Consider the following 576,716-nt stretch of genomic DNA (forward strand, 5'->3'; position numbering starts at 1 on the left):
TCAAACACATGTCGTTTGTGTCAGGGTGCGCGGTACGTTTTACAGTGAACATCTTAAGCAGTAGCCCGAAACTATTGAGAGTGGAAATTTGATACGCTCGTTTTACTTGACGATATGTCGAAGAGTTTCGTGGAGCGCACTAAGTGTCCGCTCTGCCAGGATGCTGGTAGGTGGACGACGAGTCGGCTCGAATGGACCTTATGTGCACTCGTTGAGTATGTAATTACGTAGCACGACTGTTAATATCACGGGAAATAATATCAGGTTCTAAACGGCGAGTAATAGTCTACACAGAGTGACAGGTCTCGTTTTAGTGAGTGTGGTCGCAAACAGAGATAAACCTGTTTACCCATCACAGCAGCAGACAGAGTCGGACGTTTGGCTAACATAGCGCTCCATCGACAACGTAAGTGTAATAAACAATATTCCCAATCACGTCACAGGAAGCCACTGCAGGAATTTAGAAAAACTATACTACTTCGACACCTTCTAAAGAAATGCTACACTATTTTTGCCTGAAATTTGATATACTATTGAAGGGGTGTCGAAGTGTAGCGTGTAGTGTAGCAAAAACGGGCTAAGTGGTTACTGATTAATATCCTGAACCCATAACAGAAAGAAATTCAGTTCGGATCTCAGCCTTTCCAGCTTGATTTCCTTAAATCATTTAAGGCGAAAATACCAGATCAGTGGTCTGACAAGTGAGAACCGATTGAATCATCCATGAGCATATAGGCTAATACCTAATCTCCAATAACCTCCATATCGGCGAGAACTTTGGCTTTAAACGTCTCACTTATAGTATGTTCCACAAAAATATCGAGTTTACTACTATACAGTATTACAGGTCATGTTTGACGTAGAGTAGGCTGTCAAGGTTGTGTCGACTTCCTAAAGGCGCACAAATTACGGGGTGAACAACCTAGCACAAATCGTTTTCATACTACATTTTTCTCCTAAAATGTACACCGCTTTTTTCTTCTGTTTCGCTTGTAGTGTAGTTACTTAATAAATTCCTAACGGTCACAAAAGATAATAATGTGGACTTTCTCGACATTTTCCCCTGTGGCAAGAGTTTTGGGACTTCTTTAACATGCATCAAGAGAAGTATAACTAAATATGAGCTTAAGTTCCCACTTCTCAAGTGTTAAAAATGAATGTGTAGACTCATTAGAAACCATCATAAACTAAGATTAAAATTTCCGTTCGCAATAAACTACCCAGAAAAATGTATGTTTTGATGGCATGATATTCCACTGTATTCATTAGTACAGAACACAAAGAGCGGTTACTTCAGAAGCCATACGGGTAAAACTATTCCACATATCTTGTTCATATTTAACCTACATTATTGTGCAGCACGTATCAATATAAAAAAGTAAAACTAAACTGTTATTAATTCCATCTTTGTCTGAGGTCGAGAACTTTTCATCTAATCCTCATAATGGGCGTCAGCGATATATGGTAGGAATAAAATATTTAAGCCACAGGAGGAAACACTGCAGATCGTAGAACCACCATTAGGATTGATCCTCAGTCAAATTAAAATAGATTTTTGTACTGATCTTGAATTTCGGGTGTAGAGATTGGTACTACGAGTATGAACATAGACCCCTAGTTATGATGCGTAATATGTGAGATTCAGCTGCTTAAACACAAATACAGTACTAATAACATTGAATAAAAATATAAATACCATATCGTAGATGTTTTTACGTTGACATCGGAGTAACGTTTCAGCTGACATAGAAATACCGCTCATCTATTCGATCACTACTAGGGATAATCTTCATGCAGTCACAAGCGTGCGACGTTGAACTGGGTATAGTAATAACTTCTTCTTTCACATTTTATACCAAACATGCCAGGAGTCTTCTAGCTGTATGAAGATCAAGCGGTGCTTGCAAATTGGCATGGGAGCACTGCTCCGACAATTCCATACACCACTAGAGAATGTAAGCGCTGGAATCAAGTACTGCTCTCTCAGTTTACAGAGTTCAAAGAAATCCAGTCGACAGCTGTAGATGCCGAGGGTTAGAGAAAAACTCCGACTACTATGTTGCTGCTGCTGTTGTCTTCAGTCCGAAGATGGTTTGATGCAGCTCTCCACGCCAGTCTAACCTGTGCAATCCTTTTGATCTCTGCTTAGCTACTGCGACCTACATCCTGCTTACTGTATTTAAACCTTGAGCTGCCCCTATAATTTTTAACTCCCCCCCCCCCCCCGAATTCCTTCCATTGCCACTGCCAAACTGTCTATGCCATAATGTCTCAGGACGTGTCCTATCAATCGACCCCTGCTTTTAGTCAAGTTATGCCGTAAGTTTCTTTACAATAAAATGAATACCCCTAGCTGCATACAAGCGTTGATATAAGTCAACGGGGACAATTGAAAAATGTGTGCCCCGACCGGAACTCGAACCCGGGATCTCCTGCTTACATGGCAGACGCTCTATCCATCCTTTTTTTTTTAATTGTTCAATGTAGTTCGTTGCGTTTGGTCTGGGCGGCCGTCACAAGACATCCGCTCAAGTTGATCGTTGATTCTTTGACTCAGTTTTTTTTTAAGTTTTTTTATTACAGAGAGCACGCAGCCCTCTGACAGAACACGCTGAGCTACCGTGCCGGCGACGTTCTATCCTTCTGAGCCACCGAGGACACAGAGGATAGTGCGACTGCAGGGACTTATCTCTAGCATGCCTCCCGTGAGACCCACATTCGCAACTTATTGTGCCGCACTATATTCACTGTGCTCCTGCCCATTATACTCATTACTCGCGGTTTTACTGTTGATTCCCGCAAGAGTTCGGGCACTGTTTGTGCATCTGCACAGAAGAAGATGGTCAAATGGCCGGTGAGCCTTAAGTTTCTTTTTCCCCCAACTTGATTCAGATCTCCACTTCAGTTGTGCAATCTACCCTATCTAATTTTCAACAATATTATGTAGCATCACACTTCAAAAACCTCTATTCTCTTCTTGTCTTAACTGCTTATTGTCCATGTTTCACTTCCGTACAAAGCTATACTCCATATGAATACCTTCAAAAAAGGCTTCTTAATACTTAAACACTTAAATTTGTATTTCATGTTCACAAATTTCTCTTTTTCAAAAATGATTTCCTTGCTACTGCTTGTCTGCATTTTTTATTCTCTCTACTTCAATTTTGTTGAGCAAGTAGAAAAACTCATCGACTACTTTTAGTGTCTTATTTCCTAATTTAATTCCATCAGCTTCACCTGATTTAAACCGACTACATTCTATTACTCTTTTTCAACTTTTGTTGATGTTAATCTTATAACTTTTTTCCAAGGCAGTGTCCATTCCGTTCAGCTGCTCTAGCACGCCCTTTACCGTCTTTGACTGAATCACAACGCCATCGACAAGCTGCAAAGTTTTTGAAAATGAAATGAATTGAATGCCCTGAAATGATATGAATGTAGCGATGGGGATTAAATCATTAAAAATGCAATTTCACGAGATGATATCAGCGGAAACCTGAAACGTAATGATTATATGGGGCCTACTGAAAATTTGCAGCATTCGTGAGATGAACTCATTTCCTGAATATTGCGAGAAATCGCCTGAATAATTACGCGTTCCTCAAACAATACTTCGGAAATCATTTGTGGAGACATCAGTAGCAATGAAAGTTTGAGTCAGGCCTGGAAGTGTCCTCAGACAGCCTCATGGCTGAAGCGATTGCTCGTGATAAGCAGGAAATCGGAGTCTGAGGACGTCTCTTACAAATTTCCAGTTGGTATAACATATTTGTCACCTATTACACGACTTATGACCACAGCAGTTGAGTCCCATAGTGCTCAGAGCCATTTGAACCATTTGAACCTATTACACAATTGTGCTCCCTGTATAAAATCATTTCCGGTATGCATACAGGACCATTTGTCATCCTGCCATGTTGAGCACATGTTCACTGAGTGACAGCCTTCATGGTTGAGTTGGTAATGGGCGTTACTGAACATATTGCAGAGCGCCTTGGGTAAGATGAGAAATTATACACGAGCACTGTCTTGCAGGAGGAGCACATCTACTGACGTAGTTGTAACGGCAACACAATGGAACGTCTGATGGGTCGAATACATCTTATACTGTCCAGTGTTCCTCCAATAAAACACGGTATTTTTGGATCATAGCTCCTCTCTTCGTGGTACCTGGCGCTGGTGCAGTTTGCGCTTTCCACGTCGATGTTGTACTCACATGCTACCATCACTAGTGTCAGAGCAGAGCCTGCATTCATTAGTATATATATCTTTCGCCATTCACTTGCTGAGTTTGATTTTTTACCTCATCTTCAGAGGAAGGGTGCGCGGTGATGAGATGTAAGGTTCGATGTAAGTAACAACCGCGCGTGCTCGCAGCGTCAGAAACCGTTTCAGTACACACACGGCGATATCACAGTAATGATCGCGCAACTGTAGTGGGTTGGAAGGCAACCACAATGGTCATTGGGAGAAGAAAGAAAGCAGTGTGGCTGTAATACGATAAAGCAGTGATAATGCAGAAATGGCCGAAATAGCTTATTATCTTCCAAGCTGTTATAACTGACAAAAGATCTGTTAATTCGTGTAAAAGGGCTTTCGTCAATCAGCAGAATATTTGCAGGCTAATGGCCACATTCGAGCAAGCACGCCACCACTAGAAAACAAACAAAAAATAGTTCAGCAGTGATACAAAATGGTTCAAATGGCTCTGAGCACTATGGGACTTAACATCTAAGGTCATCAGTCTCCTAGAACTTAGAACTACTTAAACCTCACTAACCTAAGGACAGCACACACATCCATGCCCGGGGCAGGATTCGAACCTGCGACCGTAGCAGTCACGCGGTTCCGGACTGAAGTGCCTAGACCCGCTTGGCCACCGCGGCCGGCAGCAGTGATACATCCCTATATCATTTCTCTCCAGATCCAGCTTACACACTAAATCCTCACAATACGTTTCACACACTCGAAGCCAAGCGGATGTCTTCTTAAAGTTATCGTGGTACTGCTTGCAATATGTGTCTGATATTTCAGGGTATTTCTTAAACTCTTTAACAACAAATTCCACATCCAAACCGGCTGCATTCGTGGGAGACTGCCAGCAGCTGTTGCTAGAGTTGCGAAAAGTGCGCACGGCCCAATTCTCCCACAACGACTGCTGCATCGCGGCGATCGGCGAAATCGGTGCTGATCAGCAATGGTTGGCGAACACAGTCCTCTCACCACGTTTTCGCGGCAGGTTCTCAGCTTCGCTGCTGTAATGTGCGTGGCGCCATTATTTCACATGTACTCCCAAAACGTGCGAGGAAATGACGCCGTGAACTCTCGTATATCACTCGAGTGCATCGAGCCTAAGACACAGCCGGGCGACCAGTACCTACTGCTCGTCACTCTCCTTCCATCTGCGTACAAAATGGATCATAATTTGTACTTCGGTGGAGGAGGGATCAGTAATACCCCCTGGTTTGATACGGCAGCTCGCGGTTGAACCTATACGAAACTGCTGTTCGAAATGCGTCCGTTCCTCGAAGGCCTGCATGTACTCTGATGCACGGCTGGTGCGATGTAGCTGCTGGCAACTTTACAATACGGTCTCGGCTAAAGTTATTCAGGAAATTACAATTAAATTAATACAATGAAATGAATACCCTTAGCTGCATATAGGCGTTGATATACGTCAACGGGGACAGCTGAAAATGTGTGTCCCGACCGGAACTCGAACCCGGGATCTCCTGCTTACATGGCAGACGCTCTATCCATCTGAGCCACCGAGGACGTAGAGGATAGTGCGGCTGCAGGGACTTATCTCTGGCACGCCTCCAGTGAGACCCACATTCCCAACTTATTGTCCCACACTATATTCGTCGTGCCCCTGCCCATTACACTCATTACTCGCAGCTTCACCGATTCTCGTAAGACTTCGGGCAATGTTTGTGCATCCGCACAGAAGATGGTCAAACGGCTGGCGAGCCTTAACTATATATATAGCTAAGGCTTCAGACATCTCCGAAAGAACAGATATCATCTTCATATATATAACTAAGGCTCACTGGCCATTTGACCATCTTCTGTGCGGATGCACAAACATTGCCCGAACTCTAACAGGAATCGGTACAGCTGCGAGTAATGAGTGTAATGGGTAGGAAAACTACGAATATAGTGCAGCACAATAAGTTGGGAATGTTGGTCTCACGTGAGGTTTGTCCTCGGTGGCTCAGATGGATATCTGCCATGTAAGCAGGAGATCCCAGGTTCAAGTCCCGCTCAGGGCACTCATTTTCAACTGTCCCAGTTGAACTATAACAAAGCCTGTATGCAGCTAAGAGTATTCATTTCATTGAATTAATTTAATTGTAATTTCATTCTAACGAGCTGCACGGTCACCGATGGTATCTGTTAGATCCATCTTCATATATAAAGCTATTCAGTTACACAAACTAAACTCGCCGACGGCATCCGGGTATTTGCTTCTACTTACCAATCTAGAACATTGCTCGGACTAATAGACCACTCTTTTACCACAAGAGGAACAGTTGTTATGGGATAACTGTTCCCATGTTCAGTTTACTGGTTACCATCTTATTCACATCCAGCACAACGCCCTGAATTACTCTTTTAAATGCCCGATGCTAGAGTAATCCCATCGGAGAAAGATCTGGAGATCTTTCTAGCGACGGGGTTACCTCAACATCAGGCAGATAGTTCACAGAAGCACGTGTAACGTGTGGATGTGCATTGTCATGTTGAAAAATGGCTCCACGATACTGTTGCATGTGACTTAACACGTGAGGCTGCAGGATGTTCATGGCGTACAGTCGTGCCCTCAGAGGTCGCTCAACCACTACCAGCCGTGACCTGAAGCCGTGCTCGATGCCTCCCGACACAATGACACCAGGAATAACACCGATGGGCTTCTCGAAGACAACTGAAGAAAGGGACCTCTCCCCAGGTCGCGAATATATTCGCCGACGATCGTCAGCTGAGGTAGTGCACAACTTGATTCACCGCTGAACACAATGCGACGCATTCCATGCTTCCCGGTTTCGGTACCACCCCAAAAGGAGCCGTTTGTATTGTGGTGTTAAAGGTAGCCTACGAAAAGTTGGTAATACCCTAGTCTGGCTGCAACTGATCTCCGACCAGTGGTGAGGGATGACACAGAATGTTAAAGGGGGTTCAGTACATGTTCTCGAATGACAGGCGCAGATGTGAAAGGGCTACCCTGTGGCTGGAGCACAATACGGCTATCCTCCCTTGTGGCGCTCAGACGTGATCGACTGGAGCCCTGGCGACGAGAATGGCTCCTCTCACGTTCTCATGAGGCCCAACAGCAGGCCACTGTCACATCGAAATGCACCACAAATATGGATATGCCCGGATACGATTAGCCAGTCAAATGGAAACGTACAATGAAGCAACTTTCAGTCTTTCAGGTGCTGATAACGCTGTCTCACAAGAGTATGCAGTATCCCCGTGTCCTTCAGAATGATCACTCAACAACTGGCACTCGTCACGACATAGTGTCGAGTGGTAACGATATCACTTTGCACCTGTCAGTAACCCACGTGACTGCACCGTTAATTTGCGATCGAGTCCGGGACACATCTCTTCAACCCGCGCGGCCAGGACGCCATGGAGTCTAGTCTAGTCTGTCTGTTGGTTCAGTTATGTCTGTGTTGTCGAAGCAGTCTCATTCAGCCTCCGTTATTATTGTGGATATCGAACCGGCCTATTTCAAGGACTGGCAGTGCATTTTACTGTGAACTTGCTGTTACCCAATCTAATTAAAAAAAAGGTTATTAAACATTACGTGTGTATCTCATTGATTTGCCCTCTGTCTTAGAATCCACTGACACCTTGATGCCGGTCGGTGTGGCCGAGCGGTTCTAGGCGCTTCAGTCTGGAACCGCGTGACCACTATGGACTCAGGTTCGAACCCTGCCTCGGGCATGGATGTGTGTGATGTCCTTAGGATAGCTAGGTTTGAGTAGTTCTAAGTTCTAGGGGACTGGTGACCTCAGATGTTAAGTCCCATATTGCTCAGAGCCATTTGAATTTGACTCCTTGGTATCCACCACCGGGACGACCAAACACCTTACATTGATGAACCAAAACATTATGATTAATAACTTGTTTGTACGTCTTTGCAAAGAAATACATCACCAATTTTGCGTATCAGGATTTCGATACTTTGTTAGCTGGTTTGTGAAAGTGTATGGCATCAGATTTCTACGCAGAGATCATATAATTCGCGTAAATAACGAACCGCTGATTTGCGTACGCGGTGATGGCACCCGATAGCGACCCAGATGGGTTTCACAGGATTTACAACTACGAATCTGGTTTCCGAGACATCAACGTTCTGATATGTGGGGTTGATCTGTTATTCTGTGCAACGGATTAATCTGAGATGTACCCTTTACCCTTTGGCTCCTGCAAGATGCAATTTCCACCCCCACACTACTACAGAAGTCAGACAGACGCTCCTAAAGTTCTAAAGAGAAATGCCTGAAAAACTTTCAGCAATAAATATCTTCTGGAGTCGTCCGCTGTGAGGAAATGACACAAAAATTTCTTAGGTAACTAGTGGGATACTTGGGTAGTGGAGTAGTGCTAGTTAGCGTAAGAAAAACATGAAACTAACGAAAGTTATTATTTATTTTACAAAATTCTGAGAAATCACAATGGCACTTTTAGTTATGAATTGAACAAGTTATATCCTGGTTCTTTCCGGAATGTGAAGTTACCTCTCAAGGATAGGATTCACTAATGAAATTTCTATACAAAGTTTAAGATGTTTGCTGACTTGGCAAAATGGCTAAGAGGCGCGCCTACTCAACTTGAATAATTATCCTTTAGAATGTTGCTAGGTACGTTCGAGGCTGTCGCGTGTGAAATGCAGTGATGTGTACTGTTGTGGAGGAAATATGGGGCTCGCAATAGCTGTAGCGCACAATACCGTAAGCTGTGATGACTGCTGTCTGCGCCGCTTGCTGCTGACAAAAAGGATAACTCTCGTTCTATCTGGATTGACCTTCGCCAATCAAACTCTCCCTATGCCTTGATGAAGTCAAGGATTCCTATTCGCCCCTAGTCTAACTATTGGCGTGGTACACCGGTCAGATAACCAGTCCACCGCGATGCCACTGAAAATTCGCTCGCAGGCGTTTAACTATAACTGTCCGTTCACACCGCACAATAAGTGTGTCGGCCAACACAGTGAACAACGCTTAATCGCAAGGACTCAATATAGAGTAGCACTTCGATTCGCTCTCGACAGAGGTGCTCTCCCAGTGACGTACTGAGGAGAGACTTGTTCCTCGCTCCAAGAGCGACAACGGAACGGCGCCCCTCCACACCAGACGTGAAGGGGTATATCTTTCGGTCTCTTCCATTATTCCTTCAGCTCAAGGCGTCAGAAATATTGTCTGCCAATCAGCATTGCTCTTCTAAAACGGGAGAATGACGTTTTGTTTAAGGCGACCAATCCGGAAACCAGTAGCATTGGCATTTGGCGTTTGATGTCTCCCTGTGAAACTCTCTGACACTGCGTGCTATGTGTAAAGAATGCGTACGCTGGCCGCTCCCACACAATGTAGGGGACTTTGCTTTTAAGATGAACACGGGGTTGTTCCCCCCTTTCTCTTGGGCCCACGCTGTCCGCTACGTGGACGGTCACCAGCCGACATAGGCTGGGTCATCCTCTGAAGGGACCGGCGTCTGTTGTGCGGTTTCTCTCCCGATCCAAAAGCTTCTGTGACCGTCGGTCTGGAATGTATGTGTGTACGCCAGCCTCAAGTATTTCAACCACGGTGCGTTTACTTGTTAATTGCATATCGTTTACATGAATTCCTACAACATTGACTTTATCTTATCGAGTGTGGGTTCGAATGAAGCGTCTTGATGTGCGGAATATGATTGTGAGGGCGGAATATGTAAGCAGTTGAGGTCAGGAAACCACGACATCTTACAATGTGAGTTCACTATAATGCTCCTCAAACCACTATAGCACGGTTCTGTCTCTAAGTCACAGACAATTATACTGTCGGGGAAGACATTAAGCATGAAAGGAATCAGGTGGTACGCAGCTGTCAGCGCGTCTTCGATTACTACCACAGATCCTATGCAAGTGCAGGTGAATGCCTCCCATAGCATAATATTGCTCCCACCAGCCTACGCCCGTAGCGTGCTGCGCGTTTCGAGATGCCGTTCACCTCGATGAAGGCGTTTGTGGAAACGACCATCGACCTAGTGTAGCAGAAATGTGTTAAACACGATGAGCCGACACGTTTTCATTGATCGACGTTCGAATCCCGATGGTCCCGTGCCCACTGAAATCGTAACTGTCGAAGTCGTTGGGTCAACATGTGAACACATGGGGGTTGTGTGCTGCGGAACCCCATGTTCAACAATGTATGATGAACGGTGTGTTCGGAAACGCTTGTGCGTTCACCAACATTGTGCTCTTTCGGCAGAAACGCCACAGATCTATCCTACTTTGCAGAGCAGGCAATTCCCTCGCTTGTTTACATCATCAGAAATTCTAGTCAGCGGTGTCTTGTGAAGTATCACCAACTGCTTAATTACCATTTGCCAGCAGACGGTGCCTCTGGTGTAAATGAATATTGTTCAGAAGCAGATACTACAAAGTTGCTCAATCAAAACAAGATTTATGCTCAAGAACAAATACTAAATAATTAGTAACAGAGGAATATTAGAGCCAATGTGCAACAAGATTTCACGAGAAAAAAGTTTGAAAGAGAGGAGAACAAGTGATGTTATTGAGTGAATGACATTAAAGTTTCCACTCATTGAGATATAACGCAAAGATGCATCCGTAATTAAAGAACACCGCAAAATATACAGGATTATTCATAATTTCCCCTGAAGATTCAGAACACGCCCTTGCAGAAACTACAAGACATATAGAAAACAGACGCATACCAGTTGATACCTCTCCAAGTTTTTAGCTCACTCTCGATATCGGCACCATTTATGACGCGGCAAACGTCAATACGTCATTGAAGTCGCTGACACAAATTGCTCGGGAAAGCCTGACAGCCGCGCGGGATTAGCCGAGTGGTCTCAGGCCGAGTGGTCCCGGCGGAGGTTCGAGTCCTCCCTCGGGCATGGGTGCGTGTGTCTGTCCTTAGGATAATTTAGGTTAAGTAGTGTGTAAGCTTAGGGACTGATGACCTTAGCAGTTTAGTCCCATAAGATTCCACACATATTTGAACATTTTGAAAGCCTGACAGCATCCAGCTTTGGTAATCTGTTCCCTGGCTCGCCTTCCTGCAGGCGATGCGACAATCCGGATCGGATGATTTGCCTGCATGTTCTGACGCGGCTACTCCCTAGTGCAAGTATGCCACGGGGCGTGTTAAGATTCGAAACTGTTAGAGATGCTCTACCCACTGATATGTGTCATTTCTCTGTATGTCTTGTAATTTTTGAGCAGTCGTCTTCTGAAATCCCGGAGGTACTTATGAATAGCCCTGTGCTTGCAATTCATTTACCAGAGATCGCGAAGCACTGAGACACTGGTCAACCTGGGCTTAGTTTATGTCGGATTGTTATGCAGCGAGGAAGATTTTTTCTGATCTTAATAAATGCACTGCCAGAGTAAAACTCATAGGACAGTGTTAGGGGGGCTGGTCTACAAAATGTAAACAATTCAACGACTTCATGGGTGCAACATATCTTAGTCAACGCGAGAGCGTCACAGAATTGCTCCACAAACTACTATGGGAGGCGCCGCTAGAGAGATACTGTATACTCATTCTTAAAATTCTGAGAGTTGTGCTCCAGTGCGAGTCAAGAAACAGTTTATTTACTCCAGCATACATATAGCGTAATGAGCACGACGATCAATTTAGAGCTCAATTCATTGAGGCACCGACAATCCTTTTCGAGTGCTATCCGCCAATGGGATACAATGAGGGACATCGAGTACCCCTCTCCACACATCATACAACAGCTTGTGATGTCAAATGTAAATATAAATATAGATGACACATAAGACACGCAGGCATTTAACCCTAGACTACTACGCCCTATTAAAGTTTACTGTTGCAGTTGGTACCAGTTCGGGGTTCCTACCAATCTGGTATTGTCAGTATAGGATGTGAAACAGGATGTTTTGTATTTATTTTGTATGCGATATACCATTCACCTTATAATTGTAATTTTCTAGTGCATAAACTATAAATTATGACTTCCTTTGATAAATTATGGAGTAGTAAAGTTGATGACTGTTTAGTAACAATGTAACATTTTCCCCTTTAGCGTTCCAGGCTTAAGATTCTTTGACAAACGGTGTCAAATGTGTACAGAAAATAGTGTAATCAGGGCATTGCCATTCTAAGTGGACGCTGGAGTGTTTCACTAGAGCTAATTCACAATAGTAATAAGCATCGTTTTTGACAGAAAACAGTCGCGAACTCACTCTGTCTAAATTGCAATCGTAATTTAATGACGCAGTTACCAGACGTGTATGAAACTAAACCGTAAAGAATTCGTTGGCTTCCTCTCGATGTGTGGGAAGAAACTCGTTATATTGCGTGTATCAAAGGCCACAACATGAGAAGAAGCGCTTCAGATGGTTTCTTGAAACAACTTGCTGGATTATGAAGGAGTGTTAACACATGCAAAATTCACCGTCGGTCTTTGTGAGCCGAGGCTGAAAATGCAATAAAAGAATTTCGGCACAGTACGGCTACTACTCCACTTAGGCAGAATGTACAGTCTGTATAAGTATGTGTCTTACAAGACGAGTTACAATGCTCGCTATTTACAACTAATACCAAGAGACGCATTGTGAGATTATACGCTCTACAAGGGCCAGTCAAATGGAAACGAGGCATATGTAAAAAAGTAAGTAAACTGTTTAATATTTCGAAAGTAATCGCCATGTCTGTTAAGACATTTATCCCACTGTGACGCGAGCCGGTCAATGCCTCCGCTTGTTGGTGGCTACCAAATCATGATCGTGCCTCTTCGTCCGATGCAAATCGACAGCCACGAACATCGTTCTTCAGGATACCAAAATAATGGTAACCGCATGGGGAGAGATCGGGGCTGTATGGGGGATGTTTAAGGGGTTCCCAGCGGAACATCTGCAGTGTAGTCGAAACAACCTTGGCAACACGTGGGCCCACACTAAGCGAGAATTTTTGTTTCTGTACAAACAATAATGACACAATGGTTGTTTCCCTATGATCAGTTTTCCTTGGTACACGGAATTCCATCGACTGTGAATTCATTGATGCTTATTCCAACCTTAAATATAATAACAAGAAACGAAACCGTCGTCATCACATAGTGAAACATGTTTTTGTTTCTATATGAGGCTGAGCCAGAAAGGTTTATTTATCAAGGTATTGGTATGGAAACACGAGAGCATGCTGGGAAGTAATGCCTCCGAAGTTTTTAAGTGAAACCTATTAAAGTTTTTTAAATGAAACAAACTTTATTAACAGTTTACATCTACATTCTTGATGTCTACATATTTCCACCCCGCTGCCGCTAGAACGATTCGAATTGTACCGTGTCACATGGCTGAGTGTAACTTGACTATTTCGGAGATTGAGAAACAGTATATTGTAATCGAGTTTCGAATTCGACGAATTGATCCACACGTGGAGAGCCCTTTCCTTTAGCATGGCAATGCCAAACCACACACGAACTCTGCGACATCTGCAACAATCGGAAGCCTTGGATTCACTGTCATCCACGATCCTCCAGACAGTTCCGACTTGGCCCCATCCTATTTACATCTGTTTCCAAAACTTAAAGAGCATCTACGAGGACTTAACTCTAATAGTGATGAAGCGGTGTAAGCAGAAATGAGGTTGTGGCTCAAACAACAAAGTCAAACATTCTACAATGATGGAATCAACAAAGTGGCCTCTCGTTGGGAGAAATGTGTTCCTGCTAGAGTGACTATGTTGAGAAATAAATGTGTCGACATGAAGAGTAAAGATATAGAAAGTTAATAACGTTCGTTTTTTTAAATATTTAAGAGCTTTCCCAGAAAAAACTCAGAGGCATTACTTTTCATCACGCCCTCGTACTTTACGTTGCAGACACATAGCACTATTTTGCGAAGTAAACTTAAAATCTCTGAAAATCTATTCAGAATTTTCAATAACTTTTCGGTACATGACTAAAAGATTCCATTCCTATGGAAACCTACAAAGGGTGTGTAATTCGTATTTGACAATTAACTCTCCGCACAACTGTGCATTAGCCTTTCCGATGCTTCATTACTCCCACGTAAAACTATGAAGCAAAACGTGTGGTGATCGGTTGTTTCGATTCTTGATTTAATAAGCCATGAGTACTTTACGGATGTTTGGCATTACAATTTTCGTTTGTTCCTCAGTTTCGGAGAATATCTGCCTAAACGTTGATTTTATTGCCAACGGGAGAAAATGTGGCACTCCACAGATCCCATAAAGGAGGGGTTTCAGTTCTACCTCGTTTATGAAGACTAGATAATTATGACGAAAGACGACTCCCTGTATCTGCAACATAGTGTTTTTAGTAGTGTCATTTACGTAGTCATCTGTAAATCACTTTCTGAATTCCCTTTTCATAAGTGTGCAGATAGTGTGATAAATAGTAGTTATTGAATTCACCCACAACAAGACTGATTCCAAGATCACAGAAAGTGGATCCCCTGCTACAGAAAACCAGCTGCCGTACAAGGTAGTTGCCTCGTACGCTAGCAACAGTTATGTTCACAGGGCATTGTATCTACAACACAGACAATGTGAGAAACACAAGCCGGCCGGTGTGGCCAAGCGGTTCTAGGCGCTGCAGTTTGGAACCGCGTGACCACTACGGTCGCAGGTTCGAATCTTGCCTCGGGCATGGATGTGTGTGATGTCCTTAGGTTAGTTAGGTTTAAGTAGTTCTAAGTTCTAGGGGACTGATGACCTCAGATGTTAAGGCCCATAGTGCTCAGAGCCATTTGAACCATTTGAGAAACACAAAATGAAAAAATTAAAAAACATTTAAAAATTCTATGTACAATGAAGTGCTTAACTTGAGGTGATGATTGATGCGAGTGTCTGTAAATGATGTCCTACTTATTAATCTTACCTAACATACTGAAAGATATCTGTGTAATCCATACAAGCTCACTCCATACTGGTGTATCTAACAGCTATTTAGCTGAGTCTCGGACTATGAATACCACACAGACACAAGGAAATTACTGTCCGACGATCACTCGTTACTACAGGCTGCCTGGTTCAAAAATGGTTCAAATGGCTCTGAGCACTATGGGACTTAACATCTATGGTCATCAGTCCCCTAGAACTACTTAAACCTAACTAACCTCAGGACATCACACAACACCCAGTCATCACAAGGCAGAGAAAATCCCTGACCCCGCCGGGAATCGAACCCGGGAACCCGGGCGCGGGAAGCGAGAACGCTACCGCCAGGCTGCCCGTAACGGCGGCAACTGATGATAGGTGCTGGCTGCAAATGTCGACTGGAACTGTTGCCGACGAACTGGTCTGGTGTGACTTCGTATCACCCTTTATCCGCGAGAGGCGGAATAATCTTGCATCTGAGATCTCGCTGGCGAAAACGAGAAGTAATTCATGGTGTCAGCGCACTCTGTGGCTGCTGACGTGACTATAGGCGGAAGGTCTTGTCTGGGAAGCGTATCACCCAAGGTCTCTACAGTGGCGGTGGCAAGGTCTATCATATGCAGCAGCTACGACTCAAGTGTCTTCACGAGACTGTGTCGGCGGCCCTTTGTTCGCCAGTTTCCGTCCTTCGCCCTTCGTGAGGGCTGATATGAAACTTCCTGGTAGATTAAAACAGTCTGCCAAACCGAGACTCTAACTCGTGACCCTTACCTTCCGCTGGCAAGTGCTCTACAGACTCTGCTACCCAAGAGCGACTGACGACACATTTTCACAGTTTTACTTCCGCCAGTATCTCATCGCCTACCTTCCAGACTTCACACAAGCTCTCCCGCGAGAGTTGGAAGACTAGCACTTCTGGAAGAAAGGATACTGCGGAGACATGGCTTAGTTACAGCCTGGGGGATGTTTCCAGAATGATATTTTCACTCTGCAGCGGAGTGTGCGCTGATATGAAGTGCTAGTCTCGCAAGGTTCGCAGGACAGCTTCTGTGAAGTTTGGAAGGTAGGAGACGAGATACTGACGGAAGTAAAGCTGTGGAGAGGGGTCGTCAGTCGCGCAATCGTCAAAGGTCCCGAGTTCGTACCTCGTTCAGCCACAAAGTTTCAATCTACTGGGAAGTTTCATATTTGTGCTGTCGTCAGTCGCGCAATCGTCAAAGGTCCCGAGTTCGTACCTCGTTCAGCCACAAAGTTTCAATCTACCGGGAAGTTTCATATTTGTGCTAAGCTTGGTAGTCCTTGTCTTACTGAATACAGGTAACGTGAAAACTCTGACCAGCAAGAGAGCCAGAGTACGGGCGAGAAATGAATGTTTACGAAACACGCAAAGCTCTCTCTCCGCTCACGTATGACGAACATAAATGAAACTTGAATTAAAATAGATGCGAATACTGAAATATTGCACTTCTGGTCATTAAAATTGCTACACCTAGAAGAAATGCAGATGATAAAAGGGTATTCATTGGACAAATATATTATACTAGAAATGACATGTGATTACATTTTCACGCAATTTGGGTGCATAGATCCTGAGAAATCAGTACCCAGAACAACCACCTCTCGCCGTAATAACGGCCTTGATACGCCTGGGCATTCAGTCAAACAGAGCTTGGATGACGTGTACGGGTACAGCTGCCCATGCAGCTTCAACACCCATCAAAAGTAGTGACTGGCGTATTGTGACGAGCCAGTTGCTCGGCCACCATTGACCAGACGTTTTCAATTGATGAGAGATCTGGAGAATGTGCTGGCCAGGATAGCAGTCGAACATTTTCTGTATCCTGAAAGGACCGTACAGGACATGCAACATGCGGTAGTGCATTATCCTGCTGAAATGTAGCGTTTCGCAGGCATCGAATGTAGGGTAGAGCCATGGGTCGTAACACATCTGAAATGTAACGTCCACTGTTCAAAGTGCCGTCAATGCGAACAAGAGGTGACCGAGACGTGTAACCAATGGCACCCCATACCATCACGCCGGGTGATACGCCAGTACGGCGATGACGAACACACACTTCCAATGTGCGTTCACCGCGATGTCGCCAAACACGGATGCGACCATCATGATACTATAAACAGGACCTGGATTCATCCGGAAAAAATGACGTTTTGCCATTCGTGCACCCAGGTTCGTCGTTGAGTACACCATCGAAGGCGCTCCTGTCTGTGATGCAGCGTCAAGGGTAACCGCAACCATGGTCTCCGAGCTGATAGTCCATGCTGCTGCAAACGTCGTCGAACTGTTTGTGCAGATGGTTGTTGTCTTGCAAACGTCCCCATTTGTTGACTCAGGGATCGAGACGTGGCTGCACGATCCGTTACAGGCATGCGGATAAGATGCCTGTCATCTCGACTACTAGTGATACGAGGCCGTTGGGATCCAGCACGGAGTTCCGTATTACCCTCCTGAACCCACCGATTCCATATTCTGCTAACAGTCATTGGATCTCGACCAACGCGAGCCGCAATGTCGAGATACAATAAACCGCAATCGCGATAGGCTACAATCCGACCTTTATCAAAGTTGGAAACGTGATGGTACGCATTTCTCCTCGTTACACGAGGCATCACAACAACGTTTCACCAGGCAACGCCGGTCAGCTGCTGTTTGTGTTTGAGAAATCGTTTGGAAACTTTCCTCATGTCAGCACGTTGTAGGTGTCGCCACCGGCGCCAACCTTGTGTGAATGCTCTGAGAAGATAATAATTTGCATATCACAGCAAATTTCGGATAAATTTCGCGTCTGTAGCACGTCATCTTCGTGGTGTAGTAATTTTAATGGCCAGTAGTGTGCGTACGAACGTAATTTTACAGTGTTACTGTGTCAGTCTCGCGCAGCAGGGGCTATAAAAGTGTTGGTCTAAATCATCTGTTCTGTAATAATACTGAAAAACGTATGATGTCTGTAACGCCCACGGTTCCACGGTAGGTAAATAAGGCGGCAGGCTGTGATGGGAGAGAAGCTGGACACAGTCTGGGCTGCGGCTGAGTCGTCTCGCGCCAGCGCCGACCTGGAATGTGCCGGACATTGACGCCGTCTCCTTGGCACCTCCTCTCGCACGTCACTGGGGTCGTCCACCGCGGATCCCCATCACATCGTCTACTTACCTCTGGCTGCTTTCGAGAGGAACGCACGATGGACTGCACCAGCATGGTCCGGTGTGCGTGCTAATCCAATTCACTGAATTTTCTCCTCCCCCTTGCTCTGCAACCAAACACACAACATTTAGTGACTACCTATACGACACAGTTTTGACCTCATGTCTGTTGCTAGGGAACTGTCTTGCTGACGACTTTGTAATAATTCGACAACGTGAAAGTTCTCTGCTTTTTTGTTTGTGGTGTAGATGTTCTTTTTTAAACAAGTAGCCGCCTTATGCAATTGATCTTTGTTGTTTTTAATATGTAGACAAATTTCATCTGGTCTAATTAGGCATTTTCAGTGGATTCCCCACAAGTAACGAAAACGAAGTTTTTAATTGTGAATAAATGTTTACACATTTACGTCGTTATTATATTCGTAACTGTCATAAGCAGATAAAAAGTAAGGTCTGTTAACTATAGTACTTTCTTATGTACATGAAGAACAAGTTGGCGATTAACGGTTCCCAAGTCTGGTTCGATGGTTGACATTACAGATGAAGAAACATGTATGCCAAGGGAAATGTGATGGTTGACATCACTCGTCTGTGGTTAAATATTTATTTAGTTACATGCAATGAACAATTCAGTTTCCTGGTTAACGATACTTAATATAAAATTTTACAACTTTTGTATATTCTTTAAAAACTTCGATATGTAGATTTCGTGAAACTATAGTTATGATCGCATACGCTGAACTTGATAAAAAGAGATTTTTTAGAGGCAGCTATCTCATGTGAGAATCTGCTCGTATAGAGTAACCTGAACTTCACACTAGATGAGATTAAAGCTAGTAAAAGATGAAGTTATCTCATATGAGGGAGAAATGAGGAGCATGCGAATTTGTTGTTGTAATTAAACAATTAAACGACTACATGTCTGCTAGATGCAGGAGTGATGATATCTGTGTATCTTTTAGATAGTAAACCCATTCTTCGTAATTATTCGCATTGAGAGACAGATTACTAACATATGCAGCCCACCATCCTACAGTTCTTGAGATCATCAGTACTCAGTTAACGTTTTAGAATTGACAACAAGAGATTTACATAAAAATTGTATCCAATGAACTTCAAGTTTAGTGATTTGATATTTTTACGGTATCGTGGCTATTAATACATATAAAGTTCAGTATTGATTAGTTTAAAAAGTAACCGTGTCTCAGATGATACATTTTCTTCTTTGAAGAAGGGCTCCTCATTCCCAGCTACAAGCGCCCACGCATTTTTCTGCTAAAGTACGACACATGGAACTGGCTTGAGATGGACGGAATAGATAGGGGGCGGAGGTCGGCATTACCTCATGCTTTACTACCTTCATGACTTAGCAGTTGCTGTTCACATTTCCCGAAGTGTAGGAGCTGAGACCGTATGCTGCATCCAAAGATGACCCACACCACGACACTTGGCGTTCTAAGAGCGCAGGGTTACCACACAGACTGAAGCGGATGGAAGCGATGCGGTTCTAAAAACTACGTCTTGCAACTCCGCACGTCACAGTCGAGGTTAACGTACCTTCATTTCTGTACAATAAGAAGTCATTAAGTTCTCACCTCGAAAAATTAAACTTTCGTAATTAATTGTTTGTTTGTTTGCTGGATCCTGTCTCCAGCCCTTGTACTCGCTGATATCTCCAAGCCGCAAATCCGTAGGATGTCCATAGAGGAGCCAGAAGCAATAAAAACGAATGACGCAATGACCACACGACACTACACTTTATCAGTGGGCTCCGCCATTTTGTTTTTGGATCCTCTCTGTACGGTGTTACGGCGCAGAGTTTCGATGTGTACGAAGACTGGAGACATTTGCCTACAAACAGACAAAAAATGAATCACGTCACTTTATTTTTGTGGATGATAATTATAACTTAAAGACTGCTGCTCTTACCGTGGAGGCTAATGTATTCGAACAAGAATCACAACAATGCCGGCAACAGTGGACGGCACTGAATCATCGACGCAGGTACGTGCGCACTGCGGAAGGAGCTTTCCGGGCTGTCCGTTATGGCCATGCGTCCAGAACGGCGGTCAACACACGTCGTGACAACGTTACATGGTCATGTATTTACGCGTCGATGCATATGACCATGTTATCTTCACTTGTTCCACTCGTGATTCACCATCGTAAAAGCCAGCCGTGTGCAAGATATTTTGTGATATTATTAAACTCACATATCAGAGCCCTATCATTCCGCTCAATTCGAACTCACTCATATACAGATATTGTGTAATGGCACCTACGAGGCATACTGGGACTATGCTTTCACGATTTCATTTTGTTTGACTACTCGTCATCGAATAAGATTCGCATAACACTGAACTTCCAGTTATACGTGAGAAAGCACTGTTTGGACGTAAGTGCACACCATCTTTCTCCTGTCTTAAACATGTATTCCTGGTATACTGATTTCCACATATTCCGACTTTCTTTCATTCAGACCGTTCTCTCAGGGTACGGTCGTTTTAACAGTCGTTAGTTTAGTTTGTTGAAATCGGATCCTGAAGGAAGTGGGCAGTTTACTTTAAAAAGATAGATTCGATTATAATACGATAGTGATGAAGGAGCATAGTTGAGCCTATAGGTTTCTGCTGAAATTTACCCGGTTTAGATTACAATAAACAAGCAAATACAGTATACATTTTCTGGTTGAAAGTAACAGCAGTGAGGTACACACCTGCGGGCTAAGGTCGTCGCTACTGATAGCTCAGTTACTTTCGTGGTTGCTGTTCCAACCTACGTGATGTTTCTTTGTACAACGAAGGTAGCTGAAGTTTTAATTAAGTTAAAATCTCGAAAATAATGGTCAAACGTTCGTTAAGTTTAATTTAATGTACACTACAGGTCATTAAAATTGCTACACCAAGAAGAAATGCACATGATAAACGGTTATTCATTGGACAAATATATTATACTACAACTAACATGTGATTACATTTTCATGCAATTTGGGTGCATAGATCCTGAGAAATCAGTACCCAGAACAACCACCTCTCGCCGTAATAACGGCCTTGATGCGCCTGGGCATTGAGTCAAACAGAGCTTGGATGGCGTGTACAGGTACAGCTGCCCATGCAGCTTCAACACCATACCACAGTTCATCAAAAGTAGTGAGTGGCGTATTGTGACGAGCCAGTTGCTCGGCCACCATTGACCATACGTTTTCAGTTGGTGAGAGATCTGGAGAATGTGATGGCCAGGGCAGCAGTCGAACATTTTCTGTATCCACAAAGGCCCGTACAGGACCTTCAAAATGCGGTAGTGCATTATCCTGCTGAAATGTAGGGTTTCGTAGGGATCGAATGAAGGGCAGAGTCACGGGTCGTAACACATCTGAAATCTAACGTCCACTGTTCAAAGTGCCGTCAATGCGAACAAGAGGTGACCGAGACGTGTAACCAATGGCACCCCATACCATCACGCCGGGTGTTACGCCAGTATGGCGATGACGAATACCTCAATGTGTGTTCACCGCGATGTCGCCAAACACGGATGCGACCATCATGATGCTGTAACCAGAACCGGGATTCATCCGGAGAAAAATACGTTTTGCCATTCGTGCACCCATGTTCGTCGTTGAGTACACCATTGCAGGCGCTCCTGTCTGTGATGCAGCGTCAAGGGTAACCACAGCCATGGTCTCCGAGCTGGTAGTCCATGCTGCTGCAAACGTCGTCGAACTGTTCGTGCAGATGGTTGTTGTCTTGCAAACGTTCCCATCTGTTGACTCAGGCATCGAGACGTGGCTGCACGATCCGTTACAGGCATGCGGATAAGATGCCTGTCATCTCGACTGCTAGTGATACGAGGCCGTTGGGATCCAGCACGGCGTTCCGTATTACCCTCCTGAACCCACCGATTCCATATTCTGCTAACAGTCATTGGATCTCGACCAACGCGAGCAACAATGCGGCGATACGATAAACGGCAATCGCGATAGGCTATAATCCGACCTTTATCAAAGTCGGGAACGTGATGGTACGCATTTCTCCTCCTTACACGAGGCATCACAACAGCGTTTCACCAGGCAACGCTGGTCAACTGCTGTTTGTGTATGAGAAATCGGCTGGAAATTTTCCTCATGTCAGCACGTTGTAGGTGTTGCCACCGGCGGCAACCTTGTGCGAATGCTCTGAAAAGCTAATCATTTGCATATCACAGCATCTTCTTCCTGTTGGTTAAATTTCGCGTCTGTAGCACGTCATCTTCGTGGTGTAGTAATTTTAATGGCCAGTAGTGTATAAGGATCAGTCAAATGAAAAAGACAGAGAGGGAAAAAAGCAAGCAAACTATTTATTATTCAAAAGTAATCGCTATAACAGTTAATACATTTATTCCACTATGAGGAAAAACGGTCAGTGCATTCATGGAGTCGGCCGCTGTGGCCTAGCGGTTATAGGCGCTTTAGTCCGGAACCGCGCTGCTGCTACGGTCGCAGATTCGAATCCTGCCTCTGGCATGGCTGTGTGTGATGTCCTAGGCTAGTTAGGTTTAAGTAGTACTAAGTCTAGGGGACTGATGACCTCAGATGTTAAGTCCCATAGTGCTTAGAGCCATTTGAACCATTTTGCATTCATGGAAAAATGTTTGCGGTCGCCCACGGAACCACGATTTGCCCATGCGTGCACCTCTTCGTCCAAAGCAAACCGACGCCCACGAATGTTATTCTGGGGCTCCAAAAATATGTAAATCGCATGGGGGGAGAGCGGTATTGTACGGAGGATGTGTAAGGGCTTCCCAGTGAAACTTCTGCAGCGTAGTCGGAACAACCTCCTCTTGAGCACTTCGGAAAAACTGAAGCGCACCGTCAAGTCCAAACACCCAGGAATGTCGACGGACGGTATCATTCTGCTTCAGGACAATGGCCCCTCTCACGTAGCCAAGGTTGTTTCTTCTACGCTGTAGAACCTCAAATGAGGAGCCCCTACACATCCTCCACATAGTTATGGTCTCTCCCCATGAAATTTCCATATATTTGGAGCCGTGAAGAAAGACATTCGTGGCCGCCGATTTGCTTCGGATTAAGAGGTGCGCGCCTGCGTAGTCATGGTTCCGTATACAAACGCAAATATTTTTCCACGATGGCATTGGCTGTTTTCTTTCATAGTGGGATAAATGTATTAACAGTTATTGTGATTCTTCTTGAAATGGTGAACGTTTTACTTCCTTTTTCCATCTGTCACATTCTCATTTGACTGCCCCTTATATCTAGGGAGAAATTTATGATGAGGAGTGAATTGTGATTTGATATGAAACTGTATAATGGGTGAAAAATGAGTGGCACACTAGGACACGAATGGCGATTTTCGCCATTCGTAGGTAAAGTGGTTCAATGAAATTTATAATTCCATACTTTCTGTAAACCACCCTTCATATAAACATAGAAGTTTACTTTATAAAGACAGAAACAGCCATCTAATACATAAACTTCTCACTTTTGAGCCGAACTACTACATGAATTGGATATCATAACCTTGCTGGAACACTTTAATTTTTGTAGTCGTTATTAACATTACTTTTATTAAAATAATTTGTCTGTGGGAAGTATATAATTTGAAATTAACTTGGTGATTCAGACGCGTTAGAGGAAATTCGAAAAGCTTTCCCAGTAACGCGATAGGACTTCCACAGACATAAACAGAAAATGATACAGCATTTTTCTTTATTAAGGGATAAATGTATGTCTTGAATAATTATTTTTTCATCGATAACCGATGCTTCAGTTGAAGGTACGAAGTTTAAATATTAACATCCCGTGAACTTCGAGGTCATTATAGTAAGAGAATAATCTCGTATTAGACCAAAGTGGGAATTAAATGGGTTGTGGCATTACCTAAGATACCGTCCCGAAATTTACAGAAAATATCTTAGAGGTAGCTCTGAAAGGAACCCAAGGTTGGATAGACCTGGATTTGAGTGCCACTCCTTTCAAATAAGTATCCACAGCTTTAAACACTGCGCCATTTCGGGTCCTCGCTTCATTGTAGTCGACAAATTGTGTAGTTCAATTCACAGTTGTGTGCGTTCATCTTTACATTAAGCTAAAATGTTTTTCCGTGAGCCTACAGTATGTTTAACAGGTAATACATATTGTTTTCAATTTATATCAGTCACCCAATTACTTTAAATATAAGAACAGGTACCAGGTCGGGAAACGCTTCATCGCCACATGCCGATAAAACAGGTGAACTATTAGGGGCAAGAAATTTTCATTGTTAAAGACGATTTCATGTCATCCAGCGCATTTATAAGAAAATTATACCGCTGTACTTGCAATACTTTCCGAATTTTTATTCTTCTCCTATCCTCTTTTAATTACTTCCTGAAGAGTTAACAGGCCACACCTTTCATGAGGTACTTCGGTGACAAATTGCAAACGTTTCTGACCTTGTACCAGAACACGTATTTCCACTTGCCCATCGACATGTGCGTCACGCTCCTATAACTGCCCCTTTCTCCAGTCTCGTAGCTTCTACGGCTTGAAGTATAAAAAGGTGAATGTGTAGTCACGAACTTGCCTGAATTTTACTTGCAGCTAGTAATTTTCCTGTTATTTCGTTATTAAACTTTCCATCGTTATCAGTACCACGTAAATCAGAGTTCATGCCAGTGGTGTCATTGTCTGAAAACCATTTTATGTTAGCAGTATCCCGTAATAAATCAAATACTCCTTTTCTTTATGTGGTGGCAAGTATTATAAAAAACCCTTTATTTTATATGTTGTTGATGAACGCGTAGTAGCATTTTGCGCAATTTAAGTGATATTTATGACTGTTAATATTAAATTCTGCAATACAGATTCCAAAGATAAATAACTGGATAGTAATCGATTAAGAACTCTGTCTGTACAGATGCTACGTTTTCCGATTCTGCTTTCACTTTACGGGGTGTTTCAGAAAGATTTATGTTGTTTCACAGGACGGTATCTTCTACATGAAAGGACGGTTACAAGAACCACGTACCTAGATTTTTTTGGAGATCTAAGTTTTTCAACAATCGAGAGTACGTGCTAGGAATTCCATGTTTCAACAGCATAGGGCACTACCGCATTGACACCTACATGCAAAAGCATTTCTTAACAATGACTGCCTCAACGATGGATAGGCAGTAAGGGGCTAAGGTTGCTCGACATTTCGCAAGTTTTGTGTTCATTTTTTGGGGTGGGGGTGACCGTTTGAAAGACTCCGTCTATGTGGCTCCCCTTTTACAACAGCTTTGAATGAATTGTAATGCTGCATAGCGATAGCATGAATGCAGTAACTACAGATATACTCGCAAGATAACGAGACGAGTTTGACTATCATCCGGATGTCAGTCATGCGTTCGGTGAGAGGTACACTGATCATTTGTGAAATGCGACTGGAGATTTTGCTCCTAAACGTGATTGTAAATAGTATCCAAAATTGCATGTGCATGCATATAATAGATATGACCTTGTAAAACCAAATGGTTACTATAAAAATTATAGCCCGATGCGTAAGTTAAAATTCACCTCTAGTTTCTCCTGCACCTTCATACTAATAGAACAAAATTTTGTGAAATCGGATGAATCTTTTTGAAGCAACCTATATATCTCGTTTAGCGCTCATGAGAAATACATAAATGAACTTAGTGCGTATGCGGAAGAACAATAATTCTTCCTCGTTTCGTGGCTACATGACCGTTGCGTTGGAAGCTGGTGGCTTGGAGAAACATCGTATTATTAATATAAGTCCATATAATCTAGCTCTTGATAAAGACGCAAGGGTGAACGTTTGGAGTTGATTGAATAGTCCAGAAGGGGCATGATAATAAGAATATCAAGTGATATTCCTGCTTGTTAGCTGCCACGTAACAATTACTAATATTATTTCAGTTAAATATTTGCGAGATTATGCCAGTTCTGTTGAATGAACAACAAACAACTATTTATTTTGGTTGTACTTATAAAAAGGGAAGTTCAAAAATGGTTCAAATGGCTCTGAGCACTATGGGACTCAACTGCTGAGGTCATTAGTCCCCTAGAACTCAGAACTAGTTAAACCTAACTAACCTATGGACATCACAAACAACCATGCCCGAGGCAGGATTCGAACCTGCGACCGTAGCGGTCTTGCGGTTCCAGACTGCAGCGCCTTTAACCGCACGGCCACTTCGGCCGGCTAAAAAGGGAAGTCTTGGAAAAATTAATATCTATAATACTGATATTGTACCAACATTTTTCCCGATAATTGTAATTGTTTTATCTCAGAAAGATGCGACATAGACTGTTCCCTTGTTCTTGTTCTGGTATCAGCACGATGTGGATATAACTGTAGCCGGTGTACCTTTTTACCAATAATAATTGCACCATTACATTCCAAACTAGTTTTCATTTTCAAAATCTACAGATCTCTCAGTTATCTTGTTTTAATTATGTAATGCACTTTATTTCTGGTAGTTTAAATTAAGTGACAAGCGATTTCCTTGCTGACACAACGATAGAACGCCATAAGCATTCTATGGTTAGAGATTTGGTTATTAAAAAATCGAACCTGCATCTTAATGTGAAATTCGACTAACGTCTTACAAAATAAATTCTTTTCTATGAACATTAACTACATACACAGTCACTCGTCACTAAGAGCACCGTTAACCAACAAGAAAAGCATGCCTCGAAGCTCATTTTTATCCATTCTATTTAAGTCAGTTAACACAGGTTCATTTGAGGTAAAAGTAATCAGCATTTACAACAATTTCAGTTACAAATTAGAAGAGCTGCACTTCCGCTTCTTTGAAGTGGATCATTTTGTTTGAAATTTTATGATACTAATAATATGGAAAATTGATCAATTTATACCAAAGGAATCACTTCATCCACCACCACTTCTTTTCCACGTGATATTGCTGTCGGATTCAGTTTGGACTTCGACAGACATAAAGTTTGTGGCTCTTGGTACAAAAACAACGTTCCTGGGGAGTTTAACCTCTCTTTGCAATATACGTTCCAAGTGTTAATACATGTTTCCTTGCTTTTTACTAGTCAATCAACCAACTCCCGGTTCGTAGTACTGAGTGTTTTATTTTTCATACTCGATCCATTTTGATAATTGATTTTAGAGATAGCGAGTTTTCAGCTGAAGAGCTCGCAGTGTGGCGCAATTTAAAAAAAAAAAAAAAATGCGCACTCCATACATAGGCCTACCGTACCCTGTCCACTCAGCGGCCACTTCTGGTGCATAGCGGGCTTTTGACACATCTAGTGTAACTCTACAAGTCTGCACCCGATACTGTAGGTAGAGCGATCTACAGCTGATCTTGTTACAGAACCGTCAAAGCATCAGGATTAGATACCTCCAATCCTCTACAGAGCAGACGATGTCTCAAATCCTCAGAATGTTGCTGCATTTCGACTGCTGCGGTGAAAACCCATTCGAGCTAACCCACGGCTACCTATAGGCGGCAGAAACCATTACTCCCAGACAGTGTCATTCCAGAGACCAGGCGATCTGTTATAGTAGCTGGACTAACTAGACGGATACCCAGTGCGATTAGTCAATAAAAAAACATTCTTCATATGGTGTAACACGTTTAGAACCATCAAAGGTAAATTCGCATTTTCAACACTTGATATTAACATTTAATTCTCAGCCTGAAACTTTTTTAATCTCTCTCGAACCATACTTCTTGGGTCTCAAAAAATATAGTCATACCTGCTCCATCAAAAAACTTTGATTCGCCTGACAACACTTGTTCTATATTGGGCTCTAAATTAAAATTCAAGTGAAGTGACTCTGTAAAGTCGATGATTATTTTCTCTTAAACGGACAGATTTTTAGAAAACGTTTTCCGTAATCGTCTTGATAATGCATCGAACATCTCAAGAAATGTGCGCCGGAAACCAACAGAGATATCACGTTTCATTAATTTACTTATGTGACGCTGAAATGACGGTTAGTAACGAAGGATTTGACATTTTCGTTTTTATTAACAGACGAGACAGCAGTTGTGGATATACTAACCAGCTACCAACAGAAAATTATAAAAAAAGTGAAACGGGAGAGAAACATTCGTTTTGACCTCGTCAAGAGTTAGCTGTTTAGGACTTTCCGTGCAGTGAACACCTGACAGAAATAAAGTGAAATTACTTATTACTTTTGATTGCCTGTTTCCTGAGCCAATGATTAAACTGTCCGTAGAAGTGCGTCGTCACAACAAGAACAGCATTCAGAAAGAACTAAGTGACAGGAACGTTCAACAAGATATCATTCTTAAAACAAATCTCAAAACCAATTGTGTTAGCTATCGAGACCTCTGGGCAACGTTGTTGCCCGCTAAGGCCGAGGTAACGGTTTCTAGTCCGCTTCGGACATGGCTGAGCATTTAACTCGCGCCGTTATTGTGTGTGTCCTATGCAATAATGAAATTAAAACAGAAACATACGTGTGTTCTCTTCCGGAAGATGAAGAGTACAACTAAATCCAAGCAATTACAACAGAACATCGACTCGTACTATAAAATGTTTTTGGTGCGAGGAAGACACCTAGCCAGCGGAGTCGTTGCTCGAATCAGTTTCATTATACATGAGAAAAATGAGCCGTACGTAGTTTTGGTAACAGTTTCATATCTTCATCGAGAGAAAACGTCTCTTACCTTAAAGCTTTGTTACAGAATAAAGCTTGTGGAAAATAGATTATTCCACTGTCAAAAATACACCTCAAACTTTCTCCTAAATCTGTACTTACCGTTGGTACCGCCATAGAGTCGAAGGCTGAGATGTTCAAGGCAGCGCTTTCTTAAGCATCTCTCTCCAGAGGCTATGATTTACATTTCCTGCGCGTATACCGGTTACTTCCGGCTTAGCGAGGCCTTATTTTCCGAGCTCTTCTTCCTGGTTTTCCCTTGAGACGAACCTGATACTTTCACCATTACGTTTATCGAATGTCCCACAATAATTATAAACCATTCTATCGCGGCAGTCAGTATGCACTTCGTTTTTCATCCTCTCGCATTCATTACGTAACTATCTTACTCAGTGCAATCTTTGGAGTTCTTCTCGAACGTATGTCCCTAAATATCTCTGCTATCTTCTTCCAGTCTATTTTATTTATTGCCTATCACCTCCATGAATTGATATTGTTTATTTGACAGTATACAAAAGAAAAATTAAGTTTGTTGATTGATTCGCATGAAAATTGGGATGGGAAAGATGTACAGTCTCCCAGTCGACAGTCAGTTTCAGGTTAATGCCAATGAAATTTCTTTGGAAAAATTACGACCGACATCCTGCCCAACGCTTGTCCAATCCAAACTTGTACACCGTCTGTCACGGCTTCGTTGTCGATGGAACGTTAAGCCACACACGTTTTATTATTATTTCGTGAGAGCAATAATCATAATTATTGCTTGAAAAACGTTCCTCATCTGTTCGGGCTTTTTCCTTTAGTTTATTCAGTGACTGTCTGAAACTACATCTACATCTCCAAACACACACTCACACCGCCTGATAAAAAAATTAAGTATCCAGAAGATATGGTCGGCTGTCAATGTATCTGCGTATGCATACACACCACTGGCGGTTGTGTAAATGATTAGAGTTGAATTCTCTGTTGATTGGTTTATTTGGGAGGCCCCATCAGATTAAGAAGGACGGGGAATGAAGTCAGCCGTCCCTTTCAAAGGAATAATCCCGGCATTTGCCTGAAGCGATTTAGGGAAATAACGGGAAATCTTAATGAATATGCTCGGATGCGGGTTTGAACCGTCGTCCTTCAGAATGCGAGTCCATTGTGCTAACCAATTCGTGAATTCTCTGTGACAGGTAGGACAGCCACCATAGTGCATTAGTGTTACCCATGTTTAGTGCTGTTAACAGGCCTGATAAGCAGTGTACGGGGCGCGAACAGCGTCAGACGTTAAGTGATTACTGGGAAGGGCAGGAAGATGCTGGGTTCTTTTGTGGAAGAACGTTATCAGCACCTCACAGAGATTGTAAACGGCCTCATTTTAGGTCTCCATTTGACCCATTGATCGAATCGCGCAATATCCAGACTTCTGGGACATTCAGATCTGATAGTGGCTCCTATGTTGACTATATGGGAACTTGGGGCTCGTCGTCAAGGTTCCTGTCGACCACTTGTGACCCCCACATGTGAGGATAGTCGTATTGTGCACCAAACACATCGTAACCAATTCACATCTGCGCATGCCATCCGATAACATGTAATGGACTCCCAGCTACATTCTGTTTACCCTGCACCATCGGTCACAGATTAGCAGCACCCAGACTAGGGAATTACCATCCCATACGTAGAATACTATCAACACCACAACACAAATGACATTAAAAAAATGGTTCAAATGGCTCTGAGCACTATGGGACTTAACTGCTGAGTTAATCAGTGCCCTAGAACTTAGAACTACTTAAACCTAACCAACCTAAGGACATCACACACATCCATGCCCGAGGCAGGATTAGAACCTGCGACCGTAGCGGTCGCGTGGTTCCGGACTGTAGCGCTTAGAGCCGCTCGGCCACTCCGGCCGGCCAAACGGCTTCGTTTGGTTTCGTGCTGTGGCCGGGAAACATGAACTACTAATTAATCACGTCGTATTCTGATCAGCGATGGAACGCGCTTCTGCACGACCATTGATGACCATCATCTGCAACCATGGCGGCAATCTGGGGAGAGGTTCCATCTTCCATTGTTTTGGAGAGACACATAGGTGTTATTCCTGGCGTCATGATGTGGAGAGTCATCGGGTATGACGTACTATCACGGCTCGTAGTGATTGGGTGAACTTTGACGGCTCATCGGCACGTCACGGTCATCCTGCGTCTTTTCCCTATGAACTGTCTGCATGATATAATTGCATAGACTTCCGCGGCCAGAGATAGCCAACACAAAAGTTTTCTGGGTTTGGTGCCGCGTCATATTGTATAAAACTAATGCTAGAGAAAACCAACGTTTCGGCCAGAAGAAGGCCGCTGCAACCGTGGCCGAAACGTCGGTTTTTTCAAATGGTTCAAATGGCCCCGAGCACTATGGGACTCAACATCTTAGGTCATAAGTCCCCTAGAACTTAGAACTACTTAAACCTAACTAACCGAAGGACATCACACACACCCATGCCCGAGGCAGGATTCGAACCTGCGACCGTAGCAGTCCCGCGGTTCCGGACTGCAGCGCCAGAACCGCTAGACCACCACGGCCGGCCGTCGGTTTTTTCCAGCAGTTGTTTTATACAGTATGACGCGGTACCATACCCAGAAAACGTTTATGTCGACTGTCTGCGTGATGTTCAGGCACTCCTCCACCCTGCATGATCGCCAGATCCGTCCCTAATTGAACATGTGTGGGACTAACTCGCACGTAAACCCCGTCCGAATGTCAATACGCAGGCTATAGAGGACTAGTTACAACAGTTGTAGCTCAGTTTGCCTCAAGACAGGATATAATTAATTTACGTCACACTTCCAAACCGAATTAGAGCATGCATCCAGGCAACGCCATACTGTTAAGTGAGCTCATCCTGGTAAGTTATTTGTTTTCTTCTTCTTTTATTGTTATTTCAATTCCACACAAGGGGGCACGACCCGACAGCGGATAAAAGCCTCTCTTCAGCCAAACGTTACATGTATTTTAAAGATGGTTAAAATACAAAAAAAGATGACAATAACAGGTTATTTTCGGAAAGAAACACATTGGTGGATGATATTTAAGATTTTGAAATAAACACAATGACAATAAATGAAAGTTTTTCCTAGTAAAACGTAAGATGGAAAATATTGATGGTTTTTACAACCTATTTGACAATTTCATACACACATCAAAAAAGTTTTGCATCACCCAGGTTCACAGAACTCCTGAAGATAAGCGTTGACTGCGGATATTGTATCACAGACACAGTCCCTTTGACTGTTCAGAGATGTCACTAAACCCTCCCAAAGATGTAAACAACCACGCATGAGCAGCGCCTATTAGACGGACACGGTTTGACAGACGATCAGCTCCAGTCATTCCACCAGGAAGGAGGTACACGGCTCGTGTTGTCTGTAGTTCAATCACGCCTAGACGGTCAATACCGCTGTTCGATCGCGTCCGCATTGTTACTTTGTGCCTGGAAGGGCTCTCAATAAGGGAAGTGTCCAGACGTCTCGGAGTGAACCAAAGCCATGTTGTTCGGACATGGAGGAGATACAGAGAGACAGGAACTGTCGATGACACGCCTCGTTCACGCCGCCCAAGGGCTACTACTACAGCGGATGACCGCTACCTACGGATTATGGCACAAAGGAACCATGACAGCAACGCCGCCATGTTGAATAATGCTTTTCGTGCAGCCACAGGACGTCGTGTTACGACTTAAACCGTGTGCAGTAGGCTGAATGATGCGCAACTTCACTCCCGTCGTCCATGGCGAGGGTCATCTTTGCAACCACGACACCATTCAGCGCGGTACAGATGGGCCCAACACCATGCCGAATGGACCACTCAGGACTGGCATTATGTTCTCTTCACTGATGAGTGTCGCATATGCCTTCAACCAGACAAACGCCGAAGACGTCTTTGGAGGCAACCCGGTCAGGCTGAACGTCTTAGATACACTGTCCAGCCGGTGCAGCAAGGTGGAGGTTCCCTGCTGTTTTGGGGTGGCACTATGTGGGGCCGACGTACGCCGCTGGTGCTCATGGAAGGTAACGCCGTAACGGCTGTATGATACATGAATGCCATCATCCGACTGATAGTGCAACCATGTTGTTGTGGTCTTCAGTCCTGAGACTGGTTTGATGCAGCTCTCCATCCTACTCTATCCTGTGCAAGCTTCTTCATCTCCCAGTAACAACTGTAACCTAAATCCTTCTGAATCTGCTTAGTGTATTCATCTCTTGGTCTCCCTCTACGACTTTTACCCTCCACGCTGCCCTCCAACACTAAATTGGTGATCCCTTGATGCCTCAGAACATGTCCTACCAACCGATCCCTTCTACTAGTCAAGTTGTGCCACAAATTTCTCTTCTCCGCAATCCTATTCAATACCTCCTCATTAATTATGTGATCTATCCATCTAATCTTCAGCATTCTTCAGTAGCACCTCATTTCAAAAGCTTCTATTCTCTTCTTGTCCAAACTATTTATCGTCCAGGTTTCACTTCCATACATGGCTACACTCCATACAAATACTTTCAGAAACGACTTCCTGACACTTAAATCTATACTCGATGTTAACAAATTTCTCTTCTTCAGAAACGATTTCCTTCCCATTGCCAGTCTACATTTTATATCCTTTCTACTTCGACCATCATCAGTTATTTTGCCCCAAATAGCAAAACTCCTTTACTACTTTAACTGTCTCATTTCCTAATCTAATTCCCTCAGCATCACCCGACTTAATTCGACTACATTCCATTATCCTCGTTTTACTTTTGTTGATGTTCATCTTATATCCTCCTTTCAAGACACTATCCATTCCGTTCAACTGCTCTTCCAAGTCCTTTGCTGTCTCTGACAGAATTACAATGTCATCGGCAAACCTCAAAGTTTTTATTTATTCTCCATGGATTTTAATACCTACTCCGAATTTTTCTTTTGTTTCCTTCACTGCTTGCTCAATATACAGATTGAATAACATCGGGGAGAGGCTACAACCCTGTCTCACTCCTTCCAAATCACTGCTTCCCTTTCATGTTCCTCGACTCTTATAACCGCCATCTGGTTTCTGTACACGTTGTAAATAGCCTTTCGCTCCCTGTATTTTACCCCTACCACCTTCAGAATTTGAAAGAGAGTATTCCAGTCAACATTGTCAAAAGTTTTCTCTAAGTCTACAAATGCTAGAAACGTAGGTTTGCCTTTCCTTAGTCTAGCTTCTAAGATAAGTCGTAGGGTCAATATTGCCTCACGTGTTCCTGTATTTCTACGGAATCCAAACTGATCTTCCCCGAGGTCGGCTTCTACTAGTTTTTCCATTCGTCTGTAAAGAATTCGTGTTAGTATTTTGCAGCCGTGACTTATTAAACTGATAGTTCGGTAATTTTCACATCTGTCAACACCTGCTTTCTTTGGGATTGGAATAATTATATTCTTCTTGAAGTCTGAGGGTATTTCGCCTCTCTCATATATCTTGCTCACCAGATGGTAGAGTTTTGTCAGGACTGGTTCTCCCATGGCTGTCAGTAGTTCTAATGGAATGTTGTCTACTCCCGGGGCCTTGTTTCGACTCAGGTCTCTCAGTGTTCTGTCAAACTCTTCACGCAGTATCATATCTCCCATTTCATCTTCATCTACATCCTCTTCCATTTCCATAATATTGTCGTCAAGTACATCGCCCTTGTATAGACCCTCTATATACTCCTTCCACCTTTCTGTTTTCCCTTCTTTGCTTAGAACTGGGTTTCCATCTGAGCTCTTGATATTCATACAAGTGGTTCTCTTTTCTCCAAAGATCTCTTTAATTTTCCTGTAGGCAGTATCTATCTTACCCCTGGTGAGACAAGCCTCTACATCCTTATATTTGTCCTCCAGCCATCCCTGTTTAGCCATTTTGCACTCCCTGTCGATCTCATTTTTGAGACGTTTGTATTCCTTTTTGCCTGCTTCATTTACTGCATTTTTATATTTTCTCCTTTGATCAGTTAAGTTCAATATATCTTCTGTTACCCAAGGATTTCTACTAGCCCTCGTCTTTTTACCTAGTTTGTCCTCTGCTGCCTTCACTACTTCATCCCTCAAAGATACCCATTCTTCTTCTACTGTATTTCTTTCCCCCATTCCTGTCAATTGTTCCCTTATGCTCTCCTTGAAACTCTGTACAACCTCTGGTGCTTTCAGTTTATCCAGGTCCCATCTCCTTAAATTCCCACCTTTTTGCAGTTTCTTCAGTTTTAATCTACAGCTCATAACCAATAGATTGTGGTCAGAGTCCACATCTGCCCCTGGAAACGTCTTACAATTAAAAACCTGGTTCCTAAATCTCTGTGTTACCATTATATAATCTATCTTAAACCTGTCAGTATCTCCAGGCTTCTTCCATGTATACAACCTTCTTTTATGATTCTTGAACCAAGTGTTAGCTATCATTAAGTTGTGCTCTGCGCAAAATTCTACCAGACGGCTTCCTCTTTCATTTCTTCCCCCCAATCCATATTCACCTACTACGTTTCCTTCTCTTCCTTTTCCTACTACCGAATTCCAGTCACCCATGACTATTAAATTTTCGTCTCCCTTCACTATCTGAATAATTTCTTTTATTTCGTCATACATTTCTTCAATTTCTTCGTCATCTGCAGAGCTAGTTGGCATATAAACTTGTACTACTGTGGTAGGCGTGGGCTTCGTGTCTATCTTGGCCACAATAATGGGTTCACTATGCTGTTTGTAGTAGCTTACCCGCACTCCTATTTTTTTATTCATTATTAAACGTACTCCTGCATTCCCCCGTTTTGATTTTGTATTTATAACTCTGTATTCGCCTGACCGAAAGTCTTGTTCCTCCTGCCACCGAACTTCACTAATTCCCACTATATCTAACTTTAACCTATCCATTTCCCTTTTAAATTTTCTAACCTACATGCCCGATTAAGGGATCTGACATTCCACGCTCCGATCCGTAGAACGCCAGTTTTCTTTCTCCAGATAACGACGTCCTCCTGAGTAGTCCCCGCCCGGAGATCCGAATGGGGGACTATTTTACCTCCGGAATATTTTACCCAAGAGGACGCCATCATCATTTAACCATACAGTAAAGCTGCATGCCCTCTGGAAAAATTACGGCTGTAGTTTCCCCTTGCTTTCAGCCATTCGCAGTACCAGCACAGCAAGGCCGTTTTGGTTAGTGTTACAAGGCCAGATCAGTCAATCATCCAGACTGTTGCCCCTGCAACTCCTGAAAAGGCTGCTGCCCCTCTTCAGGAACCACACGTTGTGTGCAACCATATGGGCAGCATATTGGCGACGCATTCGTCTTCGTGAACGACAATTTGCGCCCCCCACCGTGCATATCTTGTGCATAACTTCCTGCCGGCCGTGGTGGTCTCGCGGTTCTAGGCGCTCAGTCCGGAACCGCGCGACTGCTACGGTCGCAGGTTCGAATCCTGCCTCGGGCATGGATGTGTGTGGTGTCGTTAGGTTAGTTAGGTTTAAGTAGTTCTAAGTTCTAGGGGACTGATGACCATAGATGTTAAGTCCCATAGTGCTCAGAGCCATCTGAATAACTTCCTTCAGGATAACGACATCGCTCGACTAGAGTGACCAGCATCTTCTCCAGACATGAACCCTGTCGATCATGCCTGGGATAGATTGAAAAGGGCTGTTTATTGACGACGTGATCCACCAACCAATCTTAGGGATCTACGCCGAATCGCTGTTGAAAAGTGGGATAATTTGGACCAACAGTGCCTTGATGAACTATTGGATAGTATGCCGCGACGAATACAGGCATGTATCAATGCAAGAGGGCGTGCTACTAGGCATTAGAGGTACTGACGTGTACAGCAATCTGGACCACCGCCTCTGAAGGTCTCGCTGTATGGTGGTATAACATGCAATGTGTGATTTTCATGAGCAGTGTAAAGGGCGGAAATGATGTTTATGTTGATCTCTATTCCAATTTTCTGTACAGGATCCGGAACTCTCGGAACCGAGGTGATGCAAAACTTTTTTTGGTGTTTGTATCATAGCTAAGACACATCACTGATGGATGTGTACGATATCATTGTGTAGTGATGATGCTGGTGATACATGAAAGCCGACCGCTGTGGCCGAGCGGCTGTAGGCGCTTCAGTCCGGAACCCCACTGCAGCTATGGTCGCAGGTTCGAACCCTGCCTCGGGCATGGATGTGTGTGATGTCCATAGGTTAGTTAGATTTAAGTAGTTCTAAGTCTAGGGGACTGATGTCCTAAAATGTTAAGTCCCATAGTGCTTAGAGCCATTTGAACTATTTGATACATGAAAATGATAATGGTCATAATGATAGTAGAATGATGGCATGACTCTGGGGAGCTGCAGTACGGCATGTACCGACAAAAAGTCAGCAAGATGAAGGAAGGGTGAAGGAAAAAAAGAAAAGACGATGGAGCTTTGTGATTAGGTTTGGAAAGGAGGGTATGTCTCGGCACGGATTTCATTGTTAGGGAGTGGGAGTTGGTTGAAATACCGGCGGGAAATGATGGATAAGGCATGAAGGTGCATGGAAGGCGGAATATGGATGTAGTGGCATAACTGGTTACATGTATTGGTGATTAGTGGGTGGGAAACTCAGTGCTTCTACTGGATCTTGCTATTAATGTATCGGATCCGAAGATGCTCAAGGTATGGGAAGTGGGTGAGTTCGTACATGTTGCGAGTTGGGGAGGGTAGGTGGATGCTTAAAGTAAGGCGCAGTGGATGTGTTTGATAGATTTCAAGGGACTTGCGGAATGTAGGGGAGGCAAAGACCTAGGCAATGGAATGGAATGGATGATGGATTTATAGGTGAGGATAATGGAAGAAGGATGTAGACCCCAGCTGCGACCTGTTAGTAGTTTTAGTTGTTTTAGTTTTTTTGGGGCCTAATGTTGGATGGTAAGGAGATGTGCACTTACTGTCGAGGGTTAGTTCTAAATGCTAGACTGTCTTAGTCTGAGAGATGGGTTTGTTGTACATGGAGAGATGTAAATCTGAACAATGGAAACGCAGAGCGTTGCGACCAAAGATGATGGGCTTGACTTTTCTGTGACTTTACTTGAAGCTTCCAGGTACAACACCATTCGACCAGGTGAGAGAGACATGGACTTGAAGAAAGTGGTGAGTGGCAAAGTATGCTGTGTCGTCAGCACATTGCAAGAGATAGATTGGGGGTTGAGGTTTGGGAGCGTCTGCAGTGTAGGGGATGTAAAGGAAAGGGCCTCGAGGAACTGCTGCAGGTAGATGAAATATGCGGGGTAAGTGTGGTGGATTGTGACGTATATAGGAGGGTGATGAAGGGAGGATGCTGTGAGGCGGACATTGTTAACTGGGAGGGCATAGGTTTGTGGCTTGAGGAGCAGTCCGGAATGCCATACCTTGTCAAAGGCTTTTTGGATATCAAGGGAGACAAATATGGCGCACTTCCGTTTATTTAGTTGACAGAAGATTATGTGAGTAAGGTAATAAATTAGGTCGTCGATGCAATATTGGAGACGAAAGCTACAGTGGGTGTTGGGAATAGGTAGATGGGTTGCAACGTGCTAGTGGATTTATTGGGTAACAATCGTTTCAACAATTTTGCTGAAAAACGATGTGAGGCTGATAAGTAGTGAGGATGGGGTCTGTGAGTGTAGTTTATCAGGTTTCAGGAAGGGGAGGACTCTGGACGATTTCCACCACTCTGGGTAATAACCTGTGTGGAGGATGGTATTGTAAAGTGTGGCAAGGGCTTCGTGACAGGATCTGGGACATTCCTTGAGGCGGCGATAGGTAATTATATCGTTACAGGGGGCACTGTTTCGCTTTTTAGCGAATGTTTGAGCGTCATCAGCTGTTATTTGCGTGTTTAGTCCTGTTCGTCGAGTGCTGTGTAAGTACTAGAATTTTCGTGTGGGATATGGGATTGTTGTGCTGGTATATTCATACATGTAGGGTTCCATAGAATAATCCAAGTTAAGATCATGTGTGATGGTGAATGTGTCTTCCATGTAGAACGCAAAGTCGTTGGCTTTGGTGAGGTTGTCAGGAAATGGGCTGACAGGCTCACGTTGGATGTCATCAGGATTCTGAAGGTTTGAACGACGGCTTTTTATTAAGTACCGATCTGGGTATGATACTCATTCCAGTCCCATCCTGAATTTTTGGGGGTAAATGATTAGGGGTAGAACAAGTTGGGTTTGGTACATAGTATGAGAGTTGCAGAACAACAGGTAGGTGATCACTCCCAGCTGGATCTAGGACTTCTACTGTCGTCTGCTTCCGGAGTTTAGGGGAGACAATAATGATATCAGGAGAAGTATCTGTGTCTGGGTAGCTGTGAACAGGGATGTGTGTATTATGGCCATTGGATATGGTGATTAACTTCACTTCGGTTTTCCGGCAAGTGTGCGGGAGTGAAGATTAAGGTCGGCTGTGATTATGTATGTGATAGGGCATCACTGCTGTAAACGTTGAAGGTCGGCATGGGGGATGTATTTGTTTTTGTGAAAGGTTTGCAAGGGTTGTTGTAGATGCGTTACCTCCAAACGAGAAGATAATTCGAAGTAGGGTTGACTGGGAATGTGGATCGTTGGTTTTTATTATGATTGATTATCCTCCGAGAAAGTGTTGCAGGACTTGTAACGCTGGTAGGTATCGTTGAATGTGACTGAGGAGTGTCTTGGTAGGGCAAGGAATTTGGGTCACATCTGCTTGGTAAAAAAGAAGAAGAAGACTTTGTGGTTCGAATCCTGCCTCGGGCATGTATGTGTGTGATGTCCTTAGGTTAGTTAGGTTTAAGTAGTTCTAAGTCTAGGGGACTGATGACCTCAGATGTTAAGTCCCATAGTGCTTAGAGCCATTTGAACCATTTTGAACCATCACCTTTGGGCGGATGACAGGTAACCTCACCGGCTCCCCAAGCTTGACAACATGTACCTGTAACGTTACTACATCTCCCCCTCAGCCTCCACACACACACTAAAATACTAAACCGAAGGGTTGACTGATACAACTGGCGGTCAGAAATGATCCTAACGCTGACTTGTACCAGTTTCTGACGTCATCGTCGCTGTCGTCATCGCCATCACCACCACAGCAGATTCGCTCATCTTGCAGTCGATACTTCAGACAATCCTGATCGATGACTAAAAAACATTTTGTTTACCTTTTAACTGGCCTTTTTCATTACATAATTCATTGGCCATGATGGATCGTTGGGACGTTCATTTTAATCTGAAGGTAACTTTTGTACAACCATGCGAACCCCCTGATCTGTCTGAGTTTGGGGGTAATTATTGTGAGTCGTATTTGACAACTGTCAGGCGTGCATTTTGCAATCTTTCTGGGAATTTGTAGACATGCACGAAGGCTCTGCTAAACATATATTTCACTTATCGACGTTGGCGTCGTTCGAATCAGGTTGTAATCAATGTAGATGGCCTATGGCATGCTGCAAGGACTACAGTAACTTCTTACGTATTGTGTACTTTGCAATGTGAACCTGGTGTTTACATCCTTTTATATTGCATTTTCCTTTATTGTTTAGGCAGCAGTACAATACGCAAGATCTCAGTAGAAACATGCACTGCTGATATAAACGATTCTGTTGCCACTATGATGGATCAGGTCGTTAGATTACAGACAGAACTTGAGCAGAGAACTGGGGAAGCAGAAAATTACAAGGGACAATCAGAGGTACTACGTGATGAGAAGCAACAGGTATTATGGCAACTTGAGGAAGTTAAGACTATGCTGAGTGTTTGTCGATCCTGCAGCGGAAAATTTGGTAATATCTTCTGGCAGGGCAACAGAGGACATAACTGTGTTTCTCAATGACAATTAAACTACAGCCACGCTGTACAGTTAGTTTAATGAAACGCCCTTTCTTACAGACAATTTGTGGTTGAGTGCAGACGCTTACGTATAATGAGACCATGTGCGATGTGGAAACATTTGAAAAGTTACATGAAGGGTTACATTAGCAGTATTTTAAGCAGAATTCTACTTGGTTCTTTATGGAGAAGTTGAGTATGTTAGCTGAGAATGATAATATGTCTATCGAATCATTCTCAGATAGCATCTGGAAGATCAGTGTCCAAACGTATGACCTAACAAGCAATGAGGCAGCCAATACGGTGCTGCATGGAAAAGCCAAGAATAGCGCACTTGACGTATTTTTGCACGGCATTCCCACTGAAATGTTGCATAGGAAAAGTATGAAGATTCTTCCTGATTTGGCTGCAGCTATTACACTGAAGCCCCAAGGAAACTGATACAGGCATGCGTGTTCAAATACAGGGATATGTAAAGACAGAATACGGCGCTGTGGTCGGGAAAGCCTATATAAGACAACGGGTGTCTGCCGCAGTTGTTAGATCGGTTACGGCTGCTACAGTGGCAGGTTATCAAGATTTAAGTGAGTTTGAATGTGGTGTTATAGTCGGCGCACGAGCGATGGGACACAGCATCTCCGAGGTAGCGATGAAGCAGGGATTTTCATGTAATTCCACGAATGTACCGTGAATATCAGGAATCCGGTAAAACATCGTATCTCCGACATCGCTGTGGCCGGAAAAAGGTCCTACAAGAACAGGAACAATGACGACCGAACAGAATCTTTCAACGTGACCGAAGTGCAACCCTTCCGAAAATTGCCACAGATTTCAATGCTGGACCATCAACAAGTGTCAGCGTGCGAACCATGCAACGAAACTTTATCGCTATGGGCTTTCGGAGCCAAAGGCCCACTCGTGTGCCCTTGATGACTGCACGATACAGTGCTTTACGCCTTGCCCGATCCTGTCAACACCGACATTGGACTGCTGATAACTGGAAACATGTTTTGCCTCGTCCGACGAGTCTCGTTTCAAATTGTATCGACCGGATGGACGTGTACGGGCATGGAGAAAACTTCATGAATCCATGAACCCTGCATGTCAGCAGGGGACTGTTCAAGCTGGTGGAGGCAATGTAATGGTGTGGGACGTGTACAGTTGGAGGGATATGGGACCCCTGATACGTCTAGATACGACTCTGACAGGTGACACGTACGTAAGCATCCTGTCTGATCACCTGCATCCATTCATGTCTATTGTGGATTCCGATGGACTTGGGCAATTCCAGAACGACAATGCGACACATCAAACGTCCAGAATTGCTACTGAGTGGCTCCAGGAACATTCTTCTGAGTTTAAACACTTCCGCTGGCCACCAAACTCTCCAGACGTGAACATTATTGAGCATATCTGGGATGCCTTGCAAAGTGCTGTTCAGAAGAGATCTCCACCCCCTCATGCTCTTATGGATTTATGGACAGCCCTGCAGCATTCATGGTGTTAGTTCTCTCCAGCACTACGTCAGACATTAGTCGAGTCCATGCCACATCGTGTTGCGGCACTTCTGCGTGCTCGCGGGGATCCTGCACGATATTAGGCAGTATACCAGTTTCTTTGGCTCTTTAGTGTAGGATACGACAGCCACACAATTGGATGAGATAGATATAGCAACTAGGGGCTGTAGTGAGCGTCATGTGTTTGCTTCTGTAGCAGAATGTTACAGGTGTCCGCTTGAGGGCCATCCTCAACAACACTGTCGTCCACCTGAGTGCTATCAGTGTGGAACGGCAGATCACAAAGCACATGAGTGCACGAGTAAGAGGCAAATCTGTACTGACAATTTGACAAAGACATTCACTAAACGTCAACAGGAAAGTGTTACCAAAGCATTCCCAATAAAGGTTAGTATTGTAAAATCAGATGCAGAGATACACTCCTGGAAATGGAAAAAAGAACACATTGACACCGGTGTGTCAGACCCACCATACTTGCTCCGGACACTGCGAGAGGGCTGTACAAGCAATGATCACACGCACGGCACAGCGGACACACCAGGAACCGCGGTGTTGGCCGTCGAATGGCGCTAGCTGCGCAGCATTTGTGCACCGCCGCCGTCAGTGGCAGCCAGTTTGCCGTGGCATACGGAGCTCCATCGCAGTCTTTAACACTGGTAGCATGCCGCGACAGCGTGGACGTGAACAGTATGTGCAGTTGACGGACTTTGAGCGAGGGCGTATAGTGGGCATGCGGGAGGCCGGGTGGACGTACCGCCGAATTGCTCAACACGTGGGGCGTGAGGTCTCCACAGTACATCGATGTTGTCGCCAGTGGTCGGCGGAAGGTGCACGTGCCCGTCGACCTGGGACCGGACCGCAGCGACGCACGGATGCACGCCAAGACCGTAGGATCCTACGCAGTGCCGTAGGGGACCGCACCGCCACTTCCCAGCAAATTAGGGACACTGTTGCTCCTGGGGTATCGGCGAGGACCATTCGCAACCGTCTCCATGAAGCTGGGCTACGGTCCCGCACACCGTTAGGCCGTCTTCCGCTCACGCCCCAACATCGTGCAGCCCGCCTCCAGTGGTGTCGCGACAGGCGTGAATGGAGGGACGAATGGAGACGTGTCGTCTTGAGCAATGAGAGTCGCTTCTGTCTTGGTGCCAATGATGGTCGTATGCGTGTTTGGCGCCGTGCAGGTGAGCGCCACAATCAGGACTGCATACGACCGAGGCACACAGGGCCAACACCCGGCATCATGGTGTGGGGAGCGATCTCCTGCACTGGCCGTACACCACTGGTGATCGTCGAGGGGACACTGAGTAGTGCACGGTACATCCAAACCGTCATCGAACCCATCGTTCTACCATTCCTAGACCGGCAAGGGAACTTGCTGTTCCAACAGGACAATGCACGTCCGCATGTATCCCGTGCCACCCAACGTGCTCTAGAAGGTGTAAGTCAACTACCCTGGCCAGCAAGATCTCCGGATCTGTCCCCCAATGAGCATGTTTGGGACTGGATGAAGCGTCGTCTCACGCGGTCTGCACGTCCAGCACGAACGCTGGTCCAACGGAGGCGCCAGGTGGAAATGGCATGGCAAGCCGTTCCACAGGACTACATCCAGCATCTCTACGATCGTCTCCATGGGAGAATAGCAGCCTGCATTGCTGCGAAAGGTGGATATACACTGTACTAGTGCCGACATTGTGCATGCTCTGTTGCCTGTGTCTATGTGCCTGTGGTTCTGTCAGTGTGATCATGTGATGTATCTGACCCCAGGAATGTGTCAATAAAGTTTCCCCTTCCTGGGACAATGAATTCACGGTGTTCTTATTTCCATTTCCAGGAGTGTATAATGCTGCTTGTGGAGTTCCGTTGGCGGCAAGGAACATAGATTTTTGGTAGACACAGTCCCGTACATATTGGTCATCATACTAGATCTCTTGTGTAGGAAGAGACTAGATTCTCCACATTACAGGTTATGTGGAGTTGATGATAATGGTATAAGTTCATTCGGTCAACACTGTTCAAGTTTAACATTGGAGCTAAGACTTTCTCCAAGCATATGCAGGTGTTGCCACGGGTAGGTGAAGGACATTCTGCAATTCTCTAGCTTGTTTTCCTTGCTAAACGTCGTGTTGGTAAGGCGTTACAGTTACAGTTACAATCTTTCTGGGCCTCCGTAACTATTACCAAAAATTTTGTAAAAAGCTTTTTGGACACCATTAAATCATTTGCTGGAGAAATGTATTAAATTTGAAAGGTAAACAGAATGTGAGTGGGCCTTTCAGGTGTAGAAACAAACATTAACTGAAGACCCACTGCTTATGTATCCTGATTTTGTGTTAGACTAGCAATACTGCCCTCGGTTGTATTCTCAGCCAGAATTGCGATAGTGAAGAGCATAATGTGGCATGCAGATCTAGGCGGCTAAATAGAGCGGAATACAATTATTCTAACACGGAGAAGAAAATGTTGACAGTGATCTATGAGATTACTTACTCTCAATGTCTCCTGTAACAACTAAAACTCAAAGTTGTAACAGACCACACTTTTTTAAAAAAAGCTATTGGGTGCCATGGATCCATCTGGCAGTTTAACAGGGCGGACTCTTACATAGAGGGATTTCGAATGCAAAGTCGTTGATAAACCTGGTAAGATGCACATTAACACAAATAATTTGAGCCACAAGGTCACAATGCTGCAAGTGCTTGGGAAAAGTGTGACTGGCAGAAAGCAGAGGCAGCTGACGCAGACTATCAGGCATGTAGGTAGCAGCCACAGCAAGTCAACAAAATGCAGACCACATGCGGTGGTTCCGTTGTCGCTTAAGAACCAAGTATTGTTACAGGCACATGAGTATGTGTTGTCGGGTCATGGGGGCCGAAAAGTGAAAGATAGAAGCCAAAAACGTTTGGTGGCCTACAACAAAGCGAGATACAGATCAGTATGTTTGAAAATGCATACTATATACACAGTGGGCCAATCTCAGCCGAAAGAGAATTCCTCTCCAAAGGTTTCCAGGAGCGCCAAAATCTTTGAAATGATCTTGCTTGATATAATAAGTGTATATTAACTGTATACTAAGTGTATATTAACGACAATTGACCGTTTTTCGTGGTTTATATCTATGACAGCAATTCCTGACAACCAGGCTGCTAGAGTTCCTCAGCACTGGTTAATAATTGGATTATTAAATTTCGGGTACCAGAATGTTTACTGACTGATCAGGGTACAAACTTCTTACCTGGTTTGATGAAACACCAGTGCTGTGTACTTCGTATTCACAATTTACGGAAAAGTCCCTTTCATTCACAGGCAAAGGGGCAGATCTAACGCATTCATCAAACAATCCCGAAGATGATGAGTCATTATCTCAACAGCCACGATACAGACGGGGATCCATATCTTCAGTATGTGATCGCGGTATACAATTCCAAAGTACCCACTAGTACTCGTTTTCTACGGCACGAAGTTGTCTATGGAGGGAAGCTCCATCTCTCTTCAACGTTTTACGATCTAAGTTGGGGTCCGACATCAAGTCAACAAAGAAGTTTGCAAAAAGGGTATGTAAGATTTGGCAAAGAGTCAGACAGGCAAACACGAAAGCTCTGGAAAGACAAGAATGTATGAGACAGCGTGTAAAGCCAGCTTTCTTATTTTAGAGTTGACCAGTCGGCGATGATTACCAATTCTTACACACAAAATGGGAAACTTAAAAGTTCCTGACGAAATATAACGGCCCATGTCAAGTGATAGGAATGACCTCACTAGGGAATGTTAAGATCCAGGTACCAACCAAACCTTCCACTGTAAAAATCAATAGAGTAAAGCTGTTTGATGGCGCTCAAATTCTAGTACCAGTGAAGCAGGGCAAAAAACCACTGAGGGTTAATAAAATATGCTACTCAATACTCATGCTATGCACAAGGCACCATACGCACTTAGGTCAGAAATTACTCTGTATTGGTATGTATAGACAAACCGACATTTAACGTTGTTACCAAAAATTCCAAATACATCTTTATCGATTCACTTCAGATATTTACAGGATACACTAATATATAGGCTACGTATTTTTTAATGTATGCAGTGGTGAAATTATTTGTTGCATCACATTAGTAATTTTGTCTTTGGTTGCTGTTTGCTTCAGGTAATATCAGTCTACTGCTGTTAAATAGTCGGTTGCATATTCTTGTGTTTATTGTTTCACTTCCTATCACATTGTTTTCAACTCCTTGTTGCCATTGTTGTATCTACAATAAAGCAGTGTTCATACTGTCGTTTTGTGTTGACACACTGGAATGAAGAGATGGTCTTGTGAGTTGAATTAACTTCAAAGATGAAGGCTGCTGTACTTGCTTAGTGTCAGTTGGTCTCAGCACAAGAGATATATCCTTTAAGAGAAGTGTTAATCAGTCTCCAGTTTCGAGGTTATGAAAAAATGCAGGGAGAAAGGGAATGTTAATCGTGAGAAAGGAAGAGGTAGAGAAAGGGCCTATATTGTCAAACAAGATATGACATTGAAAAGACGATCTTCCATGGATCGTCGGTTGTCATCAACTAAACTACAGCGAGACTGGAAAGAAATTTGTGACGTCTCGGTAACCAGTAGAACTGTTAGAAACAGACTTGCTGGAAGCTGGACTCGCTGCATATCGACCGAGAAAGAAGCCTTTGACAAAAACAGTGCTACAGCAGTGGCTAAAATGGACCAAAAGCACATTTGACAGGGACATCAGAGATGAGGAACAGAGTAATCTTTTCAGATAAGTCTAAATTTAATCTGCATAGCTCCGATGGCAAAGTGTTCAGGCGTGGAAAAGTAGGTGAAGGATGTTTGCTTTTGTGTATAACATGGACAGTCAAACAACCAGCAGGACAGATAGTCTTAGGATGCACCTTTGCCCACAAAATAGGTCGTCTGGACTTCATAAATGACACAGTCCATACAAATGTGTACATCAGCATTCTTGAAAGGAAGCTTGTGACCACAATAAGAGACCAGTTTGGAGATACTTCCAGTTGTATTTGTCCAGAATGATTCAGCTCCTTGCCACAGAACTTTGACGGTACGTCCTGTGATCAGTGAAGCAAATTATTTTCCAACTTAATTCTTACGCATTTCTACATTTCAGGTAAAAATGTTTCGTAGACAAAATAGAATTCCAAAATTAGAATAGCCTGGAAGTAGCCCCGATGTCAATGCTATTGAGAATTATTGGAAGGTTATGGGAAATGCTCTCACAAAAAATAGGCCACGGAATAAACAGGAAGTGTTCGAGACTCTTGTGCGTGGATTTCATGAAATGAGTGAGGAATACGCTGAAAAGTTGATTCTCTCAATGCCTACACGATACATAGTGATAATAAAGACACGTTGAGGACCGACCAATTTTTAAATGTCAACAGTAGATTCAGATGAGGTAACTGTGTATGGTACAAATGCTAAAGACTATCAGTGCTTTGTCGTAAAACTGATGTTGTGTGTTTCTTCCGGGATTAACAGTCATACTTCAGAATAAAAAACAGTTCAGCTCACATGCCCTTCCACCCAGTTTCATAAGAGAGTGTCAAAATGTAAATAACAACTCAATTTTTAGAAATAAATATATAGACTAAAATAAAATTGATACAATTTATGCTGTATATTTGCTTCCTATAGAAACAGAGTTAAATCAAACCAATTTACCTAAGAGATTCATCCTTCTAACAAAGATCTTTGCCATTCGCGGGCAAGTGCTCTACCATCTGAGCTACCCAAGCACAACTCACGACCCATCTTCACACCTTCAATTCTGCCAATACCTCGTCTCCTACCTTCCAAACTTCACAGAAGCTCTTCTGCGAATCTTGCAGAACTAGCACTCCTGAAAGAAAGGATATTGCGGAGACATGGCTTAGCCACAGCCTGGGGTTGTTTCCAGAGTGAGATTTTCACTCTTCAGCGGAGTACCCGCTGATATGAAACTTCCTGGCAGATTAAAACTGTGTGCCGGACTGAGACTCGAACTCGGGACCTTTTGCCTTTCGCGGGCAAGTGCTCTACCATCTGAGCTACCCAAACACGACTCACACCCCCTCCTCACAGCTTCACTTCTGCCAGTACCTCTCTCCTACCATACAAACTTTACAGAACCTCTCCTGCGAACCATGCGGAACTAGCACTCCTGAAAGAAAAGATATTGCGAAGACATGGCTCAGCCACAGCCTGGCGGATGTTTCCAGAATGAGGGCAAATCCATGTGCAAAAAGAACTCATCCTAAGCACATGTAACGATTTAAACCAAACTTGATACATTTATTAGTTACGATCTCGAAAGAAATACTGTGTGGGGTTAAACCACCAGCCTTCTATTGGAGTGAGCATGATAATGTGGAGAGAGAAGTGGGGAGGAGGAGATGGACCGACAGCGAGGGTGAAGGAGGAAATGAACTCAGATAGCTGGGAATAGGAAATAGGCAGAGAGATGGGGAAGGAGAAGTGGACAGTGAGAGGGGAGAGGAGAAGATGGACAGAGAAAGGATAGAGGAGGAGATGGACAGAGGCTGTGGAAGGAAGAGATAGGTGGAGAGAGGGGAAGGAGGAGATGGACAGACGGGCAGGAGGAGATGGACGGGGAGTGGGGGGATGAAGGAGGTTGGCAAAGAGGGGGAAACAGGAAATGGACAGAAAGAGGGGCAGGAGCAGATGGATAGAGAGTGGCGGACGAAGAATGTGGACAAGAGAGGGGGGGAGGAGGAAATGAACAGAAAGGGAGCAGGAGATGGACAGAGAGAGGGGCAGGAGGAGATGAACAGAGAGTCGGGATGGAGGAGGTGGACAGAGAGAGGGGGTGGAGAAGATGGACAGAGAGCGAATGATGGGCGAGATGAACAGAGAGTGGGGGAAGGAGGAGATCAACTAACAAGAAATTGGAATCAATACATACCCAGACAATTCTGGGTACCCAGCTAGTATTGAAATAAAGTTCTCTTCTGATTTGTACTTGGTCAAGTATTGATTTCTATTGCACCAAAGCCGGCCGGTGTGGCCGTGCGGTTAAAGGCGCTTCAGTCTGGAACCGCGTGACCGCTACGGTCGCAGGTTCGAATCCTGCCTCGGGCATGGATGTGTGTGATGTCCTTAGGTTAGTTAGGTTTAATTAGTTCTAAGTTCTAGGCGACAAATGACCTCAGAAGTAAAGTCGCATAGTGCTCAGAGCCATTTTTGAACTATCGCACCAAGCAAGATGTTACAGTTATTCTTGACTGTAACGATTGACTTTGAAGGCTGGTTAGAGATCCTAAGTGTCGCATTAATGTATGTGTTAGGAGAACATACAGAGGTGTTGGCTTTTAATTTCCGCTGGTAGTGATATGTCGATTGAATCTTATTTTACTTACCGGACTGTACAGATCTCAGACATTTTGTTTGGAAAGTGGGCTTATTAAAGCGTCAGTCTGGATAGAGAACTGAAAGCATTTTTTTCGCAAATGACAGTTCATTACGTCTTGTACAGGTGAGTTATTCTTAGAGAGTGATTTTTTTCAATTGTAATATTTTCACCCTCGCCAGTTTCTGAGAAGTCAGGCAAAGTTGTTAAGTCGGGGCTGGATTACTATCGTGAGACAGAAAATATTATGGGGATTAGTATTTAGGCCCAAGCGCCTGAAGCAAATGAGAGGTCCGCCATACTGGCGACTCTGACAGGTTGTGACTGGTTATATTTGTATACTTAGCGAGAGGTGAGGTGTGGTCTGGTCAACGACAGATGGCGACACGAATCAGCGGCGGTCGCTGCCTTCACCACATCCAGGTGGGTGTCGGCAGCAGGTGATGGGGCTTCGAGGGCAGCTGATGGCCGAGGGCAGTCAGAGCTGGGCTGCGGGATCCAAGGAAGCAGTGCGGGAGAGTCGGAGTCGGCTCCGCGGCGCTGTCTATAGACGGGTTACAGCAGAAGTGTTCTCTTGCTAGCTGCGATCAGGTCGCTCGATTCTGTACAGTCTTGTAGGCAGACCATGGGTGCAGGTGTGTCTTACCCCCTAACAGGCCCAGTCGCTTGAGACCTTCGCGGCCGGCGATAGTCAAGAGCTACGTCACAGTCTCAAGCGGCTGACGTCGGCGGCGTGCGAGCCACCGTGGCAGTCGTGATGCGCATTTCGACTCTCCGAGTATCCTCCAACGGTACGTCACACATCAGCAGCTTGCAGAACAAGCAGCCACATGGCTCGGCGTGCAGCATAGTTTAAGATAAATGAAAAGATCTAAATTTACCATTAACTTGGGCATAATGGAGAGAGATGACATTGGTAAAAGGAACCTCATAGAAACCCATGGTGTAGCTATGTAGTGTGTTCAGCTAAGTTATGAGACTGCAAGGAATGAAGTAGACATGGATGTATGTGACAATCTTCCAACAGAATCCCACGTCGAGGGACAGAGTAGGAATAGTGAAGAGTCTGAGGTAGAGGGGCTATATGATTGGTTTCAGGAAATGACAAAGGTCCTTACAGTACACAGAGATGATATGGAAGCTGATAACCAGTCGCTTAAGAAAAGCCTTGAATCTACATTTGACACTATTGTTAAAGAGTTAAGTATTAGTTTGGACTCCAGTATTGCAGAGTTGAAGACTGATAACAAAGAGATGAGAGCTAAGTTAGATTCTAATACCTCAAAATTAGATAACTTAGAAACTAGTTATAGTTTCAAAATCTGATATGGAAACCCAGATTCAGGGAAACAGGGGGAAAGTCAAGGGGGTTTTAGCCCTGTGCAACTCCAAATCAGCTGCAAGTATCCAAATAATATCAGGACTAGTTTCAATGGCTCAAGGATGAATTGTTAGAAGCCATTTACGAGGTGCATTCAAGTTCTAAGGCCTCCGATTTTTTTTCTAATTAACTACTCACCTGAAATCGATGAAACTGGCGTTACTTCTCGACGTAATCGCCCTGCAGACGTACACATTTTTCACAACGCTGACGCCATGATTCCATGGCAGCTGCGAAGGCTTCTTTAGGAGTCTGTTTTGACCACTGGATAATCGCTGAGGCAATAGCAGCACGGCTGGTGAATGTGCGGCCACGGAGAGTGTCTTTCATTGTTGGAAAAAGCCAAAAGTCACTAGGAGCCAGGTCAGGTGAGTAGGGAGCATGAGGAATCACTTCAAAGTTGTTATCACGAAGAAACTGTTGCGTAACGTTAGCTCGATGTGCGGGTGCATTGTCTTGGTGAAACAGCACACGCGCAGCCCTTTCCGGACCTTTTTGTTGCAGTGCAGGAAGGAATTTGTTCTTCAAAACATTTTCGTAGGATGCACCTGTTACCGTAGTGCCCTTTGGAACGCAATGGGTAAGGATTACGCCCTCGTTGTCCCAGAACATGGACACCATCATTTTTTCAACACTGGCGGTTACCCGAAATTTTTTGGTGGCGGTGAATCTGTGTGCTTCCATTGAGCTGACTGGCGCTTTGTTTCTGGATTGAAAAATGGCATCCACGTCTCATCCATTGCCACAACCGACGAAAAGAAAGTCCCATTCATGCTGTCGTTGTGCGTCAACATTGCTTGGCAACATGCCACATGGGCAGCCATGTGGTCGTCTGTCAGCATTCGTGGCACCCACCTGGATGACACTTTTCGCATTTTCAGGTCATCATGCAGGATTGTGTGCACAGAACCCACAGAAATGCCAACTCTGGAGGCGATCTGTTCAACAGTCATTCGGCGATCCCCCAAAACAATTCTCTCCACTTTCTCGATCATGCCGTCAGACCGGCTTGTGCGAGCCCGAGGTTGTTTCGGTTTGTTGTCACACGATGTTCTGCCTTCATTAAACTGTCGCACCCATGAACGCACTTTCGACACATCCATAACTCCATCACCACATATCTCCTTCAACTGTTGATGAATTTCAATTTGTTTCACACCACGCAAATTCAGAAAACGAATGATTGCACGCTGTTCAAGTAAGGAAAACGTCGCCATTTTAAGTATTTAAAACAGTTCTCATTCTCGCCGCTGGCGGTAAAATTCCATCTGCGGTACGGTGCTGCCATCTCTGGGACGTATTGACAATGAACGCGGCCTCATTTTAAAACAATGCGCATGTTTCTATCTCTTTCCAGTCTGGAGAAAAAAATCGGAGGCCTTCGAACTTGAATGCACCTCGTATAATCTGAGTAGTAAAAATAAGGAAAGGACTGATAAGTGGGTCAAGTGCTAAGGTGGAAACATTAACACCAACCAGAAAGAAATATTAGCCCTTAAGGATTGTTGTGAAATTGTGAGTAAGCAATAATCTGGGTTGATGGGGATACTGACATATGATCTGTAGAAATTAAATGCAGTCGCGTCGCAAAGAGCGGAGATGGCTGAAGATCATTTGCTGACAGAAACTAAAGGAATTAAAACTAGTGCAGAGACACAAATTCGAGAGATTAGAGAAGAAGGACTGGAATAGAGTTCCAAATGCCAGAACAAATTTAAGAAGTTGTCTCAGTCCACTGAAGCCTTCAAGAGAGATTTCAGGTGTCCGAATGAGCTTACTAAAGTGTAAGATTATCGTAAACCTAACAAGAAACAGTTTGGATGTGAGGTCGTAAGCTCAGTCCCTAGTAAGGCTCATTTTAAAGTGTTGTGTTAACAATTATGACAGGAAAAGTATTAACTGCTGATTCACCATGGGCATTCGGAGGAGAAAGTTGGTGACTGGAATTTCGTGAGAAGATTCCGTCGCAACGAAAAACGCCTTTCTTTTAATGATTTCCTGCCCAAATCCTGTATCATTTCTGTGACACCCTCTCCCATATTTCGCGATAACACAAAACGTGCTGCCTTTCTTTGAACTTTTTCGATGTACTCGGTCAGTCCTATCTGGTTGTTCAAATGTGTGAGAAATCTTATGGGACTTAACTGCTAAGGTTATCAGTCCCTAAGCTTACACACTACTTAACCGAAATTATCCGAAGGACAAACACACACATCCATGCCCGAGGGAGGACTCGAACCTCCGCCGGGACCAGCCGAGCAGTCCATGACTGCAGCGCCCGAGACCGCTCGGCTAATCCCACGCGGCTCCTATCTGGTAAGGATCCCACACCGCGCAGCAGTATTCTAAAAGAGGACGGACAAGCGTAGTGTAGGCTGTGGTGTCACCGCCAAGACACCACACTTGCTAGGTGGTAGCCTTTAAATCGGCCGCGGTCCGCTAGTATACGTCGGACCCGCGTGTCGCCACTGTCAGTGATTACAGACCGAGCGCCACCACACGGCAGGTCTAGAGAGACTTCCTAGCACCCGCCCCAGTTGTACAGCCGACTTTGCTAGCGACGGTTAACTGACAAATTACGCTCTCATTTGCCGAGACGATAGTTAGCATAACCTTCAGCTACGTCATTTGCTACGACCTAGCAAGGCGCCGTATTCAATTGATATTTATTATGTGAAGCATGTACCGTCAAGAGCGATGTACACCAATTATGGATTAAAGTTAAGTATTCCAGCAACAACGTACCTTATTGGCTATATTAATTACATTTAACTGTTCCAGACCTCACGCCAGTCTGCGTGTAATTAAACGCGTGCATTTCGGCCTCCTCTAGCAACACGGTGTTGGCTCTTCTGCCAACACAGCATAGGCAGTCTCCTTAGTATGTCTGTTACATTTTCAAAGTGTCCTGCCAATAAAACGCAGCCTTTGGTTAGCCTTTCCCACAACATTTTCTATGTGTTCTTTCCCATTTAACTTGTTCGTAATTGTAATACCTAGGTATTTAGTTGAATTTACGGCTTTTAGATTAGACTGATTTATCGTGTAACCGAAGTTTAACGAGTTCCTTTTAGCACTCATGTGGATGACCTCACACTTTTCGTTATTTACGGTCAACTGCCACTTTTCGCACCATTCAGAAATTTTTTCTAAATCGTTTTGCAGTTTGTTTTGATCTTCTGATGACTTTATTTGTCGATAAACGACAGCGTTATCTGCAAACAACGGAAGACGGCTGCTCAGATTGTCTCCCAAATCGTTGATATAGATAAGGAACAGCAAAGGGCCTATAACACTACCTTGGGGAACGCCTGAAATCACTTCTGTTTTACTCGATAACTTTCCGTCAATTACTACGAACTGTGACCTCTCTGACAGGAAATCACGAATCCAGTCACATAACTGACACGATATTCCATAAGCACGCAATTTCACTACAGCCCGCTTGTGTGGTACAGTGTCAAAAGCCTTCCGGAAATCCAGCAATACGAAATCGATTTGAAATCCCATGTCAATACCACTCAGCACTTCATGTGAATAAAGAGTTAGTTGTGTTTCACAGGAAAGATGTTTTCTAAACCTATGTTGACTGTATGTCAATAGACCGTTTCAAATGGTTCAAATGGCTCTGAGCACTATGGGACTCAACATCTTAGGTCATAAGTCCCCTAGAACTTAGAACTACTTAAACCTAACTAACCTAAGGACATCACAAACACCCATGCCCGAGGCAGGATTCGAACCTGCGACCGTAGCAGCCTCGCAGTTCCGGACTGCAGCGCCAGAACCGCACGGCCACCGCGGCCGGCAATAGACCGTTTCCTTCGAGGTAATTCATAATGTTCGAGCACAATATGTGTTCTATGGGATATTTATATTAAACTTCACAAAAAGACATCGTTGACGCTCAAGAAATGTTCAAAACACACCATTAACTTGCACCATGAACACCGAATGAAAAATAGCGCGCCACAGTGATCACAGAGCTTTGCGCCATAAAGTTCGAAGGTGAACTACTTGGGAGTTAACAAGCAGTGAAGGATGCTCAGTTAGGTATCCACTCTTAGAGAATGCTTATAGAAACATATTGATATAACGGGGTGATGAGAACTGATGGAATGTGATGGCGTGCAACCGAACGCGAAACAGTCTGTCGTGGAGTTTATCGTAAAACTGGCTCTTCTTTAAGGCGTAAATACACATAGTGCGATAAGGTATTTTATATGAACGGAGAAAACGAACATCCAGATGCTTAATTTGTCCAGTGGTATTAACTGCAACGTCACACACTTTTTAGGAGGGATAGTTTGCTCTAAAGGAGTACGATTTTTGCAATTTTCATGCAAGTGCTGTGAGACGAAGCGGCCATTTGGAGGCACTTTAACAACTTTTCTTATGTCTTGGCCACACTTTTATTATTTCGAAAAACACCTTCCGCCTTTCGATATTCCCTCATTTTCAAAAGCAGTGTTATGTCAATGATATGAAATTGTTCGTTAGATGCATTTTATCACATCAACATTCTCTATCACGAGACAAGTGCAAACTAGTCTTGTCTCGTGACTGAGAACATTGGCGTGATACAATGTATCCAACGTACAATTTAATATGATTGACGTAACACTGCCTTTTAAAACGACGGAATGTCAAAACGCGTACTGAGTTTTTGGAAATAATAAAAGTGTGGTAAAGACATAATAAAAGTTATTAAAATATGATTATAATATGCAGACCAGGAATCAAGCAAAAGTAAGTTTTTTTTTGACCAGTTATTGGCCGAAAGCAGTGCTCACACCATAGTTGTCACTCTCTTACGCCCATTTTCCCACTGTTGCTTCCAGTGATATTTCCTACTGCCACTGCGAAAAAAAATCGTAGGGGGGCAGAGCACCTCCACCTTCTCGTAGCACAATAAAAAACTTCCCATAAAATTTACCATCCAAATAAACAGTCGGCATAATTGTATACGAATGCGTTAAGGCATTGATCTTAGTTGATCTTGATACAACTCGTACGTTTTCCTCTTCAAATCCCGATTGGCCGGAGTTGAAAACAAATTCCTAGCTGAACGATGAGATAAGTCTACAAATTTTCTGGCTGATTCCGCAGTTTACTGTGCGTCTTTAAGTTGATGCTTTGTTTGAAATTTCGTTATCTTACGTCTTCCAACTCTGTAGCACTGTTAGAAGTTTACAATTGTCCACTGCGTCCCCTGAAATCACTGTGATCTATGTCGCGGGCAATTTGATTTGCATAACATAGGTCACTATCATGTACACTATGTTATCAAAAGTATCAGGACACCCCCAAAAACATACGTTTTTTATATTAGGTGCACTGTGCTGCCACCTACTGCCAGGTACTCCATATCAACGACGTCAATAGTCATTAGACATCATGAGAGAGCAGAATGGGGCGCTGCGCGAAACTCACGGGCTTCGAACGTGGTCAGGTGATTGGGTGTCACTTGTGTCATACGTCTGTACGCGAGATTTCCTAAACATCCCTAGGTCCACTGTTTCCGATATGACAGTGAAGTAGAAACGTGAAGGGACACGTACAGTACAAAAGCGTACATACCGACCTCGTCTGTTGACTGACAGAGACCGCCGACAGTTGAAGAGGGTTGTATTGTGTAATAAACAGACGTATATCCAGACCATCATAGAAATTCCAAACTGCAACAGGATCCACTGCAAATACTATGACAGTGAGAAGGGAGGTGATAAAACTTAGATTTGATGGTCGAACGGCTGCTCATAGGCCACACATCACGCCGGTAAATGCCAAACAGCACCTCGCTTCGTGTAAGGAGCGTAAACATTGGGCTATTGAACAGTGGAAAAACGTTGTATGGGTGACGAATCACGGTACACAGTGTGGCGATCCGATGGCAGTGTGTGGGTATGGCGAACGCCCAGTAAACGTCATCTGGCAGCGTGTGTAGAGCCAACAGTAGGATTCGGAGGCGGTGTTATGGTGTGGTCGTGTTTTCATGGAGGGGGTTTGCACCCCTTGTTCTTTTGCGTGGCACTATCACAGCACAGACGTACATTGATGTTTTAAGCACCTTCTTGCTTCCCACTGTTGAAGAGAAATTCGGGGATGGCGATCCTATAGAAGACCTTTGGGATGTTTTGGAATGCGGACTTCGTGCCAGGCCTCACCGACCGACATCGATACCTCTCCTGAGTGCAACACTCGGTGAAGAATGGGCTGCCATTCACCAAGAAACCTTCCAGCACCTGATTGAATGAATGTCTGCGTGAGTGGAAGCTGTCATCAAGGCTAAGGGTGGCTAACACCATATTGAATTCCAGCATTACCGATGGAGGGCGCCACGAACTTGTAAGTCATTTTCAGCCAGGTGTCCGGATACTTTTGATCACATAGTGTACATTCTGTGAATGGTATCGAGCATCCTTGAAACGCGCAAACGTCAGTTTTTGTAACAATTGCGCCTTGTCCTCCCTCGAATATCCGTAGTTTTTCTTGTGTACTGCACGGCCATATTGCTGCGGCCTTTTTCGGAATCTTTTCACAATTGTTTTTTACTATGCTGCGGATGATCTTCCTTATACGTAATTATGTTTAGTACCCGCTCCTTGGATAATGATCGTCCTTTACTTAGTTTCATTGGACACGGGATTTGTGGCTCTCTGGCTGACAAAGACGATGAACTACGTAGTTCGATACCTGTTTCAAATTAATTTTCACTTGTTAAGCACATATCGTCATCATTCTACTCCTCATGTACATTTTCCGCACAGTCGCCCATATACGACACCACACATTCCATTGACACATCTTGCATAAATGCTAGTATTTTATCTGCCACTTCTTTCTCAATCTGGGAAATTCCTTTTGTTCCTTTCTGACGAAATGTCAACTTCGGCAAGTGTTGTTGTAGATATAACGCAATATTTGCTTTGTTTATCGTTGCCATTGTTCTGCTTTGTATCAACACCACTAGCAGTGTATCACTGTTGTGAGTTACTCGTCGACTAAGCAGTCAACTACACTCCGTAGCCTCAAGCTACAGGCATCACTGAATACCTCCCGTCCCACCCCTGTTGCCATTAGAAGAAAATATTGTGGTTGCATGGTAGACAATACGAGGGGCGTCGAATCAGTCTGCTTTCGGCTGCGGTGGGGCGAGGACGTCCGCTGCGCCCCGCCGTGCTCGACCGTGAGCGCTTGCTTGTGTTTACCTTCTCGCGGCGCGAGTTGTATTTGTTCCACGTTCAGTGCGATTATGGCACACACATGGCGCCACGATACGATCAAAATTACTTTCCAACCAGATCACGCGCGTCCTCGAGCCTATGAAATAGAACAGTTCATACGCGACGATCTACGTTTAGATCCGGCGACTGTCATCGGAATACATTTTTCTATAACGGCGAGCGTGGTTTATGTTAAAATGACCAGTGCAGGGGTCTGCGCGACAGTGGTTTCTAAATACTCGAACTCTCTCCGATTCAAACATTCTGACGGGCATATCGGTACAGTGACGGTGGATCATGCAGGCATGGGCCTAAGGACTGTAAGAGTTTTTGAGCTCCCCTTCGAGGTCCCACAGGAAGTTGTCAAGGACGCCTTCCGACGATATGGCAATGTTACCAGCCACGTTGCAGAAAAGTGGCAAACTTTCTCGACGTATAAGGTCTACAATGGTGTGCGTCAAATTAAACTTGAGCTCAAGAAACATGTGCCGTCCTATTTGAACATCGGTGGCTGTCGTGCAATCATCATGTACGACGGTCAACCGCGTACCTGTTCCGGATGTGGGCAGGAAGGCCATGTTCGATCGAGCTGCTTACAACGTAGAATTACGCAGATACCAGTGGGAGACTCCGTTTCCCCGACGGGGACGACAATCCTGCCCCTCACGTACGCTCAGACGACGATGCGCACCATAGTTGAGGACGAAACGGGCGATCAGACACATCCATCGGCGCCAGAAGTACCAAGGGAGGAAGAGGAAGGACCCTCGGTGCCAACCCATATGTCGCCCCCTCCACAGCAACAACAGCAGCAACAGTCCCACGGACTCCAGACGCAACATCACATTCAGAACGCGATGGACGTGGACGCGAACATTGTCCCGACCGCGGCTTTCCTAGCGGAAGGTGATACGACGCTGGATTGCCTCCCACATTCGGATACGGATGTCCACGTTCGAAAGCAACGTTCGCCCCGACGACGCAAGCGACGTCGGTGGACCCCTTCTGACGATTGCCTCCTACACACGGCCGGTCAAGAAGGTGACATCTCATCAGACAGCATGGATGCTGCGCCTGCTGAGGATCTAAGTGGTGTAGACGGTTCACTTGCCCATACTACGAGTGTCCAGTTACTTCTTGCACCACAAACGCGGCAGGTCGCGTCGATGGATGGCGATCCGTCTACCTCTACCAAAGACGACGTACGTGAGAGAGATTTAGGTGCCGATCAGCCACACAGCATCGTGTTGCACCCACTGTGGTCGGACGATGTTGAGGAACTTCCTGAAGAGGGCACGGGTGACAGGGGAGGGGGCGGCATTGGGGATGCCACTACTAGCGTGAAAGACTCAAAGTTTGGTGGGTCCGGCATCTCTTGCGGTTAGCTTTTATTGCCATGGCGTCTACCCTAGGTGAAGAGGCTAGGCAGCACACCTTTCGCCTTGCCACAATCAATATCAACGCGATAAGGGCACCACACAAACTGACAATGCTACAACGCATGCTTGATGCGGCGGACATCGACGTGGCCCTCTTACAGGAAGTATGTGTCGCTAGTTTCCCTGACTTCTACGGATATACCGCCCACATCTCCCACGCCTCTTCTACCGATTGTGGTGTGGCTGTTCTGCTACGGGACGGTTTGGCGGCTACGGACGTACTGTACTTACCGAGTGCAAGAGCCATGGCAGTAACTGTCAACGGTGTACGACTCATCAATGTATATGCCCCTTCAGGATCAGGGAGACGGAGAGATCGGGCCCGCTTTTTTTCGGAAGATATTACGCGTCTATTTATGGTTCACATAGACGATATGGTGATCGGAGGAGATTTTAACTGTACATTATCTCCATCTGATCAGCAGCCACATCACGTCCCGTGTGCGGAATTGGAAATGCTAGTGCGTGACCTCCACCTGATTGACACGTGGCGCCACATCCATGGCCCAGCTCCTGGTTACACCCATTATACAAGCCATTCCTCAAGTCGGTTGGACAGGATTTACGTCACAAGCACCCTTTCGACGGCGACGAGAGGAGCAGAGCTCTGGCCCACTGCTTTCACCGACCACACAGCCTATATTTGCACCATTGCCCTCAAACCTGCACGTGTGTGGCGTAGTATGCCCCCCTGGAAACTGAACGTCGCCCATCTGGACGAGCCGGCATGTAAAGGTGCTGTCGAAGAGTCGTGGAACGCGTCCTTACGGCGTCGTGGTCGTTACCGATCGACCCTCAGTTGGTGGATTGAATGTGCGAAGCCTGCTCTTAGACGCACCTTCATGGCTTACGGCCGGGAAGCAGCGGCATGGAGGAGGAGCACGGAAAACTTTTATTACACCGTCCTACGGGAATGTCTTGCTATGGAGCCCTCACCTGACAGGCAGATCACAGTCAATAGCGCGAAAGCGCGGCTCGTCTCCTTAGCACGCCATCATTTACAAGGCGCTGTTATACGGTCGCGTGCTCCAGACATGATACAATCAGAAAGGCCATCTATGCACCACGTGCTCATAGAACGCAGGAGGCGCCGTAGGGCACTGGTAACCGACATCATAACCGACGACGGTCGACATGTGGTAGAACAAGCAGATATAGCAGAAGCCTTCTATGGGCATTACGCTCAACTTTATTCAGCAGTGCTCCCTGATATGGCTACGGTAGACACCGTTTCAGCACATGTCCACGGTACAGTTCCACCAGACATGGTACCGACTTTACTGGGAGAAGTGACAGAAGAGGAAGTGCTCGACGCCATTGGTAAAGGTGCTCCCCATAAATCACCAGGACTCGATGGATTACCATTAGAGTTCTATCGAGCCTTTAAACAACTGTTGCTACCGTGTTTGGTTGAAATTTGCCAGGAATTGATGTCCCCGGGTATAACATTGCCTGCACCATTCTTGGAAGGTCTGATTGTCCCCATCCATAAGCCGAAGGGACGGAATCATGTCCGCGACTATCGTCCCTTAACGTTATTGAACAGCGACTTCAAGATCTTTTCGAGGCTGCTATCAGAACGTATTCGCGGCACACTATTGCACGTCTTGTCCGGCGATCAGACGTCCTTGGGGGGACCCAACAACATCAGAACTGCGTTATGTCGTTACAGAGATCTCATCTCCCTTGCACGGGTGAGACGTTGGCCGGCAGCCCTCGCGTCTATCGACTTTAGCCAGGCTTTTGACCGTGTGGGCCACACTTTCCTCACGGCCGTTCTACGACGCATGGAATACCCCGACCCCTTTATCACAGTGTTGACACGCCTACTACATGGTGCAACTTCTCGAGTTCTTGTCAATGGAAGACTGACGGCACCCATGCCGATCCGCCGATCAGTACGACAGGGATGTCCATTATCAACATTGTTATTTGCATTGGCCTTAGAACCCTTGTTGTGTGGTCTCCGAGACAGGCTCACTGGGATACAGTTCGGCGGCTCCATCTATCGCTGCACCGCATATGCGGATGATTTGATGATCGTCATACGAGGAGCTGACGATATGGCCGCGGCTTTGGACTGGATTGCAACCTACGGTACAGCTTCTGGTAGCCAAATCAACGTTGACAAGTCCGTCGCCCTGAGTATCGGGATTGGGCTACCGCAGGAACACATTGCCCCCTTACGCTTCAGTGATACTGTACGCTGCCTGGGCTTAGATTTCATGAACGACATGCGACGCGCGACGACGCTCAATTATCGACGCCTTCTTAACCAAATTAGGGCCGGAATTGCAAATCAGCGCTTGCGATCCCTCAACATCGTTCAGCGGGCGTATTATGCCAATGTATACCTTGCGTCCCGCATACCGCATGTCGCCCAAACGCTACCCATTCCGAAGCCCTTGGCTCGTAGCATTATGGCAGCGCTGGGATACTTCGTCACCGCTGGTATGTTACTGAAGATCAGATACGTATCTCTTACCCTCCCCAAGGAAAAAGGTGGTCTCGGCCTAGTTAACGTCCATGATAGGGCGATTGCCCTCTATGTTAGCTCACATTTATGTCTGCTGCGCCGTTGTCCTACGAGCCTCACGAGTCTGCTTCTGACGGCGCTACGTCCTGCTTCACTAAGAGCGCCGGTGGCACTACAGGACATCCCAGCGCCCCTCTTTTATATAGGACGTTTCTATTTAGAACAAAGTTATTGCAGTGTCGCGCTCACGACACCACAAATGGCCACAACTCGACGCCTATATCATGACATGCTGCAACGCCGCCCCCTAAATGTGGTCGAACTAAAATATCCTGACGTACGGTGGCGCGTGGTGTGGAAGACTGTACACGATGCCATGCTCGATTCCGATGTTGTTTCTCAATGGTACGTCGTCGTTAATGGGAAGCTCGTGACGCAAGAACGTCTCTACAATATCCACATGACAGAATCTCCCAATTGTGTGGGTTGTAATACAGTAGATTCCGACGAGCACCGCCTCAGCTGTGGAGAGGCGGAACCGGTTTGGCACCTAGTGCGGCAGATGCTGGCTTATCTCTTGCGAGTTAGGCCGGAGCATATATCTGCACGCACGTTATTGTTTCCGGATGAGACATTTTACCCCAAGACTCGAACCAACTCTGTCACCTGGATACGTGGACATGCGGTCCATTACCTCTGTCGTGACGGACACAAGGATTTCCTTGACTTCTGGCTCTATTTGCAAGAAAGACATCATGCTATTTCCGGGCATACCAGATATCGACAGTGCTTCGCAAACTACCTATGGAGTGCCTTTCACAGCCCGCCGTGTAGCTGGAATGTTCCAGGCAGTGGCAGATGAGGTCAGAACGAACTGCAAACGACCATATATTGAACAATCTTAGCAGTGGGCGCAGTCGCTGGGAAGCCTCACTACGACGTGGTAGCTTTCTTTTCATGCTACTTATGTTTCATATCTTCGATGGCGTCTTCATTCTGTTTTAGTTTTCCAGGCTTGGTTAACTGTGACTGTTCGCACATTGCAAAAAAGAAAAAAAAAAACACGTGGGCAGGAGACCTGCGTTCAAATCCAAATAAATACACAAGAACAAAATAAGAACAAAATGAACAACAAATAAAATTTAATAAAGTATTATACCCTTTCCTTTCTTCTTTTATTTTATTTTTATACAAAGTTCAGAGGCATATTTAATTTTTATTCGTTGGCGGAACCTGAAGTGGCGGCGAACGGCCGCCCTAGTTAGCTTTAGGATGAAAGTGGCGGTGGCACTAGCTTTGTTTTTGTTTTTAGGCTAGATAGGTTTTTGGGGGTAGTATGGGTGATAGGGACAACGCCTGAAGTGGAATAGGTAATTTTCTTACTTTATTTTTAAAAAAAATGCTGCAAACATCATTGACCTTTTGTGAACTGCCGGCCGCGGTGGTCTCGCGGCTCTAGCCGCGCAGTCCGCAACCGCGCGACTGCTACGGTCGCAGGTTCGAATCCTGCCGCGTGCATGGATGTGTGTGATGTCCTTAGGTTAGTTAGGTTTAACTAGTTCTAAGTTCTAGAGGACTGATGACCTAAGATGTTAAGTCCCATAGTGCTCAGAGCCATTTGAACCATTTTTTTTTTTTAACTCGTACTCTAAGGGTTCCGCGTAAGTATGATAAACATTTAAATTGTAATGAATACACTGATGAAGATTTGAGTTTGTAGTTCACAGATGGACATGGGAGTATGCTTACCAGTAGAGATAGTCATGTACTGGTTTTAAGTAATTTTGTAACAAGAGTGTGAACGTCAATGAGTATTTAAAAGAAGCTTTGAGCAATGGACGCGTATTTATTAACTTATTATGTGAACTACTATCGGGTGGGAGAATGAAGTTTATTAGTAACAGATGTCTTGTAATGACAAGCATTCTGCGCTATGTATGTGAGATGTGCTGTTTATACTTGTAAGAAGTGAATGGTTTAACGGAGAAGCAGGAAGACTTAACGTGTATCTATTATCCTTACCCTGGAGGAGACGAAGATATATTGTTGCGGAAGACAACTAAAAATTATTACGGTTGCAGCGTGCCTCAAGTTAACTAGTTGTCGAACTGGAGAAAGACCTATGTTTCACATTAAAGCTGTAGGCTGACTTATCAGGATTTTATTTATTTATATTAATTACCTTAGTCTCTACAGCCTTATTACGTATTTATTTAATGGCTATCTAAAGCTTAAGAATAGGTTTTGAACTACATGGCGAGCAGAGTGACAATTTGTCAGGAATTGTTAGGTATCAGCTTTTAGACTAAGCTAATTGAAGACGATCGCTGGAGCTGAGACCTTAACGCCTGAGCGCGGGATAATCTCTGGATTATGATGAATACTATCAAGGCATTGGTACTACGATGAGTTCAACTACTTAATAATCTTATTGGACTGTTGTAGGAGGTGCCGGCCGAAGTGGCCGCGCGGTTCTGGCGCTGCAGTCTGGAACCGCGAGACCGCTACGGTCGCAGGTTCGAATCCTGTCTCGGGCATGGATGTGTGTGATGTCCTTAGGTTAGTTAGGTTTAAGTAGTTCTAAGTTCTAGAGGACTGATGACCACAGATGTTAAGTTCCATAGGGCTCAGAGCCATTTGAACCATTTTTTTGTTGTAGGAGGGAAAGATTATTTAGTCCCCTGCACCAATGCTAAACTATAGGACAGAGTTAGGTGCGTTGTTTTATGTTGATGGCTGATGAGTACTGAATTAAACTTACAACTGAAATGCTATTGCCGCCCAAGTGAAGTATTAAATAAGTGTTGAAATTAGCCATTATAGCGCGTCGGACGGTGTCTTCGCGTGAGACTACACCAAACATGAGTTGATTCAAGTTTCGTTGGAAAGTTTACGATGGTAACTACCTTGGGAATTAGTTCACATTATTTTTTTATTCTATGATAATATTAAAAGAAATTGTGAAGAATTAAGACTGACTTACAGCGTGTAATGAATTAATTCAAGTCAACGAAATGGTATTACGTAAATTTATTATAAGATTTCTTGTTGTAAGGAATATTTAACTGAACACTAATGGTGGTAGTTGATGTTAGAATGGAACACAACAGCGTACCAGGCAAGTACGACTAATTATCCCATACGTCTAATGAGACTTAGATACAATAAAAGACAATTTATTATTCTATATACTGCAATAAGCATAGTATTTACATTATGTGTGAGATCTGGTGATCGAAGCTAGTGAAGTCTTTTATAATTTTGGTGTAGATTAGAACTGGAATCAGTAAAAGAGATAATATCCGTTGACTGTATATTACGACGACGTGTTGGAAAGTAATGTAAAAATGGTTCAAATGGCTCTGAGCACTATGGGACTTAACATCTGAGGTCATCAGTCCCCTAGAACTTAGAACTACTTAAACCTAGCTAACCTAAGGACAGCACACAACACCCAGTCATCACGAGGCAGAGAAAATCCCTGACCCCGCCGGGAATCGAACCCGGGAACCCGGGCGCGGGAAGCGAGAACGCTACCGCACGACCACGAGCTGCGGACTATTTCGATTTTGAGGTTGGTACATGACCGTATAAATTTTTTTCAACGCCTACATGAGGGAATATGTTTCAGGTTGCAAACCGGCTATAGTCGAAAATGGCTGTCGATAATCGAGTTCCGTTTCAAAAGCAGCTAACTGCATGTTGTTTTCGGGTGTAAAGCCCGCTAAACGCCCAATAGGCGTGGTTGTCGCCCTGCCATGTCCGGATGCAAAGCACATGAACAGACATCAGACTTACCAATCTGGACATTCAAAGCTATCTTTCAGTCTGTTACTATCAGAGTAGATATTTTTCTTATTGAGCATTGGGTTGGCTGCGCTGTAACAAATTCCTGCGCAACAATAACATTCTCACTGCCAATGCATTGTCTTTTGGATGGAAGCGGACGAGTATTTCGTGATTTTCTCAGTATCACTTATCATGCAGTTAGCGGGCTTTGCGTCTAGGCTACTCAGCTTATTATATACCGTATGATATAAAACGTCTAACATTATCTGCATCATTGTCCTCTTGTTCAAAATTATAGCCAAGATCATCGGATACATCGTCAATTTCAGATGAATTAAGGAGCTCTATAACTTCTTCTCCTGTAAGTGGTCTTCGTCTGTCTTAGACTCGGAGCAATGTGAAATCACCCTAAGACGACTAAAAAGATAAAGAAATAATGTCCTAAATTTCTATGCTATTACAACCTTTCACTCACAATGTCCTCATCTGGAGACATATATAAAGTTATAAGTATGTCACTTACCTTTCGTTCTGAAAGACACTTTTAGTTTTCACCTTCAAGAATACGCTTTTCTACGCACAAATAATTTTTTTACATAAACTCACAAGATATTAACCGGCTGATGGGAGGTACAAAAATTATTGGGAAGAGACCATGTGACTGTCCACATTCAGTTTTGTTTTGTGCTACCACAGATTGACAGGAGATGTCGACACTGTTCTCAAAAAAAGTCTCTGCTAGTGACTATATGAGGACAAAAATCACGAATGGTGAAATTTAACGAATTTTAATATACTAAGCATTTATTTAGTATGTCCTTATATGCGGACGCCATCACCGAAAGGGTTAAATGACTGTGAAGGATATAGTAGAAAGTACCTAGACGATAGTCACCTGAAGAGGTCAGTATTGTTGGCCCATATGGATGGTGGTAACACCGCCTCAACTGTCGCTGATGTGTCATTTATTCTAGGCGCATAGATGAGTGACGGACCGCTTATATCACCCATCTTAAATTACCTTACCCGAAGATCGTGCGTTGTAGGCACGTAATGACGGAAAGTTACATAGACAACTGAAAGGGCAACCACTGACCGGACAAGGGGGATTTCCCATGTGTTAACAGAAATTTCTATACGTTACAGATAGCAGAATGAAAGATACGGCGTGTAGCTGCTGATAAAAAGACCGGTGAACCGATTAATTGGCCGCTAACAGTGTGGAGACGACAACCGGACGAGAATGAGGCAGCCGCCAAAGGGACCATAACCTCGCCACCCGCTGAATGTGATTTTTTTAAATCTTGAAGTTCTTTTCTGATTTGTACTTGGTTAAGTAATGAACTGTATCGCGCCACGCAGGATATTGAAGTCATTCTCGGATTTAATAACTGACTTAGAAGGTTAGTTAGAGATTCTATGAGGCGCATTAGTTTATGTTCAAAATGGTTCAAATGGCTCTGAGCACTATGGGACTTAACTTCTGAGGTCATCAGTCCCCTAGAACTTAGAACTACTTACACCTAACTAGCCCAAGGACATCACACACACCCATGTACGAGGCAGGATTCGAACCCGCGACCGTAGCGGTCGCGCGGTTCCAGACTGTAGCGCCTAGAACCGCTCGGCCACCCCGGCCGGCTACTGTATGTATTACAAGCAATTAGAATGCTGTTGACTTTTAATTTATGCTGGAAGTGATTTGTAGTTTGTCTCTTGATGTTTTACTCTACTGAACTGTAATGATGTCCGACGATTACATGGAAAGTTGGCTTAATTAGAGGTAGTTTGTATAGAGAATTTAAAGCATTTTTTTGCAAATTACAGTTCATTTACTCTCTGTAAGTGAGTTATTCTTAAAGAGCGGTGATTTTTTTAGGAATAGTAATACTCACGTGCGCCGACGCCAATTTCTGACCAATCTGCAGAGCTGTATTACTATTGTCAGATTGCAAATATTATGAGAATTATTAGTCACGTCGCATATTCGTGTGGCATCTCCCTAGATCGATGACTTGTACTCGGTGCGCCTAGGTTCCTGCTGGCCAGCTGGTCGACAAATAACATCCTCCCAAGAATAGTAAGCGTCTGAAGGAAATAAGAGGTCTGCCGAAAACAGTAGCCATAAATACTGCATCAGTTATGTAGTTCCAGATTTTAATACAGAAAGGAACTTGGAATTTGTTTCCACCATGCAATACGTGTTGACCTCCGATATTCGATGTACACTCCTGGAAATTGAAATAAGAACACCGTGAATTCATTGTCCCAGGAAGGGGAAACTTTATTGACACATTCCTGGGGTCAGATACGTCACATGATCACACTTACAGAACCACAGGCACATAGACACAGGCAACAGAGCATGCACAATGTCGGCACTAGTACAGTGTATATCCACCTTTCGCAGCAATGCAGGCTACTATTCTCCCATGGAGACGATCGTAGAGATGCTGGATGTAGTCCTGTGGAACGGCTTGCCATGCCATTTCCACCTGGCGCCTCAGTTGGACCAGCGTTCGTGCTGGACGTGCAGACCGCGTGAGACGACGCTTCATCCAGTCCCAAACATGCTCAATGGGGGACAGATCCGGAGATCTTGCTGGCCAGGGTAGTTGACTTAAACCTTCTAGAGCACGTTGGGTGGCACGGGATACATGCGGACGTGCATTGTCCTGTTGGAACAGCAAGTTCCCTTGCCGGTCTAGGAATGGTAGAACGATGGGTTCGATGACGGTTTGGATGTACCGTGCACTATTCAGTGTCCCCTCGACGATCACCAGTGGTGTACGGCCAGTGTAGGGGATCGCTCCCCACACCATGATGCCGGGTGTTGGCCCTGTGTGCCTCGGTCGTATGCAGTCCTGATTGTGGCGCTCACCTGCACGGCGCCAAACACGCATACGACCATCATTGGCACCAAGGCAGAGGCGACTCTCATCGCTGAAGACGACACGTCTCCATTCGTCCCTCCATTCACGCCTGTCGCGACACCACTGGAGGCGGGCTGCACGATGTTGGGGCGTGAGCGGAAGACGGCCTAACGGTGTGCGGGACCGTAGCCCAGCTTCATGGAGACGGTTGCGAATGGTCCTCGCCGATACCCCAGGAGCAACAGTGTCCCTAATTTGCTGGGAAGTGGCGGTGCGGTCCCCTACGGCACTGCGTAGGATCCTACGGTCTTGGCGTGCATCCGTGCGTCGCTGCGGTCCGGTCCCAGGTCGTCGGGCACGTGCACCTTCCGCCGACCACTGGCGACAACATCGATGTACTGTGGAGACCTCACGCCCCACGTGTTGAGCAATTCGGCGGTACGTCCACCCGGCCTCCCGCATGCCCACTATACGCCCTCGTTCAAAGTCCGTCAACTGCACATACGGTTCACGTCCACGCTGTCGCGGCATGCTACCAGTGTTAAAGACTGCGATGGAGCTCCGTATGCCACGGCAAACTGGCTGACACTGACGGCGGCGGTGCACAAATGCTGCGCAGCTAGCGCCATTCGACGGCCAACACCGCGGTTCCTGGTGTGTCCGCTGTGCCGTGCGTGTGATCATTGCTTGTACAGCCCTCTCGCAGTGTCCGGAGCAAGTATGGTGGGTCTGACACACCGGTGTCAATGTGTTCTTTTTTCCATTTCCAGGAGTGTATATTACTTACTTTATTGGCTCTATCCCATGTAAATAAGGTTGCTTCAATAAACGTTACTAAAGGAAGCACATCGTGATAGTTATTTTACTAGTGACGCAACTGAAGTTGTGTATCACGGCCCCTAATTCGAACATGTAGATTAAACAAGTCTCTTTCCAGGTCTTGTAAAATAAAATTCCTTCATGTAAAATCCTAGAGTGCTTTGCAGGAAGGTAGTACTACAATCATTTGGTTTGCTATCTAGAATACATTTCTTACATATTTGTTCCTTTCTTCCGACTAGAATAGGCGTGGATTTTCACATCCAGCACGTTTTTACTGCCGCAGCGCTGTGTTCAGCTGTCTTGTGTCATCACTTGAATAGATGTTGAGAAACTGCATCCAGTGCGTTGTTTGTGATTGTTTACTGGGGCTTCTTGGTTGTGGAACAAAAATCATAACATTACTTTGCAAAACATTCGTGAAAAACAGGTTTACTTATCTCTTGGAGAACGTCACTTGAAGAACGAGCTCCGTGCAATCGTGCAACACCAGATGGAAATCCCGTTCATTTTCAGTATCGATCGCTGTAGATATATTTGCTAAAACAACACTAATCGTTGGAAGGACAGAGTTTAATTAGTTTTTTATGGTACGCACTACATATATGTAATCTGTTTCACAACAGGGTCGCGTAGGTCCCTCGCGACTGCAATAAAGTGTATGACAGTGGAAGGTTTCGTGAGCACACTGTGGAAAGCTGCGCCTGGAACCACAACTGAACCGATATGCAGCGTTTATCAAGAAACATCGGCAACGTCAGTATGTTGTGTGGGTCGGTATGCCGTACATTTTTCAAGATGATTGCCCTGTCCGAAAACGCATAGATTTGAAGCTACAGTTTTTGTAAAATGGCATTCTCTTGGCTTGTGTTTGGTTGCCCAGTTTGGTATGCAACCCGTTAGCCACCACTGTAAAATGGAAATATGGTCCGCGCACGCAGAACGTTTAATACATTGAGATGGACTGAGACTGATTCATGATTTGAAAGCTGTAGGGCGTTAAAGCTAGTGACGATGGGTTGGTGTTCCACATTGTGATAAGAACACCCCCGCTTTCCCCCTCCCCTCCCCCCGCCCCTCAATAGCACATCGAAAATAGTTTCAAAATTTTGACTCTCGACTTGGTTCCAGAGTGTAGGTCGGCGGTCTGGATAGTGACCGACATGGTGAAATAAGTGCGGTTGGGAGTTCAGTATTTCAACTTTTGCATGGATTCTTGCGTTAATGTCCTCATATGGTGTTACAGCACTATAATACAGCATAATCTTCATAGCACGCCAAAAAAAAAGTGTCGAAAAGTCTAAAATCTGGTAATCGTGCTGGCGCTAACAGTGCAGCTGATTTGGATATATGGCGTCCAGCTGGTTCCTCAGGTTCCGTATATTTGAATTGAAACGATCTGGAGCTCCGTCGTTTTGCAGTCGTTTTATCCAGCGAACCTCAGGCTCGCGATGCCAACTGATGTGCTTCTTGGCCGAGCAGTAGTGGTTCCAAATCACGAAAACTGACCGTAACGACATATTGTCAAATAGCTTAGGATGAACATCTCTGAGAAAAATGAGATAGATCGGCCCTGTTAGTCTTCTTTGCGTTAGATATGGCCCAATGATATAATCACAAATTTCCCCAGCCCAGACGTTAATTCTCAACTTTCCTCTAGCTAAATAAGTACTCTCCTGGAAATTGAAATAAGAACACCGTGAATTCATTGTCCCAGGAAGGGGAAACTTTATTGACACATTCCTGGAGTCAGATACATCACATGATCACACTGACAGAACCACAGGCACATAGACACAGGCAACAGAGCATGCACAATGTCGGCACTAGTACAGTGTATATCCACCTTTCGCAGCAATGCAGGCTGCTATTCTCCCATGGAGACGATCGTAGAGATGCTGGATGTAGTCCTGTGGAACGGCTTGCCATGCCATTTCCACCTGGCGCCTCCGTTGGACCAGCGTTCGTGCTGGACGTGCAGACCGCGTGAGACGACGCTTCATCCAGTCCCAAACATGCTCAATGGGGGACAGATCCGGAGATCTTGCTGGCCAGGGTAGTTGACTTACACCTTCTAGAGCACGTTGGGTGGCACGGGATACATGCGGACGTGCATTGTCCTGTTGGAACAGCAAGTTCCCTTGCCGGTCTAGGAATGGTAGAACGATGGGTTCGATGACGGTTTGGATGTACCGTGCACTATTCAGTGTCCCCTCGACGATCACCAGTGGTGTACGGCCAGTGTAGGAGATCGCTCCCCACACCATGATGCCGGGTGTTGGCCCTGTGTGCCTCGGTCGTATGCAGTCCTGATTGTGGCGCTCACCTGCACGGCGCCAAACACGCATACGACCATCATTGGCACCAAGGCAGAAGCGACTCTCATCGCTGAAGACGACACGTCTCCATTCGTCCCTCTATTCACGCCTGTCGCGACACCACTGGAGGCGGGCTGCACGATGTTGGGGCGTGAGCGGAAGACGGCCTAACGGTGTGCGGGACGGTAGCCCAGCTTCATGGAGACGGTTGCGAATGGTCCTCGCCGATACCCCAGGAGCAACAGTGTCCCTAATTTGCTGGGAAGTGGCGGTGCGGTCCCCTACGGCACTGCGTAGGATCCTACGGTCTTGGCGTGCATCCGTGCGTCGCTGCGGTCCGGTCCCAGGTCGACGGGCACGTGCACCTTCCGCCGACCACTGGCGACAACATCGATGTACTGTGGAGACCTCACGCCCCACGTGTTGAGCAATTCGGCGGTACGTCCACCCGGCCTCCCGCATGCCCACTATACGCCCTCGCTCAAAGTCCGTCAACTGCACATACGGTTCACGTCCACGCTGTCGCGGCATGCTACCAGTGTTAAAGACTGCGATGGAGCTCCGTATGCCACGGCAAACTGGCTGACACTGACGGCGGCGGTGCACAAATGCTGCGCAGCTAGCGCCATTCGACGGCCAACACCGCGGGTCCTGGTGTGTCCGCTGTGCCGTGCGTGTGATCATTGCTTGTACAGCCCTCTCGCAGTGTCCGGAGCAAGTATGGTGGGTCTGACACACCGGTGTCAATGTGTTCTTTTTTCCATTTCCAGGAGTGTATTTTGTACAGCTTCACAATGTCCTCTCGAGTGAAATCGCATTGATTCGTAAATATCACTATAGCTGGGAGTGTGCCTGAAATATGTAGCATTGTAAATACCCACACTCTTTATGGCTAAGACTCTTGCTATTGGATCTCCATTGATGCAAGACATTTCCAACCAAAGCCACACTTTCTCACGTTGTGCAATAATGTCGGTTTATCGGAACGTATTTTTCGTTTACTCAAAACATTTGTTAATAATAACGCTAGTTCGCTTCGTATTTCGTTATGAGTATTTCGAAGCAAAGCTACAGTGTTCATCGTTGACACTTGTGTGTAAGGTGTCATACTAAACGTGTAAAGCGAGCTTACTGCCCATGACCTCGCTTTGTTCTCATTTTTTGAATGCATAAAAATTTGTTGTGTTTTATGTATTCTGTAGTTTTAAAATTTTCGAAAGTTTACATAGGCCACGTAAGTTGGGCTTGTTTGAGGGAAGGGACCAAACAGCGAGGTCATCGGTCTCATCGGATTAAGGAAGGACAAGGAAGGAAGGCGGCCGTGCTCTTTCAAAGGAACCATTCCAGCATTTGCCTGGAGCGATTTAGGGAAATCACGGAAAACCTAAATCAGGATGGCCGGACGCGGGGTGGAACCGTCGTCCTCCCGAATGCGAGTCCAGTGTGCTAACCACTGTGCCACTTCGCTCGGTCGGCCACGTAAGTCATACGAAGTCGACAGTTGTGCTCAGCATTTAAAGTAATAGTTCTTTTCGAATAATTAGTTATTCCTAATTCTATTGTGATTAGAGGTGCATTTAGAGATATCTCAATAGTGTACGAATGTCGCATGTAACGCATTTTATATTCAGTCTAGCTATAATTGAGTATTTTACTGATTATTGCAATGGTATATTATTTCAGAATATCCTTTCTCATGATTACAGATTTTGTGTCATTAGCTCGCTACTTCCTTATAATCTTTTAACACTTTTTGTCCAGTGATAAAACTAAAGTGTGATTAATTTTTAACCAGCTGACTCGCAATCCTAATGTCCTGTACAACAGGACTTAACGTAGTTATCATAGTATATTTCACTAAAACATCTTTTCTTCTCTGGTGTACATTATAACAATTTCTGTCGTAAATTTTCGTTTCTATATGCTGCTGTCACGGATTTACTGTTTAACCTGGCAACGTTTAGACGTGAGTATCCGTGTTTAGTGTAACCTTTGTATGTAAATACATTCATGATCTTAATTAAAATGCAACCCCAACATGAATCCTGCTTCCCAGCTTGAAATGAGTTGACTGAAGTTCGTGCACAACTGAAAGTTGCCATGTCTTCGATCGAACAACCGCCAAGCTGTTGCAAGTGGATATACTAGGTGAACTATCACGAATAATGTGCACACGATATCTACTGCCACTGGTACTATTTAGTCTCCAGAGCAGACTGGTTTGCAACGTATCCTTACACATGGCTGTCAGAGGTATGTTTTTGGAAGCTCTAGATACTTTGTACAGAGCAAGTAGTGTAACCGGAGATCCCAGGGTACAACGCCTTTCCCGTTTGCAAACAAATATGAAGTGTTATTAGAAACTGATAGCGGATCTGTGTCATAGAAATAGTTAGCGAACCTGATTCACTGCGATAAACCTCTACTGTTGAAAAATCATATACATCCTGTGTCAGGTCAAAGCTTATAAAGAAGACTATCAATAGGTAGTAGAAAAAACGCACGGCCAATAATGACATTCCTTAGAGATCTGGTGGAAAGTGAGGAGAAGGACAACAATATACACCATATACACATACCTAGGACACTGAGGGCTGCGGCAGGACGAAGCCTCTCCGTCGTTTCTAGGTCCCCAGTTCAATACACAAAACTGGCAAATGGTAAAGTTGTTGTATTCTGACGGGTTGAACGGCCACCAGACTGCGTTGGTGCTCTTCGTGTTTAGTGTTTATACCAGGCTTGGTAGGGCATGTAAGGGGCGTGACTGTCAGTTCTTGGCCGGCCGCGGTGTCCGAACGGTTCTAGGCGCTTCAGTCCGGAACCGCGCGACTGCTTCTGTCGCAGGTTCGAATCCTGCCTCGGGCATGGATGTGTGTGATGTCCTTAGGTTAGTTAGGTTTAAGCAGTTCTAAGTTCTAGAGGACTGATGACCTCAGATGTTTAGTCCCATAGTGCTCAGAGCCATTTGAACCATTTTGCCAGTTCTTGGGTGATCTCTGCTAACGACACGGAGATGCCGTGTACTCGTATGACACATCCTTATCACCACCTGACAGAGTTTGAAAATGTGAGACCTGAGTTTCTCCTGGCGTATACAACTTTCAAATAACTTCCGGGAATTCAGCCAGGTAACACTTTCAGCGACCGCCGATATTTCGGCGGGAGAACACCCCGCCAGTTTGCCTTGAAAATGGCGGGGTGTTCTCCCGCCGAAATATCGGCGGTCGCTGAAAGTGTTACCTGGCTGAATTCCCGGAAGTTATTTGAAAGAGTTTGAAAAGGTCCACATTGTGCGTCTCCAGTTGGCTAGCTGGTGCAGTCTCACAAAATCAACATTTGTGGGGCACTGGGATGTGACAGTGGCCAGCCGTTGGACAGTTTGGGAACAGGGAAGGCATGCTCGCCAAGGTTCCGGTCGGCCACGTCTGACCGCCACAAGGGGAGGATCGCCGTATCGTACACACCGTAAGCTCTTCACATCAGCGTCTAACGTCATCCAGCACTGTTGGTCGGAGACTAGTAGCAGCCGAACTAGAGAATTACTGGCCCATGACTAGGCTGCCGGTGACATCAAAATACAAAATGGACGCACTTGAAGTGGTGTCGTCACTGGGAAGCACAGAGTCCTGGTGAACGGCGTCGCATTGTGTTCAGCAACGAATCATAGTTCTCCACTACCCCACACGAGCTTCGTCGGCTAATATGGTGGCCACCCAGTGGAGAGATCCTTTTCTTCGTATGCTTTGGAGCGGCACAACGGTATTACTCCTGGTGTCATGGTGTGGGGAGCCACGGGGTATGATTTCAGATCACAGTTAGCAGTGATTGAGAGAATTCTGACGACACAACACTACGTTAGGGACATCTTGCATCCTCATGTATTTTCTCTTATGCGACAGTATCGTTGTGCCATTTTTCAACAGGATAATGCTCGTCCACACATGGTACATGTCTCTGTGAACTGTCTGTGTGATGTTGTGGTACCCTCATGACCAGAAAAATCTCCGGATTAGTTTTCTATAGAACAATGGTGGGACCAGATCGGACGTCAACTCGATCGCAGTGCCAGTATCCACAACAGCAAAGACCAGTTACGACGGGTGTGGGCTAGCTAGGCGATAAGACAACGGCCTTATGGCACCCTTCAGAATCGAATGAGTGCACGCAACCAGACCAGCTGGTATACATCGTCATACTGATAGTGGGCTCATACCACCAAGATCTTTGTAAATTTGGTGCAATTTTGTAGGCACTAAAATAACATCACATACCCTTTCAAACCGTGGAATTTCAGTTCGCTTCCTCCTTCCCTTCTGGGTGCTTCACTTTTTTTGATGGGCTGTGTACACTCCTACGAGATATGTAACCAGGACTAAGATTGGATCGAAAATTTACTGAGAAGCAGGATGTAGCAAGTAAACGTGGATGATTGATCATCTACAGACAAAGAAGTGATATGTATTTGGCTCCAGAGGAGAGTAATTGGACCTATGCTGTTCATTATATTTCATGGACAGCATTTGGTGCAATTTCAAAATTTTGCCAGATAGTGTTTTTTCTATGAGGAGATACTAGCCGGTAAAATGTACAGTAATGCACTGTTGGATCGCGACATAAATTCACGAAATATAGAATGGTAGTATCATTCAACCTAAGGACTACTGAGTCAGTAACGTATTATAAATAATTCAGATGAACACTGTGTCGAGATTTGAAACTGAACAATCATATCGGCTCAGTTGTAGGTACAGCAAATGTCATGTTACGATTCATTGGTAGGAGGCTCGGAAACTATACCTGTCGAATACTAAACATTTGTGCCTGAATACTGCTCAAAATGTGGACCCATATCAGGTTAGGTTAACAGAAAACAAGCAGTTTGTTCCACAAGAATTAGAAAATCTTAACTTGCAGCCACCGTAGGAAGGTGTCTTACACTTAGTGATAACCCGTTTGGAAAACGTTAAGAATCGTTTTTCAAGGTATAAATTAAGAGAATTTTTAAAACTTTTGTTCTATCCCGTAGAGATTGTGCAGATAAAATTAGGGAAATAACATATCACACAAATGCGTACAAACCGTCATTCTTCCCACGCTCCAACCATGAAAGTGATGGAAAGAAACCCATTGCGGCCTGCAGCTCGATGGCTGGGATGATGCATCTCTTCATGTTAGTATATCCAGTGCGAATCTCTTTATCTCTGGATAACTATCGCAACTTGCATCCACTCGAACTTGATGGTTAAAGCCATAGCTTCTCTCTAAAACTTTTACCTCTCACATTTCTCTCTATTACCAAAATGGCTATTTCTTGAAAACTTATAATGTATCCTGTCAGCCAATGCCTTCTTGTCACCAGGTTAAGCGATAAATATTTACCCCTCCCTCTCCAACTCTATTAACTTCTTCTCCATTCATCCATATATTATCGTATTTCCAAAGCATCTATTCCCTTTTTGTAAGGGGATAATAAAAACTACATTCTGCCACACACATCTCAATGATTCTCAGAGTACAGATGTACTCTATATGATAAAACGTATCCAGACACCAGTTGGTGTCCATTTATGTGAGGTGTCTCCATCCTTTGATTTTATTATAACCTTAACTCTGTTACAGACTGATTCGGTGTGGTATCTGAGAGACTGTCGAGGAATTGCAACCCATTATTCCTCTAGAGCCGAAACAAAAAGAAAGTAATTACGTTGGACACTGGGGTCTGGAGAAAAGTTGGCGTTTAATAAACCAAACGTGTTCCATTAGGTTCATGTCAGGACTCTTGGCAGGCAAGTCCGGTTCAGAATTTTATTGCCCACAAACCATTGCCACACAGATGCTGCTGCTTTATGAAAGTGTGTGTGGTTCACGTATCGATACCACCCACAGGTGTCGCAAAGTTGGCAACAGAATTGCAAGTTTCCATTAGATGCTGATAGCAGTCCTGCGGGATCTGGTGGAGCCAATGGTGGGCACCTGCTGAGCCACGCCTCCAGCGACTCTGGGTTATGACAGCCATCTGTCGCCATAATATAGGTCTGACGGTGTCAGCCACTGAGTCCACTCACACTTTGGCGCCTCTTCACGACGAGACGCAGATGCCGCCTAGTCGCAACTCCATCTCCATCGTTCGTGCTTAGTACAGAAACCCTTATCCTTGTTGACACTGATAGTTGGACTTATTTCTTGTTGCAATATTTGTAATGAGTCTCCTTTCGCTTGGAGAGGAACAAATTCAGTAAGTCTTCTGCTTACTGTGATAACTTGTTCGGTAATCATTTCTGCTCCTGTCCACCTTTCCTATACTGACTGTTGCCGCACCATTCTATACAATGTTGTGCACGACAGGGTGCATTGCCGCACTGACACAACCGTCATCTCTGACCTGTTCCTCTAATGTACACAAAACAAAATGATGTGAAATGTGTGGTGTCACCGCCAGACACCACACTTGCTAGGTGGTAGCTTAAATCGGCCGCGGTCCATTAGTACATGTCGGACCCGCGTGTCGCCACTGTCAGGATCGCAGACCGAGCGCCACCACAAGGCAGGTCTCGAGGGACGTACTAGCACTCGCCCCAGTTGTACGGACGACATTGCTAGCGACTACACGTACGAAGCCTTTCTCTCAATTGCCGAGAGACAGTTAGAATAGCCTTCAGCTAAGTCCATGGCTACGACCTAGCAAGGCGCATTAACCATATCTGGAGAGAGTCTCACTTGTATTATCAAGAGAAATGTACCACAATGAATTAAAGTTAAGTATACGAGAAGCTCCGTTCTTTTCTTTATAGCTTTCATCACGTATCCTGTTTCAGACTTAACGCCAGTCGGCGTGTGTGTACGCGTGACTTTCGGTTACCCGTCACTGTGGACTGGCTGCCTTGTCAGTCCACTACAAAATGTGTTGTATAACTCTGTATTTAGCTATTCCTTAAATACAAGTTCAGGACCACATCATAACGGTGTAGAAAAACTCCATTCCGTAACACCACATGCTCACTGCTTCACTGTTGCCACTACATATGATGGCAGGTAACGTTCTCCAGCCATTCGCCAAACACAACTCTTCCATCGGATTGCCACAGAGTAAAGCGTGATTCATCACTCCCAAGTACTGGTTTAAAGTCATCCGCTCTCTCTCTCTCTCTTTATAACAGCTCAAGCAGCGTTTAGTACTGACTTCAGAAACGTGTGGTTTACGAGGAGCTGCTCGACCATTACTCTGGAACTCGCGAGTGATTCATTTCGCTTATTTCACACGCTATTTTACAACCACCATCCGACTGTTCCTGTCCAGCAGTACATTATGCCTGCTTGGTCCTGATTTAGCTGCGTTTGTTCCTTCGCGTTTTCATTTCATAATCACATCAACAAAAGTCGACTTTGACTGTTTTGGAAGGGTTGAAATGTCCCTGATGGATTTGCTATTGCCGGCCGGAGTGGCCGTGCGGTTCTAGGCGCTACAGTCTGGAACCGAGCGACTGCTACGGTCGCAGGTTCGAATCCTGCCTCGGGCATGGATGTGTGTGATGTCCTTAGGTTAGTTAGGTTTAATTAGTTCTAAGTTCTAGGCGACTGATGACCTCAGAAGTTAAGTCGCACAGTGCTCAGAGCCAATTGAACCATTTTTGATTTGCTATTCTGCTGACATCCAATGATTAGTCCACGTTAGAAGTCACTGAGATCTCCTTAAAGACTCATTCTGGTGTTATTGCTTCTCTACTGACAATAAAATACTTCACACTTCTTTTTATAAAGAAGCGTCCGCCTCTCGTATCTAGGGGTCAATTCCACGTTACATTGTGCTGTCCGGATACTTTTGATCAGATAGTGTAAACGCAGACGTTGATGTAACAGTAGATGTATAAGTGAAGCACGTAGAAGAGGAGGAGGGAAAAAATGAAACTTCACAGGTTAAGAGTGTATGTGATGTTGCTTCAGTGATTCGCAGAGCTTCTAAGTATGAGCCCAATTGTTGGTATGACTTTTCATCCTTCTGCCCGGATGAGTAAACTTATTCGGTTGGAAAGGGACGCTGTGTCATCTCCTGAGCCAAGCTTGCCCGCAACAGTTATAATTGGTATCTGATATCACGCACACTGTCACCAGGAGGCAGATGACGTCCGAGCTGGTCCCACACAATTTCCATCGGCGACAGAAATGGGTATTTTGGTGGCCACGAGGCTACTTCAACATCACGCAGTTCATACACACACGCGCCTTGTGTGGAAGAGCTCCTGTTGAAAAAATGATTACGCGATACTGTTGCATGGAAGGTAACAAATGAGATCGCAGGATGCCGCGACGTAGAGTTCCCTCAGTCTCTACCAGCTGTGACTGGAAATGATGCCCAATGGCTCAAGGCATAATGACGCCAGGAGTAATACCGTATTGCCTCTCCAACACATTGGAAGTATGGACCTCTCACCAGATCACCACCTTACTCGCCGACGATGGTCATCATAGGCAGTGCAGAGCCGCGATTCATCGTTGAGTACAATGCGACTTCATCCATGCATCCCGACCACGACACCATTTCAAACGCAGCCATTTTTTTGTTGTGATGTCAACGGCAGCCTACGCATGGGGCGGTAATTCCCCGTTCCGGCTGTGGCTAGCCTCTGACCAATGATGCAGGATGAAGAGAATATAGCAGGAGTCCAATAACTGTTGTGGAATGGCAGGTGCTGATGTGAAGGGGTTACGATGTACTTGGTGCACGATATGGTGAGCCTCCAACGTACTGGCCAAATGTGGTTGACCTGAACCGTCATAACGAGTGTGCCTGCATTCACGTTCCTTTGCAGTCTAACATCGGGGCGCTGTCACATATGACTGCATCACAAATCTTGATATTGCACGATTCGACCACGCTGCCAAATGGAGAACCATAATGAGGCCCCTTTCAGACTCTGTCAGATGCTGATAAAGTTGTTTCACATGATAAGGCGGCATCTCCAGATCCTTCACAGTGATCACTCAACATCTGACTTCGTTGACGCCCCTTGAATACCCCACCAGGTTTGTTAACAACACTAAAAGTGAATAACACTAATGCACTCTGGTGGCCGTTCTGCCCGCCACAGCGTATTGCATCTCTAATCATTTACGTACCGGCCTTTGGTGTGAACGTGTTCAAAATGGTTCAAATGGCTCTAAGCACTATGGGACTTAACATCTGACGTTCACAGTCCCCTAGATTTAGAACCATCTAAACCTAACTAACCTAAGGACTTCACACACATCCATGCCCGATGCAGGATTCGAACCTCCGACAGTAGCAGCAGCGCGGTTCCAGACTGAAGCGCCTAGAACCGCTCGACCACAGCGGCCGGCCCTCTGAACGTGTACGAAGTTACATTGGATTCCGAATTGTCTTACAGGTGCTTCACTTTTTTGTCAGGCAATTCAGAGGTAGGAGTACGATACTCCAGGTTAAATTTGAGTATTCTGTCATATTTATTATAGCATTATCCGTTGAAGACGAAAAACAGGTCGCAAAACTCATGCTTTTGCTTAAATATGTCGTGAGTCTTACTGTCCTCTACGATATTCAGTCAATCAGTTCATGGGGAGCCTCAGTCGTAGGGTATCCATTTTGCCAGTACCAAAACCGTTTGTATATTACTATTTACTTGGATATCAAATACTGTATCACATATCAATGAAAGAAAGCGTCTTCTCTGCGTTGTTAATGTCTTTGTACCAACTTAGAACACAAGTCAAATTTACTGCGTATTCGTGCCTGTCTTGTTTCTACTTTCTGACACCAAGACATTCTGCTGCGAAATTTCACTGAAAATTTGGAAGATTGTGGTAAGGTCTTATGGGACCAAACTGCTGCGGTCATGGGTCCCTAAGCTTAGACACTACTTAATCTATCTTAAGCTAACTTACGCTAAGGACAACACACACACCCATGACTGAGGGAGGACTCGAACCTCCGACGGGGAGAGCCACGCGGACCGTGACAAGACGTCATAGACCGCTCGGCTACCCCGCGCGGCAAATTTCGCTGATTCGCGTGAAATATTACGCGAGTACTTTCATAATGATTCATAACCAGGAGAACGCACTTCACTCTGCAGGACGTCTAACGTCCTTTGTCGTTAAATGTCGGTTTTCATTTCAGTTCATACTCCCACCGTGCGAGGCGGCCCATTGTTAAATTACTACACTCACTTTCCAAGGGACAGCAATACAGATACTTGGGCTGTTGTAATGATTTAGGTTTTTTGACCATTTCCGTAAATCGCTTCGGGCGAATTCCGCAATGATTTCTTGAACAGTTCAAGAAGACGTTTTCTTTCGTCATACATGTCCAGCTATGCTCTGAGCTCCTGCTTCACCTCATATGGCCTAGGTGTCCAGGAGGGCTACACCGTAACCTTCGTTCTTCCTACCAGTACAAACCAGTCGAAGGGAAACATATTCTTATTTCTGCAACGTGTTCTCCAATCCCTATTACATCCTTCTCGACACTGTAGATGGTACTTAGTATGTAAGATCTTACGTATTAACATAGGTTTGGAAACCGTCCATCCATATACTCGCGCTAATACTGACATTTCATACTTAGTTACACTGTGATGTAAGGTATTCACATTGATTTCCTATATAATACGATAACTGGAAATTACATAACATCCTCTGTTCAAAGGTTGAGAATCTATCGTCGATGGTGTTGTAATTCGGCCGTACAATCAATCACTCCGCTTATCAGATCAGAGGTGCTACGTTTTACTGCAAGGACTACAGGTGGAGGTCTTGGAAAGTGAGCATTTTCATGTTTTCACGGTGCAATGACTGAACCAATTTCGGTAGTGCAGCAGCATAAATTCTAATTATTCTCCTAATGTTTCGCCCTTGCACGCTTCGACCATTTTAAGAGTGAGCCAATTCATGTATCACACTGTTGGTACAGTTCCAGAACGTGGTACTTTGTCGGCAGTCGACGGTTCTCGATAGTGATTAAAATTCTTCTGGGTATTATGCCGCGTCATTGCTAAAAACTAACAACAATAATAAACTAAAACCGACATTTCGGCCGAATTGGAACGGCCTTCCTCAGGGCACGACTGGTTTTGCATGGGGATAGGTGCTTCTATTTATTACAGACTCTCGATGTCTGACGTCACTGTTGTAAAACTTTTAATTTGCCCTCTGATATGATTGGCTAGTCATGACGTAAGGGAAGATGGAAGCAAAGAGGCTATTCGTGGATGTCCATGTCGTCAACGATTGGTAGCTGTCCGCCAATCAGCGTTCGGCGTCTGGTCGGCAAGTTTTCCGCCTGGTGTGCGCGGAAGTGGACTGACAGTTGCTCTACAGCTGTTTTGTGCAGATACGTCCCTGTCCCGTGTAGCTTCTCGATAGGTTCTTACATGACTTTTTTGATTGTAATTTGTGCTCTGGGAGTGTAGTCCTTCGTCAGAAACTGAGGAATAGTTGGGTCTGGTATCGGGTTAGATGAAACGTCTCTTAATATTTCACGAGGCCTGCTTTGATTGGCGGTAGATTTTAACTGCCGCCACAGATCTGGCCGTCGGCTTCCGCGCCGCTAGTGGAGTTGACTTCCTAACGCGTCTACGTTTTCATTTGTTGCAGTCTGGTTTATAGGATAAAAACACGTGCCGTGTCCTGAAATCGTTCTCGTAGAATTCAGTGAGGATGTACATCTGTTGGCTGGGGTATTACCACGGTAGATGTAAAGTCATCCGAAGGGCACTGTTCTGGATCCTCCGCAGCTTTTTGACATGCATGTTGGCAGCATACCCTCATACAACCGCCGCGTACTCCAGGGGCGGTCGGATGATATTCTTGTAGATGACGAAACGAACATGTTAGGAAGATTAGGATTTAACGTCACGTCAACATCGAACTCATAAGAGCCGTAGCACAAGCTCTGATTTTTCCTACGATGGGGAGGGAAACCGGCAGTGCCCTTTCAGAAGAACCATCCCGGAACTTGACTGAAACATTTACGGAAATCACGCAAACCTAAATCTGGATGATTGGATGTAGATTTGAACTGCCGTCCTCCCGAATGGGAGTCCAATGTGCTATCCACCGCGGCACCGCACTCGCTAAGTAGATGGTTGACAGATCGCTGGTATTAATGTCGACAACAGACCACCAAAATACTCGTACAAGCAGTTCAAAACTCGTGCTGCGGTACGGAAACAGAGAACGACAACTACGCTGCCAGTGGCCTGGCAGTGAACTTAGTGTACGAGAAAATACGGCACGAAGATCCCTATATTTAATTCGAAATACGCGATTTAGACGACAATATGTCTCATTTATTCTTTATGGGTAGACCTCGTAGTCTAGTGGTAATGCGTGTGCCTGGAAACGTTTTTTCTTTTACCTGTCAAAGCAATATTTTCGAGAAATGGTAGAAGTACAGGTGATACACACAATCAGAAGTGGTCTGGGCAGGCGAGCCATAAAACAACGAAATGGTATCCTCCGGAGAAACAACATAACGCATGGAACAAAACTTATCATTTATCATTCCGTTGTTGAAAGTATCAGGAAGTATCACGACGTATGGCATGGAGTGTGGGAACTAATTCAAACGCCAAATGATCGCCTGTTGGCTGTAGAAATAGATTTTTGAAGACGTAGCTGTGGATTTTCCCGGCTTCATCATGTTTTAAATGACATAACCAGAGAGATTACGAACGTCGAAAGCACAGTTCTAGACAAAATAGAAAGGAAGTGCCTATTCCAGTATGGTCACTTACAACATATACTAGACTCAAAATGGCCAAAACGAATGTAGAAATGGACTCTAAATTAAAGAAGAAAGCGCGGCAGATCTTCGAAATGCTGGAAAGATGACGTCACAGGAGCAATGGCGGCAAGAAACCTTAATGAAGGAAACTGAAACTATCGCAACCTATAATTATTGGTATGAGAGAGGTGGCGGCACCCACAGAAAACACGTTGATACGCAGGGCGTCCCAGGAGGAATGCGCAAAATCCATGGATATGACAGGAACGATTATTCGAAGCAAAAGTGTCTTGTAAACATGGGTTCTAAAATGCATACCTTAAGACCTATGAGCACTACATCAACACTACTGTGTAACAAATCTCTTTTACTACAAACTCTTTGATAACTATATTTTGAGAGATGGTAATATGGACCAAAATAAGAAACTAAAGTTCAGTCTCGCTACTGTGAAACATTTCTTCCACTGGATAAGTGTTCATAGCTCTTAAGGTTCTTGCTGAAACACTCTGTACATACACTGGAGAGCCAAAGAAACTGGTACACCTGCCTAAGATCGTGTAGGGCCTCGCGAGCACGCAGAAGTGCCGCAGCACGACGTGGCATGGACTCGACTAATACCTGAAGTAGTGCTGGAGGGAATTGATGCCATGAATCCTGCAAGGCTATTCAAAAATCTATAAGAGTACGAGGGGGTGGAGACCTCTTCTGAATCGCACGTTGCAAGGCATCCCACATATGCTCAATAATGTTCATGTCTGGGAAGTTTTGTGGCCAGCGGAAGTGTTTAAACTCAGAAGAGCGTTCCTAGAGCCACTCTGTAGCAATTCTGGACGTGTGGGGTGTCGCGTTGTCCTGCCGGAATTACCCAAGTCCGTCGGAATGCGCAATGGACATGAATGGATGCAGATGATCAGACAGGATGCTTACGTACGTGTCACCTGTCAGAGTCGTATCTAGACGTATCATTGATCCCATATCACCCCACCAGCTTGAACAGTCCCCTGCTGACGTGCAGTGTCCATGGATTCATGCGGTTGTCTCTTTACCCGTACCCATCCATCCGCTCGATACAATTTGAAACGAAACTCATCTGACTGGGCAACATGTTTCCAGTCATCAACAGTCCAATGTCGGTGTTGATGGGCCTCAGCGCGGCGTAAAGCTTTGTGTCGCGCAGTCATCGAGGGTACATGAGTGGGCCTTCGGCTCCGAAAGGCCGTATCGATGATATTTCACTGAATGGTTCGCGCGCGGACACTTGTTGATGGCCCAGCATTGAAATCTGCTGCAATTTGCGGGAGGGTTGCACTTCTGTCACGTTGAACGATTGTCTTCAGTTGTCGCTGGTTCCGCTATAGCCGGATCTTTTTCCAGCCGCAGCGATGTCGGAGATTTGATATCTTACCGGATTCCCGATATTCACGGTACACTCGTGAAATGATCGTACGGGAAAATCCCCACTTAGTCGCTACCTCGGAGACGCTGTGTCCCATCGCTCGTCCGCCGACTATTACGCCACGTTCAAACTCACACCTCGATAGCCTGCCATTGTAGCAGCAGTAACCGACCTAACAATTGCGCCAGACACTTATTTTCTTATACAGGCCTTGCCGACCGCAGCGCCATATGCTGTCTGTTCAGATATCTCTGTGTTTGAATATGCATGCCTATACCAGTTTCTTTGGCGCTTCAGTGTATGTTTAATAGTACCGCATCTTAACACACAGGGAGAATGCATCTCTTCTGTACTGTCATGCAGTGATTTCCATCACAAAATATGGTTTGTAATCTGAAATGCTTCTGCTACATAGTAGGGAGAAGAAAACAACATTTATCCATTGTACTACAGATCTGCACGTTATGCTACTCACTAGTGTGTGAGTATACTTCCATTGCACATAACATTGCTGAAATTGTTCCAGAATTGATAGGTAATGCAACTGCATTGAATAGGCCAACTGCTGCAATGGACTTTTTAACACTGCTAATTGTACCATTTAAGTACATATCACTCCATATCATGATAAAGACCAAATCCATCTCTGGGGCATATTTGGTAAACAGTTAATGCTTTACATATGTATTACAATGTGCTGAGCATTATAGTGGGAGAAGATTTGTACTGCACTGAATATTCACCATGATTCATCATCATTATCTTGTGCATTTGTCCCACGTGGCTACGTGGTTGACATGGTTATTAACTGACATGGCACAGTTAACTGAAGGGGTGGCCAGATGCCCTTCCTGTCGCCGCCCCATTAGCACCTGCAAAGGAATATGCGTACCTTCAACTGCCTGCGTTTAGTATTATCCTTTTGAAACTGAGCGAAAGTTTTCCAAATGTTTGCGAATCTTATAAATGAGGTGGGACTTGGGTACCAGCCCATTATTCACCTGGTGGGATGTGGAAAACCTCCTAAAAACCACATTCAGGCTGGACGGCTCACCGATACTCGTCGATCAACTGCCGGGAGGGTAGAATCAGCGGCCGGCGCCTTTCTCCATCGTAGGAGCGGCGCTTTAAGCCGCACTGCTATGCAAGTGGTTACTGCACTGAATACTCCCACAACAATGTCTATGAATGTCATTCCAATTGAAAGACCTCCCTTGTGTGACTTTCAAACAGAGGGTAAGGCGTTGCTGACATCTTACACGAGAATACAACCTTCGTCAGTATACTAGAAACAGACCCTTTTGAACCGGAAACACTGTTATATATTGTGCGGAATATTTACTGTTGAGAAATAGAAACACAGGAAAAACACTCAAGACATTACCGTTATAGGTCAGTTCAGAGATAACATGTAACGATATTCAATAGAGTCTATTTCATTTCCCATAGTACAGTGTAATGTCAAATAGAGCATTCTTCCTTGCAGACGCTAATATCGCAACACTAGTTACGCTAATGTATTCACATGTTATTAATAGACATTAGAAACTTAAGCAGAAATCAAGACATAAAAATAATTCTCCCACTCCAATGAAATTTTCAGAGTAAATACAACTTCATCATTGAAGGTAATAGTTAATTCTGTATAACCAGAGTTTCCTAAATACAGTAGCATTCAGTACTGTGGAAGTAAGTTCACACTGTACCATACAATACAGTGTATAAATGTGAAATTTTATGTAGAATATTTTTGATACATAATAATAAATGGCACAATAACTAGTTTTCTCTCACTAATATTACAAAGTATACTCAGTGACAAGAAGCAACATCATTCAAAGCAGAACGTCATATACATTTCGTGACAAGATAAATAAACTCGAAAGCTGCTAACATGGTATTCTCTATTAAGTATGAGAAAAAACAAAAACTGTACGTGAACAAAAATTACGTAGAGTACGAGTAATATACATGCAGCTTAATCAAGTTGAGCAGTACACACATGTATTCGTAAACAGGGACGAATATACACAAGTCCACAGAACACTATACGACGAGACTAGCTACTATTTTATGTGAAACAAAAAACTAAATATGGAATCATTTACACCACCATTTTATTTAAAGAGCACAATACATACACGAAGGAACACAATGATACGAAACCAGCTTCTGTTTTGAACGAAACCAAAACAAATATGAAAGACTTTAAATAGCCAAATAAGAAAACGAAATTATCACTGTTCTATCTGTCCGAGTGGTCTGGCAGTGAACTAACGTTGTTGCACTGGATATGCATATGGATCGAGTGTACCATGACGTACTATGCAGTTATTATTTGTGAAGAGATCGTAGGCGTCACCATATCAAGCGGCTTTTGTAACTGACTGTGAAAAAAAATCAACACCAGTATTAGTGAAGGAGCTTAAAATTATGTTTTAACACAGAAATATTCTGTTTCCATACATATGTTCATGTATAAAACTTAGTCTTCACTATAAACCCTAGAAGTCTATAGCAGGAAGCCGGCTGGTGTGGCCGAGCGGTTCTAGGCGCTACAGTCTGGAACCGCGCGACCGCTGCGGTCACAGGTTCGAATCCTGCCTCGGGCATGGATGTGTGTGATGTCCTTAGGTTAGTTAGGTTTAAGTAGTTCAAAGTTCTAGGGGACTGATGACCTCAGAAGTTAAGTCCCATTGTGCTCACAGCCATTTGAACCATTTATAAAGGAAATCGCATATGAGGCGTTAGTGCGACCATATCTAAAGCACTTACCCAGCGTTTGGAGTCCTTATTTAATAGACATGACAACACACATCGCACAGATCCAGTGACGCACAACTGGTATCAAAATAGAACGGTGCAGCCCATACTGAAGTGCAAATAAAATGCTCTGGGAACTTAAATACGAATCCTTGGAAGAAAGACGATGTAAATTTTAAAATTATCTTGGCGAATTGAGTGCTCGAAAAAATATCAGGCTTGCAGCCGGTCGTCGTCAACTACACTCCACGATATTTCGACTAGGCATCTGCCAATCACCCTCAGATAAGCCATGGAAGACTTCGGAAGATGTTTTTTCTTCATTGTGGTTATTTCTATTCCCCACAACGGGGCGGGCTGGTAGCAGATAAAACTGCTCTTCAGCCAAAGGCTACAGAACTGTATTTAAAGATGGTTAAAATATACGATGGCGAGTCAAATGAAAACCTTAAATTTGTAATAACAAATCGAAATTTCGCACCGTTATCCTGTAAGTTGGTAAGCGTGCAACAAACAGCGTGCAGAATGGCCTGTAGGTGGCAGCAGAACCTATAGCAGGAGTCATCGAACACACAGTAAATCGAGTGTGTGATGCAAGCTATTCCAAAAATTCGAACCCTTGGCATTTGGGGCCTACACAGTTTTCATTCATAAGTCCTCATTAATAACAAACGGTTGTATTTTGCCTACCTTCACTAGGAAGTTTCTTTATAATTCTGCATTCAGCAAACTACAATTACTCGATGAATTTAGTACACTTGATAATCACACACGCACACATGATTTCGCCAAACGATATGACAGTGGTCTCTTAGGTCGGTGGAACGCTAGTCAAATCCCCAACCCACCACGTAGATGGAGATCTCTGACGGTCACTCGAAGTTATTTTATGAGAATAGCGCAAAGCTCTCTTGGAATACCCCAAGGCAGATGCCTCCCCATCATTTTTCGTCTGAGTTAGCGCTCCATTTTTAACAACTTCAGCATCAACGGGGCGATAAACTACAATCTTCCTGTAAAGAGCAATTTCTTTGCTTTGTCCATAATCAGGATTGACGTTCGTAAAAGCGTGATAAAATGGAGATTATTAGTAGAATACAATTGCTCCCTCTAGCACATGAAAGGAGCACAACTTGTGTATGCCCTGCTGCGGTACATTGATAGCTGCAGACACTTTCTCTCGTCCGGCCTTAGTACGTGATCTAGTTATTTCCCGCAAGCGCTCAGAAGCACGCACATTCGTATCACAGTCGGCAGCACAACGGACGCTCAGATGGGGCGAGCGTTTCGGTGAGATGGTCCCAGCAGGAAGCAGTAGGTAGGTTAAGGAACCAGTCGCTGACCAGAGGCCACACGCACGTCTTACTTTCGTTGTGATGAGGAAGGACGGTAGGTCTAGAGAGAGTCGTGACCTTGGGACCACAATCTCTCCGCCTTCGTAATATTTTAACGCACTGGCCAAGTCGCGGCATACAGAAGGTTTCAGGCAGTTATACGTGAACAACCACACACACACACACACACACACACACACACATACACACACAGTGTGTGTACGAGGTGTTTAAAATTTCACTGGTCAGTCAGACAGATATTACAATCGAACCAACAACAAATCTATTTCGTTTAACGAACAGATGTCGGGAAACGCATACTGAGTGAGCACTAAGAATGCGTAGATACGCCCGTCGTGAAAGAGATAAGCAAAACGTACCTTCTTCAAATATCGCTACACCAAATTTTATTCGACGTACATACTGTTGTGACGCCCTGACGCTCGTATTGAACCAGTAAACTTTATATAGAGCTGCTGTGCCTGCTCGACGGTTACAGTGCATAACATGGAACGATATACATGTAGACAACTGCGTGAAATGCGCACCTTTATTCCTCTTTCTCTGAAGCTATATCAAAACTGAAGTGTGCTCTACCCCTGTGCACTCAGAGGAGGAGTTAGTTGCAAGAACTCTTGCAGCGGTCGCACACATACAGAATACACCACACATTTTCCATCGAACGCGGGATGCGCTGTTACGTCGATAGCGAGAATGCACAGAAGATGATGGTGTTCATTTTCAACATCTATTGTAACCCTGATCAGGACAATAAAGGACTGAAACTCATTTACCATTGCTCATTTCTCAGTTACTTATTTCTTATTTCTCAGTTACGAGTGGATACTCTGTAGCCACTCAATATACATTTTCAGCACTTGATTACTTAACAAAATATACTCGTATGCACGTATTTGTTGTTGTCTGCGTCATCATATCTGTCAGTTTGCGCAATGAATTTTCTTACGTTCTGTTTGTACACACACACACACACACACACACACACACACACACACACACACACATTCACCTTCAGATGTTTATAAAGTAACGCGTTCAACAATAAATACGTTATAAAATAGTAATAACCACTTCCGGCTACCAAAAAGTTTCACCAGTCATTTGGCAAGCGCTGCTGAAAATGTAGTACAATACTGATGTTGTTTCTAGTTCAAACACAGATTATTTTATATTATTTTGTCATTTACGTTTTACAAAAAAGTCAAATTGATCTCCGTTTGTAACACATTCCTATGTAACGTGGATCTATCGGTTTAGCAAGAGTATTTCAAATTCTAAAGATGATTTCGAGCTTTCAACGCATTCGTAATAGATGGCATACAGATCGATCATTAGTAAGCAAAACCTTTGACGGGGGGGCGCTTGGGCCACGTTCATGCAAATGACACAGTTTTCGAAATTATGATCAGAAGTATTAGAATAATTGCGAGGAAGCAAGTAGTTACTACCTTTCGCGCATGCAGCTAACATTTGATTGTAATTTATATGCATAAAGAACTGCGAGACAAGAAACTATATAATCTAACAGGCAGTGAAGTAACAAATGTGGTTTACGCACATGGTTACACGATTTCTTAATATCGACGAACTGGCCTGCATCAATCTTTTTAACTATAGTTGTGATTTTGATTTCATAACAGAGATACTACTATCTTTGCGTATGAAAGCGTAAACCTTTCCTCATATGCCCGAAGCCGAACATGTGTACAGTATTCAAATGTTCAAATGTATGTGAATTCCTAAGGGATCAAAATGCAGAGGTCATCGGTCCATAGACATACTCACTACTCAAACTAACTTATGCTAAGAACAACACACACACCCATGCCCAAGGGAGGACTCGAGCCTCCGGCGGGAGGGGCCGCGCAATCCGTGACATGGCGCCTCAAACCACGCGGCCACTCCGCGAGGCTCTGTACAGTATTACCGAGCGATAGTTCCCAGTTGCGCATTTGCAGATGGCTTCGTAACAACTCATATACGAGCGGAACTCAGAACAGTAAAAGTAGACGTAAACTGGATGCTATTGTAAGGCCAGCACACAGCAATATTCACGGAATATATTGCCTATCAACACCGTTGTTGTAGGTGCAGGATTCACATTTTAATTATTTACGGGAAAGGAGAATATTTCCAGGCCTGACAGTGAAACCTTTGGTATATAACTCAATAACTAACAATCTAGCGTGGCCCCCATACAGGTCAATGCTCGTCCTGTAACTATTTTCCAGTAATTATATTCCATCCATGAATCGTGATTCCGAAAGGTCTGTGTAATATCCGTATACGGCTGCTACAATCTTTCATCGGTCTCAAAACCTCTTTCTGACAGAGGTGTCTTTTCATGTGGGAGTAGATAAAAGCTAGTCAGTGAAAAACTTGGTGGGCACTTCATATTATCAGCATTTTCAGTGGACCAGCATGTTTCTTTGTCCTGATGAAAGACTATTCTTTTCTTTTGAATTCGAGGCATTCTCGTGTTTATTCACTAGACTTGTGTTGTAATCGCCAGGGATTGTTTTCTCTCTTGCAAAACAATCAGTAAGAAGAATATCTGTAGATTATCGGAAAACACCTTCAACCTTATTGTATTGTGAATAAGATTTCGCCTTCTTTTTGTACAGAGTCATCGATTTCTTCCCACCTACCTGACAGCTGTTTCATTTCTGATGCGAAATGGCCTGCCCACGTATCACTCTCAGAACAAAGCAGAGCGCAAACTCTGCTCTAAATTAGTCGAAACTTCGCTAAGAAAGTACACATCCCATTTTAATGTCTCGAGTGTTCCAAAATGCGTCCACATATGTTGCACACAGGTGTGCCACAATCTTTTATCCAATACACCTAATATGTAACATACACTCCTGGAAATGGAAAAAAGAACACATTGACACCGGTATGTCAGACCCACCATACTTGCTCCGGACACTGCGAGAAGGCTGTACAAGCAATGATCACACGCACGGCACAGCGGACACACCAGGAACCGCGGTGTTGGCCGTCGAATGGCGCTAGCTGCGCAGCATTTGTGCACCGCCGCCGTCAGTGTCAGCCAGTTTGCCGTGGCATACGGAGCTCCATCGCAGTCTTTAACACTGGTAGCATGCCGTGACAGCGTGGACGTGAACCGTATGTGCAGTTGACGGACTTTGAGCGAGGGCGTATAGTGGGCATGCGGGAGGCCGGGTGGACGTACCGCCGAATTGCTCAACACGTGGGGCGTGAGGTCTCCACAGTACATCGATGTTGTCGCCAGTGGTCGGCGGAAGGTGCACGTGCCCGTCGACCTGGGACCGGACCGCAGCGACGCACGGATGCACGCCAAGACCGTAGGATCCTACGCAGTGCCGTAGGGGACCGCACCGCCACTTCCCAGCAAATTAGGGACACTGTTGCTCCTGGGGTATCGGCGAGGACCATTCGCAACCGTCTCCATGAAGCTGGGCTACGGTCCCGCACACCGTTAGGCCGTCTCCCGCTCACGCCCCAACATCGTGCAGCCCGCCTCCAGTGGTGTCGCGACAGGCGTGAATGGAGGGACGAATGGAGACGTGTCGTCTTCAGCGATGAGAGTCGCTTCTGCCTTGGTGCCAATGATGGTCGTATGCGTGTTTGGCGCCGTGCAGGTGAGCGCCACAATCAGGACTGCATACGACCGAGGCACACAGGGCCAACACCCGGCATCATGGTGTGGGGAGCGATCTCCTACACTGGCCGTACACCACTGGTGATCGTCGAGGGGACACTGAATAGTGCACGGTACATCCAAACCGTCATCGAACCCATCGTTCTACCATTCCTAGACCGGCAAGGGAACTTGCTGTTCCAACAGGACAATGCACGTCCGCATGTATCCCGTGCCACCCAACGTGCTCTAGAAGGTGTAAGTCAACTACCCTGGCCAGCAAGATCTCCGGATCTGTCCCCCATTGAGCATGTTTGGGACTGGATGAAGCGTCGTCTCACGCGGTCTGCACGTCCAGCACGAACGCTGGTCCAACTGAGGCGCCAGGTGGAAATGGCATGGCAAGCCGTTCCACAGGACTACATCCAGCATCTCTACGATCGTCTCCATGGGAGAATATCAGCCTGCATTGCTGCGAAAGGTGGATATACACTGTACTAGTGCCGACATTGTGCATGCTCTGTTGCCTGTGTCTATGTGCCTGTGGTTCTGTCAGTGTGATCATGTGATGTATCTGACCCCAGGAATGTGTCAATAAAGTTTCCCCTTCCTGGGACAATGAATTCACGGTGTTCTTATTTCAATTTCCAGGAGTGTATTTCGTGTGCCTTTAACCGGCAATCGACCAAAATCAGTTGTTCAATTTTTTTCGTGTTTTTTCTGTGGTTATAGTTTATGGTGGTCCTTCATGTTGATCATCAAGAGAACTACGGCCAAAGTTAAACTCGAAATCCATTTCTTAAGTGTTCAGTATGAAGGAACGCACGTCTTATGAATTTTCACAAATCTTGGATGAAAATGTGTTCTCGATAAACGGTCCATAATAATGAAATGTATGATGACACAGTATATTCGTCGTCTGTCGTCCAGACATTGTGGCGCGTCATACCCCGTCAATACAAAATGTTTCGAGATTGGATTAATAAAAAATATCTAAAAGTTAAGTTGCTGGTTTCAGTGCTTTATATGTCCTACATGGTCTCCCTTCGCTTACGTACAACGCGTAGAACGCCCATACAAGCATGTGAAATTGGTGAAATTGACAAAAAAGTGCTTCTTTGGAATGTTGTTCCACTCACGCTTCACATTGGCTTCAGTTTCAGTAATGTAGCCAAAGTGTTGACCCTTCATGTGATTTTCTGCACTTTGTCGTTCTGTGGTACGTTAGTATTGATGACACCAAGTAACCAGGTCGGCTGTCTGCCCCCTTAGCTGAGTGGTCAGCGCGACAGAATGTCAATCCTAAGGGTCCGGGTTATATTCCAGGCTGGATCGGAGATTTTCTCCGCTCAGGGACTGGGTGTTGCGTTGTCTTACTCATCATAATTTCATCCCCAGCCGACGTGGCGTCAAATCGAAAGACTTGCACCCGGCGAACGGTCTACCGGACGGGAGGCCCTAGTCACACCTGGTCCGTTATGATCTTTTCCAGAAAAGAATTGTCCGTGTTTTGCACTACAATCAAGTCGACGCAGACGTCCACGCGTTGTTGTTCTGTTTGGGAATCAATGTGTGCAGGACCAACGTTGCACTTTCCTCTTCCTTAAAAACTTCCTGAGATTGTCTTGAACACTTAATCTGGAGATGTTGCTCCATCGCCACTTGTGACAACAACGTTGACACATTACGGCCGCACTTCCACTGCTTAACACGTCTGCTCACAACTGACTGGTCGAATGCACGTCTGTTGATTACAGTTGTTAATTCAAGCTGCCACCGTAGTTACTGTGCTGACGTCCCTTGGACGCCAGGAATCAAACCAAATTCGTATCTTTTAGGACGGATAATGTCCATTCGATTACTGACGTAACTAACAATCATTGTAACAGTAATAAAATCATTTACAGTTGTAGCATTCTATCACGACTAGCATAGATGCGTGGTTTAAGAGTGCAATAATGATCTGGAGAACAATAGTTCTGTATAAGCTATGCACAAAATAGAGGCAATCTAACTAAAATATAAAAAGACAACATGGTGTATAGGCATAGGAAAAGCTGTGGGTAATGTCCCCAGCGCAACCGTTAGGAGTATTGGCCTTGAATGTATATCGAGTCTACATCTCAGGGCTAGTTATCTACTTTCTGTTACTATACCACTTCTGTGTGGTCCTGGAGGTGTGACACAGGCTCGGAAATCTGGAGCCTTTGCCCCGCTTACAGTACCACTGCAAGTACTGAGGAACATTACGCTATATGGTAAGGTTACAACTGAATTTTTCACTGGAGATATCCTGTATTTATTGTTACTGTAACTATAAGATTTACCTATACCTACTGAACTGATATATTTTAACTTAGCTAGATATGGGAGCAGAACTTCTTTTTTCTATCGTTTAGATGGCGTTGTAAGTGTGAGTATTGGCGAGGATGTGGACACTTAACGATGGGGAGTATGCGCTCCACATGCAGGATGTCATCGTTAAATACTTCGCTTTCGCAGTCGTAGGAAAAGCATATGCTAGGCTGAGATTCATAGGAAGACTCTTAAGAAAATGTAATTCATCCACGAAAGAGGTGCCACACAAAACACTTGTAAGAGCTATTTTTGAGAATTGCTTATTAGTCTGGGACCCTCACTGTGTTGGATTAATAGAAGTGATAGAGAATATCCAACGAAGGGCGGCGCGTTTCGCGACGGGATCGCTTAGTAAGCGCGAGAGTGCTCACCAAGCTCCAGCGTAGTCTCTGCAAGAGAGGCGTTGTGGGTAACGGAGAGGTTTTCTGTTGGAATTCCGAGAGCATACGTTCCAAAAAGAGTTGAGCAAAATATTGCTTCCTCCCAAATATGTCCCGCGAAATGACCACGACGGGAAAATTTCAGAAATTAAACCTCGCGTGGCAACTATCGACAGTCATTCTTTCCACGCGTCATTCACGAATGGGACAGAGAAGGGGGAAATGACAGCGGTACCAGAATTACCCTCCACCACACACCGTAAGGTGTTTTGCTGAGTATATCTGTAGATGTAGAGAGGTTGCAGATTAAGGCCCTTCACATACACGGACGAAATAATGTGGACATCCTAGTATAAAACATATAATATCCGAAACTTCTTTTATGATCTATCAGACATGCAGCGAAGATACATTGCCCCTGCCCGCTTCGTTGGTGCATCCGTGACAGCATTCGAAGACATACTAGAGACATCTATAACTATTGTAAACAGTATCATAACAACAAACGGAGTTCATAAAAAACCTGAACACAACAGTGGAACGAAAATTATTCTTACTGACAGTGTCAGGAAGGCACTGCAGAGGGTAGCTACTTCTAAACAGAAGACCAGTATCATTAATGTGATTGCTGAGTTTAATATGCAACGTGAGAACAGAATGTCAACGAAACTGGTGGGACAGGAACTCCATAATCAATTCGTTCTAGGAGGAGATATTGCGGTAAACCTGTCATAACTATTTGAGTGGAGAAAAGATGCTTCAGGTGTTCAAGATACACAATCTGTGTCGTCAGCCAAGAGAAACATGTCATTTATTCCCCGAGCCTAATTTAACACTGCTCCATGCAGAAGGAATATTTTACTTATTCAAGCATATGGGGAAGTGAAAAAACCACAATGTGTTTTTCTAGCATGGGAGAAGTTCTGTGACACTTTAGTCTGTCATACTGAGCGTTTCATTGGGTTCAAAAATGATCATACTGCAAGAAAAAGTGTTGTACAATGTCTACAAAACTGTTATGGAAACATTTGAAGTTTTCTATTGGAGGAAACCTTTCGCTGAATTACTCTGAGATCTTAACCAACGATTTTTTTCCTTCATTATTATCTCATTTCTCCTTGTCCCAAATGAACAAAATGTTTGTTGTTAACGATACAGTGGTATCTATGCTTTAATGTAATTAGAAACACATAGTAAAAGTTTGATGAAAATTCATGCTTTTGAATTACAATACAGATATCAGATAGTACATGAATCAACGATATATTTGAATTTCTATTTTATCATGGAGTTGATATCATATCGTATCCCGGCAAACAACGGTAATTTTTAGCTGATAACATTGAAAAATGCGAATGAAGTGCCTACACGAAAAACGTCACATCTGTATCTTGCAATTTGTCCACTTCAGGACAGTTGCGTGAGTTTTGTTCTAGGCTAGTTCATGATTCGCCATGCCAAGAACAGTGTCACTTCAGTGTTGCTACTGCCAGACTTGCATGGGCCATTCAAGTGTAACGGCAAATTTTGAGTTGTGACACTTTTCATTTATAAGATAAATATAATGTAATTTTTAATATCATTGGTTATTACAATGTTGGTGTTTGGACAGTGTCTGTATCTGACATTACAATGTCCTTCAGACGTGCGTGTGTGTCTGAAAGAACAGACACTGTTTTGACGGTTACAACTGTTGTAAACATGACGAAATTTCGTGGGCTACAGACTTAAAACAACAACAACAAAAAATCTTTGCTACAAAGAAAGTTCATACTGAATTCCTTTTCTCGATGAAAAGTGCTCCTGCATTATATAAGCCGATTTACGATTTTATGTATTCGTAAATTGTGTTTCTATTATTGTACCAAAACGATTATTCATATTAAATTGAATTAATTTCCGTAAACTACAACTTCGAATTTTTTGTTTTTCTAATGCAACGATTTCAACTTGTTTTTATTTTTTTTTATTTTAAAGGAAGTACTAATATATAATATATTTTATTTTAAAGGAAGCACTAAGTGTATTGAACTGCGGACCTAGAAACGACGGAGAGGCTTCTTCCCTGCCGTAGCCCTCAGTGGTACACAACCTCACAACAGGCTACAGCAATCCACTCACCCCACCGCCGCCCCACGCCGAACCCAAGGTTATTGTGCGGTTCGGCCCCCAGAAGACTCCCCCCCCCCCCCCCCCCCCCAAGAACCTCTCATACCAGACGAGTGTAACCGCAATGTTTGCTTGGTAGAGTAATTACGGTGTACGCGTACTTGGAGACAATCTTTGCGCAACAATCGCCGACATAGTGTAACTGAGGCGGAATAAGGGGAACCATGTCGATTTTTCTCAAGTATTGCATTTCTGAGTTGTGTCACTGTTCTTTCTGACGTGCGATATTATCAAATCAACGATAAGGATAATGGTGTTATAGATCGGCAGCTCAATGAAAAAGTTAGTGGAAGAAAATGAGGACAGGGTTCAATGCTAAAGAAGATAGCGTGTGGGTCATCAGTGAAATGGGTTTTCTTATAAAAAGATAATAGGTGATACCAATGATTCAGAAGTGAGGGGGCGTAATATTTGAATTACGGAGACCACGCCAAAAGGAGACTATCTAGTTAATCTGAAGATGTGAGTACCTCTAACATTTTTGGAGTTGTACAATATGGGCGAGAACAGTGTAGTCAGCTCATTGAGATGGAGGGGAAGAAGCTGTGACTTTAGCATTTCTATTGTGTAGAGGAAATGCAGAAGTGGAGACGGGACACAAAAATAAAAGAAAAATTCAATCTTTTTTCTTATCCATTATAAAATGATAACTGGAAGCATGTGACTGTAAATTCCATCATTTGCTTCCAAAATCAAATTATTTACTGCTACCAGCTAAAAATTTATTTATTCCGCTTGTCTTAGCAACTAAAAGTTTTGGAAAATAGATTCTAATTTCAATTACGTTTCTATTACTATGCTAAGGCATCTAAAATTTGATTACTACTGAGTTTTAGCTGCTACAATGTTCTCGTTACACCACCGTAATGAAAACATTTGAAAAGTAATCACTAATTAAGTTTCTTGTCCTAAATATATTGAAAATCTGAAAGATGGTTCAAATGGTTCAAACGGCTCTGAGCACTATGGGACTCAATTGCTGAGGTCATAAGTCCCCTAGAACTTAGAACTACTTAAACCTAACTAACCTAAGGACAACACACACATCCATGCCCGAGGCAGGATTCGAACCTGCGACCGTAGCGGTCGTGCGGTCCCAGACTGTAGCGCCAGAACCGCTCGGCCACCAGCGGCCGGCAAAATCTGAAAGAAACTTACTGAAATTTGACTGCTTTGTCACCCACAAACTCACTCATGCTGATAACCACTCAGGCATTGCTCGCCTGTGTATTCCAAAAACAGAAACATAAACAAATTAGACACAAGTTAAAACGTAACCGCAGAATCAGAAAAATTAACAAATGAGAGACAGAGACATTATACACTCCTGGAAATTGAAATAAGAACACCGTGAATTCATTGTCCCAGGAAGGGGAAACTTTATTGACACATTCCTGGGGTCAGATACATCACATGATCACACTGACAGAACCACAGGCACATAGACACAGGCAACAGAGCATGCACAATGTCGGCACTAGTACAGTGTATATCCACCTTTCGCAGCAATGCAGGCTGCTATTCTCCCATGGAGACGATCGTAGAGATGCTGGATGTAGCCCTGTGGAACGGCTTGCCATGCCATTTCCACCTGGCGCCTCAGTTGGACCAGCGTTCGTGCCGGACGTGCAGACCGCGTGAGACGACGCTTCATCCAGTCCCAAACATGCTCAATGGGGGACAGATCCGGAGATCTTGTTGGCCAGGGTAGTTGACTTACACCTTCTAGAGCACGTTGGGTGGCACGGGATACATGCGGACGTGCATTGTCCTGTTGGAACAGCAAGTTCCCTTGCCGGTCTAGGAATGGTAGAACGATGGGTTCGATGACGGTTTGGATGTACCGTGCACTATTCAGTGTCCCCTCGACGATCACCAGTGGTGTACGGCCAGTGTAGGAGATCGCTCCCCACACCATGATGCCAGGTGATGGCCCTGTGTGCCTCGGTCGTATGCAGTCCTGATTGTGGCGCTCACCTGCACGGCGCCAAACACGCATACGACCATCATTGGCACCAAGGCAGAAGCGACTCTCATCGCTGAAGACGACACGTCTCCATTCGTCCCTCCATTCACGCCTGTCGCGACACCACTGGAGGCGGGCTGCGCGATGTTGGGGCGTCAGCGGAAGACGGCCTAACGGTGTGCGGGACCGTAGCCCAGCTTCATGGAGACGGTTGCGAATGGTCCTCGCCGATACCTCAGGAGCAACAGTGTCCCTAATTTGCTGGGAAGTGGCGGTGCGGTCCCCTACGGCACTGCGTAGGATCCTACGGTCTTGGCGTGCATCGGTGCGTTGCTGCGGTCCTGTCCCAGGTCGACGGGCATGTGCACCTTCCGCCGACCACTGGCGACAACATCGATGTACTGTGGAGACCTCACGCCCCACGTGTTGAGCAATTCGGCGGTACGTCCACCCGGCCTCCCGCATGCCCACTATACGCCCTCGCTCAAAGTCCGTCAACTGCACATACGGTTCACGTCCACGCTGTCGCGGCATGCTACCAGTGTTAAAGACTGCGATGGAGCTCCGTATGCCACGGCAAACTGGCTGACACTGACGGCGGCGGTGCACAAATGCTGCGCAGCTAGCGCCATTCGACGGCCAACACCGCGGTTCCTGGTGTGTCCGCTGTGCCGTGCGTGTGATCATTGCTTGTACAGCCCTCTCGCAGTGTCCGGAGCAAGTATGGTGGGTCTGACACATCGGTGTCAATGTGTTCTTTTTTCCATTTCCAGGAGTGTATATATCGTCAGCGGACAAGATGCGTTACTTTAACAGTACAATAAACATTTCTGAAAATATGAAAAATGTTATTTGGTAACTTACTAATTACTTGACCTTACTAATTACTTTCTATATACTACAGTTTGAACAGACTATCGAAACACCTGAAGAAATTTCTTTCTTTATTTTATTCTCTTATTTTAAATAGATTTACACAATGACCTACACAAACAAATACAAAATGAAGGAAACATGTGACAAGATTCACTTTGACTTACGTCATATAGAAACTTAAGACCTGTACACTTTGTTATCAGATATATGAACTATTTTGCATTATATCAGTCGAAGTTAACCATTAAACTATTATGTACTAAAATGACAGAACTGAGCACGTAAAAAGTAAAAATCTAAATGATCAGAGTTTCGTTCCACTTGAGACAAGAATTCAAGATCAACGTTAAGTATTTTGAATAGCTGCTTTTTTGTATGACAATGTATCTCAATGTCTTCCAAAACATCAATTTCAATAGGTGTATCTAATTCGTGGAGTTCTTTCAACTGTTTTCTTCATGTGTTTGTCATGTCATGTGTTTTGTGTGTGTGTATGTGTGTGTGTGTGTGCGTGTGCGCGCGCGCGCGCATTTATTTCTGGTTATATGTTTGTCGTGTATCCACAAATTAAATAAAAATGATAAAATCGGTTAGTTGGAAGCGTCATATGCGTATATAGACATTGTTAAATATATGAAGATATGGCAGCAAACGCCAAATATGGAAGTCATTCAGTGGGTCACTTTAGCTGCTTCGACAGAAACCTTAAATTCAACGAAACTGCAGAAATGACATATATAAGTAAGTGAATACGCTATGATAAATAGCGGTCGTTCTATTGTGAAAAATGTTCTCAACACTCAAAGGGTAGCATCTGTACTCATTGACTGTCTGTAACAGTATCTGAGACTGGTTTGTTTCTGGTTCGTCAATGCCAGGTGGTTATCATGAAAGTACAGTTACTCATAGAGGCCCAGCGCGGGCTGTAATTATCGTATAACAGCGAAATTATGCGTTAATGTGGGACAGATTTTCACTGGAAAAAGTGAATACCAGATTTGGCCACCATGTGGAAGTCTTGCTCTGTGATTGCAAGAAAGAGGTATAGAAATGTTTCCATACGTAATGGCTTAAAACGAGACGTGAGCAGAAAAGGCCAAACAACTGAGAAAGGCTTAATGTTGATTTTCATTTTTAACTGCCACTTACACAATGTGTTCAATATGACCACCAGAGACGTCGACAGACAGCGCCAGATTTGCCCCTGGCTACCAAGATTGAAACTATTTTTTCCAGGGTAAATCGGTTCCGATTTAACCCATTAGCACATTTACCAAGTTTCACTGCACTTTAATTACAGCCAACCGGTGTATCTGGTGTGTTCATTATACACATGTCTAGGTCTTCTTGTGTACAAATGAACTCTGTATGAGTAATCAGGTATGTGTGAGTTTCTGTGTGAAAGACCACTCAAATTTTTATTTACAGAAATATGTTTTGTGGAATGAAAAGTGTATGTATGTATATCAGCATGTCTATTCATACTGTACTTCAAAACCATGTATCCACTACTGGAAACAATAAGTTATTTTTCGATTAGAATTAGTTTTGTAAACATATTCAAATGTGCCACTTTGTAATATAACAACTTCGTCTTACCAGGACCAGAATTAACCTAAATTTGGAAAACAGTGATGTAGTCTGCCAATTCCCCGATGACGCAAAACGCATAGTGCATTGAAATAAGATCACGATTTGTGACTGAAGGCGATTGTTCTTATTTTAAGGAAAAAATATTTTCACATTTTCAATATCTGTAGGACAGTTAACGACTGTAAGAATAAATTTACACATTTTTTATCCTGTATTACAATGAATTTACTGGAATGATGCTGCTGAGACTCAAGATGTATCGCGTTTGAGATCCCATATACCAATAAACAAAAATACACGTATTCGACAACTGGAATTATCTTCCTAACCCTCAGTTGGTAACATCCATCTCTTAGGCGGGTATAAAAGCTCTCAATGTATTGTTGACAGACGTGCATTGTTACTTGGATCTGATATTTCAGATATGCTTCATTCGTGAGTTGAACGTGCTACTGTGTGGACGTAATTGTCTCATTTCCACGATAGTATTGTTTTACACGCACACAAACGTCAGTCACATCGTCTCACAGGCGGATATTACTTAGAGGTAAGATTTTTACTCCGTCTGACATACGGATATTACTCTAACCGAGTAAGTTTTGTTTGTTATACTCTTTACTTTTCAAATAACTCACTGCTTGTAGATGGCTACTGGAGGAGGAATACCGTGTGTGTCAAAAAGAAGCAAAAGAATGGTGCATACGGCTTTAGAGCAGTTTGAAGAAAGCGATGATGATTATCATTCAGACGATTCTTATGTTCCTGAGGAAGATCACGTATCAGACTCATACCATGACAGTGATTCTGAAATAGATGTGAATGATATTCTCTGCAAGACCGAGAATGATCAAGATGGTGTTGACTCTCTTCAGAGTAGGGAAAATGATGACACCGAAACTGACGCTATTTATCACGGCAAGATCAACTATTTCTTTGCATGTATATCAAGATATCTGAGAAAACACGTGTCAAGTTTAGGAACTATTTCATTTGAAACAGAAATATTAAATTTTGTGAATTTAGCGAAAGAATAATATCCTTCATAAACAATTTTATGTAAAAACTAGTAATTAATTTTATAATTTTTTCGTATTGTATTGCAAAATGTGATTGAAAGACAGTAAAAATATTACACTACTGGCCATTAAAATTGCTACACCTCGAAGATGACGTGCTACAGACGCGAAATTTAACCGACAGCAAGGAGATGCTGTGATATGCTTTTCAGAGCATTCACAAAAGGTTGATGCCGGTGGCGACACCTACAACGTGCTGACATGAGCAAAGTTTCCAACCGATTTCTCATACAGAAACAGCAGTTGACCCGCGTTGCCTGGTGAAACGTTGTTGTGACGCCTCGTGTAAGGTGGAGAAGTACGTAGCATCACGTTTCCCACTTTGACAAAGGTCGGATTGTAGCCTAATGCGATTGCGGTTTATCGTATCGCGACATTGCTGCTCGCGTTGGTCGAGATCCAATGAATGTTAGCAGAATATGGAATCGGTGGGTTCAGGAGGGTAATACGGAACGCCGTGCTGGATCCCAACGTCCTCGTATCAGCAGCAGTCGAGATGACAGGCATCTTATCCGCATGGCTGTAACGGATCGTGCAGCCACGTCTCGATCCCTGAGACGACAGATGGGGACGTTTGCAAGACAACAACCATCTGAACGAACAGTTCGACGACGTTTGCAGCAGCAAGGACTATCAGCTCGGAGACCACGGCTGCGCTTACCCTTGAAAAAAAATGGCTCTGAGCACTATGGGACTCAACTGCTGAGGCCATTAGTCCCCTAGAACTTAGAACTAGTTAAACCTAACTAACCTAAGGACATCACAAACATCCATGCCCGAGGCAGGATTCGAACCTGCGACCGTAGCGGTCTTGCGGTTCCAGACTGCAGCGCCTTTAACACTTACCCTTGACGCTCCATCACAGACAGGAGCGCCTGCGAAGGTGTAATCAACGACGAACCTGGGTGCACGAATGGCAAAACGTCGTTTTTTCGGATGAATCCAGGTTCTGTTTACAGCGTCTTGATGGTCGCATCCGTGTTTGGCGACATCACGGTGAACGCACATTGGAAGCATGTATTCGTCATCGCCATACTGGCGCATCGTCCGAAGTGGTGGTATGGGGGGCCATTGGTTACACTTCTCGGTCACCTCTTGTTCGCATTGACGGCACTTTGAACAGTGGACGTTACATTTCAGATGCATTACAACCCATGGCTCTACCCTTCATTCGATTCCTGCGAAACCATACATTTCAGCAGGATAGTGGACGACCGCATGTTGCAGGTCCTGTGCGGCCCTTTCTGGATACAGAAAATGTTCGACTGCTGCCCTGGCCAGCACATTCTCCAGATCTCTCACCAATTGAAAAGTGTGGTCAATGGTGGCCGAGCAACTGGCTCGTCACAATACGCCAGTCACTAGTCTTGATGTACTGTGGTATCGTGTTGAAGCTGCATGGGCAGCTGTACCTGTACACGCCATCCAAGCTCTGTTTGACTCAATGCCCAGGCGTATCAAGGCCGTTATTACGGCCAGAGGTTGTTTTTATGGGTACTGATTTCTCAGGATCTATGCACCCAAATTGTGTGGAAATGTAAACACATGTCAGTTCTAGTATAGTATATTTGTCCAATGAATTCTCGTTTATCATCTGCATTTTTTCCTGGTGTAGCAATTTTAATGGCCAGTAGTGTAGTATTAACTTTCATCAAGGTTTTAAATTGTTATTTATGTCCGGTATTCACTACAGTGGAAAATGTTTGAAATATTTGGTCATATTAGTCTCCCAGATTGATGTTACCTTAAACGCCATTTTTTAACATGTTACCAAGAGTTAAACACGTCGTATGTAAGTTAAAGAAACAGAAATAAGGACTTGCAGCAGCAAGTACTTTGATTTACAAAATGAAAGCAAATCTCGCTTGTTCCGGGGTAAAATAGTGCAAATCGATAACGACAGTAGATTTGGCAACGCTGTAGTGTTCTAGCGGTAATGTCTGTGATTGGTAAGAGTCGTATTGTTGTTGACGTCGAGGGGGCGCGAGAGACGGAGTGAGGGAGGGAGAGAGAGAGAGAGAGCAAGCGCTTGACGTGCGTGACCGAGGAGTGGGAGAATGAGGGTGGGGGTACTGGAGGGGGGGGGGGGGGGGGGTAGCAGGTGAGCGCAGGACGAGTTTGGTGGCTGCAGGAGGCTCGCGCGCGCCGCAGTGAAATCTGTTAGTCTGTGCTCTGGCCAACTATGCCACGACAGTGCTAGTGCCCTCGCTCCGCTGTCCGCTGCTAGCTGCGCAACCACCGGCGGAACCGAGAGGTAACTTCGCAGCCTGCACCCTCTTTTCTGCCGCCTCCGCTCCTTCTCCTCACTGCACACTCTTTTTATTAACAACTAGCAACTTTTTCTTTCGCTATTTCCCTATTCTAATTGCATTTAAAAGGCTGCGTTTCTGTTATCTGACATGTTTGTGACAATACAAAACACAGCATCGGAGAGTGAAAGCTACATCGTTTCTGTCAGCCATTACGTCTCTAAAATTTCGTTAATACAAATTATTGGTTATGGCTTTTCTCTATCGCCTACTGTTATCTGCAATCGGTCTTATAATTTTCCTGCATAGCTATATACTGGTTTAAAAAGATTGTATTAAGACTTTGCAGCGGAAAAGTCTTGCTAAAGTCGACATAACTTTGATACTCTTTATGTTTACACATCAATATTAATTGTAACGTTACAAGACTAGAGTGTTTGAGGAAGAGGGTGTAGTATTTTCCTGGATATGTCCCTACGCTCTTAGAAGGCGACAGCAGTGTGGAAAATATGTTTGTGGTCGCATCAGGTTGCAAAACGATGTCAAGTAACACTGTTGTCTCCAAACTCTGGTGTTTTTTTCCTCTTATTTCATTAAATAGACAGACTACTCCATGGCTCCTATAAACTCTAATAAAAAACTGATTTTCCTTGTACACAACGTGTCTATTTGTCTTTTTTTTCCTTATAAACAGTCGCTCGAGTCTCACTTTATTAATTCCCAAAGAGATCTTCAAGATAAATATAGCACTACTAGAATATTTACGTTTAAGTTTTGAAACCAAAACGTCAGATTTATTTCTTACGTCATATTAAGACGAGTAACGTTTAATTCTAGTTGTGTTTCCAACAGTTATACCCGAAGTAAAACGTAGATGTGGTATGAAATAGCTATACTTGACTATTCAGCACAGAGCTCTACTGGCAGACGCGGTGGTAGCTGCGAGGTCAGCGCGTCAGATTGCTAACCGAAAGTGCGTGGGTTCTATTCCGCTCCGGGCTAGAGATTTTAATCTTCTCGGGACTGGGTGTTGAGTTCTCTTTATATCTGTATTACTGTAACTGACAAGAAGATCCTCTCCAACACACTGTCGTATCCCCTTTCCATTACTGAGACGGCTTAAAGGTCACGAACCGCATGTCAATAAATGGAAATAATAATGGAAAGTAGTATGGGCTAGTCGGCCCCGATAGCTGAGTGGTCAGCGCGGCGCTCTGTCGTGTTAAGAGGCCCGGGTTCGATTCCCGGCTGGGTCGGAGATCTTCCCGGTCAGGGACTGGGTGTTGTGTTGTCCTCATTATCATTTCATCTTCATCAGTGTAAGGCAACGGGAAACAAGCACTGGAATCACTTCCCTAGACGCTCATGCGATGGACCTCTCTGACGAGGCTTCCCCCATGACAAGACCTGCCGTAAGGAAGAACGCAAAGTTAAGTATGTGTTACGCATGTACAGGTACAAATTGTTATGCGATGTATAATATAATTTACTTCGAAAAATTAACAATTTTTCGACCTTCAGCTTATTTGGAAGACTGCTTGCGCTCATTATCGATTTTAACCATAGGTCATTTTACTTTCTAAAGGCGCAATAACGTAAAAAACAATATGAATAAGAACAGAATAAGATCTGTGACTTGTAAGATTCTTGCTCCTGCTTCCTCGGCATTGCTCTGTGTATTGTCTGTCGACTGGCTGAACCTGGGCGCTGTTCTTAATAAGCAGCCTTCACTGAGAGGTAAACTAAACTGTCCAGGTACTCTGTTGCGGTACTACATCCATATTCCACTTTCCATTTAACTTCACGCGTTATCCATCCTCTCCCGCCTGAATTTCAACGAACTTCCTCTCCCCAACGCTGAAACCCGATCCTAGAAACACTCCTCTTTCCACACCTAGTCACAGTGCTCCACCTCACATCTTTCTCTCCATTTTCCTCCTCCCTCTCTCTCTCTCTCTCTCTCTCTCACTCTTCCTCCACCTCGCTGACTTTTAGTCGCTACCCACGGTTCCACAGGGCCTCATATTCAAAGCACCATTAAAATTATCATTAGACATTATATATTTTTTTTAAATTTATGTAACCTTTGGCTGGAGAGCGGTTTTATCCGCTGCCCGCCCCTCCCTTCGTGGGAACTGAAATGACAATGAAGGGAAAAAGGCGAAACTACGGCTTTGTCTCCATCCTACGAGCAGCGTGCTAAAGGTAAATGAGTTTTAATAGTGTAATTAATGCGAATAAACGTATTACTTACTAACTGAAAGTACCAGATCAGTTTTGTCAAGGAAGCGCACGAAGATGGGTTCCATCAAATCATCTCGAATAACTGGCTTCTTACATTTATGACGGGAGAGAAGTGATTGCTACTTATTTGTGAGACGTTTGATAGTGCTGCGGAAATGAAAATTATTCACCGAATGCGACACTCATTCCTATTATTTAACGCCGAATATAAATTTCACGAGTTTGAGGTCAGTGCTAATTACAGGTAGGAGGGTCGTGAAATATGACTTGTGAGAGGTACAGCGCTCTAGGTGTGAGCAGAGGAAACTGGAGCAATCTCACTGAGAGTGGGCTATCTGTGTCGGCGGCGGTGCTCGTGAGGTATTACTGGACCAAAGGCTCTCACGACTACGGCATAACCTGAATGCACGCCGTTTACCTTGCGCTGACTTTTGCTTTCTAATACCTGCCAGGACGCCTTTTTGCAGCAAGCCTAGCGTATCGAAGTAGGTGTACAGTACAGCATGCTGAACGCGGTTCTTACCAACCAGCAATTGTGATCAACTCTACGGAAAGCCTCGTCACTTAACCCTGAAGTCGTTTAAATCATAGAGGAGTTAAGTTTATAAGTCTTAAGGAAATAAATGCATTTCAGTAATATACAAACCTTGTTAAAATATTTGAGTCCAATATTTACTGCAGGATTACCACTAAACGAGTCATATCAGCTACTCTTCCTGACTGCTATGCGTTGCTTGTGCCACGATATTACTGTTGTACTCAATTTCCGTCAAATTCTTGCGGAGGTACACTGTTTACTGGAACTCTTACGTAGTTTCTTTCCTAACCTGCGTCAGACATCAAGTTGAAAATATATACCTGTTAAATGGGATGCCACAATCACGGTACCTGTACGACATAGATGCCGCAGAGTTCATAAACTTTGATGTTTATCACGGAACCCGTGATCAGTAGAAACAGTTTCATATCTGGCTTTAAAGCAGAATCTAACATTTAAATTTTACGATCTCTCTGCAAATTTGTTTCCTCACTTTTCTCCGCCAGAAAAAAATTACATTAAAGCACAAGGCTTGATCAAGTTACTCAATTTCTCTTGCGTGGTCAGTTTTTAAGTACAACAGTAGTGGTAGTGAGTAAAAAGAATGAACCATGGTATTGAAAAAAAACCGCAAACAAAGTGTGTTTAATGGTTTGGCTCTTGGGCTTTAAAGGCGATGCATATAATTTATAAATAAATTAAGCAATTAAAAATAAATATTCAGTTCCACTACGTTTAACATACAATGCTTCGATGTCATAAACACCTGTACCAAGCAACCCGTCATCATAAAAATTCTCTCCCTCATTTGTCAGGGTTAAAATCCACTGCACGACATTCACTTTCTTCGTGAAGACTCCGACAAGAGAAAACATCGGATTTTCATTAATACAGCCTGAATTATTTGGATTGGAGTGAGTATTCTATTAAATCAGTGCAGAAATTAATACTGCGTAGCATTAAACGTATGAAACTGACATATTGTCTTGTCTGCGGAGGATGACCTTCGTAATCAAGCCAGCTTTTGCGGACTCGGCGGAGTTAACACGCGAATTTAATTATGCAGCATTTCCGCAATACTGGAAATCAAATATATTGCAGTTGAAAGTCATGGCTTGTCGAAGTCTGGTTTCTAGCTCTCGGCGTACACGACTAGCACACGTAGAGGATATGTCGCAATTACCGATGTCGACGTGACGTTAAAACCTAATCTTACCTTTCTCGCAATTATCAGAAAAATAGTAGGGTGATATCGAAACTTCTTTAAATGCTCTATGTAGAGCATAAGTACAGACAGTATGCTGCAAAAGGGACACTAGGTGTTTGAGATGGTGTCAATGTGGATTGTTTCTGTAAAAATGTTTCTACAATATTTTACGTATTCTTCGAGACCTATGGGTGCACAGTTGTTTCCTGTTATGCATGAAATAAATCTTACAGAGATTATATGTAGACAGCTTATTGCAGAAACTATCGATCCAAAAATAACTGAAGTTGTTTGGAAAGCTACAAACATAAATTGTCTGTTTTAAATGTCTTTTTACGTTCTGTTCACCACAGTTTAACACGTACGTTTTTCGCGGTTTAGGAATTGTTCCTGTATGTAAGGGTAATCGTAATTCGGGCGACGTAAACTATAATTCTGTAGACTTCGCTTGTCAAGCGTCACTAACTTTAAAGAAACGTGATAGATAATGGAGGATCTTTTAACTTTTGTAAGAAAAGACGTTCATAGCTAGGCCGGCCTACTGTTCGACAAATGGCAGATTTAGCTGGCATATCACCTCACAGCTGAGATGTCTCCGTTATGGAAACTGGAAAGGAAGTTCTAATATTAATAAGTAACATTCTCTTCGCAAACAGTCTATATACATTGTCATTTCAAGACAGTGTTGTTAACTCTGTCATTCTCCAGCTAGCGACAGGTTGCAATTTAAGTACAATTCTGATTCTCGTGTGCTTACTCATATTTTCCGAATTTTCCATAAGGTAACGGTAGGCGCAAAATTCATTCACCTGCAGCTCTATATTTACAGAAACCTTCACACGTGCTTATACAAATTGTTTAATTCGATGTTATGCTTGATACTACCTCATCAGTATCAACTGTCAGTGCTGAAACCCGTATAAACGAAGAAAAGCATCAGCCCGAGGATTGGTTTGGACACCACAATATCTTCTTAGGGATTGCCGTATTAGTGGCTGTATGTCATTGCATTCTAACTACCGAAGCGCTAATTATAGGACGACCTGAAGTTGAACCTGTTAACGCTGAAGATAGCCAGTGTGGCATCAGTCATGGTGTCGCCCGCGCGAGTGAACTCCGGCCTGCGCCTAAATAATACACTGAAGAGCCAAAGAAACTAGTACCTGCCTAATATAGTGTAGGACCCCCGGGAGCACGCAAAAGTGCCGCAGCACGACGTGGAAAGGACTCGACTAATGTCTGAAGTAGTGCTGAAGGGAACTGACACCATAAATCGTACAGGGCTGTCCATAAATCCATAAGAGCACGAGGGGGTGAGATCCCCTCCGAACAGCACGCTGAAGGCATCCCAGATTGGCTTAATAAAGTTCGTGTCTGGGGTGTTTGGTGGCCAGGGAAAGTGTTTCAACTCAAAAAAGTGTTGCCGAAGTCACACTGTAACAATTCTGGACGTGTGGGGTGTTCCATTGTCCAGGTGGAATTGCCCAAGTCCGTCGGAATGGACAATGGACATGAATGGATGCAGGTGATCAGACAGGATGCTTATGTACGTGTCACCTGTCAGAGGCGGATCTAGACGTATCAGGGGTTCCATATCACTCCAACTGCACACACCACACCATTATAGAGCTTCCACCAGCCGACATGCAGGGTAACTGGATTCATGAGGTTGTCTCCATACCCGTACACGTCCATTCGCTCGATACAATTTGAAACGAGACTCTTCCGACCAGGCAACAGGTTTCCAGACATCAGCAGTCCAATGTCGACGTTGACGGGTCCAGGTGAGGCGTAAAGCTTTGTGTCGTGCAGTCATCAAGGGTACACGAGTGGGTCTTTGCTCCGAAAGCCCATATCGATGATGTTTCGTTGAATCATTCGCACTCTGCAACTTGTTGCTGGCCCAGCATTCAAATCTGCAGCAATTTGCGGAAGGCTTGCACTACTGTCACGTTGAACGATTCTCTTCAGTCGTCGTTGGTCCCGTTCTTGCAGGATCCTTTTCCGGCCGCAGCGATGTCGTAGATATGTTGTTTTACCAGGTTCCTGATATTCACGCTACATTCTTGAGATGGTCGAACAGGAAAATCGGTACTTCATCGCTACCTCGGAGATGCTGTGTCCCATCGCTCTTGCGCCGACTAGAACACCACGTTCAAACTCACTTAAATCTCGACAGCCTGCCATTCTAGCGACAGTAACCGATCTAACAACTGCGCCACGCACTCGTTGTCTTATATAGGCGTTGCGTACCGCAGCCCCCTATTCTGCCTGTTTACATATCTCTGTATTTGAATACGCATTCCCATACCAGTTTCTTTGGCGGTTCAGTGTATTTCTCGTAGTGAGTCCACACTTTCATTGGTCCGCCATATGACGGATCTCGTAGCGAGAGAATGCAGTCATTGGTGTGTCATAGAAGGGGGTAACCGCATAAAAGGGTACGGTAGATTACAGTACTGCAGACTTTTTCTACATCTACATCCATACTCCGTAAGCCACCTGACGGTGTGTGGCGGAGGGTACTTTGAGTACCTCTATCGGTTCTCCCTTCTATTCCAGTCTCGTATTGTTCGTGGAAAGAGAATTGTCGGTATGCCTCTGTGTGGGCTCTAATCTCTCTGATTTTTTCCTCATGGTCTCTTCGCGAGATATACGTAGGAGGAAGCAATCTACTGCTTGACTCCTCGGTGAAGTTATGTTCTCGAAATTTCAACAAAAGCCCGTACCGAGCTACTGAGCGTCTCTCTTGCAGAGTCTTCCACTGGAGTTTATCTATTATCTCCGTAACGCTTTCGCGATTACTAAATGATCCTGTAACGAAGCGCGCTGCTCTCCGTTAGATCTTCTCTATCTCTTCTATCAACCCTATCTGGTACGGATCCCACACCGGTGAGCAGTATTCAAGCAGTGGGCGAACAAGTGTACTGTAACCTACTTTCTTTGTTTTCGGATTGCATTTCCTTAGGATTCTTCTAATGAATCTCAGTCTGGCATCTGCTTTACCGACTATCAACTTATATGATCATTCCATTTTAAATCACTCCTAATGCCTACTCCCAGATAATTTATGGAATTAACTGCTTCCAGTTGCTGACCTGCTATATTGTAGCTAAATTATAAAGGATCTTTCTTTCCACGTATTCGTAGCACAATACACTTGTCTACATTGAGATTCAATTGCCATTCCCTGCACCATGCGTCAATTCGTTGCAGATCCTCCTGCATTTCAGTACAATTTTCAGTTGTTACAACCTCTCGATATACTACAGCATCATCCGCAAAAAGCGTCAGTGAGCTTCCGATGTTATCCACAAGGTCAGTTATGTATATTGTGAATAGCAACGGTCCTACGACACTCCCCTGCGGCACACCTGAAATCACTGTTACTTCGGAAGACTTCTCTCCACTGAGAATGACATGCTGCGTTCTGTTATCTAGGAACTCTTCAATCCAATCACACAATTGGTCTGATAGTCCATATGCTCTTACTTTGTTCATTAAATGACTGTGGGGAACTGTATCAAACGCCTTGCGGAAGTCAAGAAACACAGCATCTACATGGGAACCCGTGTCTGAGTCTCGTGGACGAATATCACGAGCTGGGTTTCACACGATCGTCTGTTTCGAAACCCATTTTCATATTCACAAAATAAAGCTGAGAGGGAAAATATTTCGTGAACTTTAAGACAGACAACCCTACATACATTATCCGCATCGTGGAAATGCTGTAAGTTGGGCTGCCTATGTTATTATTATTGTTGTTATTGTTGTGGTCTTCAGTCCTGAGACTGGTTTGATGCAGCTCTCCATGCTACTCTATCCTGTGCAAGCTTCTTCATCTCCCAGTACCCACTGCAGCCTACATCCTTCTGAATCTGCTTAGTTTATTCATCTCTTGGTCTCCCTCTACGATTTTTACCCTCCACGCTGCCCTCCAGTACCAAATTGGTGATCCCTTGATGCCTCAGAACATGTCCTACCAACCGATCCCTTCTTCTTGTCAAGTTGTGCCACAAACTCCTCTTCTCCCCAATTCTATTCAATACCTCCTCATTAGTTATGTGATATACCCATCTAATCTTCAGCATTCTTCTGTAGCACCACATTTCGAAAGCTTCTATTCTCTTCTTGTCTAAACTATTTATCGTCCATGTTTCACTTCCATACATGGCTACACTCCATACAAATACTTTCAGAAACGACTTCCTGACACTTAAATCAATACTCGATGTTAACAAATTTCTCTTCTGCAGAAACGCTTTCCTTGCCATTGCCAGTCTACATTTTATATCCTCTCTACTACGACGACCATCATCAGTTATTTTGCTCCCCAAATAGCAAAACTCCCTTACAACTGTAAGGGTCTCATTTCCTAATCTAATTTCCTCAGCATCACCCGATTTAATTCGACTACATTCCATTATCCTCTTTTTGCTTTTGTTGATGTTCATCTTATACCCTCTATTCAAGACACTGTCCATTCCGTTCAACTGCTCTTCCAAGTCCTTTGCTGTCTCTGACAGAATTACAATGTCATCGGCAAACCTCAAAGTTTTTATTTTTTCCCCATGGATTTTAGTACCTACTCCGAACTTTTCTGCCTATATTAGGGTGTAAGAAATATTTAGCGGTTCAGCTTAATTTTGTCTACCTTGTTTTACCAAAAGCGAGTGTCAGGTGTACAAAATGTCTCGAGCAGTTTTCCTTTGCCTTTAGAGGTCCCCTCTGCTATTAAGCAGCAGTGTGCGCTGAGGCTCGCTAGCGGAATGAAGTGGCAAGCGCTGCAGACTGTTGGCCGAGGGCGGCAGGCTTAGCCCAGCCACGCCCGCCACGAAAGGCCAGCCGCCTCAGCGCTGGCTGGTCACGTCGGTCTGCGCTCTTACTCGCGCTATGACCGCACGCCTGCTGCGCCGCTTGCCGCTTGCCGCTTGCCTTCACCGCTGCCACCTGCTTTCGCTGGGGCCCTTCTGAAAGCTGCTGCCACGTTCCTTCCTGGCTACTAACAATGTCACTCTGAGTAGGTTCCGACCACAGTTGCAAAATAGCCGTGGGTTGACGTAGACCAGCATAACATATGGAGGTGTAGGAGGATATAAGATGAACATCAACAAAAGCAAAACGAGGATCATGGAATGTAGTCGAATTAAGTCGGGTGATGCTGAGGGAATTAGATTAGGAAATGAGACACTTAAAGTAGTAATGGAGTTTTGCTATTTGGGGAGCAAAATAACTGACGATGGTCGAAGTAGAGAAGATATAAAATGTAGATTGGCAATGGCAAGGAAAGCGTTTCTGAAGAAGAGAAATTTAACATCGAGTATAGATTTAGGTGTCAGGAAGTCGTTTCTGAAAGTATTTGTATGGAGTGTAGCCATGTATGGGAGTGAAGCTACAGAAGAATGCTGGGGATTAGATGGGTAGATCACATAGCTAATGAGGAGGTATTGAATAGAATTGGGGAGAAGAGGAGTTTGTGGCACAACTTGACAAGAAGAAGGGACCGGTTGGTAGGACATGTTCTGAGGCATCAAGGGATCACAAATTTAGCATTGGAGGGCAGCGTGGAGGGTAAAAATCGTAGAGGGAGACCAAGAGATGAATATACTGAGCAGATTCAGAAGGATGTAGGTTGCAGTAAGTACTGGGAGATGAAGAAGCTTGCACAGGATAGTGTAGCATGGAGAGCTGCAGCAAACCAGTCTCAGGACTGAAGACCACAACAACAACAGACTACGGTAATTTCCTGATAACTTTGGTCAGTTTAAGTCGTACCCGCGTTACCTGTACGTTATGGGTGTTGCATATCTCTCGGGCGTTACCTTACAACGATGCCTCTCTTTACGTATGCGATCAGTGTCTCACTAGATTCCCCTAAAAACAGGAAGTGGTGAAGCGTCTAGAAACTGAATGAGGGTGTATAAAGGGCCGGGTAACCAACAGAACATTCCTGTTCTGCATAATTATCCTTCTGACTATTATGTAAAAGGAAACAGTATTTATACCAAAACTGTAATTGTCAATGTTTAATTCAGCTTTTATTTGAAAATTGTTGATTTGTAATGTGAAACTGAAGTATGTTGTAGCAAAAATTAGGAAAACAATACAAATTTATCATACAGGGCAGTTTCTTCAATAAAAAGGTCAAATAAAAGAATGGTACACAAAACAACAATATATCAAAAATCGCTTCAGTACTTTGCTGAACTAATATAAAACATGTTTCTGTTATCCATAAACAACTCTCGCATTTATCAATAATAACTGAAGACTTGACTTTGATCGTGGTGGAGAACGTTCCATTGTTTACAAAATAACAACAATAATTATATATAATTATGTCTATAATGTTTGTGCACATAGACCGTAATTGCATCAAAAATAATTGCTTTGGCTACATTACTTATAAAATGCAGTTTATGTTCTGTAAGGATATAAAATACACAAAGGACTAACACTGAATGATGTGCGGTTCTATTTATGAAAAAAAAAGAAATAAGAAAAAGAGAGAGAGGAGCCGTCGGCTACCACTTTCTCTCATACACACTCATTTATGTTTCTTTCCCAACAAATTCTACCCATACTACCAGGATCCTACAATTCGCTACGTCATTTATGTAGTGTACCAAAACTACCGAACCGTAGTTTTGGTAGAGCGCAACTGTAGTTCCGATCCATTGTTACGTGTCAAATCAGCAATGTGTCGCAGCCGATCTATTCGTGATTTTGCACCGGATTCGTAGATTGATGGGTCGGTTCCGAACGTGATTTCCTCTTTTTTACGCTGAATATATTCATAAATATACCATTACTTGCTCTGATGTTCTTTTCTGGGCAGAAAGTATGTGTGTGTGTAATGCCGTTTCTCACACTAACCTGGCAGATAGCTGATTATGAATCTCTACCCCTTTTCGATACAGTAATTTTAGGGTATCACATCGGGCAAAATGCAGTTGACCAGCTTTCCAGTTTTTCCTAGTTGTGTTTCTCTGCTGTTGCTTCAGAATCACTGGCTTCGTTTACTATGTTGTAAAAATATGTTATACTTAAAAACAAGTACAAACAGATATGGCGTTCGATTTCACTGTAATTTCGTAGAGTGGACACTTTTTTCCTTCTTTTCTCCCCGAACTGAGTGAACTGGCGTATTTTTCTTGCAGTGTGTCATCTGCAACTAATAATATTCTTTATCTGCAACTAGTAATATGTTTTGGTCAACGAAGCATCCAGTAAGTATAATTTTTCTTCAGTGACGTAAGCATATTCGCATATTGATACATGACTTTGTTTGTAGGTACGTAGTCAAGGCTGCTTGTTTAAGTACTTACTTTTATTTTGAGTAAAATAAGAATAAACAACAAAACGAGCAACCTTGTCTATGTATTTACAAATGATGTCATTAATTAACTTCGTACAGGCTCCAGGGCACGATGAATCCAAAACTTTTATATTCACATTTGCTGTCAGTAACGACAGGAAGACACTGAAGCAGTGAATGGATCAGTTGTCAGTGGTTAGGTAGCTTAACAGGTAAACGCTGGCCAGGTTTAAATCACGGTTTTAATGCAACACGAAACATCTTTACACATTGTTGTCCAAATAATGAAAAAATCTCTATGAAAAATATTGAGAACTATGTATGATAACTGCGATACGTCGTAACAAGGACACACACAACTCGTTAATTACTTACGTAAGTGCTCTTTTTTCACTATTAGTCATGGTGCGCAGACCTTAATCCCATAATGCTTCGTGGAGGGATATCCCCATCGGAATCTCTGCTCTAAAACCGACCACTGAGGCACACTAATTTCTAGGGTTTCTAACTTAGAGAGCTAGCGAATTGCTGATGCTGCTCTGTGTGTTAATTAAGCTATCTGAACAAAAGTAGCAGTGTGAAATCAGGTGCTGTTATCCTAGAAGACTGTCCTCCCTATGGAACATTTGTACCCCAGGAAGTACATGGTCAATACAAATGTCCATATTTGCCTTAGCCATAATTACTTATTGGCCAACTGCGTCGCACATCATCACAAACCACGGTCCATGTGCAACAGTAAACGAAAGGCTCTTCCACAACGTGCTTTCGACGGCTACTATTGGACACAAGGTCAAAGATAAGCCATACTTCAGAATTTCAGTCATCGTTGATAGATGTTGCATGACGACAACACAATTTTCGTTTTATTAATACCCTCTTGATGATGATCAGAAGATTGCTTTCCAGCCACCTGGCAGCGGACGTTTAATACTCACCGATATCGTAGGACTGCGATTATAGATACAGTATACTGATTAGAATATCGGCTATACGGTTCTTGGTGATATTTTAATTCAATATTCATCGACTCCATTCATGGAAAAGTAACTACGTAGATTTTACCTGCGTATTAACTGACGATATTCTTCTCGGATCTGCAGCCAGATCATACAATTCTCTGGACACATTTCTGTGGATCAAGTATGCTAATCTCGCCGGAGAGATTAGCATATAGCATTCTCATCTACAAATGGTGGCCAGGTGGACCACGGAAATATTGTGCTCAGATGACCGCATGAATGGCTGCAGACCCAAGAAAATTGTTATCATGGAAAAGTAATTTTTGTCGATAACTACTCTTTTCTGATGAAGTCTTCCCCGAATTGTGAATGCTGTCATCTCCTCGCCCGTTGATTGTTTCACTTCACTCACCTAATACACGGGCAGGCTTATCCTTACTCTAATCAACCGCCTACAGGCCATCCGGTCTCCTTGAAATAAAAAAATCTACTCTCTATTATACCCAACTTACCTCATGTCTGTTTCACAGTTCAAAACATAGCATATTGTAAATTAAGTCCGTTACGATATTCGCAGCGCACAAATGAATAACTTTGTCTCCTCATGAACATGCTGTGTTGCGGAACATCAGAGTTTCCATTGCTTGATTGCTGTCTCTGCATTACATAACATATTCATAATGCATGTTTCACAGAAAAGCAAGGCCAGCCTGTTTCTTAGTTCCATAAAGTTTGGTCCGAAAATGATATAATCTACAGAAATATTTACTTTCTAATCTATAAGCAAACTAGGTTACATTGGTAAAAACACTCTCTGTGTTGTCTATCACATTTATTCCAACGGCTACGGATACAAGCTTCTATTATATTAAGTATAACAACTCGTGACGTTTTAGTGTACGTACTAAGGAACAGAGCCTGAAGATCCATGAAGAGTCGCCGTGTTACGAACAGTCGCCATTTTATGCTCCAGTGGTCTATTTTTTAGTAACACTGTAAAGAAAAACTAGCAAATTATTCTTGCTAGAAAAGGCAAGAAAATTTAGGTTTGCGTGTTATGGTTTCATATAGACCACACTTTGAGAACCATTTACATTAGATTTTGTGGTGGTTTCCATTTTTACGTGTTATTATCAACAAATTTAACTATCATTCCACTCAGTTTTGAACTGGAATTGCTCACATACAAAGGTCTCTCGGATTTACCTTCAAGTGTGCATGATTTCAGTGTAGGAAGATGCTGAATTTCCCAAGGATTCATTTTATCAGGGAAACGTAATTACAATGCTTTTAATCTCTGTATCAATTTAGAACGAAAAGTCATTATTTCAGACCTCTTTATCGTAGAAATCGATTTAGACTTTCCACTATTTTACTACATATCACAAAATTCTTTCCTAGCGTTTTAGAACAGCTTCTTAGTTTGTCGTAATAACTGTCATTTAAAATGTCATTACCCAACCATATAAGCGGGAAATAATTAAGTACAATGCTTCCTCTGATAATGATTAAAGGACAGAGGCAGACATTGTCATGTGTTTGCGATTTTTGTAATGTGTAAGTCTGATAGAAATCTCCCTCTGAAAACCACAGGGAGGCAGAGGAGCACCAATTAAGAATGATTGCATTTTGAAACGCGTTAATTAATATTCAAATATTTAACTTTAAGAAAACGTACATAGATTAAATTCTTAATCGTTTGATTGACTTAGATACAGATACTTTATGAACCACTGAAAAAATTGTATTGCCATATGTTTCTATAACTTGCGTACCATAGAACTATTGTTTTCGTTGGTCACGAATTTCTCGTTACTAACTCAACACTTGTTTGTAATTTTTTTGTCCTATAATACAGACTAATAGTCTGAAAGCCAAGTCGAACGAAAATAAATGTTCAATGGAACATTGGCTGCAGAAAAATTTTAATTACAGTTCTAGGCCACTGCTAGATGTTTGAATGTATTGTCTCATGATACAGCTTGTTTGTTATCACGATATCTTAACATACGGAAAAAAGATTGATAATTCAGTTATTTTGGACGATATTGTACTACGTTTTATTCAGTACATGCAGTTATCTAAGACATGAGAAGATATACTTCGTCTCAAATGTGACGCACTATTTTAAATCTCCGATTTTATGCTGTTGTTAAATTTTTTCCAGCTTGAATAACTTCATCTTTCTTTTTACTCGACATGCAACTCATACGTGATAAACTAGGGCTGTAATAGCTGTAAGAAAGTGGTATAAGGACTAGTAGAAGTGCAGTTCCAACTGCGAGTAACAATGTGCGACACGACTGAGTCTCTCAAACTGACCCATATTAAACTATATGGAATTTAGTGACTGGGGCAGTCCAGCCTAAGGCACTTCGACAATGCGCAATAAAAAGTAACATTTATTCAAAACCCCTATAATTCTCTCACCTTCCGAAGCATAACTTTGAAATAAGGCTCAAAGGAGCCTACAGCCTTTCTCGGTAATATTGCAAGACTGTGGCGCCCTGTGACGTCACCCTAGGGCTCCACGGCGTTTCAAACAGCAATGTGTCGACACATGTGAAACGAAGGCTACAATCCATACGTTCATGTGAGGTATAAGGTCGGTTAATTGTGTCATGTTGGCGCCAAACTTCAACACAACTTTGGTTAACGGTGTCACTCGATGGGAAGGTCGTCACACTCACACTTACCCCCAATTAACTCATACTTTTGACGCCTCTGTGATGTATATAAAAACCAGCGACAACCATCGCTGCCCGCATCTCGTGGTCGTGCGGTAGCGTTCTCGCTTCCCACGCCCGGGTTCCCGGGTTCGATTCCCGGCGGGGTCAGGGATTTTCTCTGCCTCGTGATGGCTGGGTGTTGTGTGCTGTCCTTAGGTTAGTTAGGTTTAAGTAGTTCTAAGTTCTAGGGGACTGATGACCATAGATGTTAAGTCCCATAGTGCTCAGAGCCATTTGAACCAACCATCGCTGAAATCACGCGTTTTTCTTATGGATGGCCGAGGAAAATTTTTCAGATACACTGCCGCTCAGAGTCAATACGAAAAGCCCTTAGGAAGTGGCATAAAGGGCGTCAATTAAACCACCGCTTCCCTTGGTGTGTTAATTCCCACATATTTCGCGTCGAAAACGACAGTGCGCCGTGCGATGAGCAATAGGACGACGTTCTTAACAACTTTCGACACTTCTGGCAACCGCCAAACGGTTGAATACTACTCTAAGGACATCTTGGGGCAGCAACCACATTGGACGTGATCTGACCACTTTGGAGCCGGCCGGAGTGGCCGAGCGGTTAAAGGCGCTACAGTCTGGAACCGCACGACCGCTACGATCGCAGGTTCGAATCCTGCCTCGGGCATGGATGTGCGTGATGTCCTTAGGTTAGTTAGGTTTAAGAAGTTCTAAGTTCTAGGGGACTTATGACCACAGCAGTTGAGTCCCATAGTGCTCAGAGCCATTTGAACCATTTTGACCACTTTGGAGAGTAGTGCGACCGCAATTTTTGCTCTTGTATAGAGAGTGAAACAACTAGGTACCGTTTAAAACAATTCTACGAAATTTGTAGGTGATCTGAGCAGCAAACAGTGTTTGATTTTCAGCCTTCCTATTTCGCGTCTCCTTTTTTTAGTGGTAAGTGCCTATGGGACCAAACTGCTGAGGTCATCGGTCCCTGGGCTTACACACTACATAATATAACTTACACTAAGGACAACACACACACCCACGCTCGAGGGAGGACTCGAACCTCCGATGGGGCGAGCCGCGCGAACCGTGGCAAGGCGTCGGAGACTGCGCTACTACCGCGCGCGGCTTCGCTTCTTCATATTGCGTGATCACTGAGGGGTGTAACGTTGATACATGCGTGAATAAATCGGCAAAGGGTCCCTCTAAGGCCTCCCATTCCAGCAACACCCTCTGTGCCAACCACGTACATTTGTTGCGCACGTTAAAAATGTACTTGCCACAGACTTTGAGGTCCATTAGCTGAGTGGTGCCTCACAGCGGCTCTAGCGCCTGAGAGCAGGCAACTCCTTCGATATCCCTTAGGTGGAGTTTTGCTGCGAAGCCCTTACAAATTCCCCATACAGTCCCGATTTCCTCCCATGCGTCTCTTCAGAGTAAACAGCAATGCCTTAGTTTGGATTTTACCATCCAATAAATTCCATGTACTTTAACATAGGTAAGTTTGAAAAACTGAGTCGTGATGTATTTTGTTACACGAAGTTACACTGGTACTACGAGTGGCTCTATACATAAATGATTTGGCGGACAGACTGGGCAGCAACCTGCGGTTGTTTCCTCCTGGTACTGTGGTATACAGTAAGGCGCAGAAGTTGAATGACTGTAGGAAGAAACAAGACGATTTAGACAAAATTTCTACTTGTTATGATGGATGGCAGCTAGCTCTAAATGTGGAAAAAATGAAAGTTAATGCGGATGAGTAGGAATAACAAACCTGTAACGCTGGGATACTGCATTACTAGTACCCTGCTTGACACAGTCAAGTCGTTTAAATATCTTGGCCTCACGTTCCAAAGTGATATGAAATGGAAAGGGCATGTGATAACTGTGGTAGCAAAGGTGAATGGTCGACTTCGGTTTACTGGAAGAATTTTAGAAGCGGTTCATCTGTAAAGGAAACAGCATATAGGACACTGGTGTGACCTGTTCTTGAGTAGTGCTCGAGTGTTTGAGATCCGTACCAGGTCGGATTCACTTAAGACATTGCAGCAATTCAGAAGCAAGCTGCTAGAGTTGTTACCAGTAGGTTCGAACAACATCTAAGTGTTACGAAGATGCCTCGGAAATTCAAATGGGAATCCCTGGAGGGAAGGCGGCGTTCTTTTCGAGAAAGACTATTGATAAATTTATGGAACCGGCATTTGAAGCTGACTGTCGAACGATTCTACTGCCGCCAACATGCATTGCGCGTAACGACCACGAAGATAAGATAGGAGAAATTAGGGCTCATACGGAGTCATATAGACAGTTGTTTTTCCCTCGCTCTATACGCGAGTAGAACAGGAACGGAAATGGCCAGTAGTGGTACAGGGTACCCTCCGACACGCACCGTACGGTAGCTTGCGGAGTAGCTAGCTAGATGTAGATCTAAGTTAGGTGTTGTGGTCCAATCTCTTACCACAGCGGCAGTTTGTTCGGTTGCACTTTCCACATTGACCATAGGCCATGTAGGATCTAAATGACGTGAAGAAGAAAATCAGTTGAACTTCGAGGTTCATCCGCCTGTTTCTTTGTAATAGAGGTACACTGTAGAACATAATCCATGACATCTTCGGGATTATGCAATGTTGGAAGGTATGTCTTTCAATCTTACGACTGCAATACGAAATGGCAGCAGTTATATCAATAGCAGTATAATAACAGGAATCTTAATTAAAGGTAATACTAGTCTGTAACACCCCCTCCCCCCTCTCTTCGCCCACCAGTTTATGTAAAACTGACCCACATCTTCATACATAATACGCAAGCCGCCGTATGGTGCGTAAGGACGGATCCCTGTACCACTAGTATAGAGCGAGAAAGAAACGACAGTCTATATGCCTCAGGAAGAGCCCTAATTTCTCTTCGTCGCCCTTACACGAAATGTACCTGGGCAGCTGTAGAATCGTTCTGCAGTCATCTAAAAATGTCGGCTTTCTAAATTTTATTCAACAGTATTCCTTCAAAAGAACGTCGTCTTCCCTCTCAGACCACGAAGCATCCTTTAATACCCGCCTGTTGATCGAACCTACTGGTAACAAATCTAGCTGCCCGCCTCTGAATTGCTTCCCTGTCTTCCTTTAATCCGAGCTGGTGGAAACACTCAACAGTACTCAAGATTGAGTCGCACTAGTATTCTATGCGAGGCATCCTTTACAGAGGAACCATGCTTTCCTTAAATTCTCCCAATAAACCGAAGTCAACAATTCGCCTTCCCTACTATTGTGCTTATGTGCTCGTTCCATATCATATCGCTTTACAACTTACACGTAAATGTTCTCTAGGAGTACTCTATTGTATTCGAACATTTTACAGCATCGCCAACAAAAAGCCGCCGATTGCTGCCCACCCTGCCCGTCAGATCTTTTATGTATACAGAGAATCCTATCACACTTCCCTGGGGCACTCCTGGCGATATGCTTGACTCTGATGAACACTCGTCTACGGGGACAACGTACTGGGTTCTGATATGTAAGAAGTCTTGGAATTTCTCACATATATGGACACCTATTCCATATGATCGTACCTTCGTTAACATCATGCAGTGGGGCACCGTGTCTACCGCTAAGGGGCCATTGCCGTAGACAGCTCTCTGTAAAACCGAATTGGGGTTCCATCCAGAAGTGGCGACTTATTTGTTTTCATCTCTTTCAGTCGCTTCTCTACGCCAGCGATGCCTAATTACTGTGCTGCCACCCGGGGTAGCCGCGTGGTTTGAGGCGTCTTGTCACGGTCCGCGCGGCTCCCCCGTCGGCTGTTCGAGTCCTCCATCGAGCATGGGTGTGTGTGTGTGTGTGTGTGTGTGTGTGTGTGTGTGTGTGTGTGTGTCGTCCTTAGCGTAAGTTAGTTTAAGTTAGATCAAGTAGCGTGTAAGCTTAGGGACCGATGACCTCAGCAGTTTGGTCCCATTAAGACCTTACCACAAATTTCCAAATTATTACTGCGCTCTCCATACGGGAGTCTGTTCTCTGGTCAAAAGACGGTATGTTTTTACGATTCTACGGCGGAGAATGATTTCTTAAACGCGAGATTTAAAACTTCGGCTTTCTATTGCCACATCAGACTGGTCAACGAGTGATTGGCTGAAAAGCCTTCGACCCGCGTACCTTTTTATATAGGGCTAGATTTTTCTTCAAAACGAGCGTTATTTGAAATAATATAATGTTGAAATACACTTTACCTGTGACAAAAATATTCTTCTTTATTTACATGACTATATATATTCGTTAAAATTACATTAGGTAACAACAGCAGGTTTAATTTGTAATAGCAATTAAACAAATAGATATATAAAATTTTAATACTGCTGCATTTGTGGAACTCGATTAGTACACTAAAATGCGCTCTCTCAATAGTCTTATTCGTCAATTCGTGTTTAATACTCTACCTGCAGGGCACTACCCAAGGCGTCCTATGATCTAATCCTCAGTCTTTCCTGCAATTTAATGTATTTACCATAGATGTGATTGACTATAGATGTGTACAGGATGTTCCACAATTTCTACTACAGAAATAAAGGCTAACCAAGTGAGGTAACGCACTGCTTAACAAGTGGGTTCGTATTTGTGAGGAGCAGGTTTCAAATCTCTGTCTTGTAATGCACGTATAGGTTTTCCATGATTTCCCTAAATTGCTTAAGGAGAAAGGAGAAATGCTTCTTCCGAATAGGGCGCGTTTGGTTTCCATGCCCATTATTATTCTTCACGAGCATGAGATGCGTCTCTAATGACGTAAGAGCGACGAGATAAAACCTGTCTTCCTTTCCTTTTATATCTAGTGGTTGTACAGGGGACTTATTAACTGAAGCTGTGGTCCAGCTGTTAAGATGCAGAGAGGCATAATATTGCATGGGCGTTCTGATCTCCAAATCTTTCAACCGCATGGAAGTGATCAGGTGGAGGAGCTCCTGGAACGAAAGGATATTCGGCGAGTGGACTGACCTGTCCGTTCTCCCAACTTAAATCCCATGGAGCATGTGTGGGATATGTTGGGGGGACGTACTGCAGCACGTCCACATTCACCCACGAGAATCGAGCTACTGTCAACCATGCTGGTGGAGGTATCGAATGCCCAACCACGGGAACTCCGTATCAGCCTTATAGTCAGTGCGGGAACGCATTGCAGAGCATGCACAGACTTTTCCGATCATAACACGTCCTGTTAAGAACCGTGTCCTGCCTTTTTTTAATGTCCAGCGGATATAATAAATTGCGATGAGTTCAGTATAATTATTGTCTTTGAATAACAGGCGTTTTTTGTTGGTCTAATTGCGTATTTTTTCAGTTACCTTTTGTATTATACTATGGCAGGTCTTTTTGTGTACGGTACAGGTTTCATCGAGCTACCTTACTTGGCAATGCCACATCATGCAAAGGCTACTTTCGTCCTTAAGTTTTGCACACTAGTGTATTTTGATGAGGACTGGACCCACAGCCTTTGTTAGTGGATATCTTAATCCACACTACACACAGAAATGAATTTCTCAAGCAGCCAACGTTGTGATTGGATGCAAAAGCACTAAAATGAGACAAGAGCGTAAATAACTACATGAGCGATCGATTTCTGTCTGCTTTGTGGATGAAGTTTCTGTTTTTCTGGAAGTGGTATGCTACTGTTGTGCCCTGTAAATGGCTCTTGCTAACATGGTGTGCTGATGCGTGGTTGTACTCATACCACCACACGAAGTCGCATTTGCGTTCAGACTGGTGGAAATTAGTGTCCAGCGTATCGCCAACTAACGTTGTAGAGTGGCCTTTGACATATCACTGTGCTTGAAAATGAAAAAAATGTCGAAATTGCTGTTACAATAAATATTTTCAGCAGCCATAAGCGGAATGACTACTTTCAATCATTAATGTATGTCCATAAAATTTCAACTGTCTTATCCTTACAGTGGGACAAAATTATTCGGTCAGAAAATGCTGTTCATTTGATCATCCAGATACGGTCTTGGGCTATGGCTCCGAATAGTTTTAAGCAATATGTTTGTATAGAATTTTCTTCTCTTCCTGTTCCTTGAAATACTAGTTACAAGTTTCATACAAACTTTACAGGATTATACATAAGAACCCTCAGGGTTTCAGGAGACAACTGTGACAAAAGACAGGCAGAAAAATGACGCATATCTCCCCAAGTTTCGATTCGTAGTATTTGCCGTGTAAGTGGCAGACTTACAGAACATGTGGGCAGATGATCAGTATCACCGCATCGAATTATTTCACGCCCGCTGGTAGGCAACCCACTGAACAGAATTCCAAAGCAGGCTGCTGTCACGCATTTCCGTGCAATTCGTGCCCGTGACGTCAATGACGTATTGACCTTTGCCGCGTCACAAACGGTGCCTGCAAAGTGGCTAAAAAACATGGAGAAACGTTATAACCACTGATATGTGCCTATTTTCTGTATTTTCTGTAGCTTTTGTGAAGAGGTACTTATGAATGACCTCGTTTAATGGACAAGGGCCACTATGTTAAAATTAGAGGGATCAAATTGCAGTTATTTCTACGGCACAGCACCTGTGAATGGAATGGTAGAAAACAAACGATATTTGCGACTTTTTCTCTCCGCTATAAGCTGTACGGCGAATAGCAGTAAATAACGTGACTTGCAGAAACCTTCTCTGCAGAGCATTTAGCATCGAAAGCTCCTTTAGGTTCCTGAAGGAATACGGTTGAAGTGCGCAGGGTCTGCTGAAGCTTCCAGCTGTTCGCAACTTCTGTCTGCCATATGTCGCGCTAGCAAGTGGCTGGCAAGCAACAGATGGTCGACCGCTGAAAAGCCTCGCTTCGTTGCGCAGAAAACTTTTTCTGCCAATAATGAAATGAATACATCTACATATAACATAGCAGGGTCCTCCGCATATTAAAATTCGGTGTTCTAAACACAACAATTTTAGCAGGGATACTCGGAAAGTAAATCATCCTCGCTCAGAAAACCCGGGCTACTGTTTCGTCTATACGTTCAGTAAGGATTTGAAGCTTTCCCAATGAAGTTCGTACAGGATTCCCAGTCACGTGGTGGATATAAGAAAAGGTCTGACCAATAGATAACTGCTTATGAAAAGCACAATTGGCACACTCGCTGCAACAAGCGAGTAGATGTAGATTTCCCTGATGAAATACGCTTGATAAGTTGATGATGTACTTAGAAGTCGACTGGTACAACCAAACCGTATGACTGTGTTGCGTCTGGTCATCGTATTCACTTTCCCTGTATTAACCATTTTTGTACTGTGTGGTCAGCTGCTTCACAATGTGGCGTCTTCTGGTACGTACCATTCCCCGAACTGAGTTCTCCTCACGACTTTCAACTTTTACAGAGTTCCGTAGTTGTGCCATACGTCTGTCGTTTCCTGTGTTAATATTCAATATACCTTAAGTTCGTTCGCAGACCTTTAAAAGATCGATATATCGTGTTTCCATGTCCTCACGATCTCTCGTTTTTGTATCTACTGACTGACTTGTCATTACTCGTACATCGAACACGAGGTCATTATAAGTGTAGAAAAAGTTTGGAAGAGAGAATCGTGGGAAAGAAAATCACAGAAAACTTTTCATTTCCAGCTTTCCGATATGCCACGTAGTCGATTGAGGGAAAACCAAAGTAAAGCTATAGAGGATGATACGAAAGGAATAATTTAACGTCCAGTAGACATCTACGTCATTAGATACGGAAAGAAACTTGGTGAGAAAAAGAGTGCGGATTGAATGGACTGTGCATACTCATTTATCTTAGGTGATATAAGCAATCCAGAGATACCAAAGCAGAGTGTCAATAATTCATCTCGAACGTAATGTCGCTAATCAAATGGATATATACGTGTGGCGTAAAAGCCATAATTCAATTATTAGTCAGTTTACACGGCATTGTAGGAGGAACAGTAAATATGTGGACCGTTTCAATTAAAATATTTCATATGAACACGCTTGCATCTTATCAGAAATGTTGAGTAATAGCCGTTGTTTCTTCCACAGATGAAATGTTAAAGATATGACTAATAGAACAAGTGTAACTTAATAATGTGTCTGTTGATTCAAAGAGATTCGACTATTTTCAACAGTTAAAATTGAGAATCCCTGACCAGACCATCGATGTCATTGCACCTTTTCACTCTTTTCGTAACGACGCGTGTCTTCTAAAGTCATCATGTTGTTGTTTGATAATGTCATTAGTGTTCATAATAACAGCGATTTTTCCTTATGTTTAGTTTTAGTTTGTATTTGTGTAGTATTTTTTTGTAGTCTGTTATGTTCCAGCTTACTGATGTATTGTTCTGGTTCCTCCTTCCTACTGACGTGTAATTTACATTTTCTTCTTTTGTGACTGTAGTCCGAACAATAAATAATAACTATAAAAGATCAATAATAAATAAATAGTCAGTAACAAAACTATAAACGTATGGAGACCCAAAACCAGGTGAAGAAACGTAATTTAATACCTGTAAGAAGGCCTGACGAGCAAAGCCTAATACGTGCAGAACATGGTGATGTTTGCTTTTATTATGTGTGTTTCACTTCTCATCCATCTCCAGTCACAGTATCAATTGACAATTACCTGTGTACCTTGTCGGCAAGATAACGTGAATATTACGGCTCATTTGCCGTTAAAGGATTGTGTAGTACTGATAAATTTTATTACTATCAACAATTATCAGAAATTATGAAATGAACTACGTTATTTGCCCAAAATCAGTGTTTAATGAGATCTTCATGCGTTGCTGTCCGGTCTTTTACCAGTCGTGACACACGCTTTTATAACTTGAGATAGACGATCAGGTCCTTGTAGTATTCCCTTTTTGCGACATCTGATGAACGTCCCAGAGCTTTCACAGTCTCTAACATGAAGAACTCAGCACCTCAGGCCCTGATTATCTGGCTGCGATATAATGCCCTGGCAATGAACAATATGACCATCATGTGTGGGGCGATCTGCACACACGCAGTGAAAACCACGTCGTCATCGCTACGTGCCATTATGTGGGACATCTGACTGTATCATTTAATATTCGTTTTGTGTAACCTGTTTGTTATATCTTCCCTTACTGTAAAAAGCTAAATCTAGAAATCACACATAACTTGCATTAAGAAACATTGTAAACAGTCATAAAGGTCAAAGGGTGACCGGCAAGTTACACTGATCGTCATTAAAATAGTTTGCCGACTCTAACAAACCTGAGACTAAGTCATTCACCTAGGTTCTGGATATTTAATGCACTCGGTATGTGGTAGTCGTGTTATAAAGATTTTCGACTGGACTGAGCTTAAAGAAGACAGACGTATGTGCTGAGAATATAGGCCTTACTATCTACTCTTTGCTGTCTGGTTAACAGCGCCTTTATTGATACTTTCTGTTGCTTCTTGTGTTCGTGTTCGTGTGTGTGTGTGTTCGTGTGTGTGTGTGTGTGTGTGTGTGTGTGTGTGTGTGTGTGTGTGTGTGGCTTTCCTCCATGTACGAGTGATGAAGTATTTGCTGACACGTCATAGATGCCTTCGACAGTTTATGTTGAAGAGTACGCACCTGATGAATTTTTTGATCGTCTGCTATGTAGCACTTCCTCCTGTGATCGAATGTCCTCCACTGTATTACAACGTCATCTTAAATTAAATGGAGGAACATCGTACAGGCCATCCAGGTCCAAATAATTTGAGCTATATTCTGTGCGTTTTCATGTTTAGCTCTTTGTTTCTTTTATTTCATATGCACAGATGAGGAATCCGCAAGAGATTCGGCTAAACAGACGTGAGAAACCGCTTAAAACCTCACCAGTGGAAGCCGAACTGCAGGAGAAACGGTAATCATCTTGGTTCGAGGATTCGACCAAGTTGTGGCTCACCTCTCCGTCTCAGAAGTTAATACTGCGCTTTAAGCCATACGAACAAGTCTTTCATTTTCGATTATATGAAACATTTAGACGTTCGTTTATTCTGCTGGTCCATTTAAACTCTGCATGTTCTCCGTAAGAAGCTTATTTAGCCCTATTTCCTTTTGCACGCTACCCACTCTTCCCATTTCCAGATTTTGCATTTAGTTTCGTACAGTTTTTACGAATTCTTAAAATTCAGCATAAAGATACTACTGTAAATCAGTTTTGGTATACGTTGGATGTTATCCCTGATAGTTTCCGGCAACACTCAAGTGGTACGTTTGCATTTATTACTGTGTCTTAGCAAGAACTTTTAATTTAGTACGATTCGCCTCATCTTTCGCTGCTCCCAAAGGAATAAGGTCACGACTATCAAATTAGTGTTCCGAAAAATGGGTTGCAACCATACACTTACGAAGAATGAGGCAGATCTCCATGTTTCCTTATCTCTGGGATCTTCGGGTCATAGTCGGTAAAAAGCAGAAGTGTATGACCAGCTATGTAAGTACTGAAGGTCTCGACAGCCCTTACGAACGAACAATGCAGCGGTGCAAGACCAACTTAGTGCTGTTGTTGCTGAACGTTGTAACCTGTTTCACTGCAAATGTCAGGAATATTTAAGCAGTGGTTTCCACTGCCATCAATTTTAAGCCAATAGTTGATCCGAAAGAAGGACAAATCAATCTTCGTAGTTCTTAAGATGTATGCTTCGTGCCACGGAGGTGACGTTTACTTGTTCTGTTCCTCTCCCCTTTCCGCAGTAGTTCGTACGCAGGGGACAGCCAAACCTCTCGCTCCCCGCACTCGTCTCTGAAGAGACTAAAGAAAACTCGAACGAATACTCATTGTCAGCCACTCTCATGTGCGACATAGCTTGCTTCCGACACGTACATCTACATGACTAATCTACAATTCAGACTTAAGTGCCCGGCAGAGGTTTCATCGAACTATCTTTAGACTATTTCTCTATCGCTCCTCTCTCGAACAGCGCGTGGGAAAAATGAGCTCTTAAATCTTTCCTTACGAGCTCTGACTTCTCTTGTTTTATTGTGATGATCATTTCTTCCTAAGTTGCTTAGCGTCTATAAACAATTTTCGCATCCAGAGGAGAAAGCTGATGACTAAAATTTCGTGAAAAAAATCTCGCCGAAGTGAAAAACCGCTTTGTTTTCATGATTGCCACCCCCACTCGCTTACCATATCCGTGTGACTCTTTTTCCTAACTCGTGATAACACAAAACGAGCTGTCCTTCTTTCGACCTTTTCGATGTCCTCCCGTGAATCCTGTCTGGTCAAGGTCCCACACTACACAGCAGTACTCTAGAGCAGGATGGACGAACGTAGTGTGGGCAGGCTCTGTAGCAGTCTTGTTGTATCTTCTACATGTTCTGCCAATAAAACACAGTCTTTGGTTTGCCTTCCCCACAGCATTGTAATTCCAAGGTATTAATTTGAATGACAGCCATTAGCGATGTGTGATTTATCGTGTAACCTAAATTTAACGTCTTCCTTTTAGCACTCCGGTGGATGATCTCACACTTTCCTTATTTATAGTCAATTGCCACCTATCGCAAAATACAGTTATCGTGTCTAGATCATTTTACGCTTCATTTTGACCTTATGGTGAGTTTACTAGACGGTACACAACGGTATCGTCTGCAAACAGTCGAGGAGGCCTGCACAGATTGTCTCCTAAATCGTTTATATAGATTAGGAAGAGCAGAAGGACTATATTTCCTTTGGGAACGCCAGATATCACTTCTGTTTTACTGAATGATTTTCTGTCAGTTACTACGAACTGTGACCTTTTTGAGAGGAAATCACAAATCCAGTTGCACAACTGAAACGGTACTCCATAGGCACGCAAATTGAAGTATCTTGTGAGGAACAGTGTCAAAAGCCTTCCAGAAATCTAGAAATATGGAATCAATCTGAGATCTCCTCTCGATAGCACTCATTACTTCGTGCGAATAAATAGCTAGTTATGCTTCACAAGAACGAGATTTTCTGAACCCGTGCTATGTGTCAGTATACCATTTTCTTCGAGGTAATTCATAGTGCTCGAATACAGTATGTGTTCCGAAACACTACTGGAAATTGACTTCATTCATATGGCCCTGTAATTCATCGGATTACTCCTATTTCCTCTCTTGAGTACTGGTGTGACCTGTGCAATTTTCCAGGCTTTAGGTACGGATCTTTCTTCGAGTAAGCAGTTGCATATAATTGCTAAGTATGGAACTATTGTGTTAGAATGTTCTGAAAGAAACGTAATTGGGATACAATCTGGACCGGAATACTTGCCTTCATTAAGTGATTTAAGTTGCTTCGCTACACCAAGAATATCTACTTGTAAGTTATTCATCTGGCAGCTGTTCTTGATTCGAATTCTGTAATATTTACTTGGTCTTCTTTGGTGAAGGAATTTCGGAATACTATGTTCAGTAATTCCGCTTTTGTGGGACTCTTTTCTATACTAGTAATAAAACTGTAAAACCTATGTGTCTGTCTGTTTGGACAAGCTAAGCTGCAAAACTACTAGACGAATTTTCGTAGGTAAGTTGAGCGTAGCTTGGGGCAACATATAGGCTTCCTTTCACCACAATCGGAATACGAAAAGAAAGATACGTAATTTAAAGTTTCCTGTCTGAATTCGGATGCTCTGCTTAGTAGTTAGAATGTTTAATCATCACGGCATAGTACATCAAAGAACAAGGAGATGATGCTGTTAATTTCATAGTGCACCAGAGAACCAATAGATACCGCAGTTAGTTTTATTTTTAACTGAGTGACAGATGGTATTTTCGGACTTGTACTTTAGCGATAAAATTAGGCACTATAATCTTATCTTTATGAATATAAACTATCAGTGAGTTTACTTGGCTAAGAAATAAACATTTATTGATTTTGTTTTGTGTGTTAAAAACTTAATGACGTTGCTTTGCTCCTTTTGACAGATTTTATTTATATTCTTTGCTACGAAAAACAAATTTATTAAGTTTACTTTGTGATTTGTGTCCCTACTCATTACATTCTGATTTCGTTTTGTTTACGAATAAAAATGCCTAGAAAACGATCGAGTCTTTCTGAATGCAGCAGAATATCTGAAAGACTGAGGACGATGCAGTGTCGAGAATCCAATGACGATCGTCAGGCGAGACTTGCTGCAGCTTGAGGACATCAGGCTTTAACTCACTCTTTGGAAACTCCTTCCGAAAGCGAGGCGTGACGTAAGTCTGATCGAGAGCGTTATGCATTATCTCGCTCCTCAGAACCCTTCACTCACAAAGATTTAGCATCACACAAGTGGAAATTTTTACAGGGAGTGACGCAGACGAGCGAATTTTTATACCCCAAATCCCACTTATTCCTAACAATTTATCATTTCGCTTTAAATGTGTGCAATTCCTGGTAAGATAATGTTATGGAAAGAGCATAAACAAAGCACAAGGCCAGATGCTGCATGTTGTGGGCTTGGACCTTAGCGTCAGTTGCTTTACACAAGGCGAGCTCTATGTGGCTCTCTCCAATGTTAGTGAAGCAAACAAGCTCGTCTCCAATAATACTACTTCAAACGTTGTGTACAAAGAAGCTTTATAAGCCAAAAATAAATTCCAGGCACGCGAGATCTCAAGAACAACTATAAATAAATATCTAGGCAACGCTAGATTTCTCAGCTAGTTGGTAATATTACCATTGGTATCGCACAGTGAAGGTATTGATTGTTCCTTGTCACTGGTATAATTTACATGCGACCACAATCTCTTTGGATTTTCTGCCAGATTTTGATGTACAGTTTAGTTGTGGAAACTATTGAAAGCATACATTTTCTCATATTGGGAGTACTGATGGCCGATCTGTTGTAGTTGTAAAATCAATTCAACAGCCAAGATCACATAAAATATTTCTTTATTCAAGACAACCGGTTTCAACAGACTTTCTGTCATCTTTAGGTCTTAAAATATTTTGTCGTAAAACATGTCCATTTTACACCGAACCTCGTGCACAAGATGTCAATTTTAGCTATGACAAACTTTTTATAAGGTGCTGATTTTTATCCATTTGGCATCTTGTGCGCTAGATTCAGAGTGAACAGCAAAAAGATTTTAAGACCTGAAGATGACAGCATAGTATGTTGAAACCGGTTGTCTTAAATAAGGAAATATTTTATGCGATCTTGGTTCAAAAATGGCTCTGACCACCATGGGACTTAACTTCTGAGGTCATCAGTCCCCTAGAACATAGAACTACTTAAACCTAACTAACCTAAGGACATCACACACATCCATGCCCGAGGCAGGATTCGAACCTGCGACTGCAGCGGTCGCGCGGCTCCAGACTGTAGCGCCTAGAACCGCTCGGCTTCTCCGGCCGGCTGCGATCTTGGTGTCGAATGGTTTTTTACTATTAAAAGCAAGTCACATGAAGTCCGTGCTAAGTTTCGAGCTTCAGTAAAACATCGTCAAGCTTGGAGATTTTGCGTTCTTCTGAATTTGACATGTTTTTCCCGTTGCTTCTGCACCAGTGAACTGATCTGTTTTGTGTGCCATGGGGGATCAGTACCATCTTTAATTAATTCATTTGGTATAAATCTCTCAGTTGTCGCCGATACTATTTCTTTGAATTTAAGCCATATCTAATCTACACTCACACAGTTAGTTTGGAAGGAGTGGAGACTGTCTTTTAGGGAAGGGGCAAGCGAATTTTTATCAACTTTCTTAAATGTATGTATGATTATATGATAGCGGAACAAACCCTAGTAGCAGTTACTTCTGTAAAATATCTGGGAATGTGCATGCGGAACGATTTGAAGTGGAATGATCATATAAAATTAATTGTTGGTAAGGCGGGTACCAGGTTGACATTCATTGGGAGAGTGCTTAGAAAATGTAGTCCATCAACAAAGGAGGTGGCTTACAAAACACTCGTTCGACCTATACTTGAGTATTGCTCATCAGTGTGGGATCCGTAACAGGTAGGGTTGACGGAGGAGATAGAGAAGATCCAAAGAAGAGCGGCGCGTTTCGTCACAGGGTTATTTGGTAAGCGTGGTAGCGTTACGGAGATGTTTAGCAAACTCAAGTGGCAGACTCTGCAAGAGAGGCGCTCTGCATCGCGGTGTAGCTTGCTGTCCAGGTTGCGTTTCTGGATGAGGTATCGAATATATTGCTTTCCCCTACTTATACCTCCCGAGTAAATCACGAATGTAAAATTAGAGAGATTCGAGCGCGCACGGAGGCTTTCCGGCAGTCGTTCTACCCGCGAACCATATGCGACTGGAACAGGAAAGGGAGGTAATGACAGTGGCATGTAAGGTGCCCTCCGCCACACACCGTTGGGTGGCTTCCGGGGTATAAATGTAGATGTAGTAGAAATGGATGTGGCCGGCCGGGGTGGCCGAGTGGTTCTAGGCGCTACAGTCTGGAACCGCGCGACCGCTACGGTCGCAGGTTCGAATTCTGACTCGGGCATGGATGTGTGTGATGTCCTTAGGTTGGTTAGGTTTAAGTAGTTCTCAGTTCTAGGGGACTGATGACCTCACTAGTTAAGTCCCATAGTGCTCAGAGCCATTTGAACCAGTAAATGGATGTACTTTGTGTTTATTTTGGTGGGTTTGGATGTTACGGTGTTCAGTCTCCCAACAACGGCCTTGTGGTCACTAATCCCTCTATCTGTATCTCTTCCTCTGGTTCTGAGTCCACCCCTAAGAAATGTCACAGATACATTTCTCAGTAATTTGATACTTGTGAATATTATATGTGATTACAATTTTATTTGCGTGCCGTACCTGGCTTTCGTTCTGAACTGTGCTGCAGCGAAGAACTGTCTGTGTCTTCGAGGAGCGGCGCCTCAGCTCGGCGCGGCGCCGTGGCCAGAAAGGCTTTCACGGAGGACACTGCTTTCGTTCTCCGGTTGGCTACACCAAGTGGAGAGAGCGCGCACCAACACCAGCTGCCGCTGGCCCGACTTTACTCTGCATTCCGCGCCATTCATCGCCAGCCTATCGCTTGCTCATCACATCAACGGTCGAACCTAATCTACGAGATGAAACCCATAAAGGTCCCAAAATTCGAATTTCGCGCGAAAATGATAACGTGCACCTAGAGATACCGCTGTCTCCCCACACATAGCTCTTGAATCAGTGTGCCAACTGGTTATATTTCCGTTGCAGCAATTCCGTGAGTTTGCGATTTTGCTATAGCTGACCGGAAAAAGTAACGTGTCTGTGTAATGTTTTGTTTTAAATTTGGAAAAAAAAAACGCTTCTGAAATGCACCGACTGTTGAAACAAACTTTTGGAGACAATGGTTCAAATGGCTCTGAGCACTATGGGACTCAACTTCTGAGGTCATTAGTCCCCTAGAACTTAGAACTAGTTAAATCTAACTAACCTAAGGACATCACAAACATCCATGCCCGAGGCAGGATTCAAACCTGCGACCGTAGCGGTCTTGCGGTTCCAGACTGCAGCGCCTTTAACCGCACGGCCACTTCGGCCGGCCTTTGGAGACAATGCTGTAGGGCCAAAGCCAGACTTTTATAGGTGTTTCACAAACGAGAGAACGTAGACTTATTTTAGCCGTTCCGGTATGACCAGAGAGAGTTGAGAATGTGACGGATCTGACTCTGCCAGACCGTAGAACGACCATCCAAGAACGCAAACACCTAGAGAATATATTATGGTACACGTGAACGTATTCTGTCAGAAGGAGTAACACAAGAAGGATTGCGGCGAAAATTGTGCAGCTGCTGCTTCAAGACGATCCAAGCAGGTTGACACTGGAGACGAATGTTGTATTTATGGCTATGACTTAAATTGGTTCAAATGGCTCTGAGCACTATGGGACTTAACATCTGAGGTAATCAGTCCCCTAGAACTTAGAACTAATTAAACCTAACTAACCTAAGGACATCACAGACATCCATGCCTGAGGCAGGATTCGAACCTGCGACCTAGCGGTCGCGCGGTTCCAGACTGAAGCGCCTAGAACCGATCGGCCGCAACGGCCGGCTGACTTATATTAAGCAGATGTAGTCGTTTATGTCGTCCTAAAAAAGCTCGGCTAGTTGAGAATAGCATTAAGTCCTTATTGATCTTTTTACAGAAAAAAAACAAAAAAAAACCTGACGTCGTTATTCATAAGATTTCGTCCTTCCTAGTGAGCCAGTCGATAAAGAGTTTTATCGCGATGTTCTGTGACGTTTGAGGTAGCACATGAGGAGAATACGTCCACAACAATGACGTGCGGACGTCAACACACGACTGAATACGGCCTATATTATTTAGGAACTTTTCAGTAGAAAACAAGAAAACAATTGTAACTCACTAGACATTGCTTTCTGTAATCTTTCCTCTTCCCCACCGTTAAAATCAAGTTGAAGGCCCGCATCTCGTAGTCGTGCGGTAGCGTTCTCGCTTCCCACGCCCGGGTTCCCGGGTTCGATTCCCGGCGGGGTCAGGGATTTTCTCTGCCTCGTGATGGCTGGGTGTTGTGTGCTGTCCTTAGGTTAGTTAGGTTTAAGTAGTTCTAAGTTCTAGGGGACTGATGACCATAGATGTTAAGTCCCATAGTGCTCAGAGCCAAGTTGAAGGGGTGAGTATTGACGCAATGGGAGAGATTCAAGCGCAACCGCAGAGACTAGTAAACATCCTAACAAAGAAAGACGCCCATGATACATTTCTCAAGTGACAGGAAAGTTGGGATCGGTGTACTCATTCTCAAGGAGGCTGCCTTGAAGGTGATAATGCCGAATAAGACATAGGTAAGACGTAATAACTTTAACTCAAACATTTCGGGAATTTTTGGAAGGAAGATTAATGTTTAACGTCCCATCGACATGGAGGGCATTACAGACGGGGGAATTTTTGGTTACCACTTTGCATAAGAACAGCTTTTCCCACTTGGTCATTATCGGCTATGTAAGCACCCACACTGCGTATAGCATCATTCATCATTATGAACTTTTCTGTTTTCCAATATTCTCGTAGTAATGAAAGTATGGCTGTTTGGGCTATAATTTGCTGGCTATCAGCAAGCCCTCGAATTCCATGATCTTTCAGCAAACTAAATGGCACCGTGAGTAAGCTACTGGACTATTATTTCGGGAGGGCGTAATTGGATCCAGAAATTCTTTCCGATGCTTTTCCTGAACCACTCCAGGTGAGTGTCAGGATTGTGCCTCTGATAACACAAGACCTCTTTTTTCGGGCCTGCTTCTCCAACTGACGTTGGCCCCACTAGTAATGCGCTCCCTGTTTCTTGGTTCTCAATCCGAATATTGGTTGGCAACAGATCTTCTGCTCCACTCGACTCTGTTCCTCATTTCGTTACATGAGCCAGAGCGTACGTCATCTCTGATCTGATTGGAGTATTACTGTCTTGGTCTTCCTCCTCCTCTATTCAATCATTCCTTCTACTACATTAAATAGAAAACTATTGTGAGGGCAGAAATGACCAATTAATTGAGCTCTTCTTTTCTCTACTTTTGCATTACGTGAAGACGTTAAGGAATCCGACCACTTACTTAGTTTCTTTACAAAGTCGAAAATTTTATTAACCTCATCACTGAAAATTTGCTCAGAGGGCCCGAAATTCGACAGAATACGCATATAATAACATCGTCACGTACGCCACAGCACTGCTAAAAATGTGGCAATCTTCGACCGAGGGGCGCGAAACTCCTCAGAGGGCTGTCAGACAGCATGCGCCATCGCTCCAGGTTTCGGTACAAAGTTAGCGACGTACACCTGTAAGCTCTCTTCTCTCTCAATGACTGTTAACTGCTTGTTCCGGTTCCCATTGTCGTACTCATCATTCCACCTACATCGTGAACTAGTACCATTTTCATGCACCTCCTGCTGACGCATTCTACAATCACAGTATTAACATCATCATGAATGATGCTATTTTAACAGGTCATATAAATTATTCCAAGAGGATTTAAAAATAACAAAATTTCTTCACCCCTTTTTTGACGAATGTAAGTTAGGATTAAAAATAATCAGCAAACTACAGAGGAAAATTCGTTTGAAGAAGATGTAACACCTCGGTTCAGTTTACAGTGATAAAAGCTATAGAAAGAATAATTTAAAATTGAGAATAGAATTCTTAGAGGGGAAAATAGTGTAGAATCAGAGTTCGGTAATTGCAGATCAAAATTATAATATATCAGCAAGTAGTTTAACGTCTAAGTACAGCAAAGCCACGGAAGCTCCGTCATGGAGAAGGCGGTGACGTTAAACTCTTGTGATGAAAAACCTATAAAAAGGCCTGATCGTCATTATTGCCGCCTTTTTTCCTTGATTGTTTCGTTAAAGAGCGGGGAACCCGTGTCAGTCAGCGAGACAATAATTAGATTGGACTTTATCGTGTTAAGATTCACGATAAACTGTTAGAATATTACGGAGATTAAAAGTGATGTAGTGTACGATCTCTGACTGTTGGTAGCAACAGAGTATTAAGGGGATTTTAGGACTTTAGTGCTAGATTGGAACTTTACGGACATATGGACAACAGAAACTCAAGTTATCTGCTGATACGAGTAAATTCAGAGGTACCGGTATCCAGATATTAACGTGTGGACTTTTGAAAGTGTCGTGTGCCGTTAGTTGCGAATCTGGACGTAGAGCGCGTGCATATCGGCATTTGCGGACTATTTAGATTCCTCCAGGCTAGGAACCTTTTAAATAGACCATCATCCATCACCATCTTAATCCTTGAATATAGAGTGAAAGTGAAATACAAGAGTGTTGTACTTATTTCATTTACCTAGTACTAATCAGCGAAGGTTTTACGGAACCAAAGCTATTCAGCAGTAAGTCAGCACCATCTAGCGGAAAGCGTAGGCATTAACTAACACGCTAACTGAAGTAAACGTTTACGTGTTTTACGGACTGCTTAATATGAACGTCTGTGACTCTTTGACGTCCCCACTCCCTCCGAAAGGTGACGCAGGCTGTCTGAGTTATAAAAGGGGGGAGTTTTAGCTGGGCAAATTACTAAATAAAAGCGATATTTACAAGACTCGCAGTAATAGCAAAACACAAGGCCCGCACCTCATCGGAGAGTCGTCGCTGTCACGTCGGGAAGTAAAGCCGGAAAACCTACCGACGATACGTATCTACGAGCAGACGTCGACGTGGAGTACCTAAAAAAGGAACCACAAGAGAGTTGGGGATGCTTCAATGGCTACCGTTGTTGTCAGTCGAAGTACCATGGCACGATGTCTACGTCATCCGGCGGCATCCCGAAACTTATTGGAAGAAATTTTAAACATGCCACAAATGCGATTTTAGTCTTTCGCAATTGCAATTTTTAATGCTGGATCTTTAAATGAGAGTTACTTGACGCAGCTGGGGCACTCGGAACGCGAGACTGGACATGAAGCGAAAGTGCTTCTCCGTAGGGAGGGACCGGACGCCAGATGATTGCACTTGCGTGCTGCATGACAGCAACTGTAAGGAGCCGGCAGCGGGCATGTTTGCGCGCGTGCACCGCTACGGCGGGCTGGCCTCGCTAGAGGCTGGTAGCGCCTGCACCGAGGACAGCCTCCACTCACCTTTGAGCTAACAGTAAACGTGGCCAGCGAAGGTCGCCGCCTGCCGGCCAAAGCGCGGCTGTCGCCCACAGCGTGAGGAATGCGCTCACAGGTGCGCCGCCCTCTCTCCGACCCCCTCAATCTCCAACGTCTTCTACATAACTTGATACCGTGTGGACAAAATAAAACTGGATAAGAAAATGTTTCGAGCACCTTAAGATAGGCAAGATGTCAATTAGGTCGCCTGTCTTAAAATACACTACTGGCCATTAAAATTGCTACACTAAGAAGAAATGCAAATGATAAACGGGTATTCATTGGACAAATGTATTATACTAGACCTGACATGTGATCGCATTTTCACGTAATTTAGGTGCACAGATCCTGAGAAATCAGTATCCAGAACAACCACCTCTGGCAGTAATGACGGCCTTGATACGCCTGGGCAGTGAGTCAAATACAGCTTGGATGGCATGTACAGGTACAGCTGCCCATGCAGCTTCAACACGATACCACAGTTCATCAAGAGTAGTGACCGGCGTATTGTGACGAGCCAGTTGCTCGGCCACCAATGGCCAGACGTTTTCAGTTGGTGAGAGATTTGGAGAATGCGCTGGCCAGGGCAACAGTCGAACATTTTCTGTATCCAGAAAGGCCCGTACAGGATCTGCAACATGCGGTAGTGCATTATCCTGCTCAAATGTAAGGTTTCGCAGGCATCGAATGAAGGGTAGAGCCATCGGTCGTAACACATCTGAAATGTAACGTCCACTGTTCAGAGTGCCGGCAATGCGAACAAGAGGTGACCCAGACGTGTAACCAATGGCACCCCTTTCCATCAAGCCGGGTGATACGCCAGTATGGTGATGACAAATACACGCTTCCAATGTGCGTTCACCGCGATGTCGCCAAACACGGATGCGACCATCATGATGCTGTAAACAGAACCTGGATTCATCCGAAAAAATGACGTTTTGCCATTCGAGCCATTTGAGTACACCATCGCAGGCGCTCCTGTCTGTCAAGGGTCACCGCAGCCATGGTCTCTGAGCTGATAGTCCATGCTGCTGCAAACGTCGTCGAACTGTTCGTGCAGATGATTGTTGTCTTGCAAACGTCGCCATCTGTTGACTCAGGGATCGAGAAGTGGCTGCACGATCCGTTACAGCCATGCGGATAAGATGCCTGTCATCTCGACTGCTAATGATACGAGGCCGTTGGGATCCAGCACGGCGTTCCGTATTACCCTCCTGAACCCACCGATTCCATATTCTGCTAACATTCGTTGGATCTCGACCAACGCGAGTAGCAATGTCGCGATAGGCTACAATCCGACCCTTATCAAAGTCGGAAACGTGGTGGTACGCATTTCTCCTCCGTACACGAGGCATCACAACAACATTTCACCAGGCAACCCCGGTCAACTGCTGTTTGTGTATGAGAAATCGGTTGGAAACTTTCCTCATGTCAGCACGTTTTAGGTGTCGCCACCGGCGCCAACCTTGCGTGAATGCTCTGAAAAGCTAATCATTTGCATATCACCGCATCTTCTTCCTGTCGGCTAAATTTCGCGTCTGTAGCACGTCATCTTCGTAGCAATTTTAATGGTCTGTAGTGTACATAAAAGAATGTTGGGGCCAGTTTTATTTTGTCCACCCTGTATATTGGACCAGCCCTTAAATTAATTCACTCATTCCTGAAGGCGAATCAGAAATACTCATATAAAACTTACTTTTAGATTAAAACTGGGTGCCAGACCGAGACTCGAACTCGCGACCTTTGCCTAATGTAAGCAACTGCTGTACCGACTGAGCTACACACCTGTACCTTCACCAGTAACTCGTCTCCTACCTTCCAAACTTCACAGAAGCTCTCTTGCGAAACTTGCAAGACTAGCACTACTGGAAGAAAGGATACTGCGGGTACATGCCTTAGCCACAGCTTGGGGGATGTTTCCAGAATGAAATTTTCACTCTGTAATCGAGTGTGCGCTGATATGAAACTTCTCAGGCTGTGGTTAAGCCATGTCTCCGCGATACACTTCCTTCCAGAAGTGATGGTCTAGCAAGTTTCGCTGGAGAGCTTCTGTGGAGTTCGAAAGGTAGGAGACGAGGTACTGGTGGAGGTAAAACTGTGAGGGTCCTGCTTAGTGTTTGGGTAGCTCAGTCGGTAGAGCACTTGGCCGCATAAGGCAAAGCCCTGAGTTCGAATCTCGGTCTGGCAAACAGTTTGAATCTCCCAGCGCACACTCCGCTGCAGAGTGAAAATTTCATTGTGATTCGGTCAAATGGAAAACTGAAGGTCACTGGAAACTTACAGGGTGACAGTTACTGAACTATATGAAATAAACTTAAATTAGGTACAAATTACGGCGTGTACACACTTTATTCAACATGTAAATGTCACTACAGACATTAGGATAAACCTAACTAACCTAAGGACATCACACACAGCCATGCCCGAAGCAGGATTCGAACCTACGACCGTAGCGGTCGCGCGGTTCCAGACTGAAACGCGTAGAACAGCTAGGTCACAGCGGCCGGCCACATAGCAGGAAATGCAGACTACATCTACGTACTTTATCTACTAATTCCTCCGGTGGACCAGATCTTGGGTACTCGTTATTGCTCCAATTTAGAAAACGTGAAATTCAGTAGTCGCCCGTCAATTCTAAATCAAAGCGGGAATCCCTTTCTATTGTCCTAAAAGTCTTGGTGCAGATGTTTAGCCGTAGCATTAAACTACGCTGTGTAACACTTTCGAAACCCCGTATTTGCCTCCCACTGTGACGCATAACTTTGAAATTTTACTCAAACGTGGGTACAACCTTCCTCTGCAATGATGTGACGTCGTCCTTGGGCTCGATGGTGTTTCAAACGCAACGAGTCGACACATGCGGAAAAACGAAGCCCCAGCCAGAAGTTCATGCGACCTGTAGGTTGGATCAATGATATCTATTTGGTATCAAATTTCACTAAAATTTGGTCCAACGCCACTGTGGACTGCTCACACGATGGGACGGTCGTCACAGCCCCTCTTACTCACATTTCACCCCTTCTTTTGACACCTCTGCGATGGAGGTCAGAACCGCGATAACCAGCGTTGAAATCACACGGTTTCCTTGTGATTGACGAGGGAAACATTTCAAACGCATCGCCACTCAGAATCGGCACAAAAAGGCCTCAGAGGCTGGCACAAAAGGGCGTTAACGAAATCGCTCCTTCCGTAGGGGTGTTGATTCTCATACATTCCGCGGTCCAAAACGACAGGTCCCAGTACGATGAGTAAGAGGAAGACGTTCTTGGCCACCTTTCTTTGGATTCCACACGACCGCAATTTTTGCTTTTGTGGATGGGTTGGAACCAAGGGGACCGTTGAAAGCCATTCGAAGAAATTTGTACGTGATACCCATGCATGTGCTAAAGTTAACACCACGACATCGGCAACTAGGACCCGTACGAACACTTGACCGTCGGCACTGGCCGCTGGCGCAGTGGCAGAGCTTTGCATGGTCTCATGAATCCCGATACCTTCATCATGCCGGTGGGAGGGTCCGTATCCATCGTGTTCCAGGGGAACAGCTCCTTGACACGTGTACAACGACACGGAGACAAGCTGGCGGCCATTCTATTATGCTCTGGGGAACATTCACCTGGATATCCGACGGTCCAGTGGAGCTCGTGCAAGGCACCATTACGGTCAAGAAGTATCATACGCTGGTGACAGGCACGTACACCCTTCATGATGATCATGTTTACCGAAAATAACGCGCCATGTCATGATAGAGTGGTTCGAGAAACACAATGGCGATTTCCAGTTAATGTGTTGCCCCCCCCCCCCCAGATATAAACCCCATCGACTACATCTGGGATGTGAGTGAACGTAGTGTCAGCGCTCTTCGTCCTCCTCCGCAGAATTTGCGGGAATTAGGTGACTTGTGTGTGCAGGTGTGGTGCCAGCTACCTCCTGCGACTTACCAAGGCCTAATCGCTTCCATGCCACGACGCATTGCCGCTGTTATCTGTGGCAAAGGTGGATACACGGGCTATTAAGCAGGTGGTCTTAATGTTCTGGTTGATCAGTGTATATGGGAGGAAGTAATGGGTTGCCCAACTCTTCTTCGAACGTATACCCATGGAATTTCAACAGTAACCCTCTTCGTGATACACTTGTGGCGACTACCACTGAAGTTTGTTGAGCGTCTTCGTAAACTTCTCAAATGGTTCAAATGGCTCTGAGCACTATGGGACTCAACTGCTGAGGTCATTAGTCCCCTAGAACTTAGAACTAGTTAAACCTAACTAACCTAAGGACATCACAAACATCCATGCCCGAGGCAGGATTCGAACCTGCGACCGTAGCGGTCTTGCGGTTCCAGACTGCAACGCCTTTAACCGCACGGCCACTTCGGCCGGCTTCGTAAACTTCTCACGCTTCCTAAACGACCCCATGACGAAACGTACCTGTCTTCTTTGGATCTCCTTTTATATCTGTAGAGTGGATACTGCAAATGCTTCATATTACACTCACTCAATCCTCCGCCTAAAACTCAAAGGATGGAATGATTGTAAAATGAAGGGTTAACAGTATGCACTCGACAGGTCTAAAAGAAAATCCAGTGCTGCATGTTTTGTCATGGAATCTGATCTACGCTATTGTTTAGCTTCAAAAGAACTAGTACACACTAATCTCTTTCTCATGATATGTTACTGTTGTACTCCCCTTATTTTTCCTCTGGTGCATCGGTAATACGAATCTCTCAGCCCTACTCCTCCAGACTTCCACATTCCTCCCTCTGCCTTCATATCTCTCGCCCTTTCTGTGATTCTGTATCTTCTCCCCGTATCCCTCCCTCCCCCCTTCTTCTAGTCATAATAATTCCTGTCTTCATCGCCTCTATAGAAGGTCACATAGAACCCTAAAGCAAACATTATATAGTGTGAGCACATTTTGTTATTACAAATTCTCCAAACTTATATGACTAATTATTTATAATTCGTAGTACGTTTACTACGCAGTGTACAAGGATAGGTAGATACTGACAATTAATGAAACCATCTTTAGACGTGTGTTGGAAATCCCCGGAAATATGCTATTCACAGTGAGCGTTCCGCAGTGGCTCACAATCTGTGCGGTCATCTTGCAGAGGCATTGTTTCCAGTTTCTGAACGAAGTAGTTTAAAGTCGGAAGTGCCGTTAAGTACGGGACTGAACTGCCGTATCTCTAGCGGTCGGGCGGAAGGAATGAACAGAAAGGTCAGCCTAGGGAACAAAGACAACGTGAGGTCGGATTAACACAGCGTATTGTACAGCAGACGACGGCTTCAGAAATAAAGCCACGCAAAGCGCCAAGAGATTATATCTACTGCGGAGAACAGCTCTGTAAATGAATTAAATGAGAAATGTCGCTTAGAAGGAACCTGTAACTATCATATGAGAAATCGTCAAAACAACTGAAAGCTTAGCGAAATCAGTAAACGACTTACCTGTTATCGTTAAAGAGGGACTGTTATTAGACAAAATACTTACACAAAAAGCAAAATGTGTTGTATGCATTAAGAAAGTAAAAAAAAAAAAACAGAAACACTCGAATGGGACTACACATCTATTTAAAACGAAGACGAGGGTCTCCAGCATCCAATAATATGGGCATGATAGAATCTGCTGAGTAAGCGACGCTATTGGGAAATGCATTCGTAAATATGTGGGAAGATAGAATGAAGGTATGCAGAAAACAGAACAGTAACTTACATATGGCACACTCCGCATTTCATCGATTAAGAATACATGTCGCATAGCTAATAACAACACAGATTGTACAAGAATTCGAAAATTTGTTTAAAGATTTTTTTAGTTCAAAAGAGAAGCCTGAAACAAAAATAGTCAGTAATGAGAGTGTTGATCTTCCGGAAGAAATGGCAGACGAGGAGTATAACGCCATTAGAGGAATGAAGAAAGGAAAGGTATGTCTTACTATTGCACCATGTCTTTCGATAATTTTCATTCAGTCAGTCAGAATATTCCGCAGTATTTAAACTTTTATCTTCTTAAAGTTTCGTATCAGTCTGGATAAGTACTTCGAAAATGGATCGACGTGGACATTTTTTACGGTTTGTGTCGAAAGTAAGAGAACGTAACCTGGTATATTCTACTTTTTCTTCTGTGTCACTTCGTTTTCAACAACATTTTATATAAAATGTCGTTTAATGTATTTAAGTGGGAAACTTTTACATGACGTTTAGGTTTACGTTATAAATTCCGCTGGAGTTCATTTTCTATCCTCGGTGAAGGTCCTCAGAGTACCGCATCTATTCGTTTCATCAAACCGTTATGTTGTATACTTCAATAAATAAGTATATGTGTTAGAGTAATATGCCACCGAATCTCCACGTAGTTAAAGATAGCGCTAGTTCTTGTTAGAGTTTAGAAATAAGTGATCTATCTTAGTGGTTTAGTTCACATCTGTGGTGGTTGTCATTTTGCTGGTTCCTGATCTTTTTCTAATTATTGTTCATATAAAAGCAGAACAGCCATTTGGGTACTCAGAACATCGGGCAATCCGTTATGACCGCTTTGATTTACGTTTCTCGCAATCAGGCGAGTACTTCTGTTGTATGCTGGACGTCACTTACTGTCTCTCGGCAGGTTGAGGTGGAACCAGGAACTGTTTCGCAAATATAATCTTTAGTATTCGACGTGTTGCCACATAGCGGAATATGTTTTTAAGGGTAATTTCTCATACAGGGCATGCACCTAGTACCTGACGCCTGATGACAGAGTATTAAATTATTATTTAGTGCGTGACGAGCAAAAGACAAACCTAAAATTTAGAGACTGAAGCTTATGTGCAAGTAGTGCGAGAGTTCTGAAGTTCGTGTGGCAACACTTAGTTCGAGCTACTACAGGTTAGCAGTTCAGTGACCATGACATGCATTAATCTCGGTCAGGCAACCAACATTCTATCTTGCGTTTGCGTCGTTGTCGAGAATGAACACAGCACGGTTTAAGTTCGTATATGAATTGTGTTCGAGATAAATTTAAAGAAAATTATGCCCATTTGCCCCAGAAAGATCACTTAGAGGTTGAATGGAAAAAATGGGGAACGTTGAGGACTTCGTTAACGGAGAAATTTCAAATAATGGGAATGAGCAGTTAATACCTTTTTGAGTCTCATTTGAGTTTACTCCATTACTTCCACTGGTCCGATTAGAGCTTCTTTCCCTTATCTCGTACCGGACAAGGCGCTATACGTTTTACAATGTAGACATACTTTTACGTAACAATTACTAGCAGTACTTGAAAGTACTTTTCTATTATTTGAGTGCATGATGTCTGTCCTTTCGGACATGTCCAAAGAACAGACACAACACACCCACATAATTCATTCCCCTAGAAGGTGGATCATCCGTGAGGCGTGTCGAGACAGTTCCGCGCAGTTACGCTACCACTGTGTTCCGGATGGCGCAGTGGTTAACGCACCTGCGTCATAAGCAAGTAATCTCGAGTTCGAACCCCGGTACGGTACACGTTCTCACTTGTCGCTTTTTCTGAATTTCACCGTAGTCACAGAACACGTCTCCAGTTAATGCTATTTATGCAGACGGCCACTCGAGTATCAACGCGAAAGAGGTGGACTCCGCATTAGTTTAGGTTCACCAAACTGAAGGACATAGGTTGTGTGATCCTCCATCACCCTTTGATTATGTAGTGTACTGCGTTTCCTTCTTTATGCGTTGGTGGCACTCCATATCGAATGAAGAAGTAAATATTGCGAAGATTAGAGAGAGCATGTGGTTTGTATACAATGAAAGGTGGCACAGTGGATGAGGCATCGGACTTCAGTTGTAGAAGAACGTGTTTCAAATTGTTGACCAAAAATCCAGATTTAGGTTTTCCATAATTTACAAAAGCAGTTAGGGCGAGTGTCGGGGTGATCTTTTGAAAAGCTCTCTCACTAATGACCTCGTCATCGATAGGAAATCGAACTCTTCATCTTCACTTCCTTTTCCTATCTTGTAATAACGTATTGTACACCTGGACGATATTTTTCATCTGTTGATGCAGTTTTGAGGCGTCCTCTATCTGGATAATCTTCCAGTAAAGTACCTCCATATTTATATTTTGTTGTCTATTTTTGAACTGTAGAAAGTAAGAGAGCGAACTCCTTGTAAAACTTAACTAATTTTGAATGGATTTCCGATGGCAATAAAGGAACAAGAACTAAGAATTTTACGACGACACAGTGTTCCATTTTATCCATTTAAACGAAACGAACACAGGACTGCAATCACATTATATGTAAATACCACCATTCAGGATATGAGCCGGCCTTTTTAGCCGAGCGGTTCTAGGCGCTTCAGTCTGGAACCGCGCGACCGCTACGGTCGCAGGTTCGAATCCTGCCTCGGGCATGGATGTGTGTGATGTCTGTAGGTTAGTTAGGTTTAAATAGTTCTAAGTTCTAGGGGACTGATGACATCAGATGTTAAGTCCCATAGGGCTTAGAGCCATTTGAACCATTCAGGGTATGAAGTAGATATTTGACGGTTATGCAACATGTACAAACATATGAAACAAATTCCGTTGTTATCTCGTTTATAACTGCAAGTTTTCCTGTTTTGGAAAAATGTTCATAGCTGTAAGCAGCCACCTAGAAGCGGAGAGCTGGTAGTGTCAGATGTTTGACCGTAAGATATTTACTTACTTACTTATCCGTGGCTTGGGCCGTAGTGACCATATGCTTGCGCCATACTCCTCCAGCATCGTTCCCGATTGCGAGCCTCCTGCCGCCACTCGCCCGCTCCTAGTCCCATGTCCTCGGCGTCCTTGTCAATATTGTCCTTCCGTCTTGTCCGCGTTCGTCCTCGGTATCTCCTTCCAGCTACAGCTCCCAGAAACACATCAAGGGGTATACTCCCTTCATTCATCCTTGCTACATGTCCAGCCCAGATCAACCTCCTTCTTCTTATTCTTTTTATAATGTCAGGCTGTGCGTAAAGCTCTTTTAATTCTTGTTTTTTTTTTTCGAATTCTTCATTCCCCTGTTTGTGAATCTATCACAGGACCATATATTCTTTTTGAGAATTTTTCGTTCGGAAACAAGTAATTTCTCTTCGTCTGTTCTCCTAAAGGTGAGCCTTTCACAACCGTACATAACCACTGGCATAATCGTACTTTGGTACAGCCTGATCTTAAAACTTCTTGACAGGTATTTTTTCTTCAGCACATACTGAAGGCTAAAGTATGCTCTGTTGCCTCCAACGATTCTTGCAGTTATTTCAATTTCACAGTGGTTCTGATCACTGCAGAGACTACCAAGGTATTTGAAAGTATTTGACCTTTTGAATCGGAGACTGTCCACCGTGAGCGGATCCCCATCTGTCGCTGACTTGCTCAGGACCATGTATTCTGTCTTATCTTCATTGACTTGCAGGCCTGCCCTACTGGCATTCTTGCAGTACGAGCCTGCCATTCTTCTGAGCTCTTCTCTACTACCACTGATTAGGATTATATCATCCGCGTATGCCAGTCGAGTCATTGGCATATTGACTAGGGGTATTCCAATGGTGTCAGTTTTCATAAATTCCCGGTCTATTTTTTCTAGCACATTGCCTATGATAAATTACCTGTTCCGTCATCAAGGCTGATAAGAAATGGTGCCATGAAAGAGAGCTACTGTGACGACAGGAATTATTCTCAAGTGCTGCAATAGCACTAAGACAGAGGTAAAGATAATCCATTGTGTGTCCTCAGGGTCCATTGGCATCCGCTACACCGAAGAGAGCGTAAATACAGACGTTGGCCAAAAATATGGAAACACCCAGAGTAATACGTGCTTGGACATAAACACAAGTCCGCAGGTGGCTCTGTTGTACGACACCTGTGCAGTGCCCTCAGCATGTTGCAAGGGTCAGTCGTCGTCAGAACAGTGTGATTGTGAGTGCGTAATGTCGGAGCTTAGTGAATTCGAACGTGGATTTGTATGGTGGGTGCTTCCATAACCACTGATGACCACAGATTTTAAGTCCCATAGTGCTCAGAACCATTTGAACCATAACCAAGATAGCTGAAGTGTTTAGTGTTCCTAGAGACACTGTATTTAAGATTTATAGATTTATACCACATACAATGACAGTGAAGAAACACTATCCACCAAGTCACAACGCGGACGAGAGCGGGCGTTGAACGATTGTGACAGACGGTCACTGAAGAAGATTGTGACGAAAAATAAGAAGAGACAGCTGCACCAGTCACTGCCGAACTGAATGTCGCACTCGCAAACCTTTCAGCACCAAAACAACACGAAGGTAGTTCCACAAGCTCGGAATCGCAGAACGAGCTGAAATTGTAAAACCAAACATCATTGATAAAAATGTCCGTAATAGGAAAATGTGGTGCCGAAGCCATAAAACCTGGACTATGAAGCAATGAAAGAAAGTCATTTGGTCGGATGAGTCTTGTTTCCTACTGTTTCCAACTTCTGGTCGAGTTTACGTCTGGTGTACGCCGTCCCAAGCCTAAGACGCTGACTGCTTGCTGCCAAGAGTGAAACATCGCAGGGATTCGATGATGATATGGGCAAGCATGTCTTGGCATTACATGTGCCTCATGGTTACTTTGCATTACTAATAAGGATTGTGTAACCCCATTGGTTGATCAGATCCTTCCCATAGTACAATATTTGTTCCCCAATTGTAACGCTGTGTTCCAGGACGACAGGGCACCTGTTCATACAGCTCGCATCGTCCAGGACTGGTTCAGTGAACACGAGAATTAATTGTTCCATCTACACTGCCACCACAGTCATTAGATCTCAATATTAGTGAGCCTTTGTGGTCTAATTTGGAGATAACCGTCATCGTTACCTGAACTTGCCACTATTTTGCAAGCAGAATGGTATAAGATTCGCTTGCAGACCACACGGACCCTGTATTTATTCATTCCGGGATGACTGGAAGCTCTTTGGTATGCCACATGTTTTCCTCTCCGTGTTAGGCATGGTAATGTGTTGTGTTTTCGGTGTTTCCATATTTTTTCCACCCCGTGTATGTTTCTTTGCGCAGGATAATAATCTAAGATGTTTCCAGTTTGAGTGCACTCATTATTAAAGCAATCCCTTGTCACTTCTCAGCAAATCGTATTTTAAAGGTACCTCCCAAACAATTCGATCAAATTCGTGACGAACAGATATGATGTGTTATATGGATGTACACCATCCCACAGGATAGCTTGTACGGCATCATAGCCGACGCACTCTGTGAATTCTCCGGCACATTTTCGGATTTTATGAACTCGCAGCAGCGACTGATACTAATTTATGAGGGGAGCTACAGAGCCAAAAGTAGTATCCTTCTTCCACACATCCCTGGAATGGTATGCAGCTCTATTATGCCAGCCACAGGTTGTTACTTTTAAGACATGAAAGATAACTTTTTTTTCCCCAGTCACATGACGTGTTGCTCTGACGAGTTGTGAGAGGTTTCTGTAACGCGATCGTGGTGCTCGCTCATTATCGAGTACAGCTGAACTGTGGAGTCGTCCAGGAGCTATGCGTAAATACACGCGCCATCTACAGAGACAAATTATCTTTGATTCGATCCCGTTTAGACTTGTGGAGGTTCTTTCCGCAGCCCGTCCTGGCTTCGCTACATATTTTATTTTCAGTAGATACGATGCTTATCAAAAACAAGTAATGGATGGTTATCATAAAATAATGAAAACGGTAGTTGCAAATTATGTTTATTCGCCTCGAAGTAATCTCCACTGGCAGCAATGCACATTTGACAATGTTTATTGAAGTAATGGAAACTATCAGCAAAAACTTCGTTGAGGTTCGATCAAAGTATCTATCTCGCACGACTTTCAAGGAGCATTGAAATTTAATGCAGTCTTCTATGACTTTGGTTGTTGTCTACGTAACACCTTACCGGACTAGTCTGACAAGCCTTTATTTCTTGTGATGGTTGTCTGCAGAGAAAGATTATCTCGCTCAGACAGGCCATTTAAATCTGCAACAGTTTTCGTTTATGTTGCCTTACGGGAATTGCCGGCCGGTGTGGCAGTGCGGTTCTCGGCGCTTCAGTCTGGAACCGCGCTACCGCTACGTTCGCAGGTTCGAATCCTACCTCGGGCATGGATGTGTGTGATGTCCTTAGGTTAGTTAGGTTTAAGTAGTTCTAAGTCCTAGGGGACTGATGACCACAGATGTTAATTCCCATTGTGCTCAGACCATTTGAACCATTTTGAACCTTACGGGAATTGGCCACTTACCATTTTCACATATTTTTGCATGATGCTATTAATGCTGTCGCTGCTGATGTCCAATTCGGTCCATTACAACCTTATAGACAGCCACCTTCTTTTGAACGAGCGTCTGTCACAATTTCCATATTATAATTTTTGATTATAGAACGGAACATGGCGCGCCGTCAACGGTTTCCCTTCAGCCACGGAAGAGTTCGAGCCGTTGACAGAAACATTTTCTGAAGGGCGATTCTTTTCTATATACTTGCATCAATATTGCAAGCGTCTACGTCGAGGTCATTTCCAATATCGAAACAAAACTGGTTTATGTGCTAGACTAAGACAGGCTCTGCACATTCACTGTTATCGATAGTACGCGGCAAATAAATGTGCTTCACCTTTGCGTGTTAGACGGTACGTGATGATTCTCTGCATGACTCTCCATGAGGATCTGTGTTCATGGATTTTTACGCACGTTGCCAATCAGAGATGATTTCAACTACCGAATGGTATAGACTCACTTGTAATGTAATTATATCGCAGTATTCATTAAATACTTTCTGTGTAGCATTATAGAGGGTATGCAGGCTAATTTTGAATATCTCCTGATGATTCCTAGTTTGATGAAGCTCTTCGCGCTAGTTTATCTTGTATAAACATCTTCATCTCTACATAACAGCTGCAACCTACATCCATTCGAGCCTACTTACTGCAGTCAGACTTGGTATTTCTCTACAGTTTTAACACTCCCCCACCCCTGCTCCAGTTCCCAAACACACGCACGCACACACACACACACACACACATACACACACACACCATTTGAAGCCGACTGCCACACGATTCCACTGCTGCCAATATACTTACCACGAAGATAACATTCGGGATATTAGGGCTCATATAGAGGCATATACTCGTAGACGGTGGTTTTTCCCTCGCTCCGTTTTCAGGTAGAACAGGATAGGAAATTACTAGTAGTGATACAGGGTACCCTCTGCCGCGCACCGTATTGTGACTTGCGGAATATCTGTGTAGATGTAGACACACACACACACACACACACACACACACACACACACACACATCTGTCCATTACCAAAATCAATATTCCTTGGCGCCTTAGGATGTCGTCCGATCAACTCTGATCTATTATTTTAGTTAAGATGTGCCGTACCGTTTTTTCTCCCCAGTTCGATTCAGTTCGTCATCGTTACTTACCACATATGTCTATCCAATCTTTAACATACTTCTGTAGCAGCATATTCCAAGTCTTCTTTTCTCTTAATGGCTGTCTATTTTATCGCCCGTTTTATACTTCCCAATAAGGTTACATTCCAGACAAATACTTCCAGACAATGCTTGCTAACACTTAAATTTGTATTAGGCGCAAAAATATTTCTATTTTGGAGAAATGCTTTGCTTACAGTTGTCAGTCTGCACTGGAGTCGTTCGGCCGCTTTGTACAGGTCTTTCTATTTGATGTCACTTCGTTGACTTGCACGTTGATGAAGATGAGATGAAATAATTAGTCTTTCCACTTCGGTTGCGGTAGCGTTCTCGCTTCCCACGCCCGGGTTCCCGGGTTCGATTCCCGGCGGGGTCAGGGATTTTCTCTGCCTCGTGATGACTGGATGTTGTGTGATGTCCTTAGGTTAGTTAGGTTTAAGTAGTTCTAAGTTCTAGGGGGCTGATGACCATAGATGTTTAGTCCCATAGTGCTCAGAGCCATTTGCACCATTTCCACTTCGGTCAGAGAAACCTATTATACTGTCCACACAACAGCCGCGCGGGATTAGCCGAGCGGTCTCGGGCGCTGCAGTCATGGACTGTGCGGCTGGTCCCGGCGGAGGTTAGAGTCCTCCCTCGGGCATGGGTGTGTGTGTTTGTCCTTCCGATAATTTAGGTTAAGTAGTGTGTAAGCTTAGGGACTGATGACCTTTGCAGTTAAGTCTCATAAGATTTCACACACATTTTTTTTTGTCCACACAACAAAACTTTCCTATTACTTTTATTGTCTAAGTTTCTAATCTAATTCCCTCGGCATCTACTGATTTGATTCGACTGTATTCCGTTACCCTTGCTTTAATTTGTTTGATGTTCATTTTATAGCATCTTTTCAAGACAAGACATTAACTAATCTTCCAAGTTACTTGCAATCTCTGACTTACAATGTCATCAGCAAAATACAAATCTTAAATTTCTAAACACCGAACTTTAATTCGCTTACCAAGTGTCTCCTTGGTTTCCTTCCCAACTTGCTCAGTATACAGACCATATAACATCGGAGATGTCAGTCCCTTCTGAACTTCTGCTTCTCTTTCATGTCCTCCGACTCTTGTTACTGTTGTCTGCTTTGTGTACAAGTTGTACTTCAGAATGAGATTTTCACTCTGCAGCGGAGTGTGCGCAGATATGAAAGTTCCACAAGTTGTACTTGTTTTTCCTTTGATACCATCAGAAATTAATTGAGTGTAGTCCAGTCAACGCTGTCAAAAGCTTTCTCTAAATCTGCGAATGCGGTAGGTTCGCCCTTCTTCAGCCTATCTTCTAAGACAAGTTGGTGTTATCCCTAGGTCAGCTTCTACCAGAGTTTCCGTTCTTCTGTAAATAATTCGCGTTAATATTTTGCTTCCATTAATTATTAAACTGGTGTTTCGTTAACATTCACACCTCTCTGCACAGCCTTCATAGGAAGTGAGATTATTACATTCTTCTTGAAGTTTGAGGGTATTTCGGCTCTTTCATGTGTTTTGAGTACTAAGTACAACAGTCTTTTCGTGTCGTGGCGGGTTCTCCAAAAGAACTCAATAATCCCGACTGTATATCATCTGCTCCATGTACTTTACTTTCTGTTAGATCTTTCAGTGCTCTCTTTGTTGCTGAATCACATCTCTTCCCTCATCTTCAATTAATTTTTCTTGCCTTTCCATAATATTGTCTGCCAGTTTGTTTCCTTCGTATAGGCCCTCCTCTATATTCTTTCTACCTTTCAGCATTCCCTTCCTTACTTAGCACCTGCTGAGCTCTTGATACGAGGGCCGTTCAATAAGTAAGGGCCCACAGCTTTTTCCTCAGAACATATTTGTTCTTGAAAGTTAGAATCTGGAGACAATATCGGTCAATATTTCTTTTACATGTACTATTTTTGTATTAGTTCCATAATGTTCTAGGCCCTTACGCCAGCGTTGCGTAAGAACGTGTATTCCCGGTTGATAAAAGCTATTTTTCTGTGCTCACAAGGCTATTGTCGCTCCGTGAATTACACTTATTCCATGTATATCCCATGTAGAGAAACTTTAAGTGACTCAAACAGATGTAAATCCGAGGGCGCCAGGCCTGGTCTATAGGGTGGATGAGACACTGATGTCCAGCACAATTTTACGATGTCGTTCCGTGTGCTAAAACTTGTTTATGGGCGTGTATTGTCGTTGTGAACCAAAAATTGCCTTAGAAGTCTTGTCAGACCGAACTTCTCGGAAACGGAATTAGTACACTACTGGCCATTAAAGTTGCTACACCAAGAAGAAATGCAGATGATAAACGGGTATTCATTGGACAAATATATTATACTAGAACTGACATGTGATTACATTTTCACTCAATTTGGGTGCATAGATGCTGAGAAATCAGTACCCAGAACAACTACCTCTGGCCGTAATAACGGCCTTTACACGCCTGGGCACTAATTCAAACAGAGCTTGGATGGCGTGTACAGGTACAGCTGCCCATGCAGCTTCAACACGATACCACAGTTCATCAAGAGTAGTGACTGGCGCATTGTGACGAGCCAGTTGCTCGGCCACAATTGACCAGACGCTTTCAGTTGGTGAGAGATCTGGATAATGTGCTGGCCAGGGCAGCAGTCGAACATTTTCTGTATCCAGAAAGGCCCGTACAGGACCTGCAACATGCGGTCGTTGATTATCCTGCTCGAATGAAGGGTAGAGCCACGGGTCGTAACACATCTGAAATGTAACGTCCACTGTTCAAATTGCCGTCAATGCGAACAAGAGGTGACCCAGACGTGTAACCAATGGGACCCCATACCAACCCCATACCATCACGCCGGGTGATACGCCACTATGGCGATGACGAATACACGCTTCCAATGTGCGTTCACATCGATGTCGCCAAACACGGATGCGACCATCATGATGCTGTAAACAGAACCTGAATTCATCCGAAAAAATGACGTTTTGCCATTCGTGCACCCAGGTTCGTCGTTGAGTACACCATCGCAGACGCTCCTGTGTGTGACGCAGCGTCAAGGGTAAACGCAGCCATGGTCTCCGAGCTGATAGTCCATGCTGCTGCAAACGTCGTCGAACTGTTCGTGCAGATGGTTGTTGTCTTGCAAACGTCCCCATCTGTTGACTCAGGGATCGAGAAGTGGCTGCACGATCCGTTACAGCCATGGGGGTAAGATGCCTGTCATCTCGACTACTAGTGATACGAGGCCGTTGGGATCCAGCACGGCGTTCCGTATTACCCCCCTGAACCCACCGATTCCATATTTTGCTAATAGTCATTGGATCTCGACCAACGCGAGCAGCAGTGTCGCGATACGATAAACCGCAATCGCGGTAGGCTACAATCCGACCTTTATCAAAGTCGGAAATGTGATGGCACGCATTTCTCCACCGTACACGAGGCATCACAACAACGTTTCACCATGCAACGCCGGTCAACTGCTGTTTGTGTATGAGAAATCGGTTGGAAACTTTCCTCATGTCAGCACGTTGAAGGTGTCGCCACCGGCGTCAATCTTGTGTGAATGCTCTGAAAAGCAAATCATATGCATATCACAGCATTTTCTTCCTGTCGGTTAAATTTCGCGTCTGTAGCACGTCATCTTCGTGATGTAGCAATTTTACTGGCCAGTAGTGTATTAACGTATACTTCTGAATCAATGGTTGACCCTTTGTTGCCGACACGTCCACGAGAATGGCACCATCATTATTCCTAAAGACTGTCAATATGATTATTCCGCCAGAGGGAGCTGCCATGAATATCTTCTTTTTTGGAGAATGCGGGTGGTGCCGCTTCACTGACTGTCTTTTGTTTCCGGCTCAAAGTAATGCACACAGGTTTCGTCGACTGTAATGTTCCGTTACAGAAAGGCCTCTCCATTGGCCTAAAACATATGCAACAGTTCAGATGAAATGGCTTTTCTTTGAGGCTTGCGGTCTGTTTTGAATCTTGAGCACATCTTTGAATATCAAAGATTCTCAAATGGTTCAAATGGCTCTGAGCACTATGGGACTTAACATCTGAGGTCATCAGTCCCCTAGATTTGGAACTACTTAAACCTAACTAACCTAAGGACATCACACACATCCATTCCCGAGGCAGGATTCGAACCTGCGACCGTAGCAGCAGCGCGGTTCCGGACTGAAGCGCCTATAACCGCTCGGTCACAGCGGCCGGCCAAAGATTCTGAATCGTCGAAAACGTACCTCTAATACTCACCGATAGCTGCTGAATCAATTGTCGAGCTGTGATGTGCTGGTCTGCACCAATAATGGCATCCCCGTGATTCACTGTTTCGGACAAAGTCCGCGAGAAGCAGTACGTGGGTGATGTGGAAGTTTATTGATGCAGCAAGGCGTTGGCTCCGACGTCGACTAGTAGAATGGTACTATGCGGACATACATGCCCTTCCAATAAGGTGGCGTAAGGACGTCGCACTGAACGAAGATTATGTTGGAAAAATAGTGTTTTACAGGCAACATAGTGCGAAATAATATGGTGTAGTGGAATTCTGAATAAAACCAACCAGCTTTCAGAAAAAAATGTGCTGCATTACTTACTGAAAGCCCCTCATATCTTTCCAATAGTTATTCATTGCAGGCCGGCCGCTGTGGCCGAGCGGTTCTAGGCACTTCAGTCCGGAACCGCGCTGCTGCTACGGTCGCAGGTTCGAATCCTGCCTCGGGCATGGGTGTGTGTGATGTCCTTAGGTTAGTTAGGTTTAAGTAGTTCTAAGTGTAGGGGACTGATGACCTCAGATGTTAAGTCCCATAGTGCTCAGAGCCATTGACCCCTTATTAATTGCATTTCTCTTTCTATCCATTCCTACTCTCTCATGTTTTAGTTTCTGTAATCTCGATTTTTAAGCGTCTGTTTACCCTTTAGCATGGTTTGTTTGATGTATTTTTATATTTTCTTCTTTCGTCAAGATATTTACAGTTTTTACGAGCAGTTGTGCACATTTTCCTCGTCGTACCTCGGGAAATGAATAAGCACAGCATTACGTTTCCGCCCCAGAAGGGCGTAGATGAAGCCAGAACTTCAGCCTCTTTGAAGACATGAACATGAGAATTACCTTACCTAACTGTGCCCCTGCCACGAACCGCTACGGTTGGCACAGACCGGAGAGCCCGACAGCAGCATTCCGGCCGTGTGACTGCTCCGTGAGGCGTCGCGGGGCAGCGGTATTGCACCGAGCCAGCGAGAGCCGCCGCCAATTACGTTCCGGCGCGCCACGGAAAAGTCTTCTTCGAGAGTAAATTAAATTCCGGATCGGTTTGCGGGCCTGTCCGCGTGATGACGGACGTGTTGTCGGGGTAACTGCGTGACGTACAGGGCGACCGCATTTTGTACGCAATCTGGGCAGAAAAAGGCGCACTCTCTCCTCCTCTCTTCCGGTCGTATCCCGCTTCCTGAATCTCTCTCCGCATCGCGGATCACATTTGCCTTCTCTGATATTTATAAGGCTTGACGAACTACTGCTCTTCCGTCTGCCGTAATAGCCCGTCTGCGATCGCGATTCAGCGATGGCACAACGTCCGTTTCATCTGCTACGAAGCAGTTGCTTTGACAGTAAGTGGAGCACATCAATTGAAACATACATAGAGCTACCAATATTGGAGTACACCTACAGAATGTATTTTTATTATGTCACTTGTATCGATGAAGTGTTATTTTATATTTAATTATAGAGAACTAGAACTTCAAAGTTGGCATAGCAGACCCGTTTTTGTTTTTTTACCGGGTCCCGTGACTTACACCCGCTCTTGCGCAATTGGTACATTGGTAATATCCTCAGAATATATGACACCACATTAAGCCCAGTTGATACATTTAAAGTCTGTATCAGACTCCACTGCGTAAAACGTGTGTGCTTATTGGGCGCGCACCTGTATTTGGTAAGGACTTATTGGTGGCCAAATCCTCCTACTTCATTTATGAACTTTTTAGCAGTACCAACTGACGTAATTTGAAAGGTATGTGATACCCGACTTCTTTGGCGCAGTAATGCTCTTTTTGATGTTGTTTTTAACGATACTCGGCTACAGCGACCCTGGAGTTACCTTGTGTATTTTAGTATACATATATATTCAAATGTTCGAGGCAAGCTAACCGATATTTAAACGAAAAAAATCGTGTACCATCTTCTTCATGATCTGTAGAAGAACCTTCCCGGAACCCGAAAATCTCCGCTGTAGAAATGAACATGGATTCCACAAACAACAATCTTGTAAAACCAAACCGGCTCTGTTCGTCCACAAGACCAATGAAACTATAAATAGTGGCATAAAATTACATGCCATTTTTCTTGACTTCCGATACAGTTCCATATGCAAATACGATTGTACGTAATATCAGACCAGATCTGTGTTTGGAATGAAGAGTTCCTAAAGAATAGAACACAGCATGTCGTTCGTAACTGAGGCAAATGTCCTGACGTAAAATCAGCTTCGGACTTATCCCAAGGCATTGTTAAAGGACCACTGCTATTGACAATGTGTGTATAAATCACCAAATGGATGACGTCGGAACCTCCATCAATCTTTTTGCAGATGAAGCTGAAAGTCGTAACGCCCGAAATTTTTTCGGAAGAGCAGGATGACCTGCAGGGGATCGGAACTTGATGGAGGAATTACTGTTTATCCCGACAAAAGAAAATGCGACGTATGTATTGCTCTTAAATAGGCGGGAAACCCATTACGATTTGAGTACACGATTGCAGAACACTCACTGGAAACAGTCACATCTTTGAATTAACTACGAGTACCCATACGGAGCAGTTTAAAGTGAAACGACAACATAGAAATAATCGTAGGAAAGACAAGGCGTAGTTAGAAGGAGTAGTCCACCTACGAAGGAGGCAGTTTACAAAATTCTCCTTCGATTGATATCTGGTTACTGATCCTCAGTCTGGGAAATAGAAAAAGAACAAAGAAGATCCAAAGAAGGTCAGAACGTTTTATCACGGGTTCGTTAGGATGTCGTAAAACAGTCAAGATTCTCACATGATTACAAACGCTGCAAGAGAAGCGTTGTGCATTACAGTTTGGTTTACTGTAACAACTGAGAGAGTATACGTTCCTAGAAGAGTCAAACAACATATTGCTTCCTCGTACATACAATCATCAAAAACGTTTTGCATCACTTTGGTTCCTAGAGTTCAGGAACCTGTACAAAAAATTGGAATAGAGATCAACATAAACATAATTTCCACCCTTGTTATGGCTCATAAAAACCACACACTGCATGTTGTAACACCATACAGCGAGATCTAGAGGTGGTGGTCCAGGTTGCTGTATTCACTGGTAAATTTTAATACCCAGAAGCACATCCTCTTGCATTGATGCATGCGTGTATTCGTCGTGGCATACTATCCACAAGTTCATCAAAGCACTGTTGGTCTAGATTGCCCACTCCTCAATGGAGATTCGGCGTGAATCCCTCAGAGAGGTTGGTGGGTCACGTCGTCCATAAACATCCATTTTCAATCCACCCCGGGCGTGCTCGATAGGGTTGATGTCTGGAGAACACGCTGGCCACTCTAGTCGAGCGATGTCGTTATCCTGAAGGAAGTCATTCGCAAAATGTGTACGATGGGGGCGCGATTTTTCGCCCATGAAGACGAATGCCTCGCCAATATGCTGCCGATATAATTGCACAATCGGTCGTAGGATGGCATTCACTTATCGTACAGCCGTTACGGCGCCTTCCATGACCACCAACGGCATACGTCGGCCCCACGTAATGCCAACCCAAAACATCAAGCCGCGCGGAGTGGCCGAGCGGTTTGAGGCGTCATGTCACGGACTGCGCAGCCCCTTCCGCCGGAAGTTCGAGCCCTCCCTCGGGTATGGGTGTGTGTGTTGTTCTTAGCATAAGTTAGTTTAAGTAGTGTGTAAGTTAAGGGACCGATGACCTCAGCATTTGACCCCTTAGGAAATCGTACAAATTATTCGCTGAACAGCAGGGTAACTCCACCTTGCTGCACTCGCTCTACAGCGTGTCTAAGACGTTCAGGCTGACCGGGTTGCCTCCAAACACGTCTCCGACGATTGTCTGGTTGAAGGCATATGCGACACTCATCTGGGAAGAGAACGTGATGCCAATCCTGAGCGGTCCATTCGGCATGTTGATGGGCCCATCTGTACCTCGCGGAATGGTGTTGTGGTTGCAAAGATGGACCTCGCCATGGACGTCGGGAGTGAAGTTGCGCACCATGCAGCCTATTGCGCACAGTTTGAGTCGTAACACGAGGTCCTGTGGTTGCATGAAAAGCTTTATTCAACAGGGTGGCGTTGCTGTCAGGTTTCCTCCGAGCCATTATCCGTAGGAAACGGTCATCCACTGCAGTAGTAGTAGCCCTTGGGCGGCCTGAGCGAGGCATGCCGTCGATAGTTCCTCGCTCTCTGTATCTCCTCCATGTCCGAACAAAATCGCTTTGGTTCATTCAGAGACGCTTGGACACTTCCCTTGTTGAGAGCCCTTCCTGGCACAAAGTAACAATGCGGACGCGATCGAACCGCGGTATTGACCGTCTAGGTATGGTTGAACTACAGGCAACACGAGCCGTGTACCTCCTTCCTGATGGAATGACTGGAACTGATCTGCTGTTGGACCCCCTCCTTCTAACAGGTGCTGCTCATGCATAGTTGTTTACATCTTTGGGCGGGTTTAGTGACATCTCTGAACAATCAAAGGGACTGTGTCTGTGATACAATACCCACAGTCAACGTCTATCTTCAAGAGTTCTGGGAACCGGGGTGATGCAAAACTTTTTTTGATGTGTGTATAAAGACCATGAATGTAAAGTCAGAGAGATTCAACCTCATACGTTCCAAACCGCCTACCATTCACGATTAGGACAGGGAAGGGGGAACTGACAGTACTATCTAAGTACCCTCCGCCACACACCGTAAGATTATAAATTGTAGATGTAGATGCAAATGTAACTGTCATAGGTTGCGGTCAAGGAACATTATCATCGGTTAGTTTGCTAAACTGATTGAACGTATCTGAGCAATCGTAATATGTGATAATTTAAGTGTAGAATGGTATAAATGTACACCAGTGGCCACTGTAGACAAAGAACCATCTGCAGGATATCTGTTCCGGAATGAATTTCGACTCAGCAGCGGAGTGTGCGCCGATTCGAAATTTTCAGGCAAATGAAAACTGTTTGCCGGAGCGGGACTCAAACATGGAACCTTTGCCTTTCTCGGGCAAGTGCTTCACCGACTTAGCTATCCTCGCACGACACACGACCCGCATCCTACCCCTTCACTTACGCCAGTATCTTATCTCCGGCCTTTGAAACTTCACAGATGCTTTGCTGAATACCTTGTGGGACTAGGACTCCTGAAAGAAAGGATGCTGCGGAGACGTGGCTTAGCCACAGCCTGGAAGAGGATTCCAGGATGCAGAGGAGTGTGTGCTGATATGTAACTTCCTGGCACATTGAAACTGTGTGCCGGAATTAAACTCCGGACCTTTGCCCTTCGCTCTACTTTCTGGGCTACCCAGGTACGACTCAGGACCCATCCTCACAGCTTTACTTCTGCCAGTACCTTATCTCCTACCTTCCAAACTTCACAGAAATTCTCCTGCAAAACTTGCAGGTCTTGCACTCCTGAAAGAGATGATATTGTGGAGACTTATCTTAAGCCGAGCGGTTCTAGGCGCTTCAGTCCCGAACCGCGCGACTCCTACGGTCGCAGGTTCGAATCCTGCCTCGGGCATGGATATGTGTGTTGTCCTTAGGTTAGTTAGGCTTAACTAGTTCTAAGTTCTATGGAACTGATGACCTCAGATGTTAAGTCCCATAGTGCTCAGAGCCATTTTGAACTTATCTTAAGCACAGTGTGGGGGATGATTCCAGAATGAATTTTCACTCTGTAGCGAAATGTGCGCTGGTTTGAAACTTCCTGGCACCTTTGCTTTGCGAGAAGGTGCTCTACCAAGTGAGCGCGACACAACGTTGGATAGCTCATTTGCTGGAGCACTTCGCCGCGAAACGCAAAGGTGTAAGGCTGGAATTCCAGTCCGGCACACAGTTTTAATCTACCATGGAGTTTTAGCATATCTGTTTGTTGCATATTGATTGGTTGGTTAATTCGGGGCAGGGGACCGTACAGCAAGGTCATCGGTCCCATCGGAATAGGGGAGGATCGTGAAGGAAGTCGGCCGTGTGCTTTCATAGGAACCAAAGCGGCACTTGCCTGAAGTGATTTAGGGAAACCACAGAATACCTAAATCAGGATGGCCGGACGCGGGTTTGAACCGTAGTCCTTCAGAATGCGAGTCCACTGTGCTAACCGCTGCGCACCTCACTCGGTTTGTACACTCCTGGAAATTGAAATAAGAACACCGTGAATTCATTGTCCCAGGAAGGGGAAACTTTATTGACACATTCCTGGGGTCAGATACATCACATGATCACACTGACAGAACCACAGGCACATAGACACAGGCAACAGAGCATGCACAATGTCGGCACTAGTACAGTGTATATCCACCTTTCGCAGCAATGCAGGCTGCTATTCTCCCATGGAGACGATCGTAGAGATGCTGGATGTAGTCCTGTGGAACGGCTTGCCATGCCATTTCCACCTGGCGCCTCCGTTGGACCAGCGTTCGTGCTGGACGTGCAGACCGCGTGAGACGACGCTTCATCCAGTCCCAAACATGCTCAATGGGGGACAGATCCGGAGATCTTGCTGGCCAGGGTAGTTGACTTACACCTTCTAGAGCACGTTGGGTGGCACGGGAGACATGCGGACGTGCATTGTCCTGTTGGAACAGCAAGTTCCCTTGCCGGTCTAGGAATGGTAGAACGATGGGTTCGATGACGGTTTGGATGTACCGTGCACTATTCAGTGTCCCCTCGACGATCACCAGTGGTGTACGGCCAGTGTAGGAGATCGCTCCCCACACCATGATGCCGGGTGTTGGCCCTGTGTGCCTCGGTCGTATGCAGTCCTGATTGTGGCGCTCACCTGCACGGCGCCAAACACGCATACGACCATCATTGGCACCAAGGCAGAAGCGACTCTCATCGCTGAAGACGACACGTCTCCATTCGTCCCTCCATTCACGCCTGTCGCGACACCACTGGAAGCGGGCTGCACGATGTTGGGGCGTTAGCGGAAGACGGCCTAACGGTGTGCGGGACCGTAGCCCAGCTTCATGGAGACGGTTGCGAATGGTCCTCGCCGATACCCCAGGAGCAACAGTGTCCCTAATTTGCTGGGAAGTGGCGGTGCGGTCCCCTACGGCACTGCGTAGGATCCTACGGTCTTGGCGTGCATCCGTGCGTCGCTGCGGTCCGGTCCCAGGTCGACGGGCACGTGCACCTTCCGCCGACCACTGGCGACAACATCGATGTACTGTGGAGACCTCACGCCCCACGTGTTGAGCAATTCGGCGGTACGTCCACCCGGCCTCCCGCATGCCCACTATACGCCCTCGCTCAAAGTCCGTCAACTGCACATACGGTTCACGTCCACGCTGTCGCGGCATGCTACCAGTGTTAAAGACTGCGATGGAGCTCCGTATGCCACGGCAAACTGGCTGACACTGACGGCGGCGGTGCACAAATGCTGCGCAGCTAGCGCCATTCGACGGCCAACACCGCGGTTCCTGGTGTGTCCGCTGTGCCGTGCGTGTGATCATTGCTTGTACAGCCCTCTCGCAGTGTCCGGAGCAAGTATGGTGGGTCTGACACACCGGTGTCAATGTGTTCTTTTTTCCATTTCCAGGAGTGTATATTGAGATGAAGCCTTCAGTAGTTAACATGAAGCAACAGCTGCATGAAGCATCCAATTTAAGTCCCGTATTTTTAAAAATGAAAAACATATAAATTTACGTGTTACGAAACCGTGACACACGAGATGTAGTAATTTTGCTGTTTGCATTACAAGCGCACAAAAATTGGCAACTCTAAGGGCCGGGAGTGGCATGCAGGAAATTATTCTCTGCGCGAAATATCAGGTGCAGATAGCACTAAAACAAGCCATTGGTAACTTGTTGTTGAGCACAATCGCAATTCATATCACCTGTACTTAACTCACGTTTTCTTTTGATCTCCCTGGATCTTCTCACGTCTTATCCATAGCCTCTTAGTTTTCAATGATTTCACTGTACTACAGTGATCGTGACTATATATCTCTAGTGATTTAGGAAGACGGCTATCTGTTTCTGCTTCTGTAGATGTCGCATGGAATTAAGATCCTGAGAGATGTATACTGCTCAAACAAAATGCAAAATTTTGCTTAAGAGTACTGCCATACAAACTTTTGGTCTATTGAACTGGTGTGATTTACGAAATTTTTCTCGTACCTGCAGCGTACTTGCAGAATCTAATTCATTTCGTTTTCGCAGTTGAGGTGAGGACAGAAACCCGTATTGTTATAAAGAGTAGGTATGTTTGCATCACTTTTTTCTACTTTTCTTGTATGTATGTATGTGTGTGCGTGTGTGAAGGAGGGAAGGGGGAGGGGAGAAGGGTGGGGTTACTGATTTTTTATGCAGTAAGTTTGTGTGTATCTTGCCTCTGGCTTAGGCCTCATATGACTGAGTGTTTTTATCTCCTTGTTTCTACACATGTGTTCTTGCGTTCTGGTGCGGTTGTAGAAGAGTTGAGTTTCGACCCACTCGCCGTGGAATGCTGCCGTGGAATGCTCCTTTCGGCAGTGTATGGTCGGCGTGGAGCACCTGGAGCAAATCCCGGCGTTCCACATGTTCCAGTCTGATGCCGGCGATGAGACTGCTTTGTGGAGACGCGTGCACGAACCTACAGCGTGGAGTAATGGGTGGAGTAATGGTCGGTTCATGTATCATCATCACCACCATCTGTTGCTGACAGTCACCTGAAACAGCAAGTCTTTTCAATTACTCAAGGTCATAACTTTCCGACCTGAATCATTGGCCCTACACTGCCTTAAAATTTACCTGTTTTGTTATTGAAGAAATAACTTTAGTTTTCATATCCCGTCATACACTCCTGGAAATGGAAAAAAGAACACATTGACACCGGTGTGTCAGACCCACCATACTTGCTCCGGACACTGCGAGAGGGCTGTACAAGCAATGATCACACGCACGGCACAGCGGACACACCAGGAACCGCGGTGTTGGCCGTCGAATGGCGCTAGCTGCGCAGCATTTGTGCCCCGCCGCCGTCAGTGTCAGCCAGTTTGCCGTGGCATACGGAGCTCCATCGCAGTCTTTAACACTGGTAGCATACCGCGACAGCGTGGACGTGAACCGTATGTGCAGTTGACGGACTTTGAGAAAGGGCGTATAGTGGGCATGCGGGAGGCCGGGTGGACGTACCGCCGAATTGCTCAACACGTGGGGCGTGAGGTCTCCACAGTACATCGATGTTGTCGCCAGTGGTCGGCGGAAGGTGCACGTGCCCGTCGACCTGGGACCGGACCGCAGCGACGCACGGATGCACGCCAAGACCGTAGGATCCTACGCAGTGCCGTAGGGGACCGCACCGCCACTTCCCAGCAAATTAGGGACACTGTTGCTCCTGGGGTATCGGCGAGGACCATTCGCAACCGTCTCCATGAAGCTGGGCTACGGTCCCGCACACCGTTAGGCCGTCTTCCGCTCACGCCCCAGCATCGTGCAGCCCGCCTCCAGTGGTGTCGCGACAGGCGTGAATGGAGGGACGAATGGAGACGTGTCGTCTTCAGCGATGAGAGTCGCTTCTGCCTTGGTTCCAATGATGGTCGTATGCGTGTTTGGCGCCGTGCAGGTGAGCGCCACAATCAGGACTGCATACGACCGAGGCACACAGGGCCAACACCCGGCATCATGGTGTGGGGAGCGATCTCCTACACTGGCCGTACACCACTGGTGATCGTCGAGGGGACGCTGAATAGTGCACGGTACATCCAAACCGTCATCGAACCCATCGTTCTACCATTCCTAGACCGGCAAGGGAACTTGCTGTTCCAACAGGACAATGCACGTCCGCATGTATCCCGTGCCACCCAACGTGCTCTAGAAGGTGTAAGTCAACTACCCTGGCCAGCAAGATCTCCGGATCTATCCCCCACTGAGCATGTTTGGGACTGGATGAAGCGTCGTCTCACGCAGTCTGCACGTCCAGCACGAACGCTGGTCCAACTGAGGCGCCAGGTGGAAATGGCATGGCAAGCCGTTCCACAGGACTACATCCAGCATCTCTACGATCGTCTCCATGGGAGAATAGCAGCCTGCATTGCTGCGAAAGGTGGATATACACTGTACTAGTGCCGACATTGTGCATGCTCTGTTGCCTGTGTCTATGTGCCTGTGGTTCTGTCAGTGTGATCATGTGATGTATCTGACCCCAGGAATGTGTCAATAAAGTTTCCCCTTCCTGGGACAATGAATTCACGGTGTTCTTATTTCAATTTCCAGGAGTGTATGTAGATGGCTGTTACTTTTCTCCTCGCCTGTTACAACGTGTTAAATAAAGTGATTATTTTCAGCTTACTTGTCTGAAGTTCTAGAAATTCTTTTAATCCAAGAAGAAGAGAAATACACCGTATTATTATTACGGCAGTTCTGTTGCGTATCGCATTGTACTTCCAGTTCATTATGTCCGTTCGGTGTTTCCTTTCTGGAAGCGTTCTAGGCCCTGCTACGTCACTGGTAACAAAACAAAATCCCGAATTTTCCACACATCCTCACCATTGCTTCAAGATTGAATCGTATCGTAGTCCTTACATTTCTACTATATTGCTGACATGCCAAAACCATCCCCTTCCGCCTACTTGCCCGAGTATGGGTACGACTCCGTATTTACAGCTCCCCATTCAATCCTTCAAACTTCCAAATGATCACTGCAGCACTCTCTCTTCCTTACATTATTTCAGGCTCCTTACAATCAGTTGAATCGAAAGACAGATAAGAACATAGGACGCACTACCCTTTGATTTCACATTCCCGATTTATACCTTACAATCCACAATCTTTTCATCAAGCATACTAATACAGTAAAATAACTTCTAAGTCTTGACCACAAGCACATCTGTAGACCACATCTAGTATTCATAAAACAAAAAACATCTGTAATAGATATACGTTGCTAACTACTTAGAGCCGGCCGCGGTGGTCTAGCGGTTCTGGCGCTGCAGTCCGAAACCGCGGGACTGCTACGGTCGCAGGTTCGAATCCTGCCTCGGGCATGGGTGTGTGTGATGTCCTTAGGTTAGTTATGTTTAAGTAGTTCTAAGTTCTAGGGGACTTATGACCTAAGATGTTGAGTCCCATAGTGCTCAGAGCCATTTTTTGAACTACTTAGACATGAAAACTGCACCTTATCGCCGCGCGCATTGGCTGCGCGGTTTGAGGCTTCATGCGCGGATTTTGCGGCCCCTCCCGCCAGAGATTCGAGTCCTCCCTCGGGCATGGGCATGTGTGTGTGTGTGTGTGTGTGTGTGTGTGTGTGTGTGTGTGTGTTGTTCTTAGCATAAGTTAGTTTAAGTAGTGGGTAAGGTTTGGTCCCTTAGGAATTCACATACATTTGAACATTTTACACCTCATCAGCACCCACTACACTTACGAAACATTAATTCGACTCACAATCCCTTTTTAATGTTGACTGAATTCTTTTAAACCTTTCATTTCCAATACATTATACCAAAGGCATGCAGTCACTCCCGATTCTTAAGAAATCTTAAAAAATGGTTCAAATGGCTCTGAGCACTACGGGACTCAACATCTGAGGTCATCAGTCCCCTAGAACTTAGAACTACTTAAGCCTAACTAACCTAAGGACATCACACACATCGATTCCCGAGGCAGGATTCGAACCTGCGACCGTACCAGTCACGCGGTTCCGGACTGAAGTGCCTAGAACCACACGGCCACCGCGGCCGGCAAGAAATCTTAAACTGTTGCCCCTTCTGCACCAACGTATCCCTTCGTTTCACCTCTATTCCGAGTTAACTCACTCAGACTGATCCAGCTATTCATGCTGATATTTAGGCTTCAAACTAGTTTTAGATATTTCCTACAGTATTTCCATGTCGAGTCAAGGCACCGACATACGTCGTCAGTTTGTTCATGGAAAATTTGGAATTTGTGGTAAGTTCTATGGGACCAAACTGCTAAGGTCATCTGTCCCTAGGCTTACACACTACTTAATCTAACTTACGCTAAGGACAACACACACACCCATGCCCAGGGGAGGACTCGAACCTCCGACGGGGGAAGCCGTGCGAACCGTGGCAAGGCGCCTTAGCCCGCACGGCTATCCCGCGCGGCGTTGTCCATGGAACCAGCCGCTATATACTCTGAGCCCATATTCGTAAATAATTAACTTGTATCATTATTAACTGTAGTTCGGAGTCTCCATACGTTCTGTATTTAGGAAATTATCACGCTGTGACTGACTGGTTGGTAAGTGTAACTGCGAAGTTAAATGACAGCTTTCGTGGTCTGCCTTGTAAATTAGCTAAGTTATTTTTCTTCAATGTAACATGTCAAAAGCAGCACAAAAGTAACCACGGATAATTCTGAAAGTACCGTTATGCTATTTTATCAGAAATATACACAGCAATTTTATTTTAAAATAATGAAGAGCTGTATTGTCTGGATAGCTATTTTTAAACTGACAGATGCCACTGAAGCGTTACCAGACCTACTGCTGGTCGTCGTTTGAGGATATTCCTTGTCGATACAAATCGGAAACAAATGGAACTGGCTGTGTGTGTGAAATCTTATGGAACTTAACTGCTAAGGCCATCAGTCCCTAAGCTTACACACTACTTAACCTAAATTATCCTAAGGACAAACACACACATCCATGCCCGAGGGAGAACTCGAACCTCCGCCGGTACCAGCCGCTCAGTCCATTACTGCAGCGCCCCAGACCGCTCGGCTAATCCCACGCGGCGGAATTGGCTGTCAAATGTATTGTGGACACATATGATGCATTTTCACTTTCTGAAATCGTAAAAATATACATTTGTGAAGTGTACTACACCACTATAGAAACTAATGAGGCAGATGACGCGACACATGCTGGTGAAAATTGTAACCACTTCGAGCCGAAGCCTTCTCGCTATAAAGCGTCACCTCATGTCGTTGTTTACACATCTGCACGTAGCACTGGTAATTCAATTGCAAATCTTTCAAAAAAATGGTTCAAATGGCTCTGAGCACTATGGGATTTAACATCTATGGTCATCAGTCCCCTAGAACTTGGAACTACTTAAACCTAACTAACCTAAGGGCAGCACACAACACCCAGTCATTACGAGGCATAGAAAATCCCTGACCCCGCCGAGAATCGAACCCGGGAACCCGGGTGTGGGAAGCGAGAACGCTACCGCACGACCACGAGCTGCGGTCTGCAAATCTTTATTTCTCTTTCTTTCTGTTACTGTAGAATGACACTGTAGATTCAGAAGTATATCTTCGTCATCAAGACTTCATTTATAGTGACAGGGCCCGCATCTCGTGGTCGTGCGGTAGCGTTCTCGCTTCCCACGCCCGGGTTCTCGGGTTCGATTCCCGGCGGGGTCAGGGATTTTCTCTGCCTCGTGATGGCTGGGTGTTGTGTGATGTCCTTAGGTTAGTTAGGTTTAAGTAGTTCTAAGTTCTAGGGGACTGATGACCATAGATGTTAAGTCCCATAGTGCTCAGAGCCATTTGAACCATATAGTGACAGGAAAACACAGCGATATGAAACCATATTTGAATCTGTATCTTGTTAGTCAGGGGTTGTTAATACAGATTTTGTTGGAACTGAATTGCCCGTTTTCTCAAAATCCATGGTTGCTGATAGTTTTAGTGTGTGTCCTGCATCACATAAAAAAAAAAAAAAATTGAACAGCACCAACGTCACGTCTGTGCCTGTTACAGTATTGTCGCCTTATTTTCGTATTATCCAAACCAACTCAAAGTAATTATACTGAGAAAAGTTTAATCAGCTCCTTAATGCTTCTTACAGAAGTTGATTTCCCAGTGCTACAAATTTTGTCAACGTAATGTAAAACACTTATCCAAATTGTGCCTGTCTAGGTCAATTCCTTATCGCCTTGTTCTACTTTATAGTAATCAGCTTTGTTATTACTGTGCCTATCACAAACTTTCATGTGTTTGTGAGATGAACCTTACAGCCATTCCCTGAGAGAGTGTGGCTCTGGCACTAAATAAGAGAAACTCCCTGGACGATTGTAATTATTCGAATGCAACCATAAAGCTGCCGCGTGAGGCTAGCAATTACAGAGGGTAATGTCACGTCTGTGACGTCAGCACCAGACGGAAGTAGGAGGGCATTCCAATACAAGTGTGGCACCACAAACTTTAGGAGATTATGAACTAGTGTCACAGACTCCAGGAAATACTGGTTTATTTGCCTTTTCGGTTCCCCAAACTTTGTGTCAGCTTATCCACTTTCCACTCAGTTCGAGGCTTGCTGATGCCAGGAGTGTTGGTAAGGGCGGTAATTAGGCTTAAGACAGGAAGCCGGCGGAAGCCAGGGCAGGCGGCGTCTGCTGCGTGCCGCGGGTGAGAGTGTGGGAGCGCTCGCTGGCCTTACACGCGACACTCCGTTCCTCGCTCTTCATTTCTCCCCGCACGAGAAAGCCACGTAAACACTGTGTTCATCACGAAATTCTCCTTCGTGCAATGATGGCTAGTGGCGAGGCGGCAAGTTATTCGTGTCGGTTATTTCTTGTCTTTGAGAGATTCTAGGAAGTCGTGCTTCGGTAGCTCAGATGGTAGAGCACTTGCCCGCGAAAGGCAAAGGTCCCGAGTTCGAGTCTCGGTCGGGCACACAGTTTTAATCTGCCAGGAAGTTTCAGATTCTAGGAAGTTCATGAAATTTATACCATTGGCCAAACAGAGTATAAGTATCTGAAAGAGCAAACAGGCTGTGGAGGTACGGTGCGATCTACCATCTACATCTACATCCATACTCCGCAAGCCACCTGACGGTGTGTGGCGGAGGGTACCTTGAGTACCTCTATCGGTTCTCGCTTCTATTCCAGTCTCGTATTGTTCGTGGAAAGAAGGATTGTCGGTATGCCTCTGTGTGGGCTCTAATCTCTCTGATTTTATCCTCATGGTCTGGTTTAAATGGCTCTGAGCTCTATGGGACTTAACATCTATGGTCATCAGTCCCCTACAACTTAGAACTACTTAAACCTAACTAACCTAAGGACATCACTCAACACCCAGTCACCACGAGGCACAGAAAATCCCTGACCCCGCCGGGAATCGAACCCGGGCGCGGGAAGCGAGAACGCTACCCCACGTTCTCATGGTCTCTTCGCGAGATATACGTAGGATGGAGCAATATACTGCTTGACTCCTCGGTGAAGGTATCTTCTCGAAACTTCAACAACAGCCCGTACCGAGCTACTGAGCGTCTCTCCTGCAGAGACTTCCACTGGAGTTTATCATCTCCGTAACGCTTTCGCGATTACTAAATGATCCTGCAACGAAGCGCGCTGCTCTCCGTTGGATCTTCTCTATCTCTTCTATCAACCCTATCTGGTAAGGACCCCACACTGCTGAGCAGTATTCAAGCAGTGGGCGAACAAGTGTACTGTAACCTACTTCCTTTGTTTTCGGATTGCATTTCCTTAGGATTCTTCCAATGAATCTCAGTCTGGCATCTGCTTTACCAACGATCAACTTTATATGATCATTCCATTTTAAATCACCATTGCTCATATGCTGTCTTATCAAAAGTATCCAGACACCCCTATCTAATGCGGAATTGATCACTAGACGTCACGAGAGGCGGAGCCGCCATTATACACTGAAGCTCCAAAGAAACTGGTATAGGCATGCGTATTCAAATACAGAGATATGTAAACACGCAGAACTCGGCGCTGCGGTCGGCAACACCTATATAAGAGAACAAGTGTCTGGCGCAGTTGTTAGATCGGTTACTGCTGCTACAATGGCGGGACAAAGCATCTCCGAGGTGACGATGAAGTGTGGGTTTTCCCATACGACCGTTTACCGAGTGTACCTTGAATATTAGGAATACAGTGAAACATCAAATTTTCGACATCGCTGTGGCCGGACAAAGATCCTACAAGGTTCAAATGGTTCAAATGGCTCTGAGCACTATGGGACTTAACATCCATGGTCATCAGTCCCCTAGAACTTAGAACTACTTAAACCTAACTAACCTAAGGACAACACACAACACCCAGCCATCACGAGGCAGAGAAAATCCCTGACCCCGCCGGGAATCGAACCCGGGAACCCGGGCGCGGGAAGCGAGAACGCTACCGCACGACCACGAGATGCGGGCAAAGATCCTACAAGAACGGAACCAACAATGACTGAAGAGAATCGTTCAACATGCAGATTTCAATGCTGGGCCATCAACAAGTGTCAGCGTGCGAACCATTCAACGAAACATCATCGATATGGGAAGGAAATTTGGTGGTAAGTTCCTAAGGGACCAAGCTGCTGAGGTCATCGGTTCCTAGGCTTACACATTACATGATCTAACTTAAACTAACTTACGCTAAAGACAACACACACACCCATGCAAGAGGTAGAACTCGAACCTCCGACGTGAGCAGCCGCGCGAACCGTGGCAAGGGACCTCAGACCGCGTGCTACCACGCGTAGCGTCGATGTGGGCTTTCGGAGCTGAAGACACCCCTATATAGTGCGAAATTGATCACTAGACGTCACGAGAGGCAGAGCCGCCATTATGCACTGAAGCACCAAAGAAATTGGACTGTTGATGACAGGGAACGTGTGGTCTGGTCGGATGGATCTCGTTTCAGATTGTATCGAACGGATGGACTTGTACGGCTATGGAGAAGACCTCATATGAATCCATGGACTTTGCGTGTCAGCTGAGAACTGTTCAATCTGCTGGAGGCTCTGCAATGGTGCGGGGCGTGTGCAGTTAGTGATATGGATCCCCTGATACTTCTACATACGACCTTCACAGGTGACACGTACGTAAGCATCCTGTGTGATCACCTGCATCCATTCAAGTCCATTGTGCATTCCAACGGACTTGGGCAATTCCAGTAGGACAATGCGACACCCCACAGGTCCAGAATTTCTTCTTAGATTGTACGATTAAATGTTCTTATGGGGTGTCCATTATGAAAGAGCCTTGGAAGGGCTCATTTACATTACGTAGTTCAAGAGAGCATCGGAAGAATGAAGTACGATGACGATTTAATTCGTCAGTAAATCAAAGAAAACAGTACGGGCAATGAATCTATATAAACATAGCGTTTGGGTCGAGAAGAAATTAGGTCAGCTAGTCTGAAGAGTGTTTCATGGAATATTGAGGTACTGAACCCTTACGCTACAAATAAGATAGTATTTCAGATTAATCAACTAATAGTCTATAAGAAAGCTAATATAGTTTTTTGAATAAAAGTAACCCACAACATTTCATATAATATTGCTAGAGCAGCATGACTTATTTCAGGAGTTAATTCCTCTCATCCGGTGAAAAATGAAATTATAAATTCGTGAACAAATGGACTTCGTATTCAGTCTCTTTGCTCATTGATACGTGCCATGTCTGCAAACTTTGTGAACGTCTAATTTTCTGTATGCCAACATTATGTTAGTTTGCATGACTAGGGAAAAGATAAACGCAAAAATTTACTGTTAACGACTTTATGAGTATGTAATTATTTCCATCTAATGAAAGGAACTTATTTCTGAAACGTGTTGTGTGTTTTTGTTGAAAGAGAATTTTAACTCAACCTGTTGCTTCTGTTGTATGTAACACTATAGCGAATGGCAGTGCTGTCTGGAATAGATTCAGGTTTGATCATTGCAACTGTAGTAACATTAAATCCTCGAGAAGAATTGTCAAGGCTCGATGACGGGTTTAAACCCCGCTTGGGTTAAATGAAGAAGCCGCGAATGCAGGACGGAAAAACAATAGGGAAAGTGATGAAGAGTATATTGAAAGTGGAGCTGCATCTTTTTGCTCCCATTGAGATGTGTGCAAATGAGAGAGCAGTATATATTAGAGAGAGAGCTGGTTTTACAGATAGTGAGTGGCTGTCTGCGAGCGGTCACGTGCGCCGAAGATCAAGGGCAGTAAGACAGTTACAGGACAGGGTCGAGACCTCACGGAGAAAGGAACGAATAGCGAAGCGAAAAGATCACATAAACTGTTGGCTTCACTTAACCAAGGCTAGTCAGAGCGTAAAGCAGTCAACTGTCTAGTCAAGCGAAGGTCTCGGTACGACACTTAATTTTCCGGGCCGTCAGCCAGAGTTTTAAACTAATTACTGTTCCTACACTGGTGTGCAAAAGTTAAGGACGAAAGGAACTTTCGCATGAGGTGTCAGTGCCAAGTAACACAGCTCGATGAAACTTGAACCATACGTTGAAAGAACTGCTACAGTATAGTACAGAAAGTAACAGAAAGAGATACGAATGAGACCTTCATTAAAAAAAAAAAAATTACACTGACATCGCCGCGGTTCATGATGGTCACCTGGACATTACAGACATCGGGACATGGTTCTTAATAGGATGTTTGATCACCGCGGACGGCAATACAAGGGTCTGCAAGGTGCTCCCAACTTGGGCAGAAGGTTGGTAAGAAGTTTCTATGTTAGGGCATCCCATTCTTCCACCAGTGCAGTTGACAACTGCAGGATCGTCTCTGGTGCATATTGGTGTGCTGCACCAACGCATCTCACACGTGTTCGATGGGATGTAAGTGGGGGTAACGGGTAGCCCAGTCTATTCGCTAGAGTCCTCTCATTCTAAGAGCCCCTACACCTCCGCAGATTGAGGCGGTCACGTATCGTATTCGACAATGCTGGTCGTACCTTCATGTGGGGACTGCATCTAGTGATATTGTCGAACAATATTGTTTCGGTGGTCTAGGTGTTATGATGTAGGGAGGCATAATGTTGCATGGGAGTACGGGCTTCCAGATCTATGAACACGGCGTAATCAAATGTCAACGTTATTCTGACGCCGTACTCCTTCTCCATGTGCCTCTCTTCAGAAGTGCATTCAGCCCTGACTTCATTTTTATGGATGATAACGAGCGACTGCAACGAACCCCGCAGGTGCAGGAGCTCTTGGTACGAGAGGATATTCAGAGAATGGACTGCCCTAGCCGTTTTCCCGACTTACATTCCATGCACTGGTGGGTAGCTCTGGGGAGACGTATTCCAGCATATCCATATACACCAAAGGCCATGCAGCTAGTTTTCAGCCGTAGAGGAATGGAACGCCATACTGCAAGACTCCTTAAATGGTTCAAATGGCTCTGAGCACTATGGGACTTAACATCTGAGGTCATCAGTCCCCTAGAGCTTAGACCTACTCAAACCTAACTAACCTAAGGACATCGCACACATCCATGCCCGGGGCAGGATTCGAACCTGCGACCGTAGCGGACACGCGGTTCCAGACTGAAGCGCCTAGAACCGCTCGGCCACCTAGGCCGGCTTTGACTGAATGCATTTTGAAGTGTGACGAGAAAAACTTGTGCATCTCGCTGCCACCGCCCCGCCAATTTCCGAGAGGGAGCTGTCTGAGCACCGGATCCCGATGCGCGCACCTTTACCCGAGACTTTACGTGCCTCAAGTTGTTTAAGGTACCGAAGAGCGGCGTCCCAAAACCGTACATGATGAATGACCTACGCATCTATCTCCTGAAACCGTGGGACTGCATGTCTTAGATGTGCAGAGGTACCTGCCTGCTTCCACACTCTTCAGCGACGACCATCAGGCGTCATACAAGTCAGGTGCTCGTCGGTGAAAACATGAAGCTGTTGATCAAGATTCCATTGCTAGTCTTTCCTTGCCCATTTTCTTCGCGCAACACGGTGCAAGGGGCTCTACTGCTGTTCGTAATTGGTGCCTGGATACCTATTTAATATTGTGGAGACGGATGGGTTCTGAATGGGTGGACACTCCTCTCGGTGACCTTCAAAAAGGAGGCGCGTAGTTCGGTGGGACGGTGATTTGAACCGTCATCCACCCGAATGCGAGTCTACTGTGCTAACCACTGCACCACCTCGCTCGGTCTAAACCAGGGGTGTCCGACCTTTTAACTTGCCTGGGCCACACTGGGAAAAGACTAGGAATTTTATGGGACGATATTCATACACTGACAATGACCACTGGTGGGGTGGGGAGGTGGGGTGGGGGGGAGGACCACGAGATGGGCAATTGAATAGAATTGAGTAGCAGGGAGACTCATATTGAAAACATTCAGCATTCAGTTTATAATAACTTTACATGACCAGAATTCTATGGCTTTTTTTTGTCGATGGAGTGATAGCTGCACTTTTCTTGAGCCGCATTGGTTCTTGCTTTGGGCCACATGCGGCCTGCGAGCCGCAGGTTAGACAACCCTGGTCTGAACGGTATACTCTTTTCGCATTGTCCCGTTCAGGTATGGAGACACAGCACTCTCTGCTTTTTGTCACCTCTACACTACTCAGGTGGCTGTACTTAGCGATTTCCTGGGCTCGAAACAATATTGAGTATGAAGTTTTTGAAAAAAAAAGTAACACAAAATGTGTAGTCGTGAGAGAGCTGTAAAACGTGTTTTGAGCCTTTTACATTATAATAATTTTCTGTAGAACGCTTAAGTAACGATACATGTGAAACACGAGGACTCTTAATACATCAGCGTGTTCTTTTCTGGTGCATATGTGAATCATGAAGCTATATATTTGATTAGGAATACAACAAATTCGTTCTACTGTTTCACCTACTGTTCAGTAATTACGATTTACATTCCTCGTCCTTCGCATAAACAAATAATCTAAAAACTTAAACACGAAACATTCCACCAAACAAACCATTTAACATAGTAAAGGGCGAATGTATTGAAGTCCAAAGTTAAAGAGTATCACCTGGCGTAAGCTTTACTGGTAGTATGTGAGTCACCAATCTTGACGCTTAAATGAATTTTCAGCAATCTCGTGTATATATTGCGTTATGCAGATGACTAGCATTTACCTGCTCATGCAGCTTAACACGTAGCACTGTACCTTGTGAGACAGTGGAGTGAACCAGGCCTTGACACAATCCACGCATCGGAGTAACGACGATTCTTTGGCACTCCGGGCAGCTTAGCTGTTATTTTCAGGGCGTTTCCTACACTCTAGGGAAATGCGGGCTGGTTGCACATGATCGCCTCTGATACACGACGCTCAAATTGTTAAACGTGAAAACACACAGAACGAAAGTGATCAGTTTCGCTTCCACTCACCTCACGGTATATGATGTGATGAGAGAAATGGCACCCAGTGACAGAAAATAAACACTAAACCTGCGACGGACGAGTGCTCGTAATCTGCGGATTCCATAAATCTCAGCACATCAGGAAGTTTGTGGTAAGGACTATGGGACCAAACTACTGAGGTCATCGGTCCCTAGGCTTACGCACTGTTGTTGTTGTTGTGGTCTTCAGTCCTGAGAGTGGTTTCATGCAGCTCTCCATGCTACTCTATCCTGTGCAAGCTTCTTCATCTCCCAGTACCTACTGCAGCCTACATCCTTCTGAATCTGCTTAGTGTATTCATCTCTTGGTCTCCCTCTACGATTTTTACCCTCCACGCTGCCCTCCGATACTAAATTGGTGATCCCTCGATGTCTCAGGACATGTCCTACCAACCGATCCCTTCTTCTAGTCAAGTTGTGCCACAAGCTCCTCTTCTCCCAAATTCTATTCAATACCTCCTCATTAGTTATGTGATCTACCCATCTAATCTTCAGCATTCTTCCGTAGCATCACATTTCGAAAGCTTCTATTCTCTTCTTGTCTAAACTATTTATCGTCCACGTTTCACTTCCATACATGGCTACACTCCATACAAATACTTTCAGAAACGACTTCCTGACATTTAAATCTATACTCGATGATAACAAATTTCTCTTCTTCAGAAACGTTTTCCTTGCCATTGCCAGTCTACATTATGTATCCTCTCTACTTCGACCATCATCAGTTATTTTGCTCCCAAAATAGCAAAACTCCTTTAATACTTCAAGTGTCTCATTTCCTAATCTAATTCCCTCAGCATCAGCCGACTTAATTCGACTGTATTCCATTATCCTCGTTTTGCTTTTGTTGATGTTCATCTTATACCCTCTATTCAAGACACTGTCCATTGCGTTCAACTGCTCTTCCAAGTCCTTTGCTGTCTCTGACACAATTACAATGTCATCGGCGAACCTCAGAATTTTTATTTCTTCTCCATGGATTTTAATACCTACTCAGAACTTTTCTTTTGTTTCCTTTATTGCTTGCTCAATATACAGATTGAATAACATCGGGGATACGCTACAACCCTGTCTCACTCCCTTCCCAACCACTGCTTCCCTTTCATACCCCTCGACTCTTATAACTGCCATCTGCTTTCTGTACAAATTGTAAATAGCCTTTCGCTCCCTGTATTTTACCCCTGCCACCTTCAGAATTTTAAAGAGAGTATTCCAATCAACATTGTCGAAAGCTTTCTCAAGTCTACAAATGCTAGAAACGTAAGTTTGTCTTTCCTTAATCTTTCTTCTAAGATAAGTCGTAGGGTCAGTATTCCCTCACGTATTCCAACATTTCTACGGAATCCAAATTGATCTTCCCCGAGGTTGGCTTCTATCAGTTTTTCCATTCGTCTATAAAGAATTCGCGTTAGTATTTTGCAGCTGTGGCTTATTAAACTGATAGTTCGGTAATTTTCACATCTGTCAACACCTGCTTTCTTTGGGATTGGAATTATTATATTCTTCTTGAAGTCTGTGGGTATTTCGCCTGTCTCATAAATCTTGCTCACCAGATGGTAGAGTTTTGTCAGGACTGGCTCTCCCAAGGGTGTCAGTAGTTCTAATGGAATGTTGTCTACTCCGGGGACCTTGTTTCGACTCAGGTCTTTCAGTGCTCTGTCAAACTCTTCACGCAGTATCATATCTCCCATTTCATCTTCATCTACATCCTCTTCCATTTCCATAATATTGTCCTCAAGTACATCGCCCTTGTATAGACCCTTTATATATTCCTTCCACCTTTCTGCTTTCCCTTCTTTGCTTAGAACTGGGTTTCCATCAAAGCTCCTGATATTCATGCAAGTGGTTCTCCTTTCTCCAAAGGTCTCTTTAATTTTCCTGTAGGTAGTATCTATCTTACCCCTAGTGAGATAAGCCTCTACATCCTTACATTTGTCCTCTAGCCATCCCTGCTTAGCCATTTTGCACTTCCTGTCGATCTCATTTTTGAGACGTTTGTATTCCTTTTTGCCTGCTTCATTTACTGCATTTTTATATTTTCTCCTTTCATCAATTAAATTTAATATTTCTTCTGTTACCCATGGGTTTCTACTAGCCCTCGTCTTTTTACCTATTTGATCCTCCGCGGCCTTCACTATTTCATCCCTCTAAGCTACCCATTCCTCTTCTACTGTATTTCTTTCCCCCATTCCTGTCAATTGTTCCCTTATGCTCTCCCGGAAACTCTGTACAACCTCTGGTTCTTTCAGTTTATCCAGGTCCCATCTCCTTAAATTCCCACCTTTTTGTAGTTTCTTCAGTTTTAATCTACAGTTCATAACCAATAGATTGTGGTCAGTCCACATCTGCCCCTGGAAATGTCTTACAATTTAAAACCTGGTTCCTAAATCTCTGTCTTGCCATTATATAATCTATCTGATACCTTTTAGTATCTCCAGGGTTCTTCCATGTATACAACCTTCTATCATGATTTACTTAATCTAATTTAAACTATCTTATGCTAAGGACAACACACACACCCATGCCGAGGGAGGACTCGAACCTCCGTCTGGGGGAGCAATATCAGGAAAGAGATGCATATGACAATCCTGTGTTACTGTATTTTGAACATAACCTTCACATTTAAACTTCTCGTTATATGCCCCTTCTCCATTCATTTAGTTCTCTTCGCAGTAACAACTGACGTCCGTTTTTGTATTCTGCAGAGGTCACGGATGTCAATGGGAAAGTAAAGCCAAGCTTCTACGACTTTACAAGCTGGGATATTCCCAAGGACAGTGAAAGGCTTCTTTCAGCGCTTGACCGAGACCTTGACGACTTCCCTGACGACATCTTTAAACGAAATTAGACTTCCAAGCATTTCAAATCCAGTGCACTAACTTGATTTAGTAACTGTGGTGGCATGTCTGTCGTTTACTGAATAAGACAATTGTTTCTAGCAGCGGAAGCGGTGTTGTTAAGAGTGACGTACTGAAACACATTAGAAACCTGTCGTGCAGTGACTGCTGTGTGTAGCCACTCTTAACTTCTTAATGTCCTCTGCATTAGAGCCACATTGTAATAAATAAATAAATAAATAAATGCCACTAATTAGCAATTGAAAATAAGTGTTTGACAAACAGTAATAGTAAAGAGCTCTCAATGTGATTTCCATGCACGCTGGCGTCTTTATGGAAGTCAGAAGGTTGATGCGTGACAGTGGACTAATAAGCTGAAACCAGTTTCTAATAAATACATACCTGTGGAATAAAACGAAATTTTAGCCTCATATGTGAAATCCTCCTACTACGAAATGAGAGAAGAACCAATTAACATGGTATTTGAAATCGTCCTACTACGAAGTGAGAGAAGAATCCGTTAATATGAAAACTGATATCTTTGCCTCATGGAGTTTGGATAAGAAGCAACTGATGTGCGGAGAGGCGGATCTATAGTTCCTCTTCTGCTTCCTATACTCATGACCGTAAAAAAGGAAGTGAATAATATTTAGTACTGGACTTACTTCATGGACTGCGCAGATCGTAGAGATGAATGAAAATTGCTGTTTGTTGTCCAGCGAAGCAACAGTATTTATAGTCACAGTCACGAAAAAATATTGCATCGTAGTGGCAAAGTGGAGACGAATCCGTTGCAGAACGACAAGGGAACAGGTGGCATACATGAAAGCCAACGCAAGACCACTTAGAATGTCTGCAACTGCCCTTGTGATCAGTGGTCTTGTTTTCACATGACTGTATGATATGTATGTGACACAGCATTTGAGTCGTAAAGAAACGAAAGGAAGGCAGACGTATTGGAGTTTAATGTCCTGTCGACGCCGAAGTAGAGATGGAGCAGAAGATCAGATTGGGTATGGAAATCGACTACATCCTTTCAAAAGGAACCATGCCGATATTTACCACAAGAGATTTAGGGAACAACGAAAAACTTAAAATTCGAATAACAAGATGGCAGATCTTAACGGTCGTCCTTCAGAATGCGAGTCCAATCACCTCGCTCAGGGTTGGGAAATAGGACAGTACGAGAAACACATTTGGAAGGAAAAATATGGCTGGCAAATTGAGAGGTCAGAGGCTAACAGTTGAATGTGAACCGTAAATGACATTTCATTGCTGTGGAAAAGAGCTGGGAGGAAATATTCAGCGGTAGAAAGGTCATGATTACTCAGCTGCTAGAAGTAAGTACCAGGATGGTTTATATTGTACTAAGTGCCCGAAGACGTCTAGTCAGCACGGCCCCCGCCCTAGACTAGAGACATCACGACAGCCTGTTACCTGATATCTGTATACCATCAGCTAAGACACTTTGCTGTTTACGCTCATCGACGCACTTGATACATTCCATTCACACAATGGCACTACGTGGCTATGCGTACTGTGAACGTCTTCAAAACAGGGCGGTAGTGTCATAGTCTCGGGTGATTTGTGACTGAGTTTAGAGAGTGAATCCCGCCGTCTGCTCATCCAACACGCCACTGAGAGATGTTAAAATTCTATCACTACTGTGGTTCAAGACCGATGGGCCGACAGCAGTGTTCTCATCTGGGATGGCACATCTACACTCATGGTCATAAATTAAGCATAATTGTAGAATTTGGTGCCACACAAATAGCGCTACACAAAGCTGTCGCTAATAGCATAGGCACATAGGGAACACACACGACACAAATCTGTACGTCCACGGTATTGGTGATAAGTTGAGAAAACCGTCCCGAAACACATGTACTACAAAACGCCACTTCCTCCTGCGCATGTACCCTGACATGAATATGGCATATGATCACCATGCACACTTACACAGGCCGCACAACGGGATGGCATATTCTGGATCAGGTGGTCGAGCAGCTGCTGGGGTATAGCCTCCCATTCTTGCACCAGTAGCCGGCCGCGGTGGTCTAGCGGTTCTAGGCGCTCAGTCCGGAACCGCGCGACTGCTACGGTCGCAGGTTCGAATCCTGCCTCGGGCATGGATGTGTGTGATGTCCTTAGGTTAGTGAGGTTTAAGTAGTTCTAAGTTCTAGGGGACTGATGACCACAGATGTTAAGTCCCATAGTGCTCAGAGCCATTTGAACCATTTATTTTGTACCAGTACCTGTTAGAACTCCTCAAGTGTCGTAGGGGTTTGAAGACGTGCAGAGATACGTCGACCGAGAGCATCCCAGACGTACTCGATGGGGTTTAGATCTGGAGAACAGGCAAGCCACTCCATTCGCCTGATATCTTCTGTTTCAAGGTACTCCTCCACGATGGCAGCTCGGTGGGGCCGTGCATTATCATCCATCAGGAGGAAGGTGGGACCCACTGCACCCCTGAAAAGCCAAACATACTGGTGCAAAATGACGTCCCAATACACCTGACCTGTTACAGTTTCTCTGTCAAAGACATGCAGGCGTGTATGTGCGCCAATCATAATCCCACCCCACACCATCAAACCACGACCTCCATACACGTCCCTCTCAAGGACATTAAAGGGTTGGTATCTGGTTCCTGGTTCACGCCAGATGAAAACCCGGCGAGAATCACTGTTCAGACTACACCTGGATTCATCCGTGAACATAACCTGGTACCACTGTTCCAATGACCATGTACTGTGTTCTTGACACGAGGCTTTACGGGCTTTCCTGTGACCAGGGGTCAGTGGAATGCACCTTGCAGGTCTTCGGCGTATAAACCATGTCTGTTCAGTCGTCTATAGACTGTGTCTCTGGAGACAACTGTTCCAGCGGCTGCGGTAAGGTCCCGAGCGATGCTACCTGCAGTACTCTGTGGCCGTCTGCGGGCGCTGATGGTGAGATATCGGTCTTCTTGTGGTGTTTTACACTGTGGACGTCCCGTACTGTAGCGCCTAGACGCGTTTCCTGTCTGCTGGAATCGTTGCCTTAATCTTGGGATCACACTTTGTGGCACACTGAGGGCCTGTGCTACGACCTGCAGTGTTTAACCAGCCTCCAGTCGCCCGAATATCCTACCCCTCATAACGTCATCAATGTGTGTTCTTTGAGCCATTTTCAACATAGTCACCATTAACACGTCTGAAAACGTCTGCACACTTACTTGCTGTACCATACTCTGACATGCACTAACACACCTCTACGTACGTGGACTGCTGCCAGCGCCACCGCGCTACAACCACAGGTCTAATGCACCGCATGATCATACCCCGAGGTGATTTAAACCCGCAAACCGTCCACCAGAGCGTTGTTTCACCATGTATCAGCATTATCCTTAATTTAGGAGCATGAATGTACATTATCACTCTGCAACCCTCCTTAGGGTACGTGGCGGAGGTATTTATGTACCACTGTCACTCCCCCACTTTCGCGTCCGACTAGTAGTGAATGGTGTATGGGAAGAATGGTTTTTGGCAAGCCTCCGTGGGCGCTCAAATCTCTATGTTTCTGCCTTCATGGGCTTTTCAAGAAGTAGACTTAAGAGGCTGACACCAAGGAATGTACAAGAAGTTTAACACAACGCCTCTCTATAACGTCTGCCACTGGATTTGAGTCTTCATATCCGTGACGCTTACGCGCTGAATAATCGAATCTGTGACGAAACTCACTGCTGTAATGTAATTTTCAATTGTACTTCAGGAACATAATGGTATGTACATGCACTTACCATTATGTTCGTGAAACGTACTAAAAACAGTATATTTACAAAATAACATACCTCTGAGTCATCTGAATCGTTAGGAATGTATTCTGGATCCCTCTCGAAGATATTAGTATCTTTGGAAGTATATTCCTCGTCTTCTGCCATGTTCACTGTTCCCATAATCTCGGAGATGTTTTTACTTGCCGCCATTCTCTCAGACACTTACCATTATGTTTCCGCAACAGACGGACAGTGGAGCTTACCATTAAGCTCCGCCCTGACATCTATTGAGTGAATTTGGAACTACTATAAAGTTTACTGCATTGTGCATCCCACATGTGGTGTCATTAGCCATCTACCGCAAAATACACGGCGATGGCGCTTACCATTGTGTTCCCCCGAGCAGCTCAAATATCTCTTTGTTCAGAATGACATGATGTCTTCTGTTACGAAGGAACTCTTCAGTTCAGTTACAAAACTGATCTGATATTCCGTTCATTACGCGGCAGTGTGGAGTTATACCCAACGCCGACCAGGAATCAAGGAACGCGGCAGCAATTTGGGTGCCACTACTTTTTGGGTGTCAAACAGATCGGCCTGGGTCTCATACGATGGTTGCTTGCGGAATACATGTTGACTACTGCAGAGGAGATCTTCTGTCTCCCGAAAGTTCTTAATACGCGAGCACAAAACGCGATTTCGAAGTCTGTAGCAGACTAGTGAGAACGATCAAGTCCTATAGTTGTGTGTCACTACATCTACACGGTTAAGTGACATTAATGTGAACACTGTCTATGCTCTACGTTATCGTGCAACATCCAGAGACGGCAGGTGGAAGCACTAGCAGTGGAGGGCATATAAGGCGTGTCGGGGAACGCGGAAAAACAGTCCAATCGCTGGCGTAATGCGGAAACGGAGCGATTTATCTGAAGTCCAAAAGGGCATGATCATTGGCTTTCGGGTCGAGGATGGAAGAAACTTGTAACTTCTTAAAACATTCGTGTGCTGCCGCGGTTAAAGTATACCGTGCATGGAAAAATAGCGCTATTCAATACCGGCGCCGAGGCAATGTTGTGCATCACGAGTCAGAGATGACAAGTGTGAACGACGGCTGCGGAGATGTATACGGGCGAATAGCCGTGCCACTGTTGAGGAAATGACCGCCCAGATGAACCAAGGGGCCTGTCTCCTCAATGACTGTTTAGCGAACGTTGCTGCGTAAAGGCGTCCGCGCCGGCCGCGGTGGTCTCGCGGTTCTAGGCGCGCAGTCCGGAACCGTGCAACTGCTACGGTCGCAGGTTCGAATCCTGCCTCGGGCATGGATGTGTGTGATGTCCTTAGGTTAGTTAGGTTTAAGTAGTTCTAAGTTCTAGGGGACTGATAACCACAGCAGTTGAGTCCCATAGTGCTCAGAGCCAAAGGCGTCCGCAACAGGCGAGTGGCACATGCACTCATGATGACTGCCGCTCATCGGCAACGAAGACTGGAAGTTGCAAGCCATTACTACAGCTGGACGAGCACTGACTGGCGACAGGTGGCCTTTTCAGATGAATCACATTTTGTGCTCCTTCGGACAAATTGCCGTTGGCGTGCGCGGCGATAAACGTCTGAAAGCAATAACCCTGATGCGTTATGGTCTGTGGAGTGATTTCTTGGCATTTCCTGGGGGATTTCGTCATTCTGGAAAGCACAATTGATCAACACAAGTATGTATCTATCCTTGGGGACCGTCTCCACTCCTCTAAGCAGTTTTTTTTTCCCTTCATACTGTGGCACCTACCAACAGGACAATGCAACGGGTCACACAGCTCGCAATGTACGTGCGTGATTTTACGAGCACCAGGTTGAGTTTACCGTACTCGCCTGGCTGCCAAACTCTCAGGATTTAAACCCAACCGATAATCTATGGGACCATCCCGATCGGGCTGTTCGCGCCACTGATCCTCAGTCGAGAAAGCTAGTGCAGCTGGCCACGGCTCTGTAGTTGGCATAGCTCCATAGCCCTGTCGGTACCTTACAGAACCTCAGTGACTCCTCCTGCCCGTCTTGTAGCTGTCCGCACTGCAAAAGCTGGTTATTCAGGCTTTTGACGGGTGGTCACATTAATATGGGATGTTATGATGACGTCTGCGCTCTAGGGGGGGACATTCTCTAATCATATGTGCGCCTTTTTCATGGTGTGTATCGGCCTTGCTTCCACTTTTTTTTTATTTATTTACACGTCAAGTTCCGTAGGACAAAATTGAGGAGAAGCTCTCCCAGGTCATGGAACGTGTCAGTACATGAAATTACAAATAAAAATAAATGTTTATGAACCCGAAAAAGTCACTCCATAAGTTTAAGTGAACACAATCAACAACACAATAAGAATCAGCTTATTTTTCAAGGAACTCCTCAACAGAATAGGAGGAGTGACCCATGGGTAAACTCTTCAGTTTCGATTTGAAAGCGCGTCGATTACTGCTAACATTTTTGAATTCGAGTGGTAGCTTATTGAAAATGGATGCAGCAGTATACTGCACACCTTTCTGCACAAGACTTAAGGAAGTCCGATTCAAATGCAGGTTTGATTTCTACCGAGTATTAACTGAGTGAAAGCTGCTTATTCTTGGAAATAAGCTAATACTGTTAAGAAGAAATGGCAGTAAGGAATATATATATTGAGAGGCCAATGTCAAAATACTCATGAAAAAGGGTGGACAAGAGGTTCGTGAACTTACACCACTTATTTCCCGAACCGCCCGTTTCTAACCCAAAAATATCATTTTAGAATGGGAAGAGTTACCCCAAAATATAATACCATATGACATAAGCGAATGAAAATAAGCAAAGTAGACTAATTTTCCTGTCGTACGATCACTCACTTCTGATACCGATCGAATAGTAAAAATGGCAGTATTAAGTCTTTGAACAAGATCTTGATCGTAGGCTTTCCACGACAGCTTACTATCTCTCTGAACACCTAGGAATTTTTTTCGCTAATCATATGCCCGTTCTGTGAAATTAAAACGTCAGGTTTCTTTGAATTGTGTGTTAGAAACTGTAAAAACTGAGTCTTACTGTGATTTAGCGTTAGTTTATTTTCTACAAGCCATGAACTTAGGTCATGTACTGAACTATTTGAAACCGAGCCAATGTTGCATCCAACATTCTTTACTACCAAGTTAGTGTCATCAGCAAACAGAAATATTTTAAAGTTACCCGTAATACTAGAGGGCATATCATTTATATAAATAAGGAAAACGAGTGGCCCCAACACTGATCCCTGGGGCACCCCCCACTTGACAGTACCCCACTCAGAACCCACATCACAGCCGTTATCAACATTGTGAATAATGATCTTTTGCTGCCTGTTGCTAAAGTAAGAGGTGAACCAATTGTGAACTACTCCCCGTATTCCGTAATGGTCCAACTTCTGGAGAAATATTTTGTGATCAACACAATCACATGCCTTAGTTAAATTAAAAAATATGCCAAGGGTTCGAAACCTTTTGTTTAGCCTATCCAGCAGCTCACAGAGAAAAGAGAATATAGCATTTTCGGTTGTTAAACGACTTCTTAAGCCGAACTGTACATTTGATAGCAAATCGTGTGATATGAAACGATCAATTATCCTTACATACACAGCCTTTTCAATAACTTTATCAAACACTGATGGCATAGAAATAGGTCTAAAATTATCTACATTATCCCTTTCCCCCTTTTTATAAAGCGGCTTTACTACTGAGTACTTTAATCGCTTAGGAAACTGACCATTCCTAAAGGAAAAATTACAAATATGACTAAATACTGGGCTAACATGCACAGAACAATACTTTAATATTCTGCTAGACACTCCATCATAACCATGAGAGTCCTTAGTCGTCAGTGATTTAATTATTGACTCTATCTCCCTCTTGTCTGTATCACAGAGGAGTATTTCAGACATCAATCTCGGAAAGGCATTTGCCAAGAAAGTTATATGATTTCCTGGATTTCATGGATGAAAATCCCGGACCACAAACGGCTAATCTAGTGAACCGAGTGTATGCAATATTAGGACAGCAAGTGGTGGTCCCGCAGATCGGATTCATATCCGACTGAACAAGGATGGGACTGTTTTAGTCGATGGACTCTATTGGTAGCACCACCACCACGGGTAACTGTTTGCCTCCAGGGGGCAGCCATGCCCACATGATGTGGGACTGTTGAGAATTCTACATTAACATGCGAGGGAACAACGTACCCTCATTGACGTTCTGTATGATACCAACAAAGAAATACACGGCAAGTGCCAGACATAGCCCGTGACCTGATTTCCGGTACACCTTGCGTCAGTAACACAGCGTCATGCGCCCAGTTTTACGAGACAGCTTGAAGTGCACACGTTACCGCCATGCCGGGTTGTCGAATATGCGTCAACTTATAAACTTTGGCGTTCTAAAACGAATCTTTAAAACTGCGAGAATGTAGTGACAGTAGAGAACGACAGCGAGGCGGTAGAGTGCGCTGCGGTGAGAGACGGGTGTTGAGCAACGGCCGAGGCTGGTCTTGGGTGTGGCGACAGCAGGTTCTGCGCACGTGCCTTGCCGCTCGTAACAGTTTGGTAACACGCCGCACGCACCCACACCCCACCCGTGCCGTACATTACCACTCATTCCAGCGAGCCACGTCACCATTTGCTGCGCTCTTCCGCTTTGTTCCCCTACCCCCGTACCATCAGGCTGTTAAGTCCGATTTCGGTCTGCCGCATTCCTCTTGTCGTCTGGTACGTGAAAGTTGACAACAGTCCTCAGTGTAGCATTACGAGCAGTGATTACTGAGCAGTAGCCTTTAATTGCTTCGTATGTTGCGTGTGTAAAACAAACTCTGAACGGCGATACAGTGTTCAGATCCTGCACCAGGTAGTTGTCATTGACGATGTGAAAAGATAATTAGTTAGCTAGTTGTTTACTCATACCTAGATCATATTCAAATTGATATGAGACATGTCATCTTAACTTGGAAATAAAACAACTTTTCAAAATTCAGCCCTGCTTGCATAAGGACCTAGACGACATAGTTTGTTATCTTCTGTTCATGGCACCACCTGTATGAACTGCATGGAAGTCAGTTTTATTGTTTGTATGCACTTCATCATGACATTTATTTATATCGAACATATGGCCACGCCCTGTTTGATGTTAACGTCGCTTTAATTTTTCACTGTACAGCTGCGTAAGTACTGTTGATGATTCTCTCTTCATACATGAAATATTTATATTTTTATTGACTGTGCATAATACATACATTTTTCCTTTTAGTTTACTTCTAGTCCTCCAGTGATGATTCTTTTAATAAGTGAAACCAGTTGAGAAACAAAGCTACACATGTACAGCTGAAGGTTCAAGACACTTTGCCTTAAATGTCTGGCGACTGTAAGCTTGTTTATTATTAAATAATGTCAATTTTTCAAAATCCTCTGCAATGTGATATCTAAATAATCCTTGGCTTTATAGTATGAATCACTTGAAAGGCATGCCTTATCTGATTTTTTAAATACTTGACGTTCAGTTGTCTCTTTAATTTCCTTGGACTATTTACTGTAGAAAACGTTTTTTGTGTTTCTTGATTGTTTAGTCTTGGTAACTGCAAGTTTAGGTTGACTTCTGTTCCGTAATCATGACTGCTACTGTTCTTGAGATAAATGCTGGCTTCTTGATATGCATAACACACTGGTAGCTGTGTTCACATGGTGTGGTTAGAATACCCAGCTGTTTAAATAGATCTTTAGAGGGAACACGTTTCTATTTTTAATTATTATTCTAATAGATGTGATTTAGACAGATGTCTACAGGCTAACGTTGAACAAACTGCCCTTTTTTATCGGTGTGCCCAAAAGAAAACAATGAAATGAGATTCTACGATTCTGCCTATAGAACTGTGGTTAGTTCTTCCGCAATGGCTTTTAAAAAATTTATTTCGAACTTTAGCAGTCATTCTTTCTGCTTGTAGTCAGACATTCCAAGAACAATCCAGGCATTCTCAGAGTGTTTGGAAGGGAGACTGACAGAAAGAGTTCATAAATCCTACAAACATTTCGCTTAACTGAAAGGCTGTAGGATTGTAACGAATGGTACAAATAAGAAATAATTTGAAACTTGACGAGGTATTAGCATCGCGGCAATTATGAATGCAAACTGAAATTCCTTTACAGAATTAGTTAATTTGAGTTAATTAATAACCAATGAATTTCTCTTTTCCGATTTTATTTAACGTTCGATTATCGGTTTCGAGACAATTGCCAAGTTAAAGTTAATCTCAGTGAAATACTCTGGCAACGATTACCTGTCAAGTGTCATATGCGCATCTGTTGCATGTGTAACTATGAGGAGTGTTTGTGCAGTACAGTGTTGTATATTTGTTGTTAATAACAATTTGAGTGGTTATGGAGTGTTGAGTGTTTTTTATGGGTATTCACAATGTCTCTAAACTGTGGTTGCCCCTCCAGATATTTGTTGTTATCGATGAGAGTGGAATGACAGGAGATCATAGGATGAACCTAGTTCCAGCAAATAGCCTACACGTCTCGAAGAGCACCAAGAGGGCAGTCGATATTGTTGGCCCCATCCAGCTGACGGACCACCGTAGTGTTAAATACCCTCACTCAAGGAAACATTCTGGAGACATACGAGCTTTAACGTATGAAACTGATGCAGAGTTTAAAGACCAAAAACTCTGTCTGCAATTCTATTTTCCCCTTCCCTTGGAGACAAGATGCTAATAAAAATTTCTTCTACCACTATGATTCGAACGGTTATTTCCGGGTTTAGCGTCACCCCGCTAACGTGTGCTGTGAACCTTAACAACAGAGTTGTCAGTTAGGCCACGGAAACTTTTTTACAGCGTATTTGTTTGCAATTGTAGAAGGTTGTGGATCCATATTCGACGCCATTTACTCTACGTTACCTCGGACCTGTGAAAATCGACGCCGAATACAGTGACTAATATAAACTTCTCATATTGCGCGAGAAGTTGGCCACAGTTGTCAGAAATCTTTACCCGAAATAGGATTCCACATTAAACAGATGAGGAGTTCCGTAACGGAGACAGATGGAGCGCCACTCGTTGAATGGATATAAATCTGGACCTGTACCCGTTTCTTGTGGCTTAACATGGTAGACTACGCTGTCCAACCTGGACACATTCATTTGCATAATTGTTGTCTCTTCTGTGTTTCCGGTTTGATTTTCAAAAATTAAAAAAAATAAAAACAAATGAAAACATCATGACAAGAATACAGCTGTTGCTGAGAGATGAAGAAGGTGACTCACTCGACTTGTTGAGGTTAAATAAATATTAGTTCCAATACAACGGATAGTGAACTTACTAATTCGCGCAGCTCTGGGTCTGCCGCGAGCATCTCTAACAGGGACACCAACGGATTTTTGCAATTTTTTTTTTTTACATTTACGGTACGTGAATTTCAGAACTGAAATTTCAATTTCCCAATGCAGCTCTAAAAAATTATAACTCTAAACAATTCTCGAGAGAATTTACTTTGAAATTTGCCGAGTGTCTCTTTAATACCGTAAAGTACGATTACTGTTTCGGCTGTGCGTGCAACGTGCGGTGGTAGCGAGGATGGGAGGGAGCGAGGAGGCGTAGGGGGGTTCGATTCCCAGCAGATGCGGGTTTTTAAACGAAAGAACATGTCCTAGGAGAATTTCTGTGATGTGTAAAATGCATGACGATGGGAAACAAATCAGTGGCATTCGAGACTGTGAATCACTGATCGAGCCTTGTGTTGGTCATTATTTTTCGTTTTTTTTCGGTCAGTTCGAATACCTACGTCATTAAAACATATAATTCATGAAGTAAATCCTAATTAATACATATACAATGGTTATTTTTATGAAAAATACACGGCTTCTAATTTTTAAGTACATATGATACTAAAAATACAGTTTTCCTTGAAAACATGAATTCTTAATTACCGATGTTTTACAAAGGTTTATTAATAAAGATTGCTTAAATTAAGAAAACATTGCAATTTTTTTTATCTTCATGCGTTTTGCGTTTCATAGAAATGCTCGTGGAACACGCACTATTGTTTAAAAGTTTAGTACAGTCGGGGATCGATCTGAGGCCACCTACACGTCCCGTGTACATTCTACCACAAAGACATGTTGGCTTTCGAAAATTCGACCTTGCTCTAAGTCATTAAAGCGCTTTGAAAGCTTCTAAGTCAAATTTCTCGATAATTTTGGAGAGCTGCATAGAACGGCTTTGGTTCATTGATATTTGAGTGCTGAATTCACATACAAAAAATTTAAAAAATTACAAAAATCCAATTGCCATGTGGTGTTCTTGTAAGGCGACATCTATTCATCAGTTGGTGGGTGAGGCGTGTCAGGTGTAGCTGACTGTGATGAACTAGTGTGGGAAATAACGTTGGGTATGTGTTTTGAATTGCAGTTAGAGAGGATATAGATGATGAAACCCAACTTCTTTCGAACTGCAAAAAAGTGGGTACCGAACTAAACGCCCCATCCAATGGACGGGTGGCCAACAACAGTTACAATCCAATGCGAGACTTCTGGAACATTTGCAATTTGGATCAGGATATTGGCACACAGTCCGGTGACCAAGAAATCTAAGCTGCCACCGTCTAAAATATGCATTAACGACGTAGATATTCGGTGTCAATCAACATTTTTATTCAAAGAGAAACTGAATGCACCTTCCAGTGTGTAAGAAATGTCCCACACGTTCCCTAGTGACGTATTTATCACGTCCCCTCTCCCACATGTGGGACGTTAAATGGGAACGAGTTTCACTCTTCACGGTAGAAAGCAGTCGAGAATCAATCTTTCTTTATTAAGGAAGTACTCAAGGTTACCACCTCGAGATTTACGGAAATTATCGAACATAAAAATGTGATAGGAAGATCCACCAGATTGACTTCGTGATTTTCACGTCACAGCTTTATTGTTTTCCAGACAGCCTATACCGACTTAAACTTCCTGCTCAGTAGTACAGCAACTGGACACAGATTGTCTAGGAATGACACTCTCCTTAAACCTGTTTCATTGTCTTTCGAGTCTTCAGGCTCAAAAGGAATAATTTAAGAAACTTACTGGTAGTTGTAGGGTGGATTCTCAGAAATGAGAGCCCATTGCTTTACTGATGAGCGTTTTCCTTAGGTGTTCTCCCCAAATACGGAGCACACCTTAGAAACTACAAAAAAAGACTTGGATAGATATTTTTAAAATATTTCACGATTTAACCTTCTTTATTCATCAGGATCATTAGAGAGTTTGGATATTCGGACAACAGCAGCATAATTGTTCCTGTATTGAGTATTGAAAATCGACCGGGCCTAACAACTTTTCTGGCATAGTGTATTTAAGTTTCCGGGCCACTATTTACAGTTATGAATGAATTACAGACTACAAAGTTAAGTAACTGAATATCATCACTTTCATATGACTTCACGTAATGTAAGCAATATGCGGCAGGAAAGTTGTCTGGAGGCATGAATGTTACATGTTCCATACTGAATAGGGTTTGGTGTGACATCTCATGGCAGTGATGAAAGCACGCACTGACGCAAGTAATATGCTTACAACCAATGAAAATACTTTATGCAAATCATGGCCATACGTGCTTGCGACTGATTCAATGTGTATATGAGGTTGCCTGAGGAGGCCTAAATAAAAGCAACGCAAAACGCACTCTGATACATTGTTGAGACTCATCGCCGCAGTTCTTTGTCGTGGGCTGTTTATGGCAGATTTCTTCACCGTACCACTCGAAGAATCATCTTCACATTTAGGTTTGATTCAAGGAAAGTAGAAATCTGAAGGTCTGATCATTTCATACGCTGCTGAAAGAATGTACTGCATGTAAACGAAGCAGAATTGCTGAAGTAGTTTTTGAGAAAACGTTTTATTTCTTGCATAAAAGTAAACAGGAAATGTTATGAATTTGCATGTTTTTTCACAATGCAATTGTTCTCAAACTATTGCAGGGAAACCACTGGTCATGTATATTTCATTATTTCAAATTGTCTCACGTCATAGCCTGACGACGAGGTGGTTATCTTTTCTTTATTGGTTATATTTATTACAATACTTAAAAGTTAAGTAATTCACTGCCCGTTGTTCGGATAATTTGCAGTGAATTAACAGTGAGAATTGCGACTGTAAATGTGAGGGAAGTAGAAACTGGCAATTTGAAATTATCGTCAAATATTTTAAGTGTGCGAACAGCGATTGCTTATCTCAGGGAAGCAGAAATTGTCAATATGAAGTTGTCGTCATATTTAGAAATGCGTATCTCCACATCACCGAGAGGTGAATGCTGGTTAAGAGGCAGATTGAAAAAAGTAACCCAGCCATGAGTCGATCCCACAATCTTTCGCTTTCCAGCCAAAGCTATACGGATAGATCACTGCACGACATGCAAATAAGATAAGCTTGCTGAGTTCTTGAGTCACTGCTGCTCTAAAACTTAATATTAATTAATAGTAAATCAGATAATTGCTACGATATATTTATAAATTAAATACAAAAACCTTCCTCGTGAATCAGTATATCTATTAGCCAAAACCAGATCAAAATATCTATAGCAGTCCCTGAGATTACCCTGTATATACAGACGGACGCGAGGGAACGACTTCAGTTTTTATAGATAGAGAAGAAGAGATATAGCTGTTAATGTAGCTTGCTGCTAAGCATAATGCAAAAGCTACTGATTTAGACTTTGCATTGGATCCAATTTTCAGCCTGCTCTTCAGTGTAATTCTTCTAATATTGTTTCGTATCATTTAATGTCATTCTGACTAATAATTTGTAAATAAATACACTGCTTCCTCCCATTTTCATAGCGTCGCTTCTCATACGCTACTGAAACGTATACTATGTTCACTTTCTCGAAAAAAAGGATACCACCTCAATTCAATCGCGCAAGGAATACAGGTGTGAAAAATTATAGGGTGCTTGTTCCACCTGAATTCTTTGTGAAGTACGAAGAATTGCACGAGTTATTATATTATTTTCCTTTGCAATGGAGAACAATTTAATCCTCGAAGAAACACAGGTACAAAACACTTTCCCATCTATTTGTCGCTTAAAAATCAATCCACTGTCAGTGTGAGCCGAGTGGTGCAACACGCGACACAGTTCCAATGCTTTTCTTCCCTGAAACAGAGCAAAGAACGGCGCAAGTCGTTTCGGAACTGAGTATTGTGATCGACTGATGTCTTGCATGAAATGTCTCTCGAGCCAGACAAACAACACACGAATTGTCTCAAAGGTGGTCTGCGGCCGGCATTATACAACACCGTACGTACTGCTGCAGTGAAAGTAAATTTGGGCCACTCTCTGATCGTGCCGGGCTCTATATAGACCTACTTTCACTTTCGCTGGCTGTCGTGTTGCATATGCGACAAGGGAAACCCCGGTGGCGCTCGGGCAAACCGTTAGCACTTGGGTCTGTCAGTCGCCTACTTAATAACAGGCACACCGTAATAGTGGGAACCACCATTCTCCCTAGTGTTGTAATATTCTGCACTTCCACAGCTAAACGTCGTCGTGACTGTCGGAAGCAGTTCTGCAGTCTGCCGCCCCAAAATATTTACTGCAAACAGCACAGAATGTGTTCGCTATTTTCCTTTTCTGATATTGGAAATAGTTTCTTCAAAAATACTTTTACAAGCAGTGAATTACAACGGTGTTCAATAAACTGTAAATTTCTTTCTTTTTGTCTCTATGTCCATAGTTCCTTCTTAGAAATCAATCAGTAAGAATCCATGACTGTTTCTTACCTCGCATGTTAAGTACGTTTCTCGACTATAGTCGGGGCAGCCTTGTTCAAATAATAGTCAAATACAGGTCACAAAATAGCCTTAGACTGGGAGAACCGTCACAGGCATAAACATTGTAGTCGAAATCCAACATAATAGTTCTGGTCTGACCCTACTGATTGATGTTCTTCATTTGTTCCCTAAGTTACTGTAAATGATTTCCTTGATGGTTTCTTCAATAAGACTGTAATTTTTCTTCTATCCCGTCATAGTGAACACTTTTCCACCACTCGAGTACCTCGCTGTTCCACAGAACCGAAGTGCCAAAGCGTCTAACAGTCAGTTAGAAGAGTATCATAAAAAACGTTACTAATTTACGCTTTGAAAGACAAAACTAAAAAAAATTAAAAAATTAAAAAATCAAGATAGAAAGCGTAAATGCGCAATATTTCGCTCTGAAATTTCTTTTGAAATGTAAAAATGTACATTTTGCCCTTTCTCGAGAGGGAACTGATCAGTCTCTTTCTTTAATGATCAACCCTTAGTTTGGTTTCCAGCACTACACGGTTCCTCTCTTTTGTCTGCCTTCCTCTTCATTTCTGTGTGTGTAGTGCGTCCCACACCGTACACAATCTCTTTCTCGTATGACATCCTTGGTCGTCTCTGGCCATTCTTTTCCTCAATAGCTACTTATGATTTTGTTCCAGTCATGTTGTTTTGTCTTAAAATGTGTCCTATGAATTTGTCTCTTCTGGTTTGGACGTGCCTCCACAGAGATCTGGTTTCTTCTCCTCTTCTCAGCACCTCTTCATTGGTAACTCAGTCTCTCTAGCTGATCTTCATCATCCTTCTGTAGCACCAAATCTCCAGGACTTCTAGCCGCCTTCTCTCTTGTTTTCCTGCGGTCCGAGTTTCACCCTCGTATAAGGTCACATCAAGCTGCTGTTTTCATGATTCGTTTCCTCATTTCCAGACTGACGTTCGTGCTAGTGGGTAAGTTCTTCCTCAAACTAAATGAAATTTTGGTCTGCTTTATTCTGCTCACATTTTCTTTCCAGCTTCTACCATTTTTTGTGATCCTACTTTCCAAATAGATACATTTCTCTATCACTTCTCGCTCCTCTCTTCCAATCCCTATTGTTAAATGTTTATATTTTTCTTCAGTACTACATACCCTCAAATTAGTCTTTCGCTTGATTATTCTCATGCCATATCACAGAAAATCCTTTCCACTGTGCTGAGGAGCTTTTCTAGATCTTCTTTCGTCTCCGTGTCCACAGCAGCATCATGTGCGTAACGTAGCATGTCTATCTTCCGCCCATCAATTTTGATCTTCACCTCAGTGCTTTCGAGAACTTAGTTTGTTTCTTCCTAGATCCCAGCACTGAATATAAGAGCCGGCCGAAGTGGCCGTGCGGTTAAAGACGCTGCAGTCTGGAACCGCAGGACCGCTACGGTCGCAGGTTCGAATCCTGCCTCGGGCATGGATGTTTGTGATGTCCTTGGGTTAGTTAGGTTTAACTAGTTCTAAGTTCTAGGGGACTAATGACCTCCGAAGTTGAGTCCCATAGTGCTCAGAGCCATTTGAATATAAGAAGAGAGAGAGGGAGAGCACATCCTTGTCTAACGCCTTTCCTGATTTTTGCTTCTTGTTCCTGATGGTAATTTCTGATCAGTCACTTCGTTCTTATAGAAGCTGAGTATCAGCCGCATGTCTTTGTATTTTAGACCTGCTTTCTTCACCACTCTGAACATCTCTTGCATATAGCATTATCCAATCCTTTTCCCAAACCTACAAAGGCGACATAAGATGGTTTATTTTTCTGTTAGTAAGAAGCCTAAGTGCTATAATCGCCTCCCTTGTTCCTAACGCCTCCCCCCCCCCTTTCCGAAACCAGAAAAATCTGCACTCAGCATATCCTCCACCTTCTCCAAAGAATTATCTTGATGAAACAGAATTATCATCGTGCGATGTTACACTTGAGGCTGCCGCCTTCTTTGGTATGGGAATCATGATGCCTTTCTGGAAGTCGGTTGGTATTTCTCCTGTGTTGTAGATGGACCTAACCAATTTCAACAGCATCATTTTCATGTTGTCACCAACATTCGTGATTAGTTCTGCAGAACTGTCATCAATACTTTGCTCTCCCGTAGATTTTTATAATCACAGGACACGTACGTTAGTATGTCCTGCAGAAATGATTAGTATTTCAGGTACCTCCGTTCAGCACCGAGCGAGGTGGCGCAGTGGTTAGCACACTGGACTCGCATTCGGGAGGACGACGGTTCAATCCCGTCTCCCGCCATCCTGATTTAGGTTTTCCGTGATTTCCCTAAATCGTTTCAGGCAAATGCCGGGATGGTTCCTTTGAAAGGGCACGGCCGATTTCCTTCCCAATCCTTCCCTAACCCGAGCTTGCGCTCCGTCTCTAATGACCTCGTTGTCGACGGGACGTTAAACACTAACCACCACCACCACCACCACCACCTCCGTTCAGCATGTGTCCCGTTGCCTAATAGGCACAGGGTCCGCCTTGGGCCCTGATAACTTGTTCCATGCGTGATGTCATCGACGCCTATAAGGCGCGAATGACGTCCTGTGGTATAGCCATCCTTACTGCATTCAGCTAGTTCCAAAATTCATCTGTTGTGTTTAGCATTGCGTCAGAGCGCTGCACCTGTCGTTGTACGATATCCCACACATTTTCTATTGGTGATAAGTCTGGTGATCTGGCGGGCCAGAGCAAAAGGCTGACATCCTCTGACACCAAGAAGGCACGTGTTCATGTAGCAACATTGTTTATGTACCGTCTTGCTGAAAAATGACGTTTGAGGTGTTTTGCCGAGAGGGTGCGGCTACGGGTCGCAGGATGTCACTCAAGTAGGTCATACTGGTCACAGTGCCCTGAACACACACCAACTGCGATTTTTGGTTGTACCCAATAGCACCCCACGCCATAAGGCCTTGAGTTGGTGCTGTATGTCTTGTGCGAATGCAGTCGCTTTGATGCCGCTCCCCCTATCTGGGGCAAACCAAAATGCTGCCATCATTTTCAAACAAAGACAACCTGGATTCGTCCTAAAACACTATCTGATGCCGTTCTTGTCCCAAGTGTCGTTCCATACACCATTACCGTGTAGCATGTTTCTGCACAGTCGTCGAAGGTAGGCGGAGAAGTGGAACACGCGCACGTAACCCATGCCGTAATAAACGGCGACGGAATGTCACCTCTGATAGTGTACGATGTGTTATGCTGTTCCACTGTTGGGCCAGAGCCGAGGACAATGCAGATCTGTCCTGCAATGCCATTCCGATTATGTGTCGATGTTCTTGGTGGGTGGTCTGGGTGCTGCGACCTGACCCATTTCTTCGTGTTACATGACCTTCCGTGAACCATATAGCACACACCCGTTGAACTGCCTATACACTTCGTCCCACACGAGCAGCGATTTCCCGGATGGGTGCATCACATTCTATCCTACCAGTAATGGGACCTCTTTCAAACATAATGATTTGACGGTACAGTTCGCGCATACACCTGCGAGGCATCCTGCACGTCTGCTCAAGTTACTCTGATCCATTATCTTCGGTTTACAGTGACAACGAGAGCCCCAGGGACATTTTACCGTTAGGTGGTGTTGCGCCGCAATATCGCCGTTGATCTTGAACCCGCTGGCCCAAATGGTTCACAAGCAAAGCATTTCTGCAGAATATACTAATGTACGTGTCCTGTGAATATCAACGTCCTATCTCTAGTCGTTCAAGGTGTTCTGTTTCTTTTCTGAATATGAGTGTACATACTCGTCGATGGGGCATGGTTGTGCCCTAGGATGAATGTTGCAAACACTGTTCACCTTTTATCTCAGCACAGTTACTGCCTGCAGAGTCAGAACACAGGGTGGACAGATTGGTCTCCTGAGGGTCCTCTGATCACAGATGACTGTGAAAAATGAACCACTAACACTACAACCTCTTATTATGCACATAATATATCCTGGTGTCAATTAACACAGTCCTTGAGGATGTTATGTAAGAAAAAACGAGAGTGGTGTAGCATTATTGACAAAGAAGGCATGGTGACGTTCAGCTACCTAATCGGAGGCGATGTCTTATTATGTTCATATTGGCACTTTTCCTCGGCCGCGTGCGAGAGTTACTTCTGAAATGCATCTGTTTGGTGTACATGGCTACGGCGAGTGACCGTTGACTGTAGTGTTGGGCTAAATGATATTGATAAGGTAAAGTAGGGGATGAAATTCACGCAACGTAATCCTCTCAAATAGCGCTCAGACGAATACTGAGCATTCCGCGAAAGGATAGCCATCAACTTTGACATATCCTGTCAGTTCATGAGCAACTTCGAAGAGATTAAGAACTGAAGGCAGAACGTTGGTACATGGTATACTGATCAGGAGCTGTACGCCATCGCCTGCGTCCCCATGCAGGTGAAATAATAACGACGAAGATGTTTTCCACCAACGGAACTCGGGCCGTGATTGGCGAGATCGGCTATGGCAACGGAAATCGTCTCTCCAGCACAGAATATGTAATTCTGTCGTTCCCGCAACGTCATAATAATCAAAATAACAAACGTTTTCTCCTTTTAAGGGAGACTGTGGCGTGGTCGCAAAGCTGTTACCGAATGGCAGCTCGGCGATCGGTGTTAATATGACTCCATCCAGCTATTCTCACACTTTTTGTATGTTTGCTGTCGTGTATGTAGTATTGCAGCATTTGAATTCGGTTTTATTGAAATGCGTTGACAGAATACACTTACTAGGGTCGTTTTAGGTCGCTCAGTATATAATACCCCACAATTTTTTTCTCAGAGCATATTTCTTCTTAAGACTTGGAATTTGATGACAATACCAGTCAAAATTTCTTTTACACGTACTGTTTTTCTACATAGTCTCCATCACGTTCTATGGACATATGCCAGCATTGTGTTAGAAAGTATGTTCGATGTTGATGGAAGCTCTTGTTCCGTGCTTCTAGTGATGTTTTTCCTGTGTGAATTACACTCTCTTCGTATGTCACGTGTGTGCCCCAAAGAGATGGAAGTCCAGAGGCGACAGGTCTGGGCTGTAGGGTGGAAGAGACAATGGTGACTAGCACAATCTGCTGATACGTTTCCGTGTTTTGAGACTTGTGTGGGCGTGCATTGTCGTGTTGGAGTAAGGTATGTTTTCGGTTCTTGTCAGACTGAACTCGTCGGAAACGGTTCCTGCGCTAGTTCAGAGTCTTCACACATCCCTGTGAAGCAATGGTTGACCGTTTTCGCAACACATCCACGACAATGACACCATTGTTATTCAAAAAATTTGTCAATATGACTTTGCCTCCATAGGGAGCTGAGTTTAATTTCTTCTTTTTTGGTGATAGCAGGAGGTAGTGACTGTCTTTTTGTCTCCAGCTTAAAGCGATGCACCCGGGTCTCGTCACCTATAAAGTTCCGTTAAGGAAAGCCCTCTTCATAGGCCTGAAACTTCTGGAACAGTTCAGATTAAATAGCTTTCCTTTGAATCTTGTGGTCTGTTTGATCCTTCTTGTAACCCATCCCGAGCTCATCTTCCGAGAGTCTCAGTCACCTAATACGCAGTTTCAATGCTCACCTGTAGTTGCAGAGCAAGTTGCGAGATGTGAGGCGCAGGTCTGCTTAAATAATGGCACCCGAGCGGTTCACCGTGTCAGGAACTTTGCATGTGACAGTATGTCCAGAAGGCGGCCGATCATGTCAGTCAGTTTCTGCACTTCGTGACGCTTTGTCTGCCTTTACGCGCCGGCCGGAGTGGCCGAGGGGTTCTAGGCGCTACAGTCTGGAGCCGATCGACCGCTACGGTCGCAGGTTCGAATCCTGCCTCGGGCATGGATGTGTGTGATGTCCTTAGGTTAGTTAGGTTTAAGTAGTCTAAGTTCTAGGGGACTGATGACCTCAGAAGTTAAGTCCCATAGTTTTTTGGGTTCAAATGGCTCTGAGAACTATGGGACTTAACATCTGAGGTCTTCAGTCCCCGAGAACTTAGAACTACTTAAACCTAACTAACCTAAGGACATCACACACATCCATGCCCGAGGCAGGATTCTAGCCTGCGACCGTAGCGGTCGCGCGGTTACAGACTGCAGCGCCTAGAACCGCTCGGCCACCCCGGCCGGCTGCCATTTTTTGTCTTTACGCTTTGCATAATGGCACTCATATCAACCGCATCGTTAGCATGCACTGTACACAAACGTTTCTGGACATTCATCAAGGTTTCTTTTTACGCACCGAAGAATTCAGTTAGAGCGCATTGCTTGCAACGAGTGTCTTGTGTAGACGCCACTTCGATGATTCACTACGGCTCTGCCATCTGTTAAAATTGTTCGTCACTTCACGTACGTGCAGAAGTAACATCAAATCTGAAGCATCTAAATGGACGTTTCCCTGTGTATATCAGTGTCTAGAAAAATGGGACATAGTTTATAGAATGACCCTGCTATTAGTCTCGCTCGCAATAGTGAAAGTTTAATTCACTCATTCGCACAAAGGGTACCGTAAATCCCGTGACAAAGAAGCGGCTTTAGGGACGTAGAGCGAGTCAAGTTACACGTTAATATGGCGAAGGAGGCGCTGCAGGCAACTTTTGCAGCGTGCACTGAATAAAAATTATGACAGTGCTAATTTTCACACAGGTAAAACTGGAGTCACTTATAGAAAATTTATACGTTAGCAAGAAAATTCACTGCTCTTCCTGTTACACTATTCAGCACTGTTTCTTCCTACGTAGAGGACATTACATCCTGAAAACCGTGATGACTTTTGTCATTACATAATGCCATAATGATACTTTTAACCATTGGATGTTGGAATAAGAAAATTTTAGATTAAAACAGAAAATGTAATTCATAAAGAACACACTACAGCCCTGTTGTAGACGCCCACAATATCGATTTTTTTTTACTTTTATACGTTCACCTAACGTTTCATTTCTTTATTTCCATTTCACGAGATTAAAATCCTTTTTTATAGCAAGCAGAAGACTGCATTAATTTTTTCTGCAAACGCTGTATTTTAGAAATATATTCCTGTATGTATAAACTGAAAGCAGAAAGTTTTATGAAAGCTCTTATGCCACACGGAGGACGAATGACGTATGCTGCCGCCTGAAAGGATAATTTATTCGTGACACGATTTAATTTCACCACGCATCTTCCAACGTAAAGGGATAGGAGATTGGATAGGAATGTTTCTAGGGAAAGTACCGCACCATACGGAGGGGAAGAAATGCTGGGGACAGAAGTGCATAGTACTGTCTTTGAAATCCAATCTTTCGAATTTCACGGGTCTTTTCCGCCTTGCGCGCGTTCAGCTGTCTTCCCCGGCGGTACAGAACTCCGGATGTTGTCTTGTCGCTTTCACTGTTTCATTTCGTCTGAGCGTTGCACTGTAAGTGAATCTTCATCTGAGCTGGTCACGAGCGCCAGTTCATCTCGCAACCCTTTACGTAACTATGACTGTGTTTCGCCGATTTACTTTGCTTTTAGTAGAGTGTCCTGACGTTTGGAAAACTTCCTAATGTTAGCCTTTATCTGATGCACATTGTTAACTATGGCTTCGACTCGATTTGACTCAGTTTAACTTCTTTTTTTTAAATTTTATTTGTGCAAATTCCTTTTCTCTATTACTAGCCGCCTTATCACTACTATCGGGTTTAGTAATATTTCCGGAGAGAAAACTTCCGGGTTTATCTTCTATTTCAGGAAGGTTCAGACGTTTTCCAAAATTCCTTATAATAAACAAAATACATTTAAATACTGAAATAAATGCACAGATATGACTCAAGGGATCTTAGAGCATGTCTGAAGTGGAAACGTCAGTAACAGTCAACATTTAAGAAAACGTCTGATTTTTACTGGAAGGCATTATTCGAACGAACACATAGATTTGCCACTACCCTTCTTACAAATGTATCTTTATTTATACCGGAAAGTAAAGACGAAAATGCCAACATCGGTTTCCTTTATAGGTTTCTAAACAATGTTGGATAAATATTTAGATATTCAATTCGCTTCATTGTGGCTATCAGGAATGTAACTATTTTCGTATGTGTATATTGTTTCCCAGTATCTTAGAGCAAAAAATTATAGAGTATAAAGAATAAATAGAGAGCAAGTTCCAGAGCACTTGTCAAAAATTTCATCCTTTACCTTATCTCCATTTCATTCTCATTATCCTATTACAGAGTGCAAAAGTAGCTTATTGAGTTCCTACTGTTTGTAATATATAGCTAAAAATTCTAATTCTCTCTGCTTAATAGGTATATGTCGTCATCCATATTCAGTTTGTAATAAATCTTCGACGTAACGCCGGCCGAAGTGGCCGTGCGGTTCTAGGCGCTGCAGTCTGGAACCACGAGACTGCTACGGTCGCAGGTTCGAATCCTGCCCCGGGCATGGATGTGTGTGATGTCCTTAGGTTAGTTAGGTTTAACTAGTTCTAAGTTCTAGCGGACTAATGACCTCAGAAGTTGAGTCCCATAGTGCTCAGAGCCATTTTTCGACGTAACTCTTTGAACTTAAATATGTAACAAAATGTAGTGAAATACATATGCCTGTTTTCCGTATCAAAATTGTGGCATGCTGTTGCAAGAAACTGACAATGCCTCTAACTAAATACGGTTATGTAAGTCATGCTCTCTGCATGATGATTTCATCGCCAAAATGCGTAGCGTACGGAAGAAGGACCTTGTGACAAGCACAGAATTATATATTTTTCCAATTGGTGGATGCTTATTCTTGGATTGATACCCACATGTGTTTGTGCGTTACTCGTACTTGCGTAATGATAACCAGTCTCATTTCTCACACGAGGCTATCCACATGTATTTACCTGTTTGCTTCGTAACATTCGACTAAACGATAGTTAGTGCCAGTGACTTAACGAGCTGAATGTTGCTTCTTTTCACTTCCAACAGATCCCACTAAATGGTGAAGCCTCCAAACCGTATTACCAGGAGATAATCATAAAATGATAAACGTATAAGATTTCTGGAATCTGTGCCATAATTGACTAAGATCTTTGGGCTAATGACGTTCGATGTTAATTTAAATGACAACAGATACTGCACGAAGAACTAGAGCAACTCGGGGATGGCTATTGCATCTTTCATCACGATCGAGCACCTGTTCCTAATGCACGGCCTGTGGCGGAGTGGTTACACGACAATAACATCCGTGTAATGGACTGGCCTTCAGAGTCCGGACCTGAATTCTATAGAACAGCTTTGGGATGTTTGGGAACGCCGACTTCGTGCCAGGCCTCACTGACCGACATCGATACCTCTCCTCAGTGCAACATTCCCTGAAGAATGGGCTACCATTCCCCAAGAAACCTTCCAGCACCTGATTGAACGTATGCCTGCGAGAGTGGAAGTAGTCATCAAGGCTAACGATGGGTCAACACCATATTGAATTCCAGCATTACCGATGGAGGGCGCCACGAACTTATAAGTCATTTTCTGCCAGGTGTCCGAATACTTAGTGTCTGTGACGGTATCAGGTTGCACCATCTCACTCACTCATCATCATCATCATCATCGAACACATGCGTGACACCACAACACACACCCAACCATTACAGTTGCACACACTTAACAGTTACACTTAAACAATAGACAGCGCTAACACTTCGCGAAGTGAATATGTCTACGGATACAAGCCGCGCGGAGTGGCCGCGCGGTTTAAGGTGCCATGTCACGGATTGCGCGGCCCCTCCCGCCGGAACTTCGAGTCCTCCATTGGGCATGGGTGTGTGTGTTGTTCTTAGCATAAGTTAGTTTAAGCAGTGTGTAAGTCTAGGAAGCGATGACCTCAGCAGTTTGGCCCCTTAGAAATTCACACACATTTGAACATTTCAACGGGTACAAAAGATATAAAACACCTATCCAGTTCAGGTGGCTGACCCTGCCTTTTGGGGTCTCCCAACCAATCATTCAAAACGACTTCACTTCGCTTTTACTTTACATTACGCTTCTTTTGAACCATTGTTCAACACAGTACAATTAATACAACAACAGTTATTAATTTTGTTAATTTACGATAGTATGTACTCCTTACGGTACTGTAGCTTCTAAACTAATTGAGCTATGGGGTTCAGGGTGTGGTTATCTGTTTCTCTAGAAGAGTTCTTTATATGATGTGCCCGACTTCTATATAGCTCTAGTTCTTCATGTAGTATCTGTTGTGAGTTGGTTTTCAAATTTCCGTTCAGGAAACCGCATGCTTTCGCAACAGGCACAAAGGCCCGTGGAATGCAACGAATGTTTCTGATCAAATTCGGCTACTTCCTGCCCTCACACCTCGACAGATACGTTTGTCAGCAAATCGCTTTGGACAGGCACACGAATATGGTCGTCTACAGGCGGAGCGGTGGGCTACCTCCTAGCGTCTGATACCTCATGTCTGGGCTCTTCCCAGCGCGCGCCGAACGACCATGCCCCTTCCACTCCCAGATCCGCGAGTCCATTTAGCGGAAGTAACACTATCACGGTCCCAATACATCCCTAAGCAAGTAAAACAAAGTAAATTAAAAACAAATTGTCAGCCCTGGAAACATCTACGTTCCAAGTCCACTCCGACAGTGTTTCAGCTGAAATTCTGATATGATTTCATTGGATATCGGATTGAGAAATCAGTGATTTTGTTCGAAGGACGATATTAGATACGTCGTAAAATAAGCTGTCTTTTTGCCATACCTTCAACTCGACGTTGTACTCCATTTTATACATGGGGAAAGAGGCGAGCATTCTCTATTGCACCACTGCACCTTGTTGTTGTTGTGGTCTTCAGTCCAGAGACTCGTTTGATGCAGCTCTCCATGCTACCCTATCCTGTGCAAGCTTCTTCATCTCCCAATACCTACTGCAACCTACATCCTTCTGAATCTGTTCAGCGTATTCATCTCAACGAATTTTACCCTCCACGCTGCCCTCCAATAATAAATTGGTGATCCCTTGATGCCTCAGAATATGCCCTACCAACCGATCCCTTCTTCTAGTCAAGTTGTGCCATAAATTTCTCTCCTCTCCAATTCTATTCAATACCGCCTCATCAGTTATGTGATCTATCCATCTAATCTTCAGCATTCTTCTGTAGCACCACATTTCGAAAGCTTCGATTCTCTTCTTGTCTATACCATTTATCGTCAACGTTTCACTTCCACACATGGCTACACTCGATACAAATACTTTCAGAAACGACTTCCTGACACACAAATCTATACTCGATGTTAACAAACTTCTCTTCTTCAGATACAGTTTCCTTGCCATTGCCAGTCTACTGAACTTTAGTCTACATTAATGATGGGCAGAACTGAGACCTTGAAGCAAACAAGAGCTCTGTTCTCGAGAAGTTCAAAAAAATGGTTCAAATGGCTCTGAGCACTATGGGACTCAACTTCTGAGGTCATTAGTCCCCTAGAACTTAGAACTAGTTAAACCTAACTAACCTAAGGACATCACATACATCCATGCCCGATGCAGGATTCGAACCTGCGACCGTAGCAGTCGCGCGGTTCCGGACTGAGCGCCTAGAACCGCTAGACCACCGCGGCCGGCTCGAGAAGTAATGAATCGAATATACGTCTGAGATCCGAGAAATTTATGAATACAGACTAGTTGTTAGGGCCGTTCGCTTCAGTAGGCTGTATTAATAAAGTTCTCCGATGTGTGCGTCTAGCATGCCTGTTCCCATCATTTGGGATATGCGCCCGCTTCTGCATCTCTAAGGAAAATAGTTTTCTGTAAATAAAGCAAGGCTACATCCGTTTCTTAAGTAATTTTTATCGACATTTCATCAAATCCTATCACATTGGCGGCTGCTTCTCTCTCTCTCTCTCTCTCTCTCTCTCTCTCTCTCCCCCCCTCCCTCTCTCCCTCCCTCCCTCCCTCTCTCCCTCTCTCCCTCCCTCTCTCTCTCTCTCTCTCTCTCTCTCTCTCTCTCTCTCTCTCCCTCTCTCTCTCCCTCTCCCTCTCCCCCCCCCCCCAGACTAAACTGTAACGTAATCTGTGATACATATATATATATATATATATATATATATATATATATATATATATATATATATATATACTTAACTGTAGTATTAAATTGAAATCCAAACAACTTCAGTATTAACATTAATACCTGTTTTCCAAATATTTTACCTTCTTTTTTATTTTGCAATAAATATTTTATCCTCTTCTGATTTCATAATAATTTCTGAAAATGGGTGGAACAATTGTTATCGAAATTCATTGGATTAATTTTAATGCAAGTAAGAAGTAGACATGAGCCAATACTTTTTCTGAATACATGTTTGATGAGACGTCCTTTTTTGTATAGCAAATGAAATTCGTTGCTCGAGTTTCCTTAGTAGGAGGCAACTGGAAGCATTCCTAATAAATACACATCCAAGAAACGACAACAATCGATTGTTTTCATTCTGATCATCAGTGCTGCCAACACGACCGTATCCACAACTTCAAACAGGAGGTTACGTGCCTGTATGTGGTGTTACAAGGGTGTGCTGAAAATCAATGCCTGCGAATATTTTTATATCAAAGCCCTTAAACAAACTTTATTAACATTATACGTCTTTATTCTTCATTTCTACATATTTGCAGCCGTCTGCCGCTAGCGGGCGTCGAATCATAGTATGTAACATATAGGTGTGTAGAGTAACAATGTCGGTGCGTGAAAAACAGCATACTGTATTTTAGTTTCGAATTCGAAGAGATGGTCCACACACGGATCACCGTCTCCTTCAGCATGCCAATGACAGAACACACACGAGGCTGCGACATCTGCAACAATCCGACGCGAGAGTTCACTGCCATCAATCATCCTCCATACGGTCTCGACTTGGTCCCATCCGATTTTCATGTTTCCAAAACTTAAAGAATACCTTCGAGGACTTCCCTTTGATAGTGATGAATCAGTGCAAGCAGAGGTGAGGTTGCGGCTCCGTCAACAAAGTCAAACATTCTACAGTGACTGAATTAAGTATTTTTGTCTCTGATTGGGAGAAATGTGTTCGTCGCCAGAAATAAAGATATAGACATGAAGAATAAAGATGTAGAATGTTAACGTTTGTTTTATTTAAAAAACCTTAACAATTTTCACATAAAAATTTCGTAGGTATTATTTTTCAGCACGCCCTCGTAGAATACATAATGTCATTTTTAGTGAATACCGACGATACGCTAGAATCAAGAACTCCTCACTACTGGGTTCTCGAACTGCCTAACGTTAGCCTACATTTACCAGTCTGTGTCTCGCTCCACACCTACAGTAGGCACCTGATCATATAATTACTTTCGACGCGATGAAGTAGGAAATTTTTCTCGGGTGAGCTTATGTCGTCGATGAGTTCCCGTAGAGGCTATGAACCGCAAAAGTGGTGAAACCGTTGACATTAACGGAGGCTCTTGTCGAGGTTATGCATGCGGCAGCTTACGTAAAGGGAGACAGCATTAGCTGGAGGCTGCAACGGCAACGAATATTGCTGACGCAGAGCGACATATGACCCATTCACGTTAGCTGCCGCTTGACCGACTTGAAGAAGGATACGTCTTTCACTGTGGGGACCATAGTGGAAACCACTGTCAAGAATATCCTAAAATTTCATAATTTCCCCAAATTAGGGAAATTATTCACAGCAGTAAAAGATTTTATCGTGTGCTGGCGTTGTTATTTAATTATTCTCATTACCACCCGAATTTGTGGATTTCGACATTATATTGGGGAACCGTGCCGTCGTAAAGTAAACTCATAAAGCATCTGTTAAAAATATTAAATGTATTCCCCCTTAATAATTAAGTAATTATTGAATCTGTACGTTCATGCTAGAGCTGGCATAAAATGTAATGTGTTGGAATGCGTTTCTAATAGGGATTCTGTCAAAGTCGGCACTAACACTGACTCTTGCAGATAACTTCGCAGGAATAATACTGCAAGTGGATAAGACGAGTGAACATGTAACAGTGAAAGTTATTTCTGCTCATCAATCCCATCAAAATTGATCCATTGAGTTTAAAGTGTCGTACTGAAGAATTCACTAACCTCTAGATAGAGATGGATGAAGTCCATCGGCCACGAACAGCGGCATGAGTTAATTTTTGTAACATCTTGTAATGCACCTGTTGTATAATGGATTGCCCCGTGAAGAAAATGCGTCCGTAAAATTTTAAACTGTGAGACTGCATGGTACTCTACGCGCTATCACGCTAGTGCAGGTATATCGATGTACCATCAATAGATAAGTCACTTCGGCAAAGAATATTTACGCTAATCATCCTCTTGCCGCATACTACCCGCCAGGTTAGCCGAGAGCGCTAATACGCAGCTTCCTGGACTCGGGTAGGCGCTCCGGCCCCGGAACGAATCCGCCCGGCGGATTAACGGCGAGGGCCGGTGTGCTAGCGTGCCGGCCAGCCTGGATGTGGTTTTTAGGCGGTTTTCCACATCCTACTAGGTGACTACCGGGCTGGTCCCCACGTCCCGCCTTAGTTACACGACTCGCACTATTTGATGGCTTACACGAGACGCAGACACCTGGGGTACACTAATTCCATCCCAGGGAGTAGGGGATGGCAGCAGGAAGGGCAGCATCCGGCCACCCTCTGACGCTAACATCGCCACATTCCATAGTAACAAGGCCGACCCCGCGTTGGAGTGGGACAAAGGCCCAAAGAAAATGATGACGATCCTCTTCCCTCATACTGATGCATCCATAGAAACGCACCGAATGAGGTGCCGCAACGCTAAGATACTAGATTCGTATGTAGGAGGCCGGCAGTTCAGATCCTTGCCCAAACATCCAGTTTAGAGTTTCCTAAATCGGTTAAGACCAATGTCCAAATGGTTCCTCTGAAAGTGCACGGCCGATTTCTTTCTCCAACACTCGATTGCTCTGTCTCTAATGACCTTGTTGCTGATAGGATGCTAAACCCTAATCTTTCTTGCTTCTTTTCATACAACCGTCTTAAAATTACTCTCTTTCTCCTTGGACTTCAGGGGTTTGTAGCAACTGCAAGCAGTAGTATTTCTGTGTCAGTCGTTTCCGTAACATCTATCAAACATACGGTTGGGGAATGTTAATCCATCTACTTCCTCTGTTGGTCAACTTCTCCGGTGTACTGTACTACTCAACTGTTGTTTGTCCTTAGCCTAAGTTAGTTTAAGTTAGGTTAAATAGTGTGTAAGGGACCGATGAAATCGGCAGCTTGGTCCCGTAGGAACTTCCCACCACTGTATTACTCAACCACTATATTATTGCTCTTGGCCGAGTCGGAAACACTCAATGACGTTACAGTAAACAAGTACAATGGTGACTAAGGAAAACGCATCGTACTGTCAATGCTTCCCGGTCAGTTGTGCGCGTCATTTATGTTGGCGGCCGAGTTTAGGTTTGTTCTGCGCATCTGACGTCACAAAACACAGTCAGCCAATGAACAGAGAACGACGTTGCCAGATCTCGACTGCAGAGCAGAGCACGGACGAGTGTCTTCAGTTTTAGAAACGTTCAGTCATAAATAAAGTAATAGAGCAAAAGCAATGTCTTGATAGCAGACTTTCTTTTATAGAAAGTTTGGAAAAAGCATTCTTTATACCAATTGCTTCATATTCTATTAATTAATTAAACCAAACAAGCAATAAGACTCCTAATTCAGGCGATAGCAAGGAAAGGTGATTGTATCAATCTCACGAACCGCTTTTTCGCAATAAAGAACAGCGGTAATTGTTTATTTCCTATTGTACTTCGACGAAGTGTGAGTAATTCGTAGTCATACCAACAGTGTTTGTCAGTATTTTGCGTCACGTGTTAGACTCCTCATTAACCTACGTTATACGACGAGCTGCGGTCGTAACGGTTAAGGCCCTGAAATAGCAAGTGAAATGTGAAGAGTTCAAGCCTTGTGCGGTGCTTAGTATTTTCTTTTTTTTAAAAAGAATATCGAAGTGTCTTACCTCACGAATTTTATTCGTTTGAATGCAATTTTTTTGAAATTTCTAGTGCTTTGTCTCTTCATTAACTCTTTCGCTGCTGGAGACACGTGGTCCCCGCATTCCGCGCTGTGCGCGACTTTGTCATCACTGCACTGCTCGCCTGTGCAGACACATGGTGTTCGCACTGCTTTGACACACGTATCATTCGATTTCACAAAAACTATTTGGCCCAAAAATTAGATTTTTACACATCTTCTTGACTGATACCTTCCCCCCATAAATGACTTAATTTTGTTTCGATGTTCGACCCAGTTATTGTGCAGCATTAAATATAGTAAACCATTGCACGAAATTTTGAAGAGTTTGCAGAGGTAAAAGTCCATAGCGTATACTTTCCGTATGGTCGATTTTAGTTGTCACAATGTTGAGAATGAAATGTGGACAAGATACCTAAATTTCATATAAAATTTACTGTATAACAGTATCTCATTTATTTTAAGTACCACATAGGTGTCGTATGTAATATTGAGAAATATTCCGTCTTTCGCGACTGTAATAAAAGTTTTATTTACACCGGGCGCGTTTGGCTTTATTTTAAAGCACTTCAATCAATCAAATTTTATATGAAATTTAGGTTGGGGTTGGGTTGTTTGGGGAAGGAGACCAGACAGCGGGGTCATCGATCTCATCGGATTAGGGAAGGAAGTCGGCCGTGCCCTTTCAAAGCAACCATCCTGGCATTTGCCTGGAGCGATTTAGGGAAATCACGGAAAACCTAAATCAGGATGGCCGGACGCGGGATTGAACCGTCACCCTCCCGAATGCGAGTCCAGTGTGCTAGCCACTGCGCCACCTCGTCCGGTATGAAATTTAGGTAACTTGTCCACATTACATTCTCAACATTGTGGCAACTAAAATCGACCATATGGAAAGTATACTCTATGGACTTTTACCTCTGCAAACTCTTCAAAATTTCGTGCAATGGTTTACTATATTTAATGCTGCATAAGTCATTTATGGGGGGAAGGTATCAGTCAAGAAAATGTGTAAAAATCTAATTTTTGGGCCAAATAGTTTTTGTGGAATCCAATGATAAGTGTGTCAAAGCAGTCGGAACACCATGTGTCAGCACAGGCGAGCAGTGCAGTGACAAAATCGCACACAGCGCGTAATGCGGGGAGCACGTCTCTGTAGCAGCGAAAGGGTTAATGCGGCCGTGGTGGCTTTACTTCATGAACTGCGCGCTCCCCCCTAAATGTTAAGTTTGCGAACTATACTATACTATGGTGCTGCTTCTCTTAGCGCGTGCGTCGTGTGCAACAGGCAACGCAGCAATCTCCCGCGTCTGGGTGGGCAAGCGCGAGCCGCCAAGATAAAAGAATTGAACTATACCAGCCCCGATTAAGCGCCGACTCACGATAAGCAGACCGAAGCGCCGTCACTCACACGTGCAATTATACTGATGTCGACTAACACTTACGAAACTCCCTCACATTCGCCCAATCATTTCCTTGGTTACTCTCGGTCGACCTATTGATTTCACCTTACTGCAAAAAATCCGTCATTGTAAACTGTACATACAATCGCCGAAAGGATTTGGCACTCTATGCATCTCTGTGAAATCTCACTCTGAAGCGTCTTTGTACTATTTCAACAGACTAATGCACATGAAATTTAAGCTTACCATCAGTTGTCTCGACAACAGTCTCAATGACTATTAACTGCAAACTACTGCGTTCTGGTTGTAAAGGTTGGAAACTGTTGCACAAATATAAAATTTTTTCAGTGTTTAAACCAGTAACGGCTCTGTTTACCTAAAACAAGCAGAAGAGATGACTGTAGCTTTCTTTTGAATAAGAAAATGCTTGTATCTTCAAATATCCTTAACAAAATAATAGTACTTTTAGACATGGCCAAGCGGCCTAACATTCAAAGTCATCCTCATCGACAATGCAGTACTCACTGCTGCTTTTGTTTATCGAAATGCAGAATACGGGTGACTGATTAAGATAAGATGGAGTGAAGTATGGAGTTCATTCTAAATTCTTTGTTACCTGTAGTCCTAGTTTCTGAAACATGCGAACATTATTCTCGAGTGAAAGATTCTGGACTGAATTGTAAACGGAATTTGTGGGAAATAATTACATGTGCATGCGAGTATATGTATTGTACTTCCGTTACTATAGAAAATGTGGACAGATCTTCGTATTTTCTTCCTCCTGTTCTGTTATCAGATAATTTTGCTTTAATTTATCTGTTTATATATACATTTAAACGGTAAAACTATAAACTCTTGTTTTTTGAAACCCCTTGATGGATTTCGGATCCGTGCATTCCAGGGGACCAAGAAAATGGTTCAAATGGCTCTGAGCACTCTGGGACTTAACATCTGAGGTCATCAGTCCCCTAGAACTTAGAACTACTTAAACCTAACTAACCTAAGGACATCACACACATCCATGCGCGAGGCAGGATTCGAACCTGCGACCGTAGCGGTCGCGTGGTACCAGACTGTAGCACCTAGAACCAGGACCAAGAAAATCTAATCATACCTTACTTACATCTTTTAGTACGAACATAGAGTCACGATACAAAACAAACTGTCCTATGACGCTCAAACATACGGTAAGCTACAAGAAAAAGACACTTATTCGTTATTGGGGCTTATTTTACCAAAGTGAATTGGGTTATAACGCCCAAAGATTCTCTGAACGAGCACCTTCTCATGAGATGCCCCAGCAGAAAGCAGTCAAACCAACCTCCAGATGATGTTAAGTCCCAAAGTGCTCAGAGCCTTTTGAGTCAACCTCCAGATGTCCACTGAAAAACTGACATGTTTGCTGTTCCACCTTCGTATACCTCTTTCTAGATAGTTTGAGCGAAAAAGAAAACTTTGCCAACGGTCAGATTCCGAATTGTCATTCATTGATATGAATGTCAATATCCTTTCATATACTTAGATACACAGCCCCTATGGATTTCTTGAAATAATTAATTTTCCTGTGTTACGTTGCACTGTTTTAAACAAGCACTTTATTTCAGGTCATTTGTTGTTTGCTGATATTATTCCCTTGGACATTACAAAGAAAAGGGACACAGAAAGTTACACCATATGCTTACATCAAATCATGATTGGCATAGCAGCTTGGAAGGAATAACATGCAATTGTCGGCAGTAGATGTTGAAATAAAGGGTTTATTTCAAATTAAAAAATAGCATCATACAGAGAAACTGCTTCTTTCAAGATATGAATTTCCTGAACATCTGTTACTTTCCCAAACGTAACTCAGTATTCATTTTCCTCACACCTCAGACTCCACTCATACCTTTCACGTAAGTAGTTTAGAGCTTAAAAGAGCAAAACAAAGTAGATGTGGCTTGGAGGAATTAATGTCAGAGGTCGACTGTAACTCATCTCCATGACGGCGCAAGAATCCTCAAGAACTACAGCGCTCTTTGTCTGTACAGAATGGGGTATTAGGACTTAACGTCCCGTCGACAGCGAAGTTATTAGGGACGAAACAAAAACTTTGGTTGATCAAGAATAGACTAGAAACTGGTCGTGACGTTGTCAAAAAATTCCATCCTGGTATTAGTATGAAATGCTTTGCGAAAGGCAAAGCAAATCTAAAACTGAATTTGAGTTTTTTCCTTTAGAATGTGAGTTGATTGCTTCACCCACTCCGTATTGCTGTAATAGAATGCTCGCTTTACAGTTCAGGCTTTCAAAACGTTAGCTGAACGCTGCATGACAACAGTAGTAGGTGTACTTGCACAAGACAATTAAGTATTTTTGTGTGAGTCTTGCTGAATTTATGATTGTCCATACTACCTACACTATCGGATCAAAAGTAACCGGACACCCTATCTAATGCGGATTTGACCACTAGATGTTACAGGAGGCAGTATAAAAGGAGGCGAGGAATACTGTCTTGTCGGAAGAGAAGCAGTAACAGGGTTACGGATCGGGAGAGCTCAGTGACTTCGAACGTGGACTAGTCATTGGGTGTCACCTGACTAACAAATCCATCTTGGATATTACAGCCCTTCTATATTCACCCAAGTCGACTGTTGATGATTTTGCTGTGAAGTGTAAACACGAAGGAACGACTACAGACAAACCAGGATCAGGCAGACCTCATGTACAGACTGATAGGGACCGTCAAGTATCTTGGGGATGGTTTTAAAAAATTGGATGAAATAAGCGGAAGGAATCACTTGTGAGTTCCAAAGTGCTACTACCAGCCGTCCAGCTAGAGCGATGCCTGTGCGTACGAAGTTAAAACCATGGGTCGCAAAGGTCGAGCGGCTCCACATAGGCCACACATTTCTGCAGTCAGATCTGAGTTAATGAATGACATCACTGGACAGTGAATGATTGGAAACGAGTAATTTGGAGCAATGAATCACGCTACACCGTGTAGCAATCCGATGGAAGTGTTTGGGTTTGGCGAATGCCTGGAAAACCTTATCTGCCATCATGTATAGTGTCAACAGTGGCTTAAGGAGGAAGCGACGTTTCAGTATGGAGATGTTTTTCGTGGTTAGGTCTTAGCCTCTTGATTTCTCAAGAGAAAACGCTAAATGCGAACGATATGAAAATATGTTACAGGATTTTTTATGCGTGCAGCAGGGGAAAAGTTCAGAGACGACGATTGTTTGTATTAGCAACGTGTCATTAAGTGGGCAATAAAAATCCTGAAACGGACTGGCATATCCAGACTTCCGACTGGAACCCTGTGGAACGCCTTTGGTAGGAGTCAGAACATCGACTTTGCTCCAAACCCCAGCCTGCAACATCACTACCGTCTCTGGTTGGAGGCTGTCGTTCCTGTAGAGACATTCAGCCACCTCACTGAAAGTGTGCCGGTCGCTGTGGCCGAGCGGTTCAAGGCGCTTCAGTCCGGAACCGCGCTGCTGCTACGGTCGCAGGTTCGAATCCTGGCTCGGGCATGGATGTGTGTGATGTCCATAGGTTAGTTAGGTTTAAGTCTAGGGGACTGATAACCTCAGATGTTAAGTCCCATAGTGCTCAGAGCCATTTGAACTAAAAGTGCCCCCAGCCCAGTTCAAACTGTCACAGATGCGAAGGGTGCACATACCCCATATTAATGTCCGCTAATAAGTTTACGCCTCGCCTGGGCCCGTCAACACCGACATTGGATTTTGATGACTGAAACATGCTGCCTGGTCGGACGAGACTCGTTTCATATTCTATCGAGCGGATGGACGTGTACGGTTATGGAGAGAACCTCATGAATCCATGGACTCTACATGTCAACAGGGAACTGTTCAAACTGGCGGAGTCTCTGTAATGGTGTGGGGCGTGTGTAGTTGTGACGGTACGTCTAGACACGACTCTGACAGTTCACACGTACATAAGCTTCCTGTCTGATCACCAGCATCCATTCATATCCGTTGTGAATTCCGACGGACTTGGGCAATTCCATCAGAACAAAGCGACACATTACAGGTCCAGAACTGCTACAGAGTGGCTCCGGGAACGCTCTTCTGAGTTGAAACACTTCCGCTGGCCACCAAACTCCCCAGACTTGAAACTTACTGAGCATATCTGAGATGCCTTGCAACGTGCTGTTCAGAAGAGATCTCCACCCCTTCGTACTCATACGGAGTTATGGGCAGCCCTGTAGGATTCATGGTGTCAGTTTCCTCCAGTGCTGCTTCAGATATTAGTCGAGTCTATGTTACGTCGTGTTGCGGCACTTCTAACAAGGGAACCTCCCCATCGCACCCCCCTCAGATTTAGCTATAAGTTGGAACAGTGGATAGGCCTTGAAAAACTGAACACAGATCAATCGAGAAAACAGGAAGAAGTTGTGTGGAACTATGAAAAAATTAGCAAAATATACGAACTGAGTAGTCCACGTGCAACATATGCAACTTAAAGGGGGATGTGCAGCCAGGAGCGCCGTGGTCTTGTGGTTAGCGTGGGTAGCTGCGGAATGAGAGGTCCACGGTTCAAGTCCTCCCCCGAGTGAAATATTTACTTTCTTTATTTTCGCAAAGTTATGATCTGTCCATTCGTTCATTGACGTCTCTGTTCACTTTAATAAGTTTAGTGTCTGTTTTGCGACCGCACCGCAAAACCGTGCGATTAGTAGACGAAAGGACGTGCCTCTCCAATGGGAACTGAAAACATTTCATCGCAAGCTCATAGGTCAACCGATTCCTCCACAGGAAAACACGTCTGATATATTCTATACGATACTGTTGACGGCATGTGCGTCACATGACACTAATATGTTGTCGACCCACCTAACTTGCACACTTGGAGAATGGGTAAAAAGATTCTTCTACCTTGCCCGATTTAGGTTTTCTTGTGGCTGTCATTATCACTCCCAAAAAAGTAATCGCATCGGACGGACAGATAATAATTGTCTGGAAACAAAAAATTAAAATTTTCAGCCGAGGGAAGACTTGAACCAAGGACCTCCCACTCCACAGCTGCTCACGCTACCCACAACACCACGGCGCTCTTCACTGCGCATTGCCCTTCAAGTTGCATATCTTACGCGTGGACTACTCAGTTCGTATGTTTTGCTAATTTTTTCATAGTTCCACATAACTTCTTCCTGTTTTCTCGATTGATCTGTGTTCAGTTTTTCAAGGCCTATCCACTGTGCCAATTTATAGCTAAATGTGAGGGGGGTGCGATGGGGAGGTTCCCTTGTAAGTGTTGCCGGGGCCCTACACGATATTAGGCAGGTGTACCATTTTCTTTGGCTCTTCAGTGTAAATATCTAAGACAGCTTCCTTTCTCGTTGATGCTAGATCGGTATTCCCGTCACTTCGGCTGCAAAAATTGTACACTGTCGGCTTTGCAACGCATGTTCATTCAATTCTTCACTCTTTAAGAAAAATTTTGTTTGCAACGAAGTTGTATTGTGTTTATTATGAAATTAAGTATTCTTGGTTTTGTTGCAGAACACCCAGCAGAATGACAACCAGGCTGTTCCTACCTTGGAGTCTCCTGGCAGGTCAGTGAATAGTGGAGTTCACATTTACTTATAATTACCGTACAAAATATACACGTTCTGTTTTGATGTTACAGATGAAATCGGTAGGGGAGACGTGTTATATTTGTTAACGGTTAGTTCTAGTCTACATTTGTAGTGAATAAACGAAATGCGTGCAGCATTTTTGATTAGGACTGGTAAAATTCATGTGGTGAAAATCATACTAGGAGCTTGGCACAGACTCCTTCTAGGATGGTATACTAATTAAAAGTTCATTATTTTTATCTCCCCATTCGATAGGATGACGGTTCAAACCCGCGTCCGGCCATTCTGATTTAGGTTTTCCTTGATTTTCGTAAATCGTTTCAGGCAAATGCCGGACGGTTCCTTTGAAAGGGCACGGCCGACTTCCTTCCCTACCCTTCCCTAATGAGAGCGATTATCTTGCTGTTTGGTCCTCTCCCCCGAGTCGCCGGCCGGAGTGGCCGAGCGGTTCTAGGCGCTACAGTCTGGAGCCGCGCGACCACTACGGTCGCAGGTTCGAATCCTGCCTAGGGCATGGATGTGTGTGATGTCCTTAGGTTAGTTAGGTTTAAGTAGTTATAAGTTCTAGGGGACTGATGACCTCAGAAGTTAAGTCCCATAGTGCTCAGAGCCATTTGAACCATTTTTCTCCCCCGAGTCAACCAACCAAAACATTTTATTTCCGCTACGCAGTGACGATTGTCCAAAAACATATGATTGTCGCCATTAGCTAAAGAAAATTTGCTTACAATCACACGTTTACTTCTCGTTTGAAATGAAAGTAAATGCTCTACCTGTTGTATGTCGGAATCTAATGGCCGAAACGTACCGCAAATATAAAAGGGAGGAGGGGGGAGGTAGGAAGTTCCATAACGCATCGAAATGAATTCTTATAGTAGTAAACTCTTTACACCAATTTTGGTAGAGTAACCTTCATTCAGCAAATTACGCTTACGTTGAAACTTGGCTATCAGCTGGGCAATATTCATGCATTTATGTCCTGAAGAAATTATGAAATCTTTGTTAAGACATAGTACCTGTAGATCAACAAGAAATACATTCTTTAGTTTTTATTTCAACTGAGAGTCAATAATTATCACACAGAGTAAATTTGAAATCCTTAGTACCAATAGAAGTAGAGTAGAAATTTTTTATTGGTTGTTCTTAAGCTCCAAATTGCCGAAAACATGTAGACATAAATGAGAACGTAGGCGACGATAACAAGATAATATCCAAAACTTACACCTTTAGTGTATATGTAGTATAACACCAGAAACATTCCTTGCAATGCTAGCAAATTACATTCCCGATTGGTTGTACTACTACTTTTGGAAAATTTTCGTATGATTTCTAGCAGCCATTTTGGTTAACAGCGGATTTCATCGTCATTTGAATGATATAGATAACATCTTGGGAAGAGTTAGTGTAACGGTTTAACGGTAGTGAGAACCGTGTGCTATTGTCGTTCCCCTCTTGTTCGCAATCGAAACTTTCTTTCTTAAAGATAAGTTACCTGCGAATATAACTATATATCATATAACTGAATGAAAATAAAAGCAGTACGTTAATTTGACGTTTTGTTTTTCTCAGAACTTGCAGAGGCACGAAGTCCGGGAACGACTGTAGCGAGTGGTTGTACGAAGCTCTTACATGGGTGTTACAGCAAAGTACTGGATGAGTCAAAAAGGACTTTAAAAATCTCTGGAGTGATAGAGAAATTTATTGAGATAACTTACAGAATCGGTAGATGTGTCCTTTTGTAGCAAACATCAAGTTTCAAATAAAAGTGTCCAGCGTCATTTTGGTTAGATGTAACTACCATCTGTGACGTGACAAACATCTCATTGCTAATCAGTTTCTTCCCAAACTGGTTGCATAACATCAGGCGTAACTTGCGCAATGGCAGCGCAGATTCGATTTTGCAGGTCGTCTAAATTGTTTGGTGGAGGACGAACGTACACATGGCCTTTAATGAAACTCCACAGAAAGAAATCCAGTGGTACCAAGTCTGAGGAGCGAGGTGGCCATGCGATTGGCCCTTCACAGCCAATTCACCGACCAGGGAAGCGATTGTCGAGGGAATCGCGAACATCCCTGAGGAAATGAGGTGGTGCACCGTCTTGCTGGTAGTAAACCATCCCATCTCGGTCATCCTCATCGATCTGTGGAATTAGAACGTGAGCACTACGCTGGCGCTCATGGTGGCGGAATGGGGTACTGATGCACTACGTGAATCAAACTTGATGTTGTTTAGCACAAAATGACACATTTGCCGATTCTGTAACTTATCTCAATAAATTTGTGTATCATTCTAAAGTTGTAAAGTCCTTTTTCTCTCACCCGGTAAAGTCTCAACGCTTAACACTTATGAAAATTGCTGCCTTACGTATTAGCTCTTAACCACGGCGTGAACTGATCGATGGTTTTGTACACTTGGTGTGATGAACAGAATATGGTAAATTTTGGAGAAAAATATTATTTAAATTTCCTCTGTAGTTTCTTTCTGATGGGCCTAATGTAGATGTTCTAGTCCTGTGCAAACATAATTAATCCAGAGTTGTGTATATTGAATGTCTGGTCATTTACTTATACGAGGGTCGTTTGAAAAATCCTGCAAAAATAAAAACTACTTCATTGTTTGAGGTAAACCTTTTTTATTTTTCGACATAGTCTCCTTTTAGACTTCTACACTTAGTCAACGCTGTTCCAATTTGTTAATCCCTTCCGAATAATAGGAATTGTCCAAGTCTGCAAAATAGCTATTAGTTGCTCCAATCACCACCTCGTTTGAATAAAATCTTTGTTCCACCAGCCATTTCTTAAAATTGGGGAACAAATAGTAGTCCATGGGAACCAGGTGTGGAGAATAGGGGGGATGTGAAACTAGTTGGAATCCTATTTCCATTAATTTTGCGACCACAACTGCTGAGGTGTGTGCTGGTGCGCTGTCGTGATTGAAAAGGACCGTTTCGCGGTCCAATCGCTCGGTTTTCAAACGGTCCAATAACGATGGCTCTCTCTAAGTACTATGGGACTTAACATCTGACATCATCAGTCTCCTAGACTTAGAACTACCTAAACCTAACTAATCAAAGGGCATCACACACATCCATGCCCGAGGCAGGATTCGAACCTGCGACCGTAGCATCAGCGCGGTTCCAAACTGGATCGCCTAGAACCGCTCGGCCACAGCGACAGGGCCAATAACGATGAATAATATTCACCTTTAATAGTTTTGCCCTTATCCAGATAGTCGATGAGGAGTATCCCTTGCGAATCCCAAAAGACAGTCATAACTTTTCCGACCGAAGGAATGGTCTTCGCCTTTTTTGGTGCAGATTCTCCCTTGGTAACCCATTGTTTAGATTGTTGTTTGGTCTCAGGAGTGTTGTAATGTATCCATGTTTCATCCACAGTGACGAAACGACGCTTAAAGTCCTGCGGATTCTTCCTGGACAGCTTCAAACCATCCTTGCAACACTTCACTCGATTCCGTTTTTGGTCAAGCGTGGGCAGTCTCGGAACCCATATTGCGGATAGCTTTCTCATGTCCAAATGTTTATGCAAAATATTATGTACCCGTTCATTCGAGATGCCCACAGCACTAGCAATCACACGCACCTTAACTCTTCTGTCATCCATCACCATATCATGGATTTTATCACTGATATCCGGAGTCGTAACCTCCACAGGGCGTCCAAAACGTTCAGCATCACTTGTGTCCGTATGGCCACTCCGAAAATTTTGAAACCACTTATAAACTGTTCTAATCGAAGGTGCAGAGTCACCGTAATGTTTATAAATCTTCTCTTTAGCCTCCTGAGGCGTTTTGCCTTTCATAAAGTAATGTTTAATCACCACACGAAATTCTTTTTCGACCATTTTTTGACAATCACTCGACTTCCTTGATTCACACGAATGCCAAACACAAAGAAATACACCAATATGGCTGAAACTTGGTGTGCGTTCTTTCCAAAGATGCTGCTAACTAAACATGACCTCGATACGCACCGGTGGTGCCATCTCTCGGACTTTGCACGGACTTTTCATACGCCCCTCGTATGCAGACCTGAGAAAGTGAATAATGATTTTTCCGTAGTCAGAATAATCTCCCCTTTATAACATAGCACTAGTTTCTATACTATCTTTGTTCAGTATGAGGTGAGTCATGTGTCACCTACATCAGTAACTCTGTTTAAGACTGGTTGTCTATAACTCGTACATCTTTTGAAAAAATTGAAATTCTGAGGTTCCGTTTTCTGTGATTTCTTTAAAGTTGTACTCACTACGTAATTCAGACCTTTCAAGCGTTATTGAGGAGAAAGTCGTATAATTTTCGTTTAGACTGCTTCCTGGTTAGCCGCCGCGAGCACAATGAGCGTAGTTGCAGAAACGGTCTGCTCATTCAAGTGCGCCGTGCGAGCGCCATTGTTCTCCGCGTGACACGGACTCGGACGTGGCCTGGTGCGTGCGCCAGCCGCTGTCTCCTGGACACCCAGCGTAACAGCGCTTCTCATTCAACTAAATTCTGAACAAGTCATCTTTCCACCCACTATGACATATTATTATGATCTTGTTTCTGCAATTTTCATGATACGGACGCACTCTCTGTCTTTGGTGAGCCGGGAACATCAAGATCCACTTATTTATGGACGCAGCTCCACACGGAGATACATTGCCTGCGGATGCCATCGCCAAATTATTTCCCATAGTTACAGCAATCTCATGTTTAGTCTCACCTGGTTTAATTGCTGATGTGAAAAACTAATCGTGTGGGCAAGAACCAGCATTCTGAGCAATAGAACGGTTGCGCTGTAGACTTCCTTTATAGATCCATTCTATATCATCCTGGTGCAAAAATTGGAAATTATCTCTTAGAAGGCGGAGATGTGAAGTTGTGTACTTCACGAAATATTGATATACGGGACCTTAGGCCTGCATGCATAATTATTTGCGCAGTTTACAATACTTCGGAAAAGCAGTGTGTGGAGATAAGCTTTATAAGTTCATCTGGAGATTAAAAAAAGTGGGCTTTGTTTCACTTGTAGTATACTGAGAAACGGAGTTCATCTATGGAAAGAACTCTTTATGAAAGTATTTTACGGCATACAGCCAAATAATGTTAAGGCTACACACTAGTGGTGAATATGAAACAAGGCAAATACTGAGGAAATGTGCAATAACAAGCGTCAGCATATTATGTACACACCTGCCAATAATTTTATTTTCCCGATTCTGTATCGATCGCTTTTTGGTGTGCGTTGAACATTCAATACGAATTTGTTATTGCGTGTATAGTGAAGGCTATTTTCTCAACAAAAAAAGAAAGAAAAAAACGGTTCAAATGGCTCTGAGCACTATGGGACTTAACTTCTGAGGTGGCTCAAATGGCTCTGAGCACTATGGGACTCAACTTCTGAGGTCATCAGTCCCCTAGACTTAGAACTACTTAAACCTAAGGACATCACAAACAACCATGCCCGAGGCAGGATTCGAACCTGCGACCGTAGCAGCAGCGCGGTTCCGGACTGGAGCGTAACTTCTGAGGTCATCAGTTGCCTAGAATTTAGAACTAATTAAACCTAACTAACCTAAGGACATCACACACATCCATGCCCGAGGCAGGATTCGGGCCTGCGACGATAGCGGTCGCGCGTGTCCAGACTGAAGGGCCTAGAACCGCACGGCCACTCCGGCCGGCACTAGAGTCAAAAACATAAGTAAATATCAACGGCATACATAACTTTGGCTATTATGAGCACGTAGGTGTGAAGCCGTAGTCCAGATTAATACAAAGTCTCAATAGCAAGCTAGCCCACTCGGTGGTAGAAGCGATATTTCCAGGCCGTCTCCTCTTGATGAAATGGGCAGAAATCAAGATGGCACTCGCTGAGCTCCATAGCGTCGGCCAGAGGGCGCTGTGGTCGGCGTAGTTAGTCTTCTCTCGTAGTGCCAACGTAAGAGAGCGTGCACCTACGTTGTGGCATCGTAACTATCGACGCCACAGTTTGGTTTCAGCTGAACAGTCAAACTAGGCAAATTTTAAATTCATATCCATGGCTGGTTACGTTGGACGCAGATTTTCTGTCATGCGTGCTGAGTATATCTTGTCTTTTGAAACAACTACGATAGAAGTTCCGTAATGCGAAAGCAGTAGCAGCAATCAAAATAAACTGCACTGCAACACACACAAACGCGTTCCCTTACTTCTGTGTGCTCGTCTAGGATTGGCTGTCGTTTAAAGGCCGTACCTCCACAACGGTGTATTTCAGATCTATAGTTATCTCCGAAATTGTGATCGATTCGACGTTCCCTACCCTGTTCTGACATAATAATAATCTCGTTCTTCTGCACCCTGTACTACAGCCCCTTATCGAAGCAATAAAACCTCAGTGTTTACCCCTCATCAGATCGAGTGTAAGGTAAGCCCAACAGAAAAGGAGACCTTCGGTGTAGGGGCACTGTATATCATCCTAGTACGTGATTGTGAGATCGTGTGGTGGTATTCGCAGTTGCACAAGCGGAGTTAACGACTTCGCAGCAATTCCCTGATTTCTGGAGAGCTGTTCGCTGCATGACAGATTCTTCCCAATTAGCACAAAGAACGGTTACCTAATTTCTGCGAGCAGAACGGAGAGTATACTCCACTAATTTATCACAATATGAAAGAGGTGTACGGCGAGCTGCGTCTCACGTGCTGCATAATATTCCGGTGATGTCAGCGTTAGGAGGTGGGATGTGTGGCCAAGAATACCCCAGAACTCGTTCAACAGTTTCGTGAGAGGAGCATTCTCCTTACGGCCTCCATATCTCCCCATGTGACTCGCTTGTCTCAAACTCTGAACGGTCAGAGGTTCACCTGTGACAATGAAGGGCAGGACACGGTGAAAGACTGGATCCGTCAGCGACCCAGAAGTTTCTAAGCCTAAACCATCCACTCCGTTCCTACGCGCTGATATCAGTGTATCAGTACCGATGGCAATTATGTATAGTTGTACTGCTCCACATAACTGTAATTATAATATTACCATTAAAATTTCTGTACTTGTAACTGTAGTCTCCTTTTCATTTGGGCACACCTTATATACTAGTTGAGCATTTTGCTAAATATCACATTATTATCAACGTGGCCAGCATCAGAGAAGTGATTCACTGAGTTTTTGTGGTTTTAAAAGCAAATTGCTATACTCAGTCATATTTATTGAGTCCTATCGACTCTTTTAGGCTTCGCAAGGATAGCATTAAGTATCTACGGCCAGACGAATTGTCTGGCGCACCGGTAATAAATTATACGCACAAACATTCGTCATGAACCAGTATATATCTTAGTAAAAACCGTTACCAAATCCCTGCAGTACTTCCTGAACTTAGTCTTCACGTACGGATGGAAAAACTCTTTGAGGGACTTAAATTATGTATAGCAGAAGACAAAGAAGAAGACTATATAGATTCTTTTAATAATAAATTCTTGTGGCTCAGTGGGTTCGATCAAGTCTTTCAACTGGACGATACTTCGGCGACTTATGTGTCCCTAATCTACACCAGTTATCTAACCAGAGAAAGAGGACCTATACAATTAGGTGACAAAAGTCACGGGATACCTGGTAACATCGGGTCGGACCTCGTGCAGCGGCGGGACGTGGTGTGGACTCAACAAGTCACTGGAAGTATCCTGCATAAGTAATGAGCCATGTGCCTCTACAGCTGCCCATAAATGCGAACGATTTTCTGGTGCAGGATTTGGTCCACGAGTTGACCACTCGATTATGTCCCATAAATGTTCCATGTGATTCATGTCGGGCGGCGCATCTCGTGGTCGTGCGGTAGCGTTCTCGCTTCCCACGCCCGGGTTCCCGGGTTCGATTCCCGGCGGGGTCAGGGATTTTCTCTGCCTCGTGATGGCTGGGTGTTGTGTGCTGTCCTTAGGTTAGTTAGGTTTAAGTAGTTCTAAGTTCTAGGGGACTGATGACCATAGATGTTAAGTCCCATAGTGCTCAGAGCCATTTGAACCAATCATGTCGGGCGGTCTGGATAGCCAAAGTATTAGGTTGGATTGTCCAGAACGTTCAATCGCGAACAGTTGTGGCCCACTGACGTGACATCGTTGTTTGGGAACATGACTTCCGTGAATGGCTGCAAATGGTCTCCATAGCAGGAAATCAAAACGACGCCACGGCCCACGCCACTTTGGAGCCACTACCATTTGCACAGAGCCTTGTTGACAACTTGGGTTCATGGCCTCGTTCTGTCTTCTCCTCACACGAACCCAACCATCAACTCTTACGAACTGAAATCGGGACTCACCTAACCAGGCCACGGTTGTCCACACGTCTAAGGTCCAACCGATGTGGTCATGAGCCCAGGGGAGACGCTGCAGACGATGTCGCGCTGTTAGCAAAGGCACTCGCGTTGGTCGTCTGCTGCCATAGCCCACTAACGCCAGATTTCGCCGCACCGTTCTATCCGATACGTTCCACGTGCATCCCACAATGACTTCTGTGGTTGTTTCGCGCAGTATTAGCACTGACAGCTCTACGCAAACGCCCTTGCTATCAGTCGTTAAGTGAAGGCCATCGCCTATTGCGTTGCCCGTGGTGAGAGGTAATGCCTGGAATTTGTTATTCTTGGTACAATCTTCAGACTGTGGATCTCGGAATACAGAATTCCCTAACGATTTCCGAAATGGAACTTCGCATGGGTCTAGCTCGAACTACTAGTCCGCGTTCAAAATCTGTTAATTGCCGTCGTGTGGCCATAATGACGTCGAACACCGAACACATTTCCACACGAATCACCTGACTATAAACGAGAGCTCCGCCAATGCACTGCTCTTTTATACCTTGCCTACGCCATACAATCACCATATTTACACGTGCATCCCACGACTTTTGTCACACCAGTGTAATTTATCGCGGAGTCCGCGCCACTTGTTTTTCACGTGAACCTCCACATCACTGAGAGGTGAATCCTAGGTTAAAATACAGCCTGAAAACTCCGTTGTCCGAGCGGGATTCGATGACACTAGCTTTCGGTTTCCAGGTATAAGCTTTACCGCCCGTTTTGTTTTTAGACCATCGGGTCTGACGTAGAATGCTTCACTGTTCTCTGGGGTTCAGGCGATTGTTTACTACAACTTCTCCCGCCAGATACCGCGTCCTCTGCAGCTGACCAGCTAGTAACTCCCATTATTATCACTATATGTCACTCCTAATGCCAATTAATTATTGAAGAGGCAGTAATACATATATGACCCACTCATCATTACTTATCAATAACAAACTATACACACATGCTTTCCTCGTGAATTAATGAAAATCGTATCATGAGATTAACTGTAACATACAGACAGAAAAACGCAGCTGGGAGCTTTAGTTTATAATATGAATCGATCGATATTAATCCAATCTTTACCCATTGTTGAAATATTTCCAGAAGGTTGTAGCTAACTAATATCTCTACAATAAAATAAGGTTAATTATTTTCAGTTAGGGAAATTGTGTGTGTGTGCGCGCCTTATCCTGTATTTGCATGTAAATAATTTTGGAGGCGAAGTCCGCCTTACACAGAATGCAATTTCTACTTGAATATATTTTGCGTCTGTTTCTTGCATGGCCAGTAGTATAATTTTTTCAAAGTATTCTGTTCTGCTGTATCATTCAGAGGTTTGGTAGATACATTAGAGGTAGATGCATACAGCCTTTAACTAGAGTAATTATTATATTACACCATCCACAAAATAGGTATACGTTTTATCAAGTAGGTTAAAAACATTTTCAAGGCTTAGAAACATAGATATGAATAGTAACAGTCATCTCTTATGTTTTCTAAAGCAAAAACCTTGACATATTGTGAATAATTTTTCAGTAAAACACATATTTTTGATGCACTTGATAGGCTGTAACTGTATTCTTGTAAGTTATAATTGTACAGTGTAGCTGCCATATCATTGAATGATGTAATAGTTACAAATAACCACGGTGATCAAGTAAATGAAGAAGTAGATAGTCTAATATTAACAGTAACGTCATAAAAGGTAATTACCCAGAGGCGATGGTAGAAAAGTGGGGAATCACGTATGAATGAAAATAAACAAAACTGTGTTCAGTAAAATGAACACACAATCTCCAAAATAATAATAGTTCGTCAGAAAGACACTTAAGCCACAACGCACACGAGACAGAGTCGATTTTCTTGTGGTTCCATTAACGATTCCGGTTGGTAGCTCTAACGGTACGTTCATTAAGACCACGACTGTTGACGTCCTTCTCATACTTTCCCTCTTAATCGATTGAAAAGTGAACGGAGAGTCTCCGTCTAAGATGACCTAGATGTCTACGGAACCTGGTATGCCCGGTTATCACTAAATGCGTGTAGAGATTGTAAACTTTGCGCTGAATTTTTCAGTACTTAATACTGAACACCTGCTTGCATAGTTAGGTCAGAGACTGATGACACCGTATTTCATCTCCGGCGTTAAGGAGGTCGTCTGATCCTTCACACAATAATGCGTAACTCCGGCACAGGATGGCAAGACTATTCGAGACGAAGGATCTGACTTCTTGATACCGTGGAAACACCATGCGCGATTATTTAGTTTTAGTTTCTGTGCTTTCGGACTGATATTATCAGGTCCATAGCTCTAGTCTTAGAGCTAGATTCGGAAGTCTGGAGTGAAGTAAACTTTTCTGGAAGATAATAATTAATACTATTAAAACTGTGTAAGTCAACAAACGTCTGCAACTGAAACAACAATATAAATTCACAAGATTTTACAGATCTGAAAGGTAGAAGTAGCGACAATAACGTTGAACTTATTAACGAGGATGCCGGCCGCGGTGGTCTCGCGGTTCTAGGCGCGCAGTCCGGAACCGCGCGACTGCTACGGTCGCAGGTTCGAATCCTGCCTCGGGCATGGATGTGTGTGATGTCCTTAGGTTAGTTAGGTTTAAGTAGTTCTAAGTTCTAGGGGACTTATGACCACAGCTGTTGAGTCCCATAGTGCTCAGAGCCATTTGAACATTTTTTTATTAACGAGGATGAATTGGAAACCTAATTTCGGAGTTCACTACAAAGATAAAACAATGTGAAAGTGTTGTAGACACTCTGGGACTGAAGAAAAGGTGTAAATCTGGATCGTTTCTATTCTTAAACACATTGTGTATAGTCGATGATAGGTTAAATGCAAATTATAGCGAGTGTATCGAATAATTTGCATAAATATAGTCGTACATGATATATTAGAACAAACAAAACCAACGGAATATGAAAGTAAACCAGATAAGTAAACGTTGAAAACTACTTAGGCCTCAGAAAATTGTATACAGCCAGTAACATTATTAACTGCATTAGCGTAAATCAGTGTGTCAGATGATAATGTGTCGGATTACCGCATTACCAATACTACCGAATACCTCCTCGCTTTTCACGATTTTTCTGAAAAACTGCCGTTGCTTATGGCGTTTGTACATATGACGTCGACCATGGTAACTGTCGTACGACATACCATTATATCATAAAAATGTTCAAATGTGTGTGAAATCTTATGGGACTTAACTGGTAAGGTCATCAGTCCCTAAGCTTACACACTACTTAACCTAAATGATCCTAAGGACAAACACACACACACACACCCATGCCCGAGGGAGGACTCGAACCTCCGCCGTGACCATTATATCATACATTGCTATGAGTGCCTATACATATTCTAGAGAACGGTAAAACTCTGGTAATTTTCAAAAATTTCAGTGACTTCGTAATGTTCAGTACACATTTCGGATGCTTGTTTGCATCCACTGAAGTCTGAGTAGGTTGATACTTTTTATCAAATTAATAACGTGTGCTGACACAGGATTAGAAAGTATTTTTTTTACAAACCAGAAAAATTTCATTGAAGCTTACACTCCGTTACAGAATGAAAGATTTTTTCGACAAACTCGGATGCTTACGAAAAGATGAAATTACAGATATTAAATGGAGACATGACACCTGACGTCAGACGGCTGAGACAGTCCATTCTTTCTTCATCCATGTTTGTACCGAAAATAACGCATTAAAAGTACGTTAAGCAGTGGTAGACAATGGCAGCTACTGCTGCAAGTAAGAACTGGCCAAACCGACCTGAAACGCACCACTGGCTAACGTGCTAATGAGATTTAATACATCCACTAAAAGGCATGCGACCGAAGGAGAGTGGGGCGTTTGTTACCTCTCATGAGAGCGCTTCTCTGAAACCTACAGCGCAGAAGGCGGGTTCTTGGCTGGGCTCACGGTAACGAGTCACAGCTCGATTTGTGTCAAGCTGATGGTTAGCTTCTGGTTTATCAAGGCCTACATGAATCAGTAGATTCTGAATGTCAACGAGGCATTGATAGGTCGTTGGTTGTTCTCTCGAGACATGGACTGGATCCCTTGGCTTTTCCACGCGTAGCAGTTGTAGGCCTTACGAAATGTACCAGAAACAGAACACAACATAAATCGTTCTGTACGAGAATGTGCCTGCATATCGGTCAACATAGACTTGTTCTAATGAGTTTTTAGAGATTTTCTAACAAAGTTTCTGATAACGTAATGACTCGATGGGAACTCTATTTAGCTGTGGAGATTACTTCGTGCTGAAGACACTTTCCATACAGAAAAAAGAGGAAATATTAAACGGTTTGAACAAGGATCAGTATTATAACCAAACATATTGTGTGTATTTTGTGACAGGTTAACTTTGCAAGTTAACAGAAAATAATCGCAAGTGTTTCAAGGGATATACGTAGACAGAGTGGAGAAAATCTACGTATACAAGTTTTTTAAGTTGTTAGATGATACAAAAAGAAACAGTACCGTTATATGTTACAAATGACACATGTGCACCATTTCCCCGTTACGGGTCTTTGAAGGGTTTGTCAATGGACTTCCCTTAGGCTAACGTTCACTGTTTTTACTGATTCGTATGCAGCAGGTTGACAATGCAATCAGATTCGGAATACGATTATATCATACTGCAAGGAAGGGTAAGTTTTCATTACAGCTAGCAGTGTCCATGCCCCTGGAAAAATAGCTACAATATTACGGCGATGTATGGTTGAAACACAAGAATCAGTGTGCATTACAGTAGCAGACAGTCAACATGGATTGGACAAGATGAGAAGGGCTTTACTCGTAAAGCTGTTCTTATCAAAACAATAGCAATACTGTTGCTGCGCGAGTATCGACGCACTAAAGGGATACCGAGAGGCCCTCTTTCCGCACCGGCGTTGAGAAACATAATTCGCAAGTTCGAATTAACTGGCAATTTGGGAATTGTTGGCCGACGGCCAGTCACGCCACAAGCTGTTGAAGAAGTTATTGTTTCTATGGCATAGAATGCTAGCCGCAATGCTCGATCTTCAAGTAGTGCGCGAACTGTGCCGCGACAGCTGAACATTCCGTGGGCCACCGTTCGAAAAATGCTGCAAGCAGTTGTGAAATGGTATCTCTAGTGCGGTTTCAGGCTGTCTGGAGGCAGATCGTTGTCACGTTGAGCAACGGTTGCAATCTGGAACGCAAACGTGGTACGCAGTTATTAAATGTTACCCTATCATGTGGAAATTAAAATGTGTTTCTTTCAATGGTTTATATGTTATTTCTCTTCCGCGTGTCCTTACAAATATTTCCACAAAGTTTCATTGTCGTACGATGGGGACCCTCCCAAGTAGAGAAAGTTTAATTATAGCCACCCTGTAGTATGTTGTTGAAAAGTTAGCATCTTTCGGTGATATGCTGTGAGGTTTCACAGACAAACGTTTAGTGATGTGTGCGGCGATCATGTAAACAATGAAGCGCAAATATTTTCATGAAAATATTAAATTACGGACTAAGATGAAGCATTTCGCTTCGAAACGTTTAGCTCCAAGGAATACAAAAGAGGAGTTCTATTCGACATTAAAGACTTTCGACCTTCATTCTCGACCGTTGAGAAGTGAGTTTCTGAATTCAAGCTTGGCCGGACACCCATTGAATGTGATAAGTGGCGCGACCTCTACAGTCGCAGGTTCGAATCCTGCAGCGGGCATGGATGTGTGTGATGTCCTTAGGTTAGTTAGGTTTAAGTAGTTCTAAGTTCTAGGGGACTGATGACCACAGCAGTTAAGTCCCATAGTGCTCAGAGCTATTTGAACCAATTTTTGTTTGGGTATGAAAATCTTTTCTGCTCGATAGGTCACGACCCAAAATTATTCTAATGAGCACTGTTCAGAAGAGTGTATGCTCGTTAAACGCAATTACAGTGAATTTCTTCGATTTTCGTAATATTACATAAAACATGTCTTCTCATTTACACGCCAAAGACGGAGGACTAGACCAAAGAGACGGTGACTTCAGGAGAAAATGCAGAAAAGAAAGTATGGACGGTTATATACGCAAGGAAAGTCAAGGCTATCATTTTCAGGGGTTCTTATGAAGCAGTGGACACAGGCGATCTTCACAATGGCAGAAGCATCATCGATCAGTTTTATACTTCACTACTTGGCAAAATGACCGATGCTATTCAAGCCGAATATTCATACCTTGAAAAGAAGTAAATTGTCTCCTATCACGGAAGGAAACACAAGGATCGCTGCTGCCTAACTGCGTCGTGTCACCTCATAGTGCTTCCGCATCCCTTCATTTATTCGTATATGGATGCTAACAATTATTTTTTCTTCGTAGACGTGGAGAAATTACTTGTTGAAGATCCTCACCAAATAATGTGAGAAGTCAGAGATTGTGAAAAATTAGCAAATTAAAATAATTTAATTTACAAATACGGGAGTAGTGGATATACGTTTATGTTTCAAACTTGTGGTGTGGTTGTGAGGCTGGCTGATGCTAAGCTAAGCGAAGCACGGAAACCGAGTCGGAGGCTGGCGGCGGAAGCCAGTTGGCGCCTGGTGGTGCCTTTCTCCAGAGCTTCCTGGCCGCCGGCCGACATGCTTCGCCGCGCGCCTCCCACCGTTTTTACTGGAAAAACATCGCTGCTGCACCCGACAGCTTCTTCTTCCCTTTAATCATTTTTCTCTTAATCGCCACACCGTCCAACGCATGATCGACGCACAACGATTACTGTCACTTCAATGACACTGCGGCGCCACGTAAGTATTATGGCACTGTGGAAAGTTTCCCACATTGCCGACGGCATCACTATCAAATGAAATGTGGTTTTCAGTTTGTTGGTACGATGACGTAAGTCTCGTAATGGTTTTATCTGTGTATTAGTCTCGTTGCAAATCATATTCGCCGGCCGAAGTGGCCGTGCGGTTAAAGGCGCTGCAGTCTGGAACCGCAAGACCGCTACGGTCGCAGGTTCGAATCCTGCCTCGGGCATGGATGTTTGTGATGTCCTTAGGTTGGTTAGGTTTAACTAGTTCTAAGTTCTAGGGGACTAATGACCTCAGCAGTTGAGTCCCATAGTGCTCAGAGCCATTTGAACCATTTGAAATCATATTCATCGGAATGCAAAGGGAACTTCACAGCAAACATAAACATAGCCAAAGCCTTGCAGACAAACAAAAATTACGCGAAGCGAAATGTAGTGTGAGGAGGGCTATGCGAGAGGCGTTCAATGAATTCGAAAGTAAAGTTCTATATACTGACTTGGCAGAAAATCCTAAGAAATTCTGGTCTTATGTCAAAGCGGTAGGTGGATCAAAACAAAATGTCCAGTAACTCTGTGACCAAAATGGTACTGAAACAGAGGATGACAGACTAAAGGCCGAAATACTGAATGTCTTTTTCCAAAGCTGTTTCACAGAGGAAGACTGCACTGTAGTTCCTTCTCTAGATTGTCGCACAGATGACAAAATGGTAGATATCGAAATAGACGACAGAGGGATAGAGAAACAATTAAAATCGCTCAAAAGAGGAAAGGCCGCTGGACCTGATGGGATACCAGTTCTGTTTTACACAGAGTACGCGAAGGAACTTGCCCCCCCCCCCCCCCCCCTTCTTGCAGCGGTGTACCGTAGGTCTCCAGAAGAGCGTAGCGTTCCAAAGGATTGGAAAAGGGCACAGGTCATCCACGTTTTCAAGAAGGGACGTCGAACAGATGTGCAGAACTATAGACCTATATCTCTAACGTCGATCAGTTGTAGAATTTTGGAACACGTATTATGTTCGAGTATAATGACTTTCCTGGAGACTAGAAATCTACTCTGTAGGAATCAGCATGGGTTTCGAAAAAGACGGTCGTGTGAAACCCAGCTCGCGCTATTGGTTCACGAGACTCAGAGGGCCATAGACACGGGTTCACAGGTAGATGCCGTGTTTCTTGACTTCCGCAAGGCGTTCGATACAGTTCCCCACAGTCGTTTAATGAACAAAGTAAGAGCATATGGACTATCAGACCAACTGTGTGATTGGATTGAGGAGTTCCTAGATAACAGAATGCAGCATGTCATTCTCAATGGAGAGAAGTCTTCCGAAGTAAGAGTGATTTCAGGTGTGCCACAGGGGAGTGTCATGGGACCGTTGCTGTTCACAATATACATAAATGACCTGGTGGATGACATCGGAAGTTCACTGAGGCTTTTTGCAGATGATGCTGTGGTGTATCGAGAGGTTGTAACAAAACGGTTCAAATGGCTCTGAGCACTATGGGACTCAACATCTGTGGTCATAAGTCCCCTAGAACTTAGAACTACTTAAACCTAACTAACCTAAGGACATCACACACATCCATGCCCGAGGCAGGATTCGAACCTGCGACCGTAGCAGTCGCACGGTTCCTGACTGAGCGCCTAGAACCGCTAGACCACCGCGGCCGGCGAGAGGTTGTAACAATGGAAAATTGTACTGAAATGCAGGAGGATCTGCAGCGAATTGACGCATGGTGCAGGGGATGGCAATTGAATCTCAATGTAGACAAGTGTAATGTGCTGCGAATACATAGAAAGATAGATCCCTTATCATTTAGCTACAAAATAGCAGGTCAGCAACTGGAAGCAGTTAATTCCATAAATTATCTGGGAGTACGCATTAGGAGCGATTTAAAATGGAATGATCATATAAAGTTGATCGTCGGTAAAGCAGATGCCAGACTGAGATTCATTGGAAGAATCCTAAGGAAATGCAATCCGAAAACAAAGGAAGTAGGTTACAGTACGCTTGTTCGCCCACTGCTTGAATACTGCTCAGCGGTGTGGGATCCGTACCAGATAGGGTTGATAGAAGAGAGAGAGAAGATCCAACGGAGAGCAGCGCGCTTCGTTACAGGATCATTTAGTAATCGCGAAAGCGTTACGGAGATGATAGATAAACTCCAGTGGAAGACTCTGCAGGAGAGACGCTCAGTAGCTCGGCACGGGCTTTTGTTAAAGTTTCGAGAACATACCTTCACCGACGAGTCCAGCAGTATATTGCTCCCTCCTACGTATATCTCGCGAAGAGGCCATGAGGATAAAATCAGAGAGATTAGAGCCCACACAGAAGCATACAGACAATCCTTCTTTCCACGAACAATACGAGACTGGAATAGAAGGGAAAACCGATAGAGGTACTCAGGGTACCCTCCACCACACACCGTCAGGTGGCTTCCGGAGAATGGATGTAGATGTAGATGTAGAATGCAAGAGCACATAAAAAAATTGAAAATGAAATGATTTAGACCAGTAGTCGTCAAATTGCAGCCCGCGGGCCGCATGCTGCCCGAATTATTCGTACGGCCCGCGGTTCTCAGCCGTAGTTCACACAGAGGTGACAAAGTCATGGGACAGTGGTATCCTCATATACAGATGGCGGTAGTTTCGCTTACGCAAGGTATAAAAGGGCAGTGCTTTGGCGTAATTGTCATTTCTATTCCGTTTACTCGTGTGAAATGGTTTCCGTCATGATTATGGCCGCGCGACTGGAATTGACAGACTTTGAATGTGGAATGGTAATTGGAGCTAGATGCATGGGATGTTCCATTTGCGAAATCGTTAGAGAATTCAATATTCCGAGTGTCAAGAGTGTGCCAAGAATACTAAATTCCAGGCATTATCTCTCACCACGGACAACGCAATGACCAACGTCCTCCACTTAACGACCGAAAGCGGCGGCGTTTCTGTGGAGTTATCAGTGCTGACAGACAAGCAACACTGTGAGAAATAACCGCAGAAGCCAATGTGGGATGTACGACGAGAGCGTCCGTTAGGACAGTGCCACGAAATCTGGCGTTAATGGGCTATGGCAGCAGATGACCGACACGAGTGAGTTTTCTATCAGCACGACAACGCCTGCAGCTCCTCTCATGGGCTCGTGATCATATAGGCTGGATCGTAGGCGACTGCGCAGGAGAGTTCCGATTTCAGTTGGCAAGAGCTGACAGCAGAGTTAGAGCGTGGCGCAGACCCCGCCAAGCAATGGACCCAAGTTGTCAAGAATTCACTGAACAAGCTGGTGGTGGTTCCATAATGGTGTGGGCTGTGTTTACATGGAATAGAATGGGTCTTCCGATCCAACTGAACCGAACATTGGCTCGAAATGGTTATGTTCGGTTTCTTGGAGACCATTTTCAGCCATTCATGTACTTCATGTCCCCAAATAACGATTGAATTGTCACCGGACAGCAGTTGTTCACGATTAGTTTGAAGATCATTCTGGACATTTCAAACGAGTTATTTGGCCATCCATATCGACCGACATAAATCCCATCGAACACTTATGGAACACAATCGAGGGTTCAGTTATTGCACAAAATGCTGCACCAGCAACATGTCCGCAATTATGGACAGCTATCGAGGCTGAGTGGTTCAGTATTTCTGCTGGGGATTTCCAACGACTTGTTGAGTCCGTGTCACGTCGTGTTGGTGCGCTGCTCAGGACGAAAGGAGATCCGACTTGATATTAGGGGGTATCCCATGACTTTTTTGACCTCAGTGTATAATAACAAGCATTTAGCAGCTAACAGACGAAAACGTCAGCTAACTTTAAGAGCTTCTTAAGAGTGCAGTTTTCCTGCTCAGTAACAAACAAAAATACTTACAGAGACAGTAATATTTTAAGATGTGCTTGATTTTAGTTGACACTGTTGATTCGTCCATGAGCTAAGTAAACTTGGGCGCCTGCCTCAGGGCGGAGGGGTAACGCACGGCCACTACGGAGCTACGGGGAATGAAAGAGGGAATGTTGTATTGCTTCTTCCATTACTGGCAACCCACGGACGTGTGCGACTCGTACCGAACGGCTTCTGTTGTGTAAATTTTGGTATGACTGTAACACGGACTCGTGTATGTGCGTTACAGAGACGGTCATCTTCAAATGCGTTACTTACTAGTAACTAATAACATTCGTTTAAGGCCGGCTTATATAATACAATACAGTGGACAGAAGAAAACTGTTATTTGATTTATCAAACTGTATGAGGACAAATATTATTATTAAGCCAAGTCATTCACACACATGGTGAAACCAACAACACTTCACTGTACTACTATAGTGTGGTGGTGGAAAGTTCTTATGGGACCAAACTGCTAAGGTCATCGGTTCCTAAGCTTAAACACTACTTAATCTAGCTTAAACTAACTTACGCTAAGGACAACACATACACCCATGCCCGAGGGAGGACTCGAACCTCCGACTGGGGGAGCCGCGCGAACCGTGAAAAGACGCAAACTATAGTGTCACAACTGCTAGACTGCTCAGATCGTTAGCAATCCCACAGTAAGGACGAAGTGTACCAACATGTAGCAAGCAGTACTTTGGGGCTGCCAGATAACCTCTCACCTGTCTACTATAAAGTAATACTTCAAATGGCTCTCAGCACTATGGGACTTAACATCTATGGTCATCAGTCCCCTAGAACTTAGAACTACTTAAACCTAACTAACCTAAGGACAGTACACAACACCCAGCCATCACGAGGCAGAGAAAATCCCTGACCCCGCCGGGAATCGAACCCGGGAACCCGGGCGTGGGAAGCGAGAACGCTACCGCACGACCACGAGATGCGGGCAAAAGTAATACTATCAGTAACAAAAGTGACCAATAACAACACAAGAGCAATTTCCGGGAGCTATTCAAATTACGAAGACTTGTGAGGTCAAGGTTTTATTTAAAACTTTCTCGATGTACTTACCACTTCGTAAATGGCTTAGCACCGACAGAGAAGTTTACCCAACGTCCTGTAGATGTTAGCTGCAGCTACAGTGAAATTAACGTTATATTGCGCTTAACAGATAAGATCACGTGTTGCCTGTATCTGACTGGTCCGTTCATATCTTGCAGTCTAGCGTACGAACTCTGTATAGTTTCCATCTGCTCGACATGCGCTCTGTTACAACTGTCGGGGTGCCGCTGAAGGTGGCAACGCAGTGCGTGTGTTTCGTCAGCTGGCAGGTACAAAGTAATTTTAATTGCACTAAAATGAGCATACTGTCTCACGTGACAGACCAAGATTCCGCATTTAGAAGAACCAATATAGGCTGTATACATTGAGTAGGTACAAATATGAACGAGAAAGCCAAAAAAGTACGTTACAAAACAAATTAATTAAATATTTTTATGCTAAGTTTACTAGTAAAGAATAAGTAATTAGCATTTCAAATGGTTGGCTGCACCCGACTCCGTCGTCGAATCAGAAATATACTGGAGGAATTACAGTAGGCGTGCGAAAAGTTGGCGAGTCACCTCAGGGTCGAAGTTGGGTGCAGGGGAAGATACATTTGTCATTGCAGGGTGAGGAGAAGGTTTTCTTGTTTGCCTTCTAGTGCTGACAACTCTTCGGCGTGTGTGCCTCGTAAAAACCAGCCGCTAGGGTATGAATTTCAAACGGAAGTGACGTAGATTCGTGAGCGTCATATTCAAATACGACAGGTGTTTGTAGCAACGAATATGAAGATGATTTAATCTGTTGTATAAAACGCACTGAGTAGAAGAAAACTGACATTCAAATGTTTAGTAAATATTTGTGAAATATTTGTGATCGTGTCTCCTGTAGTATAATGGATTTAAATGCTGTTACAGGCACAATGGGGAACCGGTACGTATTGACGATGTCAAACGCGCCAGTACAGTCCAATATGTATATGTCAAGCAGGGTCTGTACTCTGACTCCAACATCTCCAGACCTCAACAGACAAAAATTACTAAACCTGCTAACAGACCGTACATGGGAATTACGTCCTCCCAGGTTCTTCTACAACTAACTATAAGACTTATCCGATCCATCTTCACCTTTGTCCGGTGACGGCACATGGTCTTAATCTGCCAAGAAGTTTAAATCAGCGCACACTTCGCTGCAGAGTCGAAGTTCCTTCTGGTGCAGTGTGTCGCACGGTTCAGTCTGAAGACGGCTCGACTATTCACAAACGAAATATTGCAAGAGGAGAAGACGTGGATTGATTGCATTCTCAGAACTTCATGGATCAATAAATAACAATTGTATACAGATTAAATTTTCCAATAAACCCCTTTCCATGAGTATCATTACATGTTCAGTGGCTATTTAACTGAATCGAGCATGGAAAGATTGTGTTATATGTGGTGAAACAAATAAGTAACTCGCGCAAGCATCTCACGTCTGGTAGCAACAAGAGAAATATGAGCGGCAATTGGTCTAACAATGAATAAGGAAATGGGATTGCGGTTAGGCTACTATGAACAGCATAGTGAACGTATTATCGAGCCAAAATAAACAATCGGCACAGTTTGAAAAAGGTAATGTTTTACTGGCAAAAGTTTCTGATAAATATTCTTTACTGAAGAACCAGCTTCGGTTCAAGGACCATCATCAGGTTCATAAAACATTTACATCATACTAGGCGATATAAAGTGAATGCTATCAATTAATGAAACCCATGAATTCGTCAATATTAAATCGTCGATCATGAAAATGTGCACTGATACATGTTATATACACAGTCAGGATTAACGTGACGGAGGCATTCTACATACTGCAACATTGACCAACTCATGGATTTTATTATTTGACACAATTGATCGTTTAGGTAAACAAACGCCACAGATTTTGTATAGCTTTCAACACGAGGTGATAACAATGAATAGAGTACTGAAGATGAGGTAAAAGAAAGTAAACGGATGTTTCAGTTTGAACCGGTATGAATATAATTCATCAAGTAATTGCAGACACAGTTGTTGGTTGTGACGTTCCATCCAAATATCCGTTCATTATCTTCGCCAATGGTTTTGAAAACCATACACTCACGTAATGAAGTATTATTATTATTTTAATTTTTTATTTCGATTTATTGGCTTTCGGGTCCTGTCCATACAGCCATCTCAGCAATGGGAAGACGGTTTGATAGCGTGTTAGAAATGATTTTCTTCTCAGTTACGACGATACGAACATAGGACAACACAGCACCCAGTCTCATAGCGGAGAAAATCTCCGACCCTGCCGGGAATCTAACCCGGGCCCCTTTGGTTGGCAATATGCCTATCTGACTGCGTAGCTACCGAGACGGACATACGCGCAACGGAGTAGAAACTCATATTGGACTCTTTACTTTGGAAGTGGTGTAAGTCCATACGCCGCCGCTAACACGGTTCTCCGCGAGCGGCAAATGAAATTGAGCGGCAGGTCACTCAGCCTTAATTGCCTCCCAATTGTGCTACCAGCAAGACAATGACGTATAATGTAAATGTATTACCTATCAGCCAGGCGCAACGAACGGCTGCGAATACAATTATTTTCTGTGACCCTTCAAAGAGAGAGCTTTCTAAATAAATGCTATATCGTACAATATATGGTTGTTTTAGTAAAGGTCGATGTATTAAAATTGTAGCATTCGGAGTCTGAATATGACTGCCGCACATCGGCGAGAAAAACGAAAAGCAGCGCCGTCCTATGAAGTGAAATGTGGATACGCACGCCTCCCCACAGCAAGAGAAACATTTATCAGTGGCGGTGTGGACGTGTTAAATATAAGTACAATAACTATTATTAGTCAATTAATCATCTTCGACAAGGACGGAAGCTGAGGTAGTAAATTAAATTTGTGCCAAGGGCGGGAATTGAACCCAAGTCACCTGCTTACTAGGCTGATGTGTTATCCACTACACGACCCTGGCTGGCACTGCGGCTAACACAGCCGCACCGACTACCCTAGTCCAATGCCCTCCATAAGACAAACTTCAGTTCACTCCTCAGTCCATTATGATTTTTCCCTTCTTAAATCGTTAGTATAGTCGAGGTCCTCCGGTACTGGAATAGCTCCCGAGCTTTGAACGTAGTGGGGAAATCTTACCTGTACCTGAGGTGTAGATGACCTATTTTATCTGATGGAATTACATTTTCCTGGAGACATACTGAGTCTCAATTTTATCTTCGATAGGGATAGAAGCTGAAGTAATAAATTAAAACTTGTGCCAATCCCGGGACTTGAACCCAGGTCTCCTGCTTATTAGACAGATGTGTTATCTACTATACCACCCTGCCACTAACTAAGTTACCAATTTATTAATAATAAGATCGAAACACATGCGGTCCATGTTGTCTCCTCAAAGAAGTTTGACGACCACTTATTTAGACCAATGTTTGTGAATGAATTATCTGACAACTACATGGAAAAGCGAACCGTGACCTGTCGTGTTTTGTTGGCATAATTTGCAAATACCATATCCCACTCAATAGTGTTATTTTCTGACGAAGATTCTATATGCCGCACTTAATACAGGAAAAATGTGGTTTTCTGATCTGAGAAAAAGCCTCACCACGTCCAAGAGATGGAAAGGAATCCTCTTCAATCTATGATATGCGTCGGGATCATACCGTGATACCTGTCCAGACTTTGTCAAGCCAAACGATGCATTGTGGCGAATAATAAGCCTCATGTGGCTCAACGTTGCTACGAGAGTAATGAACACTTGCGCAAGAGTGCGGAGGAAACCTTTCGAAGTATACCTATAACTCGTAAGATGCTCTGCAATATGTCAAGCCGGACATGGAGAGGTATAGATCATTGTGTAGGGTACTCTGGTGTTCATACTGACTGCTGGATACACATTTTTTATATGCAGGTACTCCAATAACTGTAGAATGATGCGCCAGAACAAATTTGTTTCTTTTGGACAATTAATCATGAACGAGAAGTCATCTGGCGTTGGTGCTGTTTCCAGAAGTAGTCACTCTTTCATTTTTAACAATTAACAATTCTCCAGCTGCATTAAAATGTGTCTACATTACTATATCCGTGTCAAAGGCCGATGTCAATAGCAACTGATAGGTTATACAGATAGCGATTTTGCCTGCGACGATCTTGGCTTTGTTTATTGATTACGCGTTCGTGTCGGGACTGGAAATAAAATGCACTTCTCATGTAAATTAACCTCATAACGGATATACAAAACCTGAAGAAAATAAAACAGAGAAAGAGCAAAATATGGAATTGGTCCATCGGCGACCAAACGTGTATGAATGAGAAGCCACAGGCACATCAGAAGAAAAACGTACAATAAATTTTACGCTATTAATTGAGTACGAGAAAACGCATACAATATCAGAACCATTCTTGTTGAAATTGTGACTAATATCAAATTTCAAATAGCTACGTTTAGGCCGTTTTAAAATGAATTCAACAGATTTTTGTGAACTAGTTTGTTGCTGTGGAGGAGATAAGTCATTCATTTATTCCAGAAACTAAACTGCAATGGCTGGAAGCCTAAAGTATTCCACCAAAACAGTCAGTTTCAGTTTCTTGAAAGGTCATGGCCAGTGTCTTCTAACACTCGAAAGGGGCTATTCCCATTAATTACGTTCACTGGGTAAAAGGATAACTGATGAACATGCAAGTTAACTGCACGTCAGAAAATACGTGGACTGCGAGAGAGAAACATATAATTTGTCGTTAAGAAATGGATCTGTCCATAAAAGGTGACTTAGAAGTGGGAAAACAGCGATTTTAATACAATTTTTTTTAATTTGCACGCTATCGGCAGATGTAGTACTGTTTTACGTCGACCCACTCTCACATATGAAGAAAGATGTTTGGTGAAAGTTTCGAATCAAATGAAGATTTTTTGAGAGCTGTAGACGTCTAATTATATCGCAAAATTTCCAAAATGCTACTTCAGCCTCCAGTGATAAAATATATTCACTGGAGTAACGTTGTACAATTATATCAACCTAGGAGAGGACAACATCAAAAAGCAATGTGTATTAGTATAAAATATAATGACTTTCGCAGAAATATCGAGAATTTCAGAGACGGTTCTCATGTGGCATTCGTGAGCGACTTTCTTCATAAGCAAGGTAGTAATGTTGAGAAGTCTTCGAATCTAGTGTCTGAAATTTGTCTTCCCCAGTGCAATACTAATCTGATCGTTGCAGTTCATGTTGCGTCGAAGCTTCCCTTCATATGTGACCTATGTAAAAGATATTCGTATATTACCTATCACGCTGTTCTCAAATGATACGAAAGTATGTATTTTCTGTGGTCTTTTTCTCTGTATATTGAAAGCTGTGAAACTACCATTGCGGGTCACCTGTATTGCTGCCACCGACACAACACATTTTTGTTGATGCATCGCTATATTTCAAAGACTTGTGTTTAAAGAGCAACAGATTTCACGTCTGAAAGAAGGTATCCTAGTATTTACGGTTATGTTGAAGTGTGAGCTATTAAAGATGCAACTCAGCACGACATGGCAGGTGCGATTCCGAATGTAAAAAATTTTTAGGAACCAAGTTAGCATTCGTCACAAGTTGCTTAAGGAACCGCGACAGACGTCAGTCAGAATGAAACATGAAACAGATTCATCCTGAATACGACTCCACTACTTCATCCAGCGTTCCATCTATGGACAACACGAAACAGTTTCACCTCATTGCCAGGATCACAATTTGTTCGACTGGGCAATAACGTCTACACCCATTCGTAATAGCTAAGTCAACTTACATTCTGCAGCGGAGAGTAGATAGTGTAGGACTACTAGGATAGCTTTCCCTGTTTCACGGACAGTACGTGGGAAAGCGTATTACCAGTTCACCTTTGTTTAAGGCCAAACTTAAACTTCTTGGTTATAATCGAGTTGCTCATTGAGGGAAGCCCTGTGTATCTCTTCTCGTACTGGAGTGTGGTGTAAATCTATACATGATCAGTCTCATTTTTCTTGAAGGTCTCTCATTTGAATTTGTTACAAATTTCAGTGACATCGCACTGACCCTACACTGTGAAGAATCGTACCACTGTTCTTGCAATCTTTTCTCTCTCTTATTATAATCCAGGTTGGTAAGGATAAAAAATGGGCAAGCAATGCTGAATAATTTGGGGCCAACATTCATCTTGTAAGCAACATCGTTCGTCTGTGAATTAAATACCATTAGAAAGCTTCTGATAAATGTTCCGGCTCTAAATTCTCCACGGATAGATTTATCTGGCATCTCCAGTTTACGTCACTATAGTCAGACAAATGGTTCAAATGGCTCTGAGCACTATGCGACTTAACTTCTTAGGTCATCAGTCGCCTAGAACTTAGAACTAATTAAACCTAACTAACCTAAGGACAACACACACATCCACGCCCGAGGCAGGATTCGAACCTGCGACAGTAACGGTTGCTCAGCTCAAGACTGCAGCGCCTAGACGATTGGCGGTTATGGTTTATTCTGGTGACTGGCTGCTGACCGAGTAGCCACACAGTTTGAGATATTTTTGTCTACTGCCAAGTATTACATTTAATTTCTTTATGTTTACCATAATCTCCTAGACTGTATTCCAAGTGTTAATCGTCTACAAGTCTTCCTCCCGTGCGTAACAATTTTCTAACAACGCAACCATCGCTCCCCCTCCCCCCGAAGACAATGACGTCGTCTGTGAAAACGCTCAGAGAGTTTCGAAGCAATCTGTGAGAAACTAAGGTTAAGTACTTATTATTCTCGGAAGGAAAATTTCCAGGGAATGTGGCTCAATGACGGTTGAAATACCACAGCATCAACGACTTACGAGAGCTGTAAAGGCAGGAAAACCACATTACTGGATTTGACAGCGGTGATGAAGAAGGCGACAACCACATAATAGGGCGCAGCAATCTGCTAGACAGATTTCAGCGTCCGCTGTAGAGTAGGTGGCAGCGCTACGACTTGTATAACGGGACCCCGTCTGGGACGGTGCTTGGCATTTGCCGCGGAGGAAGTTGCGTAAGGCTTGCGGTACTAACCGTTTGTGCATACTGCAGCGCAGCTCCAGGAACGATCTTTTTCTCTTCTGTGTTTACTAAGAAATTTGCACGAAAATACTGCCCGGCGAGGACGAACTGCGACGCTTGGCACGCAGTTTCATCAGATGCTCCGCTAGCGCATTAGCATCAGCTGGGAGTGTGTCAGGGAACCGGACGCTTTCGACACCCCTGCGGGTGAAGCTGCCTGAGCGGAAATTCTGAAGGTAAAGGAAGCGCCAGATTCACTTGCGAAACCTCAGTTTTCTGCCCTCTTACGCCAGACACTGACCTCTACCAACGTTTTCTTTTAGTACGGCGCAAAATACAAAAGGCCTGGCTTCATTTCCTTCGCACTGCTACTTAACATGTCTCTGGATAGTGTGTAATTGTAGAACTTCCTGCTAGTAACAACAATTATCTCTCCGTTCTTTTCCCAGAGAGATCTGAGCCCTGTTGAAGTGATATCATTGAATTAATTTGAGGTTCCCAATGGAATGAAACTGTTGTCACTACTCTCTTCCTCTTATCCTCCTCCTACTTACCTCCATCCTAATCTTTTCTGTGTTCTAAGTTCTTAAAAATGATTCCTGAAGTTTTCAGTGCATATAGCTACAGATGTTAACTAATGTGATATTAATTTGTTAAGGGGATATATATCTAGCCGCTGTTGGATAGTGTAACATCGTAATCATTTTTTCAGCAGATTTCGCCTAATTGCTACGATTTAGATAAACAGGGAAGAGGGAGAGAGACGGGCTCGAGCGTTGCTCTTTAGGTCGCTCGTACGAGCAGTCAGTACAAATAGACAAGTCCAGCTCTGTCACAAATTGCCTTGTATCACATTCTCTGGGATGGGGCCGACTGCTTTGTTCTAGAATCAACGTGAAGACCATTAAATCTGCAGGGAGATCCGTTTTAGGTGTCAGAAAAGTAAAATACTGGCTCAAATGGCTCTGAGCACTATGGGACTTAACATCTGAGGTCATCAGTCCCCTAGAACTTAGAACTACTTAAACCTAACTAACCTAAGGACATCACACACATCCATGCCCGAGGCAGGACTCGAACCTGCGACCGTAGCGGTCGCGCGGTTCCAGACTGTAGCGCCTAGAACAGCTCGGCCACCCCGGCTGGCAGAAAGTATGCAAATTTATTGCTTGTTAACGGTAAATACATGTCTAGGAGAGTCTGGAGTTTGTGTCTGAAGTTTGTATCACTGCACATTAGCACTCAACATGTCCGCCATTGCGAATGCGGCACATACACTATGTCCTCAAAAGTATCCGGATACCCCCAAAAACATCCGTTTTTCATAGTAGGTTCATTGTGTTGCCACCTACTGCCACGAACTTCATATCAGCGACCTCAGTAGTCATTAGACATCGTGAGAGAGCAGAATGGGGCGCTCCGTGGAACTCACGGACTTCGAACGTGGTCAGGTGATTGGGTGTCACTTGTATCATACGTCTGTACCCGAGATTTACGCACTCCTAATCATCCCTAAGCCCAATGTTTCCGATGTAATAGTGAAGTGGAAACGTGAAGGGAGACGTACAGCACAAAAGCGTACTGACCGCCGTCAATTGAGGGGGGGGGGGGGGGGCGTAATGTGTAATAGGCAGACATCTATCCAGACCATCACACAGGAATTCCAAACTGCATCAGGATCCACTGCAAGTACTATGACAGGCGGGAGGTAAAAAAAAACTTGGATTTCATGGTCGAGCTGCCATTCCCCAAGAAACCTTCCAGCACCTGATTGAACGTATGCCTGCGAGAGTGGAAGCAGTCATCAAAGCTAAGGGTAGGCCAACACCATATTGAATTCCAGCATTACCGATGGAGGGCGCCACGAACTTGTAAGATATTTCCAGCCAGGTATCCAGATACTTTTGATCAGTGTATCATACCTCGCGTCCATGTTGAAATACATGGCGCACAGCATTTCTGGAGTGATCTGCTGGAAGGTCGCTATAATCTGCCTCCGTTGGTTGGCCAGATTCCGTGCCCTTTGTATATACACTGTTGACCTGACGTAACTCCACTCAAAAATATATTTAGGCATTAGGTCAGGGCAACTAGGAGGCCACATGATTGGTCCTCCAACTGCGCGCACAACGCGGTGGAGCACCCTGCTGTTGAGAGATTATAGCTTCCAGTGTTGCTTCTTGATGTAGTTGAGGGGCCACATACCGCTCGATCATTTCAAGGTAACTGACGCCACGAACAAACTGCTCTGCAAAAAAGAATGGGCCGATAACGTTGTAACGGCATCTGAAAGCTCGATAAATCTCTACGACACTTGAAAATTTCGCATACCATACGACACTTTGAGCCTGAGCTCGTTGTTGTGGCGTAGCTACCATGCTCACTTAAGAATCGAGAAGCAGTGAGCGCGCTAACTTGCACCACCTCCGTACAATGTGTTTCTGATAGCCGGCCTGTGTGGCCGAGCGGTTCTAGACGCTTCAGTCTGGAACCTCGCGACCGCTACGGTCACAGGTTGGAATCCTGCCTCGGGCGCTACAGTCTGGAACCGCGCGACCGCTACGGTCGCAGGTTCGAATCCTGCCTCGGGCATGGATGTGTATGGCGTCCTTAGGTTAGTTAGGTTTAAGTAATTCTAAGTTCTAGGGGACTGATGACCTCAGATGTTAAGTCCCATAGTGCTCAGAGCTATTTGAACCATTTGATTTGTTTCTGACATCTGATGCTTGCGCTGTGAACTACGCGCTGTTGGCTTCCCTCCTAGAGCATCGTCACTCATTGTTAACTCCCATCATTTTTAGGTGCATCACCTAAAATTTCTCGTGGATATGTACATTGACTTAATAAGAACAAAGCTATACTTTTCTGACATCTCAAATGGATCACCCTGTATTACTAGGTTTACTAACAATTTGATTCATGGATAAAGTTTGTCATTACCTTCATTCATGGATAACTAGAGATACAGGTGGAGGCAGAGCGATCAGCGAGGTGCAATATATCCTAGTTTGTTATGTAATTTGCCCTCGCGCTAACAACGAGCTCAATTTAGAACACTGGCTCAGTTTCATTAAGGAAGCTGGTAGCCCTGAATATACATGCTGTTATTAAAAACACAATGAGGGACTTAAATGAGACTGCTGACCCAGATGTCCGACCGAGATTCTCCATACGACGAACCCGTCTCATTACTGTTGTCACTATCCCTGGCCGGCTCTTACTCGGATCCGCCGCTGGCCATATGGAAACTGTCGTGATTATCAATGCAGGGGTTGTTTATTTATGGTCTATGACTTCGACACTGATGAACCTACACGATGTTCATGTATCGCATGCATAATATGTATATACAATTTTGTGTAACAATACTCGGAATCACAGAATAAAGCAAGGGCGATTGGTTAGGAAATGTGGCTGGCTACAGCGATCTGCAAGCGCTTGCGCAGTCGCAAGTAGGGCTTCTTCGTCCGTGACGAGCGCTTTCTCTTACCACGGCAGCGAGCTGCACAGGCTTCAGATATAAACAAACACGCTACTTGTTTATTACCAATAGCACAAGGATATTTTAACGATAGAATTTTTTACATATATTACCAACAGAAGAAAAAGTGTTTCATCCATCAACGTAAAACCTAAACAATAAATCGTGCAAGGGCGTCATTCAAACTCGCCAAAGCTGCAGAACTTCATACAAAAAGAGTTCACACATGAAGTACGAAAAATTTGTTTTAGGACCAAAAAAATCTACCGCCTTTTCGTTTTGAATGCAACGGGAACATCAATATCATCTGACGGTACTGTTCAACGCTCTTTAAATGTATTTGTCTTTTAGAACCACATACGTTAAATCTAAGACTTAGAATTTACTTGATTTACGACAATTCGCGCACATGGACTACTTCCAGTAATGTCCAGAAGATTCTAAATTACGTGTGGTGTCTTTACAAATGCGTTCCGCACAACACCGAGCTGTACACGCGTCTGAGCCACGGACAGGGGAAGTGAGCGACCTCCAACGTTCAGAACCGCACGAAATGTGCTTAGAATATAAACTGCTCATCCTGAAAACGGTGGTATGAGCCATTTGCATGCAAATGTACGAGTCTTACCACGAGAGACATTTGAATCACCTCCTCTTCATTGTCTAAGAGAGGAACTTGGGTAACGCGAAGAAACAAAATATCGATATAAGAGAAACAAAAACACCTCTCAATGTGCACTTCATTAACAAATATAAGCTGTACATGAGAAAGATCGTTGATTTGCTACTCCTAGAATATGAAAAATCACAATTAAAGTTACATAATTTCATCATCCGACTTCTCTCTGTGCTATACACTCAACTTTCTTCGCCGAAATACGAGAGTTATTCGGAAAGTAAGGAATGATCGGTCGCGAAATGGAAACCACAGTGAAAATACGATGAAGTTTTGCACAGGTGTGTTGGGCAGTGTCTCTAGTATGCCTGTCGATCGCGTTACGATGTTCTTTTTAGTTATGAGCACACAGAGAGCACTTAAAGATACCTAGAACAATAGTGTCTCCCGCCAAGTACGAGGGCCTGGTGAGAAATTTCGCCTGATGCTATGCAGCCAACATTACATAACCGTTATGCGTTTTGTTCTTCAAGACAATTCTCAGTCGCATTCTGCAGGGGCAATGAAGATGCTCCTGCATCGTTTTCAATTGGAAATGTTCGATTGCCCACAATACAGCCCGTAATTGTCTCCCTCTGAGTTTCATCTCTGCGCACATGAACCGCTGGCTTTGAAGTCAACATTTTAGCACAGACAACGAGCTGTAAGCCAACGTAGAGAATTGGCGGAAAGCGCTGGCGGCTGCCTTCTATAACGAGGGTATTGGAAAGTTGCTACAACGCTATAATAAACGTCTAAGTCGGATCGGCGGCTATGGAGATAAGTAGCTGGAAGTTGTACCTAACTGTTGCAAATAAAACAGTTTTGATTTCACTGTGGTTTCCATTTCGCGACCTATCGTTCCTAACTTTCCGAGTAACCCTTGTTCAAGCCTAAGTTGCAATACATTCGGAATAAGGCGGCTTCTGACAGTGACATACCAACTCATCGTTACAAAATCTAAATAGTATGGTGTTTGCTATTGGGCTACTTGAATGCAATAGTGGCATTGATAGTGAAAATTTGCTTTAGTCAGGTGTCCAAACTGTTCAATTTCACTTTGCATTGACCACTTAATTGAAATCCCACTTTTACACTTAGAGGACTGTGAATAGCTGTCCAACATCATCAGGTCAGTACAAAAAGCAGAGTGAAATTTAGCAATAACTCACGACATTGCAGTACGTGTCTGTTTGATCCTTTTATATCGATATTTTGCTTCTTTACCTTAGCAAAGTTCCTCTCTTACACCTTCAGAAGGTGATCATTCAAACATTTCTCGTGGTAAGATGGGTAGTTTCGCACATGGGCTTTTCAACTGATTCGGGAATGAGCGACCCCACTGACGGAAAGAATTGCAACATCAAAAAATAATTACTGTAGAGTAATGAAATTTCGGCAATATACACTAAAGATCCGAAGAAACTGGTACACCTGCCTAATATCGTGTAGTGCCGCAACACGACGTGACATGGACTCAACTAATATCTGAAGTAGTGCTGGAGGGAAGTGACACCATGAATTCTGCAGGGCTGTCCATAAATCCGTAAGAGTACGAGGGGGTGGAGATCTCTTCTGAACAGCCCGTTGCAAGGCATCCCAGATATACTAAATAATGTTCACGTCAGGGAAGTTTGGTGGCCAGCGGAAGACTTTAAACTCAGAAGAGTGTTCCTGACGACACTATTTAGCAATTCTGGATGTGTGGGGTGTCACACAGTCCTGCTGGAATTGCCCATGTCTGGCGGAATGCACAATGGACATGAATGTATGCAGGTGATCAGACATAATGATTACGTACGTGTCACCTGTCAGAGACGTATCAAGACGTATTTGTTGTCCCATATCACTCCAACTGCACACGCCTCAGGCCAGTACAGAGCCTCCACCAGCTTGAACAGTCCCCTGCTGATATGCAAGGTCCGTGGATTCATGAGGTTGTCTCCATACCTGTACACGTCCATCCGCTCGATACAATTTCAAGTGAGACTCGTCCGACCAGGAAAAGTGTTTACAGCCATCAACAGCCCATTATCGGTGTTGACTAGCCCTGACGAGGCGTAAAGCTTTATGTTGTGCAGTCATCAAGGGCACACGGCTGGGCCTTCGGCTCCGAAAGCCCATATTGGTGATGTTTCGCTGAATGGTTCGCGCGGTGACACTTGTTGATGGCCCAGCATTGAAATCTGCAGCAGCTTGCGGCGGAAAGGTTGCACTTATCTCACGTTGAACTCTCTTCAGTCGTCATTTTCCTGCTCTTGCAGGATATATTTCCGGCCGCAGCGATATCGGAGATTAGATGTTCTATCGGATTCCTAATATTTACGGTATGCTCTTCAAATGGTCGTACGGGAAAATCTCACTTCATCGCTGCCTCGGAGATACTGTGTCCCATTGCTCGTGCGCCGCCTATAACAAAATGGTTCAAATGGCTCTGAGCACTATGGGACTTAACATCTATGGTCATCAATCCCCTAGAACTTAGAACTACTTAAACCTAACTAACCTAAGGACATCACACAACACCCAGTCATCACGAGGCAGAGAACCGCCTATAACACTTGGTTCAGACTCACATAAATCTTGATAACCAGGCATTGTAGCAGCAGTAACCAATCTAACAACTGCGCCAGACACTTGTTCTCTTATATAGGCGTTGTCGACCGTATCGCCGTATTCTGCCTGTTTACATATTTCTGTATTTGAATACGTATGCCTATACCAGTTCCTTTGGCGCTTCAGTGTATTTGTCTATGTAATGTACGTAAGTGACTAACATTGTAATATCAAAGATAGTTGTAGGCGCGAAATAAGCCATTGCAAATTTGAAATTCTGATACATTAATAACCGTTGTAGCAGTCAGAATGTTGAATGCAAGCATGCAAATGTGCATAGATTGTGTTGCACGGGTGCCGGATGTTAGTTTGTGTGATGGCGTTTCATGTCTCTTGCTCTTGGTCGGTCAATAAAGAGACTGTTATTGCTGGTTGTGGATGACGCTGATGATGTCGTCCAATGATGTCCCATATGTGCTCGATTGGACACAGATCTGGTGATCGAGCACGTAAAGACAACATGTGAACACTCTGTAGAGAATGTTGGGTTCCAACAGTGGTGTGTGGCCGAGCGTTATCCTGTTGGAAAACTCCCCCTGGAATTCTGTTCATGAATGGCAGCGCAACAGGTCGAATCACCAGATCGACGAACAAATTTTCAGTCAGAGTGCGTGGGATAACACGAGAGTGCTCCTGTTGTCATACGAAATCGCACCGCAGATCACAACCCCAGGTGTAAGTCCAGTGTGTCTAGGGCGCAGACAGGTTGGCTGCAGGCCCTCAATTGGTCTCCTTCTAACCAACATACGGACATCTCTGGCACCGAGGCAGAACCACCTTTCCTCAGAAAATACAACAGACCTCCATCGCGCCTTCCAATTATCTCTCGCTTGACACCGCTGAAGTCGCAGATGGCGGTGATTTGAGGTCAGTAGAATGCACGGTACACGGCGTCTGGCTCGGAACTATCCTTAAAGTAACCAATTTGTAACAGTTCGTTGCGTCACTGCGTTGCCAACTGCTGCTCAGATTGCTGCTGCAGATGTAGTACAATGCGCCAGAGCCACACTCCGGACACGATGGTCTTCCCTCATGGTAGTGCCACGTAGCCGTCCGGTGACCGGTCTTCGTGGGACCGCACATTCTGGTAACCACCTCTGCCAGCAGTCATGTACAGTGGCTACATCCCTGCCAAGTCTTTGTGCAGTATAGCAGAAGGAACATTCAGATTCTCGTAGCCCTATTATACGACCTCGTTCAAACTCAGTGAGGTGTTGATAATGGCTTCTTTGTCGCCTTAAAGGCATTCTTGACCAACATCTATTCATCACGTCGGATCTCAAAGGTAACTACCGTTCATGAACGTTGCAGCGTGTATTAAAGCAAACCTTATTTGTATCCTCATAGTGGCGCTATTAGCGCCACTCTTATACGACTGGAGTGAAGTTTGTATAGATATCATCTTTCAGATGTAGAAACACGCCTACCAACCTTTTTTTACGTCATAGAATTCCTTCTTGATGTTTCAATTCTTTTCCGTCAGTGTAGATGAAAAGTTTGCCACAAACTAGATACAATATTGACATAATCAGATATGTTGCAAATTTGATGACCTACTGAAAAACAATGATAGACTTCAGAAAGCTATTGAACGGAAGAGTAGGGTTTAACGCATCGTCGACGACGAGGTCATTAGACATGGAGCACAAGCTGGCATTGTAAAAAGACTGTGGAGGGATATCGGCTGTGTCTCTTCAAAGAAACCATTCCCGAATTTGCCTTAAGCAACTTAGGAAAATGAAGAAAAAACTGATGTTAGGAGGAAGGAGGGGGGGGGGAGAGGGAGGGCGTATAGTAGGGATGTCTAGTGTGCTAATCACTGCGACATCTCGCTCAATCAGAAAGCTCTTTTCTTGTGCCCCCGACCCCTCCCACGGAGTCGGAAGAGTGCAGTGTAGTTCTGAATCGTTGTTGTTGGTTGTGCAAGGACGCCTCATCGACGCTTATTGAGTGACCGAGCGACATGGGATACTGGTTAACGCACAGGACTAGCGTGAGGGAGAAACAGTCTTCAAATGTTCATGTGGTCATGCAGATACGGGTTTACTGTGCTTTTCCTAAACATGTTGCAGGCCATTAAAATTGCAACCCCAAGAAGAATAGCACATGACAAAATTTCACTTAATGTGCGTATATAGTAGGAAGAACATGTAATTAAATTTGTCGGTGATTTGAGGGTATACTGACTCATAAATTCAAATCACAGAGCTACAGTCAGTGGCAAACACAATGTTTCTAACCTGGTTAAGCATCGACTGTAAAATGATCTCTGAAGACAGATATGGGTACATCAGTCAATGTTGCCTCAAGTGGCTGGCGAGTTGTGATGTTCTAGTCTCTAAGGAAATACACAATCAGATGCGTTCATTGCGTGAGAAATCTGGAGACCGTGCTGATACGTCAAGACAGCTCAGGCAACATGCAGTCATGCGATATCTTGCATGTTCGTCCTCTCGGGCGCTAATCCTGCGGGTCCGTTGTGATCGTGCATAAGGCTGAGTATGAGCCTCCTGTGCTCATCGACTCCATAATCACGTAACAGTCGTGGGATACTGACCAACGCGAGTAACAATATCACGGAACGATAAGTCGCCGTCTTCTTTTTAGATGAGGCATAACGCGATTTTCTCCCAAAACAACCAACAATCAAATGCAATTTGTGAATGAGAAACTCGCCGCGTAATCTTTCCTTACATACACAATGTACATGGTTGTCTTCTGTCTACTTTGTGCAGTTGCGCTGAAAAGCTGATCATTTGCATATCCAAGCGTGTGGTAAACTTTATGCTAATTGAAATGGTGTTGAAATTTTAAAGGACAGTAGTGTAGTTTAAACCAATATCGAGGTCGAATCTATGAAAATGACTTGGGCAATTTCCTGTCCTATTCTTTTACCTCATCTGAATGACGTTAAAGCTTGAGCTTCCTTTTCTTCTTATTTTTTTAAAAGATGGTGAGAAGTTAAAATGTCTATCTGAAGAGCAGTTTCATCAATCACGAATATTAAACATTGAGCAGCACAGTACTTTACTTTGGATCAATCTATTAGAGATAGCTACTCTTGACTTCGATCTGTGACCGCGAAAACATTGTACGTTCTTTCAGGACCAACCATTCATACTGTAAATTTTAATAATTTGTTTTACGGCCTTCACTGAACCACTCTAGTCAATTATACAAAGGTTTATAAAAGGATTTGTTATTATTCAGTTATAAATTCACTTCATTAATAATTAAATAATACAATTCAATAACACAATGGCTACACAGAGAATTATTATAATTTATTATCAAAAAAATGGTTCAAATGGCTCTGAGCACTATGGGACTTAACATCTGAGGTCATCAGTCCCCTAGAACTTAGAACTACTTAAACCTAACTAACCTAAGGACATCACACACATCCATGCCGGAGGCAGGACTCGAACCTGCGACCGTAGCGGTCGCACGGTTCCCGACTGAAGCGCCTAGAACCGCTCGGCCACACCGTCCGGCATTTATTATCATGTAAAGGCTTTTTTTTGCTTTTCTGTCTGCCCAATACTTCATTCTCACAGATTTTTTGTCTTTCTTCATCAGAGATCACCTTCCCTGGAGTTTTTTTATTGGTTTTCGTTTGTAGTCTGGTTTGTTTTATTATTCTCCTACTAATCCTATTTTCTGGCGGTTTCATCAGATGTCCAAAGAATAAGAAGCGTTTCTTCCTGATCGTGCTGATTTCTGGTTTTATTTTCCTGTATACTATTTCATTCGAAGCTGTACGATGCTCATTTACATAATATTATTTATTTGCATGTCCTAATTATTCTTGTTTGTATCTTGAGTAGTCTGTGAATTTCTGCTGTATCAGTTGTTTCGATGATGGTTTCTTCTGCATATGTTATTTCTGTTGTTGTGACTGTTTAGTATTTTTTTCAATTTTGCAGCTTTCGATAGGCTTTCTTTGTTGGATGTGCTTTTGGTAATGTAATTTGCTTTGTTCGATCTTTCATTCTATTTTGCCACGTTGATTTCTCACTTAGGTTGTATGTTAAGATTTCACCTATACATTTAAATTTATCAACCAATTTGATTTCCTGTTCTTTTATTATAAATTTTTTTGCAAGTGGCGAATCAGTTAGTATAGTCTCTCTTTTTCCAATGATTTTCTAAGGCCGATTTTCTGTGCTCTTTCTTGTAGTGATTGAAATTGCTGTCTGGTTTCTTGAACGTTGTTTGCCAGGAGGACAAGATCATCAGAAAATTCCAAGCATTTTAAACTTCTATCATTTTTCACGCCTCCACTTCTTATCTTCTTTGGGTTATCTTTGAACCGTTCTTTCATTATATATTTCAGTGCAAAGTTGAATAGTAAGGATGATAGGCAGTCATGTTGTCTTAATCCTGATTTTATGCCGAATGGTTCATAAATTTCTCCTCTAAATTGAACTTTTGATTTGGTATTGGTAAGAGTACTGTTAGTTAAATTAGTTTTGAACGAAGCCCTTGTTTCCTTAGAATTTTCAATCTTAAAGACCTATGGAGACATCATATGCCTTCTTAAAGTCTACAAATGTTGCCAGAGGTTTGCTTCTTTTCTGTTGTATGCCATAATCAATTTTAAAGTAATGATCTGTACAACTTCTTCATGGGCAGACACCTCTCTGGTATTGCCCTAACTCCAGTTCTAGTTGTTTCTTGATTCTTCCCTTGACTTCAAGAAGCACTTTCTACATTTGGACATCACTCACACGAACGTAAGCAGTTTCTCCCATCGGCAGACAATACAAAGGAGATGGGTGGTCCGCCTAGACGGAAAGATCGTCGAAGAAATAACAGACGGTGTGGCTGCGAAACACCGAGGGAGAAACCTACCTACGCCCAATTAAGCAAAATACCACGACATTTGCCAATGTCTTCTTATGTATATCAGATGCGACTTTTACTTTTTGCGAGTTGTTGGTCGTATACCCTAAAATGAGGTCATTCGTGACTTATTAATTCAGCTCTCTTTTTCTCGTGACAGCTATTGGTGAGTCGCAGTATGGGAAAAAAGTAAATAACACGTTCGTTAGCAGCGGAGGACGAACGCAATATTCGAGACGCTACAACATTAGCATAATAAAGAATTTATCAGAATTTGTAATTAGACTGATTAGTCGCCACTGAGGAACAGTCTACCTCAAATCTAAAACAAGATGCCCCATCGCCATGGTATCCGACTGCCCGAACGCCGTTAAACAAGCGGAGCTGTTCGGTGTATAGATGCAGTCTCCAGGCTGAGGACATAACCCTAGACCACAGTGAAACAAATCAACCTTTGCGTGACTGTCAGACACATCGCCATTTTTTACAGCTTTGGTCACCGCCATGCATCCTTGACACATATCCTGAAATGCATTTCATTAATTAATATTATTGATGATATTAATAAAATCGCCGGCCGGAGTGGCCGAGCGGTTCTAGGTCCTACAGTCTGGAACCGCGCGACCGCTACGGTCGCAGGTTCGAATCCTGCCTCGGGCATGGATGTGTGTGATGTCCTTAGTTTAGTTAGGTTTAAGTAGTTCTAAGTTCTAGGGGACTGATGACCTCAGAAGTTAAGTCCCATAATGCTCAGATCCATTTGAACCATTAATAAAATCAGATATTTCACGACTGGCACCATTGAGATTGAAAGAAACATGAAAATATGGCTATACAGCTCGACGCACTTTGGCTGACAGCAAGATCTACATTAGCCAGTATTCGGAGAAAAATTTCTTATTACGCTTAGTAACTATTGCAAGAACATACAGTGCCTACCAAAGAAGTAATGCACCCACAACACATGATAGGAGATCAGTCAAACTTCGCACACGTACACACCAACGAAGGGTATGTTAATGGTTAAAATAGCAATTCTCTGTGACAGCCAGAACGGCCAGTGGAGCGCCTCAGTACTATTAGTGTTTAGTGTGCTTACCAGGCTTGGTAGGGTACATAAGGGGCTTGAACAGCATCAGCTGTTGAGTGATCACTGTGATGGACACGATGATACCACGTACTCGTTTGAGACAGCATTACAAGCACATGACATAGTTTGAAAGGGGCCTCATTGTTGGTCTCCATTGGACTGGCTGGTCGAATAGTGAAATATCCGAATCTGTGAAGCATTCGGATGCGACAGTGGCCCGATTTTGGACTGCATGGGAACGTGAGGACACGCGAACTCATTGTCAAAGTTCCGGACGACCACAACTGACTACCTCAATGGTGGATCGCTGCACTGCTCATCGTAACCTCTTCGCACCTGCGTCTGCCGTCGGAAAACAAGTAATGGACTTCTTGCAGCAATCTGTGTGTCCTTCTGCAGTATTGGTCGGAGGCTAGCATCTACCAGACTAGGGAATTACTGTCCTCATTGAAAATGCCGTCAACACCACTGCGCAAATGAGTGCGTTTGGATTGTGCTGCCTTGACCGAGAAGCATGGACCGCTGATGAAGGGTGTCAGATTGTGTTCAGCGATGAATCGTGGCTCTGTTCTATGGTTTAGAGAGACAAAGATGTATTACTCCTGACCTCAGGGTGTGGGGAGCCATTGTGTACGATTTTAGGTCGCAGCTGGTAATGATTGAGTGAATTCTGACGGCACAATGGTACTTGACGCACTGGATACGACTCATGTGTTACCTCTCATGCAGCGATATAGTGGTGCCATTTTTCAACAGGACATCGCTCGGCCATGCATGGCACTTATCTCTACGAGCTATCTGCTTGGTGTAGAGACACTCCCGTGGCCAGCGAGGTCTTCAGATCTTCTCCGACAAAACACGTACTGGACCATCTCGGATATCAGCTGCGTCCCATTGCCAGTGTACAGAATATCAAAGGCCAGTTACAAAATCTGTGGACCAGTTTGCCTCACGAGAGGACACAACGGCTTTATGACAACCTTCCCAGCCGAATCAGTGCATGCATCTAGACCAGAAGTGTGCAATATGATACTGCTAAGTGGGACAATATTGTCGAGTTCTTTGTAAATTTGAGTCGATTTTATAATCAACGAAATAGCATTAAATACACTGTCAACCCGTGAAGTTTCATTCCATTTCTTCTTCCCCTTCGCGCTGCTTCACTTTTGTTTATGCAATATAAAAAGTGATTCACATCTTTTTCTTCCTTGCATAAATCGAACCTTACAGTTTCTTTAAATATTATTCCAAATCGGTGGGACAGAAATTAGCCATGATTTAATGGCATGTACGTTATTGTTTTAAGTATGGCCTGCCTCTACGTTCTACTCCAGTTGAAAAACTATGACTATATGCCAAACATAATGCGCTGCGTTCATGACCCTGTATCACTCCTATTGACTCTTCCAATCGTATACCACTTTTCTATTAACTCTCGGCGTTTCAACCAAGGGTATATGATCTCGGCAAGGCTTATTACTCATTGGATAAACTGTGCCTTTTGTCATTATGGAGCATGTCACCTTGACCTAGAAACCACAAAAAGGTCGCTACTTGTATTTGTAGTTGTTTATTCTTTAACTATGTCTCTCATTGCATAGAGAAAAGTGCTGACAATACTGAAGCCGTGAGTCGTGCTGGGATAGCCCAGTCTAAAACAATTGGCAAACCTCTCTAATATCCTCGTCGTCGAAAGAGAGTTAACAATTAATCTTCCTTTAGCAACGTCCAAGAAAGCCAAGATTCAGGTTTCGGATCCTGATTCGTCTCAGTTTTAATCTGCTAAGACGACAGTTATTCCGAAATAATTTTGTCCCACTGTGTTTTTTTCAAGTTTTTTTAGTTCAGTTAGATAATTGGTTAGCATCACCAAATTCTTGTTGTACCACATTTTACATTTTCACAAACAGCGATGACTTCAGCTTAGTATATTCATATTTTCTTCGGAAAAGTGAACAGAGCTTCAAAATTTTCATATTCATTGTAGAGCGGGCAGTTGCTTTCATAGTTCGAGATAGAGAAATACTTACAGTCAATTATAGCTTAAACATTTCACAAACAGATGGTGCAGTCGCTGTTTTCCTTCAGTTGAGACAAAGTATAACAACTTAATATGTATTAGCTTAACTCATCTTCAACGAACATCAAGTGAGAGGGTTGATAAATTCCAGAAAAAACAGTTGTTTATCGAAACCTCCCTACAGTGTTACTTCGATCGCCATGGACAACTGAAGTGTCACACCTTCACTCATCTGAATGGAATAATACAGTTTGACACGCAGTTGTTACACTGTCTACGTCAAGCAGATCCCATTTACAAGTGGTATCTACACTTTTGACAGATATTACTCCATTACTCATGAATGTGTTACAATATACAGCTGCTGAAATAAACGCTCCTAGGATTCGTTATAAATTGTGCAAAAATGCCCTCCGAGTTGCCTCTGAAAAGGCGGTTATACAATGAGGTGAGAAAAGTCGTGGGATAGCGACAGTCTCATATACAGATGGCTCTAGTATCGCGTACACAAGATATAAAAGGGCACCGCATTATCGGAACTGTCATCTGTATTGAGTTGATTCATGTGAAAAGGCTGCCGTCGTGATTATGGCCGCAGGACGGGAGTTAACGGACTTTGAATGCAGAATGGTAGTTGGAGATGGACGCATGGGACATCCCATTTCGGAAATTGTTATGGAATTCAGTATTCAGAGATCCACAATGTCAAGAGTGACCCGAGAACACCAGAGTTCAGGAATTACCTCTCACCACGGGCAGCGCACTGATCGACTGCCTTCATTTAACGACCGAGAGCAGCGTCGTTTGCGTAGAGTTGTCAGTGCTAAGAGACAAACAACACTGCGTGAAATAACAACAGAAACCTATGTGGGCCGGCCGTTCTAGCCGAGCGATTCTAGGCGCTCCAGCCCGGAACCGCGCTGCTGCTGTGGTCGCAGGTTCGAATCCTGCCTCGGGCATGGATGTGTGTGATGCCCTTAGGTTAGTTAGGTTTAAGTAGTGCTAAGTCTAGGGGACTGATGACCTCAGATGTTGTCCCATAGTGCTCAGAGCCATTTGAACCAAACCTATGTGGGGCGTACGACTAACGTATCCTTTAGAACAGTGCTGCGAAATTTGGCGTTAATGGGCTATTGCAGCAGACGACCGACACGAATGTCTGTGCCTTTGCTAACAGCACGATGTCTCCTGTAGCGCGTGTCCCGGGCGCGTGACCATTTCGGTTGGATCCTAGAGTACTGAAAAACTGTGACCTGGTCAGATGAGCGCAGATTTCAGTTGGTAAGAGTTGATGGTAGGGTTTGAGTGTGGCACAGACCGACCGAAGCCATGGACCCAAGTTGTCGACAAGGCACCGTGCAAGCTGGTGGTGGCTCCATTATGGTGTGGGCTGTGTTTACATGGAATGGAATGGGTCCTCTGGTCCAACTGAACCGATCATTGACTGGAAATGGTTATGTTCGGCTACTTGGAGACCATTTTCATCCATTCATGGACTTCATGTTCCAAAATAAGGGTGAACTTTTTATGAATGACAACGTGCCATGTCACTGGGCCATAATTGTTCGCGATTCGTCTGAAGAACATTCTGGACAATTCGAGGGAGTGATCTGACCACACACACCGCCCGATATGAATCCCACCGCACATTTATGGGACATAATCAAGAGGTCAGTTCGTGCATCGGGAACACTTCCGCAGTTATGGACGGCTATAGAGACAGTATAGCTCAATCGTTCTGCAGGGGGCTTCCAACGACTTGTTGAGTTCATGCCACATTGAGCTGCAGGACTACCCCGGGCAAAAGGAAGTCTGACGCTATATAAGGAGAAATCCCATACTGATAAGCGAGCTTGAAGACTCTTTCAAGATATGTTGACAGATTGAACACTATATAAATTTGGTATTTTTCAGTTTACGATTAGAGACACAGTGCTAACTACTGACCATTTCTTTCACTCACATTGCACAGAGGCCTGCTCGTAGCGAGAGTTCTGATAAACAGGTTTCAAATTGAAAAAGAAAACCAACTATGGAAGTCATGGGATTAGTGCATAACCTCTTTGAGCAATTATTTCTGTAAAATGTCCAAAAAATGTCTTGACAAAATTGGAGACGTAGAGGTCAGAATCTTACTAGCAGTAGCAGCAGCAGCATGAACATCAGTAAACACTAATATAAAAATCATTATAAAAACTGTTCAGAATAGTAACGCTTATGAGGAACGTATTGTTGCACCGCAAATCGTTAACTGAGCACAGCTGAGTTAAAGCTCAGACACCAGCTACGGCTAATGCATCAGACCAGAGCTGACCTCACGTTATTGCATCGGGGACTGCTGCTGATAAAAGAACTGCGCTACGACACCAGGTGGTTACTACATCGCAGGGCAGAGCTGGAGTGGAGCTATACGATGCAGTAGGAAGTCTTAGTGATTGCAGCGTCGGTGGCCCGGTTACTTCTCATCCAAGCCACGAACTTGTTGCTGCTTACGTGATAAAAACTGGTGCTGAAGCCAAGACCGTTTAAATAGTCATTTTGTTTTGAAGATATCGCATTCTGCCGGCTACTAGTCCCGAAGTCCCGAAGGGGGACCTACGACAGAATACTACACTCCTGGAAATTGAAATAAGAACACCGTGAATTCATTGTCCCAGGAAGGGGAAACTTTATTGACACATTCCTGGGGTCAGATACATCACATGATCACACTGACAGAACCACAGGCACATAGACACAGGCAACAGAGCATGCACAATGTCGGCACTAGTACAGTGTATATCCACCTTTCGCAGCAATGCAGGCTGCTATTCTCCCATGGAGACGATCGTAGAGATGCTGGATGTAGTCCTGTGGAACGGCTTGCCATGCCATTTCCACCTGGCGCCTCAGTTGGACCAGCGTTCGTGCTGGACGTGCAGACCGCGTGAGACGACGCTTCATCCAGTCCCAAACATGCTCAATGGGGGACAGATCCGGAGATCTTGCTGGCCAGGGTAGTTGACTTACACCTTCTAGAGCACGTTGGGTGGCACGGGATACATGCGGACGTGCATTGTCCTGCTGGAACAGCAAGTTCCCTTGCCGGTCTAGGAATGGTAGAACGATGGGGTCGATGACGGTTTGGATGTACCGTGCACTATTCAGTGTCCCCTCGACGATCACCAGTGGTGTACGGCCAGTGTAGGAGATCGCTCCCCACACCATGATGCCGGGTGTTGGCCCTGTGTGCCTCGGTCGTATGCAGTCCTGATTGTGGCGCTCACCTGCACGGCGCCAAACACGCATACGACCATCATTGGCACCAAGGCAGAAGCGACTCTCATCGCTGAAGACGACACGTCTCCATTCGTCCCTCCATTCACGCCTGTCGCGACACCACTGGAGGCGGCCTGCACGATGTTGGGGCGTGAGCGGAAGACGGTCTAACGGTGTGCGGGACCGTAGCCCAGCTTCATGGAGACGGTTGCGAATGGTCCTCGCCGATACCCCAGGAGCAACAGTGTCCCTAATTTGCTGGGAAGTGGCGGTGCGGTCCCCTACGGCACTGCGTAGGATCCTACGGTCTTGGCGTGCATCCGTGCGTCGCTGCGGTCCGGTCCCAGGTCGACGGGCACGTGCACCTTCCGCCGACCACTGGCGACAACATCGATGTACTGTGGAGACCTCACGCCCCACGTGTTGAGCAATTCGGCGGTACGTCCACCCGGCCTACCGCATGCCCACTATACGCCCTCGCTCAAAGTCCGTCAACTGCACATACGGTTCACGTCCACGCTGTCGCGGCATGCTACCAGTGTTAAAGACTGCGATGGAGCTCCGTATGCCACGGCAAACTGGCTGACACTGACGGCGGCGGTGCACAAATGCTGCGCAGCTAGCGCCATTCGACGGCCAACACCGCGGTTCCTGGTGTGTCCGCTGTGCCGTGCGTGTGATCATTGCTTGTACAGCCCTCTCGCAGTGTCCGGAGCAAGTATGGTGGGTCTGACACACCGGTGTCAATGTGTTCTTTTTTCCATTTCCAGGAGTGTAGTTTACATGGCTTAACAACTGCTTGCCTGCCACACTGGAGGCCTCAGGCTCTCATCCAGGGCTGTGCAACCGTCGTCGCTTGGGCAGGCAAACACCTGGGTGCTTGTCTCTGCTATGAGCAGACAATGCTGTGGTGACCAGTCTATTCTGCATTGCGCCCACGCCGTGATCTCGTGCGCCGTGGCGCGCCTCATCCGGGGTGCTTGGCGACCTCCAGGCAGCGACTTGCTGGTGTCAGTGGCCTTGCTTTGCCGTTAGCTTCATCGCATCCTCGCCTGCACGACACTGGCGAGCCGACTGCTGACCATAGCGCTCTCCCCGTCAGCTGTGTACAGCTCACGCTCCGCGAGCATTGGCCTCTCTGGGAATCGACACGACTGTTGTAGTAGGTAGAAAATATTTCTTTGTAAACAGGTATTAGCGGCAAGTGTTATGCAAAGAAAGGGATCAGTGTTTTACTTGCATTTTGATACATATCCTGCTCTATCTTTCTGTGGTGCTCATATTTATTGTGTGTGTACAGGGTGTCGCAAACTTTAGGATCAAAGTTGTAGAGACAGTAGAGAATCCTGGACTCAATGTTTTGGGCCTTGGAACCACTGGTCGGAAATGAATGTTTCAGTTGGTATGAGCCACGTGTTGGCAAACTCCTTATGTGTCGTAACAACTAACTGCCTACAGCTAAGATTTTATACCTGTCCGCGGTGGAGTTTATAACCGTTTACAGTTCAAGAGTAATTTTGGAATATGGTGCATTACTAGTTAGAAGAATTTGCGCACATGCATTTAACATATGGTTCAGCATGGTATATTGTAAGGAAAATGAATATGCAACGGGAAGAAAGTTGACATCGTGGGCAGAAACTTAAAACAAGCTCGGCCGTTCTACCAACGGTTGACCTATTTCCGAAAAATAATTGTTCAAGAAAAAATTAAGCAATGTAACTGATAGATTTAACACTTTGACTTCAGTTCTGTCGATGGTTTATCCAGTGCAGAACTGCAGTACCGAAATTCTTGTAGTTTGTACTGTTCTATCATGAGGCGTCTTTGGTTCGCGATGGTGATTTCCACCGCCGCAATAGCGTTTTCTGGAGTGACTAGTGTCAATACGCTGAGTTCATCACCGATCACAAGCAACAACTATCTACCAACTTTTGGGCTGGAATTGTGGAAGATCAAGTAGTAGGACCCTATTTGCTGCCACCCTAGTTTAAATGGTGCCCGTTACTTGATGCACACTCTAGACGCGCTGCTACAGTTTTTGAAGAATGTTCCTTTTGTTGTCAGCTAGAGTATGTGGTTTACGCACGACAGTGCACCATCCCACTTCGATATTAATTTTCGTGATCACCCCGGCAACAGATACTCTCATTCTCTGACACGGAGGCAAGGTTCTGCCCCGTTGCCGACCCGACCGCCACATCTCACACTACGGAGTTTCCTAGGGGTTTACACGAAACCCTTGGTGAATGAAACCCAAGGAACTGGCTCAGCTCTGGTCACAGCACACAGTAGGGATACTTAGGAGCCTATGGAAAACTGTATGCGTCATTGCAATTTAAGTACTGAGACGGACGGTCCTCATACTGAAAAATTACAATGGGTTTAAGTTGTTTCTATGATCTTTTAGCTGCTTAGGTCATAAAAAACTAAAACAGTAAAACAAAGGAGCATGAAGTGAGCTCAAGTTGATGTCTTGGTGAGCAAATTTTCCTGATGTGAAACTGATGGAACCCATCTGGGTCGCTATACGGCGTGGAATTACATGACTTGAGTTCAGACATCCGCTGCCACATACCTCCACAAACCTACCAACGAATTGTAGAACAAATGATACGCAGAATAGGTTGCATTCCAAAGGTGGTCCAACAAGCTGTTAAGCAGGTGGTCATAATGTTTTGGCTCGTCAGTGTATATAAAGCTTTGACTACTTCTGTAACTACACTCCTGGAAATTGAAATAAGAACACCGTGAATTCATTGTCCCAGGAAGGGGAAACTTTATTGACACATTCCTGGGGTCAGATACATCACATGATCACACTGACAGAACCACAGGCACATAGACACAGGCAACAGAGCATGCACAATGTCGGCACTAGTACAGTGTATATCCACCTTTCGCAGCAATGCAGGCTGCTATTCTCCCATGGAGACGATCGTAGAGATGCTGGATGTAGTCCTGTGGAACGGCTTGCCATGCCATTTCCACCTGGCGCCTCAGTTGGACCAGCGTTCGTGCTGGACGTGCAGACCGCGTGAGACGACGCTTCATCCAGTCCCAAACATGCTCAATGGGGGACAGATCCGGAGATCTTGCTGGCCAGGGTAGTTGACTTACACCTTCTAGAGCACGTTGGGTGGCACGGGATACATGCGGACGTGCATTGTCCTGTTGGAACAGCAAGTTCCCTTGCCGGTCTAGGAATGGTAGAACGATGGGTTCGATGACGGTTTGGATGTACCGTGCACTATTCAGTGTCCCCTCGACGATCACCAGTGGTGTACGGCCAGTGTAGGAGATCGCTCCCCACACCATGATGCCAGGTGTTGGCCCTGTGTGCCTCGGTCGTATGCAGTCCTGATTGTGGCGCTCACCTGCACGGCGCCAAACACGCATACGACCATCATTGGCACCAAGGCAGAAGCGACTCTCATCGCTGAAAACGACACGTCTCCATTCGTCCCTCCATTCACGCCTGTCGCGACACCACTGGAGGCGGGCTGCACGATGTTGGGGCGTGAGCGGAAGACGGCCTAACGGTGTGCGGGACCGTAGCCCAGCTTCATGGAGACGGTTGCGAATGGTCCTCGCCGATACCCCAGGAGCAACAGTGTCCCTAATTTGCTGGGAAGTGGCGGTGCGGTCCCCTACGGCACTGCGTAGGATCCTACGGTTTTGGCGTGCATCCGTGCGCCGCTGCGGTCCGGTCCCAGGTCGACGGCCACGTGCACCTTCCGCCGACCACTGGCGACAACATCGATGTACTGTGGAGACCTCACGCCCCACGTGTTGAGCAATTCGGCGGTACGTCCACCCGGCCTCCCGCATGCCCACTATACGCCCTCGCTCAAAGTCCGTCAACTGCACATACGGTTCACGTCCACGCTGTCGCGGCATGCTACCAGTGTTAAAGACTGCGATGGAGCTCCGTATGCCACGGCAAACTGGCTGACACTGACGGCGGCGGTGCACAAATGCTGCGCAGCTAGCGCCATTCGACGGCCAACACCGCGGTTCCTGGTGTGTCCGCTGTGCCGTGCGTGTGATCATTGCTTGTACAGCCCTCTCGCAGTGTCCGGAGCAAGTATGGTGGGTCTGACACACCGGTGTCACTGTGTTCTTTTTTCCATTTCCAGGAGTGTATTAAACAAGATTTCTCAAACACTCCGCAAACATTTTCAGCGCATGGGATTTCGGCTGGTTCTGAATGTAAATTTCAATGCTAACTATCCTTATAGCGATGAGAGCCGTGCCCTGTTCTGTGGCGTAAGTTGCGGTAATTAGAAGTTAATTCGAAGCCGCCGCCGTAGCTGAGGTCGTTAACGAACGTTTGCATTAAAGTTCAGCGGTACAAAATCCTTTAAGTTGCAGCACTTTGGAGGCTATGGACAGAGAGATGGTGATGTTAGCTTCCAGATAATCAGAATGAATGCTAATGTCCAGAGTTATAAACCAAACTTCTGCGTAGTGGCTCATGTATCGAGGGAATGTGACACTGTTGATAGTCATCCGTCGGTGGGACTGTGACAGTAAGGTTGGCGTGCCCATGGTGCTATTCTAGTCACTATATGGAAGCACCAGGTTTCCTCCTGTTCCTTCTTTCTCATCACCACAAGTAATATTTTTCATATTTACTGAGGCTACCGATTTACATGACCTGATTTCTGGTTGCCTGCAAGAGGCCCTGTAAACACGTTTCTGTTTACGCAGCGTGACAGGTGTGTTATATCTATAAATTATGGTCTGTTTCAGCTTCATACAATATTAATAATAATGATAATAATAGAGAACCAGACTTTAGGAAAAATCATGAAACAATTAAATGTAAATACAAATTTAAAATAAATAAAAAAAGGTAAAATCCTACAATTTTGTCCAAATATGCGGTCCCGTCACATTTTGTGTCCACCGCCTATGTTCGACCCCAACGTGCAATAATCACTCACGGACGGCTGGTGGCAGCACTAGAAGTGGAGGGTATATAAAGCGTGTCACGGTGGACGCGAAATACAGTGCAGTCCTTGAAACTTCCTGGCAGATTAAAACTGTGTACCGGACCGAGACTCGAACTCGGGACCTTTGCCTTTCGTGGGCATGTGCTCTGCCAACTGAGCTACCCAAGCACGACTCACGCCCCGTCCTCACAGCTATAATTCCGCCAGTACCTCGTCGCCTACCTTCCAAACTTCACAGAAGCTCTCCTGCGAACCTTGCAGAACTAGCACTCCTGGAAGAAAGAATATTGCGGAGACATGGCTAAGCCACAGCCTGGGGGATGTTTTTAGAATGAAATTTTCACTCTACAGCTGTGGCTAAGCCATGTCTCCGCAATATCCTTTCTTCCAGGAGTGCTAGTTCTGCAAGATTCGCAGGAGAGCTTCTGTGAAGTTTAGAAGGTAGGAGACGAGGTATTGGCGGAATTAAAGCTGTGAGGACAGGGCGTGAGTCGTGCTTGGGTAGCTCTGTGGTGTCACCGCCAGACACCACACTTGCTAGGTGGTAGCCTTGAAATCGGCCGCGGTCCGTTAGTATACGTCGGACCCGCGTGTCGCCACTATCAGCGATTGCAGACCGAGCGCCGCCACACGGTAGGTCTAGTCTAGAGAGACTACCTAGTACTCGTCCCAGTTGTACAGCAGACTTTGCTAGCGATGGTTCACTACATACGCTCTCATTTGCAGAGACGACAGTTTGTCATAGCCTTCAGCTACGTCATTTGCTACGACCTAGCAAGGCTCCCTATTTAGTTACTATAACTACTATCTTCAAGAATGTATTCTGAACAGATAATATTGTGAATCATGTACCGTCAAGAGCGACGTTCATCATTAGTGGACTAAAGTTAAGTATCAAACTAATTACGTCCGCTTTCTGAATTCTAATTCCTTGTCATGTTCCAGACCTCACGTCAGTATAGTTCTTCCCTCTTCACGCCAGCCTGCGTGAGCTAAAACGCGTGCATTTCGGCCTCCATTTATAACACGGTGTTGGCTCTTCTGCCAACACAAGCTCAGCTGGCAGAGCACTTGCCCGCCAAAGGCAAAGGTCCCGAGTTCGAGTCTCGGTCCGGCACACAGTTTCAACCTATCAGGAAGTTTGATATCAGCGCACACTCCGCTGTAGAGTGAAAATTTCGTTCTAGTGCAGTCCTTGTCCTAATGCGAAAACGGAGCGATTTATCTATCGTCTAGAATGACATCATCATATGCTTTCGGGCGAACGATGGAAGACTTCCGAAATGGCTATGTTTGTAAACTGTTCTCGTGCCGTCGTGGTTAAAGTATACGCTGCATGGCAAAATGACTCTATCCTAAATTGCCTCCGATGCCGCTATCTTGCAACACGGTGTATAGATAACAGGAGTGGCTGACTTCTGCGGAGATGTGTACGGGCAAACAGAGGTGCAGCCGTTGAGCAAGATGAACCAAGGAGCTACCAACGGTGTCTCCCCAACAACAGTTCAGCGAACGGTGCTGCATGTGAGACTTGGCAGCAGATGCCTGGTTCATGCGCCCATGCTGACTGGTGTTCGTCGGCGACGAAGGCTGGAATTTGCACGCCAATACTGCAACCAGACGTCCACTGAATGGCGACAGGTGGCCTTTTTAGATGAATCACTTTTTATGTTCCATCGGCCATATGGCTTCTGGGCGTATAGGCGAGATACGTCTCAAAGAAAACACCCTGGAACAATCGACGGAAGGGTACAGACCGGAGGAGGGAGCATTATGGTCTGGGGAATATTTTCGTGCCATTCCGTGGGTGACCTCGTCATTCTGTATGGTGCAAAGGGTTAACACAAGTATGCGTCTATCCTTGTGGACCTTGTCCACCCCTGCATGCAGTTTGTGTTTCCTTGGCACCGAGGTATCTACCAGCAGGACAACGCAACGTGTCACACCACTCGCATTGTACGTGCGTTGTTCGAAAAGCACCGGGATGAGGTTACCGCACATTTTACCGTACTTCCCTGGCCAGTAACCCCACCAGATTTAATCCCAATAGAGAATTTGTGCGACCCATTTGATCAGGCTGTATGTGTCATAGTTCTTCAGCCGAGAAAGCTTGTGTAGCTGGCCGTGGACCTTGAGTCAGCATGGTCCGCGTTCCTGTCGGTACCTTCCCTGAACGTAATTGACTCTCTTCCCACACGTCTCGCAGCGGTCGGCGCAGCGTAACATTGCTATTCAGGCTTTTGATAGGTGGTCACATTTATAAGACAGGACAATTTTTGAGCTTTTCCTAGTCTTCCTTTATTTCACGATCCTTACGAGAGCCGTATACAAAGCGCTGAAGATTTATTACTGAATTGTCTACATACACTACTGGCCATTAAAATTGCTACAGCACGAAGGTGACGTGCTACAGACGCAAAATTTAACCTACAGGAAGAAGAAGCTGTGATATGCAATTGATTAGCTTTTCGGACCATTCACACAAGGATGGCGCCGGTGGCGACACCTACAACGTGCTAACATGAGGAAAGTTTCCAACCGATTTTTCATACACAAACAGCAGTTGACCGGCGTTGCCTTGTGAAACGTTGTTGTAATGCCTCGTGTAAGGAGGAGAAATGCGTACTACCACGTTTCCGACTTTGATAAAGTTCGGATTGTAGCCTATCACGATTGCGGTTTATCGTAACGCGACACTGACGCTCTCGTTGATCGAGATCCAATGGCTGTTACCAGAATATGGAATCGGTGGGTTCAGGAGGGTAATACGGAACGCCGTGCTCGATCCCAACGGCCTCGTATCACTAGCAGTCGAGATGACAGGCATCTTATCCTCATGGCTGTAACGGATCGTGCAGCCACGCCTCGATCCCTCAGTCAACACATGCGGACGTTTGCAAGACAACAACCATCTGCACGAACCGACGACGTTTGCAGCAGCATGGACTATCAGCTCGGAGACCACGGCTGCGGTTACCCTTGACGCTGCACCACAGACCGGAGCGCCTGCTATGGTGTACTCAACGACGAACCTGTGTGCACGAATGGCAAAACGTCATTTTTTCGGATGAAGCCAGGTTCTGTTTACAGCATCGTGATGGTCGCATCCGTGTTTGGCGACATCGCAGTGAACGCACATTGGAAGCATGTATTCGTCATCGCCATACTGGCGTATCACCAGGCGTGATGGTATGGGGTGCCACTGGTTACACGCCTTGGTCACCTCTTGTTCGCATTGACGGCACTTTTAACAGTGGACGTTACATTTCAGATGTGTTACAACCCGTGGCTCTACCCTTCATTCGATCCCTGCGAAACCCTACGTTTCAGCAGGATAAGGCACGACCGCATGTTGCAGGTCCTGTGCGGGCTTTTCTGGATACAGAAAATGTTCGACTGCTGCCCTGGCCAGTACATTCTCCAGATCTCTCGCCAATTGAAAACGTCTGGTCAATGGTGGCTGAGCAACTGGCTCGTCACAATACGCCAGTCACTACTCTTCATGAACTGTGGTATCGTGTTGAAGCTGCATGGGCAACTGTACCTATACACGCCATCCAAGCTCTGTTTGACTCAATGCCCAGGCGTATCAAGGCCGTTATTACGGCCAGAGGTGGTTGTTCTGGGTACTGATTTCTCAGGATCTATGCACCCAAATTGCTTGAAAATGTAATCATATGTCAGTTCTAGTATAATATATTTGTCCAATGAATACCCGTTTGTCCGCAGCTCGTCGTGCGGTAGCGTTCTCGCTTCCGACGCCCGGGTTCCCGGGTTCGATTCCCGGCGGGGTCAGGGATTTTCTCTGCCTCGTGATGACTGGGTGTTGTGTGATGTCCTTAGGTTAGTTAGGTTTAAGTAGTTCTAAGTTCTAGGGGACTGATGACCATGGATGTTAAGTCCCATAGTGCTCAGAGCCATTTAGCCATTTGAATACCCGTTTATCATCTGCATTTCCTCTTGGTGTAGCAATTTTAATGGCCAGTAGTGTAGTTTGATTTTACTAAATGCCTACAAACTGCAGGAAACTGTCCCTGAGAGGATTAGGAGAAGAAATATCATATGAGCATCAGGCCGGGAATGCGTTCCAAGGGAGATACACCCAGTTGCAAATGGAGATAGAAGATATTTGTCAGTGTAGGTTTAATTGATTCAAAGCACACGTGAGAGCATGTCAAGCAATTGGAAATGTTCCGTCTGTACTAGTTTTTTTTAGTAGTATGGTGGCAGCAAACCATCTGCACCTCAGCCTCTACATCTACATATATACTCCGCTAACCACCAACCGGTGTGTGTGGCGTAGGGCACAATTCGCGCAAAAGTCATATCCGCCCCCCCCCCCCCCCCTCTCTGTTCCATTCGCGGATCGCGCGAGGGAAAAACGACTGTCTGAACGCCTCTGTACGAGCTCTAATTTCCCTTATCTTTGAATGGTCATTATTAAGCGATTTGAAAGTTGGTGGTAATAATATATGCTCTACAACCTCGGCGAAGATCGGATTTTGGAATTTAGTGAGCAGCCCCTTCTGTTTAGCGCGTCGTCTGTCTGCAAGTGTGTCCCACTTCGAACTTTCTGTGAGATGTGTAACGCCCTCGCGATGGCTAAATGTACCAGTCACGAATCTTGCCGCTCTTCTTTGGACCTTCTCAGTCTCTCGAATCAGACCCAACTGGTACTGGTTCCTTACAGACGAATAGTATTCTAAGACTGGACGAAGTAAAGTATTGTAAGCCACTTCTTTTGTTGAAGGACTGCATCGCTTCAGGATTCTACCAATAAACCGCAATCTAGAGTTCGCCTTACCCATTACTTGTGTAATCTGATCGTTCCATTTGAGATCATTTCCAATAGTCACACCCAGATACACGACGGATGTTACCGCTTCCAAAGATTGGGCATTTATTTTTTCTCGTATATTAATGGGTATTTTCGCTTTGTTATACGCAGTAGGTTACACTTACAAATTGAGAGATAATTGCCAGTCATTGGACCACGCATTTATTTTCTGAAAATCCTAATTGATTTTTTTGCAACTTTTGTGTGATACTACTTTCCTGTAGACTACGGTATCATCGGCAAACAGTCTAATGCCGCTGTCAATACCATCATCCAGATCGTTTATGTAAATCGTAAAAAGCAGCGGACCTATTACGCTACCCTGGGGCTCACCTGATGTTACGCTCGTTTCTGTTGAAGTCTCCTCATTCAGGACGACATATTGCTCTCTGCCTGTTCGAAAACTTTCTAACCAACCGCATATGTCACCGGATAGGCCATAAGAGCGCACTTTTTGGAGCAAGTGACAATGCGGAACTGAATCGAACGCCTTTCGAAAGTCGAGGAATACGGCATCAACCTGGGAGCCGGTATCTAGAGCCTGTTGTATATCGGGCACGAAGAGGGCCAGCTGTGTCTCGCATGATCGCTGTTTCCTAAAACCGTGCTGGTTTCTGCAAAAAAATGTTCAAATGTGTGTGAAATCTTACGGGACTTAACTGCTAAGGTCATCAGTCCCTAAACTTACACATTACTTAACCTAAATTATCCTAAGGACAAACACACACATCCATGCCCGAGGGAGGACTCGAACCTTCTCCGGGACCAGCCGCACAGTCCATGACTACAGCGCCTTAAACCGCTCGGCTAATCCCGCGCGGCTGGTTTCTGCAGATTAGCTTCTCAGAGTCTAGAAAGGTCATTATGTCTGAACACAAAATATGTTCCATGATTCTACAACAAATCGATGTCAGTGAAATAGGCCGGTAATTATGTGCATCCGATTTTCTACCCTTTTTATAGATTGTCTGACTGCCTCTATGTACAGGCGGAGATTATTGGCGAACGCCTCGTGGGACCAGTCATCTCTCCACATCGCCTCACAGGCGAGGCATATCTGCACTTCACGCGGGTGGCCCTGCTTCCCCGTTGAAAAAAGTGACGTTAGTGGTGTGAAGGTTAATGTGGCTACTACGTGATGGTCCTCCACCTCATACCGAGCGAGGTGGCGCAGTGGTTAGCACAATGGACTCGCATTCGGGAGGACGACGGTTCAATCCCGCGTCCGGCCATCCTGATTTAGGTTTTCCGTGATTTCCCTAAATCGCTTCAGGCAAATGCCGGGATGGTTCCTTAGAAAGGGTACGGCCGATTTCCTTCCCCATCCTTCCGTAATCCGAGCTTGTGCTCCGTCTCTAATGACCTCGTTGTCGACGGGACGTTAAACAGTAATCTCCTCCTCCTCCTCCACCTCATATCCGCATTTCCGATCAAAGGCATTTCGACAACATCTACCCACTGAATCTGTGCAGATGGTTCGCTGCCCCCAAACCACTAAAACAGCAGTGCATACAGAACATTCCCACTTGCTTGGTGTGTTCTCACGTATGGTTTAAATAACTGAAATCTGCATTGTCAAAGATCTTTTGTCTCCACCTCCAAGTGGGCGTACCTTCCTTGGAACGCATTTCCGACTAATTGTCGATATGAACATTTTTGCGCTTTTCCCTCTCAGGGGTCATTTTCTGCAGTTTGTAGATCACATCCTGCGAAATTCTTGATTCGTTCTTCATCTATACGAACAAGCTTTAACGATTTACCCTCCGTGTCTCGTGTTATTCCAGACTCATGGGAATCCCCTATGCTTGCAAGATATTTCAGTATACTCCATACAAGTGCTTCCTAAACAATCACTTCTGTAGGCGCAATGCGGTTTCCTAATATCCTACCAATGAATCTCCATCTACGTTCGTCCCGTTTCGTATCCTCACACTTAATTACAGGAGACTACAGGGTGTTTCAGAATGTTTTGACGGTTTCAAATTTGAATAACGCGCGCCAAAAACAAGATACAGCGGTGGTGGCGCCGTCTATTAGGAGTGTGGAGTGTCAAGTTTCATCCCATATACAGGTCAGTAATCATGTCGTACTCGTCACAGCAACGTCGTGCGTTCGCGGTGGAGTGCTATTTTCGCTAAGGCGAATCTGTCATGTGCATGCAACGTGTCTTTCGTGAGTATTTCAAGATTCATCCACGATATCCAGCAAAACAAGGATAATGGAATGTAGTCTAATTAAGTCGGGTGATGCTGAGGGAATTAGATTAGGAAATGAGACACTTAAAGTAGTAAAGGAGTTTTGCTATTTGGGGAGCAAAATAACTGATGATGGTCGAAGTAGAGAGGATATAAAATGTAGACTGGCAATGGCAAGGAAAGCGTTTCTGAAGAAGAGAAATTTGTTAACATCGAGTATAGATTTAAGTGTCAGGAAGTCATTTCTGAAAGTATTTGTATGGAGTGTAGCCATGTATGGAAGTGAAACATGGACGATAAATAGTTTAGACAAGAAGGGAATAGAAGCTTTCGAAATGTGGTGCTACAGAAGAATGCTGAAGATTAGATGGGTAGATCACATAACTAATGAGGAAGTATTGAATAGGACTGGGGAGAAGAGAAGTTTGTGGCACAACTTGACCAGAAGAAGGGATCGGTTGGTAGGACATGTTCTGAGGCATCAAGGGATCACCAATTTAGTATTGGAGGGCAGCGTGGAGGGTAAAAATCGTAGAGGGAGACCAAGAGATGAATACACTAAGCAGATTCAGAAGGATGTAGGTTGCAGTAGGTACTGGGAGATGAAAAAGCTTGCACAGGATAGAGTAGCATGGAGAGCTGCATCAAACCAGTCTCAGGACTGAAGACCACAACAACAACAACAACATCCAGTTCCTGCTCGTGGAACAATATTGAGCCAGCCGGTGTGGCCATGCGGTTCTAGGCGCTTCAGTCTGGAACCGCGTGACCGCTACGGTCGCAGGTTGGAATCCTGCCTCGGGCATGGATGTGTGTGATGTCCTTAGGTTAGTTGGGTTTAAGTAGTTCTAAGTTCTAGGGGACTGATGACCACAGATGTTAAGTCCCATAGTGCTCAGAGCCATTTGAACCATTTGAACAACATTGAATTTAGTAAGAAACTTCCGTGTAACTGCCAGGGCGTCGTATCCAAAGGCGGCTGGTCCTCGGAATATCGTCTATAAGTGTATGTGTCGAACGGCCGCCTCGCTCGCCTGATTTAACCGTGCCAGAGTTTTACCTATTGATTATTTTAAGGCTAGACAGTACTCCGACCGGCAGAGAAGCTTGCAGCAGTTAAAAGATCGAATTTTCATAATTTCTCCAGTCGTTACGAAAGATGCGTTTAAAAACTAAATGAAACGCGTCGAATACTGTGTAGCCGCGAATGGTCGTCATTTGTCCGATGTAGCACTTCATAAGTAAACTTAAATAAATGTTTTCCTTGTGTAAAATGTTCACCTTTATTTTGCGATTAGTTGATGTGTTATTTTAATTTGAAAGCGCCAAAGCACTGTGAAACAACCTGAAGTTTAGGTGGGTTGTTGCCATTGAAAATTAAAAGTTCTGTGTTACTAGTAAAGAATATTATGAGACAACCAGCAACACTTATCATAATTTCGTCACGTTTTTCTGCTAAAATAAAGAAGGAAACAAGAATAGGGTCGACTACGACAAAGTTGAAGACGGAGCTGAAACTCAGAATGAATGAAGATGGTACAGGCAATAGTATCTCTCTCTCGCGGTCGCGTTCTCGCTTCCCGAGCACGGGGTCCCGGGTTCGATTCCCAGCGAGGTCAGGGATTTTCACCTGCCTCGAGATGACTGGGTGTTTGCGTTGCCCTCATCATTTCATCATCATTCATGAAAATGGCGAGATTGGGCTGAGCAAAAGTTGGGAACCTGTATGGGCTCTGATAACCTCGCAGTTGAACGCCCCACAAACCAAACATCTTCATCATCATCAATAGTATCTCTCGTCTTCGAAAAACAAGATTTTTTTCCATGATCACTGGAGTTATTAAGCCTTCAGTACTATTGAAATAAATGTAGACGACTGTAATTTAAACATTAAATGTCATCAATCCTCAAATGTATTTATTATATACACTCCTGGAAATTGAAATAAGAACACCGTGAATTCATTGTCCCAGGAAGGGGAAACTTTATTGACACATTCCTGGGGTCAGATACATCACATGATCACACTGACAGAACCACAGGCACATAGACACAGGCAACAGAGCATGCACAATGTCGGCACTAATACAGTGTATATCCACCTTTCGCAGCAATGCAGGCTGCTATTCTCCCATGGAGACGATCGTAGAGATGTTGGATGTAGTCCTGTGGAACGGCTTGCCATGCCATTTCCACCTGGCGCCTCAGTTGGACCAGCGTTCGTGCCGGACGTGCAGACCGCGTGAGACGACGCTTCATCCAGTCCCAAACATGCTCAATGGGGGACAGATCCGGAGATCTTGCTGGCCAGGGTAGTTGACTTACACCTTCTAGAGCACGTTGGGTGGCACGGGATACATGCGGACGTGCATTGTCCTGTTGGAACTGCAAGTTCCCTTGCCGGTCTAGGAATGGTAGAACGATGGGTTCGATGACGGTTTGGATGTACCGTGCACTATTCAGTGTCCCCTCGACGATCACCAGTGGTGTACGGCCAGTGTAGGAGATCGCTCCCCACACCATGATGCCGGGTGTTGGCCCTGTGTGCCTCGGTCGTATGCAGTCCTGATTGTGGCGCTCACCTGCACGGCGCCAAACACGCATACGACCATCATTGGCACCAAGGCAGAAGCGACTCTCATCGCTGAAGACGACACGTCTCCATTCGTCCCTCTATTCACGCCTGTCGCGACACCACTGGAGGCGGGCTGCACGATGTTGGGGCGTGAGCGGAAGACGGCCTAACGGTGTGCGGGACCGTAGCGCAGCTTCATGGAAACTGTTGCGAATGGTCCTCGCCGATACCCCAGGAGCAACAGTGTCCCTAATTTGCTGGGAAGTGGCGGTGCGGTCCCCTACGGCACTGCGTAGGATCCTACGGTCTTGGCGTGCATCCGTGCGTCGCTGCGGTCCGGTCCCAGGTCGACGGGCACGTGCACCTTCCGCCGACCACTGGCGACAACATCGATGTACTGTGGAGACCTCACGCCCCACGTGGTGAGCAATTCGGCGGTACGTCCACCCGGCCTCCCGCATGCCCACTATACGCCCTCGCTCAAAGTCCGTCAACTGCACATACGGTTCACGTCCACGCTGTCGCGGCATGCTACCAGTGTTAAAGACTGCGATGGAGCTCCGTATGCCACGGCAAACTGGCCGACACTGACGGCGGCGGTGCACAAATGCTGCGCAGCTAGCGCCATTCGACGGCCAACACCGCGGTTCCTGGTGTGTCCGCTGTGCCGTGCGTGTGATCATTGCTTGTACAGCCCTCTCGCAGTGTCCGGAGCAAGTATGGTGGGTCTGACACACCGGTGTCAATGTGTTCTTTTTTCCATTTCCAGGAGTGTACATATACTTGGAGTTCAGCCAACGGACACATTTAAGGACCATTAATACGCCTCAGAGATGGCCGATGTAGGTTAGCCATTTCCAGTCGCAAAACTTAACGCTCTATAATGAATCAAAATATTTAATTTTGTCAGAAATGTGAATGCTTATGATTATAAGACAATGAGGTTTCAGTAACAGCATTTACTGATCTGATGCGCAGTGTGCATCGAAAGAGTGCTAATTCTCTAAAATATCCAGTTATTTTGCAGCATTATGTGATCAACTACGAATTTCCCTTCCTTTTCTCCGTTGTTCCCAGATGAGACTCCAGAATATGCAAGAGAGCCCCTTTTTAAAGGCTTAAGCGGCGGTGCGGTTTATTCTGTCAGTAGCACGTACGTACTTGGTCGGTCTCAAAACATAATCTTTCTAAGTGGGTAGAGAAGATCTCGGAGGATATCCTGCGAAAATGGTGGAACTAGGGCGAGGGTCGCAGTAGGTGAGACAAACAAACTGTGATGCGAACCGCGAAGCGTGACCGAAACTTTCTGCGAGTGAGAAGAGAGCTAAACGCGAGAGATTCTTGTCTCGACAGACAGACTTAGGGCACCATTAATAATGCGGTTAAAATAATTGCTTCCCATGTTGTAGTTTTGAAATAGGTGCACGATAACTGCTACTCAATCTCTTTTATCTAGAATTAGCAATAAAAGACGTACTTCTGTAACACATATGGCGTATATAGCCGGCTGTCATAATTAAATTATAGAGCGAAATAGATTTTAATCTACATCAGATACGCTGTGTCAATTCTACATCAAAGAGGCGAATTGCGTTCCATATTCTTGTCCTCTCTCTCTCTCTCTCTCTCTCTCCCTCTGATTCTTCAGGTAACCCACAAGAAGAATGAAAACAGGCAGACAATTTTTACAGCGCAATCACTAGTAGTGCAAGCACTTGGATTGCTTTGAGGAGCTGCATCAGACACCATCATCATGCAACATGGTAGCAGAGTTTATTACACTATGGTAGCTTTATGCGCATTGTTGAGAGGTACTCCTGAAATGACTAAAAATTTAAATATAAAAAAAAAACAGTTGATCTTTGAAAGACCATAAAATTGTAAGGCAATACATTCAAGCGCCATAAAATTTGGAAAATATGTTAACGCAATTTGGATAACACGATTTCAAGAAACAAATCACTGCATCGTATTTACAAGATCAGAAGAGGGGAATCATCTCTCACAGCACCTCAAGTAATTTAGAAAAAGACTTAATTCGGGATGGTCGTACATTCGTTTGAGAAACAGTGTACATGCATTCGAAGAGCGTGTGCAGCCATACCACGGGATGTGCTGCTCAGAACTGTGGACAACTTTCGCAGATGATTTACTTTATGCATTGAAGCAAATGGGGATAATTTTGAACAATTTCTTCGTGGATAATTTCATTAATTAAGCACCCCAAATTGTGAGAGGCAAGGGGACTCTCACTAATGCAGCACCCCATGGGAACATCATTCTACTACGTCCATGTCGTTGTTCCTGGGCAACGCTAAAAGTAGGATACAGTACATTTTGTACAAAAATAGCTTAATTTGGCGTAACGAAAGAATTTGTGCACATTTTTATTTTTTATCGATTTGATGCGTCTTTCTCGGATAATTCTAAATAAATCGGAGTTCTTCCCCAATTTTACTTTTTTCTCTATTACAGTGCCATCTGTCAATGGTTTAAACAAATGCTTCAGACAAAATTTGATTACTTTTTTTATGGAGAATCCGAATCTGCAATAAAAATGGGGCTTCCATATAAGATTTAACAGTTGTCCCCCCGCCCCACCCAAGGGGGCGGGGGTGGGGGTCACGTGTAGTATCATTTGATGTCGCCCTTTGAGCTTACGAACTTGTCTTACCCACTATTTTTACCCGATGTATAGTTTTCCAGATAATCTCACCCTAAACTTCAGATGGGCCACCCTCTATAACTTATCACAAACGATGACGGTAAAGAGTGAGCCTATCTAACCCATTCGTTTCATGATATTCAGTCCGAAGACTGATGCAGTTCTCCATACTGGTCTATCCTGTACAAGCCTCTTTATCTGTTCATTATTATTCCAACGTAAATCCACTTGAACTTAGATGCTGTTGTCAAGCCTTTCCCTCCATCTACAGTTTCTACCCCCACCCCTCTTTCCCACACTTTGCACAAAAAACAAATTGTCTATCCCTTGGTGATACCTTAATGTTTCTCCTAAAAACTGATCGCTTCTTTCTGTTAAATTGTGACGTAAATTTCCACTTTCCCGAACTCGTTTCAGAACGTCTTCATTACTAATCCGATGTACTCATCTACAGCATTCTTTCTATAGCACCACATTTCGAAAGTTTCTGTTCTCTACTTGTCTGAACCGTTTCTTGTCCAAGTTTCATATTCGTTCAAGGCTTCACTCTAGGGAAATACCTTCAGAAAATATCACCTGTAACTTGCAGTTTTGGATGTTAACATATTAATCTTTTTAGAGATGATTTTATTGCTTTAAGCAGTCTATGTTTTATAGCCTCTCTGTTTCAGCCATCACCAGTTATTTTGCTACCAAAACAGCAAACCTCATCTACTTGCCTAACATGATTTCCTCGGACTCACCTGATTTAATTCGACTATATTCCATTACCTTTGTTTTACTTTTGTTGATGTTCACGTTATAACCACATTCCAAGATATCATCCATTCAATTTCACTGATCTTTTAAGTCTTTCGCCATCTCTCACAGAATTATAATGTCACTGGTAGACGTTAATGTCCTTATTTCTTCTCCCTGAACTTTAATTCCCTTTCCAGATATCTCCTTGGTTTCTTTCACAGTTTTTTCAATGTACAGATTGAATAGCATCGGGAATGGGCAGCAACAGTGTCTCACTCCTTTTTCAGCTACGGCTCCTGTAGTGGACTGTTAAGGCAGCCAGTCCACAGTGAAGTAGCCGAAAGGGCACGCGTCAACTCACGCCGTCTGGCGTTAAGTCTGGAACAGGATTCGTAATGAATGTGATAAAGAAAAGAACGTAGCTACTAGAACACTTAACTTTTATATCGTCCTTTGGTATACAGCATTCTTGATGATACAGCCCGCATCTCGTGGTCGTGCGGTAGCGTTCTCGCTTCCCACGCCCGGGTTCCCGGGTTCGATTCCCGGCGGGGTCAGGGATTTTCTCTGCCTCGTGATGGCTGGGTGTTGTGTGCTGTCCTTAGGTTAGTTAGGTTTAAGTAGTTCTAAGTTCTAGGGGACTGATGACCATAGATGTTAAGTCCCATAGTGCTTAGAGCCATTTGAACCATTTGATGATACAAGTGAGACTTTCTTGAGATACATGCAATGGTACAACTGGCGCCTTGCTAGGTCGTAGCCATTAACTTAGCTGAAGGCTATTCTAACTGTCTCTCGGCAAATGAGAGAAAGGCTTCGTACGTGTAGTCGCTAGCAATGTCGTCCGTACAACTGGGGCGAGTGCTAGTACGTCTCTCGAGACCTGCCGTGTGGTGGCGCTCGGTCTGCGATCCTGACAGTGGCGACACGCGGGTCCGACATGTACTAATGGACCGCGGCCGATTTAAGCTACCACCTAGCAAGTGTGGTGTCTGGCGGTGACACCACAGCTCCTCTTTCATGTCTTTCAATTCTTACGACTGCAGTCTCATTTCTGTACAAATTGCAAATAAACATTTTTTTTTTGCTCCTGCCAGACTTTCATAGAGTATGTTACAGTAAAGATCATCAAATACTTTCTCCAAATCTGCAAAAGCTACAAATGTAGGTTTGCCCTTCTTCAGCCTGTCTTCTAAGATAAGTCGTGGAGTCAGTATTGGCTCACGCGTTTCTACATTTCTCTTGAACCCAACTGATCTTCCCGGAGGTCAGCTTCTACAAGTTTTTCCTTTCTTCTGCAAACAATTAGTGTCAATATTTTTCAACAATGGTTTATTAAACCGATTGTTCGGTAATATTCACAAGCGGTCAGCACCTGCCATCGTTGGAATAAACATTACTGCGTTTTTATGCCCCACACAACGTTACTTTATTTTCTAGTTTTAGTAACAGTCACCATTTTATCGCACGAATGGAGAACTGTAACGTTTATATTACTGAAACTGCCGTAACTTCATGCGCTGTTCTCCTTAGGAAAACACTGAACAAAGTAATTCACGTGAACTGCCGCTCCTGTGCGAAATACCGTTATCGTGAAGGACATCACAATCTTCTTTTATTACAAACAAGGAAAGAAGACAGAAAGAATGAATAAAAGAAAGAAACCACAGTACAACCTTCAGCCCAGAGCCGCTAGGAAGGTGAAGGCCGCTTTACGACTCCGCAATAGAATTAAAATAAACGTTAACAAACGCTGTGAAGTCGACAGTGACTTGTCACGTGCTGGTAATTCAGTTTTTCTTTCTTTTACTGAGGTATGGGACTCGCTGTCCTTGATTTCACAGTCTCGTCCATGTGGAATTATTACCTACGGGATGATTCATGAGAAATTCGACGTCACGCCCACGATGTGTTCATGGTGTCTATCAACGATTCCTTCTAGCATACATTCCATATAACACGAGAAAGCAGAGGCACTAACGAACTAATAATACAGGATAACTTGCAGGTTTTATTACTGAAGCTTAGCTCAGGCTCTCGTTAAATGTACTGGCGTAAACATTTCGATCTGAAGACCACACGCGCTGAATCTGATCCACGTGGAAGATACGTTGATAATAAGAGCCACGTAAATTTTCTTCTGAAAGTCGCACGCGTATAACAGATGCCCTCGTGGTAAGTACCGTAGCACAAATAATGATGTTCTGGCATTGCATCGTCGTATGATGTTGCTATTTTGTTCAGATTGTTTTAACAACTATTCAGTATAATAACGTGTTGGAGTGCCTGCGAAGATATTTTTCGGAAACAGTGTATCCTCCGTTCACACATCCTCATCTTTTAGTATGAAACCACACTTATCGTTTAATGCTGCCAATGGACATCGTTCTCTACTATCAACTATTAATGATAATTCATTCGTTAACGAACGAGGTGATACAATGGACTAGCATTCGGGAGAACGGCAGTCCAATTGGGCGTCCGGCCATCCGTATTTACATCTTCCGTAGTTATCTTAAATCGCTTACGGCAAATGCCAGGAAGATTTCTTTGAGAAGGAAACGTCCAATCTGTCCTCAGCCGAGCCCCCCCCCCCCCCCCCCCCCACCCGCATCTCGAACTGTTTCTCCATCTCTAAGAACCCGTCATCAACAGGACGTTAAATTATTCATTTGTTAGTTTTTATAACGACAGCACATGAATAGTTTTTAAAGAAATTCATTTACCTCAGGAGGTAATCATGTATTTATTTTCTTTTTCGCTATGCTCATAACGTTTTACATTATTACTAAATGAGTAACTTTGTAGACTTCATTGACCCCTCATTTCATACTTTTCTTTCTGGCATGTCCTACTGGTGACTTTCAGTGTAGCACTCTCACATTTGTATATTCGTGGATTTGTGTATAACATATGATTTGACTCCACGTGTTCTTCTGATCTTTTGACGAACAAACCATAAACTGCATCTTTGCGCTTCTTTTTATCACATCTACATCTCTAGAAATGGCAGTAACAATTACGTATCATATGAATATGTAACATCTTATTGGTCTTAACAATTTCTTGTTTTCTTCTGTAGACAAAAGAGATCTTATCTGACAAAAATAGAGGGGGAAGGTCATGCGTGCCACACTGTGAGGCGAACTTTAGGAAGTTAACAACGATCGGTACAATTGGGGTGGTAGACGAAATAATTGCACGTTTAACATAAACTTACCCTGATACCAGACATAATACGGTATACCTACAGGAACTGATAATTTCACAGAGGATAGTGATGTTGATCACGGCTGGCCACGGCGTACCAAACTGCAAGCTAGTCGGTTGTGTGGGCCTCGTGTGGGCCGAGCCACGGCCTGTCATTGGTTTGCCCGGTCCTTCTCGGAAAAACCCCATGCAGCGCGGCTTCGCATCTAGTATGCGGTGCGGCTTTGGTCTGCACAACTCTCTTCAGTTCCGCAGAATCGTGGTTTCAGTGCTGCTTACCCTTTGATATTTGTTCGTGGTGTCAAAGACGTCGACAGGTCCAGTGGCTGTCCGCACAAAAAGAGGCACTCTAGCAATCTGTCGTCACAAGTCTTTAAAATCGAGTGGAAATAAAAGAAGACAGGGATGAAAGTTCTCACTGTCTATTGTGCAGTCGCATAATCGACAGATACTGGAAATTTTCTGTGAAACAACATTACAATACCATGCAGAAGAAAATTTAATGATTTAGTTGACAATGAAAGAGCAAAAAATTACAAGGACCTCTAGAGGGGATTCATTGTTCTGTACGTTATAAATTTGCAGGCACAGAGCACGTGGATAAATTGTTGATACGAATAGTAAAATATCGTAAGCTGCACGCATTATTCCACTGTTAGTTGCAACAGTTTTCGAGGGAATTGAACGAAGGTCTGGAGACTTTATATATTATTGCAACGTCCATTGGTTAAATCAAGGGGCATGTCTGTAACGATTTAAAACCAGCTGCTGTTGAATTTATGGAGAAAGAAGGAGTGCAGGAAGGACAGAATGGGTTGCAGACCTCGCATTTTACGTGGACTTCACTGCACACTGCAGGACTTTGGAGGGTGTGAAAAAACTTGTTTTTGATTAGACTGGGCTACATTTAAAAATAAATCCGCGTTGTAGAAGCGACAAATTGTGACACAATCCAGTTCCCTAAGCTCACTACCATTAAAGAAAATGCGAGGTTTGAAGAATTCATTATGGCCTTGAAAGAATTAGGAAGATGGTTTCCCAGACGTTATGAGGACTTTGCCAATCTTACTTCTGTTTTCGAGACCACTTGCAGTTCCAGTGAAAGCGCCCTCGTGCATGTTCAGATGTAATTGATTGACCTGCAAGGTACGGGAGTTCCAGTTTTAATGACAGATCATTTTACATCTACATTCCTTTCCTGAGGTAGAGTTACCAGGCCTCCATAACGAGAGGGAAAAAGTACGGTACTAGATATTTCGATCAACATATGTGTGTGAAAGGCTTTTTTTTCAATTATGAAACAAAATATCTCACAATTACATGGCCTGAGTGCGAAAATCTGTGAAATTGTCCATGTCTGTTCGTAAGTTGACAGTTTGTACCAGATAAAAAATATATTGTGTCTCCAGCGCACCAAAAATAATTTAATAGTCTTCAAAATTTGTTTTGTTTGTAATCTATTTTGTCGAGAAATGTGAAATATAAAGTCATATGCAGTGCGACTGTATGGCCATTTAAATGTTTCACTTTCGCAGTTTCCCCTTCCTCAGAGCATGGCGCGTGAACCGAAGTCTTGGCCGCCCCTGATGTAGATGCTCAACAACCACCCTATAGATGGCTAAAGACATGCGTAGGCAATTTCTGCGCTACTGAAATCCTTCTGAAAACAGCTGAGTGCTTTAATTCCTGTTTCTCAATACATGTTTATGGCACTGTGAACGACGATCAGGGGTTCAATAAAAGTACGGACAGCTTACTGGTGGGTTGATGCTGATATAGCTGCAATGCAAATAATTTATGCTTCATAACTGTATCAAAAACTCAGTGTCAAGATACAAACAAATTCTGTAACAGCATGATGATCTACCAACGATCGTTGCTTCTGTTTCGCTCATTTCACGAACTTTATTTTCAGAGAAGCGTAACACTGAAGCTACCGGGAAAACTGTAACAGATACAAAATTGTGTAATTACAGCGTAAACTCCGTTTACTGTCGGTTGCATCATTTATTAACTGCTCTATCAGACTAGTATTTCAGTTATGTACTGTTTAATAGCGCAGTCAATAAAATTCTTCTGGGTTTGAAGCCGCATTGTCAACCAAAAAATTCCCACGTTTCGGCGACTATCGCAAGGCGCCTTGCAACAGTCGCCGAAACGTCTGAATTTTTTGGGTGACAATGCGGCCTTAAACCCAGAAGAATTTTTTTGACTGTGACAACGGCCGCGGAAGCCTATGTTTACAGTTATTTGATAGTGCGATAAATTCAGTTTTCTGTGGCTGGGTATAGATTTTGTCCTGTGTGTTATTGTATTTTAACTGTTGACGTATAGTATTTTTCTGAGGCGGAAATTGGTCAGCCCGAAATTTTCGTTAATGAGCGTGGAAAACAACCTAAAAACTATGGTTAGATTGTTCGGTGTACCAAAATACGATAGCTGACATGTCTCGCGGATTCGATCCTAGTCTGCGTCGCTTCCCTGACTCGAAAGCAACCGCACTGCACGTTTAGTTGTTCGAGTAGAGCTATGTTCGTTCTTACTGCGTGTCTCGAAATGTTGATCTATTTTTTTTTTCGTGTTTCAATGGTTTGCGTATTTTGATTTTGAAGCGTAGATGCGGAATCAGCCCATCATTTGCTTAGACAGGGGTGTGAAATACACTATGTGATCAAAAGTATCTGGACACCCACAGAAAAATACGTTTCTCATATTAGGCGCATTGTGCTGCCACCTACTGCCTAGACTCCATATTAGCAACCTCAGTAGTCAATAAATATCGTGAGAGAGCATGATGGGGTGACCCGTGCAACTCACGGAATTCGAACATGGTCAGATGATTGAGTGTCACTTGTGCCATACGTCTGTAGGTTGAATTTCCACACTTATAAGCATCTCTGAGTCCACTATTCCCAATGTGATAGTGAAGTGGAAACGTGAAGGAACACGTACAGCACAAAAGCGTACAGGCCGAGCTTGTCTGTTGACTAACAGAGACCGCCGACAGTTGAAGACGGTCGTAATGTGTAGTAGGCAAACATCTATCCAGACCATCACACAGGAATTCCAAACTGCTTCAGGATCCACTGCAAGTACTATGACACTTAGGCGGGATGTGGGAACATTGGATTTCATGGTCGAGCAGCTGCTCATAAGCCACACATCACGCGAGTAAATGCCAAACGACGTCTCGCCTGGTGTAAGTAGCGTAAACATTGGACGATTGAACTGTGCAAAAAAGTTGTGTGGCGTGACGAATCACGGTACATAATGTGGCGATCCGATGGCAGGGTGTGGGTATTGCGAATGCGCCGCGAACGTCATCTGGCAGCGTGTGTAGTGCCAACAGTAAAATTCGGAGGTGGTGGTGTTATGGCGAGGTCATGTTTTTCATGAAGGGGTCTTGCACCCCTTGTTGGTTTGCGTTGCATTATCACAGCACAGCCCTACAATAATGTTTTAAGTACCTTCTTGCTTCCCACTGTTGAAGAGCAATTCATGGATGGCTATTGCTTCTTTCGACGCGAACGAGCACCTGTTTATAATGCACGGCCTGTGGCGGGGTGGTTACACGACGATAACATCCCTGTAATTGACTGGCGTGCACAGGGTCCTGACCTGAATCCCATAGAACACCTTTGGGATGTTTTGGAACGCAGACTTCGTGCCAGGGCTCAGCGACCGACATCTATCTCTCTCCTCAGTTCAGCACTCCATGAAGAATGGGCTGCCATTCCCCAAGAAACCTTCCACCACCTGATTGAACCTATGCCTGCGAGTGTGGAAGCAATCATCAAGGCTAAGGGTGGGCCAACACCATATTGACTTCGAGCACTACCGATGAAGGGCGCCACGAACTTTTAAGTCATTTCCAGCCTGGTGTTTGGATACTTTTGATCATATAGTGTAGCTTCAAGCCAGACATTTTGACTGCTTTTTTAAAACATCTGATAATATTCCTAAACTTGAATTCGATTCGGGCCTTACCTCTCTCCTCTCCACTCCTCGCTCTCGCTCTCTCTCTCTCTCTCTCTCTCTCTCTCTCTCTCTCTCTCTCTCTCTCTCTCTGTGTGTGTGTGTGTGTGTGTGTGTGTGTGTGTGTGTGTGTGTGTGTGTCGGTAGCGTACTGTGTGTTTCGCACTGCTTGTTATTGGTGCGTCATACGCTTTCAGCGCAGCAGTATTAGATGTCGCAACATGAATCGATGGGGAAAATTTGTCAAGGCACTGGAATCTTTTGTACCCTCTATGACAAAGAAACGTCGCACCGTAAGAAATTATTCGAATGGGATGGAAATCGGTAGATGTGATGTACATGTACAGACAAACAAATTATTAAAATTTCAGAAAAACTGGATGATTTGTTAAAGAGAAGGAGCTTCTGTAACTGAGAAAGTCAGTAACGCGCCTGTCCACCTTCGGTCCTTATGCAAGTTGTTGCTCGTCTTGGAATTCAAAAAAAAAAAAAAAAAAAAAAAAAAAATGGCTCTGAGCACTATGGGACTCAACTGCTGTGGTCATAAGTCCCCTAGAACTTAGAACTACTTAAACCTAACTAACCTAAGGACAGCACACAACACCCAGCCATCATGAGGCAGAGAAAATCCCTGACCCCGCCGGGAATCGAACCCGGGAACCCGGGCGTGGGAAGCGAGATCGCTACCGCACGACCACGAGATGCGGGCGTCTTGGAATTGATTAACAAAGTTGTTAGATGTCCTTCTGAGGGATATCGAACCAAATTCTGTACGATTAGCGCATTAGATCGTCAAAATCCCGAGCTGACTGGAGAGCCCTGCTCATAATGCACAAAACGTTCTCCATTGGGGAGAAATACGGTGATCTTGCTAGTCAAGGTATGGCTTGGCAAACGCGAAGGCAAGCGGTAGAAGCTCTCGCCGTTTGCGTGCGGGCATTATCTTGCTGAAATGTGAGCTCAAGATGGCTTCCTATGAAGGCCAACAAAACGGGGCGTAGAATATCACCGACGTACCGCTGCGCAGTACGGGTGCCTCAGATGATAACCAAATGGGTCCTGCTATGAAACAAATAGCACCCCAGACCATCACTCTCGTTTGTCGGGACCGTATAGTGGGCGACAGTCTGGTTGGTATCCCACCGCCCTCTGGGGTTTCTCCAGAGGCATCTTGGCTGCTCATCGGGGCTCAGTACGAAGAGGGACTCATCACTGAAGGCTATTCTACTATGGTGAATGAGACTGCAGGCCGGCCGCGGTGGCCGAGCGGTTCTAGGCGCTTCAGTCCGGAACCGCGCGACTGCTACGGCCGCAGGTTCGAATCCTGCCTCGGGCATGGATGTGTGTAATGTCCTTAGGTTAGTTAGGTTTAAGTAGTTCTAAGTTCTAGGGGACTGGTGACCTCAGATGTTAAGTCCCATAGTGCTCAGAGCCATTTGAACCCATTTGAGACTGCAGGTCGAAGATGTGTCTGAAGACTCTGCGGACAGCAGTGAGGTATAAACATGACTGTCGCCAGCCATATGGCCCGACAACCACGAATGATGGCCTTGGTGCCATTTCTTTTCATAGCATTCCCTTTGGTTGTCATCCGCGGCAGCCTTGCAGCAAAGCGGTACGTCTACGATATTCTACGTCCTTGTTTTATTTTCCCTCATGGCGAACCATTCTGGGCTTACATTTCAGCAAGATAATACCGGTCCGCACACGGCGAGAGTTTTTAGTGCTTGCCTTCGTTCTTACCAAACCATACCTTGGCTAGCAAGGTCCCCGGATCTCAACTCAGTTCAGAACGTTTGGAGTAATATGGGCGGGATCTTCCATCCATCTCGGGATTTTGACGAGTTAACGCACCAGTTGGACAGAATTTGGCACGCTATCACTCAGGAGGACATCCAACAACTCTGTCAGTCAATACCGAGACGAATAACTGGTTGCATAAGGGCCGGACGTGTAGCAATGCGTTATTGACTTGCTCAATTTGTGAAGCTCTTTCTTTTGAATTAAATCACTCAATTTTTCTGAAATTGTAATCATTTGTTTCTCTGTACATGTCTACTACACCTACCGATTGACGTCCTATTCGAATAATTCCTTCGTAGTGTGTCGTTTCTGTTTCCTTTTTCTTTTTTACGTGTTAAGAGTTCTACTGTTTTCTCGTAGGGATCAAATTTAGCAATAAAACTAGATGATTTGAAAATTGTTGTCGGAATCGCAGGCATAGTCGTATTATGCAGTTGTTTAGTGCTATAGCTTTCTAAACTTTTGAAATAACTCTTTTTGAACAGATGAATATACGTCACTGACAGATATGATTTGCCCATCGTTTATTCATTCACGGTGCGGAAGGGTCTGTAAACCATTGGACACAGTTTGTTCCATCGCTTCGTGCTATTTCTACGTGTCTGCCGCGGCAGTTTATAGGGAGCAATGTGTCACATCTGTAAACAGATGAGACCGCGATAATCATTTCTTCGAAGTCTGGGCGAGTCGCCATGATTTATATATTTCCCTAAAATCACTTGAGACAAACGGTAGGAAGAGCACAGAATACCTGCGCTTGATCTACTTCGAGTGAAATATTCTAACGGCGTCCAGATGTACAACCCCGTTGCAAGATTTAACCTATTCAACACACACCACTACAAATTTACATGTAATTTGTTTAATTCAAGCGTCACAGATGCGCAAACCATGAGGTGCAAACTGTCCGTACCCTTTGGGTTATACATTAGGAGCTAAATGCGTTAGGTGAATCGAGTCCTAATTATTTCTCGGACACAAGGATACTCACTGGATAAATTATTTTGCTTGCGCATGTGCAGTGTTCCGAATTACGTCTGACGCACGTTAAACCTTGAAAATTTCCTAAGAATTCATTCACACGAACAGTTTAAATTTTCAGCAGCACAAGTTTTCTCAACTGGTAAATTATTTTGATCATAATGCTCTGATTGTTGAGCACATTATTTGTCTAGTTCAAGCTGAACGTCATTAGTTTGTATGAGTCGGCTACTCGGATCAGTAACGGCACTTACATGCAGAGTGAACAGATTGTTACCCTTATTCTGTATCTTCACGGGATCGACATATTGGGTTGGGTTGTTTGGGGGAAGAGACTAAACAGCAAGGTCATCGGTCTCATCGGATTAGGGAAGGATGGGGAAGGAAGTAGGGCGTGCCCTTTCAAAGGAACCATCCCAGCATTTGCCTGGAGCGGTTTAGGGAAATCACGGAAAACCTAAATCAGGATGGCCGGACGCGGGATTGAACGGTCGTCCTCCCGAATGAGAGTCCTGTGTGCTACCACTGCGCCACCTCGCTCGGTGATCGACATATTAATCAGGATGTGACAGAGTTAGCGGTAGAAGGTGGCCCTTCCTGTCGCTTCCTCTCCTACCTCGGGATGTAATTTTTGTACCCCATCTGTCTGCGTTTAGTGTTATCTTACGGGAAAGTGCGATAATCATTAATGTTCGTGAATTGTGTAGCTGAGGTAAGGCGTGTGTACCAGCCCAGCATTCACGTTGTCGGATGCGGAAAACCGACTAAAAGCCACCTTTAAGCTGGCCAGCACATCGGCCCTAGTGTTTAATCCACCGGGCGGATTAAATCTGGGGCAGGAGCACTTCTCCGAATCCCGGAAGCTGTGTGCTAACCCGCACGGATATCCGTCGAGTTGGTCTACGTCTACATGGATACTCTGCAAATCACACTTAAGTTCTTGGCAGAGAGTTCTTCGAACCACCTTCACAATGATTCTCTGTTATTCCAATCTCGAAAAGCGCGCGGAAGAAACGAACACCTGTATCTTTCCGTGTGAGCTCTGATTTTCCTTATTTTATTTATGATGATCCTTTCTCACTAGGTAGGTCAGCGTCAATAAAGTATTTTCGCATTCGGAGAAGAAAGTTGGTGATCGAAATTTCGTGAGGAGATTTCTCCACAACGAAAAACGCCTTTGTTTTAATTATGACCACCCCAAATCCTGTATCATTTCCGTGATGATCACTCCCCTATTTCGGTATAATACAAAACGTGCTGCTCTTCCTTGAACTTTCTCGATGCATTCCGTTAATCCTGTCTGGTTAGGATCCTACATCGCTCAGCAGTACTCCAAAAGACAGATAAGCGTAGTGTGGGTGGTATCTTTAGTACATCTGTTACATTTCCTAAGTGTTCAGCTAGTAAAACGCAGCCTTTGGTTTGCCTTCCACACAACATTTTCTATGGGTTCTTTCCAGTTTAAGTTGTTCGTAATTGTAATTCCTAGGCATTTAGTTGAATTTACGGCCTTTAGATTAGGTTGATTTATTGTCTAACCGAAGTTGAAAGGATTCCTTTTACCACTCATGTGGATGACCTCACACTTTTCATTATTCATCGAACTGATTATTACTGATGGCTGAAAATACGCAACAGTTGTTTTCGAAACGGGTCTTTGGTCTACTGAGATAGTTCTTGCTGCATTTCAGTGTCATTCCTTCTTCTCACCACTAAACGTTGTTTACTGTTCTACTTCTTCCATTATTTCAGTCCATGAAATATACACTACTGCCAGTGAAAATTGGAACACCAAGAAAAAGACATGTGATTACAATAAAACTTATTTCATAGATTAGGGACATGAAAGGGCTCAAATGATTAGAACTCCACATTTGCACAAGCTTACTGACCGTGAGAATTCAGAACAGTGTGAAGCCACCACGTGTTGCAATCAGAGCCTCTAGAGAGCTCTCTCCATTTGTCACGCTCCTGTTTTCCATGTACAGTGCATTCCACCCTAGGGAACGTGTGAGGTTTCTTACAATGACAGATGCATATGACAGTCGTCTTGTAAAGGTAGTGCCTGAACCGCCACTGCCACGCGTTTGTAAGCACGTCCACAAAGTATCGACAGTGCTGCAGAAGGATGAGAACGAAAAAGCTGCTGACCGACCATACCCCAGGCATGTTCGATGGCCGATACGTCAGGCGTATACCAGCCGAAATATAGCATGTGGAGCCGCCTGCGTGAGGGCCGCGTCTCGGGATGTAAAAATCTCCCTGATGGTGCGGTTGCTGTTCAGATTGCCCTCCTTGCGTAGAAGACGATGTTACATAGTATAGACAATGACGCCCCATACTATAACACACGGTTTTTGTCCTCTAAGCCGCTCAATAGTGCAGTCTGCCTGACTGCGTTCACAACAGAAACGTCCAACAAGTACGTGGCCATCACTATAGGACAAATTGAAGCGGTAATGGTTCGTGAACACTACGTTTTGCTATTCAGGGCGCCAGTGACGGCGTTCAAGTGCCCATTGTAGTATGAGGAGCTGGTGGTTTCTGAAAAATGGAAGCCTGTGCCAGGGTATGCGTACCACCAGTCCAGTCGAGCCGTGGACGCAGACATGTCCATACCCGTTGCAGTGCTCCAGCAACGAGTCAAAACTATGGACGAAATTGTTTCTTCGGTTGCGACCATACGGACAAGTTGGTAGTCATCCCGCGCTGTGTCACTTTGAGTGGTCTAGTACCCGCTAGTCGCTTTGTAAGACCCTCTTCTCTTCACTATTTCCACACACTCATCACTGAGATTAGATTACATTAGATGAGATTCAGTTTTCGTTCCATAGACCCAAAAATGAGACTATTCTCGTGAGTGTGGAACATGCCAGAAAGTTTTTCTTTAAATGAGATCATTTTTAGGTTAGGCTTTACCGTGACTGTTATTGACATTAAATGAAACAACAAGTTTGCTGTTACCAGTGGCCGTTTTATTTATTTCCACGACGCGTTTCAAAGGGTTAAACCTCCACCATCGGGTGGATTTACATTAGTTAGTATGACATTTGTGTGTGTGTTGTGTTACGATTTTTGGAGGAACTTGTGGCACTGCCTAGTGGAGAAACATGTTTTCCATTAGATTTCAGTTTAATTTTTGTCATAAGAAATCCAACACCATGTTCTGAAATAGTATCTTGTTTCTCCACTAGGCAGTGCCACAAGTTCCTCCAAAAATCGTAACACAACACACACAAAAATGTCATTCTAACTAATGTAAATCCACCCGATGAAGGAGGTTTAAACCTTTGAAACGCGTCGTGGAAATAAATAAAACGGTAACTGGTACCAGTAAACTTGTTTCATTTAATGCCAGAAAGTGTAACATAATAAACATAGAGCATTTGAATCCAATACTCATTTCACTGATCATTTGTCAGAAGACTGTCAAAATATGTGAATGAATTACAGTAAACTCGAACTGCTAATATTTACAGAATTAATACACTGTCAGAATGAAAAGTAGTTACGCATTTTTAATAAATTTATCATACTCAAAACATCTAATCTGGAATGTTGTGACCAAGTGCTGTCAAAACTGAAATCTAACAGACATTTTTACTTAAGCTGTTATAACACTCCCTCTTAAGACATCATCTATAGAGTAGAAAGAGCTGTCTACCAAAACGTCTTTAAAACTATGTTTAAACTGTGCTTTGTCTGAAACCAAGCCTTCAATGGTTGCTGGCAATTTATTGAAAATGTGTGTTATTGAGTGTTGGACCCCCTTTTTGGACCAAGGTAAGTGACTTCAGGACTCTATGTAAATTGTTCTTGTCCCTGGTATTGGTAGTATGTATTGAGCTAATGGTTGGAAACAGAGGCATATCATTTGCAACAAATTTATTATGGGATAAATATACTGAGAAGCAGTGGTTAGAATACTCAGTTCCTTGAACAGATTTTTACGTGATGTTCTTGAATTTACACCACAAATGAGTCTTATTACACGCTTTTGCACTCTAAAATCTTTTTCTCGGTTTGACGAGTTGCCCCAAAATATGATCCCATTTGACATCAAAGTATGCAAGTTTTTTATATTTGTATTTCCTACAACTGAAATCATTCGCATTGCGGTTACAGACTTGTTTAGGCACTTCAGAAATTCTGTCATTGCAGCGTGCTTTGAATGAGCCCCAGTGTCACGGTACGACAAAGCCGTGTCCCACATACCGCTCATTATGCCTCGTTCGAACTCACTCATATGCTGATGTAACGTCTTTTGACATACGCATACCGATCCTTCTTGCACGTTTCTACTTCGGCTGACGGCTCTGCACCGACTGAGCGTGGTGTAGCACTGATCTATCACGTCACACAAAAGAGCACGCTGCTAGGCCTACGTCAACGCAAACTCTGAGCACTCACAATCATTTAGTATTGTTCCGCTGTTCTACCCGTCCTATTATTTTTGAGTAGTTCAGATAATTCCTTCTCCGTGTTGCAACTTTTACAAACAGTGGTTTACTTAAGTTTGTTAATAACACTGAACGAGTTTTTATCGAGTGTTTAGTCGGATTAGACGAAGTGAAGGGTGAGTGCAGCTCCTGTTTGGTAACGGAACGCTTCTGCTTGTGTCATCCTTGAAGTGGGGATATCCCAGTTTCCATAGCCAGTGCAGCCCGAGTACGCTTTGATGCGTTCTGTTGGAATTGCTGTACCCTGTTATAGGGTTCCTCTACAAACAGTTGTAACTACAGTGAATACTCTAAAAGGAAGATGGGAAAGGAGACTGTAGCTTTACATCACATTGGCATCGAGGTCATTGAACGGATCAGAAGCCCAGCCGGACACGGATGAAAGCAGGATTGTAGCCTTATTAAAAATATCTTTCCAATATGCGTGAAATTAGTTACGAAGCCCGTGCAACTCGTGAATCAGGATCGCTAGGCGGTCGTTTCAATACCTCCAATAAAAGCGCCATCTCAACAGTGTCCTGTTTCACGATGAGCCTCTAGAGAGCTCTCGCCTTTTGTAACACTCGTGTTTTCTCATTACTCCCGACGTCCACTCTACGGAACGTGTGAAGTTTGTTACAATGAAAGCTGCACACGATAATCTTTGTATACTGAGAATGCCTGAAACGCACTATGGGGATATCAGGTTTTATGCAGTTTGGAAAACTGCTTACATACAAAACTCAGATTGAAAGTCTTACCGCACCCGTAGCGCGGATCTGACCACAGTGGTACCACATCTGGAAAGTACCGAGCATCACGCTCTAACACGTGAGTACGTCTACAGTTCTGCCGAACGTTTCCTGTGTTGGGGCGGAGCCTGCAGAGCTCGTCCTTGGGAACAATACTTTTGCCCATGTTGCGTCTCGTCAAGGATTTTCTCATTACTCCAGACGTCCACTCTCCCACTGGTGTGTTGGGAACTGTGAGAAATGAAAGAAAGAAATATGTATATACGTGGCAAATGCCAAGGTTAGCTGTTGGCGCGCGGAGTGTACTTCACTTGAGACTGCATACGAGAGAGCTTCAAGCGGAGTCACCGAGTGAGATCTACATCTACAGCAATACTTTGCAAGCCACTTTGAACAGCACGGTAGAATGTTCTTGTCACTGCACAAGTTATTAGGGCTCCTCCCCGTACCATTCACGTATGGAGCGCGGGAAGACTGACTGTTTAAACGCCTCTCTGCATGCTGTAATTAATCTTATCCTGTCCTCACGATCCATATGGGAGCGATTCGTAGGAGGTCGTAGTATATTCCTGGAGACGTAATTCAAAGACGATTTTTGAAATTTATAACTAGGCTTTCTAGAGTTAGTTTGCGTCTATTTTCAAGCGTCGGCCAGTTCATTTCTTTCACCACATCTGTGACACTCTCCCACGGTTTAAACAAGTCTGTGACCATTCGTGCCGCCGTTCTCCAGTATACGTTTAATATCCCCTGTTAGTCCAATTTGGTAAGAGTCCCACACACTTAAGCACTGTTCCAGGACGGGTCACAGGAATGATCTGTAAGAAATTTCCTTTTTAGACCAATTGCATTTTCCTAGTATTCTACAAATAAACTGAAGTCTGCCACCTGCTTTACCTATGACTGAGCATGTAATCCTCCCATTTCATATCATTGCACGAAGGTATTTATATGAGTTGGCAGATTCCAACTATGACTCGTTGATACTGTAATCGTAGGATACTACGTTTTTTCGTTATATGAAGATCACAGTTTTACAATTTTGAACATTTAAAGGAAGTTGCCAATCTTTGTATCGCTTTGAAATCTTATTCATAACTAACTGAACATTTGTGCAGCTTTTTTGAGACAGCACTTTTTTATACATAACTCCGTCATCTGCGAAAAGTCTGAGATTACTACTAATATTGCCCACAGGGTTGCTAACATACAATATGACCACAAGGATCCCAACACGCTTTCCTGGGGCACACTCAGTTATTTCTACATGAGGACAGTACGCTGTGTCCTCCCTATCAAGAAATCCTCAACCCAGTCACAAATTTCGCTTCATGCGCCAAACGATCCTACTTTTGGTAATAATGTAAATGTGGTAATGAGTCAAATGCTTTTCAGAAATCGATAAATACTGCGTCTAATTGACAGCCTTGATCCATTGCCCTTAGCACGTCATATGAGATGAGTGCGATCTGGGTTTCACACGATCGATGTTTTCGAAATGCGTGCCGCTTCCATGGAGGAGGTCGTTCTGTTAGAGATACCTCATTATATTTGAACTCAGAATATGTTCCAGAATTCTACAAGGATGTTAGACCGTCATTCTGTAGATCATATGTGCCACTCTTCTTGTATAGCCTACCACTGGGTACGGTTTCTGGTTCGAGGGTCTGCAGTAGGGAATAGTCGAAAGAGGGGCTAAATCAGCCGCAAATCCGGTATAGAATCTGATAGAGATTCCATCGGGCCCTGGAGCTTTCTTCAGTTTTGGTGACTGAGATGGTGCGATGCTTAAAACACTGGCTTTATATTTGTAAAGAGGCGGGTACGAATCTAGCATTGATTTTTAGGTATCTTGAAACCTCCTTGGGAAATCGCTGAAGTGACGCTTTTGTGACATATTCTACGATATTGCTACCGTAGTTTCGAGTCCTTACCAAACAGACACGACAGTAGAATTCTAAGGAATTCTGATACCCGCTGCTAGCGTTGTAACGGTTCGGCAAAGCCTATACGAAAGTGCAACAGAAATGTTCGTGAAAGTTAAATCGAAGTTGTTGCAATAAATGTGATTGTATTCCTGCGAAATCGTATAGGCAAAATGTAGAAAATCAATATTAAATACCGACTGTGTAACGATTCTGCTGCATCCATCGTTTATGTTGCACATGGATTATGAGAATAAGATAAGATATGAAGGTCAAATACGGAAGCATAAAAATGGTTGCATTTCCTTCATTCCATATCCAAATGAGATAAGTAAGGGAGTAGCTAATACTGGTACAAGGTACCTTACATAATGCGCTGTATGCTGGCTGGCGTTATGCTTGTGTAGAAGTACATCACTTCAGCCAACTGGCGGAATGGATCTTTTCGAAAAGCCGCGACTAATTCCTGCCCCAGCCTTATCCAGTCCGAGCGTGTGCTCTTCCCTTACTACTTTCCTTCAAGTCAGTGGAATCGTACTGAAGAATGGTTCAAATGGCTCTGAGCACTATGGGACTTAACATCTGAGGTCATCAGTACCCTAGACCTTAGAACTACTTAAACCTAACTAACCTAAGGACAACACACACATCCATGCCCGAGGTAGGATTCGAACCTGCGACCGTAGCGGTCGCGCGGTTACAGACTGAAGCGCCTATAATACTATTTTGGTCACAAAGTGTATGGACAAATGGCTTCGATCCGTTCGCTGATTTAACATGAGACCAAAACTTCTTAGGCTATTCTGTGAAGTATGTGTACAGAATTTTAACTTTAAAATTCGTTGAAGGCTTCACACAGCGCTCTCCCTAATGTAATTTTTGCTTCGTTGAATTTTAGCTTCTCCTTGCGGCTTTGGTTACGTTTAAATTTGCACTGAAGCTCTCAACGTCGTTAGAACTGAAGCTTGTTTTTAGGAAAGATGAAGGAAATGTTCGAAGGCGCCATCCCAGCTTTTATCTGAAATCAGTTTCAAGCGATATGAACGCTATATGAACGCCAAATAGTATTTTGCGACGTGATGGAGAGATGTGCATCCACGAATCTCTGTCTGGCAACAACAGATAGCTGTAGTCAGCTGTAATGACGTAATTCCTTTGTTGAGAATGCAGGACGGCGAAGGTATTTTCAATCAGAAAGATTCCCAACATTTAGTAATAAAATGATATTTATTAATTGTGAAGAAATACTCAAATTATGCTTCTTCTTGTGAAATGTCGAATACATTTAGACGTTTTAAATTATTAAAAGTCCTCTAAAAGGTGAGTCCTGTCACTGTGCCTCTGAGTGATGCCTACGTAGAGTCCAGAGCTGGCCTACGATGCTTACGGAGTTTAAATCTCGGCTACGACGGACGCACGCTGTAGTTTGTAGACTCGGGTAACTGGAGACTGTACACGACTCGACGGACTGAAGAGAACTGTCCGCCATAGCTCAGTGTTCCGATATCTAACGACGCAAGGACCAATCGCTATCCACACTCGTGATGCCCATGCTTTGGCAGCTGCGGCCCTTGCGGACTTCGGTATAATTCGTACTACCAACCCATACAGCTGCTGCGCTACAAAGAGTTTCGAGGGCGGCCTACCGATTGTGGTGAGATACTCTTTGTAGTCGGAGTACCATCACCACATCTTCCATCCACGTATTGCATCAGAGAGACGTCATGTCACAGCACTTCGTCTGTATTGATGTGCCCTACGTAGTGTTAGATATGTGTCTTATTGAGCCCTTCATACCGCTGAAGTACCTGATGTCCGTCTTGAATCGCTGCCACAAGTAAACGCCTTTTATATTCGTTACTTATTAAAGAAACGCTGAATTAATTGCCTAAGAATAATTTCAGAACGACACTGAACGAAACGCTGCCTCGCATCGCATGCAAAATTTTAAGCCTCAGCACTGTGTCGCTTCTGGTATCCGGGAAAATAGCTATTTGCTGAGGTAGTCAGTATTTATGAATATTCAGATACACTGCAATAAGGAAGCACGGCACTGATGTATACAATGTGTCATTAGAGGTTCCGTAACTTTTCCTCTTGCTCGATCTCGCTGCTTTTCTCCTTTCTCCATGCAACTCCTGCCCTCTTACAGGTAAGGCAAATAAAATAGTTGTAGAAGTTTGTAGACGTGTTGAAACCTTAAAGTATGTTTCCAGAATGAGATTTTCACTCTGCAGCGGAGTGTGCGCTGATATGAAACTCCCTGGCAGATTAAAACTGTGTGCCGGACCGAGACTCGAACTCGGCACCTTTGCAGAAGTGAAGCTGTGAGGACGGGACGTCAGTCGTGCTTGGGTAGCTCAGTTGATTTGGCCGGCACGGTAGCTTAGTGTGTTCGGTCAGAGAACAGGCTGGTCTCTGCAATAAAAAAAAAAAAAAAAAACTGAGTGAAGGGATCAAGTACGAACATCAACGGGTGTCATGTGACGTCCGCTGCGACCAAACACAACGAACAATAAGGAACAAACTGTAAAAAGAATAAAATAAAAAAATTTTTTGGAAGAGCACTTGCCCGCGAAAGGCAAAGGTCCCGAGTTCGAGTCTCGGTCAGGCACACAGTTTTAATCTGCCGGGAAATTTCTTAAAGTATGTTACTTAGCGTCTTTTCACATAAATATAGATTAAAACTGTATTGGTCAGCATTTCCACTCGAAATCCACTCCTAGCTTCCCAAAATGACAACAATTTAGAAGTTTCTTGACATTTTAAAAATGCGTGTCTGACGGTTACCGAATCTACGTCTTTTGTCTTTCGCGGCCGGTGCTCTTACCCGTTGGACTACCCATTACTCGCTACCTGCCTCGCAGCTTCTATCCGTCAGTATGTGTCTCGTGTTAACAGTGAACAAAAATATTTAAAAATACATGTTACTTAAAGGATAACATCAGTCCATCGGTCAATCGTGTGAACCATTTCTGTTTCTTTCAAGAATACAATTTAATCGACACCTCTTTTCCTCTTTTTCTAACACGACGTCATTTCTTTCCGCTGGCATAGAAAACATCAGAGTATTATCGCTGAAGTTTGTGCTGCAGTGTGAATACCGCCTCGTTCCATTTAAAAAGATGGCGAACTGCGACTTACTGAATCGCGTCCGACGGAAAGTGAAACTTGGTGCCTGTTTTTGGCTGACACAAAAACAAGGCGCCCTGTTTGCACTGAATATAACGGTTCCGCATTCTTGAGTCCGGCAGCTGCTTAGGCGAGAGCCTGCGCCATCCGAAGACTTAGCTACAGGGCAAGCATCCGACAATGATCACGTATCTTGGTCTGTTCCTTTGTTATCGTATCGTCATCTGGGTGCACAATGGTAATGTTGTGTATTATTTAATAATATCCCAGCAACAAAGAACTAAATTATGTAAAAGTGCTACATTTTGTTTTCTTTTGTTTATTGTTGTGTATTTATCATCTGTGCAGTATCTTGTGCAGCACAGGAAGGTTAACTTTTTAATTTTAAAATAACTGACAACGTGTCACGTCTTTCACGGTCAGATTTTATCACAGGCCTTGTATAGTACGGCATGCCATATCTGAATAACAGATACAGCTGAAAATCTGTCACATGTCTGCGTGCAGATATCGTACTGCGAATGCATTACACTGTGTTTCGTTTCCCAAAACTAGTATTATTCAGGTAAAGCTATTTTGTGAATATATAGTGTTTTGAAGATGACCATGCCTACATGATAAGCAGATTCTCGTTGCCAAATTGATGAAATATTTAAATCACTTTATTCTGTTTTGCTAAAGTTTACGAAGTTGTTACATTATTATGGCAGACCAAGTAACTTTTACTGAATGCTGCACTACACTTCAAAGTAACGCAGATACTTGTGACTAGCTTCCAACATAAAATGTAATAATACTGTACCAACAACCGTTATTTTGATATTTTTTATTAGGTAACTTCAGGCATGTCACATTAATACTACTGGTCTATGTACAAGAGAAGGTGCCAATAATCGTATTTCGTTCCGTAGATATCCGAACTTCACGAGCACGTGTGCTGTTCACACATGTGGCAGCTACATAGTCACTAACCAACGGTCGTAACGTTCATTCAATTCTTCGACGATACAAATCCGCTCCTTTGTCACGGAGTCTCTCAAGAACCGTTGTGTGAGCATCCGCATCGATGGAAAATCTCTTTTTTCCCCAATGTCCTTTCAGCCTGCCGCAAAGATGGAAATCTCGTGGTGCAATATCTGCATTGTATTGCGGATGCTTCTAAAGCTCCCGTCTTGAACGTTGAAGAAAAGCATGTGTTGTGTGCCCTGTGTGGGCTTTTGCATTGTTGCACAGGATAACACTAGCTTTGCTGAGTTGTTCACACCTTTTGCCCTGTTTTGGAGCTGCGCAGCGATGTTAGTGTTGCACAGTACGAATCGGAATTAGTTGTTTTTCCATTTTACATAATCTATGTGTACATATCTCCTTCACAGTCGAAGAAAACGGTGGTCATGAACTTTCCTGTTCATGGTGAAACTCTGCATTTCTCGCGCTGAAAATAGGTGGTGTGTCTCCATACCAAAGAAGCTCTCTTTGTAGCAGGCGTGAAATGATGCACCCATCTACGATATTGATGGAAACTGAAGAAATGAATTAAAATTTGTACCACAGCTGGGCTTGAAACCGGGTCTCCTTTCTAACTAGGCAGCATTACACCAACGCGGCACTATAGCTAACATTGCTGTATGGACTGCCCAAGTCCAGTGCCCTCTTCAACACAAACTTTTCAGCTTATTTTCCCCTTCTTAGATCGGCACTATTGCCGGCGCTCTCCGGCATTGGAATAGCACCCCAGCATCGGACGCACAGGGGTAGTCCGTACAGAATCGGTAGTGATAGTGCTGCAGTGGTGTAACAGCTAGCATTCCAGGCTAAAAAGCAAGAAGATCTCGGTTTAAGTCTCTACTGTGGCACAAATTTTAATTAATTTCTTCAGCTTCCATCATTATCATAGGTAAGGATGAGACAAAATTTAATTATACGATGCACCCATGTCTCATCACAGGTAATGATGAAATCATTGTCTCCTACAGAGTAACGCTCAAGGAAGTCCAGAGACACCTTATACCTTGCTTCTTTGAGTGCAGGTGACAATGACCGCGGAACCCAGCGTCAGCACCATTTCCGACACTGCAGACGATCTCTGACGATGAAATGGTCACTGCCTATAACAATGCGCATATGCTGAGCAATATCTGAGGTAGTCACTCTGCGAGTGCTTCGAATCAGTTCCTTAATTTCCTTAACAATATCGTCTGTAGTCGTTGTCGATGGCTTTCCTTCCAGGTCAGCATTAACCACGTCTGTGCGGCGTTGGTGAAATTGTTGGTACCGTTTCACTACAGCTGGACGCCACACTGCATTTGGTCCACATACTGCCAGAATTTCACGGTGAATCTGTGTGCAGTTAAGACCTTTTGCTCACAAGATCGTACTGTACCGATTACTTCAAACTTGGATTACATTTCCAGTTGCTGCACCATTTCACTCGCATACTGGGGTGTACCTGGCATCTCTGCCGCAGCTGAACTGCGTCCTAGGCAACCTTGAACATCTACTGTCCTCTACAGTTGAGCAATGGTCTTACCGTGCGACAACATGTGTGACTTACTTTCTGAAGTCTGTACGTAACACCACACTGAACAAACACTTACCACAGTGATCCCCATGCCACAGATGCAAAAACGCTGGTGAAACAAGTGGTATGCTGCTTTGTTATTTCACTATGTCCTACAGTTACCCATAAGAATTAATAACCGCGTTTCTGTTAGTATAAATTTTTAATCAACAACAATAGAAACGATTTAGGGGAAACCGAGAGAGGAGCTGGGTTAACTATAGTTGTATCCCGTGCAGAAAGGAGGAGCACCGGGAGGTGATGCACAACCTGCCCCATCTTTCCACTGTTTTTCCCTCTTTCATCTAAGCAACCATGGATCACATCTTTTATATCGTAAGTTTTCATGTTAGGACACTGCGCGAATTTCGGCAAATGTCAACCGATAACTCAATATTTATTCAAATGGTTCAAATGGCTCTGAGCACTATGGGACTTAACATCTGAGGTCATCAGTCCCCTAGACTTAGAATTACTTAAACCTAACTAACCTAAGGACATCACACACATCCATGCCCGAGGCAGGATTCGAACCTGCGACCGTAGCAGTCGCGCGGCTCCGGAATGAAGCGCCTAGAACCGCTCGGCCACCGAGGCCGGCTCCAATATTTATTAAATGACAATATTTTCGTCTGGCAAATGTCGGTTTTACGGTATTGAATTTATGCCATCGATTTCGGCCTGCAGCTAATTTCAGATAGTCTTGGATTAGTGTTTGTGACAGACTAACTCTGAGCAACCGATGTGCCAAATATTTAAGATTGTCAACATGTATGGCCGGGTACAGGAAAAACAGTGTTGAAATTACTAACAAATGAAAAGTCCGATGTGTCTGATACAGCAGACTCACTGTCTGTTTCTCTCTCAGAAACACAGTGGTGTGGTACAGTTAACCGAGGAGGAAGTAGTTACTGGTCTGTTGACCAATTATCTATTTCTCAAGGACCGGTACATAAATTTTAAAGTTCTGATCATTCCATATCTGAAGAAACACGATTTATCTGAGAAAAGTGGTTTAACAAGACGCAAGATCCGAAGTCAGCGGGAGTTAAAGCTTTCGCTTTCTGTGATTGGTAGTGTTTTTCGTGTATTATTTCCCGCAGAATACTGTGTGTGACACCCGTTTCGCATCCAACTGATGCAGTGTTGGTTGTAGGCTCCTCATCGACGGGAGCAAGCACTGCTTCTTCCATATCAGAAGTTCATGAAGTTCATTGTCCTCCTCAGCCACTGTATTGTGGAACCATTTTCCCTGTTACCCTTAACCGTTAGAACAGTTTTAGAAATATGCTGTGCATCGGATGTCTCCTACGTAGGTACGTAGCTCGATACAAGTAGTCCGTTTCCCTATAGTTTCTATTTCCTAGTCCGTGCACGAAAATCATGTTTGTGAACTTCGCAATCGAGTACAACGCCAATTCACTAGGTAGATCGGCTGTAAGCTATAACTTGTGAACACAGACTGCAGTCCTACATATTTTTACATCGTATCTGACCATGTCAGCGTACACACGACGCCAGCCGCAGTATGCAGGTGGTGGTCGATGAGTCCATCCTGAAGACATAAGCCTACTTGTTGATCGGGTTTGCTTTGCTTACAATGTTAACGACTACATTTGTAGTAAATCAGTTTATTACATCGCACAAAGGACGATTCGTAGGTTCTCGAATCCAGGAAATTGTTTTGTTCTATGTGATTTTCAGAGATACCTTTTGTTACTGTTTTCTTCTGAGATGATTATTGTCTCCTCTAAATATATTAGCGTAGCATGACTTGAATACGTACATTTTAAGAAAATGAGAGTTTTTTTAATTATTAGTCACTTCAACAGCTGAATATGGTGGGCGATAGAATGATACAACTACAGCTTTTATTCCATTTGTGATTTTGTTTGCGCCTAAATCATTTGACAGAGAGACTCAGTTGCTACCTCAATTAATTTAAGATTTTGTCTTCTGCTACAAATACACCATATCTCCATCAGTGAAGCCTATCTTTTCGATAAATACTTAGGCTTGCCGCGAAGATCTCGCTTTTATCAGTTTCTGGCCTTAGCCAACTTTCGGTGCCGAACATTATGCTGACCGCACAGCTTTTTAATAATACATCAAACTCTGGCGAATTCTACGGTTCATCTATAATATCGTGATATTATCACTAATTTACGGCATTTATTAAAGTCTGATATGAGTATTTTGTAGCCCTCTGTAACAAAGTCAGTTGCAGTATTAGCCGCCTATGGTGCATCTAATGTATTTTGGCTGACCCAGCAGCTCTCAACCACGAGGCGGGAATCTGAAACGTCGCTGCTTACGATGTAACAATCGTCTCCGTTTCTTGTCCATGCTTTCCATTCGGCTCGAAACGAAATGTCCACAGTCGTTCCAATGGACAATTGGAGCTTCACTGAAACACCACTATCAAGACTGAGTAACATAACATCTTCTATGCCAGACATCAGAGCTACCTGACTTTGACCTCAAAACCCAGACGACCGGCATCGTTTACTTCGCTGCGAGCAATAATCTGCGACTAGTTGCACTCTGTCCCCTTAATTGCTGCAGGGAATGACTCTTCAACAAGCCGAAGAAGTCCTCCATCTATACACAGTGAGATCAATTGATTATCCTTCCCAACACCTGTTGCCATTTCCTTTATGTTTACCACTATTCGCCGTACCTTTGAACTACGATTAATGAACTCCTCCTCTTCTGTATCTCCTTCGATTTACCACAGGATGTAGGTGGCTTTCCAACAGCAGAGATGTATTACAGTGGTTCAAGTTCACTTTCAGTTTCAGACAGCACCTTACATTTGTTATATCCTGGGATTAGCCCTTATGTTTCTTTTGTACTGAGTACAAGGTCCTGACACTGACCACTCACAGTCACGTGGATCAGCACTTTTCAGACCAGTCATTTCAGGAGAGAAAACAGCTTCTGTTGCAACAGACAATTCTTGAGGTTCTTCGGGAATCTCATGGACAATTATGCAACCAGTATTCCCACATACAAGAATTTCCGGTTATTCGATTGAAGTAAAAGCAGCTTACAGCTGTGCATGGATTTCAACGAAGTCATTCCAAGACTGGAAACAGTACTGGATTTCCATACCAGCTAAGATAAATGAATATGCATCCCAGCGCTATTCGAATTAAGGAAACACATACTGTCGTAAAAAATCGAAAGTCTGTGACAATAGCAAATAAAAACGAATATGTACGGAATGTAAACGAAACGTGTAGTAATATGCACCAAATTGAAAAAAGCACCTGTGTCTTAATGAAGCTTAGTAAAAATCCACAAATTTATTTTCTTCAGTCAGTGTACTGTGCGAGCCATACTCTCAAAAAGTTTTCATTTTTCTGCCTTTCTGGATGTACGTCTGTCCATAGACAATCATTTACCGCCTTTCTTTGATTGACAGATTTCCATATAGATCTCAAAATATAACCATTGATTCTCTGCGTTTAGGTTGACATATAATTTGGTACAATATAAAATATATAATTCGGTATTAAACCATATTTGTTGCCTGTGTGGTTACAGTGTAAACGTCATAGCCGCTGTTTTACATTTTTGTGCAGGAGACCGCGATCCACTTCTAGTTAAATTTAGAAAGTGACTTTTGGTATCTGAAGCTATGAATGCTATAGGGGAACTGCTTGAATAAAAACTGTGGAAAATCTAGCCCTCTAGGAACACACGAGAAATTTTGACAATAATTTGAGGAAAATTACTCCCTGCAGTGCATGATCGAGATGGGCGCCCGAACATCGCAGTATTGAGCAGAAAAGGGACCTTGCGTTTGATCAGAACTCATATTGACCTGATAATATGCGGTATTAGTTCGTAAGTGTGACAAGTGAAAGTGACAGAATATGTACGGTAAATAAATTTTTTTAATCTAATAACTCATAATTTTCCTCAAGAAGCTAAATTCTCATCGCTGTCGAGTAGTTAAGCCATAAATCTAATGGATTATTACATTCATTTCTAGCCAAATATCTGGAAAGGTGCTATTTGCATACTTTCGTTTGGCATTTCTACAACTTTGTTTTATTAATTTTGCAGGAGTTACTCTCCTTTACTTCTCACTAACCATGTTTCAATAGATTACTGTGAATCACTTAAATAGAGCGTACATGAAGACAGTCACCTGTTACGAAATAGCTTTTATCGAACTCATTACAATCAGCAATGCATCCTACTTTCACGCCTGATCTTCATTTTTTACGTCAGTATGTAATGAAAGCTGTTTAAACTTAAGCTCTTTGACAGAACTACAATCATAGAGATATGTATTACCTGTTATTGCGTTATAGCACATTGACTTCTGTCGTGATGTACGCATGCAGATGTAGAACTGTAGTAACAGTCCATTCTTCAAGTTTAGAGAGACGATCAGGTAGCTGGTATGTGATGACAAGATTGTCTAGATGCTGAATAGATGCAAGTATCGGATTACATCCAAGTTTACCCATCGTTATTGTTTTAAGAGAGACAGAGAAACTAAGACATAGAAAGAGCGAGATGGTGAGAGAGAAAGAGGGCGGTGGGATGGGGGGGAGGCACATATGCAACATTAAATAAAACAAAATTTGGAAATTCTTCAGACTGATTGGCTGAAGAATAAAATTTCGAAAGAGTGATGACTCATTCAAAGGAAATTTTAGAAAGCCCACTTGCTGTACTGAGTACTTAACGTATCGTTACTAATATATGTTTTTGTTATTGTAATACATGTTCAATTCAATTTTCAGCTACAAGGCACTCTATTGAAATTTAGTAAACATCCCCCCCCCCCTTTTCTCTCTCTCTCCCTCTCATTCTTTGTTTCGATGTATGTCTTTACCTCTCTGTGCCCTTCCCTCTCTGTGCCCTACAACACACACACATACACACACACAGAGCGTATACATTTAGTTAGATAAAGAGCTAGTCCTCTCCTACATTATTGTAGTATGTAGCTCGACCTCTTTGGAATCACGATTCGACCGGTTGGACACAACGAACGTACGCCAACTTTCACCACCCGTTCTTCATGCAGTGAACCATAAAACTTGAGTAGGAGCTCCGAGAAGTGAGTTTCAAAACTCGTTAATAAGATGTAGGGGAAAACTTCATTTTTGGCGTAGCGAAACTGCTGCTCGTTAATCGTATTGATGGTGGAATTGACCTAAAAAATCAGAATGCGTGTGTGATTTAATTGGTCATGCCAGCGAGTTCGCCGCGACCCGATTTTGTAATGGGACTTTATACATTTCTTTCTTGGCAACGTATAATTTTTTTTTTTTTTTTTTTTTTTTTTTTGCCTTGTAACGTCGACTTAATTGAGATAACATTTTAACGTTTATATTAAAAATTACGTTTTGAACAGATATTAAAATAAATTATCTTCATGAATAAGTCACACTTCCTAGACATCGCTAAACGCAGCTTCTAATTGGCAACCCACAGGAACTTGCGTGTTGGTGCTGGAAGTCTGCTTTTGTGACTAGAGTCCAAGATCGTTGAATCGGGTTGACGTTTTGGTACGCGACCGAATGTTCGAGTCCCGCTGGTGGAAAAGACTATCAGTGGTAGATATTGAGAGGACTGTGTGGGAAATTAGGAATTTGTAATTTATAGCAACTGTCCGTCAAAGCTGAGCTATACTAGAACCGTGACTACCATACTAATCCATAACCAAATATTACTCAAAAGGCACCACACACTCGTCAGTGTACTGTGCTACTGAGTAGAATCCACACGATAATTCAAGGTAAACCATCTGCAGCTGCATGTTTCCCGGGCTATAATCATGAGGAGTTCCCTTATTCATACCTCGCCGATTACGAGACGTTTCAATGAGCTTACAGAGATCCGGCACTGTTACTGAAATAATTTTCAAACACACAGACTAATTATTTCACTGATTATTTCTAACCACAGTTTGTCCGATGTGTTTCATATGTTCTGGTCACAGAATATAACAACTAAAATCTGGATTTTGAACAGTGACTCAATTACCCAGAATTCTCACTAAAGTCAAAATTTGTTGCCGATACTTTCACGTCTTGCAATTACATTTTTATGATTCTTTCTTGCCACTACGTAGCGTCGATGGTTTGGCATCGATCCAACCTGCACTGCTTAAGGATCCGAACACGAACTCTGGGCTATCACTGACGTGCGTTACTATTCTGTAGGTCACGCCTCGTTAACGCCCTTGGTTCTTCGCGCTGATGAGGGGTGAATACAAGTGCGAATTACATACCTCCGCATCAGTACTTTCCATCCGAAGGTGAGCGGGAATTTACTTCATACAACCCACAAAGAGGGGCTAAACAATCATCTGCAGGTTTTGGTATGCGCTTCGTCTCTTTTCATTTTCTTATTGTAATCATGGTGAAATAACCTCTGACAAATATAACAGATTGACAATAACAGAATTACATCTACTTCTATACTCCATGCTAATCCCTTTAAAGTTTCTACATTCCACCCACAACCATTACATCCCATTCAACTGACACACGTGTAAATCATTGTGTACGAAGTACAAGGCCGAGCGATATGGCGCAGCTGCTTAGGTGCATTCGCATTCGGAAGAATAATCATCGTCCGGTCATTCAGATTTGGAATTTCCATTAGTACCGAAAATCAGTTAACACGAGTATCGGATTAGCTAGAATTAGTCTAGTAGACAAGTCAGTATCACTGGAGGTGTTGGCTGGTTTGTCTACTTCGTATGCCGGTCGCGGCGGCCGAGCGGTTCTAGGCGCTTCAGACTGGAACAGCGCGACTGCTGGTTCTTAGTTCTAGGGGACTGATGACATCAAATGTTAAGTCCCATAGTGCTCCGAGCGATTGAACCATTCTGCTTCGTACAGCCAAGTGGTTGCATAGTTCCCTATCTCTTCCTGTGGAGTGCAATGTGCATACTGAATACGTCACTCAGACCAAATGTTATACTTTTCACAAAGAAATGGCCTACGTAACTTTCCTCTGCATCAATGTAAATATACAGGGTGTTACAAATAGGTACGGCCAAACTTTCAGGAAACATTCCTCACACACAAAGAAAGGAAATATGTTATGTGGACATGTGTCCGGAAACGCTTACTTTCCATGCTAGAGCTCATTTTATTACTTCTCTTCAAATCACATTAATCATGGAATGGAAACACACAGCAACAGAACGTAGCAGCGTGACTTCAAACACTTTGTTACAGGAAATGTTCAAAATGTCCTCCGTTAGCGAAGATACATGCATCCACCCTCCGTCGCATGGAATCCCTGATGCGCTGATGCATCCCTGGAGAATGGCGTATTGTATCACAGCCGTCCACAATACGAGCACGAAGAGTCTCTACATTTGCCGGCCGCGGTGGTCTAGCGGTTCTAGGTGCGCAGTCCGGAACCGCGCGACTGCTACGGTCGCAGGTTCGAATCCTGCCTCGGGCATGGATGTGTGTGATGTCCTTAGGTTAGTTAGGTTTAAGTAGTTCTAAGTTCTAGGGGACTGATGACCGTAGATGTTAAGTCCCATAGTGCTCAGAGCCATTTGAACCATTTTTTTTTGATACGGTAAACAGATTGAATGTTTCAATAATTCGTACCACAAATCTCTTATTTTTCCCATTGCCAAAGCACCTTTATGGGCTATGGCTTTGTCCTCCGAGAGCTTCTGTTTCCTTTCCCAATCCACCCCTCTTTTCATGTAATTTTTCATCCATAGGATCCAAAAACTTCTACGGTATTTATCAATTATAGTTTAACTCTCTGCCAGGTAGGCAGTATAAAGACTCATTTTTGCGCCACCCACTTCTTCGTGTACTCCTTCGTTTTTGGCGTGCACGTCTCATATACCATAAATCGTAACAAAGTGGAGCAAATAATTTAGTGGATTCTTTCCAAAACGTTTTAAACATTGCTGCGATACAACTTCAGCAATTGCATTGTCACATTGCAGAGATCTTTCCCACAGTTAATTTTTCATATAAATGTAGCGTACGCTTTATTCTGAAGTGCGTATGGTGTCAGCTATTTTATACACCTTTAATCATCAATCCACTAACAGCATATTTTGCGCTCTCTAGATGATTTCATTTGTGGTTGCAATTTCGGAACGGCTTTTACATTGATAAGTTCATGAGAATACGAGTACCTCTGAATTCAGTGACCCATTTCTTAAATGTAAATTCTTAAAAATTATTTTTTAAAATAATTGTTTGAGTCATGTACATTGTAAAACATTAAAATTTGATGACTAACTTCCATTGAATAAGCAACTAGCTTCAGATCAAAGAACAAGCAAAGAACAAAAAATTGCCTAAAGTTAAATTTTACGAACGAAACCTCGAACATATAACAGTCTGGAAGTGAGAAAATAAATAGCAATAATAATGTGCCACTCATAATTTTTTTTTTTAAAGTCAGCATACAGCGTACTGTAAACCCTGCATGGTCTATACAGCTGGGAACTATTTAAAAGAACGGAAATGATCGTCAGATAAGCGTGGACCTCATATACAAATTAACAATATTAAAAGAGGTAATGTGTAAGACATGACATGTCCGTATGAGTAACATTTCCGAAAAAAAACTCTCAATAAACCAGTTAGGTAAAACCATCTAGTTCGGAACCTATAAGAACAAGAGAAACAAAACAAATATGTTACATAGTGGAAATTATTACAAAGAATAAAATTAGCAATAATATACAAAAAGAACTTACCACACTTAATGAAAAGTGGTCAGCTGTAAAATGTATATATACAAAAAGAAACTTACCACACTTAATGAAAAGCGGTCAGTTGTAAAATGTATATACAACATCATTACATCGAGTAATCTCTCAACGCTGAGAAATGTTTGTGTGTCCAGTATGCGTGATTTGACTGTGACCTACAAACAGCTGTCAGTAATAAAGAATTTTTTTAATGGTATGTTACACATACGTATGTACACAACGATTCTGCAGATCAAGGTGACAGGCTATTGCACGTTATGGACCAACGGGAACGAAACTAAAATATCATTGATATCAACGTCATCTCTGTGCCCGCCAGATAACTTTTCACTTGCTTTCGTATTTCGCATATATTCCCCTAGAATCTGATTTCTGTTTTCTTCGCCACTTACTCGTATTTATTACACGAATTAATGCTCACTGAACTTCTTGTAATAAACACCCTAAAAAGGGCTCATCTAACTTCACTGTAATTTTGCTAGCATTGCGTTATGAGCGGTATATTATCCAAGATGTCAGTCACTTTTCATCCCAGCAAAATGCCTGTTATCTTCTTCCATGAAGGTAGTTCATAACACAGTGTCTGAAGTTTTTTCTTCGATGTCTGTGTTCATAGTTTCACAATTACCGTGATTTATTGGTAAAATGAGCGCCTCTTTCTTGCCCTACTTCTGTAAACGACCTAGTGCGTGAGTCGTAAAGGGCAATTTCGTTAGAAACTTTCCAATCGTGCCACGCGCTAATAAGGTTTTGGATAATCGTCCGACACGCCACAACTAGCGCATCGTTAATCCTATCAAGGATTTGGAAAGCAATGTGTTGAGGGTCCGCAGCACGTGGACTCGCGGTAGCGTTCTCGCTTCCCTAGCACGGGGTCCCGCGTTAGATTCCCGACGGGGTGAGGGATTTTCACCTACCTCGAGATGACTGGGTGTTGTGTCGTCTTCATCATCAACACTCACCCCCCTCACAGGAAAGCAATGGCAAACCACCTCCAGTAGGAGATCGTATTTTAAGTACTTGGGATCGATCTGAGGCATGGTGAAAGTTATCGTGAGATTCTGCTCCGTGTGATGGTGCAAACGAATGTTAATGCGAACATGGAGACAGGATCAGAACAGATAAGTGAAAAAGGTAAACGACATACTAAATAATTTAGAATTTTTTTATTACACGTATCAGCATGATGTCGCACAACTGATATCGTTACCAGTTTCGTCTTACAGTCAAGTTATCATCAGATGATCTGTTTAAAAAAAAGAAAAGGGAAATAGTAAAATAATAGGTCACTACTTCACAAAACAAATTAACTTTCATACACAATCATACATACTTCAACATGTTACACAGTAATTCAACAACCAAAGACTTCCAGAGCGTGCTCGTAATGGAAACATATCAGCCTGTGATTGGTATAGTTGAAAGCTACATCTGATTATGTAGTATCATAAAGCTAGTAAATCTTAAATCGCAAATATAAGATTAAGAATATTCAAAATGTAAAACTGAGAGTGAGAGAAAGCTTTATCAAAGTGAAAACGCATAATAAATTACTTAAGTACTGGTGTGGGCAAGCTAGACGTGAACTAGAAGCAGATAAATGACGCCCGCCTTCAGACACGATCCGCGATTAGCACACTAGCATCTGGCTGTCACAAGTGCGCACTGAACAGCCAGTGCGAAAGAACCGATAAATCAAGATAACTGGGCAAATGTGAGCAAGAAAAAAGGAACTTCAACAAAAGAAGGCAGAAAACAGTAACAAGACACCATAACAGGCCAGAAAATACTTCGAAAAAGCCTTTATTCATTTAACAACTGCTGTCAGTATTTATTTAAATTAGCAAAAATTTCAATCTCTTCAGGAATATCCATCTGGAAACCTTTAGGAATAAAATGACGGATATCAAGGTATGGATCTGTGTGTCTCACTTTGTCATAATTTACATAGTTAGTAATTAAACAGCCCTTGATTGTCATTAAAAATATTTACCCGAGGACACTATAAAATGAGATATTTCTCATTGGGTAAAGACTGAGCTGCCAGGGGCCTTTACGTGATTCAAGGAACCATTTATAAGATATTCTCTTGCAGTGTTTTAGGGAAACCACTGCTGTTCTAAAAGGACGATGTGTCATGTCAATCAACTGTGCAGCGTTGAAGACTAATTTCATAGGCTCTCTATTTTCATTTTGCAGGATTCTCTCCATTTATACGTATCAACTCCCTGTTACCATAATTCACTTCAACAATTTTCACTAATGCATTAAATAATCAACAAAGTCTGATTCTTCGCATGAAGCCTTTATTTATTATTCTATCCACTGGAAGTATTATCACTGACATCTTTCTGAGTAAAATCTCTACGCAGATATTTTCGGAACTGTCACATGAAATATCTGCAACCCACCTGCTTCTTATTGTTATTTTCAAAGTTATAAATACAGTATGTGCTACGTACATCGAAGTTCAGAGTAGAAAAACATCGCAGCAGAATAAAATGAGACTGCATATGGACCTTAGATGGTTTAGAAAACCAATGACCCAGGAAATCTGCACTCTATTGTATAACGGTTTGAAGTAGCTTCTTTCTTAATTGCTTAAACGTGCTTCCTTCTGACACGCGATGATTCTGGTCATGATGACGGCAGCGCGAGTGGACGGCCGATTGCGTGCAGTCTCAAGGACAACCGCTTTTTCGTTACAGATCCAGAGCTGTTCTTCCACTCCGAGCGTTAAGATGAATGCTGTATAGGATGCCGACTTGAATCACTTTATGAAAGGACGTTTCGTATTTGTGGATCGTATGAGAACAGGTGTAGAGTTGATACTGCACGCCACTTTGGATTGGTTTAAAACGTTCATTTCCATTTCATACAGTCAAACACGCATACATACGTCTGTCTCGCAGATACCTAAGTTCAAAATGAACGTGGCGAAGAATGTCCCTTCAAACAGCACTGAACTTCTAGGAACTTCAGATACCGTGCCCCCTAAAGCAGAGCTCACATATAACACATCTGGTATAGTGGATGGTGTTCCTTCTGGTGTATATTCACATGTATCGTTAAACTTGCTGTATATTGGTACATATTCTTAAACTGAGAGTCCTTCTAAAAAAACAACATTGATTTTGTAGCACCATACTTTGTTTCACGTGGCAAAACGTTTCGTTTATTCTGTAATCGGCCTTTGGCGAAGCTGGGATAATGTCAGATCAGGTGAGATCAAGTGGAAAAATATTTTTCTAACCTTTATTAAAACATTACCTCTCATTATTCTCCGTCTTTAGTATCCCAGAATTCATGGCGTTTGTTCCATTAGATGCTTTATATATGATTCTTTCGAATGCTGCCGACATCTATGAGAATACGTAGATGATACTGGGGGTAAGACTGGCCGGGAGGAACTTACGTTGAGAAAACTCATTCAACTACGGTATATGAAGGGCTTATTTCAATAGTGGTACAAGTCCATTACCTCCACTTTCCTGTCTATAATGCCTCTGACAGTAATGGTCCAAACAAACAGAAAGAAAGGTTCATCTCTAGCAAGAAGCCATATGCTTGAATATTTCTGGTATCTCAACTGCAGATTTTTCAGCGCTCATTTAACTTTAGGACTCTGTATCTCAGAATGAACAAAAGTGGACTTGTACCACTATTGAAATAAGCCCTTCATATACCATGATAAATATCGGGATTTACGCGTACCAATACGCAAGCCAAGCAACATTTATCGCCATCTTCGTCACTGGACATTGAGACAACTAATTGGCATCCATAAATAACATTATGCTAGAAGAATTAGAGAAAATTTTGTTGGTCATAAAATGAAAGAAGCTCAAACACAGACAAAAAAAAAAAAAAAACGGAAGGAAAGATAAATTACAATCGGCAGTCGCCAAAAAAAAAAGAAAAGATGGAAGACGTAACCACCATTATCAAGATTATGTTAAGGGAAGTAAAAAGATTATGGGAAGTTTACGAGGTACTTGTCTACGGTGTTAGAGCACGTTTCGAACTTACGTTGTATCGACTGACGCGATTTATCGAAGATACCTGGGATCGAATAAATACACTGATGTGCAAAACTGAAGGACGAAAGTAACTTTCGCATGACGAATTACTGCCAAGTAACATAGCCCCATGAAACTAGGTCCATACATAGAAATAACTGCTACGGTGTAGTAAAGAATGTAAATGAAATAAACACGGGCGGCCGAAGTGGCCGAGCGGTTCTAGGCGCTACAGTCTGGAGCCGCGCGACCGCTGCGGTCGCAGGTTCGAATCCTGCCTCGGGCATGGATGTTTGTGATGTCCTTAGGTTAGTTAGGTTTAAGTAGTTCTAAGTTCTAGGCGACTGATGACCTCAGAAGTTAAGTCCTATAGTGCTCAGAGCCATTTGAACCATTTTTATTCCTTCACAACACTTGGCGGAGTAGAACCCCATATGCGACAGCACTGTGCATTCCCAGCACCGTGCAGAGTGAAATGTGCCTCGTACGTCCAAGGAATATTCCTCGGCCACATGTCATCCATTTCCATTCGTGCAGAAAAAAGAATGGCGAAGTCACGGTGTTGTAGCCTATCTTGGGGTTTCATATTGTGCTCATTCTGAATCTAGTAGGGATACCAGCATAAAACGCGCCGCAAAATTTTTTGAACTGTTGACCAGGGAAGAAACAATGCCGGCGACACAGCTCGTACACTGGCTACAGGAACTGATGCATGAGCTACACATTCGGCTATAGCTACAGCAACCTCATCAACATTGCTAGCGCATTTATTGACATGGGGCCTCTTCGGAGCTGTTTCTGTCGGCGATATTTCCGTAGTGCAGCGTTGCTATTGCTGCCGTTCTGATAAAGCAACTTCACCAGCAGTGCACAGTCTTGTTTCTCAATAGCAATTACGTTTCGTACAGGAAACTTTAACCTTTTTAACCCTTTACAGCAACAATCACTTCACAAAAGAAATCAATGTCCTTCGCCAAGCGACCAACAGCATACTGACGTTAAAAAAGGAAAAAAATCGCATTCTCTCTGCTTACAGCGCCATATTTTCACCTAGTGGCAGAAAGTGGAATTATTAATTTATTCAGCGTATTTCTCGAGCGCGCTGATTAATGAACATACCTACAATGTTTCAATGTCTTGCGACGTCTACATCCACTCTGCAGCACTCTGAACACCGTCAGTATCAATACAACCGTCCGGCAGAACTGTGTACCACCAATAACTGATTAAGAATACTGAAAGATGACGCACAAATAGGCCCAACGGCTCAACATTTAAGTTCAAAAGCGGCAGAATGATAGGTCTGCATGAAACTGGAGTGTCATTCCGTGTAAGGGTGTTCTAATATAACAGTGAAACGCGCATGTAACCAGGGGACAGAAGAGGACCGTACACGCTCACGAATCGGTTCTGAACTACGCAGTGTGACAACAGTATGAAATGCCTGCCACTTTGACCACATTGCAGTATCGGAGCACGTAGCTTCGTTCACAGTGTTGACTTATCACATGACCACTGGAACACGAGTGGGGCTGTCTGAGTCGACAGTAAGCTGCGGACTATACTGGTGGTTGGTGGTTCGCATGTCAGTGCGTCGTCTTCCATGATCTAGAAACCACACATCCCTCTGTCCGGTCTCGTAAAGTGACATACGGCCGGGAGAGCGGTGTGCTGGCCACATGTCCCTCCATATCTGCATCCAGTGACGCCTGTAGGCTGAGAATGACACGGCGGCCGTCGGTACCGTTGGACCTTCATGGCCTATTCGGGCGGAGTTAAGTTTTTTACATATTCCTCTGACTGCAATAATCACGCGAACGCCTTTGCCGCATAAGTATTATAGACAATTCCGGTGACCGAAATCTGACAGCCTGCCTTGTGGGGCAGCATAGTTAATAAATTCAAAGTGTAATGATGTGGAGTATCCATTGGATAGGTATGCGCCTTCAAGTCTCACGTATTGCGCAAAAACTGAAAGCGGTTGGTTGATTAGGTGGAGGGGACCAAATAGCGAGGTCATCAGTCCCGTCGGATGGGGACGGAAGTCGACCGCGCCCTTTCAAAGGAACCATCACAGCATTTGCCTTAAGCGATTTACGGAAATCACATAAAACCTAAATCAAGGTGGTTGGCCCCGGCTTGAAACATCGTTCTCCCGAATACGATTGCACTGTCCTAACCACTGCGCCATCTCGCTCGGTGAAAATCTGAATAGCAATCGCTACAAGCGAGAAGACTTCCTTCAGGCATATCCATGTCCCAAATATCTGTACATTATTTCTCGACCATACGTGGCTTCGTTTTCTCATTCCCCTGAAATGGTTCAAATGGCTCTACTGACTGGTTTGATGCGGCCCGCCACGAATTCTTATCCTGTGCTAACCTCTTCATCTCAGAGTAGCACTTGCAACCTACGTCCTCAATTATTTGCTTGACGTATTCCAATCTCTGTCTTACTCTGCAGTTTTTGCCCTCTACAGCTCCCTCTAGTACCATGGAAGTCATTCCCTCATGTCTTAGCAAATGTCCTATCATCCTGTCCCTTCTCCTTATCAGTGTTTCCCACATATTCCTTTCCTCTCCGATTCTGCGTAGAACCACCTCATTCCTTACCTTATCAGTCCACCTAATTTTCAACATTCGTCTATAGCACCACATCTCAAATGCTTCGATTCTCTTCTGTTCCGGTTTTCCCACAGTCCATGTTTCACTACCACACAATGCTGTACTCCAGACGTACATCCTCAGAAATTTCTTCCTCAAATTAAGGCCGGTATTTGATATTAGTAGACTTCTCTTGGCCAGAAATGCCTTTTTTGCCATAGCGAGTCTCCTTTTGATGTCCCCCTTGCTCCGTCCGTCATTGGTTATTTTACTGCCTAGGTAGCAGAATTCCGTAACTTCATTGACTTCGTGACCATCAATCCTGATGTTAAGTTTCTCGCGTGCCCGCATCTCGTGGTCGTGCGGTAGCGTTCTCGCTTCCCACGCCCGGGTTCCCGGGTTCGATTACCGGCGGGGTCAGGGATTTTCTCTGCCTCGTGATGGCTGGGTGTTGTGTGCTGTCCTTAGGTTAGTTAGGTTTAAGTAGTTCTAGGGGACTTATGACCACAGCAGTTGAGTCCCATAGTGCTCAGAGCCATTTTTTTTAAGTTTCTCGCTGTTCTCATTTCTACTACTTCTCATTACCTTCGTCTTTCTCCGATTTACTCTCAAACCATACTGTGTACTCATTAGACTGTTCATTCCATTCAGCAGATCATTTAATTCTTCTTCACTTTCACTCAGGATAGCAATGTCATCAGCGAATCGTATCATTGATATCCTTTCACCTTGTATTTTAATTCCACTCATGAACCTTTCTTTTATATCCATTATTGCTTCCTCGATGTACAGATTGAAGAGTAGGGGCGAAAGGCTACAGCCTTGTCTTACACCTTTCTTAATACGAGCACTTCGTTCTTGATCGTCCACTCTTATTATTCCCTCTTGGTTGTTCAAATGGTTCAAATGGCTCTGAGCACTATGGGACTCAATGCTGAGGTCATTAGTCCCCTAGAACTTAGAACTAGTTAAACCTAACTAACCTAAGGACATGACAAACATCCATGCCCGAGGCAGGATTCGAACCTGCGACCGTAGCGGTCTTGCGGTTCCAGACTGCAGCGCCTTTAACCGCACGGCTTCCTCTTGGTTGTTGTACATATTGTATATGACCCGTCTCTCCCTATAGCTTACCCCTACTTTTTTCAGAATCTCGAACAGCTTGCACCATTTTGTATTGTCGAACGCTTTTTCCAGGTCGACAAATCCTATGAACGTGTCTTGATTTTTCTTTAGCCTTGCTTCCATTATTAGCCGTAACGTCAGAATTGCCTCTCTCGTCCCTTTACTTTTCCTAAAGCCAAACTGATCGTCACCTAGCGCATTCTCAATTTTCTTTTCCATTCTTCTGTATATTATTCTTGTAAGCAGCCTCGATGCATGAGCTGTTAAGCTGATTGTGCGATAATTCTCGCACTTGTCAGCTCTTGCCGTCTTCGGAATTGTGTGGATGATGCTTTTCCGAAAGTCAGATGGTATGTCGCCAGACTCATATATTCTACACACCAACGTGAATAGTCGTTTTGTTGCCACTTCCCCCAGTGATTTAAGAAATTCAGATGGAATGTTATCTATCCCTTCTGCCTTATTTGACCGTAAGTCCTCCAAAGCTCTTTTAAATTCCGATTCTAATACTGCATCCCCTATCTCTTCTAAATCGACTCCTGTTTCTTCTTCTATCACATCAGACAAATCTTCACCCTCATAGAGGCTTTCAATGTATTCTTTCCACCTATCTGCTCTCTCCTCTGCATTTAACAGTGGAATTCCCGTTGCACTAACCTAACTAACCTAAAGATATCACACACATCCACGCCCGAGGCAGGATTCGAGCCTTTGACCGTAGCGGTCGCCCAGGTCCAGACTGAAGCGCCTAGAACCGCTCGGCCACACCGACCGGCATTCGCCTGAGATATCTCGCATTAAAATTAATTTGGTTATGGCTGATTAGCAACTAATTAGTAAGTGTCGTCCAGAGACAATTGGTGATTAGTAATAGACTCACTCACAAGGCAAGAAGAGGGAGTTGTCCAGGAACATATCTGTAGCCTCTTTAATTCCAAGCCGTTCCAATTAGACGTTCAGATAGTACACATTTCTGAGATCATATTTAGTAGTGTAAACCCCATAATTTTTATATTATTATGAACCGAATCTGCGATATATAGTGCCTTTCAGTCATAGATAAGGTCCTGGTGTTGTGATTACCATAAACGCTTATGTACCTAGGGACTGCCACGCTAAAACCATTGCGCAGCGTAAGCGACGCGTTGGCAGAAGAGGGGACATATCTTGGTTTCCTGCGGTGATAGTTCTGCTGCGGTATGGATAACAGGTACATCACAGTGTGCGAGTGAAATGACGTGGGAACTGGAAACGTACTCCAAAGTTGAAGTACGCGGAATAGTACAATTCTTGTGGGCAAAACGTCTAATTTGCACACAGATTCATAGCAAAACTTTGACGATTTATGGACCAAATACAATAGCGCCAACACTTCAACCAAAGCCTCACAGACGTGGTGCCGGCCGTTGTGGCCGAGCGGTTCTAGGCGCTTCAGTCTACGCTACGGTCGCAGGTTCGAGTCCTGCCTCGGGTATGGATGTGTTTGATGTCCTTAGGTTAGGTAGGTTTAAGTAGTTCTAAGTTCTAGGGGACTGATGACCTCAGATGTTAAGTGCCATAGTGCTCAGAGCCATTTGAACCATTTGAACAGACGTGGTAGAAAATGTAAATCTTGTACCATGTGTTTTCGATCTTTACAGCACGCTGAAAGTACATCTTGGGGCGGGGGTAGGGGGTAGGGGGTGGGGGGCGAGAGGAGGGGAGGGATACTCCAACGTCGAAGCGTTCACACACAGTTTTTAAATGGTTCCTTGACCAAGGAGCGGATTTCTATAGTCGAAGAACTGAACAACTGGTAGAACGTACCTACCGTTGTTTACAGACACTATGTTGAAAAATAGTGCCATGCATCTGTGTCCCTTTGAAGAATAGTGAAGCATTCAATAAAAGCTACTTGGCCTGCCATAATAATTAGTAACTTACTTCTTGAAGTACTCTCGTATTATGTGCTGAAATTTTCAAAAGCTTCTGTACGGAAAGGTTCCTCTTCCATTCTCAGTTTCCATGCAGCAAAGGTTGTAAAAGAACAGCTTCTGACGACGTAATCTATCGTTTAATTATAACGACGACATAAAACTGTACGGCGCGTATTTGTAAACATAGCTGTGTAGGGCGTGTAGATGTGAAGGCAGAGGTATACCCGCTGGCCTCGCTTTAGACGGGCGGCCTTCGGCGCAGAGCGACCGCGCCCTGCCACGGCGTATTCTAAGCTTCCTACGCTTCGCACCTGCGGGCTCAAATCCTTGCCTAACGCCGCCGGCGCTAAATGGTTGTACCACGCCTGCCGCTTTACTCGCATCCGCCTGTCGTAACGTCGCTCGCTGATATGAGAAAACAGATACCGTTTTTGTGTGAACGGGTAGGGAAAACGAAGCTGTGACAATTGAACGTTGATCTTCGAATGGTGCTGCCGCTCGTACATTATTCCTCTGTCTGGTGGCTACGACACACATTGGTCTTCCTCCACTACTTCCATTCCCAAATTGAGAGTAGAGCTTCCTCTAAGCAGAAGCTATCTATAAACTCTGTAGATCATCAGAATACGGTAAAGACCCGCACACGGTCTCTAAAAGCAATAAAGGCATTTGCTCTGAAGCGGTGCTCCATTCTCCATCCTTGGAAAAACTTTGTTTGGGAAAACAATTTACCACTGACTTGATATGGATGTAGGAAAGAATGGAGACGAACCAGCGGCAAGCTAAAGTTTTGAGTCCACTAATAAAGCCCATGTGTTCTTGAACAATAACTCTATTATACCACGTAACTAAACGAGAAAAAAAAGTGCTTTGATCTTGAGAACGGTGCCTCCAGTATTAGGGCAGTCAAATGAAAACCAGATAGATGGAAAAAAAGAACGTGAACTCTATTATTTCAAAAGTAATCGCCATAACTGCTAATACACTCAACCCACTGTGAGACAAGGCTGACCTCGGCGCGCACCCACATGTTGCCAAGGTTGTTTCAATTACACTGCAGAAGTTTCACTGGGAAGCCCTGACACTTCCTCCATACCGTTGATACCTCTCCCCATGTGTTTCCCATGTTTTTGGGGGCATAGAGAAAGACAGTCATGGTCGTCGATTTGTTTCGAACCAAGAGGTGCACGCCTGGGTACAATCATGGTTCTGTTGGCAACTGCAAGCATTTTTCCATGAAGGCATTGGCTGTCTTGTTTCACAGTGGGATAAATGTGGTAACATTTAAGACCATTACTTTGAAACAATAAACAATTTACATACTTTTTCCATCTTTTTGTTTTCAATTGACCGCCCCTTATAACTGAAATCACAAATATTCTGCTTCCTCGCTGGAACCTTTTCCCCAACGCAAGACACAATACCTACTGTTGCTCTTTGGACAGTTCTCATACCACGCTGAGAAAACCAACAATCCTGCAGGAGTTCCTACTTCTTCTTCTTCTGTAGCACTGGGTGTTGAAATAACAAATGGGAGACAGGTACAGAAACAAATTCTAGGATTACTTTGACATTGATACACCAAAAGAAGGGAACAATTGCTCGTTACATTTTACTGTGAACACTACTTTAAAGAATATTTTCAGTTCACGAGACGTATTTTAGCCTCAAAGAGGGTTCGTATCTCCAGATTAAATTACAATTTGTAAAAGAAATTTAATATTCAACAAAATGTCAGGTTGGCAAGTGGAGTTTTAGCCCCAAAAAAGATTCTCAGCTTCACGAGGAACCAATTTATGTTTCAAGTTTATTATTTTTAAATTATAATATCAGTCCAAGCAGAAAAGCAGATTTCCCTGTACAAGTAAAGGAGACATTGTTTTGTAAAGAAAGTTATAATATTATTTCAGCGACAAGTTTTGGTTAATCAATTTAAATCTCTAAGAACAGAGAAAACCACTTCTTTAAGAGGAGGGGATCCAGCTATTTAAACTTTTAAATTTATTTTTAATTTCAAAGAATTATATCGATCAACAATCGAAAGTCTTACATAGTACAAGAAAATACTCCGTTTATAACTGCAGAAGAATCCGACGCAGCCTAAGGATACATTTATTAAAAAAGAAGTATAAGAAAAAAAGAGGCCGGCCACTGTGGCCGAGCGGTTCAAGGCGCTTCAGTCGGGAACCGCGCTGCTGCTACGGTCGCAGGTTCGAATCCCGCCTCGGGAATGGATGTGTGTGATGTCCTTTAGTTGGTTAGGTTTAAATAGTTCTAAGTCTAGGGTACTGCTAACCTCAGATGTTAAGTCCCATAGTGCTTAGAGCAATTTGAACCATTTGAATAAATATTGAGTTATCGGTTGACATTTACCGAAATTCTTCGCGAAAGACTGACACCCCAGTTCGAGTCCCGCTTCGACACACAATTTTGATTTCTCAAAAAATATGTAGTTGGCACTTAGCGTAATCGAACTTGATTTTGGATTCAGTTCAAAGTTCCGCACACTACAGATGTGACAAGAAAATGGTTCAGGCAAAGATTTTTTGTCTCGAAAAGCCCTATCTGCCTAACGAAACGAAACGCACTTGAATGACGTCTCCTAAGGAATACAACGATCACCAGCATTTTTTAAAAATGAGACTACTGCATTTTTGCGCGAGAATAGCATATTTGTATAAAAAATTTTTATCTCTAAGTAGAAATTAAGAGGACTCCGATACGAGGAGTATCACCTACTTTCATTCATACAGTACGCTCGAATCAAATATTTTGCACTGTGCACCAAATTTTAGAGATCAATAAAAATGTTTTTCTTCTTAATTTAAATTGTTAATATCTGCAGAGATAACTTTGATAAACCTTAAAGCTATTACTTAAAAGATGGATAACGAAGTTTTTCCGAAGTGAATACAGATGGGTTAATTTCCAGTAACACTAAAAGCCAACGATAATCTCCATGGTTTCGTTACGTTAGGAACATGCCATATTTCATGTCGAACTTCAAGCAAATGGTCACCTTTGCGCGGGGACCGTTATTTTTGTTCCTTGAAAGCGGCAAGGAAGCGGAAGAAACCCGCCGCGGTCGCCAACAAGGAGAACAGACCAAGAGCAACATTCCGCCAAGGCAGCCTCCCGCCACGAGTCACGTTACACCCTGCCCGGAAGGCGCAGCCTTCATCTCCGAAATCTCTCGGATGCCAAGTTATTAGGTTCATTTTATGGTTTTCTCTCTTGTTTCTCGTCTTGAGTCAACTACAGAGACCTGTGATTACAAGTGCGGACATGGAGAATCTAAACAGTTCGGCGAATACTATAAAAAAACGAGGAAAATTAGGCATTCAAAGGAAATACATTTATTTATTTGCAAAGTAGTCGATATTGATCGCGCTATACTTTTGACAAGGTTTTTAAAGCTTCTGGATGCTTTGTGATCATGACGGTTCCTATTTCACTGCATACCGACCAAGCAGCACGACATCTCATCCTCTGTGATGATGTATAGCAAGAAATATGGATCTCGGTCACTTGTGATCAGTTTTCATCTACGTCACTTCCTGTTTTCCTGTAGATTTGTGCTGAATCTCTCATCAGTTTTCATCTATGGCATTTTCTGCTTTCCGGTCAGTTTGTGCTTCAAAAATCTAGAAAACATCTTTTTCTTACGCGAAACTTTGTAAATAATTGCTTTAACACTTAGCTTACTAAACACGATTATTTCTCCGACCTCAGTCTCAGAGACAGTCTCTGATTTCATGCAAGAATCCGTCGGATTGCTCAGAGTTTGCTGCCGTTATGCTTGTTGGTTTCTCCGCTCTCAACATCTTTGAATCAATCGGACACACATTTTTTGCTCATTGTTTATGTTCTGGGCACTTACTGCACCATCATCGCACTTGGCTTCGTCTTCATTATTTTACAGTCTGTTAGAAAACTAAGTTTATGCCTTACTCTATTCAACCAACCGTAGCACACAATTTTACTGCAGCTTAGTAAGTTAGACACTAGGTGCCACTTCCCCATCTCTGTCAGCATGCGCGTGTGCATACACACATTTTTAATGCGAATGGCCATTTATTTGTAGGTCCATTCACCGATTATTCAAACGTGTTTTGTTAGTGAGGGAGACGAATGTGTGATATCATCAGACTCATGTTGTCCTTCAGCTACTGAAATACTGTACATTATTTCCCCCGTCTAGGCCAACTAAGGGAGCCTTGCCGAGACTTTCTGATCATCTACGAGTGTACTGCGATAACATAGTGTAGAAAGATACGAAGTTCATAATTTAGCGTCCTGTCTACGTCAAGAGCCTTACATCCTGAGCAGCTGATTCTCTCTAGCTCAGTTCTAGAAGATTTGGTGATGGAAGCGAGCCTGTCTTTTTTTAAGGGAACAATCCCTCTGTTCATAGTATGAAGGCTTTCACGGCCGGATGACATATCTTCTGGTAAACCTTCCGGGATGTAAGGTCGTGGTCCATGAAACTCTTCAGCTCCTAACGTTTCGTCCAGAGCTGCGCTGGACATCTTCAGAGGGGTGTTTCTCCTCCGTTGAGTCTTGCCTTGTGGTCGCTAATTCCTGTATTCGTCAGGATACTCCCTATTTGTCCAGGATTATTTGTTGCTAAGAGTTCAAGTGTGCTTACGCAACCATTTACGCTTCGAGTGGGCTCGTGAACTAATTGTTCAAAATAATTTTCTGAGAAAGTATTCAGTACAATTTCGGATGACGTTTTATGACTGCGCCGGCTTTAAACGTATAATTTTTCCAGCATATTGAGGGTAGACTGAAGTCACCACCGACTATAATTATATGAGTGGGGCACCTATTTGAAATGAGACTCAAGTTTTCTTTGAACTGTTCAGCAACTATATCTTCTGATTCGGAGTTTCGGTAAAACGATCCAGTTAATAGTTTAGTCTGATTGTCAGGTATAACCTCTACCCATACTGTTTCTCAGTAACTATCTATTTCAGCCGGCCGAAGTGGCCGTGCGGTTAAAGGCGCTGCAGTCTGGAACCGCAAGACCGCTACGGTCGCAGGTTCGAATCCTGCCTCGGGCATGGATGTTTGTGATGTCCTTAGGTTAGTTAGGTTTAAGTAGTTCTAAGTTCTAGGGGACTAATGACCTCAGCAGTTGAGTCCCATAGTGCTCAGAGCCATTTGAACCATTTGAACTATCTATTTCAATTTCACTACAAGTTAAACTATTTCTGACAGCAATAATTACACCACCACCAACTGTATTTAATCTACCCTTTCTGAACACTGTTAGATCGTTTGAAAAAATTTCGGCTGAACTTATTTCCGACTTTATCCACGTTTCTGTACCTACAACTATTTGAGCTTCGGTGCTTTCTATTAGGGCTTGGAGCTCTGGTTCTTTCCCAACACAGCTACGACAATTTACAACTACAATACAGATCGTTTCTACAACTACCTTACTGTGTTTTACCTGCCCCCTTTTAGACGGACGCCCTTCCTGTGGTTCCCTGAAACCCTCTAACCCAGTCCCTTCCACACAGCCCCCGGTACCCGTGTAGCTGCCTCCTGTGTGTAGTGGACTCCTGACCTATTAAGTGGAACCCGGAAACACACCACCCGATGGCGCAAGTCAAGGAATCTTCAGCCTACACGATCTGAGCGTCTGATTTAGAGCCTCCACTCGACTCTGCACCAAAGGACCACAGTCGGTTCTATCGACGACGCTGCAGATGGTGAGCACCTTAATCTCGGAAGCAAGACTGGCAGTCTTTACCATTTACTCTAGCCGCCCGAAACCAGAGAGAATCTCCGATCCAAAGCGACAAACGTGATTGGTACCGACATGAGTCACCACCTGCAGTTGGCTGCACCCTGTACTTTTCATGGCATCCGGAAGCACCCTTTCCACACCTGGAATGACTTCCCCCGGTATGCACACGGGGTGCACACTGGCTCCCTTCCCCGACTTGGCGGCCATGTGCGTAAGGGGCCCCATTACGTGCTTAACGTTGGAGCTCCCAACTACCAGCAAACCCACTCTTTGTGAATGACCAGACCTTGCGGGCCGAGAGGCTTCCTCTGGAACAGGGTGGATGACTGCATACGGCTTAAAGACATCGTCAGCCACAGATAAGGCCCGAAACCTGTCCGTCAAACGAACCGGGGAGGCCCTACGATCGGCACTTCTGAAAGTTTTTCGCTGCCTGCCAGACTTTGGAATGATCTCCCACTCAACCTCGGGTGACGGGTCAACCTCAGTGCAGGCAGTACCTGGGGCGTTGTTTGAGAACATGAAGTCCATCAATGTTTCCACATGGTCTCTAAGTAGCGGAACATAAACATTTTCTGTCAAGGATCGGTTCAGCTGGACAAGACGACCCATTACATTCCATGTAGAAACAATCCGCACCATTATGGAACCACCACCATCTAGCCCAGTGCCTTGTTGACAACCTGGATCCGTGGCTTCACGTCTGCGCCCCACTCGGGCCCTACCATCAGCTCTTACCAATTGAAATCAGGACTCATCGAACAGGTCACGGTTTTCCAGTCGTCTAGGGTCCAACCGAAATGATCATGAGCCTAGAAGAGGCGCTTCAAGTGATATGCTGTTAGCAAAGACACTCGCGTCCTGCTGCCATAGACCATTAACGCCAAATTTCACCGCACTGTCCTACGGATACGTTAGTCGTAGGTTCCACATAGATTTCTGCGGTTATGTCACGCAGTGTTGTTTGTCTGTTAGCACTGATAACTGTGCGCAAACGCAGCTGCTTTCGGTCGTTAAGTGAAGGCCTTCATGGTGAGAGGTAATGCCTGAAATCTGCTATTCTCGGCATACTCTTGACACTGCTGTTCAAAGTGCTAAGCCTATCCACATGAATCACCTGAGTACAAATGACCGCTTCGCCAACGCATTGCCCTTTTAGACTTGTGTACGCGATGCTACCTACCTCCGTCTGTATATCGGTATTCCATGAGTTCTCAGCGTATGTAGGCAACCCAACGAACAGATTTCCAAACCGTGCTTCTGCCGCGCCTTCCCGTCAATTTCTGTCAGCAACTACAATGAATCCCGCAATAGTATTGACATTTGTCGCGTCACGAACGATGTACATGTTGAGCACCTGTAACGTGAGTTAAGAAGTTGGATGGAATCTGTAGCAACTGATATGTGTCTATTTCCGTATGTCTTGCAGTTTTCGCACAGTCGTATTCTGCAACCTCAGAAATACGTATTAATAGCCTTGTCCATTCCAGAAAGTAGGCCCCGTAATCACCTATTAGATATGCCGCTCATTCCGTATCATCATCGATAAAAAAATTTTAGTTAGTTTATGAGACTAGGCATGGCTCTAGTTACAGTTGCCTGACAGTTCGAGAAGATCCATTACGCTGTTCCGTGAGTCTCGAGAGAGATTTAAAGCGCGACACGCAACAGCTTCTTTATTTTTGATTAGGTAGGCTCTATGCTGTCAGAGAGTTTAGCACTTTCCCTAATTCCCATTTCATTTTCAGCCTCAACAAGGCTAATAATGCAGCAGTTGAAAACTCACACATTTACCCATAGGGCAAGGTGCGATTTTCCAAACGACCTGAGTCACTCTAAACGAGACCATCAATCACAAGATGTTTGAGATCTTTCCGAAACAAAGCCGTAAAGAATTTATTCTGTCTCTGCTTCTCTACCAATCCCACCTCTGATTTTCCTTTCTCAGATCGATAAAATTGGTCAGTGAAGACGCATGGGTAGGATCACTGTTATGTGATACTAAAACTGAATAGAAGTAATATAGGAGAACTATGACCATTTCAATCAGAACTGAAAGTACATAACTGCTTACGGTATTAAAACAGTCTTTTTCTCTTGTACAGGCGCAATCCATGGTGAAGTTAATACTCATAAAAAGAACTGAGTAGTAACGGATTACAGAACTAGTGGAAAACTGCTGGAACCTTTCACATCGTTTAAATGCCTAGTTATTACCTTGCGAAGCAACACGAAATGCAATAAATGTGTGCAAATGCAGATATATATGTTGAGAACATTCTGAAGAAGAGCAATGCAATTGTTTCAAAATCGCGTACAAGAGCTCAGGTCGGTATAGCCCTTAAGAAAGTGTAATAGAGACGCTCAGGAAACTGCTGTCGAGCTTGTAATCGTTAGAAGAAAGACGGTATAGTTCCCTCCGAACTCTGGGGGATAAAGTCAGAGAATCAGTATTCTAGGAAATCTGTGCTGCTGCTCAATCACTTCCACGTCTCACATATCAAGGCGTGTAATAGTGCTACGATGCATTTCCAGCATGGCATGTAGAGTATATGCCTTGATACGCAAGTTTCAGTTACTTATTCTCTTCTCAGACGTCGCCGTCAACAGGACCTCGCTGTTTGGCAAACCAAGCAATGCTTTTTTCAGTATTTTATTCCGGTATATTGGCTAATAACGTTAAAAAGAGACGTTGCAGAAAAGGAGAGGGAGGGTGTTATTTTTCTGATTTCTGATTCGAAACCTTGTAGCAGTACCAGGAAATCTGTTTCTGCTAACAATATTTCCAAAATTGTAGCAGGTACAGTATTGCCGGACATTATTTAAGATGGACATGGAGAATACTCTGAAGTAATTTTCACAATGAATTTCATCGTAAGTGATGGAAGCCAGGTCCCAACGACTGAACTGTTCTCCCCATTTTTCGTTATTTTTTTGCCAGTTACGCATTCCATCAAATATAATGATGTCGTTTGTTGTACAGCAAGGGCAGGCAGATTTGGAGGTAATTTGCTCCATTTGCTTTATTAGAGATATAATTTACTGCAGAACAGAGTTTTTAACGTAAATTGGTGGTAATCTGAAATGACCAAATTTGAAGAGAAGGACTCTGTGTAACAATACAAAAATGTGTTCTGGTGATTTTTTCCACATACAGCTGCCTTAATCTTTAGTTAAATTCTTCATTTAGGCTGATATGTCTTGCTCGCGAGTGCAGCTAAGAAGAAATACACTTCAACAATATTGTAGATCGTGGGCCGTAACTACTTTCATTTCTCCATATACTTTACATGTAATTCAGGCTAATCGGCATGTAATTGACTTGTTGTCCACTGTCGCTTAAGGTTAAAAAGAAGAGAAAAAGCAGCAGTTCAAAGTGGAGAAAGTATGCGATAGAACGCTTCAGTCGTCTTGAATAAACCATATCGACTTGATTGCCATAATTCGTTTCCTGTAAGGAAGACTTTCTCCAAGCATTCAGTTTCAGCGATTTCACAAATGCTATCAAACAGTTCTTGACCGACCCGGTCCACTAACTTCTTTTGTAGAATTCTACGAACCGGGAAATTCATCGAGACGTCTTTGAGTGCGGTATAAACATCATAGGAAAATATATCCTAAATTCTAGAATAAAATGCAAGGGAACCAGAAAAACTTGCAAAACATACTCATTCAACTTTTACGGCCGGAGGGGAGAGAGAAATTGGTTTCTTGTTAGTTTATTGTTTTATATACTCTCATCATAAAACGTTCGTTGCGCTGAGGCTCGTAAAATGTAATTTATAAAGTTGCGCAACACCCTGACATAATTTCTGTCCAAGTAAACGGTGATTAGTCTCCATAGTTATCAAGATAAAAATTAAGAAATTATCTGTGCTTGTTGTGAAAACACAGCAAAGAACTATACCCTGAAATGTGGGACTTAATAGTGAAATATGACCCAGAACAATGGGTGATAATGGTGTCACAATGTTTATTAACATTAGCTTAACGAAGAGGAAGATGGATATTATCCAGATTGTTAGAGATCTTAAGACGAACTGTAAAATTGTAGCAGTTGAAATGATCGTTAGCATTATTGGCCGGGAGACCCCATCTGGGGAATTTCGGCCGCCTACTGCAAGTCTTTTTATTTGACGCGATTTCGGAGACTTGCTCGTCGATGATGATGAAAATAATGTTTAATTATAGCAGATCACAACGTTTCAAAACAGTAGAAGATGGTAAAGAATGGGGTGATTATTTGGCATGAAAGGTGGTGTGACATATTTTAGAGCTGATCATTATGTTTGTGAGCATGTATACGTGACATCAGAGAGAAAATTGTCCAAGAGAACGAAAGTTCCACCACAGATCCTCGCCAATTAATGACGCAGACATACCTCTGTAAAATGAAATTAGGCCTCAAAACGATGATAACTCAGTTTGACATCATTTCTGTCTAAGCTCCCCCCTCCCTCCCCCCATTCGATCACACACTATAATTTTGAACTATAAAAATGAGAACTAAAAAAAAAAAAAGGTTCAAATGGCTCTGAGCACTATGGGACTTGACATCTGAGGTCATCAGTCCCCTAGAACTTAAAACTACTTAAACCTAACTAACCTAAGGACATCATGCACATCCATGCCCGAGGCAGGATTCGAACCTGCGACCGTAGCGATCGCGCGGTTCCAGACTGAAGCGCCTAGAACCGCTCGGCCACACCGGCCGGCTAATGAGAACTCAATTCCGTAAATAATTCAATATTATACGGATACTTTACGTTATATATTACACTCTAGTGGAGCAAATCGTCTTACAGTACAATCCCGCCAGTGATCCGATTACGTGTGGGTTCTAGTATTAATAAAGGAATGGACTCGAAAAGCTGCAAAATAATATACACTTTCCTGTGTATGCGATATTTATCCACAAGCGTATGACGACGTTCATGTAGTCACAAAAAGTCAAATAAAGGTGTACACAATGGTTATCGAGGCATGCAAAGAATACGATACAATGGTATTGTGCTTGCATCTCTGTAGTAGCCCAAAGAGTGTTCTGCCTGCAGCAGCAGAAAAAGTGCACCGCGGGAACATGCCCCATTACACTGGAGGGCACTGTGACGCCAGAACTGGTCTTCCAACATCGACACAAGTTCTGGAAAGGAATCTTGCCGATTCCAGATCAGGTCGCTCCTCTACAGCCGGTCATTACGCCATTACGCATCGACTCTACCTAACCACCAGATTTGGCCATTTGTGCTACCATATCTGTCCTAATCATCACAGAAAGCAAATTTTCAAATTGTGAGTTCAACATAACGGGAATAAATTGCAACAAAATTGAGATTCATTTTACTTAGATAAAAACATGAGAATCACATATAGTCCACCGTGTGTCAAATAGACCAAATTAGTATAAACTGAAAAAAAAGTGAACCAATAATCACGAAACAACATTCACATACTATACAAGTTGAAATCTTTATGTGATTGTATTCAAAGGGTGTTACACCTGTGGACATATCGTCGTAGATAACAGTGCACCCCAAACTATGCATACAGGCGATATCAGAGGTGTTAGATATCATCTTGAGTGAGTTGTCCACGCTTCTTGTATTTATGTTCTTTGTTGTGCCGGTATTGAAGGCACACAATAAGGAACTGGCTTGTTGACGAAACTGGTTAGGGTGTCTGATGAACATGCCTGGAGAACGTCCTATGTCGCAACGGCTTTGTCCTGACGGAAGAATACATCCATCTGGCGATGTAAGAACAGAAATAAAATAGGCTGAATTAATTAACTACAAAAGGCACGAGACTGCTAGCATACGTAAGTAGCCATTTGCCCTGCAGAACTGTTTTCTACTCTGAAGTGCTTCCTTACACTGTGACAAGCTTCATCACAATGATCAGCTCAATGGGACTAGCTGAACAGTTTACTACATACGTGGTTTTACGCTCCGCCGGGAGACAACAAAAGGCATAGGTACTACTCAGCATTGTGAGAATGTTTTGAACAGTGAAAAGAACAAATGCAGAAGTGTTAAACAGCTCAGTGCTGGACTCACGAACCGTTATCATTGGAGTCATTTAATAACCTGCTCTCTCTAATAAATGCAGTTGTGCACCATTTATGCTTTCTGTTTACTCTTCAGTTACGCGAAGCCTGTCGAATAGTATACTTGAACATAGCCAAACTTCAAGCACATGTTTGCTAATGGTCCTAGATGGCAATGAGTGCAACTTTGGTTCTGATTCATACGATCAGCTGGGGCTCAGCGTTTGGGCCGACGATCATGGAGTGAATTTTTATACCACCGCTTCAGTCAATGGCACTGAGACTTAGAGTCGGCTGATAACTCCAGTCACTTGCACTTCAATCATAAGTTCTAACAAGGGAAACTTCCTATCGCATCCCCCTCAAATTTAGTGGTAAGAGCAACCAGTGGACGGCCTGTCGAAAAATTGAACGCAAATCAAGCGTGAAAACAGGAAGAAGGTGTACTGAGCTGAGAAAAAGGAAGCAAAGTGGAATCAGTGAAAGGTCCAAGAACAAGAAGTGCAATATAGAGCAGACAGAAAGAGAAATGGCGTCGTGGTTAAGTGGTTATGCTGTTGGACTTCCCCGCGGATGAGCCGTATTCAGATCTCCCTCGTGCCAGTTTTTTCTTTTTTCTTTTTTTGCTGTTCGCTTTATTAAAATTTGTGTCTGTGTCGTGACGTAACGTCCATTTGCAACAGCGAGGAGTGAGGTAGGAACCTAAAATGACAGTTGATTCTGCACAACTATTCTGTTAGCAGCCGAAAGGAAGTGGCTTTCGAATGGGAACCGCAAACGTTTGATGACAAGGCGACAAGTCAACCGAATCCTCCACCGGAAGACACGTCTGGTGTGTCATCCACGGCATTAGTGACCGTACGTGTGTCATATGATAGGAATCTCTTATCGACGCACCTAATTTCTGTGACTGGCGAGTGGGAGTTGCCTCCTTGCCCGATATATGATGTATCTGTGCTCTGTTAAAACATATGTTTTTTAACGTTTTTGAAGTTGCGTTCCGTTTTGAAAGTCTTGACTCTTGATTTCCTTTGTTGCAACTTAGTTCACACCCGTTTACTTGTTATTTTCGTTTCCGTGAGACATGTATGTGGTATCTCGCCTCCTCTCACTATTCATCACTTCTTACTATATACAGGGTGGTCCATTGATAGTCACCGTGCCAAATATCGCACGAAATAAGTGTCAAACAAAAAAACTACAAAGAGCAAAACTTGTCTAGCTTGAAGGGGGAAACCAGATGGCGCTATGGTTGGCCCGCTAGATGGCGCTGCCATAGGTCAAACGGATATCAACTGCGTTTTTTTAAAATAGGAACCCCCATTTTTATAACATTCGTGTAGTACGTAAAGAAATATGAATCTTTTAGTTGGACCACTTTTTTCGCTTTGGCCTGGTCACTATCAATGGACCACCCTGTAACATTGTATGGCATGACAACTGCCAAGACTACAGAAAGATAACAAACATTTCAATGTCCAGACGGATAGTTCATAATGGTGTGAATAAAAAAAAAAGAAAGATAGAAAGAAAGCTTAACGGCACAAGGGAGTTTGGAACACGGCTCACCCGCTTGGCAGTTCAACACCATGACCACCTTTTTTTTCATTTTGTTCGTTGTGTTTGGTCGTAGCGGAAGTCACATGATATCCGTTGAAGTTCGTCGTTGATTCCTTCTGCGGGCACCCAGCTCTCTGATCGAACACGCTGAGCTACCGTGCCGGCTACGACTTAACTACGACGCGGCTGATGTTTGAGCCCGCTCTTTATTGCACTTCTTGTTCCTGGGCCGTTCACTGTTTCTATTTTTTTTTTTTTTTTTCCAGTTCAGTACACCTTATTCCTGTTTTCACAATTGATCTGCCTTCAGTTTTTCACGGGCTATTCAGCTGGTCATTTTATCAGTTAATCTGAAAGGGAGGGGGGGGCATGCAATGGGGAGTTTCCCTTGTAAGGAACGACTAAAACGTTCGGTAGATGGTATCATAGAAGAACAGAACATGCAAGTGAAATACATTTATTCACCTTCAAATTAATCTTCATTGACCATATTACACATTGCGTAGGGTTGACAGACTTAACGGAAATTGTTAGCGAAGGTACCTATGGTAATCAATCCAACCGTTGCTGTGACGCATCTCTGCACGGCCGTCGAAGAGTGAGTGACAACTCTGCTCTGCGGGCGCTATAGTTGCTTTCCCTGCCCGTTGTCATACATATAGCACCAGTTCTAAAACCCTTTTATGGCGATTTGCCGAAAATTTGGGTCTCTCACACACGTGTTAATGAAATATACACTAGTTTTCTGCGTTTTGTGTATTAATCAATATGTATGCCACAAATCAGGAACAAGCGTTCCATTTATTCAAATTTTAGATGATGTTGAAGTTTACAATGTTAATTCTCTCATTCTTGCTGATTGACCTGAACCTGCTGCATCATCTGCAGTTTCCGCTTTGCTGCAAAATCGTTTGAATCAGTGGTAAAAGCATTTTACACCTACAGCTTCTATTCCGAGCGCTTATAGTAACACCGTACTCGTATATACCTGTCCATTGCAGTATTTCAGAATTTGCAACAAAAATGAAAGATTATGCATTTCTCCATTACACCATGACATGAGGTTTTTACCCTCATTCCGCTCTTCTGATCACTGCAGACTGATCTATTGCAGTGTAGTGTATTCTGCTCTTCGAGACGCTTCTAGGCTTGTTTCCACGATCACGTGCATACACTGCTTTTTGACACACGTTATCGTGTCTGAATCGTTCCATTCACTTAACTTTCCTGTCCGTCTCGTCCATAAATGTTGGTCATTTTGGAGTTAGTTATTTTTGCTTACTCTACGAATTCTTCAGAATGTCAACTTTTTTGGGGACGTGCATCATATTCGAGCATAACATGTGTTTCGTAATTCTACTAACGAGAGCAAGAAATAAACCCCTCAGTTAACGTGTTGTTACATGTTGCAAAACAATGTTAGTCTAGTGTCAGCTTGAAGTGCAGAAGAATATTATTTGCGTGGCTGCTTACAGTAGCCACGTGCAATGTGATTCGTTTTATGTTTATTAAATTGTTTCATAACATGTTTTTGTGACCGAGATCATCACAAGCAAATTTAGAACTTCCAGAACAAAGTCAAGTCTCAAATTTCAGTGAAAACTATGCCGAAGCGGGGAGTAGGTCTTACTAGACATTGGCACAGAACTATACTCCAAACGTTCTAAGTTTGTAGCTAAAGACAAAAGTAAATGCAACATGTTATGGAATAAAGTAATGAATAAATAATCATTTCGCGACCTACATGATCGCGGACTCATTCCATAATTTATCTCCTCCGTTAATAAGAATGCTGTTCCATTAGGCGAACGACGATTAAAGATGCACGAAATAGCTGACGACATAAGCGTGCCAAAGGTAACAATACAGTAAATTGTACATGGAGAACTGTGACAATGCTTTGCGCAAGATGGATATCAAATTTCTTGCATACTGACAGTACCAAATTGGAAAACGAGTTTTTCAGTAGTGTTTGGACCGTTTACGAAAGAATCCAACTGATTTGTTGCGCTGATATATTACTGTGCATGAGATTAGATCCACCACGTAACGGGAAAAACAGAAAAGGAACCGAACCAGCGGATAGAAGCAACTGAGCATTCAGTGTCTACCGGAAACGTTGAGATCAGTGATAATCTTTCCATATGTTTGGGCCACAGTCACGTAATAATTTTTTAGTTATTTCCGCCATTTGACTGTATAACTACTTTATTTTGTATCACTATCATGATTTCGGGCTTAAGTCATTATCAAGTACAACAATATTGGATATAATTAGACTCTGTTAAGTGAAGTCATCGTCAAATTCTATTGAACTGGGTGTCCCTGCTAGTAGATAGAGGAAATACATGTGTAGCAGAAAGGTAGCAAACATGTTTTCCAGCCATAAAGCGGTTGAGTCACAATGAACCCAACACAGTAGTTACATATGCAGCGAACATGGTCTGAAAATATACTATGGAAGTTGACAGTCCACCAGTAACTTCCGTAGTATATTTTTAGACCATGTTTGCTGCACCTGTAACTGCTGTATTGGTTTTCCTTCCGTGGCTCAATTGTTTTATGGCTGGAAAACATGTTTGCTACCTGTCTGCGATACTTTTCATTGTTTTTGTACTTACCTACTCGCTGGGGCACCCAGTTCAATAGAATTTGACGATGGCTTCATTTAACAAGTTCCGATTATACCCAACATTGTTGAGCTTGATAATTTTTTAAGGACGAAACCGTGATAGTGATATAAAATAAAGATTTTGCACAGACAAATGGCGGAAATATCATTGAAACATTAAGATCAGTGTTTCCTGGAGTCTGACAAGGATCCTTTAATCTATCATCTTTAAAAGATACAAAAATAATGGACTAATGCTACAAAGGACTTCTACACTGATTAAGTGATTTACAGGGCGAAGTGTTGAAACATGTATCCTTTTCACCCCTTTTGCACGCTCTGGCTTTTGTCTATTCGTACATATAAAAATCTTAGTGGCTGCAGATTTTTTTTTTAATCCAGTGAGTAGCTTACGATTGCCACAGATAGGTATTTTGCAAACCTTCCAGACTCCCACATCTAGGACGGAATGTGCTCACTGGCAAAACACTCCGTCAGTGTGTGTTCACTTATAAGAGGAGTGTTTGAAAATGTAAGTCAAATGGTGAGTAAAACGACGTAGTCTTTCAAATTTCTCCTTAAACTTATGTCACCAAGGAGCTGCTTACCGCTCCACTTACTTTTATTTCCTTTTTTTCCGGGCTGTGCGTGGCAAAGAAGTGCAGTTTCCTTCTCGTAATTATGCTGCCAGGATTTGGTAAGCAGGTTTCGGAGCTAGGCTGTCTTTCGCGCATTTCCGCGAGACTGGCGCCTGCGGGAGCAGCGGCGAAGAGAAATGCAATTAGTCGAGCGGGAGCATTGTATAACCCGGTGTTAAATATTCGCAGGCTCGAGCGGGGAGCCTGGCGTGTGCGGCGCTGTCGCAACGGCTGGAAAGTATGCCGCGCCACTGCAGCGAAAGCTGCGCGCGCCGCTGTCGTCGGCCCATAAGGCCAAGGACGGAACCGAATTTACTGGACGCCTCTCTAAGGACGACACCCCTTCTTCCACCTAGCGGTATCCCATATAAGACATCATCGTGGCTGCTCCGGATACTGAGTTGTTGTCGGACGACGTGCGCGACCTCGGCGGCGAGAAGTGTCCTTAAGCGTCACGTTTCTCAAAGGCTGACACGGAACCTCTAAAATGGTTCAAATGGCTCTGAGCGCTATGGGACTTAACATCTATGGTCATTAGTCCCCTAGAACTTAGAACTACTTAAACCTAACTAACCTAAGGACATAACACACATCCATGCCCGAGGCAGGATTCGAACCTGCGACCGTACCGGTCACGCGGTTCCAGACTGAAGCGCCTAGAACCGCACGGCCACACCGGCCGGCACGGAACCTCTGTTACTTCTTTACATCAGCATATGGGCGCGTATTACATTAGAATATCCTTCACCCGAAAATTATCCTGTTCCGTTTGCAAATGGTTGGTGGGAAGAGCGGTTGTCAGGATTCCACTATATTTGCCCGAATTTCTTTGACTTTACCGTTGAGATCCTTGCAAGACGTGTATGTAACAGGAAGTGTTGTGTTATTTAACTTCTGCTGAAACATGGCCTCCCACAATTTTCAGAGTAAGGCTCATCGCGATGGACTACGTCTTCCTATTCTTTCATCTGGCGTAAGTTGTCATACTCCTCGCAGTGTTTTGTGCACGCAGAATAGTTTTTCAGTTTCTCTGCCATCGTTGTTGCGGTGAATTTGGACATTCGAACACATGCAACATGCACTAACGTGAAAAAAGTTATGGGATACCTTCTAACATCCTTTCGAACCACTTTGCAGCATTTCAACGTGGCACGGACTCAACAAGTCGTTGGAAGTTTCGTGCAGAAATATTGAGCCATGCTGCCTCTATAGCCGTCCATAATTACGAATGTGTTTTCGGTGCAGCATTTTGTTCTCGATCTGACCTCTCGATTATTTCCTATAAATGTTCAATGGGATCATGTCCGGCGATCAGGGCGGCCAAATCACTCGCTCGAATTATCCAGAACGTTCATCAAACCAATCGCGAACAGTTGTGGCCCGGTGATATTGCGCATTGTCATCCATAAAAATTTCGTCGTCGTTTGGTAACACGAAATTCATGTATGGATGCAGGTGGGCTCCAAGTAGCCGAACATAACCATTTTCAGTCAATGATCGATTCAGTTGGACCAGAGGACCCTGTCCATTTAATGGAATCACAGCCCACACCATTATGGAGTCACCACCAGCTTGCTCAGTGCCTTGTTGGCAACCTGTGTGAATGGCTACCATCAGCCTTTGGCAACTGAAATCGGGACTCATCTGACACGGCCACTGGTTTCCAGTCGTCAAGAGTCCAACCGATATGGTCGCGATCTCAGCTGAGGCGCTGAGGGCGCTGTCGAGCTCTTTGCAAAGCCACTCGCGTGGGTCGTCTGCTACCATAGCCCATTAACGCCAAATTTAGCTGCAACTGCCCTAACGGATACTTTCATCGTACTTCCCACATTAACTTTTGCAGTTATTTCACGCTGTGCTCCTTATCTATTAACACTGAATACTCTACGAAAACGCTGCTGCTTTGGGTCGTTAAGTGAAGGTCTTCGGCTACTGCATCGTCCGTGGTGAGAGGTAATGCCCGGACTTCGTTATTCTCGGCACAATCTTGAGACTGTGGATAACGGAATATTGAATTCCGTAACAATTTCCGGAACGTAATGTACCATTTGTCTAGTTCCAACTACCATTCCGCGTTCAAAGTCTGTTAATTCCCGTAGTGAGGCCATAATCACGTCGAAAACCTATTCACATTAATCAACTGAGAACAAAAGACAGATCCGCCAACGCACTGCTCTTTCTTACCTTGTGTGCACGATACTATCTCCATTTGTATATGTGCATATCGCTATCCAATAACTTTTGTCCCCTCAGTGTACATAGAACTTAATATCAATGATACATTACTGGGGGATTCAGCTACTGAAAGCAATCTATACGGATTAGTTTATAGATATAGGCCGCGTACGTGTACTACTCCTACTATGACGGAAAGACACCTCAAACATGACATTTCAGTCTTATATTCTTCACAGCGGAACTCATGGCCACGCTAAAAGGACATCAATATCCTGAAGATGTATAAGACGCCCCACTCATAATATCAGACTCAAGATCAGCCTTCGTGGTATTAACGAACCATACTGTGAACAAAGACTTGGTTTCTGCCTGTTTCCCGTGACTGATCGCCAATCGCACATAACGGGGCATGGAAAGTGTTCGTTTTCTTACGAGCACCATACTGCTATTATTTATGTTTAGGGCTGGCTGTCAATCTTTGTACCGGGCGCTGAAGATCCCCTAGTTTCTCCGCATTTCGTAACAGTTCTGTAACGGCCACGCTTGTGTACACAACTTCGTCATCTGGGAATGGCCTCATAGTCACAACTTTTATTTTTGAGGTCGTTTATATACATTCTTGCTTTCGTTTCTTTCGAACGAGACAGGCCTTCTCAGCTCTTGACAATCTCTTACTAAGAAACAAACAATTCTCTCATATGACAGTAAAACCTGATAAACAATATTAACAGAAAATTAAGTACACTGCTGAAATTTCTTTAACTAAGTAACATCGTTAGTATGCTGTAAATGTTTGTTTAAGGAAGACGAAGGTTACTGTTTAATGTCCCATCAATGAAAGGGTTATTAGAGAATTAGAGAGGTAAACATGGGAGAGAGAAATTTGTCATACCTTTGACGAAAGCACGATCTCGGTATTCACCCGAAATTTTCGTTTGCAAACAGAACGCATTTTTTGCATAACGTTGATAATAATTACCCTATATGCATTTCACCTTCCATTTAAATGACACATAAATGGGTGTTCTGGAGTGTTATACGATTTTGACTATCGAAGTATTAACTACTGCACGAAAACAGTTAACATCCTGAATGAGATTTTCACTCTGCAGCAGAGTGTGCGCTGATATGAAATTCCTGGCAGATTAAAACTGTGTGCCGGACCGAGACTCGAACTCGGGACCTTTGCCTTTCGCGGGCAAGTGCTCTACCAACTGAGCTACCCAAGCACGAGAGCTTCTGTTAAGTTTGGAAGGTAGGAGACGAGGTACTGGCAGAAGTAAAGCAGTGAGGACGGGGCGTGAGTCGTGCTTGGGTAGCTCAGTTGGTAGAGCACTTGCCCGCGAAAGGCAAAGGTCCCGAGTTCGAGTCTCGGTCCGGCACACAGTTTTAATCTGCCAGAAAGTTTCAGTTGACATCCTGATTTTTACGTAGTGTGAAAGGGTAGCTATTGTTAGTATTACATACTGGGGCGAATTTTGTGTTACTCTTTATGTATCATTAGGCTGAAACTGTGACTTGCACTTCACATACAAGCATTTTCAACACATTCGAGCTGAAATTTTTCGTTTTATTGTTTGAACGGTCGTTGCTATGTCTACACTGTGTGAGCTACAAAATTCCTACGGTTACCCTGAGAACTAATGTTTAAAATGCTGTTATTTTATTTTCATGACATCAGCAATCTTATTTTTGTGTGCTAATGATGGCAAGCTTCCATCTAATATCCCATGCTACCCCCCCCCCCCGCCCCCACCTCTCTCTCTCTCTCTCTCTCTCTCTCTCTCTCTCTCTCTCTCAGGCGCACACACACACACACACACACACACACACACACACACGCTCTCTCTCTCGCTCTCGCTCTCTCTCTCTCTCTCTCTCTCTCTCTCTCTCTGCTCTATATGTATGTACGTGTATGAGTGTGTGTGTGAGTGTTTATTTGCTGTTTTGTTTTATGCACTTATACGATGTCATTGAAATAAAAGGTGACACATGTTTGGGGTAATAATTATCAACAACGCAGCAGAAAAGCAGCGTTTACTTCTAACCGAATATTTATATACGGCTTAACTTTCTTCCTTCTTTCCATATACACCATACGATTAAAAGCTGATTGTACTATCATCTTACGATAGCGAAAAGAAAACAAAATAAAATGTTCATCCTGCTGTGCATTCCAATAGGCATCTTGTATCAGACGTAATTGCTCCCCTTCTCCGTTGCTGAAAATAAGTTTTTTTTTCAGAAGCTAATTTTTTTTAGTTAGGCTATATGAGCAGGTACTTGAAACTGCAGTCTAAAGCTTTTCTGGATGGTGTCTCATAAAAGTTTTGTGTAACCTCTGCTTTTATAACACCTCACCATCGTCAAATGAAATAGTACAATCAATGAAATTTGTGGTAAAGCATCCGTGAAGAATGATACTATGTAGGTAACAATTCATCGCTGTATGGCCGTTAGTAAACCCTAATTAAAATGACGTGTAATAGCAACTACGAAGGCCTGTGTATTACTCAGGCGACTTTATCGCTTCGCTGACGCATATTGCAACTCTCTGCCGCTAGAGGGCTCCAAACCGTAGCGTGTAACATGGCATTGGTAACGTAACTATGTGGGGTGGTGAATAACGGCGTGTTGTAATCGAGTTTTTAATCGCAGAAGCGTTTGTCCACACATGGAGTGCCGTCTCCTTTAGAATGACTATGCCGGATCAAAACGACCGCTGCGAAATCTGCAACATGCGGACGCTTTTGGTTTACTGTCATCGATCATCCTCCATACAGTGACGCCTTGGCCCCATTCGATTTTCAGCTGTTTCCAGAACTTATAGAACACCTTCGAGAATTTCACTTTGATAGTGACGAACGATGCAAGCAGAGGTGAGATTGTGGCTCTTCAACAAAGTCAAACAATCCACAGTGATGATATCAAGAAATTGGTCTCTCCTTGGGAGAAATGTGTTCGTCCCCAGGGTGAGCATATTGAGAAATAAATATGTAGACATAAAGAATAAATATCTAGAGCGTTAACACAGTTTTATTTAAAAAGTTTCAAGAGTTTTCACATACAATATTTTGAAGGCATTACTTTCCAGCACGGAGCTTAATTTTTAGAGATTTCCACACTCCTAGACATCCTTAGGTCCACTGATTCCGATGTGATAGTGAAGTGGAAACGTAAAGGGACACGTACAGCACAAAAGCGTACAGGCCGAACTCGTATGTTGACTGACAGAGACCGCCGACAGTTGAAGAGAGTCGTAATGTGTAATACGCAGACATCTATCCAGACCATCACACAGGAATTCCAAACTGCATCAGGATTCACTGCAAGTACTATGACAGTTAGGCAGGAGGTGAGAAAGCTTGGATTTCACGATCGAGCGGCTGCTCATAAGCCACACATCACGCCGGTAAATGCCTAACGACGCCTCGCTTGGTGAAGGGAGCGTAAACATTGGACGATTGAACAGTGGAAAAACGTTATGTGGAGTGACGAATCACGGTACACAATGTGGTGACCGACGGCAGGGTGTGGGTATGGCGAATGCCCGTTGAACGTCATCTGCCAGCGTGTGTAGTGCCAACAGTAAAATTCGGAGGTGGTGGTGTTATGGTGTGGTCGCGTTTTTCATGGAGGGGGCTTGCACCCCTTGTTTTGCGTGTCACTATCACAGCACAGGCCTACATTGATGTTTTAAGCACATTCTTCCTTCCCACTGTTGAAGATCAATTCGGGGATGGCGATTGCGTCCCTCAACACCATCGAGCACCAGTTCATAGGCCGGCCGGGGTGGCCGAGCGGTTCTAAGCGCTTCAGTCTGGAACCGCACGACCGCTGCGGTCACAGGTTCGAATCCTGCCCCGGGCATGGATGTGTGTGATGTCCTTAGGTTAGTTAGGTTTAAGTAGTTCTAAGTTCTAGGGGACTGATGACCTCAGATGTTAAGTCCCATAGTGCTCATAGCCATTTGAACCATTTTGAACCTGTTCATAATGCACGGCCTGTGGCGGAGTGGTTGCACGACAGTTACATCCCAATAATGGACTGGCTTGCACAGAGTCTTGACCTGAATCCTATAGAACACCTTTGGGATGTTTTTGAACGCAGACTTCGTTTCAGGCCTCACCGACCGACGTCGATACCTCTCCTCAGTGCAACATTCCGTGAAAAATGGGTTGCCATTCCCCAAGAAACCTTCCAGCACCTGATTGAACGTATGCCTGCGAGAGTGGAAGCAGTCATCAAGGATGAGGGTGGATCAAAACCATACTGAATTCCAGCTTTACCGATGGAGGGCGCCACGGACTTGTAAGTCATTTTCATCCAGGTGTCCGGATACATTTGATCACATGCGTATATGTGAACGAAAAAGGTATGGTGAAACAATGATAACTGCGCTGTCTGACCAAAAAAAAAAGTGAACTACAAACAGGGCACGGTCGGATGTCAGTGTAACTTTGTACACGATCGCACCATCGGCGAGTATGTAAATGATTGGAGTTTCAGTTCTCTGTGACAGGTAGAACGGCCATCAGAGTGCATCATTGTTGTTCGTGCTTAGTGTTGTTCCTAGGACTGCTAGGGTGTATAAGGAGCACAAACAGCATCACATTTGGAGTGACCACTGTGAAGGACACGCAGGTACAGCGTACTCATATGAGATGGCATTATCAGCATCTGACAGTTTGAAAGCGGTCTCCTTGTATGTCTCCATTTTGTCGGCTGCTCGAATGGTGCGATATCCAGATTTTTGGGCATTCGGATATGACAGTGACATATTGGATTGGATGGGAAGGTGAGGGCAGACGTACTCGTCGTCAAGGTTCTGGTTGACAACGTGTGACCATCTCAAGAGAGGATCGCTGCATTGTGCACCAAGCACATTGTAACCCCTTCACATCTGCGCTTACCATGCGATTAGAAGTAATGGACTAGCTGCAACACCCTGTGTCATCCCTCACTGTTGGTTGAGACTATCAGCAACCGGACTAGGGAATTACTGTCCCATGAGTAGGCTGCTGATAACACCACATCACAAACGGCTGTGTATGGAGTGGTACCGTCGTCAGTAAGAATACGCTGATGATGAATGGCTTCGCATTGTGTTCAGAATGAATCAGCGCATTGCAGTACCTCGGATGATCGTCGTCAGCGAGTATGGCGGCGCCCTGGGGAGAAGTCACATTCTTCCACTGTTTTGGAGAGGCATAGCACTGTCACTCCAGGCGTCATGGCGTGGAGAGCCATCGGGTATGCTTTCAGATCACATCTCGTAGTGACTGATTTAACTCTGAAGACACAACGTTTCTTGAGGGACATCCTCCTTCCAAGCTGACACCTCTCATGCTACGATACCGTGGTGCATTTCTCAGCAGGACAGTACTCGTTCACACATGGCACCTGTCTCTACGAACTGTCTGCGTGGTGTTGAGGTACTCTCATGGCCTCGAACATTTCCAGATCTGTCCCCGATAGAACATGTTCGGCACCAGTTTGGACATCAACTCCGTCCCGGTTCCGGTATCGAGGATATCAAGGATCAGTTACAACAGTTGTGGGCCAGCTAGTTTCAAGAGAGGGTACAACTCTTCCCAATCGAATCAGTGCATGCATTCAGGCCAGAGGTTGTCATTTCGTTTCATCATCCCTTTCTGGATTCTCCACTTGTTTGTCAGACTTTGTTTATACAAACACAGTTCAGCGCTAGAAAACAAAATACGGTTTCACAACTGGTGGTTTGTAGTAGGTTCCAGGCGAGCGAATGAAGACAAGCTTTTTACTTCGTTTACGAAAACTTGCTTTATTATCGATCGATTTCATCAAATGTTACCACACAATTAATCACAAGAATATCTACGCGGTTACAGGTTGATGATGTGACTAACTAATCCTGTAACGGAGAACTGTTACATAGTCACCTTAGCGACGAAAGCATTTCTCCCAGCGAGAGACCACTTTCTTGATACCGTCACTGTAGAATGTTTGACTTCGATGATGGAGCCACAATCTCACCTCTGCTTGCACCGCTTCATCACTATCAGAGTGAAGTCCTCGAAGGTGTTCTATAAGTTTTGGAAACATATGAAAATCGGATGGTACCAAGTCATGAGTGTATGGAGGATGATAGATGACGTTGACCCTAAGGCGTCAGATGGTTGCAGGTATCGGCCCCCGTGTGTGGTCTGGCTGTGTCATACTGAAGGAGAGGGTGCTCCATGTGTGGAGAACTCGGTTACAGCGCGCTGTTTCTCACCCACCGACATAGTTACGTCACACTCTGTCATGTTACTCCCTACATTTCGGAGCCTTCTAGCTGCAGAGCAATGAAAATATGTAAAAATGAAGAATGAAGGTGCAGAATGTTAATAACGTTTGTTTTAAATAAAAAACTTTAAACTTTTTCACGTAAAAAAATTCGGAGGCGTTAATTTTGAGCACGCCCTCGCATGTTTTAAGAAGTGTACAATTACACTACTGGCCATTAAAATTGCTACACCAAGAACATGACGTGCTACAGACGCGAAATTTAACCGACAGGAAGAAGATGCTGTGATATGCAAACGATTAGCTTTTCAGAGCATTCACACAAGGTTGGTGCCAGTGGCGACACCTACAACGTGCTGACATGAGGAAAGTTTCCAACCGATTTCTCATACACAAACAGCAGTTGACCGCCGTTGCCTGGTGAATCGTTGTTGTGATGCCTCGTGTAAGGAGGAGAAACGCGTACCATCACGATTCCGACTTTGATAAACGTCGGATTGTAGCGTATCGCGATTGCGGTTTATCGTATCGCGACACTGCTGCTCGCGTTGGTCGAGATCCAATGACTGTTAGCAGAATATGGAATCGGTGGGTTCAGGAGGGTAATACGGAACGCCGTGCTGGATCCCAACGGCCTCGTATCACTAGCAGTCGAGATGAAAGGCACCTTCTCCGCATGGTTGTAACGGATCGTGCAGCCACGTCTCGATCCCTGAGTCAACAGAAGGGGACGTTTGCAAGACAAAAACCATCTGCACGAACAGTTCGACGACATTTGGAGCAGCATGGACTATCAGCTCGGAGACCATGGCTGCGGTTACCCTTGATGCTGCATCACAGACAGGAGCGCCTGCGATGGTGTACTCAACGACGAACCTGGGTGCACGAATGGCAAAACGTCATTTTTTCGGATGAATCCAGATTCTGTTTACAGCATCATGATCGTCGCATCCGTGTTTGGCGACATCGCGGTGAACGCACATTGGAAGCGTGTATTCGTCATCGCCATACTGGCGTACCACCCGGCGTGATGGTATTGGGTGCCATTGGTTACACGTTTCGGTCACCTCTTGTTCGCATTGACGGCACTTTGAACAATGGACGTTAAATTTCGGATGTGTTACGACCCGTGGCTCTACCCTTCATTCGAATCCTGCTAAACCCTACATTTCAGCAAGATAATGCACGACCGCATGTTGCAGATCCTGTACGGGCCTTTCAGGAAGCAGAAAATGTTCGACTGCTGCCCTGGCGAGCACATTCTCCAGATCTCTCACCAATTGAAAACGTCTGGTCAATGGTGGCCGAGCAACTGGCTCGTCACAATATGCCAGTCACTACTCTTGATGAACTGTGGTATCGTGTTGAAGCTGCATGGGCAGCTGTACTTGTACACGCCATCCAAGCTCTGTTTGACTCAATGCCCAGGCGTATCAAGGCCGTTATTACGGCCAGAGGTGGTTGTTATGGGTACTGATTTCTCAGGATCTATGCACAAAATTGCGTGAAAATGTAATCACATGTCAGTTCTAGTATAATATATTTGTCCAATGAATACCCGTTTATCATCAGCATTTCTTCTTGGTATAGCAATTTTAATGGCCAGTAGTGTATATTATCTTGGGCACATTATGATATTTTTTGATAAGTAGTATTTTAACAGTTAGAGTGGGAACAGACATACAGTGAGGGAATATGTGCCAACCACCCATTGCCTAGGAGAGATGAGCGCGTGAGTAGCCAGCGATGTTAACCAAAGTCTGCGGAAGCAAGCAAAGTGTTGGTAATGCAAATACGGACGGAACAAACAGATTAACGAGAAGTAATAAACGAAGACTCCAGCTGCCAAGACTGTCGTCTCGGTCGATAAAAAACGAAAATGATATTAGAGAACCAGTTTCAAGTTATTTGCTGATTAGTAATCGAATAGCTATAGAAATTTGTGTCTGTGAAAAGCTCTGATCAATCTGTCGTCTATGACATTGAACTTGAATGAGAATCCGTTGCTGTGAGTTGACTATACGGACGTTACTTGAGGCCTTCAATGAACTGACGTTGTAGCGCCGCCACAGAAACTGTGAATCTTCCAAAGTGAATGTGGCGGCGGCCAGCCTTGGCGCTGTGCCACGGAAGACTGGAGCACGGCCATTAGAGAGTACGTGTCGGTCACAACATCCCGGCAAACTTTTCCTCGAATCTCGGAGCACGAACGCTGTCAGCGCTGAACAAAATCGGGAGAATGATACGGACACTTCGCCAGCAATATCTCATGTCGCAGCGCTCGCGGTCTGAACAAACGCTGCTGGAATAATTTCCACATAATAGAGGCGGAAAGTGGGTGGCTATGTTTCACGTTTCTTCGGCGATACGGCTGGCGACCTTGCAGCTAGCTTTCGCCTCTCTCCGACCACTTGTTTCTTCACGTCTTGCGCTCGGCCACAGCAGTTACTCTAACTTCCTAACGACTGGTTCTGGTTTCGCCAGTTTCTTAGAATGTTACCGCTCTACATCAGCGAGAGGAGAGTGAAATTTATGTAGGGATAAACACACGTATAGATTGGATAGGAGAGTGTGGACAGTTACTCCAGTTCCTCTCCAGAAATTATGATAGCGAGTGAGATGCAGTGATTAAGACAATGGACTAGGATTCGGAAGTAGAGAGGTTTACATTCATGTCAAGTATCCGTGATTAAGCAAGAGGTTGTTCCTCCAACTGTTTTTCCTGTTTTTTGTTCTTAGTTGTACAGCTTGTTTCAAAAAGATTCATTGGATTTCACGAGACTATATCTTCTACATGAATGAACTCAGTTGGGAGGAATTTTAACTGAAGCGTCGAAACTAAAGTGTACCATGACGTTTGTTGTACGTTGCATGTTCATGAGGATGACAGACTAAAGGCCGAAATACTAAATGTCTTTTTCCAAAGCTGTTTCACAGAGGAAGACTGCCGGCCGGAGTGGCCGAGCGGTACTAGGCGCTACAGGTTGGAATCCTGCCTTGGGGATGGATGTGCGTGATGTCCTTAGGTTGGTTAGTTTTAAGTAGTTCTAAGTTCTAGGGGACTGATGACCACAGCAGTTAAGTCCCATAGTGCTCAGAGCCATTTGAACCATTTTTTGAACTGAGGAAGACTGCTCTGTAGTTCCTTCTCTAAATTGTCGCACAGATGACAAAATGGTAGATATCGAAATAGATGACAGAGGGATAGAAAAACAATTAAAATCGCTCAAAAGAGGAAAGGTCGCTGGACCTGATGGGATACCAGTTCGATTTCACACAGAGTACGCGAAGAAACTTGCCCCCTTCTTGCAGAGGTGTACCGTAGGTCTCTAGAAGAGCGTAGCGTTCCAAAGGATTGGAAAAGGGCACAGGTCATCCCCGTTTTCAAGAAGGGATGTCGAACAGATGGGCAGAACTATAGACCTATATCTCTAACGTCGATCAGTTGTCGAATTTTGGAACACGTATTATGTTCGAGTATAATGACTTTTTCTGGAGACTAGAAATCTACTCTGTTGGAATCAGCATGGGTTTCGAAAAAGACGATCGTGTGAAACCCAGCTCGCACTACTCGTCCACGAGACTCAGAGGGCCATAGACACGGGTTCCCAGGTAGATGCCGTGTTTCTTGACTTCCACAAGGCGTTCGATACAGTTCCCCACAGTCGTATAATGAACAAAGTAAGAGCATATGGGCTATCAGACCAATTGTGTGATTGGATTGAAGAGTTCCTAGATAGCAGAACGCAGCATGTCATTCTCAATGGAGAGAAGTCTTCCGAAGTAAGAGTGATTTCAGGTGTGCCGCAGGGGAGTGTCGTAGGACCGTGGCTATTCACAATATACATAAATGACCTTGTGGATAACATCGGAAGTTCACTGAGGCTTCTTGCGGATGATGCTGTAGTATATCGAGAGGTTGTAACAATGGAAAATTGTACTGAAATGTAGGAGGATCTGCAACGAATTCGACGCATGGTGGAGGGAATGGCAATTGAATCTCAATGTAGACAAGTGTAATGTGCTGCGAATACATAGAAAGAAAGATCCCTTATCGAATGGTTCAAATGGCTCTGAGCACTATGGGACTTAACATCAGTCCCCTAGAACGTAGAACTACTTAAACCTAACTAACCTAAGGACATGACACACATCCATGCCCGAGGCAGGATTCGAACCTGCGACCGTAGCAGTCCCGCGGTTCCGGACAGCAGCGCCTAGAACCGCACGGCCACCGCGGCCGGCAAGATCCCTTATCATTTAGCTACAAAATAGGTCAGCAACTGGAAGCAGTTAATTCCATAAATTATCTGGGAGTACGCATTAGGAGTGATTTAAAATGAAATGATCACATAAACTTGATCGTTGGTAAAGCAGATGCCAGACTGAGATTCGTTGGAAGAATCCTAAGGAAATGCAATCCGAAAACAAAGGAAGTAGGTTACAGTACACTTGTTCGCCCACTGCTTGAATATTGCTCACCAGTGTGGGATCCGTACCAGACAGGGTTGATAGAAGAGATAGAGAAGATCCAACGGAGAGCAGCGCGCTTCGTTACAGGATCATTTAGTAATCGCGAAAGCGTTACGGAGATAATAGATAAACTCCAGTGGAAGACTCTGCAAGAGAGACGCTCAGTAGCTCGGTACGGGCTTTTTTTGAAGTTTCGAGAACATACCTTCACCGAAGAGTCAAGCAGTATGTTGCTCCCTCCTACGTATATCTCGCGAGGAGACCATGAGGATAAAATCAGAGAGATTAGAGCACACACAGAGGCATACCGACAGTCTTTCTTCCCACGAACAATACGAGACTGGAATAGAAGGGAGAACCGATAGAGGTACTCCAAGTACCCTCCGCCACACTCCGTCGGGTGGCTTGCGGAGTGTGGATGTAGATGTAGATGTGTTTGCCGGCAGAGGTCGCCCTGGTGCAACTAGTTGTTTTACTTCCTTCCTCCTTCATTATCCAAAGTCAGGCGAGTAGAGATGGCACTAAAGTACCAACCAAAGACATTTATCGATCTCCATTTCAAGAGGTACAATTAACTTACAAGTTTTGGGCGTGAGTTTCGCCAAGAGAGCGGCATTGCACCTCTTCCTGTATAAACTGAGGTACACTATCTGATTACAACTACCCAGACATCAATTTGTAATTCCGAAATGACCACTAGAAGTCACTGGAGGTGGCCCCGCCGGTACAGAAGGAAGAAGGGAGTATTTTGTTGTCAGTGAAGAAGCTGTAATAGCAGAATGGGTCGGTCAGGGGAGCTAAGTGACTTAGAACGTAGACTAGTCATAACAACCCACGCGAGAAACAAATCCATCAGGGACATTTCATTCCTATGTCTTCCCAAGTCGACTATTGGTGACGTGACTTTGAAGTGGAAACGCGAAGCCACAACCACAGCTGAACCAAGACCAGACTGACTTTATGTATTGAAGGACAGCGACTGTCGAGGGTGTTTGTCAAAAATAGCGCGCAATCGGCGGAAGGAATCACTCGAGAGTTCCAAGGTTCTACCAGAAGTCCAACTAGCACAGTGAATGTACGTAGGGAGTTAAAAAGAACGGGTTACAATGGTCGAACAGCTCCTCATAATAAAAAAACAAACACCGCCTGCACACAGATTTTTATTGCCGACTACCGGTTTCAATCTGCGCTGCAGATCTTCTTCAGGTCTGGGTTGGAACATGTAAAGTGTGGGATGTTGACTCCAAGGGTTCATCATGACATGTCACAGGGAAAGAATAACTGTTTCCTCTGTCGTGTTTGTAAGATAACGTGTGATGACTGCCAAAAGGAATAAAGTGGAACACGTTGAACATTGAAAACTCGTTTCGATTAACATAGCCTTAGGCAAAGTATATGTGCACTAGGCACACATTTATCAATACCTAACCATTAAATCGCTATTATTGATGCCGGCCGTTGTGGCCGAGCGGTTCTAGGCGCTACAGTCTATAACCGCGCGACCGCTGCGGTCGCAGGTTCGAATCCTGCCTCGGGCATGGATGTGTGTGATGTCCTTAGGTTAGTCAGGTTTAAGTAGTTCTAAGTTCTAGGGGACTGATGACCTCAGATGTTAAGTCCCATAGTGCTCAGAGACATTTGAACCATTTACAATAACATGGAGATTTTCCACAGAACAAACAAGGGGCGATATCTTGACGTGCTTAAAGAATTTGAAATTTATGTTGCCAAAAGAAAAAAATCTGACGAGAATCTTAACGAACAGAGTGAATTTTCTCATAACGCATGCGTCGATATTCAAGATGACGTGCTCTGGTAGGTGTACAACATCTGAAGTTCTCCCTCGTTCCGGGAAGATGAATGTGTTTATCATGTTAGTTAGTCTTGATGGAAAGTGATTGGCGCAGACTGCAGCGTGTGGCATGCATAAACACATTACGGCATCACTCGCCACTCAGCCTGCTATAGGTAGCACTTTCTATCTCAAACTATTATCCCTCAACACACTTGCAAATTTTTATTCATTGTTTGCTAAAAGCTATAGTTACTTTTGTAACTATGCTCCTTTTCTCCCTTTTATGTCTTACAGGAAGAATTCACACTGCATGTGTATTTTTATTTATTAAAATTAAGGAAAATTCTTAAAATTCCATTTTAACAGATTTCAGATTCAAGCTACGCAAATCAGATAAGGTTGTTAGTTCTGCACTTTAATAAGTATGTAAACAAGAACGAAAATTTACAATGCACAATGTACTGCGATGCACAATGTACTGCGATGTTGTTTATTACATTTGGTTTTTATCTTTTATTAAGTAACGCATCATATGTCCTGAAATGTATAACATCAGCACGTGTTTTAAATCTCAATTTGCATTTATTTTGTGATGGAGGAGTCTCTTTTACACAGTTTTAATGTCATCTACGACTTATACACATGTCACATTGACAAAATTCGCTTTGCGGCGCCAGGTATGCGTGAGTGTAATGTTTTGCTGTTGTCTGTACAACATTTGAGCGAATTCTTGTAGACACCTGGCCGTAATTTTTTTTATTGTTGTGCGTTTTTTCGTGTTCCAACTCAGATCTGAAGATGATCTGCAGTGCATGTTGAAACCGGTAGATGGTTAAAAAAATTGTGGTCCAACCGGTGTTTATTTATCACAGCAAAAGAAATGACGGTTCCTAGGACATGGCTTCAGTTATAAGCTCCTCATATTCCACTCATATATTTAGCCATTTTGTAGCATTGCGTACTGCGTACAATAGAGGAACAGTTAGGGGGCGATGCTTGTTTGTATCCGCATGACAATGGACACGGTCATAAAGCAGCATCTGTGAGGCACTGTTTTGTGGACAATAACATCCCTGAAATGGAATGACATGCCCACGACCCCGACCTGAGCTCAATGGAACATCTTTTGGATGAATTAGAACGTCGGCTTCGCTCCAGACCCCACCGTCCAAGCTTCTCTGGTTTAGTCTTGTGAGGAAGTATGGGCTGCCATTCCTTTATAGGCACTCAGGCACCAGTGTCCGAGCGGTTAAAGGCGCTACAGTCTGGAACCGCACGACCGCTACGGTCGCAGGTTCGAATCCTGCCTCGGGCATGGATGTGTGTGATGTCCTTAGGTTAGTTAGGTTTAAGTAGTTCTAAGTTCTAGGGGACTGATGACCACAGCAGTTAAGTCCCATAGTGCTCAGAGCCATTTGAACCACTCAGGCACCTGACTGAAAGTGTCCCCAGCAGAGTTCAAACCATATAAAAAAAAGAGTTCAAACCTTCATAAACATGTAAGGTTAACACAATGAATACTAATGTCCACTAATAGGTGTCCGGACACCTCTGATAAGGTAGTGTATGCACCTCGCAATGCACCACTAGCCCCCAAGATCACGGTATATGATCTTTTTTGTTTTGACGAGAGTTTGTGAAAGACTATGTATATGTCTCCTCTCCTAACAACTTTGAGTGAACTGCGACGCCGCATAGCGACAGCAATATGCGCTGTTGTCCTAGAAAAGCTCGCAAAAGAATGACGTTAGTTTGACTATCGTTTGTGTATTGGTCTTGCACCTAAACGCAATTGTATAAAATACGCAACAGTTATATATGCATGCTCGTAAACGACATACTCCTGTAAACTCGGATCGTTCTTTTGAAAATAATAGCTTTGTAGTCCTACGAGTAAATTATAACCCACACAATGTTTCTGTCTTCATTCACGTAGAATGGGATGAATCTTCTTGAGACACCGTGTACATTGTAAGTTTAGCAAGAGACATTAGTGAGTTTTCTCCTCTTTCCTACATCTTAGTGGCTTCACCGTCATCACGAAAGCGAGTATCTGCTTGCACCATTACACAGAAAGTTAACTGCAGAAGTTAAGCATTGATGTGAAACATTTGTTTTCTCAGCATGTAAGGATTCTGTGTCTTACGTTATATCCCATTATTTGGCTACAATACCACTAGCTGAGTCCCCGACGTTGTATTTATACCAGTTGTATTGGTCCATCTCCTCCTGCCCCTCTCTCTGTCCATTCCCTCCCCTTCTCTCTTTCCATCTCCTCCTACTCTCTCTCTCTCTCTCTCTCTCTGTCTGTCCGCCTCATCTGTCCTTTCTCTGTCCATTTGCCACTCCTCGTCTATCTGCCCATCTCCTCCTCCCCCTTTCTCTGTCCATCCCCTCCTCTTTCCTTTCTCTGTCCATTCCCCTCCCTGCCCTCCCCCCCCCCCACCCACGGCCCAACTCTTCCACCCCCATATTTGTGTCCTTGTTCTCCTTCCTCCTCACTATCTGTCTGTCTCTTCCTCTCCCCACATTATCACCTGCACCCCAATAGGAGATTCCTGGTTCGTCCCCAGAGTATATCTTTCCAGGTAGTAAATAATATGTGTACCAGGTCTGGCTTAAATCGGTGTAGTGGTTTAGGTCTAGATGTGGAAAACACACACACACACACACACACACACACACACTAGGATGGCAGGCTTATGGAAGATACTCCTGAGTTTTGAAGTCCAAAACGTTAGCAGAGCTGAAGTTACTATTGGGTAAGGCAAGAATTCTCAGGAAGATCTCTGAATTTCGTTAAAGGCACCGGACCACAATATGTGGAATGCAGGTAGAAGAAGGAGAGTAGCTCGTTGTTGAAGGCCAAATACAGGGCTATTACAAATGATTGAAGCGATTTCATAAATTCACTGTAGCTCCATTCATTGACATATGGTCACGACACACTACAGATACGTAGAAAAACTCCTTAAGTTTTGTTCGGCTGAAGCCGCACTTCAGGTTTCTGCCGCCAGAGTGCTCGAGAGCGCAGTGAGACAAAATGGCGACAGGAGCCGAGAAAGCGTATGTCGTGCTTGAAATGCACTGACATCAGTCAGTCATAACAGTGGAACGACACTTCAGGACGAAGTTCAACAAAGATCCACCAACTGCTAACTCCATGCGCAGTTTAAAGCTTCTGGATGCCTCTGTAAGGGGAAATGAACGGGTCGGCCTGCAGTGAGCGAAGAAACGGTTGAACGCGTGCGGGCAAGTTTCACGCGTAGCCCGCGGAAATTGGCTCATGCCACAACTGGAGACCGACAGCGCCGACTTCATCTTTCAACAGGATGGTGCTCCACCGCACTTCGATCATGATGTTCGGCATTTCTTAAACAGGAGATTGGAAAACCGATGGATCGGTCGTGGTGGAGATCATGATCAGCAATTCGTGTCATGGCCTCCACGCTCTCCCGACTTAACCCCATGCGATTTCTTTCTGTGGGGTTATGTGAAAGATTCAGTGTTTAAACCTCCTCTACCAAGAAACGTGCCAGAATTGCGAGCTCGCATCAACGATGCTTTCGAACTCATTGATGGGGACATGCTGCGCCGAGTGTGGGAGGAACTTGATTATCGGCTTGATGTCTGCCGAATCACTAAAGGGGCACATATCGAACATTTGTGAATGCCTAAAAAAACTTTTTGAGTTTTTGTATGTGTGTGCAAAGCATTGTGAAAATATCTCAAATAATAAAGTTATTGTAGAGCTGTGAAATCGCTTCAATCATTTGTAATAACCCTGTACATCTACATCGATTCTCAGCAAGCCACTGTACGGTGCTTGGCGGAGGGTACCCTGTACCACTACTTGTCATTTCCTTTCGTGTTCCACTCGCAAAAAGAGCGAGGGAATAATGACTGTCTGTGTGCCTCCGTATGAGCCCTAATTTCTTGTATCTTATCTTCGTGGTCCTTACGTGCAATGTAAGTTGGCGGCAGTAGAATCGTTCGGCAGTCAGCTTCAAATGCCGGTCCTCTAAATTTTCTCAATAGTGTTTCGCGAAAATAACGTAGTCTTCCCTGTAGGGATTCCCATTTGAGTTCCCGAAGCATCTCCATAACACTTACGTGTTGTTCGAACCTACAGGCAACAAATCTAGCAGCCCGCCCCTGAATTGTTTCGCTGTCTTCCTTTAATTCGATCTGGTACGGATCCCAAATACTGGAGCAGTACTCAAGAATAGGTCTCACCAGCTGTGAACCACTCTTACCTAAAATTCTTCGAGTCAAGCAAGACACTAGTAGTAATACACTAACCGAACATCACAGATTTGATCTTCCTGCTCATCTGCATTAATTTACTTGTTTCCACGTGTTGGGATAGCTGCCTTTCGTCACACCAACTGGAAATTTTGACTAAGTTGTCTTGTATCTTCCTACAGTCACTCAACTTCGACACCTTACCGAACACCACGGCGTCACCAGCAAACAAGCGCAGCTTGCTGCTCACCCTGTCCGCCAAATCATTTACGTGTATAGAGAACAACAGCGGACCTATCACACTTCCTTGGGACACTCCTGACGATACCCACATCTCTGATGAACCCTCGTCGTCGAGGATAACATACTAATTCTATTATTTAAGAAGTCTTCGAGCCACTCACATATCTTTGAACTTATTCCGTATGCTCGTACCTTCGTTAACAGCCTGCAATGGGACACCGTGTCAAACGCCTTCTGGAAATATGGAATATGAAATCTGCCTGTTGCCTTTCTTCCATAATTCGCAGCATATCACATGAGAAAAAGGTAAGCTGAGTTTCGCATCAGCGATGCTTTCTATAACCATGCTGACTCGTGCACACAAGCTTCTCAGTCTCCGATAAAGTTTATTATATTAGAACTGCGAGTATATTCAAAGATTCTGCAGCTAACAGAAGTTAGGGATATTGGTCTGTAGTTTTGCGGGTCCGTTCTTTTACCTTTCTTATATACTGGAGCCACCTGCCCTTTTCTCCAGTCGCTTGGGACTTCACTCTTGGCGAGAGATTCACGATAAATGCAAGCTAGGTGAGGGGTCAATGCCGTAGAGCACTCTTTGTAAATCGAACTAGGGTTCCATCCAGACCTGGTGATTTATTTGTGTGGTGTGCGTACTGTAAGACCTGCGGTACACACACCATCAGATTATTTGACTTGTTGCTCTAACGAAGTAGGCGAGTGTCAGCAATATGTCTCGTGGTCTTATCGTGGCGTCTTTATCTTCTGCCGTTAGGTCAGACGATAGAAATGCCACTTTCACGCTTTTTTTTAAAAAAAAAAAGTGTAGCAGATTGACGGTGACCAACATTAAACAGAACTTGATTAATTTTCACACACGTTTATTAAAATAATAACAAGCATAAAAATTACTTAATTTGGTTCTGGATGCTATTTACAATTGACAATCTGAAGTTCCTTTGGTATTGGTACGTTAATCTTAGCCTCACAAATATCTCTGATACTAGACAAAAGTGTCTATACATTTATCTTCATGCCTATGTACAGGAATATGGTAATCTTATTAGGCGCAGACTGAAACTTGACTATAGACTGGTACAGACTAATGTAGAACTCGTACAGACTGGTGCAGACAAATGCTGACTTACTAATCGGAGGTCTGTACACTCGTTATAATACCTCGCGCGTTCATGTATCACTGCGCGAGTGTGATCCGCGAGGAGAAAGGGTTCTACGTTAGCAGCAATCTCATTGGCTGCGTTACATATTAATACGTGGATCGGCGGAAACAGAATTTGGTCTGTCTGTATAGCAGCGCCATCTCGTAGTGCGTAGACGGACGAGCGCTGCGCCTGCGCTGTTGTGCGCGCTCTAGTGGGAAAGTTGTGTACGCGCTGACTACGCGGAACTATGTACACAACAATTTGCTTTCCAAACTTTCAGTTGTTTCTCTTCGCCAGGTAAGCTTATTACTATGTTGTCCTTACGGGAGTCTGTCCGATGGACAAATGACGATATGTTTGTACGATTCTCCTGCGTGGACGATTTCTTTAACGTGAAATTTAAAACATTTGGTGCTAACGTTGTAAGCTGTTCTGAGCTCAGAACCGTACCATCTACGTGCAAGTGTTCGTACAGCTACCATTATTGGAACTCGACGTTAAATTTTTATTTGTTAGATGAAGGAACCGTGTGGCAGCAGGTATCTTCGACGACGATGTCTTCCGTATTCACTTTCACAAAGTCGTGTGCATTCATGTAGACAAATCGCTGTGGTGAGTCACCGTTTCTGCTTACAATAACCAAACAACAGCTGTTACAAAATACGTAATTATTCACTGGCAGAAGACGACGGCGTCTCTGTCGGCTACATTAAATTATGCTTGTGACTCTGGAACCGACAAAAATTATGAATAAATATGCACGCTACTTACTGAAATAACTGCGCGCAAAGGATAGCTGTATTTGCGAAAGAGACTGCTTAGAAAAATTTGACGCCAGACACTGTTTAGTGGTATTCAAGTGTGCGGATTACATTCCAGTGCAGGCTGAAGGAAATCAGGGAATGCTCCGGCAGCTTGCGCGAGAAAGTTAGGAGAAAACCTGCGATCACATAGCAACGGCTGAAGGAAAAAAACCTCGAGAATCGATATACATGATACAAAAGTTATTTCATGGAACCCTTCCTTCGCGCAACAAAAACTAGTAACCACACTTCGACATGAAGATGACTTGTTTTCTGTCACAAGATTTGCAAATAGAACAAGTAAAGATTTTTTACTATGCTTCGAGCAGTGTATTAAGTGAAAATCTTCAAATCTAAAATTTAGTCTTCTCTGATACTATGGCTCATGAGGTTAGACGATGAACTATATTAGATAACTCTAGAATATGACAGAGACGAAAACAAATAGTTCAGATCTTAATTAGTCGGTGAGCCTTGAAGTAAATTTCTCTTCTAACGACGGCCACCTACTTCTATGGAGATGGGTAATATGGGTCAAGTTCCATAAAAAAAATTGCGCACATAGTCCTGTCAGGTGTGCTGTCATCGGTTAGCCTAAGGAGGATGGAAGATAACAATGAGTAACCGGGTGTATTTCCTACTCGCAGAATAAAGAAACAATGGTGGATTTACACAGTCCTCTAAACACTCTGGCGGCACTGATAAGAACTACGTATTGGCGTCTGCACAACTTCCGGTACTGAATCGTTGCAAGAAAAGAGAAAGATACGTTAGCGAGCACAGCCTTGGACTAAAATTGTGCGTAGCCTCCCACCATACGGCCGGCTTGCAAGAGCCTGTTTACACGTTTTCCTCCAGCCTTGGAGCTTGTGGCGACTGTGCTTTTTAAACTGTTTCCACACACTACGACAATGTACCTTTGTATAAAAATAATTACTGATGCATTTTTTTTCCTTAGCGTATCGTTTTCAATGGCATTCTCAGGGTACAGAAGTTAAATTCGTGAAGGTTTGTTCGAATAATAGCCTGCTTATCCTCGTTTATTTGCAATGGTATCACGGGCCAACAGCCTATAGCCGTTAATAAATTATAATGTATAAATGATATTCTGTACTACATGCCAGATTAGACATGGTTCCAAACCTCACTTGAAGTTAACGACACAGTGGTTCCTTTAAAAATGAACAGGGCCGTATTTTTTCAACTGATGGAATGCTCGTTGCTACGCCTGTAACCATCTCGATTCCGGAAGGATACTGGATCATAAAATAATATATAAAATGGACTTCTACTTCACCAAAGTAAATGAAGTACAAAATCCTTAATTAAATAAACTCATTCTTGTTCTTCTAAGCTCCTATTTAAAAGTTTTATTTCACTAAATGCTACAATGACATCATCCTTCAGGTAGCAAGTGTACATCATAGTATTGTGATGTCAAACTGTTACATGTCATTCGCTATGACTTGATGACAGATTTTCATCGTGCTAGAACATCAACTGCTTTGGAGCTTTGCGACACGCAGAGGAATATATTCTCGAGTAGCACGCCACACCTAATGGAACTGTAATAAACAGCGGTTAATCTAAGATCTTTTAGTTAAGAGCGTAATAGGTAAAACACGTTTATAAAATGGCCAATAAGCACTCACTCTCTTTTCCTACCTGCGTGTTCAGTGGCTTGTTTGCCTGCAAGGTGTAGTAAGTAACAAACAAATCTAGTCGCTCGCTCACTCGTTCTTCTTTGTTTAGAACGAGTAATTCAGTTGCGTGACTTCTACTGCACACAGGAAAGGGCGCCGCGGTTTGCATACATTCCTTTGGAAGCGGGTACGGACGCGGACGCCGGCCAGAATGCTAATTTCAATCACTTATTCGACCTCATCAAAGGGTATGCTGAGCTGAACAATAAGGTTGGTCCTCTCTTTGTATTCAGAAACATACGAGAGAGTTAACCTGCTGGAATGGTCAACTGCATCGAGTGCTTATCGCCTATTCCGCAGAAGCGACCTCGTTCGTATGGAATTGCTGAAACAATGACACACAGCTTGCACGTAGCTTTAAGGATGTTTTACATACACGTTCATACGAATGCTGTGGCCACGTTAGATTGCTCACCAGCTCACATATACGTGCTAATGCTGCTTTGGGAAACCAAATTTAAAAAATAACTTTTGATGGGAATGGGAAAATTTGCAAGAGGAATGCTTAGAACTGGTGGTTTACCAGCTCAGAAGTTGAATCATCCTCTTGCTTCTTTTTTTCTCCTTACAAAAACATTTCTGTGAAAGAAACTTTTTCTTGGATTACCTTCTTTGTCTTTTCTCTTTCCTTAGCAAGGATCAAGTGAATTTAAACATTTAAGATTAAATCATTTTCTCCATAATATTAAAATTCTTTCTTTACCCAAAATTTTCAGACGGTGAGGTTGGAATTTCCTTCATGACATCTGCGAAGAAAATATATCTTCCAAGTTTTAGTAATCGAGTGTACCAGCAAAAGATATTTACACCGAAAACTCAGTTGCAGTGGATCTCGTTTTAACGGTCTTGCCTTATAGTCAAGTGCATGGTTTAAAGAAGGATGCTGCTTTAATCATGGCCTAGTGCAGCTACTCTGTAACCATAAACGTAAGTTTTACAGGGAGCCATAGCCCTCATCTGGAGCTGGGTCATCAGCGCGGACGGGCTGTTGCATACGTGGAATAATAAGAATTTGTCGTATAGAATAGCATCTTCTTATTAAATGACAAGCAACCTCTTTTGATGATACCGAATGTGGTGGAATGAGACTGATCTCAGAACTCAATAAATAAGAGTGTTTTCTTTGCTGTCCTCTGCATTTGGAGTCTTGGTTACTAAACTGGGTTGCATGATTATCCCTCGATTTGTGATGACTGTTACATTTTTACTTCCCCAGCATCCTTGTTAGAGGCTTCTGTGTCTCTTTCAGCTTCGCAGAACTTTCTCTGCCGCCTCACTGTACGTCGTTTCCGCCATTTAATATCCAAGCCAATTCGAAAAATATCAGATGTTTGTTTCTTAGGGTTCCGCACTTAAGAACACTTTAAACTTAACATACTAATTCCATTACAACCTGGCAGGTTAGCCGAGGGCGCTAATATGCTGCTTCCTGGACACAGGTAGACGCACCGGCCCCAGATCGAATCCGCCCGGCGGATTAACGACGAGGGCAGGTGTGCCAGCCAGCCTTGATGTGGTTTTTAGGCGGTTTTCCACATCCCACTAGGTAAATACCGGGCTGGTCCCCATGTCACGCCTCAGTAACACGACTCGCAGACATTTGAAAACGTACGAACTATATCATGGCTTACACTAGACGCAGGCACCTGGGGTACACTAATTCCATCCCGAGGCGTACGGGGTGGCTACAGGAAAGGCTTCCGACCACCCTCTGATACTAACATCGCCAAATCCATGGTAACAAGGCCGACCCCAAGTTGCAGTGGGACGAAGGCCCAAGGAAATGATGATGATGATGATGATGATGATGATGATGATGATGATGCTAATTCCTGTACACACACACACACACACACACACACACACACACACACACACACACACACACAGCAAATATAAGTTTTAATGCAGTACATTTGAAGTGATCGTTTAATTCGACCGCTTCCCACGCTACCAAAGTGGCCGCTAACACTCTCGTGAGCCACCGATATTCCTTTTATTGCCAACTTGATACCCCTAATGTAGAAACGCCACAGGAAGCGCTGTCCAGTAAAATAACTGTTTTCAAAAGTACATTCACAAATGTCTTAAAATATGCCGAGCTACACGAAATAAAACATGTACTATCATTAAATAATACTTGCAGTAGTAGACGTTAAAGGCTTCGAAGTCATTACAGATCAACTGATTTCGTTTTAAATATTGGATAAAAATGCTGTTGCTACCAGCTTAAAAACGCACATACAAATATAAACGAGAGCCACTTGCTACATACGTGTTATGTACTTAATATACAGGATGTTGTAAAATTCCTATTACAGGCTTGTTTGGGTTGTAGAGGGGACTCAGTAGATGAAGTTTTGATAAGGAACCCATGGCCGAAAATGTTTCGTTTGGATGTGAAATCGGATCACCTTCCAGTCTCCTGCTTTACAGCACGCACACAAGCTGAGAAAGGGGGCTGTGTTAGCCACATTGCGCCGCTTTCATGTGCGCGTGAAGGACATTTCTCTGATCATACTGTTGATTTGAACGGATAGATGTGTTACATATTCGTCCTTCAAGGGCACAGATTTCACAGAAATGTCATTGGATCAAGTTTCCCTGTACAGTAGTTAAGCGCCGTCAATCCTTACCACAATCATCGGTATTTATGCGAAATAATCAAACTCCCTCCGCCAACAAACGTCGCTGCACAGCTTGGGAAGCTCACTACCAACAATATTTTCAAGTCTTCTTTTTTACGTTTGTGAGACAACATTTAGCGCCTTGACCTCTCTGTTGTCGGCATCAATTTTCAAGTTATCTATCCGTTATACTACTCTACACTGTCGTTTTCGAGAGTCCATCGTAAGTGGCTAGATGCTACATTTTAGCTGAATTTTCCGTCTCTGTTTAGAAAAATGTGAGAGCAGTTGCAAAGAAAAACACATTTACCGAATTTGTCAAACAGAAAAGAAGGATATGTTCTTGTAGTGAGTGTCAGTTTTCACACTAAACTTCGCAAGTTCGTATGTGATTGCGTCGAAAATAAAAATTGTCACTGGTATAGGATGTTTCAAGAGGAAAAGCAAATATCTTACAAGGTGCTAGTATAGACTAACTCGAATAAAACATTCCGTATAACAGTTTTCATTCCGAGCTTTGGTGATCCACTTGCTATGGGTCTATAGATCGTCTGTTATTTTTGTTTTGAAGTTCAAATTATGAAGTTGTGCTTCAGTTGATATAAATGAACTTTCCACAGGTGACTGTAATTGGTTGGCCATTTCCACTGTATCTTTCAAGCTAGTTGCACGTATTTGCAAATACTCAGTATGCCTTTATGGTATTTGTATACAGGTTTTGTAATGGAAATAGGCTGCTGTTTGTAGAGTATGCAGCAGACGATTTCCTAACTGCTGATTACCAGATTCAAGAGTGTTTACCCACGTTTTCACTAAACTGTTTGAGATTTGTGCAGTACACAGTAGTCATATCTCATCATTATGTGCAAATGAACAGAGTGTGAATGAAATAAAAGCATCGTTCACTTGGTAGAACAGGACAGATAAGCAGAAATGGTTTCTTGGCCACCAAGGTCCCCGGACCTTACAATTACAATTCGTGCCTATGGAGCCGGTTGAACAACGAAGTCTACAAACAAAAATAAATGAATTGATCGTTCGGAGTATGAACAGTACTGTCCTCATAAAAGGCGCACGCAGAATTTCTACACATATCGGTGTTTCACACACAAGAATATGGTGGACATTATGTATGCACGGCCTGTACCCATACGACTTTACAGCAGATTCAACCATTTCTAGATGTAGGTAGACGATTGTAATTTTGTCGTTGGCTACTTAGAATTCGCCGAGTAACCTCATTAATAAGGTTTACTGGTGAAGGCACATCGTGACGATTTCAATAACATTCGTAACTCACCGACAAAATCTCATATGCCTATGTGGAGACTCATTTATAAGAACCTTTTTCATTGTAAACGTGTGATGTCGTTTGATAGACAATCAGAAGAATTGGATCCAGCATTACTGGATGAGGCTCCTTTGGTTACAAGGAAGCGTATGTTCGTCTAGCATGACAGACCCCCCCCCCCCCCTCCCCCTGCACATTCTAGTCATCAGGTGACACGTCATCTGAATCTAACATTCCTCGGAAAACAGATAAGCAGAAATGGTTTCTTGGCCACCAAGGTCCCCGGACCTTACAATTACAACTCGTGCCTATGGAGCCGGTTGAACAACGAAGTCTACAAACAAAAATAAATGAATTGATTGTTCGGAGTATGAACAGTACTGTCCTCATAAAAGATCGCCAAGACGACTCCAGAGGACCTACACGTGGTGTTGTCAAGAGAATCAGAAAGTATATTGAAGTTGGAAGAGATTTATGAAAATCTACTTTGAATTTAATTATTTGCCTTTGCAGAACACCTTCTGTGATTATACACTGATTAACCAGAACATTATGACCACCGACTCACTATCGACATAAACGCTTCCATCCCCCGTCAGAGGTTCGAGTCGTCCCTCGGGCATGGGTGTGTGTGTTGTCCTTAGCGTGAGTTAGTTTAAGTTAGATTAAGTAGTGTGTAAGCCTAGGGACGGATGACCTCAGCAGTTTGATCCCACAGGAACTTAACACAAATTCCCAAATTCCTAAACCCTTCCCTCACATGGCGAGGAATGGCTGCTAGTCAGACACACGTACGATGCATGTAGTATCAGTGAGCGTGCTGTCCGTGAGTAGAATGGGGTAGGCGCGCGATCTGTCTGAGTTTGACGGAGGGCAGATTGCGATTGCCCGGAGGCTCAGCACGAGCGTTTTGGATAGTGCACGACCTGTCGGGTGTTCGAGAAGTGCTGTGGTGAGTGTCTTCAACACGTGTCAAAACTAAGGTGAACCCACGTCCAGACAGGGTTGGGCAGCCACCCCTCATTACAGAGGTCGGACGTCGCAGGCTGGGCAGACTGGTAAAACAGGACAGGCGGGGAACTGTGGCGGGAATAACATCTGACTTTAATGCTGTGGAGAGTACAAGTGTGTCTGACCACACAGTGCACCGAATACTCCTAACTGATGGGCCACCGCAGCCGACGACCCATGCACGTGCGACTGTTAACACCATGACATCGGCAACTCCAACTGAAATGGACACGCGACCATCGGCGCTGGACAATGGCGCAGTGGCATAGCGTTGCGTGGTCTGATGAATCTCGATACCTTCTTCATCATGTTGATGGCAGAGCGTTAATCCTTCGTCTTCGAGGGAGCTCCTTAAAACCTGTACTGAGCGACGGAGACAAGCTGGCGGTGACTCCCTTATTCTCTGGAGAACATTCACACGGTCATCCATGGATCCAAAGGAGCTCGTGCAAGGCACCATGACGACCAAGGAGTATCGTACACTGGTTGCAACCCACGTGCACCCCTTCCTGACGATCGTGTTCCCTGAGGGCATTTCAACAAGAAAATGCGCCATGTAACAAAGCCAAGAGTGTGATGTGGTTCGAGGAACACAGTGGCGAGTTCCAATTAATATGCAGCCCCCGCCCCAACTCGCCAGATCTGAACCTGATCGAACATGTCTTGGATGTGATTGAACGTGGCGTCAGAGCTCATCGCCCCCTACCCGGGAATTTATGGGAATTAAGTGACTCTTGTGTGCATATGTGGTGTCAACTCCTCCCAGCGACCTACCAAAACCTCATTGCTTCGATGCCAAAACAAGTCGCAGCTGTTATCCGTGCCAAAGTTGGACATAGGGCTATTAGATAGGTGATCATAATTTTTTGGCTGATCAGGGGTCCCCGTCGTCATGAGAAGAGGTCTTGTAGATGAGAACGGAAAAAGTTGTGTTGAAATATGGTATCTAAGCAACAGATTTCTCTCAGTTAGAAGATACATGTTGTGTCTAAAGGCTCTCCGAACCATCGCACTTGAAGTATGCTCGGTTTTCCACTCATCTTTGGAATTTACTTTTACCTGAGAACATTTTGAAGCAGAACTCGTCCGAAAACACCACACCTCCCCTCTCAGTACACCAGGTAAACAATAAATCCCGATGCTACACCATGCGTTTCACATTTCCAGCCCGCAGCAGACTGTGTCGAAGACTCGACGCAGAGTATACTACATCCGTTTCAGAGTTGCAGCATCGAGTCAACAACATGGACAAAGCTGTAAGATCCATTATGGACTTTAAAATCACACGAACGAGATGGCCACTTGTACAAGATCGGCCAGCCTCTTGATTTCGTCACATTGTGTTCTAATATCTGCTTTTCACTATGTACGGCCCTCTGTAGTCCACATATACATCACTATCGTGATGTCGTGTCAGTATTGTGTGTATGAGCTGGAAGGTAACGGAGTGAGAATCCCAATCTGCCTCGTTCGAAGTAATTTAATGATTTTGCTCCAGTTCTTATCGACGAAGCATTCTGATACTTGTATTCATATTTTCTCTCCGTCTGAGTGTTTTTCAGGGACTGACCCAAACATAACAGTGGCTCTTCCAGTCATACAAGAAAGGGCGATTCTGGGTACACATGTACACATTTCCCTAAAAATCTAATCACGTATTGTTGGAACACTGTTTTGCCATATCATCCGAGTTTGGAGCCATTCGCGTCATTTATCGTATTTATTATAATTTTTGCAATTGTTAACTTTTTGGCAAAAATTTGATCTTGTAATTTAAACGCTCGACGATTCAAACTTTGATGGCTAAGTGATGCAGATATGTAGCCGTAAGTACACGTCACATGTGACTGTGATGAGGCTCACGGTATGATATTTAATAGATGTTGGAGTTGGTCGAGAAACTATTCAGGCTTCGGTCTATAGGGCTGACAGTAAGATAGGCGTAGGTACGTTCGGTAAACAGTTCTTTTGAAGAAACAGTTGGTGTTTTTCTAATCTTTTAAAGTGTCTCATTGAGGGGACCATTAGGAAAGGCGTATTTCTTTTGTCCGGAAGGTATGGCGGAGTTTAGTTTAGTTTAGGAAGGTATGGCGAAACCCATCGACATTGTCCTCACTCAAGTGATGATGACAACTTTAACTAGAGCATCTTAGAGAAGTACGGAAATCATTGCACCGTATCTCTCAATGCGTGTCATTTTATGATGTTACTGACTCGCTGAATTATATAATTTATATAGTTTTTCCTCTCCTTTTTAAGAGAGTATTACTTCAGCTACGAACTACAAACGTAATGATATTTTTAATGACGGTCACTAGCGCTAATATCCTAAGGGCATGTTTTTACTTTTGTGAAATGTATATACTTATGTACTTCTTTCTGTCTTCCTTCCTACATGACTTTCGCCGCTCCTATATATGTCTCTATTAAATTTGAAATGTTTAAATATTTCCATGAACTGCCCAGATAAAAATATATTTTTGGACCACTGATCAAATTTTAGTGTTCACATTATTGCCTTCGAGGGAGGACATGACGATCACGTTGCCCCTGTGTGCAGACACGAGGTGAAAATTAATTCTCAAGTTCAGTGCGTGAAATGGATTTACATCGCGTAAACCTATATGTGCGTGGACGACTGTCCAACTTGAGAAATGTATCCTCAACGAAGGACAGGTCGTGGAGGTCCAACTTGTGGCCTTCAAGGTCGCCAGATTTAAAACTGGCTGGACTTCTTTCGCTGAAACAAGTTGTTTGTCATACACCTGTGCTCTCTGGCGAAGGTCTGGCAGCTCGAACTCTGGTCGTATCTAAATAAATCCAGCACACTGTCGTCGTTTTGACAGAACATACCTTACTCACCCATGCACGAAATGTCTACTACGCAGTTACCGCAAGGCGCTTCAAATATTTGTTCCCTGCGACATGTTGTAATGTTCACCTTATCAGGAAGTGTAGCCATACCATTTGCAGAAATTAGCATGTAGTAAAGCGTGACCATTCCACTGCAATGTACGCTTTCGGATGTCTGCGCCGCGAGTCGTGGCACTGACTCTATGAGACACAGCCATCCTGAACCTTGTGGGCCCAACTACCACACACAGCCCTTGGAGATAGGCTGACATGTGTACTAGAAAAGAGGAAGGAAGGTTAAAATCCGGTCGACAGCGCAGTCGTTACAGATGGAGCACAAGGTAGGATTACAAAATGATGGGGAAGTAAACCAGTCGTACCAAGGAACAATCCTAGCATTTGACTGGAGAGATGTAGGGAAATCACGGAAAACCTAAATCTGAATGGCCGAACAGGGATTTGAACCGTCGGCCTCCCGAATGCAAGTCCAGTGTGATACCCACTTCGCCAACTCGCTCTGTACATTTGTAGTAAGCTCGCAAATCTTGCTAGATGCCGCCCCATATGTGTTCAGTAGGACTGAAGCCACGTAGTCTGACAACCAAAAGTGCTTCCCCGTAACCATCTTCCTCAAATCCTTCTGACACTGATTAAGAGTGGGTAGTCGGTGAACTGTCTTGCTGAAAGTACGGATTGCCTTCAGTGTGCTGCAGGCGAACATACGAATGCACATGCACGTGGTTAAAAATAGACGCCTCGATCATTCGCCGCAAAGACGCTATCATGAGCACCACTACCTGAACTGTGCCCCCTTAGCAAGTACCAGAAAACCCCCGCTTCCTTAAAGAATCCTGTCCCCATGTATAAAGAACTTCAAATGTCTGATTACTTTACAAATGAGTAAATGTATTAAATATTTTGCATTGTGTATACAACAAGAAAAAGTTTAGGAAAAGTTTGAAAGTGCACGTAAAGATTGTTCGAAGTCCCTAAGTACTCTCATTATGAAACACTAGATGAGTATATCTGTGAAGTTTGTGACCCTTTTTAAGCAAAAGCTAGTTTCCCATGCTCCTTAACTATGTGTCGTACATTGATATAATTTTTCACGTACATTCAGTGTTATATGTGGATACTGTCTGCAAACTGCGTTGCGAATAGAGTCCATAGTAAAGAAGTAATATAGCAAAACGTCATGCGTGATGCTGGAGTGTGACTAGATGAAGAGCGAAAATGTAGCACGCGATGGACTTCTTTGCTTTCGTCACTCTGTGGAGAGTGTCAGCGAGAAAAAGTTTCGTAATGATTTGAAATTGTAAGTGTAAAATTAATTGGAAGTCTCTGAGTGCTCCATTCTCAAATACTGCAGCATTTAAAATTTTCAAATTCGTTCAATAACTACAGGAACTTTTTAAAATCAAAGTTTTGTTGCACTTGGAAGCCGTTAGATAGGCAAGCTGCAACTGGTACCGGGTCCTGGGATTGCGGTTAGTAATGTAGATGGTATACATCGCCTCGTACGGCTTCAGATGTAGACTACTCATACCCAACCTAGTGCCAATGTGTTTGCCCGTGTTCCTCCACTAATATTAATTCTATGCTCGGTGATATTCGCTAAACAGCGGCGCACACGTGCAACTAATGGTTTGAATACCCCATACGAGACCGAGCGAGGTGGCGCAGTGGTTAGCACACTGGACTCGCATTCGGGAGGACGACGGTTCAATCCCGTCTCCGACCATCCTGATTTAGGTTTTCCGTGATTTCCCTAAATCGTTTCAGGCAAATGCCGGGATGGTTCCTTTGAAAGGGCACGGCCGATTTCCTTCCCAATCCTTCCCTAACCCGAGCTTGCGCTCCGTCTCTAATGACCTCGTTGTCGACGGGACGTTAAACACTAACCACCACCACCACCACCCCATACGAGATGTTTCTGGATGCTGCTCACAAGTGTTTTGCTTCTGGTTGTTGAGCTGGGGTTGCAAGGCTGAGGACCTTCTATCCGCTGTTATAATCTGTGTCAGTCTACAGAGACCTCTGTCACTGTACATTGTTGCCTACGGAAATTGTTACGTTTAGTGGCGGTTCCCCCGAACAGAGGTACACACAGACACAGTGGCACGTCAAATGTCCAGTGCTTGTCTGGACTCGGAGACAGAGCGCCTCATGCGGCAGGCATCGTCCATCTGGCGTACGCAACTGCAAACATTTTCACATGAAGACATTGCTTATCTTGCCTCATAGCGGGATAAATGCGTTAACAGTTGTGGCAATTACCGTTGAAATAATAAAAGTTTACCTACCTTTCTTCATCTGCTTCATTTTCGCTTGACTGCCCCTTATACTAAGTCTTTCATGTCGAGTCTAATTATGAATTTTTTAATATCTCTGTAACGTTCTAGTGACAACCAAGTAAAATAATAATAGTGCAATACATTCATTCATTTACATGTAATACATATTCCAATATGACATGCAGTGATAGATGAGAAGTGACTCTTGTTTGATGCTCCTTTCGCACGGAAGTCAGATATACCCAGAATACCCGAATGGAATCTTCCAAAGATTCCCATTTATGTTGTGTTACAATTTGTGTCACTTTGAATCGTCGGACCAAGGTATTTATACGGTGTCGTGTGCTCTATTGGTGATTTGTCGTCTAATCGCTGTAACTAAAATTAGTGTAGTGAACTTTCCATCAAATACTTGACCGGAAAAGTTCTCTTCACTTATTATAACGGAAATTTCTCTACACTGATTTTAGTTTCAGCGACAGATCACTAATAGAGCATACGACACCATATAAATGGTTCAAATGGCTCTGAGCACTATGGGACTTAACTTCTGAGGTCATCATTCCCCTAGAACTTAGAACTACTTAAACCTAACTAACCTAAGGACATCACACACATCCATGCCCGAGGCAGGATTCGAACCTGCGACCGTAGCGGTCGCGTGGTTCCAGACTGTAGTGCCTAGAACCGCTCGGCCCCTCCGGCCGGCACCATATAAATAAATACCTTGGTGCGACGATTCAAAGTGACACAAATTGGAACACAACATAAATGGGCATACAGGGAAAGCGGAGAAACACCATCCGCTGTGTCACAACGCGGACGAAAGTGTGTGTTCAGTGGTCGTGACGGACGGACATTGAAGATAATTGTGGCGAAAAATAAGAGGACGACAGCTGCAGAGATCAATGCAGAAATGGATGTCGCACTCATGAACCCTGTCAACACCAAAACAACGCGAAGGGAGCTCCATAAGCAGAGAATTGCAGGGCGAGGTGAAATTGAAAGACCACTCATTAGTGATCCAAATGTCCGTGACAGGGAAACGTGTTGCTAAATCTATAAAACCTAGACTATCGAGCAATAGAAGAAAGTAATTTGGTCAGATTAATCTTGTTTTACACTGTTTGCAACTTCGGGTCGAGTTTACGTCCCAAGACCGAAACATGACAGGGGTCCAATGATGATTTGGGCACTCATATCGTGGTATTCCGTGGGCTCCATGGTTATCCTGCAATGTCTCATTACTGCCAAGGCTTATATGACCATTTTGGCTGATCGGGTCCACCACCTGGTACAATGTGATTCTTGAGTTTCTCCCGGCGTATTTGATAATCAAAATATCCACGGGTGTGCTGCCGGTCTGTAGTGTCCAACGGGCACAATATTTCGGCGATCATACATGTCGCAATCATCAGGTGAACTGACGGACTGAGCTCCTGTGAACGTGCTGGCACGGAGATCCGTACGCTATGGCTGCTCAGAGGGAACTGGGTTCGGTCACTCACTCACTCACTTTCCTAACGAGCGGTCCTATGCTCGTGGTCTGGCAGGGTGAGCGTCTAGCGCTATTCCTGCAGAACATGACTTGGTGAATTTAGAAAACTGACTTAATTTTGAACCGGCCTTTCGGATGCATGGCATCCTTTGACTGTTACGAGATTTTAGTCTCGCAACAGGTCAGGCCAACGTGTGGTCGGCCTGCGGTGTATGTTGTGGCCCAGTGCCTGTACGAGCCTGTTCTGTGACCTATTGGTCTCCTCGTAGAACTGTCTTGCCGTCTGACGAAATCTCTCCTTGAGCAGCGGGATCCCGGTCTGCTCATGTAATTGGGCTGTCGGGTAGCGCCATGGCAACCGGAGGGCGAGCCGAAGTGCCCGGTTCTGAACCCTCTGGAGCTCGGCAATGTGAGTCTCGGCTGCGTTGCCCCACACCACGGCTCGGCTGCATACTCCAACACTGGGCTGACCAGTGCCAGGTACAGGGTGATGCCGTGGCGGGGGGAAGCGTCGAGGTCGGGTTAAGTAGAGGGTATAGGGTCCGTAGACGTCCTATAGCCCTACCCTTTATATCCTGGATGTGGGGCCGAAACGTCAGCCTCTGATCGAGGGTAACCCAGAGGTATCAAGCGGTCTTGCACCACGGGACGGGGCCTCCCGCGATCGTGACCGGCTCAAGATCAGGTGGAAGCAGTCGATTAGTGAACACGACTGCTTGGCTTTTTGCGGCATTGAATTTGAGCCGCCATTTTGTGAACCACCTTCAAAGCTCTTCGCAACCAAGCTGGAGTCGGCGCCTCATTTCAAGAACATTTATGCTGCGGACGAGTAGCGCCGTATCGTCGGCATATAGCGCCAGCGACACTTGCACCACTCGTGGAGCGTCGGCAGTGTAGAGGGAGTACAGCAGGGGTCCGAGTACGGACCCCTGTGGCACTCCAGCCCGAATTGGGCGTTGGGTAGACACTCCCTCCTCCAAGCGCACGTGGATAGTGCGGTTTTCCAGATACGATTTGAGTAACACCGCGTGTGGCGTCGGGACCCCGTGCACAAAAAGTTTGTACACGAAGCCGTCGTGCCACACCGAGTCGAATGCCCTGGAAACGTCCAGGAACACCGCCCCTAGGTATTCCCGGGTTTCCAGGGCTCGCATGGCCTCCTCCACGAGTCGCAAGAGTTGGTGTACGGTGGAGAGGCCTTTGCGAAAACCGAATTGCTCATCTGGAAGCAGGTGTTCGGCTTCCACGTGCCTGAGGAGCCGCTTTGCGTATATTCGCTCGAAGACCTTAGACAGCGTGGGCAGAAGGCTCACGGGACGGTAGGGGTTCGGTCGCGACGGCGGCCGATTTAAATACCCTCCGCCCGCGGCGCGCTCCATCCGCCGTCCGCGCCCCGCGCCACGGTCTCGCGGTGGAACAGATTGAGACGGCGTCTGAGATGACGTCGGTGTGATGGCTCTGTCCGCCGTGGTCGTCATAACTATATGTTTGCTCGATTTACTCTTGATTAACCCAATCGCTGGTTCCCAAGCCTTGCTAAGATTATAGCCACAGTCACGGTTTATGAGGTCGTCATTGGTGCGAATTTCGATGGCCTCTCTAACAACGCTGTCCCAGTATCTCGACGTCTGTACCAGAATCCTCGTGCGGTCATACTCCATAGCGTGATCTCTAAAGAGATGTCGTTCCGAGAATGTTGTTCCAAATTTTGCTAAGGTTATGCATCACATCGATTCTGCAGCAGCTAAGAGAATCAAGAAACGAGCCAGCCTCGCATTGGTACGTGAGTGAGTGCAATTCACACGCCGGAGCCTTGAGTTTATCTCACAGGAATTACTCAAACTACATTTGCAACTGGCTAGTAAGTTCACTTCTTTTTCCTGGGATTGGATGGATGGTGTCACCTGGGTGTCAGCTGATTCCGCCCATAAGAAGGCTACGGGACGTCAAACAGCTAAGTTCTCACGTCTCCGTGACAAACCGTCTCTGCAGGTTCCGTGCAAGACTGTCATCAATTTGAGTGGCATGGTGTTGAGTGATGATGCGGTCTCGGTTTTGCAGAAAGGTCTCAACTTCGCTCCCACCCCCAAGTTCACTCCGGTCGCAGAAATTGTTAGTGCTGTTGAACAGGTTGCAGCTCGACTTCCGCCAGAATCAGCCGAGGAAATAAGTCGTGAAACTTTTCGTGCGTTGACGAAATCCAAGCCGATGAAGTCAAATATCAGCAGTAAAGAGAGGGCAGCCATTCGTGATCTGAGGGAGCGCTCTGAAATTGTTGTCTTACCGGCTGACAAAGGCAATGCTACAATTGTTGTCTCCCATAAGGACTACACTGATAAGATGCAGAGCCTGCTAAATGACGATTCCTACCGGAAGATCAGCGTTGACCCTACAAAGAAGGTGGAGAACAAGACGAGGGCGCTTCTCAAGGACGCAGATTTACCGGAGGGTGACGCTAAGAAATTGTTACCCCAAGGTCCGGTACCGCCTAGACTATATGGACTCCGGAAGGTTCACAAAGAGGGAGTGTAATGACACCCCATTGCCAGCAACATCAGGGCACCTACATATTTGTTGGCCAAATACCTGACGGGAATATTAAGTCCTTATGTGGGTAAATGCCCTCATCACATCCGTAATTCCGTGGATTTTGTTAAACGCCTTGATAGCTTCAGGTTGGATGAGTCAGATATCATGGTGAGTTTTGACGTCGTTTCCTTGTTTACGAGGGTACCCCTGCGAGAGTCACTAGAATTGATTAGTCAGAAGTTTGACGAGAAGACCACTGAACTTTTTAGGCATGTCTTGACTTCCACGTATTTTCTTTTTAATGGAGAATACTACAAACAAACGGAGGGAGTCGCCATGGGTAGCCCACTCTCACCGGTGGTAGCGAATTTGTACATGGAGAACTTCGAGGAGGAAGCCCTGTCGTCATCCGTATGGAAACCTACTTGCTTTTTCCGTTACGTGGACGACACGTTCGTCATCTGGCCACATGGTATGGATAAACTCCTTGACTTCCTTACACATCTAAACTCCATACACCCAAACATCAAATTCACTATGGAGACTGAAACGGAGGGTAAATTACCTTTCCTTGACGTCTTGGTCAAGAGAAGGGCTGACGGCACCCTAGGTCATGGGGTGTATCGGAAGACAACGCACACTGATCTGTATTTGCACGCAGACAGCTGCCACCACCCTTCACAGAGGAATGGGGTACTTAAAACTCTAGTACATAGGGCGCGCACTATCTCTGACGCAGAGAGTCTACCCCAGGAATTGGAACATCTGAGAACTGTATTTCGAAAAAATGGGTACTCAGAGTGGCAGATTCAACGTGCTCTCCGCCCAACCACTGCAGCACAACCTGTTGAGATGGATGAAGTCACGAGGGAGGAGGTAGGCACTGCATTTATTCCATACACAGGCGAACTCTCGGGGAAAATCGCCCGCATTCTGAAGAAACACCGGGTCGGAACTGTGTTTTGTCCTCCGAATAAAACCCGTGCACTGGTGGGGAGCGCCAAAGATGACCTCGGTTTGAGGAAGGCCGGCGTGTACCAGATTCCGTGTCAATGTAGCAAGTCGTATATTGGTCAGACGATGCCTACCGTCGAGGATCGATGCCGTGAACACCAGAGGCACACTCGACTGATGTATCCGAGCAAGTCGGCGGTCGCTGAACATTGTTTGTCGGAAAATCACGCTATGGAGTATGACCGCACGAGCATTCTGGTACAGACGTCGAGATACTGGGAGAGCGTTGTTAGAGATGCCATCGAAATTCGCACCAATGACGACCTCATAAACCGTGACTGGCTATAATCTTAGCAAGGCTTGGGAACCAGCGATTGGGTTAATCAAGAGTAAATCGAGCAAACGTATAGTTGTGACGACCACGGCGGACAGAGCCATCACGCCGACGTCATCTCAGACGCCGTCGCAATCTGTTCCACCGCGCGACCGTGGCGCGGGGCGCGGACGGCGGATGGAGCGCGCCGCGGGCGGAGGGTATTTAAATCGGCCGCCGCCGCGACCGAACCCAGTTCCCTCTGAGCAGCCATAGCGTACGGATCTCCGTGCCGGCACGTTCACAGGAGCTCATTCTGTCAGTTCACCCGATGATGGCGACATGTATGATCGCCGAAATGTTGTGCCCGTTGGACACTATAGACCGGCAGCACACCCGAGGATATTTTGATTACCTGGTACAATGTTTGTTCCCCAATGCCGATTGTGGAGCGGCGGGTAAATAATCAAACTGAGTTTTACTTTTTGTTGTGACAGGCACTTATTTTGATGTTGTTGGTATCTAAATGGTCTGTCCGTGCTTTACACCTACCTTCGCCGTTTACAAGAGTCTGAAAAATATTTTTGCGGTCATCCAGAAAGCAATGAAAATCATACTGACCGTGATGTCCTGTCTGCAAGTGCACATTACTCATTTTGCTCATTGAAAGAAAATGTTCGTTCTTACTATTTACTCAGCCAGAACAGGAACAATGACTACAATTAAAATTTTTGAGTTTTAACTGAATGATATATCCAGTATAAGTTCACATGCACAAAATATAATAATATTCCTAATATCAATAATAACGTCCCTATCGGAAACAGCAGTGTTAACAGTTCAGTTGCGACCTCTACGGAAAGTTCCAGGTAAAATGGTCTATCGCCCTGACTTCTAGGCCCCAAAACTTAATTGCTCGCTTTGTAAGTGGAAAATAATCTCGCCACTTGCCACGCGGTTTTGTCAACATTACGGGCGGCACACAAACAGCTATTTCTGTGAAATCTAAGCGATCAAAGACGGTGTACATTCCTCGCAAGTTCACTTTCTACTTTTACCGAAAACGCTTTTGATAGGTGCCTGGCTTGACATCATCCGTGTCACAGCCCACACAGGCGTCTGACGCGGTCTGATTAATATGTTGGTGCGAAGTGTTTACACCAGCTGCCTCTCTGGCTGCATTCATATATGGGCGCAGACGACCGCCGAACAGAACATCTGCTTTCAGCACCTCTAGGCACAGACAGCAGCATGACGCATAGTAATAAATATGTCTTTTAACAATTTACGATCTTCTTAATTGTTATATGAATGGAGTTAAGTTGGCGTGAGTTGCTGAAAAAGTTTTAGCTCGACTGTATTTAAACTTTGGCTGGCTTTAATTTTTAGAACGGAACTGACAGTAGAACATGACCTCTGAATTGCCTCTTCAAGATTTTTTTGTAATGATTTTTATTTACAATAAAGTCTTGAAACTTCGTACAGCTCTATTATTTCATAAATGTAATCGAGTACTGTAATTAGAACTTTCTATAATAAATACAAATGATACTTAATCTATCATGAATAAGGACGTTTTCGTTTCAACATATAGTTTTTATTAATAACTTAAAAACTAATAGAGGTAGCTTATTGGTGTTACACATATAAGGTTTTTAGATCTAACTGAGGTTGCATACGAATTTTCAACTTTCTGAGTCTAATGTTTAGCACCTTCAACTTTTCGTAAAAACGCCGATTTTGACCAAAATATTGCTCTGATAAAGTTGAGACTGCTAAGTTTTAAATGTGACACACATTTGCCTATTCTGAACAGTTCTTAGCTTACTAGCTTCATTATTTAGAACCACTAATTTTTTTTTGTTAAAATAACACATTCAGCGAAACATATTCATTTGATCATTCTGAGATTTCACAATGTAAACATTAATGTACTGAAGCATACACTGACAAAGTTTAGAGAAGTTATTTTAATTTTTAATGACACCCTTAGATTACGGTGAAATTCTTTGTTAAGCACGGGCATGTTGTGATGACGTGGCTAGTAGTAGTGAACTGGGGTAAGTCCCGGCACACTCACTCGCCTCAGTATATCTTACAGTATTACAGTGCTTGTTTCGCCTCTCGATGCATTGTTCCAACACGGCAGGGCTTCTCTCGCACAGCTCATATCGTGCAGGACTGGATTTGTGAGCACAAGGATGAATTGTCGCATATCCCCTGGACACCACAGTCATCAGTTCACAATATTACGCTACTGGCCATTAAAATTGCTACACCAAGAAGAAATGCAAATGATAAACGGGTATTCATTGGACAAATATATTATACTAGAATGTGCATGTGATTACATTTTCACGCAATTTGGGTGCATAGATCCTGGGAAATCAGTACCCAGAACAACCACCTCTGGCCGTAATAACACGATACCACAGTTCATCAAGAGTAGTGGCTAGCGTACTGTGACGAGCCAGTTGCTCGGCCACCATTGACCAGACGTTTTCAATTGGTGAGAGATCTGGAGAATGTGCTGGCCAGGGCAACAGTCGAACATTTTCTGTATCCAGAAATGCCCGAACAGGACCTGCAACATGTGGTCGTGCATTATGCTGCTGAAATGTAGGGTTTCGCAGGGATCGAATGAAGGGTAGAACTATGGGTCGTAACACATCTGAAATGTAACGTCCACTGTTCAAAGTGCCGTCAGCGCGAACAAGAGGTGACCGAGCGTGTAACCAATGGCACTCCATACCATCACGCCGGGTGATACGCCTTTATGGCGATGATGAATACACGCTTACAATGTGCGTTCACCGCGATGTCGCCAAACAAGGATGCGACCATAATGATGCTGTAAACAAAATCTGGATTCATCCGAAAAAATGACGTTTTGCCATTCGTGCACCCAGGTTCGTCGTTGAGTACACCATCGCAGGCGCTCCTGTCTGTGATGCAGCATCGAGGGTAACCGCAGCCATGGTCTCCGAGCTGATAGTCCACGCTGGTGCAAACGTCGTCTTGCAAACGTCCCCATCTGTTGACTCAGGTATCGAGACGTGGCTGCACGATCCGTTACAGCCATGCAGATAAGATGCCTGTCATCTCAAGTGCTAGTGATACGAGGCCGTTGGGATCCAGCACGGCGTTCCGTATTACCCTCCTGAACCCACCGATTCCATAATCTCCGGCCGGAGTGGCCGAGCGGTTCTAGGCGCTACAGTCTGGAGCCGCGCGACCGCTGCGATCGCAGGTTCGAATCCGGCCCCGGCATGGATGTGTGTGATGTCCTTAGGTTAGTTAGGTTTAAGTAGTTCTAAGTTCTAGGGGACTGATGACCTCAGAAGTTAGGTCCCATAGTGCTCATTGCCATTTTTCGATTCCATATTCTGCTAACAGTCATTGGATCTCGACCAACGCAAGCAGCAATGTTGCGATACGATAAACTGCATTCACGATTGGCTACAATCCGACCTTTATCGAAGTCCGAATCGTGATGGTATACATTTCTCCTCCTTAAACGAGGCATCGGGCAACGCCGGTCAACTGCTGTTTGTGTATGAGAAATCGGTTGGAAACTTTCCTCGTGTCAGCACGTTGTAGGTGTCGCCACCGGCGCCCACCTTGTGTGAATGCTCTGAAAAGCTAATCATTTGCATATACCAGCATCTTCTTCCTGTCGGTTAAATTTCGCATCTGTAGCACGTCATCTTCGTGGTGTAGCCAGTAGTGTATTAAGCTTCTCTAGTCGACTTCGGAGATAATGGTGCGCGATCGCTATCCACTTCCATCATCATTACCTGAGCCTGCCACTATTTTTCAGGAATAATGGCATAAGATACACCTGAAAGCCGTACAGGACCTGTATTTATTCAATCCATGCTCTTTTTAAAGCCAAAGGCCATGCTAATGTGTCGTGATTTTAGTGTTTCCATATTTTTGTTCACCCGCTGTACTTTCTGATACGCACTTTAAAGTGACTCACTAAGTAAATGGACAGATGTAGACGTATAAGGTGATGGATTCTACCGTGCCGTTTTTATATGTTATAAACAGCAACTGACCAAACAAATATCAGCTGTCTAAGGCGCTGCAGTCATGGACTGTGCGGCTGATCCCGGCGGAGGTTCGAATCCCCCCGCGGGCATGGGTGTGTGTTTGTCCTTAGGATAATTTAGGTTAAGTAGTGAGTAGGCTTAGGGACTGATGACCTTAGCAGTTAAGTCCCATAAGATTTCACACACATTTGAACATTGGAATAAATATCCAAAAGTATACGTTCGTGTCAGGTGATGACTTTCCAGTTGGGAATAAATACTTGCTCTTCATGAGCAAGCTCGAAACACGGCCGGTTTCCATCGATTTCAGTCATCTTGTATCCGTCCTGGCGAATCTTCGTGTGTTCATTTTGCATCTAAAAATTTACAGCTGGCATATGTAGAAAAAATAAAAATCATTTATACAAGTGCTTGAGCTATTATAAACAAAAAGTCTTTCCCGTTTTCTGCAATGTCCACCGCTCTCTTCGGCGGAAAGCAACTGACTGTCAAAGAGAAATCTGAATTTCACAAAAGTAAATGAACTAGTGTTAAGTTTCTGAGCCGGACGGTGTGGCCGAAAGTCCGGCTTTCGCAGCCGTGCATTGCGGACGTGTTGTTATTTCCGCCTGCGGAGCGCGCGCGCTCGCTGTTGTTTACATTTCAGCGGCCGTCACTTACGTGTCGCTTACGTGCACTAGAATCATGGCCAACCGTTTTCGAAAATCAACTTTACGTTTCAACTTCTGCAACGACTACGCACGACCAAAGGCCTTGGAAGTGGAACGCTTCCTACGCGACGTTGCTAAGATCCCAGCTTCTGACATCTTGGGCATCCATTTGTCCATATTAAGCAGTACTGTGTACGTCAAAGTCGTCAATGACGCGGTATGTGAAAGAATACTTCGTGACAACAACCATGGATTACGCTTTTGCCACGCCGACGGCAATGTCGGAGCGGTCACTGTCGACCATGCCGGCTTAGGAATGCGCACCATACGAGTTTTCGAACTCCCGTTCGAGCTTCCAGCGGAAGACGTTATCGCGGCTTTCCGCCCCTATGGAACTGTACATGGCCACACTGCCGAACGCTGGGCGCAATTCCAAACGTACCCCGTTCTTAACGGTGTACGGCAGATCACCATCGACCTCCATCGCCACGTGCCATCTTACCTGCAAATTAGCGGGTGCCGCGCGGTTGTCATATACGACGGCCAACCCAAGACCTGTTCCGGGTGCGGCAAAGAAGGCCACCTCAGATCTGAGTGTCTTCAGCGACGAATCACCCAATTGCCAGCCGCTACCGTGGCACCTCCGGCTCCGACGACGGTTTTACCGATCACCTACGCATCGGCGCTCTCTTCTCCTCCCACCGGCCGCCGCCCATCGGACCATGCACCGGTGACCCTTCCAGCTGCTACGGATACCGCTGGGGCCGACGCGTCGCGCTCAAAGCCTGCCGCTACTCCGGCGCCACTACCAACAGCGACGACTTCCGACACCCACCCGCCTGAACATATGGACGCCCCTTCATTTGACGTTCCCGCGGCGGCCTTCCTCTCAGAGCGGCGCGACTCCCTCCCGTCTTCCGACACGGAGGGGCGAACCCGCAAACAACGTTCACCTAAGAGGCGCAAGAGGAGGCGCCGTACGGTCTCGGAACGAGACGGATCACCACCCCCCGATGCACCAGAGGCCGTCCGACCCGACGAGGCCTCGGAGAACCTACACGACGATACGAATGACGACAACATGACGCCGACTGTGGATACGTCGATGCCTACTCTACTGGCTCGCTCAGGTGCTCCTGAACCAATGGACTCCGCAGATGCGACTGCCGCCGAGACGTCCTCTGCCCCTACGACCGAAGTGGAACGTACGACCATCACAACGACAACGCCTTCAATGGTGTGGAGTGAGGACGTCGATGAGGACCCGGACCACACGCTGGGGACAGAGTTACCCCAGACGGAAGCATCGTTACGCCGCTGATAACGCCGTCGGGTGGCGTACGGCACGACTCACCGTTGCCTCGTCCCTCTTCATCCTCCGCCGGTGGAGTTCCCCTGCACGGCGGGGTACGGCTCCAAACCTACCGAATAGCGACAAACAACACTAACACCATTAGCTCACCCGTGAAACTTCAACTGCTGCGAGAGATGATATGGGCGTCGGACGTCGATATCGCACTACTACAGGAAGTACACCTGGCCACTCTTCCAGACGTCGCGGGATATAACACTTATCCTTCTCCTGGTGACCACCTGGGACGCGGCGTAGCCATCTACGCCAGAGAAGGCATTCCAGTGGCCGATATCACATACATTCAATCTGCCAGAGGCATGGCCGTCACCGTCATGGGGACCCGTATCGTCAACATTTACGCTCCGTCAGGCTCCACCCGCAGACGAGACAGGGCACTCTTCTATTCAGAAGACATTGCTCCTTTGTTTCTTGGACGCTGCGACCATTACTTGCTTGGGGGTGATTTTAATTGTGTCTTGCACCCTAAAGATCAAGTGCCCCACTACAACACCTGTCAAGAACTGCGTCTTGTCGTCCGAGATCTGTTGCTCCGCGACACTTGGGAAGTTCGGCACGGCGACGCGCCTGGACATACTTACCAGACGAGTCACTCCGCGAGCCGCCTTGATAGAATTTACGTCTCTCGGGAACTCACGCCTGCAGTCCAAGGTGCAGAACTTTGGCCCCTGGCCTTTTCGGACCACTGTGCCTACATCTGCAACATTCTCTTCCCCAAGCAAGTGGTCTGGCGTAGTCGTGCACCGTGGAAGCTAAACACCTCCCATCTTCATGATCCCGAATGTCTTCAACGTGTTACCGAGACATGGGCCACCTGTGAACGTCGCTTACCTAAATACGGCACGACCTTGACCTGGTGGCTAGAATGTGCCAAACCTGCCATACGACGTACTTTGATTCAGTATGGAAAGGAAGTTGCTATGTGGCGCCGGCACACTACCGACTATTTCTACGCCGTTCTCCGCGACCAGGACGCCCAACCGCCCACCCCCGACACCCAGAGGGAACGCAGCAGGATTAAGGCGCAAATTGTAACTTTGACACGCCGTAGACTGCAGGGGGCTATGGTGCGAACCCGACGTCAAGATTCGGCGGAACAAGAACATCCGACCATGCATCATATCGCCTCCGATAGGAAACATCGACGACGACAACTCATCACCGAGATCACCACCTGTCGCGGCCAGCACGTCACTTGCCAGGCCGAAATCGTCAGTGCCTTTGTCGACCACTACCGCACAATGTACCAGGAGGAGACTACCAACAACCACCCTGAGGAGTCTGTGTTACCACACGTAACTCGCACCCTCACCAGCGACGAAGCGCACGAGCTGATGGAGCCCATTATGCATGACGAAATCCACGATGCAATCAAAAAAGGTGCTCTGAATAAGTCACCTGGTGTCGACGGATTGCCGATAGAATTTTATCGCGCTTTCTTCACACTAATGGCGTCACGGTGGACAACGATGTTTAATGAACTGCTGACGATGGGGAACGCCGTACCGCCGTCCTTCGTCACGGGAATTATTATACCCATCCACAAACCGACACCAGGTGTGACGACAGCACATTACCGTCCCCTGACTCTGCTTAGCGCAGACTGTAAAATTTTTACACGCCTACTGGCAACGCGATGCCGCAAGATCCTGCCTAGCATTCTATCCCCGGAACAGACAACTCCGGGCGGCTCAGTTAATATACAAACGGCCACAGGAGAATGTCGCGATTTAATTGCACTGGCAGCGGCGTGCAGACTCCGCGCAGCAGTGGTTGCCATTGATTTTGACAGCGCATTCGACAAATTGCGGCATCCTTTTCTGTTCTCAGTGATGAACCGCATGGGTTTTCCACCAACCTTTATCGACGTGATCCGGCGCCTGTACCGCACCGCCGAATCTCTGATTCAGGTTAACGGCCGTGTGGCGGGACCAGTGGCGATCCGGCGTTCCGTACGGCAAGGCTGCCCACTTTCGACCCTACTGTATGCCATAAGCCTGGAGCCACTCATCGGGAGTCTGACGAGCCACCTTTCTGGTCTCACTTTGCGACAGCACAGTTTTCGATGTCGTGCGTATGCGGACGACCTCCTCCTCTTGATCCGCTCACGGAGTGAAACGCACACGGTACTTGATTTGATATCAACGTACGGCACTGCAGCGGGCAGTAACATGAATGTGGCTAAATCCGCGGCGATGCCCATTGGACGCGGCCTCTCACACGACGACTTAGCACCTCTCCCGTGTGTACAACTACTACGATATCTTGGTATCATTTTCACCTCCACCGTGCGCCGCTCCGCTGCCATCAATTATCGGCGTGCACTCCAAACTATCCGCACGACGGTGCGACAAAATCTTCTCCGACGACTCGATTCTTTACAACGTGTCCAATACCTCAATCAACATGTGGCGGCCAGAATGGTCCACATCGCACAGGTCCTCCCGCTGCCATCAACTATTGGACGCAGCCTCCAGGCTGCCCTCGGATACTTCCTTACGGCCGGTACGATCTTTAAGGTCCGCTGCGACACGCTCACCCTTCCCCCGCGAGCAGGAGGCCTCGGCCTTGTCAATGTGCGACTCCGAGCGGCGTCCTTGTACATGTCCACCATGCACAAGCAGTGGCATGGGGGCACCTCCCTTACGCGCAGCTTGCTGGAAATTCTTGTGCCCGCGACCATAACACCACCAGTACCAGTCGGACACATCAAGCACCATTTGACCCACATTTCTGATTTCATCGTCGACTTCAGTTATGCTCACACGCACTTACCGACCACGCGTTCTCCTCGACCTAAAGATTTTTACACCCCACTCCTTCGTTCCATATCCAGCAACAATATCGAACTGAGACATCCGTCCACGCGGTGGCCAACGGTTTGGCGTCACATCCACCAGCCTTTTCTTCCCTCCAACGTCCGGGCAACATGGTACCAAGTCGCAAATGAAAAATTCGCCACAAACCATCGCCTTCACGCCATCGGACTACAGGACTCTCCACTTTGTTCCATTTGCCACCTCGTGGATGACTATGTCCACCAACTTACTTGTGCTGCCACCAGTGACGTCTGGAAACTTGCCCGACAGTTTGTTGCCTGTTACCTCCGCGTTCCGCCGGACTCGATTGACCCACGGACTTTTATCCATCCTGAGAATTCTTATTTCCCCCCTCCAAAAATCATGCGATTGTATGGGTCAAGGGGTGGACGATCACCTACATGTATAATGGTGGCGACAAATCACGCATTGATTTCTGGCAGTACTTACAAACCGCCCACAGGGAAGTTGAACAGCGACCGTGCTACCGCGCCTTCTTCGCCAACTACCTACATGCGATCTTTACTTCACCCCCGCTCAGTTGGATGGTGTCACACGCCGACAGCACTCCCGCCCCCCCTGCTGACATGTGAGACTCCCCGCGCTCCTTTCTACATTTGTCACCCACAGTGGAGTAGGCGCATGGACACGCGCCTCCTTTCTTCAATGCACTACCCCAGACAACACTGGTCTTTCCCTCACTCCACTGTATATTGCTTCACACCTCTTAGATTACATCAGAATTATTATTCTTTTTTTCCCTACGCCTTGTTCATAAAAAAAAATTCCTCGCCTTGTACGAGTATATTGTCTTGTGTTATTTTCGCCGGAAGGATGGCATTTCTGTTGTATTTAAGTAAAAAAAAAAGGGGGGTAGCGTCTAAAAAAAAAAAAAAAAAAGCGGTTCTAGGATCTTCAGTCTGGAACCGCGCGACCGCTACGATCGCAGGTTCGAATCCTGCCTCGGGCATGGGTGTGCGTGATGTCCTTAGGTTAGTTAGGTTTAAGTAGTTCTAAGTTCTAGGGGACTGATGACCTCAGATGTTAAATCCCATAATGCTCAGAGCCATTTGAACCATTTTTGTTAAGTTTCTGACAACTGATAAAGATTGCTTATGACATACATTATGATATAACCTTTATTCTCACTTCGGTTTCAGTTGACGATGTTATTGTTAGAGTGTAATGGTGTCGGCAAACACAGCAAGATTTCGGCGCTCTGGACTGTGTTCCGAAAGAACGAAAACATATTCCCGGAATGATTCGGCAGATAATTTCTCAAAGGCATTTTTGCGAAGTCATATACTACAGCTTACACAACCAGAGTGCGATTTGTGACAGAGACACCTGTTGCCGGTCTGCGCGACCTTTCGCTGTTGCTGTTCTTTAGTGACTTAACATCACCGCTGCACTTTCGGCAAGCTGCGTTTCACGTGGAGGCTTTCGACCGTGCGGCGTCTCATACACTGCCGGTAAATGTCAGGCTGATAATCTCGTCATGGTGAAGGTATTTGTATATTTGCGTACAAATGGTCGAGTAAAAAGAAAAGCTCGAAACGAAGACATTTTGGATGAATAATTCTGGGATGGAACTCATTCACATGCTGCTACACACCTTTACTCAATGATCGCATCGAAATTCAGATTCTCAGATAAACAATTTTACTTAATAGTAATTTTTTCCGTAACTTATTGTTAAACTTGGGTAAGTTACTATTGTGGTGTTTTCCAGCAACCAGAGAATATTTAAAATTTTATTTCATTTCGCTTGAACCATATCGTATTTTCTTCATATCCATCGTCGGAAAGTGAACGCCCATTTATTGTAGTAATTCACACTGCTAGTAGGATCCCTAACGTTTGCAGCTACGTCCTTGCAACATAACAATGCTTCTCGTTGTCCGAGCTATAGAATACATATCACAACGCGTACTACATACGCTTTGTAATTACGATACATGACTAGAGTACAACATAGCAAACAGCATACGCATACCCATGCGCATTTGAAATGATAGCTACAATACATGGTTGTTTTCAACCGTATTCACAGTTACACACTCAGTCCCCCCTCCTGAATACTACAGGAAACCACAGCTCAGATTTAACGAAAGCATTTCATTTGTTATGACCCTCCAACCACGTTAATTCCTATTTTGCCACACTATTCGGAGTAGTTCGTAACCTGCTGCAATATTTCAGTGTTACGGTGATTCACAAACATTTTTACCGTATTACGTCGTAAAAACGACTATCTAATTTTTAAATAAAGATTCTCATGGCCTCACTTAACCATTTAAAGTGGATGTTGGGGCGGTTCCTTAACTAGGCTACCTGCAATATCTTTCCTGTATTTGAAAATAACTGAGCTCATGGTTGGTTTGGGGAAGGAGACCAGACAGCGAGGTCATCGGTCTAGGGAAGGACGGGGAAGGAAGTTGGCCGTGCCCTTTGAAAGGAACCATCCCGGCATTTTCCTGGAGCGATTTAGGGAAATCACGGAAAACGTAAATCAGGATGGCCGGACGCGGGATTGAACCGTCGTCCTCCCGAATGCGAGTCCAGTGTCTAACCACTGCGCCACCTCGCTCCGTACTGAGCTCATGCTTCGCCCATTATGACGGTGGGGTTAACAACGGGTCAAATTCTCCGAGAAACACTCCATATGGATTGTAGATAGACTCTAGGAGAGAATTCAATTGTTGTAAATTGAAAACAATAATAGGGCATAGGTGGAAAAATGGGCCCCCTATATATTTGGAAGTACAGGCCACTAATTCTAGCGGAGAGCACATGAACTACTAAAACTAGTTGCCAAACTTCACTGTACAGTGAGCAGACGTAGTAGCTGTCATGGTTTGTGAGTAGTTGTGCTGTGAATTTTTTCGCTGTAACCAAAAGTTTGAAAGGTTAGTGTTTACTTGAATAAAACTCAAATTTCTAACATTTTATTAGTAAAACTAAGGTAAGGCAAGTATTTGGCTTGCTGTTGGGATACCGTTTTACGTTAATTAACGTCGGTTGCGAACCAAACTAACCGTAGGCAAAATCGTTTTTCCCAAGATGGCGAGGGTGGATACATGGGCCCCTTTTGCTGCTGGTATTATGGGCCCCGTAAAATCAATCAGATTTTATGGGACCATTTACAAATATTGCTACTCTTTATGTTTCAGATGCCTCGAACACATCTTGTACCCCCAAAAAAAATCGACACAGCAATCGTGGGACAAAGCAAATATGGCAAATGCTATTGTAGCTATTAAAGAGAAAAAAATGGGGTTGAAAAAAGCGGTTAAAGTGTACTCTGTCCCTCGTTCTACGCTCCAAAGGCTTTCACCCGGTTTTACCACAGGGACTTGAGGACGAACTGGTTAAATATCTTCTCATTATGGAATCCAAATTCTACGGCCCTACCAGAAACAACGTCAGGCGCATGGCGTACCAGCTTTGCACAAGAAATAAAAAGTTGGTGTTTCTGTCCGTGATGTTGACGGCGCTGTGTGTCTATTTTGTGAAGGGATTTTTCAAAGGACACAAAAGGTGAACTTTGGGTCCAGTGTATAGCCAGTGAGATGTGGGCTCAAAACGAATGCGCTGGATGCGAAAAAGATGCTTATGTGTGTATCTATTGTAAATAGGCTAGGCGTAGGCTGTGAAAATTATCCCACCAGTAGATTAATTAACAATGTTCAGAGTGAATCTTTCTTTCATTATACACAAAAATTAAATAAAATTATTTTTTTCAAATTTTTGTTTCTTTTTATTTCAAACTACTTTGGGGCCCATATTACCAGCACAAATTCTTGACGCAACAAAATGCAGAGTATCAGGAAAAAAATAAAATTTTGTTTTAAATATTAAAATGGTGGACCAAAACATGTCGTAACTATTGCAGGACATACTAGAGAAATGTTTTATGTTAATTACAGGTGATTATACTAAAAATAAAAGGTTTTATTTAAAAAAACACAGAGTGGGGGCCCATTTATCCACCTTTACCTCTACATGCTTTTGTGAAATCTTGCACAAAGTCGCTTTTAAACAAACATATAAACTCTGTTGTTGTTTTTCCGAGTAACATGTCTTTGATATAAGGACACCCTTGTGCACCATTAAGAGCATTTATACAAAGTGTTTTATACAACAAACCGCAAGGAAATGGAATTTGCAAATGGCAGTTTCGGCCGGGAATCCCCTTCCGGGAATACCAAGATAATTTAACACCGGATTTTTTGGGTGATACAAGACTTTTGTCCATATACGTGGTTCGATACAATTTTAGATTAACTAAAGCGAATCCACAGACTGCTTCAAGAGAGAGATAGATGACTTGCATTTGTAATGAGACATCAGTTGCCGGCCGGAGCGACCGTGCGGTTCTGGGCGCTACAGTCTGGAACCGAGTGGCCGCTACGGTCGCAGGTTCGAATCCTGCCTCGGGCATGGATGTGTGTGATGTCCTTAGGTTAGTTAGGTTTAATTAGTTCTAAGTTCTAGGCGACTCATGACCTCAGAAGTTAAGTCGCATAGTGCTCAGAGCCATTTGAACCATTTGAGACATCAGTTAGTTGCCAAGTCATTCTAATTGAATGTCATTTCAAATTACGATATAGGCCTAGTTTTCCCCGACATAAAGGAAAGAACACAAACTTGAGAGGCACCGGTACGTTCACATTTTTTCACCCAATTCGTAGACTGATGTCCCAATGAATGTTATTAGAAGAAGGTTAACTCCGTTGACAATGTATACGTTTATCGAGCTCCATATAATCAATCGAGAACATTACTTAATAGTTAACATGAGGTGATCTGTTTGTCAGATATCTGGTGGATAGATTATTACAATCTCGGTCGTTCGTGCTACTTTTTTGTATTGAACCTTGACTGCCTTGACTGGAAGACACCAGTTCATGTTTCGTGGTTTGCGACAGTAGGGGTCTTAGTTAATGGTATGCCTGTAAACTGACAAGAGTGACCACAGAACCCATATGTACTTGAACTTTTACGTCATAGTCCTGAATGCGAAAGGAAAGGAACATCTTCAGTGTAAGCCGTGATCCGGGAATATAAATGATAGAACTGAGTGCGCTCATGGCTTTGGATATGGGAGTTCAAAGCTTTCGCAGAAGCTACCGAGTATGCGATTGCAGGTCTTCCTCGGATTCGTCGAGCGATATAGCGCTGGGGGCGCGAACCCATACTGAGGCTGCTAACAAGGGGACCGGATGAACTTCCCCTCACCAACCTGATTCATATGGACAGGGTGTGTAGGTCACGACTAGGACTTCAACATGTGTAAACAGGAAGCTGCAACTCTGAATTGTTTTCGAGAAAATCTAGTTCGAAAATTTTAGGCATGCTTGTATGTTTTACATGGCCAGACATTTAAGCAGGCAGCAGCAGAGCGAGAAAGCGTGAGGTATCTGGATCGAATCTCGTTTCTGGCACTTTTTTCATCATCACGTACTTCTAACAACAGATTTGTTTAGGCAGTGGCAAATTAACAACATTAAAGGATTCATTTATTATTTACATAATATTTGCCCTGAGAATAGGAGAAAAAAAAACGTTATTCGTAAGTAGTTTGAAAACAAAAAGGATAAACGAGAACGTTCACTCTAATCAGTATTATCATTTCATTTGTATTATTGTGTCCAAATTTTTGACAAGTATAATATGGAAGACTGCACGAATCAGGATGATAATGATCTTAGAAAAATGGGAAACAATTATTATAGTGGCCCACACCACGTGTGATGAACGTCGACTTTTTGCATGTGAACAACTTTTCAACTTTACTTGGTTTACGTTCATAAACGGTTCTCGGGCATCACACAGTTTAGCGGCGTACCACGCATATCGAAGCCTGTCACCGGATATTGATACAGACGACTGACGGTGTACGACTGATTAAATTTTTATGCAGTCTGCTTTAAAAGCTACAGTGGCTAGGCAAAATAATGTGAACAGCGGTAGTAATGAGATGGTTGTGTTTGACGGTCAACAACACAGGTAAGGTACGTGTCGCGCTGGACTGTGCGTGTTCAGTATGGACTAGGCATCAGTGCTGGTTGTTTTTGAGTAGTGCACGCTTCGTATAGGCATTCAAAGGCCGAGGTCGACGTGCAATGAAAGACCTAACAGAGCTCCAAAGAGGGCATATTCTAGGGGCCCAATTAGCTGGAGCATCAGTAAGCAAGACAGCCAACTTATTGAATGTTTCAAGAGCAACTGTTTCAACAGTCATGACAGCCTACACAAAACATGAAAGATATTATCGTGTAAACGTAACAGTGGGCGCAAATCAAAACTAAATGACAGAAGTCGTCGTAAACTAACACGAATTGCGTCAAAACAACACAAAACTACGGCGGCTAAAATGACTGCAGAGCTCAATAGCCATCTTCGAGACCCCGTATCTATCGACACTGTCCGCCGAGAACTCCATAAAGCGAATATTCATGGACGAGTTGCTATACCGAAACCATTAGTGACGACAACCAACGCAAAGAAGCGTAAAACATGGTGTCAGGAGCATAAATCCTGGACGGCTGATCAGTGGAAACACGTCATATGGTCTGACGAGTCAACATTTTCGTTATTTCCAAGATCGGACGGGGTTTACGTATGGAGAACACCAAAAGAAGCCTACAATCCCGATTGCTTGATTCAAATGGTTAAGCATGGAGGTGGAAGTGTGATGGTGTGGGCAGCCATATCACGGTATTCTGCTGGTACCATCATTTCTCTCAAAGGCCGTGTTTCAGCCAACGATTATGTGAACATTTTAGGTGATCTTGTGCACCCCATTGTTTAAATGTTGTTCTCCAACAATGATGCCTTATTTCAGGACGATGAAGAACTCATTCACACAGCCAATACAGTAAAATCGTGGTATGAGGAGCATGCAACTGAACTGCAGCGTTTTCCCTGGCCAGCACAGTCCCCAACTTGAACATAATCGAAGCCTTGTGGGCAGTGTTGGAGCGCTGACTCCAGAGCAGATTTTCGCCTCCCTCATCACTAGCCGGCTGCTGTGGCCGAGCGGTTCTAGGCGCTTCAGTCTGGAACCGCGCTTTTGCTACAGTCGCAGGTTCGAATCCTGACTCGGGCATGGATGTGTGTGATGTCCTTAGGTTAATTAGGTTTAAGTAGTTCTAAGTCTATGTGACTGATGACCTCAGATATTAAGTCCCATAGTGCTTAGAGCCTTTTGAACCTCGTCACTACAGGAGTTAGAAGAGATTCTGATCGAAGTTTGGCATAGCATTCCACTGGAGATTATACAATCATTATATGCCAGTATTCCACGAAGAATCCCATCTGTATTACTGGCAAATGGGGTTCCAACCCCTTATCAATAAACCATTCCCAAGTAAGTACAGGTGATCACATTATTTAGCCTATACCCTGTATCTCTCTACTCTGAAGAGATTACGTACGCGCAATGTTGTAGTCATTTTGTAAGGTTCTGCTTGCAAAAATAGACTTCGCAAGCCTACACCAGCAGAGTACATTTGGGAGGGATTACTTTAATACAGCAAGTTGGCAGAATAACGCGGGAATGAAATAAAAGGGGGAGTACCAGTAGTGAGATCCGATCCAGGGACCTCACGCTTACAGAACTAACCGCTTACTCGCTCTGCTGTCGACTGTTTAAATGTTTGCGGCCATGCAAAATAAGTACACCTAATATTTTCAAGCTAGATTTTCTCGAAAACGGTTCAGAGTTGTGTCTACCTGTCTAGGTGTGTTGAAGTCTTAGTCGTGACCTACAGACCCTGTCAATATGAAACAGATCGGTGAGGAAACGTTCGTACGGCCACCTTGTAAACGCAATAGACAGTGTAGTTTGCTGTTGGCGCTGCAAGTAAGGGTTGGACAGAAATTGCTGCTGGCAATACTTTTGGTGTTCCTGGCTCTTTTCCTTCTATCCCAGTTGTTGCTCTAGAAGCACTGGCTGCTGCTGTTGTTGTTGTTGCTGCTCTTCTAACAAGGGAAAAATCCCCGTCGCTGCCGCCCCCCCCCCCCCCCCGCCCCTTACATTTAGTGGTAAGATGGCACAGTGGATAGCTTGTCAAAAACTGAACACTGATCAAGCATGAAAACAGGAAGAAGGTTTACTGAACTATGAAAAAGAAGCAAAATAGAAACAGAGAACAGGCCAAGCTCAAGTTGCGCAACATCGAGCAGGTTGCAAGCACCACGGCGTAGCGTAGTGGTTGTGTGGTCACGGTATTGAACTACAAAGCGGAAGATTCGAGTCCAAATCTCCCTCCTAGCGTCCTTTTTTTCAAAAAATTATGAACTGTCCGTCCAGTCCATGACGTGTCTGTTGCGTGTATTCAAATTTGTGTCTGTATCGTGGTGTAACGTCCGTTTACAAAAGCGAGGTGTAAGGGATGGACCTACAGACGTACGTACCTGCTATTTGTTCCACGCAAGTACCACATGTTATGACTATTGCGCTCCGTTTTGGAAGTTTTGGCTCTTCAATTCCTTTGTTGTGACATATTTCACAGTCATTTATTTGTTGTTTTCGTTTCTGTGAGTGGCTTATGCAGCATCTCGCCTCCTCTCGCTATTCGTCACATTTACTTGCGACGGTAATATTGTCTTACCACATGACTTATATTCTATAACTAGTGTACAGTATAACAACTGCCACGACTACAACAGGAGAACAGACACGTCAATGACCGCCCGGGAAGTTCATAATTTTGAGAAAATAAAAAGCAAAATGGAGTGCGAGGGAGATTTGAACACGGAACTCCCGCTTTGCAGTCCAACACCGTGAGCACCTTGATTTACGCGAAAGAACTTGCCCCCCTTCTAACAGCCGTTTACCGCAAGTCTCTAGAGGAACGGAAGGTTCCAAATGATTGGAAAAGAGCACAGGTAGTCCCAGTCTTCAAGAAGGGTCGTCGAGCAGATGCGCAAAACTATAGACCTATATCTCTGACGTCGATCTGTTGTAGAATTTTAGAACATGTTTTTTGCTCGAGTATCATGTCGTTTCTGGAAACCCAGAATCTACTATGGAGACCCAACTCGCTTTATTTGTTCATGATACCCAGAAAATATTAGATACAGGCTCCCAGGTAGATGCTATTTTTCTTGACTTCCGGAAGGCGTTCGATACAGTTCCGCACTGTCGCCTGATGAACAAAGTAAGAGCCTACGGAATATCAGACCAGCTGTGTGGCTGGATTGAAGAGTTTTTAGCAAACAGAACACAGCATGTTGTTATCAATGGAGAGACGTCTACAGACGTTAAAGTAACCTCTGGCGTGCCACAGGGGAGTGTTATGGGACCATTGCTTTTCACAATATATATAAATGACCTAGTAGATAGTGTCGGAAGTCCCATGCGGCTTTTCGCGGATGATGCTGTAGTATACGGAGAAGTTGCAGCATTAGTAAATTGTAGTGAAATGCAGGAAGATCTGCAGCGGATAGGCACTTGGTGCAGGGAGTGGCAACTGACACTTAACATAGACAAATGTAATGTATTGCGAATACATAGAAAGAAGGATCCTTTATTGTATGATTATATGATAGCGGAACAAACACTGGTAGCAGTTGCTTCTGTAAAATATCTGGGAGTATGCGTGCGGAACGATTTGAAGTGGAACGATCATATAAAATTAATTGTTGGTAAGGCGGGTACCAGGTTGAGATTCATTCGGAGAGTGCTTAGAAAATGTAGTCCATCAACAAAGGAGGTGGCTTACAAAACACTCGTTCGACCTATACTTGAGTATTGCTCATCAGTGTGGGATCCGTACCAGATCGGGTTGACGGAGGAGATAGAGAAGATCCAAAGAAGAGCGGCGCGTTTCGTCACAGGGTTATTTGGTAACCGTGATAGCGTTACGGAGATGTTTAACAAACTCAAGTGGCAGACTCTGCAAGAGAGGCGCTCTGCGTCGCGGTGTAGCTTGCTCGCCAGGTTTCGAGAGGGTGCGTTTCTGGATGAGGTATCGTATATATTGCTTCCCCCTACTTATACCTCCCGAGGAGATCACGAATGTAAAATTAGAGAGATTAGAGCGCGCACGGAGGCTTTCAGACAGTCGTTCTTCCCGCGAACCATACGCGACTGGAACAGGAAAGGGAGGTAATGACAGTGGCACGTAAAGTGCCCTCCGCCACACACCGTTGGGTGGCTTGCGGAGTATAAATGTAGATGTAGATGTAGACCACACAACCACGACGCCGTGGTTCTTACAGTTCGGTCGATGTTGCATATCTGAAACTTCAGCCGTTCACTGTTTCTATTTTGCTTCTCTCTTCACAGATCAGTACACCTTCTTCCTGTTTTCATGCTTGAACTGTGTTCAGTTTTGTCGCTAAATCTGAGGAGGGGGGGGGGGTGCGATGTGCAATGGGGAGTATTCCTTGTGTAAGATGTTCGCTAACACTGTGAGCACCTTGATTTCGAATATCGAATAGCTTCGTCGTCAGTGTGTTGTCTGCTGGGCGGGTTGTTCTACAATCACAGTACAGAATACGATCAAGTCGTCAGTATGGCTTCACTATCGTTGGCGTCACTCTATGTCGATATGCCACACTTCTGCACTTCTATTAGTCGTATTTGGTACTGAAAATGGTGCTGACAAGTATCTGGTCGTGAGCGTAGCATAGATTAACTGATGGAAGGATACCAGCGTTCCTTTTGTTGTGCTCGTGACACGGATAGCTGGCTCTGTGGCTAACCGCACGCCGTTCGTGTCTTAGGTGACAAGGTTACCACCAGATGAAGACGACTGTGATGTATGCTCCCAACTTGTGCTGATCCTACAATCCACTTGCATTAACCAAGGACACATTGGGGGAAAGTAACTTAATCACTGTGTTCCACGTATCGCAAAGACGTTAACGGACCCAGTCTGGAAGTTACAAGAGTTAAGAATTAACAATTACCTCTTACGAACAATGTAGTCCGAAGAAATCAGCTTGGTAGCCACACTCTGGAAGGGGTACTACTATCGATTGCAGTATGAGTAGTAAATGGTACCCTCTACGTACCACTGGTTCTCTGTTACTTTCGAAGCTGAGCGCGCTTTGTTTTCGATAGGGGCATTTTCTTGCTACTTTTTTCAACAGTGCCCAGGCGCTACCAATCACGCATCAAACTGCGAGCGGAGTGTTGTTCCGCGTGTAGATGCATCGCACTAAAATTATTTGAATAGTTTGGTAAAGTGATGAATTACGAGTCTGGCAGTGTTGCGTCGGTAATTTGGGTAACAGTGAGCAATGATACGATTCATTAGCGAACGGTGCGCGTAGTTATGTAGGAAATCAGTGGACGAAACAATATCGTAATTTTTGAACAGTTGTGAAAAACTACTGTGAAAAGTTGTAGCCTGGAAGATTAATTTAGAAAAAAAATACAGCAATGGTAAACTTCAGTGTCAAAGGTGAATGCATCTAACTGTTATTATGAGCATTGCAACGAAGCCTGTTCTATTTGTTCGCCAACTCATATCTATGTTTGATCACTGCAAAATCAAACGACAAAAGGGAGATGAGAGGTTAAAACGTTTCTCTCTTCACAACAACGACCTTTCGTGCTTTTGATTGTTAGTTAACATGTTTCGTTTCTGCCTTCTGGAGCATTTTTCATTAATTACACTATACTACTGTTACATCTCATTGATACTAAAGAGGTTTCCATTATTCATATACTGCAAGAAAATTGTAGTAGTGATTACAGAGTTGTTTCTGTGAATGAGGTTTGTAACTAGGCCACAGGAAATAGCATTTTTAGCTATCCGATAGGTCCTAATTGGAATGATACCATTGCATCTGAATGATGATGTACTCCTATCTGTGTATACTTATATGAACGACTTGGCAGTTTGAGAAAAAATTATGTCACTGAATATTTCATGCTTTCATATCGAAATCCAGAACGAAATTACATCAGAAACACATGTCAGGCCGACTGCTGACAGTCTGCGGTAATGCTCTCCTCACGGGATACTTATGTCGGCGTTTTACCCGCTGTTCTAAATGTTCCATAGATTTTCTGTGGGTTTCAAGTCAAGTGATTTTATAATCCAACCGAGTTCAGTAGGGTGGGGGAGTGTTCAGAAAACAAGTCACATATTCTTCTTACGCGATGAACTTCGCTGTTGGCATCTTTATGTGCCTGTGAACAATTGCCCCTTGCGAAGTGACCGACTCCAAACGTTCATTGCATGCGGTTCGTGTAGCATTGTTCTCTAGCTAAAATGTTGAGACGGAACTTCATTCACTCACTGCCTGCAGCTGTTCATGTCGGGTTTGGAAGCGATTTTGATTCACAATCCGTGGAAAGCATCCCCGGCCTCTCTCAATCAGATCTTCTTCCGACCACAATTTTGACGTGGTGTTTCGTGGCCACGTGTATTACACCACTGTTTGTAGACACACTGAGCAGTCCGCTGCCAAACACCAACAAATCCAGCAATTTCACACACCGTATGGCCATGGACACAACCAGACACGATTGCTCCTTTTCGCCACTCTGTCACGTCCTTACATTTACCCATGTTAACGTTCAATATCCGCTTGATACTAGTGAATCCCTCACTCAAGGTACGTAGACTATGCTCACTGGCCGCTGGTGCCATATGCTGACGTAAACAGTGCGTGCAGTTGAGCACGTGACACGATCGTTGCGCCATCTGGAGACTTAACGATTTATCTGTGTGTGCGCACTGGGCTGACTATTTTTATGTCAGGTGAGCTTGTCTTGAAAGTTTTTGGTTTTCGCGCTGTTCATGGGAAAGCATGCCGACTCCTAGGTACGACGGCGATTTCGGGTTTGTTCCGTAGTCAAGATTGAAGCGAAACGTCCCAGAACCGTATTGAACCAACGTCCTCTGTCTTTTCTATGTTACTTTCTCGTACAGCCCTTATAGAACTGCATATTGGCCAACAGAATCACAACAATAGCCTACCAATTTCTGTGGGCAAAGGAGACCCGTGGTGACTTGTTGAATCTACATTCAGTTTCACACAGCTCAGCTACTGTAGTGACCTCTGAAGAACGCGGCCATACTATACTGCATGAAGATGGTATCTGTTCTTTCGGACATGTCTTCTTATAGTTAAGGCTAACTGGCCGTTGACCTCCTTCTTCTGTGCTGGATGCACACGCATTGCCCGAATTCTTATGGGACTCGCTAAGCTTGTCTGCCGCGAGTAATGAGTGTAATGGGCAGGGGGACTACGAATGTAGAGTGTGGACATTAAGTTGGGAATGTGGGTCTCACGGGGAGCGTGCAATAGATAAATCCCCGCAGTCACACTATTCTCTGTGCTCTCGGTGCCTCAGATGGATGCCGGCATGGTAGCTCCTCGTGTTCGGCCAGAGGATTTAGCTACTCTCTCTTTCTCTCTCTCTCTCTCTTTCTCTAATAAAAGAACTGGGTGAACGGATCAACGAACAACCTGAACCGGTGTCATCAGACGTCCGCCACGAACAAATTCAACAAACAATATGGAACAAAATGAGATTAAAAAAAAAAGAAAAAAGACGGGGCACACATTTTCAACTGTCCCCGTTGATGTATATCAACGCCTGTCGACAGCTTAGTGTTTTAATTTAATTATCAAAAAATGGTTCAAATGGCTCTGAGCACTATGGGACTCAACTGCTGAGGTCATTAGTCCCCTAGAACTTAGAACTAGTTAAACCTAACTAACCTAAGGACATCACAAACATCCATGCCCGAGGCAGGATTCGAACCTGCGACCGTAGCGGTCTTGCGGTTCCAGACTGCAGCGCCTTTAACCGCACGGCCACTTCGGCCGGCAATTATCGTTTCATACCATACTGCAGGTGTGAGCATCTTCACTTAATTTTGGGAGTTAAATACATCAGTCGAAAATTTCAAGATCGAAAAGATGTCCTCTCCAGGAATAGAGACCTCAAACTCTGAGGAGTTCAACAGAGCTCCAAGTGCAGTAATAGAGCTACGGCTTCTGTAGTCCAGCTGGTCCGACAGCACAATAATGTTATATGTTCAAATGTGTGAGAAATCTTATGGGACTTAACTGCTAAGGTCATCAGTCCCTAAGCTTACACACTACTTAACCTAAATTATCCTAAGGACAAACACACACGCCCATGCCCGAAGGAGGACGCGAACCTCCGCCGGGACCAGCCGCACAGTCCATGACTGCAGCGCCTGAGACTACTCCCGCGCGGCAATAACGTTATAAGCCAAAGAGATGAGACCTGCTTTGGTTCAGTCTTAGACTGTTAAAAGTCGATTGTACCGACCAATTTGAGGTCGTTTTTGGGAGATTTTCCACATTCATCCCTGGGTTATGCTTCTTCCAACCAACCTAAAAGTATACCTTTCAAAACATATTTTATTCAACTTTAGCTATGCCAGTAAAAATTAAAAGGCAAGACGTTAAACCCACAACATCCATCTGTTCCAAACGGAAGCGACGTACTCAGAACTGAGAAGCCAAATATTTGTAACAAGCGAGGAATTATAAATGTCATTGCTTATCGTTTCACTCGCAGCAATTTAAGCTGTACTCATAGGTTCCTGCCTAGTCACACACTCGAAAATCGCCACATAATCGGAAATATACAGCAAAATATTTATTTCATTTTTCGTTTTCTCATCAGATGGAAATATGAAGATCGAATATAGCAGAACATACTTGTATTAAATTCAGAAGAGTGTCCCAGAATGTGTTAATAGTCGCTAATATGAAAAAAAAGTTAATACATAGTGAGACATGCGCCTACAATACCAATCCCTCTGACACAGTTACCCAGGAGGTTGCCCATTAAGCTACGCGAAAATGGAATTTTTTCGTTCTTTTGTCTTGGGTATCACCGTTTCTCTTCAAGGCTTATATCTTTGATGCGTCACTGAGATTTAATAATATGGGCGACGTCTTTGTGATAAATCTTCAATGCATCGCTACCTTGGAACGGCATACTGTAAATTATAGTACAAAACAGCTAAAACGTGCGAAAATAAATATGGCGTCGGCCGCATTGAGTCACTTCCATTTGGAGCAGGTGCATGTTATAGTTTTGTCGTCTTCACATTAAAAATAGAAAACACAGAAGTAATGGCATAAATCCATCAGTGTGCTTAAATGGGAAGCTTCGTAAGCAAACAAAGTGTTGTTATATGTCACCAAACGTGAAGAAGTGTTTTTTAAAGTTTATTCTATTCCCTCTTTCTACACGTCGTGGAACATTGAAGTGGTAGTCTTTATTGCTTACTTCTGTTGATATGCAACAGGATATTCCCAACCTTTCCGAATTTTTGTGTTTCAGATTTTTAATTTCAGTGTCAGTCTAATATTACTGAAATATAATAAACAGGGTGTTACAAAAAGGTACGGCCAAACTTTCAGGGAACATTCCTCACACACAAATAAAGAAAAGATGTTACGTGGACATGTGTCTGGAAACGCTTAATTTCCATGTTAGAGCTCATTTTAGTTTCGTCAGTATGTACTGTACTTCCTCGATTCACCGCCAGTTGGCCCAATTGAAGGAAGGTAATGTTGACTTCGGTGCTTGTGTTGACATGCGACTCATTGCTCTACAGTACTAGCATCAAGCACATCAGTACGAAGCATCAACAGGTTAGTGTTCATTAGTAACGTGGTTTTGCAGTCAGAGAAGTTGCTGCTGTACAAGGTAACGTTGACCACGTCACTGTAAGGAGAGTGCTACGGGAGAACCATTTGTTTCCGTACCATGTATAGCGTGGGCAGGCACTATCAGCAGCTGATTGGCCTCCACGGGTACACTTCTGCGAATGGTTCATCCAACAACGTGTCAATCCTCATTTCAGAGCAAATGTTCTCTTTACGGATGAGGCTTCATTCCAACGTGATCAAATTGTAAATTTTCACAATCAACATGTGTGGGCTGACGAGAATCCGCACGCAATTGTGCAATCACGTCATCAACACAGATTTTCTGTGAACGTTTGGGCAGGCATTGTTGGTGATGTCTTGATTAGGCCCCATGTTCTTCCACCTACGCTCAATGGAGCACGTTATCATGATTTCATACAGGATACTCTACCTGTGCTGCTAGAACATGTGCCTTTACAAGTACGACACAACTTGTGGTTCATGCACGATGGAGCTCCTGCATATTTCAGTCGAAGTGTTCGTACGCTTCTCAACAACAGATTCGGTGACCGATGGATTGGTAGAGGCGGACCAATTTCATGGCCTCCACGCTCTCCTGACCTCAACCCTCTTGACTTTCATTTATGGGGGCATTTGAAAGCTCTTGTCTACGCAACCCCGGTACCAAATGTAGAGACTCTTCGTGCTCGTATTGTGGACGGCTGTGATACAATACGCCATTCTCCAGGGCTGCATCAGCGCATCAGGGATTCCATGCGACGGAGGGTGGATGCATGTATCCTCGCTAACAGAGGACATTTTGAACATTTCCTGTAACAACGTGTTTGAAGTCACGCTGGTACGTTCTGTTGCTGTGTGTTTCCATTCCATGATTAATGTGATTTGAAGAGAAGTAATAAAATGAGCTCTAACATGGAAATTAAGCGTTTCTGGACACATGTCCACATAACATATTTTCTTTCTGTGTGTGTGAGGAATGTTTCCTGAAAGTTTGGCGGTACCTTTTTGTAACACCCTGAATATTTTGTGAAAATATTGTTCTGATATTTTCAAGCCATTGGTTACCCTGGACGTAAATATAATTTCAGACTTATTCATATTAATAATGTCAAAAGATTTCATACACTATTGGAGTATGCATGCCGTTTTGGTATCAAAGTGCTCCACAATAACAGTAGTCTTACAAAGTTGATAATTAGCAGTCATTTCTGATGCTGCTAGTTTTGTTTACTTCTGACACGTTCTCAAACTCTCCGAATCAGTTACATGAAAAACTGACCATTTTAGAGTTTTGAATCCTCTTGGAAAAATTTCTAGAGTAATGCACTGAGAACTGCTTCATAATTCTATATAAAAAAAGGGATTCTTAGAGAAAAGTGTTTCCAATTCTTCTCATTTAGTCATTAGTTTGTAGTTTAATAACGACTATGAAAACTAAATGTCATGTATCGATTTAAAAATGAGCGCTCAAAGAAAATTATTTTTCATTCTGAAGTTTAGTTAGACTCTGATATCGGCGTTCTGGGGCGGCAGGGGGGGAGGTGGGGGGGGGGGGGATAATAGTCCCAGGAAGATTGCTTCAGCCAGGTCGAGGTGTTGTGGAAATGTTCTACCCTACCGCTTCAGCCGAACGCGCTTACAAAAATACACTGTTAATCGCAGAGAGTCTTACTCCCAAAATTCTTAGCACACAAGTTCCAATATGAGTTGAGAAACACATTCCTTGCTCCAACATACACTTCGTTTGATGATCACAGTTGTAAAGTTATAGAAATTCAGCTATACACAAATGGGTGTCGAGATTGTTACTACCCACAACATGAATCTGATACACACTGTGACCTCAGTCCCACACCGTATTATACCTCGATAATTATAAATATAGATCTCGACTGTACTTCCCTGACTGAATTCTGTATCTCCAGTTCTCTGTTCCAGTTCGTTAGAGTGTGGACTATTCGTTTGTCTCTCCTAAGAATCGTGTGGCGGGGATTTTCTCTGTTGTTGTTGTATAAGTTATATTTGTAATCGCAAACAAATATGTCCCATTGCATGTTTCATGCCGAGCTCAGTGCCAATGGGAAATACCAGTTTTATATGCCAATTCGATAGAACAACCCCAAAGTATTTTAGTGCGATATTCGACTTGACATATACCACTTGTCATATACCGTATGTAAAGATATCTTCACTGCTTCTTCTTTATCTGACTTGCCCTGTCTCATTTGCCAGCCCATGGAGTGGAATATGCCTGCTACTGACATACAGCAACAGTTGTGAACCCACTGATGTAAACAATTACTGTGTTAAAATATATTGTGTGTGCTACAGTTATTATTATTAAAATCCTCGGTGTGCTATTTTGAATGTAGAGCTGATTGCAAATTATGTTTTGTGGGGGTTTGGGTGAGTGACAGTGAAAAACTATAACTTGATACTCAAGAACTGAACCTGATTTTGCAGCTGTAATACTTGATCGCTGCTTGAGTTTTGGTTACCCCTAATTTTTTCTGCTCCTCTTAATAGATGTCATTGCCCAAATAGCACACCACTAGCCTACTTTCAGACTGTTACATTTACTTGTTTTGTGTTGAAAGATTTAACAGTACACAGAACATTTCATTTATTACACAATGTTGGCCCTGTAAAAAACACACATTAATAAACAACACAGTTACATTACTTGTTTATCCAAAGACACGATAGCAGAAGTGCTGTTGACCTCTTTTTGATACTCAATTAAATACAGACGCATGTAATTGCAACACGTGCCTTTCACCCTACTGAATAAACATATAAAATTCCACTTAATTTTTTCTATGCAGTTTTAAGAAATGTTATAATTTTATAATCATGTTTAATAAAGATGAAACAGCATTGGAAATGTTACTTAAATGAATTATATTTCTGAAAAATATTGCACACCGAATTAAATATAGGTTCCACTGACCCTCCATGAAAGTGAAAGAACAAAGTGAGTTCTGTAAGGAAAAGTGCAGTAATACCACTATGACACTCTTTCCAAAAGGGAGGCTTCTAGATCTCAGGCAATAGATTTTATTTTTAAGATCATCTCATACATACATGCAGAGGACTGCAAACTAATGATTGTCTCATTTACAGGTCTGTTAGCTGTTGTGGTGGCTGTAGACGGACTCAAAGCAACGGCGCTTGTCCTCGGAAAGGTGAAACCAAAGTCTACTGAAGCTCCGCCAACTGACACACCCCTTGATGAAGTAAGTTTGTATTGATTTTGTTGTCACATTACATAGATTACCATGAAGAGATAAAAATTTTATGCCTGTTAATTCACACATGTGTAATTTGATACTGCATTTTTAGTTCTATTTATTGGTACTGGTACTGAGAGTAAAAGACACACATTAATGAACCATTTATTGTAGATCACTCAGAAAACCTTTAAGATTTAGTTGTTAAGTTAGTTGCTTACATTCCATATCTTCAAGAATTGTAAGATACTCATAGCTAAAATATTTTTAAAAAGGGCTAAAATGCAGTTACCATTGTTGTTATCAGTTATGTATGGTAGTTGCTGAATATCTTTTACAACACAGTCATGAAAAAACAAGTAAGCTGAGTATTATTTCATCAAAAGGTTACTACTATATCAAACTTAATAATGTTTTGTATCAAACATGTCTAATGAACTCAAAAAAAATTACTACACTCCTAAAGATGACAAAATTACATTCTTAATTTTGTGCTCGTTTGATAAATGGACTTCCTCATCCACTGGCATCCACACCTACACGATTACTCCACAATTAACACTTAAGTGTTTGGCAGAGGGTTGATGGAACCGTTTCTCTCTATTTCTGAACCATTTCTGTCTCAGATAGCATTTGGAAAAAATGAACACCTAAATATTTTATTAAGATGGTCATTTCTCCCTGTGCAGTCAAGAGAATAGTTTGACATTCTGAGGAGAAAATCGTCACTACAATATCTGAAATAACTGCCATATGAAAGCCAATGATTTCCTCTGAACTATGTTGAATAAGAAAAATGAAAGGTGTCTGTAAAGGAAATATGTGTTTCATGCAGCTGTATTTTATTATTTAATGTTTTCCAAAATGCCTCTTTAAATACGTGTAGCCCAAAAGAATCTCCTCAGTATCACATATAGATGGAAGGTATTTTCCAACAATTGAGTTCAGCTCCAGTCATGAAATCAGGAAATGAGATATTTGCAAGCAGTTCATTGGAAAAAAGTTTGGTAGTCAGGTGAGTTTCTCATCAGTGAAATTAAGATTTCACCCCAATGGATAACACACTAATATTTTATGAATTAGTGGAAAGACACACAATGGTTGCTAGTACACACTGAAATAGATCAGTGAGAAAAGTTGAAAATTTGTGCCAGACCAGGACTCAAATCCGGATTTACCACTTCTCATGAGTGATTGCCTTACCACAGTAGCTGTCCAGACATGGTCCCTGACTGATGCAATTTTCCAACTTATAATCACAATACTGGCTCATTAATCCTCCATGTTCACAGTATTCACTCATTCCTGTAAGAGTTCGATATATATATGATTATAATAGAGGGAAACATTCCACATAGGAAAAATATATCTAAAAACAAAGATGATGTGACTTACCAAATGAAAGTGCTGGTCTCTAACACAAAAGTACTACAGTACCCAGTCATTATCACCTATACTAAAGATGATTGGGTTGAATATGCAAATGGCTTCATAGCAGTCAGTCCCAGGATTTTTATGTCAATTATCACTTCTTTTGGTGCTGGCAATATTTGTTAATGTGAAAAATTATGAGTTGTACTGTGGTCTGGGGTCCATGTTAAACTGGAGGAGGGTAAGGGCATAACATTTCCTATGGAATCATATGTAGTAAAGAACTGTTGTGGTTAGACCAATTTTCATTTTGATGACAACCTTAAGTTCTTTTTACCTCCTTATATATTAGATGTAGCATGCTTTTTGTCACACACAAAGAATAACTTTTACAAACTTACACAGGTATTCCTCTATTCTATTTTGTATGTATGTATGTATGTATGTATGTATGTGTATATGTTCTAAATGACCTGCTTACTAACTTAAAAGACCATGATCTGACTCAGACAGAGACTGAATTTGCACACTGGATTAAAGACCATTGTTCTGGTACATCATCCAGTTCAAATGTTGTTTTTAGGCAGTTTCCCAAGATCATTTAGACAAATGCCTTGTTGATATCAGTTCTCCCATTCAGAAAACAGTATACACAAAAAGTTAAAGTACAAATCTGCACAGAACAAAATTTACACAGTTCACAGATGGGTAGTGCACACAACTTTATTTCCTTAAGCTAATTGATGACTGGGCTGCAGGAAAGGCATGTGATCATGACATTTGAAAGTAAATTATGGACAAGTCATTAAAATTAACAAAAAGTGAACGTGATGACCATGGGACCATTACTAGTGAGAACAACACTGAGCATCTAAAAATTCATAAACACAACATGATCAGTGAAACACCAAAGAATTCAGTTTTGTAGCTAAGATCCCTCTATCTTCACATAGTGTGAGAGCTCTGGAGAACAGCATTTAAAGTATGTTTCTCACTTGGCATTAAATATTTTCTTTAAATAGGAACCATAGTTATTCTTTATCATTGTGTTGTGATCTAGTGCACCTCCTCATAACAACAGTTTCCACCTTTTTCTATTAAAACAAGTTTGTTGTTGTTGTTGTTGTTTGTGTGTGTGTGTGTGTGTGTGTGTGTGTGTGTGTGTGTGTGTGTGTGTGTGTGTGTGTGTGTATGGTTAGTCAGCTAGGTTGCAGGGTAAACCTTCAGTAACATATGTTTTTTGGCACTTATTGTCAATTAATTGTTTCATTTTATAGATCCTATAAACGGAAATAGAATAGAATACCGTATACAGACAAACTTGCATCATTTATGGACAGCAGTTCACTGTAAGAAAGCTTTGGTTAGAATGCTGGTGTAACAAAAATAACTTTGCTGTTTAGCTTGGATAAAATAATATGGTGTGCACTTCTTCATCTACATACATACAAACATCAAAGTGCATGACAGACAGTGGTTAGTTTATTGTACTGTAAGATACAAAACAACAGCAAGGCCACAATGAACTCAAGTTTGTTCTCCTTCCACAAACAAATGAACAACAGCTGAGAACAACAATCCAAATACTGATACAAGCAGTTGCTGACAATAAGTATGTGGATGAGTGCCTGCTGCACTGTGCTTATAAATAGAGGGGCCCTGGTAGATAACTCGACAGATACCATGCCATGTGCACAAGTCACGTGTGCTATTGGCAGAATATTAGGAGTGTAGTGTGCCAGTGATCTGGTGCTGCATTGTGTGTCCAAGTATTACATACAGGGTTACAGCACCCCTCCCCCCTTGGGGAAGGGATGCCTCACCAATGCAGGTGTTGAGGTGAATCTTGAAACACCCATGACCTCTGCAGCAGACACCACAGGTGATGATAGCAGTGGCAGGAAGAGGTTCTGGGCCAGAACCAGTGAGTAGGGGTGGAAGTTGAGCGACCATTCAGTGGCCACTACCCTGCGAAGTACCATAAGAAAATGCTGATGATGACTACACTGGTAGCATCTCGACATCCGATCCCTAGACATGGTGGATTGTGCTGTCGGTGAAGTGGCTGGCCACTCGGTCACCGGGACACTGGTGTTGTAGGATCAGAAGGTGCTGGTCTAGCTGGCCAGGTAATTGCCAGTGGGAGTGAAGCATTGCACAAAGGTGTGGCAGTAGGTGCCAGGAGCTAACCCCAGAAATGAGCCCGGAGGCAGTGACATCCAGAACAAGGGCAGGTCCACCCTTGCAGCAGAGTTGCTACATGAAGATGGGACAGGCTCTGAAGAAGAAAGTGGAGGCAGTGGTGGTGGACCCACAGCCCTCACCATGGTGGGAATGTGCAGCTGGTTGTGGTGGTGCACCACCACCCCATCACTGGGGTGCACCATATGGAGGCAGAATCCTCAGCAGCTGTGGACCATGGCTTGCATCCAATTCAGTAAGTGATTGAGCATCCCAAGTCAAGACTGTGAAGCCAGTTTCAAACCATGATGATGGAGCAGTGTTGGCAGGGCAGCATGAGCAGATGCAGGAGGGTGTGTAGCTGGTGATCACACAGCATCCAAGCCCAAAGTACATTCTACCACCAGCATAAACCTGTAGGAACTCAAGAAGCATGTCAAAGTGTCATCCATGGAGGGGTCCATGACATACTTCTTCATTTGAATCTTGAATGTGTGGATGAAATGTTCCACCTTGCTGTTAGATTGCAGGTGGAAGGGAGGAGCAGTCATGTGGCAAATGCCTTAACACACAAAGAAGTATTGGAAGGCCTGAGAGCCAAACTGTGGACTCTTATTCATCAAAGGCGTGCAAGGTGATCCTTCAACAGAAAAAAAATTGTGGAGAGGGCTTGAATTATAGCTACAGCTGACACTGAAGGACAGTGGATAATATATGGAAATTTGGAGAAAGCATCAACAACTAAAAACCAATAAGAATTTAGGAAGTGTCTCACAAAAACAACACAGACATGTTCCCTTGGACACCGTGGTGTGGGCCATGGAGAGAGTGTTACTCGTAGCACCACCTGTTGGGTAGCACAGTGAGGACAGGCTGTGACAAGATGTACATGCCAATGGACCAATAATTTGGTATGCAAGACCCACCCCCCTTCCCCCAATATCCTTGATGTAGGAGCTGAAGCATATACCATCATAGGGCGCCCAGGATCACAACCCTAGGTGACAACCCGCCTTTAGCTAAGAGAACAAAATCATTAAATACTGTACAGCAGTGATGGGGTAAAGTAGTTACACAAAGGACCTGAAGACTTATCTGGAGGCCTCTACAGCTGAATGAGGGAAGGCTGAATGAGGTGAACAACTTGAGGCAACCCCCCAGGCGGTCCACAACTCTTTTGTGGATATGTGGGTAGCGAGCACGGGACCCCGAGCTAATGTGGCCCTCCTTCCTTTCCTGGCTGCATACCTTCCTTTTCCGCATCCTTCCCTATCCCCCATCTTCGCCCCCCCCCCTCCCCTCACCTCTGGCTCTTTCCTTCCCTTTCTCCCCCTCTGGGAGTATGGTTTGTGCCTACGTCCGGAGACGGACGCTCGTAAATGTAATGCATTCTTCGTCTTCTCTGCTTCTATGTCTTCATCCTTCCTTTCTCCTTCTCTTTTCCTTACCTCTTCTCTTTACCCTTTTCTCCGCTGCGGCGTTTGAGACCTCTCTTCTTTCCTTTACCTTTCTTTGTTTTTCCCTTTCTCTTTCTTCCTCCCTGTGCGTGTCTGAAGGCCGACCCACGCATTTTCGTGTGTAGCTGGTGACGGGTAACGCGTAATTCCCCGCCCTGGGTAGACAGGTAGGACACGTACGTACCCCCTGGTAACGGCCAGGCCCAGGGAGGGGTGATTACCCGAGCTGATACCTTCCGAAAGTGCCGATTGGTCCCTCCGTCCGTTTGTCGACGTGACCTGAGGTGTGAACAATCACCTAAGGTGGGAGTGCCCTCAGTGAGGGCCCCCACAAGGGAGGAGCGCGCCATCGGAGACGCCGGTAATGATAGGGGATTCTTCCCCAATGGTTTCCTCATCTTCCACTATGTCTGCTCACAAGCGTAAGTTCACTGAGTCTCAGCCACAGACAGTTCTTCCATCGTTGCCACAGTTCCTTGTTGTTTCTCGGTCTGACGAAGGTCACGACTTCTCCACGGTCAACCCTTTCATTATTCAGAAAGATGTCGACGCAATTGCAGGTCCTGTAAATTCTTGTTCCAGATTACGGAATGGCACCTTGTTGTTAGAAACAGTCAGTGCCCTCCAAGCACAATGACCAGGGCGTAACGGCTATTCATAGCGTTATGAAAAGGGTTGACACGAACAACATTCCAACCCGCACTGTCTTCTTGACATTTGACAAAGTTCAACTCCCATCGAAAATCAAAGCAGGTTATGAGATAATTTCCGTTCGCCCTTATGTCCCGAACCCTACGCATTGCTATCGGTGTCAGCGGTTCAATCACACCAGCCAGTCCTGTTCCAATCCGGCCAAATGTGTTACGTGTGGCAAGGATGACCATGAGGGTGCCTGTCCACCTCCATCCCCTCTTTGCATCAACTGTATGGGTGACCACGCTGCTTCCTCTCGAGATTGCCCCATTTTTAAAGACGAAAAACTCATTCAGAAAATCAGAGTGAAGGAAAAGGTGTCGACCTTTGCTGCTCGAAAATTATTCGCCAGTCGACAGCCCACCGTGCCTCAGACAGGAAAATACAGCACTGTCCTTGCTTCTCCTCGGCCTACAAAGGAGGCGGCCACACAGACTTGCGACCTCAGCTTTAGTGCCACGGTCGTCAGATCGGCCAGCGCAAAGATCGCCCGTTCAACTTCACCACTTTCACCTGCCCACTCTATGGCTCACCCTTCATCGGGTTCTGCTAAATCTTGAGCCCAAAAGTCAGACACCAACACTTCGAAAAAAGAGCGTACTCGTGAAGATTTTTTTACGTACCCCAACTTCACAACCATCGGTTCCTCCTTCATCTAAACATCATGTTTCCAAGAAGGCTAATAAGAAACCCAGTTCATCTCCTTCTCCGGCAAGGGGTGTCTCATCTACAGCACCACCTGGCGGAAATCGCCCTCGGCCGTCTTCTGTGTCGCCGAGGCGCACTGCTGGTGGGCGATCAACCGGCCGATCGCTGGTGGCAGGAGCTGCTCCTGAACAACCTATGGATCAGGATCTTCTGCCTTCGGCTGAATGCCATTCCATGCTGTCGGTCGCAAGCTCTGAGCAGTCGTTGAGTTGACGGCAACCTTGGTCACATTCCTCCATTTTCTGTTCACCCTATGTCCATTATCCACTGGAATATCCGCGCCATTCGAGCCAATCAGGATGAATTGTCGATCCTCTTACGATCCTACTCGCTGGTCATCTGTCTTCAGGAAACAAAGCTGCGTCCCCATGACCGCTTTGTTCTCCCCCATTTTCAGTCCGTCCGATTTGATCTCCCCTCTGTTGAAGACACTCCAGCCCATGGAGGACTCGTGATTCTTCTCCATGATGCTCTCCATTATCACCCAATCTCCTTAAACACTTCCTTCCAAGCTGTCGCTGTCCGTCTCTTCCTTTCTGGATATACCTTTTCTCTTTGTTCTGTATACACTCCATCGTCCACACCAATGGCACGAGCTGATCTCCTTCATCTTCTTGGTCAGCTTCCACCCCCCCTATTTGCTGGTTGGGGACTTCAATGCCCACCACCCGCTTTGGGGATCTCCACATCCTTGTCCACGTGGCTCACTATTGCTAGACGTCTTCCACCAAGCGGATCTAGTTTGCCTCAACACTGGATCCCTACATTTTTGTCAGCCTCCACGACAAATTTCTCTCATTTGGACCTTTCGGTCGGTACTGTTCCGATAGCTCGGCGCTTCGAATGGTTCGCCCTTGATGATACACACTTGAGTGACCACTTTCCATGTGTCCTTAGACTGCAGCCTCAACTGCCATATATGCGCCCGCGACGCTGGAAGTTTGCCCAAGCCGATTGGACACTTTTTTCGTCTCTAGCGACATTCGATGACCGTCGCTTTCCTAGCGTCGACAATGAGGTCACACATATTACAGACGTTATTCTTCCAGCTGCGGAACGTTCAATACCACGTACCTCCGAATTGCCCCGGCGCCCCCCAGTTCCTTGGTGGAACGAGGCATGCCGTGATGCAATACGTGAGCGGCGACGTGCTCTTCGCGTTTTCCGCCACCATTCTACTTTGGCCAACTGTATCCGCTATAAGCAGTTCCGTGCGCGATGCCGTCGCGTCATCCGCGATAGCAAGAAGGCAAGCTGGAAATTCTTTATTAGCTCATTTAACACCTTCACTCCCTCCTCGGAAGTTTGGAGTCGGATTCGACGGTAATCAGGCGCGCCTAGTTTCTCCCCGGTCTCTGGACTCACTGTCGCGCGTGATACGTTAGTGGACCCCGTCGCAATTTCTAACTCATTGGGGACCGATGACCATCGCAGTCTGGTCCCTTTAAATCCCACAAACCAACCATCTAACTCATTGGGTCAACACTTTGCTGGGATTTCGAGCTCTTCAAATTACCCGCCAGCTTTTCTCCCGAAGAAACGTGCAGCGGAAGTGCAACCTCTTGCTTTCTTCTCTCAAAATCGCGAAAGCTATAATACTGCTTTCTCCAAGCGGGAACTCCAACATGCACTCTCTTCTTCTCGCTCCTCCGCCCCAGGACCGGATGGTATCCACATCCAAATGTTGCTGCATTTATCAACCCATAGTCTGCGTTACCTCCTTCGCCTTTATAATCGAATTTGGACCGACAGTACTTTTCCCAGACGATGGCGGGAAGCTATCGTCGTTCCTGTTCCGAAACCTGGAAAGGACAAACATCTCCCCTCTAGCTATCGCCCCATTTCTCTCACGAGTAGTGTATGTAAGGTTTTGGAGCGTATGGTGAATTGCCGTTTAGCTTGGTGGCTGGAGTCCCGCAGTCTTTTAACACCTGCCCAATGCGGTTTCCGAAAGCATCGTTTTGCAGTTGACCATCTTGTTTCTCTCTCCACTTATATCTTGAACAATTTTCTCCGGAAACGCCAAACGGTAGCAATATTTTTTGATCTGGAGAGAGCATATGATACCTGTTGGAGGACGCACCCTCCGCACACTGTTCTCTTGGGGCTTTCGAGGTCGGTTGCCCCTTTTTCTTCGCGAATTTATGGCAGAGCGCACATTTAGGGTGCGGGTGAACACTACTCTCTCCCGTACCTTCTCCCAAGAAAACGGGGTACCTCAGGGCTCCGTGCTGAGTGTTGTACTGTTTGCCATTGCCATAAATCCAATTATGGATTGTCTCCTGCCTGATGTCTCGGGCTCCCTCTTTGTGGACGATTTGCGATCTACTACAGCTCTCAACGGACCAGCTTTCTTGAACGACGTCTTCAAGGATGTCTCGATCGCCTCCACTCTTGGAGCATCGAAACTGGCTTCCGTTTTTCTCCCAGTAAGACAGTTTGTGTTAATTTTTGGCGACGTAAGGAGTTTCTTACACCCTCCTTACATCTTGGACCTGTCAACCTTCAGTTTTCGTACGTCGCTAAATTCTTGGGTCTTATGTTTGACAGAAAACTGTGCTGGTCCTCCCACGTTTCCTATCTTTCGGCTCGCTGTCTGCGATCCCTCAACACCCTCCGTGTCCTGGGGAGCGGACCGAGCGGTCCTTCTCCGCCTCTATCCCGCCTTAGTGCGCTCGACATTGGACTATGGAAGCATAGTCTACTCCTCTGCTCGGCCGTCTATTCTTCGGCGTCTCGACTCTATCCACTGCCGTGGATTACGTTTAGTGTCTGGAGCTTTTTACACCAGCCCTGTGGAAAGCCTTTATGCTGAGACTGCTGAACCTCCGCTGTCCAGTCGGCGAGCAGTCCATCTGAGTCGTTATGCTAGCCACCTGTCTTCCATGCCTGCTAATCCAGCCCATGACTTTTTTTTTTTCAACGCCTCTTTTGATGTAGGGTATGCAGGCCGACCTTCCTCCCTTCTACCACCGGGAGTCTGCTTCCGTCAGCTGCTCCATTCTCTTTCCTTCCGCTTGCCTAAAACCTTCTTGACAACTTGGGGTACAGCACCGCCTTGGCTCCGTCCCCGGATCTGCCTGCTCCGTGACCTTTGTCAATTTCGCAAGGATGGTATCCCTTCACTTGTTTATCGTCGGGAATTTGTTGCTCTATGTGCACAAATGAAGGAAGCCACATTTATTTACACTGATGGCTCGAAAACCTCGTTAGGTGTAGGAAGTGCCTATATTGTTGGCGACACCTCAAATAGATTTCGGCTTCCCCACCAGTGTTCGGTTTATACTGCGGAGCTTTACGCTGTTTTCCAGGCTGTCCACTACATCCGCCGCCATCAGCGGATACAGTATGTTATCTGTTCAGATTCTCTCAGCTCTCTCCTCAGTCTCCAAGCTCTCTACCCTATCCACCCTCTGGTCCACCGGATTCAGGACTGTCTGTGCTTGCTCCACCTGGGGGGCGTCTCGGTGGCATTCCTCCGGCTCCCGGGACACGTTGGTATCTGTGGAAATGAGGCGGCCAATATAGCGGCCAAGGCTGCAGTCTCTCTTCTTCGGCCAGCTATTCGATCGATTCCCTTCGCCAATCTATGGAGCGTTTTATGTCGTCGTGTTGTTCTTTTATGGCACGCACATTGGTCGACACTTCCCCATAATAAATTGCGGGACGTGAAAGCTCTTCCCTGTGCTTGGACATCTTCCTCCCGAACGCGTCGTCGGGAGGAGGTAATTTTAACTAGACTCCGGATAGGGCACTGTCTTTTTAGTCATCGACATCTTTTAAGCGGCGATCCTCCCCCACTCTGTCCCCCCACTGCTCTCAGCTGTGGACGGTAAGACACCTTTTAATTGAGTGCCCCTATTTTACTCCGTTACGCACCCGTCTACGGCTGTCGCCTGATATATCGTCCATTTTAGCACATGACATGCGCTCGGCCGATCGCGTTCTTGAGTTTATTAGTGCCAGTGAAATGACGTCAGTCATTTGAAGCTTTTATTGGGGACAACCAACCCCTTTCTGTAGTGGATTTTTAAGCCTTCCTTCTGATTTTAGTTTCTCCAATTGTTTGAGTTTCGTTCCCATTTCTGCTGGTTTCCATTTTCGGTTTTTACTGTTTCCTAACTCACGGACCGGGCGCTAATGACCATAGCAGTTTTGCGCCCCTAAAAAAAAAAAAAAAAAAAAAAAAAAAAAATAATAAAAAAAATAAAAAAAACAAAATCACTGTCCAGTGCACTGCAGAGGCTGTGTTTGTGCTGCTGCCATATCATCCCCCCCCCCCCCCCCCCCCCAAGTGACACTGTCTGACACTCGATGACCAGGAACCGGAGCCACCACGGCAATGTCACACTAAGCCTCCTGTCTTATCTCCAGCATCATGAGATACCTTGAAAGTCAAAGATGGATTCACACACCATGCCAGGAGCCAACCAATGATGGTATCATCAATGGAAGGACTGGTGAGGCTGTTTATGACAACAATAGAACTCTAAACATGCTGCAGTGACATGAATGTTTTTACAGTGATGATTTAGCAACTATTTACACATTTAGTCAAACAAAAGTGACACAAGTTCCTGGAGTGGGACTAACTGGCACAACAATTGGAAGATCTGAGGAGAAATCAAAGAATGGAGCAAAGCCTTTCTCATGTTTGCATTAGTGACACGAAAAGCAATAAAGTGTTCCTGCAGACACTTCTTGTAAGACACCCAGTCTTTTGATGCATCAGCGTAAGAAAGATGGAGTGGCAGGCATGCCAAGGGATGGAAGCATGCATAAGCAATGTGAGCAACAAGTTCGTGATAGCAACAGTAAGAGCCTCTTGCAGCTCAAAGAGGGATTGGAGCACATCCTCCATGGACACAAGAACTGAAGGAACAACCAAATAGACTGAGCAAGCAGAGGTGAGCACCACACTTGTCACCAATTGTATCACTCTGTAAGGCACAATCAACAGCATGCTCGCAATGAACCACAAAGTTTATTCTTTTTCCAGATACAAGAAAACAACAGCTGAGAACATAGAGACAAATATACACTCTATCAAGGTACTGATATATGCAGTTGCTGACAATAAGTGTGTGAACACTGTATGCGGATGAGTATCTGCTGCACTTTGCTTACAAAGAGGAGGGCTCTGCTAGATGGTGTGGTAGATGTTGTGTGTCTGCACAAGTTATGGTGTTCACCACATGTGGCCTCTGGGGCTGGCCCATGCAGATGCTGCTGGTGGAATATTTGAACTGTCGCTGTGAACCAGCATCCTGGTGCTGCGGCAGATATCAGAGTGTCATGTACAGGGCTATAACACTTAACATTGTACCACATGTTCGGTTTTCTTCCCATTACAATAACATATGGAGAGTGAGTTGAATGACTGCTTAAACAGCTCTGTGCATGCTGTGGTTAATGTACTTGAGCCTGCATAGTCGCTTGATCAGTGATATTCATAGGGGCTAAAGAATATCTATAGTCTCTTCTGTTAATACTGGTTCTTGAAATTATGTAAACAGGCTTTTCACATAACTCTCATTCTTGAAATTTTATATCTAGACTTTTGTGAGATAATTTTCATCTGTCTTCATTTAAATACCACAGTGGATTTTTCAGCATTTCCTTGATGCTTATCTGTGAGTGAAACAAATCTGTGACCAGTTTGGCATTAGCCATTCATTCTGATGGAGAGATGGTTGGTTCTCATATCGACATTAAAAGCTGTACAGTGATTGGGTCAGAGATGTTAGATGACATGGCTGTTTTCAAAGGTGGTTGTGCCTCTAATGGTAAAGGACAAGTCTCTGACAGGACTGGAGTGGACAGTGCTGGATTGGTGGATTATGTAGGTATTGCACCTTTCTCTTCCACAGGGATAGAACTGCTGTGGCTGGAGGTTGGAAGTGGGAGTGACATAGGGATGGACTAAGGTCCTGTGTAGATTGGGTGGGTGATGGAATACTACAGTAGGAGGAGTGGGAAGGATCTTGTTTAGGATATGCCTCATTTTTGGACATGATGATAATAATCAAAGCCCTGGTCAAGAATATGGTTCAGTTGTTCCAGTCCCAGGTGACACTAGGTGATGAGGACAGCACTCCTTTGTTGTAGTTGATTCTTGAGGGTGGTGGGAGGATTAGGGATATGTAGAAATATGGAACAGGAAATCTAGGTTGTACCTGTCTGTGGTGGCCCTTGTGATACCTTCAGCATAGTTGGCATTGTGATTCTTGTAGTTGCAGGTACACCATCCAGGGGTAGCCTTGCTGGAGGGGAGCAATTTTTTGGTGTGGATGGGGTGACAGATGAAATATCTGTCCAATCAACCCAGTTCCTATTCCAGTTCTATCACAGGCTTATCCTGTCCCACCAGAGGTAGCACCACCTGTGAAAGCAGCAATATCACCTACCATCTCTGCTGCAATCACTGTACAGCTTGTTATGTTGGTATTAGAATCAGCCAGCTGTCCACCACAATGAATGGACACTGCCAAACTGTCATGAAGAACAATGTTGACCACACAGCAGCACAAGATATAATTGAGCACATCATGCTCAAGATCAGTGGCTGCTTCACAATGCAGGCCATCTGGATCATTTCCTCCAGCATCAGCTTTTCTCAACAAAGAAGAAGTGTCATGTACAGGGCTATAACACTCAGCATTGTACCACATGTTCGGTTTTCTTCCCATTACAATAACATATGGAGAGTGATGTACTTGCAGCACATCCTTTCCTCCTGTAACCCTCTTGGCCTCAGTATCCAATAATCCACTGTCCCCACACCCACCACCAAACAGCTTCATCTTCCCCTGTCTAGCCTCCATTTGCTAATCCACTCCTTCATATTACCTTCATTGTGTGCTACACCATACCAGATCCAGTACCCATGTATCAGTTATTCAACCCGTGCCCCTGCCACCCCTCCTTCCCGCAGTCCTAGCCAGCAAACCTGCTGCATCCCTCCAAACCTCTAGCTATCCATCTCCAACCTGTCTCCCTGCCTCCCACCTCTCTCCCCCTCTACCCACACAACATGATAAAACTCCCATCCAACAATAGCACACCTGCTGAAATGGAGTCTCAACATTGAGAGTCCAGCTCACACACACACACACACACACACACACACACACACACACACACACAGAGAGAGAGAGAGAGAGAGAGAGAGAGAGAGAGAGAGAGAGAGAGAGAGAGAGAGAGAGAGATATTCTGCCTCTAGCTTGGCAAAGGATTACTCCCAAATAGTTTGTTTATCTTGTAAGTCCTTATAAAAAATATAAATATTAAATGAATATTTTAAATATATTATCAATATATGATATTTTTTTATAATTTGTTTAGTTTACTGCACCTTTTTTAATACAAGCCTGAAACAAATTTGTCAGTTTAAGACAAAATGTTAAGTATTACATAAACAAAAATAAATTCTTTCTTTTGGCAGGTGCAGGAAGGGGAATCAACAGAACCACCAGTTAATGGAAGTACACGCTCACCTCTAACAGGCATCCCTCAGATCGACTACATCCATGATCCAAACCTTCCCCGTGAACTCAATGGCTATAATTTAACAGACTACCCATTCTATGACCGTGTGCCAGATGAACTGGACTTCAAATGTGATGGTTTACATGATGGTTTCTATGCTAGTGTTCCTCATAAATGCCAGGTAATTTATCATATTTATAATAAAAGTACACATTTTCCCCATTTTCTAATATCATGTTTCACCTTGGCTGCCAATAGCTGCAAATGAAACAAATTTTTAGTGTTTAACTTAATTATTTCTGAATGTAAATGAATCATCTGCAGAGGGAGGGCCCCTTATGTTCAGCATGACAATAAAAATAAGTAAGCGATTAAATAGTCATCTGTAGTAACCAAGTAATACACCAAACTGATCCAAGAAACGCAAATATGGTTGTATTCTTAAACCTCTGAACAATAATAGAAATAAGCCTGTCATCACTCCACATGTGACAGGACAAAAGAATTATACAGAAGGTGCAACATAAGGTTGTGCTGTGTGCATGCTCCATACAGGCAGCCTCTAGTTGCCAGCCCACGCTGATACCTTTGACCGTACACAAGCGTGATGACACTACACTTGGCCCACACACACTCACACACAAGTAGCAGGATGCAACACATCTAATTAACTATGTTAAGTAGCAACTAATTTGTAGTTTCTGAGTACCCAAATCTTGTGGACTGTTTAGCACAGAGCCTGTAAACCACGAGCATGTGTGACAAGTTCAAACTGTATACTAGTGTGGTATTTAATTCCAGATCTCTTTCTATCATTGGAAGTGTAATAACATTTAGGTAATCTGAGCATGCCTCACAGATCAAGGCAAAGCTTCAACTTCCCACTAGTTTGCAAACTCCACAGCTTTGAAGCTTTAAAGTGGTCCTTGAGATATGATTGGATAGTACAAATAGTAACATATTGTTGTAGACGTGTGAATCTACTTTTTAGTTGTACCGGGTGATCAGAAAGTCAGTATAAATTTGAAAACTGAATAAATCATGGAATAATGTAGATAGAGAGGTACAAATTGACAAACATGCTTGGAATGACATGGGGTTTTATTAAAACAAAAAAAATACAAAAGTTCAAAAAACGTCGGACAGATGGAGCTTCATCTGATCAGAATAGCAATAATTAGGATGACAAAGTAAGACAAAGCAAAGATGATGTTCCTTACAGGAAATGCTCAATATGTCCACCATCATTTCTCAACAATAGCTGTAGTTGAGGAATAATGTTGTGGACAGCACTGTAAAGCATGTCCGGAGTTATGGTGAGGCATTGTTGGCGTCGGATGTTGTCTTTCAGCATCCCTAGAGATGTCAGTCGATCATGATACACTTGCGACTTCAGGTAACCCCAAAGCCAATAATCGCACGGACTGAGGTCTGGGGACCTGGGAGGCCAAGCATGATGAAAGTGGCTGCTGAGCACACGATCATCACCAAGCGACGCGCGCAAATGATCTTTCACGTGTCTAGCGATATGGGGTGGTTCTGATAAAACCCCATGTCATTCCAAGCGTCTGTGTCAATTTTTACCCCTCTATCTACATTATTCTGTGGTTTATTAAGTTTTCAAATTTATACTGACTTTTTGATCACCTGGTACTTACACACTTTATGCAATCAGGCACAGTGGGCCACACACAACTACAAGGCTGCTCTTCCACCGGATTCTACTTCCTGCTTTCCATCACCACTCACCCTCTATGCCAATCTGCAGCAAGTCCTTTTGGATTCCATCTCCCCTTCATTTCTTTCATCTGTCTAATAGTCTTCTTGTGCAGCTGTGGCTGGTGTAGTCTTTCTGGTGCACAGAGCTGTTTAGTCTTCTGGAATTTCTTCCACAGTCCAGATCTTCTTGTGTAGTTGGTAAATTCTCTTGTGGAGCCTCTCTCCACCACCTTGAATTCCTTTTGCCAGTACTCCATCTTTTCCTGGATATTGGTCTTCTTTAGCTCCATTATGTGGTTCTTTATTTCCTCCAGTGTAGGTGGTGTATAATCTAAATCCACCATGTCAGGAGGTTGAAATTCAAACAGATCTTTAGGTTCATCACAGTTGAGCAGCTCCCTGAAGTATTGTTTCCATCTCTCAGCAATGTTGAACTCATTGGTGAGTATGGTTCCATAACTATCCTTGACAAATTTTGACATGTCTGTTTACTTTGTTAATGGGCAAAAATGTCATCCCCTCAACATCTTTGAGGCTGTGGAAAATTTGAACTCACTGCTCTACCCCTCCCTCCCAGCAACACTACTCCTGTGATAAAATTTGAGTGAGTCTGTGGTATGTGAATAGTATGCAGGTAAATTAAAGATTTGCTTTGGCCCATATGATATGCTCAGATGACTCAATTTATAGATATGTAATTAAACACATACTTTTATTTAATTACATTTTTTTTATATTTAAGGATTTGTCAAGAGGAAGGAAGTTTAATATTTATTTAAAAACATTACTGTGTTGATAAGGTGCTTAATTTCTGTAGTTAGATTATCAAACAGTGTAATAGCCACAATTCCCGAGTGTGGTGTAGTGGTCAGTGTCATGGCTGGCATTCTGCGAGTCACTGGTTCAAATCGGACCACAAACAAATGTTTGTTATCTCATATTTATTATTTATGGGAAGTTCTTGAAATAACTTGTTTGTAATGTTGGTCTGGAATATTTGAAGGTTGTATAAATACAAGCTTTCCCAACTAGTCAGTGTTTATGTAAATAACTGTATTCTCCATCCAGGAGATCAGTTCTGTTCTGACTGTGCACTGGTGTTGTTAATCAATGTGCTCTCAGTGGTAAGAATTGTATTTCATTAACAACTGAGCTTTTGGATTTGGACTTTAGTGTGATTATTACATGACATTTCACTTCAGACCATCTGTATCACTGTGGCCCCAATTAGGTAGCACAAAACCTGTTGCCTACATGGACAGGAATCATAAGACAAGGAGTACATCTTTTATGTCATCCATATATTCATGCAATGGGGTCCTTGCCATCATTAAGTCAACTGAACTTCACACATCCATCATATTTCTTTAGAGATGCTGCTCAAGACCTGACAAAATGGCTGAAAGATTTCAACTGAGTTGTCAAATTCAACAGGAGGGATGAAATAATGTGTTTTGTAAATATTTATTTCTACTTGAATGACATGGCCTAGCAGCAGCTCAAGAGCAATGAAGACAAGCTCAATAGCTTGGACAAATTCTAGGCTGAACTGAAGAAAATATTTGGTGACAAGCAGCAGCAAATCCACTTAGCATAAGCTCTATTTAAGAACAGGGCCCAACATTATGGGGAAGTGACACAATCATACCTACAAAATGTTTTGATCCTGTGCCACATCATGAATCTGAACAGGACAGAAGCCAACAAAATCTCACACTTCTAGTGAAGGTGGTCACAACTGCAGAGGAATTAAAGTAGTGCCTGAAGCACAACACTATAGGTTTCACACCATTCTTTCTGCTACAGTAATGTGAAGCCTACAATTATGATAGTTCCTAAAATAAACTTTGTCAGTTTAATCATGATATTACAGAACAGTATTTCTGTTAATAATTCAGTGATGGCTTCTTTGAATTAAGGTGTTGCAGCAATCATCATTATTTGTGTTTTATAGCTCAAGTGCAACTCAGTAGCTGGGCTGACAGATTGCAGAATTCAAAAGTGATGACCTGAAAATCACAAATGGGAAATATGTCCATCTGACAGCAACATGTACTGCAAGAATAACTAACAGTGACAAAACACAGCCCCATCGAACTTGTCACTTTAACAGAATGTGTAATGAAGCAAATTACAGAAAGCAGGAAGATGGCCACATAACATCTACTGATTTCCATCTCATTTGGATAATTACTTAGTGGTGTATCATTTTTTGTCTTAGAGTGTATGATGACCACATTTTCTTATGTACCTCATCTTCATTTTCTTCATGTGGACAAACCTGTCAAGTTAACTTGTTGGCTCCATCTTTTTCTGTGAGAAGCTCTCATTTATTGCTACCTTTAATTTTATGTTGTTCAACTTTGTGTTAATGCTATTTATGTGCAGCTTCTCATATACTTTTTCTATTATGTTTACGTTCTTCTTGTAGTACTTTCTTTGATCTCTGGATTCTCTGGTGCAGGGGCAATCTACATGCCCAAACAATGCAAAGTGTTACAGTTGTAAGACACTGGACTAATATTTGGGAAGGCAACAGTTGAAATCCCCTTCCATCCCTCCAGATTTCAGATTTTTGTAATTTCTCTGAATGGCTTAAAATAAATGCTGGAATGGTTCCTTTAAATGGGTGTAGTCAGTTTTCTTTCCCATCCATTCCAAATACAAGCTTTTATTCCCTCTCTAATGACATCATTGTTGATAGGATAGGTCCTTATCCTTCCTTCCCTTCCCTTTTTACTCCATTCAAATATATTTCCAAGGGCCTTAAAGAGTATGATCGTTTAGGTTACACACTCCAGGAAAACCTTAAAATTTAGATCACTCAGGTGGTGTCACAGCCACATTGTTGCTGTAGAAAAAAAGTAAATAATGCTCAGTTGTATTTTCCTTCATTGGTCCATTAATGTTTCCTAGGTGTACTCAAGGGCACCCATACTGTAGTTAGTAGTGGGCATAGATCTGGAGGTATGGAGTATTTTTAATATGTTGGAAGATGAAAGTCTACTTGTAAGCAGCCATAAAAATGTTCCAGCTCCAATCCTGTTAAAAACCTCATAAACCCAATTTTTATATCATTTTCTTGAAAGAAAATCACCTGACTACGCTACATTTTTTTCCTCCCCTGAGAGCTAGGTGAGGGGTGGGGGGGTGGGGGGAAGAGGGTCTCCCTTGTTACTGGGTATGGGCACCCATGGATGTATGTAAAGTCAATGGATGAATGGTTAATTTTTTCAACAAAGGCCCATATCAATGCTCTTCCAAATAATGATTCTTGTACTGTAAAATTACTCATTACTACAAGAATGTTGCTCCAGAATATGATTCTATATTTTAGGTGTGAACAAAAATATGCATAATGTGAACAACTGTTTTCTTATTTGTGGAGCTTTCCTTCATTCATGTTTGAGTTAAGATGTGCCATATGCATGTCCCACTTCATGCTACTCTGAATCCTCTTGTCCTAGAATTTGGTTTCCTTACTGTTTACTGCAGGTTGGTTATTAATGGGGACACTTGGATATTATACATTTACATTTTGTGCACTGTGAAAGTATAGTGTTACTGTTTCATTGTTCCCAGAATGAAATTTTCACTCTGCAGTGGAGTGTGTGCTGATATGAAACTTCCTAGCAGATTAAAACTGTGTGCCAGACTGAGACTCGAACTCAGGACCATTGCCTTTTGTGGGCAAGTGCTCTACTGACTGAGCTACCCAAGCATGACCCACAGCCCATCCCCAGGGCTTAACTTCTTCCAGTGCCTCTTCTCCTACCTTCCAAACTTTGCAGAAGCTGTCCTGCAAATTTTGCAAGAATAACAGTCCTGGAAGAAAGGGTATTGCAGTGACATGGCTTAGCCAGAGCCTGGGGGACTTTCCCAGATTGAAATTTTCACTCTTCAGTGTAGTGTGTGCTGATATGAAACTTCTTGCAGAGTAAAACCGTGTGCTGAACTGAGACTCGAATTCGGGTCCTTTGCCTTTCATGGCCAAGTGCTCTACCGACTGAGCTACACAAGCACGAATCATGGCCCATCCTCACTGGCTGAGGCTAAGCCATGTCTCCCCAATGTCATTTCTTCCAGGAGTATTTGCTTTTCATGGACAAGTGCTCTACCAAATATGCTACCCAAGCATGACTTGTGGTTTAAGTAGTGGAAAAACATAACCTTACAACTGAAGTAATATTTTCAACCTCTGCTATAATGATCTATTGCAAATGTTCCTCCAGCAGCATTGTTTGTCACATCAGATCATTATCAGTTGATGTCAAGTTTCAGTGATATTTCTGAAGAATCACATACATGTATTATACTGCTCCTTCATTCTTGACAGTGAATTCATTTCTCACTGCAACAGCTACTAAAATATATCAGTTTTTCCTGTTGATAATTTGTCATTTGCCATTGTATGCCTATGCATCTTGCACAGTTCTTTTCTTGTATAGATTGCTTCACAGTGAAGTCACATTGTTATGACAACCAGAAAGTGTATATTTGATTTCTTTTGCTGCTGGTAGTTAAATAAAGGCCAAAACCAAGGAATGTAGAGGGGTAGAGGGGTAGGGGGCAGGGAGAATGAGGACAGAAGTACAAGATTTAATGTCTGTTTCAAGATGGGATCATTTCAGATGAAGATGAAGCTGTACTTGACAAAGATACTTGTGACAAAATTGCCTGTGAACGTTTCAAAGAAAACATTTTACCATTTATGTTGAGCAATTTACAGAAACAAAATAAGAGTTTATTACAATACATAGATGTGTACTTGAACTACACTTCTTCTGTGTGCAGATACAGCACTTTAACCACAAGAAAGAAGTAACTGTAGCCTTCAAGTCATCTCTAAACATTTTTAATTATTTAGCTAACAAAATGTTTGTTCTTGGGGATTAATTTAGGAAGAAAATGAGTGAAAGTGTTACTCACATGGCTATTTTGTTCTATAGGTCGTCTCAGATATCTAACACTGTATGCTACTTCTGTTAGGAGGCTTTATGCTTCCAGCAGAGACTGCAAGGTAAATTTTATTCCTGTTTTTCATTTTCACATATTGTCCATGCAGGTAATAAAGATGGAAAGAATGAAATTAACTGAGTGGGGAATGCTTTGCCTATCATTGGGGATTAAATTCATGAGTTTTTGTTTTGTGAAATCTAGAAAACATAGCTTTGTTAGCTTAGGTGAATGACTATCTGGTTTCCTGAAATTTAGTTCTGCTATCCTACAAAAGCACCTCATAAGGTAATCAGGAGCACAAGTTTGCAAAATGTGTTAACATTGTGTATTCATTTCAGCATTTGAACTTCTTAAGTAACTTATATGTTGATTCCATTGTAATTGTTTACCCGTTTCACAACCAAGCAATTAGTTTATTTATTAAATATGCTCATCACTCAAAGATCCAGTGATTTGTTCTATTTTAGATACGTGGTGTTATTGTGTTCACAATGTATGGTATATCAATAATTTTCTTAGCTTCTTAGAAGTTTTGTGAATAAAGCTGCTTAGATGGCTTAGGTATTTCTTATTTTAGAAAATCTTTTAAGCTACTGCCATCATCTGATCCTAACTCAGAACTTACCAATTGAATGATCTAGGCAGCTTTATTCACAAAATGTCTACAATGATCACAGACTTATTCAGGAAATTTATTTCCTTTAATAATAGTCTGAAAAGTTCGGAATAAGTGTATAAACTCATATTGTTTGATTTGTTTCCTATGGTATGAATAAAAGTAAACATATTTGTTGAGCCGTTTCCATCAACAATGAATTTAAATTGTTCTATGATTGTTTTATAAAGTTATCTGAAAGGTCTTATATCTTAATTTGTGAATGTAACACTTCAATTTTGGTGAAGTACACACAACTCTTTTATTTCAGGTTTATCATCACTGTCTCTTTGGCACAAGATATGATTTCCTTTGTGCAAATTATACTGCATTTGACCAAAAAACTTTCATATGTCATTTTGTATCAGAAGTTGACTGTGAAAATTCACCGAAGTACTTTAAAAGGTAAATGCTCATTTCAGATACCAGCAGAGTAGAATAAAATGTAATTAATGTTTTCAAATTTAAATTGTGTGACTAAAACGATATCCACAGATTTGAGAGGAGTCACAATGTCAGGGATTTATTTGCTAACCTTTGCTTCTCTCTCTTATTTATTTTTACAGAATTTTCAATTTCATCTCTACAAGGAGGGAGTCCTCCACTAAGTATAAATTTATTTAATTTATTATGTAGTAAGCCTTAGTGCTGTAGTCATAAGCATCACTATGCTATACTGCTTTCTTTCGATTTTTACGAGAAATGGTATCAGTCTACACAAATGCATGAAATGTTCTTTTAAGATTTCAAATTTTACCCATTGCTCAAAAAAACTACTTTATCTATACTAATCAATGCAGTGTCCTAATTACACTTCTGTGCAGTACTAATGTTTTATTCATAGCCCCCAACCATAATTAAAGTATGGGGTATATAGTGTTATACTACACCATTTTTAATGTTTTACGAGTGGAATGCTTTCAAAAGCTGGCTGAACAGATATGTCATTGCCGATGTCCCAGATGTAAAGTTAATGTTTTGTTTACCAAACAAAGGCTTTTATCTACATTTACATCTGTACTCCACTAACAACTGTGAAGTGCATGTCAGAGGGTAATCCCCACTGTATCAGTTACTAGTGCTTCTTCCCATTTCATTCACATATGGAATGCAGGAAGAATTATTGCTTCAATGCCACTATGCATACCGTAACTAATCCAGTCTTGATTTTGCATTCCATAGGGGAATGATATGCAGGGTTTGCAGTATATTCCTAGATTCTTCACTTAAATCTGGTTCACACTTGAGCAATATTCTGAGACTGACTGTGCAAATGTTTTGTAAGTAATCTCCTTTGTAAACTGATTGTGTTTTCCATTCACTGATGCCTTGTAGGATAATATTACGGAGTAACTCCTCACCTAGGGAAAAAGTACTCATTGCACAAAAGAAAGTAATTAGAATCATGTGTAAGGTTTGAACATACACATCCTTCAGGTGTCTCTGTAACCAGTTGGAAATTTTAACCACAGTCTCACAGTAAATTTATTCTTTTATGAAATTTATCGGCAATACATCTGAGTTTGAGAGCAACAGAAATATTCAGAAATACAACACTACAAGGAAAAATGATCTGCATTGCTCCTTAATGCATCCAACTTCGGCAAGAAAAGGGATGAATTATGCAACTATAGAACTCTTCAACAGTATACCCATTGAAATAAAATGTCTGACAGACAGTGTAAATGTTTTCAAACGGAGATTAAAGAAGTTTTCCTTAACAATCCTTTCTACATCATACAGGAAACCTTGAGTAGAAATAATTATTTTGAGGTCACAGATACTCGTGTGGTGCACAAATGTACTCCACCACTTTTTTTATAAAAAATATGTTTCTTCTCTATTTTATTATTTTATTTGATTTTTATGTCCTTTGCAATGCATGAGTAAATTCATGACTAATACTTTTGAGGGAATTAAACATTTAATTTTTTAAACGAAAAATGGGTTTTTGTCACTCCACCCATTTATTACCCAAAACATGCTATATTATACAATAAGTAATTAAATTAATCAAAATAACTTTAATGAAGAATAATACACAAGAAAGTAATCACAGTAGATACATACAATAAGAAATCATGTGCAATTCTTACGAACAACGCTAGTTGTCGAATATTCAACACACACCCATTCATTACATTTTGCACACACTCTTCATTTTGATTTATTTCTTGATCTACCAAATATTTTAAAACGTCCTTTGTCCTCTTCTTTTTAGTTCCGCTATTTCCACTTTTTCTTCAGAGTCCTCTCCTAACAACACCAGTCCTCAAATTTTTAATTGTCTGCGTATCAAGCACTGTTTCATGTGTTCATGAATCTGCGCTTTCACCATTTGCCAATTAATTTCATTAAGGAAATCAGCTCATTTCACTTTGATGTAATTTTTGTTTGCTGAATAAATACATTGGGCATTGATAGCAATGATATTTAAAATATTGTAAAAATTTGCTGTTGGCTCGCTTGTATATCCTTCGCACAGATCAGAATCATAATTGGAAGGCTCATCCCTCTGCAGTTCTTCCTCTAGCCATTGCATCCAAATCCTTTCTTCAGAAGTAAGATGTGCCATTATACCTAGATAATAATGATAAATTAAAGCTACAATAGCGAACCAAACATTTCAAATGTAATGCAAATTAAAATTTTTACTTACCATATAAAACATGTGCTGGTACTCAGATACTCGTGTGGAGTACACATGTGCACCAAAAACAACAGGGAACAATCAAGACTTTCCTGTGAGAAGATCCATGCAGGACGGCACATGCCACTTACTGTAGGTACAAGCTAGAACAAGAATGCCAAACCCTGAGAATTTCAGCCCTGCCACTCTTCCCAACAATAAGAAAATAATGTTTAGAACGACAATGAAGTACATTTGTACTCCACGTGAGTGACCAAGGGTTAGTAGCAGTCTAATAAAAATTCCATTGTTTCATCATTACAATACCAAATATTGGGCCTGAATATTATCACAGAAGTAATTCAGTGGGCAATTTTCTTGGCAAGAAAACCCTAAATACACACATCAAAAAAAGTTTTGCACCACATCAGTTCCGAGAGTTCTGGAAAATGTACAGAAAATTGAAATACAGATTAACATAAACATCATTTCTGCCCTTTTTGTTGCTCATGAAAACCACACATTGCATGTTGTACCACCATACAGCGAGACCTTCAGAGGTGGTAGTCCAGACTGCTGTACACACCGGTACCTCTAATACCAAGTAGCATTTCCTCTTGCATTGATGCATGCCTGTATTTCTCGTGGCATACTATCCACAAGTTCATCAAGGCACTGTTGGTCCAGATTGTCCCTCTCCTCAATGGTGATTTGGCATCCCTCAGATTCTTTGGTGGGTCACGTCATCCATAAACAGCCCTTTTCAATCTATCCCAGGCATGTTTGATAGGGTTCATGTCTGGAGAACATGCTGACCACTCCAGTCAAGTGATTTCATTATCCAGAAGGAAGTCATTCACAAGATGTGCATGATAGGGGTGTGAATTGTCATCCATGATGATGAATGCTTCGCCAATATACTGCTGATATGGTTGCACTGTTGGTCAGAGGATGGCATTCACATATCGTACAGCTGTCACGGTGCCTTCCGTGACCACCAGCGGCATACGTCAGCCCCACATACTGCCACCCCAAAACAGCAGGGAACCTCCACCTTGCTGCACTCACTGGACAGTGTGTCTAAGGCTTTCAGCTTGACAAGGTTGCCTCCAAACACGTCTCCGACGATGGTCTGGTTGAAGGCATATGCGACACTCATTGATGAAGAGAACATGATGCCAATCCTGAGCAGTCCATTCAGCATGTTGTTAGGCCCATCTGTACTGTGCAGCATGGTGTCGTGGTTGCAAATAGTGACCTCGCCATGGACGTCGGGCATGAAGTTGCGTATTGTGCAGCCTATTGCACACAGTTTGAATCGTAACATGACGTCCTGTGCCTGGACAAAAAGCTTTATTCAACATGGTGTTGCTGTCAGGATTCCTCTGAGCCATAATCCGAAGGTAGTGGTCATCCACTCCAGTAGTGATCCTTGGGCAGCCTGAGCGAGGCATGTCATCAACAGTTCCTGTCTCTCTCTGTATCTGCTCCATGTCCAAACATCGCTTTGGTTCACTCCGAGATGCCTGGACACTTCCCTTGTTGAGAGCCCTTTGTGGCACACAGTAACAATGCAGATGTGATCGAACTGCGGTATTGACTGTCGAGGCACGGCTGAACATGAGCTGTGTACCTCCTTCCAGGTGGAATGACTGGAACTGATCAGCTGTTGGACCCACACTGTCTAATAGGCGCTGCTCATGCATGGTTGCATACATCTTTGTGCGGATTTAATGTCATCTATGAACAGTCAAAGGGACTGCGTCTGTGATACAATATCCACAGTCAATGTCTATTTTCAGGAGTTCTGGAACCGGGGTGATGCAAAACATTTTTAATGTGTGTTTATTGCCACATGCCAGCAATGGAACTTATAGTTAGAACAATAATTGAATGTATACTTAACTTGATCACTGAATAAACAGGTCCATGGTAATTAATTCAAAGAAATAACTTGACTCCGATTTCCCATAACTTTTCATTTATTCTTTCCAGGTATGAGAGATAATTACACATCTATTCAGTCACCATCTCCAATTCACAGATGAATTTTAGTCCAATCTGGGCTATCTTAACCCAGCATAAAACTAAATGAGTATTGCTGACCAAATACTGCCCCGAACTGACTCACACCACTGCAGTCATATTTATGTTTCGACAATGAAAATAAACTTTTTCTTATTCATATATATAATTTTTTGACAGCAAATACCAATTTTCTTCTTGTTCACCTATATAACTTTTTGACAGTCCAAATAAATATTCTGTGCTACTATTAAACAACTGCTCACACCTCCTAAGATATGCATTTCAGAGCCCATGTTTACTAGACATTTTCTCCTGTTTGGTGTAAGGAAACCATCCTGAATATCTGTAAAGGAAATTTAGTTACACCCTATATATGTACTATATAGTACGACAGCCTTGTCTTAAGAATGTATGTGTACAGATTGGTTATTTCACTAATAATTAGTTACTTAAATATTCACATTTAGTAACAAATTTAATGATATGAATACACTTTTCCTCCAGTCAGTTATGTGCTACTACAAAATATTGAAACACAGACTAAAAAATGATACACACTGTTGAAGGATATGATGTGGTCTGAATACAAAATGTAACTTCTGTGATAATCTGTGCGCATTTTGAAGTTCATTATTTGTTTTCACAGAAATGAGGCTCTGTACAAGGCTGCATCATCATCCACAACTACAACCACCACTACCACTCAGGCTCCACCTCCACCCCCACCACCTCCACCTCCACCTGCTCGTAGGCCTCAGGGAGGTGGCAGGAGGCGACCTTACCGTAGGAGGCGCCCTGTTTATGAGTACTACTATGATGATGAAGAGTATGATGATGCTGATTACTATGATGATGAGGTAACTGTTTTATGTAATATCATGGATAAAAATGTAGGATAATGTGGGTCTAATGGAAAGTTAAAAATGATGCACAGGTAGATGTTTTCAGATGTTCTCTTAATGAAAATGTTTCATTTTTCTGATACCAATAGCTTTTATTATGTTTTATGCCAAGTACAACATATTAAATGCAAATAGTTCACATTTCAAGTGTTATGAAGTTATGTTTATAGCTCTATGAATGAGGTACTAACTTTATTCATCTATTTTTCTCTGTGTGATGAAGTGGACACAACACCCAGGTAAGGAAAATCCTTCTACTTACGTTGACTGTTAATGTACATTAAAAAGATAAACTAAGGTGTATAAGGTTCAGGTGCTGGAAATTCACTTTTATGATTCATCATTTAATATATTTACTAAATCCAAAAGAAAATAGCTGCATCTTCTATCCCGCTTTTGTTTGTTATGTGAAGGAAGTGTCACATTAATAAATAGAAGGGAAGGCAGTATCTCTCTCACACACAGATGAATACATGAATGTAGGTATTTCCCAAATCACACAAGTGTATGAAACAAAAATGTCTTTTCAGAAACCCATCTTCAGTTCACCATTTGTACTTTCCTCACTTGCTCTTTGATGTTGTACTTCCCTTTGTATGTTCACCTGTATGCGGATCGTAATTCATAATTTCTGTGTTGATTGTCAGTTCCATTATTTTTTTTTGTTTTCTGTTTGTGATCCTTTGGATAGATTTAATTTCGTGATTACCTAAATTTTCTAAACTATTGTATTTGTTGATGTTACTAATATTTAATGTATGTGCTAGTTTTATTTCTGGATCATTGATATTTACTGCAGCTGTAGCTACCAATTCTGAAACAGTATTCTTAAGGGAAACTACATTATAGGGCTCTAATAGGTGTAATAAATCTGACTGTTACTATATTAATGTTTTGGTTTGACAGATGAATGGATGTTTGAGTGGTGGGCTTCTGCAGAAAGGATGAGGAATGACAGTGGCTGGGAGGTGGTGGAGAGGGGTGGGGGGAGAAATTAGGGGGGGGAGGGAGAAATGAGGGGGGGAGGGGGCAGAGAGAGAGAGAGAGAGAGAGAGAGAGAGAGAGAGAGAGAGAGAGAGAGATCCCAATTTTTTTGCCATTGTCAGAGCGCAATAACAAGCCAACTAAGACTATTAATTCTCTAGTTTTCTGTCAGAAGTTGTTGTAGTATTTGTTAGTGATGCATACATTATTTGCCAACAACGTGTAATTTAACAAAGCGAGTTATTCATTGTTTAGAATGTTTTTACTATCATTTTGCATAACTTGCTTTAGAAAATTTTCAGTTATTGATAAAAACTTGAGTTCCTTGTGTAGCATAGATGAGGAAGGGATTTTCAGAGTGTTCACAGTACTGCAACTAGGGAGCAGAAACCACCCTGTTAGCTGTGTGACTGCTTCTGGGCCAGGGAAGTAAGATGGGCTGCCATATTGAAACCACTTGGCACAATGGTGAGGGGTTGGTTTGTCCAGTATGGATGTGGTTTTTTGGCAGTTTCCCACATCTTACTAGGCATATACCATGCTGGTGCACATGTTTCACCTCAGACTCACAGACGACATTCTTTGTCACACTTGCATCCAGGATTTACTCTGTACACAGACAGACTGTGTACACTGTTTCAGTCTTGGAGTGTAAAAATAAGACTGATGATCTTCACTGTTTGGTCTTCTTAAACACTTATTCAGTGTCAGGATAATGAGCAGAATTTGGATCAAAGGTATTAAATAAGGCTATTTTTTTGTGAATTTCATCAGAATCCCAAGGTTGTTAAGCTGGTGACACCATCAACTAGCAGAGCGTTCACAAAGTCTGGCAACAGTTGATAATAAGCTAAAAAGACTGCCCCTGTTATGAGTTCTGACACCTCTGCAAGTTAAGTTCCTATGTCAGGTCATGCTGCAATCAGAGATCCAGCTGGATCCATTGTCTAATGTACATTGGTATAGTAGAATTATTTGCTATGGTCATGCAGAATGTGGTTGGTAGTCACTTGCTGTGTAACTGAGTATGCAGACACATGCATATCTCTGACCAAGTGTTGACTAAATATATTTGTCCGGACTTGCAGTCACTTATGAACAGGCACTGTGACGTAACCCGGCAATCGGCTGATGCGTCTGTGTCTGACTGCCACTGGCATTTGTGTGGTTGGTAGAAATTTTATTGTATTCAAACTCCATGGCATATTTATGGCTGTCTGACTACAATAGCAAATTTCATGGAATCCACTGTAGTTCGCATGTAGGAAAACCTGGCTTCCACTTGTGCAAATCACAAAACTGGATTATGCAGCCAGAAGGGTGGTGAGTGCACAGTGAGCCAAGAGACTGAAGGTGCAGGCTTAGTTGATGATTATATCATGTTTTAATTGTATCCTTCCAGTACTGTTGCGTGTTAAAATCATGTCAGATTAGCTGTGAGTCAGAAGCTGTCAGATCAATTACCACGTGTGTCGTAAACAAGGCATCTGGCTTACGAAATGCAACATTTTTGTACAAGAACAATTCTCAGCTTTATTAAGTTATATACAGAAAGGAAGAGGTTGTAATCAGAGAATAAAACTTGGAGACATTCCACCTTATTGTAGTATTATCCCTAAGACCATTAACTAGACTCAAGGCTGTGACTAAGCAACTATTTTTCACAAGGAAGGTACAACATTCATCCAAAGAATAAGTACAACGTCATTGCAAAAACAGCATCTCCGGCGACTGACGTGACAATATTTGAGAGCACAATGTAAATACACTCTCGTGACACCATACAGCACTACGCTGCACTTTCAAGTGGTGGTCTTGGCCACTAAAAGGGTATATTTCATAGCTGTTGTATCAAGTTGAGGACTTCTGTCTCACAGAAGTTTCTTGAGTTAGGATAGGAACACAGGAAGTAGTTGCAGTCTCACTGTTTTTTTTATTATTCTTGCATAGAATAGTTTCAGCTATAAATATCCTTTTTCAGAGCATTTGAGTGAGTTACCATCCAACAAATTCACAGAAGAACACTTTACTGGTGTGTGGGCAGACAAACTGACAGCAAACAGAAATCGGGATGTGAAAGAATAATAAGCAACTAGTTGGATTGTGACTGACTGCTATAGTCCTATCCTTCCTTAATCAATCTATGGTCACTGTTCACAATGATTCCTTACGGAGTCAAAGTTGGTTAATGGTAGTTTCTATTTATAGAGAACCAGAAAAGCTACAATTGAAGCTCCTCTGCTCAAATTTCAGTGCCTGGTTAAAAATCTTAAGAAATAAAAAAGGAAAAAGATTGCAATAGCTGCTGACATCAATGGTAGTATCATTGTTGAAAGCAATGACGTGTCCAAATTCACTGATTTAATAAAAACTTTGGCTTGAATGTAAACGTCATGCTAACCATTAGAGTAAATGCATAGTCAGCGACCTGTGTTAATATGTTTTCACAAATTATGTATTTGAAGATGTTTATAAATTTTGCTTAGATTTAGGAATCTCTGACCACTCTGATTATTCATTGAATCAACTAAAATTAGAAAAGAAATCTCATGTAACAAAAGCCATGTGAAAGGAACTTCAGTGAAAAACATTCAGCTTTATTTAGTAATAAGTTAAGACAAGTTGAATGGCCTTATGACAGCTGTATTTCAGGTATCTAATTGTAACTTTGAAAATTTCTTGAAATTTTTAATGAAATGTTTCCACTACAACCACATGTAACAAAATGACTAGTAAACTTAAATGGATAACTCAGGCTGTAAAAAATTTCTAATACCATGAAGAGGCAATGAACAGAAATATAATAAAAACAGACATTTTACTGAGTATGTTAGACAATATAAAGCCATATTTTTAAAAAAATTGTGAAGGCAGCCAAACAAATGGAAAAGAATATGTTCATTTTACAACATAAAAGTAAGACAAAGGCAGTGTGGTCTGTTGTAAAATCAGAGTAAGGCATTAGAGTTAATAGTAATGAAACATTTAGGATGAAAATAGTTGGTAGCCTTATTGTAAACCACACTCGAATATTAGAGTGTTTAAGTGAATTCTTGATAAAAGAGTAACAGTCACATGTTAAGGTAGCAAAGTATCAGAGTAAAGTAAATCCTTTTGGACTCGACCAAGAAGCTGAGTAACCCACTAATTAAAAAAAAACTCACAATAAAGGACTGTAAAACATTGTATTACCATTAAAAAATTAAAGCTCTGCTGGGTGCAGTGGCCCACTAAAGTAATTAAAGCAGTATGTGACATAATAGCACTCCACTAAATAAAATAATCAACTAACCTTTTGAACAAGAGTGCTTTCCCAATGTGCTGAAATAGCCAAAGTCAGATCTCTGTTCCAGAAAGGGTCAAGGGAAGACATGGGGAACTATTACCTTACTTCCATTCTTTCAAACTTGTTAAAAGTGTTAGAGAAAGTAACTGCATCCATATCAAATATTTTATTGTGAAAATGATATTTTTGTAAGTAACCAGTTTGGATTCCAACCAGGAAAAATACTTTAGATGCAGTGAATAACTGTACTGAAAAGATATGCAAGTTACTGGATCAGTGGAGTGAAGTTTTAGGTATCTTCTGTCATCTTACAAAAGCATTTGTCTCTGTGAATCATGCCTTGCTTATCTACAAACTAGACAAATGTGGGATTAAGGGTAATGGTCTGAAATGGCTCACATCATACTTGCAGAACAGAAAATAAAGGGTAACTATCACTTCAAATGCAGTGAATTATTGTTCTAAATGGAGTACAGCTCACTAGGTGTGCCTCAAGAATCCATTTGGGGCCGCACCTATTCCTACTCTATGTGAATGACTCACCCATAAATATAAATTCTCCATCAGTTGTTTTTGCTGACAGTACTTCTGTTTTAATTGAAAATTACAGTGCAGGAAAATAATGTGTACTCCATTGCGAGCGCACACACTGGTTCCAGTTACATGTGTTGAAACTGAACTTGCAAAAACTCATATGGTACATTTCAAAACCAAGCATTTGAAATGTGTGGAACTTAAAATACTACATAGCAATCATCTTCTGGAAGAAGTTGACACAATCAAATTCCAAGGATTACATTTGGACAAGAACTTAAGCTGGAATACACTTATGGCTTTCTACCAAATAAACTAAGCAGATTTGCATTTGCAGTGCAAATACAAGCAAATTTTACTGACATGAGTACACACAAAACAGCATATCATAGTTATTTTGAATCTTTCATTAAGCATGGTGTAATTTTCTGGAGAAGTTCAAATAGTGTATCACAAATACTAAAATTGCAGAAGGAAATTGTCAGATATATGTATACAGCACAGGAACAGAATCTTGCTGCCCATTATTTCAGAAACTGCAAATCCTAACTGTTCTCTCCATGTACAGTTATGAAATTCACGCAATGGGAATGACAATATATTACAAGTTAATGGGCAAGAATATATTTAATATGAAGACAAAGATTGTGAAAACAAGGCTACAGCAGATTCTGCGGGAGAAATGCTGTTATTCAGTAGAAGAATTCATAGAGAATGAAATGATAATTTTAGCAACGGTTTTTTTATTATATGTATATATAACAAAATTGTATTTTCATTATGATACTGTCTGTTAATATTTGTTTATGGTGAAATTTTTCCACAATTTTGATGTGTCTTCTGTACCTGAATCAAATGATTTAGATTATGTATGTCATGAGACCAATAAACCACAATTCAGTGATGGTGGATTATAGTGTTTAGTATCTCTTCAGTGAAACTTCATGAAAATAATAGTTATCTGTCATTTCAGCAGCTGGTAATACAATAATGCTAAAAGGGTAGTAATTTGTTTGGCATAGCATCTTTAAAATTTAACAGTTACTCCATAAGGTGCACAGTGAAACCCCCATTTTATGTTTTTGTGTGGTCCAGACTTAAAAAATGCAAAACTGAGAAAAAATGCAGAATCAAGGAAAATGTTAAAATGTCCAAAATATGAGAAAGAGCATATGTAATTGACATATATGATTACAAATTATAATCCTCTACAGTACACTATATATAATCTGTATAAGTGAATGAAATTAAATGTACAATACAGTATTTATACCATAATTTGTGGTAATGAGTTTTGTCTGTTCTTAAAAAATCACAGATATCTAACAGCAAGTAAAATTTTGTCAAAATACTGAAACTGGTATCTGGGTGTGAGCTAATCAAGCTGTTTTCCTATGTGTTGCAACCACAAATTTTACATCAAACCACACATTTTTGAGAGATCTTTCCTTTGTGGTCACCCAGAAAGAAGAAAAAATTGATGGACATGGTGAGTTTAATTGAAAACTGTGCAGCACGTTGAAAGGAGTCAGAATCTACCATTTCAGGGTCTGCATCTTCCTCCCATAGACAATGGTACTGAAGCTTACTCTGGAGACATAAGTGTAGTCACCTCAAGTTTAGTGCTTGTAAACTTTCCCTTGTTCATTCTGCTGAGTGATCAAAGTGGAGCATTCTGCACTACTGCCAATGTGCGCCATTTGCACTTCGAACTCATCGTTTACTGTTGTGTAAACACAGCAGGTTGTGTGAAAACACATATATATACACATGATTTTTCCTTCAGATAAAGAACTTATTTATGCCAATGAATGTGAAATAATGTTAAGGCTGCTGTGGTTCCAGTATTTCTCTGTCTCAACAATCCATTACATTTATAACAATCTGTGTGCCATCAAAACACATTAAGCACCACTGAGCACTGCAACAAAATTGAACAAGCCATTGTACAACTATTCACTGAACATTTCCTGTTAATTGTGGTGCCACACATAGCAAATGGAGTAGCTTATATTGGCAGCAGTCCATAGAGGTGTGACAAGTTCTAGATTCTCTCAACAGGCTCTGAGCAGAACTATTGTAAGTAAAATTAATGCACAGTAGAGAAAGGCATAAGAGCTGTAACTATATAAATTACACCTAAGAAAAAGCCGCAGTCACTCTATTTGCTATACACCACTCACACCAGCCATTCTTTGGAACAAGCTGCCAAGTAAGCTTGCTGTTTATCACTCTATACAGGGTGGTCCATTGATCATGACCAGGCCAAATATCTCATGAAATATGTGTCAAATGAAAAAACTACAAAGAACAAAACTTGTCTAGCTTGAAGGGGGAAACCAGATGGCGCTATGGTTGGCCCGCTAGATGGTGCTGCCATAGGTCAAACGGATATCAACTGCGCTTTTTTTAAAAATAGGAACCCCCATTTTTTATTACCTATTCATGTAGTACGTAAAGAAATTTGAATGTTTTAGTTGGACCACTTTTTTCGCTTTGTGACAGATGGTGCTGTAATAGTCACAAACATATGTCTCACAATTTTAGATGAACAGTTGGTAACAGGTAGGTTTTTGAAATTAAAATACAGAACGTAGGTACGTTAGAACATTTTATTTTGGTTGTTCCAATGTGATACATGTACCTTTGTGAACTTATCATTTCTGAGAATGCATGATGTTGCAGCGTGATTACCTGTGAATACCACATTATTGCAATAAATGCTCAAAATGATGTCCGTCAACCTTAATGCATTTGGCACTACGTGTAACGACATTCCTCTCAATAGCGAGTAGTTCGCCTTCCATAATGTTCGCACATGCATTGACAATGCGCTGATGCATGTTGTCAGGCATTGTCAATGGATCACAATAGCAAATATCCTTCAACTTTCCGCACGTAAAGAAATCTGGGGACATCAGATCCGGTGAACATGCGGGCCATGGTATGGTGCTTTGAAGACCAATCCACATGTCATGAAATATGCTATTCAATACCAATTCAACTGCACGCTAGCTATGTGCTGGATGTCCATCATGTTGGAAGTACATTGTCATTCTGTCATGCAGTGAAACATCTTGTAGTAACATCAGTAGAATATTGCACCATTTAGATTGCCAACGATAAAACGGAGGCCAATTATCCTTCCTCCCATAATGCTGCACCATACATTAACCCGCCAAGGTCACTTGTCGCACTGCTGTTGGTGAATGACGATTAGTTGCTAAATAGAATGCATGTCATCGTCCCATAATTTCTCTTGTGCCCAGTGGCAGAACTGTACATGATGTTCAAAGTAGTCGCCATGCAATTCCTGGTGCATAGAAATATGGTATGGGTGCAACCGATGTTGATGTAGAATTCTCAACACCGACGTTTTTGAGGTTCCCTACTCTCGTGCAATTTGTCTGTTACTGATGTGTGGATTAGCTGTGACAGCAGCTAAAACACCTACTTGGGCATCATCATTTGTGGCTGATGTTTCACATGTGGCTGAAAACTTCCTGTTTCTCAAATAACGTAACTATCCAGCGAACAGCCCGGACACGTGGATGCTGTCGTCCAAGATACCGAGCAGCACATATAGCACACGCCCATTGGGCATTTTGATCACAATAGCCATACATTAACACGATATCGACCTTTCCCGTAATTGATAAACGGTCCATTGTAACACAGGTAATGTATCACGAAGCAAATACCGTCCACATTGGCGGAATGTTAAGTGATACCACGTACTTATACATTTCTGACTATTACAGTGCCACCTATCACAAAGCGAAAAAAGTGGTCCAACTGAAATATTCATATTTCTTTATGCACTACACGAATATGTAGAGTTCCTATTTTTAAAAAAAACGCAGTTGATATCCATTTGACCTATGGCAGCGCCATCTAGTGGGCCAACCATAGTGCCATCTGGTTTCCCCCTTCAAGCTAGAGAAGTTTTGCTCTTTGTAGTGTTTTTGTTTGATGCTTATTTCGTGAGATATTAACCTGGTCGCTATCAGTGGACCACTCTGTACACTAGAAACCACTGTATTAGCATGACATCACCATGTTATACAACTACTGGCTACAGGTGGAAAACAAACATCCGAGATGATGTAATCTGGCAGTTTCTGACATATTTCACAGTTTTCAGTTTATTTCACCATGTGGGCTATAAATTCTTACTATTTTTGAAGGGAACATAATGAAAGGACCCTCAAAACTGTGTAATTTGTGGCAGTAGTGTGTTGGGAAATGGCTCAACTGCCTCATACATAATTAGCAAAAGTGATAGTCTTTACAATTACATATCATGCAATATTTATAGTGGCCAAACGTACTTTTTTCCTGATAGGTCTGTTATATGACTTAAAATTTTGAAATTTCTTTCTTGTTTGTTTATGGATCTGTGATTTGGTTATGTCAGTTGACATTATCAGTGTTGGTAGAATTGACTCCTAGGAGCAGAAGTTTTATTTCAAGCTCAGTGAGAGGAATGGGGACATGAAAAAATGAGTTTAGTTCCCCAATTGATGTTACAAACTTATTAGAAGTCAGGTCAGTGAATTTCTGTATCCTGTGTAAAATGTAAATATAAAAGAAAACTCAGGCACCACAGTTTCACTTGTGCCCTTTAGTACTACTGCCAGTCTTTATGATCTATAGTGTGTGGTGAGAAGTATAACATGAGTAGTGCTTGTAGTCGTCGTAACTGTATCGTGCAAGATTTGAATACAGAAGTCTTTAAAATGTCCTATCACAAAAGAAATCATTCTGGACACAGAAATTCTCAGCAGCTACAAGCTAAAGTGTCTTCATCAGTTAGGAGATGCAGCAATTTTTATTATATGCACTGTATATGACTGAAACAAAGTAGCAAGGAAAAGTATAAAATACGAGGGCTATCCACAAAGTACATTACATTTTGGAATTAAAAATAAATGAAGTATTGAAAATTTTTTTTATTATATAGACTACAGATGAAAGCCACACTTAAATACTACTTTTCTACATAGTTGCCATTTAAATTAAGGCACTTATCGTAGTGATGGACGAGCTTGGAAATTCCTTAGTCGTAAAATTCGGCCACCTGCGCCTTCAACCACTTGGTTATCTCTTCTTGAAGCTGTGCGTCGTCATCAAAACACTGCATAGCCAACCTCTTCTTCATTGCTGGGAATAATTGGAAGTCGCTCGGTGCCAGGTCGGGACTGTACGGCGGATGAGGAAACAATTCCCACTTAAAAGATTCGAGAACTTCAAGAGTGGCATTTGCCGTGTGGGCCCGGGCGTTGTCGTGAATCAGCAAGATCTTTGAGCCCAAGTTTCCCCTGCACTTGTTTTGTATTGCTCTTCTGAGATTGTGCAGAGTTTGTCAATACCTTTGAGATTTTATTGTAGTGCCACAAAAATCACACCTTTTCTGTCCCAAAAGACAGTCGCCATCACCTTTCTTGCCGACATTGTCTGCATGCATTTCTTGGGTTTTTGGGGGGAATTTGTGTGCCCCCACTGCATTGACTGCAATTTTGTCTCGCAGTTCACATGCTTAACCCATGTTTTGTCACCAGTAATGATGCGATCGAGTAATGAGTCGCCATCTTTCTTGTAAGTGTTCAAAAACGTTAACGCTGCAGCCATTCGCTGAGTTTTGTGAATCTCTGTCAAGATTTTTGGTATCCATCTTGCACAAAACTTGTGGTAACCAAGCTTTTTGGTAATGATTTCATGCAAAACAACTTCATGAAATTTGTGGATAACTCGTAGAGAGTTCCGTTATTGTGAAATTACGGTTTTCACGTACCGCGGCATCGACTTTTTTGACAAGTTCGGCAGTCACTATGCTGGGTCTTCCACTTGGCTTTTCATCGTGAACGTTAGTTCGGCCATTTTTAAATGTTATGACCCATTGATGCACTCCACCTTCAGTGATTATGTTGTCCCCATACACTTCACAAAGCTATCAATAGATTTCTATCGGTGTACAGATTTTTGCAGTCATAAACCATATTACAGCACGCACTTCACACCTCGCGGCATTTTCGATTAATGCTGACATTTCAAACTGTCACAGTAACTCAACGGAGTACAGCATGAACCTCTCACTAGCATGGCAGGATGCCGACTGAGCAGCGGAATGCCATGACAACAAGATGCCCGCGCTATCCCCGCCCCTAACGGACACAAACGAAAACGTAATGACCTTTGTGGATAGCCCTCGTATCACAGCAACTGAGTGGTTATAAACCATAAGCATAAATATGGACATCTTCTTGAAGACAAATTTTGTCACTATTACTGTTATTAAACTTCCTGGCAGATTAAAACTGTGTGCCGGACTGAGACTCGAACTCGGGACCTTTGCCTTTTGTGTGCAAGTGCTCTACCAACTGAGCGAGCCAAGCACAACTCAAACCATCCTCACTGCTTCAGTTCTGCCAGTACCATGTCTCCTACCTCCCAAACTTCACAGAAGCTCTTCTGCAAACCTCGCAGAACTAGCACTCTAATACTACTGTCATTGTTTAACGTTCTCATTATGAGCAGCACTTTATATGCTCACCACACTTCATATTCTTGCAGCAGCTTTGATTTATAGTTTCTGTGCCTGTTTGTATGTTATAATCCAGTACTTTAGGAATTACAAATGTTTTGTTGAAGGACCATTCTCCCTCTCCACACATTCAGCACGCAAGACCAATTTACGTGTGTAAGTGTAGTGTTGTGGCTGCAGTGGCTGTTGGGTGATGTAACAAGTCAGCAGTCAATAAGAGCTCATTAGCTGGAAATGGCTGATGTTTGCTTGATTCTGACTGAGCATATTCGTCAAAATCCAGTGTTTGAATTTAAAAGGTTGATGAAGTCAAGTGACAAGTCGAGTAAGAATGTAGAATTGATGTAAACATTACTAGGAAGAAACATAAAATCAGAGAATTTTTAGCATTGACCTTACAGGATTTTCACAGGAGCTAGGCATTTATGGCGTAGAATCAGGAAAAATGTAAAATCAGAGAATGTAAAACTGAATTTCCACTGTAGTGAGATTTATTGTCTTAAGAAATTTTAGTCCATTTTCAATTTTGCATTTACATATCTCTGTATCTCTGTCTTTCGGTATTCATGTAATGATCAGAAGTAAGAACCATAATACAATATTTAACAGTGAAACAATGGCACTGGAAAGAATAAAGTCTTCTCTGACACTGTCAGTATTAATGGAAATATGATCCATTGGCTGACTTTATGTGACCAAAACTTCTTAGGTTTTTTGTCAATTCAGTAGATAAGCTATAGGTTTTCAATTCATATATTTCTCCACAAACATTTATACCTTCTAAATTTATTTGTTTTTTCCATATAAATCTGTTTCACTATACATGTCAGACACAGAATTTACCTACAGGTACATTAATCGAACTGAAGTGTATATAATTAAATATTGTATATTAACAGATAGCTTAAAGTGGACAGATCACCTACAACTTAACTACACACAAGTCTACATGATTAATGAAGTTGCATGTATGAGATACTACAAGAATCCAGACACTTATGTTCTGCAAAATGGAGCTCTAAATGTCACTACAGGCAGGTATGCCAGTATGAAAGCTACCCATATTGATTGTTGGTGATGGTATTATGATGGGAGAATGTGAAAGAACTACCACAGCTAAACAAAGATCAGGTAGACCTCTTGTACTGACAGACAGTGATTGTGGAAAGCTGAATGTAATTAGCAGAAGGAATCACTCATGAATTCCAAAGTGCTGCCCACAGTCCAGCTAACACAGTGGTTGTGTGTAAGTAGTTAAAAGAAGGGAGTAAAATGGTTGAGCAGCTCCTAACAAGCCACACACTTCTGTAGTCAGTGCTAAGCAATGCTGAAGTGGTGTAAAGATTGATACCACTGGACAGTAGCTGACTGGGAACAACTTATTTGTGGTGCTGAATCATGCTAGACTCAGTGGCAACCTAACAGAAGGATTTGAGTGTGACGAATTCCTGGAGAACTTTGCTTGCATTCATTTGCATTGCCAACATTGAAGTACAGAGATGATGGTGTTATGATGGAGGGGGGTGTTTCTCATTGTGGTCCCTTTATTGCACTCAAGAGAACACTAAATGTAGAAGTATATGAACGTATTGTGTACTGCATACAGTCAAGGAACAGTTAGGAGAAGACGATTATTTGCATCAGCAAGGCAATGAGCCCTGTCAAAGTAGCATTGTGAGACAATGCTTTATGGACAAAACATTCCAGAAGTGGGATGACCAGAGTCTTGACCTGAACATTCCCTTTGCAATGAGTCAGAACATTAATTTTGCTCCAGACTCCAGTGTTCAACATTACTACCTTGTCTGGTTTTGGATGCTGAGGAAGAATTGCTTGCCATTTCTCGACAGACATGCAGACACCTTATTGAAAGTGTCATCAGAGTTCAAGGTGTCATCAAGGCAGAACATGAAAACTCCCCATATGAATGTTTACTGATAGATGTCTGGGTACTTTTGATCAGATATATGTACTATTTGTTGTTTCCCCAAAAGCCACTGACACATTCAAAGGAGACATTGTTTTCTCCTGATATGTAGCCTGTATTCATTAATAATAGCAAACATACTGAATATTAATACACTTTGATAATCACAATAATTACTATTTTTCAGTGTTTTGATTATTACAGTACAGTTGGATGCTTATGCACTTTCATGTTTCATTGCTTTGCTAATGTTATGCTGCTCTTGCTTTTAAGAAGATTTCCTCAAATTTTTAGGTGGAATATTTAATTCAGGACTATATGAATCACAACCAAGAGCCTGACATATTTGTGTAAATGTTTTCATTTGTTTTCTTGTTTAAGTATTTTCCAGATTAGTTTCACTTTAATCTCAAACTTTACTTTTTGTGCATTATGCGTATTGTCTTTGTGGAGACAGTGAAAAACCTAAAATACTGTTTGTCATGTATCTTCATGTTTTCATTTTGTCTAGTTCTCTGAATTACATAACATTCTTTCACATTTGCATGTTATTCTTTGCATTCATATATTGAGGAGCCTCTCTGAGTTTGTATTGAACTTAACCTCATTGTGTTATTGAAATGCTAGTTTCACAGCACTGTAAGAATATTTTTCAGGTGGTTCTAAACTCCTCACCCACAGTGCCATTCTGGGAGCCTTTCTTTCAAGGGCCCTCCCAGTAATTTAAACTTAAATCTCCTTAATGAGTCATTGTTTACTATTCTATTGCTGGCACATCCCACATCAAAGTAAGATCAGACTAATTTTATTCACAGGAAAGTAAAATAACAAACTAATTCAATTACCCTCTGTCTACACTGAAATAAGATGTTACGATAAGCGCTGTAGCCCTACTGAGCCAGGATGTGAACACAGAGCCTAGAACTTTAACAACTAACCTACTTTAGAAAAATGGAAAGACCGAGTGAATTTGGTGTTTTGAGTCATGTCATGAGCCTCACTTGATAGATCAGCCAATAAGATTATTTCCCATGAAATACATTGCACGTATTCATAATTGCAAGACTTGAACCTTCTGCTTATCATGAGCAGTCTTCTTACATTTGGCTATCCATGCATGATTCTCAGCCAGATCCAAACTGCCATATGTTGTCAACCATGCATCTACAATGTGTACTCATACATCCATTATGTATATACCTGTACAGGTGAGTTATTTTCGGGAAAGTCAATTGCCTGGTGTCAGTGGATAAATACGATTTAGAATTGCCTGTGTTATTCTGAATATGAGGCAAAGTTCCATTGGACATTCATCCATGTAAAGAGGAATAGGTGCTGCAGTGACTACAGCCATTATTAAATACATTACATATCTCCGCAATTGTGAATATGGACAGCCATCAGCTGTAGAATGGAATGATGACAGTGAAAATGAAGGCTGGACTGGGACTAACCCGGATTTCCTGGTTATCGTGAGGAATTGTAGTTTATTAGTCTTAAAACATACATAATCTAAATCATTTGATTCAGGTACAGGAGACACGTCAACATTTTGGTAAAGTTTTACCATATACATACAAGACCTTATTTTAACAAATGGTACCATAACAATAATACAATATAAAAATACACATACAATAAAACAATTTTGTTACACATACAATAAAATACTAACAATTAATTACCCCTTGTTCAAATTATCATGTCATCCTCTATGAATTATTCTACTGAATAGTAGCATTTCTTACACAGAATCTGCTGTAGCCTTATTTTTAGACTGTCTGGCTTCATATTAAATATAGTTTTGCCCATTAGCTTGTTATATATTGTCATCCCCATATACTGTGGAGTTCATACCTTACCATTTGGCTATCCATGCATGACTTATAGCCAGGCCCAAACCTCCATGTGTTGTCAAGCATGCACTCTTGCTTGTTGTCTTACATCCATTACATATATTCCCACAAGGGGAGACATTTTACTTGAAAGTTACTTGCCTGGTGTTGGCAGATAAATTTGATATTGCAGTGCCTGTGTTATTCTGAATATGATGGAAACTTCCTTTGGCCATGTATGCATTTCTAAAGGAAGTGTACATTGTATTCAGAATAACACATGTACTATAATATGGTATTGTCCATGAAAGTCAAGTGCCTAAGTTAATCTGAAGAGAACATTCATTATTGATACCTAGCCATTTAAGACATTTTATTATTTGACCTTAATAATCACACCCTTAACAATTCTACAACAAAGAAAAACATAAAACATTTTCTATTGGTGGCTTTAACATATTTTAGTTAGGATTTAGATTTGGTATGTTTCTTTAGCCACTGAAAGAGTTATATTATACAATAACAACAATTTATATCAATGACTTTGGACATGATTCTGCTGTTTTTACAAAGTGCTACAACTTTGCTATGAGAAAAATGTAAAGTTTGTGCTTGACACAGTAATAGATTTGACTGATACCAAATATATTTGACTTAACAATCATACAGGGTTTGTAATAATTTGAAGTATCGTTTGATAAGAATATAGAATATCTGTCATTGGGGTTAATTACTGTCTCATTGAAAGACTTACTCTGGCTTTTCTGAATAATGATGGAATTTTGCTTGACCCCTCCCCCTCCATCCTCTCCTTTTTTACTTCAGTTATATTTTCCATCAGATTCAGCTGTACAGTTTTGAGAATCTTACTTTCAAGGAAGTAACACAAACTTTACAATCTCATGCATTAGTACAAAATCTGAACCATTCTACCTCACAAAGCATAACAACAGTTCTCAGTAATTAACTTTAGTGATAATGAAATAATTTTATCCCCCATGAATAGCTAAAAAAGTTTGCACATGTTCTGAAAATTATATCTATCCATGTCATTAAACCATTGCCTTCCTTCTTATCCACAGTTTTCCATGAACTTTAATAGCCTCTTTCTTCATATGATGAAATTCTGTCTGAAATACAATACAATTACTACTTATTGGTTCAAGTTAGTCACTGTGTTAATGATTTTACTTTTTTCCTGTTGCTTGGTTATGCATAATCATTGGCATTAAGTTCCCTATTACTGTGATTCGTTATTTGTGTAGAGATCAATGCTCTGTTGGTGGCTTTTGTTGTGACAGGTGGGTGGTGCCATTTAAAGATGATTTTCTGTGTTAGGTGCAACAGTTTTGGACATCAATATTTCCGTAATTGACAGGAAAAAAGGAGAAATAAGCTCTGATTACCTGTAGTACTTATAACACACACTAAAACAAAAGAGTATTACCTGTAAAGCTACAATCTGTTAACTATTTTTAAAATTTTGTTTCAGTTGCCTGTCACTGGTAAAGACTTAGCACCAAGTGGACCTGGACGTCACAACCGTAACCGTCCAAGAAGACCACTACCATCTGATGAACCAGAGCGGAGACCATCCCGCACTGATGATTTAGAGCCTGCTATAGCAGATGAAAGAAAAGTTGAACCGAAGTCACGACCTTCCTCCTCTGTGTATGATAGACCACGTGTACCTCCCAAGATAAGACGACCTGTTCCCAAAAACGAAAGGGATAAATACGATTACAACACTCAACCTCGTGCACAGTCAAGCACACCTGGATCAGCAGAGGATCAAGATTACTCAAGACCCAGTCAGCAGCCTCCTCCAAAAGCTGCCCCTGCAAGTAAAGAACCAGATGATGCTGATTACTATGATGACGAAGAAGAAGAATATCTTCCACCAGCCCGACCTTCTACAGGAAGCTCCAGGAATAGAAATCCTGATTACTACCCTCCTACTGCAGAAAGGGAATTGAGAAGACCTAGTTCTGGTGGTGGAAGAAATGTCAGGAGACGAGGTCCTGGAGGTAGACGACGGTATGTTGGGCAAGTGGAAACAGCAACCCCCTACTCTCCTACCAGTGATGAAGACTATGAAGATGAGGAACTGCCTAGAAGGCCAGTACGACCTTCAGGTGCTGGTGGGAGAAGGCGTGTTCAGGCTTCCTATCCAGATGCATATTCACCACAGCAAGCACAGAGACCGTATGCAACCCAGCAACGATCAAGTGGAAGCCAAGCTTCAAGATACAAATATAGTGAGGAAGATCTAATCGATGAAGACCCTGTTCCTGCACCACGTCCTGCATATATTAGCCCTAGTGCAGGAGGTAGGCAGAATTACATGTCACACAAGAGAAATTCACAACCACAGCAGCAACCAGAGTTTCTGTATGATGAATACAGTGGGACACAAGCTAAGTCACCTCCATCTGGCCCTGGGGGCTACAGAAGACAAGAAAACAAAAAAACCTCTTCAACTGCAGCACCCCGTGCACCGTCAGGATATGCTGCAGATCTGCTAGATGAGGACTATTATGATGATGAAGAAGCTGAGGAGGAAGTTATTCCATCATATAACACTCGTTCTAGGCAACCTTCAAGGGATGCAAATCCACCCAACTATAGTTCCTCCTCTAGTGGTGAATACACAGGACGCCAGCCTGCGTACAACAAACGACCTCCACCACAGTCAAGCCGTGCACCTGTTAGCTCACTGCCAAGATCTCCACAGGTCCAACCAGGGAGGATTCCTGCCACTGCTTCTCAGAAGCCAGACAATATCTCCCCAACCTTACCAGATCAGTCAGCAAGAAAGAATTATTATGAAGATGAATCAAGTGAACAGACAAGCAGTAGCTATCGTCCAAAACCCAAACTGACATATGTTGAGGACCAACCAGTTTCACCTCAACGAAACATCAGTCCACCATCCGGAAACCCAACAACAGTCAACAAAAATCCATCTACTGCTGAATCGGAAAGGTCAGGTTCATTATCCAATAAAACTGATAAAGAAGCTCCAAGTGGAGCAACTTCAAGAGGATCTTCACAAACTTATAGCAATTTTCGCACAAAAGCTCCATTTATAGGACCCAACTCAAGAAATGCAGAAGCAAAATATCAAGATAATGTAGTAACAACCCCAAAGTCAGCTGGTGGAGCACCAGCTTCTAGTCAGTATCCGTCAGCACCTGAAGTGACAGGAGGCAACAAAAACAGTGCAAATAATCCACGTTTAACAGGTATTGATAATGCTCCATTGCCCTCATCATCACAACAGGGCAAAGGCAATCCAGGTATTAGAATACCTTCCAAAATAGTTATCAAGCCAATAGACAGAGATGCAAGGATACAAAATGTTTTGGCAGATCTAAATGAGCACGACATTGATGTGACCATCAATGATGCTTTACATCCTACTCTTCATCCAACTAGAAGTATAACCAGTGGCTTTGTACCAACGACACAAGAGGAAACTCAGAGTGGTCCCAGCACATTAAATAAAAGGGTAGCTGGGCAAAGGTATCAGGCTCAGCTTCCATCTGGACCCCGTGGTTCTGTATCTTATCTGACATCCTCTGCTTCACAGAGGTACATAACAAGAACACCATTCAATATCAATTCCAATGAAAGATTAGAAAGTGGAACAAACATTTATTTGCCTCATGATCAAAGTACTGGTCCTGGTGGAAAGGTAGAGTTCGCAGTGCCATCAGAAAGACCAAATAACAGGCATCGACAGAAAGAAATTCCCATACAGCCTGTGCCTTCAGGTCCATTAGATTACAGAAGTACACAAACAAAACAGCAGCAAGGACCTTTGTATAGTCAGCAGAGAGACAGTAGTGCTGAGTACTACTGAACATACTGAAACTTGATTGAAAAACTTCTAGTTTCATCCAGACATTTCTTGTTAAATTTTGTGAAGAAAATTAAGTTATGTTGACTTTTTTATGTGTGTATATTTTCCAGAATAGAGTGACTATAAAATCCTGTGAATATTTTCATAAATTATGTATGTTAGAAAACCAACAGAGCATGTTACACCTATTTCATTACTGAATGTCTTTCAACCTAAAGAACCATTGAAGGAATTTTTAGCCATCATCCCCATGGCTTTTAATGAGGCCCAAAATGTGTACTCTGCCATAACCCATTAAAAAAATAAAAAAATCAAGATTGTGTTTATTTCTTTCTTGAGGAAAATTTGTTAAGTTTGAGTAGAAATCCCATAACAGAACAATTTCATTTTGAAGTGATATGTGAGAGAATGTAGCTGAAACTATATGGGGTTTGACAAGTCTAGTTCTATTACTGTCTGAATGACCAAAGAACTGTGGTTGTATTATGGGTACTGTTCACACAGAGCAACCTTTTGTACCACAATGTTTAAAGGTAAAATATGAATCAATCCTTCTGTATTATGTTACTCATATTGAAACAGAAGACAAAGGTAAGTAATCTGTGATAGCACATCTCTACGAACTGCAAAAGAAGAAATTCTGTGCTACTGTTGTGACAATAGTAAAGTAAACTTCCTCAAATATTAAAAAATGGCACTTGAGACATCTGAAAGCAGTATAAAGAGAAAGAAAATTATAACCTTAAATTTATGTTTTCTTTATCTATAGCCATATTACTAGTTTCATGCTAGTCTTTGTCATCTGAGATGATTATGCATTCTATTTAAGTTACAGGTGTTTGAGCTACACTCTATGGCCCTCTCAAAATTGGAAATAGGATCCATTTATTGGAATGAAATGTGTGAAAGTGTTTGCACATTCTGTATGCAATCAACTTTTATTTAAAAGGACATAGTGTAAATGTAGGAAAATTAAAATACGAGAGTTGTCCAGAATGTAATGCATCATTTTTTTCTCAGCTGAAAACAATGCTACAAATGTGAAACTTTATGTATGTATTATTTGAAATCTGAGAGAGTACACCAAGTTGCTGTCACTTCTGACAGATAGCGTAGCTCCAGGACAGTTTGAAAATGCTGTCTGTAGGTGATGTACATTACAAGCAATGTGCTGGCATTGAATTTCTCACTGCAGAAAAAGAAACTACAGGAAATACTCACAAACGCTTGTGCAAAGTGTATGGAGCATCTGAAGTTGACAGAAGTACAGTTAGTTGCTGGGCTTGGAGGGTGAGGTCATCAGAATGTGATGTGACAGAGCTCCACGATTTGCAGTGGTTGGGGAGATCATCCGCGGCTGTCACACCTGACAGACCTGACCTAGCTCCCTTGGACTTCCACTTGTTTGGGCGATTACAGGATGCCACTCATGTTAGACATTTTGAGGATGAAGAGGAGGTGATTCACACAGTGAAGCACTGGCTCTGCCACCAGGACAAGGACTGGTCCTGACAGAGCATACATGCTCTTGTTTTGGGCTGGAGATTGTGTGGAAAAATAGGGTGTGTAGATAAAACACCATTCTTTCATGTTTGTAATTCTCATTATGTTCAATAGAGAATTATTGAAGAAAAAATGGTGCATTACTTTCTGGGCAACCCTCATACTTAGGCAGAAGTGAAACCTGAGTTGGCTGAGTGGTCCTCACTGCAGTCCTCCCACCAATTAAAAATCATTGACAGTAACAGAAATTGAACTGGGTTCTCTGCACTGGATTCACACAAACTGACCTCTCAGCTATAGCTATATAGTTTTGTGGTCTCTTCATCCAAATGCCATTTTTGTTGATTGGACCGTAAATCTTCCTGAGAATTTTTCTTTCCTGCTTTTCTATTTCCTTAATTTTTGAATGATCATCAATCACCATTGTTTCAGCTGCATAGATTGCTTCTGGAAGAATCACTGTTGTATAGTGCCTTAATTTTGCATCTGTCAAAATGCACTTCTTGTTGTAATGCGTCCATGTTAGCTTGTAGGCCTTCTGGAGCTTGGTGATTCTTTGTTCATTGTCAACTCGGTTTAATCCTGAGGACTGTATAGTTTCACCGAGGTATTTAAAAAGGCTGACTTGTGCAATTTTACCATATTTTGTTATTAAAGGGGATTTATTTTCTGGCTGCCTTTCCATATATTGGGTTTTCTCATAAGATATCTGTAGTCCGTTTTTTTTGTGAAATTTCATGTAGTTTTTTCACTGCGTGAATCGCTTCCATTCTGTTATTGGTGATAATTGCAATATCGTCAGCGAAAGCAAGGCATTTGACTTTAATTTGGTTCTCTTTCTTGATACCAATTTGGATACCCTTTACGTGAGGTTCCCATTCCCTGATTATCTTTTCTAGAACAATATTGAAAAGGATTGGGGATAGTCCGTCCCCCTGTTGGACTCCAGATTTGATTTCGAAGGGTTCTGATACTTCACCCATGAATTTCACTTTGGCCGTTGTTCCTGTAAGTGTCTGTTCTGTGATTTTTCGTGTCTTTCAGTCGATCCCAAATTCCTCCATGATTTTAAACAGGGTTCCACGACCACTGAATCGTATGCTTTCCTGAAGTCGATGAATGTAACTACTGTGTTTCTGCATTTCCTCATTTGTAATATTGTCTTTAAGCACCAGATCTGTTTTGCACATGAGCGTCCTTTTCTGAATCTGGCCTGGTATTCACCAATTAGTGTATCTGCTAGGTATTCTATCCTGTTTAAAAGCACTTTGGAAAAGATTTTGTAAGCGACTGGGAGCAGGGAAATTCCTCTGTAATTGTTCATGTCTGTCTTGTCGCCCTTTTTGTGTAGCGGGTGAATTATAGTGCATTTCCAGTCCTCTGGTATCTGCTCCATTATCCATATGTCTGACATTATATGGTGTAATTTCTGCATAAGTATAGGATCCCTTAGTTTCCAGAACTCAGCAATGATCCCATCTTCTCCTGGTGCTTTGTTATTTTTCAACTGCTTGACTATCTCCATAATTTCTTAAAGATCCAGGGCATGTGAGTCTCGGTGTGTGAAAACTGGAGAAGAGAAGACAAGTTTTTCTTGGGGTGGTTCGCAGTTGAGGAGGGAACTGAAATACTGGGCTAAGATTTTGCAGTTATTTTTCGTGTTGGTTTCCAAAGAGCCATCGGGTTTCTTGAAGCAAAAGCTAGGCGCTTGGTATCCCTGTAAGTTTTCTCTGAAAGTCTTATAAAAATTTCTTGTATTATTTTTGATGAAATCCTGCTGGATTTCAGAGAGTCTGTTGTTGTCATATCCCCGTTTTTCTTTTCTAATTATTTTTGAGGTCTGTTTTTGAGTTTTAAGAAAATTCTCCCAGTTTTCTTCAGTTTTGTAACTGCTAAATTTTTTCCATGCAGTTATTCAGTTGTCGACTGCCTCATCACAGGTTGCATTCCACCAGCGATGTTTCCTGTTGCGAGGGGGTTGTCCTAATTTGAGGCCTTCCTGAATTTTCTCTGTTAGTTTCTTCCAGTCTATTGATTTTTCCTGATTAATTTGCATGATGATTTTTTTCTTTGTTGAGTTGCAGATATTCCGGATCTAGTTTGGTACTTTTGGATGGCCTTTTTAGCAATCTGTTGAGTTGGAATTTTGTTTTTATTTGGAGAAGATGATAGTCTGATTCAAAGACACCTTTGCGGGTTCTGATGTTTTGAATTTCTTTTATGTTTTCTTTGGAAATTGCGACATGGTCTATTTGGTACTCATCCTGTCTAAGACTGGGTGATCTCCATGTGGTTAATTTATGTGCAGGTTTTTGAAACTGGGTACTCATTATTTTAAGTCCAAAGTTTCTGCAGAAGTCGATTAGTTTTTCACCATTCTTGTTGGTACGTTTGAGTTTGGTGTGGGGTCCAGTGGTATCTCTGAAATTTTTTTCCTTCCCTAGTTGTGCGTTAAAATCGCCTACTAAGATTTTCACATGGCGCCTAGGTATTTTATTTGTTGTTTCTTCCAGTGTTTCCCAGAAATTGTCCACTGTTTCAGGGTAGATTGTATTGTGGTGATTTGTGGGGGCATGCACATTGATCAGAGTGTATGCTTTATTAGCTGATTTTACTGATAACAGGGAGACCCTTTCATTGGGAGACGTGAAGTCAATAACTGAGTCGAGTACGGAAGTGTGTACAGCGAATCCTGTTCCAAAAAGTGGTAGTTTGTCTCTTACTTTTATGGCAGGTTTGCCCTTGTAGATCCTGTAATTCTGTGTGTTAAAGTGTCCTTCATCTGTGAATCTTTGTCTCTTGCAGTGCAGTGATTTTCAGGTTAAATTTTCCCATTGCATTGGTAAGTTGCTTTAATTTGCCTGTTTTAGTGAGGGTGTTCACATTAATTGAACCAATAAAATTTTTATGTTTCGTTTTGAGAGTGTGAGTAGTTTTTGAGAAGCTCCGATTCATCTCCGCATGGTGTCCCTGATCCCCCAGAATCCGATGATCAGGTGAATCCAGTCTATCGACTGGTGCCTGGGGTAGTGACTCTGTGGTCGTCTTTTCCATCATGCGTTCAAGTTGAATTTTAGTTTTTGTGGTGATCTCTGTTGAGACCACAGGTAGACGACTCGATTTTTGAGTTCGAGAAGATTTTGTGCAGCCGCCTCAATTAGAGGAACAGACACTGGCCGCCAGATGCTGAACAGATACCACTGGGTTTATTGGTTTTTGGTCCACCCTGGGTATTTCATTTCCCCAGTACCACCTATATCTAGGAAGCTTTCCCCTATCCGCCACCTGGGGAGGCGCCCGGTGGGGGTACCAATAACCACACACAGTAAATAATTATTTTACAATTATTATTGCCATTCCTTTGTTTTTCAAAAAATAACATATCATAGAGATGGTGACTTTTTATTGTACACTTAATATTTTCTTTGATGTATTCACAAAAATTATTTTATATCATTCATCAATACTGACCACTATTGGCCCTCAACATGACAACTGTAGCAGCGTCAGATGGTCAGCAAATAATGTTTCATCAAACTTTCATTACTGTTCCTCTGGTAGATTTAATTTTACCAACTACATCATTAATAAAAACCTGTAACTATAGTTATTTCAAAAAAGGGCAGATTCAGAATAACCACATGTATGTTTGCTGAGTGTAGCAGAACTTTCTGCTTTTCATGTGTAACACTAGAGCCTATATCGTTTCTCCTAATTACCTGTAGATGACAAGCTCATGTTGAGGAGTGTGTATGTGATATTCTTCTCAGGTCTGTAGCCAAATGAAACAATCATCTGAACATAATATCCCCTTCATCCACCTGGCCACCATCTACAGGTGAGAACACGGTATGCTAATCTTGCTGAAACTGACTGGTACTGTGAACAGTGGCATTTTTATGTAGAGAGGAAACCCAACAATATGTGTGCCACAAATCGTCACAGACATCCTCTAGCACAAGTGAATGTACAGCACCCCAGTAGTTAAAGCTGTCAAAAATGATAAATCGCTATTGAGTTGTGGTCTTCAGTCCTGAGACTGGTTTGATGCAGCTCTCCATGCTAATCTATCCTGTGCAAGCTTCTTCATCTCCCAGTACTTGCTGCAACCTACGTCCTTCTGAATCTGCTTAGTGTATTCATTTCTTGGTCCCCCTCTATGGTTTTTACCCTCCACACTGCCCTCCAATGCTAAATTTATGATTCCTTGATGCCTCTTAGACACTGGACTTGCATTTGGGAGGACGACGGTTCAATCCCGCATCCGGCCATCCTGATTCAGGAGACCGATGATCTCGCTGTCTGGTCTCCTTCCCCAAAAACAACCAACAACCTTGATGCCTCAGAACATGTCCTACCAACCAGTCCCTTCTTCTTGTCAAGTTGTGCCACAAACTCCGCTTCTCCCCAATTCTATTCAATACCTCCTCATTAGTTAAGTGATCTACCCATCTAATCTTCAGCATTCTTCTGTAGCACCACATTTCGAAAGCTTCTATTCTCTTCTTGTCCAAACTATTTATCGTCCATGTTTCACTTCCAAACATGGCTACACTCCATACAAATACTTTCAGAAACAACTTCCTGACACTTAAATCTAAATTTCTCTTCACCAGAAATGCTTTTCTTGCCATTGCCAGTCTACATTTTATATCCTCTCTACTTAGACCATCATCAGTTATTTCGCTCACCAAATAGCAAAACTCCTTTACTACTTTGAGTGTCTCATTTCCTAATCTAATTCCCTCGGCACCACATGACTTAATTCGACTACACTCCATAATCCTCATTTTGCTTTTGTTGATGTTCATCTTATATCCCCCTTTCAAGACACTGTCCATTCCATTCAACTGCTCTTCCAAGTCCTTTGCTGTCTCTGACAGTTTTACAATGTCATCAGCGAACCTCAACCTTTTTATTTCTTCTCCATGGATTTTAATACCTACTCCGAACTTTTCTTTTGTTTCCTTTACTGCTTGCTCAATATACAGATTGAATAACATCGTGGAGAGGCTACAACCCTGTCTCACTCCCTTACCAACCGCTGCTTCCCTTTCATGTCCCTTGGCTCATAACTGCCATCTGCTTTCTGTACAAATTGTAAATAGCCTTTCACTCCCTGTATTTTACCCCTGCCACCTTTAGAATTTGAAAGAGAGTATTCTAGTCAACATTGTCAAAAGCTTTCTCTAAGTCTACAAATGCTAAAAACGTAGGTTTGCTTTTCCTTAATCTTTCTTCTAAGATAAGTTGTAAGGTCAGTATTGCCTCACATGTTCCAACATTTCTATGGAATCCAAACTGATCTTCCCCGAGGTTGGCTTCTACCAGTTTTTCAATTCGTCTGTAAAGAATTCGCGTTAGTATTTTGCAGTTGTGGCTTATTAAACTGATTGTTCGGTTATTTTCACATCTGTCAACACCTGCTTTCTTTGGGATTGGAATTATTATATTCTTCTTGAAGTCTGAGGGCATTTTGCCTGTCTCATACATCTTGCTCACCAGATGGTAGAGTTTTGTTAGGACTGGCTCTCCCAAGGCCGTCAGTAGTTCTAATGGAATGATGTCTACTCCCGGGGCCTTGTTTCGACTTAGGTCTTTCAGTGCTCTGTTAAACTCATCACGCAGTATTGTGTCTCCCATTTCGTCTTCATCTACATTTTCTTCCATTTCCAGAATATTGTCCTCAAGTACGTCGCCCTTGTATAGACCCTCTATATACTCCTTCCACCTTTCTGCTTTCCCTTCTTTGCTTAGAACTGGGTTTCCATCTGAGCTATTGATATTCACACAAGTGGTTCTCTTTTCTCCAAAGGTCTCTTTAATTTTCCTGTAGGCAGTATCTATCTTACCCCTAGTGAGATAAGCCTCTACATCCTTACATTTGTCCTTTAGCCATCCCTGCTTAGCCATTTTGCACTTCCTGTCAATCTCATTTTTGTGACGTTTGTATTCCTTTTTGCCTGCTTCATTTACTGCATTTTTATAATTTCTCCTTTCATCAGTTAAATTCAATATTTCTTCTTTTACCCAAGGATTTCTATTAGCCCTCGTCTTTTTACCTACTTGATCCTCTGCTGCCTTCACTACTTCATCCCTCAGAGCTACCCATTCTTTTTCTACTGTATTTCTTTCCCCCATTTGTGAAAATTATTCCCTTGTGCTCTCCCTGAAACTCTGTACAACCTCTGGTTTTATCAATTTGTCCAGATCCCATCTCCTTAAATTCCCACCTTTTGGCAGTGTCTTCATTTTTAATCTATTACCAATAGATTGTGGTCAGAGTCCACATCTGCCCCTGGAAATGTCTTACAATTTAATTACCTGGTTCCTAAATCTCTGTCTTACCATTATATAATCTATCTGATACCTTCTAGTATTTCCAGGATTCTTACAAGTGTACAACCTTCTTTTATGATACTTGAACCAAGTGTTAGCTATGATTAAGTTAGGGTCTGTGCAAAATTCTACCAGACGGCTTCCTCTTTCATTGCTTTCCCCCAATCCGTATTCACCTACTATGTTTCCTTCTCTCCCTTTTCCTACTCTCGAATTCCAGTCACCCATTACTATTAAATTTTCATCTCCCTTCACAACCTGAATAATTTCTTTTATCTCATCATACATTTCATCAATTTCTTCATCATCTGCAGAGCTAGTTGGCATATAAACTTGTACTACAGTAGTAGGCATGGGCTTGGTGTCTATCTTGGCCACAATAATGCGTTCACTATGCTGTTTGTAGTAGCTTACCCACCCTCCTACTTTTTTATTCATTATTAAACCTACTCCTGCATTACCCCTATTTGATTTTGTATTTATAACCCTGTATTCACGTGACCAAAAGTCTTGTTCCTCCTGCCACCGAACTTCACTAATTCCCACTATATCCAACTTTAACCTATCCACTTCCCTTTTTAAATTTTCAAACCTACCTGCCTGATTAAGGGACCTGACATTCCACGCTCCGATCCGTAGAAAGCCAGTTTTCTTTCTCCAGTTAACAACGTCCTCCTGAGTAGTCCCCGCCTGGAGATCCGAATGGGGGACTATTTTACCTCCGGAATATTTTACCCAAGGGGACGCCATCATCATTTAACTATACAGTAAAGCTGCATGCCCTCGGGAAAAATTACGGCTTTAGTTTCCCCTTGCTTTCAGCCATTCGCAGTACCAGCACAGCAAGGCCGTTACAAGGCCAGATCAGTCAATCACACAGACTGTTGCCCCTGCAACTACTGAAAAGGCTGCTGCCCCTCTTCAGGAACCACATGTTTGTGTGGCCTCTCAACAGATACCCCCTCTGTTGTGGTTGCAAGCCTCGCTACCAATGGCAACATCGATGGTTCATGGTGGTGGTGGGGGGGGGCTATTGAGTACTACTATACGGAAACCCATGAATCTATTTACACTGTTTTCTGCCAGTCTAATTTTGATAGCTTCATTTTTCAACAAAGTTCTAATAGTGAGACGGAGGGGCAACCATATGATATTCTGTGTTCCTTGGTAAGACAGTCCTCTACCACCTTAGATTACTCATGCTGCTTCAAATGTGTGAGATGATGGTGCAAACTGTCTGGCAAATATACAACTTCCCACCTTGGCAAACGATTTCCTTCCTTAATGTTAGCTCATCTTTAACTAAGCCAAGGAGCAGTCTAATCTTAGCTGGTGGATGAAATTCACTTTTGATATTAAATCTTTTTAAAATCCTTCCTATTTTAAAAGATATGCCCCCAGCATGCAGTAAAAAGAGCAGCGATCTACATCCATATTCTTGTGGTTCTAGCCTGGATTCAAACTAAAAGGCACTAAGGATCTGTTTGTCTGTGTAGCCATCCTGTTTGAACATGAGCTTAAAATGATCCAGCTGTGGCAAGCTCTTTGCATCTGAGATGGCATCCGCCCTCTTCGTCAACATCTGTACAATCCCAGTGCATTGGTACAGTGGATGGACACTTGTTGCATGCAGATACCAGTCCATATGTATCAATCTTTAATAAACACTGTGACCCATCATCCTTTCTGTAGACCAGTGTGTGTACAAACAGAAGCTCTCAACCTCTATCATGAACTTGCTGCAGGGATGAATGCAATTAAACCTACACATAAATGTATTTTTGATATAACTGCAAAAACAGGTAGGTTTTATAAATGTGCTTCTGAGTCCCCTGTCTCCAAAATGTTCCATAAATAAATTGATGACTAACTGAGGTTGTAGGAACATTTCATTTCATAAACTGTATAATTTTGGTGGAACAGCAACACCAGGATGAAGTTTTCCACTGGGCTGCACCCTTGCAGAGTAATGTCTCCCCTGACAAAAGGGCAGAAATCCAGTCCATTAGAGAAGATCCTGATTTATTAAGCCCACCAGCAGAGATTGACATCAGCATATGATGATAGAGCTTCATCATTTCCATGTCCAGTTTTGCATTAATTAACATAAAGGATTCTTCAAGTGTAACGGTGGCACAGAGAGATGCTACATCGAACTTCACAAGCAAAGCTGAGGGACCAAGACACAGTCTTCAACCACTGGTTAAAAATCACTGAATCAGAAAAGTGATATTCACTTCTCAGCAAGAGTTTGTCATGTGACAATGTGATTAAAAACCTCCATCCTGATGCTGCTGTTCTGCTGAGATAATACGGATTGCCAAAAGTTCGTAAAAAAGGGCCCCCCACTACATTCCATTGTGAGTAAGTTGGGTTCACCCACTTACAACTTGACTAAGTATGTAATATTTGTTCTAAGCCCTCATGTCAAAAAATGTGAACATCACATTTCCAGTTCTATGATTTTTGCCCAGTAGTTTGAAGTCTGTAAATCTTGGATGCTCAGATTTTCTTGTGAGATTTTATCTAGTGTTTCCTTTTACCTGGGTTCCTCTTGAAGAATCCTTGACGTTAATTATTGAAAAACTCGACATGGAAATGAAAAAGCTCTGCCGTCATGTGCAGGTGTCAACAAATTTTTATTCAATGATAATTATTTTGAAGAAACAGATGGAGTGGCTGTGAGGAGCCCATTATCCCTCATAGCTGACAATTTATTTAGGGAATATTTTGAAGACAGGCCACTCAGGACAGTAGTTTTAAAACCAACTTGTTTTTGGAGGTCGATTTTTGGAAGTATGTTGACAATACATTTATGGTATGGCCACATGGGATTGATGCTCTGAACCATTTCCTGTGTCACTGTAATTGCCTTCACCCCAGCATCACATTCATAACAGAACTTGGAAGGGATGGAAGGCTTCAGTTTCTAGATGTACTGGTCTACAGAACTGCCAATGGGTCACAGGGATACAGTATTTGCCAAAAACACAGTATATGCATGCAGTACATTGTCATTCATTGTATCATTGCATGGAGGTCATGTGGACTTTGATGAAGAGGTCATACGCATCTGAGATGGAGAGTGCTTAACACAAGACCTGGATCACCTTAGCCTCATGTTCAAGTAGAGTAGCTGCACAGACAAACAGATCCATGAGCCCTTGAGTTTGGATCTGCACCTGAATCACAAGATCGATGGATGTTGTCGGACTCTGTACTATATGAGGGGGCATATAGTCAATAAATAAGAAGAATTTTAAAAAGATGTAATATCAAAAGTGTATTTTATCTGTCAACCAATATTACAGTGCTCCTTGGCTTGTTTGAAGTTGACCTAAGGTTGAGGAAGGAAATCTCTTGCTATTGTGGGAAATCTTCTATTGATCAGATAGTTCACACTATGCAGCACAGAGGTAATGAGCACCATTGCCATACATGTTTGATGCAGCATGAGAAAATTGTAATGGTGGAGCACTGTCTTGCTGAAGGACACAATGTTGTGTCATAAGGCACAAAAGGTTGCACTTGTTTATCATTGTTGGTACTTTATTTTGAAGGAAGATATTTAATTAGACCAGCAGATAACATTATAAATAGAGAAAAGTGTTACCCTTTAAGTAAGATGTTTTATCTGACATTAAAAAACAAAAATCATTGACCTGAGCAGCAGAATACATTGATAGTAGTATTCCATTAGAATTTAGCATTTTTGATGGTTTTCACCACTGGGCTGCTGTACATTCACTTGTGCTAAGGGACAGCAGTCGCAGTTCGTGGTGCAATCACTGTTGGCCTTCTGAGACATATAAAAGGGCTGCCATTCACAGAATCAGTGAGTTCTTGCACAGATTAGCATACAGCATTCTCACCTGAAGATATAAGCTAGGTGGAATACAGAAATACTGTGTTAAGATGACTACTTGATCTAGCTGTGAGATCAATATCATCAGTTAATACACTGGGAAACCCTACGCAGTCACGTCTAGAGTCTATACAGTTGGCCAACAGTAATGATAGTTAGTGTATGGTAAGTTATATAAATGGTCACATACTTGCATATTGTCATAATTATAGTGATCACTTTCTGTTATTTCAGAAAAAATTCTGATGGAAAAATCTTTCGTGTTTTTCTGAGATGAAACCTTAGTAGTGTCTGCAGAAGATCTGAGGACAGTAGTTTTTGTCAAATGAAGTACATATGGTTGCTTGTAGCTGACAATATACACCATTACATCCAACAAATAATGCATTAAGAGAAACCACAACAAAAATATGTGTACCCACCAAGGTAGCCACTTCTGGGATTGTGATGTATGCTGGGCCCCATTGAATCTGTCCAGTGGATCAATGGTTAGGGGTCAGTGTGCTGGCCAGCCTGGATGTGGTTTCACACATCCCACTAGGTGAATACCAGACTGATTCACATGTTTTGCCTCAGATATGTACTATGCAAAAATTTAGTACACTTTCTCACACTTGCAGACAGAATTTACTCTATACACAGATAGAGTGAGTACACTGTTTTTTCTTGGGAAGTAACAGGAGTCTAATCTTAGATATTTGGTCTGCTAAAACACTTACCCAACATCATCATCTGTACAAAAATGGGTTTCACTTTAACGAAGGTGATTTGCATAGAAGTGATAAATCACAAGTTTCTTTTTCCAATCATTCCTATATGTACACTCACAGATTTTATAAATACTGAATCTGAGTCAACAAATAAAGTTTCATGTTAATGATTGATAGAATTTAGTTAAACAATCTCAAAGAAGATATATGCTTTCTGCCAATGAAATCATACAAAGTTTGTGATGAACTGAAATGAAGGTACATCATAACAACTCTTTACCCTTGGACAGTTTCATCTGTGGAGTTACAGGAGCAGTGTTGAAGAATTTGTAAGATCTCCTGGATTCATTGCACAGATCAACACCAAATACTATTTTCCAATAATTACAACCAACACAAAAGATACAAATGTAATTGAAATATTAGATGATGTTGATGGTTTAATGGTAAAGATGGCAATGGGAGTTACGAATAAGATGTCATTATTGGGCTATTTATCATTTCAAAATGCCCATAATTGTGCAATAATATAATATTAAATACCAAGAAATTAATCAGTTTGTACTTTATTTAATTTGTCCATTGTACTGCAAAATAATTGTGCAATATAATACTTCAGGCTTAAAATAAATCCTACTTTGCTATGTATATGAATAATCATTCTGCTCCTTAAGAAATGAATTGTATCTCATTATTATGTGTCTAAATTTTCTGCATTACAAAATGTAAAATATTTCATGTTTCACTTTCACTATGAATGTCTTACATTCCTGCTGCTTAAAATCATCAAAAACTAAGAAACAAGAGTGGATCCAGAATTCAACCCTGTGTGATTCTTTTGGTGAATTCTCCCCATCTCATTATCTTTATTTTTACATTCTGTATGTTTTTAATATTTAATGAGTAAATTTTTTAAAGGACAGTCTCATTTGAAGCGTTTCTGTGAGCCCAAACCATTATATACTTAAAGGTGGATCTACTCCTCAGTAGAGATCTGTCTTCAGTATTTTGGAAAGAGAAAGTTAATAAATAAATTGGACAGTGTACTAACCAAGCAATACACAAACCCGATCCAACTCACACAAATGTCTTTATTCATAACCTGTGAACAATACGGAAATAGCCGCTAGGGACTCCACAAGACAGGGCTTGAACACCCTGGTATGTGTGCACACACAAGGGGAAGTCAGCCCATGTGGCACCCAGTGACAGCACCTTCAGAGGGTGCCATCACCATATCTGCATTATCATCAGCAGCAGGTAGCTCCCAGTGTGGAGGAGGTGGAACTGGTCCCAGGGGTGACGACGGCTGAGGTGATGGTGATGAGGGGGCCAGGGGAGGAGGCTCTGGCAATGGACCTGAGGCCAGAAATAGACTGGCACCTGGCACTGGGCAGCTGAAACCCTGGGTTCTTCCTGTGGAGGAGGCAGCTAACATGTCAAGGGCACTTCCATGGCAGGTAATGACAGGCTGTAGGCAGAGGGTGGAAGGGCAGGCTATGGTAACAGGGGCTTCACCCAGAACCGGTAGCTTCCGATGGTGGGTGGGGGCACAACTAATCAAAGTGGCATGTATGTCAGCCATATGGATGTCACAAAGATGGTGTCCCCTGCTGTGGACAACAGTGGCCGGTATCCACTTGGGCCAGAGACCAAACACTCGCATCCACACCAGCAATCCTGGCGTGAAAGAGCTGGCTGAACCCATCTGTGGCAGGTGCAGTGCAGGTTGCAGAAGGTGGAGGAGTCTGTGTGGCTGCTTGCTGTGAAACAACTCAGCTGGGTTCTGCTCCCCCCATAGGTGTGAAACAAAAGGTGTTCGGAAAATAGAGAAGGATGTCATCTGGTGAAGAATCCACAACGAACTTTTTCATTTGGTATTTGAACATATGCGCTAGCTGTTCTGCCTCACCATTTGATTGAGCGTGGAATGACAGAGCCATAACATCTTGATTGCTGTGACAGGAACAAAAAAATTGAAATATGTGAGCAACGAACTGGGGCCCATTATCGGAAACAAAGGTACAAGGTAACCCCTCAATAGCAAAAAACCCTCAAAAGGGAATGAATTGTGACTTCAGCCACTCACACTGGAGAATGCAAGGAAATGGGGAAAATGAATCCACAACCAAGATCCAATAGAAATTCAAGAAGGGATCCACAAAGTCTATATGAATGCATTCCCATGGCTAGCAGGGAGCAGGTCGGGGGGACAGGATGCCCTGGAAGCTACCTGTTGTCAGGCACACTATGACAAAATGGACAATTTCGCCTTCAATCCCTGGCCAGAAAATATTCCTCTTAGCTAACAGTTTAGTACATGAAACTTTCGAATGACCCTGGTGGAGAAGGCATAGAACCTTGCACAATAATGCAGTGGGAATAACAAGTGTGAGATGTAATGTCGTAAGGAAAAATAGTTGCACAGGGAGTCCAAAGGCCAATCCTGCAGTTTATCTGGCCAGCCCTATTGAAAACACTGAACTACCTGACAGAGAGCCAGGTCGGTGGCAAAGGCAGCTGCTATGTATGAGTCTCTAATGGGAAAATACTTGAATGTGGCCTGTGTTGTCAGGCAATAAACTGTGAGAGTTAAAAAGGAAACCAAGGGTTTACCATCAGCAATAAAGTGAAAATTGGAACCATACAAAAGAACATGAAATTTCCAGAAAGCATAGACTATGGCAAGAGTCTTTTTTCCAAATGAGAGTAACACGGCCAGGCTGGATGAGAGATTTAGACAGGAAAGCAACCAATCATTCAGAGCTGTTGGCATATCAGCATGCTAGGATCACACTGAGGCCTTACTGTGAGGTGTCAGTTGCCAGAACTATGTGCTGGTCTGGAGAGATCATAGGTAAACAAGGGCCTCAAGAAGTACATTCTTGTATAACAAGGCATGCAATGGGTGGGCCAATGTAGCTGCCTCCAGCAGAAATTTATGGTAGTAGGCTATCTTCCTTAGGAAGACCTGAAGCTCCTTCTGGGACAAGGTGCAAAGCATAGACATAACAGCAAAGATGTGGTCTGGCAGAGGGCGAACCCCATCCCACGAGACCCTGAACTGCAAATAAACAACAGAAGGTTGAAAAAACTGAAATCTTGTGAGGTTACACCATAATCCTGCAGACTGTAAGACAAAAAACAAAATGTGCCAATTTGTCAAGTGATCAGCCATGGAGAAGACTGACAGAAATATCTTTCACATAATTAATGCAACCCAGGACAGGCATAGTCAATTTCTGTAAAAATCACAGGAAAATAGCAAAAGCACTAGCCACAACAAAAGGAAGGCAGAAATATTGATAGAGATGAAGAGGACTATTCAAAATCAGAACTTGCTGAGACTCTTCATCCACAGAAACATGCAGGTACACTTCAGACAAATCAGTTTTAGAAAACTATTTGCCACCTGATATTTTTGGCAGTTCTTCATCGTGTGGGAGTGGATACATATCCATGATTGATTGTGTTGACAGTAGTACTAAAGTTGTCACAGAGATGAAGTTTCCCCAATGGCTTCTGAATTACAACCAGCGGAGACAACAGTTAAATAGCCGTAACAGATTGGACCACCTGTAGAGATTGAAGTCTGTCCAGTTCTGCTTTCACTTCTTTTGGGGTGACAGGAATGATACATGCGACAAAAAAGGGGCCAAGCTATGGACTGGAGAGAAGTAAGACCAGAAAAATTAGAAGCACACCCTATGCCTTCCAAAAATAAGTCTAACAACTCATCACTCAGTTTCCAATTGAGAATATGATACCTGATTGGACACAAGGTGAACTGCATTGGTGATAGAAATTCCAAATGCCTGAAATGTGTTCATCTTGAACAAGTTCTCAACAATGGCATCAGCAACCACCAAAAATGTAACATAATGAGCCATTGACTTGTTAGACGCAGATGCCATCAACTGTGCCAAAAGCACAATGTTCTGTTTATTATAAATGACCAGCTTCCACATGACCAGTGTCAATGGTGGTGAACCGAAAAGCACATATGTTTGAGTATTCAATAGCATCACTGTAGTACCAGTGTCACCCTGTAGCTGGAGCACTTGGCAAAAAAACACTCAACTTGATAAAGAGCTTGGGAGAAGACACAAGCATTGGAGTCACAATATATGTCCATGTCCACATTCTTAGCAACTTTCAGTGAATGACACACAGAGGCAATGTGGCCTTTCTTCTGGCAAGCATTACAAGTAGCCCAGCACTTAGAGCATGCTGAACATTTGTGCTGGCCAAAACAAAAAGGACGAGACAGAAACAGAGAATGCTAGCGCTGGCTCTGTGGTATTCATGGCTGCTTGGGCCAGCCTTGGTCTGCTCGGTGCTGAGCTCACATGTTTACCACCACTGCTGCTGCTTCCTAATGCAAGCTGTCTGTCATTCTACTGGGCACATCCTGTGATACTACTCCCACATCACCTCGCACTTCAGTTTGGTCACCTGATGCCCAAGAAACTTCAAAATATTGTGCTATTTGCAAAACTTCTAACAGTGGGTGGTTTTCACAGAGTAAAACCTCCTATTGTACATCCTTGTCTGGGGCTAAACAGATAATTGTGTTGCACCCATAGAGTCTGCATAAGAGTCATTATGGGCATCAGTAATGAAATGATACCGAAGGCTAAGTCTGTGAAGTTTGGCTGCCCATGCCCTGTATGACTGGTTTGGTTTCTTGCAGCATAGATAGAATTCAGCTTGTGCCACTATGACATGCATTCATTAGTGATAGTAGCTGCATAATAAACTGCACATGTGAACAAAAGTAGGAGCTGCTCGTTCTTGTAAAGGGGCAAACTGACACAGTAATTGATACTTTAGGTGGTATCCTTGAAAGGAAGAAGGCTTTGTACAAATTCCAGTCTGTCTCCCAGAAATCCAAAACATGCTGTCTGAGTCTTTTCATAAGCTTCTCAAACCTCAGCTGAATCATTACATGGAGAAAAAGTGGGTGGATGAATTGGTGGAGCGGTACCCTGTCTGTTAATGGAGACTGACAAAGGAGTCAGAGCCAAAGTAAGCTGTTCAGTCACGGCCAATAGCACGGAATCCATAATGAATAAACCTGATGAAACTGCACCTAAAGACACCACACATGGAAACTATTCCAAACTCTTTGCCAGTTGTATAGTTACCAAGTAATACACAGACTTGATCCAAGTCACACAAATATTTTATTCATAACCTCTGAACAATATGGAAATAACGTCTCAGAACTCCACAAGAAAACAGAACAATGGATTTGCATGGTACAAACTAGAATAACATAGAGGGTCAGTCAGCACTACTTTGCACACATGTATGAATGAGTCGCCAGCAGACGGTGCAGCGTTGACTGTGCCATGCACATGCCTAGCGGCTACACGGGTAGCAGAGGCTGTGTGGCGTGGACTGAGCGGTTTTCCAGGTTAGAAGGCCCCGGGAAAGTACGGGGTGGGATGCAATCTCAAAGGGTGCATGGCAAATACAGGACGTGCTTGGATCAAGGAACAGTCGGAATTGTAGTTGTAAATTGTTGTAGTTGTGCTGGGAAAGTCCCTGAGCTGCAAGTGCTAATAGAAAGCACAGAAGCTGAAATCGTTATAGGTACAGAAAGCTGGCTAAAGCCTGAAATAAGTTCTGCAGAAATTTTTACGAAGTCTCAGATGGTGTTCAGGAAAGATAGATTAGGCAGAATTGGTGGTGGAGTGTTTGTATCTGTCAGTAGTGGTTTATCTTGTAGTGAAGTCGAAGTAGATACTCCATGCGAATTGGTATGGGTGGAGGTTATACTTAACAGCCGAACTAAGTTAATAATTGGCTCCTTCTACCGACCCCCAGACTCCGATGATATAGTTGCTGAACAGTTCAGAGAAAATTTGAGTCTCGTAACAAATAAATACCCCACTCATATGGTTATAGTTGGTGGGGACTTCAACCTTCCCTCGATATGTTGGCAAAAATACTTGTTCAAAACCGGTGGTAGGCAGAAAACACCTTCCGAGATTGTCCTAAATGCTTTCTCTGAAAATTATTTCGAGCAGTTAGTCCACGAACCCACGCGAATTGTGAATGGTTGCGAAAACACACTTGACCTCTTAGCCACAAACAATCCAGAGCTGATAGCATCATGACTCATACAGGGATTAGTGATCACAAGGTCGTTGTAGCTAGGCTCAATACCGTTTCTTCCAAATCCACCAGAAACAAACGCAAAATAATTTTATTTAAAAAAGCAGATAAAGTGTCACTAGAAGCCTTCCTAAGAGACAATCTCCATTCCTTCCGAACTGACTATGCAAATGTAGACGAGATGTGGCTCAAATTCAAAGATATAGTAGCAACAGCAATTGAGAGATTCATACCTCATAAATTGGTAAGAGATGGAACTGATCCCTCGTGGTACACAAAATACGTCCGAACTCTGTTGCAGAGGCAACGGAAAAAACGTGCGAAGTTCAGGAGAACGCGAAATCCCGAAGATTGGCTAAAATTTACAGACGCGCGAAATTTGGCACGGACTTCAATGCGAGATGCCTTTAATAGGTTCCAAAACGAAACTTTGCTTGAAATTTGGTAGAAAACCCGAAGAAATTCTGGTTGTATGTAAAGTACACAAGCGGTAAGACACAGTCAATACCTTCGCTGCACAGTGCCGATGGTACTGTTACCGACGACTGTGCTGCTAAAGCGGAGTTATTGAACGCAGTTTTCCGAAATTCCTTCACCAGGGAAGATGAATGGAATATTCCAGAATTTGAAACACGAACAGCTGCTAGCATGAGTTTCTTAGAAGTAGATACCTTAGGGGTTGCGAAGCAACTCAAATCGCTTGATACGGGCAAGTCTTCAGGTCCAGATTGTATACCGATTAGGTTCCTTTCAGATTACGCTGATACAATAGCTCCCTACTTAGCACTCGTATACAACCGCTTGCTCACCGATAGATCTGTACCTACAGACTGGAAAATTGCGCGGGTCGCACCAGTGCTTAAGAAGGGTAGTAGGAGTAATCCATCAAAATACAGACCTATATCATTGACGTCGGTTTGCAGTAGGGTTTTGGAGCATATACTGTATTCAAACATTATGAATCACCTCGAAGGGAACGATCTATTGATACATAATCAGCATGGTTTCAGAAAACATCGTTCTTGTGCAACACAGCTAGCTCTTTATTCGCACGAAGTAATGGCCGCTATCGACAGGGGATCTCAAGTTGATTCCGTATTTCTAGATTTCCGGAAAGCTTTTGACACCGTTCCTCACAAGCCGTTCCACATAAGGCCGTTGCAGCATCCCTGAATATGGAAGTTTATAGGAATATAAAAAAATGGAGGAAGGTTTATCTGTTTAGCAAGAGTAATAGAAGACTGATTTCAGACTACCTAACAGATCAAAATGAAAATGTTTGTTCCGACACTGACAATGTTGAGTGTTTATGGAAAAAGTTCAAGGCAATCGTAAAATGCATTTTAGACAGGTACGTGCCGAGTAAAACTGTGAGGAACGGGAAAAACCCACCGTCGTACAACAACAAAGTTAGGAAACTACTGCGAAAGCAAAGAGAGCTTCACTCCAAGTTTAAACGCAGCCAAAACCTCTCAGACAAACAGAAGCTAAACGATGTCAAAGTTAGCGTAAGGAGGGCTAACCGTGAAGCGTTCAGTGAATTCGAAAGTAAAATTCTATGTACCGACTTGACATAAAATCCTAGGAAGTTCTGGTCTTACGTTAAATCAGTAAGTGGCTCGAAACAGCATATCCACACACTCCGGGATGACGATGGCATTGAAACAGAGGATGACACACGTAAAGCTGAAATACTAAACACTTTTTTCCAAAGCTGTTTCACAGAGGAAGACGGCACTGCAGTTCCTTCTCTAAATCCTCGCACAAACGAAAAAATGGCTAAGTGCCCAAGGAATAGAAAAGCAACTGGAATCACTCAACAGAGGAAAGTCCACTGGACCTGACGGGATACCAATTCGATTCTACACAGAGTACGCGAAAGAACTTGCCCCCCTTCTAACAGCCGTGTACCGCAAGTCTCTAGAGGAACGGAAGGTTCCAAATGATTGGAAAAGAACACAGGTAGTCCCAGTCTTCAAGAAGGGTCGTCGAGCACATGTGCAAAACTATAGACCTATATCCCTGACGTCGATCTGTTGTAGAATTTTATAACATGTTTTTTGCTTGAGTATCATGTCGTTTTTGGAAACCCAGAATCTACTGTTTAGGAACCAACATGGATTCCGGAAACAGCGATCGTGTGAGACCCAACTCGCTTTATTTGTTCATGAGACCCAGAAAATATTAGATACAGGCTCCCAGGTAGATGCTATTTTTCTTGGCTTCCGGAAGGTATTCGATACAGTTCCGCACTGTCGCCTGATAAAGTAAGAGCCTACGGAATATCAGACCAGCTGTGTGGCTGGATTGAAGAGTTTTTAGCAAACAGAACACAGCATGTTGTTCTCAATGGAGAGACGTCTACAGACGTTAAAGTAACCTCTGGCGTGCCACAGGGGAGTATTATGGGACCATTGCTTTTCACAATATATATAAATGACCTAGTAGATAGTGTCGGAAGTTCCATGCGGCTTTTCGCGGATGATGCTGTAGTGTACAGAGAAGTTGCAGCATTAGAAAATTGTAGCGAAATACAGGAAGATCTGCAGCGGATAGGCACTTGGTGCAAGAAGTGGCAACTGTCCCTTAACATAGACAAATGTAATGTATTGCGAATACATAGAAAGAAGGATCCTTTATTGTATGATTATATGATAGCGGAACAAACACTGGTAGCAGTTGCTTCTGTAAAATATCTGGGAGTATGCATGCGGAACGATTTGAAGTGCAATGATCATATAAAATTAATTGTTGGTAAGGCGGGTACCAGGTTGAGATTCATTGGGAGAGTGCTTAGAAAATGTAGTCCATCAACAAAGGAGGTGGCTTACAAAACACTCGTTCGACCTATACTTGAGTATTGCTCATCAGTGTGGGATCCGTACCAGATCGGGTTGACGGATGAGATAGAGAAGATCCAAAGAAGAGCAGCGCGTTTCGTCACAGGGTTATTTCGTAACCGTGATAGCGTTACGGAGATGTTTAATAAACTCAAGTGGCAGACTCTGCAAGAGAGGCGCTCTGCATCGCGGTGTAGCTTGCTCGCCAGGTTTCGAGAGGGTGCGTTTCTGGATGAGGTATCAAATATATTGCTTCCCCCTACTTATACCTCCCGAAGAGATCACGAATGTAAAATTAGAGAGATTAGAGCGCGCACGGAGGCCTTCAGACAGTCGTTCTTCCCGCGAACCATACGCGACTGGAACAGGAAAGGGAGGTAATGACAGTGGCACGTAAAGTGCCCTGCACCACACACCGTTGGGTGGCTTGCGGAGTATAAATGTAGATGTAGATGTAGAAGCGACTTCTAATCAAGCTGCGGGCCTATGGGGTATTGTCTCAGTTGTGCGACTGGATTCGTGATTTCCTGATAGGAAGGCCACAGTTCGTAGTAATAGACGGCAAATCATCGAGTAAAAGTGAAGTGATATCAGGTGTTCCCCAGGGAAGCATCCTGGGACCTCTGCTGTTCCTGATCTATATAAATGACCTGGGTGGCAATCTGAGCAGTTCTCTTGGGTTGTTCACAGATGATGCTGTAATTTACCGTCTAGTAAGGTCATCCGAAGACCAGTATCAGTTGCAAAGCGATTTAGAAAAGATTGCTGTATGGTTTGGCAGGTGGCAGTTGACGCTAAATAACGAAAAGTGTGAGGTGATCCACATGAGTTCCAAAAGAAATCCGTTGGAATTCGATTACTCGATAAATAGTACAATTCTCAAGGCTGTCAATTCAACTAAGTACCTGGGTGTTAAAATTACGAACAACTTCAGTTGGAAAGACCACATAGATAATATTGTGGGGAAGGCGAGCCAAAGGTTGCGTTTCATTGGCAGGACACTTTGAAGATGCAACAAGTCCACTAAAGAGACAGCTTACACTACACTCGTTCGTCCTCTGTTAGAATATTGCTGCGCGGTGTGGGATCCTTGCCAGGTGGGATTGACGGAGGACATCGAAAGGGTGCAAAAAAGGGCAGCTCGTTTTGTATTATCACGTAGTAGGGGTTCAGAGTGTGGCAGACATGATACGCGAATTGGGATGGAAGTCATTACAGCAAAGACGTTTTTCGTCGCGGCGAGATCTATTTACGAAATTTCAGTCACCAACTGGCTCTTCCGAATGCGAAAATATTTTGTTGAGCCCAACCTACATTGGTAGGAAGGATCATCTAAATAAATTAAGAGAAATCAGAGCTCGAACAGTAACGTTTAGGTGTTCGTTTTTCCCGCGCGCTGTTCGTGAGTGGAATGGTAGAGAGATAGTATGATTGTGGTTCGATGAACCCTCTGCCAAGCACTTAAATGTGAATTGCAGAGTAGTCATGTAGATGTAGATGTAGATGTAGATGTAGATGTAGATGTAGATGCCTCCCGCACGTGGCCTCTAGTTGCCAGCCCTAGCTGATACACTTGGTGGCCGATTCAAACGTACATTCACAGTGACCCAAACTTGCCGCACTCACACTCATACAAACTAGTAGCAGGATACAGCAGATAGTAACAATTTACATCTTTCCTATAAAAGAATCTAACTTTCTTGTTTTACACCATCTAAAAAATCCTGGTAGAATGGGGTTTGTGTCACTTGTTCAGAAGTAGAAATGATAATGGAGACCTTGCAAACAGTATGAGAGAGAATGGTGCAGTGTGTGTAAATTACTCCTCACACTGAGGAGGACAACCGAACAACCCAGCTAGAATCAGTGGGAGACTATGGATGGACTGCACCCAGTAATACCTCTCATATTACCTTAACCAACTTTGGGAATTTAGAAGTGATGAATATAATATTAAGCCATGTTAACACAGTTTCAGCAAATCTTGCAAACTATATCTGTTTCAACATTGAAACAGTTTAGATTGTAACTTCCATGAAATGCAGCATTAGATACAGAACCATATTTTTGTTTAATGGGCAGTATGTGCACTTCAACTTTGTGAGTAAGTAATGCAGGAATATTTTCCCCTTTAATTCCTTCTTTTAGTTAGTTACTGACCTAACAAGTTTGCCTAAATATAACAGCCTTTAATGTCTATAAGTAATGGAATCAAAATAAAATATGTTCCTCTGACACACAAAGATATTTGTATGCTTAAGCTAATGATAAAACTTGAATCATTTTATAAAACCAATATACTAGTTCATATGACATATTTTACCAAAATCTAGTTGAAACTGGTAATTGCGGTATTAACACGATTCACTTTGTCCGTCGCACTTCACGTAGTGTAGACCGGGAACTATCTGCTAGGCATGCCCGATGTAAAACTGACTGGTCACAGCCCGCGCTGCCTGAGTTGTTGTTGTTCCGCAGGCGGACGGCGTGGTGAATTCTCGCATGCCCTCTGGTGGACGGGACTTTACTTGCGGCAACTACTGTCCGTGACGCACCGTGCTGATGTGCGCCTCCTTCTGGTGGCTACTGCACTCCTCCTCCTTTGGGGGGTGAAGCCACTGTGATCCACTGCGTTGGAAGGTGGAGCGTCATGCACTATCGATGACCTCCACATTCATTGGAATGCTGGAGTCGGGGGGGATCTGCCAACCCTCAAGCTGGAACCTTCGAATAAGGTTGGAAGTGACCCACACCAAGAGGCACCCGTCATCCCACCACCAGAGCCCGGGACAGAACGGGCGACAAGCTGTCTAACTCTGAATCCCATTCCACCTCGGGAGGGGCAAAACCCCGTGGTGGGGACGATTGGGAAGGCACGACCACAGGTGAACCAGCATCCTGAGAAACCGGATCTGCGAGGGGGGCCGGCTCTCGCCGGGGCACCTCTAACAATGGCGATGCTGGTGTTGGAGCTACTGGAGGCCGCCAAGGCTGAGAACCATCGCAGAGTGGTGGAGTCACAGGTGGGACGGGCAGTAGCGTCCCCTGAGAAAACAACACCTTCCACAGAAAAGATTTTTGCGAGTGCCTGGATTGCAACTTCTGAAGTGGTTGAGGAGCAGCGAACCACATATGGGAACAGGAATAAGCATCAATGACAATGAGCCAAAAGCCATTGAGAAACAGGCCCGCAAAATCTATGTGAACACATTCCCATGCCTGGGTTTCAGGCGGCCATGAAGAGAACGCTGACCTGGGAGATGCCTGTTGGCTCACACACTGGGAACAGGCGGCCACCAACTGCTCAATTTCTCTGTCAATACCGGGCCAGTACACACGCATGTGAGCCAAGGTTTTAGTATGGGAAATACCCCAGTGCCCCTCATGTAATAACGTGAGGACTTCCCTTCGCAAACGTGCAGGAACAAACATGCAAGGAACTGCATCATCAGTAGCCAGAAGGAGAACTCCTTTCAAGACTGAGGCGGTCTCGTAGAACAAAATAACTACGAAGAGGGTCCGAGGCCCGGCCTGGGGGTTGGGACAACCACCCCTGCTGAACAAGGTGGACTACTTGCCGGAGAACTGGGTCAGCTGCCGTTTCCTTGGCGACTCTAGAAATAGTGATCGGGAAGCCATCAACCGCTTGGCGGGACGCCACATCCAAATGAAAACACATAATCTCCTCCCGTTCAAACTTAGGATCCGGGCCCATTGGAAGACAGGAAAGACCGTCGGCGTTGGCATGCTGTCTGGTAGGGCGAAAATGAAGGACATAATGGTACTTAGAGAGGAATAAGGCCCAGCACTACAGTCAGTGGGCCGCCCTATCCGAAATCCGAGAGGTGGGGCTAAATAACAATATTAATGGCTTATGGTCAGTGATTAACTGAAACTTTGTGCCATACAAGAAAGGGTGAAACTTGGTAACAGGGTAGACAATGGCCAAAGCCTCTTTTTCCACCTGGGAGTAATGGGCCTGCACGGGACTAAGAGTTTTAGACGCAAATGCCAGTGGCTGCTCAGAGCCATCCGTGTTGCGATGGGCCAGGACCGCCCCCACCCCATACTGCGAAGCATCTGTAGCCAGGACCAACGGTTTAGTGGGGTCAAAAGTAGCCAAACAAGGCACTGACGTGAGGAGGCCCTTCAATGAGGTGAATGCTCACTCGCATGCAGGCGACCAATCAAAAGGAACACCCTTGCACAGAAGGCAGTACAGGGGGCGGGCTATGGTGGAAGCCCTGGGAATGAACCAGTGGTAATAGGCAATCTTGATTAAAAAAGCTTGTAACTCCTTCAGCGAAGCGGGCTGCGGAAGGTCAACGATACCTTCGACCAAACTTCCTAGTGGCTGAACGCCGTGCCGAGAAATGGTGTAGCCCACATACTCATGGACGGCTGGAAGAAGTTCGACTTACGCAGGTTGCAATGCAGGCCCACAGACCTGAATTTGAGAAAGAGGGTTCGAAGGTTGTGCAAGTGTTCCTTCGTGCTGTGGCCTGTGACAATTATATCATCCACGTAAATAATACAATGTGGGATTGTCGCCGTGACGTGCTCACGATAATGTTGAAATATCGCTGGGGCACTGGATATTCCAAAGGCCAACTGCTGGTATTGGTAAAGGCTAAACAGGGGGTTGACGACCGCCAGCCATTTGGAGTCCTCATCAAGTGGTATCTGATAAGCCTCCGAAAGATCGATTTGCGAAAAATATTGGCCTCCCACCACGTCGGAGAACAATTCATCAGAACGAGGCAAGGGATAGGTGTCCACAACCAACTGGGAATTAATGGTGGCCTTGAAATCGCCACAAAGACGTAGTTTTCCCGATGGTTTCCTGACACTAGAAGAAATGGGAAGAACTATCCCGAGGGCTGTCAGCCGGTCTAGCTCTGCTTTTACTTGAGGGCGGAGAGCCAAGGGGATCTGCCTCGCGCGTAGAAATCGCGGGCGAGCCGACGCCTTCAACATTAAGTGAGCTTCAAAGTCTGAAACACGCCCCAGGCCCTCCTCAAAGATATCCATAAAGTCAGAGGTCAAAGAGTCCAATGATTGATAGGGAACGTCTTCGGAGACCAACTGTATGGTGTCAGTGATAGAAAAACCGAAAGCTTGAAAGGCATCCAATCCGAAAAGGTTAGCAGAGCTCGTACCACTGACAACAATAAAAGTAAGAGGCCGAGTGACTGATTTGTAAGTAACGTCGGTAGTGAATTGACCCAGTAGTGCAATGAACTGTTTACCATAACCGCAGAGACGCCGGTAAACTGGCACCAACGGTGGTGACCCAAGGTCGGAGTAAGTTTGTGCATTCAACAAAGAAACTACCGCGCTCATATACACTTGCAGTTGTAATCGGTGCGACCGAACTGACACCTCGATAAAGAGTTTGTGTGCCGATGCATCTGGAGCCTGGTCGGATGAAACTTCCTGAATGTCAACGTCCATGTCCTCTGTGCCTGCTACTTTGATTCTTTTGAGGCTGAGTGGCAAACTTTAGCAATGTGTCCTTTTTTATTACATTTGCGACAAATGGCACAACACTGGGGGCACTCTGACCGATCATGATGTATATAGCCTGACGCACAGGATGGTACCAGGGGCCGGCGGCCGGAACTCTGTTTACTCGCCATGTGGGAGCAGCCGTAACGGCCAGATTGTACCGCTCGCACAACGTCCATCCCGGATGCAGTGGACGTGGCTGCGCCGCCCTGAACCACTGCGACGTCGCACCAAGCTTCCAACTGTTGACCTGTGGCGTGAGAGACTTCATACGATTGAGCAATGGACAGGACTTCCTCAAGGGAAGGGTCTTCCAACTGTAATGCCCATTGCTGGACCTCCCTATCAGCGGCCAAACGAACAATGACGTCTCGCACCATAACATGGGCGTACGACTCTCGCGACTGCTCCGTGACAAACTGACACTTACGACTAAGACCGTGCAGGGTAGCGGCCGATGCCCGGTAAGACTGATGGGGCTGTTTCTTGCATTGATAGAATAAGCAAAATATACAAACTGAGTAGTCCATGTGCAAGATAGGCAACATCAAGGATAGTGTACGCTCAGGAGTGCCGTGGTCCCGTGGTTAGCGTGAGCAGCTGCGGAAATCGAGGCCCTTGGTTCAGGTCTTCCCTCGAGTGAAAAGTTTAATTTTTTATTTTCAGACAATCATTATCTGTCTGTCCATCCGTGCGATGCGAGATAACTGCGCCATAGTATGGGGATGCTACACCTAGACAAACATCGAAACACACGACGTCAGTCGACTACAGTGCACGGAAGAGAGACTATTCCTGCTAACGAGGCTCCCTGACTGGCAGTTGACTGTTCGCTACTTTGGATGGGAGTGCATTAAATACGTGAGATGTATTCCGTGGGTGATATGAATCCAGCAAAGATAGCTCGTGACTTCAATAACAAGGTCAATGTATATTTTCCGAACTGTAAGGAATCGCACGGTTTTGCAGTGCAGTTGCAAAACAGACTTTAAACTTATTACAGTGAACAGAGACGTCAATGAACGAATAGACAGATCATAACATTGCGAAAATAAAGAAAGTAAACTTTTCACTCGAGGTAGGACTTGAACGAAGGGCCTCTCGTTCCGCAGCTACTCACGCCAACCACGGCGCTCCTGAGCTTACACTATCTTTGATGTTGCCTATCGTGCACATGGTCTATTCAGTTAGTATATTTTGCTTTTTTTTTCCATAGTTACACGCAATTTCTTCCTGTTTTCTCGATTGATCTGTGTTCAGTTTTTCAAGGCCTATACACTGTGCCAACTTATAACTAAATCTGAGGGGTGTGCGATGGGGAGGCTCCCCTGTGAGTATCCCACTAATTTAAAAAAAACTCACAATAAAGGACTGTAAAACATTGTATTATCATTAAAAAATAAAAGCTCTGCTGGGCGCAGTGACCCACTAAAGTAATTAAAGCAGTATATGACATAATAGCACTCCACTAAATAAAATAATCAACTAACCTTTTGAACAAGAAAGAGTCAAGGGAAGACATAGGGAAATATTATCTTACTTCTATTCTTTCAAACTTGTTAAGTGTTAGAGAAAGTAACTGCATTCATATCAAATATTTTATTGTGAAAATGATATTATTGTAAGTAACCAGTTTGGATTCCAACCAGGAAAAATACTCTAGATGCAGTGAATAACTGTACTGAAAAGATACGCAAGTTACTGGATCAGTGGAGTGAAGTTTTAGGTATCTTCTGTCATCTTACAAAAGCATTTGTCTCTATGAATCATGCCTTGCTTATCTACAAACTAGACAAATGTGGGATTATGGGTAATGGTCTGAAATGGCTCACATCATACTTGCAGAACAGAAAATAAAGGGTAACTATCACTTGAAATGCAGTGAATTATTGTTCTAAATGGAGTACAGCCCACTAGATGTGTCTCAAGACTCCATTTGGGGCCACGCCTATTCCTACTCTATGTGAATTACTCACCCATAAATATAAATTCTCCATCAGTTGTTTTTGCTGACAGTACTTCTGTTTTAATTGAAAATTACAGTGCAGAAAAAAAAGTGTACTCCATTGTGAGCGCACACACTGATTCCAGTTACATGTGTTGAAACTGAACTTGGAAAAACTCATACGGCACATTTCAAAACCAAGCATTTGAAATGTGTGGAACTTAAAATACTACATAGGAATCATCTTGTGGAAGAAGTTGACACAATCAAATTCCAAGGATTACATTTGGACACGAACTTAAGCTGGAATACATTTATGGCTTCCTGCCAAATAAAATAAGCAGATTTGCATTTGCAGTGCAAATACGAGCACATTTTACAGACATGAGTACACACAAAACAGCATACCATAGCTATTTTGAATCTTTTATTAGGCATGGTGCAATTTTCTGGAGGAGTTCAAATAGTGTATCACAAATACTAAAATGGCAGAAGGTAATTGTCAGATATATGTATACAGCACAGGAACAGAATCTTGCTGCACATTATTTCAGAGACAGCAAATCCTAACTGTTCTCTCCACGTACAGTTATGAAATTCATGCAATGGGAATGACAATATATTACAAGTTAATGTGCAGGAACATATTTAATATGATGACAGAGATTGTGAAAACAAGGCTACAGCAGATTCTGTGGGAGAAATGCTGCTATTCAGTAGAAGAATTCATAGAGAATGAAATGATAATTTTAGCAACGTTTTTTTTACTGTATGTATATATAACAAAATTGTATTTTCATTATGATACTGTCTATTAATATTTGTTTATGGTGAAATTTTTCCACAATTTTGATGTGTCTCCTGTACCTGAATCAAATGATTTAGATTATGTATGTCATGAGACCAATAAACCACAATTCAGTGATGGTGGATTATAGTGTTTAGCATCTCTTCAGTGAAACTTCATGAAAGTAATAGTTATCTGTCGTTTCAGCAGCTGATAATACACTAATGCTACAAGGGTAGCAAATTGTTTGTCATAGCATCTTTAAAATTTAACAGTTACTCCGTAAGGTGCACAGTGCAACCCCTATTTTATGTTTTTGTGTGGTGCAGACTTAAAAAATGCAAAACTGAGAAAAATGCAGAATAAAGGAAAACGTTAAAATGCCCAATATATGAGCAAATGCATATGTAATTGACATATATGATTACAAATCGTAATCCTCTACAGTACACTATATATAATCTGTATAAGTGAAGGAAATTAAATGTACAATACAGTATTTATACTATAATTTGTGGTAATGAGTTTTGTCAGTTCTTAAAAAATCACAGATATGTAACAGCAAGTAAAATCTTGTCAAAATACTGAAACTGGTATCTGGGTGTGAGCTAATCAAGCTGTTTTCCTATGTGTTACAACCACAAATTTTACATCAAAACACACATTTTGAGAATTCTTTCCTTTGTGCTCACCCAGAAAGAAGCAAAAATTGATGGACATGGTGAGTTTAACTGAAAACTGTGCAGCGCGTTGAAAGGAGTCAGAATCTACCATTTCAGGGTCTGCATCTTCCTCCCATAGACAATGCCACTGAAGCTTAATCTAGTGACACAAGTGTAGTCACCTCAAGTTTAGTGCTTGTTAACTTTTCCTTGTTCATTCTGCTGAGTGATCAAAGTGGAGTGTTCTGCACTACTGCCAATGTGCACCATTTGCACTTCGAACTCATCATTTGCTGTTGTGTAAACACAGCAGGTTATGTGAAAACACATATATATACATATACACACAATTTTTCCTTCAGATAAAGAACTTATTTATGCCAATGAATGTGAAATAAGGTTAAGGCTGCTGTGGTTTCAGTATTTCTCTGTCTCATCAATCCATTACATTTATAACAATCTGTGTGCCATCAAAACACATTAAGCACCACTGAGCACTGCAACAAAATTGAACAAGCCATTGTACAACTATTCACTGAACATTTCCTGTTAATTGTGGTGCCACACATAGCAAATGGAGTAGCTTATATTGGCAGCAGTCCATAGAGGTGTGACAAGTTCTAGATTCTCTCAACAGGCTCCAAGCAGAACTATTGTAAGTAAAATTAATGCACGGTAGAGAAAGGCATAAGAGCTATAACTATATAAATTACACCTAAGAGGAATCCGCGGTCACTCCATTTGCTATACACCACTCACACCAGCCATTCTTTGGAACAAGCTGCCAAGTAAGCTTGCTGTTTATCACTCTATACAGGTTGGTCCATTGATCATGACCAGGCCAAATATCTCATGAAATATGTGTCAAATGAAAAAACTACGAAGAACTAAACTTGTCTAGCTTGAAGGGGGAAACCAGATAGCGCTATGGTTGGCCGACTAGATGGTGCTGCCATAGGTCATATGGATATCAACTGCGTTTTTTTAAATAGGTACCCCCATTTTTTATTACATATTCATGTAGTACGTAAAGAAATTTGAATCCTTTAGTTGGACCACTTTTTTCACTTTGTGATAGATGGCGGTGTAATAGTCACAAACATACGGCTCACAATTTTAGACGAACAGTTGGTAACAGGTAGGTTTTTAAAATTAAAATACAGAACATATGTACGTTTGAACATTTTGTTTTGGTTGTTCCAATGTGATACATGTACCTTTGTGAACTTATCATTTCTGAGAATGCATGCTGTTACAGCGTAATTACCTGTAAATACCACATTAATGCAATAAATGCTCAAAATGATGTAAGTCAACCTCAATGCATTTGGAAATAAGTGTAACAACATTCCTCTCAATAGCGAGTAGTTCGCCTTATGCAATGTTCGCACATGCATTGACAATGGGCTGACGCATGTTGTCAGGCATTGTCGATGGATCACCATAGCAAATATCCTTCAACTTTCCCCACAGAAAGAAATCCGGAGACATCAGATCTGGTGAACATGCGGGCCAATCCACCTGTCATGAAATGCTATTCAATACCGCTTCAACTGCACGTTAGCTATGTGCTGGATGTCCATCATGTTGGAAGTACATGGTCATTCTGTCATGCAGTGAAACATCTTGTAGTAACACCAGTAGAACATTATGTAGGATATCAGCATACATTGCACCATTTAGATTGCCACCGATAAAATGGAGGCCAATTATCCTTCCTCCCATAATGCTGCACCATACATTAACCCACCAAGGTCACTTGTCGCACCGCTGTTGGTGAATGACGCTTAGTTGCTAAATAGAATGCATGTCATCGTCCCGTAATTTCTCTTGTGCCCAGTGGCAGAACTGTACATGATGTTCAAAGTAGTCGCCATGCAATTCCTGGTGCATAGAAATATGGTACGGATGCAATCGATGTTGATGTAGCATTCTCTACACTGACGTTTTTGAGATTCCCTACTATCGTGCAATTTGTCTGCTACTGATGTGCGGATTAGCAATGACAGCAGCTAAAACACCTACTTGGGCATCATTTGTTGCAGGTCGTGTTTGACATTTCACATGTGGTTGAACACTTCCTGTTTCTTAAATAACGTAACTATCTGGCGAACAGTCTGGACACTTGGATGATATCGTCCAGGATACCGAGCAGCACACATAGCACACTACCATTGGGCATTTTGATCACAATAGCCATACATCAACACGATATCAACCTTTCCTGCAACTGGTAAACAGTCCACTTTAAAACAGGTAATGTATCAAGAAGCAAATACCGTCCGCACTGGCGGAATGTTACATGATACCACGTACTTATACGTTTGTGACTATTACAGTGCCAGCTATCACAAAGCGAGAAAAGTGGTCAAACTAAAATATTCATATTTCTTTATGCACTACACGAATATGTAGAGTTCCTATTTTAAAAAAAACGCGGTTGATATCCGTTTGACCTATGGCAGCACCATCTAGCAGGCCAACCATAGTGTCATCTGGTTTGCCCCTTCAAGCTAGACAAGTTTTGTTCTTTGTAGTGTTTTCGTTTGACGCTTATTTCGTGAGATATTTGGCCCAGTTGCTATCAGTGGACCACCCTGTATAGTAGAAACGACTGTATTAGCATGACATCACCATGTTTTACAAATATTGGCAACAGGTGGAAAAACATCAGAGATGTTGTAATCTGGCAGTTTCTGCCATATTTCACAGTTTTCAGTTTATTTCATCATGTGGGCTATAAATTCTTAGTATTTTTGAAGGGAACATAAAATGAAAGGACCCTCAAAACTGTATAATTTGTGGCAGTAGTATTGTATTGTATTGTATTGTATTTTTATTGATCCAGGCAATCATAGTATTGTACAGCTGTACATATGATATTGGATAGGTCAAGAGAGCTATTTACAGTAATTTTTACAAATTGATGTTTACATTATTTTGTAGCAAGGAAATCATCTATCTTCAACAAAACTGTTAATACAAATCAAAGAGATGTAAGATTTTACATACAATATTGGATAGGTCAAGGGAACATATTTGCAGGTAATATTTAATAAATTGATTTTACATCATTTTGCAATGAGGAAGTTAGCTATCTTTAACAAAACAGTAAATGCAAATGATGTATGGTAAAATACAAACAGCCAATACAAATGTAATAGTAAAGTAGTCCAGTGTATTTCATAGACATGCACAGTATATAATTTTCAGACCTAATTGAACATTTATCATATTTTTTACATTTTTAACCCCTTTCAAAAAAATGATCAACTGCATAAAAGCAATGGTCCAAGAGATATTTTTTTAACTTATGTGTGAAGGCTCTTGGGTTCTTTGTTGCTTTGATTTCATTGGGTAAATTATTATACATTTTTATCCCAAAATTTAAAACACTTTTTTGGTAGCAGGTAGTTCTGGACTGAATCATATGTAGGTCAGATTGCTGCCTTGTTAAATAGTTATGAATATCTCCATTGAATTTTAGTGTGCAGTCATTGTTTAACAGGTATGTCTTGACAAATGAGACGATATTATAAATGTAAGCAGAAGGCAGTGTCATAATGCCATCTGTTTTGAAATGTTGTCTGCATGATTCATTATGTCTTAGATTACATATTATGCGTATTGCCATTTTTTGCATTTTGAAAATATATCTACCTCCAGGTGAGTTCCCCCAAAATATGATTCCATACTGTAATGTAGAATGGAAGTAAGCATAATATACATGTATGAGAACAGATTTTGTGACTGATTTTTTGAGTACCCTTAAAATGTAACACACAGTTGAGAGCTTTTTTGAGATATAATTTGTGTGTGTCTCCCACTTAAGATTTTCTGCAAGCCATATGCCAAGAAACTTGACGGAGTCCACACACATAAGCTCTTGGTTATTTAGAATCACATCAGGCATTTCTTGTTTTTGGGATGAGAGTCTGAAGTTGATGTAGGTTGTTTTCTGTATGTTTATAATCAGTTTGTTCTCGTGGAACCATTTGCTGAGTGACGACATAAGCGGTTTAATTTTTTGGTTGTGGTCCTCTGTATCAGTACCCGTTAATAGAATACTTGTGTCATCGGCAAATAGTGTGGTATGTCCTGTAGCAAGCTTTGTGCTTATATCATCAATGTATAGCAGAAACAGTATGGGTCCCAGGATTGAGCCTTGTGGCACACCATATCTAATAGGCATTGTGTCAGAGGAGTGGACAGTAGATTGATGGGTGGTTGTATTCTTTTTGTGTGTGGGGAAATGGCTCAACTACCTCATACATCATTAGCAGAAGTGATAGTCTTTACAATTACATATCATGCAGTATTTATAGTGGCCAATTTTTTTTTTTTTTTTTTTTTTTTTTTTTTTTTTTGATAGGTCTATTATATGACCTAAAATTTTGAAATTTCTTTCTTGTTTGTTTATGGATCTGTGATTTGGTTATGTCAGTTGACATGATCAGTGTTGGTAGAATTGATACCTAGGAGCAGAAGTTTTATTTCAAGCTAAGTGAGAGGAATGGGGACATGAAAAAATGAGTTTAGTTCCCCAATTGATGTTACAAACTTATTAGAAGTCAGGTCAGTGAATTTCTGTATGCTGTGTAAAATGTAAATATAAAAGAAAACTCAGGCACCACCGTTTCACTTGTGCCGTCTAGTACTACTGCCAGTCTGTGATCTACAGTGTGTGGTGCAAAGTATAACATGAATAGTGCTTGTAGTCGTCGTAGCTGTATCATGCAAGACTTGCATACAGAAGTCTTTAAAATGTCCTATCATAAAAGAATCATTCTGGACACAGAAATTTTCAACAGCTACAAGCTAAAGTGTATTCATCAGTTTTGTAAATCAAGTAAGAAGATACAGCAATTTTTATTATATGCACTGTATGTGACTGAAACAAAGTAGCAAGGAAGAGTATAAAATATCACAGCAACTAGGTGGTTACAAACCATAATCATAAATATGGACATCATCTTAAAGACAAATTTTGTCACTATTACTGTTATTAAACATCCTGGCAGATTAAAACTGAGTGCCAGACCGAGACTCGAACTCAGGAACTTTGCCTTTTGTGGGCAAGTGCTCTACCACTTGAGCTACCCAAGCACAACTCACAATCCATCCTCACAGCTTCAATTCTGCCAGTACCTTGTCTCGTACGTCTCAAGGTTGATGAAGTCAAGTGACATGTCGAGTAAGAATGTAGAATTGATGTAAACAATACTAGGTAGATACATAAAATCTGAGAATTTTTAGCATTGACCTTACAGGATTTTCACAGGAGCTAGGCATTTATGGCATAGAATCAGGAAAAATGTAAAATCAGAGAATGTAAAACTGAATTTCCACTGTAGTGAGATTTATTGTCTTAAGAAATTTTAGTCCATTTTCAATTTTGCATTTACATATCTCTATCTCTCTGTCTTTCGGTATTCATGTAATGATCAGAAGTAAGAACCATAATACAATATTTAACAGTGAAACAATGACACTGGAAAGAATAAAGTCTTCTCTGACACTGTCAGTATTAATGGAAATATGATCCATTGGCTGACTTTATGTGACCAAAAGTTCTTAGATTTTTTGTCAATTCAGTAGATAAGGTATAGGTTTTCAATTCATATATTTCTCCACAAACATTTATACCTTCTAAATTTGTTTTTTCCATATAAGTCTGTTTCACTATACATGTCAGACACAGAATTTACCTACAGGTACATTAATCGAACTGAAGTGTATATAATTAACTATTGTATGTTAACAGATAGCTTAAAGTGGACAGATCACCTACAACTTAACTACACACAAGTATACATGATTAATGAAGTTGCATGTATGAGATACTACAAGAATCCAGACACTTATGTTCTGCAAAATGGAGCTCTAAATGTCACTACAGGCAGGTATGCCAGTATGAAAGCTACCCATATTGATTGTTGGTGATGGTATTATGATGGGAGAATGCGAAAGAACTACCACAGCTAAACAAAGATCAAGTAGACCTCTTGTACTGACAGTGATTGTGGAAAGCTGAATGTAATTAGCAGAAGGAATCACTCATTAATTCCAAAGTGCTGCCCACAGTCCAGCTAACACAGTGGTTGTGTGTAAGTAGTTAAAAGAAAGGAGTAAAATGGTTGAGCAGCTCCTAACAAGCCACACACTTCTGTAGTCAGTGCTACGCAATGCTAAAGTGGTGTAAAGATTGATACCACTGGACAGTAGCTGACTGGGAACAACTTATTTGTGGTGCTGAATCATGCTAGACTCAGTGGCAACCTAACAGAAGGATTTGAGTGTTACGAATTCCTGGAGAACTTTACTTGCCTTCATGTGCAGTGCCAGCACTGAAGTCCAGAGATGGTGTTATGATTGTGGGGTGTTTCTCATTGTGGTCCCTTTATTGCACTCAAGAGAACACTAAATGTAGAAGTACAGGGTGTTTCAAAAATGACCGGTATATTTGAAACGGCAGTAACAACTAAACGGGCAGCGATAGAAATACACCGTTTGTTGCAATATGCTTGGGACAACACCCTGTATATGAACGTATCGTGTACTGAATACAGTCAAGGAACAGTTAGGAGAAGATGATTATTTGCATCAGCAAGGCAATGAGCACTGTCAAAGTAGCATTGTGAGTCAATGCTTTATGGACAAAACATTCCAGAAGTTGGATGCCCAGAGTCTTGACCTGAACATTCCCTTTGCAATGAGTCAGAACATTAATTTTGCTCCAGACTCCAGTGTTCAACATTACTACCTTGTCTGGTTTTGGATGCTGAGGAAGAATTGCTTGCCATTTCTCGACATACATTCAGACACCTTATTGAAAGTGTCATCAGAGTTCAAGGTGTCATCAAGGCAGAACATGAGCACTCCCCATATGAATGTTTACTGATAGATGTCTGGGTACTTTTGATCAGATATATGTACTATTTGTTGTTTCCCCAAAAGCCACTGACACATTCAAAGGAGACATTGTTTTCTCCTGATACGTAGCCTGTATTCATTAATAATAGCAAACATACCGAATATTAATACACTTTGATAATCACAATAATTACTATTTTTCAGTGTTTTGATTATTACAGTACAGTTGGATGCTTATGCACTTTCATGTTTCATTGCTTTGCTAATGTTATGCTGCTCTTGCTTTCAAGAAGATTTCCTCAAATTTTTAGGTGGAATATTTAATTCAGTACTATATGAATCACAACCAAGAGCCTGACATTTGTGTAAATGTTTTCATTTGTTTTCTTGTTTAAGTATTTTCCAGATTAGTTTCACTTTAATCTCAAACTTCACTTTCTGTGCATTATGCATATTGTCTTTTTGTGGAGTCAGTGAAAAAATTAAAGTACTGTTTGTCATGTATCTTCATGTTTTCATGTTGTCTAGTTCTCTGAATTACATAACATTCTTTCACATTTGCATGTTATTCTTTGCATTCATATATTTAGAAGCCTCTCTGAGTTTGTATTGAACTTAACCTCATTGTGTTATTGAAATGCTAGTTTCACAGCACTGTAAGAATATTTTTCAGGTGGTTCTAAACTCCTCACCCACATTGCCATTCTGGGAGCCTTTCTTTCAAGGGCCCTCCCAGTAATTTAAACTTAAATCTCCTTAATGAGTCATTGTTTACTATTCTATTGCTGGCACATCCCACATCAAAGTAAGATCAGACTAATTTTATTCACAGGAAAGTAAAATAACAAACTAATTAAATTACCCTCTGTCTACACTGAAATAAGATGTTCTGATAAGCGCTGTAGCCCTACTGAGCCAGGATGTGAACACAGAGCCTAGAACTTCCATGTATGATGCTTATAACAACTAACCTACTTTAGAAAAATGGAAAGACTGAGTGAATTTGGTGTTTTGAGTCATGTCATGAGTTTCACCTGATAGATCAGCCAATAAGATTATTTCCCATGAAATACATTGCATGTATTCATAATTGCAAGACTTGAACCTTCCTGCTTATCATGAGCAGTCTTCTTACATTTGGCTATCCATGCATGATTCTCAGCCAGATCCAAACTGCCATATGTTGTCAACCATGCACCTACAATGTGTACTCATTCATCCATTATGTATATACCTGTACAGGTGAGTTATTTTCGGGAAAGTCACTTGCCTGGTGTCAGTGGATAAATACGATTTAGAATCGCCTGTGTTATTCTGAATATGAGGCAAAGTTCCATTGGACATTCATCCATGTAAAGAGGAATAGGTGCTGCAGTGACTACAGCCATTATTAAATACATTACATATCTCCGCAATTGTGAATATGGACAGCCATCAGCTGTAGAATGGAATGATGACAGTGAAAATGAAGGCTGGACTGGGACTAACCCAGATTTCCTGGTTATCGTGAGGAATTGTAGTTTATTAGTCTTAAAACATACATAATCTAAATCATTTGATTCAGGTACAGGAGACACGTCAACATTTTGGTAAAGTTTTACCATATACATACAAGACCTGATTTTAACAAATGGTACCATAACAATAATACAATATAAAAATACACATACAATAAAACAATTTTGTTACACATACAATAAAATACTAACAATTAATTACCCCTTGTTCAAATTATCATGTCATCCTCTATTAATTATTCTACTGAATAGTAGCATTTCTTACACAGAATCTGCTGTAGCCTTATTTTTAGACTGTCTGGCTTCATATTAAATATAGTTTTGCCCATTAGCTTGTTATATATTGTCATCCCCATATACTGTGGAGTTCATACCTTACCATTTGGCTATCCATGCATGACTTATAGCCAGGCCCAAAACTCCATGTGTTGTCAAGCATGCACCTACAACCTGTACTCTTACAGCCATTACACATTCCCATAAGGTGAGACATTTTACTTGAAAGTTGCTTGCCTGGTGTTGGCAGATAAATTTGATATTGCAGTGCCTGTGTTATTCTGAATATGATGGAAACTTCCTTTGGCCATGTATGCATTTCTAAAGGAAGTGTACATTGTATTCAGAATAACACATGTACTATAATATGGTATTGTCCATGAAAGTCAAGTGCCTAAGTTAATCTGAAGAGAACATTTATTATTGATACCTAGCCATTTAAGACATTTTATTATTTGACCTTAATAATCACACCCTTAACAATTCTACAACAAAGAAAAACATAAAACATTTTCTATTGGTGGCTTTAACATATTTTAGATTTGGTATGTTTCTTTAGCCACTGAAAGAGTTATACAATAACAACAATTTATATCCATGACTTTGGACATGATTCTGCTGTTTTTACAAAGTGCTACAACTTTGCTATGAGAAAAAATGTAAAGTTTGTGCTTGACACAGAAATAGATTTGACTGATACCAAATATATTTGACTTAACAATCATACAAGGTATGTAATAATTTGAAGTATCGTTTGATAAGAATATAGAATATCTGTCATTGGGGTTAATTACTGTCTCATTGAAAGACTTAAACTGGCTTTTCTGAATAATGACGGAATTTTGCGTCACCCCTCCCTCTCCATCCTCTCCTTTTTTACTTCAGTTATTTTTTCCATCAGATTCAGCTGTACAGTTTTGAGAATCTTACTTTCAAGAAAGTAACACAAACTTTACAATCTCATGCATTAGTACAAAATCTGAACCATTCTACCACACAAAGCATAATAACAGTTCTCAGTAATTAACTTTAGTGATAATGAAATAATTTTATCCCCCATGAATATCTAAAAAAGTTTGCACATGTTCTGAAAATTATATCTATCCATGTCATTAAACCATTGCCTTCCTTCTTATCCACAGTTTTCCATGAACTTTAATAGCCTCTTTCTTCATATGATGAAATTCTGTCTGAAATACAATACAATTACTACTTATTGGTTCAAGTTAGTCACTGTGTTAATGATTTTACTTTTTTCCTGTTGCTTGGTTATGCATAATCATTGGCATTAAGTTCCCTATTACTGTGACTCGTGATTTGTGTAGAGATCAATGCTCTGTTGGTGGCTTTTGTTGTGACAGGTGGGTGGTGCCATTTAAAGATGATTTTCTGTGTTAGGTGCAACAGTTTTGGACATCAATATTTCCGTAATTGACAGGAGAAATAAGCTCTGATTACCTGTAGTACTTATAACACACACTAAAACAAAAGAGTATTACCTGTAAAGCTACAATCTGTTAACCATTTTTAAAATTTTGTTTCAGTTGCCTGTCACTGGTAAAGACTTAGCACCAAGTGGACCTGGACGTCACAACCGTAACCGTCCAAGAAGACCACTACCATCTGATGAACCAGAGCGGAGACCATCCCGCACTGATGATTTAGAGCCTGCTATAGCAGATGAAAGAAAAGTTGAACCGAAGTCACGACCTTCCTCCTCTGTGTATGATAGACCACGTGTACCTCCCAAGATAAGACGACCTGTTCCCAAAAATGAAAGGGATAAATACGATTACAACACTCAACCTCGTGCACAGTCAAGCACACCTGGATCAGCAGAGGATCAAGATTACTCAAGACCCAGTCAGCAGCCTCCTCCAAAAGCTGCCCCTGCAAGTAAAGAACCAGATGATGCTGATTACTATGATGACGAAGAAGAAGAATATCTTCCACCAGCCCGACCTTCTACAGGAAGCTCCAGGAATAGAAATCCTGATTACTACCCTCCTACTGCAGAAAGGGAATTGAGAAGACCTAGTTCTGGTGGTGGAAGAAATGTCAGGAGACGAGGTCCTGGAGGTAGACGACGGTATGTTGGGCAAGTGGAAACAGCAACCCCCTACTCTCCTACCAGTGATGAAGACTATGAAGATGAGGAACTGCCTAGAAGGCCAGTACGACCTTCAGGTGCTGGTGGGAGAAGGCGTGTTCAGGCTTCCTATCCAGATGCATATTCACCACAGCAAGCACAGAGACCGTATGCAACCCAGCAACGATCAAGTGGAAGCCAAGCTTCAAGATACAAATATAGTGAGGAAGATCTAATCGATGAAGACCCTGTTCCTGCACCACGTCCTGCATATATTAGCCCTAGTGCAGGAGGTAGGCAGAATTACATGTCACACAAGAGAAATTCACAACCACAGCAGCAACCAGAGTTTCTGTATGATGAATACAGTGGGACACAAGCTAAGTCACCTCCATCTGGCCCTGGGGGCTACAGAAGACAAGAAAACAAAAAAACCTCTTCAACTGCAGCACCCCGTGCACCGTCAGGATATGCTGCAGATCTGCTAGATGAGGACTATTATGATGATGAAGAAGCTGAGGAGGAAGTTATTCCATCATATAACACTCGTTCTAGGCAACCTTCAAGGGATGCAAATCCACCCAACTATAGTTCCTCCTCTAGTGGTGAATACACAGGACGCCAGCCTGCGTACAACAAACGACCTCCACCACAGTCAAGCCGTGCACCTGTTAGCTCACTGCCAAGATCTCCACAGGTCCAACCAGGGAGGATTCCTGCCACTGCTTCTCAGAAGCCAGACAATATCTCCCCAACCTTACCAGATCAGTCAGCAAGAAAGAATTATTATGAAGATGAATCAAGTGAACAGACAAGCAGTAGCTATCGTCCAAAACCCAAACTGACATATGTTGAGGACCAACCAGTTTCACCTCAACGAAACATCAGTCCACCATCCGGAAACCCAACAACAGTCAACAAAAATCCATCTACTAGTGAATCGGAAAGGTCAGGTACATTATCCAATAAAACTGATAAAGAAGCTCCAAGTGGAGCAACTTCAAGAGGATCTTCACAAACTTATAGCAATTTTCGCACAAAAGCTCCATTCATAGGACCCAACTCAAGAAATGCAGAAGCAAAATATCAAGATAATGTAGTAACAACCCCAAAGTCAGCTGGTGGAGCACCAGCTTCTAGTCAGTATCCATCAGCACCTGAAGTGACAGTAGGAGGCAACAAAAACAGTGCAAATAATCCACGTTTAACAGGTATTGATAATGAATGCTCCATTGCCCTCATCATCACAACAGGCCAAAGGCAATCCAGGTATTAGAATACCTTCCAAAATAGTTATCAAGCCAATAGACAGATGCAAGGATACAAAATGTTTTGGCAGATCTAAATGAGCACGACATTGATGTGACCATCAGTGATGCTTTACATCCTACTCTTCATCCAACTAGAAGTATAACCAGTGGCTTTGTACCAACGACACAAGAGGAAACTCAGAGTGGTCCCAGCACATTAAATAAAAGGGTAGCTGGGCAAAGGTATCAGGCTCAGCTTCCATCTGGACCCCATGGTTCTGTATCTTATCTGACATCCTCTGCTTCACAGAGGTACATAACAAGAACACCATTCAATATCAATTCCAATGAAAGATTAGAAAGTGGAACAAACATTTATTTGCCTCATGATCAAAGTACTGGTCCTGGTGGAAAGGTAGAGTTCGCAGTGCCATCAGAAAGACCAAATAACAGGCATCGACAGAAAGAAATTCCCATACAGCCTGTGCCTTCAGGTCCATTAGATTACAGAAGTACACAAACAAAACAGCAGCAAGGACCTTTGTATAGTCAGCAGAGAGACAGTAGTGCTGAGTACTACTGAACATACTGAAACTTGATTGAAAAACTTCTAGTTTCATCCAGACATTTCTTGTTAAATTTTGTGAAGAAAATTAAGTTATGTTGACTTTTTATGTGTGTATATTTTCCAGAATAGAGTGACTATAAAATCCTGTGAATATTTTCATAAATTATGTATGTTAGAAAACCAACAGAGCATGTTACACCTATTTCATTACTGAATGTCTTTCAACCTAAAGAACCATTGAAGGAATTTTTAGCCATCATCCCCATGGCTTTTAATGAGGCCCAAAATGTGTACTCTGCCATAACCCATTAAAAAAATAAAAAATCAAGATAGTGTTTATTTCTTTCTTGAGGAAAATTTGTTAAGTTTTTGAGTTGAAATCCCATAACAGAACATAATGTCTTTTTGAAGTGATGTGTGAGAGAATGTAGCTGAAACTATATGGGGTTTGACAAGTCTAGTTCTATTACTGCCTGAATGACCAAAGAACTGTGGTTGTATTATGGGTACTGTTCACACAGAGCAACCTTTTGTACCACAATGTTTAAAGGTAAAATATGAATCAATCCTTCTGTATTATGTTACTCATATTGAAACAGAAGACAAAGGTAAGTAATCTGTGATAGCACATCTCTACGAACTGCAAAAGAAGAAATTCTGTGCTACTGTTGTGACAATAGTAAAGTAAACTTCCTCAAATATTAAAAAATGGCACTTGAGACATCTGAAAGCAGTATAAAGAGAAAGAAAATTATAACCTTAAATTTATGTTTTCTTTATCTATAGCTATATTATTAGTTTCATGCCAGTCTTTGTCATCTGAGATGATTATGCATTCTCTTTAAGTTACAGGTGTTTGAGCTACACTCTATGGCCCTCTCAAAATTGGAAATAGGATCCATTTATTGGAATGAAATGTGTGAAAGTGTTTGCACATTCTTTATGCAATCAACTTTTATTTAAAAGTACATAGTGTAAATGTAGGAAAATTAAAATAAGAGAGTTGTCCAGAATGTAATGCATCATTTTTTTCTCAGCTGAAAACAATGCTACAAATGTGAAATGTTATGTATGTATTATTTGAAATCAGAGAGTACACAAAGTTGCTGTCACTTCTGACTGATAGCATAGCTCCAGGACAGTTTGAAAATGCTGTCTGCAGGTGATGTACATTACAAGCAATGTGCTGGCATTGAATTTCTCACTGCAGAAAAAGAAACTACAGGAAATACTCACAAACGCTTGTGCAAAGTGTATGGAGCATCTGAAGTTGACAGAAGTACAGTTAGTTGCTGGGCTTGGAGGGTGAGGTCATCAGAATGTGATGTGACAGAGCTCCACGATTTGCAGTGTTTGGGGAGATCATCTGCGGCTGTCACACCTGATGGACCTGACCTAGCTCCCTTGGACTTCCACTTGTTTGGGCGATTACAGGATGCCACTCATGTAAGACATTTTGAGGATGAAGAGGAGGTGATTCACACAGTGAAGCACAGGCTCTGCCACCAGGACAAGGACTGGTCCTGACAGAGCATACATGCTCTTGTTTTGTGCTGGAGAAAGGCCATAGGACAGGATGGAGATTGTGTGGAAAAATAGGGTGTGTAGATAAAACACCATTCTTTCATGTTTGTAATTCTCATTATGTTCAATAGAGAATTGTTGAAGAAAAAATGGTGCATTACTTTCTGGGCAACCTTCATACTTAGGCAGATGTGAAACCTGAGTTGGCTGAGTGGTCCTCACTGCAGTCCTCCCACCAATTAAAAATCATTGACAGTAACAGAAATTGAACTGGGTTCTCTGCACTGGATTCACACAAACTGACCTCTCAGCTATAGCTATATAGTTTTGTGGTCTCTTCATCCAAATTCCATTTTTGTTGATTGGACCGTAAATCTTCCTGAGAATTTTTCTTTCCTGCTTTTCTATTTCCTTAATTTTTGAATGATCATCAATCACCATTGTTTCAGCTGCATAGATTGCTTCTGGAAGAATCACTGTTGTATAGTGCCTTAATTTTGCGTCTGTCGAAATGCACTTCTTGTTGTAATGCGTCCATGTTAGCTTGTAGGCCTTCTGGAGCTTGGTGATTCTTTGTTCATTGGCAACTCGGTTTAATCCTGAGGACTGTATAGTTTCACCGAGGTATTTAAAAAGGCTGACTTGTGCAATTTTACCATATTTTGTTATTAAAGGGGATTTATTTTCTGGCTGCCTTTCCATATATTGGGTTTTCTCATAAGATATCTGTAGTCCGTTTTTTTGTGAAATTTAATGTAGTTTTTCCACTGCGTGAATCGCTTCTGTTCTGTTATTGGTGATAATTGCAATATCGTCAGTGAAAGCAAGGCACTTGACTTTAATTCGGTTCTCTTTCTTGATACCAATTTGGATACCCTTTACGTGAGGTTCCCATTCCCTGATTATCTTTTCTAGAACAATATTGAAAAGGATTGGGGATAGTCCATTCCCCTGTCGGACTCCAGATTTGATTTCGAAGGGTTCTGATACTTCACCCATGAATTTCACTTTGGCCGTTGTTCCTGTAAGTGTCTGTTCTGTGATTTTTCATGTCTTTCAGTCGATCCCAAATTCTTCCATGATTTTAAACAGGGTTCCACGGTCCACTGAATCATATGCTTTCCTGAAGTCGATGAATGTAACTACTGTGTTTCTGCATTTCCTCATTTGTAATATTGTCTTTAAGCACCAGATCTGTTCCGCACATGAGCGTCCTTTTCTGAATCCGGCCTGGTATTCACCAATTAGTGTATCTGCTAGGTATTCTATCCTGTTTAAAAGCACTTTGGAAAAGATTTTGTAAGCGACTGGGAGCAGGGAAATTCCTCTGTAATTGTTCATGTATGTCTTGTCGCCCTTTTTGTGTAGCGGGTGAATTATAGTGCATTTCCAGTCCTCTGGTATCTGCTCCATTATCCATATGTCTGACATTATATGGTGTAATTTCTGCATAAGTATAGGATCCCTTAGTTTCCAGAACTCAGCAATGATCCCATCTTCTCCTGGTGCTTTGTTATTTTTCAACTGCTTGACTATCTCCATAATTTGTTAAAGATCCGGGGCATGTGAGTCTCGGTGTGTGAAAACTGGAGAAGAGAAGACAAGTTTTTCTTGGGGTGGTTCGCAGTTGAGGAGGGAACTGAAATACTGGGCTAAGATTTTGCAGTTATTTTTCGTGTTGGTTTCCAAAGAGCCATCGGGTTTCTTGAAGCAAAAGCTAGGCGCTTGGTATCCCTGTAAGTTTTCTCTGAAAGTCTTATAAAAATTTCTTGTATTATTTTTGATGAAATCCTGCTGGATTTCAGAGAGTCTGTTGTTGTCATATCCCCGTTTTTCTTTTCTAATTATTTTTGAGGTCTGTTTCTGAGTTTTAAGAAAATTCTCCCAGTTTTCTTCAGTTTTGTGACTGCTAAATTTTTTCCATGCTGTTATTCAGTTGTCGACTGCCTCATCACAGGTTGCATTCCACCAGCGATGTTTCCTGTTGTGAGGTGGTTGTCCTAATTTGAGGCCTTCCTGAATTTTCTCTGTTAGTTTCTTCCAGTCTATTGATTTTTCCTGATTAATTTGCATGATGATTTTTTTCTTTGTTGAGTTGCAGATATTCCGGATCTGGTTTGGTACTTTTGGATGGCCTCTTTAGCATTCTGTTGAGTTGGAATTTTGTTTTCATTTGGAGAAGATGATGGTCTGATTCAAAGACACCTTTGCGGGTTCTGATGTTTTGAATTTCTTTTATGTTTTCTTTGGAAATTGCGACATGGTCTATTTGGTACTCATCCTGTCTAAGACTGGGTGATCTCCATGTGGTTAATTTATGTGCAGGTTTTTGAAACTGGGTACTCATTATTTTAAGTCCAAAGTTTCTGCAGAAGTCTATTAGTTTTTCACCATTCTTGTTGGTACGTTTGAGTTTGGTGTGGGGTCCAGTGGTATCTCTGAAATTTTTTTCCTTCCCTAGTTGTGCGTTAAAATCGCCTACTAAGATTTTCACATGGCGCCTAGGTATTTTATTTGTTGTTTCTTCCAGTGTTTCCCAGAAATTGTCCACTGTTTCAGGGTAGATTGTATTGTGGTGATTTGTGGGGGCATGCACATTGATCAGAGTGTATGCTTTATTAGCTGATTTTACTGATAACAGGGAGACCCTTTCATTGGGAGACGTGAAGTCAATAACTGAGTCGAGTACGGAAGTGTGTACAGCGAATCCTGTTCCAAAAAGTGGTAGTTTGTCTCTTACTTTTATGGCAGGTTTGCCCTTGTAGATCCTGTAATTCTGTGTGTTAAAGTGTCCTTCATCTGTGAATCTTTGTCTCTTGCAGTGCAGTGATTTTCAGGTTAAATTTTCCCATTGCATTGGTAAGTTGCTTTAATTTGCCTGTTTTAGTGAGGGTGTTCACATTAATTGAACCAATAAAATTTTTATGTTTCGTTTTGAGAGTGTGAGTAGTTTTTGAGAAGCTCCGATTCATCTCCGCATGGTGTCCCTGATCCCCCAGAATCTGATGATCAGGTGAATCCAGTCTATCGACTGGTGCCTGGGGTAGTGACTCTGTGGTCGTCTTTTCCATCATGCGTTCAAGTTGAATTTTAGTTTTTGTGGTGATCTCTGTTGAGACCACAGGTAGACGACTCGATTTTTGAGTTCGAGAAGATTTTGTGCAGCCGCCTCAATTAGAGGAACAGACACTGGCCGCCAGATGCTGAACAGATACCACTGGGTTTATTGGTTTTTGGTCCGCCCTGGGTATTTCATTTCCCCAGTACCACCTATATCTAGGAAGCTTTCCCCTATCCGCCACCTGGGGAGGCGCCCGGTGGGGGTACCAATAACCACACACAGTAAATAATTATTTTACAATTATTATTGCCATTCCTTTGTTTTTCAAAAAATAACATATCATAGAGATGGTGACTTTTTATTGTACACTTAATATTTTCTTTGATGTATTCACAAAAATTATTTTATATCATTCATCAATACTGACCACTATTGGCCCTCAACATGACAACTGTAGCAGCGTCAGATGGTCAGCAAATAATGTTTCATCAAACTTTCATTACTGTTCCTCTGGTAGATTTAATTTTACCAACTACATCATTAATAAAAACCTGTAACTATAGTTATTTCAAAAAAGGGCAGATTCAGAATAACCACATGTATGTTTGCTGAGTGTAGCAGAACTTTCTGCTTTTCATGTGTAACACTAGAGCCTATATCGTTTCTCCTAATTACCTGTAGATGACAAGCTCATGTTGAGGAGTGTGTATGTGATATTCTTCTCAGGTCTGTAGCCAAATGAAACAATCATCTGAACATAATATCCCCTTCATCCACCTGGCCACCATCTACAGGTGAGAACACGGTATGCTAATCTTGCTGAAACTGACTGGTACTGTGAACAGTGGCATTTTTATGTAGAGAGGAAACCCAACAATATGTGTACCACAAATCGTCACAGACATCCTCTAGCACAAGTGAATGTACAGCACCCCAGTAGTTAAAGCTGTCAAAAATGATAAATCGCTATTGAGTTGTGGTCTTCAGTCCTGAGACTGGTTTGATGCAGCTCTCCATGCTAATCTATCCTGTGCAAGCTTCTTCATCTCCCAGTACTTGCTGCAACCTACGTCCTTCTGAATCTGCTTAGTGTATTCATTTCTTGGTCCCCCTCTATGGTTTTTACCCTCCACACTGCCCTCCAATGCTAAATTTATGATTCCTTGATGCCTCTTAGACACTGGACTTGCATTTGGGAGGACGACGGTTCAATCCCGCATCCGGCCATCCTGATTCAGGAGACCGATGATCTCGCTGTCTGGTCTCCTTCCCCAAAAACAACCAACAACCTTGATGCCTCAGAACATGTCCTACCAACCAGTCCCTTCTTCTTGTCAAGTTGTGCCACAAACTCCGCTTCTCCCCAATTCTATTCAATATCTCCTCATTAGTTAAGTGATCTACCCATCTAATCTTCAGCATTCTTCTGTAGCACCACATTTCGAAAGCTTCTATTCTCTTCTTGTCCAAACTATTTATCGTCCATGTTTCACTTCCAAACATGGCTACACTCCATACAAATACTTTCAGAAACAACTTCCTGACACTTAAATCTAAATTTCTCTTCACCAGAAATGCTTTTCTTGCCATTGCCAGTCTACATTTTATATCCTCTCTACTTAGACCATCATCAGTTATTTCGCTCACCAAATAGCAAAACTCCTTTACTACTTTGAGTGTCTCATTTCCTAATCTAATTCCCTCGGCACCACATGACTTAATTCGACTACACTCCATAATCCTCATTTTGCTTTTGTTGATGTTCATCTTATATCCCCCTTTCAAGACACTGTCCATTCCATTCAACTGCTCTTCCAAGTCCTTTGCTGTCTCTGACAGTTTTACAATGTCATCGGCGAACCTCAACCTTTTTATTTCTTCTCCATGGATTTTAATACCTACTCCGAACTTTTCTTTTGTTTCCTTTACTGCTTGCTCAATATACAGATTGAATAACATCGTGGAGAGGCTACAACCCTGTCTCACTCCCTTACCAACCGCTGCTTCCCTTTCATGTCCCTTGGCTCATAACTGCCATCTGCTTTCTGTACAAATTGTAAATAGCCTTTCACTCCCTGTATTTTACCCCTGCCACCTTTAGAATTTGAAAGAGAGTATTCTAGTCAACATTGTCAAAAGCTTTCTCTAAGTCTACAAATGCTAGAAACGTAGGTTTGCTTTTCCTTAATCTTTCTTCTAAGATAAGTTGTAAGGTCAGTATTGCCTCACATGTTCCAACATTTCTATGGAATCCAAACTGATCTTCCCCGAGGTTGGCTTCTACCAGTTTTTCAATTCGTCTGTAAAGAATTCGCGTTAGTATTTTGCAGTTGTGGCTTATTAAACTGATTGTTCGGTTATTTTCACATCTGTCAACACCTGCTTTCTTTGGGATTGGAATTATTATATTCTTCTTGAAGTCTGAGGGCATTTTGCCTGTCTCATACATCTTGCTCACCAGATGGTAGAGTTTTGTTAGGACTGGCTCTCCCAAGGCCGTCAGTAGTTCTAATGGAATGATGTCTACTCCCGGGGCCTTGTTTCGACTTAGGTCTTTCAGTGCTCTGTTAAACTCATCACGCAGTATTGTGTCTCCCATTTCGTCTTCATCTACATTTTCTTCCATTTCCAGAATATTGTCCTCAAGTACGTCGCCCTTGTATAGACCCTCTATATACTCCTTCCACCTTTCTGCTTTCCCTTCTTTGCTTAGAACTGGGTTTCCATCTGAGCTATTGATATTCACACAAGTGGTTCTCTTTTCTCCAAAGGTCTCTTTAATTTTCCTGTAGGCAGTATCTATCTTACCCCTAGTGAGATAAGCCTCTACATCCTTACATTTGTCCTTTAGCCATCCCTGCTTAGCCATTTTGCACTTCCTGTCAATCTCATTTTTGTGACGTTTGTATTCCTTTTTGCCTGCTTCATTTACTGCATTTTTATAATTTCTCCTTTCATCAGTTAAATTCAATATTTCTTCTGTTACCCAAGGATTTCTATTAGCCCTCGTCTTTTTACCTACTTGATCCTCTGCTGCCTTCACTACTTCATCCCTCAGAGCTACCCATTCTTTTTCTACTGTATTTCTTTCCCCCATTTGTGAAAATTATTCCCTTGTGCTCTCCCTGAAACTCTGTACAACCTCTGGTTTTATCAATTTGTCCAGATCCCATCTCCTTAAATTCCCACCTTTTGGCAGTGTCTTCATTTTTAATCTATTACCAATAGATTGTGGTCAGAGTCCACATCTGCCCCTGGAAATGTCTTACAATTTAATTACCTGGTTCCTAAATCTCTGTCTTACCATTATATAATCTATCTGATACCTTCTAGTATTTCCAGGATTCTTACAAGTGTACAACCTTCTTTTATGATACTTGAACCAAGTGTTAGCTATGATTAAGTTAGGGTCTGTGCAAAATTCTACCAGACGGCTTCCTCTTTCATTGCTTTCCCCCAATCCGTATTCACCTACTATGTTTCCTTCTCTCCCTTTTCCTACTCTCGAATTCCAGTCACCCATTACTATTAAATTTTCATCTCCCTTCACAACCTGAATAATTTCTTTTATCTCATCATACATTTCATCAATTTCTTCATCATCTGCAGAGCTAGTTGGCATATAAACTTGTACTACAGTAGTAGGCATGGGCTTGGTGTCTATCTTGGCCACAATAATGCGTTCACTATGCTGTTTGTAGTAGCTTACCCACCCTCCTACTTTTTTATTCATTATTAAACCTACTCCTGCATTACCCCTATTTGATTTTGTATTTATAACCCTGTATTCACGTGACCAAAAGTCTTGTTCCTCCTGCCACCGAACTTCACTAATTCCCACTATATCCAACTTTAACCTATCCACTTCCCTTTTTAAATTTTCAAACCTACCTGCCTGATTAAGGGACCTGACATTCCACGCTCCGATCCGTAGAAAGCCAGTTTTCTTTCTCCAGTTAACAACGTCCTCCTGAGTAGTCCCCGCCTGGAGATCCGAATGGGGGACTATTTTACCTCCGGAATATTTTACCCAAGGGGACGCCATCATCATTTAACTATACAGTAAAGCTGCATGCCCTCGGGAAAAATTACGGCTTTAGTTTCCCCTTGCTTTCAGCCATTCGCAGTACCAGCACAGCAAGGCCGTTACAAGGCCAGATCAGTCAATCACACAGACTGTTGCCCCTGCAACTACTGAAAAGGCTGCTGCCCCTCTTCAGGAACCACATGTTTGTGTGGCCTCTCAACAGATACCCCCTCTGTTGTGGTTGCAAGCCTCGCTACCAATGGCAACATCGATGGTTCATGGTGGTGGTGGGGGGGGGGCTATTGAGTACTACTATACGGAAACCCATGAATCTATTTACACTGTTTTCTGCCAGTCTAATTTTGATAGCTTCATTTTTCAACAAAGTTCTAATAGTGAGATGGAGGGGCAACCATATGATATTCTGTGTTCCTTGGTAAGACAGTCCTCTACCACCTTAGATTACTCATGCTGCTTCAAATGTGTGAGATGATGGTGCAAACTGTCTGGCAAATATACAACTTCCCACCTTGGCAAACGATTTCCTTCCTTAATGTTAGCTCATCTTTAACTAAGCCAAGGAGCAGTCTAATCTTAGCTGGTGGATGAAATTCACTTTTGATATTAAATCTTTTTAAAATCCTTCCTATTTTAAAAGATATGCCCCCAGCATGCAGTAAAAAGAGCAGCGATCTACATCCATATTCTTGTGGTTCTAGCCTGGATTCAAACTAAAAGGCACTAAGGATCTGTTTGTCTGTGTAGCCATCCTGTTTGAACATGAGCTTAAAATGATCCAGCTGTGGCAAGCTCTTTGCATCTGAGATGGCATCCGCCCTCTTCGTCAACATCTGTACAATCCCAGTGCATTGGTACAGTGGATGGACACTTGTTGCATGCAGATACCAGTCCATATGTATCAATCTTTAATAAACACTGTGACCCATCATCCTTTCTGTAGACCAGTGTGTGTACAAACAGAAGCTCTCAACCTCTATCATGAACTTGCTGCAGGGATGAATGCAATTAAACCTACACATAAATGTATTTTTGATATAACTGCAAAAACAGGTAGGTTTTATAAATGTGCTTCTGAGTCCCCTGTCTCCAAAATGTTCCATAAATAAATTGATGACTAACTGAGGTTGTAGGAACATTTCATTTCATAAACTGTATAATTTTGGTGGAACAGCAACACCAGGATGAAGTTTTCCACTGGGCTGCACCCTTGCAGAGTAATGTCTCCCCTGACAAAAGGGCAGAAATCCAGTCCATTAGAGAAGATCCTGATTTATTAAGCCCACCAGCAGAGATTGACATCAGCATATGATGATAGAGCTTCATCATTTCCATGTCCAGTTTTGCATTAATTAACATAAAGGATTCTTCAAGTGTAACGGTGGCACAGAGAGATGCTACATCGAACTTCACAAGCAAAGCTGAGGGACCAAGACACAGTCTTCAACCACTGGTTAAAAATCACTGAATCAGAAAAGTGATATTCACTTCTCAGCAAGAGTTTGTCATGTGACAATGTGATTAAAAACCTCCATCCTGATGCTGCTGTTCTGCTGAGATAATACGGATTGCCAAAAGTTCGTAAAAAAGGGCCCCCCACTACATTCCATTGTGAGTAAGTTGGGTTCACCCACTTACAACTTGACTAAGTATGTAATATTTGTTCTAAGCCCTCATGTCAAAAAATGTGAACATCACATTTCCAGTTCTATGATTTTTGCCCAGTAGTTTGAAGTCTGTAAATCTTGGATGCTCAGATTTTCTTGTGAGATTTTATCTAGTGTTTCCTTTTACCTGGGTTCCTCTTGAAGAATCCTTGACGTTAATTATTGAAAAACTCGACATGGAAATGAAAAAGCTCTGCCGTCATGTGCAGGTGTCAACAAATTTTTATTCAATGATAATTATTTTGAAGAAACAGATGGAGTGGCTGTGAGGAGCCCATTATCCCTCATAGCTGACAATTTATTTAGGGAATATTTTGAAGACAGGCCACTCAGGACAGTAGTTTTAAAACCAACTTGTTTTTGGAGGTCGATTTTTGGAAGTATGTTGACAATACATTTATGGTATGGCCACATGGGATTGATGCTCTGAACCATTTCCTGTGTCACTGTAATTGCCTTCACCCCAGCATCACATTCATAACAGAACTTGGAAGGGATGGAAGGCTTCAGTTTCTAGATGTACTGGTCTACAGAACTGCCAATGGGTCACAGGGATACAGTATTTGCCAAAAACACAGTATATGCATGCAGTACATTGTCATTCATTGTATCATTGCATGGAGGTCATGTGGACTTTGATGAAGAGGTCATACGCATCTGAGATGGAGAGTGCTTAACACAAGACCTGGATCACCTTAGCCTCATGTTCAAGTAGAGTAGCTGCACAGACAAACAGATCCATGAGCCCTTGAGTTTGGATCTGCACCTGAATCACAAGATCGATGGATGTTGTCGGACTCTGTACTATATGAGGGGGCATATAGTCAATAAATAAGAAGAATTTTAAAAAGATGTAATATCAAAAGTGTATTTTATCTGTCAACCAATATTACAGTGCTCCTTGGCTTGTTTGAAGTTGACCTAAGGTTGAGGAAGGAAATCTCTTGCTATTGTGGGAAATCTTCTATTGATCAGATAGTTCACACTATGCAGCACAGATGTAATGAGCACCATTGCCATACATGTTTGATGCAGCATGAGAAAATTGTAATGGTGGAGCACTGTCTTGCTGAAGGACACAATGTTGTGTCATAAGGCACAAAAGGTTGCACTTGTATGTCATTGTTGGTACTTTATTTTGAAGGAAGATATTTAATTAGACCAGCAGATAACATTATAAATAGAGAAAAGTGTTACCCTTTAAGTAAGATGTTTTATCTGACATTAAAAAACAAAAATCATTGACCTGAGCAGCAGAATACATTGATAGTAGTATTCCATTAGAATTTAGCATCTTTGATGGTTTTCACCACTGGGCTGCTGTACATTCACTTGTGCTAAGGGACAGCAGTCGCAGTTCGTGGTGCAATCACTGTTGGCCTTCTGAGACATATAAAAGGGCTGCCATTCACAGAATCAGTGAGTTCTTGCACAGATTAGCATACAGCATTCTCACCTGAAGATATAAGCTAGGTGGAATACAGAAATACTGTGTTAAGATGACTACTTGATCTAGCTGTGAGATCAATATCATCATTTAATACAATGGGAAAGCCTACACAGTCACGTCTAGAGTCTATACAGTTGGCCAACAGTAATGATAGTTAGTGTATGGTAAGTTATATAAATGGTCACATACTTGCATATTGTCATAACCATAGTGATCACTTTCTGTTATTTCAGAAAAATTTCTGATGGAAAAATCTTTCATGTTTTTCTGAGATGAAACCTTAGTAGTGTCTGCAGAAGATCTGAGGACAGTAGTTTTTGTCAAATGAAGTACATATGGTTGCTTGTAGCTGACAATATACACCATTACATCCAACAAATAATGCATTAAGAGAAACCACAACAAAAATATGTGTACCCACCAAGGTAGCCACTTCTGGGATTGTGATGTATGCTGGGCCCCATTGAATCTGTCCAGTGGATCAATGGTTAGGGGTCAGTGTGCTGGCCAGCCTGGATGTGGTTTCACACATCCCACTAGGTGAATACCAGACTGATTCGCATGTTTTGCCTCAGATATGTACTATGCAAAAATTTAGTACACTTTCTCACACTTGCAGACAGAATTTACTCTATACACAGATAGAGTGAGTACACTGTTTTTTCTTGGGAAGTAACAGGAGTCTAATCTTAGATATTTGGTCTGCTAAAACACTTACCCAACATCATCATCTGTACAAAAATAGGTTTCACTTTAACGAAGGTGATTTGCATAGAAGTGATAAATCACAAGTTTCTTTTTCCAATCATTCCTATATGTACACTCACAGATTTTATAAATACTGAATCTGAGTCAACAAATAAAGTTTCATGTTAATGATTGATAGAATTTAGTTAAACAATCTCAAAGAAGATATATGCTTTCTGCCAATGAAATCATACAAAGTTTGTGATGAACTGAAATGAAGGTACATCATAACAACTCTTTACCCTTGGACAGTTTCATCTGTGGAGTTACAGGAGCAGTGTTGAAGAATTTGTAAGATCTCCTGGATTCATTGCACAGATCAACACCAAATACTATTTTCCAATAATTACAACCAACACAAAAGATACAAATGTAATTGAAATATTAGATGATGTTGATGGTTTAATGGTAAAGATGGCAATGGGAGTTACGAATAAGATGTGTCATTATTGGGCTATTTATCATTTCAAAATGCCCATAATTGTGCAATAATATATATTAAATACCAAGAAATTAATCAGTTTGTACTTTATTTAATTTGTCCATTGTACTGCAAAATAATTGTGCAATATAATACTTCAGGCTTAAAATAAATCCTACTTTGCTATGTGTATGAATAATCATTCTGCTCCTTAAGAAATGAATTGTATCTCATTATTGTGTGTCTAAATTTTCTGCATTACAAAATGTAAAATATTTCATGTTTCACTTTCACTATGAATGTCTTACATTCCTGCTGCTTAAAATCATCAAAAACTAAGAAACAAGAGTGGATCCAGAATTCTACCCTGTGTGATTCTTTTGGTGAATTCTCCCCATCTCATTATCTTTATTTTTACATTCTGTATGTTTTTAATATTTAATGAGTAAATTTTTTAAAGGACAGTCTCATTTGAAGCGTTTCTGTGAGCCCAAACCATTATATACTTAAAGGTGGATCTACTCCTCAGTAGAGATCTGTCTTCAGTATTTTGGAAAGAGAAAGTTAATAAATAAATTGGACAGTGTACTAACCAAGCAATACACAAACCCGATCCAACTCACACAAATGTCTTTATTCATAACCTGTGAACAATACGGAAATAGCCGCTAGGGACTCCACAAGACAGGGCTTGAACACCCTGGTATGTGTGCACACACAAGGGGAAGTCAGCCCATGTGGCACCCAGTGACAGCACCTTCAGAGGGTGCCATCACCATATCTGCATTATCATCAGCAGCAGGCAGCTCCCAGTGTGGAGGAGGTGGAACTGGTCCCAGGGGTGACGACGGCTGAGGTGATGGTGATGAGGGGGCCAGTGGAGGAGGCTCTGGCAATGGACCTGAGGCCAGAAATAGACTGGCACCTGGCACTGGGCAGCTGAAACCCCGGGTTCTTCCTGTGGAGGAGGCAGCTAACATGTCAAGGGCACTTCCATGGCAGGTAATGACAGGCTGTAGGCAGAGGGTGGAAGGGCAGGCTATGGTAACAGGGGCTTCACCCAGAACCGGTAGCTTCCGATGGTGGGTGGGGGCACAACTAATCAAAGTGGCATGTATGTCAGCCATATGGATGTCACAAAGATGGTGTCCCCTGCTGTGGACAACAGTGGCCGGTATCCACTTGGGCCAGAGACCAAACACTCGCATCCACACCAGCAATCCTGGCGTGAAAGAGCTGGCTGAACCCATCTGTGGCAGGTGCAGTGCAGGTTGCAGAAGGTGGAGGAGTCTGTGTGGCTGCTTACTGTGAAACAACTCAGCTGGGTTCTGCTCCCCCCATAGGTGTGAAACAAAAGGTGTTCGGAAAATAGAGAAGGATGTCATCTGGTGAAGAATCCACAACGAACTTTTTCATTTGGTATTTGAACATATGCGCTAGCTGTTCTGCCTCACCATTTGATTGAGCGTGGAATGACAGAGCCATAACATCTTGATTGCTGTGACAGAAACAAAAAAATTGAAATATGTGAGCAACGAACTGGGGCCCATTATCGGAAACAAAGGTACAAGGTAACCCCTCAATAGCAAAAAACCCTCAAAAGGGAATGAATTATGACTTCAGCCAATGTTAACTCACACTGGAGAATGCAAGGAAATGGGGAAAATGAATGCACAACCAAGATCCAATAGAAATTCAAGAAGGGATCCACAAAGTCTATATGAATGCATTCCCATGGCTAGCAGGGAGCAGGTCGGGGGGACAGGATGCCCTGGAAGCTACCTGTTGTCAGGCACACTATGACAAAACGGACAATTTCACCTTCAATCCCTGGCCAGAAAATATGCCTCTTAGCTAACAGTTTAGTACATGAAACTTTCGAATGACCCTGGTGGAGAAGGCATAGAACCTTGCACAATAATGCAGTGGGAATAACAACTGTGAGATGTGATGTCGTAAGGAAAAATAGTTGCACAGGGAGTCCAAAGGCCAATCCTGCAGTTTATCTGGCCAGCCCTATTGAAAACACTGAACTACCTGACAGAGAGCCAGGTCGGTGGCAAAGGCAGCTGCTATGTATGAGTCTGTAATGGGAAAATACTCGAATGTGGTCTGTGTTGTCAGGCAAAGAACTGTGAGAGTTAAACAAGGAAACCAAGGATTTACCATCAGCAATAAAGTGAAAATTGGAACCATACAAAAGAACATGAAATTTCCAGAAAGCATAGACTATGGCAAGAGTCTTTTTTCCAAATGAGAGTAACACGGCCAGGCTGGATGAGAGATTTAGACAGGAAAGCAACCAATCATTCAGAGCTGTTGGCATATCAGCATGCTAGGATCACACTGAGGCCTTACTGTGAGGTGTCAGTTGCCAGAACTATGAGCTAGTCTGGAGAGATCATAGGTAAACAAGGGCCTCAAGAAGTACATTCTTGTTTAACAAGGCATGCAATGGGTGGGCCAATGTAGCTGCCTCCAGCAGAAATTTATGGTAGTAGGCTATCTTCCTTAGGAAGACCTGAAGCTCCTTCTGGGACAAGGTGCAAAGCATAGACATAACAGCAAAGATGTGGTCTGGCAGAGGGTGAACCCCATCCCACGAGACCCTGAACTGCAAATAAACAACAGAAGGTTGAAAAAACTGAAATCTTGTGAGGTTACACCATAATCCTGCGGACTGTAAGACAAAAAACAAAATGTGCCAATTTGTCAAGTGATCAGCCATGGAGAAGACTGACAGAAATATCTTTCACATAATTAATGCAACCCAGGACAGGCATAGTCAATTTCTGTAAAAATCACAGGAAAATAGCAAAAGCACTAGCCACAACAAAAGGAAGGCAGAAATATTGATAGAGATGAAGAGGACTATTCAAAATCAGAACTTGCTGAGACTCTTCATCCACAGAAACATGCAGGTACACTTCAGACAAATCAGTTTTAGAAAACTATTTGCCACCTGATATTTTTGGCAGTTCTTCATGGTGTGGGAGTGGATACATATCCATGATTGATTGTGTTGACAGTAGTACTAAAGTTGTCACAGAGATGAAGTTTCCCCAATGGCTTCTGAATTACAACCAGCGGAGACAACAGTTAACTAGCCATAACAGATTGGACCACCTGTAGAGATTGAAGTCTGTCCAGTTCTGCTTTCACTTCTTTTGGGGTGACAGGAATGATACATGCGACAAAAAAGGGGCCAAACTATGGACTGGAGAGAAGTAAGACCAGAAAAATTAGAAGCACACCCTATGCCTTCCAAAAATAAGTCTAACAACTCATCACTCAGTTTCCAATTGAGAATATGATACCTGATTGGACACAAGGTGAACTGCATTGGTGATAGAAATTCCAAATGCCTGAAATGTGTTCATCTTGAACAAGCTCTCAACACTGGCATCAGCAACCACCAAAAATGTAACGTAATGAGCCATTGACTTGTTAGACGCAGATGCCATCAACTGTGCCAAAAGCACAATGTTCTGTTTATTATAAATGACCAGCTTCCACATGACCAGTGTCAATGGTGGTGAACCGAAAAGCACATATGTTTGAGTATTCAATAGCATAACTGTAGTACCAGTGTCACCCTGTAGCTGGAGCACTTGGCAAAAAAACACTCAACTTGATAAAGAGCTTGGGAGAAGACACAAGCATTGGAGTCACGATATATGTCCATGTCCACATTCTTAGCAACTTTCAGTGAATGACACAAAGAGACAATGTGGCCTTTCTTCTGGCAAGCATTACAAGTAGCCCAGCACTTAGAGCATGCTGAACATTTGTGCTGGACAAAACAAAAAGGACGAGACAGAAACAGAGAATGCTAGCGCTGGCTCTGTGGTATTCATGGCTGCTTGGGCCAGCCTTGGTCTGCTCGGTGCTGAGCTCACATGTTTACCACCACTGCTGCTGCTTCCTAATGCAAGCTGTCTGTCATTCTACTGGGCACATCCTGTGACACTACTCCCACATCACCTCGCACTTCAGTTTGGTCACCTGATGCCCAAGAAACTTCAAAATATTGTGCTATTTGCAAAACTTCTAACAGTGGGTGGTTTTCACAGAGTAAAACCTCCTATTGTACATCCTTGTCTGGGGCTAAACAGATAATTGTGTTGCACCCATAGAGTCTGCATAAGAGTCATTATGGGCATCAGTAATGAAATGATACCGAAGGCTAAGTCTGTGAAGTTTGGCTGCCCATGCCCTGTATGACTGGTTTGGTTTCTTGCAGCATAGATAGAATTCAGCTTGTGCCACTATGACATGCATTCATTAGTGATAGTAGCTGCATAATAAACTGCACATGTGAACAAAAGTAGGAGCTGCTCGTTCTTGTAAAGGGGCAAACTGACACAGTAATTGATACTTTAGGTGGTATCCTTGAAAGGAAGAAGGCTTTGTACAAATTCCAGTCTGTCTCCCAGAAATCCAAAACATGCTGTCGGAGTCTTTTCATAAGCTTCTCAAACCTCAGCTGAATCATTACATGGAGAAAAAGTGGGTGGATGAATTGGTGGAGCGGTACCCTGTCTGTTAATGGAAACTGACAAAGGAGTCAGAGCCAAAGTAAGCTGTTCAGTCACGGCCAATAGCACGGAATCCATAATGAATAAACCTGATGAAACTGCACCTAAAGACACCACACATGGAAACTATTCCAAACTCTTTGCCAGTTGTATAGTTACCAAGTAATACACAGACTTGATCCAAGTCACACAAATATTTTATTCATAACCTCTGAACAATATGGAAATAACGTCTCAGAACTCCACAAGAAAACAGAACAATGGATTTGCACGGTACAAACTAGAATAACATAGAGGGTCAGTCAGCACTACTTTGCACACATGTATGAATGAGTCGCCAGCAGACGGTGCAGCGTTGACCGTGCCATGCACATGCCTAGCGGCTACACGGGTAGCGGAGGCTGTGTGGCGTGGACTGAGCGGTTTTCCAGGTTAGAAGGCCCCGGGAAAGTACGGGGTGGGATGCAATCTCAAAGGGTGCATGGCAAATACAGGACGTGCTTGGATCAAGGAACAGTCGGAATTGTAGTTGTAAATTGTTGTAGTTGTGCTGGGAAAGTCCCTGAGCTTCAAGTGCTAATAGAAAGCACAGAAGCTGAAATCATTATAGGTACAGAAAGCTGGCTAAAGCCTGAAATAAGTTCTGCAGAAATTTTTACGAAGTCTCAGACGGTGTTCAGGAAAGATAGATTAGGCAGAATTGGTGATGGAGTGTTTGTGTCTGTCAGTAGTGGTTTATCTTGTAGTGAAGTCGAAGTAGATACTCCATGCGAATTGGTATGGGTGGAGGTTATACTTAACAGCCGAACTAAGTTAATAATTGGCTCCTTCTACCGACCCCCAGACTCCGATGATATAGTTGCTGAACAGTTCAGAGAAAATTTGAGTCTCGTAACAAATAAATACCCCACTCATATGGTTATAGTTGGTGGGGACTTCAACCTTCCCTCGATATGTTGGCAAAAATACTTGTTCAAAACCGGTGGTAGGTAGAAAACACCTTCCGAGATTGTCCTAAATGCTTTCTCTGAAAATTATTTCGAGCAGTTAGTCCATGAACCCACGCGAATTGTGAATGGTTGCGAAAACACACTTGACCTCTTAGCCACAAACAATCCAGAGCTGATAGAGAGCATCATGACTGATGCAGGGATTAGTGATCACAAGGTCGTTGTAGCTAGGCTCAATGCCGTTTCTTCCAAATCCACCAGAAACAAACGCAAAATAATTTTATTTAAACAAGCAGATAAAGTGTCACTAGAAGCCTTCCTAAGAGACAATCTCCATTCCTTCCGAACTGACTATGCAAATGTAGACGAGATGTGGCTCAAATTCAAAGATATAGTAGCAACAGCAATTGAGAGATTCATACCTCATAAATTGGTAAGAGATGGAACTGATCCCTCGTGGTACACAAAATAGGTTCGAACTCTGTTGCAGAGGCAACGGAAAAAGCATGCGAAGTTCAGAAGAACGCGAAATCCCGAAGATTGGCTAAAATTTACAGACGCGCGAAATTTGGCACGGACTTCAATGCGAGATGCCTTTAATAGGTTATAAAACGAAACATTGTCTCGAAATTTGGTAGAAAACCCGAAGAAATTCTGGTTGTATGTAAAGTACACAAGCGGCAAGACACAGTCAATACCTTCGCTGCGCAGTGCCGATGGTACTGTTACCGACGACTGTGCTGCTAAAGCGGAGTTATTGAACGCAGTTTTCCGAAATTCCTTCACCAGGGAAGATGAATGGAATATTCCAGAATTTGAAACACGAACAGCTGCTAGCATGAGTTTCTTAGAAGTAGATACCTTAGGGGTTGCGAAGCAACTCAAATCGCTTGATACGGGCAAGTCTTCAGGTCCAGATTGTATACCGATTAGGTTCCTTTCAGATTACGCTGATACAATAGCTCCCTACTTAGCACTCGTATACAACCGCTTGCTCACCGATAGATCTGTACCTACAGACTGGAAAATTGCGCGGGTCGCACCAGTGCTTAAGAAGGGTAGTAGGAGTAATCCATCAAAATACAGACCTATATCATTGACGTCGGTTTGCAGTAGGGTTTTGGAGCATATACTGTATTCAAACATTATGAATCACCTCGAAGGGAACGATCTATTGATACATAATCAGCATGGTTTCAGAAAACATCGTTCTTGTGCAACACAGCTAGCTCTTTATTCGCACGAAGTAATGGCCGCTATCGACAGGGGATCTCAAGTTGATTCCGTATTTCTAGATTTCCGGAAAGCTTTTGACACCGTTCCTCACAAGCCGTTCCTCATAAGGCCGTTGCAGCATCCCTGAATATGGAAGGTAATAGGAATATAAAAAAAAGGGAGGAAGGTTTATCTATTTAGCAAGAGTAATAGAAGGCTGATTACAGACTACCTAACAGATCAAAATGAAAATTTTTGTTCCGACACTGACAATGTTGAGTGTTTATGGAAAAAGTTCAAGGCAATCGTAAAATGCATTTTAGACAGGTACGTGCCGAGTAAAACTGTGAGGGACGGGAAAATCCCACCGTGGTACAACAACAAAGTTAGGAAACTACTGCGAAAGCAAAGAGAGCTTCATTCCAAGTTTAAACGCAGCCAAAACCTCTCAGACAAACAGAAGCTAAACGATGTCAAAGTTAGCGTAAGGAGGGCTATGCGTGAAGCGTTCAGTGAATTCGAAAGTAAAATTCTATGTACCGACTTGACAGAAAATCCTAGGAAGTTCTGGTCCTACGTTAAATCAGTAAGTGGCTCGAAACAGCATATCCAGACACTCCGGGATGATGATGGCATTGAAACAGAGGATGACACGCGTAAAGCTGAAATACTAAACACTTTTTTCCAAAGCTGTTTCACAGAGGAAGACCGCACTGCAGTTCCTTCTCTAAATCCTCGCACAAACGAAAAAATGGCTGACATCGAAATAAGTGTCCAAGGAATAGAAAAGCAACTAGAATCACTCAACAGAGGAAAGTCCACTGGACCTGACAGGATACCAATTCGATTCTACACAGAGTACGCCCCCCTTCTAACAGCCGTGTACCGCAAGTCTCTAGAGGAACGGAAGGTTCCAAATGATTGGAAAAGAGTACAGGTAGTCCCAGTCTTCAAGAAGGGTCGTCGAGCAGATGTGCAAAACTATAGACCTATATCCCTGACGTCGATCTGTTGTAGAATTTTAGAACATGTTTTTTGCTTGAGTATCATGTCGTTTTTGGAAACCCAGAATCTACTATTTAGGAATCAACATGGATTCCGGAAACAGCGATCGTGTGAGACCCAACTCGCTTTATTTGTTCATGAGACCCAGAAAATATTAGATACAGGCTCCCAGGTAGATGCTATTTTTCTTGACTTCCGGAAGGTATTCGATACAGTTCCGCACTGTCGCCTGATAAACAAAGTAAGAGCCTATGGAATATCAGACCAGCTGTGTGGCTGGATTGAAGAGTTTTTAGCAAACAGAACACAGCATGTTGTTTTCAATGGAGAGACGTCTACAGACGTTAAAATAACCTCTGGCGTGCCACAGGGGAGTGTTATGGGACCATTGCTTTTCACAATATATATAAATGACCTAGTAGATAGTGTCGGAAGTTCCATGTGGCTTTTCGCGGATGATGCTGTAGTGTACAGAGAAGTTGCAGCATTAGAAAATTGTAGCGAAATGCAGGAAGATCTGCAGCGGATAGGCACTTGGTGCAAGAAGTGGCAACTGTCCCTTAACATAGACAAATGTAATGTATTGCGAATACATAGAAAGAAGGATCCTTTATTGTATGATTATATGATAGCGGAACAAACACTGGTAGCAGTTACTTCTGTAAAATATCTGGGAGTATGCGTGCGGAACGATTTGAAGTGGAATGATCATATAAAATTAATTGTTGGTAAGGCGGGTACCAGGTTGAGATTCATTCGGAGAGTCCTTAGAAAATGTAGTCCATCAACAAAGGAGGTGGCTTACAAAACACTCGTTCGACCTATACTTGAGTATTGCTCATCAGTGTGGGATCCGTACCAGATCGGGTTGACGGAGGAGATAGAGAAGATCCAAAGAAGAGCAGTGCGTTTCGTCACAGGGTTATTTGGTAACCGTGATAGCGTTACGGAGATGTTTAATAAACTCAAGTGGCAGACTCTGCAAGAGAGGCGCTCTGCATCGCGGTGTAGCTTGCTCGCCAGGTTTCGAGAGGGTGCGTTTCTGGATGAAGTATCGAATATATTGCTTCCCCCTACTTATACCTCCCGAAGAGATCATGAATGTAAAATTAGAGAGATTAGAGCGCGCACGGAGGTCTTCAGACAGTCGTTCTTCCCGCGACTGGAACAGGAAAGGGAGGTAATGACAGTGGCACGTAAAGTGCCCTGCGCCACACACCGTTGGGTGGCTTGCGGAGTATAAATGTAGATGTAGATGTAGAAGCGACTTCTAATCAAGCTGCGGGCCTATGGGGTATCGTCTCAGTTGTGCGACTGGATTCGTGATTTCCTGTCAGGATGGCCGCAGTTCGTAGTAATAGACGGCAAATCATCGAGTAAAACTGAAGTGATATCAGGTGTTCCCCAGGGAAGCATCCTGGGACCTCTGCTGTTCCTGATCTATATAAATGACCTGGGTGACAATCTGAGCAGTTCTCAGGTTGTTCACAGGTGATGCTGTAATTTACCGTCTAGTAAGGTCATCCGAAGACCAGTATCAGTTGCAAAGCGATTTAGAAAAGATTGCTGTATGGTGTGGCAGGTGGCAGTTGACGCAAAATAACGAAAAGCGTGAGGTGATCCACATGAGTTACAAAAGAAATCCGTTGGAATTCAATTACTCGATAAATAGTACAATTCTCAAGGCTGTCAATTCAACTAAGTACCTGGGTGTTAAAATTACGAACAACTTCAGTTGGAAAGACCACATAGATAATGTTGATAATATTGTGGGGAAGGCGAGCCAAAGGTTGCGTTTCATTGGCAGGACACTTTGAAGATGCAACAAGTCCACTAAAGAGACAGCTTACACTACACTCGTTCGTCCTCTGTTAGAATATTGCTGCGTGGTGTGGGATTCTTAGCAGGTGGGATTGACGGAGGACATCGAAAGGATGCAAAAAAGGGCAGCTCGTTTTGTGTTATCACGTAGTAGGGGAGAGAGTGTGGCAGACATGATACGCGAATTGGGATGGAAGTCATTACAGCAAAGACGTTTTACGTCACGGCGAGACCTATTTACGAAATTTCAGTCACCAACTGTCTCTTCCGAATGCGAAAATATTTTGTTGAGCCCAACCTACATAGGTAGGAATGATCATCTAAATAAAATAAGAGAAATCAGAGCTCGAACAGTAACGTTTAGGTGTTCGTTTTTCCCGCGCGCTGTTCGTGAGTGGAATGGTAGAGAGATAGTATGATTGTGGTTCGATGAACCCTCTGCCAAGCACTTAAATGTGAATTGCAGAGTAGTCATGTAGATGTAGATGTAGATGTAGATGCCTCCCGCAGGTGGCCTCTAGTTGCCAGCCCTAGCTGATACACTTGGTGGCCGATTCAAACGTACATTCACAGAGACCCAAACTTGCCGCACTCACACTCACACAAACTAGTAGCAGGATACAGCAGATAGTAACAATTTACATCTTTCCTATAAAAGAATCTAACTTTTTTGTTTTACACCATCTAAAAAATCCTGGTAGAATGGGGTTTGTGTCACTTGTTCAGAAGTAGAAATGATAATGGAGACCTTGCAAACAGTATGAGAGAGAATGGTGCAGTGTGTGTAAATTACTCCTCACACTGAGGAGGACAACCGAACAACCCAGCTAGAATCAGTGGGAGACTATGGATGGACTGCACCCAGTAATACCTCTCATATTACCTTAACCAACTTTGGGAATTTAGAAGTGATGAATATAATATTAAGCCATGTTAACACAGTTTCAGCAAATCTTGCAAACTATATCTGTTTCAACATTGAAATAGTTTAGATTGTAACTTCCATGAAATGCAGCATTAGATACAGAACCATATTTTTGTTTAATGGGCAGCATGTGCACTTCATCTTTGTGTGTAAGTAATGCAAGAATATTTTCCCCTTTAATTCCTTCTTTTAGTTAGTTACTGACCTAACAAGTTTGCGTAAATATAACAGCCTTTAATGTCTATAAGTAATGGAATCAAAATAAAATATTTTCCTCTGACACACAAAGATATTTTTATGCTTAAGCTAATGATAAAACTTGAATCATTTTATAAAACCAATGTACTAGTTCATATGACATATTTTACCAAAATCTAGTTGAAACTGGTAATTGCGGTATTAACACGATTCACTTTGTCCGTCACACTTCACATAGTGTAGACCGGGAACTATCTGCTACGCATGCCCGATGTAAAACTGACTGGTCACAGCCCGCGCTGCCTGAGTTGTTGTTCTGCAGGCGGACGGCGTGGCGAATTCTCGCATGCCCTATGGTGGACGGGACTTTACTTGCGGCAACTACTGTCCATCACGCACCGTGCTGATGTGCGCCTCCTTCTGGTGGCTACTGCACTCCTCCTCCTTCGGGGGGTTAAGCCACTGTGATCCACTGCGTTGGAAGGTGGAGTGTCATGCAGTATCGATGACCTCCACATTCATTGGAATGCTGGAGTCGGGGGGGATCTACCAACCCTCAAGCCGGAACCTTCGAATAAGGTTGGAAGTGACCCACACCAAGAGGCACCCGTCATCCCACCACCAGAGCCCGGGACAGAACGGGCGACAAGCTGTCTAACTCTGAGTCCCATTCCACCTCTGGAGGGGCAAGACTCCGTGGTGGGGACGATGGGGAAGGCATGACCACAGGTGAACCAGCCTCCTGAGAAACCGGATCTGCGAGGGGGGCCGGCTCTCGCCGGGGCACCTCTAACAATGGCGATGCCGGTGCTGGAGCTACTGGAGGCCGCCAAGGCTGAGAACCATCGCAGAGTGGTGGAGTCACAGGTGGGAGGGGCAGTAGCGTCCCCTGAAAGAACAACACCTTCCACAGAAAAGATTTTTGCGAGTGCCTGGATTGCAACATCTGAAGTGGTTGAGGAGCAGCGAACCACATATGGGAACAGGAATAAGCATCAATGACAATGAGCCAAAAGCCATTGAGAAACAGGCCCGCAAAATCTATGTGAACACATTCCCATGCCTGGGTTTCAGGCGGCCATGAAGAGAACGCCGACCTGGGGGATGCCTGTTGGCTCGCACACTGGGAACAGGCAGCCACCAACTGCTCAATTTCTCTGTCAATACCGGGCCAGTACACATGCATGCGAGCCAAGGTTTTAGTATGGGAAATACCCCAGTGCCCCTCATGTAATAACGTGAGGACCACCCTTCGCAAACGTGCAGGAACAAACATGCGAGGAACTGCATCATCAGTAGCCAGAAGGAGAACTCCTTCCAAGACTGAGGTGGTCTCGTAGAACAAAATAACTACGAAGAGGGTCCGAGGCCCGGCCTGGAGGTTGGGACAACCACCCCTGCTGAACAAGGTGGACTACTTGCCGGAGAACTGGGTCAGCTGCCGTTTCCTTGGCGACTCTAGAAATAGTGATCGGGAAGCCATCAACCGCTTGGTGGAACGCAACATCCAAATGAAAACACATAATCTCCTCCCGATCAAACTTAGGATCCGGGCCCATTGGAAGACGGGAAAGACCGTCGGCGTTGGCATGCTGTCTGGTAGGGCGAAAATGAATGTCATAATGGTACTTAGAGAGGAACAAGGCCCAGCGCTGCAGTCTGTGGGCCACCCTATCCGGAATCAGAGGCGGGGCCAAATAACGATATTAATGGCTTATGGTCAGTGATTAACTGAAACTTCGTGCCATACAAGAAAGGGTGGAACTTGGTAACAGCGTAGACAATGGCCAAAGCCTCTTTCTTCCACCTGGGAGTAATGGGCCTGCGCGGGACTAAGAGTTTTAGACGCAAATGCCAGTGGCTGCTCGGAGCCATCCGTGTTGCGATGGGCCAGGACCGCCCACACCCCATACTGCGAAGCATCTGTAGCCAGGACCAACGGTTTAGTGGGGTCAAAAGTAGCCAAACAAGGCGCTGACGTGAGGAGGCCCTTCAATGAGGTGAATGCTCACTCGCATGCAGGCGACCAATCAAAAGGAACACCCTTGCACAGAAGGCAGTACAGGGGGCGGGCTATGGTGGAAGCCCTGGGAATGAACCAGTGGTAATAGGCAATCTTGCCTAAAAAAGCTTGTAACTCCTTCAGCGAAGCGGGCTGCGGAAGGTCAACGATACCTTCGACCAAACTTCCTAGTGGCTGAATGCCGTGCCGAGAAATGGTGTAGCCCACATACTCATGGACGGTTGGAAGAAGTTTGACTTACGCAGGTTGCAATGCAGGCCCACGGACCTCAATTTAAGAAAGAGGGTTCGAAGGTTGTGCAAGTGTTCCTTCGTGCTGTGGCCTGTGACAATTATATCATCCACATAAATAATACAATGTGGGATTGTCACTGTGACGTGCTCACGATAATATTGAAATATCGCTGGGGCACTGGATATTCCAAAGGCCAACCGCTGGTATTGGTAAATGCCAAACTGGGTGCTGACGATCGCCAGCCGTTTGGAGTCCTCATCAAGTGGTATCTGATAAGCCTCCGAAAGATCGATTTGCGAAAAATATTGGTCTCCCACCACGTCGGAGTACAATTCATCAGAATGAGGCAAGGGATAGGTGTCCACAACCAACTGGGAATTAATGGTGGCCTTGAAATTGCCACAAAGACGTAATTTTCCCAAAGCCCACTCACTAGGAGAAATGGGAAGAACGACCCCGAGGGCTGTCAGCCGGTCTAGCTCTGCTTTTACCTGAGGGCGGAGAGCCAAGGGGATCTGCCTCGCGCGTAGAAATCGCGGGTGAGCCGACGCCTTCAACATTAAGTGAGCTTCAAAGTCTGAAACACGCCCCAGGCCCTCCTCAAAGATATCCATAAAGTCAGAGGTCAAAGAGTCCAATGATTGATAGGGAACGTCTTCGGAGACCAACTGTATGGTGTCTGTGATAGAAAAACCGAAAGCTTGAAAGGCATCCAATCCGAAAAGGTTAGCAGAGCTCATACCACTGACAACAATAAAAGTAAGAGGCCGAGTGACTGATTTGTAAGTAACGTCGGTAGTGAATTGACCCAGTAGTGCAATGAACTGTTTACCATAACCGCGGAGACGCCGGTAAACTGGCGCCAACGGTGGCGACCCAAGGTCGGAGTAAGTTTGTGCATTCAACAAAGAAACTGCCGCGCTCATATACACTTGCAGTTGTAATCGGTGCGACCGAACTGACACCTCGATAAAGAGTTTGTGTGCCGATGCATTTGGAGCCTGGTCGGATGAAACTTCCTGAATGTCAACGTCCATGTCCTCTGTGCCTGCTACTTTGATTCTTTTGAGGTTGAGTGGCAAACTTTAGCAATGTGTCCTTTTTTATTACATTTGCGACAAATGGCCCAACGCTGGGGGCACTTGACCGATCATGATGTATATAGCATGACGCACAGGATGGTACCAGGAGCCAGCGGCCGGAACTCTGTTTACTCGCCATGTGGGAGCAGCCGTAACGGCCAGATTGTACCGCTCGCACAACGTCCATCCCGGACGCAGTGGACATGGCTGCGCCGCCCTGAACCACCGCGACGTCGCACCAAGCTTCCAACTGTTGACCTGTGGCGTGAGAGACTTCATATGATTGAGCAATGGACAGGACTTCCTCAAGGGAAGGGTCTTCCAACTGTAATGCCCATTGCTGGACCTCCCTATCAGGGGCCAAACGAACAATGACGTCTCGCACCATAACATGGGCGTACGACTCTCGCGACTGCTCCGTGACAAACTGACACTTACGACTAAGACCGTGCAGGGTAGCGGCCCATGCCCGGTAAGACTGATGGGGCTATTTCTTGCATTGATAGAATAAGTAAAATATACAAACTGAGTAGTCCATGTGCAAGATAGGCAACATCAAGGATAGTGTAAGCTCAGGAGTGCCGTGGTCCCGTGGTTAGCGTGAGCAGCTGAGGAAATCGAGGTCCTTGGTTCAAGTCTTCCCTCGAGTGAAAAGTTTAATTTTTTATTTTCAGACAATCATTATCTGTCTGTCCATCCGTGCGATGCAAGATAACTGCGCCATAGTATGGGGATGCTACACCTAAACAAACATCGAAACACACGACGTCAGTCGACTAAAGTGCACGGAAGAGAGACTATTCCTGCTAACGAGGCTCCCTGACTGGCAGTTGACTGTTCGCTACTTTGGATGGGAGTCCATTAAATACGTGAGATGTATTCCGTGGGCGATATGAATCCAGCAAAGATAGCTCGTGACTTCAATAATAAGGTCAATGTATATTTTCCGAACTGTAAGGAATCGCACGGTTTTGCAGTGCGGTTGCAAAACAGACTTTAAACTTATTACAGTGAACAGAGACGTCAATGAACGAATGGACAGATCATAACATTGCGAAAATAAAGAAAGTAAACTTTTCACTCGAGGTAGGACTTGAACGAAGGACCTCTCATTCCGCAGCTGCTCACGCCAACCACGGCGCTCCTGAGCTTACACTATCTTTGATGTTGCCTATCGTGCACATGATCTATTCAGTTAGTATGTTTTGCTTTTTTTTCCATAGTTACACGCAATTTCTTCCTGTTTTCTCGATTGATCTGTGTTCAGTTTTTCAAGGCCTATACACTGTGCCAACTTATAACTAAATCTGAGGGGTGTGCGATGGGGAGGCTCCCTTGTGAGTATCCCACTAATTTAAAAAAACTCACAATAAAGGACTGTAAAACCTTGTATTATCATTAAAAAATAAAAGCTCTGCTGGGTGCAGTGACCCACTAAAGTAATTAAAGCAGTATATGACATAATAGCACTCCACTATATAAAATAATCAACTAACCTTTTGAACAAGAAAGAGTCAAGGGAAGACATACGGAACTATTATCTTACTTCTATTCTTTCAAACTTGTTAAAAGTGTTAGAGAAAGTAACTGCATCCATATCAAATATTTTATTGTGAAAATGATATTATTGTAAGTAACCAATTTGGATTCCAACCAGGAAAAATACTTTAGATGCAGTGAATAACTGTACTGAAAAGATATGCAAGTTACTGGATCAGTGGAGTGAAGTTTTAGGTATCTTCTGTCATCTTACAAAAGCATTTGTCTCTGTGAATCATGCCTTGCTTATCTACAAACTACACAAATGTGGGATTAAGAGTAATGGTCTGAAATGGCTCACATCATACTTGCAGAACAGAAAATAAAGGGTAACTATCACTTCAAATGCAGTGAATTATTGTTCTAAATGGAGTACAGCTCACTAGGTGTGCCTCAAGACTCCATTTGGGGCCACGCCTATTCCTACTCTATGTGAATGACTCACCCATAAATATAAATTCTCCATCAGTTGTTTTTGCTGACAGTACTTCTGTTTTAATTGAAAATTACAGTGCAGAAAAAAAACTGTACTCCATTGTGAGCGCACACACTGATTCCAGTTACATGTGTTGAAACTGAACTTGGAAAAACTCATATGGCACATTTCAAAACCAAGCATTTGAAATGTGTGGAACTTAAAATACTACATAGGAATCATCTTCTGGAAGAAGTTGACACAATCAAATTCCAAGCATTACATTTGGACAAGAACTTAAGCTGGAATACATTTATGGCTTCCTGCCAAATAAACTAAGCAGATTTGCATTTGCAGTGCAAATACGAGCACATTTTACAGACATGAGTACACAGAAAACAGCATACCATAGTTATTTTGAATCTTTTATTAGGCATGGTGCAATTTTCTGGAGAAGTTGAAATAGTGTATCACAAATACTAAAATGGCAGAAGGTAATTGTCAGATATATGTATACAGCACAGGAGCAGAACCTTGCTGCCCATTATTTCAGAGACAGCAAATCCTAACCGTTCTCTCCATGTACAGTTATGAAATTCATGCAATGGGAATGACAATATATTACAAGTTAATGGGCAAGAACATATTTAATATGAAAACAGAGATTGTGAAAACAAGGCTACAGCAGATTCTGTGGGAGAAATGCTGCTATTCAGTAGAAGAATTCATAGAGAATGAAATGATAATTTTAGCAACGTTTTTTTTACTGTATGTATATATAACAAAATTGTATTTTCATTATGATACTGTCTATTAATATTTGTTTATGGTGAAATTTTTCCACAATTTTGATGTGTCTCCTGTACCTGAATCAAATGATTTAGATTATGTATGTCATCAGACCAATAAACCACAATTCACAATTCAGTGATGGTGGAGTACAGTGTTTAGTAACTCTTCAGTGAAACTTTATGAAAATGGTAGTTATGTGTCACTGTTTCAGCAGCTGATAATACACTAATGCTACAAGGGTAGTAAATTGTTTGTCATAGCAATTTTAAAATTTAACAGTTACTCCATAAGGTGCACAGTGAAACCCCCATTTTATGTTTTTGTGTGGTCCAGACTTAAAAAATGCAAAACTGAGAAAAATGCAGAATAAAGGAAAACGTTAAAATGTCCAAAATATGAGCAAAAGCATATGTAATTGACATATATGATTACAAATCGTAATCCTCTACAGTACACTATATATAATCTGTATAAGTGAAGGAAATTAAATGTACAATACAGTATTTATACTATAATTTGTGGTAATGAGTTTTGTCAGTTCTTAAAAAATCACAGATATGTAACAGCAAGTAAAATCTTGTCAAAATACTGAAACTGGTATCTGGGTGTGAGGTAATCAATCTGTTTTCCTGTGTGTTACAACCACAAATTTTACATTAAAACACACATTTTTGAGAATTCTTTCCTTTGTGCTCACCCAGAAAGAAGAAAAAATTTATGGGCATGGTGAGTTTAACTGAAAGCTGTGCAGCACGTTGAAAGGAATCAGAATCTACCGTTTCAGGGTCTGCATCTTCCTCCCATAGACAATGGTACTGAAGCTTAATCTAGTGACACAAGTGTAGTCACCTCAAGTTTAGTGCTTGTAAACTTTTCCTTGTTCATTCTGCTGAGTGATCAAAGTGGAGCGTTCTGCACTACTGCCAATGTGCACCATTTGCACTTCGAACTCATCGTTTGCTGTTGTGTAAACACAGCAGGTTATGTGAAAACACATATATATACACATAATTTTTCCTTCAGATAAAGAACTTATTTATGCCAATGAATGTGAAATAAGGTTAAGGCTGCTGTGGTTTCAGTATTTCTCTGTCTCATCAATCCATTACATTTATAACAATCTGTGTGCCATCAAAACACATTAAGCACCACTGAGCATTGCAACAAAATTGAACAAGCCATTGTACAACTATTCACTGAACATGTCCTGTTAATTGTGGTGCCACACATAGCAAATGGAGTAGCTTATATTGGCAGCAGTCCATAGAGGTGTGACAAGTTCTAGATTCTCTCAACAGGCTCCAAGCAGAACTATTGTAAGTAAAATTAATGCACGGTAGAGAAAGGCATAGGAGCTATAACTATATAAATTACACCTAAGAGGAAGCTGCGGTCACTCCATTTGCTATACACCACTCACACCAGCCATTCTTTGGAACAAGCTGCCAAGTAAGCTTGCTGTTTATCACTCTATACGGGGTGGTCCATTGATCATGACCAGGCCAAATATCTCATGAAATGTGTGTCAAATGAAAAAACTACAAAGAACAAAACTTGTCTAGCTTGAAGGGGGAAACCAGATGGCGCTATGGTTGGCCGACTAGATGGTGCTGCCATAGGTCATAAGGATATCAACTGCGTTTTTTTAAATAGGTACCCCCATTTTTTATTACATATTCATGTAGTACGTAAAGAAATTTGAATGCTTTAGTTGGACCACTTTTTTCGTTTTGTGATAGATGGTGGTGTAATAGTCACAAACATATGGCTCACAATTTTAGATGAACAGTTGGTAACAGGTAGGTTTTTAAAATTAAAATACAGAACATAGGTACGTTTGAACATTTTGTTTTGGTTGTTCCAATGTGATACATGTACCTTTGTGAACTTATCATTTCTGAGAATGCATGCTGTTACAGCGTAATTACCTGTAAATACCACATTAATGAAATAAATGCTCAAAATGATGTCCGTCAACCTTAATGCATTTGGCAATACGTGTAACGACATTCCTCTCAATAGCGAGTAGTTCGCCTTCCGCAATGTTCGCACATGCATTGACAATGCGCTGACGCATGTTGTCAGGCATTGTTGATGGATCACCATAGCAAATATCCTTCAACTTTCCCCACAGAAAGAAATCCGGGGACATCAGATCCGGTGAACATGCGGGCCATGGTATGGTGCTTCGATGACCAATCCACCTGTCATGAAATATGCTATTCAATACCGCTTCAACTGCACGCTAGCTATGTGCTGGATGTCCATCATGTTGGAAGTACATGGTCATTCTGTCATGCAGTGAAACAACTTGTAGTAACACCAGTAGAACATTATGTAGGAAATCAGCATACATTGCACCATTTAGATTGCCACCGATAAAATGGAGGCCAATTATCCTTTCTCCCATAATGCTGCACCATACATTAACCCACCAAGGTCGCTTGTCGCACCGCTGTTGGTGAATGATGCTTAGTTGCTAAATAGAATGCATGTCATCGTCCCGTAATTTCTCTCGTGCCCAGTGGCAGAACTGTACATGATGTTCAAAGTAGTCGCCATGCAATTCCTGGTGCATAGAAATATGGTACGGATGCAATCGATGTTGATGTAGCATTCTCTACACTGACGTTTTTGAGGTTCCCTACTCTCGTGCAATTTGTCTGCTACTGATGTGCGGATTATCCATGACAGCAGCTAAAACACCTACTTGGGCATCATCATTTGTTGCAGGTCGTGTTTGACGTTTCACATGTTGAACACTTCCTGTTTCTCAAATAATGTAACTATCTGGCGAACAGTCCGAACATTTGGATGATGTCGTCCAGGATACCGAGCAGCACACATAGCACACTACCACTGGGCATTTTGATCACAATAGCCATACATCAACACGATATTGGCCTTTCCTGCAATTGGTAAACAGTCCACTTTAAAACAGGTACTGTATCTAGAAGCAAATACCGTCCACACTGGCGGAATGTTACACGATACCACGTACTTATACATTTGTGACTATTACAGTGCCACCTATCACAAAGCGAGAAAAGTGGTCCAACTAAAATATTCATATTTCTTTATGCACTACACGAATATGTAGAGCTCCTATTTTAAAAAAATGCGGTTGATATCCGTTTGACCTATGGCAGCCCCATCTAGCAGGCCAACCGTAGTGCCATCTGGTTTGCCCCTTCAAGCTATACAAGTTTTGTTCTTTATAGTGTTTTCGTTTGATGCTTATTTCGTGAGATATTTGGCCCAGTCGCTATCAGTGGACCACTCTGTACACTAGAAACCACTGTACTAGCATGACATCACCATTTTTTACAACTATTGGCAACAGGTGGAAAAACATCAGAGATGATGTAATCTGGCGGTTTCTGCCATATTTCACAGTTTTCAGTTTATTTCATCATGCAGGCTATAAATTCTTACTATTTTTGAAGGGAACATAATGAAAGGACCCTCAAAACTGTGTAATTTGTGGCAGTAGTGTGTTGGGAAATGGCTCAACTGCCTCATACATAATTAGCAAAAGTGATAGTCTTTACAATTACATATCATGGAGTATTTATAGTGGCCAAACGCACTTTTTTCCTGATAGGTCTGTTATATGACTTAAAATTTTGGAATTTCTTTCTTGTTTGTTTATGGATCTGTGATTTGGTTATGTCAGTTGACATTATCAGTGTTGGTAGAATTGATACCTAGGAGCAGAAGTTTTATTTCAAGCTCAGTGAGAGGAATGGGGACATGAAAAAATGAGTTTAGTTCCCCAATTGATGTTACAAACTTATTAGAAGTCAGGTCAGTGAATTTCTGGATGCTGTGTAAAATGTAAATATAAAAGAAAACTCAAGCACCACTGTTTCACTTGTGCCCTTTAGTACTACTGCCAGTCTTTATGATCTATAGTGTGTGGTGAAAAGTATAACATGAGTAGTGCTTGTAGTCGTCGTAGCTGTATCATGCAAGACTTGCATACAGAAGTCTTTAAAATGTCCTATCATAAAAGAATCATTCTGGACACAGAAATTTTCAGCAGCTACAAGCTAAAGTGTCTTCATCAGTTTTGTAAATCAAGTTAGAAGATACAGCAATTTTTATTATATGCACTGTATGTGACTGAAACAAAGTAGCAAGGAAAAGTATAAAATATCACAGCAACTGAGTGGTTATAAACCATAATCATAAATATGGACATCATCTTAAAGACAAACTTTGTCACTATTACTGTCATTAAACATCCTGGCAGATTAAAACTGAGGGCCGGACCGAGACTCGAACTCGGGAACTTTGCCTTTTGTGGGTAAGTGCTCTACCACTTGAGCTACCCAAGCACAACTCACAATCCATCCTCACAGCTTCAATTCTGCCAGTACCTTGTCTCGTATGTCTCAAGGTTGATGAAGTCAAGTGACATGTCGAGTAAGAATGTAGGATTGATGTAAACAATACTAGGTAGATACATAAAATTGGAGAAATTTTAGCATTGAGCTTATGGGATTTTCACAGGAGCTAGGAATTTATGGCATAGAATCAGGAAAAACATAAAATCAGAGAATGTAAAACTGAATTTCCACTGTAGTGAGATTTATTGTCTTAAGAAATTTTAGTCCATTTTCAATTTTGCATTTACATATCTCTGTATCTCTATGTCTTTCGGTATTCATGTAATGATCAGAAGTAAGAACCATAATACAATATTTAACAGTGAAACAATGTCACTGGAAAGAATGAAGTGTTTTAGTCTTCTCTGATATTCTCAGTATTAATGGAAGTATGATCAAATAGTGACTGGATAGATGACTGATCCATTGGCTGACTGTGTGACCAAAACTTATTAGGTATTTGTCATTTCATTAGATAAGGCGTATGTTTTGAATTCAAAGTGCACTTCTCATATTTCTCCACCTTCTAAATTTATTTCTTTTTTCCATGTAAATCTTTCACTATACATGTCAGACACAGAATTTACCTACAGATCATTAATCAAACTGAAGCGTATGTAATTAAATATTGTGTATTAACAGATAGCTTAAAGTGGACAGATCACTTACAACTTAACTACACACAAGTCTACATGATTAATGAAGTTGCATGTATGAGATACTACAAGAATCCAGACACTTATGTTCTGCAAAATGGAGCTCAAAATGTCACTACAGGCAGGTATGCCAGTATGAAAGCTACCCATATTTATTGTTGGTGATGGTATTATGACGCGAGAATGTGAAAGAACAACCACAGCTAAACCAAGATCAGGTAGACCTCTTGTACTGACCGTGATTGTGAAAAGCTGAATGTAATTAGCAGAAGGAATCACTCATGAATTCCAAAGTGCTGCCCACAGTCCAGCTAACACAGTGGTTGTGTGTAAGTAGTTAAAAGAAGGGAGTAAAATGGTTGAGCAGCTCCTAACAAGCCACACACTTCTGTAGTCAGTGCTAAGCAATGCTGAAGTGGTGTAAAGATTGGTGCCACTGGACAGTAGCTGACTGGGAACATCTTATTTGTGGTGCTGAATCACACTAGACTCAGTGGCAACCTAACAGAAGGATTTGAGTGTGACGAATTCCTGGAGAACTTTACTTGCCTTCATGTGCAGTGCCAACATTGAAGTACAGAGATGGTGTTATGATAGGGGGTGTTTCTCATTGTGGTCCCTTTATTGCACTCAAGAGAACACTAAATGAAGTATGTGAACATATTTTGCAGTATTGTGCACTGCATATAGTCAAGGAACAGTTAGGAGAAGACTATTATTTGCATCAGCAAGGCAATGAGCCCTGTCAAAGTAGCATTGTGAGACAATGCTTTATGGACAAAACATTCCAGAAGTGGGATGACCAGTCTTGACCTGAACATTCCCTTTGCAATGAGTCAGAACATTAATTTTGCTCCAGACTCCAGTGTTCAACATTACTACCTTGTCTGGTTTTGGATGCTGAGGAAGAATTGCTTGCCATTTCTCGACAGACATGCAGACACCTTATTGAAAGTGTCATCAGAGTTCAAGGTGTCATCAAGGCAGAACATGAAAACTCCCCATATTAATGTTTACTAATAGATGTCTGGGTACTTTTGATCAGATATATGTACTGTTTGTTGTTTCCTCAAAAACCACTGACACATTCAAAGGAGACATTGTTTTCTCCTGATACGTAGCCTGTATTCATTAATAATAGCAAACATACTGAATATTAATACACTGATAATCACAATAATTACTATTTTTTAGTGTTTTGATTATTACAGTACATTTGGATGCTTATGCAGTTTCAAGTTTCATTGCTTTGCTAATGTTATGCTGCTCTTGCTGTTAAGAAGATTTCATCAAATTTTTAGGTGGAATATTTAATTCAGTACAATATGAATCACAGCCAAGAGCCTGACATTTGTGTAAATGTTTTCATTTGTTTTCTTGTTTAAGTATTTTCCAGATTAGTTTCACTTTAATCTCAAACTTTACTTTTGTGCATTATGCGTATTGTCTTTGTGGAGACAGTGAAAAACCTAAAATACTGTTTGTCATGTATCTTCATGTTTTCATTTTGTCTAGTTCTCTGAATTACATAACATTCTTTCACATTTGCATGTTATTCTTTGCATTCATATATTGAGGAGCCTCTGAGTTTGGATTGAACTTAACCTCATTGTGTTATTGAAATGCTAGTTTCACAGCACTGTAAGAATATTTTTCAGGTGGTTCTAAACTCCTCACCCACAGTGCCATTCTGGGAGCCTTTCTTTCAAGGGCCCTCCCAGTAATTTAAACTTAAATCTCCTTAATGAGTCATTGTTTACTATTCTATTGCTGGCACATCCCACATCAAAGTAAGATCTCATTAATTTTATTTACAGAATGATTAAATAACAAACTAACTAAATTACCCTCTCAGTCTACACCGATATAAAATGTAGTGATAAGCACTGTAGCCCTACAGAACCAGGATGTGAACACAGGGCCTAGAACTTCCATGTATGATGCTTATAACAACTAACCTACTTTAGAAAAATGGAAAGACAGAGTGAATTTGGTGTTTTGAGTCATGTCATGAGCCTCACTTGATAGATCAGCCAATAAGATTATTTCCCATGAAATACATTGCACGTATTCATAATTGCAAGACTTGAACCTTCTGCTTATCATGAGCAGTCTTCTTACGTTTGGCTATCCATGCATGATTCTCAGCCAGATCCAAACTGTCATATGTTGTCAACCATGCATCTACAATGTGTACTCATACATCCATTATGTATATACCTGTACAGGTGAGTTCCTTTACTGGAAAGTCACTTGCCTGGTGTCAGTGGACAAATACAATGTAGCATTGCCTGTGTTATTCTGAATATGAGGCAAAGTTCCATTGGACATTCATCCGTGACCAGAGGAATAGGTGCTGCAGTGACTACAGCCATTATTAAATACATTACATACCTCTACAATTGTGAATATGGACAGCCATCAGCTGTCGAATGGAATGATGACAGTGAAAATGAAGGCTGGACTGGGACTAACCCGGATTTCCTGGTTATCGTGAGGAATTGTGGTTTATTAGTCTCATAATGTACATATCTAAATCATTTGATTCAGGTACAGGACACACGTCAAAATTTTGGTAAAGTTTTACCATACACATACAGGAACTGATTTTAACAAATGGTACCATAACAATAATACAATATAAAAATTCACATACAATAAAACAATTTTGTTACACATACAATAAAAGACTAACAATTACCCCTTGCTCAAATTATCATGTCATCCTCTATGAATTATTCTACTGAATAGTAGCATTTCTTACACAGAATCTGCTGTAGCCTTATTTTTAGACACTCTGGCTTCATATTAAGTATATTTTTGTCCATAAGCTTGTTATATATTCCAGAATGAGATTTTCACTCTGCAGCGGAGTGTGCGCTGATATGAAACTTCCTGGCAGATTAAAACTGTGTGCCGGACCGAGACTCGAACTCGGGACCTTTGCCTTCTGCCTTCTGCCTTTGCCTTCTGCCAGGAAGTTTGTTATATATTGTCATCCCCATATACTGTGGAGTTCGTGCCTTACTATTTGTCTATCCATGCATGACTTATAGCCAGGCCCAAACCTCCATGTGTTGTCAAGCATGCACTCTTGCTTGTTGTCTTACATCCATTACATATATTCCCACAAGGGGAGACATTTTACTTGAAAGTTGCTTGCCTGGTGTTGGCAGATAAATTTGATATTGCAGTGCCTATGTTATTCTGAATATGATGGAAACTTCCTTTGGCCATGTATGCATTTCTAAAGGAAGTGTACATTGTATTCAGAATAACACATGTACTATAATATGGTATTGTCCATGAAAGTCAAGTGCCTAAGTTAATCTGAAAAGAACATTCATTATTGATACCTAGCCATTTAAGACATTTTATTATTTGACCTTAATAATCACACCCTTAACAATTCTACAGCAAAGAAAAACATAAAACATTTTCTATTGGTGGCTTTAACATATTTTAGTTAGGATTTAGATTTGGTATGTTTCTTTAGCCACTGAAAGAGTTATATTATACAATAACAACAATTTATATCAATGACTTTGGACATGATTCTGCTGTTTTTACAAAGTGCTACAACTATGCTATGAGACAAATGTGAAGTTTATGCTTGACACAGAAATAGATTTGACTGATACCAAATATATTTGACATAACAATCAATCAAGGTTTGTAATAATTTGAAGTATCATTTGATAGGAATATTGAATATCTTTCCTTGAGGTGAATTAATGTCTCATTGAAAGACTGAACTGGCTTTTCTGAATAATGATTGAATTTTGCTTGCCGCCGCCGCCCCCGCCCCCCACCACCACCATTCCCCCCCCACCCTACATCCTCGCCGTTTTTACTTCAGTTATATTTTCCATCAAATTCAGTTGTACAGTTTTGAGAATCTTACTTTCAAGAAAGTAACACATGCATTGCAATCTCATGCATTAGTACAAAATCTGAACCATTCTACCTCACAAAGCATAATAAAAGTTCTCAGTAATTAACTTTAGTGATAATGAAATATTAATTTTATCCCCCATGAATAGCTAAAAAAGTTTGTTCATGTTCTGAAAATTATATCTATCCATGTCATTAAACCATTGCCTTCCTTCTTATCCACAGTTTTCCATGAACTTTAATAGCCTCTTTCTTCATTTGATGAAATTCTGTCAGAAATATGAGTAACACTTATTGGTTCAAGTTAGTCACTGTGTTAATGATTTTACTTTTTTCCTGTTGCTTGGTTATGCATAATCATTGGCATTAAGTTCCCTATTACTGTGATTCGTTATTTGTGTAGAGATCAATGCTCTGTTGGTGGCTTTTGTTGTGACAGGTGTGTGGTGCCATTTGAAGATGATTTTCTGTGTTAGGTGTAACAGTTTTGGACATCAATATTTCCGTAATTGACAGGAAAAAAGGAGAAATAAGCTCTGATTACCTGTAGTACTTGTAACACACACTAAAACAAAAGCTGTAAAGCTACAATCTGTTAACCATTTTTAAAATTTTGTTTCAGTTGCCTGTCACTGGTAAAGACTTAGTGCCAAGTGGACCTGGACATCACAACCGTAACCGTCCAAGAAGACCACTACCATCTGATGAACCAGAGTGGAGACCATTCCGCAGTGATGATTTTGAGCTTGCTATAGCAGATGAAAGAGAAGTTGAACCAAAGTCACGACCTTCCTCCTCTGTGTATGATAGACCACGTGTACCTCCCAAGATAAGATGACCTGTTCCCAAAAACGAAATGGATAAATACGATTACAACACTCAACCTCGTGCACAGTCAAGCACACCTGGATCAGCAGAGGATCAAGATTACTCAAGACCCAGTCAGCAGCCTCCTCCAAAAGCTGCCCCTGCAAGTAAAGAACCAGATAATGCAGATTACTATGATGACGAAGAAGAAGAATATCTTCCACCAGCCCGACCTTCTACAGGAAGCTCCAGGAATAGAAATCCTGGTTACTACCCTCCTACTGCAGAAAGGGAATTGAGAAGACCTAGTTCTGGTGGTGGAAGAAATGTCAGGAGACGAGGTCCTGGAGGTAGACGACGGTATGTTGGGCAAGTGGAAACAGCAACCCCCTACTCTCCTACTTGTGATGAAGACTATGAAGATGAGGAACTGCCTAGAAGGCCAGTACGACCTTCAGGTGCTGGTGGGAGAAGGTGTGTTCAGGCTTCCTATCCAGATGCATATTCACCACAGCAAGCACAGAGACCGTATGCAACCCAGCAACGATCAAGTGGAAGCCAAGCTTCAAGATACAAATATAGTGAGGAAGATCTAATCGATGAAGACCCTGTTCCTGCACCACGTCCTGCATATATTAGCCCTAGTGCAGGAGGTAGGCAGAATTGCATGTCACAAGAGAAATTCACAACCACAGCAGCAACCAGAGTTTCTGTATGATGAATACAGTGGGACACAAGCTAAGTCACCTCCATCTGGCCCTGGGGGCTACAGAAGACAAGAAAACAAAAAAACCTCTTCAACTGCAGCACCCCGTGCACCGTCAGGATATGCTGCAGATCTGCTAGATGAGGACTATTATGATGATGAAGACGCTGAGGAGGAAGTTATTCCATCATATAACACTCGTTCTAGGCAACCTTCAAGGGATGCAAATCCACCCAACTATAGTTCCTCCTCTAGTGGTGAATACACAGGACGCCAGCCTGCGTACAACAAACGACCTCCACCACAGTCAAGCCATGCACCTGTTAGCTCTCTGCCAAGATCTCCACAGGTCCAACCAGGAAGGATTCCTGCCACTGCTTCTCAGAAGCCAGACAATATCTCCCCAACCTTACCAGATCAGTCAGCAAGAAAGAATTATTATGAAGATGAATCAAGTGAACAGACAAGCAGTAGCTATCGTCCAAAACCCAAACTGACATATGTTGAGGACCAACCAGTTTCACCTCAACGAAACATCAGTCCACCATCCGGAAACCCAACAACAGTCAACAAAAATCCATCTACTGCTGAATCGGAAAGGTCAGGTTCATTATCCAATAAAACTGATAAAGAAGCTCCAAGTGGAGCAACTTCAAGAGGATCTTCACAAACTTATAGCAATTTTCACACAAAAGCTCCATTTATAGGACCCAACTCAAGAAATGCAGAAGCAAAATATCAAGATAATGTAGTAACAACCCCAAAGTCAGCTGGTGGAGCACCATCTTCTAGTCAGTATCCGTCAGCACCTGAAGTGACAGTAGGAGGCAACAAAAACAGTGCAAATAATCCACGTTTAACAGGTATTGATAATGCTCCATTGCCCTCATCATCACAACAGGCCAAAGGCAATCCAGGTATTAGAATACCTTCCAAAATAGTTATCAAGCCAATAGACAGAGATGCAAGGATACAAAATGTTTTGGCAGATCTAAATGAGCACGACATTGATGTGACCATCAATGATGCTTTACATCCTACTCTTCATCCAACTAGAAGTATAACCAGTGGCTTTGTACCAACGACACAAGAGGAAACTCAGAGTGGTCCCAGCACATTAAATAAAAGGGTAGCTGGGCAAAGGTATCAGGCTCAGCTTCCATCTGGACCCCGTGGTTCTGTATCTTATCTCACATCCTCTGCTTCACAGAGGTACATAACAAGAACACCATTCAATATCAATTCCAATGAAAGATTAGAAAGTGGAACAAACATTTATTTGCCTCATGATCAAAGTACTGGTCCTGGTGGAAAGGTAGAGTTCGCAGTGCCATCAGAAAGACCAAATAACAGGCATCGACAGAAAGAAATTCCCATACAGCCTGTGCCTTCAGGTCCATTAGATTACAGAAGTACACAAACAAAACAGCAGCAAGGACCTTTGTATAGTCAGCAGAGAGACAGTAGTGCTGAGTACTACTGAACATACTGAAACTTGATTGAAAAACTTCTAGTTTCATCCAGACATTTCTTGTTAAATTTTGTGAAGAAAATTAAGTTATGTTGACTTTTTATGTGTGTATATTTTCCAGAATAGAGTGACTAAAATCCTGTGAATATTTTCATAAATTATGTATGTTAGAAAACCAACAGAGCATGTTACACGTATTTCATTGCTGAATGTCTTTCAACCTAAAGAACCATTGAAGGAATTTTTAGCCATCATCCCCATGGTTTTTAATGAGGCCCATAATGTGTACTCTGCCATAACCCATTAAAAAAATAAAAAATCAAGATTGTGTTTATTTCTTACTTGAGGGAATTTTTTTAAGTTTTTGAGTTGAAATCCCATAACAGAACATAATGTCTTTTTGAAGTGATATGTGAGAGAATGTAGCTGAAACCAAATGGGGTTTGACAAGTCTAGTTCTATTACTGTCTGAATGACCAAAGAACTGTGGTTGTATTATGGGTACTGTTCACACAGAGCAACCTTTTGTACCACAATGTTTAAAGGTAAAATATGAATCAATCCTTCTGTATTATGTTACTCATATTGAAACAACAGAAGACAAAGGTAAGTAATCTGTGATAGCAAATCTCTACGAACTGCAAAAGAAGAAATTCTATGCTACTGTTGTGACATAGTAAAATAAACTGCCTCAAATATTAAAAAATGGCACTTAAGACATCTGAAAGCAGTATAAAGAGAAAGAAAATTATAACCTTAAATTTATGTTTTCTTTATCTATAGCCATATTACTAGTTTCATGCCAGTCTTTGTCATCTAAGAGATGATTATGCATTCTATTTAAGTTACAGGTGTTTGAGCTACACACTATGCCTCCCTCAAAATTGCAAATAGGATCCATTTATTGGAATGAAATGTGTGAAAGGGTTTGCACATTCTGTATGCAATCAACTTTTATTTAAAAGGACAGTGTAAATGTAGGAAAATTAAAATACGAGAGTTGTCCAGAATGTAATGCATCATTTTTTTCTCAGCTGAAAACAATGCTACAAATGTGAAACGTTATGTATGTATTATTTGAAATCTGAGAGAGTACACAAAGTTGCTGTCACTTCTGACAGATAGCGTAGCTCCAGGACAGTTTGAAAATGCTGTCTGTAGGTGATGTACATTACAAGCAATGTGCTGGCATTGAATTTCTCACTGCAGAAAAAGAAACTACAGGAAATACTCACAAACACTTGTGCAAAGTGTATGGAGCATCTGAAGTTTACAGAAGTACAGTTAGTTGCTGGGCTTGGAGGGTGAGGTCATCAGAATGTGATGTGACAGAGCTCCACGATTTGTAGTGGTTGGGGAGATCATCCGCAGCTGTCACACCTGACAGACCTGACCTAGCTCCCTTGGACTTCCACTTGTTTGGGCAATTACAGGATGCCATTCATGTAAGACATTTTGAGGATGAAGAGGAGGTGATTCACACAGTGAAGCACTGGCTCTGCCACCAGGACAAGGACTGGTCCTGACAGAGCATACATGCTCTTGTTTTGTGCTGGAGAAAGGCCATAGGACAGGAAGGCAATTGTGTGGAAAACTAGGGTGTGTAGATAAAACAACATTCTTTCATGTTTGTAACTCTCATTATGTTCAATAGGGAATTGTTGAAGAAAAAATGGTGCATTACTTTCTGGGCAACCCTCATACTTAGGCAGAAGTGAAACCTGAGTTGGCTGAGTGGTCCTCACTGCAGTCCTTCCACCAAGTAAAAATCATTGACAGTAACAGAAATTGAACTGGGGTCTCTGCACTGGATTCACACAAACTGACCTCTCAGCTATAGCAGGGACAAATGTAGAACTTATTTTTGAAATTAATTTTAGGCTGCTAGCAGAGACACAGTAAATTATTTTAAAATTATTATTGCCATTCCTTTGTTTTTCAAAAAATAACATATAGAGATGGTGACTTTTTATTGTACACTTAATATTTTCTTTGATGGATTCACAGAAATTATATCATTCATCAATACTGACCACTATTGGCCCTCAACATGACAACTGTAGCAGCGTCAGATGGTCAGCAAATAATGTTTCATCAAACTTTCATTACTGTTCCTCTGGTGGATTTAATTTTACCAACTACATCATTAATAAAAACCTGTAACTATAGTTATTTAAATAGGGCAGATTCAGAATAACCACATGTATGTTTGCTGTGTGTAGCAGAACTTTCTGCTTTTCATGTGTAACACTAGAGCCTATATCATTTCTCCTAATTACCTGTAGATGGCAAGTTCATGTTGAGGAGTATGTGATATTCGTCTCAGGTCTGTAGCCAAATAAAACAATAATCTGAACATAATATCCCCTTCATCCACCTGGCCACCATCTACAGGTGAGAACACGGTTTGCTAATCTTGCTGAAACTGACTGGTACTGTTAACAGTGGCATTTTTATGTAGAGAGGAAACCCAACAATGTGTGTGCCACAAATCGTCACAGACATCCTCTAGCGCAAGTGAATGTAGAGCACCCCAGTAGTTAAAGCTGTTAAAAATGATAAATCACTATTGAGTTGTGGATCTTCAGGTTTTGGTGGCGCAAAGACTGTTCCATTAATGGAACGCTATTGAGTTGTTGTTGTTGTTGTGGTCTTCAGTCCTGAGACTGGTTTGATGCAGCTCTCCATGCTACTCTATCCTGTGCAAGCTGCTTCATCTCCCAGTAGTTACAGCAACCTATGTCCTTCTGAATCTGCCTAGTCAATTCATCTCTTCGTCTCCCTCTGATTTTTACCCTCCACACTGACCTCCAATGCTATATTTATGATCCCTTAATGCCTCAGAACATGTCATACCAACCAGTCCCTTGTTGTCAAGTTGTGCCACAAACTCCGCTTCTCCCCAATTCTATTCAATACCTCCTCATTAGTTAAGTGATCTACCCATCTAATCTTCAGCATTCTTCTGTAGCACCACATTTCGAAAGCTTCTATTCTCTTCTTGTCCAAACTATTTATCGTCCATGTTTCACTTCCAAACATGGCTACACTCCATACAAATACTTTCAGAAACAACTTCCTGACACTTAAATCTATACTCTATGTTAACAAATTTCTCTTCTTCAGAAACGATTTTCTTGCCATTGCCAGTCTACATTTTATATCCTCTACTTCGACCATCAGTTATTTCGCTCACCAAATAGCAAATCTCATTTACTACTGTAAGTGTCATTTCCTAATCTAATACCCTCAGCATCACCCTATTTAATTCGACTACATTCCATTTTCCTCATTTTGCTTATGTTGATTTTCATCTTACATCCTCCTTTCATGACTGTCCATTCCATTCAACTGCTCTTCCATGTCCTTTGCTGTCTATATCAGAATTACAATGTCATAAGCGAACCTCAATGTTTTTATTTCTTCTCCATGGATTTTAATACCTACACAACTTTTCTTTTGTTTCCTTTGCTGCTTGCTCAATATACAGATTGAATAACATCGGGGAGAGGCTACAACCCTGTCTCACTCCCTTACCAACTGCTGCTTCCCTTTCATGTCCCTTGACTCTTATAACTGCCATCTGCTTTCTGTACAAATTGTAAATAGCCTTTCACTCCCTGTATTTTACCCCTGCCACCTTTAGAATTTGAAAGAGTATTCTAGTCAACATTGTCAAAAGCTTTCTCTAAGTCTACAAATGCTAGAAACGTAGGTTTGCCTTTCCTTAATCTTTCTTCTAAGATAAGTTGTAAGGTCAGTATTGCCTCACATGTTCCAACATTTCTATGGAATCCAAACTGATCTTCCCCAAGGTTGGCTTCTACCAGTTTTTCAATTCGTCTGTAAAGAATTCGCGTTAGTCTTTTGCAGCTGTGGCTTATTAAACTGATTGTTCGGTTATTTTCACATCTGTCAACACCTGCTTTCTTTGGGATTGGAATTATTATATTCTTCTTGAAGTCTGGGGGCATTTTGCCTGTCTCATACATCTTGCTCACCAGATGGTAGAGTTTTGTCATGACTGGCTCTCCCAAGGCCATCAGTAGTTCTAATGGAATTTGTCTACTCCCGGGGCCTTGTTTCAACTCAGGTCTTTCAGTGCTCTGTCAAACTCTTCACGCAGTATCTTATCTCCCACTTCGTCTACATCCTCTTCCATTTCCATAATATTGTGCTCAAGTACATCGCCCTTGTATAAACCCTCTATATACTCCTTCCACCTTTCTGCTTTCCCTTCTTTGCTTAGAACTGGGTTTCTATCTGAGCTATTTATATTCATACAAGTGGTTCTCTTTTCTCCAAAGGTCTCTAATTTTCCTGTAGGCAGTATCTATCTTAACCCCTAGTGAGATAAGCCTCTACATCCTTACATTTGTCCTTTAGCCATCCCTGCTTAGCCATTTTGCACTTCCTGTCAATCTCATTTTTGTGAAGTTTGTATTCCTTTTTGCCTGCTTCAGCTCTCCTTTCATCAATTAAATTCAATATTTCTTCTGTTACCCGAGGATTTCTACTAGCCCTTGTCTTTATACCTACTTGATCCTCTGCTGCCTTCACTACTTCATCCCTCAAAGCTACCCATTCTTTTTCTACTGTATTTCTTTCCCCCATTTGTGAAAATTATTCCCTTATGCTCTCCCTGAAACTCTGTACAACCTCTGGTTTTATCAATTTGTCCAGAGCCCATCTCCTTAAATTCCCACGTTTTTGCAGTTTAATTTTTAAGCTACAGTTCATAACCAATAGATTGTGGTTAGAGTCCACATCTGCCCCTGGAAATGTCTTACAATTTAATACCTGGTTCCTAAATCTCTGTCTTACCATTATATAATCTGATACCTTCTAGTATTTCCAGGATTCTTCCATGTGTACAACCTTCTTTTATGATACTTGAACCAAGTGTTAGCTATGATTAAGTTATGCTCTGTGCAAAATTCTACCAGACGGCTTCCTCTTTCATTTCTTTCCCCCAATCCATATTCAGCTACTATGTTTCCTTCTCTCCCTTTTCCTACTCTCGAATTCCAGTCACCCATTACTATTAAATTTTCATCTCCCTTCACAACCTGAATAATTTCTTTTATCTCATCATACATTTCATCAATTTCTTCATCATCTGCAGAGCTAGTTGGCATATAAACTTGTACTACAGTAGTAGGCATGGGCTTGGTGTCTATCTTGGCCACAATAATGAGTTCACTATGCTGTTTGTAGTAGCTTACCCACGCTCCTACTTTTTTATTCATTATTAAACCTACTCCTGCATTACCCCTATTTGATTTTGTATTTACAGCCCTGTATTCACCTGACCAAAAGTGTTGTTCCTCCTGCCACCGAACTTCACTAATTCCCACTATAACTTTAACCCATCCATTTCTCTTTTTAAGTTTTCTAACCTACCTGCACGATTAAAGGATGTGGCATTCCACACTCCGATCCACAGGACACCAGCTTTCTTTCTCCTGATAATGACATCCTCTTGAGTAGTCCCCACCTCCAGAATATTTTACCCAAGAGGACGCCATCGTCATTTAACCTTATATAAAAGCTGCATACCCTCGGGAAAAATTACGGTTGTAGTTTCCTCTTGCTTCCAGCCGTTCACAGTACCAGCACAGAAACACCGTTTTGGTTAGTGTTACAGTCAATCATTCAGACTGTTGCCCATGCAACTACTGAAAAGGTTGCTGCCCTCTTGAGGAACCACACAGTTATCTGGCCTCTCAATAGATAACCCCTCTGTTGTGGTTGCAAGCTTCACAACCAATGGCAACATCCATGGTTTAAGGGGGGGGGGGGCAGGCTATTGAGTACTACTATACGGAAACCCATGAATCTATTTACACTGTTTTCTGCCAGTCTAATTTTGATAGGTTCATTTTACAACAACGTTCTAATAGTGAGATGGAAGGGCAACCATATGATATTCTGTGTTCCTTGGTAAGACAGTCCTCTACCACCTTAGATTACTCATGCTGCTTCAAATGTGAGAGATGATGGTGCACAGTGCACCTTTGTTGAATGGTGCAAACTGTCTGGCAAATATACAACTTCCCACCTTGGCAAACAATTTCCTTCCTTAATGTTAGCTCATCTTTAACTAAACCAAGGAGCAGTCTAATCTTAGCTGGTGGATGAAATTCACTTTTGATATTAAATCTCTCTAAAATCCTTCCTATTTTAAAAGATATGCCCCCAGCATACAGTAAAAAGTGCAGCGATCTACATCCATATTCTTGTGGTTCTAGCCTAGATTCAAACTAAAAGGCACTAAGGATCTGTTTGTCTGTGTAGCCATCCTGTTTGCACACTAGCTTAAAATGATCCAGCTGTGGCAAGCTCTTTGCATCTGAGATGGCATCCACCCTCTTCGTCAACATCTGTACAATCCCAGTGCATTGGTACAGTGGATGGACACTTGTTGCATGCAGATACCAGTCCATATGTATCAATCTTTAATAAACAATGTGACCCATCATCCTTTCTGCAGACCTGTGTGTATACAAACAGAAGTTTTCGACCTCTATCATGAACTTGCTGCAGGGATGAATGCAATTAAACCTACACATAAATGTATTTTTGATATAACTGCAAAAACAGGTAGGTTTTAAAAATGTGCTTCCGAGTCCCCTGTCTCCAAAATCTTCCATAAATTGATGACTGAGGTTGTAGGAACATTTCATTTCATAAACTGTATAATTTTGGTGGAACAGCAACACCAGGATGAAGTTTTCCACTGGGCTGCACCCTTGTAGAGTAATGTCTCCCCTGACAAAAGGGCAGAAATCCAGTCCATTAGAGAAGATCCTGATTTATTAAGCCCACCAGCAGAGATTGACATCAGCATATGATGATAGAGCTTCATCATTTCCATGTACAGTTTTGCATTAATTAACATAAAGGATTCTTCAAGTGTAACAGGGGCACAGAGAGATGCAACATCTAAACTCACAAGCAAAGCTGAGGGACCAAGACAAAGTCTTCAACCACTGGTTAAAAATCACTGAATCAGAAAAGTGATATTCACTTCTCAGCAAGAGTTTGTCATGTGACAATGTGATTAAAAACCTCCATCCTGATGCTGCTGTTCTGCTGAGATAATACAGATTGCCAAAAGTTCGTAAAAAAGGGCCCCCCACTACATTCCATTGTGAGTAAGTTGGGTTCACCCACTTACAACTTGACTAAGTATGTAATATTTGTTCTAAGCCCTCATGTCAAAAAAATGTGAACATCACATTTCCAGTTCTATGATTTTTGCCCAGTAGTTTGAAGTCTGTAAATCTTGGATGCTCAGATTTTCTTGTGAGATTTTATCTAGTGTTTCCTTTTACCTGGGTTCCTCTTGAAGAATCCTTGACGTTAATTATTGAAAAATTCGACATGGAAATGAAAAAGCTCTACCGTCATGTGCAGATGTCAACAAATTTTTATTCAATGATAATTATTTTGAAGAAACAGATGGAGTGGCTGTGAGGAGCCCATTATCCCTCATAGCTGACAATTTATTTAAGGAATATTTTGAAGACAGGTCACTCAGGACAGTTTTAAAACCAACTTGTTTTTGGAGGTCGATTTTTGGAGGTATGTTGACAATACATTTATGGTATGGCCACATGGGATTGATGCTCTGAACCATTTCCTGTGTCACTGTAATTGCCTTCACCCCAGCATCACATTCATAACAGAACTTGGAAGGGATGGAAGGCTTCAGTTTCTAGATGTACTGGTCTACAGAACTGCCAATGGGTCACAGGGATACAGTATTTGTCTAAAACACAGTATATGCATGCAGTAAGTTGTCATTCATTGTATCATTGCATGGAGGTCATGTGGACTTTGATGAAGAGGTCATACGCATCTGAGATGGAGAGCGCTTAACACAAGACCTGCATCACCTTAACCTCATGTTCAAGGAGAGTAGCTGCACAGACAAACAGATCCATGAGCCATTGAGTTTGGATCTGCACCTGAATCACAAGATGGATGGATGTTGTCAGACTCTGTACTATATGACGGGGCATATAGTCAATAAATAACAATTTTAAAAAGATGTAATATCAAAAGTGTATTTTATCTGTCAACCAATATTACAGTGCTCCTTGGCTTGTTTGAAGTTGATCTAAGGTTGAGGAAGGAAATCTCTTGCTATTGTGGGGAATCTATTGATCAGATAGTTCACACTATGCAGCACAGATGTAATGAGCACCATTGCCATACATGTTTGATGCAGCGTGAGAAAATTGTAATGGTGGAGCACTGTCTTACTGAAGGACACAGAATGTTGTGTCATAAGGCACAAAAGGTTGCACTTTTATGTCATTGTTGGTACATTATTTTAAAGGAAGCTATTTAATTAGACCAGCAGATAACATTATAAATAGAGAAAAGTGTTACCCTTTAAGTAAGATGTTTTATCTGACATTAAAAACAAAAATCATTGACCTGAGCAGCAGAATACATTGATAGTAGTATTCCATTAGAATTTAGCATTTTTTATGGCTTTCACCACTGGGCTGCTGTACATTCACTTGTGCTAAGGGACAGCAGTCGCAGTTCATGGTGCAATCACTGTTGGCCTTCTGAGACATATAAAAGGGCTGCCATTCACAGAATCAGTGAGTTCTTGCACAGATTAGCATACAGCATTCTCACCTGAAGATATAAGCTAGGTGGAATACAGAAATACTGTGTTAATATGGCTACTTGATCTGTGAGCTAAGTATCATTTACTACATTGGGAAAGCCTACGCAGTCACGTCTAGAGTCTATACAGTTGGCCAACAGTAATGACAGTTCGTGTATGGTAAGTTATATAAATGGTCACATACTTGCATATTGTCATAACTATAGTGATCACTTTCTGTTATTTCAGAAAAATTTCTGATGGAAAAATCTTTCATGTTTTTCCGAGATGAAACCTTAGTAGTGTCTGCAGAAGATCTGACGACAGTAGTTTGTCAAATGAAGTACCTATGGTTGCTTGTAGCTGACAATATACACCATTACATCCAACAAATAATGCATCAAGAGAAAGCGCAATAAAAATATGTGTACCCACCAAGGTAGCCACTTCTGGGATGGTGAGGTATGCTGGGCCCCATTGAATCTGTCCAGTGGATCAATGGTTAGGGGTCAGTGTGCTGGCCAGCCTGGATGTGGTTTCACACATCCCACTAGGTGAATACCAGACTGATTCGCATGTTTTGCCTCAGATATGTACTATGCAAAAATTTAGTACACTTTCTCACACTTGCAGACAGAATTTACTCTGTACACAGAGTGTGTACACTTATTTCGTGGGAAGTAACAGGAGTCTAATCTCAGATATTTGGTCTGCTAAAACACTTACCCAACATCATCTGTACAAATATAGGTTTCACTTTAACAAAGGTGACTTGCATAGAAGTGATAAAGCACAAGTTTCTTTTTCCAATCATTCCTATATGTACACTCACAGATTTTATAAATACTGAATCTGAGTCAACAAATAAAGTTTCATGTTAATGATTGATAGAATTTAGTTGAACAATCTCAAAAAAGATATATGCTTTCTGCCAATGAAATCATACAAAGTTTCTGATAAACTGAAATGAAGGTACATCATAACTCTACCCTTGGACAGTTTCATCTGTGGAGTTACAGAAGCAGTGTTGAAGAATTTGTAAGATCTCCTGGATTCATTGCACAGATCAACACCAAATACTATTTTCCAATAATTACAACCAACACAAAAGATGCAAATGTAATTGAAATAGTAGACGAGTCTGCGTAAGACTCATTATGGGCATCGGTAATGAAATGATACTGAAGGCTAAGTCTGTGATGTTTGGCTGCCCATGCCCTGTATGATGGATTTGGTTTCTTGCAGCATAGATAGAAATCAGCTTGTGCCACTATGACATGCATTCATTAGTGATAGTAGCTGCATAATAAACTGCACATGTGAACGGAAGTAGGAGCTGCTCTCTTGTAAAGGGGCAAACCGACACAGTAATTGATACTTTAGGTGGTATCCTTGAAAGGAAGAAGGCTTTGTACAAATTCCATTCTGTCTCCCAGAAATCCAAAACATGCTGTCGGAGTCTTTTCATAAGCTTCTCAAACCTCAGCTGAATCATTACATTGAGAAAAAGTGGGTGGACGAATTGGTGGAGCGGTACCCTGTCTGTTAATGGAAACAGACAAAGGAGTCAGAGCCAAAGTAAGCTGTTCAGTCACAGCCAATAGCACGGCATCCATAATGAATAAACCTGATGAAACTGCACTTAAAGACACCACACATGGAAACTATTCCAAACTCTTTGCCAGTTGTATAGTTACCAAGTAATACAGACTTGATCCAAGTCACAAATATTTTGTTCATAACCTCTGAACAATATGGAAATAACGTCTCTGAACTCCACAAGAAAACAGAACAATGGATTTGCATGGTACAAACTAGAATAACAGAGGGTCAGTCAGCACTACTTTTCACACATGTATGAATGAGTCGCCAGCAGACGGTGCAGCATTGACTGTGCCATGCACAAGCCTCCCGTAAGTGGCCTCTAGTTGCCAGCCCAAGGTGATACAGTTGGTGGCCAACTTAAATGTACATTCACAGTGACCCAAACTTGCCGCACTCACACTCATACTAACTAGTAGCAGGATACAGCAGATAGTAACAATTTACATCTTTCCTATAAAAGAATCTAACTTTCTTGTTTTACACCATCTAAAAAATCCTGGTAGAATGGGGTGTGTGTCACTTGTTCAGAAGTAGAAATGATAATGGAGACCTTGCAAACAGTATGAGAGAGAATGGTGCAGTGTGTGTAAATTACTCCTCACACTGAGGACAACCGAACAACCCAGCTAGAATCAGTGGGAGACTATGGATTGACTGCACCCAGTAATACCTCTCATATTACCTTAACCAACTTTGGGAATTTAGAAGTGATGAATATAATATTAAGCCATGTTAACACAGTTTCAGCAAATCTTGCAAACTATGTCTGTTTCAACATTGAAACAGTTTAGATTGTAACTTCCATGAAATGCAGCATTAGATACAGAACCATATTTTTGTTGAATGGGCAGTATGTGCACCTCAACTTTGTAAGTAATGCAAGAATATTTTCCCCTTAAATTCCATTTTTAGTTACTTACTGACCTAACAAGTTTGCTTAAATATAACAGCCTTTAATGTCTGTAAGTAATGGAATCAAAATAAAAGATGTTCCTCTGACACAAAGATTATTGTATGCTTAACCTAATGATTAAACTTGAATCATTTTATAAAACCAATGTACTAGTTCATATGACATATTTTACCAAAATCTAGTTGAAACTGGTAATTGCGGTATTAACACGATTCACTTTGTCCATTGTACTTCACATAGTAAAGACCAGGAACTGTCTGCTAGGCATGCCCGATGTAAAACTGACTGGGCACATCTCGTGCTGCCTGAGTAGTTGTTCGGCTGGCAGAGGGCGCAGCTGAATTCTCTTGTGCCCTCTGGTGGACAGGACTTCACTTGTGGCAACTACTGTGTGACGCGCAGTGCCAATATGCACCTCCCGCGATCTTTCTGGTGGCTGCTGCACTCATCCAGGGGCTGAAGCCACTGATCCACTGCGTTGGAAGGTGGAGCATTATGCAGTAGCGATGACCTCCATGTCCATTTCAATGCGGGAGTTGGGGGTGATCTGCCAACCCTCAAGCTGGAACCTTCGAATACGGTTGGAAGTGACCCACACGAAGAGGCCCCCGTCATCCCACCACCAGAGCCTGGGACAGAACGGGCAACACGTTGTCTAACTCCGGATCCCGTTCCACCTCAGGATGGCAAGACCCTGTGGCGGGGACGATGGGGAAGGCACGACCACAGGTGAACCAGCCTCCTGAGAAACTGGGCCTGCGAGGGGGGCCGGCTCTCACTGGGGCATCTCTAACAATGGTGATGCCGGTGCTGGAGCTACTGGAGGCCGCCAAGGCTGAGAACCATCACAGTGTGGCAGAGTCACAGGTTATAGGGGCGGTAGAATCCCTGAGAAAACACAGGTGCCGGCAATGGGGCACATGGTGGCTGAGGGGTTGGAGGGTGGGTGCCCAAATGTAGACATAGCTGATTTTGGTGACGACGTACGTCCTGGTCCCCCGCCTGCAAGTTATAGAGCCGGCAGCCATTGCAGTGCAGGACCACCACTGGTATCCAATGTGGATTGTGACCAAACCCACGTGCCGAGACTGACATACCTGGTGGAAAGCTGGGTAATCCATTTTGCAAAGACTGGCAAGGACCAGGCCGGAGGACGTGCAGCAGAGTCCTAGGTTGGCGCCTGTGGAGGAGCTCTGCGGGGTTGCATTCTCCCATTGGCTTGGTCCGGTATGTCTTAAGGGAAAACTTCAATGCCTCCTCCGCAGGAAATTCGTGCACATACTTTTTTCATCTGCAAATTAAATGTGCGCACCATACGCTCGGCTTCTCCATTCGATTGTGGATGAAAGGAGGGAGAGCAAACGTGCCGAATACCGAACCGCATACAAAAATCCTGGAAGATCTGCGAAATAAACTGAGGTCCATTGTCCGATACCAGGGTGAGTGGCAGAGCTTCCACAGAATAGATTTTTCGACTGCCTGGATTGCAACTTCTGAAGTGATTGAGGAGCAGCGATCCACATACAGGAATCAGGAATAAGCATCAATGACAATGAGCCAAAAACCATTGAGAAATGGTCCCGCAAAATCTATGTGAGCACTTTCCCATGCCTGGGTTGCAGGCAGCCATGAAGTGAATGCTGACCTGGCAGACACCTATTGGCTCGCACACTGGGAACAGGCGGCCACCAAGTGCTCAATTTCTCTGTCAATACCGGGCCAGTACACATGTCTGAGCCAAGGTTTTAGTACGGGAAACACCCCAGTGCCCCTCATGTAATAACATGAGGACCTCCCTTTGCAGGAACAATGACATGAGCTATATCATCGGTAGCCAGAAGGAGAACTCCTTTGAAGACTGAGGTGGTCTCTTAGAACAAAATAATTATGAAGAGGGTCCGAGACCCGGCCTGGAGGTCGGGACGACCACCCCTGCTGATGAGGTGAACTACTTGCCGGAGAACCGGGTCAGCTGCCGTTTCCCTGGCGACTCTAGATCTAGTGATTGGGAAGCCACCAACCACTTGGCGGGACGCCACATCCAAATGAAAACACAATCTCCTCCCAATTGAACTTAGGATCCGGGCCCACCGGAAGACGGGAAATAGCGTCGGCGTTGGCATGCTGTCCGGTAGGGCGAAAATGAATGTCATAATGGTACTTAGAGAGGAACAAGGCCCAGCGCTGCAGTCTGTGGGCCACCCTATCCGGAATCAGAGGCGGGGCCAAATAACGATATTAATGGCTTATGGTCAGTGATTAACTGAAACTTCGTGCCATACAAGAAAGGGTGGAGCTTGGTAACAGCGTAGACAATGGCCAAAGCCTCTTTTTCCGCCTGGGAGTAATGGGCCTGCGCGGGACTAAGTTTTAGACGCAAACGCCAGTGGCTGCTCGGAGGCATCCGCATTGTGATGGGCCAGGACCGCCCCACCCCATACTGCGAAGCACTTGTAGCCAGTACCAACGGCTTATTGGGGTCAAAAGTAGCTAACCAAGGCGCTGACGTGAGGAGGCCCTTCAACGAGGTGAACGCTGGCTCGCATGCAGGCGACCAATCAAAATGAACACCGTTATGCATAAGGCAGTACAGGGGGGCCGGCTATGATGGAAGCCCTGGGAATGAACCGGTAGTAATAAGCAATCTTCCCTAAAAAAGCTTTTAACTCCTTCAGCGAAGCGGGCCGCGGAAGGTCGACGATACCTTGGACCGAACTTCCTAGCGGCTGGACGCCGTGCCGAGATATGGTGTAGCCCACATACTCAATGGACGGTTGGAAGAAGTTAGACTTACACAGGTTGCAACGCAGGCCCACGGACCAGAATTTGAGAAAGAGGGTTCGAAGGTTGTGCAAGTGTTCCTTCGTGCTGCGGCCTTTGACAATTATGTCGTCCAGGTAATTAATACAATGAGGGATTGTCGACGTGATGTGCTCAAGATAACTGAAATATCTCCGGGGCACTGGATATTCCGAAGGCCAACCGCTGGTATTGGGAAAGGCCAAACGGGATGTTTACGACCGCCAGCTGTTTGCAGTCTTCAAGTGGTATCTGGTAAGCCTCCGAAAGATCGATTTTCGAAAAATATTGGCCTCCCGCCACGTCGGAGAACAATTCATCAGAACGAATAAAGGGATAGTTGTCCACTAATTGGGAATTAATGGTGGCCTTGAAATCGCCACAAAGACGTAATTTTCCCGACGGTTTCCTGACACTAGAAGAAATGGGAAGAACGATCCCGAGGGCTGTCAGCCGGTCTAGCTCTACTTTTACCCGAGGGCGGAGAGCCAAGGGGATCTGCCTCGCTCTTAGAAAACGCGGGCGAGCCGACGCCTTCAACGTTAAGTGAGCTTCAAAGTCTGAAACATGCCCCAGGCCCTCCTCAAAGATATCCATAAAGTGAGAGGTGAAAGATTCCAATGATTGAGAGGGAACGTCTTCGGAGACGTACTGTATGTTGTCTGCGATAGAAAAACAAAGCTTGAAAGGCATCCAATCCAAAATGGTTAGCGGAGCTCGCATCACTGACAAAAGTAAGAGGCCGAGTGACTAACGTCGGTAGTGAATTGACCCAGTAGGGGAATGAACTGTTTACCATAACCGCGGAGACGCCGGTAAACTGGCGCCAACGGTGGTGACCCAAGGTCGGAGTAAGTTTGTGCATTCAACAAAGAAACTGCCGCGCTCATATACACTTGCAGTTGTAATCGGTGCGACCGAACTGACACCTCGATAAAGAGTTTGTGTGCCGATGCATCTGGAGCCTGGTCGGATGAAACTTCCTGAATGTCAACGTCCATGTCCTCTGTGCCTGCTACTTTGATTCTTTTGAGGCTGAGTGGCAAACTTTAGCAATGTGTCCTTTTTTATTACATTTGCGACAAATGACAACGCTGGGGGCACTCTGACCGATCATGATGTATATAGCACCAAGCACAGGATGGTAACAGGGGCCGGCGGCCGGAACTCTGTTTACGCGCCGTGCGGGAGCGGCCGTAACGGCCGGATTGTACCGCTGCGCGTCGTCCACCCCGGACGCAGACGACGCGCCGCGCCGCCCTGAACCGCCGCGACGTCGCACCACGCTTCCAACTGTTGACCTGTGGCGTGAGAGACTTCATACGATTGAGCAATGGACAGGACTTCCTCAAGGGAAGGGTCTTCCAACTGTAATGCCCATTGCTGGACCTCCCTATCAGGGGCCAAACGAACAATGACGTCTCGCACCGTAACATGGGCGTACGACTCGCGACTGCTCCGTGACAAACACACTTACGACTAAGACCGTGCAGGGTAGCGGCCCACGCCAGGTAAGACTGATGGGGCTGTTTCTTGCATTGATAGAACTCTACCCTAGCCGCCACAACATGCGTGCGGCGGCGATAATATGAAGACAGCAATGGACACAACGCGTCAAAAGACAAGGACGCGGGTTCCTGCAACGGCGCTAGCTGCCGCAAAACTTGATACAGCGAGGGAGATATCCGAGACAAGAAAAGAGCACGACATACCTCCGTATCGGCAACATGAAATGCCTGGAAATGCTGCCGAAGGCGATTTTCATACGCGTCCCAATCCTCCGTCGTCTCGTTATACGGGGGAAAGGGAGGACGGAACGGCGCTGGAGCAGACTGCGTGGAGAGCAACGCCGGAAGCACTTGTTTCATGGTGGCCATGAGCTCCGTCTGCTGCTCAACCAAAACCCGCACTAAATCCTCCATGCCGTGGATAAGCTGCGAAATCGGAACGACGACGCAACACGCGAAAGAACGACCGCACTCGTCGCCAATTGTGTATTAACACGATTCACGTTGTCCGTCGCACTTCACATAGTGTACACCGGGAACTGTCTGCTAGGCATGCCCGATGTAAACTGACTGGGCACGGCCCGTGCTGCCTGAGTTGTTGTTCCGCCGGCAGCGGGCGCGGCAGAATTCTCGCATGCCCTCTGGTGGACGGGACTTTACTTGCGGCAAGTACTGTCCGTGACGCGCCGTGCCGATGTGCGCCTCCCGCGATCTTTCTGGTGGCTACTGCAATTGCAGTATTGGAATCTATAGAAAAAATCCAAACATATATCAGCAGAACTGGTTATATATAGAAACAAGAGCTGAACTTGTCGTTCCCAATAAGGAACGAAGTGTAGTGAATGTTTATGTTAGTCTGTATGCGTGCCGGCCGAGCGGTTCTAGGCACTGCAGTCCGGAACCACGTGGCTGCTACGGTCACAGGTTCGAATCCTGCCTCAGGCATGGATGTTTTTGATGTCCTTAGGTTAGTTACGTTTAAGTAGCTCTAAGTCTAGGGTACTGATGACCTCAAATGTTTAGTCCCATAGTGCTTAGAGCCATTTGAACCAATTTTTATATGCCTGGCCTCAATCTCCAGTAGCCCTTGCCGCACACCCATCTCTAACTTCACCTGTGCCCCATGTCCATAACTACAGTCACCCTGTACTCACACCATCCTCTCTGCACTCTTCCTCTTTCTCTAGCAGTCTTCCCCTCCCAAGCACCTGATCTAGATCAATGTGTACTGTACACAGCTCCTCCTGCCTGTAGTCGGAATGAGTTCACTGAAGCCAAATTCTTACACATGCAGCTGCTACCTCTCCCTCCCAGCTGTCAGCCACCTTCCCCATACCTTGCTCCCTCGGCCGGTCGAAGTTCAAAATGGTTCAAATGGCTCTGAGCACTATGGGACTCAACTGCTGAGGTCATTAGTCCCCTAGAACTTAGAACTAGTTAAACCTAACTAACCTAAGGACATCACAAACATCCATGCCCGAGGCAGGATTCGAACCTGCGACCGCAGCGGTCCCGCGGTTCCAGGCTGCAGCGCCTTTAACCGCACGGCCACTTCGGCCAGCCCAGTCGAAGTGGCCTTCCGGTTCTAGGCGCTGTAGTCTGGAACCGTGAGACCACTACGGTCGCAGGTTCAAATCCTGCCTCAGGCATGGATGTGTGTGATGTACTTAGGTTAGTTAGGTTTAACTAGTTCTAAGTTCTAGGGGACTAATGACCTCAGAAGTTGAGTCCCATAGTGCCATTTGAACAATACCTTGGTCCCTCATCCTGCCTCTTTTCACCCCTTGTCCAGTCTACCCAGCACAGCCCTTCACCCACTTGAGCAGCAATGCCAGCACATTAAAGTCAGCAGGACGATTGTACCTGTGTAGGTGTATTAGTTCTGAAAAAGTGTTCCTCATAAAACTAGCAACTTTCTCAGTCTAGTTTATGTGGCTGTCAACAACTCGGTGTCTCAACTATATGGTGAGCTGACCTTAATTCCCTTTACCTTTACTTCCACTACACACTACCCATTACCGTATTTATATTTGCCAGTCTCTTATGACTGGCTAACTTACAGTAGCAGGTTGAAGGCTATATTTGGATCATTTTGTTAAGTAATCAGATTCATGTGCCGAAGTAACCTCATGGGAAATGAACACGATACTTTATGTTCAATACTTACTTTAAATTACTCACTCATTAATTTACCAGAAATATTCCAGTTCATGGTAATAATAGTACTTTATTCAACAAAAATGCTTTTTGCATATTTTCAAAAGGATTAAAATTCTACACTTTTAAGAAACTCATGAAACTGTTCCTTGAATGTGTCATTCATATCACAGAGTTCTTGAAATAAATTGCTATTTTAGACGTTTTCTTTTTTTCTTTCTGTTGTTGTATTCTATGCTTGAACATTTTCATTATTTTTGTATTATGTAACAAAAATGTTTTATTTAATATTTACATGGAACTTTTGCACCAAATTGAATTTTATATATAGCTTGAATCTAGCAGAGAAGAAAAACATCAACCAGCCGCATTTAATAATGCTTTTCACTCACATAAAAAGCACTGTTCAATTTGATAGGTTCACCATTAGATGGCTGTTCATCTTAAGATATGTATTGTTATTGTTTCCATTAATTTTCACTTTTATTCCCCCTTGTGAAAACTCCATAGGGTGGTGGTACCAACTGAGATTCCATATGATTATGTTGCAATGTTGACTGCTTAGGTTTATGCAGTAGTGAACGCTATATGAAACACTTTATATATATATATATATATATATATATTTGCACACACACACACACACACACACACACACACACACACACACACACACACACACACACATATTGTAAAACCACACTCGCACCCACCAAGAAGTTTTGACACCTTTTGATATACGTACACACACACACACACACACACACACACACACACACACACACACACACACACACACACACACACACACACACAGTGGAAAGCACCACACACATACATCAAAAAGTTTTGTCGTGTGGAGGGTGTCAAAACTTTTTGGTGTATGAAGGGCCCCTTGCAGTATTTGTGTACACATATATTTAAAAAAAAAGCTTCATATACTGGGTGATCAAAAAGTCAGTATAAATTTGAAAACTGAATAAATCACGGAATAATATAGATAGAGAGGAACAAATTGACAGACATGCTTGGAATGACATGGGGTTTTATTAGAACCAAAAAAATACAAACGTTCAAACAATGTCCGACACATGGCGCTTCATCTGGTCATAATAGCAATAATTAGCATAACAAAGTAAGACAAAGCAAAGATGATGTTCTTTACAGGAAATGCTCAATATGTCCACGATCATTCCTCAACAATAGCTGTAGTCGAGGAATAATGTTGTGAACAGCATTGTAAAGCATGTCCGGAGTTATGGTGAGGCATTGGCGTCGGATGTTGTCTTTTAGCATCCCTAGAGATGTCGGTCAATCACGATACACTTCCGACTTCAGGTAACCCAAAAGCCAATAATCGCACGGACTGAGGTCTGAGGACGTGGGACGCCAAGCATGACGAAAGTGTCGACTGAGCACACGATCATCACCAAACGACGCGCGCAAGAGATCTATCACGCGTCTACCAATACTTTTTTTTTTTGTTCTAATAAAACTATCTGTCATTCCAAGCATGTGTGTCAATTATTACCTCTCTATCTACATTATTCCGTGGTTTATTAAGTTTTCGAATTTATACTGACTTTTTGATCACCTGGTAGTCTTCATTAGTGCCTAAACTCAAGCAGTCAGTATTGCACCATAATGATGAGGAATTTTAGATGGCACCACCACCCCAAGAAATGTTCACCATAAGGAGGAATAAAAAGTGAAAATTAATGTCAACAATAAAAAAATATGTATCTTAATTTTAACAGCTGTCTGATGATGAACCTGTCACTTTGAAATTAGTAATGGTGCTATTTATGTTAATAAATAATGTTATTAAATGTGGCAGGTTGCAGCCCGCATCTCGTGGTCGTGTGGTAGCATTCTCGCTTCCCACGCCCAGGTTCCCGGGTTCGATTCCCGGCGGGGTCAGGGATTTTCTCTGCCTCGTGATGGCTGGGTGTTGTGTGCTGTCCTTAGGTTAGTTAGGTTTAAGTAGTTCTAAGTTCTAGGGGACTGATGACCATAGCTGTTAAGTCCCATAGTGCTCAGAGCCATTTGAACCATTTTTTTGTGGCAGGTTGCTGTTTTCTTTTCTCCTAGGCCTGCTTAAGCAGAGTCAAGAAATAATACAGTATATGAAGCCACAAAACAGTGAAGTTTTCTTCAAGTAAAAGGGTAGAGAAGATTCTATTAATTCATAGCTGACATGAAGATGAAGCTTGCAGTTATCTCCACATCTGGTATATCTAATGCTGATCAGTCAGGTTTTGTGAAAGTACTGCAAACAAACTGCACTTCATCATTTCAAGATGGGAAAAGACAGTCTTTTGTGCAATCAATTAATGCTATGACACATTCCTATACAACAATGAAAGTGATGAGCAGATTACTGTTTCCCAGCTTTATATCTGTCTTCAGGGACCTCAAGGCATATTAGGACCAAAAATAAAAATAATCAACATATCAAAATCTGGGAAGATATGAAAAAAGTAATATTTAAAATTTTATTTAAAATGGCTTCCAACCAATTGCAGAAATTAATTCACTGCTTTTGCTGGACTTTTGGCCTGGATATGGCAATACCTCTGTCTTTCAGGAGGATGACAAAAACACTGTTGATGTAATGCAGATTCCACCCATAACAGCCAATGTGACCCTCAATAAAGAAGTTTTCTGACTATGGAAAATATTTTTAAGGATGTTTTCAGACAATATAGTTTTCAATAGCTCCATGACATTTAAGATTTACCCGGAGAACAGTATTCTTAAATGTCAGTCATTTGTACAATATCAGTTTGCATTGGTGTATTTTATGAAAAGCTTTCAGTATGCTCAGTATGCAGCACAATAAGCAGAGCAGTGGTCAGTATCATTTCTTATCTCATGACAATTCTGTTTTAATAAAAATAGTAATAACTGTGATGTGCTTGAAAGCATTAATTTTTCCTTGGTCAGGCGTGCCTGGTGTAAAGAAAATGTTTATTTTTGTCATTAAAATGATACTTTGCTTCATTGAGCTGACTATGAGGAATAAACAAGAAACTGTTTCATTTTTACTGAAATATACATTATTCAAAAATTATCATAAGAATTGTGTTGCGGGAATTGTCATAAAATGATGTATGTGTAAGAAATAATTCATTTCAATAAATTAAAGTCATGACTGATAGAAGTCATCTGTAATGTAACATCAAATGCTGCCTTGATTTAGTTTCTTCTGCTAGTCATCTTTGTAAGAATTACATATGCAACAATTTAGGTGTCAATATGAACCATCTATATTCAAAACATTAATGATACATGACATATTTTTATGGTTTAGGTACTTCAGATTAACTCTTGTCACTCAGGATAATAGCACTAACATGGCACTATGCTCCCTTATCATAGCTGATTGTATGCTTTGCACAAAGGGCTGTACAAACTGCTGTCATAAGTGGTTCTTCATGCAACAAAAACAAGTGACTTCAAAAATTTTTTAAAAATACTTGCAGTGCTTCTTAGTAGCAAATACTTTTACAGTGCATCTCCTTCACTGTATTCTTCTTGTATAAAAATTTTCACAGTGGCTTACAACATGTCAGATTGGATCACTGTCTTGTCAGTTCATGTCTCTCCAGCATGCATCATAATTTGCTGCTTGTTGCTCCTTAGTATGGCAGAGAAACAGCTGGCTTGGCCTCTTATGCCAATTTACGAGGCTTCTTTCATCAGTGGCACCTAAAGCATTTCTTATTTCTCCTTTACTGTAACTACTCTCTCTGAACATGTGTCTCAAGTGCTGCAATTCAGATTGTAGGAGGTTGTCGTCAGAAATAAAATCGTAAATAATATGCAATATCCCACCATTAAGTGTAGTGCAGTGCTAAGCTGTGAACTCATGTGCTCCCCAAAATATGGTGCTGATGCTGAAGAATAATCTGTTGTGAATATGTGGGGAAAAATGATATGATATCACAGGGGACATCAACTGTTGAGTGGGTCGAAAGTTTCACACTGGATGTCAAACCGGCCCAATTCTCGGAAATATAGGAAAAAGTGTCTGCTAAAGCTTAGAGTATAGTACTTCACTTGGGCGTCCACTAACATGTTGGGCGTTCACTAACATGTCTTTGATCTGATAAGTGGAGGTCTTCCTGTACCCCTATTCCAGAGGATGTAGCTGGGAAACAGGACATTATCAGTGTCCAAATTTATAAGGACTTTTGCTTTGCATAGTCGCTTCTGACTTCCAAAAGAAATTAGAAGACACGTACTCAGTGCATGAGACAATACAAAATGTTAGCTATTCTTGGGCGTTATAACTCTGATGGTATCAATTTCCTCCTGAAACTCAGGGATGTACCTTAACTTGAGATGCCAATACTGATATATCCATTCAATTTTACGGCGTGGAGGAAAGCAAGCAAGGGGAGAATGAAGTTATATATGAGGGTAATATCTGTTCCCGAAAAAACAGATACCACTGATGACCGTGCAGCTTCTCTAGAATGAAATGATAATTAAATCGACACCCTAGCTGCAAACAGGCGTTGATATACACCACTGGGGACATGTTGAAAATGTGTGCCCCGACCAGGACTCGAACCCGGGATCTCCTGCTTACAGGGCAGACGATCTATTCGTCTTAGCAACCGAGGGCACAGAAGATAGTGCACCTGCAGGGACTTATCCCTTGTACGCTCCCCGTGAGACACATTCCCAACATGTCCACACAACTACATTCGTAGTGTGCCTAACAGATGTTTTCAACATGTCCCCAGTGATGTATATCAACGCCTGTTTGCAGCTAGGAGAATGAAGTTGTCATGTTGCTTCATTACTCCAATATCACCAATCAGTACCTGAAATATATAGATCTGTTGTTATTCTCTCAGGGGAAAAATCACTACCGCTTTATCAAAAATATGTTCCACCTAATTTCCTCTCAACTGTCGAAACATCACGGTGCATGGCATATTTGCCCTAATGGCCCGAACACGTTTACTATGAGCGAGAGATCACCATGGCATCTAGTGGTTTGCACTACAAAGGAACCGGTACGTGTTGATATGCCCACCAAGGCGAATAAGTTCTTAAAATTTAGGAAATATCAGCAGCAGGAATGTGTTCCCTTCATTGTAAATGCTGACAGTGAGTACCTTCTAGCTTCTGTGGCGCACTGAGAAGGTGACCCAATTGCCTCATGCTACTGTCACAGAACAAAATGTCCATATGTGGCAATATATCAAGTTGTATGCTCATATGACTGGAGTCTTAATCATTTTTAATCATCAGAATGAGATTTTCACTCTGCAGCGGAGTGTGCGCTGATATGAAACTTCCTGGCAGATTAAAACTGTGTGCCCGACCGAGACTCGAATTCGGGACCTTTGCCTTTCGCGGGCAAGTGTTCTACCATCTGAGCTACCGAAGCACGACTCACGCACGGTACTCACAGCTTTACTTCTGCCAGTATCTCGTCTCCTACTTTCCAAACTTTACAGAAGCTCTCCTGCGAACCTTGCAGAACTAGCACTCCTGAAAGAAAGGATATAGCGGAGACATGGCTTAGCCACAGCCTGGGGGATGTTTCCAGAATGAGATATTCACTCTGCAGCGGAGTGTGCTCTGATATGAAACTTCCTGGCAGATTAAAACTGTGTGCCCGACCGAGACTCGAACTCGGGACCTTTGCGTTTCGCGGGCAAGTGCTCTACCGTCTGAGCTACCGAAGCACGACTCACGCCCGGTAGTCACAGCTTTACTTCTGCCAGTATCTCGTCTCCTACCTTCCAAACTTTACAGAAGTTCTCCTGCGAACCTTGCAGAACTAGCACTCCTGAAAGAAAAGATATAGCGGAGACATGGCTTAGCCACAGCCTGGGGGATGTTTCCAGAATGAGATATTCACTCTGCAGCGGAGTGTGCTCTGATATGAAACTTCCTGGCAGATTAAAACTGTGTGCCCGACCGAGACTCGAACTCGGGACCTTTGCCTTACTGGCAGAAGTACAGCTGTGAGTACCGGGCGTGAGTCGTGCTTCGGTAGCTCAGATGGTAGAGCACTTGCCCGCGAAAGGCAAAGGTCCCGAGTTCGAGTCTCGGTCGGGCACACAGTTTTAATCTGCCAGGAAGTTTCATTTTTAATCATACTTCAGGGAAAATCCTGCGACATGCCTGCTTTCTGAGCTCGAACAACGTGCAAGGGAAGATGTGATTTATCATACCAACGTTCCTATGACGGAACTGCAGGAAAATGATGCATTATACAAGAAAGCAGTTAAGTGCTATATTTGTCTCTGCTATTGGAGAGAAAAGCGAGAAATCTGTTTAAGGATCACTGTCATCTAACTGGTAAGTTTAGCGGCGCTGCACGTAACACATGCAACCTGAACTACCGACTACCATGATACATAGGCCTATCCTTTTTCTTTCAAGATTTGAGCAAGTATGGCGCTCATTAATTCAATGGTGAGTACTTGACTGACTTCGATTTGTGCAATAATCTGGTAAACTACCTGCTACCGACTACTGTGACGCTTACCCATTTTCCTTCCCAATTTGAGCAGGTATGATGCTCCTTTCCTCGTTGGGCACTTGCCTGATTTTGGTTTGTGCAACGATCAGATAAGTGTCCTACCTGAAAGCACAGAAAAATAGGTTTCGTTTTACAAGCGAATCACTGAACTTTCTGGACTCGCTATACTTTCATCATGTATAACTTCAGAAACTTCCTCAAACCATGTCTCAGGAGGTTAGGCATCTCATCTGCACAACCCGATTATACTAAGTTTCAGCTTCATGTCCAAGAAAGGGGGTCTTCCCTTCTGAATATCTGGATCCGATGAAGCAACTCAACAAAACCACATTGTCCAACTTACCAAGTTTTCCAATAATCTTACAAGCAGTTCCATAAAGAATGCAGAATATGGGAATGCAGTGAGTGCTTGGTAGCAGTTTAACATCTCTGATTTAGGGTAGTATGCAAACTTTATATGCACACAGATTGACGCTTACTTGCAAATATTTTCGAGAAATTCAAGAGTGAAGAGTGTATGCAGGGGAACGTACATCCTGGACCCTGCATTCTTATAACCCATGTCAGAGTTTTCGTGGGTGCAATGCTCAAAAGCACATAATCAACACTAGACACTTACCTGATATCGACATGTCCTTTTTTTTTTTTTTTTTTTTTTTTTTTGGACTTTCCCAATGTGTTCAAAGGCACACCAAGACAAATAACCCACGAACTGGTGAAAAGTTCCACAAACGGTTTAAATGGCTCTAAGCACTATGGGACTTAACATCTGAGGTCATCAGTCCCCTAGACTTAGGACTACTTAAGCCTAACTAACCTAAGGACATCACACATATCCATGCCCAAAGCAGGATTTGAACCTGCGACCGTAGCAGCAGCGCGGTTCCAGACTGAAAGGCCTAGAACCGCTCGTCCACAAAAAAGTTCCACAAAACATTCCTATATTTGTATATAAACAATTTATACAGACATGAGTTGCAAGAGTCTCTGTCTCTTGTAGGGTTTCGATGGCTATCCGGTGATGAAATTGTCAGACGAAATGAATTCACAAATGTGGCAGTTCGACGACGTTTGCAGCAGCATGGACTATCAGCTCGGAGACCATGACTGCGGTTACCCTTGACGCTGCATCACAGGCAGGAGCGCCTGCGATGGTGTACTCAACGACGAACCTGGGTGCACGAATGGCAAAACGTCAATTTTTTTCGGATCAATCCAGGTTCTGTTTACAGCATCATGATGGTCGCATCCGTGTTTGGCGACATCGCGGAGAACGCACAATGGAAGCGCGTATTCGTCATCGCCATACTGGCGTATCACCCGGCGTGATTGTATGGGGTGCCATTGGTTACACGTTTCGATCACATCTTGTTCGCATTGACGGAACTTTGAACAGTGGACGTTACATTTCAGATTTGTTACGACCCGTGGCTCTACCCTTCAAAAATGGTTCAAATGGCTCTGAGCACTATGGGACTCAACATCTTAGGTCATAAGTCCCCTAGAACTTAGAACTACTTAAACCTAACTAACCTAAGGACATCACACACACCCATGCCCGAGGCAGGATTCGAACCTGCGACCGTAGCAGTCCCGCGGTTCCGGACTGCAGCGCCAGAACCGCTAGACCACCGCGGCCGGCGCTCTACCCTTCATTCGATCACTGCGAAACCCTACATTTCAGCAGGATAATGCGCGACCGCATGTTGCAGATCCTGTACGGGCCTTTCTGGATACAGAAAATGTTCGACTGCTGCCCTGGCCAGCGCATTCTCCAAATCTCTCACCAACTGAAAACGTCTGGTCATTGGTGGCCGAGCAACTGGCTCGTCACAATACGCCAGTCACTACTCTTGATGAACTGTGGCAACGTGTTGAAGCTGCATGGGCAGCTGTACCTGTACACGACATCCAAGCTCTGTTTGACTCAATGCCCAGGCGTATCAAGGCCTTTATTACGGCCAGAGGTGGTTGTTCTGGGTACTGATTTCTCAGGATCTATGCACTCAAATTGCGTGAAAATGTAATCGTATGTTAGTTCTAGTATAATATATTTGTCCAATGAATACCCGTTTATCATCAGCATTACTTCTTGGTGTAGCAATTTTAATGGCCAGTAGTGTATATGACGCGTAAGTGGATTGAGAACGGAAAAGACCCATCGTGGGTAAATAAGAAGTTTCGGAAAATGTTGAGGAAACAGAGACAGGTGCACTCTCGTTCAAAAAAGAACACAAAAATAACGACAGACAGAAGTTGGTAGAAATTCGTGCATCTGTAAAAAGATCGATGCGCGAAGCATACAACGACTACCATCATCACACCTTAGCAAAACATCTTGCCGAGAACCTGGGAATATTCTGGTCCTACGTAAAAGCCGGGGTGGCCGAGCGGTTCTAGGCGTTACAGTCTCGAACCGCGCGACCGCTACGGTCGCAGGTTCGAACCCTGCCTCGGGCATGGATGTGTGTGATATTCTTAGGTTAGTTAGGTTTAAGTAGTTCTGAGTTCTAGGGGACTGATGACCTCAGAAATTAAGTCCCATAGTGCTCAGAGCCATTTGAACCATGTGAACCTACGTAAAATCGCTCAGAGTATCGAAGGCTTTTATTCAGTCTCTCTTTGACCAGTTCAACATGCCAATAGAAGAGAGCAAAAGGAAAGCTGAAGTTTAACATTTCACTTTTAAGAAATCATTCGTCCAGAATGATCGTACAAACACCCCGTCATTTGATTGTCACACAGACTCGCGTATGGAGGACATAGTAATAGGCATCCCTGGCATAGAAAAGCAACTGAAAGAGTTGAAAACAAGTAAGTAATCATATTTAGATGGAATCCCAATTCAGTTTCACAGAAGATACTCTACGAAACTAACCCCTTACTTAGCTTGAATTTATCGCGAATGTTTTGCCCAGTGCAAAGTCCAAAGTAACTGGAAAAAAGCGCAGGTGACTCCTGTGGATAAGGAGGGTGAAAGGACGCACCCCTCAACATCGGTTTGCTGCATAATTCTTGAACATATTCTCAGTTCGAATGTACACTAGTGGCCATTAAAATTGCTACACCAAGAAGAAATGCTGATGATAAACGGGTATTCATTGGACAAATATATTATACTAGAACTAACATGTGATTACATTTTCACGCAATTTGGGTGCATAGATCCTGAGAAATCAGTACCCAGAACAACCACCTCTGGCCGTAATAAAGGCCTTGGTACGCCTGGGCATTGAGTCAAACAGAGCTTGGATGTCGTGTACAGGTACAACTGCCCATGCAGCTTCAACACGTTGCCACAGTTCATCAAGAGTAGTGACTGGCGTATTATGACGAGCCAGTTGCTCGGCCACCGATGACCAGACGTTTTCAGTTGGTGAGAGATTTGGAGAATGCGCTGGCCAGGGCAACAGTCGAACATTTTCTGTATCCAGAAAGGCCCGTACAGGATCTGCAACATGCGGTCGCGCATTATCCTGCTGAAATATAGGGTTTCGCAGTGATCGAATGAAGGGTAGAGCCACGGGTCGTGACAAATCTGAAATGTAACGTCCACTGTTCAAAGTTCCGTCAATGCAAACAAGATGTGATCGAAACGTATAACCAATGGCACCCCATACAATCACGCCGGGTGAGACGCCAGTATGGCGATGACGAATACACGCTTCCAATGTGCGTTCATCGCCTTGTCGCCAAACACGGATGCGACCATCATGATGCTGTAAACAGAACCGGGATTGATCCGAAAAAATTGACGTTTTGCCACTCGAGCACCCAGGTTCGTCGTTGAGTACACCATCGCAGGCGCTCCTGTCTGTGACGCAGCGTCAAGGGTAACCGTAGCCACGGTCTCCGAGCTGATAGTCCATGCTGCTGCAAACGTCGTCGAACTGCTCGTGCAGATGGTTGTTGTCTTGCAAACGTCCCCATCCGTTGACTCAGGGATCGAGACGTGGCTGCACGATCCGTTACAGGCATGAAGGTAAGATGCCTGTCATCTCGACTGCTAGTGATACGAGGCCGCTGGGATCCAGCATGGCGTTCCGTATTACCCTCCTGAACCCACCGATTCCATATTCTGCTAGCAGTCATTGGATCTCGACCAACGCGAGCAGCAATGTCGCGAAACGATAGACCGCAATCGCAATAGGCTACAATCCGACCTTTATCAAAGTCGGAAACGTGATGGTACGCATTTCTCCTCCTTACACGAGGCATCACAACAACGTTTCACCAGGCAACGCCGGTTAACTGCTGTATGTGTATGAGAAATCGGTTGGAAACTTTCCTCATGTCAGCACGTTGTAGGTGTCACCACCGGCGCCAACCTTGTGTGAATGCTCTGAAAAGCTAATCATTTGAATATCACATTTTCTTCCTGTCGGTTAAATTTCGCGTCTGTAGCACGTCATCTTCGTGGTGTAGCAATTTTAATGGCCAGTAGTGTAATAGGCATCCATGGCGTAGAAAAGCATCTGAAAGAGTTGAAAACAAATAAGTAATCATATTTAGATGGAATTCCAATTCAGTTTCACGGAAGATACTCTACGAAACTAACCCCTTACTTAGCTTGAATTTATCGCGAATCTTTTGCCCAGTGGTAAGTCCAAAGTAATTGCAAAAAAGATTTTGTGACTTCTGTTGCCGGCCGGGGTGGCCGAGCGGTTCTAGGCGCTACAGTCTGGAACCGCGCGACCGCTACGGTCGCAGGTTTAAATCCTGCCTCGGGCATGGATGTGTGTGATGTCCTTAGGTTAGTTAGGTTTAAGTAGTTCTAAGTTCTAGGGAACTGATGACCGCAGAAGTTAAGTCCCATTGTGCTCAGAGCCATTTGAACCAATTTTTGACTCCTGTAGATAAGGAGGGTAAAAGGACGGGTGTGAAACTCAGCTTACTCTTCTCCCACATGATACACTGCAAACCAAACAGTGGATGAAGGACAACAGACAGATTTCATATTCCTAGATTTCCAGAAAGCGTTTGATATGGTGCCCCACTGCAGAGTTTTAACAAAGGTATGAGCACATGAGAAGATGTAATCGTTGAATGGCTGTAGGAGTATACAGAATGACTTAGGCAAAATTTCTACTTGGTTTGGTGAATGGCAGGTTGCTCTAAATGTAGAGAAACGTAAGTTAATGCAGATGGGTATGAAAAACAATTCTGTAATGTTTGAATACAGCATTAGCAGTGTGGTGCCTGACACAGTCACATTCGATTAAATATACAGGCATAACGCTCAACAGCGATATGAAATGAAAAGATTTCGTAAGGATGGTAGTAGGGAAGACAAATGGTCGACTTCGGTTTATTGAGTGAATTTTAGAAAAGCGTGGTTCATCCGCAAAGGAGACTGCGTATAGAGCACTGGTGCGACCCATTCTTGAGTATTGCTAGAGTGTTAGGGATCCTCACCAGGCTTGGTTACAGGAAGACATTAAAACAATGCAGAAGTGGGCTGCTAGATTTGTTATTGGTAGATTCCATCAAAACAGGAGTATGAGCCAGTGTACTGGCAGATGCCGAGCCGCGCGGACGCCCCAGCAATGGTAGCACCAGCAACAGTTGTCTGATAAGCAGTAATTTAGTTTTGTTTCTGTTTTTTTTCCACTGGCTTCTGCAAAGAAGTGAACTATACCTGCGCATTTTACTATGTGGACTAGTGGTTAGCAAATTCTCTAAGTTTTTGTTTTTGCGTCAGTCTTGGTGTATATCCTTGTGTAAGGCGGCTTCCTAGTTCAATTTTTCCGCCGTCAGACCGCCACGTCACGCCACTAAGTTTAAATATCGTGCTGGTGCACAGCATATGGTTTAGATCAGTGCGTTCTAGTTTGCATACTTATCTCGTGCAGTAGCTTTTGGGTAATCTGGGTTTCTAGTAACAAGTAACTGTAGATACATCCATTTCAGTTGAGAAATTTACTTCTGTGTAACAGCTTACCGTCTCAGGGTATAACGAGAAACCTGAAAAGCAGTTTTTAGTGTTTCTTTATTTTCCTCGTTATATTTTGCGTACATTCGAAACTCAGTAGCCCATCTGAGATCTTGTAACTATTTTTTACACACTACGATATGGCTAGGGACTGTGTTTGTTCCGAGCGGACACAAGGACAATTGGCTGCTGTCCGCAAACAGCTGGAAGCTGCGTAGGCTTCCTCTACATGTTTCTGGCTAATGCTTAAAGTTGCGGCGACTTCGTGGCGCTGGTGATGAGACCTGCGTCACGTCTAGCGACCGATTTTCCCGAACCAGTCGTGGCTTGTCATTGGAAGTTATAATGCTATGTTGGTGAGGGAGCCTCTCAGGGAAATAAGAAAATGGTTCAAATGGCTCTGAGCACTATGGGACTTAACAGCTATGGTCATCAGTCCCCTAGAACTTAGAACTACTTAAACATAACTAACCTAAGGACAGCACACAACACCCAGCCATCACGAGGCAGAGAAAATCCCTGACCCCGCCGGGAATCGAACCCGGGAACCCGGGCGTGGGAAGCGAGAACGCTACCGCACGACCACGAGATGCGGGCATGAGGAAATAACAGACAAGGCGAGAAAGAAGTCGGTATGGACTCGGTATGTTTGCCGGGGGGTCTCGTCCGTGATGTGGAGGACCTGCCGACGGCTATCGAGCGCACTGGGTGTAACCGGCTGCATATACTGGCACATGTCGGCACGAATGACGCCTGCGGCCTGGGTTCTGAGGGCATCCTCGGCTCCTTTCGGCGCATGGCTGATTTGGTGAAGGCAACTAGTAACGCACCCCGGGTGCAGACTAAGCTGTCTGTTTGTAACATCGTGTCCAGGGTTGATCGCTGTTCTCAGGTTTGGAGCAGAGTGGAAGGTCTAAACCAGAGACTCAGACGTCTCTTCGACGGTATCGGAGGCGAATTTATCGACCTCCGCTTCGGGTGCAGGATTGGAGGGTTCTCCTTAGTATCGTCAGGTGTGCAATACACACAGGAAGCGGATACTAGGGTGGCGGAGTACGTGTGGCGCGCATGTGAGGCTTTTTTAGCTTAGAGGAACCCTCCCTTGGGGTCAAGGATGATTTGACTGGTAAATTAGCTACAATGTCCTCAGAGAATGTTGTCGTTCCATATCAGAGATAGAAAACATTAATGTGATTTTAGTAAACTGCAGGAGCATCCAAGGAAAGATTCCAGAATTAGTATCGTTTACTGACGGTCAAATGCACAGATAGTATGAGGAACGGAAAATTGGTTGAAACGATGTTAATGACAACGAAATCCTAAGTTCAGATTTGAATATTTATCGTAAGGCTAGAGTAGTCGCCAATGGTGGCGGCGTGTTTATTTCAGTAAAGAATCAGATAAAATTTAGCAATGTTATCACGGATTCCGATTGTGAATTAATCTGGGTGATCAAAGATCGGCCAAAAAGGAGAATCGGGTGCTTTTATACACCGCCTGGATCAGGATTTCTAGTGGTACAGCGTTTCAGACAGAACATGCAGAATAGCGTTACTAATTTTGCTTATCATGCCATTGTAATAGGGGGTGACTTCAACTTACCAGTTATAGATTGAGAGTGTCATGTTATCAAAACTGGTGCCAGAGACAGCGATTCGTGTGACATTGTCCTGGGCGTCTTGTGCGAAAATTACTTCGAGCAGATAGAGAACCAACTCGTAAGGGTAGCGTCTTAGACCGCCTGGCAACAAACAAACCTGATCTTACCGAATCATTAACGTAAAAGAAGGTATCAGCGATCATAAGGCTGTAATAGCATTTTGGACTACGGGTGCTACAAAGTATGTTAAGAAAGGTAGGAAGATATTTTTGCTTAGCAAGAGTGACAGGATACAAATTTCAGACTATCTGAGCAGTCAGCATAAAATATTCGGTGATGATGACGAAGATTAGGAGAACAATTGGAAGAAAATTAAAAGGCATCGTGCAATATGGCCAAGACATGTATGTTCCGAGTAAGGTCCTTAGGGATGGAAAAGACCCACCATGGTTTAATAGCCGGGTTAGAAAACTCCTACGTAAACAAAGAGAACTTCACCTCAGAGTCAAGAGAAGTGAAACCCTAGCTGACAAACAAAAGCTGAACGAAGTGAAAATGAGCCTAAGGAGAGCAACCACAGAAGCGTTCAATGACTCTGAAAGTAAAACTTTGTCAGCCGATCTGAGTAAAAGTACTAAGAGGTTTTCGTCCTATGTAAAATCGGCAAGTGCGTCAAAATCATCTATTCATTCACTCATTGACCATACTGGTACCGAAACGGTAGATAACAGAGAGAATGCTGAAATACTGTGCCTCCTTTCTATCGTCGTACGAGCGTCTAAATGGCAGACATTGAGATAGCCGAACGGGGAATAGAAAAACAACTACAATCGATTGGTTGTGAAAAGGCATCAAGACCATATGAGATACCTATAAGATTCTACAAAGATTATGAGAAAGAACTTGCCCCCCTTCTAGCAGTAATTTATCTAGATCGCTTGAGCAACTAAGGGTACCTAGCGACTGCAAGAAAGAGCAGGTCATTCCGGTTTTTAGGAAGGGCCGTAGGACAGATGCACACAATTATAGAGCTATATCGTTGACGTCGATCTGTTGTAGAATAATGAAACATGTTTTATGCTCAAGAATTATGAAGTTTTTAGAGAATGAAAATCCCCTCTACAAAAATCAATTTGGATTCCGTAAACAGAGATCATGCGAAACTCAGCCCGCTCTGTTCCTCCATGAGATCCACAGCGCCGTAGACAACGGCGCTAAGGTTGATGCTGTGTTCCTTGACTTCAGGAAGGCGTCTGACACCATCCCGCACTGCCGTTTAGCGAAAAAATTACGACCTTATCGAATATGGGAGCAGATTTGCGACTGGATTAAAGACTTCCTTGCAGACAGAACTCAACACGTCGCTCTTAACGGAACAAAATCGACAGATGCAGAGGTGATTTCCGGAGTACCCCAGGGAAGTATGATAGGACAGTTACTGTATACAATGTATATAAATTATGATAACCTGACATTGCCAGCTGTATTGGAGGCTATCTCACAATCTAAACATGGTTGTTCTTCTTATTATAGAATTAATGTGAACAGTCGACGAAATGGATTGGCCCTGTAAAAAAAAGTACAAATAATGTGAAGGTGATGATTTGATTTCGCTGAAACTAGTAACCATTGTGTATTTTTATACGATCTGGGGAAATAAACTTCTATAATAAGAACAACAGTGTATCTAAATGATCTAGTGAAAAGCGTCGGATGCTCTTTAAGACTGTTCGCAGACGATGCGGTTGTATATACCAAAGTGGCAACGCCAGAAGATTGTAACGATCTGCAGAATGATCTCCAGAGAACTGATGAATGGTGCAGGTCCTGGCAGTTGTCCCTGAATGTAAATAAATGTAACATATTGCGCATACATAGGAAAAGGAAGCCGCTACTCTACAGCTACACTACTGATGAAGAACCGTTGGAAACAGTATCCATTCTAAAATATCTAGGAGTAACTACCCACAGCGATCTTACGTGGAATGACCACATAAAACAAATAGTGGGAAAAGCAGATGCCAGACTCAGAATCATAGGAAAACCTTAAGGAAATGTAACTCATCCACGAAGGAAGGGGCTTGTTCGATTGTTCGACACATTCCTGAGAATTGTTCATCCATCTGGAATCCCTACCATGTAGGACTGATAGAAGAGATCGAGAAGAACCAACGAAGAGCGGCGCTTTTTGTCATGAAATCGTTTAGCTGGTGCGAGAGTGTTATGGAGATTCTCAACAAACACCATTGGCAGACGTTACAAGGAAGGCGTTGTGCATCGCGGAGAGATTTACTTAAGAAATTTCGACAGAGCACTTCCAGGAAGAGTCGGACAACATTATTTTCCCCCGCGTATGTCTCGCGTAATGACAACGAGGAGCAAATTCGAGAAATTAGAGTCAATACAGAGGTTTACCGACAATCATTCTTTCCACGCCCTATTCGCGAGAGGAACAGGGTTGGAGGGTTCAGTTAGTGGTACATAAGTACCCTCCGCCACGCACCAGTAAATGGATTGCAGCGTATGACGTAAATATAGATGTAGATGTGTTATGGCTATGTTTCGGGAACTCAAATGGGATTTCCTGGAGGGAAGACGGCGTTCTTTTTGTGAAACACTGTTGAGAAAATTTAGAGAACCATGACTGTAGAACGATTCTAGTGTTACCAACACACATTTCATGGAGAGACCATGATGGTAAGATAAGAGAACTTAGGGCTCACATGGAGACATACAGACAGTCACTTTTCCCTCACTCAATATTTGTGAATGGAACAGGAAGGAAATGACTAGTATTGATACGATGTATCCTTTGCCATGCACCATACAGTGGTTTGCGGTGTATGAAGATAGGTATAGACGTAGAGGCGCATGGGTCACAGAACTTTTTAGGTCTTGGATCTAAAATGTACCCATACTGTGCAGTGATATGTGTCGCCCAGTGGTGGGCAAAGATTCTGCGCTGTATAGCGTCAGTGGCTCTTAGGGTTGACGCTTTCTTGGAATATTTGTGTGGTGTTTTTTGCGGTGCTTCACCACCTCTTCTGATATGGTGCGCTAATATTCAGTCATGGTCCTATGAGGTACATCCTCCATCAGAGCTGAAAATCAGCCTGTCACCTCACGACAACGAGTGGGTCATTTGTGAGGATGGAATCCGACCCTGCCATACTTGCACTATTCACATGGTGACAGAGAAAGGGAGAGGGGGTATTTATTTGTAAATATGCGTGTGAGTGTATGGGAAATAGTATGACTCATTTATAATAGTGTAAATAGGTGCGTATATATGTGTGTGTGCACATACTATGTACGTGTATGAGTTGATTGCATGCTATGTGTGTATGGATTGTATATATTATTATGTGTGTGAATTGTATATACACATTTTCAATAGTTTTCTTTTCCCTGCTATTAGTCATCTAGGTCAGTATTGTTAGCTTTTAGTATAATATATTCTATTTCGTCTCCCATTTAAAAAAGTCTCTCTTTCTTTCTCTCTAATATTGCAACAGCTATATCAAAGACTGACAACTGTAACATTGCTCCAGCTGTATTATAAAAAGAAAAACAACCGTAACATTGCAGCTACTATATCCAAAAAAGAATGGCAACACTAAGCTTTTAAAGAAATACTCATGGGAAGCATATAGTACCAAAAGAGTTTTACTGAAAAGTATACTTTGTGTGTGTGTAGATTATTTTAACTATTCATTAATGTATATATTAGTTTTTATTTTTCCATGCTGCTTGTTTTATTTCTGTGTAGAAGTACCTCTAGCACTGGAAACAGCTATAATCTTGTTAGCGACTCTCACAGAAAGAATAGCATATTGTACAAAAACCTGGTTGTCCTGGCGGAGGTTCGAGTCCTCCGTCGGGCATGGGTGTGTGTGTTTGTCCTTAGGATAATTTAGGTTGAGTAGTGTGTAAGTTTAGGGACTGATGACCTTAGCAGTTAAGTCCCATAAGATTTCACACACATTTGAACATTTGAAAAACCTGGTTGCTAAAGAAATTTGTGTGTGTGTGTGTGTGTGTGTGTGTGTGTGTGTGTGTGTGTTTAATACTTTCTTTGATTCACAAGCCCAGTCATATGTATGTACATGTCCCAATTTGAAACCACTCTATGTAAAGGGCGGTAGGTGTATAAGGAGGTGAGACTTCCGAGTATATGATTACACATTTTTTTATTTATTTGGCGTACGGTTTTTAAGCGCAATATTAAATATAATACAAAAAATAACACATGCAATTTACAGACAGGCATTTACATTTTTAGTATAATCTACTGTGTTGTTCGCTGTCATCAGGAAATCGTCGGAAGTTTCACAATATGCCCTAACAATGTGACAAACGGTTTTCCTGGCTGCTCCACAACTGCATTTGTAAGATGCAGCCTTACCCATGTATGAAGAGAGTCCATGCTTCTGCCGTGATTGGTGCATATTCTGTTGATCGCTGTCCATGCTCTGCTCGTTTGGTCGAAGGTAGGGTGTTTCTTTCTGATGCAGGGCAAGTTCTGGACATGTGGAGGGCAATCATCTGCCCAGACCCATTCCCATGAGTCTCTTAAGTTGAAATGACACGTGTGCAGTTTCATAACTCTTTCCATGGATGATGTTCTTGGACGAAACCAGTATGTTTCTAGGATTACTGCGTCTTGATGTATTGGAAGTTACGAGTTGCCTTGTATGTGTTTAAACTCAAGGAGAAGAGCTTCTTTTCGTCGAGGTACAGGTGGCAGAATATGGCTCAATATAGACAGCCATTCCACAAGGGTTGATCTTAGTGTACTACCAATAATTCTCATTGTGTTGTTGAGCTGTGCGTGGAGCCTTTGTGTATGTGTGCCACTGAGCCATACAGGAGCACCATATGCCACAGTAGAATGGACTATTCCAAATACTGAAGTGCGTAAAATTTCAGCAGTGGAGCACCAGGTTGTTCTGCACAGCTTATGTAGGATATCATTCCCAGTTCGTATCTTCATAACAGTTTTTTCCAGACTTTTTTGCACTACGGTGTCTGGTCCAGTGCAACACATAGATATTTTGGGTGCTGATTTTGGTAACACAGTCAGTCACCGAAACAGACCTGGAGCTGTCTATTCGTGGCCCTGTTGCACAAATGAAACGAAGTTGTCTCGAATACACATGTTGCTGGGAAGAAGAAGATAGTCTACAGATAAGAAGTGTAACTCAGTTTACAAGCCGGTCGGGGTGGCCGAGCGGTTCTAGGCGCTACAGTCTGGAACCGGGCGAACGCTACGGTCGCAGGTTCGAATCCTGCCTCGGGCATGGATGTGTGTAATGTCCTTAGGTTAGTTAGGTTCAAGTAGTTCTAAGTTCTAGGGGACTGATGACCTCAGAAGTTAAGTCCCATAGTGCTCAGAGCCATTTGAACAATTTTTCAGTTCACAAAATAACTGCTTAAGATTTTGCATAACGTTCTGCATGTATTGGTGCATAGGAGCAGGCAGTACGTAATCATTGCCAATTCCATATGTATATTGGAGACACGTGTAAAATTCTATCTCATGCACTAAATGAGTGCCATATGCAACATATGTGGAGGAAATTTCATGAAAAATGTATACATACCACGAATAAATTTCTTAACATGCATCCTTGTATAAACTTTACCTGCACATGTACTGGAGCTTGTTCAGACCTGTTGGTAAAGGAGGAGGGAAAACTGCGATAATACATTTTTTTAAATCATCTATTTCTCAACAAAATGAATAGTAATTTTACATTATCTGAAGCTCACATAACATAGTTTTACTCTTTTTCATAGTTCTGCTTAAGCAACAGGAGGGATGGATACGACTCAAGGTTATGAATTGCTGCGTGACTGTCAATATCAGATAACCATGTAGTCTTCTCACTGCTTTATACATACACGACCGTATCTATAAGATCAAATATTCGAAACGATGTCAGGGTATCTTTGTAAGTTATCCTGGGACCATACCAGTGTATTCCATGGTATTTACATGTTAGCAATAATGTAGTTTTCATGCCTTGGCATACTTCACGTCTCTGGAGAACGTTGTAATAACACATCCAACATTTCAGAATGTAATGAAAGCAGTATCCTTAAATACAAACTGTCCATATTCACTGCAGAATC

General features: G+C 43.1%; 1 protein-coding gene and 1 non-coding gene across 2 annotated transcripts; both read left to right on the top strand.

Moving 5' to 3' along the window:
- Positions 1-106,352: 106,352 nt before the first annotated feature.
- On the top strand, positions 106,353-454,810 carry LOC126248126 (serine/arginine repetitive matrix protein 1-like). Its single transcript, XM_049948812.1, has 7 exons — positions 106,353-106,494; positions 221,865-221,917; positions 408,624-408,736; positions 422,585-422,809; positions 430,233-430,366; positions 435,265-435,475; positions 452,123-454,810. Exons 2-7 carry the CDS (start codon positions 221,878-221,880, stop codon positions 454,493-454,495), a joined length of 3,096 nt encoding a protein of 1,031 aa, XP_049804769.1. The 5' UTR covers positions 106,353-106,494; positions 221,865-221,877; the 3' UTR covers positions 454,496-454,810.
- Trnaa-cgc (transfer RNA alanine (anticodon CGC)) lies at positions 201,189-201,261 on the top strand. The gene has a single exon. It is a non-coding gene; the product is annotated as a tRNA-Ala (tRNA).
- Positions 454,811-576,716: the final 121,906 nt, after the last annotated feature.

This window comes from Schistocerca nitens, chromosome 3 (genome assembly GCF_023898315.1).
Source record: "Schistocerca nitens isolate TAMUIC-IGC-003100 chromosome 3, iqSchNite1.1, whole genome shotgun sequence".
NCBI classification, from domain to species: Eukaryota; Metazoa; Arthropoda; class Insecta; order Orthoptera; family Acrididae; genus Schistocerca; species Schistocerca nitens.

Bases quoted from the DNA above. Each gene is read 5' to 3' on its own strand.
- LOC126248126 (XM_049948812.1), top strand. From the start codon at position 221,878: ATGACAACCAGGCTGTTCCTACCTTGGAGTCTCCTGGCAG. The intron at 408,737-422,584 runs GTAAGTTTGTAT...TTCTTTTGGCAG, and splicing joins CTGACACACCCCTTGATGAA to GTGCAGGAAGGGGAATCAAC. The intron at 430,367-435,264 runs GTAAATGCTCAT...TTGTTTTCACAG, and splicing joins TCACCGAAGTACTTTAAAAG to AAATGAGGCTCTGTACAAGG.